Source organism: Hemitrygon akajei, chromosome 14 (genome assembly GCF_048418815.1).
Source record: "Hemitrygon akajei chromosome 14, sHemAka1.3, whole genome shotgun sequence".
NCBI classification, from domain to species: domain Eukaryota; kingdom Metazoa; phylum Chordata; class Chondrichthyes; order Myliobatiformes; family Dasyatidae; genus Hemitrygon; species Hemitrygon akajei.
The window spans coordinates 13494972-14071687 of NC_133137.1; the positions used below are offsets into that span (position 1 = coordinate 13494972).

The following is a 576716-nucleotide window of genomic DNA, read 5'->3' on the forward strand; positions in this document are numbered from 1 at the left end:
ACCTCCCAGTAGCCCGTCTAGCCAACTCATGTTCCCCAGGGATCTCCAGGTTTGTACTGGCACGTGGGCCAGTTTCCGAATTTTGTTGGATATTTTTAACACTGCCTTTCCATGGTCATCTATCTTGAGGCAACAGTTTGTAAGATTGAACTTCCCACATACCCCACCTTCAGAGGCCAATAGGTAATCCACAGCCAGCCTGTTCTGGTATATTGCTGTTCGCATCTGGCTCTGCTGTTTTGCCAACAGCTCCAATGCCAGTGCCGTGCTGAGGTATTGCTATTGCCTGAAGTTGTGACTCACTTCGTCTTATTAGTGCTTGTACACAGGGAATGAGGCAGGGTAAAAGCATCAAACTCATTAATCCACCTCCCACCATCCAGAGTACTGTTCGCCACCAACCGCCTTTATTATAGACCTGATAGTACGGCTTACCATTTTCCCAACACTCTTCTGCTTTTATCATAACAACGGTCATTTACATGCGAGTGGGACACAAATGATCCTGGGTACACCCTCTGCCCCACTCGTACCACGGTTCTGCACTTGTCACATTTCCCTTCAATTTCCCCGACATATAGAATCAAATATATTACAGTCAATAATGTTACAGTCCACATAGAGTTCATTTTTGCTGCCGTTTTAGCTTCACCACCAACGGTTCTTCACCGGGAACACAGGTCCACTCAGTGCGGCTTTCGGGCTTCACCGGTCCTTTTACCCTGGATGCGTGTGTCCACCCTTTTTCTTTTGTCCGTACAGCCGCCTCTGTTGTTAGCAGGACCTGGAAAGGGCCTTCCCACTGTGGCTGTAACTTCTCCGGCTTCCAGGTCCTTACCAGAACCCAATCTCCAGGCACGATCTGATGTAAAGCAAAGTGGAGCGGCGGAGTCTGGGCCAAGAGACCCTTTTTCCGCAGTTCTGCAAAGGAACGGGACATGGCCAGTAAATTGTTCTTTACAAATAAATCACCCCCCTGTAGTGTGGGATACCCCTCTATTTTATTCCAATATGGCAGTCCAAAGAGCATCTCATAAGGAGATACTCCTATGTCCTTCCGGGGCGCTGTACGTATTCTCAGGAGAGCGATCGACAAACACTTGGTCCATGGTAGCTTGGTTTCCAACATCAACTTGGTTAGCTGTGCCTTCAGGGTGCTGTTCATTCATTCTAGTCTTCCCGAACGCTGGGGATGCCACGGGGTATGGTACTTCCATTCGATATCAAGTGCATCACAAATTAACTGGTGCATCTTGGAGGCGAAGCGTGTCCCCCGGTCAGAGTCTATGGACCCCACAATTCCATATCTGGGGATTATATTCTCAAGTAGTATCCGAGCTATTGTGGGCGCATCTGCCTTAGTAGTTGGGTATGCTTCCACCCAGCGTGTAAAGTGATCCACGATTACCAATAAGTATTTTCATCTCTGCACTTGGGGCAGCTCGGTGAAGTCGATTTGGATTCCATGGAAGGGTCTCATGGCCAGGGGTTGGCCGCCTCTTGGGATGGATCACATCACTTTCTTGTTTATTCGTTGGCACGTTGGACATCCAGTTACCTCTTGTTGGGCCAAAGTGTAGATTCCCTTGCATGCATATTCCCTAAGTACCGTGTCACACATTGCCTGCACTCCCCAATGGGTTTGTTGGTGCAATCGTTGGAGGATACTCCGGGTAACCTCTTTCCTTTAGATCTATTACACTGAACCACTCATGGTCAGGGGAGATCTTGCTCATCAGTGTGTAGGGATTGGGGACTACAGGGTACTGAGTCTGTACCACCGCGTTTAAGCCCCTCAAGTCTTGGACCATCCTGTAACTTCCGTCCGGCTTCCTCACCGGGAGGATCGGGGTGTTATGGTGACATACACTCTTCCAAAAGTCCATCTGCGATCAGTCCTTCTATTACCGGTTGCAGGCCTTTCCTCCCTTCCATTGAAATAGGGTACTGTTTTCTCCGTACTGGCAAACTGTTAGGTAATAGTGAGATTTGCAAGGGGGGGGGACGTTCAAGCCCCCCCGGTTCCCTTCCTGATACCATACCTCCGGGCTTATTTTCCTATCGTCTTCTTCACTGAGGGCAAACAGCTGTACTATTATCTTCCCGTTCCTGGGCACAGTCCCGATGCCTAGCCTGACTTGCAGATCCCGCCCGAGCAGGTTGAATCTTGCAGAGGGTAACAAAAGTAGGTCCTGTCCCGTTACCCTATCCTCATGTTCAATTTTCACGTTGTCCACAATTGGCACTTGTATGGTCTTTCCTCCGATACCGGATACCCCCATTACCTTTGTTCCAGTTCGGGCGCCGGGAGGTATCTGGATTACGCTAGATCTTTCGGCACCCGAATCTACCATAAAGGTTGTATCACACCCTTGGGGACCTAATTTCAAGTTTACCAGGGGTTCCTGGCAATGATCTTTTTCCCAAGGGTTAGAACCCCCGACCCCCCTAGTACTCTTCTTCCATCATGGCGTACGAGCACACTTCCCGTCAGTATCTGGGGCACTCGCGCCTGAAGTGTCCCTCTTCGTTGCAGTGAAAACATCTTAAAGCCTTCCTTAGCCCTCCTCCTTGCTCCTGGCTACTACCTCGATCCAACCATGGTTCCTGTCTCTCTCTACTATCTGCGGTTACTTGTCGCACTGTCTGGACCATTATCCTTGCCGTCTTCTTTTGTTTCTCTTCGTCCCTTCTTACAAACACTTTCTGTGCCTCCCTAAGTAGTTCACTTAAGGGTTTAGTATTCCAATCTTCTAGTTTTTCCAGTTTTTTTCTTATATCTGGCCATGCTTTCGATACAAATTCAACACGAATCAGCTGTTGGCCAACCTCCGTCTCAGGGTCTTCGATTTGCGGAGCGGTAGGGGGCACATATGGGGCGGCAGGTGGTCGAGCACCTCCCATGTATTCTTTTTCTGTCCCCCTTCATTTATCATTTTCAATTTATAACTATTTGTCGTTGGTAACCAGCATAGGGCATAATCACTTTCTTCGGGTTTAACGTTAGGTTTTGAATTCACGTACAGATTAAGGGCTTGTTGTACCCAATCCTCGCTAGACCCGAACTTAGGCCATCACACAGCCGACCCTTGGATCGGCTGGCGGGACCATAATTCACAGTACTGTATCATTTTTCTCTTTGACTTCCCTTTTCGCCTCCCGTAATCCCAATTTTCTAGCATCCGTCCCAACGGACTATCAGGGGGTACCCCGGGGTATTTTTCATCATTGGCGCCTGGATTTCCTTTACCCTTGTCTCTCTTAGACCCCTTATTCCCCATCTCGAGGACTTGCCCGGTTCCAATCCACCCGCAGGCACCCCGTAATTCCACAATTCTCGTGCACTACGTCTCTGCAGGAATTTAATTTGAATGTGACCCACCTAGCTCGGTCACTCCTGTCCAATTCCGGAACCTGTATTCCCTGCAGGCACCCCGCAGTTCCACAATTCTCGTGTACTACGTCTCTACAGGAGGAATCACCTGCAGGAACCCCGCAGTTCCACAATTCTCGTGTACTACGTCTCTACAGGAGGATCCACCCGCAGGAACCCCGCAGCTCCACGATTCTTGTGTACTACGTCTCTACAGGAGGATCCACCTGCAGGAACCCCGCAGCTCCACAATTCTTGTGTACTACGTCTCTACAGGAATTTAATTTCTTACCTGGGTCCTGTGCACAGAAATTACTTGATCGCTCACTGTCTCAACTGCCTCGACAACCCCTCTTTGTTTCCTTGAGTCCGCCGGATATCACTCGCTCAAGCCGCGCGGGGCGACGAGCAAAGAATCAGGGACTGCCGAACTCGGCAGGGTGCACCTTCTCCGATGTCCTTCCTTGCCCCCCTCATGGCTGGACTGTGGATCCCGGACGAGCCCCCAAGTTGTCAGAAACGAGCCACGTTCCCAAATAATGGCTTCAAGACAAATTCAAGGAAACAAAGTTTATTAACAGTTCTGCAGAGCTGGGCCCCCTCAGAGAAGGGAACCCTGAACCTTACAGGGCAGCAGATTTTATCCTTCTTCCTTACCACCCCCCTCCCTGACTCGGGAGGTACACAGTGTTTTCCCATTCCATATTTGGAGTTGTTTTTTTACACATTTCTGTAAAACAATAGTCCATATCTCAGGACTTCAATGATTCCACAAACAGTTAATCTTGTCAGGGCTTCTGCATTCATAATTAAATCACATTTGTTTACTGACTTTAACCCAGACATAATTAAATCACATTTGTCCTCTGACTTTAACCCAGACATAATTAAATCACATTTGTCCTCTGACTTTAACCCAGACATAATTAAATCACATTTTGTCCTCTGACTTTAACCCAGACCTCTTTCAGAAACGCACATCTTAATTTTGAATCTCACAACCTTTATTATGGAATTGGGAAGTGAAGAATTCATCGCTTATCTGTTTATGTAAATACTGTTTTTATCGTACGTAAATATATTGATATATAGCAGGTAGTTATATAAACATAAGTTTGTTCCCTGTACTTGCTGTAATATTTTATGATTTTAAGTTTTAGAGCATAAATCTAGACTATTTCACATTTTTTTGCGGAACTGAATTCTCCAACGATGCAACTCTTCCATGAAGCGCTGAAGAAGAATATTAACCACAAAGTACACTGAAGATGCTGTGATCCTCCAGCTTGTTGTACGTGTTGAAGAAGAATATTGCCTTTTCGGTGAAGATTTGACAACGTCCGCTATTTTGCTTTAGGTAGTAGTTTTCATAGGGAAGTCGAAACCATCGCCGTGGCTCGGCATGAGGAACGCGCGTCGGCGGCGGACAGCTCGGCTCGCGCGGAACTCCCACCGACGGTTTCGCCGTTTTGAAGTGTGCGCGCAGACGGTTTGTCCCTCGCCGTTCGCCATACCGCCCGTGACGAGGCATTCTGGGAAGTGAAACAAAAAGCGCGTGGGGGCGGAGGGGAGCTCGTAATCGGGGTTGGAGATACCACGCTGGTGGTGCGGCTGTTTACCGGGCGCTGACGACACCACACCGACCGGCGGCGCGTGCGGCTGTTTACCGGGCGCTGACGGCAACACACCGACCGGCGGCGCGTGCGGCTGTTTACCGGGCGCTGACGACACCACACCGACCGGCGGCGCGTGCGGCTGTTTACCGGGCGCTGACGGCAACACACCGACCGGCGGCGCGTGCGGCTGTTTACCGGGCGCTGACGACACCACACCGACCGGCGGCGCGTGCGGCTGTTTACCGGGCGCTGACGACACCACACCGACCGGCGGCGCGTGCGGCTGTTTACCGGGCGCTGACGACACCACACCGACCGGCGGCGCGTGCGGCTGTTTACCGGGCGCTGACGGCACCACACCGACCGGCGGCGCGTGCGGCTGTTTACCGGGCGTTGACGGCAACACACCGACCGGCGGCGAGATGTCACGGCTGATCGTCAAGAACCTCCCGAACGGGGTAGGTACGGGGTGTGGGGGGGGCTGTACATGGTATCTCCGTCAGGCGTTTACAACGTGACCGGACGCCCCAAAGCGTTTCGGGGGCGAGTCAAGTAGCCGAGGACTCTTCACGCTGCTTCCCACAACGCCACGGCCGAAATGCTGAGGGCTTTCAGCTCGGTCAGCGAGGCTGCGAGGAGGCTTCTTGGGCTTGAGGAGGGACCGGCGATCGGGTGCACTGATGTACCCTGCCTTTGGATAGAGTGGAAGTAGTGCTGGGGTTATAGGTTTATAGGAGGTCATGGATGAGGCGACCCACGTTATGGAAAGCTTTGAAAGTCGGGTAAAATTTCTGAAATTGGGAACTAATGCGGGTCAGCTGGCAAGCCTGGTGGGGTGATTAGTAAATTGGATGTTGTGACTTGTAGCAATGGCAGCGAAGTTTTTGATGACACAGATTGCCAATGGCTTTTGATGAGCTTATTCGAGATTGGAGTTAAATTCATAATTCATCTAATTTATTCACTTTCTGATTTCTGTGTTCACATTTCTGTCTGTAGGCGGAAGAATACTCTAACATCTGAATTGCAAGGTGACTTTTCACCTTGGTCTTTGTTTTCTGTCCTGCAACTGATTTTGCTTGATCTTCAGTCCCGCAATACTTTGTATGCAGAGGCTGTTAGCTTCTCTACCCATCGAACTTACTTTGAAAGTTATGTCCCTGTGATACCAGGTATTATGTGGAAGTTGTTGGGTTTTATTGGAAGAAGAACCCATTGACATACTTGGAGTGAGAAAACTAGAAGGTATAAACTTCTATAAACGAGGAAATCTGCAGATGCTGGAAATTCAAACAACAACACACACAAAATGCTGGTAGAACACAGCAGGCCAGGTAGCATCTATAGGGAGAAGCGCTGTCGACGTTTTGGCCCGAAACGTCGACAGCGCTTCTCCCTATAGGTATAAACTGTGTAGCACTTTTATGATAAAACACCTGCATTTGCTACTCTCAAATTCTAAAGAAGCAGGAGTTGTAGCTAGCAGTGACACTAAAGCTGTAGTGACATACAGCTCTGAAGCTCTCCAGGGATAATGACAACATCTTTGTAAGTTTCAGTTTTATTTTTTCAGCGTGTCAAAACATTGGGCCATAGCTGCAGGCACACGTGGATCCTGTGTCTGGCCACATACTTGCCCTTTGTTCTTGTCGACCCCTCCCCAACTCCCTCTCTGGCCATACCCTCTGCCTACAATCCAGACTATGGTTCAAATACACACTGATTTCATTTTGGGTTGACAGATCGTTCCTTTGAGATACATAGTGGAGGCACATTGTAATGGGTAAGACGCGTCAGAAGCTCCAAACACTTTTGGGAGAAACTAATTAACACAAGTGTTCTAAAATCTATTGACAAGAGAGCCAGACACCTAAAATTAATTGAGTACTCAAATATAAGCACACAAAGCTATTGATTGCCTATACCTGTGACCATGTTTAATATGCTATATGACAACATCTGTTTGGTCTGCCAGATTGAACTCAGTCACAATGGGGCAAATAGCTTAGCCCCATTTGTTTGATGCAAGCCAATTAACATAAACCCATTATCAAAATTTGGCTCCTGCATATGCAATCTCTTTGTCTGTGGAGCAGCCTATGCTTATAACTTCAATTTACTGCTTACAATTTATATTTTAAAAACCTGAAGGCTAATTGCAAGTTTCATGAACTTACATTTACGATAAGAACTTGTCTGGTTCTTGTTTGAGTTAATATCTGCTATATTTACATAACTCCACAATACTCCCATCAAAAACTTCATCAAAAAGCATATTTTTTGTCACTGTATGTTTTTCTGCTATTGTAACTGTATGTGCTGTTAATACTATGCTTGCACCTTGGCCCCAGATGAATGCTGTTTTTTTTGGCTGTACTGTATTCATGTATGGTTGAAAGACAATTAAATTTGAACTTGTAACCCTTAACCCTTTTACCAACGAAGAAGTCTGTAAGTTGCATGGCCCAAGATTGATGGTGCATTGGATGTTGTCCTGGTCCAGCTTGCCTTCCACTGAGTAAACACTGGAGGGCAGCACTGACGGGAGGGGTGAGCCCCCAACCCAGTTCAGATTCCAGTGAACTCAGAGTCCTCTGATCCCTCCTGGATGGCTGCAACAGGTGATACCACAACATGAGGACCTGGTCCACATAACAACTGAATCATTGCGGCTCCCCTACTGTCAGTCTTGCGGACCAGTCAACCGGACATGTAGTATTCTGTATTATCAGTGTCCAATAGGGTCTTGTGCTCACAATTAAAAACAGACAAGGCAATCATTCTTCCCGACTTAAGCATACTGACCAGTGGGCACCCTTCAGTATTAGCCCTATTGCACTACACTTGGTTCATAACCCTCTATGCCTAAGGATTTCAAGTACTCATTTAGATGGCTCTTAAATCCTGTCAGTGACCCAACTTTAACCACTCTCTCTGGCAGTATATTCCAAATATAGACCACTCTCTGTGTGACAGCCCTTCTCAAATCCCTTCTGTGTCTCTTACTCGTAAACCTATCTCATAAAGTTTTATCTATAGTTTTCTGCAGTCTACCTTTTATATACTGCTCAAAAATGCCTGACGTATACAGCCCATACATATGACTACTTGGGAGACTGCTATATATTATTATTTGGTACAAATGGATCCCAGGAATGGAGCCCTGCCATAACTTGGAAGTGGCCTTTCTTAACCTTCTCTGCTCCAGGGAGAAAAAGCCTATCTTTCCCAGTCTCATAATTGAACTGCTGAATCCCAAATGACAACCTGGTGAGTTTCCTCTGTATCCTCCAGCGCTATTACATTCTTCCTGTACTTTACTGACCAGAACTGCATGTAATACTTCAGCTGAGGTCTGACCAACTAATCTCTGACTAGAGTATTAGACAAATGTACATTTTGTATAAACAACCCAAAATCAAATGTAATTTTTCATTTTTCAGATGAAAGAAGAACGCTTTAAATCTCTCTTTGGTGCCTTTGGAACATTAACCGACTGCATATTGAAATTCACAAAGAATGGAAAGTTTAGAAAGTTTGGATTTGTCGGGTTCAAAACGGAAGAGGAAGCACAAGCAGCTTTAAAACATTTCAATAAGACCTACATTGATACTTCTAAGATTACAGTAAGTATTCTGGAGTCTTGTTAATTTAATTAAACCAAAATCATATTAAAATGATTTCATAAACACGAGAAAGTCTGCAAATGCTGGAAATCCAAAGCAACACACACAAAATGCTGGAGGAACTCCGTAGGTCAGAGAAAATCTATGGAAATTAATAAACAGTCGATGTTTCAGGCTGAAATCCTTCTTCAGGGCTGAAATGGAAAGGGGAAGATGCCAGAATCCCCCACCTTTTTATTCTGGTGTCTTCCCCATTCCACTTCAGTCTTGAAGAACGTTTGCATGTTATTCATTTCTATAGATGCTGCCTGACCTGCTGAGTTCCTCCAGCATTTTATGTGTGTTGCAGCATGATTTTACAGTTGTCCTAGGTTTAATGTTTTGAATGGTCTTGCAATCTTCGAAGGTGATTCTGTGAACATTAACCAATATTCAACGTTTTATACATTGTTTTGTACTGATGTGCTGTTTTAAGATACTAGATTTCTTGTTTATTTTGTTCTGTCAATCTGTTTCATCTGCAGTAATGTTGGTGTAGCATTTTGATGGCAGTGGTTTGTTTTCCAGATTATATACCATATGACAATTAAAGATGCTCTTAAAGAGAGCTAGCTTCATGCTGGGAATTTAGTGTACATAATGCAATTATGGTGAAGGTTGGTCATCCTGCTAACTCCTTGATAGAATATCTAGAAAAACAAGCAAAGTAACAGTGGACTACTGTCAATCAGTACCACTGTCAATTCAGGGTGATTCTGACACCTCTTTCAAACCTACTTTTTCTCTGGTGGAAAAGTAACAATAACAGATATTAGAGTATATCTTCCTGGGAGTACATAACTTATTGACTTGAACTGCAGTTAGTTTCCAAGAAGTGGTGTGAAGAAATTTAGTTATTGTAAACTTTTGTAAAGAGGCAGTTAAGGCTAAAGGGGATAATCTAAGTTGTACATAAGGCAACTTAAAATGATGGGACTCCAGACCCCATTACTGGAGTTTAAAAGACTGATGTAGGAAAACAGAAAAGAATAAAAGCTATTGTATAGAGAAAGATGGTGCCATAGCAGAATAAAAGAGGGCTGAAGTCTTTTTGAAAGTTGGGTAAGTAGCACTGTAGATCAGCATTGTCATGGATGATGTGTGCAGTTAGAATTTTTGGATATTTGGACGATGGTAAGTTGATGAGCTGAAAATTAGAAATGTAAGTATGGAACCAATAGACAAATGTTTTATTTGTGGTTAGGAATATACATTAATGATCTGGATGATGGGGTGGTAAATTGGATTAGTAAGTATGTAGATAATACTAAGATAGGTGGCGTTGTGGATAATGAAGTAGGTTTTCAAAGCTAGCAGAGAGATTTAGGCCAGTTGGAAGAGTGGGCTGAAAGATGGCAGATGGAGTTTAATGCTGATAAGGGTGAGGTGCTACATTTTGGTAGGAATAATCAAAATAGGACATACATGGTAAATGGTAGGGCATTGAGGAATGCAGTAGAACAGAGTGATTTAGGAATAATGGTGCATAGTTCCCTGAAGGTGGAATCTCATGGATAGGGTGGTGAAGAAAGCTTTTGGTATGCTGGCCTTTATAAATCAGAGTATTGAGTATAGGAGTTGGGTTGTAATGTTAAAATTGTACAAGGCATTGGTGAGGCCAAATTTGGAGTATTGTGACCAGAACTGTACACCGAATTATAGGAAAGATGTCAACAAGTTAAGAGAGAGTACAGAGGAGATTTACTAGAATATTACCTAGGTTTTAGCACCTAAGTTACAGAGAAAGGTTGAACAAGTTAGGTCTTTATTCTTTGGACCATAGAGGGTTGAGGGGGGGACTTGATAGATATATTTAAAATTATGAGGGGGATAGATAGAGTTGACGTGGATAGGCTTTTTCCATTGAGAGTAGGGGAGATTCAAACAAGAGGACATGAGTTGAGAGTTAAGGGGCAAAAGTTTAGGGGTAACACGAGGGGCAACTTCTTTACTCAGAGAGTGGTAGCTGTGTGGAAGGAGCTTCCAGTAGAAGTGGTAGAGGCAGGTTCGATTTTCGTCATTTAAAAAAATAATTGGATAGGGATATGGACAGGAAAGGAATGGAGGGTTATGGCCTGAGTGCAGGTAGGTGGGACTAGGTGAGAGTAAGCGTTCGGCGCGGACTAGAAGGGCCGATATGGCCTGTTTCCGTGCTGTAATTGTTATATGGTTATATAGGAATTGGTAATAGGCAGAAACTTTTTAATTCAACTCTGAAACAACATAGTATTGCACATCAGTTGAGTTATATTTACAACTGAGTAAGTACTGAAAAGAAGAAGCACCTAGAAGCAAGAAATATGAATTCTGGAGTAGACTTAAAAAGCAATAGCCTGGAAATTAAGATTATAATTACCTGCCAAAACCATCAGCATTCTCTCTCATTACATTGTGAAACTCACTGCAACTTCTGTTGTTTGTACATGGCACGGTAAAATCCAAGAGCTTCTGCAATTTGTTACCTTGTTACTCTACTGGGTGCATTTTCACAGCTTTCATGTGAATAAAAGTTGCCTTAAATAGAGTCTCAGTACCTAAGAGCCATTTTTACAAAAAAAAACCATGGGAAACATTGCTCTTTTCTAAATGGTTTTCTGCTAAATTTTAATTGTGTACTGTGTTGTTGCCTGCTAGAGCCACCTGGGGAAGGTGGGGTTGGAGGCGGTGAGTAGTCCAAAAAATGATGCATATGATTGTCTTGGATGTTTTTCTTGTGATTGCAAGACCATGTTGGATATCGGTAATGTAGAATACTGCAAGTCCGGTTCATTGTTGAAACTGACAGCGGGTGAGATTCATGGCCACGGTTGTACATAACAGGCCCTTGTGCCAGAGTCATCTATTGCAGGTGGCCAGGAGAGGAGACGCCGGAGGAGGTATGAGAAACAGCAGAGGAAGGCACAGCAGGCCCACAGGGTTAGGGGCCAGCCCCTCCCGTTGGTGCTGCCCTCCAGTGTTAACTCATTGGAAAACAAGCTGGATTGCATTTGTCTGTGGCTGAACCAGCATGTGTTGAGGAGCTGCTATGTGCTTATTCTTGCAGAAATACGGCTCTGGGCAACATTCCATGTACCATCAATCTACAGACCATGTCATTCAGGGACTTGGCTAATATTGTTTTTTTTTTGTGTGACTATGTGCTATCATAACTATATGTACACTGTGACTGTATGTACTGTGTTTTGCACCTTGGTCCTGGATCTATGGGCATGGACTCTTAAGATCCCACTGTTTCTCCCACTGCTAAGAATCCTGCCATTAATCTTGTATTCTGTCTTCAAGTTCAACTTTCCAAAGGGTATCACATCACACTTTTCTGGATTGAACTGCATCTGGCACTTCTCAGCCAAGCTCTGCATCTTATCATTATCCCTTTGTAACCAATGACAGCCATCTGCATGCACTATTGCAACACAACCAACTTTTGTGGCATCTGTAAGCATACTATCCACCCTTCCTGGGAAAGGCTTCCTGATTCAAGTCATTTGTAAAAATCACAAAGCATTGGGTATCAGAACAGATCACTGTGGAACATCACTGGTCATTGACCTCTGTGCAGAATACTATCAACAGCCATCCACTGCCTTCTGTGTGTAGAACAATTCCGAACCACCACAACCCAGATAACCTAACTTTTGCAAAGCAATGGTATTTACAATTATTTTTAATTCTTCGATGAATGCTTATAACATTTCTTATTGTCTATATGTTCATTTGCAATTAAATGTTGGATCAATTTAAATTATTTCTAGGTTTGTTATAATTTTATTACTTCCAGATTTCCATGGATATTTAACATTTGAGGCTGAGATTGATAGATTTTTGGGCACCGGAGAATAGGAAGATTTGGATATTGGACAAAACTAGTAGAAAGGGCAGGATGAATGACATTCTTATTGTATGAAAGTTTAATTGCTAATTTTTATGCTGTTTCTTACATTGTTTTCCATGAAAAATCTTCTGTTGCTTCGTGAACATGTTGCCATCGTTTGCGCTGATGGTCTATAGACTTCATAACTGATGTTAAAACAATTTAGCCTTTATTGGTAAAAGCACATGTGTGCCTCAACGATTGTTAAATTTAAGGCAAGTTTGTTTTGTAAAGTTAGCATCAAGGTCTGTTTATTGCTTGCTACTGACTTTCTGATCCACACCTACAACTCCACAGTTGGAAAAAGTCTTACTCCTGTCTAACTTTGTGTTATATATTTATTGTGTGAGGTGGCAGATTGGTAGGTCTAAACTGCCTATGTACGTATGGTGGCTGATCATATGCTTGTGGCTCATGTCATTGAAAGGCAGCATATAAATTAATGTAAGGGTGAAGGTAGATCCTAGCTGTCCCTGATGTAATGAAGAGAAGCTAAAGCAGACACTTGACCGTTCTAAACACAGGAATGTAACTACATAGATACTTCACTGAAGATAATCTCATAGCTCCATATATCCGAACATCAAGCACCCACTTACATATTCTAGACTAACATTTTTATTCTTCATACATTGCCATCAGTTCCCACTGGATTCCACCAAACACCTATATACTAGAGACAATTCACAATGGCCAATTAGTCTACAAACCCACACGGTCATGGAGGATGTGCAAACAGAATCCATGGTTGAGACTGAACCCTTTTGCTGGAGTTCTAAGGCAGCAGTTGAACTACTCTGCCATCAAAATGAAAACAAAATGGAGAAAGTAGGAATGGTATACCAGATTGAATAGCATAGAAAATGATGAGGGACAGGTGGAAAACTTGAAGAAGTTGTTGGTAATTTAAATATCATGTTTCTCTCCTGCATTATTACTTCTGCGACTAATACTGAATTTGTTCTTTATTAGCCATACCTCGATAAGTTTATAAAAGAAAACTGTTCGTAAAATAAATGTGGCTGTCATCTTAATCATCTGGTGATGCTTTTTGCTGTAATATGTGGTTATCTGTGTTGGAAGTTGATTTTGCTGATCAGGGAAGAGAAGTGCACACTGAAAATGTGTCCTTGGTGTCCGAAGACCAGCTTTGGCTCCTGTCCCTTGTGGCTGGTATTTCTGTTTTGTTTATTTAAGAAGAAGAAAATCCCATTTGTAAAATAGAGCTGTGCTGTAGAGTTGTCCGCGAGGTATTTTTAATGCCTTCAATTAATATGATACGGGCTGCTGTGCACTGTTGTACCGAAATTTATTCTGCTGTTGTCTAAAGGAAATTAGAAAAAAAACTAGGTAAGATTTTCACCGAGTGAGATGGTTGGTGATTGGCATACAGGGTTCCATTAGGTAAATATGGGAATCTCGTTGTATTTATGTAATAGGGCAAGCATAATATTTTAAACCATGCAAATTATGAGAAAATTTTATATACTATTTGCAATTTGGATGAAAAATTGACCTTTGTTAAATTTTGAATTGTCCATTAAAAGGTGTGAAGAAAATTTTCACTGCTGTACCTTTGAGCTAACACTAATAGACAAACTGTTTGTTATAGGTGGAGTTATGTAAATCATTTGGGGACCCAGGTTTGCCCAAACCGTGGAGTAAGCACTCACAGAAAAATTCAACTGAGGAAAATCCAAAAATGCCAAAAGAACAACAAGGTCCAATTAAGGAAAAGGTATGCGACAATTGAATTGAATACCAGGCCTTTGTAAACCTGATTACAAATAACTTAAGTGATGGTAAATTGATTTAATTTTAGATTTTCAGTATGATTCCAGTCATTTTAAATGTGATATATAATTATGTTCTGTGTAATTCAAAAAGTTATTATACCAAGCATAATAAATAACAGCCAAACATTATCATTCTATATTGCAGAAACATTACTTTAATCAGATGGTGGTAAATCTGTCGAATTTATTGCCACAAGTGGCTGTGAGGGCCAAGTCATTGGGTGCATTTAAGTCAGAGATAGATAGGTTCTTGATTAGCCAGGACATCAAAGGGTATGGGGAGAAGGCAGGGGAGTGGGGATGACTGGAATAATAGGATCGGCCATGATTGAATGGTGGAGAAGACTCAATGGGCCGAATGGTCTACTTCTGCTCCTATATCTTAGGTCTTATATTTTAGTCCATGGTCTACTGTCCTCGCCTATTAGGTTCCTCCTCTAGTCCTTTAGCTCTTCCAGTTACCACCTTTCAGCTTCTTGCATCATTTCCTCTGCTCCACACCCACCCCTCCGACTTCCCCCTCACCTGGTTTCACTTATCATCTGCCAGCTTTTATTCCTTCCCCTTCCCCAACCTTCTTATTCTGGCTTCTGTCCTTTGTTTCCAGTCCCAATGAAGTGTCTTGGCCTGAAGTGTTAATTAACTGTCTGTTCCCTTCTTTAAATGCTGCTTGACTTGCTAAGTTCCTCTAGTATGTTCTGGATGTAATATATTTTAATTATTAAGATATTGGGAATAAAGAGGGGAAGGACTGAAATACATTAATGCTGAAGTGAATTTCATATATAAATCTGTTTTATATAAGTACTTTGCTGACACCCCATGGTAGAAGTTGATCATTGCACAATATCAGTGAAGGTCTTTAATTGCAAGTTTCGAGGGAAAATTAAGAGGCAGCGCTTTTGATAAGTTTGGCTTTAGTGGTTAGGCAAAAAGCATTATAAAAACTTATTCCAATTTGCTGTTACAGGACAAAGTAAAGAAATTTGCCATTGAAGATCTAGAATCTGTGAGTAGAAATTTGATGCTCTCTTGGAATACCGTAGATTTCGCACTACAGAGCGCACCTGATTAAAAGCCGCTGGCTCTAATTTTAGAAATAAAATCAATTTTGTACTTGTACAAGCCGCACCGGATTTTCGGCCGCAGGTGTCCCACGTTGTAATATGAGATATTTACACAGAAAGATATTACACGTGAGGATTTTTTAACTTTTAATTAAATCCATATGGTAACATAAACAAATACATATTGCAAATGCTTTTTTTCGAACCGTGCCTGTAACGCGGCTACTTTTAAATATACGTTGCGTATACTTCTTTACTGAACAACATTCCAATATCTCCTAACGACTGGTAAAAAATGTATATACTGCAGCCTACCAGGAAAAGTTATTGATCGCCTTTAACTTAAAAGCAGTGTTTTGGCTCCGCCGCTCGCCCCCCGCCTTCCCGTTTATCGCAAACCGGTATTTCCCACAAGACGCGGCGAAACCGGGTGTGACGTCATAGCATCCCGGGATGTAGTACAGAAAACAAATATAGTTAAAACACTTCTAACTTTAACTAACAAATGAATTACTAAGCGAAAATATTATAAACTAAATAACTGCCATAAAGGCAGCACAATGCTTTTCTTCGAGTGTTTTCCATGTTGATGAGGGTGAGTACAAATGACTGATTTACAATAATTTAATTGTGAAAGTGCGCTTGATTTATCGTACAATTTCATTGGACCTCTGTGAACTACTCATCAATTTTATTGGTCTACTGTTACGAGGCAAAATGTTTTTGGCGGCATGAAAAAAAATCATGCATTAGCCGCACCGTAGTAAAGGCCGCAGTGTTCAAAGCTGTTCAAAATGTGGGAAAAAAGTAGCGGCTTATAATCCGACATCTACGGTACTTTGATTTTTTTTCCATCCAATAATCTGTATGCAACTTGTGCTGGAAATGTGACTTGGCTTATTTTTTTTCTGAAGTTGAAGAAAGATAGCGAGTTTGAAGAATTTCTAGCCGTGCATGAGAAACGTAGCAAAGCACCAACCTGGTCCAATGACACCTTACCGGGGAAAAAGGAAGAGGTAAAGAAGGTAGATGATTATCTGAACTTTGATTCAGATGATTCTGAAGAACTGAGTGAGACGGAAGATATCAAGGGAACAAAAGGTAAGTACCTACTGTAATTCTTGTACTGCAGTGTATCCTATTTTAATAATTTATGTTTTATGATTAACTTCAATCCAGAATGAGTTACTACTAGTATCCTGCATAACTGCTTGCAACTAGAGGTTTTCCAAGTATGTGTGTGTAAATGTGGAAATCTGAAAATTGCAAGAACAACTTTCTACTACGAAGCAGGCTGCATACTGACGTTGGATAACTCATAGGGACTGGTGCAAGAGAGGGGAGCTTGTGCTAAATACTGGACACTAAAATTGTAAATTAGCCATATTTTTGCTAATGACATTAAATAAAAATAATTTTTTATTGTTTGTCAAATTTTTTTAACTTGGTGATGAATATATTTTTGATTCCAATATTCTAGATCATAGAGCCTCACTTCAGATTGTTAATGTATGGTGTTTTATTTGTAATGTAATTTAGCTGCATCCCAGAGGACAGGTTTTAGATCATATTAGAGCTAGAAAACAGGAATGTGGACAATGTATCTTTAGTTACTGTTTGTCACGTTCATCAATATATTTAACATATCTGTGGAAGAAAGGACTGAATATAAGCTGATTATATTGTACCTGTAATAGGATTTATTTTGACTCTGCATCTCACTGCAAAAAGACAGCGGGCAAGAAATAAGTTTTACCCTGTATTGTATGGTCTTGAATGCATATGAATCTTTCATTGTAATTAAGTGGTGTTGGCCGTGATTGAGAAAAAAGTTGCTTGTTTGTAATATTTTAACTTCTAGGTGCACAAAATAAAACAAAAGAAAAGCTTGCATTGGCAAAAACAGTTTCGGACATGGATTATTTAAGATCAAAAGTAGTTAAGAAAGCAGATGAGAATTCTGAAATTGATGAAGGATCTGAAAGTGATGAAGACATTAAGTTATCATCTGAAGGAAATATGTTATACACAAATAATGAAGAAAAGGAACAAGGTGGAAAACTTGAGAAATCAGGACCTGAATGGAGGAAGAAGAAACAACTAGAGGTTTGAAAATGTTTCAGTGTTTGTTATTTCTTAGTGCTTTCATTTATCTTTGTCCAGGGACACTATTGTGATCACTATTTTCCAATTAAGTCATTGATTTGTAACCTGGGGTCTGTCTGGGTTGCCTTTTTAAAGACTTTAAAAAATTTTGTGAATAAAAATAATGTCCATAATAATTAGATAGTTTTTGGAAGTGAAAAAGAGGACTTGTGATTAGCTGCTTGCCTTGGTATTTCAGAATATAAAACCATCCAGATTTTTAAAATATTTTGTGAATGAATTATGAAAAATAAATAATTTTGTATTATTTGGCTAATCTTTTTGACTTGGTGATGAATATTTTTTGATTCCACCATTCTAGTTCATAAAACTTTCTTATACAAGTATAAAATGTAATGAAAAATGAAATTAAACATTAATAGATGTGTGGTTTCTTAACATAGACTCTGTTGTATAATTATTTTTAGAAGGGAACTCCTGGAAATGAAGCCAGCACACCTTATACTTTGAAACTCCGAGGTGCCTGCTTTAATGTGAAAGAGGTTTGTTTTCTGTTGCATTGATTATATGGTCTATTTTGTGAACAAATGTACTATTTGAGAGTTTACTTTTGCAGTATTCGGCAGGGGCACAGGAAATGAATTTCTACCTGCATTTGGATATTTTATGTTTTATGTAGGTAGTGAAAATTGATTTCAGCTTTTTTAAAGGCATAGTGAGCAGATATTGATGCATTGTAACTTGGTTTTTGGAAACATTGCTGGAAGAGCTGTAATAGTTTAAATTTACTACTTGTAAAATTATTGATGAGAATGAAGTTAAGGTTGGGAAAGAAACAAAAAATGTTAAATTCTGATGGGGCAACAAATAGTTATGGGGAAAAAAAGGGGCTGACATAGAGTTGGAAAAAATAATTCTGACTGTAAGGGGGAGAAAAGCTTTTTTTTAGTAAAACCCACAATTTTAATTCTCTAATTTTAATGTGCATTCATTTCATTTTCTGATCTCTCTTCAGAAGCAAGTGAGGGAGTTTTTCGTGCCTTTGAAACCTGTAGCCATTCGGATTATCAAAAATGCAACTGGCAACACTACAGGTCTGTTACCAATTCTTCACATTTTCCTTCACAAAGTATTTGCTTTAAAGAGTTGTATGCATTTTTGTATCTCTCACTAATATGAAATAGGGCTTTGATTTTAGTACTGTATTTGTACCATAGTGAAGACTGGTAATTCTACAGTTATCTTTCACTGATAGAGTATGCTTCCCCCTACCCATTTTATGAAAACAAAATCTAATTAAAAACCATCTATTTAACCAACTTTCATCACTTCATTGCTTCAGTATCTGTTTTATTGGTTTAGGAACATATTGCTACAAAGAAAATGTTATGTAACTTTAAGTTGTTTTTGAATTTGACAAAATGTTGATATTCATCATGTTGAGTAACGTGATTCTATATTTGATAAATAAATTCAGTTTTCTGGAACATTTTCTTTTACAGGGTATGTATATGTAGACTTCCAGTCAGAAGATGATCTTGAAAAGGCATTGAAGAGAAATAAAGAGTACATGGGTAAGGGATCTTGATAGAGCAATAGTCCTTATCTTATAACTGTCCTTGTAAAGCAAAGATTTAATATCCTGAATGGTGTCTGTATTGTTGATCCCAAAATATTTCCCTATTTGTTTAAAGGTAGAAGATATATTGAAATTTTCAGAGTGAATAATGCAGTCAAAACTAAGCCAGTAAGGAAAAATGATAACCAAAAATGGCTGATGAGGCAAAAGAAAGCGAATGAGGTGGAAGAGGATGTCTCTGATTCAGGAAGGTTGTTTGTCCGAAACTTACCATACACCTGTACAGAAGATGACTTGGAAAAAGTTTTTTCTAAATATGGTGAGCAGTTAATGTTCCTTCACTTTTCTGCTTATCAGTGATAAATATTGCAAGCTCCAGTTTTGTTAGTACTTTTACAAAGTTTTCTGCAAAATTGTATTAATTTACATCCAAGCAATGTTATAGTTCGAAGCACTTGAATGAGGCCACTGACCTTAATTAAGAAGTTAAGTTTGGCAAAGTTTTTTTTGTTTTTAATACCTCTGCAAAGTTATTTTGTAATTAACAGCAGTTTTAATGATTTAAAATATTTTGCTTATTAATTTCAACTGTTTTTAAATATCTCTTAGAAGACATTTAAAAACACCAAAATAAGCCTTTGATCACTTGACTTAAAACCACCGGTGGAGTACAGAAGGTGGGGCTTGGTATCGTCTGTGGTTGCAGCCTGATTTGCATGCAAGGTGGTCATGGAATGGAAGCTTAAAATTGTCAATGTGGTTTGGGCTGGTGTGGTATGTGGGCAGTGGGTTGGATGGTTGAAACCTATTTAATGTTTATTTTCCAAGTTTTAAAAAGATGTTAAAATAACTATAACATTTCAGAACTCTTAAAACAATTAAATAAACTAAATCTAAAAACATACTATTTGAACTTTAGTTTTTCATAGCCATTTGCTTCCAATCTGACATGTGTTGATAAGAGTGGATTCCTTCATTATAAGTGGTGGAAAATCTCTGCTGCTGCTACTTCCTGTGCTATAAAGGAAACATTGGTGAATAGCCATTATTATGCACATAAACAGTGAGAAATCTTGAACTCTCAAATAAATGCAAGGAATACGCAGCTGAATGTAGATTTTCTTGCAAAATTTAGACCATTACCTCTGACTCTGTTCTAATTTTTGGTACCGATCTTGAATTGGCATTTAACTGATACTACTCTTTGAAGAAGAATGTTCCATTGTTAGTAAAAATATAATGCTGTAGTTTGCTAACTGCAGTTCTAATTTGATCAAATTTAAGTAATCTTCAGAGTTATGGGTAAGGGTATTTAAACCTAGTACCTATATCAACAACATCCCACAAGGAATTTGAACAGTTGATAGTGATGAATGGATTGCATTCAAATCAGTAAAAATAGTTGTGTGGTCGTGCAGCCTTGAATGTTTCTCAGCATACAATAATGTGCTGAGCACGTTGCTTTTAATTGGACTGCAAAGTAGGATGGGCAAGTCATCAGAACTGACGACACTAAAGCAGTTGCCTATAAGTGGCATATTTAAATTACCGTAGATTCCGGATTTTAAGCCGCTACTTTTTTCCCACATTTTGAACAGCTTTGAACTCTGCGGCCTTTAATACGAAGCGGCTAATGCATTATTTTTTTTCATGCCGCCAAAAACATTTTGCCTCGTAGCAGTAGACCAATAAAATTGATGAGTAGTTCACAGAGTTCCAATGAAATTGTACGATAAATCAAGCGCACTTTCACAATTAAATTATTGTAAATCAGTCATTTGTACTCACCCTCATCAACATGGAAAACACTCGAAGAAAAGCATTGTGCTGCCTTTATGGCAGCTATTTAGTTTATAATATTTTCGCTTAGTAATTCATTTTCTAGTTAAAGTTAGAACTGTTTTAACTATATTTGTTTTCTGTACTACATCGCGGGATGCTATGACGTCACACCCGGTTTCGCCGCGTCTTGTGGGATACCAGTTTGCGATAAACGGGAAGGAGGGGGGGCGAGCGGCGGAGCAAAAACGCTGCTTTTAAGTTAAAGGCGATCAATAACTTTTCCTGGTGGGCTGCAGTATATATATTTTTTTACCAGTCGTTAGGAGATATTGGAATGTTGTTCAGTAAAGAAGTATACGCAACGTATATTTAAAAGTAGCCGCGTTACAGGCACGGTTCGAAAAAAAACATTTGCAATATGTATTTGTTTATGTTACCATATGGATTTAATTAAAAGTTTAAAAAAATCCTCACGTGTAATATCTTTCTGTGTAAATATCTCATATTACAGCGTGGGACACCTGCGGCCGAAAATCCGGTGCGGCCTAAAATCCGGTGCAGCCTGTACAAGTAAAAAATTGATTTTATTTCTAAAATTAGAGCCAGCGGCTTTTAATCAGGTGCGCTCTGTAGTCCGGAATCTACGGTACTCTTCATATTTCGCCTTCTAGATCGACTAGACCTGTTATAGGATTGAAATCCCCATTTTTAGGATTCCTGTTATAGAGATTAGGAAGATTTTTAAGATTTATTTCCATCAACTATTTTTCATTGATATAAAATCAGTTTCTGTAATGTTAGTGGTGTTAATATCTCTGAATAAGGTCAAAAAGATAGTCTTGAAAGTTCTGACACAAAGTTCAAATTTATTATCAAAGTATGCATATTATGTACAATAATAATATGCAAGCACCCACTAAGCAAAGATGCACAGTAGAGTTCACTTAAAAAAAGCACACACAAGACCTTCACTTATCCAATATGCAAAAGAGAGCAAATCATGCAAGTTGTTCTTAAAAAAAAAAGTTCCATGTGTTTTTGTATACATTAATTGCAAAGTCTCCGAAAGTGAGTCTACAGCTGTGCAGCCTGTCCAGGAGTCTGATGGCTCAGAGCAACAACTGCTCCCAAACTTGGTGTATGGGCCCCAAGACTCCTGCACCTCTTCCCTGATGTTAGTAGTGAGAAGAGAGGGAGACCAGTCACATAAAGCAGATGGCTCTGAACACCTTTTCGTTTTCTGCTCTATTTTAACCTTAGTCAGCACGGAGTAATAGAGCTGATCACTAGTTCATCTTCTGCTATCTGGCCTCGATGTAGTGTCCAACCCCAGCGATTGCTACCCTGACTGTACCTGCATTCTCAAGAGTCTAGTTCACAGAAAACCCCTGGGAGACCCCAAAAGGGCCAGATCATTTAGGCAGTTCAGAAGTTAATTCTTCAAAAGGAAATTACAGGCTACAGACAGCAGCAATCGAAGTTCAGAAGAAGAAATATATCCACTAGAGTATCTAGTAGTTTTATGAGCTCTTTGCAAGATGTTGCTGTTGGTTGCCAGTGCCATCTGCCAATTTGACACAAGGCAAATTTCCACTCTTGGCTCTGCTTGCCATTGAAGGCAAATCGCGGTAGCCCTTGTCAGTGCATAATCTGTAGTCAACTTGTCATTGAGACCTTGTATTGCTTGGCTGATGCCTTCTGGATATGAAAGGTCAACTTACTTGATCCCTTTCTTCCTTCCCAGGCAAGTGAAGATAGTCAAGCAATGTAGGGATAAGCCAAATCCAACTCATTTCAGCTCAGTACTGTAAATTGAAATCGGCAGTACGTTGAAAACTAAACCAAATAGCACAATTTTCGGCTCTCTCTTCAATTAAGAATGTTGGCATCCAAATGGATGAAGTCAGATAAATAAGTTCCAGTTCCTGCAATAAATAAATGCTTGTTATTCTGCTCCTCCGTCATTATTTCAACACGCTCCTAAGGAAGCAGTGGAATACTGAGTTTTTCAGCTGCCCTTTACTAAACAGCATGTGGGCATTACAAATTATATCAGTTGAACATTTAAGCTAGTAGATAAATATATAAAGCTTGCTGAATTGCTCAAAATAGTTGCTGCAATTATGTTGTGAATTGACCTCTATGAAGATGAATGATGACTTTGATCTTGGAGTCATCAGAAATGCACAAAATGCAATCATTATAGCTATTTATGATATATTGATCACTAATATATAAATTTTCTTGAAATGTTACTTATAATATTTCAGATATGACATCTGCTTAAGTCAGAATTACATCTGGCTGTATCAAAATAATTGTAGCTATTTAAAATAATGCATTGTCATTAAACACCCAACAGGTCCGTTATCAGAGATCCACTTTCCTATAGATGGTCTAACGAAAAAGCCAAAGGGATTTGCATTCATTACTTTTATGATACCTGAGCATGCTGTGCGGGTTCTTGCTGAGTTAGATGGTAGTATATTTCAGGTATGTTTGTGGCAATTTTACATGTTTCTGGTTGTATTTAACTGAGCTATACACTGTAATGTAGAGTGATTTAATTATGTGTTTTCATAAAGAACTGAGTAATATCCTAGTGACAAACAATAGTTTTTTTTTCAAAATTGTTTCTTTTGTCTCATCCCATCACTATTAAATTTATGTTGGCATACAAGTTACAAGAAACATAATTTGAGAATGGAAATTGAGTTTGAAAATGTACTTTTCTTCATAACTTATAAATGATCAACTTTATCTTGCGTGCCAAATGTCTTTTTGGTTTCGGATGAAAAAAATACAATCTTGTATAAACACATCTGTTCATGGAGCCACATTAGGAAATGCCATAACAAAATTGAGGTTATTTAGGGAAATCTGGAAAAGTCATTTTAACATTTTACATGATCAACATATGGGAGATCACACTGACCCTTTTATTGAACTTGGTTTTGATCCAATCACCTGTACTTTGAAATGATGTGTTATTTGGTGCTTTGAACTACATTTGAAGAGCACATGTTTGATGGGAAATAGCGTTTGTAAATTTGTTTCTAAGTAGAACTTTAGGTTTTCATTTGAGTACAATTTACTTGTTACACAGTGGATCAAGTCCTCTCAATTTCAAAATTAAGCATATTGTAGTCATATAAGGTTTTAAAATTTCCCATTTTCCAATTTTACCTGCTTTTAACTTTGGGAAGGGGGAAAATTACAGAATAGTCTTACAAAGAATATATTCAATCTGCGTATAACAATTAACATTTAAAATATTCTGGATCAGGTTTGTGCAATCATTTTGGGCCTGGAAAGTTATTTTTAGGTTCCTGGACAGTTTTAGGATTTTGGTTCTTGAATTGTATCACAAGGCTGTTTTGGGAAGATGTTTGGACTTCTTGTTTTTCTTTTTGCTCTTTTTTTACACATAACATACCAGTACTGTATGACCACTTAAATGTGTGCTACCATGATCTCAGTGTTGAGTTATGTATTTGAAATTTACAGGCAAAGACAAAAACATATTAACCAAATAATCAAGGCCTGCTTTATTTATTTAAAAGCCTTTATCCTATCTGGGCCACTTTTAGAGAGTCCATAGCAGCACTTCACCAGCTTGTGTTGCCTTGGTATTTCCCATTGTTACTGGTCACAAACACCCACCTGTTACTGCACCATCAAATCATCTGCCTGATACCCATCCACTTCTGAATTATCTGCTCCAACTCCCTGTCTTTACCCATCATTGACAATGATCTGTTATTGTTAATTATTGATCCTTATCCATTTTTCTCCCCCATCACTTCTTCCTACAATCTTACTTACTCCATGATCTCTACAATGATGGGAGATTTAGAACATTTGAGGAAAATTTCCCTCAGAACCTTATAGGTTTGGCACATCCCTGTTGAATTTTAAAGATTTACAGTAAAATATTAAATTCAGATGATGTCTGAGACCAACTGCATGTAAAAATACACCTCAGTGAATTGTAACTAATATATCCTTTAAAAATTGTAAACATAATTATAAAATAAAAATGGAAAGTTAAATATTTGAGAAGACTGAACGTAGGCAATTATTTTAGTTATCAACACTGCCGTGAAATGTGAAGTTTGACAACATTAAAATCTTATTTGTGCATTACTTAATAATGTTTCTCCTGAGGTATTTCCCTAAGTAAACCTCAATTTGTTATGACATTTCTAATGTGTCTTGATGAATATGTGTTTGTCCAATATTGTAATTTATTCCTCATTGACCAAGAGACATTTGGCACTCAAGATAAAGTTGATCATTTATATGTTAAGAAGCAAAGTACATTTTCAAGCTTAGACACAATTTCCATTCTTAATACAGAGAACTACATTCTCTACATTCAAGATAGCAGTTAAGAATTTTTTTGTTTATATTTATCAGCAGACAGTTGGTACTGTTGTGCAGCTAGTTGAGCTGCTGCTTCATGGCACCAGAGACCCTGCTTCAATTCTATGTTACCTGTGTGAAGTTTGAATATTCTTCATGAAAAGTACAGATTAATGGATTAATTTGTCACTACAATGCCCCTGGAATGTAGGTGAAAGGCAAAATCTGGACAGGGGTTATTGAAAATGCTGGGGGAATAAAAGGAAGTATTAACATGGGATTAGAATAAATTATCCTGTGCTTGGTGGGCTGAAGAGCCTGTTTCTTTGACTGAGCTATATATGAACTCTTTGACATATCCAAATTAAACTGTTGAGGAATCCATACAAGGCAACCCATCAGAAACAATACTGCACTGATCTTCCACCTATTTTAGGCAGGAAAATATTAAATTATTGGTTGGTATTGAGTTTGAAAGGTATTTGGCATCTGGTGATACTATTATATTATTATTACATTCTATTATACTCCAGTCTTGATGAATGACTTGAAGTTTCCATAAGCATATTACTCACTATTTTAATTTGAAGGATATCTTATTTGTCAAGATTTTCCGGTAGCTTTTGTATTTCTTTTTTGAGGTAGATAAAGATGGTTTGTTAAAAGAGCCAATGTGCATGTTCATATTTCCTGAGCCACCAATTAATACATGGCTTAGATCATGTAATTCATAATTGGTCTCTGTGGAGGTTTATTAATAAGCAGGTTAGTTTGCTACATGTGCTCTTTGGCAAAATACATTCACTTCAGCATATTTATACTACTGATATAAAGAGTTGGGCATAACACAGCAAAAGTCAGCATGGATTGAATTATGTAAACTACTATTAAATCTTTTCTAAAATTCCTCTTGGTCTTACTGAGCAGAAATTACACTTGTATTAGGAGGGAATTTCCTTGATTGTTCCCTTAATTTGAATATGTGCAGAACTTGCATAAAATTGTCATGCATCTTAAACTGATATTGGATGTTTGAACAAAAATGGCTGTGGTACTAGTCAAGATTGTTATTAGTAGATTGGTATTTCAGTGTGTCACTGTACAGTCTGTATTTACTAAGGTCTTAACTGTATTATTTTTAAAGCATATCTGTGTCTAAAATATGTCAGAAATGATCCTTCACAGAACGTGTTAAGGAAATCAAATTAGAAATGGCTAGAAAAGTGACTCTCTATTCTATTCAGGGCAGGATGATGCATATTTTGCCATCAACAATAAGAGAGGAGAAAGATGAAAATGATGAAACTACCTTGGGTTCCTCTGCATTCAAGAGAAATAAAGCAGCTCAAGAAAAGACCAAGAGTAACAGGTTGGATATCAATGCACTGAAATTAAGTTTACAACTTCTAATTCAGGGGTTCCCAACCTGGGACCCACAGACTGTTTGCTTAATGGCATTTTTTTTTAAAAAGGCTGTGCACCCCTGTTGTATTGTAGAGACCATTTCAGGGTTGAAAATTTCCTGCCTAATTTTGTTGGTCTCCAACAAAGCAATAAAATTGTGTAATTTTGAGACATTTCAAAATGTACTGTTTCAAAATGCACATATTTTGAAATGTATAGAGGGATATATGTGTGAGTAACAAAGGACATAAATAAACATGAATTGTCTGGTATTACAAATGTAGTACACTGCATCAGAAAACAAGTTACAAGTATTAGTCATGTAAAACCAGTCCATTTTGCACATCTGCTGAGATCACAACACCTGCCTGACTGCAACTATCTTCAGCAGTGCTGCTATGTCATGATCCATCTGGGCATTCTAGTGGTCTCCTCACAAGTGCAGTTAGCAGTTCAGTTCACATAATATTGAAACAGCTGGAGCCAGATGCAGCCAAGCCTCTGGGACTGAAGGATATCCTGGCAATAATTCTGGTCAAGTTGTTCCAGGGAAGTTAGGACACTGGCACCTAACTGACAATGTGGGAAATTTCTTGGGCATATCTTAACCACAAAACAGGGCAAGCTAATCTATTTAATACTACCCAGTTATTCTACTCTCAAAATGGTAGACTAATATCATTACAGTGCTCTCAAGTGCAACTTATTATTCTTTTGCTCAGTTTGGATTTTGCCAGGGTTTCTTACTCTGGATTTCTTTATAGCCTTTGTCTAAATATGAGCCACAGAATTGATTTGAAGTGTTTTGAAGGACAGCATGTAACTGAGGGTGGCTTCCAAATGGTATGAAGCTGAAGTCAGTGAACATTAAAGGTGTTTCCTTCCTTCATGCCCCTAGATTGCAATGTCCCTTACAGCCATGTTTTAGGCCTAACTATTGTCAGCCTCCTCAGTATTAACCTTCCTTCCATTAATAAGTTTGGAAGTGGAGATGTTTGCTGATAATACAATGTTCGTCAATTTCATTCTTAAATTCATGATTTCAGAGGCAAGGGTTCATTTGTTTTGTTTTTAATTTGAATATATTTGATTTTAGATTGGATATGAACTTGTTCTTTTTAATTTCAGCTCACACAACTGGAACACGTTATTTATTGGAAGTAATGCTGTTGCTGATGCAATAGCAGCAAAATATAATGCCACCAAAAGCCAAGTGCTGGATCACGTAAGTTATTTTATTTGAATAGGCTAAGTAGTTTTAACTTGTATTAAGCCAATTAATGCTTTGTCCTAAAATTTTAAAAAATATGTTCTTCCAAAATATGATATGATGGAAAAATATGAAAGTATTTCAGCTTTTATTCCATTATGGATCTTTCATAGTAAAATAAGCATTCCATTTTAGTAGGGAGCAATTTACTTATTTATCTTTGGGACTATTCTATGAAAAGAACAGCAGGACTAATTGATGAGGTTTCTGTTTTAATATTGACAAGTCTATCAAACACCCATTCTGTGGCGGAAAAAAGAAAAAATCATGCACAATTTTAACAAAAACATTAACTACAGAGTTCCTGAAAGTGAGTCAGCAGCCACAGAGCTTCTGAGGTGAGTGAAGTCAGTCCAGAAACCTGATGGCTGCAGGCTGTGGCTAAGGAATCAGTTCAGTGCAGTGCCGATGGTTGCAGGCCACAGCTGCAGAGTCGTTTCAGCTCTGAATCGTGGTGATCAAATCATGCAAATAATAGAAAGGAGCTAAACAAAATTGAAAGGAACATAAAACTCCAGAAACTGAGTCCACAGAGGTGGGGGGAGTTCAGCTCTGAGGCAAGTGAAGCCTGATGTTTGCAGGGTAGCAGTTGCTCCTGCATCTGGTGACGTGGGACCCACGATTCCTGCACCTTCCATCTGTAGGCAGCGGTGACAAGAGACCAGTTAAACACAGGCAGACGGCACTGAGCACCTGTTCATTTTCCACTTTGTTGACGATTCTAATTTTGTTCAGCTCTTTAATCGGCAGAGAGTAATGGAGCCGACCATAGGTTTGTATTCCGCCATTAGGAATCGACGATGTGTACCTCCCCAGTGATGGTCATACCTGCACTTTACACGCTCATCCACGCCAAATACCCCATGAGATCACGGAAGCGCCAGGTTATTTAGTCAGCTCAAAGATGCATACTTAAAAGGGAAATTATAGGCTGCAATTGATTGCAGTTCAGAAGAAGAATATCTAGTAGTCATGCAAGCTGTGTGCAGGATGTCACCTTGGCACCATCTTGCTGGAAACAGTTGTCATGACACCATGTCACTAACCTCTCTATCCTTTCTGTACTCTGAATCATTACTATTTTACATTCAACCCACTACAGTGTTATCTACAAGCTTGTAGATGAAGTTGGAGCAGAATCTGTGCACGCAGTCATGAGTTTACAAGGAGTAAAGTAGGGAGTTGATGATGTGCAGAGTACCAGTGTTTAGAATAATTGTGGTGGAAACATTACTGCCAATCATTACTGCTTGTGTCTATTGGTCAGGAAGTTAAAGATCCAGTTGCACAGAAAGGCATTGACTCCCAGGATCTGTTTAATGTTTGCTTGAAATTGTACTGAAGTAGAGCTATAGTCAACAAACAATAGTCTGTAGGTATCTTTACTGTCCAGAGGCTCCAAAGGTGAGCGTGGGGCCAGAGAGATGATCCTATATTTTCTGCACTAAGTGATCACAGTTGGTTGAGATTTATTGGAAGGCTGGAGTTAATGCCTCTCAAAGCATTTCACAATGGTAGGTGTCAGAGCTACGGGGCAGTAGTCATTTAGGCATGTTTTCTTGTTTTTCTTGGGTACTGAGATGATGGTGGAGAAATTACTTCAAAAAGGCAATGGAAACAAATCTGAGATTTTACTAAACAATGGTCAGTGGTCTGCTCTGGAATTGTTAATTGCTTAGTGCTTCTGCTCCCTATTCTTCTGAATTTGCCTTGGCCAAATCTGAAACATTGACTTTGCTTTCATAGATAACCAAGCGAAAAGGCTCTGTACTGTGGGCCATGGAACTGCTGGCAAAGCATGGAATATCTGGGCTAGTGTTTTCTGAGGGAAAAGATCTATCACATAACTTGTAGAATTACTGTTGAATATCAAAGTTAAAGACCATACTGATCCTTCGTTTCTGATATAACTAAAAATGATTTTGACTGAATTCTGTGTCAGTCCTTTTGTTTAATTGTAAATTGTGTACTCATGGCATCCCAAAATATTTTGAACATTAAAAATTCAAAGTGCGTATGTTTTATTTTTGACTATTTTTATGTTTGTTATAAAAATTAGATAAATTGGTTTGCAAACCATGCAGCAGCATCAAAACAAAAATAAGATATCCAACTTTCAATAGAAAGTTGCTTAACAATACTCTGCCAAGAACAATAAGCAAGCACACAAAGCTGGAATTCAATATCAGCTTTTCACTCGAGGTTTAATGGAAATCATTTTTCCCATTAGTGAGTTTTGTGCTATTTATTGGACTCGTGTTGTGCGGAACAAAGTTTTTCAAATGACCTAATAGCATATGGGCTATTTCTACAGAATGTACTTGTCTAATAAAATATAAATAATAAATTATATGTACAATAACCATCAATGCACAGGAACAGATTTGATCATTCTGCTGCAGCCTATTTCACCACTCAATGACAATTTGACTGATTTGTATTCTTACAATTCTTGTATTCACCTGCTCTTACCCTTAAACCGTAATGCCTTGGTTAAGAACTCAGCTCAGACTTAAAAGTATTAATTGAAGTAGTCTTAATTATATAATATTTATGGAACTATTACATTTCTGTCTTTTGGAACAGTAGGACTGCTTTCTTACTGTGTATGGCTTGACTCTAATTTTAAGGTTATGTCCCTTTTATCCTGGGGAACAATTCCTGTCCAATGAAATGACAATAAAATTACTACACAATTTCTTTAAACAATGTATAAGCCCAACCTACCCTGTCTATCCTCTTAGAGTTTAACTCTTGTAGAACTATAACACCTATCCACTCTGTTAAGTGAATACATATCCTTGCTTGGGTACAGTACACAAAATTACACTACTTGGTCTGCTTTCTGTCATTGCTTTAGTATAATAATAGAAAATGGTCTCGCTTTTATATGCATATTTACTTATTTTTAAAAATTATTCCATTGAGCATTGTGATAAATCTTTATATCTGATACACTTTTGTATCCTATGGGCATAAGACCATTTATGTGGCATAGTGACTAGTACAGTGGCACAGCTACTGGTTTAGCTGCCTCAGAGTAACAGGGACTCCAGTTCAATGCAGACCTCAGTTACTGTCTGCATGGAGTTTGCTTGTTCTTTTTGTGAGCACATAGATTTCCTCCACTGCAAATAGTCCCTGGTGTGTATGGGAATGATAAAATCTGGGAGAAATTAATGAGAATGTGAGAAAAGCTTTAAGAAATGGGTTTAACATTGAATCAGTGTAATTCTGTGTTTGATGGTCAATGTGAACTGAAGGGCCTGTTTCCTTGTTGTAGCTGTCTGAAATGCACTCTTAGCTTTTTACCAAGTTAAAAAAGTGGATATTTACTACTATTTTCCCCATCCCAATATAAATATCTTGAAACCCATTTGGTAGCTTTACCTACCTTTGTTTATCTTTGCTTTTCTGGGATTTCATACTAATATCAACTTCCAATACAACTGAATTTTGTGTCTCTGGCAAACTTAAAGGTGCAGGGTTCTCTGAGAAATGACAGCAGATTCGTATTGTTTCTTCCTATAAAGGTATTAGAAGGATGTTCATGACTATGCTTGAATGTGATGGGAATCAGGAATAAGCTTGCAGTCAATTATCTTGCATATGTTGTCTGATTTTAAATTCATCATGAAGTACATAGTTTGAGTTTGATGATTGAATTGACTTTATTTCTTACATCCTTCGCATCCATGAGGAGTAAAAATCTTTACGTTACATCTCCGTCTAAATGTGCAGTGTGCAATCATATTAATTTATAAATAGAACAGTCTGTAACAGAATACACTCAAATCAGCATGAGATAATCAGTCTGATGGCTTGGTGGAAGAAGCTGTCCGGAATTCTGTTGGTCCTGGCTTTTACGCTGCGGGACCATTTCCCGGATGGTAGCAGCTGGAATAGATTATGGTTGGGGTGACTCAGGTCTCCAATGATCCTATGGGCCCTTTTTACACACCTGTCTTTGTAAATGTCCTGAATCATGGGAAGTTCACAACTACAGATGCGCTGGGCTGTCCGCACCACTCTCTGCAGAGTCCTGTGATTAAGGGAGGTACAGTTCCCATACCAGGCAGTGATGCAGAGCGTCAGCATGCTCTCAATTGTCCCCCTGTAGAAAATTCTTGGATTTGGGGGCCCATACCAAACTTCTTCAACTGTCTGTGGTGAGCGAGGTACTGTTGTGCCTTTTTCACCACACAGCTGGTGTGTGCAGATCAAGTGAGGTCCATCATCTTTTGCCATTACTTCCTTAAACTTCAACTTTTTAATTCTGTTTACATACCCTATTTTTTTTCTTGGCTATGCTTATTACTAGTATTTCTGGTATGATTATTGATAGTGACATTAGTAAAATCTAACTGTCCTGATGCAAGAAACTACTAGCATAGATCCCTCGAGTCTTTTGCTGGAATCAACCTTTCTCCTTGGTTGCCTTGGCCAATTTTATTTGTATTTGTCATGTTTTAGCATTTTTATTCTTAAGTTTGTCTACTGCTAATTAGTTCAAATTTATATAGAGGTCCAAGGCAGACCTATTAAAAAAACTATCCTTCAAAGAAACACTCATGGTCTGCATTGTTCATACTTAATCACAGAAGTGGATTAGCAATGGTATTGTATAATAAATCTGAAATAATTTTCTGAATTAGAACACCGGAGAATTTAGTATTGAAAATATTCCATGCAGGTTTATGCAGGTGAAGAGATTAATGTAATATTCTTTAATTAGAATTAGGTCACAGAAAAGAGATTTAACAGTCCAGTTATTTCAAGCATTTCTAACTGCCTTGAACATTGAGGGCTATTTTGAGAGCAGAGCAAGATTAGGGGTGGGGATTGGAAGTGTTGTTTGTGCTGGTTTTGTTCAAGGCTGCTTAGTAGTTTTTTTGGGACATGAGGCCCAAGTGTTGTGCAATATAATAGCCCAATTGTGCATAAAACCACAAGATATAAGAGCAGAATCAGACCATTTGGCCCATTGAGTCTTCTCCACAGACATGGATGGAGGAGATCTTGGTGGCATTGTGTAACAAAAGGTGTGGTCTACAACAGAAGCAAGTGGAAAGCAAATGCAGCAAGAGTAGTGCACAACATGATAAAGAATCCACCTACCACCCTAGCTGAGGCAGCATCTGCCCCACCTCTGCATTACTTATTGGAACACACTTCACTGGTGTAGTGTCAGTCATTCTTGGCTCCAGGATTCAGCCTAGGAGAAAATAATTAGGCAATTATGGATTAGATCTATTGTTTAACTTATTATTTTGTCCAGCATGGTTTTGGTGATCCTGGAGTACGATGTTCTAGGGCACTTGTCTAAGGAGGGATGTACCTGCACTGGAAACAGTTTAGACACAGACTCATTGGATTGATTACTGACATCTGATTATCTTATGAGGGAATGTTGTGCAGGTTGAAGTTGTAATCACTTTGGAAAAATGAAAAGTGATCTTGTCAAAACTACAAGATTCTGAGGCATCTTAATGATGAGATGATGAACACAGTTTCAGTATAAGCATACGCTTTTTAAATGGAAAAACTCACTGCAGATTCTTAAAACTTGAAATAAAAACAAAAAATGCTAGAAGCATACAGCAAGTTAGATGGTGTCTGTGGAGAAAAACAGTTGCTATTTAATTTCAGTAACCCTCGATCTGTTAAAGGGTCATCAACTTGAAAGACTAACTTTGTTACACAAGTGCTGGAAATGGAGATGAGGAGGATTTCCTTCTGAGAATCATGTATCTTTCCGGTTTTCAGTCCCGTGAGTTGAGATAGTTTTCTTGATTATAAAGGATTGAAGGTTATGGAGGGGCAAGTCGATACGTTACATTGAGGAAATTGGCAAATCAGCTTGAATGACAGAGATGGCTTGGGCAAAATGATCCTCTGCTGTTTTTCTCTTGCATTTTGGTAATTTACACTGCTTTGCTTTTTTTAAGGAAGGAAAAGACAGTGTTGCGGTCCGTGTGGCACTGGGTGAGACGCAGATTGTACAAGAAACCAGACAATTCTTAGTTGATAATGGAGTTAGCTTGGATTCGTTCAGTCAGGTAAGACAATAAAATTGCTGCTGATACTTCAGACGATGTTAATAACTTTGATTAATGGATTAAACAGAAACAATAACACACTTTTTGCACTATTGATAAAGCATGCAGTAATTAATCTTTTGTTGTCCAGCAGCCCAAACATGTTTTTCATCAAACATGGTTGCTGAAAAAGAGTACAGAAATTTTAAGCCATTCTTTAGTTGACAATATAATTTATTTCTGTTTCATTGAAAATGGATAGTCAATACGACTATCAGTAAGATGTGATTGTAAATCTCAAGATTAAGTCAACCTCTTAAGAAAGATTTTTTTTTTTGCATTTCTTACCTTGTCCTAACATTTAATACAAATTGTTTCAAGTCATTGGTGTAATTTTGTTTCATTATCATTTTTTTAATGTGAAATTGAACTTTCCTAAAGAAAATAACTATAGGAAGAAGAATGTATTTAAACTTTAGATTATTTGGAACCTTTGCAGGTATTAACATTATAGATTTCATAAAATTTCATGCAGAGTACAAGAGGGTGCCATGGTAGGGTAGTGGTTAGTGTGATACTATTACAGCTTTGGGGGTGGTGGGGGGGGAGTTGTGGAATTTGAGTTCAATTCTGGCACTGTTCTTTAAGGAGTCTGTGTATCCTCCCTGAGGATTCATGGGTTTTCCCAGGTGCTGTGGCTTCCTCCCACAGTCCAAACACATACTGGGTAGGGTATTTGGTCATTGTAAATTGTCCTGTGATTAGGTAAATGTTGTGTATTTAATATTTCAATAATATTTGAGCAATCTTGTAAATATATTGTTTAAGCATTCTTTGTTTATATAAATCTTTATGGTTAAATGTAAAAATACGTAAATTGCAGTTGTTCTGATGCTACCAACTGCTTAAAGTAAAGGACAAAGTTAGACTCGTATTCCTGGCTCTCTTGTTTTCCTTTCAAATGACTTTAATGTTTTGGAGTTACAAAACATAACAATTGGGGTAAATCAGGTTTGTCGGAGGGTTGCTGAGGTGGCTTGGCATGAAGGGCATGAATGGCCTACTCCACTCTGTGTCAATAAAATAAAAAATAAATAAGAGCTTTTGTGTGACAGTAACGTGCTAAACAAAGCAACAGTTTATCTGATAGAGGAATTTGTTTTAGATGGTAGTTGTAGCAATCTTTTTGAGCGTTTATAGTGTAGATTCACCAGGATCAATTTGGGAATGAAAATCTTGAAACTACTCCAGAACTGATGCTAAATAATGAAATTGAATATTTATTTTTTAATGTCAGACTTTGATTAGATAAGTAGGAATTAGCAGGTTGGGGAAGAGGTAAAGAGAAATTGCTTATCTGGTAATTTGCTAAGGAATTCTTCGTCAGAGAAGTGTTCAATACTGATGTTTTTGCCTCCATTGAAGGTTAATTGTAGGTAGATATTTGAACCAGAGGAAGATATGTGGAGTAAGAAAGGTTAGGTTTTGAATCTCTGACAAAGAGATAACAAAATGATGGTTAAACAATTGCATTCTGATGTCATAAGAATATTCATTGTAAGTCTGTAAAACGTCAATGTAAAGTGACAACATCATCAAAAAATACTTGTCCCTGGTATTAAGAATGTGTCAGGGGTAGAGTTCCATGTGATACACTACAAGTTTGCATTTCTCACCTTCCATGTGCTCCATCAAATTCATATTTCAGATTTAGTGAAAATAAATGAGAATTATTCAGACCATTGGTCATAAACCCAAGCAAGTGAACTCATCAATTCTAATTGTTTCAGAGAGGAGAAAAATATAATTTTTTTTTCACTTTTTCAAAAAGTGTATGATGTACTTTAATATCCGAGAGGCACCTTTAACCATGTCAATAGTTAAGCTCATCCAGTGTCACTATTTCATCCAGTCTCTTCAAAATTCTCTGGTGCTTTACTTTCCTAGGGAATTAAATTAAAGAAAGTTTAAAGAGAATATTTTGGATTGTTGACATTTTAACATTTCCATGTTGTACTTTATTAAAATTTATATTTTAAACTAAGATTCCAATCCATGCCTGTCAGTTTGGCAAGTGATGAGTGTAGGATATGTGTTGCATGTCACAAAAAGAATTTCACTAGTTGAAGGTGAAATCTTTCAGATTAAATTTAATAAATACATTTAGAATCAGATGTTGAAGGGTCTCAGGCCCGAAAACCTTCACTGTCTGTTTCCATAGATGCTTACTGACCTTTTATGTTTTTATTTCAGATTTCCAGCAATTCTTTAACTAACCTTTGTGTCATGTCGATTTTCTTTGTTTCCATCAAATCACAGACATTGGAGGACAAAAGAGGCTGCAAATGCTGGATTTCAGAGCAGAAAATAAACTACTGGAAGAATTCAGTGGGTCAGGCAGCATCTGAGGAGCCAAAGGAGCCTTTGAAGTCCTGATGCAGCATCAACCTGACCTGACTTTGAATTCCCTTTACTTTAGCAGATGCTGCTTAATCTCCTGAGTTCTTCGAGCAGTTTATTTCTGCTGGTTTTGTTCTCTCTCCATGCAGCTTAAAGCACAACTTATTTTCTTACATTTCAAGCCCTGATGAAAGATTATAGAATTAATTCTTTCTGCACTTTGTGTTTTTATTGTTTATGTTTTTATTGAAGACGTAAGCAGTAGTTTTTTGGGTATGTAGCCCCCAGTAAGCCTCAGGCTCGCTCAGCTCGCTTCCGTCTGGGGGAGCAGCCTTTGGCCCTGCCAAACTGGGTAATCAGCTTGTGTAGATGCTGTGAGATGTCCCCGCCTCACCAAATAACAGGCAGTACACCATATGCAATTAAATGATTACACTTTATAGATCTTACTGGAGCTATATACTTAATAGAGATACAATATAAAAGGAAAAGTAAAAAGTGCCAAACTTATCAAAGTCCAACTACTTCGTGCACAACCGTTGGAGCTCAGTTAATGAAGTCTTCTTGCCACCATTCGATCCCCTCCGACCTCCTCGACCCGCCACCTGGGACCAACAATGGTGGTCGACCAGATGCTCTGCATGAATCTGTCCTCATCTCCTCTCCTTGCTGAAACCCTGGGCCTTGGACCCCCGCTCGGGGCTGTTCCGTCACCTAGCTTACAACATCGCATCTTCTCCCTCTAACCCCCTTGCGCCGTCTCCTCAAAAGTTCGCCCAACACTAGCTTACAGACCCACAAGAAAGAATAACATCTATCCCAATTGGTTAACAAACAAGTACAATTCTCGTTATCAGTAATTATAACCCAAACAACCTGCGAGAGAAAGCACTCTCTCATCAGTTAGCATAACAAAGAAGCATTTTTACTTTTAACAAACAAAAGAAGCCATTTTGATTACATATGCAGTAACATAAAAGAAGAAACCCCTTACAGGTATGATATTTACACAAGTTTTCATTCATACATTTGTAGGCTTCTGGACCAAGAAGTAAAACAACTATCATTGTAAAGAATATTCCTGCAGGCACCCAAGTACATGAATTGGAGAATCTGTTTAAGGTCTTTGGGGACCTTGGGCGGATTTTGCTTCCGCCAGCCGGAGTAACTGCTATTGTGGAATTCCTAGAGCCAACAGAGGCTAAACGGGCTTTTACAAAACTAGCATATTCCAAGGTAAGCCTTTTTGCAATGATCTAGATGAATATATTGCTATTTAATTTCAAAGTAATGTTACAAGAGAGGACTTTACTACTTCACACAATTTTAAAATCGGTCAGTAACCAACAGAAACCAGGTAAAGACCCAAACTTAATTTGGATTTGAGACTCAATCTTTCAGTGTTGTGTTTTAAAACTTTGTTCTCTACCTATAGTGCAATTGAAATGATATGTACTCTACTGAAAATAAAGCATCCAGAGAGAAACTAGTTTAGGTTATGGTAATATTAATTATTAATTGAGTACTGAGCTGCTCACAGGTGACCAGCAGTGTGTTGTGTGAAGGGTGTGTTGTCTTTGCTCATTGTTTAATTAAAATACAGTTAAGTATATTCAGTTGGTAATAAGAACTGTTGTTTCAGCTTCTGTGAGTTATTAGGAAATCATTCAAGGTGGTGAGATTAGTAAGTTAAGAGACAAAAAAGAAACTAAAACTTTTTTCCTGAACAGTAGGAAAAAGAACTTCTGTTATCCACACTATCTTTGTTCACGACAGATACAAAATTAGCTTACTGATGGTTAATTTTACCTTGATATCAATGTTCACAGTATAAATAATTTCAAAAGATAGATAATGAAGTGCTGTATGCTCATGACAAAATAGGACATGGTTAGAGGACTAGTGGCTTAGCTTTCCATGAGTATCAGTGCTTGGGCAACTGCTATAATTTATGTAAATAATTTGGACTTTGAAACAAGTAACTGTACCAAAATTTACAGATGTTACTGAACAATTAATCCATTGTTAATGGTGAGTACAAATGTACCATTGTTCAAGGCATCAGAAACTTGCAGGTTGGGCAGTTAGCTGGGAAATTAACTTGAACACAAATAAATACCAAATGTTGCACACTGTTAAGAAAAATGGAGGCATCACTTATCGCTTGAGAAATTAAAATAATACTGGTGCAAGAACAGTGGGGTCAAAGGAAGTAGTTAAGCCAATTATTAAAAACAGCTTTGCAGATAAACATTATAAATACTGACAGGGGTTCTCAACCTTTTTTATGCCATGGACCAATACCATTAAACAAGGGGTCTGTGGACCCTGGATTGGGAACCCCTGCTCTATAGTGTTTACAGAGAATGGTGTGGAAAAACAAATAACATCCAGTGAGTGGCAGTACTGTAGGTGGAGATACCTTGTTAATGAGAGAGGTCAGGAGAATGGCCAGACTGGTTCAAGTTGACAGAAAGGTGACATTCATTAAAATAACCACACATTACAGTGAGCATCTCTGAATGCACAACACATGGAAGTTGGTAGGCTACAACAGCAGGAAGACCACACACTATGTTCCAGTTCTTTTCCCAAATAAAGTGGCCACAAAATGTAAATTTAGCGAGACAGAAATTGAAAGGTACAGCAAGTCTGAGGGAAGGTTGATAAAATCTGTGATGGGCAGTCAGGCACATAAGCAGCAGTAAAAATAAGTTGAACAATCTATTTTCTATGTGATTATTTAAAATTGGCTTTATTGTTTTATCGTTCCAGTATATTTACTGGTAGATACCGGTTTTCAAATTTTGACACTTAGGATTACAGTCTTTATTTTATTTCTCAATGAGAGACCGAGATGTGAGCATTAATATTTTCAGCTGTACTTGATAGTAGCAAAATTACTTGTTCTGATACACCATAGCTCTGTTACTACAATGTAGACTACTTCGGCAGGTATGAGGGGTGATTAATAAGTTTGTGGCCCAAGGTAGAAGAAGTCAATTTTAGAAAACCTAGCACATTTATTTTTCAATATAGTCCCCTCCTACATTTACACACTTAGTCCAGTGGTCGTGGAGCATATGGATCTTGGACCTACAGAAAGGAGGAACGTACGGATCTTGGACCTCCACAGATGGGTGATTGATAAGTTTGTGGCCTAAGGTAGTACGAGATGAGTTATACAGCTCTCGTTACATGCACATGCAGTTCAACTCTTTGAGTGATTATGCAGAATGTTTGAAGTTAATAACTCATCTCCTTCTACCTTAGGCCATGAACTTATCAATCACCCCTGATGGGTTATAAACCAGACCTTCTGCATAATTACTCAAAGAGTTGAACTGTATGTGCCATGTAATGAGAGCTGTATAACTCATCTCCTCCTACCGTAGGCCACGAACTTAGCAATCACCCATCTGTGGACACTTTCTGGAGGTCCAAGATCCATATGCTCAACGACTGCTGGACTAAGTGTGTAACTGTAGGAGGGGACTATGTTGAAAATTAAATGTGCTAGGTTTTCTAAAATTGACTCCTTCTACCTTAGCCTACGAACTTATCAATTACCCCTGGTAAGCCTCTTAGGGCATCCATAAAACACTATATTTTTTTCCTAGGAAATATTTCTTAAATCCTGTCAAATTAATACCAAAAAAACCTTCTCAAAATAATTGTTTTTCACATTTAGTTTCAGCATGTTCCCCTTTACCTGGAATGGGCCCCAATGGATGTGTTCTGTACTCCAGTCACAGAAAAGAAGCAGACCAATAAAGGTATCACTACGCTTGTGTGAATATGTATAGAACTAGGCACCTAGTAAAGTTCTGCTCATGACAGGAATGCATTTTCTACCCTCTTTCTTCCACTTTGTTTGCTGCTGTCTTTTCTCTTTGGCTCTTCTCCTTTCTTTTGCACTTTTCTATGTTTTTCTGTCTCATTTCTCCCTGCCCTTCCCTCTTTTTCTGACGTTTGAATTTGCACCTAAAGTCAACCAACTGTTTTACACCTATTCCACATTAATCATTTTTTTTTAAATTCTGCTTTTTTATTCATTCCCCCTTTCCCCCTCCTCCATGATCCTACCACTCACTTACAAAGTAAGGGCAATTGATAGTAGCCAGTTAATATGCCAATCTGCACATCTTTGGGATGTTAAAGAAACCAGATCACCTAGATGAAATGCATGTGTTCATGGGGAGAACATACAGACTGTACACACTCCTCACCCTAGGCCAGGCTTAAATGTGGTCTTTGATACTGTGAAGCAGTGGCTGTTTGTTAGCTTTTCAGTTGTGCATCTATATAATTTACAAAACATGCACAAGAATATGCGCGCACGTGCACACACACTTACTTTCTAAACTCTGCTTTTTTTCTTTTCTTTCTTATTTGCTATATCTTCACCTAAAGTGCATTCACATGATTGTTAGAACAGTAATGTAACTATTGATGAATTTCAAAAACAGGATTTGTATAATGGGATAAATCTTGTACCTTTGATTTGCTGTCTGTGATTACAGCGCATAGAAACTGGTATTCCTGAACTTATTTGATGCAGATGATGTATCTTATTGGCCCTAAATATCCTATGAAAGGTAGCAAAGCTTCTCCCATCATTTTCCATCTGTTGAAGGTGTACTGCATTTTAAATGTCTCTGATTGTCATTGACATTCAGGAACATTTTTACACTGATATGACTGAAGTAGATTAAATGCTTTCTAGTTTAATTTTTTCCAATAATTTAAATATCTGAAATTACTCAAAATGTATTTAATTATAAACCTTATGCAAGCTGGATCTGAGAGTTATTTTCCAAAACCAAATTAAAACCATGTGGAGTCTCTGGTGAAGTGTCCTGATAGACATGGTGCCTATTATTGCTTATTAGGTTCTGACTCTTAGTTTGGAATTGTTGCCATTAACTGGCAATATCTGGCCTACTGTATGCTAAGATAATTCACTGCAATATGATCTCAGTACATACCGATTTGGATTAATCTTTTTGCATAAGAAGCTATTAACTTCTGTTTGAACAGCAAGTCCAATTAGCATAATTGGAACAAAAATCACAGGTCTGTATATAATCATCACATTTTTTTTTATAATTAATGTCCCAAAGAAGGGCTCGGCACAAAATGTCGATTGTTTATTAATTTCCATAGATGCTGCCTGACCTGCTGAGTTCCTCCAGCATCTTGTGTGTGTTGCTTTGGATGTCTAGCATCTGCAGACTTGTGTTTATGGTAAACTTTCTTTTAGGTCAGATTCTTTGTTGCAGATCCAAATGTAATAGCTTGTTTACTTGAATGCTTCTGTGTTTAATCATTGTACTTTAGTGCAGAAGGTAAACGAGTCAAGCTTTAAAGCTTTCATAATTGCTGACATGACTTCGGAGTAGGTCATATTACTTCACATAAAATATGGCTAAATCAGAAATGACTTCGTATTTTACAATTGTGAAAGTTAATGACTTGAAGAGCATATTGAGCTCAAAGGTTATTTGAAGCCTAATGAGCAAGTTTTCAGGAAGAAAATTGTTTAATATTGATAGTGGTTCCCAATAGCTATAATTTTCAGGATTTCAAAAATGAAGCCAGGTGACGATCAATGTTGCATTTGAAATAATATTTCAGAATTTTGTGTATATAGAAGGTAATTTATGGTCTTTTTGAAATAAGAACTTGACTGAATATTAAATCAATTAATGCTTTGCAGTTGACTAAATTAAAATTGAAATTTCTATTCGTAAGACATAGACTAATTAGGCCACTTGGCCCGTTGAGTCTGCTCCACAATTTCATAATGGCTGATTTATTATCCTTCTCAACCCCATTTTCCTGCTTTCTCTCCATAATCTTTGACATCCAGACTAATCAAGAACCTATCAATTTCCTCTTTAAGTACATCCAGTAACTTGGCCTCCATCTATGGCAATGAATTCCATAGATTCACTACAGTCTGGCTAAAGAAATTCCTCCTAATCTCTGTTCTAAATGGATGTCCATCTGGTCTTACACTCCCTCACTTGAGGAAACATCCTTTCCACATCCAGTCTGGGCCATTCACTATTGAATAGATTTCAGTAAGATTTCCCCCCTCATTCTTTTAAACTCCAGCAAATACAGGCCCAGAGCTATCAAACGTTGTTCATACAGTATGTTAACCCTTTCATTCTAGGATCATTCTCATGAACATCCTCTGGACTTTCCAATGCCAGCACATCTTTTTAGAGAAGGGTCTCAAAACTGCTCACAGTTAACTGCGGAACACCACTAGTTACCGGCAGCCAATCAGAAAAGGCCCTCTTTATTCCTACTGTTTGCATCCTGCCAGTTAGTCAATTTTCTATCCATGCTAGTATCTTTCCTGTAATACTCCAACTATGGTCTGACTAGTGCCTTATACATCCTTGTTTTTATATTCTAGTGCTCTCAACATGAATGCTAACATTGCATTTGCCTTTTTTTACATAGACTCAACTTGCATGTTAACCTTAAGGGAATCCTTACACAAGGTCACTCAAATCCCTTTGCACCTCTGATTTTTTGAATTTTCTCCCCATTTCGAAAATTGTCCACACCTCTATTTCTTCTACGAAAGTGCATGACTCTACACTATATTCTACCTGCCACTCCTTTACGCATTGTTCTAATCTGTCTGTCTTCCTGCTGAATCCTTGCTTCCTCAACATTACTTGCCCTTCCATCCATCCTCGTATCATCCACAAGATTGGTCACAAAGCCATCAATTCTGTCATCCAAATCATTGACATATAACGTGAAAAGAAGCATTCCCAATACCAACCCCTGCAGAAAACCACAGTGGCTAGCAGCAAACCAGTAAAGGCCCCCTTATTCCTGCTGTTCGTCTCCTGCTAGCCAGCCACCCTTCAATCCATGTTGGTATTTTTCCTGTCTTTTGTTAAGCAGCCTTGTGTGTGACACCTTGTCAGCGACTTTGTGAGAATGCAAGAAAACAACATGCACTGACTCTCCTTTGTTCATTCTGCTTGTTATTTCCTCAAACAATGCCAACAGATTTGTAGGGCCAGATTTTCCCTTAAGGAAAAGCATACTTACTTTGGCTTATTTTATCATGTGCCTCCAAATACCCCAAAACCTCATCCTTAATAATGGACTTCAATATCTTGCCAACCACTGGTCTCTTAATTTGTTTCCACTTAAACAGTGGAATGACATTGGCAATTTCCCAGTCCCCTGGGACCATTCCAGAATCTAATGATTCTTGAAAGATCTTTACTAATACCTCCACAATCTTTTCAGCTACCTTTTTCAGAACCCTGGTGTGTAGTTCATCTGGTTCAGATGACTTAACTACCTTCAGACCTTTCAGATGCCCAAGCACCTTCTTCTCAGTATTGGCAAATACATCCACTTCTTCCTGACACTCGAGTTTCTGACATACTGTTATTATTTTCCATGGTGAAGACTGATGCAAAATGTTTAAGTTTGTCTGCCACTACTATCTCTCCACTGTCATTTTCCAGGGACTGTGAAACTCAAGGACATACATTTTCATCATTTGAAGCTACTCCATGATTTTTCTGACTGTGTCTTCCTGAAAGATGAACTTTCTCCCTAGTTTGTCTTCTGGCAGAGCCTAGCACTTTTTAAAAAAAAAAACAAAAAAAATTTAGGATGTCTTTATTTTTAGCAGCATTCCTCTTCCCATCAGTTCTGACCAGATTTTCTATTTCCTGCTCTGAAAAGAATCCCCATAGCATGATGCCCTCTCCACCGTACTTCACAGTTGGGACAGTGTTACCTGGCTGATGCACAGTATTAAATTTATGCCACCCATACTTAGTGTTGAAGCCAAAACAGTTCCACTTCAGTCTCATCCAACCACAAGATCTTATTCCACATCTTGATGGTATCCTCTAAGTGAAGCTTTGCAAAGTCTTTATGGGCAAAGATATGTTTTATTTTGAAAGCGGGGGCTTCTTGCCACTCTTCCATAAATGGCCTTTTTGTACAAGACCTTCTTGGAGATTGTGGACCCATGAACTTCATTTTCAGTTGCAGCCACTAACTTCAGTAGCTCACTCAGTGACTGTTGGTGTCACCGTAGCCTCTCTTACAAGTGCCATTCTTCTCCAGCGACCAAATTGAGAGGGGTGGCCTGACCTAGACAGTGTGTTTTGTGTTCATATTTTTTCCACTTTTTCATGATGGACTACGCTGAGCTCCAAGGTATGTTCAGTGCTTTTGAGTGGTCTTGTATCCTGCCCCAGATTTGTGCTTCTCTATTATCATTTCCCTGACTTGTCTTGAATGGTCTCTTGTCTTCATTTTGGTTTGGTCTGTTGAATATCTACCTTACTATTGGACTTTACAGAGAGAGGGGCTATTAATTTAGGTGATCCTCCAATTTTCTACATCAACAAATTGGTTGAGTTGATAAAGTAATTGTACAATATTGCCCCTGAGGAAAGTTAGCATAGTAATTTCAAAAGGCAGTCTCACAATTATAATTTTTAGTAAATTCTTGACAGGTTTTGGATTTTTTTGGATTTACTTGACATGATGCGCAATGTTTTGTAGCTTAGCCCAAAAAAATTCTGCTTCAATATATGTTAGAAAATGAGACAGTAAAATGTGGAAATAGTTGTGGGGGCTGAATACTTTTTCAAGGCATTATATAGCTGTAAAAGTAGCTATGTAAAAGCTATATCCACTTTTATTGGCTAGCTTTCATTCATATTTCATCTTTTCTCTCCTTATTTTTTTTTATTTGCCTTCTGGTAGTTTTTAAAAGGTTCCCAATCCTCTAACTTCCCTCTAATTTTTGTTATGTTATATGCCCTCTCTTTTATGCAGTCTTTGACTTCCCTTGTCAGCCTTGTCCCTTGTCAGGACTTTGTGATATGGTGCAACTCAAACTACCTGCGTCTCAATATCACCAAGACCAAGGAGATGGTGGTGGACTTTAGGAGATCTAGGCCTCATATGGAGCCAGTGATCATTAATGGAGAATGTGTGGAGCAGGTTAAGACCTACAAGTATCTGGGAGTGCAGTTAGATGAGAAGCTAGACTGGACTGCCAACACAGATGCCTTGTGCAGGAAGGCACAGAGTCGACTGTACTTCCTTAGAAGGTTGGCGTCATTCAATGTTTGTAGTGAGATGCTGAAGATGTTCTATAGGTCAGTTGTGGAGAGCGCCCTCTTCTTTGCGGTGGCGTGTTGGGGAGGCAGCATTAAGAAGAGGGACGCCTCACGTCTTAATAAGCTAGTAAGGAAGGCGGGCTCTGTCGTGGGCAAAGTACTGGAGAGTATAACATCGGTAGCAGAGCGAAGGGCGCTGAGTAGGCTACGGTCAATCATGGAAAACCCTGAACATCCTCTACATAGCACCATCCAGAGACAGAGAAGCAGTTTCAGCGACAGGTTGCTATCGATGCAATGCTCCTCAGACAGGATGAAGAGATCAATACTCCCCAATGCCATTCGGCTTTACAATTCAACCAGGAGTAAGATATGTTAAAGTGCCGGGGTTAGGACTCAATGTATTTAAGTAAACTACTTAAGAACTTTTTAAAAGCTAATTATTAATGCTTTTTGAGAGGGTGATTTTAGATGCATATCATATTTTTACTGAGTTAAGTATTGTATGTATCGGTAATTAGTTTTGCTACAATAAGTGTATGGGGCATTGGAAAAAATGTTGAATTTCCCCATGGGGATGAATAAAGTATCTATCTATCTATCTATGGTTGCATCATCATCCCTCTAGGATACTATTTCATCTTTGGGATGTGTCTATCCTGTGCTTTCCAAATTGCTCTCAGAAGCTCTAGCCATGGCTGTTCTGGCATCATCCCTGCTAGTGTCCCCTTCCTTTCATATCTCTGTAATTCCCTTTACTCCACTGTAATCCTGATACATCTGTCTTTAGCTTCTCTCTCATTCTACAGAGTGAATTCTACCATTTTATGATTATTGCCTTCTAAGAGTTCCTTTACCTTAAGTACCCTAATCAAATCTGGTTCCTTACACAATATCCAATTCAGAATTGCTTTCCTCCTGGTATGCTTAACCACAAGCTGCTCTTAAAAGCTATATTTTGGGCATTCTACAAATTCCTTCTCTTGCAATCCACCACCAATGTGATTTTCCCCATCTACCTGTATATTAAAATCCCCCATGACTATGGCAACATTACTCTTTTTACATGCCTTTTCTTTATCCTGGTGTAATTTGTATCTGACATCCTGGCTACTGTTTAGAGGGCTGTATATAACAACCATCAAGATCTTTTTTACCCAGGCATTTTCTTAACTCTACCCACAGGAATTGTACTTCTTTTAATTCTATGTCACCTCCTAAGGATTTAATTTCGTTTTTTACCAATACAGCTACCTCATCCCCTCTGCCAACCTTGTTATTGTCCTTTCGATACAATGTGTCTCTGTGGATTTTAAGCTCCCAACTATGATCTTAATTAAGCCATAGTTCTGTAATCTCTAACTGTGCTATGAGATCGTCTACCTTATTCCATATGCTTTCATTCCTGTATTAATCACCATTTTCAATTTTCCCCGTGTTACACTTCAGCTCATGCCACTGATTACAATTTTGCCCTATTAATAATAACAATAATAAAACTTCATTTATAGAACCTGCTTCAGACAGATGATGTAATTTAAAATGCTTCACAATGGGATAAATGTATAAACATGAAAATAAAAGACAAATGTTAGATAAAAACAAGGTTAAATAAATAGGTTTTGAGTTGGCATTTAAAAGTGTCAACAGAGTCTACATCACATAGTTATAGGTATTCCATAGTTTAGGGGCATACTTCAAAAAAGCCGACCTGCCAATTACCTTTTGAGGGAAATTGTTTAAATTTAAGAGAATGCGAGAAGAAGACCTGAAAGCTCGAGCAGCACTATAAAACAAAAACGATTCTGTGATATACTCCGATCCCAGACCATTAGGAGCTTTAAAGATGAGTAAGAAACTTTAAAATCAATTCCAAAAGATACGGGAAACCAATACAGAGTAGCTAGTAAGGGAGTGATATGTTCCTTCATCCTAGTTTTTGTTAAAAGCTAGCAGGGGCATTCTGAATGAGTTGAAATTTGTCAATAAATTGCTTTGGAAGGCCAGTAAAAGATGCATTCCTCACAGTCTCAGTACACACTGCATCTACTTGTATACCGACTGCCCCATTCTCTGCCCCATCACTCCAGTTCCCCTCACTCTGCCAATTTAGTGTAAACACCCCTCAGCATCTCTAGTAGATCTGCCTGCTTGGCCTCCCTCAGGTTCAGATATAATTACTCTTTTTTATATAGGTCACATCTTCCCTAAAAGAGATCCCAAAAATCTGCAAATCTGAAATCCTGTCCCTTGTACCAATTCTTCAGCCATCTGTCAGATTGTCCTGTTCTTAACCTTGTTTGTGTATGGCTCAGGCAACTATCCAGAGATTATTACCCTGGAGATCCTGGTTTTCAGCTTTCTACCTAACTCCTCATATTCTCTCTTCGGGACCTCTTCCCATTTCCTACCTTTACCATTGGTAGAACAATGCACCACAACTTCTGGCTGCTCCATATTCTACATCCATACTCCACAGTACAAAAAAGGTTGATTGTAAAATATGGAAGGAACATTACCATATATGATGTAGGTCTATTAAATTAAGTTGCGAAGTTTAAATTGTTAATTTACAAAGAATAAGAATCAGTAAATTCCAGCTGCATCAGTGAACATACAGTTGTGATTGTAACAGCAGCTTTCTCATTACTTTATCAAAAAATCTGAAACTTTCAAGTGCATACAGCCCTTGAAAACTTTCAAGTTTTCAGTTAATCCATAAAAACTAAAATAGAAGCAAATTATCATTAATCATGCCAACACTTGTACCTACACAACAAGAATAAAAACAAGCAAGTCCACAACGGACCAAAACACCATTCATAAAACACTCTTCTATACTGGGTGCTCAAGAGGCTTGAGCTCTTTTTCTCACCTGCAGCATCAGTATAAGTTCAATTTCAGTTTAATTCTTCAGTTGGGAACTTTGTAACATCAGGCATTTACAAATAACTATTATTTGCACATTTTGTTCTGATGTCATTGTCATTTTTGATCTGAATTGCTGCACAATTAGTAGCCGTGCATTCTACTTCCAAAGCTCTGATTACTGGAATTATGTCTTGGTACTGTATACCTCTTCTTTACTCTCTTTTGCTTTTAAGGTAATCCTTCAAACTCATGTTTAATCGAACTTTTAATCAGCTACTCTGTCGTAATATTTCTTTTCTGTATTGGGCTTGATATCAACTTTTTTTTAATTAAATCAACTGAAATGATCAGTGTAACAACAGCTTCCTTTTATGAGTGGTCTGTTAAAATTTCACATGGTGCTCAACAGAAGTATCAAAGAAAACCACGTTGAGCCTTGTAAAGTGACATTAGGTGGCCAGAAACCTCTGCAAAATTGTTACAATGTTAAAGGCAATATTTAAAACAAGTGTTTGAGATACAGTTTTTGATAGATTGAGATGTCAGCAAATTGAGTTGTGCGATTTGTATCCCTTTTTTTGGAGCCAGCTAAATTCCTGTTCTGGCAAATATGTGTTTATACCATCACTGATGCTTTGCCATGTTTTGCTCCACATGTACTGGCATAGACATGTAGCTAGGATTCAGGATCTTGGGGGGGTGGGGCTTAAATTCAAGTATTTCAGTATATCCTCAGAAGTCATGAGCATAAAGCTAGAATATCATAAACTCATCTTCACTAATACTTTTCAGGGAAAGGATTATGCCCTTCCCTAGTAGTCCTGTCTGAATGTGACTCCGGAGGCAGTGTGGCTGTCACTTAAATGCTTCTCCCTCATTTTTGGGGAAATTAAGGATGGACAACAAATGCTAGCTTTTCATGTGCCATCTGCTTCCTCTGAATAAATGAACAATCCAACTGAATTCATTCCCAAACAGGAGTTGCAGATGTTCCTTTGGCCTGATAATTAATTGTACTGCCTGCTTCACTGACAAGGTAAACTTCTAACAGTGTTTTTCCTTGTCCTGCAATGCATATTTTGCTTTAAACAGCAGATTAACATAAGAAATAGGAGCAGGAGTAGGCCATCTGGCCCATCAAGCCTACTCTACTATTCAATAAGATCATGGCTGATCTGGCCATGGACTTATCTCCACCTACCTGCCTTTTTCCCCATAACCCTGAATTTCCCCTACTATTTAAAAATCTCTGATAATTAAATTTTCAGTTTCTGAATCGGTTAGAGTCAGTTCTCAGTGCTACAAGCTGTCGATTAATATTGCTGAGCAATTGAGAATATATGACCAAGGATTAAGTAAACCTTTCAATCAAGACCGTTCAGTTTCATGTAATGAGCTATGACAAAGTCATAGAGTACTTCAGCACAGAAGCGGGCCCATTGGCCCATCTTGACCATGCCGAATTGTTGTTTGGCCTAGACCCATCAACCTGCACCTGGACCATGGTCCTCCATACCCATCCATCTATTTACCTATTCAAATCCTTGCATGTTACAATCAAACCTGTATCTACCATTTCCACAGGCAGCTCATTCCGCACTTTCATCACACTGTGTGAAGAAGTTAGAACGTGGAAAATAGTAAAATAGTACAGCACAGTAACTAGTTCTTCAGCCCATAGAAGCCCCCTGGAAACTTACCGTAGTTCCCCCTCAGAGTCCCCTTGATTATCCTGTGCTCAATACTCTGATTTCTGAAGGGCATTGTGCCAGCAGCTCTCTTTATAACACTGTCTATTTGTGATGCCACTTTCAAGGAATTGTGGATCTGTCACCCAGATCCTCTTGTTCTATCTCACTCCTCTTGTGCTTTACCACTCACCGTGTAAGTCCTACCCTGCTTTGTCTTCCCAATGTGCAACACCTCACATTTATCTGCATTAGATTCCATCTGCCATATTTCAGCCCGTTTTTCCAGCTGGTCTAAATACCACTGCAAGTTTTGATAGCCACAATCTTGGTGTCATCTGCAAATTTGCTGATCCAATGTTACACATTTTCGTCCAAATCATTAATGTAGATTGTTACCTTTGTGTGAAGGAAGAAAAACAACTGTGTAATAGGTTTAAATATACTTACTGGAGATAGTGTGGAATAGGCCCTTCCAACCCTTCGAGCCATGCTGCTCAACAATCTCCGACTGTGTCATTTACTTCTAAAATCGTCAGTCGTTTGCTGAGTCATGTTAGGCACAGTACAAACTAGGCAATTTGCAGTGCAGGAGTGACGAATCAGGCCTGCCAAGATGAAAACCCTATGCGCACTCAAAAGCCCGCGCAAAAGAGAGTGACTTCAGTGCGTAGGAAACCCATTCGATTCACCATGCAATCAGTCGGTCACTTGTCACATTTTCACAATCTATCTGATACAGTTCATAAACGACAAACAACAACGGATCCCGGCACACCACCGGTCACAGTCCTCTAGTCAGACAGGCAACCGTCTACTACCATTCTCTGGCTTCTCCTGCTAAGCCAATGTCTAACCCAGTTTACTATTTCACCCTGAATTATTGCATAATTGGAATTAGTCATTTTTTGCCATTCTATCATGGCTGATTTATTACCCCTCTCAACCCCATTCTCTTGCCACATCCTCATAACCTTTGATGCCCTAACAAATCAAGAAGCTATCAACCTCTGCTTTAAATATGCCAATGACTCAGCTAACTTAACTACAGTTTCTTGCCTCAGCTTGCAAAGTATATGTTTTGAGGTAATGAGCTATTTAAATAAAAAAATCAATAATTTCCATATTAAAAATAATGTAACAATTAGTTTTCTTGCATTTAAACAGAAGTAGGACACGAGTACTTTTGAACTGTTATTGGGAAATGATTGATCTGTTTAACCCCAAATAATATTTAAAATTTTCTTATCTTTTCATCCTGAGAGAGTATAACATATAATTTTTGATAACCTTTTAAGTTATTTTGATACAACATCTTAACATTTAGCATCAGAAGATAGAAAATGGAAGCAATACACAGAAAATGCTGGAGGAACTCGACAGGCCAGGCAGCATCTATGGAAAAGAGTACAGTCAATGTTTTGGGTCGTGACCTTTTAGCAGAACTGAAGAGAACCTCTTGCTGAAGGGTCCAAGACGTTGACTGTACTCTTTTCCATAGATGCTGCCTGGTCTGCTGAGTTCCTCCAGCATTTTGTGTGTGGTGCTTGGATTTCCAGCATCTGCAGATTTTCTCTGGTTTGAGATAGAAAATGGATATTGATTAATAAACTTTTCAGGCTTCTTGAAGAAGATGTCAGTTTGTCATTGAAACTTCAGTTTTAATTGATACCTGTACCCAGCTGGAAGCCCAAGAAGAGCTTATTAGTCATATACGCCAGGAAAGCACTAGGTCCTTTTTGGATATTGTTTATTATGAAAGGTGTGCATTGGAAGAAAAATGTTCAAATCTTAAATGGTTCAAATGCTCTGATAACATCGAAAATGCAGCTGTGGAGAGAGGAAAAGAGCTGACCTCTAGGTCAATGATGTTACTTGGCCTATGGAGAATTACCAGAGTTTTCTGTTTTTATTTCAGATTCCATATTTTGTTTTTGGATTAGAATGTTGGTTTTTTTAATCGATTTCTGGAGATATTTGTATTAAGAAAATTGTAATGGAATCTACATGACAGTCCATAAAATGAGCAAGTGTGACCTTCATTTTTTTTAATCAACATAATTTTGCTTTCTGGTGTCTTCTATTTTGCCTACTACTTCCACACCTGTCTTTAAAAATGTGCAATATTAAGGCATATTTACCAGTTTAGCAAAAATTACATTCATTAAAAAAAATCAGAGGCATCAAAAGATTGCCATTTTGAGATCAACTGAAAAATGTATGGGGGGGGTGGGAGGAATGGTATATGTTGTCCAATACAACAATATGCATACTGTGTAGATCCCACACATAACTGTATTGTAATACTGCAGGCCAGTACTAATCCCAGTACTCTTCTTCTTCAAGGACATGACTCATTTTGAACTTCCATGTTTTTTTTCATACTATGTATAAGGCTGCAACAGTGGCCTTTGGGGGAGGTGAGCCTTGAGCTTGGAGAATGAAAGCAGCAATGCCAATCTGGCTACTAGTCACCAGGGAGCTATTATCTTACTGTGCCGAGACCCAGGCCCTGTGATAATGAACTTCAGGGGAATGCTTCGTGAAGGCTGCAGTTCACTGATAATAGCTTTTGTTGTTCAGGATGTGCTTTGCATGCAGAAAGACTCAGAATTTTGTAGCTCAAGAATAATATAACTGCTTTTTGCTTTGCGTGACTGCATTTTATCGTACAAACCACAGATGGAGGTGCATTTAAATCTTTTTGCTGATGGATTAACTGTCAATGATTTATTAATTTCCCCAGAGTTGAAGAGCCTTCCTTACAAAATTTAAAGAGATGAAATACTTAAAAATTTCTTTGGCTTGAAATAAATTGGAGAAATTAAAAAGACTTCATTGTTCATGGCAACCTTTTAATATCTGCAAATTTTTATCAATATTGGAATGTGATACGCAAATGTGAATTTGATGTGTTACAGGTATGGGTAGTATATGCTTGGGGGAATTCTGACATTGAATATTTTCATGTGTGTAGGTATTAGAAAAGTGTACCTTTCAAGAAAGTGATTTTTTTTTTAACTATTATGTTGCCAAGTGCCTTCACAAGATCATACACTAAAATTGGATATCGACCTGTGTGCAGATTTATGATTGTGGTGATACCTCATAAGGGATTGATTTAGTCAAAATAATCAGCACATTCTACCTGTAATTGAAATATACTGTTTAAAAAAACTGATATGTAACATTGTTCTCAGTGCATTGTTTGTTTATTGTTTATAGAAGGTGCATCATATTTGTATACACATTTTTGTGACTTTGAACACACAAGCCAGAAAGCTACTTGAAAGCTGGTATTTAACTGATCCAAATACCTGCTAGAAGATGCAGAAGTTGGCAGCCGTCAGCAAGCAATTAGGAAAGGCAAATAGGTATGAAGTAGCAAAGCAAAGAAGATGGAGTACAAAAGTAAGAAAGTCTGGCTTTACAGGACATTGATGGGACCACATCTAGAATACTGCATAGATAGATAGATACTTTATTCATCCCCATGGGGAAATTCAACTTTTTTTCCAATGTCCCATACACTTGTTGTAGCAAAACTAATTACATACAATACTTAACAGTAAAAAATATGATATGCATCTAAATCACTATCTCAAAAAGCATTAATAATAGCTTTTAAAAAGTTCTTAAGTCCTGGCGTTTGAATTGTAAAGCCTAATGGCATTGGGGAGTATTGACCTCTTCATCCTGTCTGAGGAGCATTGCATCGATAGTAACCTGTCGCTGAAACTGCTTCTCTGTCTCTGGATGGTGCTAAGTGGAGGATGTTCAGAGTTTTCCATAATTGAACGTAGCCTACTCAGCGCCCTTCGCTCAGCTACCGATGTTAAACTCTCCAGTACTTTGCCCACGACAGAGCCCGCCTTCCTTACCAGCTTATTAAGACGTGAGGCGTCCCTCTTCTTAATGCTTCCTCCCCAACACGCCACCACAAAGAAGAGGGCGCTCTCCACAACTGACCTATAGAACATCTTCAGCATCTCACTACAGACATTGAATGACGCCAACCTTCTAAGGAAGTACAGTCGACTCTGTGCCTTCCTGCACAAGGCATCTGTGTTGGCAGTCCAGTCTAGCTTCTCGTCTAACTGTACTCCCAGATACTTGTAGGTCTTAACCTGCTCCACACATTCTCCATTAATGATCACTGGCTCCATATGAGGCCTAGAACTCCTAAAGTCCACCACCATCTCCTTGGTTTTGGTGATATTGAGACGCAGGTAGTTTGAGTTGCACCATATCACAAAGTCCTGTATCAGTTTCCTATATTCCTCCTCCTGTCCATTCCTGACACACCCCACTATGGCCGTGTCATCAGCGAACATCTGCACATGGCAGGACTCCGAGTTATATTGGAAGTCCGATGTGTACAGGGTGAACAGGACCGGAGAGAGCACGGTCCCCTGCGGCGCTCCTGTGCTGCTGACCACCGTGTCAGACCTACAGTCTCCCAACCGCACATACTGAGGTCTATCTGTCAAGTAGTCCACTATCCAATCCACCATGTGAGAGTCTACTCCCATCTCCGTTAGTTTGTGCCTTAAGATCTTGGGCTGGATGGTGTTAAAGGCACTAGAGAAGTCCAGGAATGTAATCCTCACAGCACCACTGACCCCATCTAGGTGAGAGATGCATGTGCTGGTCCTCCCCCAGCTACAGTGTGGTTCCATTCCTCTGAACTACTCATAACCCTGAACAGTTTGCCAGTCAGAAATGAGGCTGGGAACCGAGTTGCCACATATCAGAAGATGCCTGTAGCTCCACAGCAGCTGCCAAATCCATTTTTCCAGTCTCCTGAATACTCAGTCATGTGTAAAAACACTCCTAAGCTGAGGAGGTGCTGTATTTAAGGAGAGAGATAGTTGTATTGAAAGTAGTTCAGAGAAGGTTCAGAGATTGAGAAATGTGATGAAGATATTGCCTTTGAAGAAAGATGGTGCTGATCAAATCTGTATTTGTTGGTGTTTTTTAAAAAAAAAATAGATAGTCTTATTGAGACAACGTTGAGAGAATTTAAAAAGGTCATGCTTACAGGATGTTAGCACTTGTGAGAAATCTAAAACAAGAGGGCATATATTGAGAGCAAAGAATTGCCATTTTAAGGCGAAGGTGAGGAGTTTCACCTCTGTGGTGAGAGTTTGGATTTTGCTTGGCTAGTACTAGTAGTATGTTTGCCCTGCTTCCCCTTCCTGAAATTCACAATCATTTCTTTAGTTTTGCTGATACTGAGTAAGAGGTTGGCATCATATGATGGCGAAGGATAGAAACAGATATCAGGTCAGTAAAATTTTAAATTAGATGTGTTTTAAGCTGCAGTGAAAAAAAGAAGAATAAAGAGAAGAACAGGAATTCATTGTTGGATGAAGAGCAAGAGAGACTAGCTGAAACAAGTAGTAGTGATTTTGGCTGAGAGGGACAAACTTCTTCCTGGCCATGATGCAGTTGAAGAAATTGTAGATACATGAATGAAAGCAGGGGAGATGAAAATGAAGCAAAACAAAAATAGTGAACCTTTAAGGCACAAAGTGACAAAGCAAAGCACTGCAGATCCTGGAAATCTGAAATAAAAAGAGAGAATGCTGGAAATGTTCATCTGGTTAAGTACCATCCATGGAGAGACAGAGTTTGCATTTCATGTGAATAACCTTTAATCAAAATTGGCTAGTTCTGATACAATGTTCAAAGGCTGGTTTTCTGAAAGTGTTGAATTTACTGTTAAGTCCTGAGGGCTGTAATGTGGCGAGTCTTCTGATCTAGCAAATTACAACCTGAACAGTCTCAGATAACTTCATATCTGTTTTTCAGTATTTCCTGAGGGTTAAATTGTATAGCTTTCCCCAAATGGGCACAGACATAGCAATTTGCACACCAGCTGGTTATTGAGGGAATGCAATTATTTTAGCTTAGATTATATCTCAGAGACAGCATGCATTGCTGGCAAAGCAGTGTGGTGGCCAATGGCACCCAGCATCCTGTGGAAGCCTATAATCCTAACAAAATTATGTGCTTACTCCTCAGCTTGCCTTCTGACAAGAAAATTAATCATAGTCAGCTGTGGTGTGGAAAGCATCAGTGACTATCCTTATTCAAAAGTGAATAGGAGGGTGTTACAGTTCTCTTGAACTTCAATACTGAGGAATCTTAGGTGCATAAAAATTAGTAGCACAATAAACTTAGATGTGTGGTGCTTGCCCTACTCTGAGGTTGGAGATATGGGTATTGCAAAGACCACTTTCAATGAGGCTATTCTCACTGAAGGCAAGCACTATAAGAACATAGAATAGTACAGCACAGTAAGGCCCTTTGGCCCACAATGTTGTGCCGACCCTCAAACCCTGCCTCCCATATAACCCCCCCCCCCACCTTAAATTCCTCCATATACCTGTCTAGTAGTCGCTTAAATTTCACTAGTGTATCTGCCTCCACCACTGACTCAGGCAGTGCATTCCATGCACCAACCACTCTCTGAGGAAAAAACCTTCCTCTAATATCCCCCTTGAACTTCCCACCCCTTACCTTAAAACCATGTCCTCTCGTATTGAGCAGTGGTGCCCTGGGGAAGAGATGCTGGCTGTCCACTCTATCTATTCCTCTTAATATCTTATATACCTCTATCATGTCTCCTTTCATCCTCCTTCTCTCCAAAGAGTAAAGCCCTAGCTCCCTTAATCTCTGATCATAATCCATACTCTCTAAACCAAGCAGCATCCTGGCAAATCTCCTCTGTACCCTTTCCAATGCTTCCATATCCTTCCTATAGTGAGGTGACCAGAACTGGACACAATACTCACAAGTGTGGCCTAACTAGAGTTTTATCATCACTGCATCATTACCTCATAACTCTTAAACTCGATCCCTCGACTTATGAAACCTAACACCCCATAAGCTTTCTTAACTACCCTATCTACCTGTGAGGCAAAGAATTGATAAGACACTCATCTTAAAGGATGAGATTTTGACATCCTATGTGCAAATAACTGATACAAAGAGACTGGCAATGTGGGGAGTTAAATGTGCATTTCTTAATTTTGGATGGGAGAAAAGAAAAGCTGGGCAGTATGTTAACTGTTTTCATTAAGTGTTTGAATTTGTATGTCACTATAGGTGTTGGGGAGATGATTAAATCTTAGTGCTAAAAGAAATATAATCTTTCCTTGACTTCTCATCTAAAAGGATTTGTAGATCATTCAATGAGAGTTTCAAGTATTCTCTCCTTTTTACAATGTTCCTCTTATTTGTGACTCAGCTAAGCAATCTCTTTTGTACAGCATTGATCATTATTCTGAATACCTTCTCCTTTAGCTCATCGGTATTTGTGGCTAATTTTTGCCACGTGAAATTTCTTATTGAACACTACAGCACAGAAACATGCCCTTCGGTCCATTTAGTCCTCGCCAAATTATTATTCCCTCTAGTCCGATTGACCTGCATGTGGACCATAGCCCTCTATACCCGTCCCATCCATGTATTTATCCAAACTTTTTTAAAATGTTGAAATCAAGCCCATGTTTACCACTTATGTTGGCTACTTATTCCACACTCATTACTCTCTGAGTGAAAAAGATCCCCCTCATGTTCCCTTAAACATTCTGCCCTTAGCATTTGACCTTCAATTCTAGTCTCACCCAACCTTATGGAAAAAGCCTGTCTATACTATTAATAATTTATACACCTATGTCATATCTCTCATCATTCTCCTGTGCTCCCAACTTATAAAGTCCTAACTTTCCCTATAACACCTACACCTTACTAGGGAAAGTGAGCAGGAGATAGATAGGAGCTATAGGGAGTTAGTCATCCCAACAAGTGAATGACTGTCAGGGAGGGGGAAGGGCTCAGATAGTAGAGAGCACCCTGTGGCCATCCCCGTCAATAATCGTTCTCTCGTTTTAGATGCTGTTGATGGGGCAGTGACCTGTCAGAGGATGACCACAGCGATCAGGGCTCTAGCACTGAGCCTGGTTGCGTGGTGCAGAAGGGAGAGAAGAAGATGAGGAATGCAGTAGTCATAAGGGATCCCATAGTGAGGAGAATAGGCAGGAGCAGCCAGAAGTCTTGGTACAGAGATGATAGAAATGACAGGCAGGAGATGAGGCATAATCACAGCCAGTGGGATGATTTACAGGGCAATAGAGGCGAGATGCAGTTAAAACAGAAAACAACCAATATTGGACTGAAAGTGTTATATTTGAATGCACACAGCATAAGAAATAAAATGGACAATCTTGAAATTCAGCAACAGATTAGCAAGTATGACGTTGTGGCAGTCTCTGAAACTTGGCTAAAGGATGGCTGCCAATAGGAGCTGAACGTCTAAGGATATATGGTGTATTGGAAAGATAGGTTAGTAGACAGAGGGGGTGGTGTGTCCCTGTGTATAAGAAATAATATTAAATCATTAGAAAGGGATGACATAGGATCAGAAGTTGTAGAGTCTCTGTGGGTTGAGTTAAGAAATGGCAAGGGTAAAATGACCCTAATGGCAGTTGTATACAGGTCTCCAAACAGCAGCTGGGATGTGGATTACAAATTACAGCAGGAGATAGAAAAGGCATGTCAGAAGGGTAAAATCATGATAATTGTTGGGGATTTTAACCTGAAAGTGGATTGGGAAAACCAGGCCAGTACTGGACCTCGAGAGAGAACTTGTAGAATGTCTGAGGGATGGATTTTTAGAAAAGCTTGTTGTTGATCCCACTAGGGGGTCAGCTGTGCTGGATTGGGTGTTGCGCAATGATTCAGAGGTGATAAGAGAGCTTAAGGTTAAGGAACCGTTGGGGAATAGTGAGCACAATATGATCAAGTTCACTTTGAAATTTGAGAAGGGGAAACTAAATTCCAATGTGTCGGTATTTCAGTGGAATAAATTACAATGGCATGAGGGGGGAACTGGCCAATGATGACTGGAAAGGGACACTAGCAGGAAGGACAGCAGAGCAGCAATGGCTGGAGTTTCTGTGAAAAATGAGTGATGTGCAAGACAGATATATTCCAAATAAGAATACATTTTCAAATGGAAGGAGGATACTAGTGTGGCTGACAAGTGAAGTCAGAGCCAAAGTGGAAGTCATAGTTAGTGGGAATATAGAGAATTAGGAAGCTTTTAAGAACTTGCAGAATGAAACCAAGAAGGTCATTAGGAGGAAAAGATAAATTATGAAAGGAAGCTGGGGACTAGAAACTTAGAAAACATAGAAAACCTACAGCACAATATAGGCCCTTTGGTCCACGATGCTGTGCTGAACATGTACTTATTTTAGAAATTACCTGAGGTTACCCATAGCCCTCTATTTTTCTAAGCTCCATGTACCTATCCAGGAGTCTCTTAAAAGACCTAATCGTATCTGCTTCCAAACTGAAACTTGGCTGAAGGATGGCTGCCATTGAGAGTTGAACGTCCAAGGATACACGGTGTATTAGAAAGATAGGTTAGTAGGCAGAGGGCCCTGTGTATAAGAAATAATATTAAATCATTAGAAAGGGATGACATACGATCGGAAGGTGTAGAGTTTAATATCAGACAAATGTTACACTAATATCAAAGAAGATACTAAAAGCTTTTTTAAGTATATAAAGGGTAAAAGAGAGTTGAGGGTAGATATAAGACCAATAGAAAATGATTCTGGAGATATTGTAATGAGAGATGCAGAGATGGCAGAGGAACTGAATGCAAATTTTGCATCAGACTTCACAGTGGAAGACAACTGCAGTATACCAGACATTCAAGAGTGTCAGGGAAGTGCAGTGAAAATTGCGACTGAGAAGGTGCTCCGGAAGCTTAATGGTGAGGGTGGATAAATCTCCTGGACCTGATGGAATGCACCCTCGGGTTCTGAAGGAAGTAGCTGGCAAGATTGCAGAGGCATTAACAATGATCTTTCAAGAATCGATAGATTCTGGTATTGTACTGGATGACTGGAAAATTGCAAATGTTACTCTGCTGTTTAACAAGGGTGGGAGGCAGCAGAAAGGAAACTGTAGACCTGTTAGCCTGACATCAGTGGTTGGGAAGTCATTGGAATCGATTGTTAGGGATGAGATTATGGAATACCTGGAAACACATGACAAGATGGGCCAAACCCAGCGTGATTTCCTGAAAGGAAAATTCTGCCTGACTAGCCTACTATTTTTTGAGGAAATTACAGTCAGGGTAGACAAAGGAGTTGCAGTCGATGTGGTGTATTTGGACTTTCAGAAGGCCTTTGACAGGGTGCCGCACATGAGGGTGCTTGGCAAGATAAGAACCCATGGAATTACAGGGAAGTTACTAGCATGGGTGGAGCACTGGCTGATCAGCAGAAAACAGAGTGGGAATAAAGGGATCCTATTCTGGCTGGCTGCTGGTTACCAGTGGAGTTCCACGGTGTTGGGACTTCTGGTTTTAATGATGTATGTCAGTGATTTGGACAATGGGATTAATAGATTTGTGGCTAAATTTGCCGATGATACAAAGATAGGTGGAGGAGCGGGTAGTGTTGAGGGAACAGCGAGCCTGCAGACAGAATTAGATAGTTTAGGGGAATGGGTAAATAAGTGGCAAATGTAATACAGTGTTGGAAAGGGTATGGCCATTTACTTTGGTGGAAGAAATAAACGGGCAGACTATTATTTAGGTGAGGAGAGAATTCAAAATGCAGAGATGCAAAGGGACTTGGGAGTCCTTGTGCAGGATATCCTAAAGTTTAACCTCCAGATTGAGTCCATTGTGAAGAAGGCAAATGCATTGTTGGCATTCATTTCTAGATGTATAGAATATAAGAGCAGGGATGTGATGTTGAGGCTCTATAAGGCACTCGTGAGACCACACTTGGAGTATTGTGTGCAGTTTTGGGCTCCTTATTTTAGAAAGGATGTACTGACATTGGAGAGGGTTCAGAGAAGATTCACGAGAATGATTCCAGGAATGAAAGGGTTACTGTATGAGGAAAGTCTGGCAGCTCTTGGGTTGTATTCTCTGGAGATCAGGAGAACGAGGGGGGAACTCTTAGAAACATTCTGAATGTTAAAAGACCTGAACAAATTAGATATGGCAAAGTTATTTCCCATGGTAGAGGATTCTAGGACAAGAGGGCACAACTTCAGGATTGAAGGATGTCCATTTAGAACAGATATGCGGAGAAATTACTTCAATCAGAGGGTGGTAACTCTGTGGAATTTGTAGCCACGAGCAGATGTGGAGGCCAAGTCATTGGGTGTATTTAAGGCAGAGATAGATAGGTTCTTCATTAGCCAGGGTATCAAAGGGTATGCGGAGAAGGCAGAGGAGTAGGGATGTCGGGAAGAATTGCATCAGCCCATGATTGAATGGTGGAGCAGACTCGATTGGCCAAATGGCCTAAAATGGCCTGCTTTTGCTCCTATATCTTATGGTCTTATAAACACATCCTCAAGTCCCAGCAACATCCTTCTAAATTTTCTGTGTACTCTTTCACTCTTATTGATATCTTTCCTGTAGGTAGGTGACATGAACTGCACACCATACTCCAAATTTGGTCTCACCAACATCTTAGAAAACTTCAATTTAACATCCCAGCTGTTGTACTCAGTATTTTGATTTATGAAGGCCAAAGTGCCAAATCTCTCTTGGTAACCCTATATACCTGTGATGCCACTCTATGGATCTGTATTCTTAGATCCCTCTTTTACTGCACTCCCAGTCTCCTACCGTACTCAGTTTAAGCCCTGCCCTAGTTTGTTTTCTGAAAGTGCAACACCTCACATTTCTCTGCACTAAAATCCATTTGCTATTTTTCAGCCTATTTTTTTTTTCCCCCAGCCGGTCCAGATCCCATTGCAAGCTCTGATAGTTTTCCTCGCTGTTCACGTTATCAACCGGCTTGTTAACATAGATGAGAAACAACAACAGACCCAGCACTTATCCCTGTGGCACAATACAAGTCACAGGCCTTCTGTCAGAGAGGCATAAATCTACCGCCACTATCTGGCTTCTCAAACAGAACCAATGTTGAATCCAGTTTACTACCTCAGCCTGAAAGCCAAGTGACTGAACCTTCTTGACCAACCTCCCATTTATGACCTTTTCAAAAGTCTTGCTGAAGTCCATGTAGACTACATCCACTGCCTTTCCTTCTTCAACTTTTCTGGTAACCTCCTTGAAAAATTCTATATGATTGATTAGATGCAAAGCCATGTTGACTATCCCTAATCAGTCCCTGTCTATCCAAATACTTGTATATCCACCCTTTAGAATACCTTCCAATAACTTCACTACTGACATCAGGCTCACTGGCCTATAATTTCCCGACTTGTACTTAGCCACAGGTGAGGTGCCAGAGAAATGGAAGATAGCTAGTGCTGTTCTGTTGTTTCAGAAAGGCTCTAAGGACAGTTTATGTTGCCAGGGCCTTATGCTGCTAGGGCCCCTTTAACTTGTGCACTAGCCTCCCACAAGGTCCAAGGGAACACCTTGTCAGACTAGCCTAATTTGCCTCAAGACAATAGCAACTCCTCCTCTAACTTGTATAGGGTCCATGATCTCACTGCTGTTTTGCCTCACTTCTTTGGACTCTACATCCATCTTCTGAGTAAATACAGATGTAAAACTTCCACTTAATATCTCTCCATCTTTTTCTGCTCCATGCATAGATGATCTTGCTGATCTTCAAGAAGATCCCTTCCTATCCTTTTGCTTTCAAGGTAGAAGCCCTTGGAATTCTCCTTCACCTGGTCTGCTAGAGCAACCTCATGCCTCTTAACCCTCCTAATTTCCCTCTAATGTGTTCTTGTGTATTGAATGACTTTATTTAATATCGGAGAATGAATATACAACCTGAAATTCTTACTCTCCGCAAACATCCTTGAGACAGAAGAAAAACTTCAAAGAATGAATGACAGAAATAAACAACATCAGCCCTCCCCCAACTTATTTTCACAGAAAACATCGTCATTCCCACCAACCACCATGCAAGCAACAGCAAAGCCCAAAAGAGGGACCATATCTATAGTCTATCAAAAATTACTGTCCATCCTATCAGTATAACGTCCCTCAGGCACTTTCTCTCAGTAACAAGGGAGATAGAGATATCACTCCTTTCACAGCGAGAGGGGCGACAAACAGTTGTTGTTTCAATGTTGCAGTCTGTTGTACCGCTTTGATTTTGAGTTTCCCTTGACTCCAGAATCTGCAGCAAACTCACTCATCAATGATCATCTGAGTGCAGAACCCTCAGTGAAGTGACTGCTGTACTCACTATCTCAATGTTCCAGCTCCCTGTGACGCTTCAGTTTGCGACACTGGTGAGAAATCGTGTCCTCGGCCGTTCTTGGCTGCACCCTGAAGTGCCCATCTTCCAAGTTGTTCCTGGAGGTATCAAAAACACAGCTGACTGGACAGCTGCAAGAATGGGAACCCGCTGTAGTGCAGTACTGCAGTTTGAGTACAGCTCTGGATCACTGACACTGACAGGACCCCAGCCACCATGAAAGGGAAATAAAAGAAGCATTAGAAGAAGAATTTGAACTATTCCACTGATGGGCTAGGAGGAGTTGCTCTCCGGCGCCATATTTAGGTCTGCCTTTTATATTCATCAAATATCTTGTTCATTCCTTGCTGCCAAAACTTGCTATGTACCTCCACCTCCTTAACCAATTTCATCTTGAGACATCATTCTACATTGACGATGCAAGTTGTTTTAATGGTTGAAAAGTAATTGTACTTAAATGTGATTGTCTTAGCAAATTTGCTTTGCTGTATGCAGAGAAACAAATGGATGTTTTTCACTTTATTCAGAACAAGTTAGATATGTGTTATAAATTTAAACATCACCATGTCCCATTGGGCATTGTTGAGATCACAATGAAGTCATTCTAATTGACCTAGGAAAGGATGGCTTCAATTTATACATGTGGCTCTTGATAAACCTTGTGTGCACTTGCATTTAAGTTAAAAAGAAAAACGTCATTAACAAAAAGATAAATTTGACCATGCTGAATTTAATGTAAGCAAGCAATTACAATTAACATACCAGGGGCAGTATCTGTAAGGCATTTTTAACTCAACTATTATAGTGCCTCATTAATGTACAGAAAATAGTGACCAGCATGCCCTCCTTGTAAATCTGAATTTCAAGTTTACTTTTATTAATAGTTTTTTTTCTTTTAAGAATTCAGTATTTATTTACAGAAGCTTACTTGCAGGTTTGCTTGGTTTAAGAAACTCAGAAGGCAATAGTTGATATTTTCTAGAAACATTAAATATTATTCATACAGATACTTTAAAACTTGTGTTACAAAGAGCCAAGTTTAATGATCATTAATACAAGTAGAGCCACATTCAAGGAAGAAGCTCTGAAGGAAATAGATGGTTATGTTACCCCTTCCAGGACTGTTGCCAAGGCATCCACCAAGTATCGTGCAAGGTTGTCACAGATGTACACTTGTGCTCATTACTACTGACAAGATCAAACTGCTGTGTATGACAGTATTTTGCCCAATACTTGATGTGTAAACTGCTCTTCCTTACTAATGTTGCACTTGTTTGTTAAGTAGCTGTGGTTTTTGACAGGTGTGGAATGTTAAAAATTTGTTTTTTCATTACTTTATATAATTATGCACAATTTATGCAGCTAAATCTATCCCAGGTTTTCAGGCATTACTAGGGTTCAACTTTAGATAAAAGACAGAAAAGTTTGAGTGAAAAATATGAGAGTAAGATCAACTGAAATATCAAAGATTAGTCAGTTTAATTCAGCAGAAAAATATCGAGATACTGGTATAGTCACATCTTGCCTTTTTTTGGACAAATTGTATTGGAAAATAACAAGAAGAAACTAACAAATTGAAACTGATTTTTTATTTTGTAGAAGATCAAAGTGACCTAGCTATAAATGAAGATGATTCAACAATTCAAGAGGAAGAGAATGAAAGTATTCCAGGATGTACTTTATTTGTCAAAAATATAAACTTTTCAACAACTGAAGAAAGTTTGAGGAAGGTAAGCATTCTTCCATATTTTCAAAGAATGAGTTGGACTGGTTTTGCTGTCCCTGGTAAGCAAGCAGTGTAGTGATTCTGTTTAGCTACAGAATTTTAGGGGATTTTGCACTGGTACATCCTGTAATTAGAAAGTCATTTTAGCATTTTAAAGGCAAGAGAGATTCATACCTTTTAAAAATGGTTCATCTTAAAGGTAAAAGAAAGTATTAGGCATCATACCGTCAAAAGTTTATTTACACAGAGATAATGCTGTTTATGACAATAAGCCTGGGGATGAGGGTTAGCATATGACAAGTACTTGATAGCTCTGGGCATGCGCTTGCTAGAGTTTATATTGTTGCATGGAGAGGATATTTCCAGTAGTGGGAGGGTCTATGACCAAAGGACTCTGCCTCAAAATAAAAGGATGTTCCTTTAGAACTGAGTTGAGGAGGGGTTTCTTTAACCAGAGGGCGGTAATCTGTGGAGTTCATTGCTAAAGATTGCTATGGAGGCCAAGTTGGATTTTAGGCTGCAGTAAAATTGGATGGAGATGGAGAGTAGTAATTCAATTCGGGAAATTCAAGCCACTGAATTAGGCCGATCGTAAAATAAAGACTAATCTTGAATTTTGCCTGCCCTCATGGGTATTTCCTGTAGTTGTGATTTTTACTTTGCAACTTTGGCTCTCGTCTATCAATCAGATGCTTTTATTACTACACTATAACCATCACGAAACTAGTATCAGCTTATTGCAAACATTTTGTCTTGTCCATCCTTCTCCCATCTTCTCTAAAATTTAAAACAACTCTATCCTGGTTCTGACAAAGGGCTTTTGCCCTGATATGTAAATTTGATTTCTCTTCTATCAGATTTGCAAAAACTGCAGTTTTCATTTAGATTTTAATTTAAAAAAAGCTTTTTTTTTGGGATGAATTGATGGAATCCAGTCTGCATTCTGATTGAACAAAACCATTCCTGTTATTAAGAATGGAATAAGGCAGAGTGAAGATTTCCTCAGCTACTGGTGGCAGCATCTAAACCTGTTCAGGGGCATAAAAATCTTTTTTAAAAAAGTGCTGATAGTGGAAGTCTGAAGTATCTGTGAAAACTCTGTGTAAGATGGGATACAGCTAAAGACTTCATACTATATTCATTGGTTTTAAAATTTTTTTAAAGAATGATTCACTATTTGCATGAGAAAGGGGAAGCTTTGTAGTTTTTTCAGTGAGAAACGTACTGTATGTTGTACTTCTATTTAGTTTAACTGTTTTCTGGATGTGATAACAATGTTGGTCATGGACAATGAATTTCTGTCGTAAGTTTGGCCAACATTGAAAATAAATTAGAACTTGCATTTAAGTTGCCTTTAATGTTGAAAAGCATCCAAAGGAGAACACCTTATACTGTAAAGTATCCATTGAATACAAGTGCTGAGTGTATAAATATGTTAGGGATTTTAGAGGTCAAGGAAGAGGAAGTGTTGGGCCTCCTAATGAATATTAAGGTGGATAAATCCCCAGGGCCTGATGGGATTTACCCCAGGTTATTGAAGGAAGAAAGAGACAAGATTGCTGGGGCCTTTACCAGTGTCTTCGTGTCCTCTCTAGGTACAGGTGAGGTCCCAGAGGACAAGCAAGTGATTAATGTTGTACCCCTATTTAAGAAGGGAGCAAGGGCAAATCGTGGGACTATTGACCAGTGAGTTGCACATCAGTTGTAGGGAAATTGCTGGAGAAAATTCTTCTGGATAGGATATATGAGCATTTGGAAACCCATGGCGTAATTAGGGAGAGCCTGCATGGCTTTGTGCGGGGCAGGTTGTGTCTTACCAACTTAATTGACAAGATGATGAGAAAGATTGATGAAGGGTAGTGAACGTATTTTAGTAAAGCATTTGACAAAGTCCATCAGCACAAAAGATTAAGATGCATGGAGTCCACAGTGAATTGGCTGTTTGAACTTAAAACTGGCTTGCGCCAGGAAGGACATGGTTGAAGGGACTTGTTTGAGCTGGAGGTCTGTAATTAGTAGTGCCCCACAGGGATCTTCACAGGGACCTCTGCTGTTTATGATATATATAAATGACCTAGATGAAAATGTAGATGGGTGGGTTAGTGAGTTTGCAGATGATAAAGTGTAGGAGATTGGCAAAGAATACAGCATGATAATAGGTTTGTTGCATATATGGGCAGAGAAATGGCAGATGGAGCTTAATCCAGATAACTGACGTGTTGCAACTTGGTAGGGCAAATGCAAGGAGACAGTACACTGTTAAGGGCAAGATCCATAACAGTATTGCTGAGCAGAGAGATCTTGGGATCCAAGTTCATAGCTCTGTGAAGTGGCTCCACAGGTTGATAGGGTGGCTTGCTTTTATTAGTCGAGGCTTTGAGTTTACAAGCCCCACAATAGAAAGGATTTTCAGGCTTTGGAGAGGGTGCAGAAGAGGATTACCAGGATTCTGCCTGATTTGGAGGGCATGTGCTATGAGAAGCTGGATAAACTTGGGTTGTTTTCTCTGGAGTGTTGGAGGCTGAGGGGAGATGTGATAGAGGTTTACAAGAATATGAGAGGCATGGATAGAATGGACAGGGAGAATGTGTTTCCCAGGGTTGAAATGTCCAATACCAGAGGGCATGCCTTGAAGGTGCGAGGGGGTAGGTTCAAAGGGGATGTGAGGGGTACTCTGTGGTAAACACCTGGAATGCACTTCCTGGTTTAGTGGTAGAGGCAGATGCATTAGAGGCTTTTAAGAGATGTGTAGGTAGGCACATGAATGTGAGGAAGATGGAGAGATACGGACATTGTGTACGTGGTGGGGGGGATTAGTTTTTGGGTGTTTTTGATTTGCTTTTTAGCTGGTTTGGCACAACATTGTGGGCCGAAGGGCCTGTTCATGTGTTGTTACTGTTCTATGTTAGAAGTAAGAAGAGGGATTTGCTCCCTCGTTTCTGCTTGCACCTTAGCTTTACTTTCCGGTGCTCATACTGTGTGCTTCAGCCCTTAATATCTAAAAATCTATACATCTTGGTCATGAATATACTGAATGACTGAGGTTCTACCGCCACCTTGCGTAGAGAATTTCAGTCATCCACTACCCATCCAGGTAAAGGAATTTTTCTTAAAGGCTAACCATATCTTGACACTCTTCCTTCTGTTCCTGGATTCACAAGCCAAGGAAGGCACCCAAGCTGCAAAGTTTTTTATATTGAAATGTGATCACCTGTCATTCTTTTTAACTCGGGAGTAGAGTCCCTTTCTATATGTGTAACAATTTTCAGTAATTTCTTAGTTAAGGTGAATTTTTTGGATCTCGTTTTTTCTGTTTGGAAATTTATCCTGGGTATTCGAGGTTAAGACTGGTTTGTTAAATAAAAACATAGAAAACCTACATCACCTTACCTGAGAAATTTAGGTTTACCTATAGCCCTCTATTTTCCTGAGCTCCAAAAGTGGATGGAAGCTTCTTGATGTTGTCTATTGTAATTGCTCAATAACTGAAGAATGTGGAATGTATTATTTTTTCACCAATTTTCCACATAGAGGAGTGTTCAGTATGTAATAAAGTTCTTGGACATTAATGATAATACTCAACTGTTATGCACATTTTGTCCATAGTATTATATTCAAACTATCTTAAAAGCATTGTTCAAAGTGAATTTATTGTCAAAGTGCATTATGTTACCATATACAACACTGAGACTCATTTCCTTGTGGGCAAACTCATTAAATCCATAATAGAATAATAACCATAATATTTTCAGTGGAAGCCCACACCAACTTGGATGTTCAACCAGTGCACAAAAGACAACCAACTGTGCAAATACAAAAATAAATAAGCAATAAATATCAAGATGAAGAGTCTTTGAAAGTGAGTCCATAGGTTGTGGGAACAGGTAAGTGATAGGGTAAGTGAATTTGAGTGAAGTTATTCCCTTCGGTTCAGGAGCCTGATGGTTGAAGGGTAATTACTATTCCTGAATCTGGTGGTGTGAGTCCTGAAGCTCCTGTACCACCTTCCAAATGGCAGCAGCAAGAAGAGAGCATCACATGGGTGTTGAGGGTCCCTGATTATGATTGCTGCTTTCCTGTGACAAATGATTTGTGTAGACATGCTCAGTGCTGGGGAGGACTCTACCTGTGATGGACTGGGCTGTATCCACTACATGTTGAAGGAATTTCCATTCCAGGGCATTGCTGTTTCTACACCAAATTGTCATGCGGCCAAGGAATATATTTTTCCACCACGCACCTGTAGAAGTTTGACAAAGTTTTAGATGCCATACCGAATCTTCACAACTCTTAAGGAAGTAGAGGCAATGCTGTGCTTTCTTCATAATTGCCCTTGCGTGCTGGGCCAAGGTTAGATCTTTTAAAATAATAACACCAAGGAATTTAAAGTTCTGATCCTCCAATGAGGACCCCCTTGTGAACATCTGTTTTCCTCCCCCTGAAGTCAATAATCAGCTCCTTGGTCTTGCTGATGTTGAGTAAGAGGTTGTTGTTATGGCACCGCTCTGCCAGATTTCCAATCTCCCTCCAAATGCTGATTAATCGTCACCTTTGATTCGGCCTGTGACAATGGTTTCTTCCCCAATATGCCATTGGTGCTATGTTTAGCCACATAGTCATAAGTGTAAAATGAGTAGAGCAGGGGAATAAGCACACAACTTTGTGGTAGAACTGTAATGACGGAGATTGGGGAGGAGATGTTGTTGTCAATCCAAACTGACTGGAATTGGCAAGTGAGGAAATCAAGGAACTAATTGCACAAGAATGTATTGAGGCCAAGGTCTTGAATCTTATTGATTAGTTCTGAGGGGATGATGGTATTGAATGCTGAGCTATAGTCAACAAAGAGCATCCTGATGTATGCATCTTTGCTGTCCAGATGTTCGAGGGCTGAGTGAAGAGCCAATGAGATGGCATCTGCCATGGACCTGTTGCTCCAGTAGGCAAATTGGAGCCAGTTCTCGGGCAAGAGTTGATATGTTTCATAACCAGCCTCTCAAAATACTTCATCACTGTGGATGCAAGTGCTACTGACAATAGTCATTGAAACAGGTTACTACGTTCTTGGGTACCAGTATAAGTGATGTCTAATTGAAACAAGTGGGTACCTCAGACTACCAAAGTGAGAGATTTAAGATCTTGGTGAACACTCCAGCCAGTTGATCTACACAAGTCTTTTGTATTTGGTCAGGTACCCTGTCTGGGCTATATGCATCTCGTGGGTTCATCCTGAAGGCTTTGGAGGCTGAAATCCAGGATCATTGGGGGCTGTTGGTATTCCTGATAATTCCTCCATGTTTTGTCTGTCAAACTGAGCATAGGAGCCATTGAGCTCATCTGGAAGCCAAACTCTTTTGTGCCTATGTTGCTCTATTTAAACTTATAAAAGATGATTAACATTTAAGCACTGCCACAACTATCAAGCATCCTTTGTTGATTCAGTTTTAGTCCGAAATTGCCTCTTCACCAGCGGCTTTCTGAAGATTGTACCTAGACCTCTTGTAACTTTCTTGGTCAGCAGACTTTGAAATCTTTTAAAGATGAAAGCAAAATAAGTAGGAAATATTTAATGCTTTGATCTATTGTTTTTCATATGATGCAAAAAAAATCGCTTAACAAATTTATTCCTCCTAAAATAACTCTTTAACATACCCAGAGGTACCAAGCAAATATATAGAGAACGCGTCCCTAGTGCTGATATGTTTCCTTTTTAACTTTTATGTAAGCTTAAAATCAATGGTGACATTCCAGAGCAATGTTCTGAATAATACACTTCTAATTCCTCTTGTCCTCACCTACCACCCCACCAGCCTCCGTGTCCAGCATATAATCCTCCATAACTTTCACCATCTCCAATGGGATCCCACCACCAAGCACATTTTTCCCTCCCTGCCCTTCCCCACTTTTTGCTTTCCACAGGGATCACTCCCTATGCAACTTCCTTGTCCATTTGTCCCCCTCCCCCCATCCCTTCCCAACGATCTCCCTCCTGGCACTTACCCTTGTAAGCAGAACAAGTGCTACACCTGCCCTTACACTTCCACCTTCACCACCGTTCAGGGCCCCAGGCAGTCCTTCCAGGTGAGTCTGCTTGGGTGATATACTGTGTCCGGTGCTCCCGGTGTGGCCTTTTATATATTGGTGAGGCCTGACACAGACAAGGAGACCATTTCGCTGAACACCTATGCACTGTCTCCCAGAGGATCTCCCAGTGGCCACATATTTGAATTCCATGTCCCATTCCCATTCCGATATGTCAGTCCATGGTCTCCTCTACTGTCGAGATGAAGCAACACTGAGGTTGGAGGAACGACTCCTTATATTCTGTTTGGGTAGCCTCCACCCTGATGGTATGAACATTGATTTCTCTAACTTCTGTTAATGCCCCTCCTCCCCTTCTTAACCAATCGCTGATTTTTAATTTTTTTTTTCTCTTTCCCTCTCACAATAACTCCTTACCTGTTCTCCATCTTCTTCTGGTGCTCCCCTCCCACTTTCTTTCTTCCAGGGCCTTCCATCCTATGATACTCCCCTTTCTCCAGCCTTGTATCCCTTTTGCCAATCAACTTCCCAGCTCTTAGCTTCATCCCTCCCCCTCCTGTCTTCTCCTATCATTTTGGGTCCCCCCTCCCCCTCCTACTTTCAAATCTCTTACTATCTCTTTTTTCCCGTTAGTCCTGACGAAGGGTCTTGACCCAAAACATCGAATGTACTTCTTCCTATAGATGCTGCCTGGCCTGCTGCGTTCCACCAGTATTTTGTGTGTGATGCTTCACCTCTAAGGATGCTAGTTTTCAGAAGTGACATTAAACCAACATTCCATCTTCCCCCTTAGATAGGCATAAAAGATGGACATGTTCCTCCTGACATAAAGAGCAACATTTATTCTGAGCGATAGTGATCTTGGCTAACAACATTGAAACACCATGTTTGGTCACTATCTCAGTTATTTGTGGTGTTAATATTATGCTAAATTAAGGTACAACAGAGATTGCACCTCCTATGTAACTAAATAGGTCAAATGCCTTTCTGTGACATTATGTGATCATTTAAGATGTTGTACAAATTAAGTTCCTCTTCATATGGGAGAATTTGGTATGATATAATGTTAAGGCAGATAGACATTTAAGTATCTGATGATTTGAAAGTAAACTTTCTAGACACCTGCCCAAAGCAATGATTATTAACTATTGCCCTAATTAATATAATAATAAATGCTTAGATAGTTAAAATCTTCCACATAGTTGCTATTCCTCATACTCCCTGCCTTAGAATTTTGAATTCTCCATGTTTGATTGGAATAGCCATCACCTACTAAATTAATTTGTTAAGCTGTATTTAATTAATGAACCATTTCGGGTATAATTGTCACAAGATCCCTTGTAATTTTAAAATATTTTTATTTTGGTGTTATTTGGCAGGCAACATGCAATTATTTTCACATGCTAATTTGAACATTGACATTATTAAACACAACAATATTTTTTTAACGTTGCAGCCAAACAAGGTACAGAATAGAAGGGAAAATTCAATGTTTTGTCCCTTAAAGAAAGGAGAGATGGAGATACATAAAGAGGAGATTACAAAGCCTAGATAATGGAATGAACTGTCACTAATGTTAGAATGAATACTGATCTTTCATGTGCCTGCCTCTTGATTGTTATTACTATTCCTGCCTCCAACACCTGTGGCAATTCATTCTGGATGCAACTACTTTGTTTGGAAAATTCATCTCTCATCCCTCTTTAACGTCTCTCTTACCTCAATGTTATGCCATTTAGATTTAGACACCTCTCTCCCCACCATGGAAAACAGATGTTTGTTATCTGCTCTGCCTGTATCTCACATAATTTTATATACAGTTGCTGCAAGAAAAAGTTTGCATTAATTACTCATAAAATTAAACATCCAAGTCACAATAATAGACAACGCAATCTGCTTAATCTAATAACACACAAGCAATTGTACTTCTCGTCAGTACTAAGTGCACAGTTTAAACAAGCACAGTGTAGGCTTATAAAAGGTATCTGAACCTTTGGGGTAATGCCTTCTACTAAAGCTATTTGGAGTCAGGTGTTCCAGTCAATGAAATGAGTTCGGAGGTGTGCCCTGCTCTTCACAAGAAAGATCTGTTTATGTGCACCATTCCTCAATCAGAACAACTTTCAGAAGACCTCAGAAGAATTATAGAGATGTATGAAGCAGGAAAAGGCTACAAGAGCATTCCTAGAGACCTTAGTGTTCATCAGTACATTAAGAGAAATTGTCTGTAAATGGAGGAAATTCAATATGTTGCTGCTCTCCCTAGGAGTGGGTGTTCTGCAAAGATCACACCAAGAGCACACATGCAATGCTGAAGGTGGTAAAAAATTGATCCCAAGAGTTACAGTGAAAGACCTGCAGAAATTTCTAGAAATTGCTAAAGTCTCTGTTCATGTGTCCACAATCGGAAAAGCACTGAACAAGAATGGTGTTCATGGATGACACCATGGAGGAAACCACTGATCTCTAAAAAAAAACATTGCTACACGTCTCAAGTTTGCAAAAGACCTGTCTGTTCCACAACATTTCCAGGACAATGTTCTGTGGACACATGAGAGAAAAGTTGAACTTTTTACAGATGTGTACAAGATATGAGGAAAAAGGGCACTGCACATCAACACCAAAATCTCGTTCCAACTGTGAAGCATGGTGCAAGGCGCATCATGGTTTGGGGCAGCTTTGCAATCATTAAGGGAGCAATGAATTCAAAATTGTATCAGGACATTTTACAAGAGAATGTCAGAGTAGCTGTCCCATCACCTGAAACTTAATATAAGTTTGATGATGCAACAGGACAATGATCTGAAACACAAGAGTAAATCAACAACAGAATGCTTTAAAATGAAGAAAATTTGTGTTTTGGAATGGCAAGCCAGAGCCTTAACCCAATTGAGATGCTGTGGCATGACCTAAATAGGGCTGTTCATGCAAGTTATCCCAGAAATATTAATGAACTGAATCAGTTTTGTATAGAGGAATGGTCTAAAATTCCTCCTCGCCATTGTGCAAGTCTGATCAGCAGCTACAGGAAATGTTTGGTGGAGGTTATTGCTGCTAAAGGAGGTTCTACCAAGGGTTCACATACTTTCTCCAGCCTAGACTGTGAATGATTGACCAATATGTTCAATAAAAACATGAAAAGCACAATTGTTTGTGTGTTACTAGTTTAGGCAGGTTGTGTTTGTCTAGTATTGTGACTCGGATGAAGATCAGACCACATTTTATGAGTAATTATTGCAGAAAACCAGGTAATTGCAAAGGGTTCACAATTTTTTTTCTTGCAACTGTGCTTCTACTATGTTACCTCTCAGCTTCTTTTGTTCCAAGAAAAATAAACCTAGCATATCCTGTCTCTTCTGGTACTCAAACCCTCCAATTCCGGCAACATCCTTGTAAACCTTTTTTTTGTATTTGTTCTTTGTATCTTTTCTCACCTAGTCATGCTCTTTCTTTCATGTTGTGGTCATGACAGCATACAATTCTATAAATGCAGTCTAACAAAGCAGGCTAGGCAGCATCTATAGGGAGAAGCGCTGTCGACGTTTTGGGCTGAGACCCTTCATCAGGACTCGTCTCGGCCCAAAACGTCGACAGCGCTTCTCCCTATAGATGCTGCCTGGCCTGCTGCGTTCCACCAGCATTTTGTGTGTGTTGCTTGAATTTCCAGCATCTGCAGATTTCCTCATGGCAGTCTAACAAATGCTTGGGCTAATTTAATCTACTCTAAGGTGCTCTTGATGAGGAAAATAAATCTAGGCTGAAAATTCCTTGATCTAATTTGTATTTTTTTTTTCAAGTGACTGTTGCCTGAAAATTTGCCCAAGGCAGGAAATTTGTGGTTACCTTTCATTTGGGATGAGGGCCTATGGGAAGTTTTGCACAGCTTTGAAAATATTACCAATGATTCAAGAAAATAGAAGTGTAGTTTTCGAAAAATGCTATGGACCTATTTCTTTCCATTAATCCACTAGGTAAAGGTTTAATTTCAATTATCCGAGATAAACTAGCAGCCTTACGACGGGCCCCTGTGGATAAAACTAAAATGGCCTGGGAGCAGGATTTAAATATCTCCTTATCCGAGGAGAGCTGTGACTCAGTTCTCAAATCGGTTAATTCAACCTCCCTTTGTGCTCGCCATTGCCTCTTACAGTTTAAGATTGTTCATAGAGCCCATATGTCTAAATCTAAACTATCTCGATTCTACCCTGGCATTAGTCCGCTCTGTGATAAATGCAAGAGGGGCGTGGCCTCTCTCATCCATATGTACTGGTTCTGTCCTAGCCTGGAGAAATTCTGGAAAGATGTCTTCACTACATTATCGGGTATTCTGAATCAGCACCTAGAACCTAACCCCTTAATTGCTCTGTTCGGTTTTTGGGGCGAGACAGATTTATGTCTGGGTCCGACCAAATGCCGAATACTATCCTTTGCCTCTCTCCTGGCGAGATGCTTGATCCTTCTTAGATGGAGAGATGTTGCCCCGCCCACTCATGTGCAATGGCTTAACGACATTATGGCCTGCTTGGACCTCGAAAAAATTCATTATTCAGTTCTTAATTCGGATCTAAAGTTCCATAAGGTCTGGGGACCTTCTATCGAGTACTTTCATAACCTTCCTCTTGACTAGGGTTTTTTTTTCTTTTTTTCTTCTTCTTTTCGGTCCCTTGCTCTCAGCTCCCTTTTTTTTCTGGTAGCAGGCATTATTATCCTCTGTTACTAAGTGTATTCACAGTCTGGGAGTTTGACTGTCCGGACTTATACTCTTTATACTGTGTGGTGGTTGGTCTGGAGTTGTTGTTTTTTTCTTGTGTTGTGGGGCTTGGGGAGGACACTAAGCTCACTTGTCTTTAATTTAGGTGCTTTTTTGTTAAATTCTCTTCCTTTGTAGCATATTGTTATTGTATGCTTAATCTTGCACTATATTAATGCTCCTCATTGGGATTTGGGGTTTTTAATTTTGTAAAATGTTTTGAAAAACTAATAAAAAAATTTAAAAAAGAAAGAAGTGTAGTTTAATTCTTTCATGCCTAATTTTCCTGAACCTTAATTGTGGAAAAAGGTCCACAACTATACATATTCTATTATTAGGACTTTAGGTCAATGATGAAGTGCAAAGCACTTGTGAAAAATGTTAATGTTCAAAAAAGTTGAAAGTAAAATTTATTATCAGAGTACATGCATGTCACCACATACAGCCCTGAGATTCTTTTTTTTTGCAGGCATACTTACCCAGTCTATAGAACGGTAACTGTAAGCAGGATCAATAAACAGCAAACTGTGCAAATGCAAATATAAATAGATAGCAATAAATAATGAGTATGAAATAAAGTGAGGCCATCGGTTGTGGGAACATCTGAAATAGAATGAGTGTAGTTATCCACTTTTGATCAAGAGCCTGATGGTTGAGGGGTAGTAACTGTTCTTGAACTTGGTGGTGCGAGTCCTGAGGCACTTGTACTTTCTACCTGATAGCAGCAATGAGAAAAGAGCGTGGCCTGGGTGGTGAGGATCTTCGATGATGGATGCTGCTTTCCTATGGTAACGTTTCCCGTAGATGTACTCAGTGATTGGGAGGGCTTTACCTGTGATGTACCTGGCCAAATCCATTACCATTTGTAGGGTTTTCCACTCAAAGGCATTCGTGTTCCCATACCTAGTAATGCAGCCACCTCACATCTATGGAAGTTTGAAAAGGTTTTCGTTTACGTGCTGAATCTTCGCAAACTCCTGAGGAAGTAGAGGCACTGTTGTGCTTTCTTTGCAAATATATCTATATAATGGGTCCAGGACAGGTCCTCTGAGATAGTGACTAAAGTTGCTGCCCTCTTCACCTCTGATCCTCCAATGATAACTGGCTCATAGACCTCTGGTTTCCCTCTCCTGAAGTCCACAATCAGTTCCTTCGTTTTGTTGACATTGAGACATTATTGTTATTACACCACTCATCCAAGTTCTTGGTCATCCCTCCCGTATGCAGATTCATCACCACATTTTGATATGGCCCACAACAGTGGTGTCGGCAGTAAGCTTGTATATGGTGCTGTTAAATTTAATGTTAAATGTGAACAAGTTAACAGTGATGCTGCATACCATCTGTTGCATTTAAGCAGCTGGTGCAAAGCCCATAAGCAAAAGATAAAGCAAGCTGTCTTTTGTTATACTGTATTTACATTTTATCTTCCAATAAAAATGTGTTGTTTATATTATAATAATCTAGCTCTCCTCTTACCATTTTCTAATTTTCTAGTGTCTTTAGTGTACCTACATGAGCTGTGTCCAGTTGTCTGCTCCAACCTTTGCTACGCTGAGTCTGAATTTCTCTTCAGATAATCTGTAATGTAAATCTATTATTTTCACTGGTCTCGGCCACCTATTCAACTTCAACACTTAATACACCATTTGTGATTCTCCTCAGCCTAGCCCTTTACTTGCATTAATATATGTGATCTTTTATCATTGCTGTAAATTATAATCTTGCAGTGCATGTTTGACTTTAGTCTTGTCACATAATGTGGCTTTTGCTAAATATATGAATTCCTATTAATAAATTTAGAAAGAAAAAATCTTGTTAGTAACTGGTTGTCAGTTGAGCTTTGCGATTTGGCTGAATTGACAAAGCGTCACCATTAGCTCCTTTATAGCAACATGCATAATCAATATAAAACTGGATGCCTGCCTGCCTGGCTGCTCTGAACATCATAAAAATAGAATTATCAGCATCTAATGCTGCTTAAAATCAGCATTAATGAATGGTGCAAAAGAGCTAGGTCTTTCTTTACAATCTATCCAACCAACTGTCTTCACTGTTTAGTATCCTGAAGTTCTCTATAGAGTTTGCTCTTTTTTATGTTTTAAATATCAGAAAGGTTTTTAAAATTTCTATAGATATTAGTAATTTGAAATTGAAACTGAGGATGCTGCAAATGCTCAGACTAGACACCATCAGGAGAAAGTAACAAAGGTTTATCTGGGTTGATAAGCTTTCATCACTGCATTGATTTAAGTATTCATGGTTCAATGTGTTTGTTTCCCATTGCCCTGTCTTGGACATTTGTATAATATGAAAGTATTTTATCCTGCTAACAGTGAGTGCAATAGGTTTTTGGGTCTAACCTGCATTGATGAGAATTGTCTGTCTTTGCTGACTGTGAGAATGTGCAGGTTCTTGTGCTAGAGTCTACAATACAGAATTGAGTACTGCTTTTGAGATGTCACCAAAAATTCATAGTATCAGTGCTGCACATTTGAATTTGGATTCACTAGAATCTGTGATAAAACTTTGCATCTAACTCATAATCCACAATTGTTGTGGGGGACGGTGAATCATTTTGACAATACACACCTCTTCTAAGGACCTCAAATGAAACCAGATATTGGTATTTTCAATCAGTTATATAATGGTACAAAAGCCAGACTTACTAACTGTCTCATTTCTGCTTGGACTGCTGCAAAACAATAGTGTGCTAGTGGTTATTTAAGATGCAAGAAGCATGTCCAGTAGTTTCTTGTGTGGCTGATAATCTAATATGCTTAAAATCATTTGGAAGCTGCGAAACTATCAGATAAGAAGTCTCGGTTATGGTTTATTCTAATCAATATCTCTGATTTCAAAATTTAAACTTCTCTGCTTTCACCTTATGAGGAAGTTTAATGAAACAATATAAATTTATTAGTGGATACCTTTCCAACTGTAATGTGATATATTGCTCTGCTTCTGGAAAAGCCACTTTAGTGTCATCATACCTTACATGTGGGATTTCCAGGTGTATTGCTTCTATGAAGTTATCTGCATCCATTTGTATAGTTTAGATTTGTTGAGATTCAGAAGTGAAATGGCACACTCATGTTTTAATGAACTGGCAGAAAGAGAAGCAGACTCTTGTCTCTGTGGTATAATTTTGGAAATTTTAGAGACGGCTCTAGAAAATTGAGCACATTTCTCCTGCTAAACATACTACCATAAATCAGTATCGGGGAGTTCTGATGATTAAAATGCATGGTAAGGAAAGTAAGATTATTCAGATGACTAAAATATGTGGTAAGGAAAGTAAGATTTGAAAAGTCTCTTGTCATTTTTCATGTAAGTAACAGTATTTTTTCCACCATCAAAATTGATTTGACCTCTAGCAACAGCACCTGAAAGCTGTGCCACCCTATACTCGCTATCGGGTCCTTATGAATATATTTGAAAATTATGGCATTTGGGGTCCATGCAATTCTATGACATTGACTGGAGATAATTTTTATATTATATGCAAAACCAGTGTCTTTGCCATATGTATTTTACCAATGGTAATTCTTGATGAGCTGCTTCTCTCTGTCCACTGGATATAGCTTGAAATGTATTACTCTGTTATACTTGCCTATCTATTGAACTGTTTCTTCCCTTGAAAATCCAAAGATTCAGTCTTATTCTGGGCATGAATCTACAGATCAATGTCTATTGTTCGCATATTAACTTCTTGTTAATCTGGCAATTCCTTTATCAGCCTCCAACGCATTCATCACAGTATGCAAAAGTGTTACTGTCTGAGCTGCCTTTGAACAGCAAGTGGTTTCATCTGCTGTACATCTGAAGTACATTTTAGTTTTGCCACATCTTTTACTGATAAAAAATTTTAGTTTTCCAGGCACATGGTGCTAGATAGTTGCATGATTTCTGCAGACTTTTGACAGTCCAGAGTTTCTTTTGGATGCTTTTCCTATGTCTTTAACAGTGATATAGATCTTTGCAATTAATAATGCAATTGTGTAGATATTTGCCGTGACCATTTTTGTTCTTTTCGTCATATTTGGTAAAAAGACATTTTGCCAAATAGAGGTTTTGTCTCAGATTTGTGTTTTAATCATACAGGTATCTTGTGAAGTCACTGACACTGAAATACTTAGTAACTTTACAGGATAACCAAATGGCTAAACAATACAAATTCAAAACAATAGAACTAAAATTGAAAACTTCAACTTTCTCCTTGTTAATTAACATATTCAATTGTCTGTATTCTACAAAGCAATATTGTGTCTTCCAAGTCTTTTCTAAGTTTTTTTTCCTGCATCTCTCCATCCTGTGCTGCTTTAATTCTCTTAGATCTTGCTGTTTCCTGTGTTCATTATTTTTCTCTCGAGCCTTGATCTTGGTGTATCTGGTACTTTCCCAGTCAGGCAATAAACCATGTCACACACTAGGACTTTGTGGAACCACCAAGCATGTTATGCGCCATGATTTTGCAGAACTCAATCCTCCTCCATACTGGACCCTTCAAATAAAAAAGCTCTTTCTTCTGATGAACCAACATTGAGCAGGTGATTTCTGGGAGCCACTGAAGTCAGTCACAATGAAAGCATTCCATGGGGAAAGTTGCTCATAGGTTGAAGGGGACGCCTCCTGTATCTACCCTATAGTTCTTGTTTGATACAATGATAGTATTTAAAAGACAGGTTCCTGCACATTTCTTATAAATAATCAAATTCAGTGGTTTGTATTTGTTTTAAATTGTGTAACTTTCTTTTGACACTTATTAATACATTCCTTTTACAAATGAGCAAAAATAAATTGATATTTCTTGATGCAGATGAGAAATGGATCAATAAAATCAGAGAAACTAAAGTTTCAGAACCACAAATAATTCAGATTAGGCAGGAAAGTAAAATGGAGAATTAAATTATTTGATTTCATCACTTTGACAGGTTGCTTTTTCTATGTTTGCCAAACCACAGAGTTTTTAACTTCATTTTATAGGATGTGAACATAGGTGGCAAGAGCAGCACTTATTGCCCATTCCGAATTCCCCTGAAGTACAAGTCTTGCTAGCATAGTGGTTGTGTTAGGTATTCCAAGATCTAGAATCTGTAATGACAAATTACAGATGTAATGACACAAGTTAGGATGTGTAAGCCTTCAAGGAGAAATTCGCAGATAATGGTAGTGTTACCTCGTTTTTATTTTGATAGCCGCTACTGATATGAGGTATTGTTTGGAATAGGTTCAGTATGTAATTGAAGAACATTTTGTGGATGATGCACCCAGTGGAAGTGGTTATGAAAATTTAAGAGATGCATAAATTGAGTTGCCTGTAAAAGGATTGCTTTGTCCTAAATAGTGTTAAGCTTTTTGAATTTTGCTTGGTTTTCATTTATCCAGGCAAGTTAGAGTACTTTATACTTTCTCCTTGTGCCATTTTGATAATGGAAAGGCTTTGCATTGTTAGTTCAAGTTTGTTGTCATTCAAACCGTATACATGTACACCACTAAATGAAGCGAAGTTCTTCTGGACCAAGGTGTGCAGCACAGTACATATCACTCACGCATAACACAAAGTAATATTACCACAAATAAGTTAACAAATAATAAAATCTATTCCAGAAGATTGGCATTTAACACGAGGTACGTTTATGACAGTATATCACTATAGGCACTTCATAAGTGATGAGACCTGAGTGGTGGCAGGGAGTTCTGTGGTCTCAAGGCCTGGAGGAAGAAAGTGCTCCCCATCCTAACAGTCCTTGTCCTGAAGCTACGGTGCCTCCTGCCTGATGGTAAGGGGTCAAAGAGCTTCCAGGGTGGATGAGAGGGATTTTGACAATGCTAAGGGCAATGCTTGGTGAATCATTCACTACAGCATACATGGTGCTTACCTGCCAAATGCATAGTTCTGCACATGTAATATAGTGAGCCTGTTTGCATTTATGTTTGCATCAATAGCACTTATTTAATGGGTTGATAACAATTTTATGATTTTTAATTATTTATTTAATGTTTCCTTTCAAGGTATTTAGCAAATGTGGATCATTAAAAAATTGCACTATTTCAAAGAAGAAGAGCAGGACAGGTGAAGATTTATTTTGTTTTTCAATTATCAATGTAGAACTTACTATGAACTAATTCAGTATGCACAGATATTTCTGTTTATAGCTTATAGTTTGTCTAAATATCATGATTTGGTAATATAAAATTTTGCCAGTGAGCCTCTAAAATATTTGAGGAAATGTAAAACAATAGTTTTTTTTCTTAATTCTTTTGTTTGAGAAAATTAAGTGGCATTAATGTATTTTAAAAGTATTTGCTATGGTGTGGTTTAAAAACAAATAATTTGGTAATTATGTAATATAATGTCATATTTAAAGGCATTTTAGTTCAAGTTAAAGCCAGGTTAAAAAGAGATTGTGTCCCTTATTGCTTAACATCTACTTAATTTCAAAGTTATATAAAATAATTACTTAAATTCCCATTTTATAAGTGTGGTGTGCATGTACAGTCCTACTGTAAATTGCTTTTTGAAACACTGTAATTGATTTTAATGCTGATAAGTTTTTAAAATATTAGGGTGGGTTATCCTATGGCTTGACAAAAAGTATGATTGTTTTGTCTTTAGCAAGCATTTTTCAACAGTTCATCAGTTTAAACAACAATTAATTTGGGTTATTCTAATGTTGTGATACATCTATAGTCATTTGTTCTGCATAATGGAAAAATGAACTTCATTTTCTTGAGCTGCAATGTGTAAGTGACTTTTAGCTGAGGGCAGACCAGCTAGCTTCAGCATTTCTTTCTCCAATTTTGATTATATATTCTATGGCTTCTATACAGTATGGAAACCTTGATAGAGATATTGAGAAAACTGCCTTGTGGTTATGAACAATCCTGTAAGTTGATGGGCTGTATCTGAATTTCTGTTGTTTGTTTTACAGGATCTCTCATGTCAATGGGATATGGCTTTGTGGAATATGCAAAACCAGAACATGCCAATAAAGCTTTAAAACTGCTACAGGTAACCAGACATGCAATGAGTTCATGGAGTATTCTTTCAAATATATATTATTTCCCTTAGTTATAGAGATTAGATTTTCGAGTTGGATTTTGGTGCCATGGAAATCAATTCAGATTTGAAATTCTACTTCAAATTGGTATAATTATTAATTCTAGCCTAACTGGCAACGACCTTTGCTGAGAAAATTCAAAATCTGAGATGGTGTTTAAGCAAATGAGAGAATTCCTAAAAGTATGCTATTAAAACAAATAATCAAGTTCTACACCACTCTGTTATGTTATTATATGGCCTTCATTTGCTCAGTAGTGAGAATACATGTTCAGGTTAGTAGAAATAATTGTACCAAAAATCCATTCATTGTGTGAGTATATACATTATCTGTGATATTACAAGCTTGATTTGAGAAAGGTATTATTAACTGGCACAAATTCATCTTTCCTCTATGGGTAAGCTAAGAATGGTATTTTGTAATTATCTGTGGTTTGTTCCAAATTTAACAGCTTAAGAATTTTTGCTTTGTTTGTGCAACTGCTTAAATAGTGAATATACAAGTGTCGTTGCTTGATAGTGAGTACCGATTCAGCTATTGTTCCTTTCCAGATGTAATTGATTATTGTATTAAGCTTTCACTAAGCAAGGGAGAACTTGTTGTTTATATAGTACATTTCATATCCTCAAGATGTCATAAAACTCTTCAAAACCAACACAGTAATGTTAAAGGGTAGTCACATATGTAATGCAGAAAAAAACATTGGTAAAGTTGTGCATTGCAAAATTTCAGAAACAGTGTTAATGACCCAGTGATCTGTTCTTATAACAGCTTGGAAAGGAGAAAAGGGTATCAAATGTCTAGGACTGATTTAAAAATTTAGTAGAGGAGAAGAATAGTGTGATTGTTATATAACATAGCATATTTTTGTAAAACAGCAACATAGATATGGGGCTGTAGTCATGGGTAAAACCTACTGGAGCACTGTTAAACAGCTTCTGGCATGAACATGGTTACAATCAACCTACACATTCCTAAAATCTTGGAGATGAAAAGGTTTAGAAATCCAGAGTCAAGGGATTAGAGAACAAGAATGTGCACTTTGTTATTGGAGAACATCCATGGAAGCATATTCACGTGTGCTTCAGCATTCCTGAATACTTTGGGATTATAAATATGTCATAATCGTGGCCCATTGTCTGCCTTGATCACCATGAACCCATACTTCAGTATCAGGTTTATCATCACAAGACGTATCGTGCAGAGATCCTATCCTGCCTGAGTGAAGCAGCCTGGATCCAACAGAGTGGTGTAAGGCACAGCATGACCTTCAGTGATGTTAGTAAAGTAATGCTACCCTTCAAGTGCCACAAGAGCTTGGACAGCTGTCAAAGCCTTACCTCCACCTTCTGGAGTTTTCAAGTGTAAAAAACAGTCACAGCCACTTCAACTACAATTTATTTTTATAATTAAAAATATTTCAAGTGGCTGAAAGCATTTAAAAAAAACTAAATGTGTTAAACAAATCTGAAATAAGCTTTTAGCAAAGTGTATTTGTTTTTATCGTCATCTAAAATCTCAGCTGAAATCAGTTGATGCAAGAAAAGATTCCCTCATTGTAAATGTTAGAAAATCTGGGATGAAGGAGCTCCATCTCGGGATTCTGCATTGCATGTAGCAACAAAGTAAAATGACAGATTGAGTATTCATGCTAAAATAATAACTGCAAATGGCTGTTTTATTTGATTTTGTCTTCTGACAGTAGTTCAGTTGATTGAATGGTGGGGGGAATAGAAAGGATGGTCGAAACCAATGTACTCAGTAACAAATGTTGCTTGAGTAGTAGTATTGAATTTTATAGGCGTTTCATTCACAAAAATAAGTACATCCTCTTTAGCTTTATTTTTAAACTGCTTTTGAGCCTGTAAGCTGTCATTTACTTTAAAAGTTGCCTTATCTCCATGTGCAAGTAATAATTCAGCTTTTCAGTTTGTGCTCTGACCCAGAAAGTACAGAAGAATATGTTGAATTCGGAGGACACTATGCTGAACTAGTGTACTTAGTACTACTGAAATGTTAGCATACAATAACCAAACCATGACACTGTAATGCTTAATATGATTTCTGAGCTGTACTTTAAATTTGTCCGTATTTCATTCTCTTTATCTTTCCCATTCGACCAATTCTTAAAATTTCAGTGCAGTGTTTTCACAGTATCTCTAACTCTAATGTTTATGGTATTTACCTTTTATTTTTCAAACCCTAGCATACTATGTTGGATGATCACCAACTGGAGTTGAAGATATCAGACAGAGCTACAAAGTAAGTATTTCTATATTCTGTTTTTGCTTGAGCCTCAAAAGCATTTTGGTGTCATTCAGTACAAAGGATTAATGTACAAAATAACTTGTGTCATTCAGTGTTGATCAGTGTATATGAATTAAATAGAATGGACATTCTAGCTTTACTTAGACTGGGATAGGCTTGCAGTGCTTATGCATGGTGAAAAATTTGCTTTGGGAATATTGTGTGTATATAAAAAAAAAAATCAAAAACCTGCATCTTTAAACTTTCCCACTCTCGCTTTATAATCATGCCCTCTAAAATTTGAATTTTCTACCTAAGGAAAAAGACTGTCTATTCCCTATTGATACCTTTCATAATTTTTAAACCCTATCAGTCTTCATGTGATGCTCCTAAGGAAACAACCCGAGTTTTCCAAATTTTTGCTCATAGCTAATACTCTTATCCTGGCGAACCTTTTCCTTCTGCTTTCCAAAGCCCACACATTCTTCTTTTAATTGGGTGACCAGAACCACACGTAGCACTCCAAATGCAACCTAACAAAAATTATGTACAGCTGCAATGTGACAACTTGACTCTTGTATTTTATGCCTTATCTACCTATCTGAAGTTCTTGCCCCTGGGTGTTCTTCACTCCAACCCCATTCTGGGTGCACATGCAGCCCCCAAACCTCTTACCTTGGTTCTCAGCTCCACTCTGGAATTCCAGATTTTTTTCAATCCCCACATGCCTTCCATCCCCATCTCTCATTCCAGATTGCTGGTGGGTGTGCCAAATGTTAGGCCTTCAGGGTTCTGAATTATTGAAGTTTTACAGTAGTATCAGGTTGTTGTTGCTATACTGAGCAAAATTAGTCTTTGTTCTTTTAACTGATATGCAATTCACTGCACAGCAGTTGAAACAATTTTAATGCACTTAAGTTAGACCTTGTTGCATTTGTTCTTGTTTTAACTGTTTTATCTTCCTACTACTTTCTTAGAATGGGCATTAATTTTAAAGGTTTTAAAGCTACTTAGGAAAACAAGCATGTTGAACTAACCCTAAAGGTGGGAGATACAGCACTGACTGTTGAGTTTTCCAATCCAGACGGAGAATATTTTGGATCCTTTTGACAATTTGTATGTTCGTTAGTGTAACTGGGAGATTGTCTAATTAATAGAAAGAATAGGTCTGATATTAAGTGCTCAAACACACCTTTCATAGCTTCCAGTCCTTTCATTACATTTGCTGTAAGAATTCTATCACCTGAGCCCCAAAAGAATAAGTGTGAAGAATGAACCAGCTAACTTGTTGTATCTGATTATAGTTTCCCACAGCACTGACCACGTGTTTAAAGTGTCTTTAATTTAAATGAAACGCAATTCATTTTCATGGTACTTTTTTTTTAAGTGTCTTGGAAAGATATAGGGAGTTAGAGTTTGGTTGAAGTTTAGTATTGTGCTCTTGTTGTATTGTTAGAGTTGTAGGCTCTATTCATGCAGTAAGATGCCCTTTCTTATCTGACTGGGCCCTCACCTGAAGCTCCAGCACAGCCTCAACAATCTCCATTTACCTCAGTGGATACAGTAATGTATCATAAATGTACATTCACACATGAAATTCATGTTACATGAATCTATTCCCATTGCTCATTTAATGACTACTCCATAATTTTTTGAATATGTGGTTTAAATATATTTTTCAGTGAAACTATTTTTACTTTAATAATGAAATGAAATTTTGAAAATTATTTTCACAATAGACTGCTAAATTTGTATTCCTCATGTGAGAGCAACACTAGTTCTGCAGGAGGAATTTACTTTTAATATTTGTTCCTTCACTGGACATTGAAGAAACATGACTTTTCCATTGTCAAACTAAGCTTCCAACAAATTAGAAAGTTTCTGATGAAAAAGACTATTTGAAGATGACTAACTTGACGTTCTGTTCAACTACCATTGCATTGCATAAATGTGACTAATTTGCACCGTTTCCTTGGTGATACCAGTAAGAAAGCCTTTAAAGCCATGTTATGATATCAAGCTAAAAGCACTAGAGATGAGAAAACTGGCTTGTTTCAATTATCAATAAATTTACTGCATTTAACCATGGATGCTTAAATATAAGTAATCAATTCATTGCTCCTCTTTCAAGGATCTGAGTGCAAGTTCAGGTTTGTTGTCATTCAACCGTAGATATGTATACCACCAAAAGAGACAACGTTCCTCTGGACCAAAGTGCACAGCACAGCACATATAACTCACACATAACACATAAAGTAATATTACCACAAATAAATTAACAAATACGTGTATAAATGATACAGGTTAAAAAGTGAACAATATAACTGGACAGAGACTTCAGTAGTCCTATGGAATGGGGGAAGAAACTGTTTACCATCCTCACAACTCTTGTCCTAATGCAATGGTCTCTATGATACGGGGGAGGGGGTTTCAAAGAGATTGTTGGGCAAATGGGAGGGATCACTGACAATGCTAAGGGCGCTACGTACACAGCGCTCCTGAGAAATATCTCTATTGTTTGGAAAATAGTCGTCATTTACAATGTGACACTATAAGTTACTCTGCCATTGGTTCATCAATAATATTTCAATAAAGAAATCAACAAGGAATTATTTCTTACCCTTGTCAAGTGTATATCACAGTTATACCTTTGAGGGCTACATTATCCATTGCACACCTCATGTAACAAAACATGTTGCAATCCACGATATATCATTTTTATCAAGTTTTCCTGAATTAAAAAATAATGTATGTAACTCCAGTTAAGCTATAAAGATAACATGAATTGACATAACACATAAACCAGTATATAGCCTATGTTAATACTACATGCATTATAATTTGTGCTGATGTTCTATTAAAATGTCTTAGCAAGTATAATGATGTCAATTTCAAAAATAATTGGAGTAGCATGCAGGCTTCTTACATGGACTGGTGATGTAAATGAACTCTGTTCATAGCAAATTAAACTGCAGCAATGGTGAACTTAAATACTGATAAAACCTCCCTTCAGCATGCACCAGTTTCTTTTGCACTGCAGTTTGTGTAAACCAGCATGGCATTTGGATATCTTAACACCAGAAATCCATGTTCATTGCATTTTAGATGTTATGACAAAGGTTTAACATAGTTAGGTTACAAATGTTAAAATCTTACATAAAAGCAAAAATTCATGTAATCTACAAGGAAGGAAAATAAAGAAATTGCATTGTCTTTGCAGCTGTTTAAAGTCACAATTTGCATTTGGGCAACTAACGACTGTACCTTTCCCAGTTGATAAAATCAGTCATAAATAGTTGGCAAGTTCAAAGTATTTTGTATTTTCTTGATCTGTTTCAGCAGACTAAGTTCTTCCCTTTGCAGCACATTGAATCCCATGCTAGATGAGTTAAAATAATAAATAATGAGACAGTCGTGACATTTATCCATATGTATATGTTAGGAAATTGTGTAGCTATTGCCATATATTGATTATAACTGTTCTTCAATTCCCATTTTTATGTAAAATATCTACATTTTAGCAGTATTAGGAACTAATCAACTTCTTGCATATACAGGTCTGTGAATTCAGCAAGAAAGCTCCAAATTGAAAAGGATCAGAAGGTCTCCAAAATTCTGATTCGAAATATTCCTTTCCAGGCTAAAGTAAAAGAAATTCGGGAGCTTTTTAGGTAAGAAACTGTACTAAATCTTACTGATTAAGCTAAACTTGTCTCATTACACTTAAAAAAGTTCATGTTCCGGAAGTTCTGTTTTGTCTGCGTCTGAAGTTAACAACATTAATTTACTTCCTGGCCCATTTCTTCCGTTCATATAGTAAAGAAGGAAATAAAATTTATGTGTTGCCTTAGATGCCTCACAACACCTCAAAGTATTTAACAGGCAAAGTATTTCTAAAGTAGTCATTTTTGTAATGTAGGAAAATGCAGAAATCACTGTGCACTCCACAGTGGGATAATCTTTATTCAGTGATACAGAATTTTTTTTAAGAGTTGAAGCTGCTGATACTACAACACCTACACTTCTTAACCTTCAGTTGTAAATTATTTTTCTATGATTTTTATACAGCTATAAATTTGAAAGCTTCATTTAACAATGTTGCACAAATGTGGCTTCCAAAAATAACTGAGTGATTACTGAGATGTTGTACACCTGTATTTTTAAAAGTACTTTTGCAAAATTGAGACTACTGCAAACTTCCCAATATCTGTAAAGCTACCAGTCCTTTATTTACCTTTCAAATATATATTTTTTCCCTATTCGCCCTCTCTAACCTCCTACCTTCTCTGCATTCTAAAATAATCCTGAATAGATCTGTTTTAGTAGATAAAGTTGAGACATTGTAGCATTTTATTTAAACAAGCAAACTTAGAGGAATCTGTGGTGGAGAATTTGTATGTCTTGCTCTTCCACTAATTACATAGAGCAGCATCACCTAGAGCATCTATCCACAGGCATGTGGGCTTCACGACAGTCTAACTTGACAGTTGCCAACTTGACAATACCAAATGTGAACTTGTCCAATTTAGTATGCACTGCCTGTCCCTGCAGCACATTCATTTCATCTTCAGGTAAAACAGCTGTTAGTAATCTGCTTCCATTGGCAGACCTTCCCCAGTAGCCGATCGAACAGTTATTTCCTGTGCTTTTGTTATATTTCTCCTAAGCCCTTTACTTGCACCAGAGGCCCCTGATGCTGGCCAGGGTTTCCACTTATAACAGAACGTTCAGCTCCCATATCCAATAAAGCATTATGATTTTATTTGTTTCCGCCTCCCCACCACAAAGTAAATAGTTATGTAAGGTCTCGGGACCCCATTAGAGAGGCTTCATTATTCCGACTGCTCAGAGTCCCTGACCCCCAACCCTTTGTGAGATCTTGAAGGGAATTGGGCCACTCTAGGTGAATCCTCATGCTCTTGCTGTCCATCATTCCCTGCACCCCAGCCTATTCACAGAGGGGCAGTAGGCGCAGCTTTCTTATTACCACAATAATACTTCCATGAGATGTGCATGTCTCTTGTGGGCATACCATCAATCCTCACTTTATCCACTCCTACCTTTAACAGTGCTTGAAACATTTCCTGGCAAGTTAATTACGGGCTACTGCCAGCATTGCCCTTAACGCTTTGTGTGCCTTCGTTCAACTTCAAAACCCTAACTTTCATTTTCCCCTTGTCAACCTGCCTTAATACCTTTATCCTCTCTTTTGCTTCATCCACTTGTATTCCTAAGAGGCACACCAGATTTCCCCTTAAATGTGAGGGTGCATATTGAGCCATCCTGTTCTCATGTCCCTGATTCAATATCTCCTCAGCTAGAATATTCCATCCCATTTGGCGGAAAATGCTTGTATGTGCAACTATAGCTTGAAGCATCGCGATTTCCTTGTCTACATTGTGCCAAAGTGTGCCAAGGTCTACTCTGCTGTCCCCAGTCTACCACAGAGGGACAAATCCTTAATACCACATTGGACTTGCAAAAATAAATTTTATTGTCATTCTGTATCTGATTATTAATATCACTTTATGCAGGGAGAGTGAGCAAATTATTAGCCTCCTCCATGACCAAATGCACTATGCTAGCACCTATGTCCTACAACTGAGCTAACCATACAATGAGATATTCTCCACTTCTCTATGTATACAGCTGTAAGAAAAAGTTTGTGAACCCATTTCAATTATCTGGTTTTCTGTATTAATTACTCATAAAATGTGGTCTGATCATTTAAGTCAAATAATAGCCAAACGCAATCTGTAAACTAATAACACATAAACAATTATGCTCCTTGTCAATACTGAGTGCACTATTTAAACAAACACAGTCTAGGTTCAAAAGAGTATGTGAACCTTTGTGGTAATGCCTTCTGCCAAAGCTATTTGGAGTCAGATGTTCCAATCAATGAGATGAGATTGGAGGTGTGGGTTGTAAAGGTGCCCCGCCCTGTAAAAAAGACACTAACTCAGGTTACTGACAGAGCCTGCTCTTCTCAAGAAAGATCTGTTTATGTGCACCATGGCTCAATCAAAACAACCTCAGAGGACCTTAGAAGAAGAAGAATTGTAGAGATGCATAAAGCTGCATGAAAAGGCTACAAAGGCATTTCTAAAGACCCGAGTTCAATCAGTCCACAATAAGAGAAATAGTTTACAAATGGAGGAAATTCAGTACTGTTGTTACTCTCATTAGCAGTGGGCGTCCTGCAAAGGTCAGACCAAGAGCACGATGTGCAATGCTGAAGGAGGTGACAAAGAGCCTAAGGGTAATAGCAAAAGATCTGCAGAAATCTCCACAACTTGCTAAAGTCTCTGTTCATGTGTCCACGATCAGAAAAACAAGAATGGTGTTCATGGAAGGACACCATGGAGGAAACCGCTGCTCTCCAAAAAAAACTGTTGTGTGGCTTAAGTTTCACAACGCTTTGGAGACAATGTTCTGTGGACATATGAAACAAAAGTTGAATTTTTTGGCAAAATGCACATCGCTAAAAAAAAGGATACTGCACACCAACACCAAAACCTCTCCCATCTGTGAAGCATGATGGCAGAAGCATCGTGGTTTGGGGCTGCTTTGCTGCCTCAGGATAGCGATCTATCACTTGAAGCTTAATAGAAGTTGGATGTTGCAACAAGACAATGATCTGAAACTCAAGAGTAAATCAACAACAGAATGGTTTGAAAAGAAGAAAAAATGTGTTTTGGAATGGCCAAGTCAGAGTCCATACCTTAACCCAATTGAATTGCTGTGGCATGACCTAAAGAGGGCTGTTCAAGTAAGTTATCTCAGAAATAATGAAGAATGGTCTAAAGTTCCTCTTTGCCATTGTGGAAGTCTGATCTGCAAATACAGGGAACGTTTGGTAGAGCTTGTTGCTGCTGAAGGAGGTTCTACCAGTTATTAAATGCAAGGGTTCACATATTTTTTCCCAGTGGCTGTGAATAATTAAGCAATGTGTTCAATAAAGGCATGAAAAGTATAATTGCTCGTGTGTTATTACGTTAGGCAGAAAGTGTTGATCTGTTATTGTGACTTAGATGAAAATCAGACCACAATGTATGAGTAATTAATGCAGAAAAACAGGTAATTGCAAAGTGTTCACTAATTTTTTCTTGCAACTCTATATATCTCAAATGGCCCTCTTTTCCTCAGTCTTCAATGCCTTAATCACACTTTGCTCTTGTGTGGTATGACCAGCTCCTGTGTCCTTGTAGTCTTATGACTATGCACTGTTACCGGGTGAGCATGTACTGCTAGGCTCTTGCATGTGATATTCTACTTGCATCTCATTGGGAGATCCTCGGGACCATTACCACACCAGGTATCAGTGTCATACCAGATATCACCATCCTAACTGTTGAGTTCCTAACCTTTAATCATTTCATTTTGATTGGACCTGGGTGCTGATCACTCATCTTCATCCAGTGTTCCTACTGTGCAATAAGCAGTTTCCACACCAGGGTAGTTTGCTGAGTTTTGCCTTTGTCTGCTCGTTCATGGGCTGACCGTGCTGTTTCGGCTAAAGTAATACTTTGCTGCTCTATGATTGTCATTAGTGGCAGGCAATGTTTGCTGTGCTACCCTATACATATCAAATACAGTTTTCAAAGCATACAGCATAATTCAAGAGGCCATCTCCTTGCTCTGCTCCAATCTGAGAAACTCTACCTTGATCAACAGTGTGACCAGCACCCAATATGCTGAATCCTGCTGACTGTACCATTTTTGTAACAAAAATTATTTTAAAGTTCGGAATGTGTAATTCTCTGATCCAGCTCAGAGTATTCATGCATGCATTTGCAAACAACGGAAACACCGCACATTTATTCAGGGCCACAATAAAACACTGTTAGCACAAATGCAATACAGAAAGTAAGACAAAAGGAGCTGCGTGACATCGGTTGTAGGGAGGATTAGGCCTCAAGCCGCAGTGTTGCATGTTTACAGCCACCCAGGAGAGAGGCGCCAGAGTTGGTGCATGCACCAAGGACAGTGTGGCCTGGCAACGAAGCTGCCCGCAGTGTTCGCTCAGAAGATGAGTTGTGTTGTGTTCGACTGCAGACTGCTGCAACATTCATGGACTCGGTGGGGTGGGGGGTAGTCTTGGAAAATTTACTTTTTTGTGTTACTCTATTTTATTGATACCTTATATGTACTTGCTATCTTGTTTGTGACTTGTGCTGTGTCTTACTGTTGGTACTGTGGTTTGCTCCTTGGCCCCAGGCTGGATTCATGGATGTTCATCTATGGTTGAATGACAATAAAACTTGATTTTGATCTTAATGTGCATTCAAAATAGAGACAAAACATTGGTCAATAAGAAGAGAAAAAAGGCCATTATTACATTTCATCCTGATACCATTTTGTCTTCAAACTTCCATTTTATTTTACTATGTGCAAAGGAGGAATCAGGATTAACTCTTTCCTCACAGCAGTACTGAATAGAGATAGTTCAAGTGAGAAAGATACTACGTAAGGATGCAAAGAGAATTTGATTTACCAGAGAAAGTTCAAATATAGGTTATCAGATCCTTTAAACTCTACAGGCATAATTAAGCAAATACTAACATTGACATTAAAGGCTGCCATTTTGCTTAACTTCTATGATATAAGACTTGTGCGCCATGGGATAAAAGATGTCAAAATTGATTGTTTAATTTTGGTGGACAGCTAGCTATATTGTTTTCTCCACAGTTACATTAACAAGCTTCCCAGCAACTTTACTGATCATTGTTTCTGCTGAAGAAATTTCAGAATGCTGATCATGTAATTGCTTTATTGGTAAATTTTAATCAAGTTCTTATCTTGGGAGTCACGCCTAATGTGGAAATTGATTTAATAGTAAATTTTAGAGAAATCATCTCTTGGATGATTTGGGAACAGTAATGGTATGTGGAGCCTTTACCAAGAAGAATTCTGATGCTATTGATTGCCAGATATCGGCTTTGCAAAGTGGTCACTAATTTTCAATGAAAATGAAAATTTAGAGGATGTAATCATTGTATGAAGGCAGTCCATTATTTGCTGTAGGTGTCAGTGCTGATCTTGTTCATTGCGTACACTGAATGAAACTAGAACTAATGCACAGTTTTATAGTATTGTAGTAATATTGCTGTTCTAACTTGTTCTGTATTTCATTTAAATACTTAATTTGTTACTCAGTTAAATGGTAGTTTGTCTTTTTTTGTATCTTTTTAATTATTTCTGTGAAGCTTTAGCTAACTGGGGCAGCTGTTTAATTGAGCCAAAATGTACTGGTCCCGATGTGTCCCAATTAACTGGAATCCACTGTATTTGGGTATGAAAAAAGTAGTGGGGTACAGGCCTTGCACAAGCAAGTAAAGGTTGCAGAGTTGGGGATCATAGTTGGTATGAAGAAGGTGGCCCATAAAGGTCATTTCTGTGCTGTACGTTTCTTTGCTGCAACTGAGGATTCTATAGGCTCTGTTTTAAGGCAGCAGGGATGAGAACCATACTGATGATTCTTTAAAGTTAATTTTCCCAATATATTCAGATTTTTCTCTAGGTAGAAAGCAGGGATTAGCACAGTAATAAGTTAATTCCAATTCTGGGCATTTTACTTTTTCTTGTAGCATGTTCAAAGTAATATACTTCTTAAATTTGATCAGCAGAGGGCACAATAACACTGCAAATTGCATTTAATCCTATATTTATCATTGTGAGGCTCAGAAAACATTAGGTTTGAAATAAGTACTGAGCTTAATGTATGAAAGGCAATCATTTCTACATTATTCCTTCATGTGGGTGGGCTAAAATGAGACCTATACACAGTATTGTGGAAGGAAATTTTGACAGCTCTTCGGGATATTCCTTTGGCTAAATCAAACCTGATCAAACCTTCAACATGGTCATGACATATGGAAGCATTCAAATTTGACTAACAAAAAAATATATACTGTACACAATACTAAAATGTTTAAATTTAAAACACTTGAATACTTCAAAATATGCTGAAACAGTTAAATACTTTTAAACTTAATTCAATGCATTTAATTATTTCACTTTCAGCTAGCCCTTACTAATCAGTTATAATGGGTTCACCATGCCTGCTCCAGGTGTAACTTGGTTCAGTGAGTAATTTCCAGAGTAATTGCTATGGGGTCATAGCAAGTTTGTGCATTGTCATTAGACACCATGAGCAGTAATAGTACGGATCTCTGTCAAGAAATCAATGGAAATAGTAGTTGTTAAATTCAAGGCTTCCACATCTCTACAGGAATCTCAAATGATGACAGTCATTTGAGAAATGGCAGCATTTTCAAGTGGAAGTCATGGTATTTCCCAAGAAATCATTGTGTGTTCAGGAAACATTAGATGAACTTGTAGATTCAGATGTATGTCTTTTTGAACAGTTGTTGCAAGCTATGAACACAATTGCAACATACTTTCTGTATCTGCTTGCATAGTTTGGTTGTAACAATTAAATATATAGCTGTTAAAGAAAAGAAATATAATAAATAAACATTCTTAGAAAATGAAGTCTCTATGTTCTTCATCCCTAATTTTATTTGAACTAAGCTTGAGTTAATTTGTAGTAGAAATTGAGGACCTAAGTGATTATCACATAAAATTGAATTTAATATAAACTTTATTTCTTTATGAACCCATCCTTTTCATAATGAGAAATGTGTTTTTTTTAAATTCTATAGCTTCCACTCTATTGTGGAGAGGACTACATCTAATTATTTTGGTCACAGCTATCAGTTCACATGGTTGAGCTGATGCCAAAAATACTATTGAGTAATCATTAGATTATTACTATATAATAACCTTTGGCATTTACACATTCCCAATATTCCTTCTCCCTCTGCCACTTTCCTCTCATCGCCATCTTTTTTGTTTTTTGAAGTACTATTCCCTTTGGTTGGGACACCATGCCATTTATTTGGGGCAGGAGATTGTTGTTTAACAGGTTTTAAGTAGCATCAATCGCATGCACTTGTGTGGCTGTTAGATGCTACACCACACTTGGAATGAACAGTTTTTAAATAGCATCTGTTGCGTGCATTTAGGTTCAAAAGGCATTGATTTTTGTCACTGATAGATGGCGAGACATAAGCAGTAAGACAATTCTGAACTGTTTGGCTCACTGCGGTTTCAAGCATCCAGGCTTGGGGATGCCAAAAATGGATGGGAGTAAAAATGGAATAATTACTCCAAGTTAAGAACTATGAAGAATTTAAATGTATCAACAATCATCTTGAATGTTACAGTGAAAGTGAAGATTTGGATGATGCAATCATCAATAGCATTATATGAAGAAGGCCCATTATCTGCATGAGGTGTCGGTGCTGATTTTGTTCATTGCGTGCACCAAATAAATTGTTTTGTTGATAACTATTGTGAAAGGGCCTACTTCTGTGCTATAGTGTTCTATGATTCTGCAACCCTAATTGTTAATTAGGCTACACTGAAAAAGAACTGCTTGCTTCCTTGCACCCCTTGATGTTCCTTCAGGCTCCTGTACTTTGGGACACCGCTGTCATAGTCGCAGCTAGTAAATCCAGAATGTTTGTGCTTGGTTTTTGATTTACTATTGTCACAAAACTAAGATACAGTGGAAAAACTTACAGATCAAATCATTATACTATACACTGAGTTTAAATAAAGTAAAACAATAACAATGCAGAACAAAGTGTGAAAGCTACTGAGAAAGTGTTTTCAGGCTTTTGTATTTTCTGTCTGATGACACGGGGAAGAAAAGAAAATGTCTGGGGTCGTGTCCCAAAGTGAATGCAGGCACCTGGAGAAACGTCAGAGGGTTGCAAGCCTCAGGAAGATGTGTTGGTGGAGATTTAGAGGGGCAGTCGCAGATGTAGGTTGCCAAGGAGAGGAGCCTTGGCAACCTGGAAAATAGTAAAGTGCATGCTTCCGAGATTAATATTGTGTGTAAGTGTCTGTGTACATTGGCAGTATTGTGCTATCTGTTAATGATAATATTGTTATCTAAGAACATTGAAGTAATTTTAGCTGGGAGCCTCTGCAAATATTAGGTATGATATTCCAACTGCTCACTTTAATTGGCAACACTGTTTGCAATGTGTTCTATTTTGCCTGTTAACTTCATCAATATGCAGTAGTTATTTTTCAATGTAGCCTAATTAACAGTTAGGGTTGTAGAATCATAGAACACTATAGCACAGAAGCAGGCCCTTTGGCCCATATAGATTGTACTGAACCATTAATCTGCCTAGTCCCATTGACCTACACCAAGACATATCCCTCCATTCCCCTCAACCAAGTAACTATTCAAATTTTTCTTAAATGTTACAATCGACCCTCCACCCACCACTTGCATTGCTAGATTGTTCCACACTCTCACCACCCTCCAGGAGAAGCTCTCCATCATATTCTCCTTAAATATTTCATCTTTCACTCTTAACCCATGACCTCGAATTGTAGCCTTACCCACCCTCAGTGGGAAAACCCTGCTTGTATTTACCCTATCTATACCCTTTAAAATTTTGTGTACCTCTATCAAATCTCTCTTCAATCTTCTGTGTTCCAGGAAATAAAGCCCTAACCTATTCAACCTTTCCCTAGAACCTTCAAGTCCTGGATGCATCCTTATGAATTTTCTCTGCAGTCTTTCAGTCTTGTTTACATCTTTCTTATATTTAGGTGACCAAAACTGGACACAGTCCTCCACATTGGGCCTCACCAAAGTATTATACAATTTCAACATAACATCCCAACTCGCTTACTCATTACATTGATTTATGATGGCCAATGTGCTAAAAGCTTTCTTTATGACCCTGTCTACCAGTGACACCGTTTTCAAGGAATTATGGATCTGTTTTCTGAGATTCCTCTTCTGCCACACTCCTCAGTGCTCAACCTCTCACCGTGTAAGACCTGCGCTGGTTGGTCTGCCCATAGTGCAACATCTTACACTTACACGCATTAAATTACATCTGCCATTTTTCAGCCCATTTTTCTAGCTGGTCCAGATCCTGCTGCAAGCTTTAATAGTCTTCCTGGCTGTCCACTACACACCCAATCTTGGTAACATCCAAAAATTTGCTGATGTAGTTTACCACATCATCATCCAGATGGTTGATATAGATGATGAATAACAATGGACTCAGCACAGATCCCTGCAGAACACCATTAGTCACAGGCCTCCAGTCAGCGAGGCAACCATCTGCAACCTTTGGCTTCTTTTGCAAAGCCAATGTCTAATCCAGTTTACAACCTTGTCTTGAACATCAAACATCTGAACCTTCTTGATCAACCTCCCATGCAGGATCTTGTCAAAGACATTTGCTAAAGTCCTTGTAGACAATATCAGCTGCCTTGTGTTCATCAACTTTCCTGTTAACTTCCTCGAAAAACTCTATAAGATTGGTTAGACACTACTTACCATGTGCAAAACTATGTTGATTATCCCTAGTTAGTTGCTGTGTATTCAAATACTTGTGTATCCAGTCTCTTAGAATAACTTTCAAATGATTTTGTTTATCAGAGAATGTATCCAGTATACAACCTGAAATACTTTTAATAGACATCAAGAAAAACCAAAAAGAACAGGAAAAATCATCACAAAAACCCCAAAAGAATGAGTGACAGAAAATGTTAGTACCCTAAAGCCTTCCCCTCTCCTGCACAAACATCAGTGAGCATCAACACATCAACTTCCACACCCCCGCCCCACCGTTTCAGCAAAAAGCCCACTCCTGATGTCAGGCTCACTGGCCTATGATTTCCTGGCTTATTCTTGGAGCATTTCTTAAACAACGAAATAACATTATTGCCCTCCAATCCTCTGGCACCTCACCCTTGGCTAAGGATCTTTTAAATAACTTGACTAGGGCTCATGCAATTTCTGCACTAGCTTTTTACAGGGTCTGAGGGAACACCTTGTCAAACCCTGTGATTTATCCACCTAAATTTGCCTCAGGACAAATTGTGGAATATTGGGTGATTAAGGAGAACCAGCAGGTATTGTTTATTTAGATTTTCTAGCACTCATACATTTAGTAGGTTTTTGTATTAGGAATGATTACTATATACACATTTTAGTTGTTCATTTGTTCCTATTTTTTGCTTTAGTTTTTATTTCTCCCCAGCTATATATTTTTTTCAAATAATTGGTGATGTACTTGAGGAGAAAAAACATGATTCGTTCTGTTTCCTGATGTGAGTTAGCTTTAGAGATGAGCTGTGCACAAATACAATAGTGTATGGTTCATAATGTAATATTCTGTTTTTCTCTTTGAAATATATAATAGCAATATATTTCCATGCGACAGTGAAGGAGGTCATTTGACTTGTGCAGGGTCTCGGCCTGAAACATCGACTGTACTCTTTTCCACAGATGCTGCCTGGCCTGCTGAGTTCCTCCAGCATTTTGTGTGTGTTCTGTGACCTGTGCAGATTCTCAGCACCCTCCTATCAGTCTCATTCTGCTAATTATCTCCCTGTAACTTATTCTTTCTCACATTCCCATTAACACTTACATACACGTGGGCATGAGGGATGAGGGAGTAAACTAGAGCATCTGGGAAAATCCGTATTGCCACAGGGAAAACGTGCAAACTCCACACAGCATCACCTGGGGTTAGGATCAAAACCCTGTTTTTGGATTCATGCAGTAGGTTATGCTCCCCTGTAAGCTGAGTTGATACAGGAAAATGAGCCTATTAATTTAAAAGAAACCAGGTTATCTTCTCGTCCATCAACATCTAACTTGCATTTTAAATGTTTGTATTGACCATTAAAGTAACTTGTATATCTATCCACACAAGAGATGCTGCAGATACTGAAAGTCTTGAGCAACATTCAGAAAATGCTGGAGGAAGTCAGCACGTCAGGCAGCATCTATGGAGGGCAATAAACTGTTGACATTTCGGTCTGAGAATTGTCTTTAGGATCAGCATCCTGATGAAGGGTCTTGGCTTGAAGCATTGACTTTTTATTCCCCTGCTGAATGCCTCCAGCATTTTGTGTGTGTTGCTATATTCCTCTGGAATTGTGATTAGGTTCTTTCGTTCTTTCATTGAGCTGATACTTGGCAATCTTATGACCAGAACAAGTTCGTAAGAAATTACCATATCTGTCTCTTTAAACAACAATGATCTCTTATTTAGTAATTCAAACTTTGTAAATACTTTAAAATCACATGGCTTGCTTAATATTTTGATTTTTTTTAAAAATCATTTTACTGATTCATTAAAAACTGCTTCTACCCTTTCTTAAGGTATGAAGCATCATCCTTAATGTATTTTAGCACTTTTTTTCTTCATTTTAAAACAACTTAATATTTAACTGCAAAGTCAAGGATATCTCAGTAACTAATAAGAAAATTGAAAATGTGAGTACATAAGTGGATACATATTTGAATAATATTAGATAATTACTCATAGCTACTCTTGAGCATTAGATATTTCTGAAATGTAAACAGTTGGACGCTGTCAATTCAAATCATGTTAAGTGTTTTAAGGTATTTAATCTGCAAGGTGAAAATATTTCTTGAATTTTATTAGCTTTTATAACCCTCCTATGTTCTGATATCAGTGAGTTATTAATCTTATTGTCAATTTAAATACTATGAATATTTGAGCTCGAAGTAATTCTGGTGATTTTTTTATTAAAGTACCTGAACCAAACTGTTACATTAAGTCACAATGTCAGTTATGTTATAGTATTAATCTGGAATCTTTAAAGACAATAGTTGGTATTTCAGGAAACACCTATGGAACCTAGAAAAGAAAATCAGTGAGCTTGTACTGTAAGGACAGTCTTTATCATTTTGTCTCTGGGAAGCAGGAAGTAGCTTTAATTTAGATACCTAAGCCACTTCAAAAAACAAAGCAAGCCACCCCACAATTACCCTTTAAGATTTTATCTTTCTTCATCTACTTGTCAGTGCAGAGGCCAATGGAACCTAGAACCAACTTCGTCATGTTGTGGTCACTTCCATAGTATTGTTAGGTAGGAATTTTGATAATTGTGACACCATAATGATAAGGATACATAGGTTTTTCATGTAATGTCTCTTTCCCTCCCATTGGGCAGAAGATACCAAAGCCTGAAAGCATGAATCACCAGGTTTGAAGATAGCTTCTACCCTGCAGTTATAAGATGTGTTATAAATTATCAGATATCTTATAATTTATATGATATGTAATATTATTTACTCTTTGATGCTGAAATGGAAAAAGTAAGCATTTTCCCGAGAAGAGCAGGAATGTTCTACTTGTAGATCCTTAAACTGTCTTCACACCCAAGTATGTAGGACAAAAGGTAAAATGGCACTTGTCTGCTAGTTTGGAAATCTGTGACTGCAGAGAAACTGGCCTCTGCACTCACGTTTATCGCTAAAGAGTAATAAGAATTTGAAACGGGGCAAAATAATCCATTAATGATTGAGAATAGATAATCATGCTGTAATTGGCAGGATTCAATTATTCTTGCAGAATGGATAGAACATACTTGTGCAACTACTTTGTCAAAAGGTTGCAGTTATAATGGATAGTTGTCAGTAGAAAAACTAAGATGTTAGTACGGAGAAGTTGTTCTTTAATCTGTGTCACTGCACTCATCTTTAATACCATATGGAATGTTTCTAATTGTTTAAAATTAATTCTCCTTTGCCTTTGGCATATCTATGCTAGGCTTTACAGTTGTCAGTAGGGATGCTCAGGGCTTCTTTCTATTGCTTGCTTATTTACCCACCATTGTTCATACCTAGATCCACTAGAATTGTGAAGCTTTCATTTTGTACTCAAATATGAAATTACTTTGCACTTCATGTAACAGCATGGATGCAGTCACTGTTCTGCTATACACATTCTTGATTCGATGATCTTTAAGTTTAACTAAGGCATGGAATTTTTGGAAAGCTCAAATGAATATGGAAGATTTCTGCCAAGACGTGAAGGAATAAAGGGAGGAGATTGTTTGTGCAATGAGGAGTAGGGTGAAATACTGTTCTTTTCCTAACAACCTCATAAAATTTGAGGGATTTTTTGTTATTCTTTCTTTCTTCAAATTATTGGTCTAAATGATTGAAAGTGTTATGTTCTCAAAATGTTTTGTACACATAATAATTTAAAATACTTAAGAACCATGAATATATATTTTGTCGAGAATTTTTACTGGCATTTTTTCCTTTCCTCTTTGGTACTGGACTTTGCAGAAGACTTCTTTCAGCTACAAGAGCATTTGCAAATGCTCAAAGGGAAGTTAATGATATAATTAATCAGTGTAGATTTTAGTGAGGACATGGTAAAATTCTGGCCATAACTGGGTAAATGTTTTGGGTTAAAATATTTTTTCCTTTTCATTTTATGAATTTGTAAAATGTGGGTATCACTTTCCAAATTGGCATTTGTTGTCCATTTCTTCCCAAAATTGACAGTTTATGATTTAATTGCAGTGTGATCCCACAGTGTAATTGCACAGGGTTTCTCATTACCAAGCAGCAATGAAAGGTGCTTTTTTCTCCCCCCCAGATTGGTCTGTGAAATGAAGAGGAGCATTCAGATGAAGGTGTTGCTGCAGCTTTTGTTCTTCCCTGTTTGCTCTGAGAGATATGAAGTTACTGCAAAAGCTACCTATAGATTGTACTCACTAGAGCTAAGTAAAGATTTGGGACATATTTTGCAAGTGGTGGAAATAGTAAACTTTTATGATAATGGTTGGAGTGCATATCAAATCAGTTACTCAATGGCTGTCCATGCTGCACTCATTGCATTCGAGGCTTGTGATTGTAGATGGTGGTATGTAATTGGCTTTAGATTATCTGGAGATGAGGCACATGCCATAGGATACTCACCTCTGCCCTGCTCTTGTTATCACTTTATTTGTTTGGCTGATGTGAATTCATTTTCTGGTTGATAAGAAATTCATTGATGCTCTTGTGATTGAATGTTGACATTCATTTGGTAGTTGTGTGGCAAAAACCCAAAACGTCTTAAGGTTATCCAGGGAACCAAATTAAATAGTCCCAGCATTGCTGATGGTAGAACCCAAGTGGAATGTGAATAGTAAGGAGGATTCAAAAGCTTCAAGGGTATACAGACAGGCAGTAATTTGTCAAATAGTGTGGGGTAAAAGAAGGTCATTCACTTTGTAGAAAAATTGAATACCAGATTTTTTTAAAGGTCGAAGTAAATTTATTATCAAAGTACATGTCTGTCATTGTATACAACCATGAGATTCTTTTTCTTGTGGGCATTCACAGTAGATACAACAAATCACCATAGAATCAATGAAAAACTGCATCCAACAGGACAAATAACCCATGTATAAAAGATAAGAAACTGTGCAAATACTTGTAGTTGTAGAATACACCTTCTGTGTGCTACTTGGATACGTCTTCAGTGATGAACCCGGGGTCGTAGGATGTTTCTGGTCCGTAATCATCAGACACCCTCACCCGGGCGACCTAGCTGGGGGTGATCAGCCCCCGACTTGTGTCCAAGTGGCGCACTAATCCACGGATCCACAGCCACTGCGAGGCCTTTTCAGCAGCCTCCTGAATGTTCTTGGTGGCTCTTCTGCACTGCAGTCCTTTCACTCCAAGGAGTTTAAGAGTCCGCTGTAAATAATAACAATAAATATTGAGAATATGAGATCAAGAGTCCTTGAAAGTGAGTCCATAGGTTCTGAGAACAGTGTTGAATAGAGTGGCTCTCCCCTCTGGTTCAAGAGCCTAATGATTGAAGGTAATAACTGTTTCTAAACCTGGTATTGTAGATGCTGAGTTTCCTGTACCTCATTCCTGATGGCAGCAGCGTGGAAAGAGTATGGCATTGGATGGTAGAGGTCCTTGATGATGGATGCAGCATTTTAATTCCACGTCCCATTTCCCATTCTGGAATGTCTGTCTATGGCCTCCTCCATTGTTGTGATGAGGCCACACTCAGGTTGGAGGAATGATACCATATTCCACCGGGGTAGCCTCCAACCTGACAGTATGAGCACCCTGTAATGCCACCCCCTTCACCATTCCCCGTCCCCTTTACCCTCTCTCACCTTACCTTATCTCCATGCCCGCCTAACACTTCACTCTGGCACTCCCCCTTTTCTTTCTTCCACAGCCTTCTGTCCTTCTCTATCAGACTCTCCCTTCTCCAGCCCTGTATTTCTTTCACCAATCAACTTTCCAGCTCTTTATTTCATCTCTCCTCCTCCTGGTTTCACCTTTCACCTTATGTTTCCCTCTTCCCTCCCCCCACCTTTTAAATTTACTCCTCAGCTTTCTTTCTCTAGTCCTGCTGATGGGTCTCAGCCCAAAACGTCGACTGTACTCTTTTCCATAGATGCTACCTGGCCTGCTGAGTTCCTCCAGCATTGTATGTGTTGCTTAATACACGAAGGTGTGTGTTTGTTACTGTAAACTCTGTAAGTGAGTTCAAACTGTTATGTATCTAACCTTATTAAAACACTTCCATGTCCAGATTTGAGTACTGGTCTAGCATTTCTGTACTTCATCCATAACTTGTGTCCTATGGTGAACAATATCAAAGAACAAGAATGCACCTGGCTTTTTTCATATTTGTGTGTTTATAATGCCCCAAAGCACTTCCTGTGAAACCGTACTTGACTTCCTCTTTATACTCTATGTAATCCAATTTGTATCCATACCATCTGTTTTGTTTTTCCCTTTGGCAGTAAGTTGCAAAATCACATTGCCCTTGTTATTTAGAAAACTAGAAAGGGAGTTTTTTTTTAACCCCTTCGTTAGATTAGAATGAATGGTGAAAATACAGTATACCCCTACTTTATGGAAGGATTGCAGTCCTGAAAAATATCCTTATAACACAACAAAAATTCAGTTGTACATTTTGCATTTTGTATTTATTTCAGTTTTTGTCATGTGCATTCTGTGAGTAAATTTTTATTCACTTCTCAAATTATATGTGAATTTCATAAGTGTGGATTTCCTCTACCCAAATTGCTGTAATGCAGGAATACACTACCTTTCAATGTAGAAACTGTATTTGAATTAGTGTTGTCTGATACCTAGTGATCAATAGTATAGCTTTTGTTTTGTACCCCACTACACCATTTAATTGGTGATACTGTTTGGTAAGTGATGATGTTGCATATTTGAGACCATTGCAAATATGCAGAAGCTGCCACACTGAAGCTTGATATGAAGGCTAGAGTATTATTTTTTTTTCCAAAATACAGATCAGTTTTGCCCTTTTCTGTGTTTCTGATGACTATATAAAAAGTGAATAGTTGGTTAGAATTTTAAATTCAGTGGATACGTTGAAAAACTACCAATATTGGCTTCTTGCAAATGATATACTTGTATATTTACATACTGTCCTAACACCTCTGGAGAAGAAGGATACTTATGTGAGAATGTTGTTCTTGGACTACAGTTCAGCATTCAATACCATAGTTCCATCCAGGCTCGACAAGAAGCTCAGAGACCTTGACCCTGCCTTGTGCAGCTGGATCCTGGACTTTCTGTCAGATCGTCAACAGTTGTAAGAGTGGGCTTCCTCACCTCCAACCCTCTATCTCTCAATATAGGAGCCCCTCAGAGCTGTGTACTGAATCCCCTCCTTAACTTACTGTATACCCATGACTGTATCGCTACCCACAGCTCTAAACTGCTAATTAAATTTGCTGATGACACTACATTGATTGGCCTTATCTCAAACAATAACAAGGTGGCCTACAGGGAAGATGTTCATCTCTCTGACACACTGGTGTCAAGAAAACAACCTCTCCCTCAATGTCACAAAAACAAAGGAGCTGGTTGTGAATTACAGGAGGAATGGGGATGGGCTAACCCCTACTGACATCAATGGATCTGGGGTTGAGAGGGTAAGCAGCTTTAAATTCCTCTGTATCCACATCGGAGGGCTTCACGTGGTGTATACACACCAGCTGTGTGGTGAAAAAAGCACAACCACACCTCTTTCACCTCAGACGGTTGAGGAAGTTTGGAATGAGCCCCTAAATCCTAAGAACTTTCTACAGGAGCACAATTGAGAGCATCCTGACTGGCTGCATCACTGCCTGGTATGCGAATGGTACCTCCCTTAATCGTAGGACTCTGCAGAGAGTGGTGCGGACAGTCCAGTGCATCTGTAGTTGTGAACTTCTCATGATTCAGGACAATTGTGTAAAAAGGGTCCCGTAGGATTGTTGGGGACCCGAGTCACCCCAGCCACAATCTATTCCAACTGCTATCATCCAGGAAACAGCACTGCAGCATAAAAACCCGGACCAACAGGCTCCAGGACAACTTCTTCCACCAGGCCATCAGACTGATGAGCTTCTATCTTACATTGACTGTTCTATTATAAATTACTATGATTGCACATCTAGACGGAGACATAACGTAAAGATTTTCACTCCTCATGTATGTAAAGGATGTAAGAAATAAAGTCAATTCAGTATTTCTGAATGATACATACATTTTTTCCCAGTTGTGAATTAGACTAAAACACTGCAGTGACATGTATATGATTCCTAAAGAAAAACATGGTGGTTGGAATCTGTGTGGAGCTCAGGAGAGTTCATGTGATGATATAGGTGAGAGTAAGAGATTGGAAAATGTTCTGAGTAGCTACTTTGTTCAGTATATATTATAGAACATGGTACAGTCGGCCCTCCTTATCCGCGGGTTCCGCATGTGTGGATTCAACCAACCGCGGATCGGGAAAACACGGAAGTTCTCTCTCCAGCACTCGTTGTTTGAGCATGTACAGACTTTTTTCTTGTAATTATTCCCTAAACAATACAGTATACCAACTATTTTCATAGCATTTACATTGTATTAGGTATTATAAGTAATCAAGAAATGATTTTAAAGTACAGGCAGTCCCTGGATTATGAAGAAGTTCCGGTCTTGAGTCCGTCTTTAAAACGGATTTGAAGTTGGAACAAGTACATCCGGTATTATTTAATGTCAGTTTGTCAAATGTTTGTCTTAGTATATATTTTACCTTTCTATGAATATAAACCACTTAAACGTATATATTTCAATAATGGAACCACTACGTTGCTTAGTAATAATTGTAGCTTTCATCGGGGCAGGGTCTTTCACGTTATCCATTAAAATTGTTCCGGTTGTTGACTGACTGTAGCCTAACGCTTTTCCAGTGACCGATGGTGTTTCATCTCTTTTCGATCGCTTTATTACTTCCACTTTATTTTTAATCGTGATCGTGATTATTTTTGTGAACAGAAACACTGCGGATTCAGAGCTGTGCCGGGTCCTAAAGACCATTGCACTGCGACAGGTAAAATAAGGTCTGGGGTTCCGCTGGGTCCTAAGGTCCACCGCATTGAGACAGGTTAAATAATTAAATCTGTGTGGTATCCACGGGGGGTCCCGGAACCAATCCCCTGTGGATAAGGAGGGCCGATTGTAATGTGCTGTGCATCCAGTGAAGTTAACATTGAATCAGTGAAGGTGGTCTTGCTATAATTGAGGAAAAAATAGCAATGAGGTCAATATTTTCACATTGAAGAGCAATGTATTGAGGACTGCGTTTTAAAGAGACTAATAATAACATACATTTTTACAGTTATTTCCTGATTCAGGAACTAACTTTTAAGTACTTTTGCCATGGGAGATGGATTTCATGCTTTCTATTTCCAAATATGTCAGTTGCAGAAAGATGAGTATTAACTTAGAATGGAACTTAGTGGAGTAAGACATCAGGGCAAGTGCTACAGATAAATTTCAAAACACATATGAAATTTCCACTTTGTTATCAAAAAAGAGGGAGGAACCTATCTTGATGGATTATTGAAATGCCATGCTTGTGTTAGAAAAGTATTAACTAAAAGATTGAATTACTCATGATATTTCTCATTAATTTACCACAGATTTATTTTTGCTTGAACTCAAGTCTCAGGCCAGAGAGCATAAAGCAAGGCCTTTCAAGATGAAAGTTAAGCAATGCTTCTATATGCAGAGAGAAATAAAAGTTTGAAACATTCTTCAATTTTCAGCTGGATCAATTAAGTTTCTTACATCGAAATTTAGTAAGAATTTGTTTACTATAAGGTATTAAGAGATTTGGGACAAAGGTAGTGAAATGGAGAGAGATCATTTATCTCCAAAGGCAGAGCAGGTTCAGGTATCTATTTTTTTTAGTCCTATGAGCTTATAACCTGTTGGGAATCTCACTTGGCCTCCATCCCACTTTCACCCTCCATAATTTGAGAAACGAGGCCTGAAAGATAGATTTATTTAACAAAGCGCAAATAATTTCAATGTAGAAAATTGCCTTTTCATTTGAGAATGTTACTGGCTAAGAGTTAATGACATATGACACCATATTTTCAAATGTTTACCTTCTGCAATCTTGTATTTAATACAAATATTGCTACAACAAACAAATTTGGATGAAAGCAGCAATAGTAATTCTACCTTGAAAAACATGCACAGAATGCTTGAGGAACTCAGCACGTCAAGCAGCATCCATGGATAAGAATAAACAGTTGATGTTTTGAACCAACACCCTTCATCAGGAATGAAAAGGAAGTGGGGAAGAAGCCAGAACAAGAAGGTGGAGGTAGGGTAAGTTGATTGGTGAGACCAGAGGAGAGGGGGAATGAAGTAGGAAGCTGGAGGTGATGGGTGAAAGGTAAAGTGCTGAAGAAGGAATCCGAAAGGAGAGGCTAGTGGACCATGGAAGAAGGGGAAAGAGGAGGGATACCATAAAGATGTGATAGAAAGGTGAGGAGAAGCAATGAGAGGGTAAACGGAACTTAAGAACTTTAGTTTATGTAACATCTTTAAGTAGCCTGCTGTCTTCAAGTATTTCATAGGAAAGATGCTTTGAAGAAGAGTGGATTTGTTGCTACAAAAATTTTAAACCAAGTCCATTTGAATATGAAGCTATTGTTGCATAACGGATAATGTGCAAAGAATGAATAAAATCTAGTTAGAAACTTCCAGACCTTCAACTCAAAAGTACCAGTCTCATGGACAACATCTTTTTAACTATAGTCCTTATTGTTTAAATGTGCTGTTGACTTTTAACCCTGTAACACTTTTTTAAACCATCATCTCCAAGAGCTTCAGTTCAGAACTGCCACTCACTTACAAATCAGAAAGAGATCATAGAAGATGCTGAAAAACTGGGTGCTATATAACTCTGTCTTCTCTTGCATTCCATTCTGGCAGTTGTGTGGTTTGTTGAAAATGGAAACATTGCAATTGGTAATAATTGTGGCAAATAGTTGATTTTTAATGCTCAACTTAAAGAGCAGTTCACATAACTAGGTATCAAACTTATAAGATTTTTGTGGATACTGTATGGTTAATTTTCAGTCCCTTAAGGTGGTCTGTGTAAGAAAGAAAGAAATGGTAGTACTGGAATGGCTAGAACAAGATTCTCATAAATGCAACATGGCCAAATAATTTAATCTTCTGAGTATGTTACAGGAAAGGAAAAGAAATTTAAATCACATGAAGGCTCTTAACTCAGATTCAGCTTCAAATAGTATTAATTGCCTTGGTTCTTCATGATAATTTCCACATACAAAGTCTTTCATTGGTTTTCCTTTCACTTTGAGGGATTTAAAAAATTTCGACATTTGGAAATTTATCTTAAAATGTTTCTACTAACAGTCTTCAGCAGGAGAGATAAATGTTTAGATTTGGATTTCATTATTAATGTTAACCAATTGTAAAAGTTAGGAGGTGAGGATAGTTCCAAATTCACTCAACACTTTTTTTTTAATTAACGAAGTGTTCAAAGAAAGCGGTCTTTGAATTCCTTAAAGTAGAGCACTTGTCAATATATGTTCAGGTTCTACATTTTATTGAACATTTAGCATATCAATTTGATTCAATACAATTAAACTGAAGATTCAAAGGGATTGAAGTAGTGCCTTTTTTCCTATAGATTATTTCAAAGTATCTGTCTACGTCTCAGATTCATTGCAGTGGTGTTTCTTTTGTGCTTATATTTGTGATCCCTGTGGCTGATAGTGGATTTGTCTTAAAGCTACATGACTAATGCTTTGTTCCTTCAGTCTAGCAGTGCCAGTTTCATAATGGCAAGCATCTCTTGAAGCCTAACATTTGAATTTTCATTGTATTAAAGGTCATGAAAAGGCTGCAGAACAAAGTGGATTTACTGTGTTTGCATCTGTTTTGCAGCTGTTTTGATGTGTCCTTTAACCTCTGCTGCAGCCACCCTTCTCGCATCTTCTATTAGATCTAATAAATCGGTTCTGTCATTACACAGATGTTGCACAGTTAGGGACATTCAGCTTATTTTTGAATGATTGTTCAAGGTACTGGCACAGTCATGATAGCTTATGCATAACATTTTTGCTTAACTTAGATTTCCCTTCTTGAATACTGCATAGACAGAATTTTGAAAGAGAACGTGCAGATTCATTTGTGGTTTCCATAATCCTAAATTTGCACACTGTAGTGTTTCAAGAAATGCTGTAGATAAATGCTTGATCATGCTGGGTGCACTTGGTTAACATTGTATCTAGTTTTAGTTTCTCTGTTGCTTATTAGGATGTTCATTACTGCAAATTCTAGGCTAATGCTTCATTTTTGGTCTAATATGCAGAAAATATTTTGGATTGTTAAGCATGAAAATATTAAATGTAATTAGGAATGAAAGTATATTGTACATGGCCAGATAGTATTTTTGGCTGTTACAAATTAGAAAAGATGTAATTAAGGAAGTACTTAATTTGTGAATAATCACTCTGACGTTCCTTTCTTATCATTGGCTAAATTGCCTGGTGTTTGTTTTGTGTTTACAATTGCTACCCTGTATTTATATTTAAATTACTTGTGAAGCTCTGAGTAGTTTATTTTTTAATGGAAGGGAATATGGTCGGTCATATTATTTCTCGAACAGGCATTGTTTTTGTTGGGCCATATTTTCATGTGTGTTATTTATGCTGATTCTGGCAACAATCACCCATGTGGAATCCACCCATTCCAATTCCTCCACACTGTTCTACCATCAGAAAAATTTAGCCTAGTACTGATCCAGACCAGTTCTTTGAAAAGATGAACTATTTTTGTGTGAATATACTAGCAGTTCGATAAGTAACTGAAATGTTTAAAGGAGCAGTACGTTTCACATTTTGATGTATTGCATATATTGAGGCCCAAATTTTATTGAAACTTGTTACAGCATTTTTGCTACTGTTTGCCAATTGCAGTTTTATTTTAAAGTCTTTTTGGTCCTTTTTTAGTTTATCCAAATTTATGAAGGTTTTTGTAATGGTTTTTTGCGAGTCAGAAACATTGAGTTGTGGTCATTCTGAAAGCTTGCTGCCTGTCAAGATTACCGCAGGTGCATGGGATTTGCCACCAAGTATGTGGCTGAATTCATCTAGGAAAGTCCTTTGGAACACTAATATGTTCAAACTTGGGTGAGAGTGTGTGTTGCTGGGTGGCACAGTGCTGACTACAGTTACTTGAAATTTCAATCATAACTCACCAGTGTAGCATTGTACTATGCCTCTCACTTCTTTTGCAGTGCCAGCACTTAATTATATCATTTTTTGTGTAATGCTGATATGAGGCCTGCCTTGCCAAATCTTATCATGTCAATGCAACTAACTAATATATAGTTTGATAAAGAATAAAGATTAGCTTTATTTCTTATTTGTATATCAGAACATTGTGTTGTTTGTATCAATGACCAGTACAGTCTGAGGCTGTGCCTGGAGACCCAATGCTTCCAGTGCCAACATGTCATGCCTACAACTTTCAAACCGTTAACCTGTATGTATTTGAAATGTGGGAGGAAATCGGAACACATGGAGGAAGCCCATGCAGTCATGGGAAGAGCATGCAGCAATGAGATTTGAACCCATATTATTGGCACTGTGAAGCATTACGCTAGTAGCTACACTCCCAGTCCAAACCATGATTGGAGACCAGATCTGAGGAAAAGGAAGAATTCCCCATTCCATCTTAATTACTTGAAGTTTCAGTGGGGATTAAGTTGAGGAAACACACTTTACAGAATTTTGATGAAGAGTGAGATGCCAATGGGAGATTCAGTTTTGTCCTATGGACGTTGGAGGACATGCCTGAAAACAAGGCCACCATGTCAGAGGAAATGAGTTTAATGACTATATCAAGAAGAAAGTAGTAAGTTAGAAATGAAGAAGAACTTGGAGTCTGGCTTTAGCTCTGGCCCAAAATGCCAATTGCCAAGGTTCCTCTTAGAGCGGCAATCCTATAACAATCTGACGAGAATAATGTGTTTGCAGGTTAATATTTGCTAAGAGAATAGTCACTGAGATGCACAATTTGCTGCATGCCTCAGAATCGTGCTGAGATACTCTGCTATAGACAGCAGCTCAGGTCGTTCAGGTGACAGACCTGTCCCACTTTCTACCCACCCTTGCATTTGTAAGCTCTGTAGTTGCCCACAGAAGGAGTGAACTCGACCCCATCTCAAGTACAAAGCAGCAGGCTGAAATGCCCATTTAGTGGGAATTTGTGCATGTTGTTCAGCAATGATTTCAACTTCAAAATGTGCAGAGATTTCCCACGTTAACAAGGCAGCAATTAAGGAAATGATTGAATTAAATTTTTTTAACTGAATGGCCACAGTTTCAAACAGTTCATTCAGGACTCTACTAACTACTTGATCTGTACCTGCACCTTCCTCATCCAAATTAACAGTTAAGCAATATAAGCTTGGAGAGGGGATGTGGCAAAGAAGCAGATGGCTGCCCTACATCCTGTAATTTGACTTACAAGTCAAGCTTTTGTGCTTGTTGGGTCACAATTCTAGTATTGCCCATCCATGGGATTTCTTTAAACTGGCAGGTCAGGAGGTCCTTTTTAAAGGATATTTAGAGATGATTATTTAAAGTTGACCTAGCAGTGGTGATCACGACTCCCTTATTTTTCTGATTTAGTGCAAATCATGAAGACAAGATTCAATAAATCACTGTGCCAAAAATAAATATATCCACTCAATGCCAACACTGAAAAAATATTTAACTATTCACTCTTGTATTTACTACCTGCCCAGTGTGTGCCCTTGGCTTATTACCGTTTCTGTGCAGAGCTCTGTGAATGCAAGCATTAAGTAATGTGACCGGCACTCTGATGCTGCAGTCATGCTAATGAGTTTTGAGCACCAATTTCAGATCTGGATTGCATACGGGTCAAGCTAACATATGTTCTTTATGCATTGCAGTCACACTATATTTTGAAACTTAATGGTCTAATTGCCACTTGTTTTTAATTCTTATTTGCTTTCCTTCTTGTCCATTGTGTCTGATGATGACAGGAAACCTGTGTGGGAGAGTTTTTAAAGTCGAAAGCTGCTCCACTGGGATACTGCACTCTCTCGACCTTAGAAGTCTGGGTCCAGTGGTACGAGCAAGCATCACAAACTGGGGTTTCCTTGGTTGCAGTGGATGACCATGACTTCTCCTGTGCCTTGTCATGCACAGCAGAATTGCAATATCACCTTTGTAGCCTTTGGATCTCGCAGCAGATCTCATCCACCCAGTCCACCAGAACTGACTTCACATGCTAAGACAGGCATGTCCCTATTTCACCTAGGTATGAAGTGATTGGCTACCTTCACCTGGTTTAGCCCACCTGTCGATGTGGTGTGGTTGCTGTCTCATGCAAACAGCTACCTGCAGCCACAGGTGAGAGCTGAGCGTTCTGCCGGAAGTTCCTTCACCAGAGATGCTACCCCCTCCTTGGCATCTGTATATTTTTCTTCTTAAATCACTGACCATTTTGCAATATTCCACATTTTCCTCTTTCACCTCCTCTCTTGTGAGGTCTTGTGAAGCCAACAAAAACTACAGTATTCTCTATTGCAATCAGTGAAGAGGATCTTTAAGATCTTCAGTGTCAGCTAACAAGATGCCTTTACAGATTGGCAAGGTTTATCACCCGTGTGCCATGGACTGTTTTAAGTATGTTAAATTGTAACAACTGAAGTGTAGGTGATAAAGTAGCTGAACTTGATAGATGAATGCATATAGGAAAAAAAGTTCAAATATTATAATTATGAAGGGTATAGTTAAGGGTAAATGCAAGCAAGCTTTTTCCACTGAGGCTGGGTGGGACTACAATCAGAGGTCATGGCTTAAGTGTGAAAGATAAGAAGTTTAAGGGGAATATGATGGAAACTTCTTCACTCAGAGGGTCGTGAGAGTGTGGTATGAGCTGCCAGCACAAGTGGTTCATACAATTTCAATTTCAACGTTTAAAAGAAGTTTGGATAGGTACATGGATAGCGGGGATATGGAGGGCTATGATCCCATTGCTATTTGTGGGAGTAGGCAGTTTAAATGGTTTTGGCATGGACTAGATGGGCTGAAGGGCCCATTTCTGTGCTGTACTTTTCTGTGAGTAGTTTAAGGGGAGAATATTGGCCAGAGATTTAGACAACAATAATAGTTTTTGCATTTTGCTTTTCTGAATTTGGGTACTTTAATTAAGATTTACTTTTTTTGATGTTTCCACAGACCTTTTTCAAATAATATGTTTCAACTTTACAGTATATTAAATGAACTGAGAGTTCAACCAGTTACCAAAGTAAGAATAGAATTTTTGTGAACCAGTGATGATGTCTGTATCTATATAAATATTTGGTGATGTTATGAACTGTGAAAGCTCAATCTAATGATTGTCTGTCTCACATGCACATCACATTTCCATCATATCAATGTGTTAATGTGTACTGTTCCCAAAGTGGTGCAAAGTAAAATTAGTCATTTTGATGCCTAGAATTCAGAAATATCAAACCTGTTAGCAGCATTTAGTCACTGTTTTTTTATACCAATGAGGAAATGTACATATTGTATTGAATCCATTAATTTTTTTTCTTTCTATTTCAGTACTTTTGGGGAAATAAAGAGCGTACGATTGCCTAAGAAAATGGGAGGAACTGGCGTACACAGGGGCTTTGGATTTGTTGAGTTTCTCACAAAACAGGAAGCAAAGGTACAGTATTTAGCAATGTAATCTTATTTAAATACAAATACGATGGATTCTGGTTAATTGGGGCAGCTGCTTATTTGGGACAACTCTTAAAGAACAAAAACTAATTGAGAAAATAGCCAGGATTCCTTTTGTTTATTGGGGCACTATGACATTGATTTAGGACAGGAGACTGCTGCCAAAAGTTTCTAACGAGCATCAATTGCACACTCATGTGGCTGTTAGACACTACACTGTGCTTTGAATGAACTCTTTTTAAACTAGCGCCACTTACGCATGCTTGTTCAAAAAGCAGTGATTTTGTCACTGACAATTGGCAAGAAAACAACTCAGAGCTGTTTAGCTTATTGCAGTTTCAAGCATTCAGGCTTGGTGATGCCAGAAGCTGGCAGGTGTGAAAATGAAACAATTTCACTGCTTCAAGTTACAAAACAATGAATTTGAAGGTATGTTCATCATCTTGAATCATACAATAAAAATGAAGATTTGCTGTCATCGAAGGTATTGTATGAGGTCAGTCCATTATCTGCGCTAGGTGTCTGGGCTGAATTTGTTCATTTACAGTGTTGCGTACCCATGACACGTGACAGTGGTGTACTTGTCACATGACAGGTGTTGAAGCTATACTGGACTTGAGGTAATGGTCTTGTGATGGTGGAGTGACGTCATTTTCCTGCCAGTAGAGGTCATGTGACAGTTTTTTTTTACAGGGTATAAAAGGAGGACCCCTCCCTGTGAGGAGGGGCAGTTCGTGGTAGGATTTGCCATGTTGACTTCATGCCACTGCGTGATTTAATGTTATGACGCAGTTTAGTTGAAAGATGGAGTTTTATCTAATGCCTAAAGTTTAAAAGGTCATTGCCAGCAGTTTCTTTATAATACTGCTAGTTAAAAATCAGTGGAGAGTGAAGATCGGAGTTTGGGAGTTAAAAGATTGAGGAAAGTCGATTTCAACGGTGAAACAGGTTCGACCTTGTTTGATCCTCATTCGGAAGGAATTCGTTGACTGTCCCCGTGTTAATCCCTGTGAATAGCAGAAAGGATTGGGAACAGTTTTGTAAAGGAAAGGTCAGTGCCTTTAAGCAGTTTCATTTTCCATCTTCGTAAATTCTTCTTGGGAAAAGTATTTCGACTAGGAATCGCAGCAACACGACGTGAAAGAGAATTTAAATAGTCTTAAAAAGTCTCTCCCTTAAATGGACTGTAAGCATTTTGAACTTTTGCAATACTACTTTGAAGAACTGTTTTTGCAACATCGCTTTAAGAACTGTTTAAGCTGCCGCACAGCAGCTTACTTCCGGTTACGTTAGTGATTTGTTTACTTTTGGGGGGTTGTTTTTCAGTGTTTAATAAATGTTTTATTTGTTATAAAAACCCCTGCCTCACTCATATTTATTGTTGCTGAATCCGTAACAACAGTCAATTAAAAAAAGTATAACATGCATACGTTAGATGAATTCCTCCATCGATATCTATTTCGAATTAATACACAGTTTTATCGTACAGTAGTGGTATTGATAGTGTTCTAATTTATTCTGTATTTGATTTAAGTACAAATTTGTTACTCAGTTAAAACAGTGGTTTATCTTTTTTAATACTACTTCAATTATTTCCAGTAAACTTTGAGTAATTGGGGCATCTACTTAATTGGGCCAAAATGTATTGGTCCCAACTAACCAGGATCCATTGTATTTTTTATAAATTAACTATTTTGCACTGTATACTTAGTAACTGATTAGTTAGTTGCAGGCGTGTTCATTCAGCCACCAGAAAGTACTCATTTCCCTATTTCTAAATGTTCACCTTAGCTAATTATGAGGGGTGATTGATAAGTTCGTGGCCTAAGCTAGAAAAAGAAAATTTCAGAAAACCTAACACATTTAATTTTCAACATAGTTCCCTCCTACATTTACACACTTAGTCCAGCAGTTGTGGAGTATACGGATCTTGGACCTCCAGAAAGTGTCCACAGCAGGGGTGGTTGATAAGTTGGTGGCCTAAGGTAGAAAGAGATGAGTTATACAGCTCTCGTTACATACACATCACATGCAGTTCAACTCTTTGAGTGACTATGCAGAAAGTTTGAAGTTAATAACTCATCTTCTACATAATCACTCAAAGAGTTGAAAAATAAATGTGCTAGATTTTCTAAAATTGACTCCTTCTACCTGAGGCCACAAACTTACAATCACCCCTCGTATGTGGACTGGATGTTACTTAATCCAGTCCATTGTTTGTGCTAATCCCTTGTATTGTTCCTATAACCACACTTGCCACTTATGACTGTTTGGGTGCTGTGAGCAACAGCAACAGACAGCACAAGCTGACCCCTTCCCAGGAACACCCTAATTAAATTGTTTTGAAACATCTTTTATGATTAAAAGCATTTAAAAATGACTCATTATTCAAATATTTGTAAAAGTACTTTAAGAAATGCTTCAGCCATTATATTTAGATTCAAAATTGGCTTGGCCATATAAGATAGAGTATTGGTAGAGGGGTGTTTTTCTGACTGGAAGTCTGTGACCAATCATGTTCAGCAGTGATCAGTGTTGGGAGCTCTAATTGTGATGTACAGAAATGTATGTATGTAGATTAGTAACTTGGCAGATGTCACAAAAAGTGTCAAGAGGTGTGGATAGAGACTAAGTTTAAAAGATATAGCAGGATAGAGAGCAGTCATGAAATGTAGGCAGAGAAATGGCAGGTGGAGTTCAGTCTAGCCAAGTGTGAAGTGTTACATATTAGAATGTGAAATATAAGAGGAAAGTATATAGTAAATGGCAAGACCATTAGGAGCATTAGTGTACAGACAGATCTTGGGAGGACAAGTCCATGGCTCCCTGAAAGTGGAAACACACGTATATAGGTTGGAAAGAAGGCATGCAACATTCTTTATCAGTCAGAGGAAATATGTGTAAAAGTTGGCAAGTCATGTTACAGCTGTATAAAACACAAGTGTAAGTGTTGTAAGGTCAATTTTTCCACTTTTGTGCATGAATGCATGTAAATTCTGAACTTGGCCAGAACATCCTCACAAAATCAGAGTCAACAATTATCCATGCTTAGTTACTCAGTTCCAATCTTTATTGCAGCATTAAGTAGAAGCTTTTGTTTTGGTTAAGATAAGCATCCCTTCGAAGTGAATGTTGTGAACATCTGGCTAAGGAACTAAGTCAATTTCAGGATGTTATTAATACTCTGAAATGCTTGCAGTGGATTTGAAGCAGATCTGAGTTTTAATTTGATGTAGTATACTGTGAATATCTGGAAAGTATAATTACATTGCTGTCAAAACCAGCTTGAAAAGCTGAAGGTTCTCCTTGAGCAAAATATCTTCAGATACTATTTTTGTGTTTTGCAGTCCCGGTGGAATATGGCCAAGAAAACAGTCTCAAGTAGGCAGTGCTTAAACTGCTGGAATTATTTCTGATGATAGTAAATGATGCTTAAAAGTAAATGATGCTTAAAAGTTTAATTTCACCAATTTTTGGAAAGGCCTATTCCAAAATAAAGTTGAACAAATAAAGTTCAGTGACAATTATCTGAGAGTTTTCCACTGTTTTACACAATAATAAACCTAAAGCTTCAGTGGTGAATATTAAACATGGATTATGCCATGAATCTGTAACCCATTTTATGTTCATGCTGACCAAATATTCACCACAGATGATAAAGCTCTAAGAAGCAGATTGCAGTATGTCTTTGATCTGTAATAAGGTAATAAACAATAGATTATACTGTATTTTACAACTAATCAGACAAAAATGCCGGCCAGTTGTGTAGTGGCATCTGCACTGGACATTGAGGAGAGTGGTCTAGGTTTGAATCCAGCCAGTTCCTTGCATGCGTTCCATCCGTGCAGGGTTGAGCATCGAGCTAGCAACTCTGCCTTGTTAAAAAAAACAGACAAATGCTATAGAAACGGCAAGCTTGTCACCCGTTGCCCCACAAGGCGTGGAGAAGAGCAACAAATAAACAAGAAATGCCCAAAAGGAAAATATATGTTAAGCATTTTCAGTCAAAAAGTTGAGTTGTATTGAATTATTGGAATATTAATATGGTATGGAGGCAGTGACTGTAATATCAACTTAAAATTAAGCAGTGAGGAGTTTAAATCATCACAGACTCGAAGATCTGAATCATAACAGGGGATCTCCGTATTAGTTGGGTTGCATTTAATATAAGATTAATTTCCACTCTGTTGCCAATTTTAACAAAAATATAATCAGACTATTTTAGACTCAAAAGGAGCCCAGACCTTGCTTTAAGGTGCTACTGATTTCAAATAGCAAACCCAGGGCTAAAAAGGTTATTGCCGCATTCTGCTGTAACCAATCAATGTGCCTGTCTGGATGCCAGAAAATTTTTAGGGAGTTAAATTTTAAGTTGCTGAGAAACTTCTTGCTCAAATTTTGAAGAGAGTTGCTACTTATCTGTTAAGAATTAAACTTGAAGATTTTCAGAAAAATTGTTTTGTTTTAATCAGTAGATATAATCTTCCCCGTCTCAGAAACCTATTACCACTGGGCTCTTTGAAAATGTCTTTATTAGTGTGGATGCTTTAAACTCCAAGCATTTTTTGTGGTACTTCTATAGTCTTGTTTTGGCACTGTTATAGCTATTATGATTGACCTATCATATTCAGTTTGAGGAGAGATTTGTCTTTGATTCCCATTCACTTCAATTTTTCTATGATTCATGGGTGTCATGCTCACTCGAATGCTCCTTTGATACCGAGCATTGTCAACCCACCCCTCCAGAAACTGGCTCCTTTTGTCTGTTTTTGTAATGAGTATTAGAGTGAGTTGTCCTAGTGGAACCCAAACAGTATTGCTAGCAGAGTACTGGTGAGTAATAATGCAGTTTTTGATTGAAAGGAAGTATACTAATAATGGTTCATTAGGATTTACCTTTTTATGCAAAGGATACGTGTTGGCACTTATCCACATTGTTTGGTAGAGACTGGTGGTGTTGCTATGTTCTAGCAGGTTAACTCTGGAGGACAGGTTTTAGCAAAACATCGAGAATAATGTTGGGGCTCAAGATCTTTGGTGTGTCCAGTATACTCTGCTGTTTCTGATATAACGTAAAGTGAATCAGACTGGATAAAAACAGGATTCTGTAAAGAGTAGTCCTCAGAAGGCAGATATCTATCAATCACTTGATATTTTGGCTAATAGTTACAGTGTTCACTTCTAGGATTTTTATTCGCGTAGCCATCCGTGCCAGCTGTGATTCTCTTCTATACAAGCAAGTTTTTCAGCACCTGTAAAGGCTGCTTTCACACAATTTGCAAAGGATCTTTCTGATCAGGTCCCATTTGGGTATCTGACTCCAGTTGGTATCTATTGTTCTCTACAATTGGTACTTGTTTTCCCTAGAATCCCTTGGGTTACTGACACTATTCCCCAGAGTCACCCATTGGACCATATACTGATTTACAGGTATGAGTGAAATTCTAGATATGCCTTTACCAAGAGCAGTTAAAAATATTAGACAGTACTTCCAAAAGTTCCAATCATCCAATTGGCTTTGCTTAAATCGTTGTTGTACTTAACAACAGCTAATAGTAAGGGATGAGTTTCTCATTGTTCTTAATTTCATCTCATGGTTTCTTTCTTTAGTATAACAGTGATTTGCTGTTATTAAGGGCAGTTACTTGTGCTTCAGGAGCTTTTATTTCCACCGGGTTGTTGAATGCATTGTTAGATGTTTCATTTCCAATATGGAAGCATGTTTATACCATAACTTTGTAGTTCTGTGAGTTGTTTTGCTGTTTTGAATGCTACATTTATAATTTAAAAACGAATGATAAATATGTCAGTAGTTTATTATGGAATTGTTATTTTTAAAATTTGTGTGAATGGAACCAACTGTAAATAGTGTAAATATGAGTAATAAGTTAGAAGCATTCAGTTACTTTCTTTATTTTCTACAGAAAGCTTTCAATGCCCTTTGCCATAGTACTCACTTGTATGGTCGACGTTTAGTGCTGGAATGGGCTGACTCTGAAGATACACTGGAGACATTGCGCAAAAGAACAGCTGCGCATTACCATGGTAAGTACATTTTATTGAAGATTAATATTTCAATCAAAACAAATATTCAGAAATGGGTCTTTGGGTATTTTTTTTAGAAAAATATTGTGATTAATCACTCTATTGAACAATAATAGAATTACAGTATTTTTGAATGATCCAGAGGAAAGTTCTTCGCCTTAATGACTTCTTAATATACAGTGGATTCTGGTTAATTGAGCCACCGATTAATTAGGGCAGCTACTTATTTGGAACAACCTGCTGCTTAATTGTGGCAGGAGACTATTGCAAAACGTTTTCTAACAAGCATCAGTTGTGTGTGTTTCTGTTCATAAAACAGTGATTTTTGTCGGTGATAGTTGGGGAGAAATAAACAGTAAGACAATCAGAACCCACACAAAATGCTGGTGGAACACAGCAGGCCAGGCAGCATCTATAGGAAGAAGCACTGTCGACGTGCTTCTTCCAATAGATGCTGCCTGGCCTGCTGTGTTCCACCAGCATTTTGTGTGGGTTGTTTGAATTTCCAGCATCTGCAGATTTTCTCGTGTTTGTCTAGACAACTGTTGTGCTCACTGCAGTTTCAAGCATTCAAACTTGGAAATACTGGAAACAGCTGTGAGTGAAATAAAACAATTTTACTACTTCAAGTTAGGAACTACAGAGAATTTGAACATATCAACAATCATCATGAATGTTACCTTTGGTGCCCAGCGGACTGTCAGTTCTCACCTGTGGCTCCAACTAGTTATTGGCATGTGACAGCAGGCATAACTCAGTACACTGTTTTGACAGGTTAGCTGAACCAGGTGAGGGTAGCTGGTGGATCTCATGAGAGATAGGGACATGCCTGTCCTAGCGTACAAAGTCAGCTCTGTCAGACTGGGCAGATAAAATCTGTTGTGAGATCTCATCACCATGAACGCAGTTCTGCAGCAATACGTGGATAACGAAGGTCGAGAGAGTGGAACTGTCCCAGTGCAACAGCTTTTCCACTGTAACAACTCTCTCACACAGATTTCCTGTCATGGTCAGATACGATGGACAACCACCAGTATTATTGATGGTGTTCTGATTTGTTCTGTGTTTCATTTAAATACATAATTTGTTTCTCAGTTAAATGGTAATGTCTTTTTTTATACCTTTTTAATTATGTCCATGAAACTTTGGCTAATTGGGGAACAGTCTTCAGTGTGATTAACTGTCCAGTCTTTGTAACCTTCTCTGGTTCTATAATCTTAAGAACTCTGCATTCTTCCAATTATGCCCTTGTGCAAATCCCATCTTGTTTTGTCTCAACATTAGTAACTCACCATGTAGCCCATTTACAAATATACAAATAGTTTGGATGCACCTACTGCGAAGAATACACAAAAAAAGTATTGTCAGGAGACAGGTACATGAAACCCTTTACAATCATAGCATTTCTTAAATGTACTTCACGAACAATTTGAATCTCCATCTTCAAAATGTAAGTGAAGGGAAGTCATAGCAAGAATGAAAAGCTGAAACTTTGAGGAATTGGTTTATTTATGATTAACCTGTACTTTCCAACTGCAAATACAGCAAAACTAGCAGTGCCTGTTATCATTACACTGTCAAAGTGACAGCAGCTTGTTATGTATTGTTCAAAGTGTGAATTCCAAAATCGCTGTCAGTAAGCCAATCTACTCCAGTAGAGTCTGGGGAGCTCAAGTAATTGAAGTGAATTTAGGTATTTGCAAATTTGTCTTGCTGAAAATATCCTGAAAAGGCTAGGTTTGATATGATGATGTCCATGATTGTTTGGTGTCCAAAGCCTTTATAACTGCTTAAGAAAACAGTCTGTCTCCAAAGTAACTAGAAGCCAAAGGCTACAAATTAATCACTGTTAACATGCACAATTAACACAATTGCAAATTAATGCATTAATCACACACACTAATGAAAACAAAAATTGCACTCATGATTTCAAACCAAGAGTATTTGACAGTATCTTCTGCTCACACATGGTCTTGCACATTTCCTTGGGGGTCAGGTCATTTCTTTTCCCAATCTGTACAGATGTTTGACAGCAACCACCAACAGAAAAGGGATGCAACAATAATCAGCAGATCTTAAATTCACAGTGAAGTCTGTCAGTTTTCTACTTACTGCAAAATCCCTGACCTTCTTTACGTACATTGCAAAATCTTTCTATGTTGTAAAATCTCGCTGTTTAACTATAATAACCAAAGCTGGTATGCAATTGCCTTCAGCAAAAGCCTGCAACAATTGTTTGCTGTCTATTGAGTTTCCTTCTTTTCCAACCTCTTCCATCTCCATGGAATTTATTTTTCTTGTGTATTTCATACTGTTTAAAATGTTAGAATTGTAAGACATTAAGAACAGATTAGGCAGTTCAGCCCATTGAGTCTGCTGTGCCTTTCGAACATAGCTGATTTATTTGCCCTCTCAACCCCTTTCTCCTGCATTCTCCCCATTACTGTTCAAGAACCTATCAACCTCTGCTTTAAATACAGCATATCCAATATCTTGCCCTCCACAGTCATCTACAGTAATAAGTTCCATAGATTCACCACCCTCTGGATAAAAGAATTCTTCCGCATCTCTGTTCTAAAGGGATGTCCTTGTATTCTGAGGCAGTGTCAGTCCTAGACTCTCTCCCTATTGAAAACATCCTCTCCATGTTCACTCTTTCTAGGCCTTTCAGTAATCGTAGAGCAATGGTGCTTGTCCATCATGTCCGATGACAATAGGAACCCTGTGTGGGAGAGTTTTTAAAAGTGGAAAAGCCAGTTCACTAGAGCAGTTCCACTCTTATCAACCTCAGAAGTCTGAGTCCAGAGGTATGAACAAGCATGACAAACTGGGGTCTTCCTTGGTTGCAGTGATGGACCATGATGCTTTTGTTCCTTGTCATGCCCTTCACTCTCTACGGAACGTTGCAGTACCGCCTTCCTGACAATTGGATCTCACTTCAGATCTCATCACCTAGTCTGCTAGCTAAGTGTCATTGGGACCAAAAGTGACTGAGCTGCCCCAGAATGGACACAACAAGCCCTTTCACTAAAGGTGCAACCCCTCCCTATACACCCCATACTCCCCAACATAGAGCAATACAGCACATGTATAGGCCCTATAGCCCAACAAATCCCTACCAACCATGATGCCCACCTAGATAGTCCCAGTTTTTTGTGTTTGGCCCCTATCCCTCTAAGTCCCACTGCCCCTGCATGTATCTAACCAAGTATTTTTAAAATTATACTATCATATCATTTCTCTGGTAGCTTAATGGTGATGAACATCTGGCACTTTCATTTCTGGTGTCATCTGGCTAAATGTACTTATTTTCCCAGCAGCCTACTGTTACACAGTATTTTTCAGCAAATAAAACTGACCAGCATTACGAGTATTTTTTTAATTTCCTCAAGACATAATATTTGGTTACGGTTTGGGATTACAATTCACCCCAAACCCCTTCCATCTCTTTGTCCATTAATGAAATACATACCCCATTTCCAGAAAAGTTGGGATATTTTCCAAAATGCAATAAAAATAAAAATCTGTGATATGTTAATTCACGTGAACCTTTATTTAACTGACAAAAGTACAAAGAAAAGATTTTCAATAGTTTTACTGACCAACTTAATTGTATTTTGTAAATATACACAAATTTAGAATTTGATGGCTGCAACACACTCAACAAAAGTTGGGACATAGGCATGTTTACCATTGTGTTACATCACCTTTCCTTTTAATAACACTTTTTAATCGTTTTGGTGAGGATACTAATTGTAGTAGATTTGCAATTGGAAATTTTGTCCATTCTTGCTTGGTATAAGACTTCAGCTGCTCAACAGTCCGTGGTCTCCGTTGTCTGATTCTCCTCTTCATGATGCGCCATACATTTTCAATAGGAGATAGATCTGGACTGGCAGCAGGCCAGTCAAGCACACACACTCTGTGTCTACAAAGCCATGCTGTTGTAGCCCGTGCAGAATGTGGTCTGGCATTGTCCTGCTGAAATAAGCATGGACATCCTGGGAAGAGACATCGCCTTGATGGCAGCATATGTCTCTCTAAGATCCTAATATACGCCTCAGAGTCAATGGTACCTTCACGTACATGCAATTCACCCATGCCGTGGGCACTGATGCACCCCCATATCATCACAGATGCTGGCTTTTGCACTTTTCGCTGATAACAATCAGGATGGTCGTTTTCATCTTTGGCACGGAGAACTCGACGCCCATTTGTGGACTCATCTGACCACAGCACACGGTTCCACAGTCTTTTGGTCCATCTGAGCTGAGCTTGGGCCCAGAGAACTCGCTGGCGTTTCTGCATAGAGTTGATGTATAGCTTCCTCCTTGCGTAATACAGTTTCAAGTTGCATTTCTGGATGCAGCAACGGACTGTGTTAAGTGACAATGGTTTTCCGAAGTACTCCGGAGCCCAGGTGGCTATAATTGTCACAGTAGCATGACGGTTTCTTAGGCAGTGCTACCTGAGGACTCGAAGATCACGCGCATTCAACAGCGGTTTCCGACCTTGCCCTTTACTGCACTGAGATGTCTCTGAATTCTCTGAATCTTTTCACAATATTATGTACTGTAGATGTTGAAAGACCTAAATTCTCTGCAATCTTGCATTGGGAAATGTTCCTTTTGAACTGACTAACAATTCTCTCATGAATTTTGGCACAAAGGGGTGAGCCACGACCCATCCTTGCTTGCAAAGACTGAGCCTTTGATGGACGCTACTTTTATACCCAGTCGTGATACCTCACCTGCTGCCAGTTAGCCAGCTTAATGTGGAGTCTTCCAAACCGGTGTTACTTGAATATTCTCTGCACTTTTCAATCTTATTTTAACTCTGTCCCAACTTTTGTTGAGTGTGTTACAGCCATCACATTCTAAATTTGTGTATATTTACAAAATACAATTAAGTTGGTCAGTAAAACTATTGAAAATCTTTTCTTTGTACTTTTGTCAGTTAAATAAAGGTTCACGTGAATTAACATATCACAGATTTTTGTTTTTATTGCATTTTGGAAAATATCCCAACTTTTCTGGAAATGGGGTTTGTTAGACAATAGGTGCAGAAGTAGACCATTTGGCCCTTCGAGCCTGCACCGCCATTTTGAGATCATGGCTGATCATCTACTATCAATACCCGGCTCCTGCCTTGTCCCCATATCCCTTGATTCCCCTATCCATAAGATACCTATCTAGCTCCTTCTTGAAAGCATCCAGAGAATTGGCCTCCACTACCTTCTGAGGCAGTGCATTTCAGACCCCCACAACTCTCTGGGAGAAGAAGTTTTTCCTTAACTCTGTCCTAAATGACCTACCCCTTATTATCAAACCATGCCCTCTGGTACTGGACTCTCCCAGCATCTGGAACATATTTCCTGCCTCTATCTTGTCCAATCCCTTAATAATCTTATATGTTGCAATCAGATCCCCTCTCAATCTCTTTAATTCCAGCGTGTACAAGCCCAGTCTCTCTAACCTCTCTGCGTAAGACAGTCCTGACATCCCAGGAATTAACCTTGTGAATCTACGCTGCACTTCCTCTACAGCCAGGATGTCCTTCCTTAACCCTGGAGACCAAAACTGTACACAATACTCCAGGTGTGGTCTCACCAGGGCCCTGGTGTACAAATGTACAAATGAGGTCCAAATGATCTGTTTCTGAGCTATTCTTGTGTATTCAATCCATTCTGTATATAACCCAGCTTGACCCCTTCATTGATGCCAAGATCTTCCAACTCTCCCCATTTTAAAGTGGAAAAAATAGAAGTTATCCTACTTGTTCCATCATTTTCAATTGCTACCATCTGGACATGCAGTCTCAATATACTACTCAGTTTCTCCACCAGATATACTTTCTCCCCACTTCTGAAGATTTCTAAACTCTACCCTTACTTCTCCTTTTTCTACTTAGTCAACTTTCCCAGGTTTTATCATTTTGAGGTTTAATTTTCTTCTGTTGCCCTAGTTAGCGTTTACCATTAACAATTGCAACTCCTTCATATTGATATTATTCTCACCTTCAAAACACTGCGTATTCCCAGCATCTCCTTTGGAAGTTTTAATTGTTTAAGAATGATTTCATGATCCTTGGCCTGAATTTGCAGCTTTCTCCATGCTTCTTTTCTAATTGTCTTGAGCATCCTCCTACACTGTCACATTCCTAGATGCATCCTGTGACCTGATGTTATTACTATTCCTCTCAGCCATTTTATCAAGGTTGATATGACTATGTTATTCCATTTTTCTTGTATAGCACTGACTTTATTTGTTTTGTCTTTGACATCATCTCCACATCTCCATACATTAGCAATTATATATTGTTTAGGCTTTCAACTATGCAGATAGCTATTTGATTTCTTTGAAGACCAGCTTTCAAAATGTCTTTTATAAAGCATAGATTGACAAACGAGACTACTTACAACTCGGGAAGAATTGCAGTCATCAGACACAAGGATTCTTTGGAAGTGCTCAGCAAACCTTCAAATCTGAGTGCCTTTATTTCATTGCAGCATTGTCAAGTTTAAAATTCAGTAAGCATAATCCTTTGGTCTAAATTCTGAGAATCACCCTTGTGTATTTCTGTACTTGCTGACTGAATGAATTAAAGTGAATGAGAGCCCATGGTAAAGGACCTTTTCATAACTATAACTTTTTCTCATTCCCTCTGTTCAGCTCCACAAATGAAACACTGACCCATGCAAGATCTTGAATGTGTTGTCTTGACAACAAAAAGTCACAGGAAGGGGTAACAAAGTTGTTGAAGGAAGAGGTCAGAGAGCCAACAAAAGTAAATGTTAACTATGGGATAACAAGAAGATAATGAAAATATGGGTTGATGAGAGTGGCATCGTTAGGTCTTTGGCATTTCCAAGATAATAGTATGGGTTAAAACAGTCTTGCTATAAAACATAAATAAAATTAGAAACAAGCAAAGACAATTACAAAAAGGTAAGATAATGGAGTAAATATTTTGAAGCACTATGATGTAGTTCACTGTGTCAGAGACTGCAGAGCAGTCACAGAGAGCAGGAATAAATGATGCAGAATACTGCTATTCCTTGCAAATTTCATTAGCACTATCATGCTCTAAGAGGAATGTCAGTAATCTGCTTGCAGTGATTCAAGGAGCATTGAAGAGGATGTAGGTAAGGGACATGTTTATTCTTCAGAGAGGAAGATCTTCAGAAAAAAGATTTATGGTGGGAGACGATAGGTCAAGAGTATTATTTGTGGTAACTTAGTGTTAGGGAGTTGATGGTGGTGTATGTTTCTTAGCTGTTAAGGGAAATAGTTCCTTAAGATTAATATATTACAACTACCTTCAAAAACCATTGCACTTTGCTGCTTGTGGCAGTATTGTTCTCCCATGTTGGCCATTTGAAGATTACTACAATGAGCAGTTGTGTATTTGATTCTCTGAACAAGTGAAAGGTGAGCTCTACTCTAGACTAATTTGGAAGAACTCACAGCACACCATACTACTAATGAGGATGCGGTACACACAAGTCCCAGGCTCAAAAAGATTTGTTGAGCATGCAAATTTGCAATATAGTCTAAGGGAAAGACTAAAATATATCAGCATTCACAATAAAGGGCTCAAAATGAAGTTGCAGAAAACTCAAAAAAAGAATAATCAATTGATGGAAGTATTTATTACTTTGTGTAGTTAGACAAGTTCTTCAAGGATAACAGCATCATTTTGGAAGGGTCATGAGGAAATGTTGAAGTGTGTAGTACTGAAATCTTTGATCAAAGACCAGCTATCTATTTGGTACAGTAAAGCTCCAATAATCCACAAATCAACTATTTGGAAATCCTGATGGTTCAGCATTACGTCACCAGGTAACATTTGCTGCAGTCTCTCACTCACTGTGACCTGTGCTCCCTTCAAATCTTCTAAATTTACTGGGAAATTGGTTGTAATACTGTGTAACATCCAAATAAGGGAATTAAAAGAAACAGTTGAGCTGTTAATAGGAATAACGTTCAAATCATCTTGATCCTGAGTGTGTTGTATCACTGAAGTTTTGCTGTATGTATGCAATACTGCCTAGTTTGGCATTGTCAAGCTGAGCAGTTGAATGGCTGTTTAATAAGATGATTGAAGTTTTGAACTATTTCAGTATTGCATCTTTGCCAGTCTCATAATACTGGATATTTGCAATGTATACCCAGTGGCCTGAGAGACTAGAGAAAGAAGTACCTGGCAAGCTATTGGGATAAGAAGCCACAAAGGTGCATATATCAGGATGCTCTTTATCGACTACCACTCGGCATTAAGTAGTATCATCCCCTCAAAACAAATCAATAAGCTCAAAACTTTGGCCTCAACACACTTCCTTGTGCAATTGCATCCTCAATTTCCTCACTTGCAGACCCCAGTTAGTTTGGATTAGCAACATTTCATCCACAATCTCCATCAGCACAGCTGCAATACAAGGCAGTGTGCTTAGCCCCCTACTCACCTTCACTTATGACTGTGTGGCTAAACACAGCTCCAATGCCATATTTATGTTTGCTGCGACACTACTGTTGCAGGCCAAATCAAAGGTGATGACAAAGCAGCATATAGGAGGGCAATTTAAAATCTGGCTGAGTGGTGCCACAACAACAACCGCTTGCCTAATGTCAGCAAGACCAAAGGATTGTTTATTGATTTCAGGAGGAGGAAACTGGAGGTGCACAAGCCAGTCCTCATTGGGGATCAACAACTTTAAATTCCTCAGTGTTATCGTTTTAAAGGACATGTCCTAGGCCCAGCATGTAAGTGCAATTATGAAAAAGGCACAGCTATTTCCTTAGGTTGCGAATATTGGGCATGACGTCTTTGACAAACTTCTATAGATGTGCAGTGGAGAGCTTATTAACTGGCTGCATTACAACCTGGTATGGAAAATCTTGCACAAAGCAACCCTGCTGAAGGGTTTCGGCCTGAAACGTCAACAGTACCTTTTTCCACAGGTGCTTGCTCGCCTGCTGAGTTCCTCCAGTGTTTTGTATGTGTTGCTTGGATTTCCAGTATCTGCAGATTTTCTCTTATTTGAAAAGGTAGTGGAGGCAGTTCAGTCCATCATGGATGAAGCCCTCCCACCTTTAAACACATCTACATGGAACATTGTCACAGGAAAGCAGCATCCACTATCAAGGATCCCACCACTCAGATCATGCTCTCTTCTTGCTGCTGCCACCAGGAAGAAGACATGAGAGCCTCAGGACTCACACCATCAAGTTTAGAAACAGTTATTACCCCTCAACCATCAGGCTCTTGAACCAGAGGAGGTAGCTTCACTTGCCCCATCACTGAACTGTTCCCCCAACCTATGGACTCATTTTCAAGGACTCTTAATCTCAATATTTATTGCCTATTTATTTTCAGTATCATTATTATTTTTATTTATTTCTTTCTCAGCTCAAGCTGGTAAAACCTGAGATACTGGCATAGCCAAGCACACTTATTTGTCAATTGCTGGGAACTTGTGGACTATTCTAGTGGTGCTTAGTATCGTGGCTTTCTGAAGATTTAAATATATATATATATATATATATAAATAATTACTGTGTAGCCCTAAGTGTTTAATGTGATTGTGTAGTGCCTTTGGGGTGACACTAGTTATAGATATTACTATAGGGACAATGTATACTCTGTTCATGTTCCAAAGTTTTACAATTTCTTCTTTTAATTCATCATATTTCTGGTGTTTTTGCATATTAATTTCTGTAAGTTGCATGTGTTTGGAATGGCTATATCCATTAAATGAGTTGTGTGTTGTCCTGTATTATTATGTCCAGACGGTTATTATGGATTGTCCTATCTGTAATACCAGAACGGTCGTAATATAATTTCTGGTATTCTGACTCTAAAAGTGGATTAGACTTGTATTTATATTAAGGTGTGATTTTATTTATGAGTTTGTAGTTTAAAGCAAGATTTTGATGAATGATGTTTGCCACTTGATTGTGCCTGTGTAAGTAATCAGATTCTACAGGATTCTGTAAATCGTTGAATTGTTTCTGGTTTTTCTCAGCACTTTCTATATTTATCATCTTGAATTTGTTGATCTTGTATTATGTATTTTGATTTTCTTTTTGTGTTAACCATGTAGTCTTGTATTGCCACAAGTAACCCTTCTGATTCTGGGAAGAGATCTCCAACTGTGAGCCAGGTGTTCACTTCCTTGTTGACATCTAGTCTGCTCAAATCATGGAGGGTCATGCTCTTCCACTGGTTAACTTTTTCTTTAATAGTGATAATGTCTTCATTTTTCTGGGTTGTGGTCTCATTTGAGTTTAGTGGTGTATACTTATTTAAATTACATCTGCTTGCATGGAGTGCTGATTCCTGTTTTCATTGATGAAAGTATATCCTTAGAACTTTTATCTGACTGTTGTGTAGATTTTTTAATCACCAACAAGAGAAAATCTGCAGATGCTGGAAATCCAAGCAACACACACAGTATGCTGGAGGAACTCAGCAGGTCAGGGAGCATCTATGGAAAAGAGTACGGCTGATGTTTCAGACTGAGACCCTTTGGCAGGACTGGGAAAGAAAAACTGAGGAGTAGATTTAAAAGGTAGGGGAGGGGGGAGAGAGAAACAGAAGGTGATAGGTGAAACCTGGAATGAAGTAATGAGCTGGGAAGTTGATGGTGCAAGAGATACAGGGCTGGAGAAGGGAGAGGCTAATAGAAGAGGACAGAAGGCCATGGAAGAAAGAAAAGGGGGAGGAGCACCAGAGGGAGGTGATGGGCGGGCGAGGAGATATGGTGAGAGAGGGAACAGGGGATGAGAAATGGTGAAGCGGGGGGGTATTATCAGAAGTTAACCAATTGATGTTCATGCCATCAGGTTGGAAGCTACCCAGAAGGAATTAAAGATGTTGTTCCTCCAACCTAAGTGTGGCCTCATTATGATAGTGGTGGAGGCCATGGATAGACATATGGGAATGGGAAGTGGAATTAAAATGGATGGCTACTGGGAGATTTCGATTTTTCTGGCAGATGGAGCGTAGGTGCTTGGCGAAGCAGTCTCCCAATCTACATCGGATCTCATCAATATACAGGAGGCCACACTGGGAGTTTTAATGTCTGTTATTCCTCTTCCCCATTCTGTCCTAGGTAGTGTTAATCTAAGTGCATTCGAATGTACATAATGTTTCCTGAAATTTGTCATTTCAGTTCTTATTTTTAGAACCATGGAACACTACAGCACAGAAAACAGGCCATTTGGCCCTTCTAGTCTGTGCTGAAACTTTATTCTGCTAGCCCCATTGACCTGCACCTAGTCCATAACCTCCAGACGTCTTTCTTCGTAAATTTTCCAGATTGGTCTCAGACCAAGATATTATGTCAAACAAATATATGAATTTATTATTATTATTATTATTATTATTATTATTACTACTACTACTATTATCACCATCATTTTTTCCCCTTTTTATATTTGCCCAGTTTGTTGTATTTTACACACTGGTTGTCTGGCCCATTGATTCTATTATAGTTATTGCATTTATCAATTATGCCTGCAAGAAAATGAATCTCAAGGTTGTATATGGTGACATTTATGTACTTTGATAATAAATTTACTTTAAACTTTGACATATCTGCTGGATTTGATTGTCCACATTTTGGGGCATCTAAAAGGGATGGTTGCAGAAATGGGGAAAGAATTCCTTAAGTTCCCCTCCCATAACTGGAACACTGGGTAATGGTCTTACAAAGTAAGAAAGTCTTACTAAAATATTAGAGAGCTTTGGTAAGACTGCACCTGGAGTATCACAGTTTGGATCTCCCTATTTTAGAAAGGATATTATTGCCTTAGAAGCTGTGCACTAACTTTTAATCACATTGATATTTAGGAAGAGGTAGTTGTCTTATGAAGAAGGAATCCTTGATGGAATTTCGAAGAATAAGTAGTGACCTCATTGAAATCTAAACATTTCAAAGGCCTTGACTAGTTAGATGCTGAGAGGATGGTTTTACTGTTGATGAAATCCAGAAATGGGGAATGTGGTAAATTATTTGAAAATGAAGAGGAATTTCATGAATCTCTTGCATTCAATACTACAGAGAGCCATTGTTGCAGAATCACTAAGACAAAGTTTGAATTTTGGATTAGGGGATTTGAGGGGGTTATGCTAATCAGTTAAAATGAAGTTGAGACCAAAGGTCAAATCAATCTTTAAAAACCTGCAAGGCTGTGTGGACTTAAAAGACATTATGGCCTGCTTCTACTTACTTTTTGTATGCTTATAAGATGATGGACAATGTATTTGCAGTAAAGGTAAAGCATGGTTTTCCAGAAAATGCAGATCTTGTTTCAAGTGAAGGAGGAGGAAATCCTGGCATGCAAATAGTCTTGCCATTTAGTGTCCTTGCTGTGAGCAGCAAGGTGAATTATAATACTACATTTGTAGAATATAATTCAAAGGATGTCATGAAGCTATAATGTTAAGTGGTTTACATTTTTAAAGTTGCGTCTGATGTTGGTTGGTCAGACAGGACTGATGTTTAAGCCATAATGGAAGTGTAGAGAAGAACCAAAAGAATCAGACTTAAGAGTCATCATCCAGGCTTTCAGTTTGAAAAGCCAACAGTTTCTTTCCTCTCTCAGATGCTGCTCAACCCATTGAGTTTCTCCAGCAAATTGTTTGTTGCTCCTGAATATCCAAATTGTTAAAATGGAAGACTTAAAGATGGAGAGTTATTCAGCCTTAAAGGAAGAACATCTATGATTAAGTAGTTCAGTTAATTCTGATTTGCAGGCTAGATTGTTATCATGAGAGAAGATACAGATGTTTAAAATAGGTGTATGCTCAGTGGATTCTTCATCACCTGTCACCAACACAAATTTTGGATAACAGTAGAGTTACCATTGATAGATAATTACTAAATTAAGGCTCTATTTCATGACAGTAGATGCACTTCCATGATTTTTAGTGTATGTTTAGACTCATGTATAATTCTTTTAGTCTTCATGTATTGCATAACAATATTGATTCAAGCTTTCAGTCTTTAGACCCCAAGGAGTCAGATGGTTACCACAAGGAAACTTCCTGAAGGCAGAGCTAAATTACTATTGACTTGCTCTTATAGTGTGCTGCCAACATTTCAGTCCTTTGCTGCCAACAGCCATCTGTAGTCTCCTGCCAGGTGAAATCTGGAAATGATTGTGGAGGCTGCTGTTGCTCGCAGCATTGATCAAAGCATTAGCACACAAGATAAAAATTTTATGCAGCCAGTTATTGGGAATGAAAAAAAGTTAAAAATGCAACAGAGGACGAAGTTCTACATGATTGTTCAGTCCAAAAAAGACAGCATTATTCCTTCACCCTTGGAATATATTAATTATATTTAATATGATTTTCAACATCACTTATTTTAATTGCTATTATTTTGCAGATTTCTGGTTGTTACATTGTTTGCAGTATTTAGTAAATGCAGTGTTTACAGTGTTGCTCTAAAAGTTGTTAGGGTTTTCATGGAAGAGAATAGGATACTGTAAATTAAAACTGAAAATTTTGACAGTACTCCATGTTAGAAACGGAGGCATACCATGTTGATAGCAAACTGGCTGTTCCTGGAAAACTATTGGCTGTCTGCAGATGTCAGTATACATGACTTCCTGTATATTTGATGAAAGTACAGTAGATTCCAGTTAATTGGATACATCGAGACCAATACATTTTGGCACAATTTAGTAGTTGTCCCAATTAGCTGAAGTTTCATAGAAATAGTTTATTAAAAAAAAGTGTATGTAAAGATAAACTGCCATTTAACTCAGTAGCACATTATGTATAATGTTTAAATGAAATACTGAACAAATTGGAACACTATCAACACTACAGTACTACAAAACTTAGTGTTCGTTCCTAATAGTTAGTGAAGGAGGAATTCGTCCATTGTACACTGCCATGTTCTTTTAATTGACTGTAAATGAACAAAATCAGCACAGACTTAACGATTACATCCTCCAAATCTTCATTTTCATTGTAACATTCAAGATGATCATCGATACATTCAAATTCTTTGTAGTTCTTGTTGAAGTAATGAAATTGTTTTATTTTCATTTCTGGCCATTTCTGACATCTCCAAGCCTGATTGTTTGAAACTGCTGTAAGCAAAACTGTTCTTAATTGTCTTGCAGCTTATTTTTTGCCAACCATCAGGGACAAAAATCACCGCTCTTTGAATTCAAACACTATTGATGCTATTTAAAACCTGCTTGCTGTAAGCACAGTGTAATGCCTAACAGCCACACACAAGTGCATGTGACTGACACTAACTAGAAACTATTCAACAGTTTCCTGTCCCAATTAAACTGCATAGTGTCCCAAATAAATGAAGGGAATCCCAGCTATTTTCTCAATTTGTTTTTGTTCCTTAAGAGCTGTCACAAATAAGTGACTGTCCCGCTTAACCGATGGTCCAATTATCTGGAATCCAATGCATATCGGATCTCTGTCAGTGAAAGCAATTCATCATTAGTACTGAAAATCAACACATTGCCACACAATGTTTGAAATACTGAAGGTTACTAATGTTGATTGAACAATTACACAATTTTCTGAAATATGTTTAGGCTAGGCAATTTAAGGCAAATAACTCAGTTATCTTCTTTGAATAAGCTTGCCTGAAGGAACATAGATAGTTAACTAAAATGTAAACTGTATTGACTGGGGATGACCTGATTTTCAAATGTTGACTAACCAGGTTCATTCATAACTAGGTTCTCTTGACTGAGATTACCTGATGTCTGAAATTGCACTTTGTTATTAAATCCCTAACTACCTAAGAGCTGTGTAAAGATTGGAAAATAAAAGTGCAATGCGCTTTCCTTACACTAGCAACACACACAAAATGCTGGAGGAACACAGCAGTACAGACAGCACATCAGGTCGAAACTCTTCGGCAGGACGAAGGTACATAACCCTTTGGCATTCCTAACACTATAGTTCTTTTTATTTATTTTCCTCTGCACATAAATCTACTCATTTAGAGGAGAAAATGGCATTTGGCATCAACCCATTTAGAATACAGTATAAATTAAACTTTCTAAAGTACAGATGGAAAAAGGAGCATAATTTTTTTCCTTACTATATTTGTATCCATGTGCCTTGTCTTTCTGATAGAACAGATGAAATGCACTTATTCACCCATTGACAAGTTGTCTCTGGAAGGATTCGGGTACCACTGGATCAGTATTTGTCTTTTACCACTGGCATAAATAATCAGCATTGCTTTTTTTATGTTACATGTGGAGAGGATTGCTTTTGGAAATCTATGCATTAAGCAGTTTGTTCTCTTAGTTTGAAAAAGTAATACATTTTACTTGTGATAATCACAATTGAGTTTTGTTCCACAGTATTCAAATTTTCACTTCTTGTTTATATGTGTCTCCATGAGAAGGTTTTTCTTTTAGGTAGGTCAGTAGAATGTGATATTCATTCATTTAGTTTGGCTGGATTTTGATTAACAGCAACTTTTTAAAAATGTTTCCAAATATTAGAAACATTTATAAACTATTACAGAGCCACCAAAAGTTTGATGTAAGCAGTCTTTAGCTGAAGGTTGTCATGAATGTTTACTACAGGGACATCAACAGAGTATGCCAGCTAAGGCCTACTGAACTCGATGTGCATCTTCCAAGCAAAGGGAATTTATCTCTTCACACAGAAATGATTCAACCCTATGCATCCAACCCAGGCAAATGAGGGTGAGCAGGAGCTACATTTCTTGCTCAATTCAGCCTATTAACTTGAACCAGAGTTCCAAGTATTTCAGCCCCTTTGGCAGCCATATAATCAGAAATTTTCAGTTTGCTTCAACATACAACTTGCTCATTTTTTTGAAAGAAAAAAAAAATTATTTAGTAGAAGCTATTTATTGCCAGAACAAAAATTCTTTTTGATGTATGTTCCCCAGGCAAATTGTTCAGATTTTATTCATCATTACTTTCCAGTGTTGCACTGCAAGTGATAAACCTGCCTGATAAGTGGTAGAAGTGAGCGTGATTGTCATGGCAAATAGCAGTGAAACAGTACTGCAGCGACTTTGGGTTATTTATAGACATGTATTCAAATATTGCATTAGCATCGATGGTGTTGCCATGTTGTCACCTGAAATATTTGCAAATGAATATTAAAAAGCCTCTTGTTAATATATAGTATATAGTAATGCTAGGAAGGATGAGCTTTCTTGTTGCCAAGTCACATGGAGGCTTGCCTCTACCTGCTTTGAAATCTCCATGTATCTAATACATGACATTGGCTTTCTTTATTATTCAGCTCAGGTCTGCAGCTTTAGGATTGTTTTCTTTTCAAACTAACATTTTTTTATGGGAAAAACATGACAATCAGAATGGAAGAATTGTATGATACATTATAAAGCTTGATTAATTCTGTATTTTTGTATAAGTTGCTGATTCATGGTTGTGCCGTTATTCTGAACTGGTATAAAGCTTTCTTGTTAAATTATAAAATTACTTTAAATTTAGGTTACAGTACTCACTTTTCTTATGGATGCTTATAGCATCATCTTTTCAGACAATTATTTTATTTTCAAAATTAATTTTAAAGTGGAAAAGGTGTAATTTTTTGCACCTTTTTGCTCCCTTGGTGTTTTCACCTGGAAAAAAATGAAGCTTTGTGCCTTGCTTATTAGTATTTTGCAATTCACAGTACCCTGACCAGGGAGAAATGAGTTCTCACTAGGTTATTTTGCCAACAGCAAATCTGATGCACTGTTGATCTGATGATGTGTATTTCTTTCATCTGGAGAACTGTATTAACAGCAAGATTTGATGAGGCCCCAAACGGAGAAAATAAAATGTGTTGCCCGCAGGGTTTCAATTGCTTTTTAGTTACAGCATGTAATCTGAAATATTGTGAAACATGAACCAGTTTAATGTTTTTACTCACTTTATAAGCAGAAGCAATTTTAAATAGTAAAATTATAACAGTAACTTATTTATGACTTGCATTTATTCAGGAACAGTGTGGTTCTTTACAATGATTTCACTGTTAAATGAAGTAGAAGATGCATTATTGTAAGCATTCAGATTAATTATTCTCTGGTGTGGCAGATACTGTACAAGCTGAATAGGTTGATGGGTTTGATAGAACATGCAGCCACAAAGGTTAAGGATATATTGCATAAAACTTTGCATGTAAGAGTCAAAAAATTAGAGATTTTTTATAGATTTTGTACCAATTATATAAAAACTCTAAACTGGAGAGTATTACAGGCTCCTTAATACTGTTTAAGCAGGAATCAGTTTATGCACTGCATTATTTCTTACAGTACCTAATCCAAAATATCTTTGGACAATAATGTTTTGAAGCCAGTTATAATATATTTACAATATTGAATTTTCAACTTTATTGAATTGGAAGTGAATTTTCAAATGGAAGGTTCCATCTTATTTATCCTCAAAGTATTCCAGCTGTACCACACACATCTCCTCCTGTGGATATCTTTGTAGATAATTTCAAAAGCCTACTAACAAGATCCCTAGTATTGATTCTGGACTTATTGTTGCCTGACACAGCAGTTAGTGTTGTACCCACATCTCCTCTATTTCCTAGATATCTGTGCTCAGCCCATCTAACCACCACCTTAACAGGGATAGAATTCCACTTGTCCTCACCTACCACTCCATGAGCCTCCACATCCAACACATCATTCTCTGCACCTTCTGCATAATTCAACAGGATCCTAATACCAAACACGTCTTTATTTCTCCTCTTTCTCCCCCCCCCCCCCCCCATTCCAGTTTTCGCAGAGATTGATCCCTCTGATTCACATGTCCATTCGTCCCTCCCCACTAATCACACTCCTGGCACATATCCCTGCAAGCAAAAATAAATGCTACACTTGCCCATTCACTTCCACCCTTGCCTCTATTCAGGGCCCTAAACAGTCCTTCCAGTTGAGGCTGACAAGTTCCTGGTAGCTGATCATTTTAATTCCTATCCCCATTCCTGTTCCAACATGTCGATCCATGTACTCCTATACTAAGATGGTGGAGGAGCAGAACCATATATTCTGTCTGAGTAGTTTCTAACCTGATGGCATGAACATTGATTTCTCCTTATGGATTTTTTCTCTTCTCCTCCCCCTTCCCTCTTCTATTCATAGAAACATAGAAAATAGGCGCAGGAGTAGGCCATTCGGCCCTTCGAGCTTGCACCGCCATTCAGTATGATCATGGCTGATCATCCAACTCAGAACCCTGTACCTGCTTTCTCTCCATACCCCCTGATCCCTTTAGCCACAAGGGCCATATCTAACTTCCTCTTAAATATAGCTAAATGAACCGGCCTCAACTGTTTCCTGTGGCAGAGAATTCCACAGATTCACCACTCTCTGTGTGAAGAAGTTTTTCCTCATCTCAGTCCTAAAAGGCTTCCCCTTTATCCTTAAACTGTGACCCCTCGTTCCGGACTTCCCCAACATCGGAAACAATCTTCCTGCATCTAGCCTGTCAAATCCCTTTAGAATTTTATACGTTTCAATAAGATCCCCCCCCTCAATCTTCTAAATTCCAGTGAGTATAAGCCTAGTCGATCCAGTCTTTCTTCATATGAAAGTCCTGCTATCCCAGGAATCAATCTGGTGAACCTTCTCTGTACTCCCTCTACGGCTCTAGCTTCTTACCTGTTCCTCTCATCTTCCCCTGGTGCCTCTTCTTTGTCCCTTTCTACCATCAGATTCCTTCTTCTCCAGACCTCAGTATGTGCGGTTGGGAGACTGTAGGTCTGACACGGTGGTCAGCAGCACAGGAGCGCCGCAGGGAACCGTACTCTCTCCGGTCCTGTTCACCCTGTACACATCAGACTTCCAATATAACTCGGAGTCCTGCCATGTGCAGAAGTTCGCTGATGACACGGCCATAGTGGGGTGTGTCAGGAATGGACAGGAGGAGGAGTATAGGAAACTGATACAGGACTTTGTGATATGGTGCAACTCAAACTACCTGCGTCTCAATATCACCAAGACCAAGGAGATGGTGGTGGACTTTAGGAGATCTAAGCCTCATATGGAGCCAGTGATCATTAATGGAGAATGTGTGGAGCAGGTTAAGACCTACAAGTAACTGGGAGTACAGTTAGACGAGAAGCTAGACTGGACTGCCAACACAGATGCCTTGTGCAGGAAGGCACAGAGTCGACTGTACTTCCTTAGAAGGTTGGTGTCATTCAATGTCTGTAGTGAGATGCTGAAGATGTTCTATAGGTCAGTTGTGGAGAGCGCCCTCTTCTTTGTGGTGGCGTGTTGGGGAGGAAGCATTAAGAAGAGGGACGCCTCACGTCTTAATAAGCTGGTAAGGAAGGCGGGCTCTGTCGTGGGCAAAGTACTGGAGAGTTTAACATCGGTAGCTGAGCGAAGGGCGCTGAGTAGGCTACGGTCAATTATGGATAACTCTGAACATCCTCTACATAGCACCATCCAGAGACAGAGAAGCAGTTTCAGCGACAGGTTACTATCGATGCAATGCTCCTCAGACAGGATGAAGAGGTCAATACTCCCCAATGCCATTAGGCTTTACAATTCTACCACCAGGACTTAAGAACTTTTTAAAAGCTATTATTAATGCTTTTTGAGATAGTGATTTAGATGCATATCATATTTTTTACTGAGTTAAGTATTGTATGTAATTAGTTTTGCTACAACACGTGTATGGGACATTGGAAAAAAGTTGAATTTCCCCATGGGGATGAATAAAGTATCTATCTATCTATCTATCTTTACCTTTCCTACTGTTAGGCTTCATCTATTACCTTTTAGTTTGTGCTCCTACCCCTCCCCCACCTTTTTATTCTGGTATCTTCCCTTTCCTTTCCAGTCCTGATGAAGAGTCTCAGCTGAAACATCAATTGTTTATATATTTTCCTGAATGCTGCCTGACCTGCTGAGTTCCTCTGGCATTTTGTATGTGGTTGCGGTGGATTTCCAGCATCTGCAGAATCTCTTGTGCTCCAGGAATCTAGGCTTAATCCTTATCCCTTTTACTCTCCTTGTAACCATGTGAGTTTCTTCTTAAATACCAACAGTGTGCTAGTTGGAATGTTACTTGGATACTGTAAATTGCTTGTAGTGTAGGTGTGTGGCATTATTGGTAGGACTGAGGAGAACATGATCAGGGTGCGGATTTGAAGAGTGGGAGTGAAAATAAAATAGAATTAGTGTAGTTGGATGTTTGATGGCCAGTGCAGACATGGTGGGTTTGAAGTGCCTGTTTCTGTGTTGTAGGATTCCAAAATATTATTTTAAGCCTCTTGCATGTGTAATTAATCAGATATTTTCAAAATGTTTTCTATGATCAGGCAACACCTCCATAAAGTAAATTTCTATTTCCAGTGGGTAGGTTCCTGCCTAATCTTAAAATTCCATATTTTTTTCTGATCGGGTTGGGGTGGTGAATTTTCATTTTGTTTTCTGCTTGTTTTATCCAAGTCAATGAATTTCCCAGTTATTTCTTCACTCTTCTCCAGATATGCCAGGAAATATTGTTGCCCGAGTTCGGATTGTGTATGATACCAGTGTTCTGCATGCATCATACTGTATGTTGGGAGAGATGTATTATAAGTCATGTTACGTAACCTCGTAACCAGGTAACTTACCAGCAAAGATAGCGGGATCAGCTGAGTCGGATGCTACTATTTTCAAACGTTTTATTCAAAAAGGGGCACAAACGTATGGTTAATACAAAACATTCAGATCATATACATTGTCAAAACTCAATCTAAAACACCGGTGTAATAATAATCAATCAGAAATAAGCTCTATAGTTGTCTAGGGGATAATACTGAGTCCAATTGAAATATAAAGAGTCACTCAGAAGGCTGCAGGCTTTTCCCTTTTGGGAGCCGCTGGGGTTTCACGTTGTGGAGAGAGAGAGAGATGGTTGAGAAAGGATAAACACTTGCCCGTTGTCTTTACAGAGCAAATCCTTGGAATCAGGGGAGCAGGCTTCCCCATTGTTAGTTAAAAGCGGTCTTCTGTTGGTTCTAGCCACAGATTCAAAATTTGGAATCTAACGCACGTGGCTTCCTTCAAAATGCCTTCCCGCTCCCACGGGAATCGGTATCGTGCTTCCTTGGTGTCTCCTTGGTGCGTCTGAGGGTTGTCCCCCCCTCAGACCCTCCTTTATACTTCTTCACGGGATCGCAGGTGTCAGTCAGGTTGCAGGTGATGCGATCTCTCTCTCAACCAGCCCACTTTGCCCGAGGGCTTTTCACGTGGTCTTCATGAGACAATAGTCAATATCGCCTTTATTCTGCTTCTCGGGAGAACGTGGTCTTTTGCACGTCTCCCTCTCTCTTGGGTCAGTTGATCCCCCCTTGACTAGGGCTCTTGCGATTCTCACAAAGGAGGGGGCCGAAGTCATAACAGTCATTTTAGGCTCTTAAAAAAGCATAGAGTTAATATGACCACAATATGAAAGTACAGGGGGGTAAAATATATTGTGTAAATTTTAATCTAGTGATTAATTTGGGATCAAATCTCAGTCCTGCAGTGAAATATTTTAGTTTTATTGAAAATGACGTCAACAGTGGACTCCAATTAATTAGGACATTGGTTAATTGAGGCTGCTACTTATTTGGGACAACTCTTGAAGAATAAAGTTCAATGTAAAATTTATTATCGGAGTACATACATGTCACTACATACAACCCTGAGATTCTTTTTTCTGCGGGCATACTTCGCAAATCTATAGAACAGTAACTGTAAACAAACAGTGCAAATACAGGTATAAATAAGTAGCAAAAAATAACGAGTGTGAAATAACAATATAACAGTCTTTAAACGAGTGTGGCTTCTACCTGGTGGCAGCAGCGAGAAAAGAGCATGGATGGTGAGGATCTTTGATGATAGATGCTGTTTTCCTGAGGCAGCATTTCATGTTGATGTGCTCATTGGTTGGGATTGTTTTATCCATGATGTACTGGGCCAAATCCGCTACCTTTTGTAGGATTTTCCACTCAATGGCATTGGTGTTCCTATACCAGGCCATAATGCAGCCAGTCAGCACACTTACCACCACATAGCTATAGAAATTTGCCAAGGTTTTCAATGACGTGATGCACCACAGCAGACTCTTGAGGAAGTAGAGCACTGTTGTGCTTTCTTCGCAATAATATTTATATAATGGGTCCAGGACAGGTCCTCTGACATAGGAATTTAAAAGTAGTGACCCTCTCCACCTCTAGTCCCCTGATGATTACAGGTGACCCCCATTTTTCGAATATTCGCTTTACGACAGCTCGCTGTTACGAAAGACCTACATTAGTACAGGTAGTCCCCAAGTTACGAACGTCCGACTTACAGACAACTCGTACTTACGAACCGAGAAGGAGAACGCTGTCCGCCATTTTAAGTCGTTGCTGTTGGCACTGTGTTGGGTGTTTAACTTTGTATTTGGCTTAAATTTTTCTTAGTGAGATTCACCCTGACCCCACTGGCCTCCCCCCCCACCCGTTCCAGTCGGCTGGTGGCGCAGTGAGATCAGTGCCGGGCTGGAGAATGGAGTTTCCCGAGTTCGATCCAGTGATAGACCGTTCCCGTGCCGGGTTGATGTTGATCCAGTGACTCCCGTACCATCCATGCTGGGTTGATGTCGAGCTCTCAACTCAACCTCGTTTACAAAAAAACACTGCCACCTCCAGTTTAAATTCCCACGCGGAATATTGTGGATGATCAAGCACCCAAACCCAGCACGGCCCCCACTTGTCCCATTTAGCCTGTCTCAATGCGGTAGTCCTTAGGACCCAGCGGACCTCGAGAGCCGGCAAAGCTCAGGAGCTGCCGCCCACAATGTTTCTGTTCCATTGACTGGAAGCGATCATGATTGAAAATAAAATGGAAATAATAAAGTGTTTGGAAAGAGGTGAAATGCCATTGGTCCTTGGAAAAGCGTTAGGCTACAGTCAGTCAACGATCGGAACAATTTTAAAGGATAACAGATAAAGTGAGAATAATGGAGCATGTGAAAGGCGCTGCCCCGATGAAAGCTACAATTATTACTAAGCAACACAGTGGTTTAATTATTGGAATACATACATTTCTTAAGTGTTTTAAAATATATGCTATATACTAAGACAAACATTTGACTAACTGATGCTAAATAATACCGGATGTACTTGTTCCGACTTCCGTACAAATCCGACTTAAAGACGGACTCAGGAACGGAACTTGTACGTAACCTGGGGACTGCCTGTACCTGTTTTCGCTAACCAAAGAGGATTTTCGCTTTTACGAAGAAAAGACACCCGCTTTATAAGTGTGTTTACCCCGAGAAAGACTACCATGACCGTGAAGCCTTGTGCGGGCAGTTGTGTGCGCATGCGTGTACGTGCGTAGACATGTACGTTTGCATGCATGTACGTGCTGATTTTTTTTCTCCAAATCAATTTTGGCTCACTGTCTTCCCCATTCTGATCAGTGAAACTACACCCTACATACAATATTTCTATTTATATAGGCTGTGTAATTATCATATCATTCCTGCTTTTACGATATGTCCGTGTTATTTTTAAGTTTTATGTGTGATTTGGTAGGTTATTTTTTGGGTCTGAGAACACTCAAAAGTTTTTCCCATATAAATTAATGGTAATTGCTTCTTCGCTTTACGACATTTCGGCTTACAAACAATTTCATAGGAACACTCTACTTTTGGATAGCAGGGGGGGACCTGTACTGGCTCAAGAACCTTTGGTTTCCCTCCCCTGAAGTTTACAATCGGTGCCTTCGTCTTATTGACATTGAGTGAGACTGTTGTTATTACACCACTCAGCCAAGCTTTCAGTCTCCCTCCTGTATGCTGATTCATCACTCCCTTTGATACAGGCCACAACAGTGGTGTCATCATCAAACTTGTGTATGGTGTAGGAGCTGTACTTAGCCACACAGTTATAGGTATAAAGCGAGTAGAGCAGGGAGCTAAGTACACATCCCTGTAGTGCTCCTGTGCTAATGGAGATTGTGGAGAAGATGTTTTTGCCAATCTGAACTGACTGGGGCCTACAAGTGAAGAAATCCAGGATCCAATTGCACAAGGGGGTATTGAGGTCCAGGTCTTAAGAGTTTACTGTAGATTTGAGGGGATGATGGTACTAAATGCTGAGCTGTAATCAATAAAGAGCATCCTGATGCACACAGCCTTGCCGGCAAGATGTTCCAGAGTTGTGTGATGAGTCAACGAGATAGTTTCTGTTGTAGACCTGTTGCTTTAGTAGGCAAATTGGAGCAGATCCAAGTTGCCATTGTCATGACCTCAGCCCCCTCCTTCAAGAGAATCGCAAGATCGCTATTAATTCGGGTCTTGGACCCAGGAAATGAGAGACAATGCCATGGAGTTGACCATTGTTCTTAGAGGCACCTGTGTGAATTGCAACTCTATAGTACGTGCCAGATATCAGGGACATGGACACCCTCGGGCAATGTGGTATGGGGATGGCCTCACCCTACCTTGATTGACATTTACAAATCTTGCCAGCCATGATAAAAAGGAGACTGCTGGAGGCGGTACTCCAGAGACGCACCAAGGAGACACACGAAGAAGACACGATAGTGCTTCCCGTCGGAGCGGGACGCCATTCTGAAGGAAGCCACGTGCGTTAGACTCCGGATCGGGAGTCTGTGGATGGAGTCACGGACAATCGCTTTTAACTAACAACCGGGAAGCCTGCTCTTCTGATTCCACGGCGGTGCTCCGTAGGGACCCGGGCAGGTGAAGCTGTTTAATGACATCTCTCTCTCTCTCTCTCTTTCTAACAAAAGTGCACCAACGCGACACCACAACAGACGGCGGCTGGTAGAACTGCAGTGACCGCAAAAAGACTTTTAAATATCCAGTAAACAATATATATCTACATTACCCCTAGACAACTGTAGAGCTTATTTCTGATTGATTATTACTATACCTGTGCTTTAGATTGAGTTGTGACGACGTATATGATCTGAATGTTTTGTATTAACCATACGTTTGTGCCCCTTTATAAATAAAAACGTTTGAAAATAGTAGCACCAGGCTCAGCGGACCCATCTATCTTTGCTGATAAGTCACCCGGTTACTGGGGAACGTAACACCATTCAGACAGGAACTGATGTGGTTCAACACCAGACTCTCAAAACACTTCATCACTGTGGATGTAAGTGCTACTGGGTGATAGTCATTTAGACAGGTTACCATGCTCTTCTTGGACACCGGTATGATTGAAGCCTGTTGAAACCGGTGGGAGCCACACACTTCCGGAGTGAGAAGTTGAGGATAAATTTTGTGAACGCTTCGCAATTACCTGGTTTTCTGCATTAATTACTCATAAAAATGGGGCCTGATCCTCATTTAAGTCACAATAATAGACAAACACAAACTGCCTAAACTAACAACACACAATTGGACTTCTCATCAATACCAAGTGCACAATTTAAACAATCACAGTCTTGATTAGGAAAAAAAGTATGTGAACCTCAGTCAGTGAATACACCTGTCAGTTGGTTGACACAAGTCTTCAATACTTGGCCAGGTACTCTGGACCAGATGCTTTCCTTGAATTCTCCCTCTTGAAAGCAGCCTTCAATCTAGAAGATAGCTGGGATTCCTTTTGTTTATTTGTGACACTATGGTGCTTAATAGGAGCAGGGGACTGTTGCTGAATACTTTCTGACTCGTATCATTCATATGCATTTGTGTAGTCATTAGGTGCTATACCATGCTTAGAACAGACAGATTCTAAATAACATCAGTTGTGTGTATATGTATTCAAAAAGCATTGATTTTTGTCACTGATAGTTGGCAAGAAATAAGCTGTAGGACAATTCAGAACTGTTTTGCTCACTGCCGTATCAAGCATTGAATATTGTAGATACTAGAAATGACCAGGAGTGAAAACAAAACAATTTCACTAATTCAACAAGTTAGGAAAGATGAAGGATTTGAAGGTATCGACAATTGTCTTGAATGTTACAATGAAAATTAAGATCTGGAGGATACAATCGCCAAAATTTCACAGTCAGTCAAAAGAACACAGCAGTGTAAGCTGAATGAATTCCTCCTTCAATAACTACTTGGAACCAATACACAGTTTTATACTAGTGTGGTAGTATTGATAGTGTTCTAATTTATTCTATATTTCATTTAAATGTATACATAATTTGTTACTCAGTTAAATGGCACATTTTCTTTTTTACCTATTTAACAATTTCCATGGAACTTCAGCTGATTAGGGCAACCACATAATTGGGCCAGGATGTACTGGTGCTGATGTGTCCCAATTAACCCAAATCCACTGTAATTTTGCTGAAACTAATGCAGTTGTAAGAAATGTTTGTGAACCCTTTGCAATTACCTGGTTTTCTGCATTAATTACTCATAAAAATGAGGCCTGATCCTCATTTAAGTCACAATAATAGACAAACACAAACTGCCTAAACTAACAACACACAATTGTACTTCTCATCAATATCAAGTGCACCATTTAAACAATCACAGTCATCATTCAAAAAAAAAGTATGTGAACCTCAGTAGTAATGCCTTCTACCAGAGCTATTTGGAGTCAGATGTTCCAATCAATGAGATGAGATTGGAGGTGTGGGTTGAAGAGGTGCCCTGCCCTATTAATAAAAAAAAACAAAGTCAGGTTACTGACAGAGCCTGAGTTTCTCAAGAAAGATCTGTTTATGTGCACCGTGCCTTAATCAAAACAACTTTCAGAGTACCTTAGACGAAGAATTGTAGAGATGCATGAAGCTGGAAAGTGCTACAAAGCCTTTCTAAAGACCTGAGTATGCATCGGTCCACAGGTATCAAGACATTTTACAGGAGAATCTCAAGGTAGCGGTCTGTCATCTAAAGCCTATAGACATTGGTTGATGCAACAAGACAATGATTTGAAACACAAGAGTAAATCAACAACAGAATAGTCTAAAAAGAAGAAAATTCATGTTTTGGAATGGCCAAGTCAGAGTCCAGACCTTAACTCAACTGAGATGGTGTGGCGTGATCTGAAGAGGGCTCTCTTGCAAGTTATCTCAAATTATTAATGAACTGAAACAGTTTTGCATAGAGAAATGGTCAAAAATTCTTCCTCGCTGTTGTGCAAGTTTGGTCAGCAGCTACAGGAGATGTTTGGTAGAGGTTATTGCTGCTAAAGGAGGTTCTAAGTGTATACCAGTCTACAGCACTTAAAAAGGGAATGATTGAATGTCTTCATCTTTACTGGCCACAGCCATCCCATTCAGCCTCCGTGGAGTCCACTAGTGAGTGCAGTCGTTCAGTGAATCTGCTCCATTTCAAAGCCTGCCAAAGCCACACCCAGTAAAGGATCAGAAACTTTCATTCTGACCTGTGAATTTAAGAGGAAGAAGAAAAATAAATTATAGTACTTGTATTTATTTTATATCAATTCAATTATGTAAATTACTCCTTGTTTAATATGAATTTAATTTTATATTTTATTTACAGCAACTTCAGTAATGTAAATGTCTGAGTACTTGAATACAAATTACCTCAACATTTGTTGTTGAGAATTGAATTCATGCTGAGGGACATTTTCGTTAAATGAAATTGCTGTATGGCATGAATTAGTCTTGTATTTACAGTTCTTCCTCTCATAATAGATTCCACATAAACAGAAAACAAGAATTGAAAACTTGCATTGCCCAATGAAGAGTTAGTTTTAGTTCTGTAAAAGCCAAGCTACTGAAGCAGTAATTGTATTTTTTGTTGAATCAGGATTACATGGCCATATAATACCTGAAGGTTTTCTCAAAATGATAGAAACTTGCCATTTTTTTTTATTAATCATCCTATCTAGATGTATTGCGGCTTGGTATGGCACCTACTCTTCCCATAACCACAGAGAGAAATGGACACAGCTCAGCATAATCACAGAAACCAGCTCACCTCTGGTCTCTGTCTTATGGTTTACTTGGTGTGCACAGATCATAGAACAATACAGCACAGGAACAGGCCCTTCAGCCCATAATTTTGTGCTGACCCAGCTAAAACATAAATCAAAAACCCCAAATAGCTAATCCCTCCAATTTGCACAATGCCCATATCCTTCTGTCTTCCTTATATTCATGTGCCTCTCTAAACACCTTTTAAAAGCCTCTAATATATTTGCCTCTGCTACAATACCAGGCAGCACATTCCACGAATCCACCACTCTGAGTAAAAAAACTTAGGCCTCATATCCCCTTTGAATCTAACTCCTCTGACCTTCAATACATGCCCTCTGGCATTTGACATTTCAACCCTGGGAAGTGGATACTCTCTGTCAACTCTTATCAGTTCTCCCCTCAGCATCTGTCACTCCAAAGAAAGCAACCCAACTTTGTACAGCTTCACAATATAGCAGATGCGTTCTAAGCCAGGCAGCATCCTGGTATACCTCATTTGCACCCTCTCCAAAGCCTCAACAAGTGGGGTGACCAGCACTGTATGTAATACTCCAAGTGTAACCTAACCAGAGTTTTATAAAGTTAAAGCAGCCAGTGTAATCAACTAACCCACCCAATATTGCTATTCTCTCGTTTCCCCTTTCCCATTGGACAGGAGAAACAAAACGTTTGAATGCATTTACCACCAGGCTCAAAGATAGCTTCTACCCTGCTGCTATTCCCTAGTACAATAAGATGGACTCTTGACCTCACAATCTACCTCATTATGATCTTGTAACTTATCAGTTCCCTTTTCTGCATTTTCTCTATAGCTCTTACATTTTATTCTGTATTTTGTTATTGCTTTACTTTGCACTACCTCAATGCACTGTTTAATGTGCAAGACAAGCTTTTCAGTCTATGTAACAATAGTAAACCAATTCCAATTCCAACTCCATCTTTTTCCATTCGTAATTGAAAGATTGCTCTCACTTAGGTGTGCTTTTTTGTGCTTATTCTACTATTGTCAGATATAAAATGTGAATTGGTTTATTAATGTCACATGCTGAGGTACAGTGCAAAGCTTGTCTCTCATACCCTCTGAACACATCAGTTCATGACAACAGTGGATTGCAGAATTATAAGGTAAACCAATAAGTGAATGCAGAATAACATGTTACAGTACAGAGAAAGTGCAGGGCAGGTAGACACTGAGGTGCAACATCAAAATAAGGTAGATTGTGGGATTAAGAGTCTAACTTATTATACAGGGAATCATTTAATAGTCATATGACAAGGGTAGAAACTGTCCTTCAGCCTGGTGATATGTGTTTTCAGGCTTTTGTATCTTCTGCCCAATGGGAGGGGGTGGGATGAATGAATCTCGAGGTGAGCACATTCTTTGATTGTGCCTCTGTTTTGTCAAGCATGTAAGATCCTTAGAGGAAAGGCTGTTTTCTTTGATCTGCTGAGCTGTGTCCACAACTCTGCAGCGTATTGCAGTCATGAGCTGAACACATGCCATACCGAGCCTTGGATGTTTCTAGATTAGATGTTTTCTACTGTGCATTATTAAAAATCGGTGAGGGTCAAAGGAGACATAGCAAATTTCTTTAGCCTCCTGAGGAAGTAGAGGCACTGGAAGCTTCCTTGGCCATGATGTCAACTTGGTTGGGCCAGGACGTTTTCTTAGTGAGGTTCACTATTACAAACTTGAAACTCTCAGCCCTCTTGACCTCAGCACCATTGATGTAAACAAGAGCATGTGCACATCCCCCTTTCTGAAGTCAACTCTTCTGCTGACATTGAGGCTAAGTTGTCATGATACCAATTTTATGCTCTCTGTCTCCTAAGGCCTTATTGTATAAAATACAGACCACTGGAGAGGCATCATATGTAAACTCATAGATGAAGTTAGAGCAGAATCTTGCCACATGGTTGGAAATGTAGGGAGCAAAGGTGCAGCCCTTGTGGGGCACCAGTGTTGAGAGTAATTGTGGCAGGGTGTCTGTTACCTGTCTTTAGTGATTGTGGTTTGTTGGTTAGGAAATCAAGGTTACTGTCTCATTGAGATTGCACAGTTTTGTTTTTATTTGCAGCAATATCTGAGATGCACTTCTTTCAAATGAGTTGGTGGGTAGAGTTTTCATAAATTTTATGCTACTTGTTCTAATCACAGTAAAGGTCTATAATGTGACTTGTTTGGTTGGTGTGATCATGTGATTGATTGAGCAGCAAGTTTTGGCTTTCCGCCAATATGTTTTTTAATAGTATTCTGAGTTTTAAAACCTGCAAATATTATTCAGTGATGAAAGGATCTAATTAAAAATTGCAAAAGATTTTCATTTTCAAACCAATCCATTTTTTCCATTGTGTAGTCTTCCAGAATTCCATTTGCACTGTAGCTTTAAAATCTTTGGATGGCATTAAAATACATCTTTAATCTGAATCGAAGAAGTAATTATCAGATGAAACTGTTTATAGAAATTATGCAATGACAGATAATGTACTTCATATTTCAGGGAAAAATATTGCACACCAAAAGAGGGATCCTAAGTCTGGTATAGAACGATGATAATAAAGCCTCAGTGTAATTTGTATCTTCTACATTCACACAGAGAGCTGGCACTTAGAAGTATGTAGCACAATTGATATCAAGTCAATGGTTTCACATTCCCAAATTCTCGACATGAAGTGTGATTGAAAATAGATGAAATTGACTATGATTAGCATTCATTGGTTGATTCATATCCCTATTAATGTACGTAACAACTTGCATTTATGTAGCAGCTTTACTGTTGAAAATATCCCAGAGTACTTAACAAAAATGGATGTCAGATTACAGAAGCAGGTAGGCCAGCGAATAATGGGAAAGGTTAAACTAACGCTAGTATCAATAAAAGGTAATTTGCCATTGATCTAAAGTTTGACAATTAAATAGAAAAGAAAAGAATTTCCAAGTACTGAACTAAAGGACAGCATTTCCTTGAAGCACCTTAGATCTTTCACGGTTGAAGAGAAAATGTTTATTTCTTGATTTAAATCACCCCACAATCAGATGGTGATCAAAACATCAGATAGAGTATTTTACAGAACACAAAATAATTTTGCTGGCATCAACATAAAATAAGATTATAACTGAAGTATCTCAAATAAAATCAAATTGTGCTATGTTTCTTTTACATATTGCCCTTTGGTTGAGAACTTTAAAATCAAAATTTATTTTCTTTAAAAACTCTTAGCAATATTTATTATCTCCGTAAAAGTGCCAGCTCCAGTAGATTGGGAGGTAAAGGAGGCATACAGGATGCTTCCCTTTCTTAGCCAGGACATAGACTATAAGGAATTATTATAACAGCTTTTAAAAAACAAACATTGAGGCAACATCTGGGATGCGTTTTGGCTGCCACAGTATATAAATGGACATGATTGCTTTGGAGGAGATTTACTGGGATATTGCCTGGGATGTAGCTTCTGAGGTTTGAGGAAAGACTGGATAAACTAACTTTATTTTAAGGGGGGGAAAAGAAAGTTTTTTTTTACCTTGGGGGTGGTTGGAGTTTGGAATGCACTACCGAGGAAGATAGTAGAGGGAGAGACTCGCACAATATTTTTGAAGTATCTAGATATCATCAAAGCATAGGTTATAGAGCAAGTAATGGGATTAATATAGAGGGGGAATTAATGGTCAGAATGGGCAGGGTTGCTGAAGTTTGCTCTATAACTCTAATTACAATTCACTTAAATAAATTTAGCTGTAGGGTTATGAAGTATGCTCATTTGTAGTTGTGGTTTGGTGCAATATTAAAATTGCAATCGAGCTATTTTGATAACATTTTAGGATATTTGATATAAATTAATGGATATTTTTTGTCAGTTCTGTATTTACTCTTTATTTCTGTAGTTAATGTTACCAAATTACTGAATCACAAACAACTTTAGTATCTTTGTATTCAACAGCACATCTTCTGAAATCCAGAAGATATTACACCAAATGTGCAACAAAATCCAAACCACTGAATTGTTGCCAACGTACAGTCCATTTTTATAGTCATCAAAATATGAACTACTAGATGGGCCAAGCTGTCACAGGTTCTCATCCAGAGTCATTAACCATCTCTTAGTTTCTGTGGATGCTGCTCACCCTGCTGGGTACTTGCAGCACTTCGTTTTTAGCTCAGAATTTCAACATCTGTGGTCTCCCTAGCCTCCATGTTTATACGCCCTAGCACACTATACCGCTGAATATTCAGTCCCATCATTAGGCAGAAGGTACCTGCCCAAATACGGAAACTTAAACCAACAGAATTTTCCAGAACTTCTACATTTATAATCCATTTTAAAATTTTCATCTAATTTAATAAATTTTGGAGTTGCCCATTGACCTTAAAGTATTTGCAGCTATAGATGGTGTAATTTTATCATATTCCTGTTATTGGTGCAAAAATATGTAACTCCATTTATACCTTGCCCTTGAGAAGCAAGAGTGAACATGAATGGAATCTTTGTCAGTCCAGATGTGTGAAATGGGTCAAATGAGGAATGGCAACACACACAAAATGCTGGAGGAACTCAGCAGGCCAAGCAGCATCTATGGAAAAGAGTAAATGGTCAACATTTTGGGCAGAGACCCTTCATCAGAACTTAGCCAGATACATCAACTGTTTACTCTTTTCTACACGTGCTGCATGGCCTTCTGAGTTCCTCCACATTTTAATTGTGCTGCTTGGATTTCCAGCATCTGCAGATTTTCTCTTGTTTGCAAATGATGAGTGTTCTGCAATCCCTCCTGTAATTTGAATTTACTTTCTAACAGTTTTAATGGAATATTTTATAATTTCCAACAGTATTGGCTATTTGTTCCTCCAGAAGTCAGCATTGGCTCCTAAATAGTAGTTTCCTAAAGATTATTTTTCTGTTATTGTTTGTCATTATGGTGATGTATATCATTGGTTTAGTGTTCACATGTAATTGATTTTCTACACTCTGGTATGTTGTAATAGGATTACTTACCATAATATCTAGTTGCCAGAAGGTTTCACTTATGGTAAATGTTGAATAAGTCAAAATCTCTTCAACAAAAAAAATAACAAATTTGTATTATTTCTTTGTTGTTGATCTCCCCATCTATCACTGTGCATTTCTGCTACATATTCTTTCTCCATCCTTTGTTTTTAGATTTTTTTTGAATTCTTGGACACTTCTGTCTTTCTGTTATTTCCCACATTTTATTCTGTGTTCTGTTCTATTACGATGCACTCTTGAGATTTTCTTGAATAACATACTGGTTCTACAACCCGAAACCAAGCTCGTTCAAATGTCCGAAATCTCTTAATCCTAATTCTTAGTATCCTAGGGTTGTAATTGGACTACAGCATGAAAGTTGATATTCCTACATAGGTTTGATTGCGTTAGTATTTCTAGACCATTTGATGTGTCTACCTTGAGTAATTTTGCCTGAAAAATAATATTTTGCTTGTTTTTTTTACCACTGTCAAAATGAATTTGATGTATATTTAGTTTTTATTGACCAGGAAGGATGTCAGGTCCATCAAGGGCCCAAGAGAGAAAACCTGCTGATTACTATCCAGATAGATGCGTTCCAGATGCATGCAGGTTACTAAATTAGAGTAGATGTAAGTGTCAATCAGATGTACATTATAATTGGATATCTTACAGGCACTTATCACTACTTAACAATGAATAATCATGAATTGCCAGAGCTATAATCCATTCATCAATTGCTGAAATAGTTATTTGCTGTGGTTATGTTATAGGGTATATGTTAAATATTAGCCTGGCAGTCTGAGTTGCAATTGGCCTGAATGAACGTGTTTGATTAGAATTTGAAAAGAAATGCAACAGGAAGAAGTTGAGGTAGAAGACCAGTCATGATTTTAATGAATGGTAGAGCAGGCCTTCAATCCTCCTCCTCATTCCTGCTCATCAAACACTCTTATCCATCTTCTATCTCATATCAGTTCCTCACAGCCATCTCTGCACTCCCTTCCAACCCCTTTTTGTCTTCAAATCTTCCCACTACTTCACTGCTTCCTATTTCTATACTATTTTGCAGTCCTATAAATCAATCCAGGCCCTTCGCCACCAAATCCATTGATGCAGCACTCATCTTCACATGTGTACTTTCAGCTGCCCGTACTCTGACTTCCCTCCGCATCCACTTTGCCTCTCCTCCTCCCAGAACCACTTTATAGGGATATGTCTCAGCATTTTGAACTTAGATTATGACACTCACACCTGTCATCAAGATAGGCAGGAGAATGGAGTTGAGAGGGTGAATAAGTCAGCCGTGATCTAATGGTGGAGCATACTTGATAGGCAAATGGCCTAATTCTGCTCCTATGTCTTATGACCTTATGGATATTTTGGGTTAATTGCATAATAGTAAATATAGAAAGGTAGAAACAAATCCAAATATTCCAACTGTTTGATGTGGATAACTACTGACTCTATGTTTAGGCATTTCATCTTATGATTCTGTCTACCTTTATGTAATATGCTATATTATGATTTCAGTATGTTTAATTTCTTCTGTTCACAAATATTTTACTGAGATTCCATTCTGGTCATTTTGTCAGTCTTCATGTTTACCATTTTGTGCCTTTCCCTTAAGTAAGTAAATGAACTGAAGTTTCCTGGAAACTTCACAAAAGCTGAATATGAAGGATTTCTAGAAGTCTGGTATAAGGGCTTTGTATCACTCCAGTGTTATTCCAGTTTCATTGATCTTGTGCACCTCTTTCATTCATAACCATTTTGCTGTAGCATTATTCATTGCACATGAACTAAGCTCTGACTGATGATATAAAAAGTGGTTTACTGAATACTATGGCTGCCCATTTTCCTTAGACAACAGCTCAGAAAATGTGAGTTAATATCAAGATGTTGGAAGTAACATTTTTATTTTCAAAGAGATGTCACAGCCAAACATAACTTAGTTTATTGGTTATTACTACCCTTTTATATTGTTATCAAAATTCTGTGTAACTCCTTTATTATTTTCTCCATTTCCAGGATTTGGGTTTTATGCTATTTGCACTTTGCAGTATATGCTAATCCTATTTGCAGAAAATTTCTAGGTTTCTGTCAGCCAGTTTGTCAGAATGATTTGTGTAATTACCAGTGTAAGTTTTTGGCAGTGTCAGTCCAAGAAATTCCAAGCCAGTAATTCAATTAGTCTTCTGTCTTTGTTTTCTGTTCATGATCTTTTTCCTTGTGTCGTTGCTCTAAATTTGAGGAGTGTGTTGTTGTTCAATGTCACTTTCATATGTTCTGCTCCATAAGTTATTACAATTTGAGGATCACAGCCTCCAGCCAACTTTGTACATTGTTGCTTTGCTCATGAAAAAGTAGCTTGCCTGTTACAGCAGGGAGATGAGCTTCTGTCAGCATTATCTATGGGCATGGGAATAGCTGATATCATGTTTCTGTCTAGCAGCAAGCTTGGTTGGGACTGATTAGGATGCTATAGTTATGGGTCAAACCTCTGCATACTTGGTACAACCTGGTTGGCAATTTCCAAAAGCAGAACAGTTTTATGTTTAATAATTATAACCAATGACTTAGCATAATTGAGTAATTGATTTTGAGTGTTATATTATCTTAAATTGGAGATGGCAGCGGATCCCACAGCCCCAGATGACCCTGTGATTTCAGTCTCTGAGAGCAACATGAGAGCATCCTTCAGGAGGGTGAACTTTAGAAAGCATCCAACCCAGATGAGGTACCTGGCAGAGTACTAAAGATCTGTGCTGATCAACCGACTGGAGTGTTCATCGATATCTTTAACCTCTCATTTAAGTAATCTGAGGTACCCATCTGCTTCAAGCACGTTTCAATTATACAGGTGCCTCAGAAGAACGTGGTAATATGCCTCAATGACTATCATCTAGTAGCACTTAGGTCCACTGTGATGAAGTGCTTTGAGAGGTTGGTGATGAAACATATCAACTCCTGCCTGAGAAGCAACTTGGATCTGCTCCAATTTGCTACCAGCACAACAGGTTCACAGCAGATGCCATTTCATTCGCTCTTCACTCAACCCTGGAACATCTGGACAGCAAAGATGCATACATCGGAATACTCTTCATTGACTACAGCTCAGCATTCACTACCATCATCCCCTCAAAACTAATTAACAAGCTTCAAGACTTTGGCCTCAATACTTCCTTATGCAATTGGATCCACAATTTCCATCAGCACAGGTGCAACACATAGCTATGTGCTTAGCCCCCTGCTTTATTCGCTTTATACTTATGGTTGTGAGCCTAAACACAGCTCTAATGCCATACTTGAGTTTGCTAACGACACCACTGTTGTTGGCTGCATCAGAGGTGGTGATGAAGCATATAGGAGGGAGATTGAAAATCTGGCTGAGTGGTGCCACAGCAACAACCTCTTACTCAATGTCAGCAAGACCAAGGAGTTGATTATTGACTACAGGAGGAGGAAACCAGTGGTCCATGAGCCAATCCTCATCATGAGATCAGAGGTGGAGATGGTCAGCAAATTTAAGTTCTTCGGTGTTATCATTTCAGAGGATCTGTCCTGGATCTGGCATGTAAGTGCCATTACAAAGAAAGCTCAGCAGCGCCTCTAGTTACTGAGAAGTTTGCTCCATTCGGCGTGTCATTTAAAAGTTTCGCAAACTTCTGGAGATGAGTGGTGGAGAGTATACTGGCTGGTATGGAAACACCGATGCTCTTGGATAGAAAAGCTTACAAAAGTAGTGGATACAGCCCAGTCCATCTCAGGTAAAGCCCTCCCCACCACTGAGCACACTTACAAGGAGCATTGTCGCAGGAAAGCAGCATCCATCATCAAGGACCTCTACCACGCAGGCCATGCTCTCTTTTTGCACTGCAATCAGGAAGAAGCTTCAGGAACCACACCACCAGGATCTGGAACGGTTATTTACCCCTCAACCATCAAGCTCTTGAACCAGTGGGGATAACTTTACTCACCCCATCACTGAACTGTTCTCACAACCTATGGACTCACTCTCAAGAATACTTCATCTGATGTTCTCAATATTTATTGTTTAGTTATTATTATATTTTCTTTCTTTGTGTTTTTGCACAGTTTGTTGTTTTTAGTTCACTAGTTGTACACCCAAGTTGGTGTGGTCCTATTCTGTTTCTTGCCCATAAGGAATCAAATCTTGGGGTTGTATATGGTGACATATATTTACATTGATCATAAATTTACTTTGAACTTGGGTTCTCTGTCAGTTCATACAATAAATATTGCACCATTAAGCAGGTTTACCCACTGTCCAGATTTATTTACAAAGAAGTCTTTTAATTAAGCAAGAAGCTACACAAAAATATCTGTGATTTATTCTATATTTTAATTACATTGGTTTGATTTTCTGAAAGAAAGTCTATATTTCTTACTCTTTATAAGCTTCGTTGCATAATATCACTGCTTCTTAAATAAATCTCTCCAACTCCATTGGCACCACTATGATAAACAACCAATGAATGTGTCCCTAGTTAATTTAAAGATAGAATTTGCTGGATTTTATTAAATGGATGCTTCGTATTTTATGTCTAATCCAGTTGTTCATTCTTAAGTTCCATTGGACTGATTTATTATTGAAACATCTTAAGCTGGTGCAATTTTTTTTTGTTTTGTGTAGAGCTTATTCTTGTTTTTATAACATTGTTATACTCTCAACTGTCAAATATTTCAAAGGGAGTCACACATTCAATGATTAGCTTCCTTCAATAGAATGAAAATAGTCTTTGGACTGTAGTTATGAACTTCAATCCCTTGCTACTTATTCTGATGCCTTTCTAATCACAATAACCACAATGAGGTGCAGCATAGATTAGGCCTTTCCAGCCCCTCAAGCTACACAAGCCAACAATCTCCTAAACCACACAGCATAAGAAATAAAATGGATCATCGAACTTCAGCTACAGATTGGCAAGTATGACATTGTGGCCATCTCTGAAACTTGGCTAAAGGATGGCTGTCATTGGAAGTTGAATGTCCAAGGATATATGGTGTATCAGAAAGATAGGTTAGTAGACAGAGGGTGCGGTGTGGCCCTGTGTATAAGAAATAATATTAAATCATTATAAAGGGATGTCATAGGATCGGAAGGTGTAGAGTCTCTATGGGTTGAGATAAGAAACAGCAAGGGTAAAAGGCCTCCAAACAGCAGCCGCGATGTGGATTACAAATTACAGCAGGAGATAGAAAAGGCGTGTTAAAAGGGCAATGTCATGATAATCGATGGGGATTTTAACATGAAAGTGGATTGGGAAAACCAGGCCAGTACTGGACCTCAAGGGAGTGAAATTGTAGAATGTCTAAGGGATGGCTTTTTAGAACCACTTCTTGTTGAGCCCACTAGCCAATCGGCTGTTCTGAATGAGGTGTTGTGCAATGATCCGGAGGTGATAAGAGAGCTTAAGGTTAAGGAACACTTGGGGAACAGTGATCACAATATGATCAAGTTCACTTTAAAATTTGAGAAGGAGAAATTAAATTCCAATGTGTCAGTATTTCAGTAGAATATTAAGGAAATTACAATGGCATGAGGTTGACTGGAAAAGAACTGGCCCAGGTTGACTGGAAAGGGACATTAGCAGGAAGGACAGCAGAACAGCAATGGCTGCAGTTTCTGCAAAAAAATGAGGGAAGTGCAAGACAGATATATTCTAAATAGGAAGAAATTTTCAAATGGAAGAAGGACACTACCGTGGCTGACAAGTGAAGTCAGAAGCAAAGTAAAAGCAAAAGAGAGAAGGCATACAAGGAAACCAAAACTAGTGGGAATATAGAGGATTGGGAAGCTTTTTAAAATTTGGAGATGAAACTAAGGAAGGTAATTAGGAAGGAAAGGAAGAATTATGAAAGGAAGCTGGCAATTAATATCAAAGAAGATACTAAAAGCTTTTTTAAGTATATAAAGGGTAAAAGAGAGTTGAGGTTCAATATAGGACCAATAGAAAATGCCACTAGAGATATTGTAATGAGAGACGCAGAGATGGCAGAGGAACTGAATGTGTATTTTGCTTCAGTCTGCACAATGGAAGGCACCTGCAGTATACCAGACATATAAGAGTGCCAGGGAAGTGAAGTATGTACAGTGAAAATTGCGACTGAGAAGGTGCTCCGGAAGCTTAATGGTCTGAGGGTGGATAAATCTCCTGGACCTGATGGAATGCACCCTTGGGTTCTGAAGGAAGTAGCTGGAGAGATTGCAGAGGCACTAACAATGATCTTTTAAGAATCGATAGATTCTGGCATTGTAGCGAATGACTGGAAAACTGCAAATGTTACTCTGCTGTTTAAGAAGGGTGGGAGGCAGCAGAAAGGAAAGTATAGACCTGTTAGCCTGACATCAGTGGTTGGGAAATTGTTGGAGTTGATTGTTAAGGATGAGATTATGGAATACCTGGAGGCACATGACAAGATAGGGCAAAGCCCAGGAAAATCCTGCCTGACTAACCTACTGCAATTTTCTGAGGAAATTACAATCAGGATAGATAAAGGAGATGTAGTAGATGTGGTGTTCTTGGATTTTCAGAAGGCCTTTGACAAGGTGCTGCACATGAGGCTGCTTGGCAAGATAAGAACCCATGGAATTACAAGGGAGTTAATAGCATGGATGGAGCATTGACTGATCGGCAGAAAACAGGGAGTGGGAATAAAGGAAACCTATTCTGGCTGGCTGCTGGTTACCAGTGGAGTTCCACAGGGGTCGGTGTTGGGACCACTGCTTTTTACAATGTATGTCAGTGATTTGGACGATAGGATTAATGGATTTGTGGCTAAATTTGCTGATGATACAAAGATAGGTGGAGGAACGGGTAGTGTTGAGGAAACAGAGAGCCTGCAGACAGACTTAGTTTAGGGGAATGGGTAAAGAAATGGCAAATGTAATACAATGTTGGAAAGTGTATGGTCATGCACTTTGGTGGAAGAAATAAATGGGCAGACTATTATTTAGGTGGGGAGAGAATTCAAAATGCAGAGTTGCAAAGGGACTTGGGAGTCCTTGTGCAGGATACCCTAAAGGTTAACCTCCAGATTGAGTCTGTGCTGAAGAAGGCGAATACAATGTTGGCATTCATTTCTAGAGGTATAGAATATAAGAGCAGGGATGTGATGTTGAGGCTCTATAAGGCACTTGTGAGACCACACCGAGAGTATTGTGTGCAGTTTTAGGCTCCATATTTCAGAAAGGATATACTGACATTGGAGAGGGTTCAGAGAAGGTTCACGAGAATGATTCCAGGAATGAAAGGGTTACTGTATGTGGAACATCTGGCAACTCTTGGGCTCCTGGAGTTCAGGAGAATGAGGGATCTCTTAGAAACATTCCAAATGTTAAAAGGCCTGAACCGATTAGATATGGCAAAGTTATTACCCATGGTAGGGGAGTCTAGAACAAGAGTGCATGACTTCAGGATTGAAGGATGTCCATTTAGAACAGATATGCAGAGAAATTATTTTAGTCAGATGGTGGTAAATCTGTGGAATTTGTTGTCACAAACAGCTGTGGAGGCCAAGTCACTGGTTGAATTTAAGGCAGAGATAGATAGTTTCTTGATTAGCAAGGGTATGGGGAGAAAGCAGGGGAGTGGGGATGACTGGAAGAATTGGATCAGCCCATGATTGAATGGTGGAGCAGACTCAATGGGCCAAATAGCCTACTTCTGCTCCTATATCTTATGGTCTTGTGGTCTAATGTTATCTTAGCCTAATGACGGGATAATTCACAATGACCAATTATCCTACTAACCAGTATGTCTTTGGACTGTGGGAGGAAACTGGAGCAACAAGAGGAAACCCGTATGGTCACAGGGAGAAAGTAAAAACTTCTTGCAGACAGTGGTGGGAATTGAACCCAGGTTGCTGGTACTGTAAAGTGAAGTGCTAACCACTGCCCTACCGTGACAACAAAAGCTTGGCTTGAGGGATGACTTTCAGTAGATCGCTGCAAGGTAGCTGCTCTGCTCCTTATGAAACCCTGAGCCCGAATTAGGTCGTCTGTGAATATTTTAGCACCTGATTCCCTACGGACATTCATTGTGCTGAACAGGTTTAGAGGTGGCACCCATCCATCCACACTCCAGGCCAGTAGTGACAGCACTTGTTGCCAGCCACATGTGGCAGCTGGTTACTCAAGGCCAACCTATGATCCCTGGCACTAGGGTAAAACTACATTTAGGTGGGATTGTGACTGAGAGGCAATCAGTCACAATCCCGCAGATGGTAACTTCGCATCATTGGCTCCTCAGCCAAACACATACATCAAATGTCCGAACCTGTAGTTCCTCTCGTACTGAGCAGGATTAATGTTGCAACAACACATTATAAGTAAAGTTAAACCAACGTGTCTCACAATCATCTTATTGAATTAATGGTGTTCAATCAAATATTTACAGCATCAGGAGTCCTGCCATAGGGTCTCGTCCTGAAACGTTGACTGTACTTTTTTCCATAGATGCTACCTGGCATGCTGAGTTCCTCCAGCATTTTAGAAACATAGAAAACCCACCATACAATACAGGCCCCTCGACCCACAATGCTGTGCCAAACATGTACTTATTTGGAAATTACCTAGGGTTAATTCCATACACTTATCACTCTCTGCGAAAAAACTTACCCCTGACATCTCCTCTGTACCTTAAGCTATGACCTCTCGTGTTAGCCATTCCGGCCTTGGGAAAAAGCCTCTGACTTATCCACATGATCAGTGCCTCTCATTGTCTTATACATCTCCATCAAGTCACCTCTCTTCCTCCATCGCTTCCAAGGAGAAAAGGCCAAGTTCACTCAACCTATTCTATTAAGGAATACTCCCCAATCCAGGCAACATCCCTGTAAATCTCCTCTGTGCCCTTTCTATAGTTCCACATCCTTCTTATAGTGAGATGAACAGAGCTGAGCACAGTGCTCCAAATGGGGTCTGACTAGGGGCCTGTATAGCTGTAACATTATCTCTCAGCTCTTGAACTCAATCCCACGGTTGATGAAGGCCAATACACCATATGTGTATGTAGATTTTGTGTGTGTTGCTTGGATTTCCAGCATCTGCAGATTTTCTTTTGTTTGTGATTTAAAGCATCAGCATCCTTTTTAATTCTGAGCCAAGGTTCTAATCCCTCTTCTCTCCATCTTAAAGACTGCCTGGTTTCATCTTTGTAATGTATTGTTCTTGCAAATTATTCAATTAATATTTATGAACACACCATCTCACTCTGGTGTTGCAATTCCTATGTCCATGTGTTTGATTTTACTCCTTCATTCCCTGTTAATTTAACTGATGCAAAATCCTGTCTACCCTTACCATATTGTCCTACTACTTGTGGTCTTGCTTATGCATCAGCTAATAATCCATCAATGCATTCAATGGAAAATTCCTATTGGTATGTTCAAAATCCCTTCAAAACCTACTTCTCCCCCAGTTTTGTATCATTCTTCAGCCCTGCAATCTCCCAAACTTACAACATCTTTTTTTCTTCAATTGTGCCCACGTACATTTGTACACTTTTTTAAAAAAACAAAATATACTTTATTCAAAAATAAAATTATATGCAGTAAACCATTCAATGACTCTCAGTCCTTTACAAATGTTTCCATTGCGGTCTTTACATTTCCACACTTTTGCCACCTAGGTGGCACTCTGTTATTCCATATTTACATACACTTGTTGAGGGGTATACACCCCGCTCCCTACCCCTCAACTCCCGCGGGAGAAGAACCCTAGACTGTGGTCCTTCCCCACCGGGCCCTTGCGGTGGCTGCATCAAGTTTCAGTGCATCCCTCAGCACGTACTCCTGCAGCCAAGAATGTGCCAGTCGGCAGCATTCTCCCACAGACATCTCCATGTGCTGGTAGACCATCAAGTTTCGGGCTGACCAAAGAGCGTCTTTTACTGGGTTGATGATCTGCCAGCAGTACCGGATGTTGGTCTCCGTGTGCACTCTTTATCTCATTGCTGGTGGCTTCAGTTACTTGAGCTTGGGCATTTGAATTTGCAACCCACATTCTTTCTCCATTCTATCTCCCTCTCAGAGCAATACACAAATTGGTTGTTGTTTTCAGTGATCCCAATGAAGTGTTATGTAAGCCACTAGTAATACTAGAGGATGTAACTGAGTGTGTAGATAATAATGCAGGATATGCAATTTTATCTAGATTTTCTAAAGACCTTTGCTAAAAGTCTCTCATTATCGACAAATAAATCATGAACCAGAGACAATGAATTTCAAGGATAGAGATTAGAGTGTGGCTGTAAAGAGTAGTTATTTGCAGTAGAAGAAAGTGGATAATGGTTTTCCATAAGGATTGGTGAAGGACCACTGCAATTCAGAATTTACATTAAGGATTTAGGCACAAGAATCCAAATCAAAAAATCTATACGTGTGGACGATACCACATTTGGATTCAGTTGTGTGGCTGATTTATTTAGCCAATACTAAGGACTGCAGTAATTTATATGGGGAGAAAATAATTGGCAAATGAATTCATCATCATATAAATACAAGATAGAACATCTTGGTCAGAAGAATAGAGAGATCATTTGTTACTTGGTAGCTTTAAGCCTTGCAGGGGTAAATTAACAGAATGATCTTGGAGTATAAATACACCAATTATTAAAAGTTGTATCACAGCCTGACAAGCATATTATTTAAAAATAAAATAATAACCAAGAAATTCAAGAGAGAATTAAGAAATTTTGCCTAAAGAATGATGAGAATGTAGAATTCTGTGTACAGATTTCAGAATATAATGTTGGATTACAGCAGAATTTATTGTCAGTGGAAAGTGACTTGCACAGATCAGCACTTTGTTGAACTCTTCATTAATAATGATTTGTGTATACCACCCTAAAATTCTTGTAACTTACAGCTGTACGTTTCTTCCAGTGCAGCTATGCATAAAACCTGCAGATGTGTTAGGATGAGTGGGTCTGGTTACTAACCGGATTCCTATGAAGGGCTCAATATTATAAATTTGCACTTCAAATTATCTCCTTCCACTAATAATTGTAAAGTATTTAAGAGATATATAAAATTCAAATATAGCTTGGAGACCTTACTCAAAAGTTCAATTATGATATAGAGTTAAAGCAGTACCAAACCACAATGTAAACGGAACTCTTTTGTACTCAGATTGTCGTCTGTAATAATGTGAAATACTAGCACATATTTATATAAAAAAACAAACAATCCTAACATATTTATCCAAGCTTAAACTGTTTAACAAAGCATTCTGAGTGAAGTTGAGCAATCTTGATTATTTTTGAAGGAGTATTTTTTAAAACGTGTTTGTTTAAATCAGCAGCACTAACCATTCACAAAATGTGGTCATGAGTTTGTCGTGGAAAACCAATAAAATGGCCTGTAGGCATTAACTTAGAGTGGGTAAACAAATGCATGATCCTCTTGTTGCTTTTGTAGCACTAGGAAGATAATTTGGAGGAAAAATTAAGGAAACAAAAAAGGAGCAGTATCCTGGGCAATGTTCCATATTGATTGAAAATACATTTTTAAAGCACTTCTGTCAAGTTGTACGTTATTGATGTTTCCTAATGTTTACACATTATTTATTATTATTCTACTGTGGCTTAAGACATTGATTTGAAAAAGCTTATTCACACATTTTGAAGTACATTAAGAACAAGAATATGTTTATCTTTTTATCATGCTGAGGTTCATGTCTCATGTTTTTTTTTCCGTCTGACTTAAATAATTAAGCATTGACTGCTTATTTAATTAAATCATGAAAATCTACTGCAATTTTTACATCTGTTGGATTTTAATTGCATCACTGAAAGTTATATTTTTTTAATCTGTGAAATTATCCTCATGGCTGATTTTGAGCATTAGGTCAGAGTGAATTAACATTATTTATAAGTAAAAATGCAAATGTGATATATAATACTTGTATTCTATGCAAAACTTATGAAATCAGTTTAAGTGAAAATCAAAGTTTTGTCACTATTTGCTTGTTCTTCTACATTCATTTTCAATAATGGCATTCTGTTACACTGGTGGTAGCAGCATGGTTTGTTCAAGTAGAGCCTAATTTTAGCTCTAAGGGAACCGCTGCAAAAGAAAGAGAGGGCAAGTTTGGGAGGCCATTAATAATAATATATGCAAATTTAATCAGCAATGGGACAAAAAAGCTCTGTCTTAGTAGAGCAACAAGATTATTACCCTATTTACCCCAATGTAATTTACAAGTGTTCTTCATCTTTCGGGAATGCATTGGCCTTTTGTTCTGCTCTCAGGATGTTGCTTTATTTCTGGTAATACTGGACTTTATCACCTCCACAACTGAGGGACTTTTAAGAGTCAACTACATTTGTTGGTCTGGTTCCATTAAGACCAGACTGTACGGTTGGCAGATTTCCTACATCAGTGAACTAAATTAATATTTTTAACAATCCAGCAATTCCATAATAGCTATTACTGAGGTTACCATTAATTCTAGATTTATTTAATTATTAAAATTTAAATTTTGCGATTGCCATGATGGCATGAACTCGAAGTCTCGGGACCAATAATCCAGAGTGCTAGCTGCAAATCCAGTAAGTTAACTACCGTGTTACTGTACTGAAGTTTACACGGAGCTCCTGAACACATACTCTGAACTTTCTGCACAGCGTACATATCAGTGGAACCAACAGGATGAGGCACACTGTAAAGGCATCCTTCAGGACTCAGTTAACGATGGCTGCATGCCAGGAATGAGCTGTTATGGTCAATTGTCACATCTGTCATGTGATTAGTCTGTGCATAAAGAGCTAACTCCTCTTGCAATCCTGCCCATCCTTTGGATCATCCAGTTGGTCGACTGCCCATGATTCTTTAGTAGTTTGTGGGCATTATGTGCACAGTTTGCTGTCCAGAAATGTGTCCGCTGCACTTCCGACTATGTTCAGTAGGTGGACCCCTCGGTGCATTCCATTCTGTGTTCATCAGCCCATGCTGATGTAGTCACTTCCTTTGTTTCACAGACAATACACAGCAAACCCCTTGGTGAAAGCCCCCAACTAAGTCTGTTTTTTTGAATGGGTAATGGCCTCAGCAACACCCCTAAACCCAAGAAAAAGATGCAGCTGGGAGATAGCACCATCATTTTGCATAACAATCATCTGAGTGGAAGTTTGTTTGTTTGTTTCTAATACAGTGTGAATCAGGCCCTTGCAGCCCAACGAACTGCACCACCCAGCAACCTACCTATTTAACACTAGCCTAATTACAGGACGGTTTACAATGACCAATTAACCTACTAACTGGTAATCTTTGGACTGTGGGGGGGAAATCCAGAGTCCCTAAAGGAAACCAATGCAGCCACGGGGAGGGTGTACAAACTTCTTACAGAAATGACCAGAGTTGAACTCCGAATACCCTGAGCTGTCATGGCATCCCAGTTAGGTCCGACATGCTGGCAATTACTTTGGGCAAACAATTATATTCACCAAATTCACTTCCTTCTAAATTACAAGCTGAGTCCCATACTGAACCAGAGACCCTGGAAAAGGTCAGGGTATCAATCTTTGATTTTCATTAGATGGTCACATTTCACAACATTAACTTAGCTTATTTATAGTTTTTTTACTTGGCATTGAGCACTTGGTAACTATTTGCAAGAAAGTAGGTTAGAATAGAAAAATTAAACATCTGGAAATCTATACAAAACATTATTTGTGTTTGCAAATTGGCCACAATCTCTGTTAAATTTGGTGCATGGTAATGGGGAGTCAGCTTTGTTGAAGAAGTACCAAGAATTAATACAAATGCTGAAAGTTGGAAGAGATATGCCAAGTGAATTTAAATACAAGAAAATAAGTCAAGACAAAAATGGGAAACGGATTTGAGTGTTAATATTGATGAAACAAGTTGGTCAAGACTATGTCTTGACAGTAAGACAAATACAATAAATGTTCGACTCAGATACAGACAGACAGACATACCTTATTGATCCCAAGGGAAATTGGGTTTTGTTACAGCCGCGCCAACCAAGAATAATGTAGAAATATAGCAATATAAAAACCATAAATAATTAAATAATAATAATAAGTAAATTATGCCAAGTGGAAATTAGTCCAGGACCAGCCTATTGGCTTCAAGGTGTCTGACACTCCGAGGGAGGAGTTGTAAAGTTTGATGGCCACAGGCAGGAATGACTTCCTATGACGCTCAGTGTTACATCTCGGTGGAATGAGTCTCTGGCTGAATGTACTCCTGTGCCTAACCAGTACATTATGGAGTGGATGGGAGTCATTGTCCAAGATGGCATGCAACTTGGACAGCATCCTCTTTTCAGACACCATTGTCAGAGAGTCCAGTTCCACCCCATAACAATATAATTTTTTACATCAATTATATATCACACAGCAAAAAATAAATAGATTAAACCCAAACTTATCTGATCAATGTTTTCGATGTAATCAAGAAATTGGTACTTTCTTACATTCTACTTGGTCTTGTTTCAAAATTCAACCTTTTTGGATAAATTTAAGAGTTTTATTGGAACAAATTATTGGAATACAACTTCCACATAACCCAATATTATTTTTATTAGGTGACATTGAAGGGATAAAACTGAAACTTAAGTTGAATAAATATCAGAAAGAATTTATAAAAATTGCATTGGCAGTAGCCAAAAAGGCTATTGCAGTTACTTGGAAATCGGATTCGTATTTAAGTATGGATCATTGGAATAATGAAATATTTAGTTGTATTCCACTTGAAAAAATTACTTATAATTTAAGGAATAAATGATACATTTTTGAGTATTTTGCACCCTTATTTACAAAAGATAGGGTTGTATATATAGGTGCTCCGATGATAAAGATGTTGGTCCTCTGGGGAAAGAAACAAATACATATATTAAATTTATTTTGAATCCCACGGAGCATGTGGAGACCTTCCGATATTCAGACAGTCTTTCTTTCTTCTTTCTTTTTTTTTCTGTTTTTTTAGGTAGGGGTATGTTACGGGGGGGAGGGTTAAGGGGAAGGGGGATAGATATTATTTTATGTAATTAAATTTGAAAATTGAATAAAAATTAATAATAAAAAATAAATAATAAAAGAAAATAAGGAAAAGTTTAGATACTTAAAGAGTGGTGTTGACTGAAAGAATCATTGTCTTGATATTCTTCAGATTATCTTAAATATTATTAGCCTTGATATAAATTGTCTTGAACAAATAGTCTTGAAACTGCAGGAATACAAAATTGGTAATTTTTCTCCCTATGTGCACAAAAGAAAATAGGAAAATCGGTTCCTCCAAAACAGATTACTTGTAAAATTATAAACAAATTTAATGTTTCAAACCAGTGACAGACCTTGTCAGACCCAGACTCCCTTTGTCCTATTTGTGTGCTCCCAGTCTTTCCTGCAAGTTACAAGCTAATTTTCACACTTTGCAAATTGTGACAAGGGTCTTCAGCTGATATATTATGACTACTTTTCTGTCCCCTGAGTGTTTCCAGTATTTTCTGCCGAAACTAAACTCCTTGGATAATATTTCACAAAGAATAAAAAAACAAACTAAAAGAAATAAATAGGGTTCGTAACTTATAACTGAATTGGTATAAACTCCCAAAATAGAAAATGTTATTGGAATCCCATTTTAGTATGATCCGCATCTAGGGCCATTGGGTTGATGTGATTTCCATGTTCAAAAATGTAACTAAGTAGAAATTGTAAATAGCAGCAAATAATATGTATTCAGGATTAGAAAATCCAAAGTAACTGTTTAGTTAAAGTAGCATCATGGGTGGACTGCAGGATATCTTGCAGTGTACTATCTGTACTTGGATTTCCAGAAGATACTTTGAAATTGCACATGAAAAACATTAGTGATTTAAAATTATGAGAACTCGGCAACAATAACTTTACACACACAGTACGTTGTTGAGACATCATCTGGAGTACTGTGTGCAGCTTGGTCTGGGTTGGGGAAACACTGTGGCACACCTAGTAGAAATGCTGCATCATAGCTTTAATTCTGAACTCCACTGATGCAGAGCTTGCACACTCACTTTGACCAGATGAGATTCCTCTGGATTGTCCAATTTCCTCCCACATTACAAAAATGTGTGGATCGGTTGGTTAATTGATTACTGTAAACTCTCCCTAGTGTATGAAGGTGGTTGAATTTCAGTGGAATTGATGAGAATGTGGAGAGAACAAAATGAGTGTATAGGATTAGCACTAGTTGTGCTTGATGCAGTCTTGGTAGAGCAAAGGGCCATGTAACACTGATTCTTTATAAAAGTGGATATACAGTCAACCTTCACTAATCTGACTAGCTGTAATCCGGTTCCTTCAATAATCTGGCACTGATTTCAAATTTTCCACGCAACTGTAATTTCAAATTTCCTTGGCCACCATACCAATCTGCTGGGCATTGTTTTGTTTTGTGCTAGATCTGTTCACGTGTTGGCACGCACTTGTAAGGGCAGACAGGCGATTCCTGCTTGTTTTCCTGAATTTATTAATATCATTTGCTTGAGGCACGGTCGCCCGGCACCTGCCCATCTCACCTGCCAGCGGCGGTGGAGCTGGCGTGCTCTGGGTCTGTCTGCCTTCTAGCCTGACTGCCAGCAGTCACTCACTACCCTCCAGCATTGCCTGGCCGGCGCTCCGTTCTTTTCTGCCTAAAACCTCAGATCAGACATGGTGACTCGCTGAATGTAAGCATATTACTAAGCAGAGGAAAAGAAACTAACGAGGATTCCCTCAGTAACTGCGAATAAAGAGGGAAGAGCCCAGCACCGAATCATCAGCCGCCTGGCGGTCACGTGAAATGTGGTGTATAGAAGACCTCCTTTCTCCAACTTCTGCTTCTGCTCACCCAGATGTGCTGCCACCATCATCAGCAGTTTTTGAAGAAACTGTTGTGCCAGTTTCAGCACCAGTTCCTGATACTTCACTCATTTTTCAAGATGAAGATGTTGATGATCCTGACAACCCCACACTTGTAAACATGTAACTTTGCCTGAAGGTATATTAAACATCTCACATTAGAAGTAGAAGTGCTCAACTGTTCTGTATAAGTTAATTCCTGTACATTTACTTGTACCCTTTATTTTATCTGTGCCTGTACAGTATATTACTTTATTAAAATTTTACTTGCTACTTATTTAATATTTCTGTTTCATTATTATCTAACTTGTACTGATTTACATGATATTTTAAAGGTACAATGAGGCGGTTAGCTATTGCTTAATGTGATCCTTCTGTAATTCAGCATTTTCACTAATCCGGCACTCCTCAGGTCCCAATGGTGCTGGGTTATAGAAGGTCGACCTGTACTTGCTATAGAGGAAGTATATGAATTTAAACCCCCCCTCCCCCATTATCGTGATAAGAAATCCTTCTTATAAAGATAAATTGGGGTGATTAGGCCCCTATTCACTAGCTTTTGAAAAATGGTAAGAAATCTTACTGACACAAGTTCCAACAGTACTCAATAGATTGATCGGAGCAAGAACGTTTCCCCTGATTGAAACTAGAAGTTATAACCTCAGGGTATAGGATAGAACATTTGGAACCAAGATGAGGAGAAATTTACATTGTAAGTCAAAGTGCCTGTTCCTGTACTGAACTGTTCTAAATCTGTTCACTGCAGAGGGTGTTGAACTTGAAAAATTCTCTGTCACAGAAGGCTGGGGAGCTAAGTCTTTGAATATATTTCAGAATGTGATTTCGAGGCAGGGAGAGCGCAGAACTTTAAATTGAAATAGATTATGATTTGATTGTATTACATACCAGAGAAATCTTGAAGGTTTGAACAGCCTACTCATTCTATTTTTCAATGTTTCTTTCTTGGAAATGAATAAGAAAAGAATGTAGTTGTCTGAGCAAATATGTTAGAGTAAGAAGTACTGTCCCAGAGATTGGTTTCAGATCACTAGTGGTGGATTTAGATGAGATTAGCAAGTGAACAGAAGTGATATTAGATTATGTGCCACACACTTGGGTGTTAAGCAAGATAAGAGCCCATGGTATTACAGGAAGGATACTAGCGTGTATAGAAAATTGGCTGACTGTCAGAAGACAGAGTGGGAATAAATGGGGCCTTTTCTGGTTAGCTGCCAGTGACTAGTGGTGTTCTACATGAATTGGTGTTTACCCATTAATTTTTGTTACTTTTCACTTTGCATGTTAGTGATCTGGATGACTGAATTGATGGCTTTGTGACCAGGTTTGCAGACAGTACAAAGATAGATGGAGGGGACAGGTAGTGTTGGCAAAGCAGGGAGTCTCTAAGAATGACTTGGACAGTTTAGGAGAATGGGCAAAGAAGTGGCAGATAAAATACAGTGTAGCATGTGTTCCCAACATGGGGTCCGTGGACTCCTTGCATAGTAGTATTGGTCCAGGGCATTAAAAAAGTTTGGGAACCCCTGCAGTGTAGGGAAGTGTGTGATCATGCATTTGGGTAAAAGGAATGGAGGCATAGACTATTTTCTCAATGGGGAGCATATTTAGAAATTGGAGGTGCTAAAGGACATGGAAGTCCTAGTGCAGGATTCCCTAATGTTTAACTTGGAGGTTAAGTTGATAGTAACGAAGGCAAATGCAATCTTAACATTCACTTGTAGATGACTAGAATACAAAGCAAGAATATAATACTGAGGCTTTACAAGTCTTTGTTTAGACTCCTTTTGGAGAATTTTGAGTGGTTTTGAGCCCCTTAGCTAAGAAAGGATATGTAGAAATTGGAGAGGGTCCAGAGAAGGTTTGCAGGAATTATCTCAGGAATGAAAGGGTTAACATTTGAGGAGTGTTTGATGGCTGTAGGCTTGCTGGAGAATTGAAACCTACCAAATATTGCAAGACATAGATAGAGTGAACTTGGAGAGATGTTTTCAGTAGTGGGAGAGTCTTAGGACAGAGGGCACAGCCTCGGAATAGAAAAACATCAGAACAAATATAAGAAAAGAATTTCTGTAGCCGGGGTAGTGAACCTGTGGAATTCATTGCCATAGACAGCTTAGAGACCAAGACATTGGGTATATTTAAAGTGGAGCTTAATGGATTCTTGATGAAGAAGGGCATCAAAGGTTATGGGGAGAAGTCAGGAGTATAGGGTTGAGAAGGAAAATAAATCAGCCATGATCAAATGGCAAAGTAGATTCACTGGGCCAAATGGTCTAATTCTGTTCTTATGTCCTGTGAAATTAGATGAAAGTTAATGTGGCAAATTTAAGTACTATACAGGAAGGGGAAAATGGAGGACACGTCTTTGAAATACCTCTGGATTATTTTGTGGAACTAAGGAATTGTTTAGGCTTGGCATTAAGACTCTGCAAACAATATGGAATATAATTAATAAAACCACTAGCCTACAACTGGTATGAACATTGAATTTTCCAGTTCTAGTTAACCCACATAAACCCAGTCCTATCAGTTCATCTCTCTCCTTTTGACCATTTCTTCCCATCTGCCCCATCCCAAACACAACCCTGCATTACCTATATTTATCACTTTTCCCCTCGTGGTCTCATCTGCCCATTTCCAACACACCTCTCTTTCTAGCTTAGTCTTTCTTTGGCTAGCCATTCTTACCCTTTCCACAATGTGCCCCCATCTGTCTGTCATCTCTCCCTTATTCGGTTCCATTTATATTTTCCAGCTTTTATCCGTACTTTCCTCTGCTTCTTCCCCACAAGGCTCCATCTGCCAACCATCCCCTACCTTACCTGGTTTCAAATGATCACACCCAACAGCCCCTGTTTCACCTCTAGCAGTTTGCGTTTTGCTTCAAGTCCCAGCATCTGCAGTCTCTGTGTCTCCATGTATCCATTATTTATTAATACTTTTTTCAATTTGATTACTTGAGATGTAAAGGAGAAATTTGAGCTTTGGCAGACATGTATGGAAGATCTAAGTCTCTGCCCTTGCACATCAGATTTCTGAATTGTAATGGAAGTTTGGCTTTTCAGCTCTTTCAGCTCCAAAGTAGTTATGTTTTTGTGGTTTTTTATTACTATTGTCAACATCTTGAGTTTTCTTGCAGGAAAAAATTAAGACATTGAAAGACAAAGAATTGGATATTTTTTTTAAACATGGAAATCTTTTGTTAGCTATCTATTCCTTTGGTGCACTTTATGCTTAAATTGCAGGTCATAGAGTCGTATTCAAGTACAGCATAGAAATGGGCCCTTCGCCCCATCTAGTCTATGGCAAACCATTTAAGCTGCCTACTCCCATCGACCTGCACCGGGACTATAGCCTTCCATACCCTTACTATCCATGTCCCTATCCAAACTTCTCTTAAGCATTAAAATAGAGCTCACATACACCACTTGTGCAGGCAGCCCCTTCAACACTTTTGAGCATGAAGAAGTTTCCCTTCATGTTCCCTCTAAACTTTTTACCTTTCACTCTTAACCCATGACCTCTGGATGTAGTCCCACCCAACCACAGTGGAAAAAGCCTGCTTGCATTTACCCTATCTATACCCCTCATAATTTTGTATACCCCTATCAAAGCTCCTCTCCCACATTCCAAGTAATAACAACCTAACCTGTTCAACCTTTCCTTCTAATTCAGGTCCTCCAGACTCAGCAACATCCTTGTAAATTTTCTCTGTACTCTTTCAACCTCGTTTACATCTTTCCTGTAAGTAGGTGACCAAAACTGAACATGATACTCCAAATTAGGCCTCACCAATGTCTTATACAACTTCAATGTAACATCCCATCTCTTTGCTCAAAACTTTGATTTTTGAAGGGGTTAAGGAATATATTTTAATTGAATAAATCCAGTCAAAAACTGTAGCTAGATTATTGTCAAGTCATTGTGAAGTCCTGTCTAAATAAAGCAAGAGGATTCACACATTTCTCCATAGTTTTGTGGTCCCGTGGGTATTTAATTGAACATTTCACACATGAGGTAATACTCTCTGGCTTTTATGACACCCCAGCATTTCTCTTTATAAAATATCTCAAATGCTGTACTCTATTCTATCATCTTTATTTTTATCCCTTTACCTGATAAGGGCCGTAATATTGTTATTCTTATATTTACTTAAAATAAACTGCCTTTCATAGTACATGTGAATTTCTTTATAAATCAATGACCATCTAGTAAAATGTCATTACACAAGAGATTTGAATGTATCAATAATGTTTACAAATAGACAGATTTTATTCCCCATGCTGAATATTAACATTGGTGCACCTTTATTCCAATCCTAAATGAACTTCATATCCTATATCAGAAAACTCATTTGCTAAAATTACAATTGTTTTTACTGAATTCTAACCCGTTTGGCATGCCTCTTTGAGAAAATGCTCTAAACATTCTATTCTCTGAAATGGTGGAGGGCAGCATGCATGAGCAAAATCAAATTAGAAGCTTTTGCAGCCAGCTTCACTCTAAGTTGTGTGGATCGTCCATCTCTGCCTCCTCTTGGGATTTTCACTAGGGCAAATGCCAGTTCAATTCATAATATTGGGAAAAGTCTGGGTGCACTAGGTACTGCTAAGTTTATGGACCCTGGCCATGTCCTGATTGCATCAATAAAGGTTAATGTGCTCTGGAATAACCTCAATTTTACCCAGATTGTCGGGAATAATTTACAATCCCTCTGCCCAGATTTGTCCTCAAATCACAGGACATATCATGGATTTTTGTTCCATGAATATATTACTCATTGGCTCTTTGATGAAAGGTTTAGCAAACAATGCTATAATTTATCACTTAACAATAATTTGCTCATATTTGGTTTACTCCAGCCTCAATCTGGTGCAAACATTATTACAGTTTTTAATCTCAATTCACTTTTTTTAAAAAAGGCCAGAATGGCAACCTGAGCGTGGAGGCTTGGAAAATATATAAAGGTCCCAGTGAGTATTTCGCATCTGCCTTCATAGCAAAAATAGATAATATTGGTATCCTTTTTAAATAGAAATAATGTGAAGTATTGGAAAGACTATGAAGGGGTTATGTATTTTAAACTGGAAATATTACAGACCCATAGAAAAACCAATAGATGAAGTAGCAAAGGTTTTGACTATAATTTTTTTAATGTTCTGTGCTTTCAGACGTGGATCCAGAGACCGATGTGGCACTATGGTTTAAGGAGGGAGAAAAGGGTAGATCAAGTAATTACAAGCCAATCAATCTGACATTGGTAGTGAGCAAATTGTTGAAAAAAAATCTAAAGGGTGGTATAAATCTGAATTTAGACAGGCACAAGTTATCAAGGGCAGTCAGCGTGGATTTGTTAGGGGAAATTCATATCTGACTAACTTAAATGAATTTTTGAGGGCATAACAAGGAGCATTGATGAGGATAGAGCTTTTGAAGGAATATGCACACTTTTGACAAAAGCATTTGTTATGTAGTAAGAAGACACATAATGCCATGAGTAAGAAAGCAATAGCCCATGGTATCCGGAAGAAACCCAGTGTTTGTGATATGATTGATATGATTTTTTATGTCATTGATGGGCAATGGTGTCTTGTAGGATTCAGTACTGAGCTCCTTTTAATAATTGATTTGGATTTAAATGTAAGGGCTACAATTAAGAATCTGAACAATGCAGTAACACCAAAATTGGCACTGTGATTGAAAATGAGAGCGAGCGAGAGTAAGGCAGTTTTTGATCATAAGAAGATATCAGTGGACCAATTAAATGGAATTCACTCCAGAGACGTGACAGGTAAAGCGGTGAGGAGGTAAAACAAAAGGCATGAGAATACATGATAAATAATACAAGGACCTTTAAAAAGCCATGGAAATAGGAGGTCAGCTAGATAAGGTGATTATGGGCTATATTCCTCAGTTAGCTAGGGCACATAAGTCGAGAGCAGGGAGCACATGCTGGAATTGTATAAAGGATTAAGCACCAGTTAAAGTACTGTGTGTATTTCTAATCACCACACTATACAAGGAGTGTGAAAATCTTAATTGTAATATCAGAGACGTAGAAAAATATTGCCAGGGCTAGAAAATCACAAATATGAGTGAAGACTGTCCAAGTTGGGTTGTTTTTGGGGGGGTAGGGGGATGGATGAACTGAATGATAGTTTGAGCTGTTTAGAATTATGAGAGGCCTAGTATAGTGAACAAAAGTTAATTATTTTTCTAGGCAGAGATACATTAGTAATCAAAGGGGTCTTTGAGTTAAATGTAAAAGGCTTGAAGGAGAGTTGAAAAAATTGAGTGGTTTCACTGCCAGTAAGAGTCATTCTGGAAGAAAACCCTCACCATATTTAAAAAGTACCCACATGTACACCTGAAGACCCATAATCTGCAATTTTGTAGACCAACTGCTTGGAAGTGGAATTCACCGAAATTCCATTTTAGATGACATGGTCGTAATGGGCTGAATAGCCACCTCCTGTACCTTAAATTTTATGATTCTGTATCATCTAAAGGAAAATGGCCTGTCTTACGAGATTCGCTGAAAATTAATGTGGTACAATTTACGTACTGTACAGGAAGGGGGAAATGGAGGACCTGTCCTTTGTGGCTGATCTTCAAATAGCTCTGGATTATTTTGAGAGGAGCTAAGGAATCTTTTGAGGCTTAGCATTGAGACTGTCCAAGCAATGAAGAATAGTAATCAATAGTCCACTAGCCTACAACACAATGGTATGAACATTGAATTTTCCAATTTCAGTTAACCCGCTCATTCCCAGTCCTAACAGTCCACCTACATTTTCTTTCCTTTTGCTGACTATTTCTTCCCATCCCACCCCACCAACATTAGCTATAGCCATCACCCTTCCCCATGTGGTCTCATCTACCCATTTCTAACATATCTCTCGGTCTGGATTTCTTCTTCGGCTAACCATTCTTATCCTCTCCACAATCTGGCCCCATCTGCCTGTCAACTCTCCTTTATCTGGTTCCATTTATCATTTTCCAGCTTCTGTCCATATTTTCCCCACATGGCTCCTTCTCCCAGTGATCCTCTGCTTTACCTGCTTCCGAACAATCACACGCAACAGCCCCATCTCACCTCTAGCTGTTCACTTTTTGCTCCACAATCCAGCATCTGCATTCTCTTGTGTCTCTAGATCACTGAATTATGTATGCACAATTTAGTAATACTGGTTCCGATTTGATTTGAAAAGGGCACCAAGTACCTGGGAACCCACGTGTTCTCCACAGCAGTTATGCTAGAATTGTACCAGATTTGTAATTAAGAAGTGAGCGCTTTAAAACTGGACACATTTTTTGACATGAGTATATTCCCGTTATTCTTATTCTCTTCTACTGTCTTTCTACTCTTCTGGTGTCCATGAGGTTTCTTTACCTCATCACACTTATGATTTTTTTTGTACTTTTACTTTGGCTAACAGTCTTTTATGAGAGTCTTTCAAATGCCTTCTAGAACACAAAATACTCATTCCCCTAACATGTTGCTCTTCTTCAAAAATAAATCATTTGTGTTAATCATGACCTTCTCTTTGCAATGTGATACAGCCTATCTCACCAAATAAACAGTTTAGATTGTTTAGTCCTTAATTTTTAAGTTTGGTAATTTCTCAGCCATGGATCTTAAGCTATCCTAACCAGAGTCTCCCCTATCTGTTTACTCATTTTCTTTATCCAAATTGAAATGGCCCCCTCTTAATCACGAAAACGAGACCTTCCTGACCTTTTTCCATATTGACCTTCACATCTGATGTATTTAACTCTCAATTCTGATTATATTGTCCCTGTAATTCCAAATGTGTCATTATGCACCAAATTAATTTATAGTTGCAATTTTGAAGGACAAAAATATTATGCTATGTAAAATGCCAATATCTTTTAGTGTTCATAAATATGCTATTAAGAGCATATGCTATTAATATTGTTCAAATCAATAACTTAGTTACCTAATATCTCTCACATAATTAAAATACCATAAAATGTTTTGCATTTTATCAAACACAAAACTGTTGCTGAGCCCTACATGATATATGTGGCAGATAACCAAGCAGCAGACTTTAAGGAAAGTGTTAATGGAGGAAAGATATTTATCCCAGTAGGAATGTTGACAAGAAAGTCAAGGTTCTAAGTCAGTTGCAAATATCAGCTTGGCATAAAGCAGCACTGGCTGGAAAGCAAAGTCTTAGATTGGGAAGTATTAGAAAATATTGGGAAGGCCTTAATAAGCTGAGATAATAATCTGATTCAAGTTGACTGGATACGACTTTGTTTTTATTTTGGTGACAAAAGCAGTAATATCTGGAGGAAAGGGAAGTGCATGAGTCAGGAAAAACTTACAGATAAATAGTTCCTAAAAGATTTCAAGAATTTGTTGCTTCCATCTGTTCAGTTTTCTTTATATTCTCCACTGTCCTAAGCCAGAAGGACTCTTTCTCATGGTTGGTTGTGTTCCTAAGCAGTCAATTTTGGTAAGCAGTTTCCAAGATGATAATGAACCTAACAGTTTATTATGAAGAAGTTAACATACAGAAGCACTGTTTTTCATTCTCTATTTTATATCCCTTGGAGCATTGCAAAAGGGAAAGAGGTGTTAAGTACAATTTTAGATCAGATTAAGTGGTTGCCTTCAAAGAAGGTTAAAAATAGAAGATCCACTCAAAAGATCAGGAAAATCACCTCTTTAATTGTTCATTCTTGTAACCATTTTAAAACATTAACTGTTTTTGAATGTTAATGTCAGAGATCAAACACCATGCCTTACCAAGCTGTCTCTTGATGCAGCTAGCCACTTGCGCTAGGAGAAGTTGTATGTTGTGTTGGTGCGTTGGCGGTCATCCTCCCGGCAGAATCTATGCTTGGGGTCATTCAGGACACAGAAAAGAGTGTTGTCAGGTGGTGGATTATACACACCTATAATTATGGCCAACCTGTCTGGAAGCTTGTGATGTTGCAAAAATCCTGTAGATGTGAAGTTTGATTTATGATGTTGAAAGAAATGCTATCCAGGTTCGAAGGTAGATAGTGCCTATCAAATATTTCTTAATTAAATGATCCCCACATTTTAGCAAATTTGGATGAAATTTCTTTGAATTCTTGACTGAACTTTTCTGGGTCTGTAAGTTCAGATCATAATTAATTACTGGGGCAACCGTATGATCGTTGACAGTCAATATTTCCTGAAATAAATTGATAATTTGACAGCCATTGTATGTGTAAAAGTATAATATTCAGCAATATAAAATTGATTAATTTGATACTGTCACTTCACAAGTTAATGTGCATTGTTAACTTTGCTATCATTTTGCTTCTTACATCATCTGAGTAGCAAAAAGTTATGGATTAAAATGATAACGTGCGGACATTGTAAATGTTTGATAGAATATATTACTGGACTACAACCACCACATAATACATACAAACGTTTGTAGTTAAGTAACACTGTTATAGTGTCACCATTATTATAATAAATAAATAATATAATTTAATAGCATTTAATTAATTGTAAAATCATTTTTTACTGTTTTGTCTAGTTGCATAAATGCCTTGAACAGCAAAAAATTGTGGAAAACATTGAATTTCCCTTAACTTTTTTTCTCCGTGTTTCTTTCCTAATTTTCATCTTTTTTTCTGATACTAAATATCACACACCTTTGTTATCTTTTAAAATCATTTTCTACATATTTATTGAACTACTAAGCGGCATTTGTTGTTTTCAAAGTTTAGTTGTTTTGAGTCACTGAACAAATGACTTTCCACCAAATAGTCTATATACAGTGTCTTGAAAAAGTATTCAGACCACGCAACTATTTTCACATTTTACTGTCTCACTTTCTAAATTTAAAATATATTGAATTAGGATTTTTTGAGCAAATCTACAAAATATTGCATCATGTGAAATCAAAAGAAAAATTCCATAGCCTATCAACAATTTACTAAAAATTTTAAAAAAAACAAAATTGTGAAATTGAAACAGTATTTATCTCCTTTGTAGTTACTAAGCTAATTTTGCTCAGCTGCAAAATATACTGTGTTACCTTACCAATTCACCCAAGTTTTTTGATGTAGAAAATTAAAGGATCTCCTGTTTTCATTGAATTCACAATAAATTCCCCCTCTCTCTGTGAGGTCCAACAGTATGGTAGATTTACAATAAACCAAACCAAAATGAAGCCGAGAACATTCAAGTCAAGTCAGGGAAATGAGAATAGAGAAACTCAGATCTGGGGAAGGGTACAAGACCATCTCAAAGACACTGAACATATCTCAGAGCACAGTGCAGTCCATTTAAAAAGTGGAAAAAATATAAAACCACAGCCTAGGTCAGTCTGCCCCTCTAAATTTAGTCACTGAAGAAGAATGGCACTTATTAGAGAGGCTGCTGTGATGCCGACAGTCAGTCTGAGTGAGCTGCAGCTGGAGATGAAGTTCATCTCTAAGATACTGCATAATAAAGAATATTTATGGAAGAGTGGCAAGGAAGAATCCTTGGCTTTAAAAAAACATGTCCTTGCCTGTAAAGGCTTTTCAAAGTGTCACTTAGGAGATAATGTAAAGATGTAGAAGAAGGTCTTATGGTCGGATGAGAGTAAAATGGAACTTTTTGTCCTTAATACTAAGCAGTACATGTGGTGTAAATCTAATATTTTGACGTCAGTTGTGGGTAAATTAATGGAAAGTATTCATAGAGATGGTATATATAATTATCTGGATGGACAGGGTCTGATTAGGAATAGTCAGCATGGATATGTGCGTGGAAGGTCATGTTTGACAAATCTTATTGTATTTTTTTAAGAAGTTACAAGGAAAGTTGACAAAGGTAAAGCACTGGATGTTGTCTATATGGACTTCAGTAAGGCCTTTGACAAAGTTCCGCACGCAAGGTTAGTTAGGAAGTAGTAAAATGGATTCAACAGCGGCTAGATGGCAGATGCCAGAGAGTAGTGGATAACTGTTTGTCAGGTTGGAGGCCGGTGACTAGTGGTGTGCCTCAGGGATCTGTATTGGGTCCAATGTTGTTTGTCGTATACATTAATGATCTGGATGATGGGGTGGTAAATTGGATTAGTAAGTATGTACATGATACTAAGGTAGGTGGCGTTGTGGATAACGAAGTAGGTTTTCAAAGCTTGCGGAGAGATTTAGGCCAGTTAGAAGAGTGGGCTGAACGATGGCAGATGGAGTTTAATGCTGATAAGTGTGAGGTGCTACATTTTGGTAGGAATAATCCAAATAGGACATACATGGTAAATGGAGGGGCATTGAAGAATGCAATAGAACAGAGTGATCTAGGAATAATGGTGCATAGTTCCCTGAAGGTGGAATCTCATGTGGATAGGGTGGTGAAGAAAGCTTTTGGTATGCTGGCCTTTATAAATCAGCACTGAGTATAGGAGTTGGGATGTAATGTTAAAATTGTACAAAGCATTGGTGAGGCCAAATTTGGAGTATTATGCACAGTTCTGGTCACTGAATTATAGGAAAGATGTCAACAAAATAGTGAGAGTACAGAGGAGGTTTACTAGAATGTTACTTGGGTTTCAGCACCTAAGTTACAGGGAAAGGTTGAACAAGTTAGGTCTTTATTCTTTGGAGCATAGAAGGTTGGGGGGGACTTGATAGAGGTATTTAAAATAATGAGGGGGATAGATAGAGTTGATGTGGATAGGCTTTTTCCATTGAGAGTAGGGGAGATTCAAACAAGAGGACATGAGTTGAGAGTAAGGGGGCAAAAGTTTAAGGGTAACTCGAGGGGGAATTTCTTTACTCAGAGAGTAGTAGCTGTGTGGAATGAGCTTCCAGTAGAAGTGGTAGAGGCAGGTTCAGTATTGCCATTTAAAGTAAAATTGGATAAGTATATGGACAGGAAAGGAATGGAGGGTTATGGGCTGAGTGCGGACCAGTGGGACTAGGTGAGAGTAAGCGTCGGCATGGACTAGAAGGGCCGAGATAGCCTGTTTCCGTGCTGTAATTGTTATATGGTTTATTTTTATTGCCAATCAACCGAGTAAAACTCATTGAGGGTCTGGAACGGTCCTATTCTGGTTTGACTTCCCAAAAAAGGCAATATAGGTATCTTGCATTTACCTGATTGAAACTCCATTTGCCATTCCTCTGACCACATACCCTGCTGACCAAGATCCCTCTGTAAATCCTGATAACCGTCTTCACGGTTTAGGATACTATTGATTTTGACAATGACCATAGCCACTGGTTTTCCACTGCGCCAGGCCCACAGTGATCATACACCATAAAGCTGTAAGACCATAAGACATAATATATAATGTATATAAAATCACTATATGTGTGTTGTTCATCTATGCTGAATTGGATCTGAAGTAATAGTCATTTTTTTCTCCTTTAAGTCATGTACTGAAGAATGACAATAAACAATCTTGAGATTGCATATAAATTTTTAAAATACGAAAGCATTGTTAACCCAAATGATATGATTATACACTTCTCTATCTTTTAAACATTAGTTGTTACCTGAATAATTTAAGAACATTTCCTCAGGCTTTAAACAGAAGTCACCAACTGACCACCCTTTCTCTTAAAAAAGAACTGCATATACTGTAAAGTTACCTGTTTATAAATGTACCTTTGATTCTGTAACAAAAAATACTAAATTCTGAGTGAATTTTTCTGAAGCGCCAAACTATCTATGCTCTTCTGACATGAGGTTCCTCTATCAAAATAGCATGCTGGGAGTTACTTTTGTCTTCTCCAGGCAGAAGTAATTAGTGATTGTTCAATACAAGCAATGGTAGTTGGTGTTGAATACTGGGACTGGGAGGCTTATATTTAAAAACTGAAGCCTTTTTGCACTATTCTATATAGCATCCATTGTGTCAAATAAATTAGAGTAGTCATAAATGGAAAAATAAAATCAAGAATGATTTTATATACAATCATTGTATTTTAAGTTATTTATAGACTTCGTTTCATTTTATAAAACATGCTGACTATTATTTTTAAAAAGAATCTGTGTTATATTTTGTGCATTATATTTTCAACAGCAGTATTTGCACATCTGATCTCTTTTTCTCAACTGTTTTGCATACCCTTCCACAAATTTTTCCTTATTTTAGGATTTTAGTGGAGCAGCTTGAAGTTTTGTTAACGACCTTTTAGAAATTCACTTACTACTAAATAATGAGGGCACTGTGTTAGTGTATAGTGGTTAGCTCACTGCTATTACAGCTCGCAGAACAGTTTGAAGTTCAATTTTGGTGTGATCTTTAAGGAGTCTCTGTCCGTCCTCCGCATGGAATGTGTGGGTTTTTCCCAAGTGCTGATTTTCTTACATTATCCAAAGGTACACTGCATAGGTTAATTGGTCATTGTAGATTGTCCCATGATTTAGTTAGGTTTAAATCAGGGGTTGCTGGGAAGCGGCACAGCTCGAAAGGCTGGACAGGCCTACTCTGCTCTATATCTCTAAATAAATAGATAAATAGATAAATAAAAAAAGGAAACAATTGATGTAATTTGTAGTAACTGGGTGGAAATATAACAACTGGTTAACTAGATGCCATTTATAAATTATTAGAATTTTAAAATTATTATTCACAATGTTACTCAAAAAAATTAGTGCAGAACTGACTCCAGGACTATGGCCTGCAGCCATCGGGCTCTTGGAGATTGGCTTCACTCGCCTCAGCATTGAACTAGCTCTGTGGCTGTGGACTCACTTTCAGGGACACTGCATGTCATTCTGTGTGTTATTTGTTTATTTTTTAAAAATTTGTTATTGTTTGCACGATTTGTTGTTTTTTCACATCTTGGGCATTTGACAGTCTTTGTTCTGTGCTTTTGTGGGTTCTATTGTGTTTCTTTGTTTTGTGACTGCCTGCAAGATGACAAATCTCAAGATTTTTTAAATTTTTTAAAATTTATTTATTCAATTTTAGAAAATTACAAAGAATAAATGTGATGATAAAATAGTGAGAAGGAAAATAAATAAATAAATAAAAATTCTATTGTGTTTCTTTGTTTTGTGACTGCCTGCAAGATGACAAATCTCAAGATTGATAATAAATGTACTTTGAACTTTGATTGTCATATATCAGTTATAAAAATATAATTTTGTAATTTAAGAACCGGACGATCATAACCAAGTAATAGCTTTCTCTTAACAATTTCAGTAAAATGACCCATGTACCGAAGCTTTATTTAAACAATGCAAAAACCTAGTTGTGTGTATTTAATTTTCATTCCTTTCCTTCACCTTTAAAATCTAAATCTTATCACTGTGCCCTAGCATTAATAGTCATTGGTTTAATCAGTTGCTCATCTGCAGGAGCATGCCAGTCTATTGTTGATGTTAATGATGTAAATGATAGACAGTTCATGCTTTGCTGCTTACTGTTTTATTTCTAGGCATCCCACTATTACTACTCCCCAAATCCAATTTCCCAGTCTATTGTATGGATGGCCTATTTATTACTGCTGAGCAAATGAGATTCAGGAAGTGGGGGTGTGGGGTGTGGGGGCTAATCAAATCTAATTATTGCATATTGATTGTCTTCATATTCATATCTTCTATTAAATTCTCTTTATTCTTTCTGTGTGTTCATTCACAATAGATTCACCAAATAAGAAGAAACGGGTAGAAATCCTGGATGAAATAATGGGTGATATGGAAAAGGAAGACTAGTCACTTGTTATCCTTTTGAAAGTAAGTAATTTTTTTGCTGTATTTTGTTTCAAAATCATTATGCAGTTGTACAAAATGCATATTACTGGAAGGAAATGTTAATTTTTTTGTAAATAAAATGACCTTTTACTATTCTATGTAACTTAGACTGTTGTCATGAATCCAACACAGAATATCTGTTTCAAAGGAAGGGAATGCAAAATTTAGCTTGCCTGCTGAATTTATTTATTGATACTTGGCACATGAAGAAAACTGACTTCTTAGAGTTTACTTGCTGTTGAAGTTAGATTTTTAAAATGTACGATACAGTAATTGATTTTTTTTTTGTTAATAGGCCATAGTTGACTAATAGAGGGCATTCACTGGCATCATTTAGGTTTTTAAGGTAGTGCATGGTAGGTGCTGAAAGCGCTGGTGTTAATGTCACAGCAAACAAAATTGTCTTAGAACTGATTGGCTGTCTACCCTGTGCAGCCGGATTTATAACATTGTGAAATTAATATCTCTAGACTTAAGAAAAATGTGTAAACAAATTGTGCAAATTCAGTCTCAAATTAGGTGAAGAAAAATAAAACAAAGGAAAGATCAAATTATGAGAGCATGTAAAAACACTTACAAGAGAGAATTCAGGAAACAAAATGTAACAGAACCTCTGACAAATATAGGCTAATTTTCAACACCATTGTTATTCCTTTCCGTGCCTTGTGGCATATCGGGCAGCAACCTTGCTGTTTCTTCAGCGTTTTGTCTTTTTTTTATGAGGCCAATTTGCTAGCTCAACACTTGACCCAGCAAGGGTGGAAAGCATGCAAGGAGCCAGCCAGATTCAAACCCAATAGACCACTCGCCTTGAAGTCTGGTGCTGATGCCACTACACCATCGGCTGGCATTTCAGCACCATAACATAACTATTTCATGTTACTGATTAAGTCTTTTTGTTATTAAGGGTTCTGAGACGAGAATAAACTAGATTTAACTTAGTGATAAATTTAGTTAAAATACTGTACCTTTAAAAGGAGCTCATTTCCTTCAGGGTTAAGCCAAACAGGAAGATACTCTTTTCACAAAAGTAATGGTGCAGCAACATAACTTGAATTGCAGTTTTTTTTTATATTTTATTGCACATCTTTTCCTTGCCTGAAGTTGTACCATTTGCAAGTAGAGTAACTGATGCCACTATCCATGCTGTTGTATTGACAGGCGTATTCATATGTGGAGATCACCTTAACAATGTGCTTTTGAGAAGAAAAACTTTTCTTAGGGTCTATAGTTGTTCAAAATAAATTGGAAAAAATTATGTTAATAAAAACGAGCAGAACAAAGGTTTTTAATGACTTGGGCATAAACAAGTGCTATTCAAAGTAAATGTCACCATATTCCACCCCAAGATTCATTTTCTAGTAGAACAAAGAAATAGAATACAATCATTGAAAAACTACACACAAAGACTGACAGGCAGCCATTCTGAAAAAGAAGACAAACTGTGTAACTACAAAATATAAATAAATAAACAGATAGATAGATAGTACTGAGAACATGAATTGTGGAGTCCTTGAAATTGAGCCCATAGGTTGTGTTCAGTGATCAGGTCAGGGTTGAAGTGAAAGAAGTTATCCACACTGGTTCAGAAGCCTAATGGTTGAAGGGTAATAACTGTTCCTGAACCTGCTGGTGTGAGACCTCTGGCTCTTGTATCTCCTTTGTGATTATAGCAGTGAGAAGAGAACGTGGCCTGGATGGTTGGGGATAATTGACAATGGATGCTGCTTTCTTATGGCAGCGTTCCTTGTAGATGTGTTCAGTGGCAGAGAGGGCTTTGCCTGTGATGGACTGGCTGTATTTTTGTAGGCTTTTCCATTTGTGCTTCCATAACCAGGCTGTGATGTAGGATATTCTCCACTGTGCATTTATAAGTTTGTCAAAAGTTTTAGATGACTTGCCGAATCTCTGCAAACTTCCAAAAAAGCAGAGGGGCTACTTTTGCATTTGTGTGTTGGTTGCAGGACAGATCCTCTGAAATGATAATGCCAGAGAATTTAAAATTACTGACCCTCTCCATCTCTGATCCCCCAATGCGGACTGGATCTTGGATCTCATGTATCTTCCTCTTGTAATCAATAATCAACTCTACGGTTTTGCTGACATTGAGTGAGAGGTTATTGTTCTAGCACTCTTCCAATCTCCCTCCTATGTACTGATTTGTCACCACCTTTATTGATTTAGCCAATTGTGGTGTCATCAGCAAACTTAAATATGACATTGGAGTTGTACTTAGCCTCACAGTTATAAATGTAAAGTGAGTAGAGCAGGGAGCTAAGCACACAACCTTCAGGTGCATCTGATGGTGATTGTGGAGGAGATGCTATTGCCAATCCAAACTGACTGGGGTTTGCAAGTGAGGAAATTGAGGAACCAGTTGCATAAGGAGTTATCAAGTCCTATGTTATGGAACTTATTGATTAGTTTTGACAGGATGATAATGGTGAATGCCAAGCTGTAGTCACCTGAAAAACATCCTGATGTATGCAGCTTCACTGACCAGAAGTTCCAGAGTTGAGTGAAGAGCAAATGAAATGGAATCTGTTTGGTGATCTGTTGTAATGGTAGACAAATTGGAGCTGATCCAAGTCACTCCTCCGACAGGAGTTGATGTGCTTCATGACCAACCTCTCAAAGCACTCACAGTTGGATGTAAGTTCTACTGGATGATAGTCATTGAGGCAGGTTACCACATTTTTCTTGATTGAAGCTTGTGACACTGGTACGACGTTGCTGTGTCAAACAGTAGAGCAAAAATTGTAAATAAGAACGGAAAATGGTAGAAATGCTTAGTGGGTCAGGCAGCGTTTTCAACAGTATCTAATTATTTGTTTGCAGTAATTTTTTTGCTGTGGACATATCCAAAGAATTTGTATTCTAAATTGGTTTATAAAACAATGTTCAGAATTTTCAGGGCCTGCACTTGCAACTTGGCTAACTTTTGAGTCTATGCTTACCTGTGAAGCAGATTTTTCGTGATTAAATTAGTGCATGAAGCCTGCTCTGAATTGATTGGTCCATGGAAATGTCACTAGGCCCGCCAGCTATCATAACTGACAAGAATATTTGTGACAAACTGATAACCCATTTCAAATCTATCATTGCAGATAATTCAAAGTATGGTATTTTAAGCAAAAGTGTCTAGAGACTCTTTTATGGTAGAAATATTTCCTTTGTTTTTACCACACAAGTATTCTGTTAGTATATACAATAGTCAGTTCTCATCTGGATTTACCTGTAGAAAAAGATATTTTTTATATTTTCTGTGCAGTGATTTACAAGTCTGGTGGAGTTGATTGTGACATCAGGATTTGTATATGATGTTGAAAATGGATTTAACACTTAACCAAAGTTTACCTTTTTAGGTAATTTAAAATAGAATTCTTTCCTGCAATCAGAGTTTAATGAAATTTTAATGTATATAATGTATGGTACCATCTATTCGAATCTATTATGATTGTGTCAAACTTTCATTTGTTTGCAAACTTACTCTGTGTGAGTGTGTGGGTGTGTGTTGGTTCATGTATATATTTCACTTCATTAGTCCTGATGAAGGGTCTCGGCCCGAAACGTCGACAGTGCTTCTCCCCATAGATGCTGCCTGGCCTGCTGAGTTCCTTCAGCATTTTGTGTGTGTTGCTCGGATTTCTAGCATCAGCAGATTTTCTCTTGTTTGTATTCAAAGAGGGAATTTGAAAAATGGTTTCTTCATTTGTATGTGGGATATATAGTATGTATTGTTTGTCCCATATGGATTACTTAAATTGGGACTCGCAACATTTGTTCTTCTGACACCAATTATATAACATTTGATTATGCCCTGAGCAGAATGGGACCTATCGTAAAATAGGAATATATATTTCAGAATGCTCTTCGGTTATTTCTCCTGACCATGTGCTTCTGTCAGGCACACACTAATGTTCTGTCAACGTAAATTGGAATGCAACATTTGACTCAATCTTAGTAGACATGATATAATACATTAAAATATTTTATTGCTTCCAAGCTGACATCTGGAATTTTAAAATTGACTGTCGACTCTTGGACACCTTAACCCAAATGAATTTTCTTGCAGTGAAAGTACTATTATGGAACACTCATGACTTCTTCGTCTTCAGGTAAACCAGGCTATCAGGCATTTCAGTTGGCTAGATGGATCTAAGAGACAGGGACAAATTTCTATATCTGACACAACCCACACCAGTGTGTTTTCCAATAACAGCAATTGAGTTTAGAAACAATGAAAGTTAACTAACCTCTCAATCAATGTCAGCAAGATCAAGGAGCTGATTATTGACTTGAGGAGGAAACGGGAAGTCCATGAGTCAGTCCTCGTTGCAGGATCAGAGATGAAGAAGATCAGCAACTTTAAATTCGTTGGTGTTATCATTTCAGAGGATCTATTTTGGGCCCTTCAGGTAAGTGTAATTGCGAAGAAAGCACACAGTGCCGCTACTTCCTTAGAAGTTTACAAAGATTCAGCGTGACATCTAAAACTTTGACAAACTTCTATAGATGTGTGGTGGAGTGTTTAATGACAGGTTGCATCACGGCCTGGTATGGAAATACCAATGCCTTTGAATGTAAAATCCTACAAAAAGTAGTAGATACGACCCAGTCCATCACAGGTAAAGCCCGGCCTACCATTGAGCACATCTATACTGAGTATTGCCACAGGAAAGCAGCATCAGTCATCAAGAACCTCCACCACCCAAGCAATGCTTCTTAATGCAGCCGTCAAGAAGATCATACAGGTGCCTCAGGACCTGCACCACCAGGTTCAAGAACAGTTATTACCCCTCAACTTCGCTCCGTCACTGAACTATTCCCACAACCTATGGACTCATTTTCAAGGTCTCTTGATCTCATGTTCTTGATTTTGACCAATCAAGAATTTATCAATCTCTGCCTTAAATATACATAAAGATTTTGGCCTCCACAGCTGCCTGTGGCAAAAAATTCCAAGGATTCACCACTCTCTGGTTAAAGAAATTCTTCCTCATCTCGATTCTAAAAGGACACCCCTCTATTCTGAGGCTGTGTCCTTTGGTCTTAGACTCTCCCACCATAGGAAATATCCTTTCCATATCCACTCTTATCAAGGCCTTTCACCATTCAATAAGTTTCGATGAGGTCATCACTCATTCTTCTGAATTCTAGTGAGTACAAGCCCAGAGCCATCAAGCACTCTTCATATGACAAATCCTGGAATCATTTTCATGAACTTCCTTTGAACCCTCTACAGTTTCAGCACATCTTTTTTAAGATAAGGAGCCCAAAACGGTTCGCAGTACTCTAAGTGAGGCCTCACCAGTGCTTTATAAAGTCTCAACTTTACATCCTTGCTTTTATATTCTAGTCTGGTTGAAATGAATGCTAACATTGCATTTTCCTTCCTCACCACAGAATCAACCAGCAAATTAACCTTTATGGAATCGTGCACAAGGACTTCCAAGTCCCTCTGTGCCTCAATTTTTTTGTATTTTTTCTCCTTTTAGGAAACAGTCAACCCTTTCATTCCTTCTACCAAAGTGCATGATCATTCACTTCCCTACACTGTATTCCATCTGCCACTTTGCCCATTCTCCTAATCTGTCTGTCCTTTGGTAGCTTCTCTACTTCCTCAAAATTACTACCCATCTTCATACCCTCAGCAAACTTTGCACAAAGCCATCAATTCCTTCATCCAAATCACTGATATATAACGTAATAAGAATCTGTCCTAACCACTAGTCACTGGCAGCCAAACAGAAAAGGCTCCCTTTATACCAAATTTTTGCATCCTGCCAATCAGCCATTGTTTTATCTGTGTTAGAATCTTTCCTTCAATACCATGGGTTCATAGCTTGTTAAGCAGCCTGATGTGTGGTACTTGTCAAAGGCCTTCTGAAAATCCAAGTACAGTCGGCCCTCCTTATCCACGAGGGATTGGATCCGGGACCCCTCGCGGATACCAAAATTTGCTGATGTTCAAGTCCCTAATTCAACCTGTCCCAATGCGGTGAACCTTAGGACCCAGCAGAACCCCAGACCTTATTTAACCTGTCTCAGTGCGGTGGACATCTGTTCACGAAAATAATCACGATCACGATTGAAAATAAAGTGGAAATAATAAAGCGATCGTAAAGAGCTGAAACGCCATCGTTCATTTGAAAAGCGTTAGGCTACGTCGGTCAATGATCAGAACAATTTTAAAGGATAAAGTGCGAAAGACTCTGCCCCGATGAAAGCTACAATTATTACTAAGCAATGCAGTGGTTTAATTATTAGGGTTTGTGTTTTTGATCCTCCACATCAACCCAGCACGGTGGAGAGCGCACTGGGGAGCAGTCTGTCACTGAATCGAACTCGGTGCTGAAACATACGTCCTTAAGTGTTTTATATGCGTAGAAAGGTAAATTATATACTAAGACAAACGTTTGACTGATGCTAAATAATACTGGATGTACCTGTTCCGACTTAATTAGTAAGACAAATTCCGATTTTTTTCGATCCCGATCCATGATAACCCACCCACATCCTCCTGTATACTTTAAATCATCTCTAGATTACTTATAATACCTAATACAATGTAAATGCTATGTCAAATAGTTGTTATACTGCATTGTTTAGGGAATAATGACAAGAAAAAAGAAGTCTGTACATGCTCGAACAACAAGTGCTGGGAGAGCACTGTAGTGTTCTCATTCAGGTGTAAGAACTCTGAACCAAACACCGAGGTAAACCGTAGTCAATGAGGCACGATCCCAGTAAGATTAACCGTTTACTGTTCACTCTTCCACATTAACATATGGTGAAAACTGTTGATAAAACAATACAAAATATGTACAGTATTTGTTTCCTTCTTGACATCACGTTTACATCATAAATACTTGTAAAAGTAAAACTACAACAAACTATATTACATTAAAGTACAACACAGTTAGAATCTACCTACGCCATCAACTGGCTTTAAATATACTTAAACACAAACTATCCAACGCTTTCAATAACACAAGAAAATAAACTTTATCAACTGTCATTACAGAGTCAGCATTAACATTTTTACTTCAACATATCGATTATCTTATGAACTTACAGCGTTGCTTCTATGATGTTTCTTAGTGTGTAGAATGAAAACTTTTCTTGTGCTGATCCTTCACACACAAGCCCCCTCCTTCCCGTTCCTCCAAACCGGTATTTTCCCACCAGACGTGGCGAAACCGGGTGTGACATCATCGCATGCCGCGATACATCACAGACAACGAATTTACTTTCAACAACTTTAACTTTAACTAGAAAATAATTACAAATGAATTACTAAAGCGAAAATGTAATAAACTAAACAAATGCCTTAAGGGCAACACAAGCACTATAGGGTTTTCGCGATTCGCGGTTGGTTGAGTTTGCGCATGCAGAATTCATGGATAAGGAGGGCCGACTATACACAACATCAATTCTTCTTTGTCAATCCTGCTTGTTATTTCTTCAATAAATTCCAATAGATTTGATAGGCAAGATTTTCCCCTTGAGGAAACTATGCTGATTAATTCTTCCGTTCTTCTGTTAATGCCCCTCCTCCCCTCCTTACCCCATCCCTGACATATTTAGATGTTTGCCTGTTCTCCATCTCCCTCTGGTGCTTCCCCCCATCCCCCTTTCTCCCGAGGCCTCCAGTCCCATGATCCTTTCCCTTCTCCAGCTCTGTATCATTTTTGCCAATCACCTTTCCAGCTCTTAGCTTCATCCCACCCCCTCCGGTCTTCTATCATTTTGCATTTCCCCCTCCCCCCCCACTACTTTCAAATCTCTTACTATCTTTCCTTTCAGTTAGTCCTGACGAAGGTTCTCGGCCCGAAACGTCGACAATGCTTCTCCTTATAGATGCTGCCTGGCCTGCTATGTTCCACCAGCATTTTGTGTGTGTTGTTTGAATTTCCAGCATCTGCAGATTTCCTCGTGTATGCTGATTGATGCCTATTTTATCATGTGTCTCTCCAAGTACCCTGAGACCTTGTCCTTAATAATTAATTCCAACATCTTCCAAACCACTGAGGTCAGACTAACTAGCCAATAGTTTCTTTTCTTCTACCTTTCTCCCTTTTTGAAGAGTGGAATGACATTTGCAATCTCCCAGTCTTCCAGAACCATTAGTTCGAGTGATTCTTGAAAGATCATTACCCCTGCCTCCACAATCTCTTCAGCCACCTCTGTCAGAACACCATCTGGTCCAGGTGACTTATCTACCTTCAGGCCTTTCGGTTTCCCCAAGAACATTCTCTCTAGTTATGGTAACTTTACACACTTCATGCCCCCTGACACTTGGAACTTTTACCATACTGTTAGTGTCTTCCACAGTGAAGACTGTCACAAAAAATGTATTCATTTCATCCGCCATTTTGTTGTCTCTTATTAATGCCTCTTCAACATTGTTTTATAGTAGTCCAATATCCACTCTCGCCTTTTTTTTTACGCTTTATGTATCTGAATAAACTTTTGGTATCCTCTTTAATATTATTGCCTTTCTTTCGTATTCCGTCTTTACCTTCTTAATGACTTTTTAGTTGCCTGCTATTGGTTTTTAAAAGCTTCCTAATCCTCTAACTTCCCACTGATTTTCACTCTTATTATATGCCATCTCTTTGGCTTTTATGTTTGTTTTGACTTCTCTTGTTAGCCATGTTTGTGTCATATATGTACATTGATAATAAACTTACTTTGAACTTTGTAAAGTATCAGTATAGTACAAGGATATCCAAGTGATGTCAAGATGAGATTTTGTTGCCTACATCAGTCAAGAGATGCACTGTGATATGTTGCAAGCAAAACTGGAGACTTAATTGTTGTGTGCTGCATGTCAGAGCAGCAAGGAGAACTCAAGGCTGAAGCTCTGCAGTACCAAGAGGAAGCAGGCTAGTAGGCTGATAGCTCTGCTTTGCATCCACCGTTTCACCTACTTGGAAGAAAGGATTCCCAGCCCAGGCTAAGACAGGTAACAAAAGGAAGAAGCTTCTCCAAAAAAGCTTACAAAATCACTAACCCCAATGCATGCCAAATAACCCACTCCTGTTATTACCACCATCATAGTGTACCAATAACCAGGTGGGAAACCAAGGTAGAACATAAACATTTACACCTCCAGTGGCTGTAACACATAAGAGAATGAGTCCCTGCTCCATTTATTTAAATTACTTATATTGATAATCTGTTTATCTTGATGATGGGCATCATGTGTAACGAGCTCAGATAATGCATGAAATACCTTTGCATTAAAGGCTTCTCTATTCTGCAGCTCTAAATGGAGGTGTGGTGCACACCCTGACATATCTTGTAAGGACATGATACTCCGTTGTGCAGGGATTCACACTGTTAGAGGAGACTCCTAAAGCCGCTGCTCGACAAATGAGCTTGGCAGATTTTCTGGGTCTTGCTGGTGCAAAGTTCCTCCCTCCTAGCATGAATCTCATGGACTCGCTTCTTTCAGCTTGAGTGAATGTGTGTTCCCTCCCCCCACAGCTTGTCCTCCATGGCAACCATAAATATCAGTGGCTCTTCTGAGGAAAGTGCCTTAATGTACTATCTTTTGTGAATGGTCCCATGAAGCATTGGAGACTGAAATGTACTTTACAGGGTCCTTTCCAGCAACCCTCTTGTTTCTGGATGTAAACCACAAAAGTATTGTTTCACGCTGCATTTATGAATTTTGTCTTCTGCAGAGATATTTCTGTTTAGAACTAAACAGTAAAAGCTGATTTATACTTGTATGTTTGGGCTATGCCGTAGGCCTGATTTTCACTTGCGTGTAGGCTCTACGCTGTAGCGAGCATGCGTTGGTGTGCGCCAAAACGCTAGTTGGCAGTGCAGTTCCTATGCCACTGTGTTGAGTTTCTTCATGAGAGACATGGACGAGAAAATGCATCTCAAACATTTTCACATGTCGGCAGGTAGATTTGACGATTTGGTTCATCTATTTCACGTTGGTGTACAGACATGGCGGAGAAGAAGCAACCAGAAATGCCTAGGAGGAAATGCAATGCTACCAAGTGGATCAATCATAGTTGTTGCGGTCTGTGTCACCGTGATACGTGAGTTACTTTTTTGGGGAGGTGCACGTCACCCTACGGCGTAGGGTACGCGGTACCTTCGGCGTAGATGAGACGCAGAAGTATAAATCAGCCTTAATATTTATGGCACCAGAAGTATAAATTTCACTCCTGTACTCAATTTCTAGGCACTTATTCTTCCCCTTGTTCCTCTGCTGTCACACAATTCGACCATTTTCACAGAAAGCTTCTGGAATAAAATAATGTCTTTTTCCAAGATGCTAATTTTACTTCCAGTAATCTTACTGCCATGACATAACAATCACATCAGCTTCCTTCATTTACGAAAATACGCAGGATCACCAGCAACATCTTCAGTCACCAGACAAATATGTTGAAGTAAAGTAGCAGTAAATAAGCTTAACATTGTTGGAAAATGTATTCAAGTCTGATTTGAGACACAATAGCTAACGTGTCATGAGCAAAATTAAATTTTGGTTTAAATAAAAATAATTGTACCATATTTTTGTGACCAAAAGTTATCTTAGGAAGTGATGAAATGCGGTAAGAGGCCTCTGACATGATTCAGCCTATGTTTTGTAATGCTAACCTAAAAATCTAGTGTTTCAGTGCAGATCTCACAGTGGAACAAATGAAAAAGTAGTAGTGGCAAAGGATTGACCATGACCAATTTCAATCTAGTGTAGGTTTTGGTTTTACATTGTATGGTTTGATATTCACTCCTGGACTCAATAAGAAGATATTTTTTTTTATTTAGAGATACAGCATGGAATAGACCCTTCCAGCTCTTGGTGTGGCAATGCCCAGCAACCTCTGACTTAACCCTAAACTAATCATGCAACAACTTACAATGGTCAATTAACCTACTACCAATATGTCCTTGGACTGTGGGAGGAAACCTGAGCACCTGGAGAAAACCCATGCATTCCATGGGGAGGACGTACAGACCTCTTACCGGTGATGTCAGAATTGAACTCCGACACCATGAGCTGTAATTGTGTCGTGATAGCTGCTACACTACTGTGACACCCGTTATTAGATGAACCTATTTGAATGAATTAGAGAACGTAAGAGCAAAACTCGCTGTTCACTTCCTTGAATCTGTTTCATCATTTGGTTACAATTCAGCAGAATCTATATATTAACTCTTTTACTATTTTTTTAAAAATCTTGATTATTTGTTGGTCTGGACTTTGCTGATACCATCAGCTCTGTTTCACTTGTTTTTTATCCGTGGAAACTATCACATATTATCAGAAGTGGAAGTCCTGAACTAACTAGTCAGTTCTCAGCACTGCATCTGTCAAGGTGGTCTGTGATTGGACTTCCCAAGAAGGCCAGCAGCAAAGCCCACCTTTACTGAAATTCTCTGGTACTTACAGTGGAGAATCAACATTCAAATCCTGCAATAAGTTAATCCAGGACCACAGGGCCATAAAAGAAAAGGCTAATTTCTTTTCTCAAGTACACATCCAGGTAATTTTTAAATATGAAAATTTCAGTAGCGTAACACCCATTTCAATTACTGTAAAAGTAGATCAGAGTTTTCACACAAATGCAATATGCTGTAGTCCCAAGCTTCCTGGTAGGTGCTGACCAGTGATATCGGAACAGCTGGAATGGAAAAGTCCCATCATTCGCCAGTGGTAATATTGTGAAGTCTGCCAACTGAATATACCCCAGTTTCAGTAATTTCACTGGAGAAGAAAAGATGCAGAGGAAGTACATGTGCAAATTAATTAATTTTGAATTGTTTTGTCCATTGAGCTGTTGTCTTGATTGTTCAGTTGCATTTATTTTTAATGAACAGAATTAGTCATTTCAAAACATCTTAATGGTGTTAGCAACATTCAACATGTTTTGATTGCTCCTGAATAGTTGAGTCCTTGACAGACATTCAAATCATTTGATAGTTTTGATTTTGGATAGAGAGTGGGAGTATGGTTAAGCCTGCTATCCAAACTTATTTTGGTATTTCTGTGGATTTTTTTTATCAAGCCACAATAATTAATTATTTCCTGAAGGCCTACACTGTGCAGTATCCCACCAGTCAGATTGGAATCTGTTTTGTTGAGAACATTTCAGAAGTGTAACTAGAAGTACTAGCGCAATCTGGGTTTCAGTTCAACGGTATGTGGCTGACTCTTAGTTTTCTCACAGAAGACACTTTGCTGTGCACGTTCTTTAATAGTTTCACCTAACAATTTATTAATCTAGACTTTGCCAGTAAATTCCAGAGACTCTGTTCCATTGGCATTTGCCTTTTCAGTGAGCTTTGGCAGCCTGCTGCTGATAGAAAATTCCAGTGAATATTCTGCCCATACAAGGTGTGCAGAATTATGATGTGCCAGCTAGTTTTAGGACTCAGATGTAAATTCAGAGATCTCAAACTTTTCAACTATGCTCTGCCAGTCATTTCCTGGCTGCGCTCCACCACAGGTTTTCATAGGAAGTTTAACAATAGAGCAAAAGCTGTCACCTACATTGGGAATTTGCTCCTAGACTCTGCCAAGATGGACCTGGAGCAGAAACTTGAGTGAGATTGTAGGAATTTGATTTTTAAAAATGAGCTGAGTTTTAGTTATTTGTGATATGTTTTAATAATTTAAAAGTATCCTGAAATATTTTTAGTTGACTTGATTTATTTTTGTATTGTTAATACTTACTGAATGTCACAAGACTGGCCACAACCTCTAGCTTGGAAGCAAGGTCTGTAATGCAACTTGACCTTGGATTGTGTACTTGAGAGATCCTGTCTGTCCCTGTCAGGTTCTCACTGCATTTAATTTGGAAATATAAATGTCAAGTAACTATTTCTAAATTATTCAAATCTATTAAAAACAAATGAAAAACACATGGAATCACTGAAATGATCAAAGTTAACCGGAAGCACTCTAAATAAAAGAAAACATTTCAACTTCCTGTATCATAAAATACGCAGAGCTAGAATCACTTTTTAAATCAGAATGGTTTTGGATCCAGTGCCTCGTGTTCAGTCCAGCTGGCAATTCCCCAATGTGCAGTTCTTGGGGATTGCCATGTGGGGAGTCCAGCAGCAATCTTCAATAATTTCAACAAACTTCCTCTCACAGCCAGCAAGAGTCAAAGAAAGCAGCAACTCCCCGTGGATGTTTGTGGGAGGGCTTCTTGTGTGTCACCAGATTGTTACTTCAGGGCCATGATACCACTCAGACCTTGGGCCAAAAAGATCAGCCTTGCAATCTGAGGAGGATGAGTTCCAGGAATGAGGACTATAGATGGGAAGCCTCACCTGGCAAAAACTTGAACAACTTGTAAACTTGAGGAAGTCAGTTGATATAAAGCAAATAAAGTAATTTTGGAAGTAAATTACACCAGTGATTTCAACTTTAGTCATACTTTTAAGGAATTGATTAAATAATAATATTGAGCTTCATGCAATAATATGTAAATTAATTTTTGCAACTAAATGTGACAGTTGAAAGGAAAATCACACTTGTGGTTCTTTTTCTAAAAAGAATCCATGCATGGAAATTTGAGAAAGTCAGAGTAACCTCTGTGTTTATGGAAGAAACTAACTTGACCCTTTGTTAATGTTTATCATGATGTTCAGCAGGTATAAAGCTAGATATATTAATGGGAAACATATGGGGGATTCTGGGGATGCTAGAAATCTTCAGCAGCACACAAAAATGCTGGAGGAACTCAGCAAGCCAGACAGCATCTATGGTATCTACTTCCGCTCAGTTCACAATTTTTACAATTTATTTTTTTTCACTTGTACAAGGAATGTTTTTAGAAACATTCATCTAATGTATAGCTATAATTTCTAGATTGAAAACAACATGATAATTTGCCATGAACAAAATAGTAGGCCCTGCGAGTAGTGTGGCCTTTTGAAGTTATTTCCTCAAGGGTATTACAGATGTAGATTGTGCATACGCTTATTGTACATCAAGCTTGTTTGCACCTTCACTCTTTTAGAAATTGCTGGATTTTGCTTTCAAATGTGGATCCTCCACATACACTAAGCTCATCAGTACACTTGAATAAAATAAGTGTTCATTATTCACTAGCTACTGCTCATACTTATATATTTTCATAGATAATGCAGAGTAATTACTCATTCATGACAAATGGTTCTCTGCATATTTAAAAAGAATGGTGAAAATACACCTACAAAAGTGAGGCAATTAAAAAAGAGATGTGAGAATTCATGAATTATTTTGCATTTTAAGTCACTTTGAACAAGCTGTATGAGAGTATGGTTCAACTCTGCTTGAAAAATACATTTAAGGTTACTGAATTTTGAAAGGTGTTAGTAGAGTTAATTTAAATTTGTCATACTTTAAGGACACAAACTTGAACTTGTTTTAAGTATTTAAGCAGTTGTTTATTAATCTACAGTCAGCTTAATCATTTTCTTTAAATTATTGGATTTTGGCATTACATCTTAACTGAGCCTGGGAATGGATACAAGTAGCTGGATAGAGCTCATTAAAATTATACTGCATTTCTGGAACAGAAATTTCTGCAACTATTCTTGGATAATGACATTTGCTTCTTTTTAAACAATTCATGCTTTGTGAAACATCTGTGAACGCTGACAGGAATCGCAGCACTTCACACATGAATTAGTTTTGAATTGCAGTGACTATTATTAGGCAAAGGCAGAGCCATTATATGGCAGCAAACTCCAGTAAACAGCAGCCTCTTATCAACATTGGGAAATGACCTACAAGCAGGTTATTTGCCTTGTCTTATAGGAAGAGAACTGAGCGGTGAAGGAAATATTTTACTTTAAAAATTATATAAGATCCATTAACTATGAAGTTTATATTTTTAAAAAGCATATGTCCAGAGTATTTATTTACATAGCAAAAAACCTTCTCCAAAGTACATCTCTGTACTTTTGCTTAATTTCTCCTGCCTGAGCACTTACACCACCCTCTCCTGAGGCATACCATATCTTTCAATAAAGCATTTTCTCACCTTTTTTATTGGATATTTTGCCACTCCCTCTGCTTTTTATCTGATTACCTCTTTGTAAAGCATCATAGGAATTCTGTTTGCTATGAATGAATTTACAAAAATAGAGGAATTTGTTAGTAAATCATCAAATAAAAAATATTTTGGGCAAATGTCAATATTTGCTTGCAGCTTTGTTTACACAACTTGATACCACTGCTTTCAGCAATTAAAATCAAGTGGCCGTGATACTCAGTTTGAGACCTAGATTATAAGCTTTTATTAAGTATGTAACTCTCAAGTGGAATCTTATTTTCACATTTTTGTGAGGAGACGCCCAGAAAGAAATTACCTCTGTTATTTTAAAGTGTTGACCTTCGAAAGTAACTTATTGGCAGAGTTCTTTAGAAGAGCAGATACACCATAGATTTAATCCTTGAGGCACTGAGCTCCTGATTTCATCCATGTTGCTGTGAAAATGTAAAAGACAGATGCCAGGTTTTTCGCAGGGAAATACGTCAAGCAGGGCACTGTATTTAGCCTAGTTTAGTTAACCTCTTGGCAGCCAGAGCAACACTGAATAGCCTTGAAGCTGGTGACTTGTGGTAAGCACATGGCCTACACATGGAACCAATGTAAATGAGTTTTCCTCTTAAAACATCAAGTCACTGCTAGTCACTAGTAACAAATAAGTATTATCAGAGCATAGAATGTGTAGTGTATTCCAGCATATTGGCGATTATAATGAAATGCCACGTTCAATCTTAACTTTCCCTGGTACATTGATCCTTCATTGTTTCCCAGCAGTAGATGTAGTCTTTTCTGTAAGAGCATGGATCAGCCAGAAATCTAAATGGGATGTAGAAAACTTCAAAAAAAATTACAAGAAATGGAGAGGGCTAAATGATTTTAAAAAATGATTAAAACGTAATAACAAAATGATCTACAGAACAAGCTAGAAGTTTACATTTCCGTCAATGTCACTACCATTGTTAGTTTTTACTAATGGGAATTGTATTTTTGAACAGTTTATTAGCAATGAGAGCAATTTCAAAATTTTCCTGTGGGATGGGAATCTAATGTTTTGATGATTTCTTTACCTTAACTCCTCTACAGCTGGAAAAGCATAATGGCAATGTGTTGCAAAGAGGAAAGGGTTTCTCCTGTAGGTGCTGCAATGTTATTTACATAGTCTTTGACCCATGCTGACTTTTTTTTGCATAATACATTTGATGTACTGTAGCTTTAGGATATGTCAGTTTAGTCTGGTTCCATTTGACCTGGAAAGGGAAAATGCAGTTACCCTTTTAATGGAGATGTCAATTTGAAATGAGCATCATTAATTTGTGATAAGGAATTGTGGTTGCTATCACAAATACTCTATTTTGCTTTTCGCAGCTAATTACGTGTTCAAATTTGATGCCGTGTAAGAGAACTTAGTATCATGCCAAACAACAGATGTGTTAGTGAGCCACTTAAAATAACATGTTGTAAGCTTCTTGTCATGTAGATAATGATCCTGGTCTTAGGGCGAGGGTCTGTTTACCAACATTAAGATGTGTTTACTGCTCTCGTGTTTTTGAGGTGATGTTGATTGTAAAGGATGAATGTGGCGGCTGGTTCAACCCTGCTTCTCTGGTGATGAGCAGCATGCTTCAAAATCCACATTGGTATAATAATGTGCATTTTAAAAAATGTATCTTGTTTCAAATTTGGCCTCTGTAATAAATACCCTTGTACTTCAAAAGCAGGCTTCATAGCTGAAGGCTATGTTGTGAAGTTACTTAGAATTCAGCCGTTAGATCTGTTCTCTGATGGCTGAGCGTGATTGACACTTACAAATTACCCAGCTGAAAGTGTTGAGTCTTTGACCCCGGAGTAACATCTTCAGTGCGGCTGAGATTTCCCAGCATTTTGTCATCTAATTACTGCAAATCCCTTGAAAATTCACTTGATGGTGAATTTTTAATGCGGGGCAATTTCAATGTGATGCATAGCGCAGATGGTCACAGTCGTAGTTTGTAAAATATGATTCAAATAAAATACTATTTTCCTGTTTTATACACTTTATTGCAATGGTTCTGCTTTTTCTGAAAAAAAAATCATAATACAATGAGCTTAGTAATAATGAAAAATGCCTCACTTGTGTATTCAGTGTTTTAAAGTTACCTGTCACTTCCCTCGTTATTCTTCATGCTACTTATAGGATTTCTATAGCATCTAACAAAATACTGTTTCTTGGAATGCAGAACATGTGTAATTAAACCTGATTACAAGTACTTTGTAGATGTTTATATCTATAAAACTTAAAATGAATAATTAGCCAAATATTTGCAAATAATCACAAAACAAAAAAAACATTCAAGAAGAAATTCACATATACCAGTAGATGCAATGTCCCTGTGTCCTTGAGGAAAATGGAAAAAAAAGAAATGATGCATTGTTAGAAAGGATGCAGGTAAAATGTTAAGCTGTTTGTCACGTTACAGTTTGTTAAAGTATGCTTAAGTGGAATAATGGTTATGGGTTAATCCAATTTCACAGGAGCAGTCTGTTTTGAGATTACTGCTCAGTCACTTAGCGATAGGCTGGGGTAATTTTAATTTTAGCTAACTTTAAAGAATGTACTTCCTTGTCAATTTTTAAAACATTTCACCTACACTAACTTTCCACTTCATCTAATTAGATTGATCAGAGCAAATGTTCTTACTTCCGCCCCCCCCCCCCCCCATTGACTTTCTCTTTTCAATGTGGTTACCATTACTTCACAGAAGTACTTCATTGGTTAAGTATTGAAATGTGTTAAATATTTGGTAATGATGTAAATTATATTGATATTGCATGTTTAGTTAGAGAAAATAAGTAGGATTGTTACAAATCCACTTTGATTTATGAGCAAGTGCGAGTGTAAAAGTGGTTGATAAAATGAGGAAAGCTTGTTTGTATGTAAGTATACATGCATGCGTATTTAGTAGTGAAGAATCTGGCTACAGAACAGACATAAGTTGGTGACTTTCATAGTTGGGTTCTATGCATCCATTCTTTGGGGTGTTTTTTGTGTTTTGCTGAAATTAATGAAAAGCTACTGGATGAGTGTTGGTGGTTATTAGGTGGATATTATGAATATTAGTTTTAGTATGGTTGTTTCAATTAGAACTAATTATAGGTGCATGCATAGACTCTATCTGTAAAAGTAATTTTCATACCAAGTAATGGTGTTGAAAAATCTTTACTTCTTCACCCACACCATTCATTCCCCTGCATTCAACCTTCACAAAAATCCTTGAAATCTTTTTTGTCTATTTGGCTTATCCTCCCACTCAATATTTCATGTTTGAATATCTGAAGAAAAAGTCTGTTAAACAATATCTGTGTAGGCCGTTAATTGTTGCTGTTCACATATGTTGTAAGGAATGATTAGATGACTTTAAAAAACTGAAATTTAAGTTCAATTCCAGCAAGATTTATTTATTTATTTACTTATTTATTTATTGGGGTTCCGTGCGGAATCGGCCTATCGAGCTGTGGTGCCCAGCAGTCCCCCCGATTTCACCCTAGCCTAATCACAGGGTAATTTGTAATGACCAAGTAACTTACCAACCAATACGTCTTTGAACTGTGGGAAGAAACCAGAGCACCCGATCAGTGCAAAGGTAGTTAAGAATTCCTTCACTTGCCGAATTTAGTCTTAAATTTGGAAGGGAAAAGCACTTCTTGTAATAAAACTCTTAGATCTTCAGTTGTTTATTAGTTAGGTAAGATTTAGAACATAATATAAAGAAAAAATGGCTACTGATGAGCTACAATGAATACTTATAATGTTGTTATCTTACTGATGTGTTTTAGCTGAATATTGATTGTGTTTAGCTGAATATTGTATTACAGATCATAAAAAATTACGAAGTTACTACCAATGTATTGGTAGCCTATTGTTATTCTCAAAAAATCATTGATTTACCACAAAGAAATGAAGTGAACGATAGTAAATTAAAACAAAAGCAAATCAAGAAAGGCCTGCAATGCTAAAAATAGAAATAGAGGAAGTTGACACTGAAATAGAAGCTCTACACTCGCTCATTTGTGCAATTTCTGCAGAGAGTAAGACTTTTTCCATTCATACATCTGAGTAGTGTTCCTATCTGCTTATTATGTCATAGAACTAAGTTCCTTGATATAACATAAACATGAATGTAAAGGCATTACTTGTACATCAACTTCCTCACTTCTCATTTTCACTTGGTTAGGGATAACTGCAGACTGCATAACTGATTTACAAGTTTACTGTACACTTATTTGAAAAAAGAACAGGAATGGTAAATACATTTAATATATGTTTAATAATTGCGTACACTCTAAAAGAATTGAATCTACAATTGTTGAATTCCTTCATGGAACTTTTATTAAATGTACAATTCCAGAAGCTCAAGGTTTATATTCTGATCTGATTTAGGGTATTTCTAATATGAGAACCGAATACATATAAGATATTATAATATTGTTTATGCTCAGAACATTCTAAGAAAATAATATTTTTATAAAATGTACAAAATATTACTTTATCCTCTATTCATGCATGTTTTCCAAGAGTTTAATTTCGAACACACATAATTCAAAACAAAAAGATTGTAAGTTCCATTTCATGATTTTTATAATTAATTGTTTAAGCTTATGTTATATTAACAATACTTTCAAATGTTGAATTGTGAGCCATGCATGCTGTGCTGCTCAACCTGTTTCTATATTAAAGTTGAACATGTACTATTAAAATTAGCATAAGCCTGATGAAATGAAAAGATGTCAGTTCTATGGCAAGCTCCTCTGATGATGAGGGTTGAAATTCTGTGAATATGAATTCCCTATGGATCTTGCAAGGTAGAAGATTTTAATTTTCACCCTCGAGACAGACTGTCTGATGGCACTTTTTTCAAATGGTAATTTCTCAGTTTGTAGCTAGAAATCACCCAGGCTTGTCTGGCTGATGCGTATGAAGGGAATTGGAGAGGATGATTTTCAAGGGCTTCGTTCTCACCTGTCAGTCCTTGCTGCAAGGAAAAATCAGAAAAAATGATTTGGGTTTGACGTTAGGGGTGAAAAAGCAAGGGTCAAAATAGAAAGGATGCAATCATGGTGCTGTGTGGAGGTGGTTGTGAACACATTGAATATTGTTGCTGAAATGTTAAGAACACTTCATTGTGTTTGAGTGCTGATTGATCATTCTTTTACTTGACATTTGTCCTGCCAGGAGACACCAATGAGTGCACTAATTTTCTGTTTGAAATACAGACTTTCTTAAATGCACAGACAAAGAGTAACTGTTCATTTATTGAACTTCTGACAATAGAAATGAGAATAGCTGGCAATTAACATTATAGACTCCAGCAAAAGAATATACTTCTTATGTAGCAAATTAATGAGTTTTTTGTTTGTGTCCTTAAAAGGCTCAAATGCTTTATAAACACTTAAAAATATATAGCAAATATTCTGAAAGGGAGCCTGGATAAGTTGGAGGTTACAGTTCTTTGTTCTACTCTAGATTTTATTTTAAATTATAACATGAAACATGGATTGGGTTATAAAGACTCCAAGTCACTGTGCGGTGCATTTTACAGTATTTTTATTCTTTTATGATTATTTCAAGTAACTTTTGCATGAAAATTACTCATTTGACTACTGTAATATTCTGAAATGCCACTTAATATTTAAAGACAAAAAATGACAAATAGCTGGGCAGCTTGCACTTAATCATGGGTTGAAATCTCTCAGTTATTTTAGATTCTGGTACATTTTATAACTTCAAACCTTACAAGTTATAAGTGCAATATTTTCTATCTTATCCATTTATATCCAATCAAGTTATCTGGTGAGATATTCTGCAAATTAATATTTGAGATTTTACTTGATGTAGGTTACATACAGTGCCATTTAAAAGTATTCTGCACCCAACCCTTTGTTCAAGTAAATAAGTATTACAACCAGGGATCTTGATCAATTTAACTGAAATTTTATTTGAATCACATGCCTTTATTCCCACAGTAGAACTGGAAAAAAAACACCACGGAAAATTGTAAAATATGAAAAACAAAAAAATTCAAAAAACTCAAATGTCAGTAATTCAAAAGTATTCATTTCCCTTTGCTCATTCGAGCCACTTCTCACAGCTATTCAGCCAGTAGTCTTTTTGAATAAGTCTCTGTTTGCTTTGTACAATGTGATGGGGCAAGATTTGCCCACTCCTCCCTGCAAAATTGCTCAAGCTGTGCTGGGTTAGTTAGGCAGTGGTGGTGGACAGCAGTCTTGAAGTTTTACCAGAGATATTCGATCGGGTTAAGGTCAGGACTCTGACTGAGCCAATCATGGGCATCAATTTTCTTCATTTGAAGCCACTCCATGGTTGCTCTGGCAGTGTGCTTTTGGTTGTTGGCCTGTTGAAATATGAACATCCGCCCCAGCTTAAGCTTTCTGGCTGAGTTTTTAATCCAGGATCTCTGTATTTAGTAGCATTCATCTTCCCATCAATCCTGACCAGATTTCCAATCGCTGCTGCTGAAAGTGTCCACATAGCATGATGCTACCTTCACTATACTTTAGAGTAGAGATGAAGTTGCCTGGTTGATTGGCAGTATTAGATTTATGACACATATACCACTTGGTGTTGAGGCCAAGTAGCTCCATTTTATTCTCATCCAAAAGACCTTTTTCCCCATCTTTACAGTATCTTCTAAGTGACACTTCACAAAGCCTTCACTGGCAAGGATATTTTTTCCTTAGCCAGAGCTGCTTATTTGCCCATTCTTCTATAATTACCCTTTTTGCCCAAATCCTTAGAGATTGTGGAGGCATGAACTTCATCTCCAGTTGCAGACACTAAATTCTGCAGCTCACTCAGAGTGATTGTTGGTGTTGCAGTCACCTCTTACAAGTGCCATTCTTCTCCAGCAACTAAGTTTAGAGGGGCAGCCTGACCTAGGCAGTGTGGTTGTGGTTTCATTTATTTCTCACTTTTCTATGATAGACTGCAATGAGCTCTAAGGCATGTTCAGTGCCTTTGCAATGCTCTTGTACCCTTCCCCAGATTTGTGCTTCTCTATTATCATTTCCCTGACTTATCTTAAATGCTCTTTTGTCTTCATTTTGGTGTGATCTGTTAAAAATCTACAGTACTGTTGAACCTTAAAGAAGATTTATTCTTATGAATTCATTGAAAACAGGTGATCCTCCAATTTTCTACATCAACAAATTAGTGAGTTGATAAGGTAGTATATTGCACCCAAGGAAAAATACTATAGTAATTACGAAGTGGATGAAAACTTTTTTAGCCTCACAATTTTGGTTATTAACTTTTAGTAAATTGTTGACAGGTTTTGGAATTGTTCCTTTAGAAACATAGAAACATTAGAAAACCTACAGCACAATACAGGCCCTTCAGCCCACAAAGTTGTGCCGAACATGCCCCACCTTAGAAATTACTAGGCTTACCTATAGCCCTCTATTTTTCTAAGCTCCATGTACCTATCTAAAAGCCTCTTAAAAGACCCTATCGTATCCGCCTCCACCACTGTTGCCAGCAGCCTATTCCACGTACTCACCACTCTGAGTAAAAAACATACTCCTGACATCTCCACTGCACCTACTCCCCAGCACCTTAAACCTATGTCCTCTTGTGGCAACCATTTCAGCCCTTGGAAAAAGCCTCTGACTATATACACTATCAATACCTTTCATCATCTTATACACCTCTATCAGGTCACCTCTCATCCTCCGTCACTCCAAGGAGAAAAGGCCGAGTTCACTCAACCTGTTTTCATAAGGCATGCTCCCCGATCCAGGGAACATCCTTGTAAATCTCCTCTGCACCCTTTCTATGGCTTCCACATCCTCCCTGTAGTGAGGTGACCAGAACTGAGCATAGTACTGCAAGTGGGGTCTGACCACGGTCCTATATAGCTGCAACATTACCTCTCGGTTCCTAAATTCAAGTCCACAATTAATGAAGGCCAGTACACTGTATGCCTTCTTAACCACAGAGTTAACCTGCGCAGCTGCTTTGAGCGTCCTATGGACTCGGACCCAAGGATCCCTCTGATTCTCCACACTGCCAAGAGTCTTACCATTAATACTATATTCTGCCATCATATTTAACCTATCAAAATGAACCACTTCACACTTATCTGGGTTGAACTCCATCTGCCACTTCTCAGCCCAGTTTTGCACCCTATCAATGTCCCGCTGTAACCTCTGACAGCCCTCCACACTATCCACAACATCTCCAACCTTTGTGTCATCAGCAAACTTATTAACCTATCCCTCCACTTCCTCATCCAGGTCATTTATAAAAATCATGAAGAGTAAGGGTCCCAGAACAGATCCCTGAGGCACACCACTGGTCATCGACCTCCATGCAGAATATGACCCATCTACAGCCACTCTTTGCCTTCTGTGGGCAAGCCAGCTCTGGATCCACAAAGCAATGTCCCCTTGGATCCCATGCCTCCTTACTTTCTCAATAAGCCTTGCATGGGGTACCTTATCAGATGCCTTGCTGAAATCCGTATACACTACATCTACTGCTCTTCTTTCATCAATGTGTTTAGGCACATCCTCAACTAATTCAATCAGGCTGGTAAGGCATGACCTGCCCTTGACAAAGCCATGCTGACTATTCCTAATTGTATTATACCTCTCCAAATGTTCATGAATCCTGCCTCTCAGGATCTTCTCCATCAACTTACCAACCACTGAAGTAAGACTCACTGGTCTGTAATTTCCTGGGCTATTTCTACTCACTTTCTTGAATGAAGGAACAACATCCGCAACCCTCCAATCCTCTAGAACCTCTCCCATCCCCATTGATGATGCAAAGATCATCGCCAGAGGTTCAGCAATCTCCTCCCTCGCCTCCCACAGTAGCCTGGGGTACATCTCATCTGGTCCCAGCGACTTATCCAACTTGATGCTTTCCAAACACTCCAGCACATCCTCTTTCTTAATATTTACATGCTCAAGCTTTTCAGTCTGCTGCAAATCATCACTACAATTACCAAGATCCTTTTCCATAGTGAATACTGAAGTAAAGTATTCATTAAGTACCTCTGCTATTTCCTCCGGTTCCATACACACTTACCCACTGTCACACTAGATAGGTCCTATTCTTTCACGTCTTAACCTCTTGCTCTTCACATACTTGTGGAATGCCTTGGAGTTTTCCTTAATCCTGCCCACCAAGGCCTTCTCATGGCCCTTTCTGGCTCTGCTAATTTCCTTTTTAAGCTCCTTCCTGTTAGCCTTATAATCTTCTTGATCTCTAACATTACCTAGCTCTCTGAACCTTTTGTAAACTTTTCTTTTCTTCTTGACTAGATTTATTACAGCCTCTGTACACCATGGTTCCTGTACCCTACCATAACTTCCCTGTCTCATTGGAACATACCTATACAGAACTCCACACAAATATCCCCTGAACATTTGCTACATTTCTTCCGTATTTTTCCCTGAGAACATCTGTTTCCAATTTAAGCTTCCAGTTTCCTGCCTGATAGCCTCATAATTCCCCTTACTCCAATTAAATGCTTTTCGAACTTACCTGTTCCTGTCTCTCTCCAATGCTATTGTAAAGGAGGTGGAATTATGATCATTATCTCCAAAATGCTCTCCCATTTGACATGATGCACAATGTGAAAATAGTTGTGGGGGCTGAATAATTTTTTAGGGCATTGTACTTAACTTCAACCACATTGCATCTATAAAATAGAATGTGCATAGGGATCAGGGAGCAATTTTCTTCTATAGCATACAGAAAGTAATACCAAAAATGATTTTCTCTTTTGTTTTGTATAATAGCTCTTTGAATTGGATAAACTTTTCCCTGTGGCAAACATTGTTCTGTATGTTACTGTTGCAATTCAAATAGTATTGATCCTTTTAATTTACCCATACAGTAGTAGTTGTAGAACTACATATGCAGAAATTCAATTTCTGGCTATTTAAATGCAATAATATAAAAAATTGTAATCTAGAATTTAGATTGGTAAAACAAATCACAACTATAAATAAAGAACAAAGTAATTTCACTCTGACAGTAACATGATTCATGTAGTTCAAAAGTTCAAAGTAAATTTATTATCAAAGTATATATCTGTCACCATATAATACTCTGAGATTCACTTTCTTGCAGGGATTCACAGTAGAACAACGAAATACTATAGAATCATGAGATTGTGGCGACCCACTTTCTGCGCAGGCGAACCAGCTCACAAATAGCCAGCGCGTGGGGGGAGACTTTGCTAATGCACCTCTGACGTCATTTCCGCCCGGAGAGGGCGGGCGCTAGGGATTAAATGCCAGCGATGCGAAGTTTGAATAAATTAGTCTCAAAACGACTTACCGACTGCGTGTCGTCTCTAGCTCTGTATGTAGCACATCACTACATTGGTGACCCCGACAGTCCAAACAGGATTTGGACCAAAGATGACCGACTCTTCATCTGTTCACGCAGTTTCGCTAAAACTGCTGACTTTCTGGACGCTGCGACCACGCGTGTAGTTTAGCCAAGCAGAAGCCCAGTTCCAGATTCGGCAGATATCTTCTGATTCCAAGCGTTATTGTCACGTGGTGAGCGCCCTTGACCAGGAGACGGCCGCCCAGGTTGCAGATTTCATACAGTAGCCTCCGGAAGAAGGCAAATATAAAGCATTGAAAGCGCTGCTTATTGGGACCTTTGGCCTCTCACGGCATGAGTGGGGTGCCCGCCTGCTTCACCTGGACGGTTTGGGAGATAGACTGCCGTCAGCATTGATGAACGAGATGCTGGCCCTGGCTGACGGTCACAAGCCCTGCCTCATGTTTGAGCAAGCGTTCCTAGAGCAACTGCCCGAGGACATACATCTGCTGCTGGCCGACGCAGATTTCAGCGACCCTCGGAAGGTGGCAGCCCGGGCAGACGTGCTGTGGAAAGCCAAGAGGGAGAGCTTGGCGTCCGTCAGTCAGATTACCAGGCCATGCGCCCAACAGCGGACCAGACCAGGCCCGGCAGGGGGGCGCACACAACACAGAGGCAGAAGTGAGGAGGCCAGTGAACAGTGGTGTTTCTACCACCAGCGGTGGGGCACAAAAGCCCGCCATTGTCGCCCACACTGCAAGGGCCAGGGCCAGCTGTCGCTAATGACTATAGTGGCTGGCCAGCAGGACAGCCTCTTGTACGTCTGGGACAAACAGTCGGGACGCCGCTTCTTGGTTGACACTGGAGCGGAAATCAGCGTCTTGCTCCCGACGGGGTACGACACCCGCAACAGGAAGCCAGGACCCACCCTGAGGGCCGCAAACGGCAGCATGATATGGACCTACGGCACCCGCACAGTGCAGCTGCAGTTCGGCGCCAGCCGGTTCACATGGGACTTCACACTGGCCGCGGTGGCCCAACCACTCCTGGGGGCGGACTTCTTGCGAGCTCACAGCCTGCTGGTCAACTTGCAAGGGAAAAGACTGGTACATGCCGAGACTTTTCAGACGTTCTCCCTGGGTGAAGCCAAGTTGCCGGCCCCACACCTGGACTCCATCACACTGTCGGACAACGAATACACCAGAATCCTGGGGGATTTTCCATCGATTCTGGCACCGCAGTTCATGGCAGCCATGCCCAGACACGGGGATCAGCACCACATCCCGACCAAGGGACCACCCCTCCAAGCCCGCGCACAAAGGCTCCGCCTGACGAAGGAGGAGTTCAAGAGGATGGAGGAATTGGGGATCGTACGGAGGTCCGACAGCCCATGGGCCTCCCCCCTGCACATGGTGCCCAAAGCAGCTGGGGGTTGGAGACCATGCGGCGACTACTGCAGACTAAACAAGGCTACAACTCCAGACCGCTACCCCGTGCCACACATACAGGACTTTGCAGCAAACCTGCACGGGGCAAGAATATTTTCCAAAGTAGACCTCGTCCGGGGATACCATCAAATCCCGGTACACCCTGAAGACATCCCCAAAACAGCACTTATCACCCCGTTCGGCCTGTTCGAGTTCCTCTGAATGCCGTTCGGCCTGAAGAATGCCGCACAGACGTTCCAGTGGCTAATGGATGCAGTGGGACGCGACATTTGGACGACATCCTTATAGCCAGCAGTAGTCGCCAGGAGCATCTGTCCCACCTCCGCCAGCTCTACTCCCGCCTGAGTGATTTCGGCTTCACGATCAACCTGGCCAAATGCCAGTTCGGTCTCAATACCATCGACTTCCTGGGTCACAGGATTACCAAAGACGGGCAACACCTCTGCCCGCCAAGGTAGACACGATCCACCACTTTGCCCGACCCAACACGGTCAAAGGCCTACAGGAGTTCGTTGGTATGGTGAACTTCTACCACCATTAACTCCCCTCAGCAGCCCGTATCGTGCACCCTTTGTACACCCTGATGTCAGGTAAAGGCAAGGACATTACTTGGGACGAGGAGGCCGCGGCCGCTTTTGTTAAAGCCACGGAAGCCTTGGCAGATGCCGCGATGCTAGTGCACTCCAGAACAGACGTTCCGACTGCACTCACGGTGGATGTATCTGACACAGCAGTCGGTGGGGTGCTGGAGCAGCTCATCGAGGGGCACTGGCAACCCTTCGCATTCTTCAGCAAGCACCTATGACCACCCGAATTCAAGTACAGTGCTTTCGACCGGGAGCTGTTGGCACTGTATCTGGCAATCCGGCATTTCAGGTACTTCTTAGAAGGCAGGCCATTCACCGCATTCACGGACCACAAACCGTTGACCTTCGCGTTCACGAAGGTGTCCGATCCCTGGTTGGCTCGCCAGCAGCGACATCTGTCCTATATCTCCGCGTACACGACGGACATCCAGCATGTCTCGGGAAAGGACAACGTCGTGACGGACGCACTCTCCAGACCAGCTGTCCAGGCCCTGTCCCTGGGGGTGGTCTATGCAGCACTGGTGGAGGTGCAGCAGACAGACGACGAGATGCCCAGCTACAGGACCGCAGTCTCGGGTTTGCAGCTGCAGGACTTTCTCGTAGGCCCAGGTGAGAGGACCCTCCTGTGCGACGTGGCTACCGGCCAACCTTGCCCCATTGTCCCAGCAGCCTGGAGGCGGCGAGTTTTCGACTCCATACACGGTTTGGCGCACCCATCTATCAGGACAACCGTCCGGCTGGTCTCCAGCAAGTTCGCATGGCACGGACTTCGCAAGCAGGTCAGTGAATGAGCCAGAACATGCACGCAGTGCCAAACAGCCAAGGTGCAGCGGCACACTAAAGCCCCGCCGCAGCAGTTCGAACTCACCCACCGGAGGTTCGACCACATTCATGTGGATATCGTGGGCCCCCTACCAGTGTCCTGAGGAGCGCGGTACCTCCTAACTATGGTAGACCGGTTCACGAGGTGGCCAGAGGCGGTCCCGCTCACCGACACATCTGCCGATTCCTGCGCCCGAGCACTGATTGCAACCTGGGTAGCACGCTTCGGGGTACTGGCCCACATTACCTCCGACAGAGGCGCCCAGTTCACCTACAGCCTGTGGTCGGCTGTGGCCAGTCTGTTGGGAACACAGCTACACCACACAACTGCCTACCACCCACAGTCGAATGGACTGGTGGAACGCTTCCACCGTCACTTGAAGTCGGCTCTCATGACCCGCCTGAGAGGACCTAACTGGGTGGACGAGCTTCCCTGGGTCCTGCTTGGAATTTGCACAGCGCCCAAAGAGGATCTGCACGCCTCGTCAGCTGAGTTGGTGTACAGCGCACTCCTGGCCGTCCCAGGAGAGTTCATACCAGCCCCAAGGGGGCAAGAGGAAGAACTCGCAGCAGTCCTGGACAGACTACGTGAGAGGCTCAGCAACCTGGCCCCCGTACCGACTTCACAGCACGGACGGACCCCGACCCATGTACCCAAAGACCTGCAGAACTGTAAGTTTGTGTTTGTACAAAGGGGCTGACACTGGGCACCGCTACAGTGGCCGTACGAGGGGCCGTTCAAGGTGATCAACAACAACGGGTCTATGTACGTTCTGGACATTGGGGGGAAAGAGGAGGTTTTCACGGTGGACTGACTCAAACCAGCCCATGTGGACTTGGCGCAGCCGGTCGAGGTTCAGGCACCATGGCACAGAGGCAGACCCCCAAACAGAGGCTGATCCAGACTGTGGACATTGGGGGGTGTATCGCCGGTTCTGGGGTGGCGGGGGGGGTGTTATGTGGCGACCCACTTTCTGCGCAGGCGAACTGGCTCACAAATAGCCAGCGCGCGGGAGGAGACTTTGCTAATGCACCTCTGACGTCATTTCTGCCCAGAGAGGGCGGGCGCTAGGGATTAAATGCCAGCGCCACGAAGTTTGAATAAACTAGTCTCGAAACGACTTATCGACTGTGTCGTCTCTAGCTCTGTATGTAGCACATCACTACAAGATCAATGAAAACCACAGATAGACATTTAGAAACAACCAATGCGCAAAAGAAAACAATTGTGCGTACAAAATTTAAAAAAATAAATAATAAGTAAATAGATAGATAAATAAATTGAGACCATGAATCGCAGAGTCCTTGAAAGTGAGTTCAGTGGTTGTGGAATCAATTCAGTGTGAGGTGAGTGAAGTTATCCATGCTGATTCAGGAGCCTAATATTTCAAGGATAATAGCCCATTCCCAAACTTGGGGGTCTGGGACCTAAGGTTCTTGTATCTCCTTCCCAATAGCAGCAGCAAGAAGAGAGCATGGCCTGAATGGTGGGGGTGTGGGTCATTGATAATGGATGCTACTTTCTTGTGGTAGTGTTCCTTGGAGATGCGCTCAATGTAAGGAGGGCTTTCCCTGTGACGGACTGGTCTGTTTCCACTACTTTTTGTAGGCTTTTCCATTCTTGGACATTGGCGTTTCTATAACAGACCGTGATGCATCCATTCTATAGAAGTTTGTCAAAGTTAATAGATGGCATGCCAAATCTGCACAATCCTCTGAAGAACACAAGAGTTGCTGCATGTTGCCTTTGTAATGGCAGTTGCATTCTGCTCCCAGGACAAACCATCTGAAATGATAATGCCAAGGAATTTAAAGTTAATGACCCTCTCCACTGCCTATCCCCTAATGAGGATTGGCTGTTGGGCCTCGGGGTTTTTCCCCTCCTGTATGCAATAATGTAGTTATCAAAGTTAAAATTTGTGTCAGATGAATGTCTATAATATAGTTCAAAAATGTGCTCATTTCAAAACAACACTTCTGTGTATTTACAAGCCTGAAGGTTTAGGACTATCAGAACTTAAATTCTTTCTGTCCTCTGAGCCTATTCTGCAGTTCATTTGTTCAAAACCACTGTATTAAAGCAGCAAAAGAATAAATTGTTTACTTCACTAAACATTGACTCATGTACTAATTTTGGTTACTGGGAAGTTGTTCAAAACACATTCAACAATTCAGAGCCCTCCTCATAAACATCAGGTGGCTAAAATGAGAGAGGTGTCCCACAAACTAGTCATGCAACAGCCTGATATAGCTACTCACAGAATCATATCTTACAGAAGCCCTGTCAGGCCTCTCCATTATAGTCCTTGTGATATCCTATTGCATAAGTAAGATAGACCTGTCAAAGCAAGCAGAAAGAATAGTTCTGCAAGGTCACAACAGTGGCACCAGAAGTCTCATAATATCAGAGAGACCTGAGCAAAGGAAGCTTCTCCTGATTACCTCCTACATTTTCCCTCAGCTGCTGAATCAGCCCTCCTCTATGTTGAACAATGCGTGGAAGAAGTGCTGAACATACCAAGGCCACAGATTGTACTCTGGGTTTGGACTTCAATGCCAGTCTTAGCAGTATGTCATGATCACATCATAGCTGGCCAAGACCTGAAAGACAGTTCAGAGGTTGGGTCTGTGACATACAGTGAGCAAACCAGCACAAACAATAAACCTACTTTGACATACACAGGGAAATACTTGAAATTGCTCGTGCTGAAAACAAATGCTGGAAGAATTCAGCATAGCAAGTGGCATCTGCAGTTTGTTAATATTCAACAGGCCCTTCAGCCTTACTGGTGCATGTGACCACACCATCCTGTCATGTCCACGTTCCAATCCATAACCCTCTAAGCCTACTCCTCCGTGTACCTATCCAAATCCCCCTTAAATGTTGCAGTTATACCCAGCTCAACTAGGTGCTGGCAGCTCATTCTGTGTGAGAACTATCTCTGTAAAGAAGATGCATGCCAGTCAATTTTAAATCTCTCCCCACTTGTCTTGTATCTAGTTTTGGACTTGCCAACCCCGGGGAAAAGACTATGATGGTACATCTTATCCATACCCCTCATGATTTTATAAACTTCTCTGATATCACCATTCTCCAGTGCTGAAAGGAATAAAAATTGAGCATGGCCAGTCTATTTCAATAACCCAGGTCCTCTAGTCCTGGCAGCATCTTTGTATATCTCTTCTTCACCCTCTTCAGCTTGACAATCTATTTCCTGTGACAGAGTGACCAAAGCTTCTATCAATACTACCTGGTGCAGCCTCACCAATGACTTCAATAACAGCAATATAGTGACCCTACTAAACTCGATGATCTGACTGAAGAAGGCTGGTACACTAAACAGCTTCTTAACTTTGTCTACTTGCGCAGCCACCTTCCACAAACTGTGCATTTGCATTTCTGTGTCCCTCTGTTCCACATCACTCATCAGTGCCCTGCCATTCACTTTAGAAATGTCACCCTGGTTTGAATGTCTGAAATGCACCACCATGTTCATTCACATCCAACTCATTTAAATAAATAATGAATAACAAGATCCCAACACTGACTTCTGGGGCATCCCACTATCACAGGTTTCCAGTCGGAGAATCAACCTTCAACCTCACCGTCTGCTTGAGATCATCAAACCAACTCAGAATCCACCTCACTAGCACTTCCTGAATCCCATGCAGCCTAATGTTCCAGATCAGCCTGCCATAAGGGACCTTGTCAAAAGCCTTACCAAAATCTGTATTAAACACCATTTACTGCCATAACTTCATCTATCTCCTTAGTTATCTTTTCAAAAGATGTATCAGATATGATCTCCCACACACACATCCATGTAAACTATTCCTGATCAGGTCTTGACTGTCCAAGTGATGGTAGATCCTGTCCCTCAATTCCTTCTAGTGACTTCCCTACAGCTGAAGTCAGGCTCACTGGCCTGTAGTTCCCTGGCCTTTCCTTGCTGCCCTTGTCACCTTTCAGTCCTCTGGAACTTCAGTGGTGGCTAACAATGAAGCAAATATCTCTACAAGGGCCTCCATGGGTGGAATTGGTCAAGCCCTGGAATGTGCCCACTCTAATGTGCTTGATCAGAACTGAGAAGGAGTAAAGCAGTGCACTCATCACTCTACCTGTGTCAATAACTGCATTTGTTGAAATGATCATCAAACTGATCTTATTTACTGCCTGTTACGCGGCTGGCACTTCGGGCAGCAATAAAGGGCCTCCGTTCCTGCGGTGTTCAGGGCTTCTCGGTTTTCACTACTGTCAGTCGTGCAAATCCCAGGTGGAGACGCAGGAGTACCATTGCACTCAAAATTGGGATTCTTCGTTGTTAATTCCATAACAATTTTGTTTTGCCAGTCAGAGTTGTTAGCCCTGAGCTGAAACACTGAACCTGGAGGAGCGGTGGACCACTCTTGATCTGGCCTCTACCCTTTGACCCATCTGACATGGGTGGTCCTACCATGAGACAAAGCATGAAGCCCTGACTTCTGCCAACCTAGCTGTTCAGGTTATTGAGGCACACAAGCTTCCAAACCACCTGGTCTATGGAAGCAAAATCCATACTTCACATGAGGAATATCCATTATTGTATTGCAGCACCATGATTGTGATCATGGGTTAGTTTCAAATTTGGACCCATAGAGTGTTGTGGATTATCAACAGAAATATAAACAACTTCAGTTTAACCTCGGAGGCTGGTAAATCCTTGGATCAACTGTGATACAATGAGGATTGCAAAAAGGTGAAACACCAAGCATAACTAAAGTGAGTTACCAACCTGGTAAAACTGCAATAAAAGATTACAGGAATGAGTTGAACAACGTGCAATAGACCAAGCTAAGTGATACCATAAGTAATGCATCAGAGTCAAACCTCTGCTGTCATGTCACTTTTAGTCATGAATACTGCTGGACAAAAGCAGAAGGCTCTAAGGCTCAGAAGTTGACAGGACTAGCAGTGCGTCTGCTGATGTTCCAAGTGAAGGATTGGTCTTCAGAAACTTTTGAGATCCCCACAAATGCAGAAGCCATTCTTCAGCTAATTTGAGGTGCAGCACCTGAAATGAAATATCTTTATTGTCATTGCATAGTACAATTTGTCATGCACCAATACAGCGAAAATGAGTTTGCAACTCTCGTACTCAATGCTATAAAGCAACAAATAAAATAAATAAACAATAAATAAAGTCAAGTAACCAGCCAGTACAAGCAATGTCCAGCAGTAAAAAGCGCAGCTCAGATACATGACAGCCACAAAACCAGTATTAAAAGTAGCAATATAACAAATTTATGGATGATGCTTAATCGATTGGTTCAGAGCAATTATAGCTCTGGGGGAAAAGCTATTTTCCGTCTAGAAGTGCGGGCATAGAAAATCTTATAACGTCTGCCAGATGGAAGAAGTTCAAACAGATGATTGCATGGGTATGTATTGTCCTTACAGATGCTTGTAGCTTTCCTTAGGCAGCATAAGCTGTAGGTGTCCTCCAGGGCTGGGAGCTTTGTCCCAATGATCTTCTGTGTGCTAGAGACGACCCACTGAAGTATATCAAGATATAGTTCAGAGTGCTCAATGTACTGAAGTTTCCGGGACCACACAAAATCCCAGCTGTAGTACTGAGGATTAAACTACAAGACAAGCTGTCTAAGCCATTCCAGTACCAGTGGAGAAGCCATAAGGTATAGGAGCAGAATTAGGCAATTTTGCCCATTGAATCTCCTCTGCCATTTTATCATGGTTGATCCAATTTTCCTCTTAGCCCCAAACCCTTGCCTTCTCCCCATATCCCTGCATGCCCTGACCAATCAAGAATCTAGCAACCTCTGTCTTAAATATATATAAAGACTTGGCCTCCACAGTTGCCTGTGGCAAAGAATTCCACAGATTCACCACTCTCTGGCAAAAGAAATTCCTCCTGATCTCCATTCTAAAAGGATGCCCCTCTATTCTGAAGCTGTGTCCTCTGTCTTAGACTCTTCCACCATAGGAAACATCCTCTCTACATCCAACTCTATCAAGGCCTTTCCCCATTTGAAAGGTTTCAATGAGGTCACCCCGCATTCTTTTGAATTCCAGTGTATACCAGCCTAGAGCCATCAAACACTCTTCATATTGACAAGCCATTCAATCCTGGAATCATTTTTGTGAACTTCATTTGAACAATCCCCAGATTCAGCTCATCCATTCTAAGATAAAGGGCTCAAAATTGCTCACAATATTCTAAGTGAGGCCTCACCAGTGCTTTATAAAGTTTCAACATTACATTCTTGCTTTTATATTCTAGTCATTTTGAAATGGATGCTAACACTGCATTTCCCTTCCTCACCACAGACTCAACCATCAAATTAACCTTTAGGGAATCCTGTACAAGGACTCCCAAGTCCCTTTGCAGCTCAGTTGTCTTTATTTTCTGTCCCTTTAGAAAATAGTCAGCCGTTTCATTTTTTTTCTACCAAAGTGCATGACTATACACATTCTGACTTGTATTCCATCTGCCATTTCTTTGCCCTTTCTCCTAATTGTCTAAGTCCTTCTGTAGCCTCTCTGTTTCTTCAAAACTACCTGCCCCTTCACCTGTCTTCATATCCTCTGCAAACTTTTCAACAAAGCCATCAATTCCATATAACGTAAAAACAACCGGCCCCAACACAGACCCCATGTGGACCACCACTAGTCACCAGCAACCAGCCAGAAAAGGTTGCTTTTTTTTTCCCTACTCTTTGCCTCCTTCCAATCAGCCACTGCTTTATCCATGCAAGGGTCTTTCCTGCAATAGCAAGGCCTCATAATTTGCTAAGCAGCCTCATGTGGGACTTTGTCAGATGCCTTCTGAAAATCCAAGTACACAACATCAACCAGTTCTCCTTTGTCTATCCTGCTTCTTATTTCTTCAAAGAATTCCAACATATTTCTCAGACTAAGATTTTCATTTGAGAAAACCATGTTGACTATGGCCTGTTTTATTATGTGCTTCCAAGTACCCTGAGACCTCATCCTTAATAATCGTCTCTTAATATCTTCCCAACCACTGGCGTCAGACTAACTGGCCTATAGTTTCCTTTCTTATGCCTCCTTTCTTGAAGAGCGGAATGACATCTGCAATTTTCCGGTCTTCCGGAACCATTACAGAATCTAGTGATTCTTGAATGGTAATTGCCCATGCCTCCACAATCTCTTCAGCCACCTCTTTCAGAACTCTGGAATGTCCACCATCTGGTCCAGGTGACTGATCTACCATCAGACCTTTCAGTTTCTCAAGAACCTTCTCTCTAGTTAATGATAACTTCACACACTTCATGACCCCGACACCTGGAACTTCCACCATACTGCTAGTGTCTTCCACAGTGAAAACTGATGCAAAATACTTATTCAGTTCATCCGCCATTCCCTTGCCTTTCATTACTACCACTCCAGCGTTGATTTCCAGTGGTCCAATATGAACTCGCGCCTTTCTTTGGCACTTTATGTACCTGAGGAAACTTTTGCTATCCTCTTTAATATTATTGGCTAGTTTATTTTCATATTCCATCTTTGCCTTCTTAATGACATTTTTAGTTGCCTCTGTTGGTATTTGAAAGCTTCCCAATCCTCTAACTTCCCACTAATTATTTCTCTATTATATGCCCTCTCTTTGGCTTTTATGTTGGCTTTGACTTCCCTTTTTAGCCATGGCTGTGTCATCTTGCCTTTAGAATACTTTCTCCTCGTTGTGATGTATATATCCTGTGCCTTCTGAAGTGCTTCCAGAAATTCCAGCCATTGCTGCTCTGCCATCATCTCTGCCAGTGTTCTTTTCCAATCAATTCTGGCCAACTCCTCTTTCATGCCTCTGTATTTTCCTATACTCCATTGTTATACTGATTCATCTCACTTTAGCTTCTTCTTAAATTTTAGAATGAATTTGATCATATTATGATCTCTTTCCCATAGGGTTCTTTTACCTTAAGCTCTCTAATCAATACTGGTTAATGCACAACACCCAATCCAGAATAGCTGATCCTCTAGTGGGCTCAACCACAAGCTGCTCTAAAAAGCCATCTCATGGGCACTCTTAGAAATTCCCCTACACCAACTCCTTAGCCACGTATTAAACTGTTAAATCTTCCTAGTTCTAGCCTCACTAGCATGCGGCACGGGCGTCAATCCTGAGATCACGACCCTAGCAGTCCTGCCCTTTAACTTAGCACCTAATCCCTATGCAGAACCTCGTCACTTGTCCTACCCATGTCATTGGACCACAACTTCTGGCAGTGCACTCTCCCACTTATGAATATAAGAGACTGCAGATGCTGGAATCTGAAGCAACAAACAATTTGCTGGAGGAACTCAGTGGTTTGAAGCAGCAAGTTTGAGGGGAAAGGAGTTGGCGTTTCAGGTCAAAGCCCTGCATCAGGTAAGAATGGAGAAGGACGTTAGCAGGTATATTAGAGAAGTAGTGGTGAGACAGCGGTCGGAGGTAGATATGGGTGAAGGATGACAGGCAGATTGAGTCAGATAGAGGAAGGCTGGGGTTAGACTTAGGAGACGAAGGTAGGTGGATGATAGTGGAGGAAGACAAAAATAAAGAGGAGGGTGGAGACAGCTGCTGGAGATAATAATCAGGAACACCTATTACTGGGTCCAAATACTGGAAGTCTCTAATAGCACTGTGGTAATATCCTCACCAGAAGAAGACAACTGTTCAAGATGTCTTTCGAAAGATAGCTAAGGATGGCGAATACAAAATGAAATTACCATTTAAAATATTCTAAAAAATGAACAAAGTTTAATTTTCAGCTATCTTGAGTTGAAGGCTAAACAGAAAATAGATTTCAGATGTTGGAAATCTGAAACAAAAAGACAGAAAATGTTGAAAATATTCATGTCAGGTAGCATTTTAGAAATAGAAATATAAATTTATCCATATTAATTATCAGCATAAGTTAGATATTTTCATGAGTATCTAGAAAAGGAACATAAAACAGTTCTTGCAAACTTGCCCTCCCTGATATATCTCCATAGGTACTCCACTTATTTGACTGATTTCATGCAAGTGAAAGTACTGTGAAATACATGCTGAGCCAATAACAGCATTGAAGTGGAATAAAATATTACAACTCCCAGAAGGTTCCACCTTTGTACAGTGCAAAAATAGCTCTTAGGATCCGCATTCCTGCAGTTTTGGGATCTAATCTGTGACCTTTGCACGTACTGGGGATCAGATCCTTATTGTTCTTGACTTATGTGACTCAAGTTAGTTGTACAGACACTATCCAAGTCAAGAACTGATATTTAACATGAGCAGTATTATTCATTTAAAATAAAAATAACTTGCAATGATATGGAAATTACCACATTCTCTCCATACAGGCAATCCCCGGGTTACGAACGAGTTCCGTTCCTAAGCCCGTCTTTAAGTCAGATTTGTACATAAGTCGGAACAGGTACATCCGGTATTATTTAGCGTCAGTTAATCAAACGTTTGTCTTAGAAGCTATATATTTTACCTTTCTATGCATGTACAACACTTAAGAAATGTATGTATTGCAATAATTAAACCACTGCATTGCCTAGTAATAATTGTAGCTTTCATCGGGGCAGGGCCTTTCACATGCTCCATTATTCTCACTTTATCCTTTAAAAATGTTCAATCGTTGACCAACTGTGCCAAACGCTTTTCCAATGAGCGATGGCATTTCACCTCTTTCCGATCGCTTTATTATTTCCACTTTATTTTCAATCGTGATTGTTTTCCATCAACGGAACAGAAACAGGGCGGATTCAGCAGCAGCCGCGGGTGGTGAGTCCTGAGCTTCCCGGGGTCCTAAAGTCCACCTGCACTGAGACAGGTTAAATGGGGCAAGTGGGGACGGTGCTGACTGGAAAGGTGGGGGGGGGGGGGGTCAGGGTGAATCTTGCTAAGAAAAATTTAAGCCAAATACAAAGTTACACACTCAACACAGTGTTAACGGCAACGTGATCTGGCTTAAAATGGCTGACGGCGTTCTCCTTCCTCGAGCCGACGAATTTTTAATATAATAGGCTTTATGGCAGGCCGTTCATAAGCACGAGTTGTTCGTAAGTCGGACATTCGTAACTCGGGGACTGCCTGTACTCTGATCTGTTATTGATGATGGATTATTTGGATATTATTGTAATCATTTTAAAGTAAGCAAATATATCAAGGCTTCATTAAAAGCAAATGAAATTAACAATATGATTTACTTTTGATGGTGCCAACTAAAGAAGAAAGATTGGTCAAGTCAAAGGAAAATTCCCCAATAGAGTTTCAGAACAGGCATATGTATGGTTTCTAGTAACTTCTGATCTGAAAGAGGGCAGCTTTGACAGAATAGCACACCCTCATTGTAAGTGAAACAGCCTATATTAGATATTCATTAATAACAAATCTAAAGTCTATGTACGTATCTTATCTGCAAATATAGTAGAGTTCAATTTCTGTGACTGCTATTATTGTAGTTGAATCCATAGGTATGTTTAATTTTTTAAATGGTAACTCCATTATAATGCAACAGGCATTGGTAAGACTCTGGAACAGTGCACTGATGCATCACAAGCTTTAGACTCCTTTTGAATTGAAGCTGGATCATTTAGGAAAGCATCCAAAGGAAATATAGCTACACAGCGAAGTAAAGCCAAACTCGGGCCATTTTTGCAGTTTAGAACAATTACAGAATTACAAGGGTATAAATATTGAATGTATTAATGCTGAGAAGCTTTAAAAGAACAAGCACTGCCATGTAAGTAAGATGAGATTTTTAAAGTTGAATTAAAGAATCTGTCCAAAAGTTCTTGCTCATTTCAAGAGCCATAAGGCACAGTAAAATAAAGGATAAAAATCTGTACTTACTTGTCTCTGTACTTGGTATGCTGAGTCTGCAATCACAAAGTTTTTTTCTTTCTAAAATGCAAATATTGCATCAGTTAGCAAAAGCATTTGTTTAGTTTATTTGATTGCACTCATGCCTCAGCTCATTTGCTTGTGAAACCCAAGTCCTTATCATTAGTATTTTGTTTGACAATTTGAATGGCTGGCCTTTCTCATTCTACCCTGAACTTATGGTCATCCACAGCTCTACTACATGTATGCTTATTTGTACCGAATTCTCTTTTCCCATTACCCCTCTGATATCTTTAATTTAAATTGGCCGCCAGTTAAGCAGTGTACCAACTTTAAAATTTGCACTTGTGTTTTTAAAGCTATCTGTTGTTCAGCTCTCACCTGCTGATCAATCTCATTCATCCCTTTTGTCCAATTCTGGCCCATTAACCAATCCTAAATTTATCCATTCTATCAATGGTGAACATACATTTTAAATTTCTCAGATTATGAGCTACAACTTTCCCTCTTTAACTCCTCTGCCTTCTGCTCCTTAAAAGTTTTATCTTGCAGTACAGTGCAACGAAGTTAAAAGTGAAATGACAATTTTCTGATTCATAAAATCATTTTATCTCTAATGAAAAGAATAAAAAGTCAAAGTAAGAAATCTCTGAATTCTTTTTTTAAGAAAAATGTCGGGCTACTACCAGCAAAAATGTATATTTGAAAATGCACAAAATTGGAATGGAAACCACATAATGTACTTGCTATAATTAGATTCCTATTTGATCATATATTTGCCTTCATGCTTATGCTATCTAAATTTTAAGCAACTTTTACCTTTTACAATAGCATATTATATGTTTTTAGAAAGCAGAACTGTACTGGCAACAGTGGGCATAGTGGCAGAAGGTTTCTTCAGTATGGTTGTGACAGTTTACTGGAAATAATATGTTCTTGAAAAAGAGGGGAAGTAATTTAATAATGATGGGTAAAATGGCAATATTGATCAAGAATCCAACAATAAGGTAGCCCCTAACCAACAATGCTCTTAAAAATTCTGAATTCATTGTTAAATCTGAAGGGAAGGAGAGTCAATTAGAAATTATTGATCATATAATCTTACTAGCTATTCAGCTTATCACACACGTGCCTGCTCATTACATAAGCTATCAAGTTGTAACTATATCCCTGGTCTCCCTATGGAATAACTCTGAAATTGTCTCCCTTCAATTAGTTCTTGAAAGGTCCAATCAGATCTACTTTTCACCATTCTCTTAGATACACCATTTCTATTGAACCTCAAGTAAGAAGAAAAATCTCATGTTACATGTGTCTGTTAGCTTAAATTTGTGACATCTGGTTAGTAATCCGTCCACCAGAGAAGATAGACTGTCCTCATTTATGTGCCAAAACCCTTCATGGTCTTAACCTTCTAATCAATCTCCCTTTTAATGTCTGCCTGCTTTGGGTTTGTCATGTTGGTTATAAGTCTAATAAGTATTCCCTGCATCCACTATAGTTTTGAGATTTTAGTGCAGAGTGAGATTAGAGAAATGAACGAGAAGCTTTCCAAAGTTGGATGGGCAGAAGTACCAACAGATAAATTTTACAGGTGAAGCAAGGGGTTGAAATGTATGTGGTGCATGGTTTATACATATCAGAATCATATTTATTATCTCCGGCTTGTGTTGTGAAATTTTTTAACTTAGTAGCAGCAATTCAACGCAATTCATAATATAGAAGAAGGAAAAGAAAATCAATCAATCAATTACGGTATAGATATATTGAATAGATTGAAAATCATTTTAAAACAGAAATAATTAAAAAAAGTGAGGTAGTGTTCAGAGGTTCAATGTCCATTTAGGAATCTGATGGCAGTGGGGAAGAAGCTGTTACTGAATCGCTAAGTGTGTGCCTTCAGGCTTCTGTACCTCCTACCTGATGGTAACAGTGAGAAAAGGGCATGACCTGGGTGCTGGAGGTCTTTAATAATGCCTTTCTGAGACACAGCTCCTTGAAGGTGTCCTGGGTACTTTGGAGACTAGTACCCAAGATGGAGCCAACTAAATTTACAACCCTCTGCAGCTTCTTTCGGTACTATGCAGTAGCCTCCACCCCACCCCCTCATACCAGACCGTAATGCATCCCATAAGAATGCTTTCCAAAGTACATCTATAGAAGTTTTTGAGTGTTTTTGTAGATGTACTAAATCTCTTCAAACTCCTAATGAAGTATAGTCACTGTCTTGCCTTCTTTATCACTGCATTGATATGTTGGGACCAGGTTAGATCCTCAGAGGTTTTGACACCCAAGAACTTGAAACTGCTTACTCCCTCCACTTCTGAGCCCTCGATGATGATTGGTATGTGTTCCTTCATGTTACTCTTCCTGAAGTCCACAATCAGCTCTTTCATCTTACTGACATTGACTGCCAGGTTGTTTTATATTCCTAATATATTCCTTACATATTCCTAAATGGCTTTAGTTGTGCGATTAACTAGCCTTGGTCAACAAGAGATGAATGCAAGTAATAGTGCAATTATGTGGAAATAAAGAGAAGAGAGCTTTTCAAAGCTGTAAAAAGGAAATAGGCGGGAAAAGTTCCAAGACATAGATAAAGCACTTAGAAAACAGATTAAGGATACAGTGATATCTTTAAAGACAAACACAGAACGTATTAGACTGGATTCATTGCACAATAGTGAATAAATGGCACCACCTATTCATTACCATAAGTCTTTCTGTAGTGTTTTCCTGTAGATCCTGTTACGACAAGGACAGTTTGGCATTGTGCTCTCTACAAAGGATATATGAATGGTGCAAGTATTTTTGTGTCTTGTTAACCAATCAAACTAAAGATTTTTATTGAGGTGTATAACAACAGAAATTCAGCACTAAGATGTAGGAAGAAAAATACAAAATAAGATTCCTTCCTACAAAGCCTCCACCAATCATTTGCTTCTGAAAGAGTGGCACTGAACCATGTTCAGTAGGTTTAGAAGTCAATATTGAGATCAACAACTTTATGCTAATCCATGTGCTGAAATGCAAGTCTCTATGGCTTGTAGAGAAGCATGGTAATTTCTGAGTTCCACATTTTACTGTGCGCATATGGTTAATTAAAACATTTGCTGAATTTATGGTTTTAATATCAGTGATAATTTTAATGCAGAATTTAGAGTATGGCATTGAAAATAACTTGATAGCAAGCTCTCGAAATACTTTCTTTGCCTTGATCTTCATTGTAAAATAAGGAAAAAATGTAAAGCTAAAGATCAGCTTATGAGAATTTAAGTTTAAAGGCTAGAGGAGAAAGTACTGAGACTAATGACAGGCAAACACTCAGGACTCAATCAACATCTCCACCATGACCATCTACCCCACACAATACCCAGTACACCAAACAAAAATGACAAAATTTTAAATGCTTAACTCAAAGTGGCTACGTACTCTTAATATAAGATTTGCCACTTAGCTCTTTTGACTTCATTATTCCTATGAAAGTGATCAATTGAGAAGTGATACACCTATTAGCATAATGTGCATTGTGCCAAAGTTATTTTCCTGTCATTAGGAACAGAATGAACACTTCAAAAGGAAATGAATTGATCAGAGTCAGCAAAAATTTACAGAGTGCAAGTTACGGCTGACAATCTGGTTGATGTGGTAAATAGACAAATATCTGTATCTAAATGGACTTCCATAAGGCATACACTATGGATTCGTGCAAAAATATACTTGGAAAAAAATGGAAGCAAGTGGAATTGGAAGCAGTTTTTTCACTAGAGTAAGAATTGATTAATAGAAATAATAAGCAAATACTCCAATCAACAGGATATCAATAGTTCTGTCCCTGAGGGATCTATGCTATATTAAGTTAAGACATTGAAAACTGTATATCTTAAGTTTACAGTGTAAGAAGTATTGGATGAAAGCAAAGACATTTTAGAAAAATCACCATCGTCATTTTGTATCAAGTCGTATGACATGGGTGATCATGGTCTTCCAACAGTGGACTGTTCTATGTAAAATTTTCTACAGAAGTGGTTTGCCATTTCCTTCTTCTGGGCAATGTCTTTACAAGATGGGTGACCCCAGCCATTATCGATACTCTTCAGAGATTGTCTGCTTTGCGCCACTGGTCGCATAATCAGGACTTGTGATGTGCACCAGCTGCTCATACCACCATCCACCACCTGCTCCCTTGGCTACATGTGACCCTGATCCGGGTGGGGAGGGGAGGTGGTGGCTCTAAACAGATGCTACACCTTGCTCAAGGGTGACCTGCTGGCTAGTGGAGTGAAGGAATGCCTTACACTTCCATTGGTAGAGATATATCTCTACTCTGCCACCCTGAAAGAAAAGAAATATGCACACATTAGTTGAGTAGCTGAAGTGTTACAGCAAATTGTGGTCAGATGCAAAAAATCCACTTTGCTGTCAAAAAGGAGAGATTATTTTGAAATTGCCAAAAGGTAATAAATACGAAAGAATGCATTGTTTTGCAAGTGCACGAAAAAGTAGTCATCTGGTTCAAGAAACTAAAATTCTGTAGATCATTTGCCTTCAACTTAGATAAAAATTCTGGAAGCCCTTAGCGAGTCAGACAGCATCAATGGAAAGAGAAACAGGTTTAAATTTTCAGATAATAAGTTTTATTATTTCTCTTCAAGTCTATAAATTTCATGCATTCAATTTTCTGCTCTTAATACTTGTCCAATATTGCTTCTGTAAGTGCACTGATGAGTAATGAAACCACATTCATAGGGGAAAAGATGGTTGGAAATTGCACATTTTTTTGGGTTAGTAAAGGAAAGTACTAGCTCGTGCTGTTTTCAGTGTAAAGGAGGCAATATTTGAAAAATGTTTCAGAATCGGGTCTATTGTCATTGACTTACATGACATGAAATACTGTATATTGTCTTAACAATTGAAAACATAATTTACTCCAGTCCTTTATACCTTTTATTGTAAACTTCATAAGAAATGTGAAATTATTCAGCTTCAGCAGCAGATAGATCTTGGGGAACAATGAAGTGAGAGATAATCTTGGACCACTTATGCTGAGTAGGCAGCTGAGCATCATGATACCAGTGGAAGAGTACACTCAACATAGCTTCTGCCATTGGTAACTGAAAATTAAAGCTTTGTTCTTTTGTGAGGTGTAAAATTCCATTCGTCTTGGATAAATTCACAAGATTGATCAAGATCAGGGAGAGCCGGAATAGTACCAAGAGTGTAACCACTCCTCCCGTTTATGTGTCTCTGTAAAAGAGCTCTAATACTGGTTCAGGGAAAAGCTGTATTGTCAAGAAGGCAGTGTAGATGTGAAAAGGAGAAATTTCTGCTAACGCTTGCCTACTGTATTTCTCATTTTTGTTCTCCTTGACACTACTCAACACTTAGAAAGCTGTTGATTAGACAATCAAGATTTGAATAGCTCAGACTCAGCAGAAAGCAGCTGATTGGGCATTTGAGGTCAGGTGACCAAGCAGTTTGAAAAGCTCAAGCAAATAAATAGGGGGTTACCTCAAGCGGAGCAGCCTGTGGAAAGCGGCCAGTGAAGGAGTGGAGATTTGAGGCTTTGACTCGAGAGATTCTGGCAGTCAGAGGCTGAGGATGAGCTTCACTCCAAGTAAGGTAAGGCCGGGTAAGTTCCTTTCAAAGGAGAAAGTTTCAAAAGTTGAGGCAAGTATTGGGTAGGTCATGGCAGCTGAGATCGGCCCCGTGGTTTGTTCATCCTGCAGCATGTGGGAAATCAGGGATAATTCCAGTGTCCCTGACGACTATGTGTGCAGGAAGTGTGTCCAACTGCAGCTTCTGGCAGACTGCATTGAGCGTCTGGAGCTGCGATTGGATTCATACTGGAGCATCCCCGATGCTGAGAAAGTCGTGAATAGCACGTTCAGTGAGTTGGCCACACCGCAGGTAAAGGCTACACAGGCAGAAAGGGAAGGGGTGGCCACTAGACAGTGTAGCAGTAGGCAGGTAGTGCAGGAGTCCCCTGAGGTCATCTCCCTCCTAAACAGATATACTGTTTTGGATACTGTTGGGGAGATGTCTCATCAGGGGAAGGCAGCAGCAGCCAAGTTCATTGCACCATGGGTGGCTCTGCGGCACAGGAGGGAAAGAAAAGGAGTGGGAGAGCTATAGTGATAGGGGATTCGATTGTAAGGGGAATAGATAGGCATTTCTGCGGCCGCAAACAAGACTCCAGGATGGTATGGTGCAAGGGTCAAGGATGTCCCTGAGCGGCTGCAAGACATTCTGGAATGGGAGGGTGAACGGCCAGTGGTCGTGGTGCACATAGGTACCAACGATATAGGTAAAAAACGGGTTTAGGTCCTACAAGGTGAATTTAGGGAGTTAGGAGATAAACTAAAAAGTAGGACCACAAAGGTAATAATCTCTGGATTACTACCAGTGCCACGTGCTAGACAGAGTAGAAATAGGAGGATATTTCAGATGAATACGTGGCTTGAAAAATGGTGCAAGGGGGAGGGATTCAGATTTCTGGGACATTGGAACCAGTTCTGGGGGAGGTGGGACCGGTATAAACAGGCGGTCTGCACCTGGGCTGGACTGGAACTAATTTCCTAGGGGGAGCGTTTGCTATTGCTGTTCAGGAGGCTTTAAACTAATGTGGCAGGGGGATGGGAACAAGTGCAGAGAGACAGAGGGGTGTAAAATGAGGGTAGAAGCAAAAAGTAGTAAGGTGAAAAGTAAAAGTGGCAGGCAGGCAAATCTAGGGCAAAAAGCAAAAAGAGCCACTTTTCAACATAATTGTATAAGGGCTAAGAGTGTTGTAAAAACAAGCCTGAAGGCTTTGTGTGTCAATGCGAGGAGCATTTGTAACAAAGTAGATGAATTGAATGTGCAGATAGTTATTAATGAATATGATATAGTTGGGATCACAGAGACATGGCTCCAAGGTGACCAAGGATGGGAGCTCAACATCCAGGGATATTCAATATTCAGGAGGGATAGACAGGAAAGAAAAGGAGGTGGGGTAGCATTGCTGGTTAGAGAGGAGATTAATGCAATAGAAAGGAAGGACATTAGCCTGGAGGATGTGGAATCAATATGGGTAGAGCTGCTTAACACTAAGGGGCAGAAAACGCTGGTGGGAGTTGTGTACAGGCCACCTAACAGTAGTAGTGAGGTTGGGGATGGCATTAAACAGGAAATTAGAAATGCGTGCAATAAAGGAACAGTAGTTATAATGGGTGACTTCAATCTACATAAAGGTTGGGTGAACCAAATTGGTAAGGGTGCTGACGAAGAGAATCCCTTGGAATGTATGCGGGATGGTTTTCTGAACCAACAAGAGAGCAGGCTATTCTAGATTGGATATTGAGCAATGAGGAAGGGTTAGTTAGCAATCTTTTCGTGCGAGGCCCCTTGGGTAAGAGTGAACATAATATGGTGGAAGTTTATTAAGATGGAGAGTGACATAGTTAATTCAGAAACAAAGGTTCTGAACTTAAAGAAGGGTAACTTTGAAGGTATGAGACGTGAATTACGGTAGCTAAGAGAGACTGGCAAATAATACTTAAAGGGTTGACGGTGGATATGCAATGGCAAGCATTTAAAGATCGCATGGATGAACTACAACAATTGTTCATCCCAGTTTGGCAAAAGAATAAACCAGGGAAGGTAGTGCACCTGTGGCTGACAAGGAAAATTAGGGATAGAATCAAGTCCAAAGAAGAAACATATAAATTAGCAAAAAAAAAAGCAGCACACCTGAGGACTGGGAGAAATTCAGAGACCAGCAGAGGAGGACAAAGGGCTTAATTAGGAAAGGGAAAAAAGATTATGAGAGAAAGCTGGCAGGGAACATAAAAACTGACTGTAAAAACTTTTATAGATACGTGAAAAGAAAAAGATTGGTCAAGACAAATGTAGGTCCTTTACAGTCAGAAACAGGTGAATTGATCATAGGGAACAAAGACATGGCAGACCAATTGAATAACTACTTTGGTTCTGTCTTCACTAAGGAGGACATAAATAATCTTCTGGAAATAGTAAGGGACCGAGGGTCTAGTGAGATGGAGGAACTGAGGGAAATACATGTTAGTAGGGAAGTGGTGTTAGGTAAATTGAAGGAATTAAAGGCAGATAAATCCCAGGGCCAGATGGTCTGCATCCCAGAGTGCTTAAGGAAGTAGCCCAAGAAATAGTGGATGCATTAGTGATAATTTTTCAAAACTCCTTAGATTCTGGATTAGTTCCTGAGGATTGGAGGGTGGCTAATGTAACCCCACTTTTTAAAAAAGGAGGGAGAGAGAAACCGGGGAATTATAGACCGGTTAGTCTGACATCAGTAGTGGGGAAAAGGCTAGAGTCGGTTATCAAAGATGTGATAACAGCACATTTGGAAAGAGGTGAAATCATCGGACAAAGTCAGCATGGATTTGTGAAAGGAAAACCATGTCTGACGAATCTAATAGAATTTTTTGAAGATGTGACTAGTAGAGTGGATAGGGGAGAGCCAGTGGATGTGGTATATTTAGATTTTCAAAAGGCTTTTGACAAGGTCCCACATAGGAGATTAGTGTGCAAACTTAAAGCACATGGTACTGGGGGTATGGTATTGATGTGGATAGAGAATTGGTTGGCAGACAGGAAGCAAAGAGTGGGAGTAAACGGGACCTTTTCAGAATGGCAGGCAGTGACTAGTGGGGTCCCTCAGTGCTGGGACCCCAGTTGTTTACAATATATATTAATGATTTAGACGAGGGAATTAAATGCAGCATCTCCAAGTTTGCAGATGACACGAAGCTGGGTGGCGGTGTTAGCTGTGAGAAGGATGTTAAGAGGATGCAGGGTGACTTGGATAGGTTAGGTGAGTGGGCAAATTCATGGCAGATGCAATTTAATGTGGATAAATGTGAGGTTATCCACTTTGGTTGCAAGAACAGGAAAACAGATTATTATCTGAACAGTGGCCGATTAGGAAAAGGGGAGGTGCAACGAGACCTGGGTGTCATTGTACACCAGTCATTGAAAGTGGGCATGCAGGTACAGCAGGCGGTGAAAAAGGCAAATGGTATGTTGGCATTCATAGCAAAAAGATTTGAGTACAGGAGCAGGGAGGTTCTGCTGCAGTTGTACAAGGCCTTGGTGAGACCACACCTAGAGTATTGTGTGCAGTTTTGGTCCCCTAATCTGAGGAAAGACATTCATGCCATAGAGGGAGTACGGAGAAGGTTCCCTAGATTGATTCCTGGGATGGCAGGACTTTCATATGAAGAAAGACTGGATCAACTAGGCTTATACTCACTGGAATTTAGAAGATTGAGGGGGGATCTTATTGAAACGTATAAAATTCTAAAGGGATTGGACAGGCTAGATGCAGAAAGATTGTTTCCAATGTTGGGGAAGTCCAGAATGAGGGGTCACAGTTTAAGGATAAAGGGGAAGCTTTTTAGGACCGAGATGAGGAAAAACTTCTTCACACAGAGAGTGGTGAATCTGTGGAATTCTCTGCCACAGGAAACAGTTGAGGCCGGTTCATTGGCTATATTTAAGAGGAAGTTAGATATGGCCCTTGTGGTTAAAGGGATCAGGGGGTATGGAGAGAAAGCAGGTACAGGGTTCTGAGTTGAATGATCAGCCATGATCATACTGAATGGATGGCGGTGCAGGCTTAAAGGGCCAAATGGCCTACTCCTGCACCTATTTTCTATATTTCTATGTTTAAGATGACTAACACTAAAACCTGAACTTTGGAATCAGAATATCCATACCACTTGTAATTCTGCTAACAATCCAGAAGATGGCACTGTTTTAATGTTAAACAATAATCTATTTACTAATGAGTCAGTTTCCTTCAAGCATTATGCAAGAAAAACTTCGATCGTAGCATGAAAACAAATCTATGTTTGTTAAAGGTGGTGTTATAATCACATCTGTTGAACTTCTTGTGTTCTTTCAAATTATACAAAAAAATATTTTCATCACCTGTGAAACTGTCCCTCCCCATCTAAAATCCTTTGTTCCCCATAAACCTTGTTCTGAGATTTCTGTGTTTTGGTTCGTTGATGTAATCAGCAGAGACTTGACCATGATAGTACATTTCCTGATCAACCCACAATGAACTATATTTTGAGTACAATTCTGACCTTATAGTTCACATGCTTACAGATGAGCTGCTGCTCCAGGACCTCCAAACTATACCTGAAGTTCAGAGACACAAGAGATTCTGCATGTGCTGGAAATCCAGCACTTCACACACAAAATGCTGGAGTAACTCAGCAGGTTAAGCAGCGTCTTTGGAGAGGAATAAGCAGTTGACACTTAAGGGCTGATCATGGGTCTTTGCCCAAAACATCAACTGTTTATACCTCTTTATGGGTGCTGCTTGACCGGCTGAGATCCTCCAGCATTTAATGTGTCTAACCCTGCTTTTCAGGAGCCTTAGATGTCTTCTCAGTTGAGAGCAATCCAGCGTGTCCCTGTTAGTAGTTCAGTTAATATCCATTTATCCTATTTCATATATATTATTCAGGCTTTTACTTGATTTAAAGTGTTCCAAATGTAGAACTAGATATAAACATCAAATTAATATTTATCTCTAAATGAATGAAAAGATCATAATCTTTGTTTTTGCTTGTCTTGAATACCAGTAATAGCAACTTAATAGGTTTGTGTTTACCTTTCGGCCCTGCTGGACTTTGGAGGTATATCAGAAGCAGAGGATGGGTTTATTTAAGATTTTTCCTCGAATTTCAATAAGCTCCCACAAAGGAAGTTAAACAATAAGATTAAACCATATGTAATTGGGGGTAATATATTGGCTTGAACTGATTAAAGCATAGAAAACAGAGAGGGAATAAATGGATCTCTCAGGTGATAAGTAGTGGGATGCCACAGAGATCAGTGCTCGGTTCCTAGCTATTCATAATTTATAGTATATCTGTTATTTGGCTGAGTGGAGTAAATGCAATATTTCCAAATTTGATACAAGATAGGATTGAGAATAGGGAGGAGTATATCAAGAGGCTTCAAGGAGGCGTAGATAAGTTGCAGTTGGCAGATGAGACATAATATGGAAAAACTGAAATGTTTTTATTTAAATGGTGAGAAATTGAGAATGTGGACTTTTGAAGGGACTTATGTCCCTTTAAAGTCACTGAGAGCTAGCATGCAGGTCTAACAAGCAATTAAGAAGGCAAATGACATATCAATGTAAAACAAGAGGGTTTGAGTTCTAGAATAAAACTCTTGTCATTACACCAGTACTTGCTGAGACAGCAAATTGATTTTACACATAGTTCTGGTTTCCTTACCTAAAAAAGGATAAATTTGCATTGAGGAAAGTCAACAAAGGTCAATTAGGCTGGTGTCTACGGTAATGGGCTTGCTGTGTCAGGAAAGATTGAAATGCGAGCTGATATTCTCTAAGAGTGTAAAAAAGTAAGAAGCGATCTCCTTCGAACTTAAAAGTTTTCAAAGCTGCATGAGATGGTTGCAAGAAGGATGTTTCCTCTAGATGGGGATTCTAGTATAAGGACCACAGAATCAGAATAAAGAAAAATTGGGACTGAGATAAAGAGAAATTTATTTTACTGAGATGTGGTGATAATCTTTAGAAATCTCTACTCCAGAGGGCTGTGGAGATTCGGTCATTCGGTTCATTCAGAGCAGAGAGCAGTCAGGCAGGGAAATGACATTGAAGTAGAAGATCAGCCAAGATCTTGATGAACAGACTTGAAGGTTTGACATTCCTAATCTTTTGTTGTTTCATCTGTTTTCTGTTCCACTTCAATACCGACCTGAAAATTGTGGGGATCAGCATTTAACTAAAAATAACCTTGATCTAAGTTTTATGGTGTACAGCTTGGTACCATCTCTGACGAAAACTCACAACAATTTGGTGGGGTGTGTGGTAAAAATGATTTCAACAGGTGAGCAAGACTGAACATTAAATTGACTAATCCTCATAGTTAGCAAGCTCGTAAATGAAAAGCTCTGATCTTAGATAACTTAAAGGTTTTAGAGAAAGTGAAATGAAAATTGTGTTATATACATAGGATTAAGGACGAAGCTGACGAAACGTGATCTCTATAATAAGAAAAATGTTACTTTTAAAATTTTGGAAAGTTCTGTTGTAATTCTTGGGAAATGAAACTCCATATGTGTAAGATAAGTTGTCCAGCACCATAGAAGGATGCTCAGTAGTTGTCACCAAAGCTATTAAAAGCTCTGTTACACCTCAGTTAACAAAGCTTAAAATTTCTCCATAGTTATTACAGCTAGAATTTGTGGAAGAAGTTCTTGTCACATTAACAATTCTATGTTGATTGTATCCTTGGAGGAGTAGATCATCGGTGACAACATCCATTCGTGCCTCCTCATTTTACTGCTATAGACCTTTCAGTCTTCCCTTGAGCAGATGTGAAAGAACAAACCTTACTGATGCTCCACATCCTAAAGTCCAGGTTCAGTGTACAGGGCCTTGCAGCAAAATGAAGTAGCCCTTCTTCCAAAATGCTGACAACCTTTAATAGCTAGTAAAGCAGGAATTGGGGATATATACTAACAGTTAAACCTATTAATACTTTTTTGAGAACGTCCTTGAAAATTTAAATTATTTTCTTGAAAGAAAAATAACAAAACAATTAAATCCTCATTCTAAATCCTTGTACTGGTGCAAAATCCAGGGAGAAATTTTACTGTGTAATACGGCAGATTCCCTGCGAGACTGAGCCTGTCATGAGCTTCTATGTCAGTACAGCAGAGGAGAAGACTGGCCAATTTAATCTTGCAAATCTGACAGGAAATCCCAGAGTTCAGTATTTCTTTGCAAGTGTTCAAATCTTGAACCAGTTTCAAAGGCTGAACACTGGAGTTACTGGCACTAGTCAGCATGATAAAATTTCTTTCTGTCCATACCAATAGAATGCTACCCAACATACCCATAGAACTAAAAGCAAAACGGCAGTACATGTTACAAAATGTTTCTAATTCCTTGGTCATTTTGTCTTAATAGTTAATATGGTCAAGTTTTACCCTTTTCTTGATAAGCATCCAGACAGACCCTGTTCCAGAGGTTAATGGATGATTTTCAGTAATGTAATCAATGTTCCTTCACTATCCCAAGTGCACTGAGAGCAGTTATTACACCCTCGAGTTCAGATTAGCTTATTCACTCTCAGTCTAGGATGAAAAAAATGGTTCTTTATGGCCTTACTAAACTTTCAAGCATTTTAAGGTTACAGAAAATTCCATGTCAATTTACAGTAAGTCAAATAATAGAGATAATATATTAACTTTAATCACAGGAGGTGTGGTCTTGTTTTTGTACTGAAAGCAAAGTAAATTACTGAAAATAATATGTAAATAATTTAGTTATCTTGTCATTTATAAGCACTGGCTACTGGAAAATTTCCAATCTTTAAAAGACATACAATTCATTTTTCATTCTTTCTCAATCTGAAGCCATATAATGTAAAACGGAAGTATTTGTATTCATGTCTGTCTTTCCTTGAGTTACTTAGAGAGACCAGTGTAGAATTTGGTTATTATTTGTATTGAACTATTAGCAGATTTATCAGCCTTTTTCCCCCCACCTTCACCCACCTACTATTACTTATTTAAACCGTAAATTTAATTAAACATTTATTGATTTTATTTGTTTCTCAGAGCTTGTACTATTTTGAAATGTTTTACACTTCTTTCTCAACGGTAAAATTTAAGTTACTGGCCAGACTTACTTACCTAAGCTTTTATTTTACTTGAAAGAGCAATAATCTAATGCTTAGCTGCATTTTACCTGAGAATAGTCATGCCAGTGTAAAGATAAGTCTATTATGTTGATTTGTATATCCCCAGAGGTAGGCAAAACACCATTGTTGCTTTTAGACACTACTTTGCAAAAGTATTGAAGGAATCAATTGTATGCATCTTAATTTGGAAGTCTCAATAGATTCTGGGAATGGCACATCGAGCCCACTGTTCATCAAATCCATGATATTTTCAGGCTTTGCAAAGACAGGTGCAGCTGTAGCTTATTTCACAAATTTCTCAGTACTGGTTTGTTAGCTTGTCCTGTGGATAGAGGTAGATGTTACTCTTACTACGTTGCTTGTAGAATGTGGACACCACCATGACACTACATTTTAAGGCAACTTATACAGCCTCAGGACATTATGCAATGCTTTGAAGTCAGTGAAGTAATCTTGAAGTATCGTGGCTGGTAAAGCATAGCAAAATATGAGAGCCAATTTGCTGTATAGACCCCACAAACAACAACAAAAGAAAAATCACCTCTGACAATCTGATATCCCAGTGTGTGGAAATCCCTGGGTTTTGGCACCCAGCTAGCTCATTAATCCAAAGTGTGAGTCATAGGTCTGCACAGTGGGATCACTGGAAGAGTTATCATTCTGCTATGTAACATGTAAAAGCAGAGTGTATAGGATGATTCTTGGACTAAAATCCAATGATAAAAGTCTGCTATTTCGGCACAATGTTAGTCCTTAGGGTGCTGGATTATCATTTTGCTGTAATTTGTGATGTTGGTTGATGAATAAAATTGGTCAGAGCGCTGAAACTGCTGCCCTCTTCTGCTTTTATGTGCTCCTGGGGGAGATCAATCTTTACAGATTCAGGTGAGTTGTTAACGCTCTTAACCTGTAATTTTGCGTACAGTCTGTAGGGTATATTTCAATGATAACACAGCTTCCACATGAAGGCTGTGTTTTAAAATTAGGCAAGTTAAAGCTTTGGGAAATTGGCAACTGACTGGAAGATAAAGGGGTCTGATTTTTAACAAGTTATTTATTTTTATTCATTTAGAGATACAGTGTGGAATAGGCCCTTCCGGCCCAATGAGCAACACCAGCAAGCAATCAACCGTCTATTTAACACTAGCCTCATCACAGGCCAATTTACAATGGCCTATTAACTTGACTAACCAATACTTTTTTGGACTGTAGTAGGAAACCCATGTAATAATAGGGAAACCGCTTGAACTCCTTAGAGGTGGTGTCGGAGTTGAACTCTGAACTCCAGTGCCCTGCCCAATCTGTAATAGTGTCATACTTACTGCAACACTATTGTGGTCCCACGTTTATCAATGAACTTATGTGAAGGCAGCATTATTCCAAATTATTTGACAAGTAACAAGTGCAGATTATCTTCAAACAAGGAAAAACAGAGGATTATGATTATGGTGTAGGTTTTCCTGATTGTTGAAAAGCTCAAAGCACTGGATCCAAAGAGACTTGGGATCCAAGAATGCAGGCCAGTGAAAAGTCATTGTGGAGTGTAGAAGAGGGCTAATAGAATGCTGACCTTTGTATCAATTGTGTTGGAGCAGAAAAGAATGAAAATACGATCAGGCAGAGTTCCATTTAGACTGCGCCTGAGGAGTGTGGGCATTACTGGGAAGTGCATTTTAGAAAAGGTAAGATTCTTGGAGGGAATGCAGTGTATTGTCTACATTCCAATGGCAAATTAAGTAGAGGGATTACAGAAACCAGGTTGGACTTCCTGGTTTTAGGGTTAGTAGATTATTTAAATGATGTTTTCATTGTATCAACGGAACCAAAAGGTGAGTTGAAATAAGGTATTTTCACAGTTAGATGATTTGAACAATTTTAGAAAAAACTTTTACATGCAGAGTATTGTAGAAATTGGAGTTCTCTTCCACAAATGGCAGTAAATGAATTTGAGGTGCAAGTTTGTTTTGTTAACCAGTAGTATTACATTGTAGGAGAAATATATTAGAATATAGAATACAGATTAATCATAATCTTGTTGAATGATGAAATAGAAGAAGCAGGCTACATCCTCACTCTTCTTCCGGCGGTACATTAACCCCACTTGGAGTGGATGCCATCAGTTGTATCAGTAACGTGAATAATAGATAGATAGATAGATAGATACTTTATTCATCCCCATGGGGAAATTCAACATTTTTTCCAATGTCCCATACACTTGTTGTAGCAAAAACTCATTACATACAATACTTAACTCAGTCATAATATGATATGCATCTAAATCACTAACTCAAAAAGCATTAATAATAGCTTTTAAAAAAAAAAAGTTCTTAAGTCCTGGCAGTTGAATTGTAAAGCCTAATGGCATTGGGGAGTATTGACCTCTTCATCCTGTCTGAGGAGCATTGCATCGACAGTAACCTGTCGCTGAAACTGCTTCTCTGTCTCTGGATGGTGCTATGTAGAGGATGTTCAGGGTTTTCCATAATTGACCGTAGCCTACTCAGCGCCCTTCGCTCAGCTACCGATGTTAAACTCTCCAGTACTTTGCCCACGACAGAGCCCGCCTTCCTTATCAGCTTATTAAGACGTGAGGCGTCCTTCTTCTTAATGCTTCCTCCCCAACACGCCACCACAAAGAAGAGGGCGCTCTCAACAACTGACCTATAGAACATCTTCAGCATCTCACTGCAGACATTGAATGATGCCAACCTTCTAAGGAAGTACAGTCGACTCTGTGCCTTCCTGCACAAGGCATCTGTGTTGGCAGTCCAGTCTAGCTTCTCGTCCAACTGTACTCCCAGATACTTGTAGGTCTTAACCTGCTCCACACATTCTCCATTAATGATCACTGGCTCCATATGAGGCCTAGATCTCCTAAAGTCCACCACCATCTCCTTGGTCTTGGTGACATTGAGACGCAGGTAGTTTGAGTTGCACCATATCACAAAGTCCTGTATCAGTTTCCTATACTCCTCCTCCTGTCCATTCCTGACACACCCCACTATTGCCGTATCATCAGCGAACTTCTGCACATGGCAGGACTCCGAGTTATATTGGAAGTCAGATGTGTACAGGGTGAACAGGACCGGAGAGAGTACGGTTCCCTGTGGCGCTCCTGTGCTGCTGACCACTGTGTCAGACCTACAGTCTCCCAACCGCACATACTGAGGTCTATCTGTCAAGTAGTCCACTATCCAATCCACCATGTGAGAGTCTACTCCCATCTCCGTTAGTTTGTGCTTTAAGATCTTGGGCTCAATTCAATCAAATACACCACGTTCAAGTGCATCATAAGATCAAGATGAAGGCTGTGACTTTGAAATCCTGTTGATTAACTTACTGTCCTAACTTATGAAATGCTGAAGCTCTGCTTAGTTGGCCAGAATTCATCAATAGGAATTTGCTAATTGGCCCAAATACTCAATATGGTCTTATAATTGTATGGACTTACTCTTTTGTGTGGCCACCCTTATAGTTTTTTGCAACTCTTTTGCAATATTGTAAACGAAATTTATTAATATTAATTCATCGTTAAGGACCTTCACCAACCGAGACATGCTCTATCCTCCTTACTATCATTAGCGATGTGATACAGGAGCCTGAAGGCCCTCTCTCATTGTTTTAGGAAAGGCATCTTCCCTTCTGCCATTAGATTTCTGAATGGTCCATGAACACTATCTTGCAGTTCCTCTTTCAGCACTGTCTGTCTATGTACCATTGTAACCTACAGTAATTTATTATGCCTGCAGTGTACTGCTACAAATTTCATGACTAATGTCATTGACAATAAACTTGATTCAGTTTTGGAAATCAAATCCTGATTTCCTGGTTAGTCCAAACCTAATATTTTATATGTTAAAGCGGTTAGATTTTTGTTTCTACACGTTCCTATATATGTTCCTTAACAAAAGGCACTAAAATTGATTAATGCACAGAAAGAAGCACAAATTGTGTTTAACCAATTTGATGGATTTTTTTTTTGATGAAGTACCAGTTAGAGTTGAGGGTATGGCAGCCAATGTAACATACGGGGTCATTGAACAGGTTCATTGGCTAAGTTGAAGTACGTGGCTTAAGAGAGTCTTTAATGGTGTGAATACAACATTGGCTAAGTAATAATCATGGTGAATGGCTGTATTCATTTTGACTGGAAGGTGGTGAATTGTTGTTAGGGCCATTAATTGTTTTATTCTGTGTTAATGGCCCAGACTTTGGGGTGTCAGTTATAGTTTCTACGTTTGTAAAATGTTATGAAGCTTGGCTGTATTATGAACTGCAAAAAGGATAATGATGAATTGCTGCAGAATATAAACAGGTTGATGGAATGGGCAAATGCATGGCAGATGAAGTTCAATGCAAAGAAATGTGACGCATTTAGGTTGGAAGAATAAGCAGAGACAATATAGGATCAAGGATACTTTTATATAAGTGGTCCGTGAACAGAGGTATCTCAGCATATGATACATAATCCATTGCAAGTGACACCACAGGGTGAGAGAAAATGATGAATAAGGCATATGCTATTCAGAATGAAAGAGTACATAGAGAATAAAAGTAGGGACACCATGCCACACCTTTATAAAGCACTGATCCTGACTCAGCTGGAATTCTGTGTTCACTTCTGGTTGCCTCATTTTAGAAACAATATGAAGGAATTAAGAGGGTCTGAACAAGGATAGATCAAAGATGCTGAGATGTTACATAAAAATCTGAACAGAGATCAGAAGTGTATAAAATGATGTATCTGCACAGCTAAAAGTGGGAACTGCTTCAGTAAGTGAAGGGATCACCGACTAGACACCACAGGTATAAAATACAGGGGAAGAGAATTAAATGGTATGAATAAAAAAAATTGAAAAGCATGTGTACTTGGAATTTGGAATGCACTGTGTGCAAATGTGATGGTGACAATTGCACTGTGGCCTTCAAGAGGGAATTAGATAAATAAATAATGAGGGAAAATTTCCAAGGCTGCAGAGAAGCATCCAGGGGTTGGAGTTAGTGAGTTGGTCTGATAGGGAGCCAGCATGAACAAATGGGCTGAATTCCTTCTATTGTGCTTAAACAATTCAGTGATTTTTAAAGTGATTTTTAAAGTCAATTTTTATCACTTTCTTAAAATTGACAGTCCAGGAGAAATACATAATATCACATCTGTTGGTATCCAGATTTATTGAAGGAAGTTTTAACATACTAATTGTAAGAGTACTCTTCATGACACTTTAAGTGTTTCATTTTGAAAGTTTTTTAATTTAATGGATTACCATTATAAAATCAGTAGTAATTGTTTTTTACAGAGTGGAGAATAAACTCTCTACTGCCCACATTAAACACTACCCCTGCATGTGACCCACATTTATCTCTCTTTTTGTCTGGTATTTCATACATACCTGATAATGTCTTATTATTCTGTTCGATCAGCTTCAATCCTATTGCATTTAAGCCGAAAGATCTCTTGAAATATGATTTTATGTACCGATGTATAAAAGAAAATGTTCTTTTTGTACTTGATTGGTACGCTCCCTATTCTGTAATTTGGCAAGGCATGTTGGCCTTGATGTTATTAAAGGGCAAGAGCCCTTAAATGACACTACATATGCTTGCAAAACTCTCTATGCAGTGGCATGAATTAAGAAATTGAAGTCTTGACCTTCCAAAAGGAGATGCAGTCTAAATGTGCTCCCTTTACATCACTTCCTTGTGAAAAAGCAATGAATCTCTATGCTGGAGATCTTGAATGGAATTTACTGTTTTTATTTTGTTAAATGTCACCATTATTTATGGCATACATGACAACACATTTAGACATGCACTGTTAAATGTGGAGATCCAAAAGTTCTTATCTAAGATGTGCTACTCACCCATAAGCTACATTGAAATGGAATTTCACTGTGTGTGGCTTCATCTTCAGTTCCATTCAGCAATGTGGAGTTCCTGCACAGAATTTGTAGGCTAGGGCCAAATTTTACCAAAGAAACTTGAGTCGTACCCATTTCAGTCCAGCTATCATTTTTTACAGCATGATCAATTTTAATTACTGCCAACCACACTGTCTGCCTCTGAAAATTAACTTCTGCATGTGTGAAGACTGATACTTTCAGCTTTTAACTGTTGAATATTTTTAAAATGTCTTTATACTGTCTGTCTTTGCTGTTGGTACCAGACTGTTTCTGACATTCACTTCGCAGTTCATTCTCTGCATTCATGAATAGTTGTTTTATGTGATTGTTTAGAGGGTGTGCATTTCTTCCACTTTTAGCACATTTCAGAATTCTCTGGAAGATATAAAGCCGTTTGGATGACTTGCTTGCAGCAACACCATGTAAAAAAAGCTTAAGGAAATTTAATGGGCAACTGACATTCTTCGCTGAGTTTTAGTACATTCTGGCCCTTTACTTTCCCGCAGCTGTAAATGGTAACTTAGCTTAGTATTCCATATCTGTTCAAAACAAAAAATCTTTATTCAGATCCATGTGCTCTTTTTGCTTGCTGTAAAATTCTTTGATAATGTAATATTAGCTGCAAATGTGTGTTGCATTTGATAGTGCAGCCTTCTGTCATGTAAACAGTTGGTCTACATTTATCGCTTAGCTATACAGTAAATGCTGTATTGTATTTGAAACTAGTTTCAAGGTTAAGGTATTTGGTTCTCTTTTGGTTTAATTATTCAGGAATGGGGGAAAAAACATATTACTGATCAAAACTACCTTAAAGAGACACTATTTTTTGTAATTATTGCTGGCTGAATAGGCATCCTGTCTGAAAAATTCCTTCACAGGATACCACTGCAGTTCCTGAAAGTAAGTTTTCTACCTTTACTCTTAAAATTTCAATTCTTGCAAATAGAGTTGAAATCTTTTAATTGGTATGTCCTCCTGAAAATTAAATTGTCCCACTTTGTTGTCTTTAATTAAGTAAGAGCTGTCATGACTGGCTTAAATACACAGAGAATCAAATAGTACTTAGGAAAAAAGATCTCTTTAAAAAGGAAAGTGTTCGTTAATTATAACTGATAGCTGATGTCAAGTATCTGTAAACTTTTTAAAGGAAATGGGTAAGGATGGAAAAATATATATAATTACACAGATAATTCTATTTAAAATATTTTCTGTACCCTATTTCAAGAAGAATTTTTGTTTTAAATTGTTTTTCATCTGGATATACACTGTATTTCAGTAACATATTTGTTCATTTAAATTTACAGAAATAAATGTTGTATTCAATCAGCTACCATTTCGTAATCTTTATCCAGTATGCATAAAGAAAATTATTTACTACATTCCTTATTGACTAAGGTTAAGGGGCAACTTCTTTAAGTAGGGCTTCTTGTGACACAATTATACTATATGACGTAGAAGCATCGTTAGGCCATTCAGTCCATTGAATCTGCTTTGCTGTTGATCATAGTTAATTTACTTTTCCCTCTCAATCCCATACTCCTGCCACCTTTCTGTAACCTTTGATGCCCTTACTAATCATGAACTTATCAACCTCCACTTTAAATATATCCAAGGATTTAGTCTCCACAGTTGTGTGTGGCAATGAATTCTACAGTTTCACCACCCTTCGGCTAAAAATAGAATTACTCCTCATCTCTGTTCTAAAGGGATTTCCTTTTATTCTGAGACTGTGTCCTTTGGTCCTAGACTCTCCCAATACTGGAAACAACTGCCCTACAAACATCCTATTCCAGGCACAATATTCAGTAGGTTTCAATGATATCCTCTCCCATCCTTCTAGCAAGTACAGACCCAAGGCCATCAAACACCCCTCATACTTTAACCTTTCCAATCCTAGAATAATTCTGGACCTTCTACAGTGTCAGCACATCCTTCATTAGTGCTTACAGTACTCCAGATGTGGTCTGACAAAAGGCTCAGCATGACTTCCTTGCAATCCTATTCTAGGCATTAGGCTGTTGATGGGAGTGATACAAATTGCCTCATTTTCAGCAGCTCTTCAGCCCCTGCTTATTGAGTTAAGATTTCTCCTTGAGGAGGAATAACAGAAGAAAACCACATTCCAGCTTTACACACCCAAACACAAACAAGAGAAAATTGCAGATGCTGGAAATCCAGGCAACACACACACAAAATTTTGGAGGAACTCAGCAGGCCAGGCAGCATCAATGGAAAAGAGTACAGTCAATGTTTTGATCCAAGACCCTTCAGCAGGACTGGAGAAAAAAAGATGAGTAGAGTTAAAAGGTGGAGCAAGGGGAGGGAGATACACAAAGTGATAGGTGAAACCGGGAGGGGGAGGGGTGAAGTAAAGAGCTGGAAAGTTGATTGGTGAAAGAGATATGGACTGGAGAAGAGGGAGTCTGATAGAGGACAGAAGGCCATGGAAGAAAGAAAAAGGGTTGGAGCACCAGAGGGAGGTGCTGGGCAGGCAAGGAGATAAGGTGATGGCTCCACCCCCTCTCCACATTCCCCATCCCCCTTTCCCTCTCTCTTCTTTTCTCCTTGCCTGCCCATCACCTCCCTCTGGTGTTCCTCCCCCCTCCCCTTTCTTCCATGGCTTTCTGTTCTCTCCTATCAGACTCACCCTTCTCCAGCCCTGTATCTCTTTCACCAATCAACTTTCCAGCTCTTAACTTCACCTCCCTCCTGCCCCCCCCCCCCCACCCCGGTTTCACCTATCACCTTGTGTTTCTCCCTCCCCTCACCCCACCTTTTCATTCTACTCCTCATCTTCTTTTCTCCAGTCCTGCTGAAGGGTCTTGGACCAAAACATTGACTGTACTCTTTTCCATAGATGCTGCCTGGCCTGCTGAGCTCCTCCAGCATTTTGTGTGTGATGTTTACACACCCAAATACTAATTAACTATCTCTGATTCACCTGGAATATTTGTTTTCTCCTCTTTGTAGTAAATTTAGTCTATTATACGTTCAGAATATGATGTGATAGACCAAAATCAATGTTAATTTTGACGTTCTAACTATTGTTTCTGTCTTGTTAACCAAAATGTCATCACTAAGCAGTGATATTACCATTCTCCTGTACAAGTGATGCAGTGGTGTTGTAGATGTTGTCATCTGCCCACCATCATTACTAGCTCACTACAGGCTGTTCACTCACCCAAAACCTTTGGTAGCTCAATACTGAGGCTTTATCCCAGCAGTCACAACCCATGATTCTAATCCAGAATATGCAGACTAATTGCATGTAATGCCTAGCCTGAAGTCTGCTTGTTGTTATTCCTCTCTGCGCCTCATGGCATATTGGGTGACAACCTTGCTGTTTCTTTAGCATTTGTCTGCTTTTTACAAGGCTGAGTTGCTAGCTCGATGTTCAACCCAGCAGAGGTGGAACGCATGCAAGGAGCCGGCCGGATTTGAACTCAGGACCGCTCGTCTCAAAGTCCAGTGCAGATGCTACTATGCCACTGGCTGACTATTGAAGTCTGCTTAAGTTATTTAAATTCTTTTACCTTAATCTTTACTTTTTTTATTTGGGAAATTTATTTTTTTCTGAAAGTTCTAATAATTGAAAGTTATGAGGGTCTCTTTTAGTTTTCTACTTCATAGAACATAGAACAGTACAGGCCCTTCAGCCAAAGATGTTACGCCAACCCTTTAACCTACTCCAAGATCATTCTAACCCTTCCCTCCCACATAGCCCTCCATTTTTCTTTCATCCAAATATTGAGTGTTGGTATACATATAAATACATTTTAGTGAAAGGAAAAAATAAAACTATTATTGTTTTCCTCAAAATCTGCACTATTTATTAAATGCGTTATGAAGCAGATGGAATTTACTCCCCTTGCCTGTGGAGAGACCCGACGGCAACAATACAAGAATCTCTGTGCCATCCAGGTCAGTGTAGACCATTGGAAAAACAAACATTACCGGCATAACAGTGGCTATGATTTGTACTATTAACGCTTTGCATCAACTTGCCGTGGGCTCTTCCAAATCACCTTTGAAACATTCATTCTTCACCAGATGGAAAGCTAATGAACAGCAGAGCATAGGACTGCCCTGACCTCCATTGGGCATACCCAATTTGGATATATTGTTGCCAGGTCAAAATCTTGGATGTCTCTACTTCAGAGTACTGTAGAATTATCTCCACCACTGCACAATCAACTGTTTATTCAAGAACACAGTTTTAGCTCATCACTTATTCACAACAAGGTTACTAAGGCAGAGCTTTCCTCTGCAAAAAAAAATGGCAGAGAAGATTAGAGAGAGCATTTGTCCCAGAACACTTGGATGCAATTATTATAAACCAATAATTTTAGCAACTTTAACACTTCCAGAGACTGAGTTACCAACTTTTTCCTCTCTGGATGAAGTTAATCAAGAGGAGAAAAAGAAGATATGCAAACCGTAAAGAGAATTCTAAGCTTTAAAATTATTAAATGTTCCATGGGATGCTCACTTTGGGAATTGGAAGTATATTCAAAGCTGGATTTAACTCAACCTTGCAATGAAGCATTCTAGCTACTTTGCTTAACTATCGGCTTGAGGAATTAGTGAATCAGTTATATAATCAAAACTACTGGATCTCAGTTTCTTATCAATGAAAGCTATTCAAGTAAAATTTTCTCTATTTAGAGTCTCCTAGGGCAAACACTTGCAAAATACTATGTGTTATTAATCTGTGGTAACACACGCAAAATGCTGAAGAAATTCAGCAGTTCAGGCACCATGAAGAGGAATAAACAGTCGATGTTTTGGGCCGAGACCCTTCATCAGGACTGTTAATCTACAAATGATCTGTATTTGTGAACAGTACCAGATATAGAACATAGAACATTACAGCACAGTACAGGCTCTTTGACCTACAATGTTATGCTGACCTTTTAACCTACCCTAAGACCAATCTAGCCCTTCACCTTCTACATAACCTTCCATTTTTCTATCATCTTTGCACCTATCTAAGAGTTTCTTAAATGTCCCTAATGTATCTACCTCCATCTCCCGCCTATACCTTCCTCCAATCATGGGTCTCGACCAGAAACATCAACTGTTTATTCCCATCCATAAGCACCTGCTGAGCTCCTTCAACACATTGTGTGTATCATTCTAGATTTCCAGTATCTACCTGTTGTGTCTATGGTCTTAAAATTATGCCTCTTCATATTAGCCATTTCCACTAACTGTCTATTTGACAGTCATCATCTTGTGTACCTCTCTCAAGTCACCTCTCATCCACCTTTGTTCCAAAGAGAAAAGCTCTAGCTCACTCATCCTATCCTCATAAGACATGCTTACTCATCCTGGTAAATCTCTTCTGAAATATATTTGAAGCTTCTATGTCCTTCCTATAATAAAGGGACCAGAACTGAACACAATATTTCAAGTGTGATCTAACCAAGGTTTTTCAAAGCAGCCACATTACTTTGCGGCTTTTAAGCTCAATGAAAGTCAGCAACCCGTATGGTTTCTTAACATACCCTATCAACTTGCAGGTAACAATTTGATTTTAGGCAGCTAATCAAGAATCAGAACCATAGTTATAACAGGTTAGTGATGTCTGAGGATGTAAAAAGATTATGCTTTATGGTATTTATTTTGTTTTTGACAGATGCTCTTTTGTTACCATTTATTTTGTCACAAAATGTGGGTAACATTCAAAGCTAGCACCTCAGTTAGTTACACCAAACATGCTGTAAATTTGCAGCTGTGTATTGTACTCAATTTCTGAAACTAAATTGATTTGAAATAAAACCTTATTTTAGAAAGCATCCAGTGCTGCTATATAGTGCATTTAGCTCATGTAACCAAGAGGACTTCTCTCCAAGAGGACTTTGTTACTATAGTGCAGTACTTCTGACAAATTTTGTGCATTCATTTTCAATTCAAAGGCTACTCGGCTTGTTTATTCTATATCTTTAGTAATTGAAGTCTCACGTCAAAGAAGCAGTGCCTGTTGGATTGTGGATATTATATTGGAGAAAATTGAAGTTCTTGTCTCAACAGTTTATTTTTATCCTATACAAATTAACAAAATAAATAAGCTGTGTTTATTTCTGTTTCCTGTTATTTGTGTATCGGTGATGTATACTGAAAATAATTGCTGCAAACTTGGGGTTATCTGGTCAGCACTCTGAAGTAATGCATTTCCATAATTTTGTGCTTATTTACAGGTGGCTTTTGTATTATTGAGAATATGTTTGATAATTGCCATTTAAGCAACTGTGATGAACATTTTTCCAAGGACACAGGCTGAAGTCCAATCTGAATTAAATTAAAAGTACCGATTGAGCTGGTTATTTGACTCACTGAGTCCATGGTAACATTTGTGCTGCTCTTAAGCCTCCTCCTCCATTTAACTCATTTATCAGCATTGTTAACCATTCATTTTCCCTCCTGTTTATCTTGCCATCCCTCATATTCTGCCTTTCCACATTGTCATTACCCTGCTTAAGAACATTTGGGCTGAATTTTCTCTGTGACTTCTTAGTAACTAAATAGACTTTTTTTTTCTCCTTTAACAAGTGAAAACACACTCAGTGACTATCAGGACCCATCATAATTTTAAAGATTTGTATAATGAAAAAGAAAATCTTTCAGCCTTGTTTTATGGTAAGAGAGACCAAATCTATATGTTTTGTTAATAGATATCACCTCATAATTTTAATGTTCTAGTAAGTCTTTCTACATCCTTTCGGAGCTTTTTTGTAAAATACAACGTTCAGAATGGCACACAGTAGTCCAAATGTGCTGAGACCAAGGTTCAATAGAAGTTTATCTACTTTTCAATTCTATCCCTCAAGACGTAAACCTTGTTGCCTGGTTTGATTTTATTGTGGCCTTATTGACCTGTGTTGCAATTTCATTGAGTGCAACCCTGTACTTGGTTTGATCAAATTGTGGCCCTCACATAGCCTATATCTGCATTTCAGTTTATTGTGCTGATCTAAGTCTTGCAAAATTAATGTAATTTTCCTTTCATTTGGATTCAGTGAATGAAATATCATCTTCAGATATGCAGCTTGACTGAACATGCAAGAGAAAATATTACTTCACTAAAATTACTAACATCTAGGTGGTATCCACAACATCATTCTGTAATAGTTTTTGCATAACAAAGTGGTTAATCCCCCACCCCAAAAATTAATTGATGCATTTTGCTCTGAGCAAGTATTGTCAGAAAAAGTGATTATTTTAGTACACTGCTTTTGAATGTTTTCAAATTGTCATTGGCATTGCTTCAGTTACATTACCCAGGTCTGCTGACAGCTGATTTTCCAGTATGTAAAACAGCATTTGCAGTTAGCTCTGTAGATGTGGTCAGTGTGTAACACAGCAGCGGCTGAGCAGACCGATTATACCGCCAGAATAGTCAGTAGCGAGATAGCAGACAAAACATCTGTGTCTCATTTTCATATCTAGCTAAATAAAATGACACAAAAACACACAAGCAGACTCGAGGGTAGCTGTGTGTTTCTCCTGGGAATGAGAAAAGCATGTTGGAGAGATGCAGGTTATCAGAGAACCATGAAGACAATAATATAACCTGACACATTTGAAATGAGACACCAGTTGTCATGGCAACGGCTCACGTGGGAGTAGATCTCGAGAGACAGCTATGAGATGTAGTATAAATGATGTTTGATTAGAACTTAAATCATTTAGGCTCAGGGAAGATAGGCCTTTTGTCAGCATGGGACCTTGGGTCACTTGTAAAGCGACTGGGCCTGAACGTATTAGCCTTGCACGTGGTCCTGGGGGTGAAAGGGCATGCAGACTGATTAGTTTGCCCTTCTCCACTTAGTTTTTCATAACCTTCTGAGTACTAAAGCATCATTTCTGTACCAAAAACCACTTCACATGTAAAGAGACCATTTACTCTTGATAATAGAGGTACTGTTAACAATTTGAAATTTGGAATATTGAACTGCTTAATGTAGTATTGTTTGGGATGGTTTCACGATGTAAAAGCTATTCTACATTAAACATTTTCTGTGCAGCAATATAAATTGTTCTTAAATAGTTAAGGCAGTGGACAGCATTCTTCATAACAAAAAAATTACATTGTGCATGCAACATTTATGTCATTCTAATTTAAACTTTATAGCCGTTGAATGTCGTTTAAGTTCCACTTTGTCGCACACAAAGAACAAGTATTCTTCATCTTATATGAAACAAAATACTGGCAGCATCTCCAATTTGCAATTAATGTAGTTTCAGTTTATTTTCTATGTTCCTTCAGGCTGCAGGAAATTGCATGTTTTTTTTATTTGGTGGCAGCCAGTGCAGAAGTGTAGAGTGCACAGAGCCTGCCTGAAGGGCTGTGTCATTTGCAGTGTTTCAAGTAATGAATCCTGGATCTGGGCTCTCTTAGACAAATGACCTGTGGCCTAGTGGCCGTTTGTGGACCCAAATGATTTTGTCAGCTGTCACTTTATAGCCAGAAAAATGTCAAAGCCCATGGACAAGTGCTGCATGAAGGAATTTCCACCTGCTATTAAATATTCTGTACTAAATAAGCCCTTGTTACCTAATAAACAATATGATCATAAATTACATAATTCTTCCATGTTGAGTGTGAGTGTTTAACTTTTTTGCAGTAATAGTGTGCACCTTTGGAGAATATAGCTTTATACTTTCACAGGATTCCTGTTTATTCTGCAAGAATTGAGGGCTTAGAGAGCATAGAATTCTTTTTCACCAGTATTGACAATTTTAAACCAGAAAGTTTTACTTTATTTTCATGTTCTTATTTATCGGTATTATCCCAGTTATTATTTCTCCATTTTCAGTGTAGATTATGTTTCTCATTATTTCGGTTTATGATTCCCTTTTTTTTTCCTCATTCTTTCTCTCCATTTGTTTAGGCATGTGTTATATTCTGCGTTATATTCCTGCTAATTCTATTTTAACCCATTTATCACATATTCATAAAATTAAATCTGCACATGAACTGGAAGTATTTGAAAAAGGAAGTACAGGATACAGCTCTAAAAAAGTAGAAGAATAAATGTGTCTCTAGACATATCAAGGACTTAAAGACTGAAGATTGTTTCTGATTACTTTAAACAATTATAAGCTATTCTTCTGAAAATTTCAGAAACTTTCCTTAAACTAAAATAATCAGAGCTTCATTTGTGATTGTTTTATTTGCAGAAGTTATTTTTTGATTAATACTGACTAGATTTGTCCTGTAGCCATCACACCTAATTGCTGAATTTATAGAATACAACACAGGCAATTTCTATAAAGAAAAAACCCACGAAACATTAGTAAGTGAAAGAAAAAAACGAAATCATAGTTTCTCATTAAACTAATATATTTAAAGTAAGTGGAACTATTTAAAACAATCATCTTCTTTCCCCATCTGTTTAAATTGTAATATTCTGTCAATCACATAATTTCAAAATTGACTGAATGTTTCATTAATCATGCAGCTTGTTTAGTATGTTAATAGTCAAAAACACTCCTTTTGTCAATGCCTCTTTCAGTCAAGAACCTGATAGTGTACTGAGCTGTACGTTTTCCTTTCCACTTTTGCTTTTTAATTGAAGACTTTCCTGTTTATTGTCTATATGACTCTGGACAGTCACAGCCCAATTCAAATGAATATGACCCAACACACAACACCTAAAGGTTCAATTTTAATTCAAGTTTCACACACAGGAGTCATGAAAGATGGATATTGTGAGATAAAAGAAAACATCACATTTGTCTTATTCAGGGTTGCCTTCTGTATCTCGGATTTCAATGTTTTTTTGAAGAATGGAGGGAACCTTACTTAATTACGAGAGTATTTTGTGCCTTCATAGGGATTGAGTAATTGGAGCAACGAGGAGCTGATATAGGTTCCCTTTTAAACATAAAGCAAAGCTGGTTTCGAATTTTATTGCACTAATTACAACTTCTCATAAACACATGCTGTGGTGCTTTGAAAGAAAGCTAAACAGCCGGATAGTCACTTCCAGCTTTTGCCTCCAGATTGTGGTGTTGAATACATGAGGTGATAAGAAACATAGACATGTGCACAGTGATCTATTTTTCTTCGCAGCCATATTCAAAATAACGTACCAATGATACAAATGGATGGGATGTAATCTGACAGTGGTGGTTTATTGAAGAGTAATCCCTTCAGTGCTGAGCTTGTTAAATTCAAGCTCATAAGTTAGGAGAACCTGATTTACTTCAGGTTACTGAAAAATAAATCAAAAGATTTCAGTTTTCCTATATCTTCCAATTTTCTATACTCTTCTGTGAAAACAATGATTCATTGGGACTTTAGTGACAGCAATCGATTTTCACGTCTCTGTTTAGCATAGTAAGGCACCGGGTAATGCCAGCCTTTATACGACAGTGATGTGGATGAGCATCCATACAATCTAGTAGTCATGAATCTGGTAATTGGTGCAAACTTTGACATATCAAAATGGTTTCCATATTGCCAGAAAGCAACATACTCAGTGTACGCGCCTCCTTTATTACAGTCAGAGCTGCCAATCTTTAATGATGATTCCCTGTGTTGATTGAAAATCATTCAACACAATTGTAACATGGCAAAATTGTCTTGCTTTCATGCATAATAAGCATTAAATCTGGTAGTTTTAAAATATTAGTGTTAGTGCACTGTTGTACAATCTTAATATTCATATAATAGTTTGTTCTGTATATATTGGAATTTATTAAGTCACCATAAGCCAATTCTGCTTAACATAATTTAAACTCCAACATTTTTTGGTTATCCAGTTGCTCATTTGAGTATTTTTAGCAGTTGGGCAACACAACATAATAAATTAACTACGGTGAAAAAAAGTAGTCCTTAAATTATGGTTTATGGATACTGAATTTCTTTGATTGTTTAGCATCAGATAAATAGTTTCCTTTATTGGTGTTGTATCTCAGTGTTTCATGGATGTGTCCAAGACAAGATTCCAATAAATAAAACTCAAATGCTCAAAATGTCAGACTTTACAAATAATACTCTATTTCTTTTGGTATTAAATCAATCAATGTGTGTGCTTGCGCGCAATGGGTTGCAAAAATATGTGTTAACTTTTTTATGAATTTATTGGCTTTTCGGAAGCTGCAGTGCATTGGGATGCAATTAAATTTGGTTACAATTAGTTAAAATAAAGCTCTGCATTATTTCAAAGAATTTTATTCTGTTTGGGTAAAAATATCTTTAAATGTTTAGATTATGATTGTCTTCTTCCTGCATAATTCAGTTTGTTAACAGACTGAACTATGAAAACTAGGAAAGTCCCATCTTCAGTACATAGTTCGTATATGTCTAGCGGATCACAGCCAGAGAGAATCTGGATTAGAGGCATGACATGAGCTGTAGTTCCCAATCATTAGTTCTATTTATTTTTAAGCTACCCCTTCTAGTAGAGCCAAGTTGCCTGCTCATAACCTAAAAGGTAACTTACCTTAGACAAATAGTCACTTTGTCTATGTACAGAGGGGCTAGTGAAATGGCATGATTAAAGACTAGGAGGAGAAAATTGTTAGAAGAATGGAGAGATGCCTGTCATCAGTTGCATTACTGACAATTTTAGTCAGGATACTCCTCAGCTGAAGTACATCCTGGCTATCTTCTATACCTTGTTGGAACATTTTTGTAGTAATGTTCACAGCTGTTACCTAGCCCCTTCATATTTTAAAATCTTGAGAGGTCCAGAAATCTGCTCAATAGACAGCAAAAGCTGATTATGCTACAGATGTAAGAATTGGATCTAACTATTCACATTCACTGTGATCCATATGCATCAGATAGCAAACATTCACTTCCAGGCCACTGTTTAGTGCGGTGTGATGGGTTTGATCAGTGAGTTTAAGTCAACTGCAGTTGACAGTGATTCATGACCAAGCAGACTACTGATTTACTGATAGAAGATTTCATTGTGTAAAATAATGTGCATTCTCATCTGTATAACCACCCTTTTAAGTCCTGCACATAGTACCACGTTTTGGTGCATTGGAACATTAAATGATGTCTGGAGGTACAAAAATTGTGGAAGTCTTTGTACTGTGTGCCAAATGCAGCCAACTAGATTATGTTAATGTTTACCTATTTTGCTGTGGTATAAGGATGAGTATTACACCAGTGAGCCTTCTCTTCTTTTAGGAGGTCATTTATTTCTTCCTTTCAGAATTTCATTTGCTGGGGTTTAACCCTTCCTTTACCCTATTGTATGTCAATGAAGTAAAGTTATTATTATACAATTTCTAATTTTTTTTAAGTTCTGTTTCTAAATATATCACCCATGGCACAGTTCTGTTTGGCCCACTTCAGTGAACAGTAATCCTCCTACTTCTGTCACTCTCTGAAATTGTCTCATAATCAGTAACGTCTGCACTGTGCAGGGCTTCCTGACTGAATAGTGTGCCCCAACCCTAGAAATATTTTGACGGATGAGTGAGCCACATCCACCTCCCCCGACCTTCTAATTATTACTATTAAAAACTGATAATAGATTTTGATTGTTTGTTAATTCATAGGTTGTCAAAAATATAAAAATAAGAAATGTTTAAATATTTTAAATCTAAGTTATATTTTTAAAACTCCATACAATAGAAAATACTTGAAATCTATTAAATATATTTAAATCAAATGAATTTTTAAAAAATTGTAGTTTACCTGAAACTTGCCTGTCTTCCTCATCATTGTTCCTGTCTATTGAAATAAGTTTAGCCACTAAGCCTGCAAAATAGTTATGTGTGTCTGTCTGAAAGGTATTGTCTTAGTTTAGAGTTATTTATCCTCATTCTGTATCAATCACTCACTTTGAGGTGAACTATGAGCAAGTGGATATTAAAGCCAGCATATGGTGTAGACTCTTTTCTTCCAATGGAGTTTAATTTTTTTGAGAAAAACAGTCATTTATAGAATGGCATTATTGGAATCATGGAACTTTCATTGGTTTTCATGTTCAACGTAAGTGTCTTTCAAATTCGGATTCAACTTATAAAAACAACTCTTCTTTCAAAGTAGAACAGTTAGTCCATGGTGACGTGTTTTGAATTATCAATATTAAGGCTACTGTAATATTTTATGCATTATTAATAGTCTTAACTGCTATGGGTGCTTGCATTGTAGTGGTTTTCAATGGCCTCCAAGCAGTACTGAGATTTTACTTACAGATAATTTATTGGAAGGTAGGAGTAGCAAAGCATTGAACTACTCTGCTAATCTGTGCCACAACCCCATGTATCTGCCATTGCTCCACAGACTGTCAAAAGCTGTTTCAGATCTTGAAAGTGTCAGTTAACCCATCATCCACAATAGTTTAGCAGGGAAAGAATTCTACTTTCTGCTAGTTCCTGTGGAAAAGATTGCAAATTGATTTTATGACTAAATGTGTCAAATCTAATTTTTGGATATATTGGCTTGTTCTGATATTTTTCATTGCCATTTTGAATCTTCTTATCAGACTAGGATCTATAGGTGTGGGCAAAGTGCAGCACTGCCACCCCCCCCCCCCCCCCACCACCACCACGGACCCCCAGTAAATGTTTCGACTTTGTTCCCCACCCCCAGACAGGAGCAAACCTACTACAAGTGCATGGAAAAGAATTGTCTGCAGCAGAATCAGGTGTTGTGCATGGAGGGTGTGAAACTTCAGCATCTGACAAATCCATGCCATGTGCCCAGCCTTGGCCTGAAGTCAGAACTGTCCAAATTAATATTCCTGAAATTTAGATATCAAAAAAATTACTAAAGCTAATTAAACTTCTCATAAATCTTAAATTACTTAAAAAGAAGAAATTAGTGACAACTTTAAAAAAAAAATCTAACTTGCTATGATGACTTTCTGTACCTTGAAGTTAATCCCTTCTGAGATTAGTGGAGGTTGTCCTTTCTACAGGTCCAAGTGGCCTTAAAAGGCAGGAATTGCCACAACTTACAAATTTGGAATCTGATGAATCACTATTGGAATATCTTCAGAAGAAATACCTCAATCACCTGTCAACATCTTAAGGGTGTTTATATTTATGTGAATATCCCAAAGTTGCTGATAATTATGCAAAGAAATTCTAAAATATCTTACAGTATTTTAAATACCTTGATTGAATCACTCCTTAATCCTGCACACGAAGGAATACAAGAACTTTATGAAACTTCACATACTAATTCAATAATATTATTCCCCATCCTCCAGCCTGCTCATGAACTTGTACTGCACCTACCCTGAAGTCAGTTTTATCTCTTGTGAAGCGTGGTCCTAAAACATGTAGTTCTTTTTTTATATATATTGCAGTCCCACAAAGTAATGGAAAAAGTTCTGTTACTCTTCTAAATCTTTTAGAAAGAAACCAAGATGTATTTGCTGCTCCTTGTCTGAACTTAAAATCCTCCTCATAGCAAATTTAAAGATTTCCATTACTATGTTTCTTCTGTATTTTCATACTCTGTAGACGGTAGTTACTGAGTATATTTTTGAATGCTGGAATTAATTTTGGTTTCTGCATTCAAGTCATTTAAATGTAAAATCATTTCAGTCTTGCATCATCGGAAATTCTGCTATGCTGTTATGTCCCACCCTTAATTTGCCTTGGAAATATTTTAAAAAATAAATGCATAGTGTAAGACATTGGTAGAGATACCTGCTTGCCCATCTGGAGCTTGTTTTTTATATAACAGCACATCAAAGTCATTTTCATGTATTAGGTAATTAATTAATGGATTCATTGAGTGCAATTTTCCAACTTGCCATGAAACAATATAACCTGTATTCAACACCTCTTGATACAAATGTGAAGGGATCCGATTTACATTTGTGAAAGCTCTTTCAGTCTGGCCACCAGCTATTAGGATTTATGTCTGTCTGCATAGCTACTGTTTTATATGCATGGCCATTTACAGTATATTTCAATACTTTATTTTTACTTTGAAAACACCTGACTTCAAAATACTTCTAAAGTTATTTCTTCTGATCCCCTAATCTTTCTGCCTTGTAGGCAAGTTTTCTTCTTGTCGTTATCATTAGGGGTTTGTGATAACAACTTGTGCATGTATTTGTCTGTAACTGGGACAGTTTATGTGCCAGTACTCTTTTGTATGCATGTCCCCTCCCGCCTCTGCCTGTAAAGAGTTTGTATGATCTCCCCGTGACTGCATGGGTTTCTTCTGAGTGCTTCAGTTTTCTCCCCACGGTCCAAAGACATGCCAGTTGGTAGGCTAATTAGTCATTGTAAATTGTCCTGTGATTAGGCTAGGGTTAAATCAGTGGATTGCTAGGTGGCATGGCTCAAAGAGCCTATACCACGCTGCATCTCAATAAATAAATAAATAGAAAACATATTTGCCTGTGTATCCCTGTATGTATATGAAAATTGCACATGTCAAATACTGATGGGAGGTAAAGATCTGATAACAGATAACTCAGTATGATATTTTGTGTTAAACCTTCCATGAATATCTGTGCCCAACTATTGTTCACTAAAAGTCTAGGATTAACTTGGTCTTAAAGTTAATCTAGTTTCAAGATTGCTTTGATTATATACTTACCTTTTGTATATCTGGATCTTTGATGTTGTTTGATTCTGACACTTAGGATTGCAAAATGCATGTTGTAAGAAAAGGGGGGGATACAGCAACAAAAATAGTTTACTAATGGAATAATTCTACCAAGGAAAATTGCAATGTTATGCAACTACCTTCAGCTTTGTTTAAAAATTAGAATAAAGGTGGGATTTAATGGTGCTGTTCATAGTTTTCAAATGGATTTATCTTGCTTTTCCACTGCACGTTATTAATGGAGTTTGAAGCACAGAAACAGTATGCCTATAAAAATCTGAAATTATAGTCAACATATTTCAGCTTGATGGTTGCCTTTACTTTTTGTCAATAAAACATAGGATGAGTTAACAATACAGAGCCAAATATATTTGCTTTCTGTCTCTCCTACAGATTTATTAATCATTTTGTAGGCAGTGAGCGTACATACACTACAGGAATAGCTTTGGTCTCCAAGAGGCCCACTGATGTGTGTTGCTGGGAGCTGCTTTGCTGCATGGCTAGTCAGCAGAAGAATGGCAGAGACTGTTTTATTGTTTATGGTGGAGCGAGCTAGGCTGATTGGAAAATCCAATGAATTTAAATTGCAGATTTACTTTGTACCAGACACAAATAAAACATATAGCTAGAAAATGCATGTTGCCAAAGTATCATCTGCAGGATGTTGGTGGGTGGGGAGTCCTTGTATTTATATAAAGGCATTCAAGACCTCTGAATGTTTCAAAGCACCTTACAACCTACTTCTGAAGAATGTTCTTATATTATAGGATACTACCGTAATGTATAGATACTGAATGCTGTTTACAACTTTATATTTATGCCAAATAGTAAAATTGCCTACCTCTATTCTGTATCTTTTATGCATGCAGCTTGTATCCCACCACTTGTTAAATAAATGATGAAGGGCAATCAGTCAAGGAGTTATATTCCCACAGGTTTTTTTTAAATTGAACTTCATACAAAGTTTTCTTATGAAATTGATGTTTGTACCCTTAATACAATAACATAGTAAACTAAAAGTCACACATTTGGAATCTGTCGATACTATTTCCATTAGTAACTAAACTATGGGGATAAAACAGTAGGCTTAATTAGGCACTTTTTAAAAGAACCCATAATTTCAAAAATAAGATAGTTTTGTTGTTGTGAAAACACAATAAGAAATCATAAAACAGAACATCTCATTGTAGGCATTTCATCCATCATGATTTGATCGGCTCTTTAAAATAACTCTAATTATTCCCATATCTTTATGGTCTTTCTCTATAGCCCTGCAAATTCATCTTCCTCTTCTGTAGTTAAACTAAATTGTTTTAAAAGTTGTTATTTAATCTGCTTTCCTGTCCTGTCATGTAGTGATTTCTAGATCCTGACATATCACTGTTTTAACAAAACCTTTGTGACATCTGGTTCTTATCAGTCCTCCACCACCAAATATTTTTCGTTCTTTATTTTCTTGCTCTTTTAAAGCCCTTCTGGAATTTGAAACCATCTTTTGGATCCCTTAACCTCTGACTGCTAAAGAAGAATAACCCTGGTTTTTTTTTAGTTTTTCCCTGTGCCACTAAAGTAAACTATCTCCATCCCCTTCCTACTAGGCTGTCCATTAATATGCCAGCAGTTTATTAGCTCCTGTATGTTATAATTTCAACCAATTGGATTCTGTTTTTGAAGCTTCAGGTAGATCTTGTCTTTCTGTTGTTCTCATTGTGTCTTCATTATTTTCCTCCTCCAGGGTTTCTTCTCTACTTTTTCTGAATATTTTGTGGCCAATAATATGAAGTGCACGTTCCTCTTTGTACTTAGTCCTGGTCTCTATTATTGCACATAGTCATAAAGCTGTATTTGCTGCCACCTTAGTCTGCTTCTCAACTTTCTGGCTGATGATACTATTCACCTTATCTTCTTCTAATACCATTGACCTTGCACTTTACTGTCTACCTTCACTGCACTTTGTACTTTCTCTGTACTGCAACACTTTATTCTGCATTGTTACTGTTTTAGTTTGTACTACCTCAATTTCCCATTGTGATGAATTGATCTATACAGATAGAATATAAAACAAATTTTTCACTGTACCTTGATATATGTGACAATAATAAGCCATTTTACCTCTTTCAGTATTTTGGACAGCATCTTTTTGTGTCCTTCCACCAGTCACATTTGTTTAAATTCTTCCTTAATTTTGCTAGCGTGAATATTCACTGATCTCTGTGGCATTGCTTATGAGTAATCTAGGATCCAGTAGTTTTGATGTTTAATCACTATGCTGTTCTGTGCCTTAAAGTACTCTGAAGTTCCACAGTCGGGGTTTTCTAGAAGGAAGTTATTTGAATACTTTCTAGCTACTTACCTGTACTTTCTTGAAGGCAGGTAGATATTATCTAGCAAATAACTTTTTTTTGCATTTTATAGATTATTTAGTTGTGATAGGTTTCCAATTTTGTAAGAGGAGCTTTCATAACTTTGTGTTCTTGCAGAAGTTAGTGATAATTCTGAAATACAATATTCATTTAGAAAAATAAAAATATATTTTTACACTTTATTTTTATGTTAATGTTGAATCCAGAAGTACCCCACGCAATATGTAAAAGTCTAATTGTTTTGATTGTACTACATGCAAAGCAACAATGTTACTTTGCGTTAGTGAAAATAAATATGTCCTTCGTGAATATTATTTGAAAATGCAACAAATAGAAATTGCTGACAAAACTTATTTGCTGGTGTGGATCAATATTACCCCTTAATTCTACCAAGTTAGATACCTTATTCACACTTAGCACTATTTGTCGCCATCAATTGTTGAAAATAGAATTTGGTAATTACATTTTCCAATTAATTGCAAAGGTTGTTTTATCTAAAGGTAAATGAACTATCATTTTGTCTTTATAGTTGAGTTACTCAGTTTAAAAATCAGGGCGTTTTGATACGTTTTGAATTGGTCATTCATGAAAGGAAGGCTCTAAAGCAAGGAAAAGTACATTACAACAGAGCTGTTTGTTGACTTACCATAATTAACAGAGTTTCTCCATGTTTTAAGCATAAAGTCTGTCTGGCTGAGAAAATAACAACATGAATAATGGCAGAAATTAGGCCCTTCATTTCTTCAAGCATGTAGTACATTTGTGATTGGTCCTGTGTCCCACAGTCACTTTCTTTCAGCTGCATTATCACTCTGTGTTTGAAGAACCCAAGATAGAGAATTCAAAATTGACAACACTTTATGTAATCACGCTTCCAGTCCAAGATGTCTTGTCCCTTTTCACAAGCTATGCCTTCTCATTTTGGACCTGCAAGATAGAGGAAACAGCTTCTTGGGTCTCCCGTGTTGGCCCCTCTCAGAATCTCGTATAGCTCAATTAGATCACTTCTCATTTAAATGAATGAATCAATCTGTCAGGTTTCCTCAATCATTCTGCATGGAACAGTCTCAACTGTACTGAACTGATTCCAAAACCAGGATATACTTCCTCAGATAGAGGGACAATGTTTGCACATGGTATTCTAAATGTGATCATACTGAAACCCTATGCAAAATCAGCAATATAAGACTTCCTTACTTTAGAAATCCACCCCCTTTACAGTAAAAGTCAACATATTTTTCATCTTAATTGCCTGCTGTAACCACGTTTGCATTTTGCTTCAAAGCCATCACACCTAGATTCCTCTTCTTACAAACCACAACAACCTCTCAATATCAGCAAGATCAAGGAGATGATTATTGACATGAGGAGGAGGAAACCAAAGGTCCATGAGCCAGCCTTTTTCAGAGGATTAGAGGTGGAGAGGGTCAGCAACTTTAGACTTTTTGTTATCATTTCAGAAGATCTGTCCCGGGTCCAGCTCAAAAGTGCCATTAGGAAGAAAGCATGGCAGAGCCACTACTGAAGTTTGCAAAGGCTGCACATGTCATCTGAAACTTTGGCAAACTTCTATAGATGTGTGGTGCAGAGTATATTGACTGGTTGTATCACAGCCTGGTGGTATAAAAACACCAATGCCATAGCATGGAAAAGCCTACAAAAAGAACTAGATATGGCCCAGTTACTTCACAGGTAAAGCCCTCCCCACCATTGAGCACATCTACATGGAGCACTGTCGCAGGAAAGCAACATCCAACGTCAAGTACCCCCTCCATTTAGACTGTGCAATCTTCTTGCTGCTACTATCAGGAAGAAGGTACAAGAACCTCAAAACCTACACCAGGTTCATGAACAATTATTACCCTTCAACTAACTGGCTGTTGAACCAGAGATGATAACTGCACTCAACTTCAGTGGCCCCATCACTGAACTGTTGATCTTGATACTTATTGCTTATTTATATTTTATTATTTGTTTATTTTCTCTTTCTTTTTGTATTTGCACAGTTTGGTGTTTATTTTTGCACATTGGTGGTTGTTTGTCCTGTTGGGTGTAGTCTTTCATTGATTATAATGTGTTTCTTGTATTTACTGTGACTGCCTGTGGGAAGATGAATCTCAGGGTTGTATATAGATAGATAGATAGATAGATAGATACTTTATTCATCCCCATGGGGAAATTCAACATTTTTTCCAATGTCCCATACACTTATTGTAGCAAAACTAATTACATACAATACTTAACTCAGTAAAAATATGATATGCATCTAAAAACACCCTCTCAAAAAGCATTAATAATAGCTTTTAAAAAGTTCTTAAGTAGTTTACTTAAATACATTGAGTCCTAACCCCGGCACTTTAACATATCTTACTCCTGGTGGTTAAATTGTAAAGCCGAATGGCATTGGGGAGTATTGATCTCTTCATCCTGTCTGAGGAGCATTGCATCGATAGCAACCTGTCGCTGAAACTGCTTCTCTGTCTCTGGATGGTGCTATGTAGAGGATGTTCAGGGTTTTCCATAATTGACCGTAGCCTACTCAGCGCCCTTCGCTCTGCTACCGATGTTATACTCTCCAGTACTTTGCCCACGATAGAGCCCGCCTTCCTTACCAGCTTATTAAGACGTGAGGCGTCCCTCTTCTTAATGCTGCCTCCCCAACACGCCACCACAAAGAAGAGGGCGCTCTCCACAACTGACCTATAGAACATCTTCAGCATCTCACTACAAACATTGAATGACGCCAACCTTCTAAGGAAGTACAGTCGACTCTGTGCCTTCCTGCACAAGGCATCTGTGTTGGCAGTCCAGTCTAGCTTCTCGTCTAACTGTACTCCCAGATACTTGTAGGTCTTAACCTGCTCCACACATTCTCCATTAATGATACATATGTACTTTGAAACTAAATTGACTTTGAACTTTAAGCTTTTATTTTTGCTGTGTGTCTCACCCAGACTAAATATTAGAGCCGTGTGTCCCTTCTATTTACTCATTTGTTTTTTTATTCTTCCTACCAATACACAACCTTGCATTTTTATTTTTTCTTTATCAGAGTCATTTATTTAAATTGAAAATTGTACAGGGCCTACTATACATTGATTCCTATAAATCCATATCACTTGTTATTTCGTAATACAGATGTCCACCTTTCTTTTAGGTACTTCAATCCATTTTCAAAATAGAAGTCCAGTTGTGCTACTTTCACCATTTATTCCTTATCTCTTTTGCTTGTTACATGCTCAAAGAATGCTGAAGGATTTAGAAGATATGTTTTGTTGTAGAGAAATTATTGGAGAAAATTCTTTGAGATAGGATTTATTCACTTATGGGCAAGCATGGACATTGGACTTATGAGGGAGTCACTATGGCTTTGTGTGGGGGAAGGTCATGTCTAATAATCCTGATTGAGTTTTTTAAGGAGGTAACAAGGATGATTGATGAGGGTAGGGCAGTGGATATTATCTATGTAGACGCAAGGAAAGTACTCGACAATCTATCCCATGTTTAATTGATGCAGAAGATTAAGGCATATGCAACCACACTGACTTAGTAGACAAGATTCTAAACTGGCTTGGCCATAGAAAACAGTGGTGGAATGGTGTTATTCTGACTAGAGATCTGTGATCACTGGTGTTCTGCAGGGATGAGTGGTGGGACCTCCGTTTTAAATGAAGGAAAATGTACATGGTTTGTAGGAGTCTACTATAATTAGTAGGTTTACAGGCAGCATAACAACTGGTGAAGTTGTGGATAATGAGAAAGTCATTAAAGGAAACAGCAGTATATACAGTACAATAAATAAGAGTAGAAGGTTTTGAGGAGAAATGGCAGATGGACTTTAATCCAAACAAGTTTGAGATGTTGCACTCTGGAGATCAAATATAACAGGAGATTATATAGTAAATAACAGGACCCGTAAGGGTATTGTTGTTTACAGGGACCTTGCAGTCTAAGTCTCATAGCACCCTGGAGATGGTACTTTCAATTTTTAAATTATATTTTTGGCTAATGTATTCTCATAATTATTATACTTATCATTGTTTCCTCACTTTTCTAATCCTCGTGCTTACTAATTTTTAGCCTTTTAATTTAATGCCATTATTGGTCTGCTTAAATAGCGAAAGTTTACTTTGTTATTAAGAATTTTGAATTATTTCCTTAAACCTGGAAGCCTACAGTTGTCTTTAAATTGAAGGCATCAGTTTCTGAGAGCTGCATGACTCTTTGAACTACATTGAAATTTATGTTAAATTGTGATCACTTTTCCCTTGATTTCCAATTAATCTTGTCTCATTAGAAAAGATCATTCCTTTTATATGTTCATTCAAGGATATGGATTTGATAGGTTGAACCAGCATTTAATTGCCCATCCTAGTTACACATGTGAAGGTGATGGTACCCGCAGTGTTATGGGAGAGCTCCAGGATTTTGACTCTGCAATGGTCAATGAATGATGACATAATTGCAAGGGTGGCAGGACTAGTTTTGACATTGTTTATGGATGGCTTATTTCCTCTCCTAGTGAACTAGATGAGTCTTTATTACAGTCGACAAAGGGTTCCATTAAACTTATAAATTCAAGAACTCAAATTTGAATTTATCACAATCTGCCATGGTGGTTTTCAAGCCCAAGTCCCTAAGACTTCAGATTATAATCCAATAATAACATTACTGTGCCGTCACCTCCCCAATTATTCGTTCACCTATCTTCCAAACTACTTTTGCCAATTTGATTTTAACAGCCCTTTTGAATCGGAACTCATTTCTATGGAATAGCTCTCTCTCCTAGTAATGGTGCCAGTATCCCAAGTATTTAAACTGTTTCTTAGGTCCTACACTACTCTCTGGCACAAACTTACAAGTTTCTGATCTGTTCTACCCTGCGTCACTGTACTGAATATTGGGATTATTACCCTTAAGGATCTGCATTTTATTTTTGACCTTGGCTTCTCAAGTTTCTTAGCCAATCCTCATTAATACTTGCACCAGAGGGATTCGTTGGTTCTCATGTGAATCATAAAACCAGATACTCTCCTACCACACGAGGCTCCTGTCTGCCTTTTTTGGGAGGATGAGTACCTGTGTCCCTTTACAACTAATTTCCATTTATTTTTAACTAAATATAACTTTGCTATGCTAAATTTATACCACGTTGCACTTTCTGAACACCTATGGATTGGGATGCTCACTATTCAAAGGGAGTGTGATATTGGCATTTAACACATGGCCACAGTTTCTCTCATCTGCGTGCACACACACACAACGTGTGTGTGTTACAGGATTTTAGACTTTAGTGTGTATTATTAGGGATGTAAAACAGGCTTTTATTACTGATATAATGAGTCACATTTTTATTTTAGTTAATGTTTTTACAAATAATCTTGGAATGCATATTAAGAATTATACTGTCAAGTGAATTTTACTCAGATTCTGAGTATTTGATTTCCATCACTGTTCACCTTTTTTCTAAAAAGGTTTTAAAACAAGAGATTTACAAAATACTTGCAATTTTACAAAACATTACAAGTTGGAATGTAAGAATGATTTGCAAAATAAACGTTAAACTTTGTGGCGAAGCTGGTTGCCTGCTAAATTTTTCTAATTTCCATGCATCACCAACTTGAAAGGTTGTTGCAGTCCTGTCAGAAACCAATTTACTAGATGCAAATTTATCTCATTCTCTCTGTATCAGTGTCTTTAAAGCCCTATATAATTGGTCAATCTGAATAATGTCTATTAAAAGCCTCATTCAAACTCTCTTTTCCACTCTGTTAATATTGCAGAACAAATTGAATCCTAAAAAAACAGATTTTCTTATTTTATTCCTTAAGGCAGTAACATATTGGATTGCAGTGTGCTTGCATACTGTTTAAAGGTTAAGTTCTAAATCTACTACTTTTCTGGTTAAGTTGTTTTCTCACATTTATTCCTATCTACACCTTTCACAGGTTCTATAAAGCTGTTCAAGACTGGTTTATGTGTGAGATCTTGTATGCATGGGTATAGATAAAGTAGATGAAACATTGAATACACAATGGAAAGAAATAATTTACAGAAAAATAGTGCCATTCCTAATAATATAAAGCTCCCAGAGGCACAAATACATTATAGAACTTCTGGACAAATGGAATATCCCCTGAAAGATAACCATTGAGTTATAAATCCTGCCTGTATCCAGTACATTTGCTTGTTGCAGCTCTAACTGAATTTCCACCTTTTCATTCTAAGTTTGTTTCTTTGCTTAGCGATTGTATTGTTGGAAGTAGGCCTTTAATAGTGTGGCAGGTAAGCCCTATTGTTGTCAGGAGCATGTTTGTGTATTTCACTGCTTCTCAGCTCTCCACTCACATTGTGATATTGAGAAGATATCCAAGATACAGAGCTGTCAGGGACAATGGCTAATAAGGAGAGGAAGAAGATGAAGTTGGCTAAAATGTCTAGAGTGGCACTGTGATCAGATAAATGGGGCTGGGCAGGCGGGCAGACAGGCAGATTAAAAAATCAATTCAGTTTTCAGAAGAAAACAGATGTTTCTTTAGAGAGGGTAACTTGTTTATTTAAAAATGAAATGCGAAATAAAATAGAAAATAATAGATACAGGCATGACAGTGGTAAGGAGGTTACAATGTGATGAGAGTATTATTAAGCTAAAGTAAAGCTCTTGATAAACTCTTTTTGTAAATTTGTATTATGTTTATAAGAAATATATTTTCAAAGAATGAAATTCAATCATGTTGAAAGTTGAACTTTATCAGAATTATGCAGCCTTCCTTCCTATTGTTGTCTGATATTATATCTATGATTGACGTATTTCTCATGATATGTTATCCATCTTTTTAATCATTGTTAGTGGCAGAATAGCAATGGATTCAACCTAATGACCTTTATTAATGGTCTTGGATTTATTATCAACCAGTGCATGTTTTTAAAGCATTTATTTGGGAAGAAACATTTCACCCCAAAGCACTATCAACATCGGAAAATATTAGAAAAGTTTAAACTGTTCCGGGCTGTAATTTATAAATATACAACTTTGGGTGAAATTTTTAATTTTGCTTTAGGTTTCACTTTGAACTACAAGTTTCCCCCGCAATCCAAAGGTAGAGCATTCCTATGAAACCGTTTGTAAACCGAGATGTCGTAAAGCAAAGAAGCAATTACCATTAAATTTATATGGGAAAATTTTTGAGCGTTCTCAGACCCAAAAAAAACCTACCAAATAACACATAAAACCTAAAATAACACTAACATATAGTAAAAGCAGGAATGATATGATAAATATACACCCTATATAAAGTAGAAATATTGTATGTACAGTGTAGTTTCACATCAATATTGAGAAGACAGTGAGCCAAAATCGATTTGGAGAAAAAAAAATCAGCACGTACATACATGCGCAAACAACTGCCCGCACAAGACTTCATGGTCATTGTAGTCTTTCTCAGGGTAAACACGCGTATAAAGAGTGCGTCTTTTTTTCGTAAAAGCGAAAATCCTCTTTGGTTAGCGAAAACAGGTACTAATGTAGGTCTTTCGTAACAGCAAGTTGTCATAAAGCAAACGTTCAAAAAACGGGGGACACGTGTACATGCATTGGACAATAATAATCTGCATTTCTATTTGCAATGCTGTCTTATGCCAACTTGTTAGCATTTCTCATTGATACACTACCGGTAGTTATATGCAGAACAGATGGGGCTAAAGTATGCCATAAAGATCCACAAACTATCAGCTGTGTGCTGCCAAAGTTTTGTCCTTGTATGTACAGTGATACGTATTTTCATTTCTAAAAATGTTAAAGACTGTTACAAAACTATTCTGACAAACATGTTTTCAATGATCTGACTACCCACTGCGTCCAGTGACAGACTAGAGAGATACTAAGAGAGGCTCTGGATGCATTTCACATCCAGCCTTCAGTTCTTTTTAAACCATGAAGAGTTGACATAGGAATGGTGACTTCATAAGGTCAACAACCCTTTGATTGGGGTGGGGTGGGAGAGGACAGTGAAAGCAAGTGACTAATAATTTCACTTTTTTTATTACTTCACTTTTTAGAATAACAGGTCCATTTTAATATTTTTTTTACAATGTTGTTCTCTATCAGATAGGCATATAACAATATTTATAGAGGCTCCTACTACCTTCGACAGACCTGCAGCTATCAAGGGTTGTTCAGGGGAGTGATACCTATGACATGAGGAGTCTAGATAGGGTAAATGCAAGCAGGCTTTTTCCACTTAGGTTGGGTGAGACTAGAACTAGAGGTCTTGGGTCAAAGGTGAAAAGTTTAGGGGGAGCTTCTTCACTCAGAGGATGGTGAGAGTGTGGAACGAGCTGCCAGCACAAGTTGTGCATGCGGGGTCGATTTCGACATTTAAGACTAATTTGGATAGGTACTTGGATGGGAGGGGTACAGAAGGGTATGGTCTGGGTGCAGGTTGATGGGACTTAGCAGATTAATGGTTTGGCATGGACTAGATGTGCCAAAGGACCTGTTTCTGTGCTGTAGTGTTCTATAACTCTATGGTTGCTGGTAGATCGCTTTTATTTAATAGAGGCCTGTTAGATGCAGAGCCAGACTCATTCAGTCTTTCGGAAGTAGGTAAAGCTTGGCCAGGTACTGTGATCAGTGTGATCAGGCAATGGATTGGATCCAGGCTTATCTGATTGTTTATTTTAGTCAAATCCTGCCAGATACCAACATTCAGTATCCATGTTCAGTAATGTGGCTTTTATACAGTTCTTTGAACTTTTATCAGCTGTTTGGCTGATTTTAAAAAATTAAGTGACAGTGTACTGTTTGTGGAAAAAGTGGCCTAACTACTCAAGTTCTAGTGACTGGAGCATTAGTGAATAGTGAAATAATTAACTGTAATTTTCTGGCCTCTGAACTACAATATCAGATGATCTACAAAGGTACTGTACCTTCAGATTGCAATTACGTCCTCAGGGCTGTCTGAATTAATCTGGTTATTACCTTCCCTTGTAACCTTAGGGCATTATTTCAGTACACAGTCCTCAAAAGCTAAAATATTTACAGAAATCTGTAGACCAGTCGTTGTTTTATAATATATACTTTAATAACTAGTGACACCGCAGCAGAAAACTAGCTAAAAGGCTCTAATAGTCCAGAATATAGATACTTGTAATAATGAGCTGTTAAATTTTTGATGAATTTAGTCCCTGACTAGTCTTTTTGCATTTGCTGATTTATCTCTAAATTGAAAATATATTTTTTCAGAGCAAAAAATGAAATGGGAGAGGCAAACTTTTTTTATTCTATTTAGTTGCACTTTCATTTCTGAATGGACTGTATATCAGATGTTCATATTGTCCATTAAAGGAAAGAACCACAGTTGTTTTTGTTTACAGATGGAATTAAAGAACTGGTAAAAGTGAATATTGTTACAATTTTTACTTAAGTTTTTATTTCAGTTTTGTTTCTCTTTTGCAGAGATGTCCCATGATGTGGTTTCACATGTACTGGGTAAGACACACAACCATCAAAAACTTAAGAGGAGCACCAACAAGCACAAGCTTTAAGAGAAAAAACACTGGACCCATCAGCAAGTTGGAAGAAGTCAAATAGCCATCTGTTTTTATCTGAAATGTTCTTTGGCTGTATTTTGAGAAACTTAACTGCAAACAGCACAGCCGGCACAACCTCTGATGGATATCAGTGACTGTTTGCAGTCTGGTCATAAATCATAATGCATGAATGGTACACTCTACAACCTATTGAGCAACGTTTGTGAAAAGTAGCGGCAGTGTAATCGATTTTTGAACTCCCATCTCAAACACATGATGAAAAACCGTTGTGCCAACTGGTTATGTATTCATGGAATACTAAATAAACTTTATGAGGTAATTTGAAGCCTGACACATAGTGACTGGAAGATGAAAACTAATAGCAGAAGAAATCTGCCATGCGCTTGAATATCATGCAGTTGTATTGATCCTGCACTATTGGAGAGAGAGAATAGCGCAACATCTGTACATCAGTCATAAGCCCAAGAATGTGGATAGTCAGTGGTTTATTGTTGATTTTCAAGATTAATAGCAAAGAATTTCACTGAATTTCTATTTTTGTATTGTTTAAGTATAGTCAGTGGGAAAATATTTCAGATGATTTGTTACAATTGTTATGCTTTAGTATTTTAAATACTGTGCTGTCTGTTTTTGAAATTTGGAGAACTATTTTTGTCTTAAAACAAAACTCAGTAAAGGCTGACAATTTATATCATTGGTGTCTTGAACTTTAAAGTAAAATATTTGCCACATCAAACATTTAAATAGTCCTGCATGGTGAGCGTAGGTAGTCACAGACCTCACGTGCCATGCAGAATAGAATTATTCAATACAATGATGAGTTTATAATTGCAAACTCGATGTGAATGTTGAAAATTTCAAATGGATTGTCCCATTCCCATACTTTCTGAAGGAGTATTCATTTGATGTTTGAACAAATCTCACTTTTTAAAAATTAGCAGTTTAATAATTTGTAGTACTATGGTCATTAAAAAGCAGTTACATCAGCATAATGCATGTACAGTGGATTCCAGTTAACACAGGGACCAGTACATTTTGGCCCAATTAAGCAGCTGCCTGCTGAAGTTTCATAGAAATGGTTAAAACAGTATAGAAAAGACAAACTGTTTTAACTGAGTAACAAATTATCTATTAAAATAAAATACAAAGCAAATTAGAACTACTACAGTACTATAAAACTGTGTATTAGTTCCTAATATTTATCAATGAAGGAATTAATTCAGTGTACTCTTCCGTTTTCTTTTGATTGACTGTAAATAAACAAAATCTGCACAGACACCTAGTGCAGATAATGAAGTGCCTTCATACAATGTTTTTGTCAATTGCATCCTCCAAATCTTCATTTTCATTGTTACATTAAAGATGATTGTTGATACCTTCAAATTCTTCATAATTTCTAACTTGTTGAAGTAGTGAAATGACTTAATTTTCACTCCTGGCTGTTTTGGGCATTTCCAAGCCTGATTGTTTGATACCACAGTGAGCAAAACAATTCTGACTTGTCTTACTGCTTATTTCTCGTCAACTATCAGTGACAAAAATCATTGCTTTTTGAACACAAACACATACAACTGACTAATTAAAAACATTTTGCTCTAAGTACGGTGTAGTGTCTAAAGGTCACACAAGTGCAGGTAACTGTTGCTAGTTAGAAACTGTTCAGCAACAGTCTCCTCATCCAGTTAAGCAGCCTAAAGACATGAAGGGAATCCCAGCTGTTTTCTCGGTTAGTTTTTGTTCTTTGAGTTGTTCCAAATAAGAGGCTGCCCCACCCAATTAACTGGAATTCACTGTATTTACTTTCATAATGGATACTGGGCTGAGCTGGATCTGAAGGTTGAAGTATATGTTTCTTTAATACATTTGAGTATGTATACATTAACACAACTTTTTGTACAAAACCATTAATGTTACAGGGCTATCATTTTAGGCTTAAAGCACAACTGCTGAATGCAAGATTAAGATAAGTAATTTGCCTCTTGTGTTTATAATAGAAACATTGAAACATAGAAAACCTTTAGCACAATACAGGCCCTTCAGCCCACAAAGTTGTGCCAAACATGGCCCTACCTTAGAAATTACTAGGCTTACTTATTGTTCTCTATTTTACTGAGCTCCATTAGCCTATCCAAAAGCCTCTTAAAAGACCCTATCGTATCCACCTCCACCACTGTTGCCGGCAGCCCATTCCACGCACTCACCACTCTGAGTAAAAAACATACTCCTGACATCTCCACTGTACCTACTCCCCAGCACCTTAAACCTTTGTCGTCTTGTGGCGACCATTTCAGCCCTGGGAAAAAGCCTCTGACTATCAATGCCTCTTATCATCTTATACACCTCTAACAGGTCACCTCTCATCCTCCAACTCTCCGAGGAGAAAAGGCTGAGTTCACTCAACCTGTTCTCATGAGGCATGCTCCCCAATCCAGACAATACCCTTGTAATTTTTCTCTGCCCCCTTCCACATCCTTCCTGGAGTGAGGCGACCAGAACTGAGTACTCCAAGTGGGGTCTGACCAGGGTCCTATATATCTGCAACATTATCTCTCGGCTATTAAATTCAATTTCACGATTGATGAAGGCCAATACGCTGTACGCCTTCTTAACCACAGAGTCAACCTGCGCAGCTGTTTTGAGTGACCTATGGACTCGGACCCCAAGATCCCTCTGATCCTCCACACTGCCAAGAGTCTTACCATTAATGCTATATTCTGCCATCGTATTTGACCTACCAAAATGAATCACTTCACACTTACCTGGGTTGAACTCCATCTACCACTTCTCAGCCCAGTTTTGCATCCGATCAATGTCCCGCTGTAACTTCTGACAGCCTTCCACGCTATCCACAACGCTATCCAACCTTTGTGTCATCAACAAACTTACTACCCATCCCTCCATTTCCTCATCCAGGTCATTTATAAAAATCACGAAGAGTAAGGGTCCCAGAACAGATCCCTGAGGCACTTCACTGGTGACCGACCATTTAATTTATTTTAATTAAAATTTGACTCGATCAGTATCATTGGTAGCATTTGCCCTGATATGTTAAAATGCTTATTGATTACTTTAAAGTGGAGCTACCTGGAGTTTCTAATGAACACTTTGGGGAGATGGGCACCACAATATGGTGCCAAAAGTCATTTTGGGTTATTTCAAGTGTTCTGTGCCACTGTTTTTATTATTTATACTTATGGTTCTTTAATCTCTGTTGGATAAATTGGGAAGTTAATACTGAAATGTTAGCTTTTACACTGAAATTTTTACAAGAAAATTTAAAGTGTGAATTTAGAAAACTGAGCCTTTTAAACAACATTTAATGTGATTCCGTATCTACAGAACACATGTACACTGCTTTATTTTCATATGATAACATTTATAACAAAGTGAAGCTAATTTATTTTATGACACTACTTGATATGTTTCTTCAACCGTTGACATTTTGACCCTATTGTTGCAGTACCGTTTTAGGTAGTTTATAAAAGTCATTCCAAGTACATCCACAGTGAAGGAATGAATTAAAATTTGACTTGATCAGTATAATAGGTAGCATTTGCCCTGATATGTTAAAAAGCTTATTGATTACTTTAAAGTGGAGCTACCTGGAGTTTCTAATAAACACTTAGGGGAGATGGGCACCACACTATGGTGCCAAAAGTCATTTTGGGCATTGGGCCCTTTGCTGAAAATATTTTCAGCACCCGTTCTAATGAGGAGGAGGAGGATTGTCAGCTAAATGCCCAATTGTTGGAAATCAACTACTCAGAATCTGAGTGAAATTCACTTGACAGTATAATTCTTAATTTGCATTCCAAGATTATTTGTAAAAACATTAACTAAAATAAATTTGAGATGCAGCTTTGGAATCCTAAATCTTGGAAGTACAGATGAATAGAAATCAACATTTGTTTTGAGTTTATTTGCAAAAAGATTGGGATCACCAATATATTCCTGAGGATGTGGAGCATTGTGTGATCTAAACTGGCATTTCAATGGTGGGAGCGGGAGAAACAACTGCAAAAATACATATTGTGCTGTGGGCTGAAGAACTGGTAAGGGCTCATTAAAGGAGGAAAGGAACAGTAACTGTAGGTATCCATGCTAAGGGTGGGTATTAGGAACTAGCAGCATCAACGTAGGGAGGATGGAGATGTGCTGGATCCAGTTGAGTCTCAGATGATAACAGATCAGGAGTTGACCTGGAAATTTTTGGGTAATGTAGGCTGAAGTTAAGAGTAACTGGTGATACAGTAAGTATAGGAGATAACTTTATTATTCCACAACATACTTAATTACCTAAGTTGGCAGGTAGTGCTCTAAGAAAAATCAACTTCTGGGAATGCATATGAATTGTGCTTCCAGGATTGTAGTACTCCAAAGAGAGCGTTGCATGGGGACTGACTTCATCCCATGCCCTCCTGTCTTAAAAATTGGGAAATGGGTGCAGATCTTATGCCCAGAAATGTTCACCTGGATTGTTCAAACCTGGAAAGGGAGTTTTGCAATTAGAAAGAAGTAGTGTTGGTACTTGAATGCTTAGATTTCCAAGTCATAGATGGGTGCTGGACTTAGCTAGGCGTTGTTTAGGTGTTTACAGGTGTCAAGGCTGTCTAAATGGGTCCCTATAATCTTTCAGTTTCCAACCTTTTTGAAAGAAGGCTCCATTTACTTACATTTGGTAAAATAGGCACCCAAAACCACAAGTGTCTGATGATGATCTTGGCAGATCCCCTAATGTATATGATCTGCCTGTCCATTATTTGGAGGCTTTTTAAGTGCCCACAGTAAATACATTTATTACATGTATCAGGGATTGCATAGTTCAACATGATGATTAGCCATTGAACTAAATCATTCTCAAAGCTTTTTTAAAACAAGTTTGTGTATAGATTGCTTTTAACCCCAGTAACTGATATCTCTCTGAAGTGAGTTCTCAATTCCTATTGCTGAATCCAAGTAGTCTGGGCAAACTGAGCAACAAAGGAAAAGATGTATTTTAATGTCTTGGTCAGCCAACTGTGAAACTTGGCAGCAGAATAATTGCTATCAACAAATGTAAGTTCCATCTAGTAATCAGTAAGTTGCTACCTAGTTTCCAACTCAAGTCAATTTTGCCATTTAATCACCAGCTGCTGTGTTGCCTGACTTCACATCTGTAGAATCGCAATGTTTACTCGGCTTTGCAATGAACTGAGGCTGTGGCCTGTTTCAGCTGCAGTGTATGCCTGGCTTTGTTATAAAACTTCAGTTCTGAAGCCAGTTGCTTACTTTTATTGTTTGCATGATGTTTTTATACTCTGAGCATTGGGTTTTTAAATGGGTCCTTTTGAGGTTTCTTTGTTTTGTGGGCTGCCTGTAAGGAGACAAATCTCAAGCTTTTATAATATATACATATTTTGATAATAAATGTACTTTTGATGATTAATAAACTTTGAGCGTACTACATATGGTAACAGCCAATCACATGTGACATTGCTCTTAATGAAAAATTAAAATAAATTATCTTCCTGCAATTATCTTTGTTCTCTACCGCTTAACTGCTGACTTGCACTCCTCTTAATCTCCATGCTGTTTTACCCAACATTTTCTCAAATTTTTCATGTCTTCCTGTCATTGCGTCCAAGTCTATTGATGTTCTTAAACAAATTCCTTTGCCAATTTAATCAATTTTTCCCCTTACTTGCTGAAAGCTTTACCCGTCTGCTAGTAGCCTGCCTTCACTGAGCATTGAGGTCAGCAGATGAAAAGTAATCCAGAAGCTGCAGGGAAAAATAAAGATGAGGAAAGAGTGTCAGAATTCGAATTAGGCTTCATTTAAGAATTTTTTCCAGAACATTTAATTTTTAGTATCTTTTTAAAACAAATTATTGAATAATTATACAAATCAGTGAGTTTTCAACATTTACGAGTAATACATTTACCAGGAAATTATTAGGTTTGGCTATGCTTAATTATTGAGAAAATAAACATTTTTTTAAATGTTTAAGTTTTATAATAATCTCATCCAAAGTAATAGGTTAACTAGGATGAAGTACCCTCATCAAATCCTATGGCTAATCTACGGTAGATTTGATATTGCAGTTTATAGCAAGCTGGGATATTTTCTGCATTAACTTCTGTATTGTTTCAATATCATGTTAGCAATTCTCTACTTGCACTATATTCTTTCCCCACCCTAATGAATGAAATTGTACTGCACCCCGTGACTTAAATGCTCCACACATGAGAGCCATAAAGTGAAAGGAGCTACTTTAAAACATTGAAAAAGTGATAATTTTCTTTCAATCTGCTTTAAGGTTTACTATTTTCTGTATTGCAAGCAGGTAAATGGATTACTTAGAAGCATGAGGATACATTTACCATAAAGATGTGCATATATTACATTAAGTAATGGTTTTCACTGAGCATTTTAAATAAACCATTAATAATGAGATTATATGTTTTCTGCAAAATGTAAGAGCACATTTGTTTTATGTTAAAATACTAAGCTTTGCTTTACACTGGCATAAATCTTTTGTGAAAATCACATGCAACTTAAATGGAAAAGCTCTATTTACTGAATAAGAATGCACATTTTTTTCCACAAGCTTTGTATGGTACTTTTAAGATTTAATTAAAGAGACTATACAAAATCTTAAATGGGGTCTTAGTCTCATTGAAAACCATTTGAATGTTTATGCAGCATTTATCTGTATAAGTTATCTCTCTGAAATATGTGCACATGAAATTGCAGATTTTATTCTCTAAATATTTATGTTGCCACCCTGTGCCTGCCAATAGTTTGCTGGGTGCAACCACAAGATCATTAAAACATTTGTAATTGAGTTTGGAAGAGGTTATTCTGTTTATTATTGACTGATCTATCCATGGATTGAGAATGCAGTGTGCGTGTTTATGTTTAAAAATTATGAAAGGCTACAGTGGGTTAGAAGAGTTTCTGTAAATTAAGTTTTCAAAAAAAATGTTTAAAATGAGACAACTTTGGAACAGAGAAATAGATGTAAAGAAAGTTGAGTTTGTGGCATTGTTTCAATATACTAAAGCAGGGAACCTTGCTGAGCAAAGAGGAAGGGTGAAATGAGGTATGGAGTCTACAGAAGGATTTGGGACAGGTTGGGAGAGTGGGCGAAAGAAGTGGCAGATGAAATACGGCATAGAAAAGTGTGATGTTATGCACTTCGGTAGGAAGAATAGAAGTGTGGACTATTTTCTAAATGGGGAGGAAATTTGGAAATTAGAGGTGCAAAGAGACTTTGGAGTCCTGATTCAGGATTCTCTTAAAGTTAACCTGCAGGTTGAGTCAGTAGTAAAGAAGGCAAATGCAATGTTAGCAATCGTTACAAAAACAGGACTATACTGCTGAGACTTCATTAGACATTGGTCAGTTTGTATTAGGAATAATGTTAGCAATTTTGGGCCCTGTATCTAAGAAAAAATGTATCTAAGCGAGTCCAAAGGAGTTTCACAAGAATAATCCCAGGAATTACAGGTTTAACATTTGATCTGTCTGGGTCTATGCTCAGTGGAATTCAGAAGATTGATGGGGATCTCATTGAAACCTGCTGGAAACTGAAAGAACTGGACAGAGTGGACATGGAGAAGATGTTTCCAATAGTAGGAGAGTAGAGGATGTGAGGGCATTACCTTAAACCTAAGATGAAGAGGAATTTCTCAAGTCAGGGTGTGGTTAATCTGTAGAATTTGTTGCCACCAGGGGCATTAGAAGGCCAAGTCATTGTGCATTTTTAGACAGATTGATATTAATAAGGGTTTTAAGGATTAATGGAAGAAAGTATAAGAATGGGATTGAAAAAATAAAATCAGCCCTGATTGAACGGTGGAACAGACCTGGGCTAAATGGCCAAATTTTCCTCCTTTATCTTTTTATGGTTTCAGGTTAAATGAATGCACTGAAACAGAAGAATTCTAGGTCTATATGCCCATTATTGAAAGTGGCAGGTTGTACTCAGAAAACATTTAGCAGAGTGTATGGAATTGTGAATTTTGAAACAGAGAGGACAAAACAGAAAGGTTATGTCGAACCTTCATATAACACCGGTTAGGATACAACTGGGGTAAAACATTCACTCCTGATCATGGTCAGGAACCAATTCTGAGTTTTCAAAAGAGGAATAGATAAGGATCAAAGGAAATTCATTTTCAGTGCTGTAGGGACAGAGCATGAAAATGGGACTGATACAAAAATAATACATACCAGCTTCCATAAGAGTCCAGTACATGCCTCTTGTCCTTCCTCTTGTCAGAATGATTCTACAGTTCCATTCTTACAGGAGTGGCTATGAAACGCAATTTAATAATGAGCACTGCAGCAGCATTTTTTTAACTTGTTCAATTGACTGCCCCTTCCAGGATGCCTAACCTGAAGGAACTCTCCAAAACACTAATGGGATGTACTCTTTTCCCTTTCTCATCCACATTGGTGCTTATTTTCCTTCGCATCTTTGAAGAGGCATTGGGGTTCTGGTGGAGTCTACAATCTGAAACATTATCTGTTTCTCTTGCCACAGATGCCATCTGAACTGCTGCGTATTTCCAGCATTACTTGTTTTCATTTTAGACCTGATGTAAGTTGAGTGACTACACTCATTTTGATGGAGGGGGGCAATTCAGTGAGAGGAGGATGTGTTCGCACTTGCCAAGAAGCTGCAGGAAGTTGGTGCTCTGCTATTGAAATGACAGCAGCAAAGACCTTGCAGAAAGTTCAGGACTTTGCATAAGTGGAATTCAAGTTGTTGATCTGGTCATCTCTGATATAATCTAATAATTGTACACCTCTGATGTAAGTAGAATTATTTATAATAAAGATATTGTTTCATTATATGTTCGAAGACAAGCATCTATTAAAAAGAATAAAACTGAATTATTAAAGAGAAACTTCTTTCTGTAGAATATGTTGATGAAGGTTCTCAGTAATCCAGGTCACTGTATACCAAGCAGTAGTAAATCAAGGCAACTGGACCTGCTGTGTTGATGAGAAGATATTTCACCACTCATCCAAAAGGCTTCTTCGGTTCTGATCCATGGTGGGTAGTTGTCTGGCTTATAAACTCTGTGAGTTGTTTAAAGGTATAGCAATCACACAAGGGTTATTAAGATTCATATTGGTAATGAGAGGGTCTGTAGAAGGAACTCAACACTTGACAAAGTAGTATTTAGAACATAGAATATACAAAATTACAGCACAGTACTGGACCTTCAGCCCACAATGTTGTGCCAAACCTCTAACCTATTCTTAAGATCAATTCAATCCTTCCCTCCCACATAGCCTTTCAGTTTTCCTTTCATCCAAGTGCCTATCTAGGAGTCTCCTAAATGTCCCTGATGTATCTGCCTCTGCCCTGAGTTCCATGCACTCACACTCTGTGTAAAAAAAAACTTTACCTCTGACATCCTTGCCCCCCCCCCCCATACTTTCCTCCAATCACCTTAAATTTTTGCCTCCTCATATTAGCCATTTCCGCCCTGGGAAGAAGCTTCTGGCTGTCCAGTCGATCTGTGCCTCTTATCATCTTGAACACTTCTATCAAGAAACCACTCCAAAGAGAAAAGCTGAGCTTGCTCAAATAATTCTAATAAAGCAAGGAAAATACATTTTTTTCATGTTTATATTATTTAATGAAAACAGTTATCCTCTCTGTTGGACCATATAAGAGACTACAGGTTAGGTATAATAAATTGCTGTGAGCCAAATTAAAAATAAAAAATCAGCTTGTCTTATTGCAGGGACTTTGGCAAATGTCTTGTGTCTGGTTAAATTAATGTTTGAAACTAATGCATATGAGGCAGTGGAATGGGGATTCTGAATTTGTCTATAGTTCTAGCATCTCCTTTATATCCTGCTCAACTATCATTCACCTAACTGAGACACATACTTGCATAATAAACAGTTCCTGTGGGGTTTTAGAAATTGTGTGGAGTGTATACACAGACTATGGAATCAATCTCATTGTTTGTTGCCCATATCCTTAAATTCTAACATTTTTTTCTCATTGCACAAACATGTTTAGTACATATTTTGAAAAAGGTAGTTGTCATTCAGATTCACACCAATTGTATTGGTTTGCAAGCAGTAAAAAAGACTAGGCGGCATACATTTGAACTGGTTTCTAGTAGGGGCAAAGTGAGATTCTGACCTTCCTTTGTCTGCAATTTCTAACTTACATACATTAAAGAAATCTTAACTCCATGCACTATACCAACCCCACTACAAGCGAGTAATTTCCATTGACTCTGCTTGCTTTGGATTGTCCTGGCAATATTGCCCTCAGCGCAGGCCTTTATTATGATCTTAATCTGACTGGAAAAAAAGACAGATTGCAAAACCCAAGTGCTTGTTAGATCCATGCCGAATGAATGTAAGCAGGTGCCCACAGATGACAGCACGCGAGGACATCTTGCTTATTTGGAAAATACACCTGTAAGCTCTACTGCATGCTCCAGCTGGAATGGTGGCATGTTGAGAAGAGAATGTGGTGACCACGAAAACAAATTAGAATTGAGTTTATAGCAAGCTATTGAGCAGGATAAGCAGCGATCATTTCAGGAATCAGATAAACCAGCTTTATGATAAGAGTCACAAATAGAAGCAGATCAAACAAATTGCTTTAGACTCTCTGTGTCTATTCTGTATGCTTAACATCATAATAAGTAAGTGTTTATGAAAGAAAATGCCTCAAATGCTGATCATTATTACAAGGAATTCCTACAATATGTGCTTTCCTAAATCAATTAATATTCATCTTGGAATGACAACAATGCTGGTGAAAATTAGGGTCCATAACAATGCATCGTCAAGATTGATTGAGAAAGGTGCCAACTGTAAAAATTCAATATGTAAGTGGAGCTCTCTAACTGCAAGTATATAAATGGTCGGAATTTATTTTTAGAAAAGCTATTTAAATGCAATTTCTTCCAGTTAATTGGTCCACTGGTTAATCGGGATAACCATTTATTTGGGACGACTTTTAAAGAACAAAAACAAAGTGAGAAAAGAGCTGGGATTCCCTTTAGTTATTTGGGACACTGCTGCTTCATTGCAGCAGGAGACTGTTGCTGAACAGTTTCTAACTAGTGCCAGTTGCATTCACTTCTGTAGCTGTTAGATACTACAGTGTGCTTAGAGCAAAGTTTCAAAAAATGGCGTCAGTTGCATGTGCTTGTGTTCAAAAAGCAGAGATTTTTGTCACTGATAGATGGGAAAAATAAGCAGTAAGACAATTCAGACCTGTTTTGCTCACTGCAGTTTCGAGCATTCAGACTTGGAAAAGCCAGGAACAGCCGGGAGTGAAATTGAAACAATTCCAGTACCTCAACAAGTTTTTGAGCTTTTTTTAATTTATTCATTTACGGGATGTGGACTTCACCAGTTAAGCCAGCATTTATTGCCCTTCCCTAGTTGCCTTGAGAAGGTGGTGAATAGCTGCCTTGTTGAAATGCTACACTCACTGAGAGGTAGGTACACCCACAGTGCTGCTAAGGAGGGAATTCCATGATTTAGACGCAGGAACAATGAAGGAACGGAGATATGTTTCCAAGTCAGGATGGTGAGTGACTCGGAGGGGGATTTCCAAGTGGCGGTGTTCCCAGGTATCTGCTATTCTCGTCCTGGATGGTAGGCATTGTGGGTGTGGAGGGTGCTGCCTTAGGAACTTTCGTGTGTTGTTGCAGTGCATCTTGTAGATAGTACACACTGCTGAAACTGTTCACCGATGGTGGAGGGATTGGATGCTGTGAAAAATTTGAAGGTATTATGTTTTTTAACTGCAAAGCATAAAATAAGTTGCAAGAAAAACAAGGAGCCCGAAAGAGGCGTGTCAAAATATTGTTTTTTTTTCTAGCAAGACATATATTTCTGACATGGTGGTGTGATGACGTGATACCATTTATGCACTTTTACATATAACCCAACACTCCTTCCTGCTTAGCTATAAACTCCAACTCAGAATGCATCTCAACTATATACACAATATACGATATAGTAAATGTTAAATTCGTTCTGGTCAAAAGAATGAACCGCTGTGAGGCGTTCTTAATCTTGTGGGATAATGTCTTTTCTGACAAGGGGGATCACTCTGCTTGGCAGGTGAGACTTGTGGCTGTGAAACAACCTCAGGTTTTGGGTGACTGTAGGAGTTGACTCTGGGACTCTGTCATTATTACCGGTAACAATGATGACATCCAGGTAACACTGAGTGGCAGTGCAGCCTTGCAGCACCTGGTCCATAGCTTTCTGCCAGAGTGCAGGTGCAGATGCTACTCCAAATTTAAGCCTATTATAGTGATACAGTAGTGTTAGTGTTCAAGATGAGAACCACTTTGGACTCTTGTCCATCTCCATCTGCAGGAGGCCTCAGCTAAGTCTGCTTTGCAGAAGCATTTTCCTCCAGAAAGGTTTGCAAAGATATCCTCGATCCTGTGCAGAGAGGATTAATCTACTTTCAATACTGGGTGGATGGAGACCTTAAAATCACCGCAGATCCAGACAGCCCCCTTCTTCTCGGTTACTGTGACCGCTAGCATTGCCCATGTGCTCCACTCAAAGTTGGAGAGAATTCATTCAGCCTCTATTGCGATCTAGCTCACTGGATAATTTATCATGGATGGTATAAGGAACCAGACAGGCTTTGTAAAACTTTGTTGTTGCATTTTCATTTAACACTATTTTATCCTTGATATGTTTGAGTTCTCCAATGTCATCCTTGACCACTGCTGTGGCATCATCCAGTACCTTTCCTAATTCACTTTCAGTTGACCCAATTGTAGGGGCATGCAAATGGTGGATGGATCTCCAATCAAGTTGTAGTTGTCTCAGCCAATCACACTCCACAATGCTGGCCCTCCTGTTTTTACCACATACAAGCCCAACATCGCTTGTTGTTTGCAGTAATTCACTGTTACAAGTGTCATTCCCAGAGGAATTATCGTTCCTCCAGTGTAAGTTCTTAGTTGGATACCTTCAGGCTACAATTCAGTATCTTTGAAATGCTGCTCAAACTCACTTTGTGGAATGACTGAAACAGCCAACAGCCAAGGCAGTGTCCAATTTCATTTTAATTAATTTTCCGTTCACTTCTGGTGTAAGCCATATTGCTTGTCTGTTGTTAGTTTTCACATTTTAAATCTCAAGGCTACTCAGTCCTGTGTCACTCTCATCATTATCAGATTTTTCATCAACAGCATGCAGATTAGTGCTCTTTTTGAAGCTGCAAGTTGACCTTTTATCTTTTTCTCTTCCCTGTGCAGTCTATTTATTTTTGTCTGCCTGACATGCTCTTTGTATGTGTCCCAGTTTGTTCCACTTTCTGCAAGTTTTGCAGGTGTATGTGAACCCCTGCCATAACAATAATACAATTTGTTTGACTAGTGAGGCTTCTGTTTAGACTTTGTAACTTTGTTCAAGCTCACTTTCATTCCTGACCATAACTCAGTCTGCTGTTTCTATTGATACAGCTCTTTCATCTGCTCATTTAAATGTAAGAATGCTTCAGTTCAGAGCCATTTTTGAATGCTTTCTTGTAAGATTCCACAAACTGAATAATTTCTCAGTACATCATTAAGCCTAGCACTGAACCGACAATGCTCAGCCATCCTCTACAACTCAGCCACATATGCTGAAATGGGCTCCCCTTTTGATTCTGCTTATGAAACCTAAAGTGCTCTACAATCAAAAATGGTTTCAGTTCTAAATGTTCCTACATTACTTACACAATATCAGCAAAGCTCATTTTACATAATAAGAACATAAGAAATAGGAGCAAGTGTAGGCCATCCGGCACATCGAGCCTGCCCCGCCATTCAATAAGATCATGGCTGATCTGTCTGTAAACTCAGCTCCATCTACCTGCCTTTTCCCCATAACCCTTAATTCCCCTACTACGTAAAAATCTATCTAACTGTATCTTAAATATATTTAGTGAAGAAGCCTCAACTGCTTCCCTGGGCAGAGAATTCCACAGATTCACCACTCTCTGGGAAAAACAGTTTCTCCTCATCTCCATCCTAAATCTTCTCCCTGAATCTTGAGGCAATGTCCCCTAGTTCTATTCTCACCTACCAATGGAAACAACTTTTCTACTTCTATCTTATCTATCCCTTTCAAAATTTTGGCTGGTTTGGTTGGAGCAGTTAAACTTGTAAACAATCTGTGTGCCTTTATTCAACCCAATGCACTCCGCAAAGCTGCAATGCTTATCATTGGCTATTTCATTTGCTTCAAAATACTGCTTAATTCATTCAGTATACAATATCCAGTTACCTCTTGTGCAATCGAACGCTTTATTCTTTCTGAAGTAGCCAGCCATTGCTGCTGCTTTTATTTTTTATGATTATTATCACCTGGTACTCACTGTTATGAACCCATGAATTTGTCTTTTTTCTGCTTCTTTATTTAACTCAAATGTCTTACTGTGCTTTAACAGGTATGTAGTCATCTCAGGTTCATTTAAAAACTTACTTGTCACCACTGTTATATTTTGAATCTCCAAGTTATAAAATAATTTGCAAGAAAAACAAGACAGTCCAAGAAATACATGCCTTAATTTTCTTTTTACTTTAAGCAGCACACACACTTCTGTAGTGGTAGTGTGATAACATATGCCATTTATGTACTTTTATGTATAACCTGTAATTAGTTATTTAAACAAACAAAGAATGCTTACTCAATCAACATATTTACAGTATTGCTCAAATATTACTGAAATATTAAATACACAGCAGTATCGGCAAACATTTTGAATGTTACCTTTGGTCCCCACTGGACTCTTAACTCTCACTGTGGCTCTAAGTAATGCACCAGCGTCCATAACCATATACACCACTGACAGGTGGACTGAAGGTGAGGGTAGGTGGCGGATCTCATAGCCTGGTTGATAGGAACCTGACTTTCCTAACATGCGAACTCAGCTCTGACAAACTGGGCGGATGAGACCTACAGTGAGATCCAATGGCCAGGAAGCCAGTTCTGCAATACTACGTGGAGAGCAAAAGAGCATGACGAGACACAGAGGAAGTCATGGCCATCCATTGGAATCAGGGAAGACCCCGTTAGTGACATCTACTTGTACCACTGGACCTGGATTTCCAAGGTCGAGAGAGTGAAACAGCTCCAGTGCAATGGCTTTTCCTCTTTAAAAACTCTCCCGCACGGGTTTCCTGTAATTGTCAGATATAATGGACAACCACTAGTGGTATTGGTAGTGTTCCAATTTGTTCTGTGTTCCATTTAAGTATATAGTTTGTTACTTAGTTTAATGGTAGTTTGGCTATTTTATAACTTTTTCATAACTTTTTGTAACTTTTAGAATTTCCATGGAACTTCAGCTAACTGGGACAGACACTTAACTGGACCAAAATGTATTGGTCCCGATGTGTCCCAATTAACTAGAATCCACTGTCGTTTCAAGGATCTTACAGCAGCATACCCCAGAGTGTTAAAATATGTTTAAATCAACTTAGACAGTAATTGTTCTTGTGACACAAAAAGAGAAAATGATGGAAACACTCAGCAGATGAGTCAACAGCTCCAGAGAGGGAATACCCAATGTCAGAACTGGGGATTTGAGAAAATACATCACTTTTAAGTTTCAGGAAAGGAGGAGAGAAGATGGATAAAACAAGGAATACCCGGTTGGTTAACGTTGAGGTTGCTGAGTTCCAGTGTTACATGCCATCTGGTTAATGGATTAATAGGGCTAGCTGGAAAAGCAGACACCATGTAAAGCTGTCTCTAACAGTGGTCAGAGCTGTTTAAGATGGCAGAGTTTGTCATCAAAACGTCAGTTATAATCAATACCCATACCCTGCTGGAAGCCCAAGAAGAGTTTATTCATTTTTTACGCCGGGAAAGCACTAGATCCTTTTTGCAAAGATGTAGGTTAATTGATCATACAGGTATAATTGGGAGGTGTTGGTTCTGGGGCCGGAAGGGCCAATCACTGTGCTGTATCTCTAAATAAAATAAAATAAAATATGTATTAATATTACAGATGCATAACCTTACAGAAAAGGACAATAAACTCAACAGATTTTGCAGATGCTGAAAATCCAAAGTAACACACACAAAATGTCAGTGGAGCTCAGCTGGGCAGGCAGTAAACACTTCAGGCTAAGACCCTGGAGTTTGGTACATTGCACAAGACTGCTGACAAGGAAGTAGTTGACGGTGGGCTGGAGAATCAGAGTGACAGAATAATTGGCATTTAGCTTCCCCAGTGGAAAGGAGATCACACCATGAGCATTGAATACAGTGCACTAGATTGGAAGCATGTGAATTTCTGGTTCACCCTGAAAAGATAGTTTTAGTCTCTGGATTCCAGGGAGGGAAGTTATAAAGGCATTTATTACTTTGTGCTGTGCTCATTTTCATGAGGTGAATCATTTGAAATAGTCAAAGTTCAACGTCCAAAGTAAAATTTATTATCAGAGTACATACATGTCACCACATACAACACTGAGATTCTTTTTCCTGCAGGCATACTCAGCAAATCTATAGAACAGTAACTGTAAACAGGATCAATGAAAGAGCAAGAGCGTAGAAGACAGCAAACTGTGCAAATACAAATATAAATAATTAGCAATAAATAATGAGAGCATGTAATAACAAGATAGAGTCCTTAAAGTGAGATGAGATCATTGGTTGAGGGAACATCTCAATAGATGTGTGTAGTTATCCTCTTCTGCTCAAGAGCCTGATGGTTGAGGGGTAGTAACTGTTCTTGAACCTGGTGGTGCGTGTCCTGAGGCTCTTGTACCTTCTACCTGATGGTCTGGGTGGTGAGGACCTACGACAGTGTTTTATGTACTGTAGATGTGTCACAATGCAGTATGTAGCATTGTGTTACTTTCAAGCATCAATATTTTACTTTTCCTACTGTGAGATTTTGGTGTCAGTGCTTTGGAAATCAGCACGTAAGGTAGGTTTAATCCTATCTATGCATATGTTATTTAACATATTTTTGACTCTGGAGGGGAAGAAATATACTTTTTATCAATCATGCCAAGTTGTTCTGATGGTTAATCAACTCTGATGGAAAACAAACCAAGAACAGAGGACCAAGTATAAACACAGTGGTAAAGCTGATAGCAAACTTACTAATTTTTTTTGAGCAGATGAAAATAATGCCATTCAATCACTCAGAAATGATTGTAGTATTTATTCTTTGCAAGGGGACTCAAAAGCTGAGATTCGATCTCACTTATTAGCTGGAAATGTTGATTTAATAGCAGAGGCCAGGTTTCGCTCAGTTAATTTTACTTACCCTTGCAGCACACGTCACAACAATTGGGAAAGACATAGCCCGCCTGCTTGTTTTATTTCATACACTGCTGTGCGAGAAATTGCATGAAATTTAGAAGTGTCACACCACATTTCGGTGAGATGCAAGGAAGAGGTGGGAGGCCTGGTGACCGTAAACAGTTTGTAGCAGAGATGGAAATGGTGGCTGCATGTCACTCACCACACTGGCACTTCATCCAGGAGACTGAATTCTGATGGAATACAGTTCAGACGAAAAGAATTATACATCAAAAATGCAAAATAATGTGAATAGTTTCATGCAATTATAGAGCAGAGTGTAACACCATATAAGGAGCTTAAAGCCATGTGCTTCTCCCAGACTATATGAATGACTATTAACCCCAAATCAATATTTTTAATATTCAACTCTTACAAAGCACAAAATAATCTTGAAATACAAATTTTATTTCCCTGCTTTTACCAGCCATTTGTTAATCCAGTAGCAGCTCTTAAATCAGCAATTATTCCCGTGTTCAGGTATTGTAATCTGTCTGTTAGAAGCAAACTTAATGAATATTGTTTTTATGTGATGGAATGTTTAATTTCTGTTTGGATGAAATTTACAATTAGGTTGGGGCTGTTTTGCCTGTGTCCTGGGCTGTGAACTACACACATGGCTGATTCTACAGATGACTGCTGTAGTTTAATCTTGTTTGTTTTCATGCCCGATTAGTGAAACTGTCTCCCATGTGTCCTGCTTGCTGAGATTTGTATGCATTAAATTCCTTCAAACAATTGCAGGACATTTTTTTTCCAATTTAGTTGCACTGTTAGAATTTTAAACTGTATCATGGAAATATGTACTGTGTGTATGCAAATGTCTGACATTTAATGAATCTCTGCTATAGTGAACTGGAATAATCACTAGAACATGTGTGGGCTGGTATGGTGTAAATTGTGTTTTTGCAACTGTTGATAAAGGCCAGTAGCTATGGTCCAGCCTGTGAAAATCATTCAAAGGTGTTAACTGAAGTGTGAGGATTCAAATATCGTATTTTGTTTGCACTGATGTCTTGAAGTTGATATCTGTATTTTCTCAACAGAAGTTAAAACCTGTCTTAAAATATACTTGAGGAACATTACAACAAAAACTTATGAAAAGTGTTGAGGTGTGTCTGCACAACATCAGTTTGTTCTCACCATGATTACTCCAATGGGCTTTCCGTAACCTGTTATCCATTGATTCCATACTGGAAAAGGGGATTTCAAAACATACCCTGTCAGAAGCCAAAGTAAGGAACATTTGAAGAAAGGCCATCCCCTTAAAACCACATTTTAAAAAGGTATAACTCTTTAAGAAGAGCAAAGCAAGATATTTAAGATGAACATAAAAGGAGGGATAATTTCAATGTTTTTTTGCTTGATTTTACATCTTTTCAGTTTACTTCATCAATTATATAAGACCAGCAGCAGAAAAATGGTCCTTGCCAAGGTGGGGTAAACTTATTTTTATTTTGGAATACTGTATGTTTCATGATTCCCACTAAATCAATGGAAGGAAGTATTGGCTGAACAGAGGATTACTTTTAGTAATAGACTAAGACAACTGTGCTGCTCCAAAGAGTGCGATATGAGATCATTCTTACCCTTGGCCATTAGGCTCTATAATAAGTCAACCTATAGCCGGGGAAGTGATGACACCCTCCCATTAGACTGTTTGTAGTAACTTATTTTGTATTCTTTTTACTTCTCTTCTAATATTTATATCTGTGTTACTTGTAATGCTACTGTGACACAGTAATTTCCTTTGGGATCAATAAAGTATCTATCGATATAGAACCATAGAACACTACAGCACAGTACAGGTCCTTCAGCCCTCCATGTTGTGCTGACCCATATAATCCTTAAAAAAAGTACTAAACCCACACTACCCTGTAACCCTCCATTTTTCTTTCATCCATATGCCTGTTCAAGAGGCTCTTAAATACCCCTAATGTTTTAGCCTCCACCACCATCCCTGGCAAGTCATTCCAGGCACTCACAACCCTCTGTGTAAAAAACTTACCCCTGATGTCTCCCCTAAACTTCCCTCCCTTAATTTTGTACATATGCCCTCTGGTGTTTGCTATTGGTGCCCTGGGAAACAGGTACTGACTATCCACCCTATCTATGCCTCTCATAATCTTGTAGACCTCTACCAAGTCCCCTCTCATTCTTCTACGCTCCAAAGAGAAAAGTCCCAGCTCTGCTAACCTTGCTTCATATGACTTGTTCTCCAAACCAGGCAACATCCTGGTAAATCTCCTCTGCACCCTCTCCATAGCTTCCACATCCTTCCTATAATGAGGTGACCAGAACTGAACACAATACTCTAAGTGCGGTCTCACCAAAGATTTGTAGAGTTTCAACATGACCTCTCTACTCTTGAACTCAATCCCCCTGTTTATGAAGCGTAGCATCCCATAGGCCTTCTTAACTACCCTATCAACCTGCGAAGCGACCTTGAGGGATGTATGGATTTGAACCCCAAAGTCCCTTTGTTCATCCACACTCTTAAGTAACTGACCATTAATCCTGTACTCAGTCTTCTGGTTTGTCCTTCCAAAATGCATCACCTCACATTTGTCCGGATTGAACTCCATCTGCCATTTCTCTGCCCAACTCTGCAGCCTGTCTATATCCTCTTGTAACCTTCGACAACCTACAGCTCCATCCACAACTCCTCCAATCTTCGTGTCATCTGCAAACTTACTCACCCATCCTTCTGCCTCTACATCCAGGTCATTTATAAAACTCACAAATAGCAGGGGTCCCAGGAGAGATCCCTGCGGCACTCCACTAGTCACTGACCTCCAGGCAGAATACTTTCCTTCCATAATTACCCTCTACTTTCCTCCTGTAAGCCAATTTTTTATCCAAACAGCCAAGGTTACACTTATCCCATGCCTCATGACTTTCTGGATGAGTCTTTCATGAGGGACCTTGTCAAATGCTTTGCTCAAGTCCATGTAGAGCACATCCACTGCCCTACCCTCATCAATTTCTTTTTTTACCTCTTCAAAAAACTCAACCAGGCTCGTAAGGCATGATCTTCCCTTCACAAAGCCATGTTGACTATCCATGAGTAGACTGTACTTCTCCAAATGCTCGTAGATCCTATCCTTAAGAATCCAGTAGTTTGCATACCACCGACGTAAGACTCACCGGTCTATAGTTCCCAGATTTCTCCCTATTACCTTTTTTAAACAAGGGAACTACATTTGCCATTATCCAGTCCTCCGGCACTTCCCCTGCAGCCAAAGAGGATTCCAAGATCATAGCTAATGCTCCTGCGATCTCTTCTCTCAATTCCCACAACAACCTGGAGTGTATCATATCCGGCCCTGGGGATTTATCAATCTTAATGTTTTTAAGAAGATCCAGCATTTCTTCCTTAATCTCCACATTGTCCAGCACACAGGCCCGCTCTACTTCGACCTCATCCTGATCAAGATCCTTTTCAGTTGTGAATACTGAGGCAAAGTATTCATTTAGGACCTCCCCAACCTCCTCCGCTTCCAGGCACATGTTGCCCTCTTTATTCTTTAGCGGTCCCACCTTCGTTCTCGTCATCCTCCTGTTCTTCACATACGCATAGAATGCCTTGGGGTTCTCCTTAATCCTACATGCCAAGGCCTTCTCATGCCCCCTTCGAGCTCTCCTAAGTCCTTTCTTTAGCTCCTTCCTGGCTACCCTATATTTTTCATGAGCCCCTCCCGCTTCCTGCTTCTTATATCTAACATATGCTTCCTTTTTCCTCTTGACGAGTTGCCTCACATGTTTCGTCAGCCACAGTTCCCTTTTCCTACCATTTTTTCCTTGCCTCAGTGGTACAAACCTATCCTGAACCCAGCTCAGGTGGTCCCTAAACTTCTTCACATTACTTCTGTGCTTTCACCCTTGAACATCTGTTTCCAATTTACTCTCGCTAGTTCCTGCCTCATCCCTTCAAAGTTAGCCCTTCCCCAGTTAAGCACTTTACCATTTTGTCTGATTTTATCCCTTTCCGTAGCTATGCTGAAACTAAGGGAGTTGTGGTCACTCTCACCAAAATGCTCCCCCACCAAGAGGTCTGTCACCTGACCAGGTTCATTACCCAGAACTAGATCCAGTATGGCCTCGCCTCTCATCGGCCGGTCCACATACTGTGTCAGGAATCCTTCTTGAACACACCTGACAAATTCAGCCCCATCTATCCCTCTTGCACTTAGGAGGTGCCAGTCAATATGAGGGAAGTTGAAATCACCCATAACTACTACCATGTATTTCCTGTACCATTCTAAAATCTACTTGCTTATCTGCTCCTCTGTGTCCCGAGGGCTATTTGGGGGCCTATAGACTACTCCCAGCACAGTGATTGATCCCTTCCTATTTCTGACTTCCACCCAGACTGACTCCGCGGACACTCCTTCTGCAGCATCCTCCTTTTCTATAGCCCTGATACTATCCCTGACCAGCAATGCCACTCCACCCCCCCTTTTCTACCTCCCATCCTATTCCTTTTAAAACACCTGAACCCCGGGACCTGCATCATCCAATCCTGCCCTTCCTCCAACCAAGTTTCAGTAACGGCCACAACATCGTAGTTCCACGTACTAATCCATGCTCCTTGTTCCTAATAGCCTAGCATTGAAATAGACACATTTTAACTCCTTTAACTGGCTACAATTATGTTCTGTCCCCTGCCTGTCCTTCCTCATCAACTCAGAACTCTTAGTAACATGCCCTTGTCCTTCTACCTTAATCCCTGCACTCAAATTCTGATCCCCACCCCACTGCCAAACTAGTTTAAACCCTCCCCAACAGCTCTATCAAACCTGCCCACTAGGATATTGGTCCCCCTGGGATTCAAGTGCAACCTGTCCTTTTTGTACAGGTCACACCCGCCCCAAAAGAGGTCCCAATGATCCAGAAATATGAATCATTGCCCCTGCTCCAATCCCTCAGCCACGCATTTATCCTCCACCTCATTCTATTCCTATTCTCACTGTCACGTGGCACAGGCAATAATCCTGAGATTACTACCTTTGTGTCCTGCTTTTCAACTTCCTTCCTAACTCCCTGTAGTCTTCTTTCAGGACCTCTTCCCTTTTCCTACCTATATCATTGGTACCAATATGTACCATGACCTCTGGCTGTTCTCCCTCCCACCGCAGGATATCTTGGACGTGATCAGAAACATCCGGGACCCTGGCACCTGGGAGGCAAACTACTATCCGAGTTTCTTTCCTGCGTCCACAGAATCGCCTGTCCGACCCCCTGACTATAGAGTCCCCTATCATTACTGCCTTCCTCTTCCTTTCCCTACCCTTCTGAGCCACGGGGCCAGACTCTGTGCCAGAGGCACGGCCACTGTCGCTTCCCCCAGGTAGGCTGTCCCCCCCAACAGTACTCAAACAGGAGTACTTATTGGCAAGGGGTACAGCCACAGGGGTACTCTCTAGTACCTGACTCTTCCCCTTCCCTCGCCTGACTGTGACCCATTTCTCTGTCCCCCGTGGCCCCGGAGTGACCACCTGTCTGTAACTCCTCTCTATCAGCTCCTCACTCTCCCTGACCAGACAAAGGTCATCGAGCTGCAGCTCCAGTTCCCTAACACAGTCCCTTAGGAGTTGCATCTCGATGCACCGGGTGCAGATGTGGCCGTCCGGGATGCTGGAAGACTCCAGGACCTCCCACATCTGACACTGACCACAGAAAACTGGCCTCACACACATACTACCTCCTTTTGCAATCAACAACTGCCTCACCTCGTCCCGTTACCGCCGAAGCCCGTGGAGCCAAAGCCCCTTCACTCTGCTGCCTCTCACTCCGCTCCAATATACTCCAATATATTCTTAACTAAGCAAAAGCATCTTGAATATATTGTATCATTAATAAATTTATGCATGATTTTCTCCATCAGTTTTCATTTCAGTCATCAAATTATGTTTCAAGGATTGAGGTGGACTTGCTTTAGACATTCCTGTACTAAAAAACAGGAATGCTTTTTGAAGGTGTCCCCACACAATCCCACCATCACTCCCAACACCACCACCAAAACCTCTCACTGAAACTATGACAAGGGAATAGGCAAATCCTTTGAGAATGTCAACTGTTTACACTATTTCTCCTGGGATCTCCAGCAATATCCTGCTGAAGTTCCTTCAGGAACTCAGGATATTCTCTGGAATATCAGTGTCATTATTATTTCTAACTCTCCAAGCAATTAGAATTAGGTACTTGCTTTAACACGTCCACGGTCATTTGGTAGAGTCTACCCATTATAGAATCTGAAATTAATGGGAACTGAATCAGCTCAGTTCTGTTATGAACGAATGTTTCCCTCTGCTAAAAATCTGCCCTAATAGTGGTGCTTTGCAGGAAGTACTGAAATTGTCTGAGAATGGGTTCCAGATTATTACAATTCATTGGTGTCTCAGAGAGAGAAGTCAATGCTTCATATTAATGCTGTGTTGCTGATACCAGAAAGGTGGTACTGATACTGAAGAGATGCAACATCAGTTAATGGAGAAGAACATCTTCCTTCCCATTGTTCTTTCTCAATGAATAAACGTAGGACATTCTGCGTTGGAATTGAGGCGGGTGAGGAGAAGAGAAGAGGAAAGTGGGGAGCCCAAGTGGGGAATGGAAGAAGATGTAAGGGGGGAAAGTCACTGGAAGTTAAAGATATCAATGTTCATACCATGAGGTTGGAAGCATTCCAGATGGAATATAAGGTGTAGCTCCTCCGACCTGAGAGACGCCTCATCGTGGCAGTAGAGGAGGCCATAGACCGCCTTGTCAGAAGGGGGATGGGTATTGGAATTAAAATGGTTGCCCACCAGGAAATCCTGTTTGTTGTGAGTGACAAAGCTGACCCCCATTGAGGTCTCAGCAATGTAGAGGAGGCCGCATCAGGAACAGCAGATTCAGAAGATGACTCCAACAGACTCACAGGTGAAATCACCTGGAAGGACTCATTCTGGCCCTGAAAGGAGATGAGGGAGGAGGCGAATGGGCAGGTGTAGCATTTCTTCTACATGCAGGGATTTCTCAATGAAGTTGCTGATGCATTAATACCCAATTCAGTGATTGGGAATACATATAACTTTGGACGATTGTGAGAAGCAGTCAATGAAAAGCAAAGATTATGCATATTTATTCGAGCCTTATATTATCATCTAAATCTAATATCTTCTCCATGGGGTTCAGTTCCAGTGCAAAATGAAACCATGTTCCTCTCACCACAATCTTTTTCAGAGCAAAGCACCTGAAAGATGAATCAAAGCAGACAAAAATACTATATAGCTCTCTTTTCATATTTCTATAGGAAATCAGAAACTGGTAAATGAGACATGTACAGTATATCTAACATCAGCAGTTGCAGCTATTGTTTATATAGCAACTTCAAATTAGCAAATGTCACAAGTACTTCAAACATTTTCAGCCAAATTTGTCACACAAAGAAACAGATTTTGAGAATTGAGTTTTGGGAATAGAAAAGTGAACTGGTTCAGGGTAGAAATTACCTTGCCAGACAACTCATAAACATAAAAGATTCTGCAGATGCAGGAAATCCAGAGTAAGATACACAAGTGCTGGAGTAACTGGGCAGGTCAGGCAGCACCAATGCAGAGGAATAATCTTTAGTGGGAGGTTAGAGGACTGGGAAATTTAAGAACCAACAGAAGGCAATGAAAAGAACCATAAAAAGGGAAAGGGAGAAGATGAAATATGAAGGTAACCTAGCCAAAAATACAAAGAGGATACCAGAAGTTTTTTCCAGATATAAAAAGAGTAAAAGAGAGATGAGAGTAAATATTGAACAGCTGAAACCTGACACTGGAGAAGTAGTAATTGGAGACAAGGAAATAGCAGATGAACTTAGTAAGTATTCCGTATCAGTCTTCACTGTGGAAGACACTAGCAGTATGCCAAAACTTCGCAAATGTCACTCCACTCTTTCAAAAGAGAGGGAGGCAGAAGAATGGAGATTATAGGCCAGTTAGCCTTACCACAGTGGCCGGAATGAAGTTAGAGTATATTGTTAAGAAGGCACATAACATAGGCCAAAGTCAGCACAGTTTATTAAAGGGGAAATCTTGCCTGACAAATCTGTTAGAATTCTTTGAAGAAATAACAGACAGACTAGACAAAGGAGAGTCGGCGGATGCTAGTTACTTGGATTTTCAGACGGCCTTTGACCAGGTGCTGCACAAGGAGTTGCTTAAAAAGGTTAGAGCTCATGGTATTACAGGAAGATAATGCATGGATAGCTGATTGGCTGGTTGGCAGGAGGCAAAGAAGTGGAATAAAGGAGGTCTATTCTGGCTGGCTGACAGTGACAATTGGTGTTCCGCAGGGGGTGAGCGTTGGTACTGCTTCTTTTCCTGTCAATGGTTTGGATGATGGAATCGAGGGGTTTGTGGCCAAGTTTTCAGACAATAGAGGAGGGGATAGGAGTGCTGAGGGAGTCTGCAGAAGGACTTGGGTGGATTCATAGAATGGAATACAGTGTAGGGAACTGCACGGTCATGCTCTTTGGTGGAAGGAGTAAAGATGTAGACTATTTGCTAAGCAGGGAGAAAATTCAAAATTCAGAGGTGCAAGGGGTCTTGGGAATCCTCGTGCAGGATTCCCTAAAGGTTAACTTGCAGGGTGAGTCGGTCGTAAAGAAGGCAAATGCAATGTGAGCATTCATTTCAAGAGGACAATATAAGAACAAAGATGTAATGCTGAGGCTTTTTAATGCATTGGTCAGACCACACTTGGAGTATTGTGAGCAGTTTTGGGCCCCTTGTATAAGAAAAGATCTGCTGACATTGGAGTGGGACCAGAGGAGGTTCATGATAACGACTCTGGGAATGAAAGGGTTAACGTGTGAGGTGTGTTTGATGGCTCCAGCTGGGTTTATGCTCACTGGAGTTCAGAAGAATGAGAAGGAATCTCATTGAAACCTATCAAATATCGAAAGTCCAAGACAGAGTGGATGTGGAGAGCATGTTTCCTATGCTGGGTGAGTCTACACTCTAATACCAGAGGGCACCACCTCAGAATAGAGGGATGTTTATTTAGAACAGAGATGAGGAGGAATTTCTTTGGGCAGAGGGTGGTGAATTTGTGAAAATCATTGCCAAGGACAGCTATGGAGGCCAAGTCATTGGATATATTTAGAGTAGAGGTTGATAGGTTCTTGGTTAGTAAGGGTGTCAACGGTTATATGGAGAAGGCAGGAGTATGTGATTGAGAGGGATAATGAATCAGCCTTGATAGAATGGTGGACCAGACTCAATGGGCTAAATGGTCCAATTCTGCTCCTATGTCTTAAGGTCCTATGGTCCATCTGAATCAGCAGATTGAAGGAGGCTGTGCAGAGATTCAGAAACATGATTAGGCAAAATCAGTTAGAGCCTGTGAGCAACACGCACAAAATGCTGGAGGAACTCAACAGGCCAAGCAGCATCTATGGAAAAGAGTACAGTCGACGTTTCGGGCCGAGACCCTTCGACAGTCTGTGATCATGCTTGCTATCCATTGACCTTTAAAAGCCCAAGCTTTAAGATCTTCACTGGTTACTCCCCCCTAAAAATGGCCTCCTTTGGAATTGCACTTTTAGGAATTCTGTGAGAAGAAGGAAGAAATGAAAAGAAAATCATGGAAAAGTTAGACATCAGGTAAATTTCTCACCAATTTGTCAGCGCAAATTTATTGATCATCAGACATCTTGATTATGATTAATATTTATATTCATTCTGTACAAAGAATGTCAAGTATATAACAATCAAAATGGACACAAAGACAACCACTACTGGACCAAGGCAGGTTCTGAAAGTTTATAGCCCTGTGAAAACAGCAGTTATAAACAAGACAGAGGATATTTTTAAATCAGCTAATAAACAGTCATCTAATCTAATCAGTTTGGAAGGCAGATTACAAGAACTAAGTGTGAGTAGTTCATGAATGTCACCCAATTACTGAGAATGTGTTTGTGTTAGTAATTCACAGATAAACTCCTCAGTTAGCTTGTTTGGTACTGTAGTGCGGCATTGAGGTTCATTGGATGAGGACATTTAAAGGTGCTAAAGTTCATTTTATTGTCAACCTATGCACGATACAACTGTGATATTTGTCTTCTCCAAATAGCTATTAAATACAGAAAGATCATAGGTGATGATGAAAGAAAAGACATCTTAAAGAACAAAACTCACAGACCCCAAAATTCTTCCCTTCCCGCAGCAAAAATCAGCCTCAATAACAATCACCGACCCCCCCTACACATAATAACCTCCAATCCCCAACAGCCTCACTCGCAGAAATGTACTACAGTAGTAGCACCAACCCCCGCCCCCACACACAAAAATTAACAGATGTTCCACCTATCAATTGGCCACAAGAAAGAAAACATCAAAAAACTGAAAGAAACCAATATAGAATTCAATCCAATAATCACATCCGGCTGCTGACATCTCTGTTGGGAATTATCTCTGACCCCCTCCTCGATGTTTCAATCTTCCTCACCGCTTCAAGATGGAGTTGATCACGGCCCTGCACCCTGTTTCCGGTCTTTTCCATGAGTCAGCTTGTGTTCTTGGACATTTTTGCCCCCCCCCCCCCGCCATTTCTGATCTCCATGAGGTAACTCTCTGGACACAGCATAGTGCTGGATCTTTTGGTCAAGCTTCAAACTGTACGTTGCAGATTCCAACAGTCTCTGAAACACAAAGAAAGCTAAAAGGACAAGCAAACAGCATAGAAAAAGTGAAATAATTGCTATCTGGAAGATGTCACCGAAGGAATCGTTTATTGGAGCCATCTTGACCAGAAAAGGCCTTTATTGATGCTATTTGAAGATGGAAGTGTTACATGACGGACAATAAAATTGGTTAATGACTTGGGTCCAAGTCTGTTTTAAATAGTTTAATTCTCAAACTATTACTGCATTCTTTTGTCATCTGTTGACTCAGGTTTCAAGCTCAGGTTTGGTCATGTAGGCTTAATGTCCCAAAGTCTATATTTGAAATTGTGACGTGGAAGATAGATGGTGTAATTCTTATCCATTCCCATTAGCAAAAGTCAAACTATTACTGTGGTCATTTTTATTTTGGCCGAGAGGTAGAGTTGGGTGGCCTTATATACCTATCAACACAGGAGGAGGACCTCCAGCCTATAGGGTCGATGCTGATTCCAAGGCAGCAAACATATTGGTCCAGCCTCCTATTTTTTTCCCTGGACCACTGCAACTTCTTGTAATGTCCATAAGCTCCTCCTTGATTCTCTCTGGAGTTAATTATACGCTGGGTGAGTTATAGCAGCCAGCTGAACCTATCAATGCATCATTGGGATGTTAGGGGAAACCAGAGCACCAGGATGAAACCCGCACAGACACAAGGAAAGTGTATAAAGGCCAATATACAACACATAGGATCAGGATTGAATTCAGCTCCCTGGAGTTGTGCAGCCTCAGTACGACTTTCCTGTTCCACCTTGCTACTCCATTATCTGGGCAAGATCTTATGTGTCAGCCTGTTCGTCACTAACAGCCAAAATCTTTCCAACTGCATGCTCGTCAATGGGGCATTATGATGCCTTTTCTTACTGGGTTTTTTTTCCTTTTCCAATTATATAAATCAGTATTGCTCAGAAGATGAAAAAACAGAATATCTGTGCACGGTGGATATGTCTACATGCAAAATGATAATAAGACCAAGCCTAAGCACTGGTGTCCACCAGAGACAAACTGATATAATGGAATTAAGCATGCAGTAGGAATCCCTTTAATATCTACAACTTGCTTAGGACTTTAATATCCATTGATAATGGTGATTTTATTCTGCGCATGCCAAAATGGGATGTATCCCTGTGAGACAAAATCCAGGGATCAGAGGCATTAATGCAAAGCAATAATGTCGCTGAAATATGGACTTTGTGTCAGAAGTCACAGAGCTGAGAAAAGGAGCCCTGAACCATGCCTTTGAAAGCAGGCAAAATGAACAAAACATACCAAAAAAAAACAGCATTACTTCCAGTATTCACGTTTTCAAGTGCCTAATCTTGAATGAAATGTGAACTGATCTTGACTGAGTGTTTCAAGGTATTAGTTCTGGGTTCTAAATATTTCTTCTGTGGGCAGCTAGGAATGACCTTACCCTTAGAGCCGCAGTGAGCCATATTTAACCAAATTCTTCACTTTAATGATTTTCAATACAGAAACTTTATCATTCCTGAAGAGATATAAAGCCATCAGACTATTATGTGAAGAATATTAAAGAACTCCCCTCTATTATAATAGTCTGAATTCAGTTTAAATTTAATATACTTCAAATACATCTCTTCAGCAAAAGAAAATAACTCTGGGTTAAGTAGAATATTCTGAGGGCAAGCCAGCAATCCATTTATCCCTGGAACAAGGCAGACTTTCATAATTCATTTGTGCCTCATGTATTCTCTCTTCTCTATGGGCTAAACCCAGCAGAATTTCATCTGTCCATCCATTAAATGCATCTTATGTGAACGAGATGAAGCTCCCCAAGGATTTTTAGAACATAAGCAACAGCAAGGTGTCCTGGGTGTTGCCGACGACGTGCCTGTCTCAGACGGGACAGTACATTCCGGTTAGCTATTGGGGATCCCATTTCATTTTCTTGCTAAACAACAATTGAGTGCACCTTACTTTAAAATGGGCACCTCAGTGTTAACAACAATGTCAGATTTGTGAATGTATTGAACAGAAACCTCCCACTGATATTTGTATTGTTTTAAACCAAAATAAAGTATTTATTCCCACTGCTTTATTTTTGAAAGTTACCAAACAATGGCACTCTCCTTTCACCAACATGGGGTATTTTCCACTTCATTAACGTTTAAGAACTACTTTTTCTTTATTATTCATTTTCCAGGATACGGACATCACTGCACAGTCAGCAGTTACTGCTTGTCCTTAATTATCCTAAAAGTAACTGGCTTCTTATACTGCTGCAATCTTTCTGGTGAAGAGTTTCCCACAGAATTGTTAGGCAGCGAATCCCAGAATTTATACCCTGTAAAAATAAAGAAGCAGAGTTCCTGTGTTTTCAGTGATCTTGTCTTTCTTGGTGGCTGAGGTTGCTGTTTGGAGCGGTGCATGTTCTAGATGGTACACATTGCAGCTACCATGTGCCAGTGAGAGAGTAAGTTCATGTTTAGAATGGTGGATGGGGTGAAAATTAGTGGGCTGCTCTATTAAAGTCAGAGTCCTAGAGGCTGAACTGATCTTCTGCCTAGTCCCATCTACCTGCGCCTGGACTATATCCCTCCAAACCCCCTCCCAACCATAGACCTATCCAAACTCCTCTTAAGTATTACAGCTGAACTCACATGTACCACTTCAGCTTGCAGATCGTTTCACAACATCCCCTGAGTGGAGGTTTCCCCTCAAATATTTCACCTTTCATCTATGACCTCTAGCCCTAGTGTTACCCAGCCTGAGGGGAAAAGGCCTGTTCTGGAAGATGTCCCACTTCTTGAGACTTGCTAGTGCTGCATTCATCCAGGCAAGTGGAGAGGGTTCTATCACATTCCCTGTTAGGGGTCATTATTTGGAGAGTGAACAGAATTTTTAATGACATTTCTAGTACACAAGTGTAAAGGGGAACAAAATAACTGTTACCCTGGATCAGTTGCTGCACAAAAAGTGAGCAGGAGTGAACAGTGTTGAATAAAATTATTATGGATTAACTAAAGTCATGTAAGAATGAGTCTTCGGGAAACAAAACCTCTACAAAATTTAGCTTTCGACTGATATTTTGCTGCTTTCTCTCCCATTGAAGCAACATAGAGAAAGACAATAGAAGGATAGTTTTGCTATTGAAGTTCAAAATTCAAAGTAAATTTATTATTAAAGTACACATTTGTCACAGTATACCACCCCTAAGATTTACTTGCTTGTGGGAAAACTCAATAAATCTATAGAATGATAAGTGTGTGTGTGTGTGTGTGTGTGTGTGTGTGTGTGTGTGTGTGTGTGTGTGTGTGTGTGTGTGTGTGTGTGTGTGTGTGTGTGTGTGTGTGTGTGTGTGTGTGTGTGGGGGGGGGGGGGGGGGGGGGCAGGGCAGGGTTGTATGGAAGACCAGCAGTTGCCCATGCTGCAAGTCTCCCCTCTCCACACCACTGATGTTGTCCAAGGGAAGGGCAAGAGCTGATACAGCTTGACACCAGTGTCATCACAGGAGTTGCTAGAACGAGGTTGAAGGCAACGTCGGACTGCCTTAGGGACTCCAGCTCCGGATTTGTCCTCAGGGTTTACTCCCGAAGCCTTTCCCATGAGTGGGTATGGCCGCAAGGCAGCGGAGGTTTGAAATCAGAGTTTTCCCTCTCTTAGATGGACTGCCTTCCCAGGCTGATGAGCTCCATTTTCCCGAAGCACTGGTTTTAAGGCGTCAGGACCCACTTTCGCCCCTTCTCCTTTCAGTAGAAACAGTTTCACCGGGCTTAGAGGCTAAGCCACACGAGAAGACCAGGAGTTGGATTTCGTTGTCAGAGGCTATTTGAGGCGCATGCTGTGAGGAGCACTTTTATGTAGTGGGAGCTTGTCCCCACTACCACTCCTCAGCTTGACAACCTTTGAACCAGAATAATAACTATAACATAATCAATGGAAGACCGTGTAACTTGGGCATGCAACCAAAGTGCAGAAGACAACGAACTGTGTAAATCCTAAAAGACTATAAGCTATAGGAGCAGAATTAGGCCATTTGGTCCATTGGATCTGTTCCGCCATTTCATCATGGCTGATCCATTTTTCCTCAGCCCCAATCTCCTGCCTTCCCTTCCCCACCCACACCTCCCGTATCCCTTTATGCCTTGACCACTCACGAATCTATCAACCTCTGCCTTAAATATACATAAAGACTTGGTCACAACAGCTACCAGTACCAATGAATTCCACAGATTTACCACTCTCTAGCTAAAGAGATTCCTCCTTATCTCTGTTCTAATAGGATGCCCCTCTATTCTGAGGCTGTGTCCTCTGGTCTTAGACACTCCCACTATATGAAGCATCCTCTCCACATCCATCTCTATCAAGGTCTTTCACCATTCAATAGCTTTCCATTAGGTCACCCCGCATTCTTCTGAATTCCAGTGAGTTCAGGCCCAGAGCCATCCAACAGCCTTCAAGCTGTTTAATCCTGGAATCGTTTTTGTGAACCTCCTTTGAACCTTCCCCAGCTTCAACACATCATTTCTAATATAAGGTGCCCAAACCTGCTCACAGTGCTCCAAGTGTGGTCTCACCAGTGCTTTATAAAGTCTCAGCATTACATCCTTGCTATTACATTCTAGTCCTCTTGAAGTGAATGCTAACATTGCATTCGCCTTCCTCATCACAGACTCAACCTGCAAATTAACCTTCAGGGAATCCTGCACAAGGACTCCCAAATCCCTTTGTGCTTCAGATTTTTGTATTTTCTCTCCAATTAGTAAATAATCAGCTGTTTCATTTCTTCTACTGAAGTGCCTGACCATACACTTCCCGACACTGTATTCCATCTGCCACTTCTTTGCCCATTCTGTACAAAAAAGACCAAGGTAACATGCCTGAACAATTGGTGTCCTGTCACATTCATCTCAATAATAAGCAAATGCTTTGAGACGCTGGTCAAGGATTACACCTGCAGCATGCTACCACCCAAACTGGACTACCTACAATTCACCTACTGACACAGCCAATCGACAGATGACGCAATAGCCACAGCTCTATATACCGTCCTTACACATCTGGAGAAGAAGGATGCTTGTGTGAGAATGCTGTTCTTGGACTATAGTTCGGTATTCAACACCATAGTTCCATCCAGGCTTGACAGGAAACTCAGAGACCTCGGCCTTGACCCTGCCTTGTACAGCTGGATCCTGGACTTCCTGTCAGATCACCAGCAGGTGGTAGGAATGGGCTCCCTCACCTCCACCTCCCTGACTCTCAACACAGGAGCCCCTCGGGGCAGTGTACTAAGTCCCCTCCTTTACTCCCTGTGTACCCACGGCTGTGTCGCCACTCACAGCTCCAAACTGTTGATTAAATTTGCCAATGACACTACATTGATTGGCCTAATCTCAAACAATAACGAGGTGGCCTACAGGGAAGAAGTCATCTCTCTGACACAATGGTGTCAAGAAAACAACCTCTCCCTCAATGTCACAGAAACAAAGGAGCTGGTTGTGGATTACAGGAGGAATAGAGATGGGCTAACCCCTATTGAGATAAATGGATCTGGAGTTGAGAGGGTAAACAGCTTTAAATTCCTCAGCAGCCACATCACCGAGGACCTCACGTGGTCTGTACACACCAGCTGTGTGGTGAAAAAGACACAGCAGCAACTCTTTCACCTCAGATGGTTGAGGAAGTGTGGTATGAGTCCCCATATCCTTTCTACAGGGGCACAATTGAGAGCATCCTGACCGGCTGCATCACTGCCTGGTATGGGAACTGTACCTCCCTTAATCACAGGATTTTGCAGAGAGTGATGAGAACAGACAGCGCATCTGTAGTTGTGAATATTTACAAAGACAGGCATGAGAAAAAGGCCCAAAGGATAATTGGGGACCCGAGTCACCCCAACCACTATCTATTCCCCCTGCTACCATCCAGGAAACGGTAGTGCAGCACAAAAACCAGGACCAACAGATTCCAGGACAGCTTCCTCCACCAGGCCATCAGACTGATTAACTCACACTGATCTGAGTGTATTTCTATGTTACATTAACTGTTCTATTTATTATAAATTATTATAAATTACTATGATGCACATTGCACATTTAGATGGAGATATAACATAAAGATTTTTACTCCTCATGTAGGTGAAGGATGTAACAAATACAGTCAATTCATTCTCCTAATCTAAGTCCTTCTGTAGCCTCTCTACTTCATCAAATCTACCTGACCCTCCACCTATCTTCATATCATCTGCAACCTTTGCAACAAAGCCATCAATTCCATCATCCAAATCATTGACATATAATGTGAGAAGAATCATTCCCAATACAGATTCCTGTGGAACACCAGTAGTCACCGGCAGTAAATCAGAAAAGACTCCCTTTATTCCCACTCTTTGCCTCCTGCCAATCAGCCACTGCTTTATCCATGCTAGAATCTTCCCTGTAATACCATGGGCTCATAGCTTGTTAAGCAGCCTCACGTGTGGCACCTTGTTAAAGGCCTTCTGAAAATCCTAGTGCACAACATCAACCAAATCTCCTTTGTCTATCCTGCTTGCTATTTCTTCAAAGAAGTCCAACAGATTTGTCAGGCAAGATTTTCCCTTTAGGAAACCATGCTGATTATGTCCTATTTTATCATGTCCCTTCAAGGACCCCAAAACCACAAACAAAGAAATAATAATAATAAATAAATAAGCAATAAATATCAAGAACATGAGATGAAGAGTTCTTGAAAATGAAGTTGAATGAAGTTATCCCTTTGCTTCAATAGCCTGATGGTTGAGACGTGGTAACTGTTCCCTCACCTGGTGGTATAAGTCCTGAGGCTCCTGTACCTTCTTCCTGAAGGTATCCCTGCCACTTAACACACAGCCCAAAACAGATCACCTCAACACTATAACAGAAGGAGCATACTTTGGGTGTCTGGCTTTTGGAACAGACACTAATATTGAATTTTCAAAGGGATTCTGGTAGTTGGGATGTGCTGCCACTGTAAAAATGTAATTCTATAAATTTACCTGACTATATTCCAAATGTTAAAGTAAGTGATTATAACTATTGAAACTGTAATTCATCATCAGTTGTTAACCTGTTGTTGTGAAAGTATAAAACATCGTGTCAAGAGAGGGAGGCTGTCTTGGATTCACCTGGATTCCTGCTCCTTAAGGTTTTTCTGAATAGAGACCTTTAGATTCCCCAGTTACAGCTTCTGCGTGGCACAGTTTTAGCCAATCAAAACATTCCTGGCCTGTGCTTTGTAGATTATGGAAAGTATTTGGGGAGTCAGAAGATAATTTGCTTGGCACAGTATATTCAGCTTCCATAGGCACTTAATTTAGCTGATTGGCCAGATTGAATTTTTGATCAGCGAGGATCACCACGTTAGGAAGGGTCTCCCTTCTTGGAGTTATTGCCTGACACTCCTCTGGTATGATGGTGCTTGCTGATTATCGACCTGTGCATGAATAGTGTACCGCTCTTACTGCGTGCAGGCGTGGAGCAGTCCAGTACAACATAGGCCCTTCAGCCTGAGATGACTGCGACAATCATGATACCAGTTTAAGCTGCACATCTGCCTCCATGTGGTCTATGTCCCTCGATTCTCTGCCTGTTCCCACGTCAGTCAAAATGTCTCTTAAACTTTGCCATCTCATTTGATTCTCCTGGAAGTGTGCTCCAGATACCTTTCACTCTGGATGTAAAATACTTCCAATGTAAATCTCCTTTAAAAATTCCCCTTCTCACCTTAAAGCTATCGCCTCAGGTATCTGACAATTCCATCATAGGATAAAGACTCTAGCCATGACCCTCATAATTTCTCCAACGTTTATCAGATGCATATGTTGTGCAACCTTCAGCAAACGAAGTTCAAAGTTCAATGTAAATTTATTATCAAAGTACATAAATGTCACCATATACAACCCTGAAATTCATTTTCTTGTGGGCATACTCAATAAATCTATAGAATAATAATCATAACAGAATCATTGAAAGACTCCCCAACTTGGGAGCTCAACTAGAGTGCAGAAGACAACAAACCGTGCAAAAGCACACATGCTCTTCTTGGGCACCGGTGTAATTGAAGCCTGCTTGAAGCAGTTGGGTACCGCACGCTGCCGAAGCGAGAGGTTACAGATCTCTGTGAACACTCCAGCCAGTTGATCAGCACAGGTCTTTGGTCCTTGGCCTGGTAGCCCGTCTGGGCCAGTTGCATCTTGTTCGTTCACCCTCTTGAAAGCTGCTCGTACATTGGCCTCGGAGACTGAGAATAGACTTTGAGGCAGTAATTTTGCTGGACTGGGTTTGTCCTGCTTTATGCCAACAAGTCATACTTGGGTCTTTTTGATCGCGTTGATGCCAGTGACTGTTTTGGGGCAGCTTAAGCGATAGATGCCTCTACTACCACTGCAATGTTGTTTGCTCCCAGAGTCTGTGTTGTATCCAGTGCTCTGAATTGTGGAGTGAATCAGTTGGTTTCTGTGATGGTGGGGAGCTTTTGCTAGAGCTGAGATGAATTAACCACTCAGCATTGCAGGGGAACATGGCTGCAAAAGCTATAACCATATCTATAAGACTCACGCGCTGGGCTCTGCCATTGTGGGGAAGGATTGCTCTTGGCACCTCCTCCCCCCCTTAGGCTTGTTCCTGATAGCCATGGTCAGGATTCAAACACAAGCAGGAATAGGGTTAAGGTGAGTAAAAGGACTTCTAAAGGAATATGTATTTTTTGACATAGAAAGTGGTTGATATCTAAAACACAATGCCAGGGGAGGAACACCTCCACCGTCACTAAGTTTAAAAGGCATTTTGACAAGACATTTAAATAGACATGATATGCATTATAAGAACATGGGATCACAACCTGGGTCCATGGACCCCTTGCTTAATGGCATTTGTCCATATGGCATAAAAAAGGTTGAGAACTCCCGACTTAGAATGATATAGTCCCAGTGAGGGCAGAAAACATGGTAGGCTGAAGGGTCTGATTTTGTGCTCTCTGGCTCTCGCTAATCTCGATTAGTTATGCTCAGATTGCAGAGCTTTGATGTGTGCAGTGGTGCTTAGCTTTGTCTGTTGTATGCAACTTTTGCTGCTGAACATGCACGCAGTCCTGTGTTGCAGCTTCACCGGCCGGCAACCCGCATTAGATATACTCAGCAACGCCGTTCCGCATTCCTCCTTGAACTACAATTGGGTCCTCCATCTTGGTAGTTTTAATGGAGTGAAGGCTATGCCAAGCGTGTGTTCATGAACTGTGATAACATACGTTTTTGCGGCTGCTAAAGGGCCAGACAACTTTCAGATGCTCAGTTTTGAACGGACAGAACTTTTCTGAGTCCTTCGAGATTCAAGATCGCGTGTTGTCATCCTTCAGTACACGTGTGTAAAGGAGAACTAAACGATCGTTGCCCCAGATCTGAAGCAGCACACAATAAGCATACAGAACACAGTAAAAATCACACAATGAGTATCAACATAAACCACAAACTGTTTGAGTGTGATTATACATAAGATTAGTGTACATACATAGACTGATTGTGTGCACATAAAGTGACACTAGGTAGTGGTGGTGGGCTGGGTTAATACGTCGAGACAACTGATGGCTTGGTGTAAATGTAACCATAAGATATGGAGCAGAATTAGAGGGGTGTCTTGCCATATCTCTTGACTCAATCCCATTCAACTTAATTGTAGAAAGGTAACTTTGCTGTGAAGGCAGAACTTTGTCTCCAGAAAGAACTCTACCAATGCTATCATAGCAGATGCATCTGCCACAAGTAGCTTGGTGAGGAAGCGGTGACGTAGACCTATCCCTCATGCAGGCTCACTCACGACCTGCTGCAGACCTGGTCTTGTTCTTCACAAAGCAGCTAGCTTTGTCTGTGGTAGTGCTACTGAGCCAGTCTTGTCTCATACAAGAGCACTAATTCCTCAACTGAGGAAGGGCGGCAGTCGGTAATCAGGAGGAGGTTTTCTTGCTCACATCAGATCAGAAAACCCATGGCATCTTCAGTCAATCCTGAGCACTCCAAGGACTACTTACCGTGTCAGCTTTCCGGATTTGGACACCAATCCCTAAGGGTTGTCTGCAGGGATTGACTAGACTGGGATTAATTTTGTTGTGTCAAAATTTGGTGTTTCGATCTATGTCAGGCAGTTCATTCACTTTCAACATTTCACAGGAGTTTTAAGATAGAGTGCGTCACATCAGGGACAGACCGGGTAAGCATGGAGGACCTCTCACAGTTTCTTTTGACACCAAAGTGATAGTTTTAAGTACATCTTTTTACTATCTTTTTAGTAAAAAGATAGTTACTAAAAACTATCTTTCCTTTCACATTCCAGAATTTAAATAGAGCAGTGGGATTTGAATTCAGGCCTCTAGATCATTATTCTGATCATTTAACCTCTGCGACACCACTGTAATCTTTATCAAGAACATCATTCATAAAAAGGACGCCTTATTATCCAAATCACTATCAGTACCACCTCTAACCATTACTGACCCTGGGATTCACTGGTTCCATCAAGGAGCTGTTGCAGTTATTAACTGTCAACAATCAGGCTCCTCAACCGGCGTGGATAACTTCACTAACCTCAACTCTGAACTGATTCCACAACCTGTCAAGGACCTTGCAAATCACGTTCTCAATATTATTTATTTATTTATCTATTATTATTATTATTATGTTTGTATTTTGCACAGTTTGTTGTCTTTTGCGCATTAGCCATATGTTTCTCTTTGTTTGTATGTAGTTTTTTTAATTGATTCTATTGTATTTCTTGTTCTACTGTGAACGGCTACAAGAAAATGTATGTAAAGGTGTTATATATTTTGATATATATTATGTACTTTGATAATAAATTTACTTTGTACTTTTGATCTGTGTTTCTGAATTTTTCTGGTTATCACCATTATAAGGCAACTCGTGAATAGTGTAAAACCATCAGAATTTCCGGTCAACAGATAAAAGTAGGCATCCCATGATTTTGCGTAGCAGCAGATGCAATTGTAAGCATTTTATCTGAAGAGGTGGAGAGACGTTAAGGTTATAATTATTGATGGAGTTACTAATCTTGGTAGGAACTCTTTGAGAAGTAGAAACAGAACAGGGGATAGTGTTCATTAGCACCCCACCCCCAACCCGCTTACAAAACGATGCTGGCAGAAGCTGCTTGGCAGCCCCTCGAGCAGACAATGGATTGGGAATGGAGAGATTTCAATTTTAAAAAATGAAATGGTCTTCAGAAGATTGAGTTGCATTATAAAATATTAATGAAGATTTCTTTATTGCAATAAAAGGTTGTTTAAATAGCCGAAAGCATTTTCAAAATAATTATTTCTTTGCTAACCATCACCTCAAAAATCAAGCATTGAAAACATAGGGTACAATATGATTTGTTCAATAGCTCAAAAGGGGAAAAGAAAACAGGCAGATCATAATAAAAATACAAATATCAGCATTGTCAACTAAATTCTTAACTCCAAACTGTTAAGTGTTTACTGCTGCACATCTTAATGTGTATATATATATAGATATACACATACATATATATATATATTTATATATGATGCTTTTAGTGCAGAGTGTATGTCACTCACCAGAACTGCCCAGCATGTGAAGGATTCATGAGCAGAATGAGACTTGTGATGTGAATAGAGTAATTATATTAACTGATGTAACTGTCAGTCAGTCCTTACACAGAACGGAGACAGGTGATGGACATAAACTTATTGGGATGTCCAGATTTATCATCGCATACCATTAGCCAATCAAAATGCAAATTAAATTGTCACCTGAGAATGTAATGATGCCATATTATTATGTAGCCATTACCCAATCACAAGAAGACTTTCATGATGATCATATGTTGCTTTCACAAAACCACCCTTGTCAGTTTTAAGTTTATTATCATCATTTTCGGCACACACAAACATTAATAATGAAAATGACGACGATTCAGGCGAGAGCCTTCGTCAAGACTCTCCTAAGGGTCTCGACCCAAAGTATAGACTGGTCAGTTCCTCTCCATAGATACTGTCTAATTTACTGAGTACCTGCAACATTTTATGGGTGTTGCTCAGAATTTCCAGTATCTGCAGAATCCCTTGCATTAATGAAAGTGCCCTTTAATATTAAAACCTCTCATAATTTTATACTTAAGATGAAGTTCTCAATAAAGATCAGAGAATAACAAGTATGCCAATCACTATCACTGCAATATTGCAATGTCGCCCAGTGATTGGGATGGGAGTACGGTGATTTTAAAGTTAGAGTTGGGACCTGAATCTACATTGATGTCCTTTGGACTAGTAGTCCTTTAACAGCCATTATTCTGCCACAATAGAAAAAGTGTCAGGTTACTGCACAATACACCTGCGATTATTATTGCAGGAGCTTTTATTGCCTGCTGAATAACAAAGTGGTACTGCTCAAGGTGAGAAAGGTTACTATTGCAGTGTAGTACATGATTGCCAGTGATTAGCTGGATGTCTGGAGAGGTAGAGAAAAACAGCTGCGATTCATACACTGACTTAGCGCCAGTGACCAAAGACTAATGCTTCATCCATGCTGCTTTGCCATTAGGATTATGCAACTCCAACTGAGGTTCATGGAATCCTACGATTTGATTAATTCACAGGGTCATAGAGTCATAGAGATATACAGCATGGGAACAGACCCTTCAACCCAGCTGATCCTTGCCGACTAAGACGCCCCATCCAAGCTAGTTTCATACACATCCTCCAACATCTATGGAGCCAATATCCCATTACGCCAGTGTTCTCTGGCCAACAGTAACTCGTCCTCTTCGATACCTAAATGTGAAAGCTGCACCCTTGTACTTTGTTCTCTATGTTGCTTAAGCAACCATTTCCATCCTTGACATTCCAAGCTTGTCTAGCTCCACTTTTTTTGTCAGTCTTGCAATAGTGGCATTTTCAGCCTTTAGGTCCCTTAGTCCAACAGTCAGGCTGTAACACTCCCCCAACTCCAGCCCTCAGTCCCCAACATCAACCCATCTCCCATATTCATTTTAGGATTTTTGCTTTTAACCAAAATTTTTAGTTTTCCCATCTTATAGATCTTCTCTTCTACGTGCATCAGTTTTTGTCCATTTTAGCTTCAGAATGCATATTGTTGGATAGTTCTGTATATTACATGTTGTTGATGGTGATTAGCAGTAGGATGTATTGGAAAATAAATTTCAATAGCATTTGATAAGAAAAAGCCTCTTCTTTCCTCAATGATAAATCTCTCAATTCCTTTGATTAAGTGGCATATGGAAAATATATGGAATATATAGAAGCTATAAGTATGAACATACAATACCCTTGCTTTGAAATGCTTGATCCGATTTTCTGAAGAATGGTCACATGTCAGGTAACAGCTGTCGCTTTTGCCCTATAATAGACATCAGCTGTCAATGGTCTTCAGTGAGTGATGTAAGCAGGCAGTAGAGTAGAAACTATTGCCTGCCGACATTACAAACCACAAGCCTGTAACAGATGACAGTAGTTCTTTTTAAAACCTTTTTGCTCAAGGGTATAATAAAACAAATATTGACTGCTGTTTGGATGCTATGGTTGGCAAACTATTGCCCAGTGTTATAGAAAATGATAGTTAATGCACAATCGTGACCAAAAGGAACTAAAAGCTCTGTACAGACCCAGCTTATTCTTGGTGACTTCTGTAAACCTCTGGGTAGCAGCTTTTTTTTTGCAGCTAATATTTACACAGGCAGGGAGAAGGGGGGGAAATTATAAATACTACAAAACTAGAAAATGAACGGCATGCATTCTAAACAGGTTAAGTCACAGATGGCTGTTTCCCTAAAATGTAATGCAAATGAAAAAGCCCAGAAATAGTCTCAAATGAGCACATTTCCTATTTAATGGCAGGATCTCGTTGTCTGTAAATTTCAGTAGTTTGTGTTTGAAAATGAAATGTACAACCCATTCCATTTTGCCAGTGTTGAGCAAAGAATTTCCCAGGGGTTATAGTGATAATTTTAAGTCATCTGTAATGTACAGTTCCCAGACAAAAAAAAATCAATTTCTCCTCATATGACATGATAAATAATTATAAGATATTAATTTTAAATTACATGTCTAATACCTTTCACGATTTTTCCAGTATTCATATAAATTTTATTTGATTAATTTGATCTGGTCTAGTAAAGGAAGGTGCTGACTTGGGAATGTGAGGGGACAGCAAGTCTTCGCAAGCGCTTTGTCACCTTTTCAAACAACATCCAGATCCATGCTGACTGACATCCTCTGGGGAAATTGTTATTATCAAATTAAAGGAAAAATATATTGCTTTGTGGTATGTTTTCAGGCAAGAAGCACAGGTTCAAAATGCAGATGTGCGAGGTTAGTATTTTAAAGCTTTTTTTTATACATGTCCCATTGCTGGGTTCTAAAGATTATCACTCCGTCTTAATTGTCTAGGAATTAAAAAGAAATCATGATGTGTGAGATTTTCCAGGTAAAACGACTGTAAAACAGGGGCTGTATAATTGATTTAAAGCTTCACTATCTTTTTCATATGGACCACTTGTCATTTTCATTAATTCAATATCAAGCCACCAGCAATCTCTACGTGTTCAAACTACTTTAGAAACCAGATCCTCAGTTCATAGAATTACTGAAATTCATTTCAAATAATTGTTAAATAAAAAATATTAGATAAAGATTCCATAAATTATAACCATTTTTGAACAAAACCTATATATATATATATATAATGGGGAATCTTTACTGCACTTGTACGTATGGTGTTCCTACCCCTTGTTGGATATTTCTATGCTATATATTAGACCAACGTAAATAATAAAACTAACGATAAGTTCACAGATACCCAGGACTACATCAAATTCAGGATCCTAGAAAAGAAGTCAGTTCCAAGAACGACAAGGAGAACATACCAAATCAATAGCACTTTAGGTGTATCTTAATTGCTCACAGCATCTTCAGTGTGGACAGAATGACTGGGAGGTTCCATAAGACATAGGAACAAAATTAGGACAATCAGCCCATTTACTGTCCTTCTCAATTCTGTACTCCTGCCTTTGTCCCGTAACCTTTGATGCCCTGACTAACCATCAAACTCTGCTTTAAAAATTCTCATTGACTCGCCCTCCACAGCCAACTGTGGCAATGATTTCCACAGATTCACCACTCTCTAGCTGAAGGAACTCTTGCTCATCTCTTTTTCTAAATGGACTTCCACCTATTCTAAGGCTCTGCCCTCTGGTCCGAGAATCACCCACTATAGGAAATATCCTCTTCACACCCACTCTGTCTAGGCCTTCAGTATTCCATAGATTTCATGAGATCCATCCTCATTATTCTAAACTCCAGCGAGTACAGGCCCAGAGCCATCAAATGCTCCACATCTGTTACCTCTTTCATTCCCAGAATCATTTTTGCACATCTTCTCTTAGATGAGGGGCCCAAAACTGCTCATGATACTCCAAGTGTGGTCTAACCAATGCCTTATAAAGCCTCAGCATCACATCCTTGCTCTTATATTCTAGTTCTCTCAAAATGAATGCTGACATTGCATTTGCTTTCCTTATGACTGATTCAACCTGCAAGTTAACCTTTAGGGACTCCCAAGTCTCTTTGCACCTTTGAATTTTGAATTTTCTCACCGTATAGAAAATAGCCTATGCTGTTATTCCTTTACCAAAGTGCATGACCATACACTTCCCGTCTGCCACTTCTTTGCCAATTCTCCCAATCAGTCCAAGTTCTTCTGCAGACTCCGTGCTTCCTCAATACTACCTGCCCTCCACCTATTTTTCTATCATCCAAATTGCTGATGGTTAACATGAAAAGAAGCTGTCCCAATACCGACCCCCACAGAACATCACTTGTCACCGGCATCTAATCCACAATAGTCCTCCTTTATTTCAACTCTTTGCCTACTACCAATCAGTCAATCTTCTATCCATGCTAGTATCTTTCCTGTAACACCATGGGCTCTTAACTTGTTAAGCAGCCTCATGTGTGGCACCTTGTCAAAGGCCTTCTGAAAATCTAAGCAAACAACATCAAATGAATCTCCCTTGTCCATGCTGCTTGCTATTTCCTCAAAGAATTCCAACAGACTTGTCAGAAGTGATTACCTTAAGGGGAAATCTTAGGTCTACTTCATCATGCACCTCCAAATACCCCTAAACCTCATCCTTAACAATTGACTCCAACATCTTCCCAACCACTGAAGACAGGCTAACTGCCCTATAATTTCTTATCTTCTGCCTTCTGCCCTTCTTAAGGAGTGGACTGACAGTTGCAACTTTACAGTCCTAAAAAACCTCTCCAGAATCTTGCGATTCTTGAAAGATCATTACTAATGCCTCCACAATCTCCTTAGCTATCTCTTTCAGAACCCTGGTGTGTAGTCCATCTGGTCTAGGTGACTTATCTACCTTCAGACCTTTCAGCTTCTCCTTAGTAATAGCAACTGCACTCACTTCTACCACCTGACACTCTCAAATTTCTGGCATACTGCTAGTGTCCTCCACAGTGAAGGCTGATGTAAGATACTTCTTGAGTTCGTCTGCCATTTCTTTGTCCCCCATTACTACCTCTCCAGCAGTCCGATAGCCACTCTCGTCTCTCTTTTACTCTTAATGTTTAGTATCCTGTTTGATATTTTTGGCTAGCTTACATTCATATTTCATCTCTTCTCTCCTTATTTATTTATTAGTTGTCTTCTGTTGGTTTTTATAATCTTCCCAATCCTCTAACTTCCTACTAGTTTTTGCTATATTATATGCCCTCTTATTTGCTTTTATGCTATCTTTGACTTCCTTTGTCAGTCATGGTTGCCTCATCCTCCCTTTAGAACACATCTTCATCTTTGGGATGTACCTATCCTGCCCTTCCAAGTTTCTCCCAGTGTGCTCAACCACAAGCTGCTCTAAAAAAGCATTCCACAATTTCCCTCTTTTGGGATCCAGTACCAACCTGATTTTCCCAATCTGCCTGCATATTGAAATACCCCTTGACTATCGTAATGTTTCCCTTCTTACACGACTTTCAATTTCCCATTGAAATTTATATCCTACATCCTGACTACTGTTCAGAGGTCTATATATACAGTAACTCCCATCCGGGTCTTCTTTTCAGCATCTAAACTCTAGCACAAGTATTCTACATCTTCTGATCCTACATCAGCTCTTTCTAGGATCTGATTTCATTTTTACCAACAGAGCCACCCAATCCCCTCTACCTATCTTCCTATCCTTTTGATACACGGTGTATCCCTAGATGTTAAGCTCCCAACTATGATATTCTGTTAGTGATGCCCACAACGTCATACCTGCCAATCTCTAACTGCACTACAACTTTATCTACCTTATTCCATATACCGTATGCATTCAAATTTAACACCTTCAGTCCTATATTCATTACCCTTTTTGATTTTGCCCCCATCCCACTGAAGGTAATTTTGCTTGATCTTCTGCCTGTCCATCCTTACAGTCTCACTACACTGTATACTAACCGTCCCATGTTCAGCCCCAACTCTCTGCCAACTCAGTCTAAACCCTCCCCAACAGCTCTGGCAAACCTGCCCGCTTTGTTTACCTGCTCTGTTCAAAGGCCACAAAAGAAATTAAACTTAGAACGAAAGTAAAACAAGAAGTGCTGAAGGTGAGAAAAAAAGAAAGACCAGGAATCATAATAAAATTTTAAAGCTCGAGTCTGAGGCAGAAAGAAAGAGAAAGGTCAGGCTAATTTCAGGACGGTATTAAATTAATTGTGTTTCCTTTCAAGATATTCCAAAATAATCCGAGGTCCTTCAAAGTTCAAAGTAAATTTATTATCCAGATACCTATATGTCATCACATACAACCCCAGGATTCATTTTCTTGTGGGCATACTCAATAAATGCGTAGAATAACAACCACAACACAATCAAAGAAAGTCCGCATCAACTTGGGCATTTAACCAGTATACTCAATAAATCCAATAACCATTATAGAATCAATGGAAGACCACATCTGCAGGGCAGACAATTAGTGTGCAAAAGACAACAAATTATGCAAATACTGTACAAAAAGAAATATAACAAAGAAATAATAATAATAATAATAATTAATAGATAAGCAATAATTATTGAGAACCTGAGACAACCAGTCCTTGAAAGAATGTCTATAGGTTGTGGGAGCAATTTCAGTGATGGAGCAAGTGAAGTTGAGTGAAGTTATCCATGATCAGTTGTCAGATTATCTCTGATAATTTATTTGGGATGTAACTGGACCATACAAAACAGACACGGAGGCGACGCATCACCTGCGAGTCTATTGATATCATCTATCGTACCCAGTGCTCCTGAAGCAACCTCCTTTCATCAGGAGGATGGAGGGACACTTTGTCAGGCGCCTTCACTCCGTTTGCCTTAAAGAGTGGGATTTTCCCATGGCCACCCATTTCAATTTGACTTCCTATCCCTATTCTAACTTGTTGGTCCATGGCCTTCTCTGCTGCCACGATGAGGCCACACTCAAGTTGCAGGAGCAATGCCCCAATTCCATTTGGGTATCCTCCGACCTGACAGCATGTACATCGATTTTTCTAACTTCCAGTAACTTCTCTCCACTCCCTCTCCTCTTGTTCCATTCCCCATTTTAGTTCCCTGCTCACCCCTTCTCAGCAGCTACCCAACACCTCCTGCTGGTGCCCCCTCCTTCTTCCCTTTCTTCTATGGTCCATTGACCTCTCCTATCAAATTAATCCTTCTTCAGCCCTTTATCTCTTCCACCTATCACTTCACAGCTTCTTGCTTCATTGCCCCTCACATTGTCTCACCTATCACCTGCCTCCATCCCCTCTCCTCACACTCTTATTCTGGCTTCTAACCCCTCCCTTTCTGGTCCTGACGAAGGGTCTCGGCCCAAAGCGTCGACTGTTTAATCCCCTCCATAGATGCTGTCTGACCTACTGTGTTCCTCCCAAATTCTGTGCGTGTTGTTCAATATTTTCACTTTCTGCTAAACCTCATCTGTTATATACATCAGAGAGACAGACAGCCAGCTTGTGCAGTGTGTATTTGCTCACACGGAGCCACAGAAACACAATGCAGAGAGGATCGATATGCTGCTGAAGCTGGCTTTTGTATTTCTGTATTAATGAGGGAAGCACACTGAGTAGGCTGCTGCACAGAGCAGGGGAGCAGTAACCAATGTGTTTTCCAAGAGACCATAGGCTATACGATATCAGAAAATGAAGCATACAACAATCAATTTTAAATAGCCCAAACGGCCTCCAGTTGTTCTCCTAATAGTATGAGATTTTAAATGGTTTGAATTTTAGATATTGTACTTCAGATAGTTTTTTTCAGTCTGAACAAAATAGATTAGATAACATGAGGATTGACCCATGGTCAAAGTGACTAAGCAGACACACACCTGGCCTTGGCAATCTCTCTGCCTTTCAATGATTAGTCTTCCCCTACTTTCAAAGTTCCCATTTCACTCTCTTTGCTTCTTTCTCTCTCCTGATCCACACTGGTTTTCCCAGATACCCCCCCCCCCCACCCCACCAACAGTACCTGTTGTCATTCCCCTCCCCCACATGCTTCCATCCACCTATCACCCGCACTGCTTACCGATTGTGTCTCTGTTCCCTTCCCCCAGCTGGTTCCATCTGCTCTTCATCCGTACCGTATCTGGTTCTATTTATCACCTTCATTACATATCAGATTCCAACATCTGCAGCCTCTTCAGCCACCGCTAATCACCTTCCATCCTGCCCTCCCCCTCCCGAGATGAATTTGGCCATTTTTATCTCCCTCCCTCTCTGTCTATGCCCCACTATTTCCCAACTTCCCCCCTTTCTCTTTCCTCATCAGGCTCCATTAACCCTTTTTCAGCTGGTTCCACCTGCTACACGCCAGTCCATTCCTCACCCCTTTCTCTCTTCTCTTTATATCGGCTGTTTCCACTCCACGCTCCCAGCCCTCAGTGAGGTCTCAACCCAAGACTTCGATTATCCTTTAGCCTCAAATGACAAAAGTTCCCCTGTCTTCATCCAGCAGTTGTTTGCTCTGTCCCCACCCATTTCAGAGAGACACTGCCCACTTCCAACTCCACACAGCCAAGGAAACAAACTTCAAAAGAAAGCACTAAATCTGTGTAATATGATCAACAGAGATCGGGAAACGATCAGGGGTGGTTACCTTGTTAAGGCATTGGTAATCTCCACATGGGCCGCTTCCACTGTTGGACTTAGGATCCATATGGTGGGACAAAGCCCAGGGGATATTCAATTCCTGTACAATGCCAAGTCTTTCCATGTTTGCAAACTCAAACTTCACGGTTGCCAGCTTTTCTGGATCCAGACTACACATGCAAGCACGGACTGGTGGGCCAGTTGTGGGAATATGGTGCTGGACCCCATGTTTTGCAGCTGTAGTGGAGCACGTGGTCTTGGTGAAGTCTAGGAGTTTGCCCAGCAGTCAAGTAAAGTCACCTGAGGTGGTGCATGTGTTGACAGAGTTATTGTGGGGAACTTACTTGGGGAGCAGGACAGCAACCCAACATCCTTGACCTCTACAAGCTGGTTGTTCTTAAGGTACTTGGAAGGTCATCATAATATTATATGCAATCAGTCTGATATTATGAAAGATAAATTGTTCTAGACATATCTAAAAAATTTTTTGAAGATGTAACCAACAGGGTTTATAACTGGACCCACATTTACTTTTGACATTAGTGTAGAAGCCAGTTTACTGCCATACACTGCTCTGTAGTTCATATTTATCCTGATGATTAAAATAAAGTTGATAATCATATAAAAGATTATTAGAATCAGAATCAGGCTTATTATCATCGGCACGTGTTGTGAAATTTCTTAACTTAGCAGCATTTCAATGCAATACATAATATAGAAGAAAAAATAAATAAGTCTATCAATTACAGTATACAGATATTGAATAGATTAAAAATTGTGCAAAAGCAGAAATAATATATATTTAAAAAGTGAGGTAGTGTTCACGGTTTCAATGTCCATTTAGGAATTGAATGGCAGAGGGGAAGAAGCTGTTCCTGAATCACTGAGTGTGTGCCTTCAGGCTTCTGTACCTCCTACCTGATGGTAGCAGTGAGAAAAGGGCATGCCCTGGGTGCTGGAGGTCCTTAATAATGGACACTGCCTTTCTGAGACACTGCTCCTTTGAAGATATTCTGGGTACTTTGTAGGCTAGTACCCAAGATGGAGCCGACTAAATCTGCAGCTTCTTTCGGTCCTGTGCAGTAGCACTCCCCCCGTACCAGACAGTGATGCAGCCTGTCAGAATACTCTCCTAAGTACATCTATAGAAGTTTCTGAGTGTTTTCTTCAAACCCCTATTGAAGTATAGTCACTGTCTTGCCTTCTTTATTGCTACATCGATATGTTGGGACCAAGTTAGATCCTCGGAGATCTTGACACCCAGGAACTTGAAACTGCTCACTCTCTCTTACATAAGGACATAAGAATTTAGAGATAATTTTTAAACATGTACAGAGGACAGGAAATGGATAAACGTGTCCCTTTCAAGTTGGCAAGGCTGTTAGCAGGGGGAGTCAGTAATGGATTCTCACCAATCAACAATCTATATCAACGCTTCGGTGCACAGATCAGATGTGATAAATCCAGAGCAATACAAAGTGGGAAAATGAGCTGTGAAGAGAATGTAAGGAATCTGAGAAGAGAGTAGACAGACTCAGTGGAATGCTATAGAATGCAATGGCAGAGGTCAAGATATTGTGTCATGGGAGGAAATAATAAAAGGAAGGAAAGAGCAGGTAGATATTGGTAACTTGAATACTCCAATGGATGGTTTTAGCAGTTTTAAGAACAATAATTAGTGCCCTTGGAATCTGTGTAGGTCACTTTTCTCCAGGGAAATAAATACAACAGTATATAAGGGGAAGATGATTAGGTTTGTGCCAGCAAGTTGTGCTTAATAGATTCCACCACTCTCATTCTGACATGTCAGTCCATGTCTCCTCTATTGCTACAATGAGGCCACTCTCAAGTTGGACAAGCAACACCTCATGATCCGTTTAGTATTCTGACTTTGTGATATGGTGCAACTCAAACTACCTGCGTCTCAATATCACCAAGACCAAGGAGATGGTGGTGGACTTTAGGAGATCTAGGCCTCATATGGAGCCAGTGATCATTAATGGAGAATGTGTGGAGCAGGTTAAGACCTACAAGTATCTGGGAGTACAGTTAGACGAGAAGCTAGACTGGACTGCCAACACAGATGCCTTGTGCAGGAAGGCACAGAGTCGACTGTACTTCCTAAGAAGGTTGGCGTCATTCAATGTCTGTAGTGAGATGCTGAAGATGTTCTATAGGTCAGTTGTGGAGAGCGCCCTCTTCTTTGTGGTGGCGTGTTGGGGAGGAAGCATTAAGAAGAGGGACGCCTCGCGTCTTAATAAGCTGGTAAGGAAGGCGGTCTCTGTCGTGGGCAAAGTACTGGAGAGTTTAACATCGGTAGCTGAGCGAAGGGCGCTGAGTAGGCTACGGTCAATTATGGATAACTCTGAACATCCTCTACATAGCACCATCCAGAGACAGAGAAGCAGTTTCAGCGACAGGTTACTATCGATACAATGCTCCTCAGACAGGATGAAGAGGTCAATACTCCCCAATGCCATTAGGCTTTACAATTCTACCGCCAGGACTTAAGAACTTTTTAAAAGCTATTATTAATGCTTTTTGAGATAGTGATTTAGATGCATATCATATTTTTTACTGAGTTAAGTATTGTATGTAATTAGTTTTGCTACAACAAGTGTATGGGACATTGGAAAAAAAGTTGAATTTCCCCATGGGGATGAATAAAGTATCTATCTATCTATCTATCTATGTAGACTCCAACCTGACGGCATGAACATCAATTTCTCTAACCTCTAGTAATTTCTTCCCCCTCTCCTCCTTTTCTATTCCATTCTGGTTCTCCTCTTACCCCTTCTCTTCTCTTCATCTCCCTATCACCTCCCACTGGTGCCCCTCCTCCTTCCCTTTATGGTCCACTCAGATATGAATCTGAGTGGATCTCCAATCAGATTCCTTCTTTTTCAGTCCTTTACCTTTTCCACTTACCAACACCCAGCTTCTCACTTCAACCCCCTCACCCACCTACCTACCCTCCCATTCACCTGGCTCTACTATCACCTTCCAGACTGTGCTCCTTCCCCTTCTCCACACCTTCTTATTCTTCTTTCTTCCTCCTTCCTTTCCGGTCCTGATGAAGGATCTGTGGACCAAAACTTCAATGTCAACCCTCCACAGATGCCGCCTGACCTGCTGAGTTCCTCCAGCATTTTATGTGTGTTACGCTAAAAAGAAATGGTTATGTTTCCACGACCCACCATGACCACTTGAACAAAGCCGAAAGTAGGAAATGATGATAACTAATTTATCTGATCAAGGAGAGATTGGCTGTGATGATTTCATGAATGGACTAAGGCAGTTAGGTTAGTGAAGACCAGAACTCATTTGATAACCCCTTGAAATAGGGAAATTAAGATAATGAGTGAAGAATAAAAATCATACCATTTACATGGAACTCCTCAAAGATGGAGCTATAATGCTAAAACGGCCCTGACTAACTCAAAGAAGCAGAAAACCTTGAGAAAGACTGCTGGTTACTAATGGACAATGCTGAGACAACTCAATGTTTACTGCTTGACTGACCAGCCTTGCTTGAGGGATTCATCACATCTGTTACAGCTCATCTGTCTGTTTTGGATTAGTGTATCATGATAATTACAGTAATTGCCATTTCTTTATGAACCAGCAAAACTGTTCCATCCCTTGTCCCTTTGGGTAAACCATGGCCATTGGAAAAAAAATCTTACTGTATATGTTCACAAACAATTAGAAAGATAAATGACATGTTGGCCATTTACAAGAGTAGTTTTTTGGTGAGACTGCAGTCTGTGATTTTGGCCTCCATATCGCAGGAAAGACGTACCTGCCTTGGAAACTTTAGCACTGGTCCCTCGAATGATGGAGCTGGACATGAGGTACAGTTCGGATGGATCGATTGCACTGGAACTTAAAACAATGAGGAGAGACCTCGCTGAAAGTTTCCAATAGGAAAAGTCCTGACAAGTTGTGTCTTCTCTGGAGAGTCTTGAACTAGAGGACACACTCTCAGAAAATGATTTGGACATTTAGGACTGGGCTGAGGAGAGTTGTAAAACAATGGAGTTCTCTATCGTAGAGGACTGTCCTTGCTCTTTTACTGCATGTATCTGAGACTGGGATCTATAGATTATTGGATACTAAATAAATAAGCGTATTGAAGAGAACAAGGTAAAGGATCATGGGTCCAGGTTCTATATGCTTGATCATGATTTTTTCGTCCCTCATTTTATTGTATTATATTATTGTTTTCATATAACTATGGGAGCTTCATGCAAGCAGATTGGATGTTGCACTTCTTGAAGCCCATGGGAATTTTTCCCCTGTGGCCGTTTCCAACCTTTGTAGCCCCGCAGGACAAACTGAGCAGGAGAAGTAGCCACTGAGGCCATTCCTCTAAAGAGTCTAGGAGGAGCAACTGGGCCTCTGCCAGCAGGCACAGAGAGCCTGCCTAGAAAACTTGCTCCTATCAGAAGTCTTTAAGAATATAAGAAATAGGAGCAGGAATAGACCATCTGGCCTGTCGAGCCTGCTCTGCCATTCAATACTATGCAAAAATCTATCCAACCTTGTCTTAAATATATTTACTGAATATAATTTTTAAAGACTTTGATAATGAAGGTCTAAGATGTTCAAATGGAAAATAATAATAATGCACTGAAAAACTATCAAATAAATTTATTTCCAAACTCCTTTCAGTGCTAGAAATTAGGCAGCATGGCAGCGTAGCAGTTACATGTAACACTATTGCACTGCCAACAACCTGGTTTTATTTCCCCTTTGCTCTCTGTAGTTTGTACGTTCTCCCCATGACTGTGTGGGTTTCCTCTGGGTGCTTGTCAAAGATTGTCCTGAGATTAAGCTAGGGTTAAATGGGGAGGGGGGTTGTTGCTAAGCAGCGCAACTCGAAAGGTCAGAAGGGCCTATTTCACGCTGTATCTCAATAAATAAGGGCCAGGCAATGGCCATCTTCTAATGGATTTTGGTATGCAATGGTCTTTCCATTCATGAGTTGTCTGCCATATCAACATTCAGGTCACCATTAACCAGAACATTAACAACACCAGCTGTGAAAAAGTGCGTAAACAAAAAGCAGCTCAGACATTGAATTTCCTTCAGCAAGTTACTCTCTTCTTGCCCCAAAGCCTTTACACAATCTGCGAGGAGCATCTTAGGAGAGAGTTAGACCATACTCCAATAGCTTGGATGAGGGATGTTCTGACAACACTGAGCAACTTCAATCCATCCAGGTCAAGGGTGCCCATACTGGGACACATCCACCACACCGCATCACTGGAACAACCTGGCTACAAGGTGAACTCTCTACAAGATGCAAGAGTAGCAATTCACCAGTCTCTATCTTCTCTTGGCCTGAAATGTTGGCTGTAAATTCCCTCCAAAAATGTTGCCCGATACATTGAGTTCCTCCAGCATCTTGTTTGTTGCCCCATGTTCCCACAACTTCAGTCTCTTATATCTTCTCCACCAAGTAATAAGAAAAGAGCCACAGGGAAATGGGAATATCGCCATTTGCAAGTTCATTCTGAATCTCAAAGCATCCTGTGAGATTCCTTCATTGTCAAATGTTAATATTGTGAACCCCTTTTTACCGGCCATCTCTGGTGATGTGGCTCTTTAACCCCTTGCTAACAAGCCAATGGACTCAGTGGCAAGAAAACCACCTTTCTTAAGCTCTATTCTTCTAGGATCAATATGACTTGTGTCCCACCCACACCCCAGTCTGCTTGAATACTGTGTAAATACTGCTCCCATGCAATTAGCCATCAGCAAGAAATGGCAGATCGTACAGTGCATACCATTATAAAGATTACAAATTACAAATTTCAGCTTTATCGAACAGTTAGTAGGAAAAGGAAAAAATAAAAATGGGCCCATTACAGTTAACCCAGTCCAAATATGCACATAAGTTGGATCTCATCCTGCAGTTGTCTTTAACTCATGCACTGGACCCACAGTCTGACTGTCGCTCAAAATCCACCTCACACAAATGGGCTCCCCCATTCAGGTATTGACCCTTCATCTGCACCAAGCACCAAGCAACAGAGATGGCATTCTCAGCCATCTTCCTTCCTGTCTTCTCCAAGGTCCCACCAAAAACACCCCAACACCCACCAGTGTCTGTCACCAAAAACCTCCCCGGCCAGCATTCTCTAGAACCTTCTCCAAATTCCACCATGCTGATTGGCTGACACAACATTCCTAAGTTGAACAACATAGCCCCTTATCCCGAGCTCAAACACAAACATGCTAAAAGCAGAACGGACTGCCCTTACAGAACTGCTAAAATGAAATACCTAGAGCATAGCAGTAAAAATCTTAACCAGGGTGTTACAGTTGGAGCTCCCTACTCATCAGCACTATGAGAGCAACTTCACCTCATGGGCTGCAGTAGTTCATGATGGCAGCTCACCACCCACCTCCTCCACATAAGAGAGACTGAGCAATAAATATAGGCCTTGAGATCCTGCAGATCAACAAAAAAAAAATCACTTTTGTCCTTTCTTTATAAGTAATTTTCATTTAGCATTTTGTTCTTGCTGTGCATGCTTTTCACCTCCAGGCATTTCTTTCTGCTTTTCTTTGCTTAGGGAGATTGCAACCTGGGTGTTCGTGTAGTGGATGGAATTAACGTTTGGGGTGCTGTATATTTCCCAATGTAGGTAGCGTTGACCTAGGTGAATTGTTGAGCAGTGTTGAACTTCCTAAAAAAAAGACCTCCAAAGGTCAGGATGCATTAACCACTGCTCCCTCCCCATCATCCTCCACGCAGGCAGGGTCCTCAGGGCTGTGTGCTCTGCCCCACTGCTGTACACTGTACTCACACATGGCAACATGGTCAAACCACGAGCAATCACACTGTCAAGTTGGCCGATGACAGGATCGTGCTGAGGCTGAACTACAACTGCAATGAGATGGCCTAAAGTGAGAAGGTGGAAGAGCTCGAGGCCTGGTGGCAAGCAAAAAACCTCTTCCTCGATGCCAATGTCATCATCTTCAGGACAACTTGTACCACTCACACCCCTCTTCATATCTCCTGCACAGCAGTGGAAACTGCGAACAGTTTCAAACTTCTGGAGGTGGCCATCTCACACAACTTATCATAGTCCCAGAAAAAATCCTCCACAGTCAGGAAAGCTCACCAACACCTCTGCTTTCTGAAGATGCTTGACGAGAGCTGGACTACGTGCATCAATACTCAAGAACTTCTACAGATACGGAGTTGAGATCATCCAAACATGCTGCATCACTGTGTGGTACGGAATCTGCTCTGTAGTAGATAGGTGGGCTCAACAGAGGGCAGTTAAAGCTGCCCAATGCATCACTGACACACCATCAAGGACACATATACGGAGAAGTACCAGAAAAAGGCCAGCAATATCATGAAATGTCTCATCCACCCTGCTCGTTGATTGTTTGTTCTGTCAGGGAGGAGGATGCATAGAATCTATGCTTGGACCACCAGACTCAAAAAGAGTTACTTCCCCTAAACCGACTGGTGGATCAACACCTCCACCCACTAACCCATCCTAGCACACACCCCATCACCACTACTGTCAGAGTTACCTTATGTACAGATAAATCTGTACCTAGCAACACATTATGTACATTAAATCAGTCTATGTATATAAACTAAAAATATATTTGTATTTATTGCATTTTGTGTTGAGTTCTTTACGCTTATTGTGTCTTTTATGCTGCATCAGATCCAGGGTCGCAATCCTTTCATTCACCTTTTTACATTTGTGTACTGATGAATGACACTAATCAATCTTGAATCTTGAACCATTCCATTCACCTTTTCTCTCGCTCTCTCTTTCTCTCTCTTTTACACTATTGTACATATGATTTATCCTCTTTTAATACAAAGCTAATCCTTTGGCCCGTTCAGACTACTCTATGCCCAGTCTACAATGATTTACTGTGGTTTGGGGTGAATTCAGGTTCTGTGCTCTCTCCCAGGTGGACAGGTGCCGGGAGACTTCAGGCTGGACACTGAGGGTCATGGAGCAGCGGGAACATAAAAGGAGGATGTCTTCTACCATTCCTCTTGCTGCACTCACTCCTCCATACAAAGTGGGACAATCAGGGGGTCACATTGTTCGTGCTTTCTTTAGGTTCGGGCTAGCCAGAAAGTTTACCCGAACATAGTATGAGCCCCACCCTTCCCCCAGCTATGTCTTCCGTCCTGTTCCTCCAACTCTGGATGCCTGCTTGTCTCCGGGCTGCAACAATTATCCACTCTCGTTATGTTATGATAACAATCATCTTGCCTCCTCTAGAGTTCCGTTTCACTGACAAGTAAAGCAAATTTTGGTGCTCTATCAATTTTACTAAACTGCTGGGTTTTGAATTTTATTTGCAAGAAATAGCCTCTGTCCTATTAATTACTTCATATACAAACAAAATTTCTAATGAGCCTCAAACATCCTTTTTCTGAGATCTCTGACTGTCAGCCTTTTACGGTCTCTTATCTGCTGTACCTTGACTATTTGGTTCAACTTCTCCTTCAATATCAATGTTCTTCCATTTGGTTACTCATTGATCACTTTGCTTTCTCTTTACCATCCTTTTTAATCACTCTTAAGCAGAGGTGAAACATTGTAATATTATCTTTCCAGGGACTAAGAGTTAATTCAGAGATTCCTATCAACACCTGAAGCTCATGTATTTTGGTATGCAAAAGCACATACTTGCCCAATTTCTTTCCATTATTTCCATCACTTTCATTTTAGCATTGTTTTTGTGGGCTAAATTTGTATGCTTTCAATAATTACAATTGAATATGTGCTTAGCTAGATTATTCCCAAAGCAGTGTATTGCTATAGCTACTTACTCAGTCATTTCATTACCAAGTAGTCACTGGTATTAATCATACGATGTCTTTAACCTCAAATTAACCCCCAATTACCAAGACACTAAAACTCTACAAAGCTTGTTATGAGTAAAACAACACAAAAAAGTCATCTTTTAATACATCGCATGATTCATCATGAGAGATCATAAAGATCAACAACTTTTGTGCGAGGGGTGGTCTAATGCATTCCCAGCGTTGAAAGCAGTATGCCAGTACATGAGCTCTGTCTGTATCCAGTTTCTCAGAAGAGAGTCCAGATGAGAATTGATGGTGTTCACTCACATGGTTGGACACCTGATCTTTAGTTATGTTAAACGAAGCATTGGCCAAAATGAAATTTGACATGAAATTTCAGCGAACACCCAAATTTAGTTATGTTGTCTAATCTTGTTACTTGTTGCACCTGGGAGAAGAATAGAAAATTACACCCCTTGAGTCAACATCAGCATTGCCAGCTCTTGGTGTCAGGTAAATGCAGATTTAGATTCATTGGGATGCATGGTGAGTTGGTAGATTTATTATAGCTGTAGAAGGCAGAAGGTAGTGATGGGTGGAAGTTTCCCTGACAGGAGGTCTGTGACTGATGGTGTTGTACAGGGTTCAGTGTTGGGATGTCTGTTGTGTGTAATATACACTCAGTGGCCACTTTAAAATGTCTGTGGTCTTCTGCTGTAGTCTACCCACTTTTAGGTTAGGTGTTTTCAGAGATGTACAGGAAAGTGAGTTATTGAATAACTGTGTTTTTTGACCAAGTATGTAAATGCACCAACAAGAGGGGAGGTCTGACTAGATTTGATATTCTGTAACAATCAGGGTAGGATTTTGAGGACAGAAGCTGTTGAGCCTTTATAAAAATGCAATCATAACATTGTTAGTCTCAAAGTTTTTAGGAGAGTAGATCAATAAAAACCAAAGCAATTAGATTGAATTTTAGAAAGGTAATGTGTGTGCAGATGTAGCAAAGGCTTCAGAAGGTAAACTGGAAGGAACTGCTTGACGTTGGGTCAGTTGAAGAACAATGGGGTCAATTTAAAGAGGTAATACACACAAAGCAGGGAATGTTCATACCCAGTGTTGGGAGTAGTAATAAATCAATAGATCCACTGCATGAATGAATGAAGATATACATAAAAAATTATTGAATAAAAGACAGCTATATAAGGAATACAGAAAAAATAGTATTAACCATAGGGCATATGAAAACATGAGAGCTATAGTCCAGAGGGAAATCCAAATTGCCAATAGGCAGGCTGAGAAGGATATTGCTGAAAATGCTAAGATTGACCCGAAGAGAATTTTTCAATTCTTTAGAAGTAAAAGAAGAGTCAAGGAGAAAGTTAATTGCATTAGGAATAATAGTGTGGTATTAAATTAAGCAGAAAAGGACATAGTGGATACTCTCAACTCATAATTTGCTAAAGTATTTACCTGTGAAGATGTTAGCAATATGTCAGTAAGTGTAGAGAAAAATAAAGCTGTTTTAAGTGATCTAGAGATCTTAGAAAGCTGAGGTCCTGCTTCAGCTGAAAAAGCTGAAAGGTAATAAATCCCAGGGCCAGACAGCACATATCCAAGGGTACTTAAAGGGGTCTGTGATTATATATACAAATTCCTGAAACGTATTTTTCATAAATCTGTGAAGACTGATGAAATCCCTAAGGCCTGCAAATTGGCAATCATTGTTCTGGTATTTAAGAAGGGTGACCGCACTGACTCTGTAACCGTAGAACGGTAAAATTAAGGTGTATCATTGTTAACATAATGCAAACATTAATAATGAATGAGAGGGAAAAACAGCTGATAATAACAGGCATATTAGCAGAAAGCCAACATGGGTTCAGAAAGGGAAAATCATATTTTCCTAATATGCTGAAGTTCTATGAGGAGGCAACTAAAATTTATGATAACAATAGAGCAGTAGATATCATTTACTTGGACGTTCAGAAGACTTTTCACAAGGTATACCAGAAGAGGTTAATAATCAAATTACAGGAGATAGGGATTGAAACATATAAGATTGTTAAGGGATTGGACACACTGGAGGCAGGAAGCATGTTCCTGCTGATGGGTGAGTCCAGAACTAGAGGCCACAGTTTAAGAATAAGGGGTAGGCCATTTAGAACAGAGATGCAGAAAAGCTTTTTCACCCAGAGAGTGGTGGATATGTGGAATGCTCTGCCCCAGAAGGCAGTGGAGGCCAAGTCTCTGGATGCATTCAAGAGAGAGTTAGATAGAGCTCTTATAGATAGCAGGGTCAAGGGATATGGGGAGAGGGCAGGAACGGGGTACTGATTGTGTATGATCAGCCATGATCACAGTGAATGGTGGTGCTGGCTAGAAGGGCCGAATGGCCTACTCCTGCACCTACTGTCTATTGTCTATTGTCAGGGTAAGGTGTGTGAATGGGTTCAGAATTGGCTCAAAAACAGAAAATGAGTTATGGTGAAAGGATCATTTCACACCTAGAAGTTAGAAATGGGGTGCCTCAGGGATCTGGGGCCACTGCTGTTTTTAACTTACAGTAATGATTTGGATAAGCACATAACAAATAAACTAGTAAAGTTTGAAGATGACACAAAATTAGGGGGATGAGCTGGTAGCATTCAGGCTGCAGAATCAATACACTTAGATCTAAACAAAATCCAGATGTGGGCAGATAAATGGCAGATGAAAATTAATGTAAGTAAATCTAAAATAATATGTGCAGGAAGTAGAAGTATTAGATATAAATATACAATGGCAGGTCTTGAGTTACAAAGTGTACTGCGTGAGAAGGATTTGAGCATCCAATAACACATCACTATCAACGTCTAGACAATGCACAGAAGCGATTAGGAATGCCAATAGAATGTTGGGCTGTATAATGTGATCAGAGAAGTTCTCCTTAAGCTGTATAAGGTGCCTGTGAGGCCACACCTTGAATACTGTGTACAATTTTGGTCTCCATATTTTGTAAGGGATGTGAAGGCACTGGAGAGAGTTCAGAGAAGAGTGATGAGACTCAATCCAGGTCTGCAAGGTATGAGCTATGATGAAGATTGCAAGAATTAAATCCTTCTAGGTTAAATAGATGTAGAATGGGAGGAGGCATGATAGAAGTGTTCAAAATCATTAAGGGTATAATTAAGGTGGATGCCAGCTGCTACTTCAAAATTAGTCGATCAACGAGGACACAGGGTCATGGGTGGAGACTGGTTAAAGGGAGATTTCAGACTATCATCTGGAAGCTTTTCTTTACACAGTGAGTTGTGGACACATGGAACAAGCTACTTAGTTGTGTAGTTGAGAGTAGTACGTTAAATCTAAACTCGAAGGTTATTTCAACACCCTATGTGAAGAGGGATTTGGCAAGCTTTGTTGGGCCTAATGGCCTGTTCTTGTCAAAAACTTTCTAATGTCCTAATGTTCTACTTTTGCACACCACTGTCGGAACATGTGGTTGTCAGCTTGAACCACTTTGGCCATTCTCCCCTGATCTCTCTCATTAACAAGCTGAACTGCCGCTCACTGGATTTTTTTTTTTTGCTTTTCGCACCATCCTCTGCAAACTCCGGAGACAGTTGTGCATGGAAATCCCAGGAGGTCCGTTTCTGAGATACTCAAACCAACCCATCTGGCACCAACAACCATTCCACAGTCGAAGTCACTTAGATCACATCTCTTCCCCATTCTGACGTTTGGTCTGAACAACAACTGAACCTCTCAGCTATGTCTGCATGGTTTTATCTATTGAGTTAATGACACATGATTGGCTAATTAAATATATGCATTGACAATACCCACTGCAATTTGCCTGTCGCCACAATAGGTCAATGGCAGATCCAATCACAATGGCTCTTCATGTAGCCTTTGACCACCTGGACAACATAAACACCTATGTCAGGATGTAGTTCATCAACTATAGCTAGCATTTAACACCATTATTCCCACAATCCTGATTAATAAGTTACAGAAGCTGGGTCTCTGTACTTCCCTCTGCAATTGGATCCTCAACTTCCTAAACGGAAGACAACAATCTGTGCCAATTGATGATAATATCTTCTTGCTAACTAGTGCACCTCAGGGTTGTGTGGTTAACCCACTGCTCTAGATAGATAGATAGATAGATAGATACTTTATTCATCCCCATGGGGAAATTCAACTTTTTTTCCAATGTCCCATACACTTGTTGTAGCAAAACTAATTACATACAATACTTAACTCAGTAAAAAAAATATGATATCCATCTAAATCACTATCTCAAAAAGCATTAATAATAGCTTTTAAAAAGTTCTTAAGTCCTGGCGGTAGAATTGTAAAGCCTAATGGCATTGGGGAGTTTGTACTCTCTCTATGTCCATGACTGTGTGGCTAGGCATAGCTCAAATACCATCTATAAATTCGCTGATACAACCATTGCTGGTAAAATCTCAGATGGAGATGAGAAGGCGTGCAGGAGCGTGATATACCAACTAGTGGAGTGGTGTCACAGCAACAAGCTTGCACTCAATATCAGTAAGTCAAAAGAAGCTGATTGTGGAGTACAGGAAGGGTAAGATGAAGGAACACATACCAATCCTCATAGAGGGATCAGAAGTGGAGAGAGTGAGCAGTTTCAAGTTCCTGGATGTCAAGGTCTCTGAGGATCTAACCTGGTCCCAACATATTGATGCAGCTATGAAGAAGGCAAGGTAGTGACTATGCTTCAATAGGAGTTTGAAGAGATTTGGTATACTATCAACAAAAACACTCAAAATCTTGTATAGATGTACTGTGGAAGGTATTCTGACAGGATGCATCACTGTGTGGTATGGAGGGTTTACTGCACAGGACTGAAAGAAGCTGCAGAGGATTGTAAATTTAATTAGGTCCATCTTGGGTACTAGCCTACAAAGTACCCAGGACGTCTTCAAGGAGCAGTGTCTCAGAAAGGCAGCGTTCATTATTAAGGATCCTCAGCTCCTAGCAGATGCTCTTTTCTCACTGTTATCATCAAGTAGGAGATACAGAAGCCTGAAGGCACACACTCAGTGATTCAGGAACAGCTTCTTCCCCTCTGCCATCCAACTCCAAAATGGACATTGAACCCGTGAACACGATCTCACTTTTTAAATATATATTATTTAAGCTTTTGCATGATTTTTAATCTATTCAATATATATACATATCATGTGATTGATTGATCGATTGATTTTTTTTCTTCTTCTATGTTATGCATTGCATTGAACTGCTGCTGCTAAGTTAACACATTTCATGACACATGCCAGGGATAGTAAACCTGATTCTGATTCTAATAAGCAGGTGGACAGGTGTATCTAATAAAATAACCACTGAGTATATATAAATGATTTAGACAAAAATGTGGATGATCTGCTTATTAAAATTGCAGAGGGCACAATGATATTGCGGTGGATAATAAGGAAGTTTGTCAAGGGATACAGCAGCATATATAGTAAATCAGTTAGAAATATGGAGGAGATGCAATTTAGTTCAGACAACTGTGAGGTTTGCATTTATGAGGCCAAATGTAAAGGGAAAGTAAACAGCAAGTGGCAGGGCCCTCAGTAGCACTGATGTCAGAGGGAACTTGGAGTGCAAGTCGATAGGTCTCTGAAAGAGATAACGCAAGTGGATGGGATGCTAAAGAAGGCATGTGCTTGCCTTCTTTGGTTGGGACAATAAGTATAAAACTTTGGAAGTGATGTTGCAGCTGTATAAACCTCTAGTTAGCCCACATTTAGAGTATTATGTACAGTTCTGGTTGTGCATTACAGGAAGAGACAAAATAATACTTATCAGCCAATCACTAAGGCACTCCACACAATATACTGCCAGAGGGCAAGTGCCTAACAGCTTTTCCATTTTCTGTCTTCCACCTCCTCTCTCCTTCTCCCTCCCTCTCTCCCTTGATGTTCTTGACCCTATCTCCAACTCTTAGCACTAGTTGCAACCAACTCTTAGAGAAGATTCCCCCTTGCACAAAGAAATTTCCCCTTTCATACCCTTCAAGATCCCTTTAAAAACCTATAATAAAATTGACTCTAGTATTTTTCCAAACAAACCTGTTTTTCACCATTATCTGCTCTCAGGCTGGTACTCACACTAAATTCTCAAAACATGACTATAGACTGGTTACTCTGTATTTTTGCAAAACATTCCCTTATCCCAGACCAACACCATTTTGTCTTACAAACATTGTGGTACACACTTTAACCAATTCCAAGGAGCAATCAAATTTAAATTCTTCCTTACAAAATGCCAGGCAAGTTTTTGTTTTACACAGAGTGATAGGTACCTGGAACATTCTGCCAGGGGAAGTGGTGGAAGCAAACACAACAGGGATGTTGAAGAGGCATTTAGGTAGATACGTGAGAGCATGGAAGGAACGGAGCGATAGGCATCATGCAGGCAGATGTTTACCTTTCCATTCTGGTTACCACAGACTCGATGAGCTGAATGGCCTGTTCCTCTACTGTACTGTCCTATGTTCTATTTTCAAATTCACAAAACAAATAAGTCAACCTAGTTGCTGCTCTATGCTGTGCACTCTGGACTATTATATACATTTAGCTTTACCCAAACTGCTGAATAGGTTTGAAAGTAACTGGAGTATTCTGATTTTTATAGTGGCCAAAGGTAATGTTGAAGTATATAGTAAGTGGTGTGTCAAATATTTTCCTTTTCTTATTAAATATTTAAATTGTGTCTTGTGACTCTCTATCCTGAATGCAGTGAATAAGCGCCATGCAAATGATTAATATGTACTGAAGGTGTTGGTAATTTTTTTAAGAAGCTCTGCTTCATTCTGTCTAAATGGTGTAATGAAAATCACATTTTGTTCTGTCAATCCACTCTCCTTTCTAAACACACATTAAATAGCACATTGAAGTGAAAGGAAACCAAGACTCGCAGAAATACACAGCCTTTTGTTCCCGAAGAAATAGAGATTGAAGGACACCTAGAACCCTGAAAGAGCAAGAGTTGTAACTTGCAAATCCATTGTGACTGCATTAAGCCTGAGCATTTTCAAACAACTCTCCATGCTTTCGACTGCTTGACAAACCTCTAATTCAACGTTTTCATCTGCTAATTACCAGACAAAAGCAGCTGCCACTTGCAAACGCCTTCAATAGAAGGAGCGGCATGAGGCTATTCAGTGTTGCGGGATTGAGTGACATGCAACAGAAAGGAATAATGAAAGGACATTTGGGGAAAGGTGTGTGGCTGGAGTTTGCCCAAATCTGCCTGACTGGCAGCATTGGCTTTTGTTGCGCAGAGCGAAATTAACATCTGCTTGATTGCAGGACTCGACAGATGCACGTGCCATCTTGAAGGGACAGGGAATCTCCAGAGCACGAGCACACAGCAACACACCTGCCCCACGTTCAGCTGGCACAGCCAGTCAACCGGTTCCACCATGCTGGGCAGCTGGCAGTGTGCCCACAGTATCCTCCAACCTCTTGAGTCTGTGACTGTGTTTTTCAGTGGGGCAAGTCTGAATCTGCACAGTGGAGAAATGCTCAAGCGTTCAGCATGGGGTGCCTCTTGTTAAACTGGCACAGCTTAAATCAAGATTGGTTGGCAGTCTTTCAAATGTCCAATGTGACAGAGATGACATCACAACATGTTTAATGATCGACATTGCTCCAGCTTTTCTCTCATGACTCATCAGAAATGCTGTACTTACAGACAGATCTCCGTGTCTGATAATGCCTTAGGTGGATTTTAGTTAGAACTTGTGCTTCAGGCCCGTTTAAATTTACACAGCTTGATCCCTGCAGACCCAATGTGTTTCATTTTCTCTCCCCAGATTAGAAAGGTTGACGAATACACACTGCCCACATTCCTCTACCTGCCATGAACAATAGTCTTACGTTCTTCTTCCCACATCGCGCCTGTAGTTAGTGAGGTCTTTGGGTATCATTGCACAAGCAGAGCAAGGCCGCTGGCACTCTCGCCTTTGGAAAGTTGTTACTGAATGCTAGCAGCTTCAGACTGGGTGGCATTGAAACTAGGTCTGCACCTGTCTATACCTAGACTCACCCTGAACACTTAAAGCAGCAGCCACAGGTGCCCATTGGTAATAGAACCATTAGCTGATTGGCCTACTGCCTTCTTGATTAATGCCAATTAGTCTTAGACTCATACTACACAGAAAATGACGCTTCGACCCATCATTGCCATGCCAGCCGTACACTGATCCCATTTACCAACTTTCTATGCCTTGGTAACTAAAATGCTCATTTAGATACAACCCATATGTTGTGAGAATTATTGATTCCATTCCGCGCTCAGGCACTGAATTCCAAATTCCAATCCCTCTTGATGTGAAAAAATGCTTCCTTAAATCTCCTCTAAACTTCTGTCCCCTTACCCTAAACCCCTCTAGCTTTTGTCATCTCCGTGATGGAGAAACTTTTCCTGCTATCTGTACTGCTTATCCCTCTCCTAATTTTGTCTGGCTTAATCAGATGCCTCGACCATATTGTTGATCACAGAGGAGCATTCTGTTTGTGTTGCGATGAAGAAGGTGGCACAGCGAACAGCGTGACCAAGAGTGACGTCCTCCAGACGGTTCAAGAAACTACTTCCTTCACTTCCTCTGCTTCTTTCAAATCTGATTCTGCTGTGATTGAAGCCTGTCTGTGATTTGCATTTTGATGGTGCGCTTTCGGGCCGACTGAGCAATCTGCCGATTTGCCGTCTCCGAGGGGGTTCGGTGAGGTTTGGAATGAAGTGTGGGGCCTCGAGGCCAAGAAGCCTGGAAACATTGTGTGAGCCCATGATCGACTCCATTTCTCAACGATCCTACTGATTAAAGCGTCCAGGAAGATTGAAATCAGTGAGGACGGGAGCAAAGGGCGAGTGGGCATTCAGCGCCCTCTGCTTGTAGTTGCCCAGTCTCTCTTTTACTCTCATTCACTGCTCCCAGAAGGTCTTGGGTCTTGGGCAAGGTTTAATCGACACACTTTGTGGTTTGGACTCTGTGGTTCATGTTGTGATGTGTTTCTGGTTGTCTATTATCCATTATGAATAGGGTAGTTCTATCTCAGCTGCACACCACCAAATTTCCAATATAGAAGTCCTGTGTGTTTCTCAAACAAAATCAAATTTTCCAAACAGAATAAAACATGCATATGACATCCCATTACGCACTTTGTTCTTGCAGCTGAGACCATATTTCCTTCTTACTGCCCTTTACAATTATAATAGATAATCTGACAAAATCCTGCATACATTGTACAAAATCTACACTTGGAATAAGCATTTTCCTCAAGGCCACCCATTTACTGTTTTGTGGTCGCCAAGAAAACACTGCTGTCAAGAATAATGAAAACGGAATTTAACTTCGGATGCTTGACAAATGGAGATGGTAATGGTGGAAAGGTGGTTATGGTTCTAAATCAGCAAACCAGAGGTTATGAGGTCAAATTTCACAATGACAAGCTGTAAAATTGAATTCAATAAATCTGATAATTTGTGTGCTAATGCCAGATAAACTGGCCATGAACGCTGTCATTTGTCATAAAACCCAACTAGTTCACAGAAGTCCTTCAGGAAACGGAATCTGTCTGACCTACGCCAGTTAGTAGTTAGTAGTCTTCTTTTAGTGATTGGGAAGTGATCCAGTAGATCAACTGGTTATAATGTAGTTCAAGGAGAAAGCCTCATACTTTCCCAACTACAAGAATATTATTATATTTAACACACAACTTAACTTGGTACTTGCCACTGATAAAATATATTCAAGAGATACAGAATTGACATATGCTAGAAAATGTGTACTTTGTGCAGAGTGACTAATTGGTGCTGTACAATGCAACATTTAGTTTTACCACAGAACAGTACATTGACCTCTGTTTATCCATAAGAGTTAAGATACTAAATTGAGAGTTTGCCCTAGTAAATGATATATTTACTATCCTGGGAAACCTCTGAAGCAATTTCATCATGTCTGGTCCAACAAAGCCACCAATAGCATACTTCCCACTTTAGCTGTGTATCTGGGGCAGGCAACGTGCAGACCCATGTAACAATTTCATCTGGAGTGTCTAAAGAGCGATCCGTGGACGGCGTTTGCGGCAAGGTCCCGTGACAGACTCGAGACAATTGCAGAATGATTTAACAAAGTTTTGCCTGATTAACTGCTGGGTCGGTGAAGAATAAGAGAGGGATACTCTTCCTCAGCAATGAGAAGGAAAAGAAAGCTAGCTGCTGTTACAGTGAAGCTTGGCTGGAGATTTGGCAAGTCCTGCCAAGCTCCTGGGCAAAGCACAAAGAGTTCTTTAATGACCTAACAGATTAGGAAAGGGATCTGAGTTGACTATTTGTCTACATATGCCATGCTAAAAGTCCCCTGGCTCTTAGCCCAACCATTTAAGCCCACAGTATCACAAAGCTCTTCACATATACAGTACATAGAACAGTATAGCTTAGGAATGGGCGCTTCAGACCACAACAGCCAGGATGTTCATGATGCCAACTTAAACTGCAAATCTGCCTGCCTCTGGTCTATATCCCTGCCTATTTACATACTTACCTTGCTAGTTAAAGTGTTGTTATCCTTCTGTAGGTGCCATCCATCATCATCATTATGTGCTGTGTCATCATACGTGATTGATCACGGACTATGACCATGATTGTTCCCGGCAAATTTTTCTATGAAGTGCTTCACCACTGCCTTCTTTTGGGCAGTGTCTTTGCAAGACAACTGACCCCAGCCATCTCTTCAGAGACTGTCTGCCTGGCATCAGTGGACGCATAACTTGTGATGTGCACCAGCTGCTCATACGACCATCCACCTGCTCCCGTGGCTTCACGTGACCCTATTAGGGAGGGCTTAGCAGGTGCTACACCTTCCCCAAGGGCGACCTGCAGGCTAGCGAAGGGAAGGAGTGTCCTACACCTCCTTTGGTAGTGACATATCCCCACCCGGCCACCGAGTTGCCACTCGCTCTCTTCTGCATTCGATTCCCCTGCCTCCTGGACTCTTTCTCACCAGGCATTGCATCCAGTGGGCAAACCCCAACCATGCAGCATACTGGCTCTTTTCCCACCTCCATTTGCCCAAGAGAAAATGCAAGAGTAAATGTATTAACTAAGGATGTACAGCATTTGTCACAATACACTACTTTGAGATTCATTTTCTTACAGACAATCAGAGTAGAACAGAGAAATACAATAGAATCCATAAACAAACACACACACACACACACACACACACACACACACACACACACACACACAAACTGAGCAATTAATAAATAAATAGATAGATAGAAAAATAATACAGTCCTTGAAAGTGAGTTCATAGGCTGTGGAATCAGTTCAGAGTTGAGGTGAGTGAAGTTATCCACACTGGTTCAGGAGACTGATGGTTGCAGGGTAACATCTATTTCTGAACCTGGTGGTGTGGAATCTTAGACAACTACACCTCCTTGCTGAAGCCAGCAGTGAGAGTGAGAGGTGGACGACCTCGATGATGGATGCTGCTTTCCCAGTGGCTCAATGGAGAACAATGGAGGGACAAGGAGAAAGGCAGGGGGCATGTGGTCCTCCACAGGTACCCCTAAATGTGAATGGCATTAGAGGCACCGGAAATTTGCGATGGACAAACTGGATTTTACAAGTCATGGGATTAGAAGATCTCATGTCTGAATATCCATAAGGTTAAAACATAAGAAATCAGTGTTATCAAGTTTCATGCTACAATAAATTGTGAGTCAAATTAAAGATTGCTATACCCTGCAGTTTTGAATTTGAGGGATTTTTGCTTGTTTTGTATTGCATGTTGGTGCAAAGAGAATCTACACTCCAAAGCCACTTTATTAGGTACACCTGCTCGCTAATGCAAATATCTAATCAGCCAATAATGTGGCAGCAACTCAATGCATAAAAGCATGCAGACATGGTCAAGAGGTTCGATTGCTCTTCAGGCCAAACATCAGAATGGGGAAGAAAAATAATCTAAGCAACTTTGACCGTGGAATGATTATTGGTGCCAGACAGGGTTGTTTCAGTATCTCAGAAACTGCTCTTCTCCTGGGATTTTCACACACTACAGTCTTTAGAGTTTACAGAGAATGGTGCAAAAACAAACAAAAACACTTTAGTTCTGTGGGCAAAAGAAGTCTTGTTAATCAGAGAGGTCAAAGGAGATAGTCATCACAGGTAAAGTCCTCCCCACCATTGAGCACAGCTACAAGGAAAAGCAACATCCATCTTCAAGAACCCCTACGATCCAGGCCATGCTCTCTCCTCACAGTTGTTATCGGGAAGGAGATGGCGGGGCCTCAGGTCCGACACCACCAGGTTCAGGAACATTTATTACCTATCCTTCATCCAGCAGGCTCCTGAACCAGAACGGCTAACTTCACTCACTCTGGCATCAAACTGAGTCTACAACCTCTGGACTCTCTTTCAACTCATATTCTCACTATTTATTACCTGGTTATTTATTGTTATTATTTTGCTTTGTCTCTTTTGCATTTGCACGACTTTTCACTTTGGTGGTTTGCCTGTCTTTGTGTGCAGCTTTCATTGATTCCATTGTATTTCTTTTATTTACTGTGAATGCCCACAAGAAAATGAATAACAGGTACTTCGATAATAAATTTACTTTGAACTTTGAATTTGAGAATGGATGAAGTGGATCAAGCTGACAGGAAGGTGACAGTAACTCAAATAACCACGCGTTACAACAGTGGTGTGCAGAAGAGCGTCACTACGTTCAGATATGGCCCAAGTGCGGAGTGAGAGACACCGAAGCGGGTCGATAGTTCACAGACTTCAATGCAAACAGGGTAAAGAAAGCAATAAACGCTGGGCCAAACAGGGCCATTAACTAAAACTCTCAAATGGAAAATGAAGCCAACATTGCAGCTGAAAAGAATAATTACATATAAAGTGAATACCTCTAGTCTTCAGAGCCAGTTGACTTGACAGTCCAATTTCTCAGGCAAGGCCAAATGCAAGCAGGCAGTGAAACGTTGCTATGCTTTGCTCAAGTCTTGGCAAGCATGACAACGAAAAGAATAGAATTAAATACCATCATAATGAAATAATAATTAGCTGACCAGCACATATTCACGAGTGCAATTGCCGTATCAGCTGCGCTGCCAAGTCCATGGTTGTGACAAAGATCCTTGAAGTGGATGGGCTACAACAGCACAAGGCCATGAAAATAGTATCTCTGGTACCAAATAAAGTGGCCACTGAGAGTATGGATTCAAGAACTAATGTGTAAAGACTTCCAGCAAGTTAAGAGTGATTCATATATGAGCTTGGTGCTGTGCAATGAGGTTAAATCAGCTGACTGTGATGTGCTTGGTTATGAGTTGCTAAGCATGTTAAAGAGAAGTAAACTACCCATTTCTAGTCCGCTGTTCTGTGAAAAGGTCAAACAGTCAAACAGTCCATATGTTCCCATAACCTATGGATTCACTTTCAAGGACTCTTCATCTCATGTTCTTCATATTTATGGCTTATTTATTTATTATTATTATTTCTTTCTGTTTGTACTTGCACAGTTTGTTGTCTTTTGAATACCGGTTGAATGCCCAGGTTGATGCGCTCTTACATCGATTGTCTTATGGTTGTTATTTTATGCATTTACTGAGTATGCCTGCAAGAAAATGAATCTTGGTGTTGTATGTGGTGACACAAATGTGACTTAGAATTAGAATCAGAATTTATTTAAATATTACATCCATCCCACAACGTGAGGGAGTAAAAATCTTTGCATTATGACTCCGTTGCAATGTACAGACATGTGAATTTAAAAGTCTAGTGAGTTGTAGAAAGAAACTGTCCCGTAGCCTGTTGGTCCTGGGTTTAATGCTGCGGTACCGTTTGCCAGACAGAAGCAGCTGAAACAGTTTATGGTCGGGGTGACTGGTGTCCCCGATGATCTTCCAGCCCTTCTTTCTGCACCTGCTGCTATAAATGTCCTCAACGGAGGGAAGTTCACATCCACAGATGCGCTGGGCTGTCCGTACCACTCTCTGCAGCGCCCAGTGATCAAGGTTGGTGCAGTTCCCGTACCAAACGGTGATACAGCCAGTCAGGATGCTCTCAATGGTGCCCCTGTAGAAGGTCTTGAGGATTTGGGGGCCCATGCCGAACCTCTTCAGTCGCCTGAGGTGGAAGAGATGCTGTTTTGCTTTTTTTTGCCACAAAGCCGGTGTGTACAGTCTGGGTGAGATCATGGGTGATGTGTATACCAAGGAACTTGAAACTACTTACCCTCTCAACTGCAGACCCATTGATGCTGATCGGGCCAAACCTGGCTCCATTCCTCCTGTAATCCACAATCAGGTCTTCTGTTTAGTACTTTGATAATACATTTACTTTGAACTTTGAACAAGGTAGTGATTCTTGTGACCTTACAACGGGATAGCTAATATAAAGCAGCCAGAGGGAAGTATATTGATTCATTCACACCACACAGTTATTTGGAGATGTGGACCATTGCTTCAGCAGATTTCTCATGGGGATGAGACAGGAGCTTTCTGGAATGACATTCCACGGAACTTGCTGGAAGAGATGAACATGCAATATCATGCTGAGGAAAGAACAGATACACAAAAGAGAATGCGGGTATTGGAAATCTAGAGCAGAGCGCACAAAATGATGGAGGAATTCAGCAGGACAGACAGCATCCATGGTGGGAAATGAGCCTTCGTCAGGACAGGGAAGGAAGATGGTAGAAGTCAGGATAGAAGGGAGGGGGAAGAGCATGAGCTGGCAGGTGATAGGTGAATCCCGGTGAGGGGGCGGGGGGAAAGGGGAAAGATGTGAGAAGCTGGGAGGTGATAGGTGGAAGAGGCAAAGTGCTGAAAAACAAGAAATTTGATAGGAGAGGAGAGTAGACCATGGAATAAGGGGAAGGAGGCAGGTCTAAGTGATGGGCAGATCATGGGGACAAGGGAGGGGAAAGAGACAGGGTAAAGGGCAATAGGCATAAGGGAAAATGGAAGAGGTGTGGAAGGGAGGAACAGGGGTGAGTAGTTAATGGAGATTAGAGCAATAAATGTTGGTGCCATCAGGTTGGAGATGAACAAGATGGGATATGAAGTTTTGCTCCTCCAGCTAGCACCTGGCCACAATGTGGCAGTGGACGGACATGCCAGTGACAGGATGAGAAGTGGAATTAAAATAGGTGACCACTGTAAGATCCTGGTTGTCACGGTGCATAGACTGAAGGTTCTCAATGAAGCAATTGCCCAAACTGCATCACATCTCACCATCGTAGATACACCGGCATCACCAGGTACAATAAATGTCACTGATAGATTCACAAGTGAAGTGCTGCCTCACCTGGAAGGTCTGTTTCAGGGCCCCGAGTAGTAGGCAGGGAGGAGGCGTCAGCCACGTGTAATACTTACATTGTTCTTATAAATGCAGCTACAGCACATGGTTGTAAGCTGTGGTGATGGACACGTGTGTTCACTCTTGAGCAGAGAAGGTTGGGAAATGTTGCCCTTGCTTCACAAAAGTATTAAACAGGTTTAGACCACTCAGAAGCTAAGCAGACTGGTTTGATACTTATATTTTTATAATAGAGTGGGAATAATGCTACACAGTAGGTCTACCGGAGGACTGGTGGAATGGTTCTTGTTCTGTGCACATGAATGACGTGCTCTAGTGTTCAGAAATGTATCTCCCACACATTCTCCCAGCTGAACATCACTGAAACAGCCAACAGAAATGGAGAAGTTGATTGAGAAGTTGCAGAACCTGGGCCTCTGTACCTCCCTCTTCAATTGGATCCTCGACTTCCTAACCCAAAGACCACAATCTGTGTGGATTGGTAATAACGTATCCTCCTCGCTGATGATCAACACTGGTGCACCTCAGGAGTGTCAGAATCAGAATCAGGTTTATTATCACTGGCATGTGAAATAAAATTTGTTAACTTAGCAGCAGCAGTTCAATGCAATACATAGTCTAGCAGAGAGAGAAAATAATAATAATAAATAAAACATAATAAATGTACAAGTAAATAAATTACATATATTGAATAGATTTTTTAAAATTCGCAAAAACGGAAATATTGCATTTTTTAAAAAGTGAGGTAGTGTCCAAAGCTTCAATGTCCATTTAGGAATCAGATGGCAGAAGGGAAGAAGCTGTTCCTGAATCTCTGAGTGTGTGCCTTCAGGCTTCTGTACCTCCTACCTGATGGTAACAGTGAGAAAAGGGCATGCCCTGGGTGCTGGAGGTCCTTAATAATGGACGCTGCCTTTCTGAGACACCTCTCCCTAAAGGTGTCCTGGGTACTTTGTAGGCTAGCACCCAAGATGCAGCTGACTAGATTTACAATCTTCTGCAGCTTCTTTCGGTCCTGTGCAGTAGCCCCTCCATACCAGACAGTGATGCAGCCTAACAGAATGCTCTCCATGGTACAACTATAGAAGTTTTTGAGTGTATTTGTTGACATGCCAAATCTCTTTCAGGGGTGTGTGCTTAGCCCACTGCTCTACTCTCTGTATACACATGACTGTGTGGCTAGGCATAGCTCAAATACCATCTATAAATTTGCTGACGATACAAACATTCTTGGTAGAATCTCAGGTGGTGAAGAGATATGCCCACTTGTGGAATGGTGTCACAGCAACAACCTGGCACTCAACATCAGTAAGACAAAAGAGCTGATTGTGGACTTCAGGAAGGGTAAGACGAAGGAACACATACCGATCCTCATAGAGGGATCAGAAGTGGAGAGAGTGAGCAGCTTCAAGTTCCTGTGCGTCAAGATCTCTGAGGATCTAACCTGGACCCAACACATTGATGTAATCATAAAGAAGGCAAGACAGTGGCTATACTTTATTAGGAGTTTGAAGAGATTTGGCATGTCAACAAATACACTCAATAAATTCTATAGTTGTACCATGGAGAGTATTCTGACAGGCTGCATCACTGTGTGGTATGGAGGGGCTACTGCACAGGACCGAGAGAAGCTGCAGAAGGTTGTAAATCTAGTCAGCTCCATCCTGGGTACTAGCCTACAAAGTACCCAGAACATCTTTAGGGAGCAGTGTCTCAGAAAGGCAGCGTCCATTATTAAGGACCTCCAGCACCCAGGGCATGCCCTTTTCTCACTGTTACCATCAGGAAGGAGGTACAGAAGCTTGAAGGCACACACTCAGCGATTCAGGAACAGCTTCTTCCCCTCTGCCATCCGATTCCTAAATGTACATTGAACTCTTGGACACTACCTCACTTTTTAAAATATACAGTATTTCTGTTTTTTGCACGTTTTTAAAATCTATTCCATATATGTATACTGTAATTGGTTTACTTATTATTATTATTTTAATTTTTTTCTCTTCTATATTAGGAATTGCATTGAAGTTGCTGCTGCTAAGTTAAGAAATTTCATGTCACGTGCTGGTGATAATAAACCTGATTCTGAGATAACAGAGGAATTAAACAACTGCTTTTAGTTTAGTTTCAAGGAGGAAGATACTAAAAAATTGTGGGAAATACCAGAGAGGTAACTTGACATTCCCATTGTAATACAAATTATATATATTGTTGATTGGTTTGTAAATCACAACGCAACTTATCCACCAGTTATGCCAAATATCACCCAACATGCAAAATCAAGCTTTTTTATGTAACAACTCAGTCAGGAGTGCAAGTGCAAATCCTGATTGGTTGTGAAGTTTCACAAACCTCTGGTTTCTCCTCATCTATTGGAAATTTGTGAGAGACAGCACGGAAGAAAAGAAGGGGATAGAGCTCAATCAGTCTTGTGTATTTTAATGTAATTAATTAAATTCAAATCCTTAATTGAACTGAATTAAAGTGAACATTCCTGAACTGTGTCAATGACTTTGTGGTTTGATGTTTTATATTCTGTATTTTTTGCTCAATTTGTTCTTTTTTGTGTGTTACAGGGTTGTACACTGCATACATACTTTGATAATAAATATACTTTGAATCTCTGAATCTTTAAATATGTTTGCATCAAGAAAAGAAGAAAAGTCTTAGAATCTTAGAGGAAAAATGAAGCAACTCGACTCAGTGCACTTGTACATCTCTTTGCAGGAGCTAAACATTTGGCCTATTCCCTAAAGTCATATAATTTTACCCTTTTCACATATGTATCCAGATCCCTTGTGAAAATTGTTGTTAAATTGCTTCTGCCGCCTTTCCAAGTAGAATTCTTTAGATCTCGACAACTTGAAGTACAAAGACAATCATCTCCTTTGGGAAATGATAAACAGACACAAGAAACGTATAATGTGACTGTTCTGGTGAGGATTCTAACCTTACACTGGGAGATTATCTGGAAGAGCACTTGAAAACCTGTACCTGAGAGACTCTGGACCAAGATCAGCCTCTAAATTGCTCCGGTAGTCAGCATAGGCTGAACGGCCTTGTTTTGCATTATGATGGTCAAAGTGAAATGATATGCAATGACTGCATTCCCATTTATGCAAATACTGTCAGTATTGTTGCCAATTCCTGAAGAGTACTAATCAAGCTGTGTGGATATTGAAAAGGTCAACGGCTAATCCAAAATTTTTATTTACTATTGACTTATCCTTTAATTCCATTAGCTGCAACGAGAGGGAAACAGCAGAGAAAAAATATTTAAACACTCAATAAACACTCTTTAGAATATGTAATCTTTGTCTGCAAAATCATATATGTTAACAATATTGTAATCTGGCAGTCAAAGCACTGGAGACTGTATTTTTTATTGCAGTTATTTTCTAGATGGGAACTGCATACTGGCTTTTGGTGCCTTTTTGAGCCCCAGACATTAAATTTAAGTTATTATTTTATAATAGATTTCTGTACTGAAATACACCTTTTGCTTTTTGTCAGAATCAGGTTTACTATCACTGGCATATGTCGTGAAATTTTTGTGTGTTTTATATTCTGTGGTTTTTGCTTTTTTTTTGGTTGCTGTCAGCACAATTGTATTTGTGCCGAGTGGGTGAGGGGTGTTTGATGTCTTTTTTAATGGGGTCCACGGTGTTTCTTTGTTTCGTGGCTGTTTGTGGGAAGATGTATCTCAGGATTGTATCCTGCATACATACTTTGATAATAAATCTACTTAGAAACTTGAATTTAATAATACTCTGTAGAAAGCAGTAATGATCCATATATTTATCATATTTCAGTATGCTTTGAAGCAAAATGAAATGCAATCTCAGTTTGCCACAAGCAAATTGAGATTGGTGGGAGCAGTGGGAGTGTGTATTTACTAAAAGGGACTTTCACTCAGAAAAATTGGGATTAGCCGGCTGCTTTGGTCTGCCCAAAATTTGCTGGTCTGTTAGAACATCGAGATGGCCATAGAGCAGGGGTTCCTATCCTGAACTGATACCATCAAGCAAGGGGTCCATGGACCCCAGGTTGGGAACCCTGTCATAGAGGAATGCTGCCAACTGGCACGTTCCAGGCTGCATGGCTGAAGATTGGTGCAGCCGCTACAAGGGCTCAGTGGGGAAGGACCACAGTACAGGGCTCTTCTGCTACTGGTGAGGGAAAGGCCAGGCTGGGTGAGGAAACCCTTCAATTATTGTGGTAGTGTGTTATGCCAGAGTGGCAACAGCCCTAATGTTTAAGAAATGTAGTAGGACTCTACTCACCGAGTATTGACTATGAAAGTAAGAATGAAGAGGCATTGTACAGTTTATTCTTGTACATAACTTTTATTATGAATGAAGTTCATTTTGATACATTAAAAAATTGCAGTAAAAATATTCGGATGCTCTGCCATTTCTCACTGGCTCAGAGGATGGGGAAAGGGTGGAAGCAGCAGCAATGCAAATGTTTTAACACTTTCAACACCAGCACATTAAAATTTACTGACAAGTGAAGAACCAGTGTTACCATTAATGTCTACTCAGTGTAGAAGAAGAAGGAGAGCCCTTAACTCCGAGCGGAGTCATTGGGATGCATTTGTTAGCAGGCTTTCTTGTGTTTTTATGAGGCCGAGTTGCTAGCTTGACGCTCAACCCAGCACGGATGGAAAGCGTGCAAGGGAGTGGGCTGAATTCGAACTCGGGAGCCTTCGCTCCGAAGTCTGGTGCTGATGCCAATATGCCACCCGCCAGCCCATCTACTTAGTGTAAATGTGGTAAAATCATAAATGAACATTTCAGATACCGCGTGTGTGTTTGCATGTGGGTTAACTCTCCCTGCTTTACTTCTTGTGTTTCTAAGAGATAATTAACTGCTATTTTGAAGAGAAGAATCACGAGGTCGCACATAGCAATGGGGGTGTGAGTGTCACAACCACAGTCTCTATTGTGGGGTCTACATGCCCACCCAGGCAAGTTGAGGTTCAGGTTTGTCAAATGCGCTTATGAGCATGCGTAGTCCGGTTAATTACTGTTTGATTATGGTGGCATTTGACTTCCTCCTTTTCATACTCATCTTGCTGAGTCTTGACCAAAAGCGCAGAAGCATTTAAACTCCCTGCTTACCCTCATCCGGGAAGGGGAACTACAACTTCGACAGAGCGGTATGCATTCAGTATGTAGTTACTGCTTCCAGCAGCGGTGTAGGCATTTAACTTTCAGTCTGAGAGTTTTAGTTAACAGCCCTGTTGGCCTATTGTTTTCCCTTCCCTTTAAATTCTGCAAAGTTCTCATTAAAGTCAGTGGACTGTTGACCCGCTTCGGTGTCTCTCTCTCTCCGCACGTTTTGACAGGCTGTTGGATTACAACTATTAGTCAGTTAGGGATTGGTAATATAATGTGAAATACCACTCATTGTTGAGACAAAATCTAGATAGCAAGATGATGTGCAGTGTGACCTGGCCAGTGAGCCATACCTAAGGTATTTTGCCCACGTTTACTTTGTTCTGCAGCGAAGATTTTCCAGTGAAAAATACGTAAGACAATGGCAGAAGCACACACAGTCGACGGTCTGGCCAGTTCTATGCATGCTCCACACTGCCGTGACTCTCGGCAGCAAATGTACTTTGTCAAGAAGGTCCCAGGTGGCAGCAGGAGGGTTATTCATGCACAGAGAGCAGTTTTGCCAGCACAATGTGATGGCACATAGACCATTCATATAGATCAAAGCAAAGAGCCTCCTGTGCAAAAGTTCAGCTTCTCTACACTTTATTATCCTGTCAGTGGAACTTATTTACTGTAAATAAATTCAGCTGTTGAGATAATGCTGCACCCACCAATTTATCACAAACTGCAAAGATTGCATTTGGCTATTTTCTTGAAAAGAATGCTGTGCACTTTATACATATTTATAACTTCATATTCAAACAAATCAGTGGAGCGCATAATTGCTCTTTAACGTTTTAGTCATTGCTTTGATGACCCATCTTCAGAAACTTCTCTATAGGGAAGGAAACGAGTCACTTTCTACATCAGGTACTTAAATATTTTTGCCGCATTTACGATGAACTTCTGTTCCTTTCCTGGCCTTTGTTCCCGCATTTCTATCTAATTTACCCAGCCCTTTATCATTGGACTTAAGCTGTGAGATTCATTCAGTTTTGTTTGGTGGCCTTTCCTCTGCTTTCCCAAGTTACATCTTCGTGTCGGGAAAAATGGTTTTACCTCAATTTCATCAGAAAATTCCAGTCAAATCTTATTTATAAGATGAACCAGACCCAAATTACAGATAGGAAAGAGGAGTTTTGTGAACTGAACACTATAGTGTTTTTTAACTAAACCCCTTATGAAGGCAAATTTTCAGACATTACCTTTGGATGAATGACAACAAACAACAGGATAGAATTCTCCATTGAGGTCTCTTGATCTATTTGGCAAGCAGTCCTGCCCTTTCATATCCTTCCACCCAACTTCTTTTACAAGCAGCTGACATTCTAAATGAAATTTTGTGTTGTTTTAGATACAAACACAGAATATTCTGTGTACGTACATGATAGACTACCAGAAACATTAACTCTGGTTCTCTCTCTCTCTCTCTCTCTCTCTCTCTCTTTCTCTCTAGGGATGTTCCCTCACCTGCTAAGTATTTTGATGTTTGGTTTAACTGCAGCTACACAGTGTAATGCCCTGACTTTGAGCCGTGGATGCACGTATATAAGGCCAAATAAGAATCAAAAACAGAAGCTGCAGAGTTGCCCTGATGAGAGACATCTCAGTACATGGAAGAACTCTGCAGCAACAAAGCAATATTGTGCCACAGGATTAAATCTACTGCATAATCCCACTAAAAGACTGGCTGTCAGATAACCCTTAACATGCAGCCTACACTTATTCATGCACCATAACATACCTTTCATAATGGCGAATGCTATATACAGTGGTAAATCATCGACACATGGGGTGCTGCAGATGCTGGAAATCTAGAACAATACGCACTATCTGGCAGAGTAGTAGTTCAGCAGGTCAGGCAGCATCCATGGACGAGAATAAACAGTGGACATTTTGGGCTGAGACCTCTCATCAGTCCGGATGAACAGTCTCGGCCCGAAACTTCGAGTGTTTATTCCCATCCTTCGTTGTCGTTGTGGCCATCCCTCAAAGTCGAGGTTGATGGTCTTCGTTCCTTTGATCTACCACAGAGCGAAGACGCCCGTGCGTGTATTTGTTTAATGTGTACTTGATGTTGCACTCCAAGAAGCACACGATACTTCACAAATCAACCAACTGATTCCAATGGCATGGAAACCACGACGACTGGAGCTGGTGGATTTGTTGCATCCTTCATTCGCCTTCACGGCCGTTGAGTTCGAAGTAACTTCGTCCACCTGTTCCACTGTCGAGGTCTTGGTTGGATTGTTCTTTGTCAGGGACCTCACCCTCGACCTTACCGCCATGGGTGACCCTACCAGGAGCATAGCTCCAGACAGCACCGCTCTCGGGATCTCAGGCTTCTCCCAAGCTTCTCCACCACGACAATGTGACAATCCACGAAGTAGTCCCATCCATAGATGCTGCCTGACCTGCTGAGCTCCTCCAGTCATTGTGTGTATTATAAGTATACAGTGGGTTTCATTACCTCTTCCACCTATTACCTCCCAGCTTCTGACATCATTTCTCCTCCACCACCCATTACCTTCCCCTTCACTTGGTTATGCCTGTCACCTGCCAACTTATTCTGTCTTTGTTCCCCGTCCTTTCCAGTCCCGATGAAGAGTCTCGTCCCCAAATGTCAACTGTTTATCCCTCTCCATAGATGCTGCCTGACCTGCTGAGCTCCTCCAGCCTTTAGTGTACGTTACACAGTACTTCCAGCATCTGCAGAATCTTTTGTGCTTTGCTCGTCTACCCACAAGAACGATGTGAGCAAGGATGAAAGAGTGCAGAGAAAGTTTACAAAGATGTTACTGGGTGGGGAGGGCCTGCTTTATAGGGAAAGGTTGAATAGGTTGGGACTGTATTCTTTAGAACGCAGAAGATGGAGAGGAGATTTGATAGAGGTATACAAAATTATGAGGGGTATAGTTAGGGTAAATGCAAGCAAGCTTTTCCCACTGAGGTTGGGTGGGACTACAGCCAGAGGTCATGGGTTAAGGGTGAAAGGTGAGAAGTTTAAGGGGGACATGATTGGAATCTTCTTCACAGTTATGAGAGTGTGGAATGATCTGCCAGAACAAGTGGTACATGTGAGGTCAATTTCAACATTTGAAAGAAGTTGGATAGGTACGTGGATAGTAATGATATGGAGGGCTATGGTCCTGGTGCAGATCGATGGGAGTAGGCCGTTTAAATGGTTTGGACATGGACTAGATGGACCGAAGGGCCTGTTTCTGTGCTGTACTTTTCCATGACTCTATTAACATATTCTCTTTGAAAACCAAAAGCTGCAGAATCTGTAAGTCAGAAATAAGAACATAACGTACTGCAAATATTCATCAGAGCTGGCAGCATCTGTGGAGAAAGAAAGAGAGCTAACATTTCAGTTTAATGACCTTCCATCAGAGACAGGATATGGAGATTTATTTTAACAACACAATTCATTCCCGTATATTTTACTGATAACAAGGTTCTGTCCAGTTAGTATTGTTTATTTTACACAGGAATAAATAGAGAGCAATGGTCTTTTGCATTTCACAGATCATGACTTTAAAAAGAATTACTGTGGTACTAATTACAAGATCCACGCCAGTAAGGGTTGCCAGGACTGTAAGGAAACTGCTTAACTTCACTCCTGAGTTACAAGGACTTATGTCGTCTGCAGAACAAATTAATTTAATGCATTATAGTGAATTCTACTTTTCTAATTTTGTATTGAATAACTGAATTATTCTGGAGATGAATTATTCTCGCCCCATTTTATGCTATGCCACATGATGTCTGCTAAGATCTGAATTCAATCTGGACTCTGTGCCTCTGCTCAACATGAAAGGTTGACTCACACAAACAAGCTTAACACATCGTGAATTGTACCTTCGCGTTATGCCCGAGCTGCTCTCAAACTAATCGAGCTAATCTCAGGTAGCATACCCAGGTGAACAATTAACTCCTGTTCTATTCACAAATCACACATAAGGCTTCCACCATCTCTCATGGCACTTGAGAAGACAGACACTTTTATAACAAGCAAAACTATTCAATAGGCCTTTACATTCTAGATAAAATTGAACTAATTAAAAGCCCAAATTACTGAAGCAGTTATGCTCAACTTCCTGTATGACCTAAAACCAATTCCCTTTCAGGTAATTGCCAACAGTCTGGTCTGATGAGATAAACAGTCCAAATGCCCTATTTACCAAAATATGCCAACCAGGTTCATAGGTTAATGAATAGCTCTGTACAAACAGTAATCAGGAAGTAGGCAGGTGGGACAACAGCATAAAACACCACTGCAATTAAAATAATAATGTATTACTATAGCCTCAAACTGTGTGTAACTGTGACTTCCTCTTAGACATGTTGGTGCGAACCAAACACATTATTAACTAAGGAAATTATACCTTCAGTTATAATAGTAAAATTTTAAAACTAAGTACCTGGAGAGGCAGTAAAGACAAAATAGATTACAACAGAATATTTCATTCTCACAACACTTTGGCTTTGGCATAACAATACCATTCTTAATAGGCAACTCACCCTAAAACTAAGGCAGCCATCCCCACACTGAATTCTACAGTAATATGTGTTACCATTCTCCACAGTAATAAAAATGCCATGAAAAATGGGGAGCTCATCATTCATAACATGATAACCAATCTTGGGTGTGGCAAAAGTGATCCTCAGTTCTTAATTAAAGTTTTACCTGGACAGTGCACATTGACTGGATGTCAAAATGAGAGAAAGAGATAAGTGTGCAAGGTGTAAACACGAGGAAATCTGCAGATGCTGGAAATTCAAATAACAACACACACAAAATGCTGGTGGAACACAGCAGGCCAAACGAAGGGTCTTGGCCCGAAATGTTGACAGCGCTTCTCCTGTAGATGCTGCCTGGCCTGCTGTGTTCCACCAGCATTTTGTGTGTGTTGTAGTGTGCAAGGTGTGTTCAGTTTTGAAGAAATATAATCCAGAGAAGAGGGTATGGAATATTAAAAACTGGAAGGTTATTTCAGAATTATACAATTATGGTCACCATGTTACATGATCAATAGAGGATGCACAGATGTCTAAGGATATTGCTAAGACTGGAAAATTGAAGCAACGTAGAAAGAGTGGGTATCTAATATTGTTTTGATTGGAACAGGGGAAGTTGAGGGAGAACTACTTAGATGTATAATATTGTGATGAGCCAAGATTTCATAAATAGTTTTGTCTTCATTTCCCTTAACACTAGAATCAAATACAAGAAGTATGAATTTAAAGTAATTATTAGGAGGTCTTGAGGGACAATGAGGAAAGGGTTTTTCACTTTTGGAATTCACTGCCTGAAATGCTGTTGGAGGTAAAAACTTGTGATATATTTAAGAAATACCTAGTTATGTTTCTAAAGAACGTTGACCTGCAGGACCTATGAACTGAATAATGGAAGATGCAATTAGGCTGGGTAACTATTTAAACTTCTTAACTGGCGCAGACATGCACATCTTCATTGTCTCAAACACTTCTTTGATTTCTATGAAACCTCTTTACCAAAAGCTTTTCTTTCCCACATGGCATTGTTCATGATTCATTGGACCAAACTCACTGCCTGATCTGCAGTGTTCCACTATTTTCCGTTTTTATTTTAGGCTTCCAACTTCTAATGCCATGATTTTCAGTGTTCGCAAGGAGCTGACATTTATCTTTCACCTGCCAGTATCTCATCCTGGTTCTTCTGAACATCTGGTTAATTCCAACAATTTTTTGGTAGTTATACATGGGTCTGTATAACAATAGACCACTGATCCACTTGTGATGAACCATTGTGATGAATTAGTGCTGTGGACTTAAAATACGATTGATGTGAATAAGGTAACATCATTGTAAGAATTGCTACTAAGTTAGCTGTACCATTACATCCAGATCATACTGGCCCATTTGAATAGTCCAGTGGTATTTGTTCTGTAAACCACTATGATGGATGAGGAAACTTGTCATTGTTTTTGCAAAATAATTATGTGAAAACAATGACTGCTGATACGCATTTTACAATAATTGTATTTCAGGAGGGCAGAAATATTTTCAGATCCTCTTCATTAATGTTTTGTAGCTTTTTCAATGGAAGAAGGGTTTTACACAAAACCCAAGCCTTTGAGATATGACTGCACATCTATTTTGACTGCAGGAGATATCAAATATTCTATTTGTCAGAAATATGGTATGAGGTATAAGTAAATGTAATTACTGATGATGGCATTTCAATGATATATTGTTTGACAGGGTATATGTGATTGTGATTATTGTCATGTTTACACATAATGAATAAATATTTAATCCAGACGTAATTCTGAGGCAGTGAATAAGCTCCTATTCACTCATGTTATTTATCTGCACATATCCAAGTATAATCCTGAGACAAATTTAACACTTCATAAAGAAATGTGTTCTGTTTATCAAGATTCAACCATATGTGATAATTATTTAACTTCTAGACTGAACTATTGAATTTAGCAATGTGCTAAAAGAGGGTAAGTGTTCAGAGTTGCATTTTTAATTTCCATGCACCAAGATTTTCAGGGCTGCCAGCAGCAGCACTGGAGGCGGAAACGATAGGGTCTTTTAAGAGACTGCTGGATGGCTACATAGAGCTTAGAAAAATAGAGGGCTATGGGTAAAGCCTAGGTAGTTCTAAGGTAGGGACGTGTTCGGCACAGCATTGTGGGCTGAAGGACCTGTATTGTGCTGTAAGTTTTCTATCTTTTTTAAAAATTGCATTTATATAGTTTATATTACAAAGCATTATGTCCTGCGGGAATATATTTCAGAAATGGAAGGGGGGAAGCGAATGCAAGACCAAAAATTGAGGTATTCAACAGGTCACCAAAGCTTAGTCAAGAAGCAAAATTTGTACACTAGGTTTTAAAGAGAGGGAGATTGAAGCAAATAGGTTTGTGGAAGGAGTCAGAGTAGGCATTTGAAGATGTCTTGTCAACACATTCAGCAAAGGAAGAATGTATACAAGAGCTTTGAGAATTCGCTCTATCTAGTAAAACAACATACTAAAAAGAATATAGAATTATAGTTGATTTTATATCCCTTTTGATAGGTTTCTGTGGATGGTTCCTCAGTGACCACACTACCAATACTACATTACTACTTTGGCTTAACAGTATGTGAAAACCGTTTTCCTTCTCCAGGTTACCAGCAAGTATTTCATTCTGACTCTTATTAATTCTACCTGTTACTCTTCTAAAATTCATGCATTTCTCATTGATTATCAATATCTTTTTGTTATTAGGACTTCCACAGAAGTTAAAGTTTATATTCTGTGTACAGAATATAAGTCCATATCCAGGCATGATTAATTTGTAAATTAATACAAAATTAACTTCAATATGATGGGACTTCCTTTTAGCTCACTACCAAAATTCTATTACAGGATTCCGTGCAGTAAAAATTTATCATGTGTTATACTTTATCCCCAGAAGACTTAAATAGAATGCTGCAGTTGCTGAAAATCTGAAATCAAAATAGAAAATACTCAGCAGATCGGGCAGCGTCTGTAATAATGTGAAGCAGAGAAAATGCATCATGTCTATAACTTCTCAGAAAGAGTGCCAAAAAAGTAAAGGCTGCACAATTTTAACATTTTATCCAAAAGAAAGTAGTGTTTTGTGAAAACTTCCCTTCTCTTGAAGACTATCTGGTGGTTAGATGCATTCTACATAGTAACTTAGAAATACCAAAATTGAATTTCTTGCCCTTTTTCCAAAGAAAAATTAAAAACATTCCTTCTTGAAAATGATAATGTTCTTAATAATATAATTACTAACGTGGCGTTAATTTGGTCCATTACATTCATTTTAATCTTATGTACCTTGTCATGTAATGACAGGAGCTCAATCTATCAGTCCAAGTCATTATCCACCTGATATAGTTAATCTCTTCTTTAGCTTCCTTAATGAGCACTAGTTAATCTTTTGCATATATGCATTTAATTGAAAGTTATTGATATCTGCATGTTTATAAAGACTGCCTTTGAGTTTAAGGGTTACTTCTTAAAATATCAGCTTTGTTTGATTTAGAAGGATATGGGTTCATCACTCAGTCCAAAGACTTGAGGAAAAAATCCTGCTTGCCACTTTAGTGTAGCTGAGAGGGCAATGTTAAATATTCTGCCTCTTGGACTAGGAATTAAGTCAAGTTCCAACCGCTCTCTTCAGCCAAAGGTAAATGACTTAAGTCAATACACTATGCAAACTGGCCACTACATTTCCCGTCCTACTTCAAAACTACGCGGAAGGTTTTAAATCACTTTGGAACATTCTGAGCCCACGGAGAGTACACCATAAGTGAAAATCATTCTTCTTTATATAAAATCCATTTAATGATGTTGTTATTAGATAAGCTCCATTTTATTATTCCAACCCTAATCCAGTATAACAGGAAAAACCAAGGTTAGTACCAAAGCGGTTAACCATAATTTGCTGAAAAATTTAGGAAGATTATTTCCCAAATAATCCCAAAAGAAAAATTATTTTTACTTAGAGATACAGCGAGGAACAGGTACTTCCAGCCCAATGAGCTGCATCACCTAGCAACCCGTTTATTTAACCCCAGCCTGATCACAGGGCAAGGTACAATGACTAATTAACCTACTAACCGGTGTGCCTTTGGACTGTGGGAGGAACCTGGAGCAAACGCACGTGCTCACAGGAAGGACGTTCAAACTTCTCGCAGAGGACACCAGAAAAAAAATCTCCGACGTTCCAAAATGTAATATTGTTGCCCTAACCACTACATTACTGTGATGCCCCAACACTCCTCCCTAACGGGGAAACTTTAAATCTACGGTGAATGGGATATTCACAAAAGCACAACCATTTCCTTGACCAACATGGGATATTCACAAAAGCACAACCAACATAGTTTGCTTTTGTTTTGTCTGAGTCCTATACTACAGTGTCCCCCAATGTACAGTCTCATACATCCAATAATAAATGGTCAATTTGTGGGTAAAATCTCCTCTGAAACTATGTTATGCATCTATCAGCGTCTGGAGCTCTCTGACTGCCTATTCTTTAAAATCTCATGGGGGGCCTCCAGTATCTCCCCTTGTTTTCCTTAGTTATTTTCAAGTTCTCAAAAAAAATCATGCTTTCCATCAGATGGATTAATATCTGATTCATAGAGGGCTTCGTATACATTTTTAAAGGAATCATCTATCTTTACTGAGTCTCAGATAATTTTTGTCCTGTGAGTCTGTGCCGCAGGAATTACTGATTACATTGCATCCCCTCACTGATATGCAGGTGGTTTACCTTCCTTATCTTTCCGCTCACAAGGATGCTGTCTGGGTTGAAAAAGGGAGAATTCTTCTTTCCCTGAGATCAGAAGTCTCACACTCCTATTTTGATGCTTGGAATGTCTGATAGGTCTGTTTACTGTCTGATTTAGTACATACAGTACCTTCCCCTGCAATAATTTCCATTTGTGCAATTGCACTCCTGTTCCTGCAGCCCACAGTTGAAGCAGCGTGTCCAATATTAACTCTCAAAACTACCTTTAAACTTTTCTAGATATTATTTGTTGAGTTACGGATGAACTGAGCTGAATAATCCTGATATGCAATGTGTTGGTCCCTTGCTTTTTGCCGTTTGAGAAATGTGTTCTTTCTTTCGCACGTTGACTGCTTGATGTTTTTCTCAGAATGAGTTCCAAGGCGTTTCTTTGTTTTGTGGCTGCTTGTGGGCGGACAAATCTCAGAGTTGTATTCCATATACATACCTTGATAATAAATGTACTTTGATCATTGAGTTCATAGTCTAGTATGATTGTTCATGGATCTATTACTTTCTATGGAGGAACTCAGCAGGCCAGACAGCATCTATGGAAAAGAGTAAACAGTTGACTTCTCGGCCTGAAACGTCAACTGTTTATTTATTTCCATAGACGCTGTTTGGCCTGCTGAGTTCCTCTAGCATTTTGTGTGTGGTGCTTTGGATTTCCAGCATCTGCAGACTTTCTCTTGTTCATTACTTTCCACGCTCGTTTTTTCCTCCGTATTATTTATTCACTTATTTATTATCAGTAGTATTTGAACTTGCTGCTTTTGCACATCAGTGTTTGACAGTCGTGTGTAATTTTTCAATGATTCCATTGTATTTCTTTGTGATGCCAGCAAGAATATGAATCTCAAGGTATTATATGGTGACATATAGGCACTTTGATAGTAAATTTACTTTGAACTTTGAAGTCGCATTTTATTATTTTTCCCCAAAGATTACAAATACAAATCTAGGGAATCTGTCCTTAATGTTACAGAGATATATGGTTGAATTTCTCTTCGGGCAGACACTCAGATGGGCAATATCTAATTAACAAATGAGGGGAAAAAATCAAACTCTTCATAATGATTTCAACGGTAAGGTCAAGTTTATTAACATATGCACAAGTATATGTATGTGGAGGTGCAATGAAAAGCTTACAGCAGCATCACGTTGGAGATACAATATTCACTAGAGAAACATAAGCATAAATTATACAAAATTATACAGAAAAGGACAAAGGCTACTGTGGTGCAAGGTGGTCATAGTGTTGCTAAGCAGAGGTAGTAATAAGGTTAATTCAAGAACCAAATGGTTGAAGGGAAGCTGCTGGTGTGGGGCTTGAGGTTTCTGTACCCTTCGTGCTTTATGGTAGCTGTGAGAGGTGGCATGACCCACATATGGGGATCTGTGATTTTATGATCTCCTGTCAGACTCGGCGAACTTGACTCTCGGGAATGCAAGTTCTGCATTTTGATGTGGACGACTGTTGGCAGTCGCTGGAAGAGAGGGCAGAAGAGAGCACCGGGGTGTACTTTAAGTCAAGTTAAAGCCTCAAGGCCCATGAGCAGCCAATGAATCGGTGCACAGCCCCACTACTCTGTGCCAGCCAATATCCCCCACCTCAGCTCGCCCCTCCGTCCTCCTGCGTTTGGCCCGTCTCCCTCTCTTCTTGCTACTACCATTGGGTGGGTGTTGGGGGAAGGATTCTTGGGTCCCATGCTGCCAGTTTCGGGAGGATTTGTTGCCCTACCATTGAACTCCTGACTTCACTCGCCTCTGTGCTGAACATACTTCCCGGCCTGTGCACCTATTTTTAGGGACTGTGCAGCTCATGTTCTGTGTATTATTTATTTTTTTATTGCATACACAATTTGTCTTCTTTTGCACTTTGGGTATTTGTCGGTCTTTGTTATGTGTGGCTATTCAATGATTCTATTGTACGTCTGTTTTTCTTTGGGTGCCTGCAAGAAAATGAATCTCAAGTTTGTATATGGCATACATAGAGTCATAGAAAGGTACAGCACAGAAACAGGCCATTCAGCCCATCTAATCCAGGCCAAACCATTTAAACTGCCTACTCTCATCGACTTGCACCAGCACTATAGCCGTCCATACCCCTACCATCCATGTACCTATCTAAGCCTCTGTTAAACATTGAAGTGATCCTACTCTGATAATAAATTTACTTTGAACTTTGATAGAAGTTGCCATCTTGAGAGAGCACCTCAGAAAATGCTTTCACTGCTAGAGGATTTGCTCCTGACTATTTTTGTTCACAATGATGGTGTGCCCCCAAAATATACCGACCTTCATTACTTTCTTTTTGTGGTAAGGAATGAGAGAGGCAGGAGCAAATTTTTTTTAAAAGGCTAATGTGTTCCTTTAGAATGTCAGAAATAACACAAATTTCATATGACTGCAAAGTTCTTTTAAGATGGCAATTTTAAGTTATTTCCCTCAGGTTCATCAGCCTGTTACATTAACAGCATGACAGCAGGTTCCCAAGAGAGAAGTAGGCTCCAATCTAAATAAATTAATTGCTCTCTCTTTCTTAACTTAATATTGGTAGGGTTATATAATTTAGATTATATATAGTCTATTGATCAATTGTTTCTCCTGCAGACTTTTGATCATTGTACACCTTGCTTTTGACTCGGATCTAAAAAGGAGCCGTTTAAAAATGCAGTGATTTCTAGGATTTCATTTCATTATATCCAGTGACAGAGCTCGACTGCAGCTGGAGGGTAGTAGGAGTTCACCTGTACGATTTGATGGATTTGTTTAGAAAGTCGGAAGGTGCTGGAAGAAAGTAGATAAACTCATGTGGTTTAAATGGAGGAAAACTCGTGGGGGGAGAAACAAGGGGAAAAACAGCAAGCTTACAAGAGAAAAAAAAGACAAATTAGTCAATGGTTTTAAGTACTTTCAATAATAATGCAATGTCAACTATTTGCATTTGATGAATGAAATAGTGTTGCTGAAAGAAACTGCCTCCTATCCTTCATAGTGGCACTGCTTCACATTAACGCTCATTGTTCGTTTCAGTTTGTCTCCCATTCACATGAACGTATTTTAAATCATCAGAGAGGCTCAGGTCTTCAAATAGAGAAAGCTCTTTGATTTTTTTTAATTGTTCATGGAGAAATTTGAATATATATATCCAGAAATGAATACGCAACATTTGCCTTAAGCAGCGCACTCTCTCCCCTTCCTCATCACCATCACTCACATCACGCCATCTTGCACATTAAAATGATACAATTCCTCCACTGCCTTGAAAGGGTAACTCCACGATGGTGAAAAAGGCAGTCTTCTGAGGCAGCGTCTGTAGCATCTAAATACAACGCTGGCAATTCGAATTGCACATATTGGAAGCTTCCCAAGCTCACAGTAATTATCAATGTGCAATTGACATGCTAAGTTATCTGAGAGAAAAATAAGGGACGGCCTAGGGAGTGGGGGAGGGGTTGGTGGTGAGAAGCACATTCGCATTGCTAGGCTCCTGTTAGAATAATTCTCGTAAATAAAAGCATTTAAAAATTTATACATTATTAACACCCCATGTGTCACTGTGGAGCTTCTTGCGTTGGTGCTGTAAATTCCAGCTGTAATTGTAGTTGACAGTAATGCCTTTTAAAATAGGTTTGAAAAAGAACATCTGAAGTACTGTGTTACGCTAAATGAAAACATGAAGGGTATTTAATTTCCAAACATTCCTATCTCTGCCAGCTGGATAGCATTCTGCCACTCGTATTATTAATTGTATAACCACAAAATCCAGATCCGTTTTGCCAAGATTCCACAAATATTCCTGTGTATGGTCCAGATTGCTCGCATTGTGCCGATGTCTATCAATTCAGTGTCCTGGATAAGTCAGTGAAATAATTAAAGCGGAGAGTCCATCCTAAATTGTTTTTACATTATTGTTGACTATCTTACAGATGTGAAAATCAGGATGATGGGGTGCTCTGCGTCTTTTAATTTTTTTCATTCCCATTATGCATTTCTCCTTCTGGTAGAGACCTGATGGTATCATCTTCTTCCCCAAAACATCTAAACTCATCACTTGTCAAGTCGAGTCGAGTTTACTGTCAAGCGCGCAAGTATGGTGAGGTACAAGTACAATGATAAGCTTGCTTGCAGCAGCATTACAGGCATGTAGGTAGAGACAACACGCAGGGAATAAATTATACAAGACAGTGAAGAGAGAGAGAGAGGAAAAATGGTGCTTATGTCACTGTTCATTCATGGGCTGAGGATTTGGCTGGCAAAACCAACATTTATTTCTGATCTTGAATTGCCCTTCAGAGTAAGGTGAAGATGGATCTGTAATGCATAGCACGTATGATGTAACTGAATGGTTTGCTGGGCTTTCTCAGAAGGCGTCGAAAATTTGTGTTTCTGTTGATCTGCTGTAACATCCCGATCGGACTGGACACTGGAAAGAGGTTTTAGAGCATTAGCGAACTAGGCTTTAACTTTCATCGAAAGGCCAAAAGAAACCCCACAAAACCACAGATGTCAAAATGTGAAATAAAGGTGGAAAGCACTGGTGATAGCCAATAAGGGTCAGACAGTACGGGTGGCATGGTAGCACAGCGGTTAGCACAACGCTTTACAGTACAGTTGAATTCCCGCCACTGCCTGTAAGGAGTTTGTGTGTTCTCTGGTTTCCTCCAGTTTCCTCCCACAGAAAAAAGACCTACCATCTGGTAGGTTAATTGTAAATTATCCCATGATTATGCTCGGATTAAATCTCCCCTCCTGCAGCAATTGATGGCGTTTTCTGAGGAAGCAGATAGGCTGGGACTAAAAAAGATGGCATCTTTTTGAAGCTGCATATGGTGATATATAAGCAGATCGATAGTGATATAGAAGCACCAGTGGTAAAAAAAGATGTAATCACAGTAGATTTAATGTTTACAACAGGAGGACGTAAATCAGCACAACTTGAGTAAACTGAGGGAGGACAAAGAAAGGGAAAGAAACTTTACTCAAATTCCTGGTTCTAAACCATAAAGTTCCCATATTTGAGGACTACAGTTTTGTTTAATAAACCAGTGTACTGCATTCTGATTTTCTCATGGATTTTACTGCTACAGCCTCCTTTAAGTGCTGCATTAGTTGATAGAGTTTCAAACTGCAAGGTTGCCTTTTCATTCCATTTGATTTATGTCATATATTTATTTTTTTAACACAATGCACATGCCAACAATCTGCAGAGAGTGGAAGCATAAAACAAAATTAGAAGTTTCTGGAAATACCCCGCAGGTCAGGAGATTGAAACAGTTAACATTTCAGGTCACACACCTTTGGTCAGAACTAAGTTTTGATGAAGGAACCCTGTTTTCAAATGTCCTTTCAAATTCAAATTTCAAATCTCCTTTCCACAGCTGTTGTGTGCCCACAACATCTCCTATCTATATTGAGAAGGCTATATTTATTACCTATCCTCTGAAGGCAGGCGACATAAGGGGGAGTGAAACCCCAACCATGACGTAAAACTGAAATTAGATGCTGTCTTCCTTTGCAAAAGAATATTAGTGAATGTGCAGGAATATTGTCCAAAAATAAAGTCCAAAAATACACTTTCCTGGTATTGATCCATGATTGGCCAATCCCATATAATCATCCCATATCCATCCACCAAAGTCATCAATTTTCCATTGTGAATTCATTGCAAGATTTCATTATGCAACAAGCTTGGATTTAAACTGATGACACGATTTGAAAGTCTCTCCTGAATTCACTACACCACTATACCTATCTTCATGTCTAGTCTTCTGAACCCTGATTATACCACACAATGTGGATCTTGGCCCTTTGCCTAAGTGTCTCCGTTTTTAAAATCTAATTACACACTGATCCTTCAGTGTTGCACTGGGCTTCATGGCTGGTTGAAAACTTAAGTATTACTTAATAAATTGGCCATGGCATTTCTTCGGAAAAAAGAAAGCTTGAGGGAAAAAAATCCAAATAAGAAAAAAAAGGGAAACTTTGAATTAGACTGGTTTAGTTCTGATACCAAAATCCAGTTCACATGAATTCCAAAAGCTTGATTCCAAAGATTTGTAACGTAAGCAACTTCAAAAGCGGAAGTTGCTCTGGGACTGAGGATCTTCCCAGATGTCAGAACTGAAATCTCAGTTTCTGGGTGGTGATAATCCGGAGAAGCTGCTATTAAACCAGCAACACACACAAAATGCTGGAGGAACTCAACAGGCCAGGCAGCATCTATAGAAAAGAGTACAGTCAACATATCAGGCCAAGACCCTTCATCAGGACTGGAGAAAAAGAAGATGAGAAGTCGGAGTAAGAAGGAATACAAGGTAGTACTTAAGAACTTTTTTTAAAGCTATTATTAATGCTTTTTGAGTTAGTGATTTAGATGCATATCATATTATTACTGAGTTAAGTATTGTATGTAATGAGTTTTTGCTACAACAAGTGTATGGGACATTGGAAAAAATGTTGAATTTCCCCATGGGGATGAATAAAGTATCTATCTATCTATCTATCTATCTATCTATCTAGTAGGTGATAGGTGAAACTGGGAGGGGGAGGGGTGAAGTAAAGAGCTGTGAACTCATTTGGTGAATGTGATAAAGGCTGGGGGGGGGGAGTCTGATAGGAAAGGACAGAAGGCCATAGAAGAAAGAAAAGGCAGAGGAGTACCAGAGAGAGGTAATGGGCAGATAATGAGATAAGGTGAAAGAGGGAAAAGAGAATGGGGAATGGTGAAGGAACTACACCAGCAACTGAATTATACCAGCTGATTGTTGATAGGGTTATCTAGGGAATTCTCTTTATAAGTGTTAGGCTGAAGGTTGTACCAGATGATATAAAAAGGTCATTGACAGCATGGGTACATAATTGGCTAAGAAACAGACAGTGGCAAATGATTTTTTTGGACAGAAGAAGGTGAATCCTGATGTTCCTCACTGTACAGTGTTTATGATCTATATTAATGGTCAGGATTTGGGTATGTGAGCCACAATTTCTAAATCTGTGAATGGCATGAAATTTGGAAGTATTGCAAACTGCAAAGAGGATAGTGAAAACCTGCAGCAAGAGCAACAGACCAGTCAAATTATCAAATGCAAAGCAGATGAATGCGGAGAAATATGCAGTGTTGCATTTGGTAGGAAGAACGAACAAATATATGTCATGAACTAAAGTCACAGGTATGAAATAATGGGGAAGAGAGTGAGGAGAGGCTTGAGGAAAATTGCTTTTCTGTGTCATATGATTAGAATCTGGAATGTATTGCATCCTTCAAGAGGGAATTAGAGAAATATAGGGGTGAAGGAAATTTCACAAGGTTATGGAGAAAAGTCTGAGGAAGGAATAAGAGTGTTTTTGTCTGGATCAATGAAGATCTAATGGGCCGAATGGCCTCCTTCTGTGCTGTCAACAGCTTGTTAGAGGCAAAGGTTCTTTCTTGTTAGTCTATTTGTTTTGAAATCAATGGCATGACCATCGTGATTGTGCCTTATATCTGAACGACTTGGATAACAAACCTCAAATAGTGAACTTAGTTTTCTCAGTTTAGGCCTGTGAGATCGTTTGAGTGGAAGCAGAAGCTCTGAGAATTTAATTACTTAATCCATTTAGAATAGTAATCTAGTTCTGATGAGCAATTATGACAATGAAATTTAGACTAGGAAATACTAACTTTAGAATCAAGTGAATATTTCAAAGAGAGTTTTCATATACTATGTTAAGTCCTGATGCAGGATTCAATTTGGAACATCCCCTTGCCTCTAAGGACACTGCCTGACCTGCTGTGTTCCTCCAGCAGTTTGTCTTCTTACTCCAGATTTAAGCATGTACAGCCTTTTGTGTCTCAAGTTTTCACATAATCCCTTCCAATTCCACCTCCATGGAAAAAAGCTCTTTCAGAAATTACTGCTCATGGCAAGTGGTAACTATCTAGCCTTGATCTGAAACTGAGAGCTCCAACAGGTCAGTTGCTTTGCTTATCTCGTGCAAAGTCCATCTAAATTTGTAAAGTTATTTCGTCCGTCAAGTCGGTACGACATTTAAGCAAACATTGCATTGATATCAATGCAGCAAGAGGTAATAGGAGAAAGAAGTGAAAGCAAGGATAATTCTAACCAATTGCTTGCCATATCCTGGAGTTTTGTTGATATTACCTCAGGGGATCAAGGAATCAATTTCATACAGCTTTAGCTTCTTGGGAGTTTTACCTGTAGTGATACACTTCGCTGAAAAATGTAAAGTCCACGATAAGGCAAATTATACACAATCTGCAGAAGGAGCCAACTTGATGGATCATGCAGCTATTCTGAAACTTTATTATCTTACCTTCATAATTCTTGTGCTATCTGTAAGGTTATTGCTTCAGGGTATTTTTTCAGACTCTGAGAAGTCCTTGGTCAAGTACCTGCTGATTTGTTCCATTGGTTAAGGCGTTGGCTTGATAAAACATGAGCTGCACTCACCAAGGATGATCCAGCTTTAATTGCATGTCTGCAGCCAAATTCGAGTCCTGATGAAGGGTCTTGGCCCGAAACATATCCCTTCGTTGATTCCTCCAGCACATTGTGTGTGTTGGTCTGCCAAGCACTATGAAAGAATTGGGTCCCAATTTCCAGTTGTGCCAAGGAGATAGTCACAAAAGGAATGCAGTCAAAAGGAGCATAAGACTGTATCATACTCAAGGCTTGTTGACATTTTGGATGTTTCCCTTTCTTCACTTGTCCCACAGACACCCTAACCTGTTGTAGCCAAATTCTACGTCCTCAAAACTTAACTGGCTTGATATATTCATTAAGCAGTTCAACCCATTCAAAGTACATTTATAATCAAAGTATGTACGCAATATACAACCCTGAGATTTGTCTGCCCACAGGTGGTCATGAAGCAAAGGGAACCATGGAACTCGTTCAAAGAAAAGCATCAAATCCCCCACGTGCAAAAAAAACCCCAAAATCACACAAATGGCAAAACAAAAGAGCAAAGAACACAGAATATAAATCACTAACCCACGAAGTCATTGAAGGAGTCCAGGTATATTGCCCATGAGCAATAACCAGGCCTCCAGTGATCCAGGACCTGCCCCAGGCTGCAACAGCAATATTTATCAAAGTAAAGGAAGAAAGATGAAGAATGAATTGGGTCACACTAGAAATATGTCTGACTCCTCAGCCCCTGTAGAGTCAGGAACCTCCACTGGACTTGGTGATAATACCCAGCATTCCTTGACCTTCAGGGTCTAACTTGCAAATTCAATCATTAGCCCATTAACAATAACATCCAGGTTTTTAAAATGCAAGGGGTAAGTATAATATTCTTGAATTCTTTCTCCAAAGGCCAAAAGAAATTGAACCTCCCAAAGCGCTTTCGTTTCTGCCACGGAGTGAGGTTAAGATAGGTTTGACTATGATGTCCCCTCAAATAAAAAGCCTAATAACATAACAAAACCAAACACATGCACACGCATCTTGTGCCTATTGAAAAGCAGTCCTTCATTGCTTTTTAGGGTGTAGCATACTAGAAAAAGCTTGGATTTATCCTTGTAAGACCATTTTTGTCAGGGAGAGTAAGTATGATGCAGGTTCAGTGTCAACCTGGATTTTTTTTTGCCTTGTCCTCCACGAATTCATTTGAGACTTGTTTGTTCATGGAGCAAGTCCAGAATACATTTCGTACCTCTGAATGATGGTCTCTGAAGTGAACAGTGGTTCCCCAGTTCCCAGAAAAGTGCTAATATTTAAAGATACCAAGGGATGTGGGGAGAGAGGAGGGACAGTGAACTGAAATTGGATGCTTGGCCATGATCATATTAAATAATGAAACAGGCTGGAAGGGCCCAATGGTTCCAATTTCTGTTTCTGTGTTTCCATGGGAACTCCCAGAATCATTGCAGGTAGAGCATAGCTGTTTTGGTCCTCTGTTGTAACCAGAGGATTGCACTTCACATCACGTAAATGGTGACTTAAAATTTCTAATGGGTTCAATTGATCTCCCATTGGAGTTTTGATTAAAAAATCGGTATCTTAAGAACTTACTTGACCCATTTTCCTTATATAAGCGATACAATTTAATGTAAACATTTTGATAGGGTACAAAGAATCTTATTTCTGAATCTCCTGTATAGGCAGAGTTTTCCATTTCCTTTGCCAACTCATGCAGGGTAAAATTAGAGTGGGGTTGAAGAAGGGGCCTCTCCAACCCATGACCTTCTGCTGAAACCACTTTCTTAGAAATTGCATGTTTCAAAGTCGAGGACTCTGTATTTTGTCAGTAAGTTATTTAATAATGGAAATAAATTTGCTTAAGGAGGAATTTTGCCCTTATTTGAGTCTACCAATCCCAATAGTTTTTTTTTTCCTTTTGCAAGCATTTGTTGTTATACAAGAAAATGTGGCTTGTAATTAACTTAATTGGAATATGTAAATGAGATCTGATTATTATGTGTTGATATCCCCAAAGGTACTGACATTGTTCAGTACCTTCTAAGTTTCAAGTTAAGTTATGACATAGAGTCTTGTCTGTCGAAGTGCACAATGATTATATCCTTCAACTCATTCAATGTAGAGAATAGACTTCTAATGAATGAAAATTAATTCTAATTAATGTAATTTGAATATGTATATTAGACCTAATTGCTATAATTGATTTTTTTTCTTAGTGAAATAAATATATCAAAAATAGCATGTTCTCTGAATTTGGGGTAAAACAAATTATTTGATTGACTGAACTATTTGAATATGTAAATTGGTGACCATCACAAATCTTGGTTTAGAAATTGATCTGTCACATATTAACTGAAAACAGTGGTATGTTGTTGAAAATCACTTTTATATTGAGTAAAGCGACTTCCTCTTATTTTGCACCTAATTTTATTATCTATTGCTGTTTCTCCAAGGTCAGCCTCAGTCAAAGGACTTCAACAGTAGTGCAATCATCAGAGGTACTCAACCAAATTTGTCAGCATTGAGATGGTCACTATTCAAAGTCAAACACAATTGGATCTGCTGTACAGGACTCTCTGATCTACAGGCTGTTCCTAGGGGCACCCGCAGAGATGAACAAGTACTGCTGGTAAATCAGCAACTCAGTGAAAAACTCCTCGGTCTGCTCAAAAATTGTTGGTCTGCCAGCATGCCAAGATGTCTGAGGAGGAGTACTGCCGACGTGCACGTTCCAGGCTGCTGCGAAATGCATTGAAGTTTGGTGCAGCCACCGCAAGGGCTGGGGTGGGGTGGGGGTGGGGGGGTGGAAGGACCACTATATAGGGTTCTTCCACAACTGGACAGAGAGGGGTCAGTGTGGGTGAAGAAGCTCCTCATTTATTGCAGTAGCGTACCAGCCCAGGATGCCACATGAATCCTGTTGGTTTCACATAGATGTAATTTAACACTAAACATATTGTCTATGAAAGTAAGAGTGAAAAAGAGTTGCACCGTTTATTATTGTAAGTATTACAAATAAAGTTTATTCTGGCTTAAAGAAAAACTGCTGCACACCTCCCTACAGACTCACAGCTGATTCTACTTACTGCTCACATTGAAGAATACATGCTGTAACCCGGACTGCCTTTGACTGGACACTTAACATAATCCTAAAATCCTCATTATATATGATGTGATATGCATCAGACCTTGCCCATATATCACTGGCAGCCACGGGCACCACCTCACAATGGACAGCATCTTCAAGCACAACACCTAATTCCTTATCCACCCACTTTTCTCTACTCCTCTCCGAGGAAAGAAGTCAACACATGTTGTCCTTGCACCTGAGTCACACTACTCTTGCAGGGTCATGCTCTCTCTCAGCTTCCTAGCCTTAGGATCATTCCAACCTGCACCTGTTGATCACATTACAGTTTCCTGTTCATCCCTGCGTTAGGGAGATCATCGATATTCATTCGACCAGACTTGGTCTGCTTCTCCATCAGCCCTGAGGGATAGGCAGATCTTTCGCTGCCATTACAGGATGCAGCCTTTCATAGACTGCATTCAGGTCCTGACAGAGATTCCCTGGCAGTATCCAGTCCAGCTGGCCAGTGGTGTAGTGGCATTCGCGCTGGACTTCAAGTCCGACCAGCTCTTTGCACGCTGTCCATTCGTGCTGGGTTGAGTGTCGAGCTAGCAACTCAGCCTCGTAAAAAGCAGACAAGTGCTAAAGAGATGGCAAGATTGCCACCCAAAGCGCCACAAGGCGCGAAGAGGAACAGCAAATCCTATCAGGAATACCTGTTGTGGCCCCAAGACCCCCCTTGTAGTGTGACATGGAATGACATTTCAACAACTAAATTGAAAGACATTATATTTCAACTAATGAACGCATCCTGATTTTACTTCCATAATTTCTTTGAAAACTCCCAGTAAATTAATTTAGGAGGTGTGTATTTTCAGCAATTTCGTTAAAGATTTTTGAAGTTGAAGCTTTGACTAAGGAATGGAGGTGTGAAAAAGTGTGATGAGCCTCTTCACATCATCACTCAGCCCTGCTGAGTTGCAGGCAGTGGGTCTGTAATCTTGGGAGTACTTTTGGGAAGCAAGCAGATGGCGATGAAACACTTCAATCCAGAGAAGCACACTGACTGATAACCTCCCCTCTGTTAGATCTCATGAAAGCTCCAGGATGAATTTAGAAAACACACAAGAATAATCATTGGGAATATCTCTTAATTAGGGAAAATGAGAGAATTCAGCATCACTAAGTGACTGAGGAATGGATCTTCAAGATTGTGTAACTTGGGTAGATCCTGGTTATCTGGTGGTCTTGTTGCCTTTGTTCAAGTGTGAAATAATGCACTATTTTAGAGATATGAAAGAAGTGAAAATAGAAGAACGCTATGTGACACTCAAATATAAAACTGGGGTGGAATGGTAGCGTAATGCTTTACTGTGTCTGTGACCTGGGATCAATTCACACCACTGACTGTACGGAGTTTGTATAGTCTCTCCATAACTCTGTGGGTTTCCTCTAATAGCTCTGGTTTCTTCCCACATCCCAAAAGCAAATGGTCATGAGGGTGTATTTGGGTGGTGCAGGCTCATTGGGCTGGAAGGCCTGTTGCCATATTAAATAAAAATAAATAAACTGTGGGAAACTGCTTTAACTTCACTAAATTCCTACTCTTGACGAGGTCATGGTGGGAGGGGTCTGGATGTGAAGAATATTGTCTGAAGATCAGAGCAGATAATTTTGAGTGAGTAAACCAGATGTTCACCCTGGCAATTTAAGGAGTGTGGCAATGATGGAGGCCTGTGCACAAGGCCTCAATTTGTCACTGAGCTCTTCAGATCAGGAAATTCAAGGCCAGATCCCTAATCGGTACTAGTTTGGCTTACCTCCATTTGAAACACAATGACTGGATTATGCATAAGTTTACAACAATGCAGAGCAAACAAGAGGGAGGTGTTTCTCAAGTTCATTGGTGGTGCTAGCGAACAGCGCCACCACGGGAGACATCCTCGAGATGGTCCACAAATCTGCTTCTTTCACTTCTTTTACATCTTCTTTTACTTTCAAACATGGTTCTGGTACTGTTGGAGCCTGTGAACAACAGATTGATGGTCTGTTTTTGGGGCAATTGGGTGATCTGGTGCTCTGCTGTCTCCGAGAAGGTTCGGGGAGGCGAGCAAACTCCTCGAGGCCAAGAAGCTTGGGGACTGGGCGCGAGCCCATGATCGGTTCCATTTCTCGCTGATCTCATCAATTAAAGCATTGAAGAAGAATGAGAACATTGAGGATTGTGTGGAAGGCAAGGGAGTATTCAGCACCATTTACCAGCCTCCTGCTCGCTGCTGCTGGAGAATGTGTCTCTCCTCTTCACTTGCTGCTCCCAAAGGAAGTCCCTACATTCAAATGATCTCTCTCTCCCACAGTGCTGTCAGAAGATGGTACCAAAGCAATGTTTAATCGTCACGGTTTGTGGATTGGACTGTAGTTCGCATTATGGTGTATTTTCTGGTCATTCCTTTCTCTGTTGCTGTTTTTGGTCAACTTCGAATCAGGGCAGCCTGCAGACAATGAATACTGAGCTGAACTGAATATGGACTCTTTCATTTATGTGTCATATAATCTGTCTTTGCGCTCATTTGTTTTTGTTGCCGTTTGCGCGATTTGTTTTTTTTTGCACGTGGGGGTGGTGGTTTTCCTTTGAGCGGGTCCCATGTCTTTATCATGTCATGTGGCTGCCTGTGAGGAGGCGAATCTCAGGGTTGCATGCAGCTTACATACATTGGTAATAAACGTGCTGTGAACTTTGAATCCTTGGAAAGTTTCAGATTCTGACTAAATTCAAGTGGATAAGAACAAGTCATATTTAACCGTCATCCTTTTTTAACTGAGCCAGGGGTTGCGTAGAACAGTCTGGACAAGCAGACTGGGCATGAGATCGCAGGTCTTAGTGCACTCACTCATTTGCTTTGTGACAGTAGGACCAAGTCGCAATTCAAATTGAGGTTCAAATATCTGGGTGGAAAGTAACGTTAGCTACAAAAATAATCCAAGTACTGTAAATGCTGTATCATCAGCGCTGATAAAAAACAATTTTTGTTTTAGTCTAATGCACTGATTTTCTTGGAAAATGTCAACCAATTGCACAATTTGTTTTTGTACAAGATCAAACGTCACTCGTTTGGTAAATGACAGATCGCTATCAGTACTTTACTCTTCTTCATTGACTCCTCTGAAGTGATAACCTACTACTGGCCTACTTGCATTTATAAAACCATAGCTTGATATTTGTCATTGCAAATCTAAGAAAGAAATGAAGCAAAATTCAGGACAAACCAAGGGTAGATTAAAATAGGGAGCAGGTAAGATGATTAATGCTTGTGTCAATGTTACACCAGGATAAGGCAAAGATGTTTTTGGCTTGGAACAGAGATGGTTTCCAGCAACTTTCCAGGGGAGGAAGAGATTCAAAAGGTCTACATTGTCTTAAAATTGACCCCAGAAAGTCATGGTCTGAGGAAGGCTCTCACTGTTCATATTTTAGAATGTATTTCCAGATTTCCATAGGTCTGATCAGAAATGTGTGCTCTTACTTTAATTTATTTTCTTTTGGAGAATACAATAGGCACATGAGCATGTTTTACATTTATGCACCCTCAATGAACAATGATTATTGGAGTAATAGAGTTGATTGATGAAACTATGAACTGCATGCCTGAGTCAGAATATTGAATGCCAGGTGTGCTCTCATCCTGTTGAAATGATGTGGATGCGTACCAGGGGAGAGCAAGCTGCACAATTCAGGTGAAGCAATGAATATTAGTCCATGTAATGATGTCTGGGCTATTGGTTTTCCAGTATAAATAATGGACTGAAAAGTTTATACTTTATAAGGCCTCGATAGAGTGGATGTGGAGAGGATGTTTCTGAAGGGAGGACTCTAACACCAGGGCAAGTGGCCTCAGTATAGAGGGGCATCCTTTTAGAGTGGAGATGAGGAGGAACTTCTCACCCCAGAGAGGGGTGAATCTGTGGAATCCTTTGCCACAGACAGCTGTGGAGGCCAAGACATTGAATATACTTAAGGCAGAGGTTGATAGATTTCTTGATTAGTCAGAGCATGAAGGGATACGGAGAGAAGGCAGGAGATTGGGGCTGAGAGGGGAAATGGATATGATGAAACGGTGGAGCTTACCTGATGGGTCAAATGGCCTAATTCTGCTCCTATACCTTTTGGTCTTATGGTCTTATATTTTGCTAGCTTTGACAACAAAACAAAGCAGATCAGAGAAAAGTAAAGGTGTAATTGTATCTCCTTTTTGTAAAAAGTGAAAACTGTACCAGAGGGAGAGGTCTAAACTCAGAGGAACAGCGCATGAGAGTTACAAGTCCATTTCAACTAGCCTATAACTGGAGCATTTGACCACTGATGGACTCACAATCACAAACAGAGAGAATCTTTTGACATTTTCTTATCAAAGCCAAGGGTTTTAGAAGATGACTACTCTTCTGCAGGTTTGCACATCAAACATGACATTAGTCAGAGGTGCAGCCAAGTCCAGAGTATTTGCTGGAGAAAATATACCTGCAGCCAAATGAGAACATTCTAGCTATGAAATGCCCACCAGTTATATCTGCACCGATAAAAGTGCAAGGCAGCCAGTGACATTTAATCTTGACTTAAGAGCAATGAGTTATGTCTTGAGCAATTAATGCCAAAGAGTCATTCCTATACAAGCCGGCTGTGGGATGCTGTCTGCAAGTAGTGAACCTAAAGAAGATAGCAGTGATATGGGATTCAATGTATAGCCCGGAAATATGTTACTCCTGTACTTGGAAATAATGTGGTATAGCAGATGAGACTGAAAAGATCACACAGACTGATACAAAGCAATGAAACAGTTCAGCTGTGTACTTTAAAGATGAATATGCAAGTACTGGAATCTGAAGTGCAAAATTGTGCAGAAAGGCAATAGGGTTCATCCAAAAGAGGGCAAGGAAACCACCAGCCACGCAAAGCTCTGGAAATGGAGTGATGGTGAAGTTCACATCAGACAGAACCACCACTGGATATGGTACAAGTGCATCCTCGATCAGAGACGATGGCCCATTTGAGAGCATGTGCCCAAATTGATATCAATCTTCTAAAAAAGAATTTCTCACGCATTCCAAGAATTAGTAACAATAACTATTGACATTTTAAGGAAAAAGAATGTCACTTATTTACATATATACATTGTTTGTCTATTAATAAAAGTTTGACAGAGAAATAATTGATGCATTTTAATGTTCAAAATGATTAATAATCATCTCCTAAGAATACAACTAAAAATAACAATTTCTCAATAGTATTGTTGTTGTACCTCATATACGACCAGTAGTCACCTTATTAGGGGCACCTGTACACCTGCTTGTTATTGCAAACATCTAATCAGCCAATCATGTAGCAGCAACACTGTGCATAAAAGCATGCAGACCAGGTCAAGAGGCTCAGTTGTTGTTTAGCCCAATCATCAGAATCAGAACCCAGCATACATCATGAACTTTGTTAACTTAGTGGCAGCAGTACAATGCAATGCATGATAATATTAAAAAAATGTAAATTACTGTAAGTATATATATTTCTATACGTCCTTCCTGATTGTAAGACCATGAGTATAGGAGCAGAATTAGGCCATTTGGTCCATCAAGACTTGATTTAGCTGATCAAGTCCATCAGCCAAAAATGGATTATCCATTTTTCCTCTCAGCCCCAATCTCCTGCCTTCTCCCCATCCCCCCTCCCCCCACCACCGCATCCCCTCATGCCTTGACCAGTCAAGAATCTATCAACCTCTGCCTTAAATATACATAGAGCCTTGGCCTCCACAGCTGCCTGACAACAAATTCCACAGATTTACCACTCGTTGGCTAGAGAAATTCCTCTTCATCTCTGTTCTAAAAGGATGCCACTTTATTTTGAGGCTGTGCCCTCTGGTCTTAGACTCTCCCACCATAGGAAAAATCCTCTCCACATCTACTCTATCAAGGCCTTTCACCATTCAATAGGTTCCAATTAGGTCACCCCTCATTCCTCTCATTCTTTAGAATTCCAGTCAATACAGGTCCTCAAACACTCTTCATTTGGCAGGCTATCAATCCTGGAATCATTTTCGTTATCCTCCTTTGTACTCTTTCCAGCTTCAGCATATCCGTTTTAAGATAAAGGCCCAAAACTGTTCACAATACTCTGAGTGAGGCCTCACTAGTGCTTTATAAAGTCTCAACATTACATCCTTGCTTGTATATTCTAGTCCTCATGAAATGAATGGCAACAATGCATTTGCCTTCCTCACCACAGACTCAACCTGCAAATTAACCTTTAGGGAATATTTTCAGCTGCCTCTTCCTGGAGTGTGCACCATCTGGTCCAGGTGATTTATCTACCTTTGGACCTTTTAGTTTCCCAAGAACCTTCTCTCTAGTTATGGTAACTTCATGCACTTCATGATCCTGACACTTAGTGGTGTCTGTAACTTCCAACGTACTGCTTTTTCAATTTTGCAACTCATTCTGTTGACTGCGATTTTGCCCTATCATGAGTCTCTCCTCATTAGGGATTGCCTCTGTTAGTAAACCACTACCTCCTCTTCAGCGCTATCGCTTTGGTTCCCAACCCCCTGCCAAATTAGTTTAAACCCACCCGAACAACTCTAGCCAACCTCCCCTCAAGGATATTGGATCCCTTGGGTTCAGATGTAACCCATCCCTTTTGGACAGGTCCTCAGAAGAGATCCCAGTGATCCATAAATCTGAACCCCTGTCCCTGCACCAGTTTCTCAGCCATGCAGTAACCTGTCACAACATCCTATTCTCACCCTCACTGGCAAGTGGCACAGGCAGCAATCCAGAGATTACTACCCTGTCTCTCAGCTTTTTACCTAGCCATTCACCCTCACCCTTGAGAATGCCACGGACCTGATCCGAGACATCCCAGATCCTGGCACCAGGGAGGCAACATATCATCTGGATGTCTCGATCGTGCCCACAGAACCTCGTCTCTGTTCCTCTGACTAAGGAATCTCCTATCAACACTGCAGTCCTCTGCATCAGACTCAATGCCAGAAACCTGGTCACCGTGGCTCACCTCTGGTAGTTTAAACACAGAAACATAGAAAACCTACAGCACAATACAGGCCCATAAAGTTGTGCCGAACATGGACCTACCTCAGAAATTACTGGGCTTACCTATAGCCCTCTATTTTACTAAGCTCCATGTACCTATCTAAAAGCCTCTTAAAAGACCCTATCATATCCGCCTTCACCACCGTTGCTGGCAGCCCATTCCACATACCACTCTGATTAAAAAAGTTACCCCTGACATCACCTCTGTACCTGCTCCTCAGCACCTTAAACCTGTGTCCTCTTGTGGCAACCATTTCAGCCCTGGGAAAAAGCCTCTGACTACCCACACGATCAATGCCTCTCATCATCTTATACATCTCTATCGGGTCACCTCTCATCCTCCTTCACTCCAAGGAGAAAAGGCCAAGTTCACTCAACCTATTCTCATAAGGGATGCTCCCCAATCCAGGCAACATCCTTGTAAATCTCCTCTGCACCCTTTCTATGGCTTCCACATCCTTCCTGTAGTGAGGCGACGAAAACTGAGCACAATACTCCAGGTGGGGTCTGACCAGGGTCCTATATAGCTGCAACATTACCTCTCGGCTCCTAAATTCAATTCCATGGTTGATGAAGGCCAATACACTGTACAGAGTCAACCTGCACAGCTGCTTTGAGCGTCCTATGGACTTGGACCCCAAGATTCTTCTGATCCTCCACACTGCCAAGAGTCTTACCATTAATACCATATTCTGCCATCATATTTGACTTATCTGGGTTGAACTCCATCTGCCACTTCTCAGCCCAGTTTTGCATCCTATCAAGGTCCTGCTGTAACCTCTGACAGCCCTCCACACAATCCACAACACCTCAAACCTTTGTGTCATCAGCAAACTTACTAACCCATCCCTCCACTTCCTCATCCAGATCATTTATAAAAATCACAAAGAATACAGGTCCCAGAACAGACCCCTGAGGCACTCCACTGGTAACTGACCTCCATGCAGAATATGACACCTCTATAACCACTCTTTGGCTTCTGTGGGCAAGCCAGTTCTAGATCCACAAAGACATGCCCCCTTGGATCCCGTGCCTCCTTACTTTCTCAATAAGCCTTGCATGGGGTACCTTATCAAATGCCTTGGTGAAATCCATATACACTACATCTACTGCTCTACCTTCATCAATGTGTTTAGTCACATCCTCAAAAAATTCTATCAGGCTTGTAAGGCACGACTTGTCCTTGACAAAGCCATGCTGACTACTCCTAATCATATTATACCTCTCCAAATGTTCATAAATCCTGCTTCTCAGGATCTTCTCCATCAACTTACCAACCACTGAGGTAAGACTCACTGGTCTATAATTTCCTGGGCTATCCCTACTCCCTTTCTTGAATAAAGGAACAACATCTGCAACCCTCCAGTCCTCCGGAACCTCTCCCGTCCCCATTGATGATGCAAAAATCGTCGCCAGAGGCTCAGCAATCTCCTCCCTTGCCTCCCACAGTAGCCTGGCTGTCCCTCTTAATAGCATCTAAGGTTATAAACTTATTACTGAGGGAAAAATGTACTCTGCACTGGCTGTGCATTTCCCCTCTGTCTCCTGACAGTCACCCAGTTACCTGTCTCCTGCAACCTAGGGGTGACTAGCTCCTATCTATCACCCCCTCATTCTCCCACACGAGTCAAAGGTCACCGAGCTGCAGCTCCAGTTCCTTAATACATTCTTTCAGGAGCTGTAGCTCAACGCACCTGGTGTGCATGTGTTTATCCAGGAGAATAGAGGTCTCCCAGACTTCCCACATAAACAATAACAGAGAGAGAGAGTAACTTACAAAACAACTTATCTCACCCAAGCCTGATCTCACCTAAGCTTGATGAGCCAAAACCATTCTACAGACTGGCACACTCTAAAACTCTGCTTGCACTTGAAATATTCTTATTGGCCCCTTCTATTGAATCCCTCTTGCTGATGGATCGCTCATCAACTCAGAGAAACTGCCACAAAACTCGGCCTCCAAAATCTCGATCGCCACCCTGATTAAAAAATAGCTTGTTTTATGTGCCCTGGTGTTGTATGTAACAATGCGCTTAATGCTGCCTTTTTGAGGCACCGCTCGTTGAAGGTGTCCTGTGTGCTACAGAGGCTAGTGCCCATGATGGACCTGACTCACTTTCCAACTCTCTGCAGCTGACTCCGATCCTATGCAGTAACCCCCACCCCAATTCCAGATGGTGATGCAGCCAGTTAGAATGCTTTCCATAGTACATCTGTAGAAATTTGTGAGCATGGGAGAATGGGGAGGACATGTGATCGAAGTGACTTTGACCGTGGAATGATTGTTGACGCCTGATGGGGTGGTTTGACCATCTCAGAAACTGCTGATCTCCCGGGATTTTCACACTCACCAGTGTCTAGAGTCTACAGACAATGGTGCGAAAAACAAAGATCGTCCAGTAGCAGCAGTCCTGTGGGCTAAAAAGGCCTCGTAATTGGGAGGGGTCAGAGGAAAGTGGCCAGACTGGTTCAAAACGACAGGAAGGCATTGCAATGGTGGTGTGCAGAAGAGCATTTCTGAACCTTGAAGTAGATGGGGCTATAGCAGCCAAAAACCAGAAACAAACACTCATTGGCCACTTTATTAGGTGAAAGAGATACTTAATAAAGTGGCTACTGAGTGTATAACATAAGAAGTGTGAATGTGAAATTATAACCTTTGGTGCATAGTCATAAAGATCAAGGAAAGTAAAATAAACACACTGTACTCTCGGTGAGCTTGTTCTTGCTGCACTAGTTCTGACAAATATTTTATTTCTGGCTTGTATATGGTTGTTTTGACAGCTATGAAGCTTCATCAGTAAGGCTGCTCCTGTAATTAGACTTGATCAAGTTCATCAGTGGAAATACCGACTCACATGAATATATCGATGATAATACTATTGATGTTGCTATTGCAAGAGTTTTCAGACAGTTAAGAGTTTCTGGAATGGAATTCCAGAGTTTCAGAACCTTATTTTCTGGATTTTTATGCTTTGATGCAGTCACTAGCCAATCTCCCTTCAAATGACACAATATTTACTGTTATTATCACTGAATAGCTAGTATTCACTCACAGTTGACAGAACCAAATAACTGCAGAGTGAAGCCAATGGCAAATGGCCCAACTGGTGTGTACACCAGGCCTGCGAGGATTTCAAAATGTAGCGTCGAAAGTCACGCATTCTTCTCAAACATCTAGCTGGCGCCAAGGCAGCAGGAGCTGTTTCCTGTGAAAACATCTCTCCGCTCTCAGGTTGTGAAAAAAATCATTCACTGCTTCATCTGGCATGAAGATCATCATTATGTATTTTTTTAAAATTCGAGGTCGGGTTTGAAGAATCGGGAGGTGACATGGCAGCAAAATTTTTCTGCGTGCCACGGATTCGCCACCCCTGCCCTAGATTGTAAGGTGCTGCAATGCAAGAGGGTGTGTCATATCAAGGGAATAGGTGCAAGGCCTTATTGTGGAAGTTTGCTCATGTACGTGGCATAAACGGTGCAGCTCCTTCAGACACAGTTTAACAGGAGAGCTGAGTGCTAGGCTGAAGGAGGGAAGCAAGTTTATTAAAGAATTGTTCAAGCAATTTGATTATACAGTATGTTGGCATATTTTCAAATGGATGTTTACTCTTCAGCGTAGGAGATGGTTATGAAGTAGGGTTGTGAAGAAGTGAACCACCCAATGTACCATGTCAGGTTTTCCTGGTCTTATAACATTTTATTGCTGGGTTACATCTTTCTGTTTAAATGATAACTAACCCTATTGTTTGTCCCCATAGCAGCTGTGGTAATGGCCCCTTCACAATAAAGAGCTGAAACTTGCCTTGGCAATGAAATAAGCAGATGACCTAGAGAATAAAATGCACAGAGTAGAGGATACAATGGCAGCTGGGATCATAAGCACCCAGCCAATGAACAGGAAGTCATTTCACATGTAACTTCAACAAAAGAGAAAAGAGGTAAGAGGGAAATCATACTCTAAAGCATCATAAACCATTTTTAGCTGCTGCCGATAATGGTGTATTCTTATCAAAAGAGCTCTTTAAATATTAGTGCATCTGTAGTGTTGGCTCACTGTGAACACTTCCACTTCAGACGTGAATATTTCTGACGCGTGTAGAAAGCAAGTCAGTATAATAACAGCACTAAAGCTGGATTGGCTCTGCGACTAACACATTGTCCTTACTCTAAGTGGCATTTGTATGGAATTACTGGGGGGACTGCAATCTCCTTAGTGTCTGAATTAAAGCAATTAACTCAAAGTATCAAATACTGAGTGATCTCAACACTATATTTGATTATTGAAATAATAAGATATTTTAATAAAATTAACCTTTCACTCATATCACAAATACCAAAGACAGCTTACTTGAGCATGGAAAGCAGGGGACTGAGACAAAAGAACCTCCCCTTTAATAATGTGCAAACAAAAAAGGCAGTTTGTTAAGCATTGCCTTGGGTCTTTGATGAATATAAAATTATCTCGCAGAATTAGGCCCCAAGCAGTCTTCTAAGATTCTTTCTTTCTGCATCATTCTGCTCCTTTCCGTTTCTGCTTTTCCTCCAAATGTCTCTTCTGCTGATGAACGTTTAAATTTTCTTTTAGTTCTTGTCTGCTTGTCAAAGGAATATACTGTATGTCGTTCAGTAGGAAACTGAAGTGAGGCAGCAATGAATTCCTGTCATGTGTAACCTTCTCTGTGGCTCAATAAACTAACACAATATTTTCTTACCACTAATGACTCTATCTCCCTTTCAACATTGCATCTGACCAATCTCTCAGGGGCAGTTGGAAAACAGAATATACAATGACTGTATGCATTTATTGTATGTCTGTGACTATTCCTTTAAGGTGCTGTTATAAAAGGATTTGAAATGTTCTTGATTATGAAGCATTCCAGTTCTACTACAATGACATTTAATGAATTGTAGTATTTATAATCTTAGGGTTCATGACTGTCTAGTGGGTAACAGAAGGTTCCCTCTAAGGGAGACACGTGACGCTGGGTTGATGTTGCATGACACCAACAGTCTGTGTAATTATGGAGTACGACAGAAATGCACCATGCATTACCCCCTCAGGTTACCTGTTTCACTTCACCAGAATTTGAGACCTGCTCACTCAGTGCTTACAATATGAGTGGCACAACTACATTCTTTTGAAAAATATGAATCCGAGAGTTCATTGGCTTTATGGGCTATTGGCAACATTTTACACACCAAACGCGATCTCCTTTATCATCCATCTGTATTTTAAATGGTCCATTCGAAAAAGCACGTCTTTTGCGAAAGGCTCTGTGGAATAATGCTGTGTCACATCAGATGCATGTCATTAACATTTTTCTTCATTTTTGTCTGGTGCTTTTAAGGTAAATCGATTGAAAAAAATTGTTTTCACCTATGCAGGCCCACGTGAATTAGAATGAAGTGCAGAGGTTTACCGCAGGGTATAGATGTGGCAGTTGGTACACCACAGGGTACAGAAGTGCACAGCTAGTATCGGCCTGATGTTCCTTGAATCCACCTGTGGTTCACAGGTCTTCAATGGAAGCCCAGTGACCGTATTGTCAACCTGAGAATTCAGCTGCTTGGGGCAGCTGAGCACCCTGTAGGCTTGTTTCTTTTGCTTTCTGCGGAGTCCACGATAACTTGGATAAGAAAATAAAGTCACCTCAAGGAATAGTTCAAAGTTCAAATAAAACTTGTGGAACTAGAGTACATACCTGTCACCACATGCAACCCTGATATTCTTTTTCCTGTGGGCATACTTAGCAAATCTATAGCCCCAGTAACTGTAAACAGGATCAATGATAAACAGACTGTGCAAATGCAAATTAAATAAATAATAAGAAATAAGAACAATACTTATTAACTGTTACTTATAATCAGAAATAACAAGAGGATGAAATAACAAGATAAAGCGTCCTTAAACTGAGACCATCGACTGTGGGAACGCCAGAAATAAAATCAGTGTAGTTATCTACTTTTGTTCAAGAGCCTGATGGTTGAGTCCTGAGGCTCTTGTACCTTCTACTTGATGGCAGCTGAGAGAAAAGAGCATGGCCTGGGTGGAGAGGATCTTTGATGATGGATGCGTGCATGCTATTCATCTTGTTAGTGGTGTATTTTCAATAATAATGAAAATAAAAAAGTGAATTTTAAGTGTGAGGTAATGACCACAAATAGTTCTCTTGTGGGTAGTGTCCTATGTTTCTCAATAAAGACAAGGCAGTGTGAGGAACAGGATGGGAGGGACACAGTAGGTTAGGGTCCCTGAAGTGGAAAGAGCTGTGTGAGATGGCAGAGTCACGGTTCACACCACAGCATAGACTTTAGGGGTCCTTCAACACTAGCAGTCAACCTGGAAAACGTCCCACATTCCAGAAATGGTCAAAACTGCGGGAGAATTGGTTTATTATTGTGACATGCACTGGGGTATAGTGGAAGACTTCTGCCCCGTACCTGTTCATACCGATCAGTTCATTGCAACAGTGCAGTGAGGTAGTAAAGTGCAAAACAATAATCAAGTGCAGAAAAAGTATAATACAGGTAGACAATAAGGTGGAAGATCATAACAAGGAGCCAAGAGTCCATTTCTTTTGTACTAGGGAAGCATTCAGTACTCTTATTACAGAGGGATAGAAGCTGTCCTTGAACCTGGTGGTACATGCTTTTAGGCTTTTCATGCTAAAAAAAAATCTTGATAGCCACAGGGGACATTTAAGGATTACGTTGCTTTTCTTTTACAAACCCGCAGTTAAAATGTATTTCTGATCCCTAGCATAACACTTCTGCAACACCTGATGCATGGTCTCCTGCTGAGGTTTGGTTCTACTGATTTCAATGGAGCTGAAGATCGGAGAGCTGGCTGGTACAATGTTCCCCATTTAGCAGTAATGATCACCTATTTAGTTGCTTAACTCTGTGCTGCCAGGTTCTACAAAATGGCCTCTAAATAACTGAAGAAATTAAAACCACTTAACATTAAAACAAGTAAATTTATTAAAATGCATTAGCGCAACAATAAATAGTTTAAAGCAATGTATTGTGGGGAAATGTAACCTTGCCTTTCCCTTTCTCACCTGCAAGTCGGGATCTGAATAGAGTCTCTGATCTTATACCAAGCATGGCTCGCGGGAATGGATTCTCCTGCCTAATGGTTAGGAATTCCAGCACACCGTGTCTTCACTGCTGGGTTCTACGTGTTCACCTGCTGCATGAGCAGCTGAAAACTTATGTATCTCTTAGGAAAGCCAACAATCAACCTTACTATTTGAGTCCAAGGAACGAGGAACAAACGCATTTAGTGTTTCATACTAAACGTGTTGATCTACTGGTAATAATTCTTTCTTTATAACATCAGGAATTGTGATACCATTCTCACATTATTGCATTTTATTTGCAATACCTCGGTTGTGCTCTGAAGTTCATTGATTAACCTTTAGATAGTTAAGAACACATATCCTTATGATAGGCTGCTTTATCCACTTTTTAAGGTCACATAAAATTATAAGAACATCTTATTTTAAACAAGCATTAAGCCAAAATTAGTCAATTGCCAGCAAATGTTCATTTCTTTCAGTTTTTTTTAACCACAAATAAGCAATCACAGCCTGGCACTTTCTCCTTGGGGTGCAGCTCAGAAGCTGGAATTAAAACCTGCTGATTCTAGTGCACATTGCTGTTATAAAATTGTGCTAACTTTTTTGTGATTAGAATAAAGCATAATTTAAAGTGCATCTAAATCACTGTGAACAATCAAGCCCAGAGATAATAAGTTGGGCACATTCGTCTTTAGATATGAAACTTGGCACATTGGGCACAACATATCTATGGGCAATTGTTTCACTTTTTAATGTGAATTATACATCTCTGTAAAGCTTTATTTGAAGAAGCAAGAGTCATAAAGCAGAAGACTGAGAATAAAGGTTTTTAAAATGTTAATAGTGAAACAAAGCTTCAGAAAAATTACATCAAAATTCTGACCAATAGGTCAAATTTCTCAGGATTTTCTACCAAAGCACGTAAGCATTCACGAGCTAAGTCGAGCTGAATGCCTCTGTGAGCAGCTGACACTCACTGGACGTGTATGGAGTTGTCATGTGTAACAATGGTCGGTGTACAATGAGAGTCAAAGACAACTGACAACATTATATTCTCCCTTGCTGGCAGTGGCCGGTGGAGTACATGACTTCACAGAATGGCAGACGTTCCATATTGTAGGTTGCTGTTGAATATCTCTTCCTTTTAGGGCACTGCGTGTCAACAAGCAGGGTTCCTCTCCCTCAGTGTCCAGCTGCTGCGTGACCAGAGGCAGAAAGCAATGGAGGCTAACACCCGATATCCTGGCAATGGATGCAGTGCCTTCACTCTGAGCCAGTCGGCTGTGTTGTTTCCATTTGATTCAATATGGCAAATCAAAAGGGTTCCTACTCGACAACATGAGCTGCCTGCTGTTGACATGGCTCATGAATCCATTGTGTAACTCATGCACATAGGCAGCACGCTGCCAGATGAAATGTGATAAAGCAGATGACGGACATGCTGAAACAACATTTCTGCTGCTTGTGCCTCTCTGCTGGAGCCTTGCAGTACTCAGCAGAACAGGTGTCAAAACCTGAAGCACAGCGTTGCCACTGAGAGGCCAATAGACCTTGCCTCCAGCCTTGTGGTGCAAGAGGATGAGAAATCAGAAGGCAAACTGAAGGCTCAAACTAGACGGCTTTTCAGACAAGCTATCTGTAACAAGCCAACATTTCCCATTCAGTAATAGTCCCATCCCATTACTGACCATATTTGTGTCTCATTGATCATGATGCTAAGGAATATCACAGAAGTAAATACTACTTCACTCTTTCGTTATGTACCGTCCCGTATGACATGGGCTATCATGCCCCTTCCTTGAACATGATTGTTCAGGTAATATTTTCTACAGAAGTGGTTTTTCATTGTCTTCTTCTGGGCAGTGTGCTTACAAGCCTGGCGACCCAGCCATTATCAACACCTTCGGAGATTGTCTGCCTGCCGTCAGTGGTCGCATAACCAGGACTTGTGGTGTGCACCAGCTGCTCATAGGACCATCGTCCTGCTCCCATGGCTTCCCGCGACCCTGATCGGTCTGGGGGACTAAGCAGGTGCTGCAACTTGCCCAAGAGTGACCTGCAGGCTAGCGGAGGGAAGAAGTGCCTTACACCTCTTTTGGTAGAAATGTACCTCCACTCCTCCACCCGCACTTTGATGTAAACGCTGCAAAATATATGTGAAGCCGCGTATTGTGCATAGCTGACTCGACCACATGCACCTCTTTAATGGTAGTTTCCTACTAGCCTCTGCCTCTCTTTGTGCTTCTATGTTGCAGTGCAACCGGTGGAAGACAGCTGGTTTTCACTGGAGGAGATGGTGCTCAACTCAAGCCCGGTGTTACACTGCAACCGTGACCGGTGTGGAGACAGTCAGCCTGGAGAGTGAGTCAGCCCCATGGGAAAGGGAGCAAACTTGAATCACAACGCTCAGTCCCCAGTGCAGTGGGTTGCAATGAAAGCTCAAGAAGCAGCTGTCAGACATAACCCCGCATTTGGATCCATAAGTGAGTTAATGGAAGTGTCAATCATATTCAGGCTGGGAAGTATGGGCTTCGAGCTTTGTGCAACGTCCTGCGCAAAGCTGTTGGCAGACTTCACGTAGCCACAGATCTTTTGACAAGCGTCCATTGCCCCAAGCTTGTATTTTTCCTATGCCCATCCATCTGCTTTCTCCTGTAGTCTGAAGTATTGCAGTTTAGGTATCTGCAGTAGAACTTGTACGTGACCTTAGACGCTTATATAAGAATTGAGAGCAGCAGCCAGCTATCCTACTCGTCAAGCCTGCTCCACCATCCATTAAGATACGGGATGATCTTTTAGATCTTTTCGATCAGTGCCCTTTTCTGGCACTATCTTGTATTCCTCGCTTCCCTTCATATCCAGAAAAAGATACTTTGAATGTATATGACATCACTTCCACAAGCCTCCATTGAAGTGAAGGAGACTACCAAAGGTTCATCTCCCTGCAAGTAAGGAAATTTCTTCTCAGCACAGCCTTTTGCAGCTTACGGCACTCTGAAACCATGTTTCCTGGTCCTTAAATCTGCAGTTAGGAGAAATATATTCCTTCCATCAAGCTTATAAAGCCCTTTAAGTATTTTGTGTTTCAATAAGATTCCTCCTATTCTTCTAAATTCTACTGAATATAGCTCCAATATAAGACCAAAAGATGATAAGACGTAGTAGCAGAATTAAGCCATTCAACCCGTCGAGTCTCCTCCACCATTCCATCTTGGCTGGTTTATTTTCCCTCTCAACTCCATTCCCCCTACCTTCTTCCTGTAGCCTTTGACATCCTTATGAATCAAGAACCTATCAGTCTCTGCTTCAACTATACCCAGTGACTTGGCCTCCACAGCTGTCATGGCAACGAATTCCAGATTCACTATCCTCTAGCTAAAGAAATTTTGCTTCACCTCTGTTCTAGAGGGATGTCCTCAACCTGCCATGCAACTTCTGTTGGTCCTTCTATATCAAACACATCCCCTTTTTAGGTAAGGAAACCAAAAGTATATATAATACTCAAGACTCAGTCTTCACTGAGGTCTCTCCAACGTTATTCACCTTCTCATCTCAGGTTGAGTGGGAATGGCTACAAAAGTGTCCTTGCTTCTTCATCATCTCTGCTTTTTTTTCCCCACCCCCCACTAACCCACCCACACATTATTTGTTCCATTGCTGCAGATGAGAGAATGGGTTCCACTGCTTGCTCTAATCTTTTTATAAATGATGTTAACTGACTTATGCCTTAAGAGCCAGTAACATAACCACTGGGCAACTATACCCAACGGGAAATTATAATCAGGCTGAAAGCACCAAATCCAACCTTATAGCACTATGCAGTGTGAAAGTGTTCCCTTATTAAGGGTGAACTTGTCAGATGAGTATCTTACCGTTAATTTCTCCAAAAAGTACTCCAGAACAGCAGTCTTCTTAAGTTAGTGACACAACGACAGCATAAAATGCAGTGAAATCTATGAAACTGATCCATGCAAGGAGCATTTTATGTGGTGGAAAACAGAGAATGTGGAATATATCTGCTGCAATGAATTCATTCCCAATTCCATTTTCCTGCTCTCAAATTCCTTTTGTGCATTCTCATCTCATACTAGCATTCAGCGTGGAACCAGGCTCTTTCACCTACCTATTCCCTCCAATCATGAATCACTAATTTACACTGATCCTATGCTATATCCATTTTATTCTTGCTATATTGCTATCAAGCACAAATCACCAACCCACCCCTAGATGCTAACACCCACCTACCACCTAGAGCAAGGGATCCCCAACCTTTTTACGCCATAGACCAATACTAGTAAACAAGGGGTCTGTGGACCACAGGTTGGGAACCCAAGACTGAAGGCAATTTTCAATGTCCAAATAACCTACGTCGTGGGATGTGTGAGAACCAGAGGAAAAACTGTCACAGGGAGAACGTGCAAACTCCACGCAGACAGCACTGGAGAACAGGACCACACTTGGACTGCTGTCGCCGTGGAAACAGCAGTTCAACTATCTGTGGTATGGTGCTGCTTCTAAATCTTTTCCCATTACTCTCTGCGACTTTCTTTCCTAATTTCTTGTCCACAGCAACAGTTATTACCCGATATGTCAGCAATAAAATCTTTCAATGCCTCAGTGAAACAGGGTTTAGGAGATTCAAGATGGTTGCTGTGATCTATAAGAGTCCATTGGGACTATTTACGTTGAGAGCCATTTTATTTGGCACTGCAGTTATCTTTCATAGACATATATCACTGTGTACATTAGTCAGTGTCCCAGACTCAAAGGAGCATGTTGAAGCAGAAACATTGAGCTGGTTCACTACGAACAACAAGGGAGATTGGTGCTATTTGAGCATTACAGGAGAGGAAGTCTAGGTATGTGGCTCAGGTTGAAGATAAAACAGAAAGGAGATTTCTAAATATTTCATGTATGTTGTTGCTGAATATAGTGGGAGATGCTTTCAGTCTCTGTAAGGAACAGAACTGCGATCACACACATCGGCTCATGTTGTGACAGAGCCAAGTGGTAAAGTGGTGAGCTTGAAGATGTTGGGAATGAAGTAATGAGTTCAGATGCCCAGATCAGACTGAATGTTCCACTGCATTACTCTTGTATTCTCTTCTCCAGTCACTGGAATGAGACAGGCTATTATATAGCTTGCATTGGAGATATTAATTATTCGTTAAATGCTCCCTAGGGCGTCGTTATGCTGCTCTGGGTGACAGCTGTTCAATAAAATTTCAGAAAAGCTGCCACGATTGTTAAATGTTGATGTGCAGAAGGTTGAAGAAATGGTTAATATATTTTTTGAACTGAGGACACTAACGGGAGAAGGGAAGGTGACAGAAGGTGTCAGGCATAAATTTTATTCTGCGTAGCCATCTACCAATCCCTCAGAAAAACTGGTGGGAAGTGCTAGCGTACTCATACTAGCTGAAGTATATATTGTGTAAAATAACTACCTTTCGCCATCAGTCAGCAGCCTTCTATGAAATGACTTTCAAATAACAGATTTCCTTGAAGTGTTCTCTGTAAATGTTAATACAAATGGTTTCAAAATACACGGCACTGATATTTAAATAAGTGCTGCTTGCTTCAGTCAAAGCAAATGAACATTGTGTGGGAGAAATTTGTTTCTGGTCATCAGGTGTGAAGCAAATTAAACTCTGTGCATATAAATCGGTTGATATTAATGTATGGAAGAGTTTTAAGTATATTTCCATTCTCTAGGAAGCATCTAGCACACTGCAGACCTTGGACAGCATGTTCTACCTGTGTCCTTTTATTCCAGTTTTCATGTGGTAGGTTGTTACAGACAGCGGGTAGGGGAGAATGTGTAAGGGCAGTAATCTTGTCGGTTAAGCTGGCTTGGGCTATGAATAACATGGCTAAAAGTACACAGAAAAATAGAAAACCTACAGCACAATACAGGCCCTTCGGCCCACAAGGTTGTACTGAACATGTCCCTACCCTAGAAATTACCAGGCTTACCCATAGCCCTCTATTTTACTAAGCTCCATGTACCTATCCAAAAGTCTCTTAAAAAATGCTATTGTGGCGACTCACTTCCCAGCGCACTCGAACCGGCTCACAAAGTGGCGTGCGCTGGCATTGAGGCCGGTCCCAAAAAGGGCACCAAGCCTTCTTCACCAGCAAGGGGGAAAGCCCGCGCGCGGGACGGGACTGTGAATACGCGCCCCCTACAGCATTCCCGCCTGGGGAGGGCAGGATCAGTAACGCTTTAAAGCGAGGCCGCGAAGTTTGAATAAATCTCGATTTGCAACTGCAGCTCACCGACTCTGTGTCGTTATTTCAGTTCTGCATGTAGCACACCGCTACAATTAGTGACCCCGACGGCCCAAACGATATTTGGGCCGAAGATGAACGACGCTGCAACTGTTCATGCAGTTTTGTTAAAACTGCCAAGCTTCTGGACGCTGCGACCTCACCTATGGTTCCAGCAAGCAGAAGCCCAATTCCACATTCGGCAGATAACCTCGGAGGACACACATTACTACTACGTGGTGATCTCCCCCGAACAGGAAACAGTGGCCCAGGTTGAGGAGTTCATACAGTTGTCCCCAGCGGACGGCAAATACACGGAATTCAAAGCCTTGCTTATAAGGACTTTCAGACTCTCACGGCGCGAGCGAGCTGCCCCCTTACTGCACCTGGATGGTTTGGGGGACAGGCCACCATCGGCTTTGATGAATGATATGCTCTCCCTGGCCGGAGGTCACAAGCCCTGCCTCATGTTTGAGCAGGCATTCCTGGAGCAGCTGCTGTCCGACACGGATTTCAGTGACCCCCGGAAGGTGGCGGCCCGGGTGGACGTGCTGTGGAAAGCCAAGAAGGAGAGTGGGCGTCCATCGCACAGATCACCAGGCCACGCTCCCAGCAGCAAACCAGACCAGGCCCGGCCACAGAGCCCACTAACCCCAGAGGCAGAGGTGAGGAGGCCAACGAACAATGGTGCTTCTACCACCAGCAGTGGGGCGCAGAAGCCCGCCGTTGCCGCCCGCCCTGCAAGTTCCCGGGAAACGCCAGGGCCAGCCGCCGCTGATGGCTACGGCAGCTGGCCATCAGGATAGCCTCCTGTATGTCTGGGACAAGCAGTCGGGACACCGCTTTTTGGTCGACACTGGAGCCGAGATCAGCGTCTTACCTCCGACGAGTTACGACACCCGCAACAGAGCACTGGGTCCCACCCTGAGGGCCACGAATGGCAGCACAGTAAGGACCTAAGGCACCCGTACGGTGCAGCTACAGTTCGGCTCCAGCCAGTTCACATGGGACTTCACACTGGCCACCGTAGCCCAACCGCTCCTGGGAGCGGATTTTTTGCGACCTCACAGCCTACTGGTCAACCTGCCAAGGAAGAGACTGGTCCACGCCGAGACCTTTCAAACGTTCTCCCTGGGTGAAGCCCAGTTGCCGGCCCCACACCTAGACTCCATCACGCTGTCCGACAACGACTTCACCAGAGTCCTGGCGGATTTCCCATCGGTTCTGGCACCGCAGTTCACGGCAGCCATGCCCAGACACGGCGTATAGCACCACATCCCGACACAAGGACCACCCCTCCACGCCCGTGCTCGAAGGCTTCCCCGGACAAGCTCCGACTGGCAAAGGAGGAGTTCAAGAGGATGGAGGAATTGGGGAGCATACGGCGGTCCGATAGCCCATGGGCCTCCCCCCTGCACATGGTGCCCAAAACAACAGGGGGCTGGAGACCATGCGGCGACTACCGCAGGCTGAACGAGGCTACAACACCGGACCGCTACCCTGTGCTGCACATTCAGGACTTTGCAGCAAACCTGCATGGCACACAGATCTTCTCCAAGGTAGGCCTCATCCGGGGATACCATCAAATCCCAATGCATCCGGATGACGTCCCCAAAATGGCACTCATCACTCCTTTTGGCCTTTTTGAGTTCCTCCGCATGCCGTTCGGCCTAAAGAATGCTGCACAGACGTTTCAGCGGTTAATGGATGCGGTGGGACGCGACCTGGACTTCGCTTTCATCTATTTGGATGACATCCTCATAGCCAGCAGCAGTCGTCAGGAGCATCTGTCCCACCTCCGTCAACTCTACGCCCGACTGAGTGAATACGACCTGACAATCAACCCGGCCAAATGCCAATTCGGGCTCGACACCATCGACTTCTAGGGCCACAGGATTACTAAAGATGGGGCAACCCCTCTGCCCGCCAAGGTAGATGCGGTCTGCCATTTCCCCCGACCCAACACAATCAAAGGCCTTCAGGAATTCGTGGGTATGGTGAATTTCTACCACCGCTTCCTCCCTTCAGCTGCCCGAATCATGTGCCCCCTGTTCGCCCTGATGTCGGGTAAGGGCAAGGACATTACCTGGGACGAGGAGTCCGCCGCCACTTTCATTAAAACCAAAGAAGCCTTAGCAAACACCACGATGCTAGTGCACCCCAGAACGGACGTCCCTACCGCCCTCACAGTGGACGCATCTAACACGGCAGTCGGTGGAGTGCTGGAACAACTCATCGAGGGTCGCTGGCAACCCCTGGCGTTTTTCAGCAAACACCTACGACCACCCAAGCTCAAATGCAGTGCTTTCGACCGGGAACTGTTGGCGCTATACCTGGCAATCCGGCATTTCAGGTACTTCTTAGAAGGTAGGCCCTTCACCACGTTCACAGACCACAAGCTGCTTACCTTTATGTTCACAAAAGCATCCAACCCCTGTTCGTCCGGCCAGCAGCAACATCTGTCCTACATCTCTGAATACACGACGGATGTCCAGCATGTCTTGGGAAAGGACAATGTCGTGGCGGACGCCTCCTCCTGCCCTAACATCCAAGCCCTGTCCCAGGGGGTAGACTATGAAGCGCTGGCAGAGGCACAGCAGGCAGACAAGGAGATCCCTAGTTACAGAACCGCAGTCTCCGGTTTGCAGCTCCAGGACCTCCCCGTAGGCCCAGGTGAGAGGACCCTACTCTGTGACGTCACCACCGGCCAACCCCGCCCCGTTGTCCCGGCAGCCTGGCGGCGACGCGTTTTCAACTCCATTCACAACTTAGCGCACCCCTCCATCAGGTCAACCGTCGTTATGGTAGCCAACAGGTTCGTTTGGCACGGACTCCGCAAGCAGGTCAGTGAATGGGCCAAAACGTGCATGCACTGCCAAACAGCCAAGGTGCAGCGGCACACCAAAGCCCTGCCGCAGCAGTTCCACCCCACCCGCCGGCATTTTGACCACATTCATGTGGATATTGTGGGCCCCCTGCCAGTGTCGCGAGGAGCGCGGCACCTCCTGACTATCATGGACCAGTTCACAAGATGGCTAGAGGCGATCCCACTCACCGACACCCACTCCGAATCCTGCGCCCGAGCACTGATCGCCACCTGGGTATCTCGCTTTGGGGTACCGGCCCACATTACCTCCGACAGAGGCGCCCAGTTCACCTCCAGCTTGTGGTCAGCTATGGCCAGCCTTTTGGGGACACAGCTGCACCACACAACTGCCTACCACCCACAGTCGAACGGACTGGTGGAGCATTTCCACCGTCACCTGAAGTCGACTCTCATGGTCCGCCTCAAAGGGCCTAACTGGGTGGACGAGCTTCCCTGGGTCCTGCTCGGAATCCGCACGGCGCCCAAAGAGGATCTGCACACCTTGTCGTCTGAGTTGGTGTACGGCGCACCCCTGGTCGTCCCAGGAGAGTTCATACCAGCCCCAAGGGGGCAAGAGGAAGAACCCGCAGCAGTCCTGGGCAGACTACGCGAGAGGCTCGGTAACCTGGCCCCCATACCCACTTCACAGCATGGGCAGAACCCGACCTGCGTATCCAAAGACCTGCAAAACTGTAAGTTTGTTTTTGTATGACGGGGCGGACATCGGGCACCGCTACAGCGGCCCTATGAGGGGCCGTTTACGGTGATCAGAAACAACGGGTCTATGTACGTTCTGGACATTGGGGGGAAAAAGGAGGTTTTCACGGTGGACCGACTCAAACCGGTCAATGTGGACTTGGTGCAGCCGGTCGAGATTCAGGCACCGCGGCGCAGGGGCCGACCTCCCAAACAGTGTCCGACCCAGACTGTGGACATTGGGGGGTGCATCGCTGGTTCTGTGGGGGGGGGGGGGTTATGTGGCGACCCACTTCCCAGCGCACTCGAACCGGCTCACAAATTGGCGCGCGCCGGCATTGAAGCCGGTCCCAAAGAGGGCACCAAGTCTGCTTCACCAGCAAGGGGAAAAGCCCGCGCGCGGGACGGGACTGTGAATACGCGCCCCCTACAGCATTCCCGCCCGGGGAGGACGGGATCAAGAAGGCTTTAAAGCGAGGCTGTGAAGTTTGAATAAATCTCTTTTTGCAACTGCAGCTCACCGATTCCATATCGTTATTTCAGCGCTGTGTGTAGCACACCGCTACACTATCACATCCGCCTCCACCACCTTTACCGCAGCCCGTTTCATGCACTCACCACTCTCTGAGTAAAAAACTTACCCTTGATATCTCTTCTGTACCTACTCCCCAGCACCTTAACCCTGTGTCCTCTTGTGGAAACCGTTTCAGCCCTGGGCTGAAACACTCAGTAGCCACTTTGTTAGCTACACCCGTGCACTTGCTTGTTAGTGCTAATCAGCCAATTGTGTAGCACCAACTCAATGCATTAAAGCATGCAGATATGGTCAAGAAGTTTGGTTGTTGTTCAGACCAAAACGGGAAGAGATTTGACTTTGACCATGAAATAATTGTTGGTGCCAAATGGGGTGGTATGAGTATCTCAGATATTGCTGATCTCCTGGGATATTCATGCACAGCAGTCTCTAGAGTTTACAGAGAATGGTGCAAAAAACTATGAAACATCCTGTGAGTGGCAGTTCTGAGAGTAAAAATGCCTTGTTAATGAGAGAGGTCAGAGGAGAATGGAGGGAATGGCCAGAATGGCCTGACAGGAAGGCAGCAGTAACTCAAATAACCATGCATTACAACAACGGTATGCAAAAGAGCATCTCTGCACGCACACACACCAAACCTCAAAGTGGATGGGCTACAGCAGCAGAAGACCACGAACATACACTCAATGGCCACTTTATTAGGACAGGAAATATCTAATAAAGTGGGCACTGAGTCTTTAGTAGGGCAGTGGTGCAAGGAGGAGCAGAATCTTGTATTGTACAACATATGTTCCATTTTTTAAAGAGGAACATTCACCTCTTGATTCTAAGCCTCAAAGGTTCATTTATTATCTATGTATATATGTATGCAATGTACAACTCTGAGATTCTTCTTCTCCAGATAGCCACAAAACAAAAAAAGAATGGATGTCAGTTTAGAGTGAAACAGTAAACCACCCACCCCCACCCAATATGATTATCAACTCTCCAAATCCCCCTCCCCCCACACAAGAACATTGGCCCCAAAATACCCCTTCTCCCCATACAAAAAAATTAACACAACAGCAACAAAGACATCAACCACCTCAAAACCCCCTCCCCTGCACAAAATGCAACAAGAACGTCAGACCCCACCCCCCCAAACGCAGAAACCTCTACCATCTCCCAACATATTCAAGCTCACAATTTTAATAGTTGACTCTGTCACAACATGAACCGATGTGTTAGATCGCAAGTCTATCTTTCGCAGGGACTGGAAATATTCTCTAATATGGTATTCAGCAACAGCCTACGTGAAATATTTAAAAATCGCCTTTCTGTTCTACCTTCAACCCGAGCCACCTATCTGCACTTTAATACATACATTTTAAACAGACATTTTGTATAGAAGAGCTAATGGCTTGTGATAATGTTATCTCCAACTGATGCTTTGTTAGCTGTTAATGCAAACAAACAGCAAAATGTTTGCCGGCAGCTTTTCATGAAGATAGTGCCCACTATATTAAAAGCTAGAGTGAAAAGATAGTGGAAGTTCGCCTTGTGACAGAAACAGCATCTGCTAATATTGTGAACTTGCTGTAGTAATCAATGTTATTCAGAGACACTCCTGAGCATCTGGAACAGCCTGTTCTGAGCACCAAGTCAAACTGCAGAGCCACTATTGAGGCAATAAGCTCTGTAATACTGATGACATGGGTGGGCTTCCTTCATTCATTAAATTTCCACATGCATCCATGCACAGACTTGAGTTGGGAAGGAACAGAAATGTCCCTGACAAAGATTTAGCCTCAAAATAGCAACGGAGATGCAACACGGCTTCACTGTTAATTTGTGAAAATGTCAAAAACGTTATACAGCTTCATAGAATCAGTCCATGGTACTTAAAATCAATGTGCTCTTCTAATTTTGGGTGGTAACACAGGCCAGAATGAGATAGTCTATTGATTTCAGCTTTGGATCTACTGAGCAAGCATTTGGGAAGAGAATTCCAAAGATTCACAGCTCTTCGAGTGAAGTAAATTCTTCTGATCTTATTCTGATATCGTTGTGTTATTCTGAATTGAGCCATCTTAATTCAAGGCCCTCTTACTTAGCTCTCAGGAACTGCCCTGTCAATCCCTTCCTGAAGCATATACAATATGTTAGAAACCAGATGAGAATTTCACTGAACTTAATGGCATCTATCATGTCATCTTCAATGGGTTCATTTAATATCACAGAATATTGAAATTGACTTTATTACTTATATCCTTCATATACGTGAGGAGTAAAAATCTATACGTTACCTCTTTGTCTAAATGTGCAATGTGCAATTTATAGTAATTCATAATAAATAGTATGTACAACAGAAGAGTCAATATAATATAACAATTACAGTTGTGTCAGCATGAGTTAAGCAGTCTGATGGCCTGGTGGAAGAAGCCTGTTGGTCCTGGCTTTTATGCTGCGGTACCGTTTCCCAGATGGTCACAGCTGGAACAGTCTGAGGCTGGGGTAACTCAGGTCCCCATTGATCCTTTGGGCCCTTTTACATACCTGTCTCTGTAAATGTCCTGAATCATGGGAAGTTCACATCTACAGATGCGCTGGGCTGCCCGCACCACTCTCTGCAGAGTCTTGCGATTGAGGGAAGTACAGTTCCCATACCAGGCAGTGATGCAGCTGGTTAGGATGCTCTCAATCGTGCTTCTGTAGAAAGTTCTTAGGACTTGGGGGGCCCATACCAAACTTCTTCAACCATCTGAAGTGAGAGGCTCTGTTGTAACTACAGACTATGTGAGATCCTCAGTGATGCTTAATCCAAGGAACGAGGGGTCACAGTTTAAGGATAAAGGGGAAGCCTTTTAGGACCAAGATGAGGAAAAACTTCTTCACACAGAGAGTGGTGAATCTGTGGAATTCTCTGCCACAGGAAACAGTTGAGGCCGAGTCATTGGCTATATTTAAGAGGAAGTTAGATATGGCCCTTGTGGCTAAAGGGATCAGGGGGTATGGAGAGAAAGCAGGTGCAGGGTTCTGAGTTGGATGATCAGCCATGATCATACTGAATGGCGGTGCAGGCTTGAAGGGCCGAATGGCCTACTCCTGCACCTATTTTCTATGTTTCTAAAGCTGTTCACCCTCTCAACACCAGATCCATTGATAATATATACAATATACAAACTGAAATTCTTATTCTTAGCTGACACCCACAAAAACAGAGGAGAACCACAAAAATGAATGAATGACAGAAAAACATTAGAACCCCCAAGGCACCCCTCTTACCCCTTGCACGCACTAGCAGCAGCAAAGAATCAACCCTCCCTCTCCCCCACTTATTTCAGCAGCAAGCATCGTTTTACTGACGGTTCAGGCCATAACCTATTTCTATGAGACTGATGAGATACTTGCTTGAAATTCAAAGCAGGCTCTGTTGGGATCATCAGAACAAGGTTGCACTCTTAACGAGTGTGAAGGCTGAATGGTCAGAGAAACCAATAAACATTAATTTTTCTGCTGGCTCAGAGAGCACAGAACTGCTTTTCCAATTGCAACTGTCATTGCAATCTTTAAGAAAAGAGGGAGAGAACAGACAGGAAATTATAGGCCATTTAGCTTGACTTCAGTGGTTGAGAAGATGCTGGAATCCATTATTAAGGATGAGGTTTCGGGGACTTTGGAGGCACATGATAAAATAGGCCAAAGTCAGCATGGTCCCTTAAGGGAGAATCTTGCTTGACAAATCTGGTGGAATTCTTTGAGGAAATAACCGGCAGAATGGACAAAGGAGACTCAGTGAGTTTGTATACAGTTGGCCCTCCTTATCCGCGAGGGATTGGTTCTGGGACCCCTCGCAGATATCAAAAAACGTGGATGCTCAAGTTCCTTATTCAACCTGTCGCAATACGGTGGATCTTAGGACCCAGCGGAACCCCAGACCTTATTTAACCTGTCTCAGTGTGGTGGACATTAGTACCCAGTGGCGGAGCTCTGAATCCGCAGTGTTCCTATTCACGAAAGTAATCACGATCACGATTGAAAATAAAGTGGAAATAATAAAGCGATCGGAAAGAGGTGAAATGCCATCGGTCATTGGAAAAGCATTAGGCTGCAGTCAGTCAATGATCAGAACAATTTTAAAGGATAAAATGAGAAAGGCCCTGCCCCGATGAAAGCTACAATTATTACTAAGCAACGCAGTGGTTTAATTATTGGGTTTCAGGGTTTTGGGTTTTTGATCCTCCACATGAACCCAGCACGGATGGAGAACGCGCTCGGGAATGGTCTGTCACTGGATCGAACTCAGGAACTTCCCTTCCGGAGCCCGGCGCTGAAACATACGTTCAGAATACCATGGGCTCTTATCTTGATTAGTAGCTTCATGTGTGGCAGCCTGTCGAATGCCTTCTGAAAATCCAGATGCACAACATCAACCAAATCTCCTCTCAGGTTGCCAATATTGAAATATTGGCAGTCTCAATATTGACTGATTGGCAGGAGTCAAAGAATGGGGAAAAAGTGGCCTTTTCTGGTTGGTTGGAGTCTGCAGAAGGACTTAGATAAGGAAAATGGCAAAGAAGTGGCAGACGGAATATTGTGCAGGGAAGTGTATGATCATACACTTTGGTAGAAGGAATGAAGGCATAGACCATTTTTTAAACTGGAAGAAAATTCAGAAATCAGGAGGTGCATAGGGTCTTGGCAGTCCTCGTGCAGGATTCCCTAAATGTTTACTTGCAGATTGACTCAGTGGTAAGGAAGGTAAGTGCAATATTAGCATTCATTTTGAGAGGACTAGAAGATAAAAACAAGGACGTAATGCTGACACTTTATAAGACATTGGTCAGGATCACCCTTGGAATGTCGTGAGCAGTTTTGGGCCCCTTATCTAAGAAAGGATGTGCTGACATCGGTGAGGGTCCAGGAGAGGTTCACAAGAATGATCTTGTGAATAAAAGGGTTAATTAATGAGTGTTTGATGGTTCTAGTCTTGTACTCACCTCTCAGCCACAACCCTTGTTCACTCAGACAAACCAGCCAGTCCCAACTAGTTGTTCCCAGCCTTCAGTTACCTTGCTGCTTCGTCGTGTTAAGTATCTGTTCTGTCTTATTTTGTGGCCCCCTCATTGCTTGTTACTTTGGAGCTTATTAGTGAAATATCATCTACTGTTAAGTCATCTCTGCTGCTCCGCATTGGGGTCAATCCTGCCTCAAGTTTCCTGACAGAGGCCACATGTGTAAATATAGTGGCTTCAGGAGCAGATCAGAAGCTGGCTATACTGCTGCAAGTGAAGCACTTCCTCAGACTCCGAGGCCTTTCCACCGTAAACAAGGCACCAGTCAGGAACAGAACAGAATGCTTTCCACATTTCTGGAATAGTGCAGCACTAATATTCCCTTCTCCAGAGGGCCACATTGACTGCAGTGAGTTCCTCCAACAAAATACACTGCTGTAACTCACCCAGGCCATTCCAACAGCACCTGCCGAGCCCATGACCTCTGTCTCCACATGGGACCATTGCACCTCTAGGTTCCCCTCCAAGCCGAGCATCTTGACCTGAACACCCTCATCAACAGCACTTTGGAATACCTTCACAAAAGGTTTGCACAAATGGGATCAGCATGCACGAAACAGTACACCTTGATGCCTTCACCATCATTTTGGGGGATTTTAAAAAGGCCAGCTGGAAAAAGTCACTAAATAGTTACCAACAACAGATCACTTGTAGTACTAGAGGAAACAACTCATTGGACCGCTGTTCCACCACTACCGTGCTATTCCATGCCCTCATTTTGTAAAGACTGATCACCTGGCTGTATTTCTACTCCCAGAGTACAAGCAGAGTCTGAAGACTGCAGTACGAGTAGTGAGGACCAAGAAGGTATGGATAAGGGAAGCCCAGGAGCATTTACAGAACTTTTTAAATCGGTGGACTGCATTGTATTCAGGGATTCATCTTTGAATCTGGATGAGTATGCCGCAGTTGTTACTGTCTTCATTAAAACCTCTGCATCTGAGTGTTTGCCTACAAAAACTTACCATACGTTCCCAAACCAAAAGCAGTGGATGAATCAGGAGATACACTGTCTGCTGAGGGCTACATCTGAGGCAACCCAGGCCTGTACAAGGAAATCAGTATGACTTGTGGAGGGCTATTTCACGAGTGAAGAAACAGCTCCGAGAGAGGTTGGAGGTGACATCGGATGCACGTCACCTCTGGCAGGGTTTGCAGGACATAACTTCCTACAAAGCAAAACCCAATAGCATGATATCGGCCAACAACACACACAAAATGCTGGTGGAACACAGCAGGCCAGGCAGCATCTATAGGGAGAAGCGCTGTCGACATTTCGGGCCGAGACCCTTCGTCAGGACCCTTCCTGGACCCACCTGCTTCAAAAAGGCAATGATCATACCAGTACCAAAGAAGAGTAGTGTGAGCTGCCTTAATGACTATCGCCTGGTAGCACACACATCTACAGTGATGAAATGCTTTGAGCGGTTGGCCATGGCTACTGTGAACTCTCACTGCAATTTGTCTATCGCCACAATAGCAATAGCAGACGCAATCTCAATGGCTCTTCACAAGGCCTGTACAACACTTGCATCAGGACACAGTTCATTGACTATAGCTCAGCGTTTAGCACTATCATTCCCACAGACATGATCGATGAGCTACAGAACCTGGGCCTCTGTGCCTCCCTCTGCATTTCGATTCTCGACTTCCTAACCTGAAGATCACAACCTGTGTGGATTGGTGATACTATCCCCTCCTCACTGACGATCAACACTGGCACACCTCAGGGGTGTGTGCTTAGCCCACTGCTCTACTCCCTCTATACCCATGACTTTGTGGCTAGGTATAGTTCAAATGCTATCTAAAACTTGCTGATGATACGACCATCATTGGTAAAATCTCAGATGGAGAAGAAAGGGCGTAGAGGAGTGAGACATATCAGCTAGTTGAGTGGTGTCACAGCAGCAACCTGGCACTCAGTGTCGGTAAGATGAAAGAGCTGATTGTGGACTTCAGGAAGGGTAAGATGAGGGAACATGAACCAATCCTTATAGAGGGAGCAGAAGTGGAGAGAGTGAGCAGTCTCAATTTCCTGGGTGTCAAGATCTCTGAGGACCTAACCTGGTCTCAACGTATCAATGCAGCTATAAAGAAGGCTAGACAGCGGCTATATTTCATTAGGAGTTTGAGGAGATATTGTTTGACACCTAAGACACTTGAACTTCTACAATGTACCATAGGGAGCATTCTGACAGGCTTCATCACTGTCTGGTATGGGGGGTGGGCGGGTGGAAGCTACAGCACAGAATCAAAATAAGCTACAGAAAGTTGTAAAATTAGTCAGCTCCATCTGGGGTACTAGCCTCCATAGTTTCCAAGACATCTTCAAGTAGCGGTATCTCAGAAAGGCAACGTCCATTATTAAGGACCCCGATCACCCAAGGCATGTCCTCTTCTCATTGCTACCATCAGGCAGGAGGTACAGAAGGCTAAAGGCACACACTCAGCGATCCACAAACAGCTTCTTCCCCTCTGCCATATAATTCCCAAGTCGACATTGAACACATGAGCAATACCTCACTTTTTTAAAATATGTATTATTTCTGTTTTGCATGATTTTAATCTAACTATTTAATATACATACTTGTACTTACTGTAATTGATTTACTTTTTTTCTTTCTATATTATCATGTATCGCATTGAACTGCTGCTGCTACTTTAACAAATTTCATGACTCACGTCAGTGATAATAAACCCGATTCCGATTCTGATTCAATAGTTCAAGAAGTCAGCTCACCTTAACGTTCTCAAGGGCAATTAAGGATGGGCAATAAATGCAGACCTTGCTGCTTTAGCCCAGTCCTGAAAATGAATATATATAAATGAAACAAAACTAATTTAGTTGGTCATATTATATTGACTAGCAGTCAGGCTCCATCTGAAGCCTAAAGCCAGATCAGCATAAAGGTTTGACGAATTGTCACGATGCGCAAGAACATTTGGCTCGCCCAGGCCATGATGGTCCTCCACAAGTGCTGATCTTGTGATCTTCTTTTTGGATCTTCTGATGGAGTTTATTTTCACCACCCTTACAGGCACTGACTTCCAGATCTAAGCTGCACTGTCCATGCATATCATTTACCTCTCCTGATATAGCTTCCCTGCTGCTGTATCCCTCTGTAAGATGGTGTATAAAATACTCTGAGCTCCCTTATTAATTCTGAACTCTATGGATTGGAAATATTCTCTTGAGGGAATCAAAGTGAGTCATTAAGTTACAGAAAGGAGTGGGAGAGTAAGGTGGTACTCGATAAGGAAGTAGCCCAGTGTTTAGACTGCAGTAAACCAAGACAATTGATAAGAAAGAGTTTAGAATTCATGCATACATTTTTCCCGCAGCTGAAGTGTACCTGCTACTAGCTGTTCAGTGAACAGAATGTTGAAGTATACAGTTCAGATATTGATATTGTATCCCATTGGTGAGATGATGGAAAGGAAACAAATAAAAAACAAATTTATGTAACAGTCAGAATACTAACCACAAGGGCTGTGTCTGTCAATTGGAAATGAATGCAGTTCCCCACAAAGAACTAACAAGTAATGAGGCAGTTATGCTAAATGATTTCCTCGTGCATCGAAAAATATTAACTTTCTTAGTTATTTTCTTTAATATGATATTCATCTGGAATATCTTTAATTTGTAATATCTCTTCTTTAAATGCTAGTGATAAATCTGGTAGTAAATTCTAGTTAGTGGCTCAAGTGCGCCACTAAAGAATAATTGCTTGACCACGTTTTGTGGGTTTGAGCTTCAGATCATTGCCGCAGGTGTTACCGAGCATGCTGAAGTGAAGCCACATTGCAGGATGAGTCCTCAGGCTATAGGCCTATGCTGCCTTAGTTAAGAGGAAGTTAAAGATCCCATGGCAACACGGAAGAGTGCTTTTGGGTGGCTCGCAAAACATTTCCTCTCAGCAAATGCTACATGAATAACCAAAATCAACATTATTCTTCTTTGTGAATGTGGTGAACTACATATACCTGTCTGGACACGCCCCCCGCTGACTGCTTCTGTGGCTCCTCCCACTGACCGTGGCTCCTCCGACGGACCCCGGTATAAAGGCGATTGGAGACACTGCCCCGGCCTCAGTCTCCAGGATGCAGTGTGGTGGTCAATTGCTGCTTGTTCTTTCTTCCAGCCAATAAAAGCCTATATCTCGCTTCACGTCTCCGAGAGTTATTGCTGGTGCATCAGTGAACTATTACTCCGAAACCCTCCCTTGCCTTCTGTCACTACTGAAATTGTAACTATAATTCATGGCAGTTGCCGAAGGGATTCTAAACTAACCAAGATGGAGACTTGTTATGTGTTCATGTATATTTTGACTCATAGGGGTCACTGACAAGCTTCCTTATGAGTTACGTGCTGAACGTAATGTGAGAGGGCATTATGGGTAGATGACTTACAAGCAGAACAAACAGCAGCTCATTCGTCCCTCCGCTCTCCGTCTCTCGTGTGCGTTATCCAGGGCCACCTGGCTTCCCAGTACCACAAACATTAAAAGTTGGAAGAAAGGTGACAAGTCCTTGCACGATATTTATTGGGTTGTTCCTTTCAGCAAGAAATGTCCATGCGTAACGCTGGCAGTGTACCGTACAATGTGGGAGAATGAAAAGAAAATGGGCGCAGGAACAATGGTGAGTGAAGAATCTGAGGTGAGAGAATGAGAATGAGACAGTTAAATAAAACAAATAAGAGAGGGAGAGAGACAGATAAGACTTGTTAACTTTGTTTGGAAGTATGGGTTTGTGTTATGAAATGGCAGAGCAATGGAGTTCATATACGGAAAGATTTGAATATTTTTCATTGGCAAATCAAACTTCCAATGATATTTATGTTCCATGTTTTCTGACTGTGATGGGCGCAAAAATGTTTAATTTATTATGCTAAGCATGGTGATAAGCCTTATGAGGACATAGTTAATGTCTTAAAGGACCACTATTCACCTGAACCTTTGATTACCACTGAGAGATTTAAATTTCATAAAAGGAATCAAGTCTATTTCACAGTCTGTGGCAGTGCTGAAGCAATTGTCTGAACACTGTGATACAGGGCAGCCGCTGGATGACACGTTAAGTGATAGTCTTTTATGTGGGCCGTGTAGCGAGTCAATTCAGAACAGGTTGCTTACAAAAGACAAACATTACAGAAGGTAATTGAGATCTGTACATCTATGGAGATGGTAGCTAAAGAAGCACAGCCATTAACCACATCTTCCCAAGCTCATAAAGTTTCCAGTGACTTTAAGAATAAGACACCTATTAGCAATCAATTGTGGTAAAACTGAGCATTCAGCAAAAGAATGCTGATGTAAGGATTTAGATTGCCAAAACTATGGCAAAAAGGGACAAAGTGAATGTACCTGTCAAAGTAAAAAGACCCTTTCAAACAAAATAATTGTAATAAAGAAAAATGATTTATGGAAAAAAGAAAGGGAAACATGTGATCAGGTCTTCCTCCATTAGATGGTATATCCCCGATCTGTCTGTTAGAGGGTGGAGAAGAGAATTTCACCTCAAGGGCTAGACTTTGAAGCAAGTAACTGGCCAAATCAGCACAAGTGTGACATGCTGACTGAAGGTGGGTTGCTGTTCCTTGAGATGACATTGTGCCTCGCTGGAACAAAGTCGAAAGAGAGCTCAGAGGTGGAGGGGATGCAGTTTTGAAGTGATAGGCAGGTGAAAACTCAGGACCACCTTTGCACAGACATGTTCTGTGACTTAATTTGTGCGTGTGTCCTCTAACATTGAGGAGTTCATATCACAGGCACTGAGTATTGTGTTCCATTGTGTAGTGCTCTGTGTTGTTCTGCTGAGCATTGTGGGCATGGCCTGTTGGCACCGGAATGTGTGGCAATCCCTGCAGGTTGCCCCCAGCACCCTTGGGTGTGTTGCTTGTCCTCGCAAATGTCGCATTTCATGGTATGTTTTGATGTACACGTAATAAGCAAACTTGTACACTGAGTCTGGAATGCAATATATAGCACAGCAATTAGCGCAATCGTTCTGCATCACCAGCTATGAGATCAGGGTTCAATTTCCTTTGCTGTCTGTAAGGAGTTTGCACGTTCTCCCTGTGACATCAGGGTTTTCTCCGGTTTCCTCTTACATCCCAAAGACATACAGGTTGTGGCCATGCTGTTTTGGCGCCAGACGCATGGCGACATTTGCGGGCTGCCTCCAGCACAATTTTTGCTGATGTGATTAAATGCAAACAACACATTTCATTGTACTTTTTGAGGGACATGGGACAAATAAAACTGATCTCTGTCTCTCTCTTTAATCTCTCATTATATTCGAAATAGGAAGCATTGCTGTCATGTTTTGTAAGTTCAGAACATCAAATTAATTCAAAAGAAGAAAAGGGAGAATGAAATGCGGGTATAACTTCGAGTTTACTTTAAGCGAGGCATGCACCTATCACATGGTAACGTGATGACGTTTGCAATTCATGAATTTTTACATATGACCCATAATGAATTGTTTAAATGCAAGAAAGCTTAATCAACTAAAATGTACAAGATTACTCAAATATTATTGAAATATTAAATACACAGCAAGTGGAGGTGAATCACTGCTTCTCTTGGTACTTTTAGAGCACTGGATGGTGGGAAGAGAAGAGTTTAACAAATAATGCACCTCCAGCAGTTGATGAGGAAAGTGCAGTGACAAGGGGAGAGGCTGGTGGAGACAGACTAGGGAGTTGTGGAGAGAACAGACCCTTGGGAATGTTGAGGATGGATCTAGGAGTGGGATACTATAGTAGGTGGCACAAATGATGGAGAGTGATACATTGAATATGAGGCTGGTAAGGAGAAGGAGAGGAATGAGGGAACCTCTCCCTGGTTCTGGCGAGGAGAGGAGATGAATGAAGAAATATGGGAAACGAGGCAGATGCATCTGAGAGCCCAGTCGTGATGCAAGATAAGGCACTGTTGTGGAAAGTCGCATCATCAGAACAGATATAACGAAGCCTAAAAATCTGAGATACTGGAACAAAATCCTTACAGAAAGGGGGTAGCTGTGGGAGTCTGTGGGTTTGTTTTAGATATTACCTGCTAAATTTACCCTTGAAAAGGGGAAAGGGAGGTGCGGGGAACGAGCACCAATGTCACCATCAATGTATTGGAATTGAGGTGAGGAAGGCAGTTGCGTAGGTGTAGAAGAAAGCCTGACCCATTGATCCTATAGAAAGACAGGCATGGCTGGAGTCCATGTGAGATCCCATTGTTACACATCCGATGTCTCAGAGTACTGGGTTGCACTTCAATGAGCTCCTACGTAGATCACAACCTGCTCTGACCATCAGGCCCCTTTCCTTTCGATGGACATTTTCGCATAGCGCCAGAGTCATTTAGCATTGACGCAGGTCCTTAGTCCCACTGAGTCCTCGCTGACTATTGTACCCTTTCCTAACAAACCAGCTCATTCCATTTCATTCCCCTCCAACTCCCATCATTTCCCTCTCCCATCCCCAGTCCCACACCGCCACCCATTCCCAAATTCTGTTACTTGTCTACACACCACGGACAATTTGCAATAGCAATTTAATCTAAAAACTCACGTCTTTGAGTAGTGGGAGAAAACCCGAGCACCCGGAGGAAACATGAGTTCACGGGAGGATGTGCAAACTCCAAATTGTGCCAGAGTTCAGGATTCAATCCTGGTTAACTAGAGCAGGGAGAGAGCAGGCCAACCCAGCACTGTGCTGCTTTAGTGTTATGGGTAACCATAACAAGAAAAACCACTCAGGGGCCACTTTACTAGGTGTCTCCTGCACCTAATAAAGTGACCACTGATTGTATGTTTGTGGTCTTATGACTCTGAAGCCCATTCACCTCAAGGTTCAACGCACTGGGTATTCAGAGATGCGCTTCTGCACATACCGATGTAACATGTGGTTATTTGAGTTACTGCCAGCTTGAATCTTTACCCTCTGACCTCTCTCATTACCAAAACATCTTCACCAGCAGAACTGTTGCTCACTGGATATATTTTTTGCTTTATCGCACCATTCTCAGTAAACCCTATAGACTGATGTGCATGAGAATCCCAGGAGATCAGCAGTTCCTGAGATACTCAAATCTGACACCAACAATCACTCCATGGACAAAGTCACTCAGATCACATTTCTTCCCCATTCTGATATTTGGTCTGGACAAAAACAGAACCCCATGATTATGTCAGCATGCTCTTATGCATTGAGTCGCTGCCACATAATTAGCGAATTAAATATTTGCATTAACGCGCAAGTGTACAGTTGTACCTAACAAAGTGGACACTAAGTGTATAGGGGACTGTAATCCAAGATGGCAGTCATCATCATTATGTGCTGTGTTGTATAATGTAGACAATCATATTCCCATGACCATGAATGTTATAGGCAAATTTTTCTGTAGATGTGGTTTATTCTGGGCATTGCCTTTGCAAGGCGGGTGACCCCAGCCACTAACCAGGACTTATGATGTGCACCAGCTGCTCCCATGGCTTCAAATGACCCTGATCTGGGGGCTAAGAGGTGCTACCCCTTGCCCAAGGGTGACCTGCGGTCTGGCGGAGGTAAAGAGCACCTTGCATTACTTTGGTAGAAACGTATCTCCACACTGCCACCGAAAGATGGTGTGAGAGAGTAAAAAATGGAGGTGGGCTTGAACTATAAACAAAAGGCTCACTAGGCTGGGAGTAAAGGGACTTGGAAGTCCTTGTGTAGGATTCCCTAAATGTTAATTTGCAGGTTGAGTCAGTGGGAAGGATGGCCAAATGCAATGTCAATATTCATATCAAGAGGACCAGGATATAAGAGCAAGGATGCAATGCTTAGGCTGAAGCAAGGGAATTCATGGGATGACCTTATAGAGGACTTAAAATCATAAAGGAAGTAGGGGAGGCAAATGATCATTGTTATTTTTTTCCCCAGAGTAGAGGAATCTGAAACTAGAGAGCATAGACTTAATGTGAGAAGAGAAGAATTTAAAATGGACCCAAGAGACATCACTTTCAAACAGAGTGGTGGATTATTGGAAGGATTTGCTGAAGCAAACTGAAGAGGCGGTTACAGAAACAATGTTTGAAAGACATTTAGACAATTACCATAAGAAATATGAGCAGAATTAGGCTGTTTGGCTGCTCTGCTGATTTATTATTCCTCTCAACCCTATACTCCTGCCTTCTCTCTGTGAACTTCGAAGCCCCGATTAACCAAGAAATTATCAGCCTCAGCTTTAAAAGTACTCAATGGCTTGGTCTCCACAGCCATCTGTAACAATGAATTCTGTAGATTCAGCACCTGTTGGCCACAGCAATTACTTCTCATCTCTGTTCTAAATGGATGTTGCTCTATTCTGAAGTTGAGCCCTCTTTTCCTAGACTCACCCATTATTGGAAATATCCTCTCCCCATCTACTCTACCTAGACCTCTCAATATTCAATAGGTTTCAATGAGATCCCCCCTCATTCTTCTAAACTGCAGCGAGTACAGGCCCAGAGCATAGAACGCTCCTAATTAATTAACACTTTCATTCTCAGAATTGACTTCCTGAACCTCCTCTGGACCCTCTCCAATCCCAGCATATCTTTCTTAGATAAAGGGCCCAAAACTGCTCACAATACTCCGTGCAGTCTGACCGATGCTCTATAAAGCCTAAGCATTGCATCCTTGCTCTTATATCCTGGTCCTCTTGATATGAATATTGACATTGCATTTGGCCATCCTTCCCACTGACTCAACCTGCAAATTAACATTTGGGGAATCCTACACAAGGACTTCCAAGTCCCTTTACACCTCCAATTTTGAATTCTCTCCCTGTTTAAATAAACGGGGAGAGAATTCAAAGTTCTGAGATGCAACGGGACTTGGGAGTCTTCGTGCAGGATACCCTTAAGGTTAACCTCCAGGTTGAGTCGGTGGCGAAGAAGGTGAATGCAATGTTGGCATTCATTTCTAGAGGAATAGAGTATAGGAGCAGGGATGTGATGTTGAGGCTCTGTAAGGCACTGGTAAGACCTCAGTTGGAGTACTGTGTGAGTTTTGGGACCATTATTTAAGATAGGATGTGCTGACATTGGAGAGGGTTCAGAGAAGATTCACTAGAATGATTCCGAGGATGAGAGTGTTAACATATGAGGAACGTTTAACCGCTCTTGGACTGTTCTCCTTGGAGTTTAGAAGAATGAGGGGGGGACCTTAACATTTCGAATGTTGAAAGGCATGGACAGAGTGGATGTGGAAAAGTTGTTTCCCATGGTGGGGGAGTCTAGTACAAGAGGGCACGACTTAAGGATTGAAGGTTGCCCATTCAGAACAGAGATGCAAAGAAATTTTTTTAGCCAGAGCGTGGTGAACTTATGGAATTTGTTGCCACGGGTGGCAGTGGAGGTCAAGTCATTGGGTGTATTTAAGGCAGACATTGATAGTTATCTGAGTAGCCAGGGCATCAAAGGTTATGGTGAGAAAGCGGGGGAATGGGACTAAATGGGAGAATGGATCAGCTCATGATAAGATGGTGGAGCAGACTCAATGGGCCGAATGGCCGACATCAGCTCCTTTGTCTTATGGTCTTATGGTTTAGAAAATTGTCTATGCCCTTATTCCTTCCACCAAAGAGCGTGACCATACACTTCCTTACCCTATATTCCATCTGACACTTCATTGCTCAGTCTTCCAATCTATCCAAGTCCTTAGGTAGACTCTCTGCTTCCTCAACACCACTTATCCTGCCACCTATCTGCAAACTTGCCCACAAAGCCGTCAATTCCATCATACAAATCATTGACATATAACGTGAAAGGAAGTGTTTCTAATACTCACAGAACATCACTAGTCACCGACAGCCAACGAGAATAGGCCTCCTTTATTCCTATTCATTGCCTCCTGTCAGTCGTCCAATCTTCCATCCATGCCAGTATCTTTCTTGTAACACCATGGGCTCTTATATTGTTAAGCAGAACTCATGTGCAGCATCTTGTCAAAGGCCTTCTGAAAATCCAAGTTCAGAACATCCACTGACTCTGTTGCCTGTTATTTCCTCAAAGAATTCCAACAGAACTGTCAGGCAAGGTTTTCCCTTAAGGAAACTATGCTGACTCCAGCCTGCACAATCATGCACCTCCAAGTACTGCGACATCTCATCCTTACGTGGATAGGTAAGGCCTAGTGGGATGTGGCCAGATGGAGGTACATAAGATTAGCTCAAATGGTCGTTTTTCTCAGCATGGAAAAGTTGGCCAAAAGGGCCTGTTTCAGTGCTGTATAAATCTAACAACATATTTCTGTTTTGCTATGGAATGGGGGTGACTAGGGGTGGGGGTTGTAAGTGGTGTGCTTGAGGGGTTTATGGCAAAATATGCAATCAGAAAGAAATACAAGTTGAGATGACGAATGTTAAAAATTATAATAATACCTCGCTGTGACTTGAGATTATCAATCATCTTCGTGCAGAGACACAGCATGTGATGTGGTAATTGAAGATTGCCATCCTCTTTACAGATTGAAATATTATGAACAGAATTACCGGTGATTCATGAGTTGTGGCTGACTAAATTGCACACACTTTGCACATTTTCCATATCTAGCAGGTTATTTTTGCGTGGGTTCCAACCACTCAGAATGCGAATTGATCACTGACAAAGAGGAGCAATGTGTTTAAGTGGGCTCTTGTAAATGTTCGCGAGGGCTCTGGTTGCGAGGCGTGCATAGCAAAGGACCTTGTTCACATGTAAATAGAAATTCAAATGTTGGATGTCAGCAGGAGTGTAGGCAGGCAGAGGCAAAGAGGAATAAAATCAGAAACTGCTCGAAACCCTCAGCAGGTCAGGAATCGTCTGTGGAAAGGGGAACAGAGTTATGATTACAGGTCAAAGAGCCTTCATCAGAGTGGCACCGAGGTTGATTGGGGTAAGGACTGGGGAGGGCAAAGTGCCCAGTAGGGAAGCATTGAAAGGTGACATGACATGCTGAAATGATTTAGAAGAGAAAGCACCCATGAGGAAGAAGCAAGGACAGATTAGCAATAGCACACGTTAAAATGGACACAGCGAGTTTGGGTTACAAAGAGCTGTATACCAGTGCATACCAGCAGAGTGGTGTGCTGGGAAATCTAAGGACCAAGAATGAATACCTTAACGAATATCAGGGTAATATATCGTGACGTACTGTATACACGCTTTGATAATAGATTTACTTTGGCTGCAATGTAATGGTGCTGATCTGCAAAAGGAGGGAAGTGAGGAGCTTAGCCACAAATGGGTGTGGAAATGGCCCATCCCAGTGTGTGAAAGAATGCCGAGGATTGCCACTGCAGTGGACGATTCAGCTAAAATAGCAAATGCCAACATTCAAAGGCAGCGTGGTGCTTCTCTAGATGCAATGTCCTGAAGGAATTGCTGTTACTTATTATTGGGGTGAAGAAGACTGCGATTTGTGAAATTAGGGCATAGCCAGAATTTACCACTGAAGGTTCCTTGTTACTCATAGGAACTGGGGGACTAAGGCCGGAAGTTGGGTCAATGGCTTGTACCCTGAGTTATTGGTCAGCGCTCACATTGACTCTGCATTTTATTCTCACTGAGATCACTCCACCATTTTTCTGAGAGGTCCAATTTGAACTCATGGAAGGGTACCTTAACTTTCAACAAGATACATTATTAGCCAAATGAAAGATGAAGTTCAACAATTTCACATGATGAATCTGCTTGGCCCATTTATACCTCCTCTAAACACTTTTTGTTGCTTTATTTATCTCACTTGTGTGTTGCACCACTTTCTCTAGAGTTATCCTTCCCCCCCCCCCCCCGCCATTGCACCTTAAAATGTGCGTTATTTCTACAAATTATTGTCTGAATCATACCAGCCAATATGTTGGTGGTCAGATGGTGCAGAGGACTTGCAATAAACAGTGTTAATTTACTCAGAAAAGAGTGGAAAATCAAATATTCTGAATAAAAGCAGTGTGCCAGATGTTGTAGTGTGTGAATGAAGAGAAGTGGGTGCAGTTAATATTACAAGGGACAAGGTGCTCAAAAAGCTGAAAGACCAAAAAGTACTTAAGTCACCTGGACCAGATGACTTGCACCCTAGGGTTCATTGTCTATAATACAAGAGTGATGATGTGATGCTGAAGCTTTAGAAGGCACTGGTGAGGCCTCATCTTGAGTATTGTGTACAGCTTTGGGCCCCTTATCTAAGAAGAGATGTGTGGCGTTGGAAAGGGTCCAGAGGAGGTTCACAAGGATGATTCCAGGAATGAAAGGGTTATCATATGAGGAATGTTTGATGGCTCTGGGTCCGTACTCGCTGGAATTTAGAAGGGTGAGGGGGAATCTCATTGAAACCTTTCGATTTTTGAAAGGCCTAGACAGAGAAGATGTGGAAAGGATGGTGGGAGAGTCTGGGACAAGAGGGCACAGCCTCAGGATAGAAGGGCGTCCTTTTAAAACAGAGATGCAAAGATATTTCTTTACCCAGAGGGGGGTGAATTTATGGAATTTGTTGCCACATGCAGCTGTGGAGGCCAGGTCATGGGTGTTTTTAAGGCAGAGTTTGATAGGTTCTTGATTGGACATGGCATCAAAGGTTACAGGGAAAAGGCTGGGAAATGGGGCTAAGGAGGAGATAGAAAAAAGGATCAGTCATGATTGAATAGCAGAGCAGACTCAATGGGCCAAATGGCCTAATTCTGCTCCTATGTCTTATGGTCTTATGGTCTAAACTCTCCGTACAATTCCTATGATGAGGAAAAAATCAATCTCATTGCCTCTCAGCTTTGTTGTTGCCGGACTTGATAAGTTGATATTATTCAATCATTTGCATTCTGCCTAGCTTTAGCAATTACACTTAACTCTATTTTTTTTACTTAATGAAAGGTAATTATTCTGAAATGTTAAGTCTGCCTCTAGCTCCACAGATGCTGTTTGACTAGCTGGGAATTGTGACGATTTTGTATTTTAATTTTGTATTCAGTTGTCAGATTTATAAGCACAAAATCTTTTATATTTTGCAATCTATAAAATGAAAGAATATGTTAATGGTTGGAATATTTCTGATCTGTTTATTTAGTATTTCATTCAGTATCGCGCACATCCTTTGATTAATGATGCTGACATAAATACAAGAATATATGAAATGGGACAGTATAGAAGGCCCTTTGAGTTGCTCCACCGTTTATCAAAATCCTAGCTTAACCCCTTAATTCTCTTTCTAACCAGCAATCTATCAATCCCTGGTTTGAATGAACTCACTGACTGAGCCTCCATAACCCTCTGGGGTAGAAAATTCCAAGATTTACCACCTGCTATGTAAAACAGTCTTTTCTCACATCTGTTTTAAATAGTTTGCTCCATGCGTAGAGACTGCGAGTCTGTAGACACCAGTAAGGATTATATAGGGTTTCAATGAAATCTCCTCTCACTCTTCCAAACACAAAATAATAGGCCCTAGTTTACTCAATTTCTCTTTATAGAACAAACCTACCAACTCTGGAACTGGTCTCATGAACTTTCCATCTATTCTCTTGTTCACAGTCGTATCCAGGTCTCGATTTATTGGACGGTTCTAAGCAATCCAGAAACTTGAGTGAATGCTTTGCAAGCTGAGCTATTGGTCACCTGTCATATTAATTCTGTTTTCTGCTGTCACTGAGACTTCTCTATCAAAGCCAATAATAATGTTATAATAAAGCCCAATGTAAACTGACGGATGAGTATTTTATATTTCAATCACGTACCAAAATTGTTCACAGTGCTCCAGATACAATCTCAAGGCCCGATATATTTGCAGTGAGACATCTTTATTCCTGTATTCAAATACTCACTTATCATTTGACCCCCTAATCACTTGTAACTTCTGTTTTCAATGATTTGTGTACAACGATACCTTTGACAGCAACATTGCCCAATCTCAGCACTTAAAAAAATATTGTTTTTCACACGATGATGCATTCTCTGATGAGCCAGCAATAGTCGGGTGTATAAAGGAAGGACGGAAGGATGAATACAGGGTCCTGGTAGAGGACTTTGTCAAATGGTGCAAACTGAGTCATCTGCAGCTCAACATCAGGAAAACAAGGAGATGGTGATGGACTTTAGGAAGACTAAGCCTGCACTGCTTCCTGTTACGACTGATAGGACTTAGATGAGGTGAGGATCTGCAAGAACCTGGGGGTGCACCTGGATGACAGATTTGAGTGGAGCACCAACACAGAGGCTGTGTACAAGGAGGGCTAGAGTTGCCTCTACTTCCTGAGGTCCTTTGGAGTATGCTGGCCTCTCCTTCACATGTTCAACCTGTCTGTAGTTGCTAGTACAATCTTCTATGTGGTGGTGTTCTAGGGCAATGGCATCAACACGGACAATGCCAACAGGCTCAATAAAGTGGTTCGAAAGGCTGGCTCTGTTATAGGAGTCAAACTGGACACACTGGGAGCTGTGATAGAACAAAGGACCCTATGGAAAATCCTGGCAATTCTGGACAATGTTTCTCCCCCTCTGCATGCCACCTTGGCTGAACAGAGGAGCATTTTAGTAATATACTAAGACAACTGCACTGCTCTAAAGAGCATTATATGAGGTCATTAGGCTCTACAATGAGTCAACCGATATCCAGGGAAGTGATAACCCCCTCCTGTTAAACTGTTTGAGCTAACTTATTTTTTTATTCTTTCTTACTTCTCTTCTAATATTTGTATATCTGTGCACTTGTGATGCTACTCTGACACTGTAATTTCCTTTGGGATCAATGAAGTATCTATCCATCTATCTGTCATGTTCTTACCCACTCACTCAGCTTATTCAAATGAAAAGTCAGCCTTAGTAACATATAGTCACCACACCACAATATATCAACTAAAAGCATGATCTGGCAAAATTATGAGGTTACAGAAACCCGTGGAAACATATTTTTGTCCTTTGCAAGTAATCATTTCATGTTCTGTGCACATAATTTACTTGCCAGACTTAGCAAATACGCCATGTGTGCAGATTTTAGACTTGGCTACAACTTACTTACAAGCTACATTTTAGGGCTTAATATTTCAAAATGGATAGTAACGTTTAATTCCCTCTTTGTGTGCAGTGTGTCTGTACTAACATGATTAACGACCATCACCTCAACTCCCAGCAAACTGTTACTTGCAGCTTTGATATTTGAATGGAATCATAAGCAGTTAAATCGATTGGCATCCCTGCCACTGGACTTAGTGTGCAATGTGTCTGTGGTTACAGTATGTACTTCTCTGAGGATTGTCACCTTGTGGTTGTAGAGAGATTTGTAAGGTCCTGCAATCTGGAGACCAATGCTATCTGGAGCTTAGCTCCTGGTAGGGTCACCCATGGTGGTAAGGTCAAGGAAGAGAGTCAAAGTTCAAACTTCAAAGTAAATTTATTTTCTAAGTACATACAGCCATACAGCCCTGAGATTCATTTTCTTGTAGGCAATCACAGTACAAGAAACCCAACAGAATCAAAGAAAGACTGCACCCAACGGAACGGACAGCAACCAATGTGCAAAAATAAACAAACTGTGCAAGTACACAAAGAAAGAGAACTAATAATAATAGTAAATAAACTAACAATAAATATTGAGAGCATGAGATGAAGTGTCCTTGAAAGTGAGTCCATAGGCTGTGGGATCAGTTCAGTGGTGAGGCGAGTGGTTCTCCCCTCTTGTTCAAGAGCCTGATGGTTGGGTGGAGGGAGGGTGGGTAATAACTGTTTCTGAATCTGGTGGTGCAGGTTCTGAGGTTCCTGTACTTTCCTTCTGATGGCAGAAGTGAGAAGAGAGCATGGCCTGAGTGGTGGGTGACTTTGATGATGCATGTTGCTTTCCTGCGATAGCGCTCCGTATAGATTGGTGGGTAGGGCTTTACCCACAATGGTCATTTCCACTACTTTTTGTGGGTGTTTCTGTACAAGGGCATTGGTGTTTCCAAATCAGGCCATGATGCAAACAGTCAATGTACTCCCCAGAAGATATCTGTTGGTCTGTCAATGTTTTAGATGACATGCCAAATCTTTGCAAACTTCTAAGAAAGTAGAGGCACTACGGTGCTTGCTTCATATGACACTTATGTGGTGGATCCAGGAAAGATCTTCTGTAATGATAACACCAAAGAATTTAAAGTTGTGAACCATCTCCACCTCTAATCCCATGATGAGGGCTGGTTCATGGACCTCTGGCTTCTTCCTCCTGAAATCGATGATGATCTCCTTGCTCTTGCTGGCAGTGAGTGAGATGTTGTTGCTGTGTCACCACTCATAGCCTGGTAAAGAATAGACAAGATTATACTCGACTCGAGTGATTGTGCTACTATTACTACTACATGAAGTGAAGTGCAGTAACTTGCCAGGCTCACTTTTCTCTATTGTCAAAACTGAGAAGTAAGCAGTAAAGTTTAAAAGGCTCCCTCCCCACCTTGCTGCACCCAATGTGGTGAATAGATAGATAAATTAGGAATGTTTACTGACTACGAGGCCAAAGCAAGACATTTCATAAAGTCGAAGTGGTTGTGAGAAATGCCACAGGCAGGAAGGATTGGATACATCTGCAAGGCAAGCTGAGCTCTTTTGTTAACTTATTCAGGGAACGTGGGCTTCAAGGATTGAGTCAGCTTTTAATTGCTCATCCCCTTTTCCCTTGAGAAGCTGGTGGTGAGCTGTCCTCTTGACCTGTTGCAATCATAGTGTTTGCTGAGGAGGGAATTCCAGGATTCTGACCCAGTGATGGTGAATGAGCAGCAGTATCTTTCCAAGTTAGGAAATGTGTGTGTAAATTGGAGCCCTGTGGTGTCCCCTAGCTTTTGCTGCCCTTGTCCTTCTGGATCAGGGGTTCCCTACCTGGGGCCCGCAGACCCCTTGTTTAATGCTGTTGGTCCATGGCATAAAAGGGATTGGGATTTCCTGTTCTGAATGGTGGAGATCATGGGTTTGGGAGGTGCTGACTAAGGAGTCACAGTGAGTCGCTATAACGCATCCTGTAGATTTACAATCTGCAGATACAGTGCGTCAGTGTGGAGTGATTAAACTGTTGTATATTGGGTGCCTGTCAAGTGGGCTGCTACTTCCTGCATGGTGCTGAGTTTCATTAGATGCTGTGTTGGTCTGGGAAGACAGGGCTGGGTTAATGAGCACTTTCGAGTGACTATGGATGTGAATCTAACATTGTATCAATTTTGACTCCTCTCCTTATGTCACTAACTTGCTTTTGGTATAGAATCCAAAATCGTAGCTCCAGGAGGAAGTAGAAAAGACAATACAAATTAAAACATTTAACAGTTACATGGATAAGAAATATTTACAGGGATATGGGCCGTATACAGGCCAATGGACAGGTTGAGTCAATCGGGCCTGTTTCCATGCAACGGAGTTCCATAACTCTCTTGCTATGACTCAAATGCTAATAAGGCCCAGACCTGCTCCTATTTCTTATCTTATGTTCTCCAGTAAATATAAAAAAAACTAACTGAATGTTCTCATAGTTAAAGGACTTAACCTTTATGTGTCTAGTCTCAAAGTTTATTTAGTATTTTCTTTAATCAAGTCCTCTCATTCTATACAAATTCTCTTCTGGTGTCATGTAGGCTTTAGAGACATGGGTTCTCCAGAAGTAAGTAATTGGATGCAGCTTCTGAAGAACTTCTTCTAAAGATTGAGTCTCAGTAAGATTAACATCCTAGCCATAGCCATAACTTCCTAACACATGTTAGTAGAGAGCCTAGTTGCTATTCGCAGCAGATTAAGAAAGCTTCATTTTGCATCTTTAAGTAATCCTGAGACCCACCCAAAGAAGATTAACTAAGATTTATTTTCAAAATGTATTTGGTATTTCTAGTTGTGAAGCTAGAAGGAGCAGGAGCACCCATCCCCATCCTCAGAGAACCCATGATTCCTTCCACCCTTTACTTTCAGCTCCCTCATTTTCCCTCGTCCCTTCAGATAACAGCCTGAAGAAACTGCTGAAGCCTGAGGCCCCAAGTCAGGGTGGGCTTCAGTCCCTCCAATTAGTTGTGGAGCTGGCCATTTTAATCACAATTCCACACAGGTTTTTATATAACTACCCCTAAACTTCCACTGACTGCCAACCATGACTCAGTCAGGGGCACTCTCACTGGTGAGTCGAAATGCTATAGACTCCAGGACACAGAGAATCATGTACAGTATATAATTCTTGTGCTGTTGGTTGTGTAGTTCACCGCAACACACCTGATCTTTGAACTGGACTGATTAATATCCACCTAAGAGGACAAACAGGTCACAAATTCAATGGAATGCCCAACTTTCTTCCTCCAGCAGTTTAATTTTCTGTCAGCCTTAGATGCTGAAGAAGGTCCTTCTGGATTCAATATTGAATTCTACAGCTTCAGGTAACTTAACTCTTCCGTGTATTAATAATCCATCTGGGCTTTCAAATGATACATTTCCACCAGTAAAGGATAGAAAATTGTGAAGTATAAAGTAAGATTCCAGCTACATAGTCTTTATTCATATCATGAAGAACATTGAATATTTGAGCTTTGATTGTAAGACAGCATATCAACTAGAACAAATTATATTATATTATTGAACAACAGAGGAGATCATCTCTCTGAGGGCAACATAATTGCAAACTTCATGTTTTATCTTGTGGGACAATCATTCCTCAGTTTAAAAAACTCTGAAATACATCTTATGGAAATGTTTGTTTGATGATGAACTTCAATAAAAAAAATAAATTACAAAAGAACTACAAGTAATTGAGTACTATTCTATAAATAATATTTATTAAGAATCAGCTGTACAAATTCCCCATTATTTCTGTATGTTTAGCAAAACAAAGATTGGAACAAAGTTCATATAAATAAAGAAACCTTTCAGAAATAATGTCAGCTTGGATGTTACCTACGTTTATTGATAGAAACACTCAAAAAAGTACTGGAGGAATTCAGAAGGTCAGGCAGCATCTATGGAAATGAGTAAACAGTCGATGTTGACTGTTTGCTCATTTCCATAGATGCTGCCTGACCTGCTGAGTTCCTCCAGCATTGTGAGTGTATTGCTTTGGATTTCCAGCATCTGCAGAATTTCTTGTGTTTATTACGTATCTGATGCACCATCAATACCATCGGAGATGGGAAGTGAACGATAGGCTTTTATTAGCAGCAAAAGGGACCACGACATCTTGGAGACTGAGGGAGGAGCAGTGCCCCAATCGCCTTTATACAGGGGTCTGTGGGAGGAGCCACAGGAGCAGTCAGCAGAGGGGCGTGTCCAGACAGGTATACATAGTTTACCACAGTATCGAAAGAAACTAGTTGCACTTTCAACTTGGGAAACAGTGTTTCTTTAAGAAAAAACAGGTTCCAAGCTTTAGTTTCTTAATACATATCAAGAATAGTGTTACATATAGTTTTACATACTAGTATGTTGTAGAACATTTCTGCAACAGCATTTAGCATTGCCAGAGAACGTAAGCTCTATCCTATATCTAAATATTAAATTAAGGATTAAATTTCATGTCCAGACCTCCTCTTAACTTGAATGAAAATATTATTCTTCCAGCATACTTCTCCGTCACCCCGCCCCCAGCCATTATTCAAAGTTAGCGTTTTTCCTGATTTAATTTCCTCCCACATCCCACAGACATGCTCATTGTTAAGTTATTTGCCTATTATAAATTGCCATTAGTACAGGTGGGTGGTAAGTGAATCAATAGAATGTTAATGGCCATGGGTGAGAGAAGTGGTTACCGGGAATTAAGTGAGTGAATAGGGTTGAAGGGTTTGTTCTCCGAGAACTAGTATAAACTCTGTGGGCCAAATGGCATCATTCTTTGTCATAAGAAAATATAAAATCTGCCCCAGCCACAAATGACCACATTAAAAAATAAACAAGCAGTATAGTATTTTAAATGCAATGTTTTTCTTGTCACCCTGACTAATACATTATGTGCATTGGTACCCAGCTCAGAACAAATTGTCTTTATGTTTAGTTTTAAAAAGTATCCCTTTACTGGGACTGTTTTTCATTTTGCATTTGTTTTTAGAAATCAATCTTTTTGTTTCTGTTCACCATAAGTATACTTAAACTTTATTATTACTTCCAGATTTTGCTGTTCATTGTTAGGTTTTTCACTTGGATTCAAGGTAGTTTTCAAGGGTTTTTTAGGGATTTGCGACCAGCCAGGACCTGGACTGAACCGTATCCAGCAATACCTGCCACTCTGCCATTGGCAGCTGCTAACAGTGGAATCTTATCTATCACTAGGACTCAAGCAATATGCTGAGGTAATTGAGGTCTTGCTGAATGAAAGACACAGTTCCAAACCTCCTCCTCCTCCTCTTGAACCCACCCCCCGTTAGCATGGGTTCATATGAATCATACGCCTGTAAAAGGAACAGGAGAGTGCAAGTTCAGTTTTTGGCACTGTTTCATTAGTGCTTTGGGTTCAGATTCATATGCAGTCACAATTACTTAATGCCTGCCTAGCTTCCATTGTCATAAATTTGCACAGCACAGAAAAAGGCCCTTCAGCCCATCATAAGCATGCTGACCTTTCTCTACATTTACATTGTACATTAATGCATGTGTATACATTAGGATTGCATCCTTCGGTGCCCTGCCTATTTACTGTAAGTGTCTGTCTAAATGTCTCTTAAATGTAGTGATTTTATCTGAACTGGCACCTGCTTGGCAGAAGCCAGATGCAGAACACGGGTGTCCACAGCTAAATACTGTACTGATCTTGCAGCACGTTAGCTCTGTGACTGTTTCGTTATCATTACAAGCTGTAACTAAAATCTTAGCAAACTCTCCCACTTGACTGTGTAGCTTAGAAACCTCTCCTCCCCAGAACTATTTCAGCAAATCTCTTTCTGCACCCTCTCTGAAACATTCGTATCCTTCCTACAGTGCGGTTCAAAAGTAATATCAATAAAACTTGGGTCTGCCCTTGACAAATTCCCCTTTAAGGACTTTTACTGATTGCAGTGTTGTTCCAGGATTAATTTGATTTAGAGTATGTATCACTAGCCCTTGTGCGCTGTTAACTTAATAGAGTTTCTGTACATATATATACCTAATGCTCAATCTTTGCCACACTCTAGAAACTAGGTTTCAACAGCATCTGATCACACAAATTAGGAACTGGAGTAGCCCACTTGGCCACTGAAGCCTGCATTTCAAATTCAGAACACATTTGACTATTATCCTAATCTATCCACCAGACTCGTTTCCTCTGGCTTATCAAATATTTATCTATCTCTGCCTTAAACATATTCAAAGAGAACTTCCACTACTAGTTAGAGAAAAAAAAAGTCTCATCTTTGTTCTTAAATAATAACTTTTATTCCGGATTCTTCCACAAGAATCAAAAATCTCTTTCCTCACCCATCCTTTCAAGACCTTTCAGATTGTGTGCTTTCCCATCAAGTCCTCATATTCTTTTAAACTCAAAAGTTCGAAGTTCAAGGTCAAAATTCAGAGTAAATTTTATTATCAAAGTACATATATATCACCATATACAACCATGAGATTCATTTTCATGTAGGCATACTCAATAACTTTATAGAATAGAAAATATAATGGGATCAATGAAAGACCACCGAACCAGGCTGTTCAACCAGAGTGCAGAAGACAACAAACTGTGCAAATGCAAATATAAATAACTAGCAGTAAATAATGAAGGGTCCTTGAAAGTGAGTCTGTTGGTTGGAAGACCATTTCAATGACAGAACAAGTGAAGTCGAATGAAGTTATCCCCTTTTGTTCAAGAGCCTAATGTTTTGAAGGGTAGTCGCTGTTCTTGAACCTAGTGATGCAAGGCCCTGAGGATTTTTTATCTTTTTTCCTGATGGCAGCAGTAGTAAGAAGAAAGCATGATCTTGGTGGTGGAGATGCCTGTTGATGGATAATGTTTTCCTACAACAGTGTTGCAAGCAGATGCGCTCAGTGGTTGGGAGGGCTGTAACCAAGATGAACTGGGCCATATCCACTACATTTTACTCTCTTACTATCTTTCCTTTCGGTTAGTCCTGACGAAGGGTCTCGGCCCGAAACGTCGACTGCGCTTCTCCCTATAGACGCTGCCTGGCCTGCTGTGTTCCACCAGCATTTTGAGTGTGTTGTTGTTTGAATTTCCAGCATCTGCTGATTTCCTCGTGTTTGCTCCACTACATTTTGTAGGATTTTCCATTCGAGGGCATTGGGGTTTCCACACCAGGCTGTAATGCAACCAGTCAATATCCTCTCCTCTGCACACCTATCAATGTTTTGGATGCCATGCCAAATGGCTGCACACTCCTAAGGAAGTAAAGGTGCTGCCATGCTTTCTTCGTAATTTCACTCACATGCTGGGCCCAGGACAAGCCCTCTGATGCAGTAACACCTAGGAATTTGAAGCTGCTTATCATTTCCATGGCACCCGAGTTGCTGCCCTCAGAGAGGCCGTTGATTTGAGTCACCTTCCTTGGAGTGGTCGCTGGCTCACGTCACTGCTTTCTGAGGGCAGGGTGGTTCAAGACACTGCTGCTGGGAGGGCCACTACTTTGAGCCACTGCCATCCGAGGGGCTGCTGATTTGAGTTACTGCCGTCCCAGAGGCCTCTGGGTCCCAGTGCTCTCAGAGATGTTATTGAAATTCTGAGAGTTGTGGATTGGACTGTAGTTCATAATGGGCTCTTTCAGTTCCGTGCTCTTATCATGTTCTCACCCATTCTTTCTGGTAGCTGATTGGCGATCTGGGGGTTGCGTGATCTGTTAGTTATTATGTGGGGGAGGGGTTGGGGATGTTTGGGGTTTGCAAGTTTTTGCTTCTTTTTCCTTTCTTCTCGTGCGGGGTCTGATTGAAGTCTTTCTTTCAACTACTTATATGGTTTTCTGTATTTTATGACTATCTGGAGAAGACAAATTTCAGAGTTGAATTCTGCATACGTAATTTGATAATAAAATGAACCTTGGAACCTTTAAACCTTTCCACCTCTAATCCTCCAATGAGGACCGGCTCATGGACCTCTCCAACAAGTACTAGCTATCCTGCCCAATCTTTTCTCGTAAGACAACTCATGGGTTCTAGGTATTAGTCAAGTGAACCTGCCTCTAAACTGCTTCCAACTCTTTAATGCAGATGCTAGTCCTCTACATGATATTCTATGTGAGGTCTCACCAATGTCTGTAAAGCTGAATCAAAGCTTCCTTATTTTTGTATTCAATTCCTTATGTGATGATCAGTAACATTCTGTTTGCTTCCCTAATTACTTGCTCTAGCTGCTTAGCAACCTTTTGGGAATAATGTACCAGGATTCCCAGATCAATCTGCATCTCAGAGTATTACAGCCCCTCACGATTTTGATCATATTGCTTATTTATGAACACTTGAAAAATGAATACGTTCTATTTTCTCCCATTATAATTACACTTCATCTGTCAGGTCCTGGCCCATTTACTAAAACTATTTTAATCCCATTGTAGCTACCCAGCTTATTTTCTGACCTGCCTCGGAGAAGTCATCAAATTTAACAGGATGAGTTTTCGCTCCTGTGCATATGGCATGGAAAGTGCCCTTTGACCCACCGCCATGCTTGTGCCAACCATAAACACCCCCTTGCACTAATACCATTTTTAAAAAATTCGCCCACCCCCCCGCCAAGATCCTACTATTCTCCTGCATACTAGGGGAAAATTACTGTGACCAGTTGACTAACTGTCCAACAGATCTTTGGGTAGTGTGAGGAAACCCAAGTGGTCACACGGAGGACATGGAACGTCAATACGGATAGCACTGGAGGTTCACGTCAAACCTGGGTCATTGAAACAATAGGAAATATTCCAATGAGGGGCACCACTGAGTCACCCCGAAAGAGGTCCTCGGTTTGTTCCAGATTTAATTGTGATTGAATCGTAGGGGGCCTTGCTGTGATGCATGGGACAAAGGAATTAAACCGTAACGTTTTTTAGATGCGTGCTCTAAAGAAGGGACAAAAGGTCCACTTTTTGTAGCATTGGTGAGTGCCTTGATAGTGGACCATTTTGACTTTTGCCACAAGAACAAGCACAAAGTCTTTACAAAAGTTATTTAGTAAATAGGGGGAAGGGCTCTGACTGGGAAGGCCTATCCCTCAAGAGTACTCCACTGCTCCTAACACAATCTCCTCAAAGTATCCAAAGGTGCTGAAAACAAATGGTCACTAAGATTTACCACCTGCCCTGTAGCCATGGTCCTGCTCTTAGAGTGCTATGCCTGTTTGGTGGCCCTGAACATTGTAACCCTCAGTGCTTTTTAGCCAAGGCTGATCAATACAATTTGCTGCACTAGATTGGGACATTTTGAACTGTAGGGTAGTGGTTAATGCAATCAGTTTACAAGGCTAGCCGTCACCGATCGAGTTCAATTTCCACTGCTCTCAGTGAGGAGTTTCCTCCGGGTACCTCAGTTTCCTTCCATGTTCTAAAGACGTATGGTTAGGGTTAGTGAGTCGTGGGCGTGCTATGTTGGCGCTGGAAGCATGGTGACATTTGCAGGCTTCCCCAAGCACGATCCTCGCTGATTTGATTCGACACAAATGATGCATTTCTCTGCAATTTTTGATGTTTCGATATACATGGGTCAAATAAAGTTAATCTTTCTTTAAGAAATGGAATATTCTGCAATTAAATTCATCCCTGAGTTATCATATTAATTGCATAATCAACTGCCTCAGTTTCACTGCACTGATATACCTTCCACAACCAAACTAGACCACACTGCAGAAACAGTAGGAAGGAGGAGATAGGAAAGAAGAAAGAACACGGAGACAGCTGTTTTAAAAAAAGGCCCTCTCAAGATGGTGCTTGGCTATGTCCATCTGCCCAGAGATCATTTGATGTACTCAGCCATAGGCAAAGAAGTCCTGTGCTTGCAGGCAGCATTGCCTCGCCATTTGATGGATAAATTTATGAGCAGAAAGCTGGTGGTGACCCTCTCCAGCAAGAAATATCCATTCATTTGCTTTTCCTTTTCCTCATCAATGGCATTGTTGTTGAACATTTCACCAGCTTTAACATCTTGGGGACTGAGACTGAGCAGAAACTCACCGAGAACAGTAAACAAATTACCCTAGCATGATGCTGGCTGCGTCTTCTGCTATGAGAAGTTCATTGAACCTGGGAAGTATTTTCATCACTCATCAATGGGAGCAGATCCATCCTCACTGAAGAAACACAAGTTCATCATGACGAGGCAGGGCATCTGATTCTCTTCACCCCACAACCTCCTTGCTATGTCTGAAGCATTCATCAGTAGCCAATATTGATACATAGGGCTAATGTGCACATTAATAAGGCTGCTACAAATCCCCACACTGATCACAAAATCCAGAGAAACACACACAAAGTGCTGGAGGAACTCAGGAGAGCAGGCAGCGTTCATGGGGGAGGAATGAGTGAGGAGAATGATTGCATGACGTAGGCAGTCCTGGTGAAGTGTCTCAGACTGAAACATCGACAGTTCGTTCCTCCGACGCATGATGCCTGATGCACTGTTCTCCCCCTGTCATTTTGTGTGCGTTACTTCACACGGTGATGCAGTTCCCACGTTAGTTTCTCTCAGCTGCAGAATGTTTCTGTTTTAAATTCTGGAAAAACTATGAAAAACAGAACAAAATAAAGCAATGGGTGGTGGCAATTTTCAAAAATATCTGAACAACAAAATTACCCTTGCAAAAACCCTCTGAGACTATCTTCTGCTAGCCTACTGCTTCCCTCGTTACCGAGCCGAGCTGGTGGGCATGTGCAGTGGAGAAGGGTGCACGTATTTGTGGGATTACAGGCACTCTCTCTCCATGGGAGTGTCAGTCTGAGATAGTTAACTGGGTTCATTTATACAGTCATCCTGACAGAAGACAAGCAAAGGTTCTCAGCCTGAAACATCAACTATTTACTCTTTTTCATAGATGCTGTCTGGCCTGCTGAGTTCCTCCAGCATTTTGTGCGTGGTGCTCTATGGACTCTTTAGCACTCCCAAAAGTCAGGGCCCTCACAGTCCTAGAAATATGCTAGAAGACCCATTGTAGGAGTGCCATAATGCCCTGACAATCACTTTGGGCTCTTGGATCTGGAACAATACTGGCATTAAACTCAACATACATATTGCATTGGCAACCACTAGCTGATATCTCAGACAGTGCATTGTGGTTAGTTCCACGAAGCTAGCTCTGTTTTTATGGTGGAAAGGATTACCTTCAAGTAAAATACTTACCAACAGAGATTGTTGTTCATTAGGTGTTAGAGATGTAGAGCACAGATTAGATGGAAGGTTGCATTTGTTGATCTGTTTACAGGCCTTGACAATATTTGAACCCATTAAACATCTTCTGGCACCACAGTTAGGTTATTGAGGTTTTGTTGCTGATAATGACCTCCTTGGCAGTCTTCTCCCAATGCTATTTTATTGTAGCTCCAAGTCATTTTCTGGGCTCTCAGGTGTGCATGACCTCTCCACTGATCTCCAGCAGTAATATCTCTAATGTGGCATCAGAGAATTGTGGTAACAGCTGACTTATTGTAATGCAGTGAAATGTTTGCAGTGACTACTTGCCTGCTCACTGACAATAAACACCTCTTGGTTAAGAAATATAGGCAAGATTTCAATAAGTGCCAATTGAATGTTTGCTTTATACGCCAGCTATTCAATAAATGGAATTAAGGTTGTTTGACTAAAATTCCACAAAGTAGTTTTAAATGAACGGCACCATGTTGAACTGGAATGGATCTCTCCTGTATCTCTCTTCAGCACATGTCCAGTACAGCAAAACTTCATTTGACCCCGATGAACTCATCTCATTCAGAAGACGCACTCATAGACTGGACTTCAGCTGGCACTGAGCTTCAGTGGCTGTGAGACCCTGACTAAACTACCCTGCTGCATAACTAATTCAGAAATCCTTCAGAATTCATCCAGCTTAATATACACAAAAGTATCAAATCCCAGCTGCTTGAACGGAAAACATTTTGTCTTATTGTTTTTTGATAACCTTTCATTAATTTTATGCTTTATTTCTTCCGGAAGGGGCTGTTCAAATGCAAATATTTAAATCTTGGGAGTGAATAAAGATCAGAAGACAACAGTAACATTAAATCTTATGGTCATAAGACTTCAGTGACTTCTTGGAAGTGCTTTTAGACTGAGGAGAAATTATTTGAAGATCGCTGCCCATTATCAGATCACAGTGACCTGGAAGTCATTATTACTGTCAGCAGATGCAATTTGGTAAATGCTCTGCTCACTGGCATTAACTAATGGCAGGAACAAGACATTCTTGAATGTCACTGTTGTATGATTTAGTATCCCAATGTGGCATTTCAGAGCAGTTTTTTTTTGAACAAGGATATGTTTTTGTAAAGCAACGAAGAAAATTTTGAATGAAAACTAGAGCACAGTTTGATTCTTCAGAAAGGAAGAAAATTAAATTCCAGCCCTTCTTAAAGCAATATAGTTTGATTTGAAAATTGCTGTTGAATTCCTGTTTTGAGAAAGGGGAACTAGCCACATCTCATTGATGTCTGTAATTGTTTCATAATCTGGGATTTAGTTCATTTTTCTACCTCTTCCAAAATGTTCAAATCTAAATGTTTATGAGTAGAAAACCAACTCCAAGAAATTTCAGCAGCATTCCAATTGAAATGGGTTCATTTATTCCTATCATAACCATGTTTTAGATTTAATCATTTTAACATCAATTGTGGATTCCACTATCAGAATAAAGTTCCAGTTTAATTTTAGTTTTACACTGGAACTAATTCAGGAAAAAAATGTAATTTTGTGTCAGTTTCCATTTCATAAAAGCAGAAGGCATATGTTATATGTTTAATATCTTGATTGTGTAAATCCAAAAAGAGAGGGGAAAAATATAAACTCATTGGAAATTAGAGATATATTATACAGAGGGCATTTTATGGAATAAAAGATTAAAAGCTTGAAAGAATGTATTTCTTTTTAATTTTATTTAGTGACCCGAAAAGAAAGGCAAATTGATTTACTGCTTTGGGCGTCAATGCTGGGACATTTTAAAGCACATTACTGACACTGAAGTACTTTGGGGTGCAGGAAAGTTGCTTGGTGCAATGTGTTTCATAAAAGAAGCATTCAGTGCTCTATGAGTTAATAAGTGGTCCACAGCTTTTCAGTGACATTTCCATAAGACAAGAGTGTTTTTGTTACTTGTCCATCTTCAATCCTTGCTTATCTTCTGCTTCATTTCATGTCAGTTTCCTTTATTCGAGGTGAAGATAAGAATACGAGAAACAGAAGCAGCACCACAAGAAAGTAATTTAGAAAACTTACAGAATGTTATTGTTTAATACTCGGTGAACTGAGTACAGAAGTGGGTAGATTATTCCATATTTGCTGTACTGTGTGCAGTGTATGTTTCTTCATTTAAGCAAGGACGGTAATATGTTGAAAGCTGTTCAAAGGTGTTTACTGGGCTAAGAATTAATTAAATATCTTATAATAGACAATAGACAATAGGTGCAGAAGTAGACCATTCGGCCCTTCGAGCCTGCACCGCCATTTTGAGATCATGGCTGATCAATTACTATCAATACCCAGTTCCTGCCTTGTCCCCATATCCCTTGATTCCCCTATCCATAAGATACCTATCTAGCTCCTTCTTGAAAGCATCCAGAGAATTGGCCTCCACTACCTTCTGAGGCAGTGCATTCCAGACCCCCACAACTCTCTGGGAGAAGAAGTTTTTCCTTAACTCTGTCCTAAATGACCTACCCCTTATTCTCAAACCATGCCCTCTGGTACTGGACTCTCCCAACATCTGGAACATATTTCCTGCCTCTATCTTGTCCAATCCCTTAATAATCTTATATGTTTCAATCAGATCCCCTCTCAATCTCCTTAATTCCAGCGTGTACAAGCCCAGTCTCTCTAACCTCTCTGCGTAAGTCAGTCCAGACATCCCAGGAATTAACCTCGTGAATCTACTCTGCACTTCCTCTACAGCCAGGATGTCCTTCCTTAACCCTGGAGACCAAAACTGTACACAATACTCCAGGTGTGGTCTCACCAGGGCTCTGTACAAATGCAAGAGGATTTCCTTGCTCTTGTACTCAATTCCCTTTGTAATAAAGGCCAACAATCCATTAGCCTTCTTCACTGCCTGCTGCACTTGCTCATTCACCTTCAGTGACTGATGAACAAGGACTCCAAGATCTCTTTGTATTTCTCCCTTACCCAACTCTACACCGTTCAGATAATAATCTGCCTTCCTGTTCTTACTCCCAAAGTGGATAACCTCACACTTATTCACATTAAACGCCATCTGCCAAGTATCTGCCCACTCACCCAGCCTATCCAAGTCACCTTGAATTCTCCTAACATCCTCATCACATGTCACACTGCCACCCAGCTTAGTATCATCAGCAAATTTGCTGATGTTATTTTCTATGCCTTCATCCAAATCATTAACGTAAATGGTAAACAGCTGTGGTCCCAATACCGAGCCCTGTGGCACCCCACTAGTCACCACCTGCCATTCCGAGAAACACCCATTCACCTCTACCCTTTGCTTTCTATCTGCCAACCAGTTTTCTATCCATGTCAATGCCTTCCCCCCGATGCCCTAAGCTTTGATTTTACCCACCAATCTTCTATGTGGGACCTTATCAATTGCCTTCTGAAAATCGAGGTACACTACATCCACTGGATCTCCCCCGTCTAACTTCCTGGTTACATCCTCGAAAAACTCCAACAGATTAGTCAAGCATGATTTACCCTTGGTAAATCCATGCTGGCTCGGCCCAATCCTATCACTGCTATCTAGATATGCCACTATTTCATCCTTAATAATGGACTCTAGCATCTTTCCCACCACTGATGTCAGGCTGACAGGTCGATAGTTCTCTGTTTTCTCCCTCCCTCCTTTCTTAAAAAGTGGGATAACATTAGCCAATCTCCAATCCTCAGGAACTGATCCTGAATCTAAGGAACATTGGAAAATGATTACCAATGCATCCGCAATTTCCGGGGCCACCTCCTTTAGTACCCTAGGGTGCAGACCATCTGGACCTGGGGATTTGTCAGCTTTCAGTCCCATCAGTCTCTCATCACCGTTTCCTTCCGAATGTCAATCTGTTTCATTTCCTCTGTTACCCTATGTCCTTGGCCCATCCATACATCTGGGAGATTGCTTGTGTCTTCCTTAGTGAAAACAGATCTAAAGTACTCATTAAATTCTTCTGCCATTTCTCTGTTTCCCATAACAATTTCACCCAATTCATTCTTCAAGGGCCCAACATTGTTCTTAACTATCTTCTTTCTCTTCACATACCTAAAAAAGCTTTTGCTATCTTCCTTTATATTCCTGGCTAGCTTGCGTTTGTACCTCATTTTTTCTCCCTGTATTGTCTTTTTAGTTAAGTTCTGTTGTTCCTTAAAAACTTCCCAATCATCTGTCCTCCCACTTACCTTAGCTCTGTCATATTTCCTTTTTTTTAATGCTATGCAATCTCTGACTTCCTTTGTCAACCACTGTGGCCCCTTTCCCCCCTTTGAATCCTTCCTTCTCTGGGGGATGAACTGATTTTGCACCTTGTGCATTATTCCCAAGAATACCTGCCATTGCTGTTCCACTGTCTTTTCTGCTAGGCTATCCGTACAGTCAACTTTGGCCAGCTCCTCCCTCATGGCTCCATAGTTTCCCCTGTTCATCTGCAAACCTGACACCTCCGATCTGCCCTTATCCTTCTCAAATTGCAGATAAAAGCTTATCATATTATGATCAGTACCTCCTAATGGCTCCTTTACTGCAAGATCGCTTATCAAATCCTGTTCATTACATAACACTAAATCCAGAATAGTCTTGTCCCTGGTCGGCTCTCGTACAAGCTGTTCCAAGAATGCATCCCGTAGGCACTCTACAAACTCCCTATCCTGTGGTCCAGCACCAACCTGATTCTCCCAGTTCACCTGCATGTTGAAATCCCCCATAACTACTGCGACATTACCTTTGCCACATGCCAATGTTAACTCCCTATTCAACTTGCACCCAATATCCATGCTACTGTTTGGTGACCTGTAGACAACACCCATTTGGGTCCTTTTGCCCTTACTGTTCCTCAGTTCTATCCACACAGACTCTACTTCTCCTGACCCTATGTCCTCCCTTGCAAAGGACTGAATCTCATTCCTCACCAACAGGGCCACCCCACCCCCTCTGCCCACATTTCTGTCCCTACGATAGCACATATACCCTTGTACATTCATTTCCCAGGTCTGATCTCCCTGCAGCCATGTCTCCGTTATCCCAACAACATCATAGTTACCCATTCGCACCTGGGCTTCAAGCTCATCCACCTTATTTCTGACACTTCTTGCATTCAGATATAGAATTTTTAACCCATTTCTCCTCTCTCTGTTTGAATCGCTGCCTATTGTGCTTAACCCAGCTCCCCGAAATCCCATCGGGCTATACGCCCCTAGAATTTTGTTGTCCTTCCTAAATTTACTTATTCTTTCAACACATTTAACTCCATGTTCCGTCAGACCATCCCTCTGTACATGAGTCCTCCTTATCACTTGTTCCGCCCCACCTTCCTCAACTACACACTTAATATTCTGGAACCGTGTAGTCCCCACCTGTCCTTTATTCTTCCTCTCGCTATCCTCTCTCACATTCTGGATCCCCGCCCCCTGCAAATTTAGTTTAAACCCCCCCCCCCAAGAAGTTTGGACATGCCAGCTCGTAAACGCCAGCTTTTAGAAAACTAAGAGTGGATTTGATTGAAACAAGATCCTGAAGGGTCTCGACAAGGCAGATGTAGCAATGACACTTCCTCTTGTGGGACTGCTTAAAAATTTGTTTTCTCTCCAATATTTTTGAAGCTATGGAACTACCTTCTTCAAACAAAGCAGGGTCTTTATGGCTGAAGTGCGGGGATACTTGATAAGCAAAGAAGATTACTGATGGGAATGTGAGTTGAGGTTAGGGTTAGGGTTAGGGTGAGCAGTCCCGTTATTCCCATTCTTCCTCTGGGATCTCACAGTGCTGAGTGCCATTGCAGTGCATGGAAAACATGAAGTTTAATAAATTGGGGGTTCCAGTCATGGTGAGTAGGGAGAGCAGGAAGATTGAACTGAAGTAGAGCACAATGATTCTGGAAAAAGGAGGAAATTATAACAGGGGTGAGGGTAGAATAACTCAAAGGATAGGAGACTAGTCCTCCTTCTTGGCATTACTCCCATGTTTTGGGAGGATTTCATTCTAGTAACCCTCCGCACCACCCATTCCTATCTATTACCCTGTCACTGCACTGTAAATACTTTAAAACACTTTTTATAATATTGTTTACATTGTAAATACATACTGGTATTTATACTTTAAATTCATTTCTACATAATCCTTTATTCTTTATCATTGTTGAAGGTTGTTTTATGTCGCATGTCTCACCCTGATCAATGCACCACAGCAAATTCTTGAAGTATTTATTATTATTAACATTTATTATTGAAATACAGGCACGCTGCTCAGCAATCACCCGATTTGATCCTAGCCTAATCACAGGAGAACTACCAACCGGCATGTCTTTGGACTGTGGGAGGAAACCAGAGAACCCTGAGGGAACCCACGTGGTCACGGGGAGAACGTATAAACTCCTTGTGGGCAGTGGCGGGAATTGAACCCGAGTCACCTGTACTGTAAAACGTTGTGCTAACCACTACACTACCCTGCTGCCCCTTGTATGTAAATGTGTACAGCAAGTAAAGTTGATCTTTAATCCTTTGTATGGCAATGAACTCCAAGTTCACCTTTCCACCAGGGAGAAGGTAATCTCTGGATGTCGGTTCACCCCACCCCTGGTGAAGCAAGATACCTCTTCCCATCACCACTATCCTTCCACCATTTGGAAAGATGTTCCCCTACAGCTCTTGTCAAGTCAAGTCAAGTTTATTGATATTTACCTATATACCTATATATAACCATATAACATATATAGAAATGAGACAACTTTTCTTTGAACCAGGGCATAAAACACAGTTTAACACATGTAACACACGATAACTTATGAAGGAAAAGATAAAATCTACAGATGAATCACACATAAATAACAAACTAAAGTGCATTGATGTTAAATATTGTAAGGTACGGAACAGTGACACTTTGACTATGATGCGGCCTGAGGGAAGAAACTGTTTCTCATCCTGACCATTCTTGGTTTTTATGCATCATAGTCTCCTGCCTGATGATAGAAAGTCAAAAAGGATGCCGGATGGATGGGTGGGATCCTTCATAATATTAAAGGCCCTGCGTATGCAGTGGCCCTGATGAATGTCCTCGATGGATGATAGAGGGGTCCCTATGATCCATTCAGCTGTTCTCACAGTCCTTTGTAGGGACTTCTGATCTGATGCTTGACTGTTCGCATACCAGATGGAGATGCAACTTGTCAGGATGCTCTCAATGGTGCCCCTGTAAAACGCAGTTAAGATGGGGGAGGGAGGGAGCCTTGCTTGCTTCAATCTTCTTAAGAAATGGAGACACTGTGGTGCCTTCTTGTTCAGGGAGGTCGTATTAAGGGACCAGGTGGGGTCATCGCGATGCGAACTCCCAGGAACTTAGTGCACTTAACTCTCTCTATGGAGGAGCCATGGGTTCACCGAGGGGGATAGGATGTACTTCACTCCTAACAATTGTTCCTTGCCATATCCAACCAGAGCTTGCTTCCATTCTAAGAAGGGCTGGTGACATTAGGAGCAGAAGGAGAAATTAGAAACACTTCAGGAAGTGACGCCTAAGGTCCATAACAACAATCGGGTACTGATTAGGGGACTCAGAATAGTAACTGATTCCTACTTGATCTTTCCTGGGAAAGATCATTTTCCAGGCACTATGGTGGCATAGCGATTAGTGCGACATTATTACAGCTCGGGCGTCTCAGTTCAGAATTCAGCCCTGACGTCATCTGCAAGGAGTACCTACACCCTCCCTGTGGAATGCACGGGTTTCTCCAGGGTCTCCCACAGTCCGAAGATGTAACAGTTAGTAGGTGAATTGGTCATTGTAAATTGTCCCATGATTAGGCTAGTGTTAAATCAGGGGCTGCTGGGTAGCGAGGCTCAAAGGGCTGAAAGAGCCTATTCCGTGCTCCCTCAGTAAATAAATAAAATAGTTCTGAAACTAGAGATGTTTGTCAGCGGTGCTGCATTATTCTATCCATTTTTCATTATAACTGTTACGGATTCCCTGAGTCTTGAAAAAAAATAGCAAAGTGATTACCCTTTGATGCAACATGGGTGCTGCACTAACTCTAGTTCCTGATTAGCTCGTGTTCGATTGACTATCTCTGATCCTCGCATTTTTGTGATGCAGGAAATATGCTACAGTCAGATAGTGGTGAATTCTGAGGTTTTGCTCTTTCATTCTGCTGACCCATCTGAGTTATTGAGATGGTAATAAGGTCTTAATGTAATATTTGAAGAACAGCAATGAGTTCTACTGCTATAGCTAACAATCCATTTCCAAATGCCATTTAAAACACTCAAATTGGCTGCACATTTTATCTGCTTCTTGTGGAATTTGAATGTTTGCTACATTTTCTTGCATAACAACTATCACTACACTTATTCTGAAAGCCTCGGTGAGCTTTAAGAGTCAAATCATATACTTTCAAAGGTGTAAAAGCCTAGTAGTCAATTCAGAGATTCTACAATTTGTTTTTTTTTTACAAGGCATCGCAGATGAAGAATGAATGGCGCAGAATTCCTCTTACTCTTAACACTCTCATCTTTTCTCCCTCATGTAATTCTTTTGGTTCCTGTTTATTGAACATGCTGTTTCAGGTGGCATGTAATCCAAGCCACATGTGACAGCAAGCAGACGGGTGATCGGTGAGCAGGGGTTTGGTGTCACTGAACTTTACTGAACAGGAGGCTGGCCAGCAGAGCATTGGGATTTTCATCCATATCCAATATATCCATAGAAAAAGCTCAATGTATTCCCAATAAACCCAAACCCTATTCATTTACAATGATCTCTTTCATTTCCTATTAAGTCATTTGTTCCACTATACGCTCCTACAGTCTTTTCCATTTACTCCAGGAAAGCTCTTTCCTTGTATTTTCCAGTTGCTTTGGTTGTTTTTAATTCATACATATGGACCTGGATACACTGGGAATCATTGAGTTCAGCAGATCTAAACGGCAAAGATATGAATTTTGAAAGAAAGTTAGGTAATACGAGAGTTTGAAGAAGGCAGTCACTGTGATAGTGAGCATATCAAGATTCAAGATTATTTAATGCCATTTGCTCTACACAAAGTAAGGAGAACAAAATAATTGTTACTCCAGATCCGATGCAGCACAAAAAAACACACCGAAGATGAAGAACGCAATAATAATATCTACAACTAGTGTCATCACAATTAGGGCTACATTGTAATATCTGTGTAAATCTTCAGAAAGCCACAATACGAAACACCACTAGAATAGGCTGAAAGTTCCTATCTGTTGACAAATGAGCGTGCTTGGCTACGTCCGGACCTCAGCTTGAGCTTGAGAAAAGAAATGCAAGAAATGAAAATAATAATAATACTGTAATCAAAGAAAACAGCAATCAGCACTCCATGCGAGCATATGCAATCCTGTTAAGAAGTATACACCACTAAACCTAAATGAGAGCACAACCCAGAAAAATGAAGACGCTATTGAAGAAAAACCAATGGAAGAGCATGACTCTCCCTGGAAGACATCTCCACAATCTGAGCAGACTAGCTGTCAACAAGGAAGCTTCAAACGCCTGGCTCAAAGTTGGAGACCTCTCCCAGGTATAGAAGGGTTTCTTGTGGCAATGCAGGACCAAGTAATCAAAAATACGTCATAAAAGACCAACAAGTTCAAGATGGTAAATGTAGAAAATGCTGAGAATGAGTAGAAACAATCCAACACATTACAGGATCCTGTAGCAGTTTAACTCAATCTGATTACTTACACAGGCACAAACAAGTGGCAAACTCATTCACCAAAATCTTGCTTTAAAATGCAAACTCATAAATGAAATCACACCTTACTATAAGCCTGATCCAACTTTAGAGTGAGAATACCACAAATTATATTACAACCAATCAATTGTTACAGACAGGACAATCCGTAATAACTGTACAGATATAATAATACTTGATAAACAAGCAAGAACAAATTATTTAATAGATACAGTTGTTCCAAATACACATAACTTACAGAAATCATGAACTGAAAAACACCAGAAATATGCTGAATTAAATGTGGAAATTGAAAGACTTTGGAACATGAACCAGGGATACATTGTCCTGATAGTAATATCTACAACTGTATCATCCCAAAGTCTCTACACAATAGCATTAAACAATTAGGTCTAAACAGCAATATTTATGCAAATCTCCAGAAAAACACAATATAAAAACACCACTAGAATAGTCCGAAAGTTCCTAGCAATTGAGAAATGAGTGTGCTTGACTATGCCTGTACTTCAGGTTTTACCAGGTGAGCTGAGAAAGAATAAATAATAATAAAATACAATAATTATTAGTACTTAAGAGCTTATATACATAGATTGATTGTATGCCCATGAAGTGACATTAGGCTGTACATAAGGTGATTGACAGGAAATAATAAAATTGTGGTACAGTTCATGGGTGGAGGTGTTGATCAGTCTTACGGCTTGGGTCAAAGTAACTGTTTTAGAGCCTGGTGGTCCTGGTATGGATGCTAGTCGCCTCCTCCCTGATGAAGTCCATGAGCAAGGTGTATGGGATCCTCCATGATATTAACTGCCCTTTTCCAGCACCTTCCTGTATATATGCCTCAGGACTCAGCCCACCAGGTTCAAAAACAATTTCTACCCCTCAACCATTAGGTTCTTGAACAAAATAGGATAACTACAGTCATCTATTGAGAAGATCCCGCAATCAATGTTCCCACAACAATGACAGAGATAGGTACTTTATTGATCCCAAAGGAAATTACAGTGTCGCCATTGCATTACAAATGCACAGATAATACCAATTTACAAATATCAGAAGAGAAGTAAGAAAGAATAAAAAGCCAGTTACCTCAAACAGTCTAACGGAACGGGGTCATCATTTCCCCGGCTATAGGTTGACTCATTATAGAGCCTAATGGCCAAGGGTAAGAATGACCTCATATAGTGCTCTCTGGAGTAGTACAGTTGCCTTAGTCTATTACTAAAATGCTCCTCTGTTCAGCCAAGGTGGCATGCAGAGGGTGAGATACATTGTCCAGAATTACCAGGATTTTCCGTAGGGCCCTTCTTCCTACCACAACCTCCGGTGTGTCCAGTTCGACTCTGATAACAGAGCCAGCCTTTCTAATCAGATTATTGAGCCTGTTGGCATCATCTGTGCCGATGCCATTGCCCCAGAAGATTGTACTGGTAACAACAGACTGGTAGACCATGAGAAGGAGAGGCCTGCATACTCCAAAGGACCTCAGTCTCCTCAAGAAGTAGGGGCGAATCTGACCCTTCTTGTCACTTCAAGGACTCTTTATCTTGTTGTTTCATGCTCCCATTATTTATAGCTGTTTATTTATATTTGTAGTTGCACAGTTTGATGTTTTCTGTGCTCTTGCTCTTTCATTGATCCTGTTTACAGTTACTGTTCTATAGATTTGCTGAGTATGCCCGCAGGAACAAGAACTTCAAGGTTGTATGTGGTGACATATATGTACTCTGATAATAAAATTTTTACTTATTTTACTTTACCTGGGTATGTCCTTGATGGAGGGTAGGCTGGTGCCAGTGTTGCTTTGGCGAGTTTTGAATACTGCTGCACTGCGATTTCCACGCCGAGCAGTGAAACAGCATGTTAGGATACTTTCTACTGAGCATCTATAGAGTGACATGAGCATAAATATTCAACTATGACTTGGAAGTTCAACTCGGGGTTAAACAGGATCTGGTGAGGCATACTATCCTTTCTGGGGCAATGGCTGCAGAGGCAGAGGCAATCAACTTAGACGCAGAAGAGACTGCAGACGCTGGAATCTGGAGTGACCATCCGCGGGAAGAAGTCAGCAGATTGAGCAGCGTCGGGGCAAGGAAAGGAATTGTCAATGTCTCGGATCGAAGCCCTACATCAGAACCGTTGAAACCTTGCGATCTATTTGGAGCTGGTAGCAGAAGCAGTAAAAGATGCCTTCATTTAAAATGCTGAAGTTGCGGCTCGTCTGATATTAGCCTGTTACAGCATACATGGGCGGCACATTGATTTACGCTGCAGGAGAGGCCATGGGAGGAAAGCAGATGACTACGGTAAACGTGACTGCCAGTTTGCTGTGTTGTCCCCGTGGTGCAGCGAGGCTTCAGGTCTCCTTTCAGAAGACTGGAGCTGCCCTGCTGGCCAGCAACTAGGGCAGCAATTTCCCATGGTCTTTGCTAGGTAGGTGTGTAATGTCCTGCAGATGCAGCTGGTGGATAATATGATGTGGGCAATCTTCCTCCAGTGCCTAATCAAGCTTTATTCATCTTGCATTACTTGAAGCATGAATTCTGTGTTTGGGATATATTAATACCAATTCCAGTCATTAATTTTAATTTAACTTTGAGACCACCACAGTAGTTGGCAGATTGTGTATTTTGTCACTCGCAGGCAAGTTTATAATGTTTGAAGTTCTTTATATGTATTCTTTCTGTATACTTCACCATCTCTACCGTTTTCTTGCAGATGTTCCAATTACAGTTGCTTTCTGGCCAGATACGTTCAGCACTTCTGTTTAAAAATTATTGTGTTTTATATGAAACAGTTATGAATGCAAATACAAAATATTCAAAAACAAAATCAAACTCAAGTGACACTGAAAACAGCGCTTGCAAATACATATATGAAGCCATCTGCCTCTTTGTGAACATTTTACATACGAAGCTTCTCTTTGTCTAGACTTGTGATCTGCATACAGATTGCAAACCCATAACATCAGGTAGAAAATGGCACAATTTTGCATCAATGTTAATGGTTTAAAGTATTAACATGAAACTTATTTCCACTCCGTACGATACCATGTAGAGGTCGTGCTGTGCAGATAGGGTCAGGTCTTGCAAAAGAGATTCTTCCAATTTCTCAGCACGTTTGCCAGTCACATCTTGTCATAGAGTCTTAGAGAAGCGCAGCACAAGGAACACTCCCTTTGGCTCAACTCGTCCAGCCAAACCATGTAAATTGCCTCGTCTCATCACCCTCCATGCTCTTACCATCTGTGTACTTGTCCAAGTTTCTCCGAAACGTTGAAATGGAGCTTGCATGCACTATTTGCCCTGCCAGGTCATCCCACACTCTCACAACCCTCTGAGTGAAGTATTTTCCCCTTATGTTCCCTAGAAACTTTTCAGCTTTCACCCTTAACCCATGACCTCTAGTTGTAGTCCCATCCACCCTCAGCGGAAAAATCCTGCTTGCGCTTACCCTATCTATAGCCCTCATAACTTCGTATACTTCTATCAAATTTCCCCTCAATCTTCTACATTCCAAGGAATAAAGTCCAAACCTATTCAATCTTTTCTCATAACTGAAAAATATGCTTTTCTACCCACATAAGTCAGTGCCAATGTATTAAAATTTCTGTAATATTGTACCCCTGACGTTAGAGTAGAATGGATAGTTTGCTTTTTTCCCTACATCATTTTCCAATGTGTTCCTGTACTTGTAGTACCATGCATCCATGGATCTCCTGCTTCTTGGACTGTTGTCTAACGTTGACTATGCCCTGCATCGCGCCTTTACTCACTGTATTAATCTTCACGCCATTTTCTCCTTTGTTCTCCCAGTGCCACGTTTCGGTTGCTTTATTGTGCTTTCCTTGCCATATAATTTTTGAGTTCTTTTCCTGACTCTTTATGGAACTTCATGCTTCATTGTTCCCCTGTTCTTTCTAAGTTTTGTACTCAGCCAGATTATTGTCTTATGATTTCTATGCACTTACTCCTTTTTTTCTGTGTTGTACATTCACTGTGCTTGTGCTATTTCCTTCTTGCAAATTCTTTCCAATGTCTTGCCCTATTTATCTCTGTTCTCTTCATATTTTGCACAATATTTATCCATTGTCATCATTCTCCTTTACATAACGCACCTATTTGGTTTTAAAAGCGAGGTGAACAGCTAAAAGGAATCCTGCAAATTTCAATTTCATCAAAGATCATAGACCAAAGGAGGAAACCTGATTTTCATTTTAGTTGACCCTCGAACAGTACCCTACCATTATTTTGTCTGTGTTCTAGCGAGTAACAAATATTTTTTAAAATTATTTAACGTAACTTTCTTCATGTTTTTCAGGTATCTGTGCAACTGCATTTTGAAAGTTTAAATCTATTTCTGCCATCCTATCTGACAGTCTATTCTGAATCTAAACCATCTGAAGATTTTCTTCATATCACCTATACTTATTTTTCCAATAATTTAAAATCTGTGGGCTTTTGACCAGAGTATCTCTTTATTTATTCTCTTGGAAATTTTCATCGTTTTCAACGCCCTCATCAACTCTTCCCTCTGCTCCATGAACAACCTCAGCTTCTGCAATCTCCTGAGGTATTTCTCAGTGCTGGAACCATTCCAGCAAATATCATAGAGTTCAAACTTTGCGCCTTGTAAGCTGGTGCAGCAATAATAGTGCCAATGCAAATATCAATGGTGCACATATTACATGCAGACACTTTTTCCCCAGGAGGTGTGACCACGCAAGGAGTTGGAGAGTGCAAATTTTGGAGAGCTTCCATATTTGTGTGACTTGGCTCCAGAGCTAGTCTCAGCACAAAGTTTTCACAGGTAACTATTGGTTATGAGTTATTCATGTTGTAGCCAGGGGGAAAAAAAACCACTAAACTGGAGGACTGGGAGAAGTTTGCTTTCATACTACCACAGAGAATTTAGGCAGCCCTCCTGCAACATTAGTCTACTTCTAGTGCCCTCGTCTGGAAAATCAAACTTACCCTGCATGCAAAAGTGGACATGAAAATCAATGTGGGGTCATCTTCAATGAACTCCAAGACCATAAGCGCCTTTGCAACTTCCATCAAGAGAAACCTGCAGCCATTACTTGTTTTCACAACCACCTCTAACAATGTGGATCTAATTGACGTATCAATATTTTGTTCCAGTCCAATATCTCCAGCATCACTCCACCAGTCCTTGTGGGCGGCCTAACTCTCTCAAAATGCTGCAGGAACTTATCAGATCAGGCAGCATCTATGGAGGAGAGTAAAACAGTCAACGTTTCTGACCAAGACCAATCATGAGGTCCTGAAGAAGGGTCTCGGCCTGAAGCATCAACTGCTTATTCCCCTCCATAGATGCTGCCTGACCTGTTGAGTTCCTCTAGCATTTTGTGTATTGCTCAGGATTTCCGGTATCTGCAGAATCTATTGTGTTTATGGCCCACATCCCTCACAAGCCCAATCACAGTCTCCTAAAATAGGAATTCTGCTCCAAACTCCTTAGTGGTCATAGACACCAGTCAACTCACAGTGTACAAAGCTTCCTGTGCAAATGTATCATCCTTACTGTTTTATGGAAATCCCAAGTCCCTATCCTCTGCTCATAATGAAGAATGAATATCCAGAATAGTACCGAGTCCTTGTCCCTTTGTTGGGACATGCACAACTCCAACTAAAACAGTGGACAGAGTGCACCACCTCAGAAATTAACCACTCACCTTCCTGCCAAACATTTCCTGCCCTCCCCTCAACTCTGGGGTAGTGTCTGTAGGCCCCGCATTAGCCTTCCCAGTTAGCTCAGTATTCATGGAACTGGAATGGAAGCAAGTCATTCTCAATCCCTAAGAACAAGCGTGATAGAGGTAATGCATTTAAAGACTAATAAAAGGGTGTAGTGTGGCATGTAAGATTTAACTACAGTAAATCCTGATTTAGAGTCCAAAAAATCAATTGAAGATAGTTGACTTTCAGGGTGTGTGTGTGTGTCAGAATGCATCCTATATATTTGCTAATAGAAACTCTAAATTTATTTTTTTTTTTATTTAGAGATGCAGCATGGTGTTATGTCCTTCCTGATGCAGTTTGTTATTTTATTTCTAATTACTAGATCTCATTGCTTAACTGTGAGTTCATAGTTGTTGCTGATTATGCATTATCACGTTGTCAAGCAACTAGCTTTCGTCATCAGGTCAGCTGTTTTATATCATCTGTACATCTCATTTAGTCACTAGTAGATAGAAATACTTTGTTAGAAGTCGAAGGAATTTCTATCAGTATTTGAATCTACCTTTCATGAGAACGCCGAGAAGAACTGTCTTTCTACATCAGCTCCTTGCGCACTGTAATGCATTGGTAAACAGTAAACCCACCTTCAAAATACAACTACACCGGGACTGAAGTTTAACTATCTGTCCAGCTTAAGAAAATGGGTAAACTCCTGAATACATGGTAGCAGGCCCTTCCTGCCAAATAAGTGGCACCCAATTACACCCATACGACCAATTAACTCGTACGTCTTTGGACTGTGGGTGGAAACCGGAGCAGCCAGATGAAATCCACGTGGTCACTGGGATAACGTGCAGACTCCTGACAGACAGCAGCGGGAACTGAACCTGCATCACTGGCTCTGTAACCGGGGCCTATCGTGCCGCCCAATTTAAATAACAATGGCTGCTTTGACTGTTTTGGTTAAGATTGTGTACTTTTAAAAAAAAGCCACCACATTGCAGTTTGTCTTCCCTTAAGGTCAACACAACCAGCCTCTTTGTTTAGCAATTTGACACAAATAAGGCAATTTTCTCCAAACTTTCAGCCCTTCTTAGCAGAATAGAAACCCTGCTAATAAAAGAGTTTACTGGAATGCCACGCAAGATGCAGAAAATGTGCAGCACATTAATCACAGATCAATCGACTCTGGATGATGGACTATGAATCCCAATTAGCATTATTAGCCATGGTGTCAGGGACATCGAGTCCGCTCTGTTTCACCTGCTTTAATCACAAATGAGAATAACACGAAATATAAATGTTTTTTTCTCTGCGGCTAAGTATTTGATAAATGATACCAAGATGTGTACGAGTGCAGGCACAGTCTGGAACACAGCAGTGATCAATATTATGTGGGGCCACAGCTGCTCAGAAACGTTTCAGTTCATGAGTTGTGACCTTATAAACGTAGCTGCCAATCCGGCAAGGAAAAGTAATGTGCACCCTAAACTGAAATTATCCACTTTTGTGATACATTGCTGGCTCACATGGCCTTTAAGATGCGGGTGTTGCTTGATATTCCAGGTCTTTGGTCAAATATCAACAATACTGAGTCTACGTGCATTCTTTCTGTCAGTGCTGGGAGATTTTCTTGTTTGTTTTCTCCATCCACTTGAGTCACGTCGATCATGGGCGACTCTTCATTTTCCACGTGTGTTCTTTGTGTTTTCGGTAAAGGGAGAGTTTCCTTCTCTGCAGTGAATCGCAGGAAAGCTCCGCCGCTAACCTGGTCTACACGTTCCTCTGCCTGTCTGGCTCCCACCAACCGACAGTTGTTGCAACGTCAGCCTCTTTTGCCAACCTTTCGCAACCTCTCATGAGAGACACAAAGGTTGCTGGAACCAGGAGCAACAAACTACCTGCTGGAAGAACTGAGGACAGGGTCAGTTCCTCCCTGGATTCCTTTCCTCCCATAGGTGCAGCTCAATCGGCAGAGTTCCTCCAGCCATTTGCTACTTGCTAGATCTCATGGCATTGGCTAGTAAGCACTGCTTTAAATCCTCTTAGCTGAGCAAGCCATCGGGAAGGTAGCAGGTGGTCAAATCCTCCGGCTGGCGGTCTTTTCGATGATAAAAATTAACTTTATTTGTCATATGTGTATCAAAACATACAGTGAAATGCCTCATTTTGCATCAAATCATATCAGCAAGGATTATGTTGAGAGGAGCTTGCCAGTTTTCCATGTTTCCGATGCCAACTGAACGTGCCCACAACTCGCTAAGCATGACGCCCACTATAATGAGGGAGGACACCAGGGCACCCAGAGGAAACCCACACAGTCACAGGGAAAATGTCCTTACAGACAGCAGCAGGGACTGAAGAGCAGTACCCTAAGCACTACACTGCTGTGGTGCTCAGCCACAGCTGAGTGTGGCTTGCTTCTGACTGATGAGTATGGGATAGGGTTTGTGTACTGATTCTCAGTGGTAACCAGCAGTGGAAAAGGGCCAATCAAACAAAGTACTGGATTTCAATGGCACTGGAGGGTTTGCTTCCTAACGTCAAAGTTCAAAGTAATTTTATTATCACAGCACATCTATGTCACTATATACAACCCTGAGATTCGTTTTCTTCTGGGCATAATCAATAAATCTATAGAATAATAACCATAACAGAATCAATGAAAGACTGCTCAACTTGGGCACTCAGTCAGAGTGCAGGAGACAGCAAACTGTGCAAATACAAAAAGAAAGAAAGAAAGAAAGAAAGAAAGAAAGGCAACAAATATCAAAAACATGAGATGAAGAGTCCTTAAAATTGAGTCTATTGGTTGTGGGAACATTTCAATGATGGGGCAAGTGAAGTTGAGTGAAGTTATTGTTTTTGGTTCAAAAGCCTGATAATAACCGTTCCTGAATCTGGTGATGTAAGTCCTGAGACTCCTGTACCTTCTTCCTGATGGCAGTAATAAGAAAGAATATCTGGGTTGTGGGGATCCCAGATGATAGATGCACTTTCCCAGGACAGTGTTTCATGTAGATGTACTCAGTGGTGGGAAGGACTATACCCGAGATGGACTGGGCTGTATCTATTATTGTTTTGTAGGATTTTCCATTTAAGGGCATTAGTGTTTCCATACCAGGCTGTGATACAGCCAGTCAATATACTCCCCACTACACATCTATAGAAGTTTATCAAAGTTTTAGATGTCATTCCAAATCTCCACAAACTCCTAAGGAAGTAACACACACAAAATGCTGGTGGAACACAGCGGGCCAGGCAGCATCTATAGGAAGAAGCACTGTCGACGTTTTGGGCCGAGGCCCTTCGTCAGGACTAACTGAAAGAAAAGATAGTAAGAGATTTGAAAGTAGTGGGGGGAGGGGGAAATCTGAAATGATAGGAGAAGACCGGAGGGGGTGGGGTGAAGCTAAGAGCTGGAAAGGTGATTGGCAAAAGGGATACAGAGCTGGAGAAGGGAGAGGATCATGGAACAGGAGGCCTAGCGAGAAAGAAATGGGGGGGGAGCACCAGAGGGAGATGGAGAACAGGCAAAGAGTGATGGGCAGAGAGAGGAAAAAAAAGGATGGGGGGAAATAAATAAATCAGGGATGAGTAAGAAGGGGAGGAGGGGCATTAATGGAAGTTAAGGAAATCAATGTTCATGCCATCAGGTTGGAGGCTACCCAGACGGAATATAAGGTGTTGTTCCTCCAACCTGAGTGTGGCTTCATCTTGACAGTAGAGGAGGCCATGGATAGACACCCCACCCCCTCCTGTCTTCTCCTATCATTTTGGATTTCTCCCTCCCCCACTACTTTCAAATCTCTTACTATCTTTTCTTTCAGTTAGTCCTGACGAAGGGTCTCAGCCCGAAACGTCGACAGTGCTTCTTCCTATAGATGCTGCCTGGCCTGCTGCGTTCCATCAGCATTTTGTCTGTGTTGCTTGAATTTCCAGCATCTGCAGATCTCCTCGTGTTTGCATTCCTAAGGAAGTAGAAGCTTTACCATGCTCTTTTTGTAATTGCACTTGCGTGCTGGGCCCAGGACAGGTCCTCCAAAATAATAACACTGAGAAATTTAGAGTTGCTGACTCTCTCCATCTCTGATCCTCTGCTCATGGACATCTGATTTCCTTCTGCTAACGTCAATAATCAGCTCCTTGGCCTTCCTGACTTGAGTAAGATTCAAGTGCATTCAAGATGCAGGTACATTTATATTCAAAGAATGTATAAATTATACAGCCTTGAGATTTGCTTACAGCCACAAAGCAAGAAACCCAAAAGAACCCAATTTTAAAAATATAGAGACCAAACCCAATGTGCAGAGAAAGAAAAAAAAAACACAAATCATTCAATCAAAAGATGCGTCACAGCATTCCAACCCATATTGAGTCCTTAGATCCAAGTCCCCGGAGTAGGCGCAAAGCCTCGGTCTCAGTTCATCATATTAGTGGGGCAAATTCAGGGCAGTCTAGCAGCCCCAGTGTCACAGAGAGAGGAGTGAACATCACAGGAGAGCGAGCAAAATTTGATTGACTCCCGCCTCTGGTCCCGAGGCCCTGCCTTTCCAGTCTACCTGGGCTGGCACTTAAATTGTCCAAACGGCGGACTAGGCCTCACATTAGGATCTGGGCCTCGACCAGCCCAAAGCCACGCTCGACCTCACCAAAACAGCTCAGCACTCAGAGCGATCCAACTTGGCACCCGGGCGGGCATCAAAACCCCTCAGCCTCGACTCCTCTCTAAATCTCCCACTCTATCTCCATCTGAAATGATTTTACCATGCACCAGCATGGCTCATACATCGAATTTGCTTTGCCTTCGCTCACCTCTTCAATGTTTGTGGTGATAGTTTACCACAATTTACTTCAGAAAAGGTGTTATTAATAACGTTTAATTATCAAGGTTTAATAATGTTTAAGTATTTATAAGAGGTTGTTGCTATGGCACCACTCGGATTTTTAATCTCCCTCCTATATGCCAATTCGTCACCACCTTTGATTCGGCCTATGACAGTGGTGCCGTCAGCAAACTTGACGGTATAGCATTGGAACTGTGCTTAGCCACACAGTCGTAAGTGTAAAGCGAATAGAACAGGGTGCTCTACTGGTACTATCAGGAGATGGGAAATGAGGAAATGAGAATAATGTTAAAAAACGCACAGAAGTAGTAAGTTTAGAAAAAGATGACAAAAAGCCATGTAAACTCTTAATTTACTGCTTTAAGACAATATCAGGTGTTATATAGCTTTTAGTTACACCTTCAAATCAGACCAGCCCACACCATCTGGGAAATGCAGAATAAATTACACTGAGATACAACTCCTTTACTGCAAAATAGTGAGTTTTAGAATAGCATTATAAATTTACATTCATAGTTCAGAACTCATACCTGATTTTAAAAAAAAGTGAATCTGTAATTTAATCTACATTAAACTGATTATTTGGAAAATTATAAAAGAAGATTTTAATTAATAAACTCTCAGAAATTATGCAGCATTCCTACAGATTTAATTTCTGTCATTAAAATGAAGCTTCGCACTGAAATTCCTTTATGTGAATACGGATCCTTGCAAGAGTGATCGATCGGTGGCATCAGCCATTATCCTGATCCAATATAATAGTTCGGGTTTGATATTAGTATTGTGTTATGCTGTATGGTGACCAACAAAGCAAATCAATCACAAGATGATAATACAATAAAATATATTTAATTCTACTCATCAGCAGCTATGCATTAACAAGTATAATAAGGTTGGTTTGAATGACCAATCTCAAATTTTTTTTGCATTGATTTTTCCCGTTGATCCTCTTAAAACTAATCTCAGTATTAAAAAAGAGTGGATGGGATATCTGATACAAATTCAGGCCAAGCTGCAGACTGCTAATGGCTTCAGTAGTGCCTTTTACAGTCAAGCGATGGTTTAGGAGCAGCTGCCTTTAGCTCGTTTAAAAAAATTTCAAAACCCTTGTGTCTAATTCAGTGAGTTGGCCTGCAGTAGACAGCAAATTCATCTGCAGCAAGTTTCACAGAAAATAAATAGTTCAGAAGCAATAATTGAGTACTGTGCAGAAAAGAAAGTCTCTTGTGTAATGCAGCTTAGGCCATTATTTCAATGAGTTGGGTTTTAATACATACCAACTGTCCCTGTATTAAAGTTGCAATATCTCTTCAGTGCTCACTGCAGATTAAATCCTAGCATCAGAAACAGTTCTGATTTTTTTTTTGATATTTGAAGAGAGAAAATAAAAATTCAAAGGAGGTTGGAGAAAGTTCAACTCGATGCTTTACTGCTTTTGAAGATAGTTTGGCAATAGAGTAACCTATACCTCATTAACTTGTAGTGCTGCACATGTAATGTGACTACTACTGTACAGCTAACTTCAATAGTTTATTTCTACATCTGCAGATATTAACATTTTTATTTCCTCTTCTCAAGAAAGCCTGTGACTGATGATGTAGAATCTACTATTGATATCACTCCTGAGTAGTAATTCCAGCAAGAAACATTTTACAGGTACCTGTTAATGCAGCCATGTTGCTACATCTTTGAATCAGTCTTTTAGTGTATACTCTATAAGCAAAACGATACAAAGCTCTCATGGCTTTACAAACAGCGTGGAGATCGGGCATGCAAAGGTTTCACTGAAATGCCAATCACATCTACTTCCAGATTTTTTTTAAAGTGCAAGTTTATTTTAAACGTAGTGGATTATGGATACAAGGTCTGTTTTAGCAGCCCTCACAGCCATGGTGTAGTATGGTTTTGAAGAGCAGAATCTCATCCAAATTCTAAATCTGGCTGAGAATTACCAGGTAAAGCCTTACTTATCAGTAAACTCTTGTCCTGATCCATGATATTGATGGAACTGTGGTGAACTACATATACCTGTCTGGACACGCCCCCTCTGCTGACTGCTCCTGTGGCTCCTCCCACGGACCCCGGTATAAAGGCGATTGGAGACACCGCCCCGGCCTCAGTCTCCAGGATGTAGTGTGGTGGTCAATTGCTGCTTGTTCTTTCTTCCAGCCAATAAAAGCCTATATCTCGCCTCACGTCTCAGAGAGTTATTGATGGTGCATCAGGAACTTTAGGATATCATAGTTCATGAAAACTTGTGCTTTCTACTTCAAGACTGTTTTGTGGACCTGATCGCAGATCAAGTCCAAAAAGTAACAGTGAACAGACTATGAAGCACCCTTGATAAGAGAGATAGCACCTCAGCAGTATTTTTCTTTTAAAAGTTTGTGTATCACCATTCTTATAATCTGACAATCACATAATCTGATAAAACGTTGCTTTCTCAGTCAAACAACACGCACAAAATGCGGGTGGAACACAACAGGCCAGGCAGCATCTATAGGGAGAAGCGCTGTCGACGTCTCGGCCCGAAACGTCGACAGCGCTTCTCCCTATAGATGCTGCCTGGCCTGCTGTGTTCCACCAGCATTTTGTGTGTGTTGTTTGAATTTCCAGCATCTGCAGATTTCCTCGTATTTGCTTTCTCAGTCATCTTTTTTTTTTTGTTTTCTACACAAAGGCTGTTTTTTGTTGTTTTTCTTTAATACAGAGCAATAGGTAGATAAAAAAAAAGTAAGTCCCACACCAGACCAGTTACAGTTTAAAGCATAAGAGTCTGTACCCACTTTAGAACATAGAACACTAAAGCCCAGTACAGGCCTTTTGGCCCATGATGTTGGGCCACCATTGTAACCTACTCTAACATCAATCTAACCCTTCCCTCCTACATCACCACCCATTTTTCTATCATTCATGTGACTGCCTAAGAGTTTCATGAATGTCCTCAAAGTACTTGCCTCTGCAGCCACCCCTGGCGGGACATTCCACTCACTCACCATTCTGTGTAAAAACTTAACTCTGATATCAACATTCTGCTTTCCTCCTTAAAATTACCTTAAAATTATTGTATGTCTCCTTGTATTGGTTGCTATCGATGCAATGCTCCTCAGACAGGATGAAGAGATCATTACTCCCCAATGCCATTCGGCTTTACAATTCAACCGCCAGGGGAAAGATATGTTAAAGTGCCGGGGTTGATTGTATTTAATGTATTTAAGTAAACTACTTAAGAACTTTTTAAAAGCTATTTATTAATGCTTTTTTTGAGAGGGTGATTTTAGATGCATATCATATTTATACTGAGTTAAGTATTGTATGTAATTAGTTTTTGATACAATAAGTGTATGGGACATTGGAAAAATGTTGAATTTCCCCATGGGGATGAATAAAGTATCTATCTATCTATTTATGCCCTGGGGAAAAGTGCCTGGCTATCCACCTGATCTATGACACTTATTATCTTGTTTTGGAGCATATGTGACAACAAATTAGTTGTGTCCCTAGTAAGATTATTATTATGCAATATTATCAGAATCTATTTTTAGAGAGCTATCAGACGTCTGTATGAGTCAGATGAGCTTTCTTTGATTCCTGAGCATATCAGTTGGATCCCAATATTGACATTGATCACACTCAATCCTGTTTTTCCATTGTTCTCAACTCCCAGGTGGTTCCAGTAGCCTCAGTAATCTTTCATGGCTTGGCAGGTGAAATTGAACTCGAGATCTCACTGGCACAAAGCGGAGCAGGCTGCCATTAGAAGCTAGGCCTCGGCTCTGGACTGCTCTGATGGCCTTTTTTGCATTTTCCACGTCAAGGATATTTTCAGAGGCAATTAAAAACAGTTGAAATAGATATGCATAATTTAAAACATGAATGGGATTGTGCTGCACATGCTGGTCAGGGGCAGAAGCGAAGTGAACCTGGTCAAAGACAAAATTAAAGTCAAATTTATTATCAAATTACATACATGTCACCATATACTACCCCAAAATTCACTTCCTTACTGGCTTTTACAGGAAAATAAAGAAGTACAATAGAATTTATGAAAAGTATACAATAACAAAGACTGACAAACAACTAATGTGAAAAAGAAGACATATTAAACAAATAAGTAAACATAGATAGAAAAACAAAAAAACACAAGAGATTTTGCAGATGCTGGAAATCCAGAGTAACACACACAAAATGTTGAAGGAACTCATCAGGTCAGGCAGCAACTATGGAAATGAATAAGTAATCAACATTTCAGTCCAAGGCCCTTCATCAAGAATAAGTTAACAATACTGAGAACATGAGCTGTACAGGCCTTGAATGTGAGCCTATAGGTTGTGGAATCATATCTAGAGTTGAGGTGAGTGAAGTTATCCACGCTGTTTCAGGAGCCTCATGGCTGCAGGGTAATAGCTGTTCCTGAACCTGGGGGTGTGGGACTTCTGTACCTTCTGGCCAATGGTAGTAGTAAGAAGAGAGAGGGTGTGCGGATGTAGGGGTCTTTTCTAATGAATTCTGCTTTGTGGCAGTGTAAATGTGATCAATGGTGGAGAGGGCTTTCCCTATGATCTGCTCCGTCAGGTTGGCTAGACTGTTCTGTGTCTTGGACTCAGTGCTGAATGCAGCAGTAGTGCAGGTCGTCACAAGTATTGGCAATGCTCAGAAGGCACTGATTGCAAAGGGGACCTTTCCTAGTGAAGGACTAAGAAATGTGATGTCTCACGTTGACATCGTTAAATTGCTATTCAATGGTATAAGATGTTTATCTAAATAATCTGCATTGATATTGTCTGATTTATTCCTCTTGGGTTGTTGATCTCGGTTTTAGCTGTTTCATGTCCACCTACGGTATGTCTATCCATTGGCTGATTTCATAGGAACTCCCACTGGGACACCAGAGGTAAATTCAGCAACTTAAAATGAAATGTTCAGCTATTTTGTTTGAAAACAGTCCAGTTCCAATGTGTGAATGTGACCAAGAAGATCTAGCTGTTCGTTGTTCATTTGTCTCCTCGGGTTCTGCCATCTCTACAATTATTTGAAACAATGGTTCTTTAACTTCAGAGCATGAGTCCTGATGAAGGGTCTCAGCATGAAGCAAAGACTATTTATTCCTCTCCTTAGATGGGGCCTGACCTGCTAAGTTCCCTTGGCACCTTCTATGAGTTGCTCAAGTTTTCCGGCATCTGCAGAATTTCTTGTGTTAGTGATTGTTAATTTTCAATTCATTTTGTTTTCTAAATGGCATGAAAAAAGCACCTTGAGGATATTTCATGTGGGAGTATGCTTTTTATTCCTGAGTGAGATGGCCCTTGACATTGGGTCCAATTTCATCAGAGGCATCTTACAATTTTCCACTTCAAGAGGAAACACAAAAATATCAAGACAGGGAAGAGAAACTCTGCAGATGCTGGAAATACACGTAACACACACACAAAATGCTTGAGGAACTCAGCAGGCCAGGCTGAAGACAGGGGATTGGAGCCAGACTATGAAGTGAATGTTTTACAAAGGGGCATAATTGTCCAAAGACTACAAAAATGTCTCCATGAGGGATCTTTATCAGTAGGGTTCAGTACAAAAATTCAGTAGAGAAACCTCGGGATTTCTTGTCTTTTTCTTTAAGTGCCCACTTCTTGACTCATAGTGTGAATACACAAAGAAGGAAGCCTATTTTTGTTGACCCTCCTTGCATGTGCTGTGATGGGAGAGATTCCAGCAAGAATGGAAAGCAAAATAAATTCCGGATCTATGAGGATAAATTCATCAGTGTCCCATTTTCCTACTGATGCTGTTTTGGTTTTGGACGGGGTTCCAAGGATTCTCTTCACTTGTCACATTGCATGTCTAGGTTTCTTCAAGAGATCGTCTAACGAACTTGAACCTACCAAAAATTATTTATCAGTGTTTTGAAAAACATAAACACAAGAAATGCAAATAATTGGATATGGAGCAAAAAAAAAACAAAATTTCTGGATTCTTGGGATCTCTTCTTGGGAAGGTATGACCTGTACAAAAACGATGGATTACACCTGAACCCAAGGGGGGCCAATATCCTCGCAGGCAGGTTTGCTAGAGCATTTGGGGAGGGTTTAAACTAATTTGACAGGGAGATGGGAACTGGCTTGACAGGGCTGAGAATGGAGCAGGTAGTATACAAGTAGATATAGTGTGTAGTGAGACTGTGAGGAAGGACAGGCAGATAATTGGGAAAAATCGCAGTCAGTGGGATGAGTTGAAGAGTAACTTAGGAGCAAAATCAATACGGTTGACGAATACAGGACTGAAGGTGTTATATTTGAATGCACACGGTATACAGAATAAGTAGATAATCTTGTAGAGCAGTTATAAATTGGCAGGTATAACATTGTGAATATTACTGAGTCTTGGCTGAAAAATCATAGTTGGGAGCTTAACGTCCATGCCCAAGAATGAATCTTGTATTGTAAGGACAGGAAGGTTGGCAGAGGGGCGGGTGGCACTGTTGGTATTAATGAAATCAAATCCTTAGAAAGTGGTGGCATAGGACAGGAAGGTGTAGAATCCTGGTGGGTAGAGTTAAGAAACTGCAAGGGTAAAAAGTCCCTGATGGGAGATATATACAGGCCTCTGAACAGTAGCCAGGATGTGGGCTGCAAATTACAACAGAAGGTAGAAAAGGCATGACGCAAGGCCAATGTTAGGATAGTCATGGGAGATTTCAGTAAGAGGTGAATTGGGAAAATCAATTTGGAGCTGGATTCCAAGAGACGGAATTTGTAAAATGACAAAGAGATGGTTTTTTTCAAGCAGTTTGTAGTTGAGCCCTTTAGGGAAAAGACAATTATGGATTGGCTGTTGTGTAATTAACTAATTTTGATTAGGGAGCTAAATGTAAAGGAACCCTTAGGAGGCAGTGATCATAATACAATAAAATTCACACTGCAGTTTGAGAGAGAGAAGATGCAGTCAGATATTATCAGTATGACAGTGGAGTAAAGGGAATTACAGATGCCTGAGAGAGAAGCTGAACATAATTATTGGAAACTAACAGGGAGAACATTGAAAACTAGGCTGGAGTTTCTGGGGCCAATTTGGAAGGTGCAAGATAGATACATCCCAAAGACAAAGAAGTACTTTAAAGGAAGAATGAGACAACTGTGGCTGACAAGGAAAGTCAAAGACAGCATAAAAACAAAGGAGAGGGCATATAATAAAGCAATAATTAGTGGGAAGTTAGAGGATAAGGAAGGTTTTAAAAACCAACAGAAGGCAACTAAAAAAACCACAAGAAGAGAAAAGATTAAATATGATTAAACGCTAGCCAAAAATAAAGACGATACCAGAAGTTTTTACTGATATATAAAGAGCAAAAGAGAGGCAAGAGTTGACTTCAGACTGTTGGAAAAGGAGAGGTCATAATGGGGGACAAAGAAATGATGGATGAACCTAATAAGTATTTATGTCAGTCTTCACTCTTGAAGAAACTAAGAGAATGCCAGAAATTTGAGAGTGTCAGGGGCAGAAGTGAGTGTAGTTACTGTCACTATGGAGAAAGTGTTGAGAAGCTGAAACATCTGAAGGTAGAAAGGTTAACTGGACAGGATGGACCACACCCCAGGGTTCTGAAGGAGGTAGCTGAAGAGATTGTAGAGGCATTAGTAATTAACTTTATAGGCCAGTTAGCCTGACTTCAGTGATTGGGAAGATGTTGGAGTCCATTATTAAGAACAAAAGTTTCAAGGTACTTGGAGGCACATGATAAAATAGGCCAAAGTCAACATGGTTTCATTAAGGGGAAATCTTGCCTGATAAATCTGTTTGAATTCTTTGTGGAAATAACAGGCAGGATAGACAAAGGAGAGTCAGTGGATGTTGTTTACATGTATTTTCAGAAGGGCTTTGACAAGGTGCCCCACGTGATGCTGATTAATAAGAGCCCATGGTATTACAGGAAAGATATCAGCATGGATAGAAGATTGACTGACTGGCAGGAGGCAAAGAGTAGGAATATATGGGGCCTATTCTGGTTAACTGCTAGTCTCTGGTGGAGTTCTTCAGGGGTTAGTGTTGGGACCGCTTTTTATTTCCACATTATACAGTACTGTGAAAGTCTTAGGCATATATATTTAGCTCCCTCCCCCCACCTTCTTTATACAGCCACTGCCCCCTCCCTCTTCAGTCCTGACAAAGGGTCTCAGCCTGAAACATTGACTGTTCATTTCCACGGATGCTGCCTGACCTGTTGAGTCCCTCCAGTGTGTTGTGTTTTTTTTTTCTACCCACCACCACTACCCTCCTCCAGTTGGCAGAACTGGTACTCACACTTAATAACTTCTGTTTTGGCTCTTCCCACTTTCTTCAGACCAAGGGTGTAGCTATGGGCACTCGCATGGGCCCCAGCTATGCCTGCCTCTTTGTGGGTTATGTGGAACAGTCTATGCTCCAAATCTATACAGGTACTGCTCCACAAATTTTCCTTCGCTACATTGACGACTACATTGGTGCTGCTTCCTGCACCCATGCTGAGCTTGTCAATTTCATCGACTTTGCCTCGAACTTCCACCCAGCCCTCAAATTCACTTGGTCCATCTCAGACACTTCTCTCCCCTTTCTCGATCTTTTGGTCTCCATCTCTGAAGATGGACTGTCAACTGACATCTTCTATAAACCCACTGACTCTCATAACTACCTTGACTATACCTCTTCCCACCCTGGCACATGCAAAACTGCTATTCCCCATTCCCAGTTCTTCCATCTTGGCTGCATCTGCTCCCAGGATGAGGCTTTCTGTTCCAGGACATCTCAAATGTCTTCTTTCTTAAGGATTGTGGTTTCCCTTCTGCCATCATCAATGATGCCCTCACCCACATCTCCTCCATTTCCCTCACTTCGCCCTCACCCCATCCTCCCATCACCACAAGGGGGACAGAGTTCCCCTTGTCCTCACCTACCACCCCACCAGCCTCCGGATCCAGCATATTATCCTCCGCAACTTCCGCCACCTTCAACAGGACCCCACCACTAAGCACATCTTTCCCTCTCTACTGCTCTCTGCTTTGCGCAGGGATCATTCTCTCTGCGACTCCCTGGTCCACATGTCCCTCCCCACGGATCTCCCACCTGGCACTTATCACTGCAAGCGTAAGTGCTACACCTGTCCCTACACCTCCTCTCTTACCACCACTCAGGGCCCCAAACAACCCTTCCAGGTGAGGCAACACTTCACTTGTGAATCTGCTGGAGTTGTCTATTGCATCCGGTGCTCCCGGTGCGGCCTCCTCTACATCAACAAGACCCGACACAGATTGGGGGACCGCTTCGTCGAGCATCTCTGCTCCGTCCGCCACAACAGACAGGCTCTCCAGGTTGCCACCCACTTCAACTCAGCTTCACATTCCCATTCGGATATGTCCATACATGGCCTCCTCTACTGCCATGATGAGGCCAAACTCAGGTTGGAGGAGCAACACCTCATATACCGTCTGGGTAGTCTCCAGCCCCTTGACATGAACATTGAATTCTTCAACTTCCGGTAATTCCCTCCCCCTCTATTCCCCCATCTGAGTTTCCCTCTGCCTATCACCTCCCTCATGGTTCCACCTCCTTCTACACCCATAGTGCTTTCCCCTTACATTCCTTCTTCACCTGTCCTGCCTATCCCCTCCCTGCTTCCCCTCCCTCACCCCTTGATCTTTCCCCTTACTGTTTTTTCACCTGGCACCCACCAGCCTTCTCCTTCCCACCCTCCCCCCCCCCCACCTTCTTTATAGGGCCCCTGCCCCCTCCCTCTTCAGTCCTGACAAAGGGTCTCGGCCCGAAACGTTGACTGTTCGTTTCCACGGATGCTGCCTGACCTGCTGAGTCCCTCCAGCGTGTTGTGCATGTTATATTTAGCTATATATGCCTAAGACTTTTGAACAGTACTTTATTTGACAACATGGAGCAGAGAGCAAATCTGTAATTCTTGTGAAGCAAAGGATGTTGGGAATGGTGAGGGTGGACTGCCATGGGAGGGGTGTGGTTCAGGTGGCAAAGAAGGAGTGCCAGGGGCAGGAGGTGGCATGCGTACAGATGCACTCAGCCCTGAGATACCAGGCAAGGTATCTCATTTATTGATCATTTGTAGAATATCTCTCTGGTGTTTCCTGCTCACCCTCCCCTCTCCCTTCCCCCTTTTTCCAACCATGATTCCCCTCTCCCTGCCCCTTCACACTCTCAGTCTGCAATAGAGACTCATATCAGAATCAGGTTATTCATCACTCACATGTCCTGAAATTTGTTTTACTTTTGTGGCAGCAGTACAGTGCAATTCATAAAGTTCCTACACTACTGTGCAAAAGTCTTAGGCTCCCTAGCTATATATATGCTCCTACGACCTTTGAACAGTTCTGTATGTCAATGGTTGGGATGACAGAATTGATGGTTTTGTGGCCAAGTGTGTGCATGATATGAAGATAGCAGAAATGGTTGGTTACATTGGAAGAATTGACATATTTGATGACACAAAGGATAACTGGAATATGTATACTGATTTTGCTGAATGTAAAGGCATAGATTTTAGAAACATAGAAACATTGAAAACCTACAGCACAATACAGGCCCTTCAGCCCACAATGTTGTGCCGAACATGTCCTTACTTTAGAAATTACTAGGGTTACCCATAGCCCTCTATTTTTCTACGCTCCATGTACCTATCCAAAAGTCTCTTAAAGGACGCTATTGTATCCGCCTCCACCACCGTTGCCAGCAGCCTATTCTATGCACTCGCCACTCTCTCTGTAAAAAAAACTTACCCCTGACATCTCCTCTGTACCTACTTCCAAGCACCTTTGCTTCGAAGTTTGACTGCTCCAACCAATTCAGCAGAAACAAGAGAAAATCTGCAGATGCTGAAAGTCCGAGCAATACACACAAAATGCTGGAGGAACTCAGCAGGCCAGGCAGCATCTATGGAAAAGAGGTGTTACCATTGTGACAGGGGCTCACATACACCAAACAAATGCAGGTTTAAAGGTGAAACCTGCAGAAAATGCAACAAAGCAGGACACATACGAAGAGCCTATTGGGCAGACAAAAATAAATGGACAGCTCAGGGAAGAGAAAAAGCTGAAGAAGTCAAGTTACAGTCTCAGAGTGCACTAATCTGCACAGTGTCAATGAAAAATCTGATAATTTTCAGAGTGACTCAGGACTGTGTAGCCTTACAATTTACAGTGTGAAAATTAACAATCGTCAAGCAATAGGGCTTATGCCAGAAGTGAACGGCAAATTAATTAAAATAGAATTAGACACTGGTTCAGCTGTTTCAATCATTCCACAAAATGAGCTTGAACATTTCAAAGATTCTAAATTGAAGCCTACAGATATCCAACTAAGAACTTGTACTGGAGAAAAGATAACTTCCGTGGCAATGATATTCATGACAATGAAATACAACAACCAACAAGCTACATTGAGCTTGTATGTGGGAAAGAAACAGAAGGATCAGCATTGTGGGGTGTGATTGGCTGAGATAATTACAACTTGATTGGAGATCCATCCACCGTTTGCATGCCACATCCCCTACAATAAGGTCAACTGAAAGTGAACTAAGGAAGGGTCTGGATGATGCCACAACTGCGCAGATGCCGAACACGATGAAACATTGCCCAACAAAGGACAAACATGTTGGAGCCAACATTTATGCCTCTGGTTGGAAAGCACATTGGGCCAAGGAAGGACCATGCTGCTTAGTTCAAGCATGAAAGTGGTCCAACTACAACAATTCTTGTAAGCAACATACCTGAGAAAGCTTCTGATATGTTAATCAGGCAGTTACTTGTGAAATATGGTTTGGTTTTAAGCTGGTAGAGAGATCAAGGTGCTTCAGGAAAGTTGCAAGCATTCAGCTTTTTTGAGTATAAAGAACCAGAGTTTACCCTGAGTACATTAAGGTTATCATATGAACTTCAAGTGGGAGACAAATAGCTGCTTGTAAAAGTAGATGCAAAAATCAAAGCCCCACTGGATGAACTGAAGGCCAATAAGAAAGAAGTCAATGGAGATATGAAAACAGAGGGTTTGTCAGATGAGACTGTGGATGTAGAAACCAAGAGGAGAAATCAGATTGTAAAGGAGTAATAGAAACATTAATAAGAGAATACTCCAATGAACTAAATGGACCTTCCCAAGATCAAGATGCACAAAATAGAAGAAGAAAAAGGAGGGAAGAAATGAAGAGAAAGAATGTGAATGAGAAAGAGAAAAGTGTGAAAGAGAGAAGGAATATGTGAAAGAAGAAGAAAGGGATCAAAGTCGATCCAGAGAGAGAAAAGGAGAAGAAAGGTGTCCAGAGCTGTCAGAACAACTGCCTGCAGTCTCAGAGTCAACTCCTACAACCACCCTGGAGGAGGCCTGAGAACCTGAGATGGTTTCGCTGCCACAAGTCTCACCTGCCAAGCAGAGTGATTCCCCATTGTCAGGAAAGACGTTATCCCTCAAGAGTAAGAAATCCTCCACATCATTTAAATCCTTAAGCCTGAATCGGACAATTTAAATTTACTGTGCTGTGGATGCCTGTATGTAATCATTGCATTATATAATATACTATGTGTATTGTTGCGATGCATTCTATATTGAATTGGAGTTTTAAGCTAAGCAGAGAGCAGAGTTGTGTATTTAATATTTCAGTAATATTTGAGTAATCATATATACTTTATTTGATTAAAGATTCTCATTCCTTTAAATAATTAATTACAGGTTATATATATGTAAATACGTGAAATGCATACTTTATCAATGCTACCACATTATATGTGTGCACCTTGCTAAAAGTAAACTCAAAGTTAGATCTGCAGTCCCAGACTCCCATGTCTTCCATTGAATTAGTTTAATATTTTGAAGGTACAAAACATAAAATAGTAATTTCCTTCAGTAAATTATTTTATTCATAAATATATCTGACCCCTGGTTTCATCTCACGGTTAGAGTGGTTCAACACCCTTGTACTTACCATCAATGTGGCTCTGCAGATGCTAAGGTAATTCTAGACACTTTAGTGATGAAAGATCGACGACCTGAAATGTCAGCTTAGTTCCCTTCTTCCTTGACCAGAAAATTATCTGAATCAAGGAGCACTTAATTTCAAGCTGCGAGAACATGTCAGGGGCTGTACTGTTCGCTATTCTGCAAGGATTCAGGCAGGACTTCAGAAGAAGTTCTGTACAGTTGCGGAGACATTGAAAAATCCTTTACCTCATTTCAACACCAAGAAGCCTGCTCCATTGACATTATGGGTCCCTTGGTGCCTGTATCAGCAGTCACAGATTCAACAGCAGAAAGTATAGTTGCTAGAGGGAGTTTCTGCTGCAGATCATTTCTGGAGTTGGCATGCTCTCCGAGGTTGACTGCAATCCTACGCACATATCCATTATGGTGTCACAGATATGACTGGGGGCTTCTCTAACTGAGCCATTATCTGCAGCAAATTCAGGGAAATTATCTCTAGTTCCTGTATATCATTTTGATGTTTTGCTAACATCTTTCCTTTAAAGAAGGGTATTTCTAATCTAGGGTCCCTAAGCTCTTCCGGTCAGATCAAATATTTCCTCAATCCTAGAGCAGCAGCATCTTTTGATACAGATAGAGAAAAAGAAGTGAAGAATGTAAAATATTTCCGGGCTGGATGACTTTAAATGCCTGAGTAATCAACTTCGTCTGTATTTATTTTCCAACTCAAGGGTGATGTGAATGCAACTTAATGTATTTAGAGGTGCGATTTGTTGAGCAAGTCTAGAAAGAAATACAGAAGTCAAATATATTAATTAAAAGAAGGATTTGCATTATTTTTATCGCCTCTCATGATCCTTGCATGACCCAAATCACTTTTCAGCCTATTTCGTGATCGTGAGGATCACCTCTCTGAGGATCGTCACCTTATCGTGGCGGAGAGGTTTGTGACTTCCTGGGATCCTGAGCGTGATGCTGTCTGTCAGTTAGCCATCTGGCACTTAGCTCGTTGTAGGGTCAGCCAGGGTGGTAAGGTCAGGTGTGGATTTCCAGACAAACAGCAATCAAACCGAGAAGGCAGAAAAGCTGCATCAGTGAAGGATCCTCAGTCATCTTGCACTCCATGCTACCGGGCCCTAACCCAGATCCGTCAAAGACCATGCGTCAGCCTCCCCTTGTTAAACAGTCACACACAGTGCTCTCCATTAAGAGAATCCACCTTACCTGAATATGTGGATCCAAGATTGGCCTTTAGCTTCTGCACAGGTCCCCAACAACAACAATGGGAAAGATCTTTCTACCAGCAGACTTCTGAATTCTTGGTCTCTAGCAACATTCCAACTTAACAGAGAGTATTATTTAACCTTATGCTTGGGTACTGTGCTTCTCTTTGGTCTTGACATTACTGTGCTTAGGTCTTTCGTTATCCTAGAGAATCCATTGCATTTTTGTGGTGAACTACATATACCTGTCTGGACACGCCCCACCTGCTGACTGCTCCTGTGGCTCCTCCCACAGACCGTGGCTCCTCCCACAGACCCCGGTATAAAGGCGATTGGAGCCACAGACCCTTCCTCAGTCTCCAGGATGTTGTGTGATGGTCACTTGCTGCTTGTGCTTTCTTCCAGCCAATAAAAGCCTACCTTAACCCACGTCTCAGAGTTATTGATGGTGCATCAATTTCCTTCTGGTCTATCTCTTACCCACTCCATGTTCCAGTTCTGAATGCATTTCTACACTTGGTATGTAAATATCTCTTTTCCCTTCACAGTTGTTCAGGGATCTTCTGGGCACACCTGGTGTTACATGTTTTCTTTTAGAAATACCCAGTATTTGTATTTTTAAAAGTAGACTCTGGTATGGCTTTTATGCTTATTTACACATATTTACACTCATTTGAATTTAATAAAATAGAAAATGCTGGAAATGCTGTAAAAACTGTTTCCAACATTTTCGCCTTTTATTTCAGATCTGGAGCAGCTGCAGCTTTTGATTTTCCATTTGTGCTTACAATAATAAGTTGTTTATTTGATTTATAAAACTAATGTTTGTCAGTTATAAAACTGGAAGCTTCATGATCTTTCCCTCATCTCTTCTTTATTATGTGTAAGTATAAGAACCACCTTGAAAAACTAGGAGAACATATAGTTTGTTTGTTCTGTGCCATGTCTATGACATGGGTGATCATGGTCTTTCCATGACCATGGTTGTTCTTGACAAGTTTTTCTACAGAAGTGGTTTGCCATTGCCTTCTTCTGGGCAGTGTCTTTACAAAACGGGTGACCCCAGCCATTATCAACACTCTTCAGAGATTGTCTGCCTGGCGTCAGTGGTCACATAACCAGGACTTGTGGCATGCACCAGCTGCTCATACAACCATCCACCACCTACTCCCTTGGCTTCACAGGACCCTGATTGGGGGGCTAAGTAGGTGCTACACCTTGCCCAAGGGCGAGCTGCAGGCTAGTGGAGGGAAGGCACGTCTTACACCTCCTTTTCTAGAGATGTATCTCCACCCCACCACCCAGAATCTATAGTAAGGACATGAAACATCGTTGTTTCACTCTTTGCCACACTTAGTTGTTACTTTCTTCAATAAAGCATATCATGTTGATAATTCCACTTCTGTTTTAAAAGTCAGTCAGATAGCCTCTTCCCTGATGGGCATGGGACAAGCAGTCCATGAGCAGGGTGGGTGGGATCATTTGTGATATATCTGGACTTGTCCAGGCACCAATATGTATATATGTCTTTGATCACCGGCACCGGCCTACCTGCCATACTGTATATACAGAAACGTGCCAGAATAAAAGCCAGCAATATCAGGAAGTATCCCACCCACCCTGCTTAGGGACTGTTTGTCCCACTAAGGGAAGAGGACATACAGCATCCACACCAGAACCACCAGACTCAAAAGCAGTTTCTGCCCCCAGGCTGTCAGACTGATCAACCCCACTATGCCCCACCATCACAACGTACACATCACCTAGTGACACTTAGCATGCATACGATCAGGCTATGCATATGACAGTTACTTGTACATGGTGCTTTATAGGATAGCTTTTGTATTAATATTTATTGCATGTAATGATTGACAAACAAGAGAAAATCTGCAGATGCTGGGAATCCAAGCAACACAGAAAAATGCTGCAGGGACTCAGCAGGCCAGGCAGCCTCTATGGAAAAGCGTAACCAGTCGAGGTTTTGGGCAGAGACCCTTCATCAGGATATCAGGACTCTTTTCCATCGATGCTGCCCACCCAGCCTGCCGAGTTCCGCCAGCATTTTGTGTGTGTTGCTGTGATGATTGTTTCGGGTTTCCAATCCAGTCAGCTTTGTGACTCCACCCTACCTTCATTTCATCTCCAAGGTGAGTTCTTGATTCCCTGTGGTATGCAGAACCCCCAGTCTGCTCTGAAAGAGGGATCCATAATAACAGTAGCACTTTAATAACTGCAGCTTGAAACAGAAAGGATTCATTGCCCCTAAGGTGGGTGGTTGCGAGAAGGCACGGAGTGGAAATGAAACTTTGACAGCTAGTGATAGGGCAATGAAGAATGAAAAAAAAAGCACAAATCTAGAAATTATTTTGTGCACAACTACTTGCATGGAGCAGAATCCATATCCGATTTGATGGATGGCAAAGGGCAGGTGCTGTTCATTGATGCTAGTGTGAGGGGGCTGTTTATTTTTGGCACTGCAGGCCATCCTCCATAGAAGCCAACTGCATTTCATGTCTAGCAGGATGTAAGCTAGTAGCACAGTACCTACTGATCTGGGAACAGATGCGAAAGCAGATGGACAGCCTTAAGAAAGCTGCCAAGGTTGCCCAACAACACCATACTACAGATAGATAGCCCTTCTAGGCATTGCCAACAAAGTGTTGACTGCCAACCTAATAAACAATTATTGCTGTCCCATGCCAACCCTTCATACAACCTTATAATGCTTAACTATGCATGCCCATACTCCAGAAGGGCACTCATTTAAGCTGCTGACATCTTATAAGGGGCAATTAACAGTTCAGGCCTGTTTCAGACACCTTTTCGGATTCAATAGCGTCAGTTACCTCAGTAACAGTTTGAGAGCTTTACTTTTGCACTGTCCTATATTGAAGAATGTAACCCGGGTTAGTAGCTTGAGCATTCCACACATATACTGTATCCTTCCAAATTCTTTGAAAATTAATAAAGTTAATGAGATCAGATGAACTGAGAATTGCACCAAGAGCTTAGATGTAAATTGTTGGGTTGCTTGCTGTCTTATTAATAAACTTCTATCATTTGAATATTTATTTAGATAAATAGTTGCTTCATTCATAAAAGCACTTACTTTTCATGTAGTGATGTAAAAAATATGAATAATGATGCCCACTTTGGTGTGTGACTTTATTTAACTTAAGAAATTTCAATCAGAATTCCAATGAGTCTAAATAGCTTATGTTGTCTATGTGGAGATCACACAGTAACATCATGCATAGGCAGCTTGCGAAAAAACAAATGTTGACTACTAAGAAACAAGGTTCTGATATGAACTTCATGTAAGTAACACCACCCTATCCTTCTTACCACTGAAATCCATTGAATAGAAAAGAATTTCTGTACTTAGACAGTAGGTACCAATTAAACCTGTTACACAGAAAATTAGTGTGCTTTTCTGTTTGAAGTGTCAAATTGACTCTGTAGAATTTTAGTTGGCTTCCTTTAATAAAAAAAAAGAGGTATTCAAATTTAACACCAAATAGATTTTTTTGTCTTTTGTATACAACTAACAAAATGAGGAGATGAAGCTCGACCAGTACTCCTCTCTCCTCCTCGAAATTGTCCCGCTGAAGCTCGACCTCAGCACTCCTCTCTCCTCCTCAAACTTTGTCCCCTCCGAAGCTCGACCAGCACTCCTTTCTCCTCCTCAAAATTGTCCCTCTGAAGCTTGACAAGCACTCCTCCTTCCTCCTCCAAATTGTCCCTCTGAAACTCAACCTCAGCACTCCTCTCTCATCCTTGAACCTTACCCCTCTGAAACTTGACTTCAGCACTTCACTTTCGTCCTCGAACCTTGCCCCCAAAGCTTAGCTTCAACACTTCTCTCGTCTCAAACTTTGTCCCCTTTAAAGTTTTACTTCAGCTCTCCACTTCCCCCTTCCTTTCCAGTCCTGAAGAAGGGGCTCAGCCCAAGATGTGGACTGTTTATTCCTTTCCATAAATGTTGCCTGACCTCCTGAGTTCCTCCAGCATTTGGTGTGCATTGCTCTGGATTTCCAGCATCTTCAGAATCTTTTCGGCAGAGGATTTTCAATTTGTGTTGATAATTGGTAACTTCATTTCTGTCTCCCTGAGCTCTTTCTTTGACATCTCAACCTCTTTTTCTTTATCCCTTGCTTTCATTCTCCCTCTTCTACCTTTTCATATTGTGTATTTTTTGCCTCTCTCTCACATTTTTTATTCCATCCTTTTTCATCAGGCTGCCAAGTACTGATAGTGAACTGCTGCTTATGTGACTCAAGTCATAATGACATTTTCTGCTTCCATTATAGCTTTACAGTCAAAAACAAAAATGCTTCATTGTGGGAACAGTGTCAGATTTCCTACTGCTGAGCCTCCTGTCTCTACACTCTCTGGTGAAGGACCTTGAACTTCATTTCCATAATGTGGAGGATGTGCCTGCTTCTTGCCTGGTCCACATGGCAACCTCCAATAATTGCTATCAAATTTCACATGTGATACTACTTGAACTACGTGGACTCCAGTGTTGAAGTTCCCATTCCCAATTCCACCAAAAAGGCACTCATTCCTATTACAAGCAACACAAGAGACTCTTGTAACTGCAGGCCATGTTTTGAGGTGAATATAGTTGAGCCCTTTTTATGCCACTTCATATGCCAGCCGCACTCGGCATATAACAGTCTCTAAAGCAAATGTCATGACTGATTCTCTTTTGAAAAACAATCACAAAGAGTTATAATTAGTATTAACCCTTTTACTGCCGCATGATCATAGATTCAAATAGGTTTTCAGCTCGTGCTTTCAGCAGTAAAAATTAACGTACATTTTTCTTGTTTTGATATTTTAACATTCATATCATCAGGAAAACTGAAACTAATATAGTACATGAATTGCATTGACTGCAAAGTTCAAGCGACTCAGTCTATGAAGTGCTGGGATTTTTTCAGAGTTAATTTTTTAGTATACAGTATGTGATAGCTTGCCAAAAATTTCCTTTTGACTATATAGGAAAGAAGAACCACATTGTTTCAGTCTTAGTCTTGACATTGAACAACTTGATAATATCCAGTGCGTGTGCGTTTTGATAACCATTCACTCACTCCACCTCTGACACACAGTAGCAGCAGTTGTTACCACCTAAATGATGGACTTCAGCAACTCACCAAGACTCGATAAGCAGCACCTTCCAAATCCATCCGGAAGGATAAGGGCAGGAAAAAACCATAACACTGCCCATACCCTGGAATTTTCCCTCCGAGCACACACAATGCTTTGGACTCAAGAGAGATCCTCTAAGATTTTGACACTCAGGAGCTTGAAGCTACTCACCTTTCCACTGTTGATCCCTCAATGAGGACTGGTGGGTCTTCTCTTGACTTCTCCTTCCTGAAGTCCGCAATCTGTTCCTTAGTCTTTCTGATATTGAGTACGAGGTTGTCATTGGGACTCCACCAACTGCTCTACCTCATTCCAGTAAGCCTCCTCATTGCCATCTGAGATTCTACCAACTGTGATGTCATCAGTGAATTTATAGATGGTGTCTGAACACAATCATGAATGTAAAGAGGGTGGTGGTGGTGTGGTGATTGGTATTCATCTGTCTTGAAGGACAATAGGTGATGATGGTCATCATCACAAGCCTGGATAGAAGCTATAGAGATCCTGAGATGCCCAGTCATCAAGATTCCCCTCTTGGCCTCACCAGTGTAGTCCAAAGGAAAGTTTATGAAGCACTACATAGAGCAGTGGGGATAAGCAGGCATCTTTGAAGTTCACCTATGTCGATAGTCAGTGAGAAGGACATGTTATTACTGATCTGCATTGACTGTGGTATCCCAATAAGGAAGATGAGGATTCATTTGCAGAGGGAGGTACCAAGGCCTAGGTTTTTCAAGCTTGGTTACTAGCATTGAGGGAATGATGGTGTTGAACTCCAAGCTGTAAATGACTAATGCAAATGAAAAAATAGAATCATTATAAGATATGCTTTCAGAAAAAAAAATGAAAATTTACAATAACTTGTTGACCTTGATGATTCTAACCATTGTAAGATGTTTGATAAAAAGATGAATTGCTGTTCTCCAAGCGTGTGTAGGTATTTAATGACAAAGAAGTCAGGATTGGAATGGCTAAACAATTGAAATGGCAACTGTAGGCTCAAATTCATACTTTTGGACTGAAAGGAGATGTGCAAAGTTCAAATTATATTTAATATCAAGGTACATTTATGTTACCATACACTACCTTGAGATACATTTTCTTGTAGACACTTAAGATGAAAAATAAAGAAATGCAATAGAATTTATGAAAAACTGTACATTAACATAGACTGACAATCAATGTGCAAGACAGATGTATCAATAAAAAAATAATACTGCAAACATCAGTTGTAAGGAGTCCGTGTAGGTTGTGAAATCAGGTCAGAGTAGTGGTGAGCTAGGTTATCCATGCTGGTTCACGTTGTAGGGTAATAATTGTTCCAGAACTTGGTGTGGAACCTGTACCTCCTGTCCAATGGTGGTAGTGGAAGAGAGCATGATCTGCATGGTAGGGTTGCTTCATGTAGCAGTGCTCTACGTAAATATAGCAATTGAGGAGACGGCTTTTCCTGTGATGGACTAGACTGTATCCACTACTTTCTGTAGTAATTTCCATTCCTGGGCATTGAGTCTCCATAACAGGTTGTGATGCAATCCCTGTTACAATACTCTCCACAGAGTATCTATAGAGGTTTGTCAAAGTTTTTGGTGACATGCCAAATCTAAATAGACTTCTGAAAGTAGAGAAGCTGCCTTGCCTCCTTTGTGATCACATTTACATGCTGGTGGCAGGACAGCTCAACTAATTGTTAATGCCAAGGAATTTATACATATCTCCAGACTCCTGCTTCTTCTTCTTCGGTTGTCCATTGGAATGCGATGACGACATCCACTCCTTTAATGGTGAGAACTTTGATGACTATACAGTCCTATCCTGGACCCACAAGTTCTATTGTAGGTGGGATATGTATATGTGGTAGTGATGGCAACCATGGCTGCGTTTCTCCTGGCTCCCTTCTGCTGTCTTCTGGTTGTTCTTTCCATCTCCAGAATACGAGCCCCGTCCCTACACAGCTGTCGCCAAGTGTTACGGTCAGCAGCAACATCCTCCAGGTCCTCAGGTCTGATCTTGCACTTCCTTAAAGCATTCTTCATCTGATCCTTATAGCGTTTCTTCAGCCCTCCAGCTGAGCGTCGACCATGATGTAGCTGGCCGTATAACACTCTGCGGGGTAGCCGACATGGGGGCATCCTTATCATGTGCCCCAGCCGCTGTAACTGATTCTGGGTGATCATGGCCGCAATACTTGTGCAGTTGGTCTTTACAAGTATTTCAGTGTGAGGCACCCGCTCACGCCAGGTAATTCCCAGGATGCGCTGAAGGCAGCTTATGTGGAAGCGCTCCAAGGACTTGATGTGACAGCTGTAGGTTACCCAAGCTTCACAGCTATAAAGGAGGGTGGTGACACAAACCGCTTGGTATACAGCGACCTCTGTGGAGGGACGAAGGCTCCCGTTCTGAAAGACTCTACACCAAAGTCTCCCAAAGGCAGCTGATGCCTGTTTAATGCGGCTCTGGATGCCATTGTCAATGCTGCTATCCTCAGAGAGAATGCTCCCCAGATATTTGAAAGATGGCACTACAGACAGCTTTTCATCACCAACAGTGAAGGCAGGTAGGGTGGGTGGGACACTAGCATTCCACTGGCAACCCACTTCTGCCTTGGTGGTATTGATGGTCAGCCCCATACTGCTGTACGCTCTCACCGCCACAGCAAGGACAGTCTGAAGATCCTCTGGAGTATGGGCCACAAGAGCACAGTCGTCTGAATACTGCAGCTCCAGGACCCGTTCTCTGTGGAGTTTGGTGGTTGCGTGGAGCCTCCTGATGTTAAAGAGGATGCCGTCTAATCTGACGTCCACTGCCACACCGCTGCTATCCTTAATCTCATTGTGGAGAAGCTTGGTAACACGTAGGAGGAAGATGTTAAAGAGCATTGGTGCTAGCACACACCCCTGCCTCACCCCTGTGTGTACAAAGAAGGGCCTGGACTCTTGCCCTCCTATTGTCACCTGAGCAGTCATCCCAGATGGAACTGGTGGAGGATGTTAACAAACTTATTGGGACAGCCAAACCTGAGGAGGACATCCCATAAGAGCTCTCTTTGCACAGTGTTGAATGCTTTGGAGAGGTTGACAAAGGCCATAAATAGGTCCCGATGTTGCTCCCGGTGCTTTTCCTGAAGCTGCCGGGCTGTGAAGATCATGTTGATCGTGCTCCTGTTCTTCCTGAACCCACACTGACTCACACAGGCAGCATTGACTCGATGATGTTGCTGATGAGCCTCTGAAGCATCACCTTAGCCAGGACCTTTCCTGAAAGGAGTGATATGCCCCTATTATTGCCGCAGATGGCCTTGTCACCCTTGTTCTTATGAACTACAACGATGTTTGCATTTCTCTATTGCTGTGGGATGTTCCCATCAGTCCAAGCCTTGGTGATGTACTGGTAGAGGGTGCGCATACACATGTACCCTCCGTTCTTCAGCAACTCGGCAGGGATATTGTCAGTGCCAGGGGACTTATTGTTCTTAAGGGAATGGACAGCTGATAGAACCTCCTGGAATGTTGGTGGTAGACTGAGGTCACAGATAGGAGGAAGTTCAGGCAGTTCGTCCAGGGTGGTGGAGTCTGCGTCAGAATCCTGATTCAGCAGGGTGTTAAAATGCTCAGCCCACCTCAGCAGAAAGGTATTCTGATTCTTCAGAAGTGTTTGACTATCTGCTGTTTTCGGGGAGTAACACACTGATTTATTGGGCCGTAGATGGTTTTGACAGCATTGTAAAAATTATGCATGTCATTATTATCGGCAAAGGGCTGGATTTCATGTGCTTTTTCAGTTCCCCACTCATTTTGTATGGCTCGTATTGACTTTTGCACTTTCCTCCGAGCTGCCTGCCAATGCTGTCTGATGCTGATGGATGAAGGGTTATCTAAAGTTGCTTGGTGTGCTTTGTGCATGTCCTTAAGCAAGTTGTGGATGGTGTCTGAGTTATCGTCAAACCAGTCTTGGTGGTTTCTGCTCTTATGGCCAATGGATTGGACTGATGTAGGTCCACTGTTGTTCCATGGTATTTTCTGAACTTAGACAAGGTTCCAGCTCCCTTAGTTTCTCAGCTAGGATGCGTCGAAACTCACTTCTTGCTTCTGTGTTTCTTAGGCGGTTGCAATTTAGCCTCTTTTTATTGGGCTTTTGTAGCCGCAAGAGGGGACGCACTTTTACATGGAGCTTGACCACAATCATACGATGGTCAGTCCAGCACTCTGCGCCTCTCATGGCATGGGTGATGAGAACATCCTTGTTGTCACTACGTCTCACAATGATGAAGTCGATCATGTGCCAATGTTTAGAGCGTGGGTGCATCCACGAGGTCTTAATATTTTGCCTTCTGCTGGAAGATGGTGTTGGTTATGCTCAGAGCAAAGAGTAAGTAGCCTCATGCCATTTGCATTGACCTTGCCAATACCATGCCTACCTAGCACTCCACTCCATATCCTAATAGGGGGTGCACCATCCCCAGTACCACTATCTTCACCATGATGAGGTAAATCCCGGTGGCAAGGGTGAACCCAGGACAACCGGTCCCACATCTCGGCTGCAGGATGCTGCCAGGTCCTTGGTCTGTTAAGGCCTGCCTGTTGTGCACCGCCAGCGCATTGCTTTTCTGTCAGGGTGTGCTCCCTTAGCTTTGTCTCACAAGGCTTACCACAAGGCAGTGGGGCTATTTACCCACAGCTGGGACAGCGGTGGGCCTGCACGCCACGTCTCTGGGGCCCACAGCTACTCCGAGATCTCCTGTAGTTTAGCCTGGGCCCGTAAGATACCCAGTTTCCGTGGGCGGCCCCGAGGAGGCACTGCAGGAGTCTCGGTGGTGGAGAGGCTCTGTACTGGCAGGAGGAGGCTTACACGCTCGGCTCCTCTTTTCACCCTCTGTTGAGAAGGCTAGCCAGCAGCAATAGCTGTAAGCAGAGAGTAGCGAGCAGGGAGCACTATGCTGCATACAGCATGCAGCGTGCACTAACTACAAGCACTGCTACACTACTGCACTAGACGCTTCACACACACCCTGTGAGCAAATACTCCACCCACACACCCAGACTCCTGCACCTTCTCCCAGAAGGAACTAATAATGTAGCTGGCTGAATTTACAACCCACTGTAGCTTTTTCCAATCCTGTGCGTTGGCTTCTCCATACCAGATTGTGATGCAGCCAGTTACAATGTTAACCGGTTAAAATTTCTGTGGAAGGTCAACCAAATTCAAAGTTGAAAGTACAGTTATTATCAAAGTACATATATGGCACCATATACAATCCTGAGATTCATTTTCTTGCGGGCAATCACAGTAGACAGAAGAAGCACAATAGCATCAATGAAATTCTGCCACCAACAAGATGGACGTCCATCAATGGTCAAAAAAATCCAACAAACCGTGAAAATACTAAAAGAAAGAGAAGACAAGAAAGAAATAATAATAGGCTGTGAGCTATCTAATATATTGTTTTGCTGTGAATAGAAATGATTACTTGAAGCTGATTAGAAAATTCCTACATAACAATCCACCTCTGGCTTTCTCTGCCAAACTTGCCTGCTCTCCTGTCCTTCCAATGTGAAGGGTGTTGTAGCTGTCAGGTGACAGCACCGAAGTATTTGTAATGAGTAATCTTATTCCAAAGAACCTGCGCCACACTGGTACTATAAGCTTGGGACAATAAGAATTGACTCCTTGCATGTTGAAGAGATCAGTTTTGAGAAGAAATCCAAATTCTGTCCCTTGCACCGAGTGGGTGAGTAACGATTGGTGTCAGTTGCTCTCACCCCTTCAATGGAAAAAAAAGATCTGTGGAAAAGGGTGGTGCACTGGGAAAAAGGCATAGTAATACCTTCAAACACATTTGACCAAACGGCAAAATACAAAAGTCTTGGTCCTGTCCACGATGGCAGAGCACAAATTCTGTTGCCTTCCAAATGCAAGGCAGGGTAGGAGCTTTTAAACCTAAAAGCTCTGCTGAACAGATTGCTGTACAAAGCGTTAATCATATGTTTTGTTTGCCTTCAATAATGGATATACTAGGTCGATTTGAACATCAACATTACCTGACCTCTCACAATATAACAAATTCTTTGTTTTCTATTGTGTTTGCGAGAATGAATGACCTCACATTTTATCATATCATATTCAATCTACCATGGTCTTGCCTGATCAGCTGGCTTGCACACATCCTCTTGGAGCTTTTACACATCCTCCTTCCCAGTCACAATCCCACCTGTTTCAGTATCATCAGCAAACTCGGAAATGTGGCGCATGGTCCCCCCGGCAAATCACTGATACAGACTGAGAAAAAATGTCACCCAGGCACCAATTCCTGCAGTACCCCTCAAGTCAGAATCAGTCACTCTGAGAACAATCTCTTTATTCCTACCACTTGCTCTCATTCTGCTAGCCGGTTCTCAATCCATGCCTGTACATTAACAATTCCAAATGCTCTAACCTTGTTGATCAACTGTGTGGCCCTTCCAACTATAGAAATACAACTCATCCACCGGCTCTCCATTCTATCAGTCACACCCTCAAAGAACTTTAGCAGATTAGTCAAACATGATTTCCCTTACATAAATCCATGCTGACTCTGCTCAATCCCATTATTATTTGCAAGGGATTCTGTTATTAAATTCTTTATTATAGATTCAAGCATTTTCCCTTTCACTGACATTTGTCTAACAGGTCAGTAGTTTCTTGTTTTCTCTCTCCTCCTTTCTTAAATAGTGGGATCATATTTGCTACCCTTCAATCCACAAGAGCAATTCCAGCATCTCTGAAAATTTGGAAGATAGCCAGAGTATCCATTAACTCTAAAGCCACTTTATTCAAAATATAGGAAAGGGGATTATCAGTTTCTTTGGGATTTATCGGATGCCAAGTTCATCATCTTATATGAGATTATATTTTGACTGATACCTGTTTTGTTAATATCCTCATTCTCATTATCCTGGATTCTCTAGAAAGTAGTTTGATGCTTTGAAATCATGGGCAAATTAGGATGTAAATGGAAAGGCTGGTGTAAACATCATTTATGACCTGATAAAGTCATTAAATGACATGTGACAGAATTTATGAGTGCAGAGTCTCATTGACCTGTGACCATCTCCAGCCACTTCTTCCTGGCTTTAGCTCAGACATGGTTCTCAGCAACATCTAAAGGAAAAGATCAGTGAGGGTGAGTGTGGGCTCTAAATGGAGAGATGGAAACAATGCTGTGAAGTAAGAAACTGGCAGCGGAATTAATTACTTTGACTCGTCTTCAGAGAAGACTCACAAACCCTGGTTCACTTGGCTTATCTCTGGGGCGAAAATGCTGTCCGGTAGTGCACAGTCAGAAAGTTCGATCTGTATTCTACAGAGTTTAGAAGAAAGAGGAGTGATGTTTTTGAAAGCTATATGATTGTAACAGGGCGCTCCAGGAGAGATGTTGAGCTGCCTTCTGTTTGTGGGAAGGTGGTGAACATTAGAACATAGCTACAGAGTATGGAAGAATAAAGTGTGAGGAAGTTACTTCTCGCAGGTGGGGCTGGATCTTTGAAATTTTCTATCACAAAGGGTTGTGGAAGCTGTATCATTGGGGGCTCTTAAGGAAGAGATGGATACAATTTTGGAAAGGCAAGTGAATTGAGGACTATGTGAAACTGGCACAGAAGAGGGAAAGCATCCGGACCAGGTCAGCCATGAATGGCTAGCAAGCTTGAGGGGGTAGATGCATACCTCCTGGGCCCTATTTTCTTATGTACTTGTGGTCAGTTCTTGTAACCACACACTCAAATGAGTTAAAATTCCCATAATTATTTTCATTTGGACTGTTTTGTCTATTTTTGATGATATGACCTGGATGGTCTGAAAGCAGCCATTTAACGCTGCAATGAATTGACTTCTTGGACAATTATAATGACACAAGTATAATTACAAACCATAGATTTTTAAACAAGTTTACTGAAACTTTACTTTGGTTGTTTTGAAGTTGGTTGAAAGCTCCGGATATCGAATAGGATCAAATTCCTATCAATATATAGAAAGAGTTAATTTTGATTTTGAGATGAGTATATTTAAAACCAATTCCAAAAGAAAAGTTTTGCTTATGACCTGCCAACCTGCAGCATTCAGGTTGATTAAGAATCTGATTGCTGCTACAGAGCTGGAAGGCAAAATGTGTAAGGAGTTATTCCGAGTGGTCAAAGAACATCTGAGCCCAAGGCTACTAACTATTAGGAAACAGTTCAAGTGCAACCAGAGGATGCAAAGGGATGATGGAAGGTTTCATAGTTCATTGCCAAAGTGAGGAAATGCTCTAAATAGTGTGATTTCTCAGCAATACAACAAAACCATGTTTTTCTTTAGTTTTAAAGACGCATCGATAAAGAAGAAAGTTTGTAAAAATTGGACATGTTAGGAAGCTTACTTCCTTACTTATCACCCATTCTAGCAATTCTATTCCATGGCCTTAACCTAATTTTCTTTCGCTATGCTTGGGCAGGTTGTACTGAAATATCTGGAGATAAAATAAGTCACGGCCTGATTTAGTAGAACATTCATTCAAACCTAACTCCCATAGATCATGGCAATGCAGAACCCACTTGCAAAGTGATTGCAGGTGCTGAGCCTGAAAGGACATCGACAATGGATGAACATAGAAAACTGGGGCTATTTGGCTCTTTGAGTCTGCTCTGCCACTTAATGCAATCATGGATGATCATCCAATTCCAGTATCCAGTTCCTGTTTTCTCCTTGTCCCTCATGATCTCTTTAGAATTAGAACATTTTACTGGTTTGCTTCTAACTGTCTTCTGGGATAGAGACTTCAACAGGTTTGCCACACTTCAACTGAAAATGTTTTTCTTCAAGTCGGTCCTGAATAGCTTGTCCCACATACCCACACTGTGAACCCTAGTTCTAAAGTTCCCACTTTGGGAATATCATTCTTTCTTCTAGTCTGCACTGTCCTAATAAATTTTTAATTTATAGTCTTATTATATAGTGTAATTAAGACCATTTACTGAGATGCAGTGAGGAATAAGTCCTTCTGGCCCTTTGAGCCATGCGGTCCAACAATCCCCCAATTTAATCCTAACCTAATCACATGGCAATGACCAATCAACCTACCAACCAGTAGGTTTTTGGACTGTGGGAGGAAACTGGAGCACCAAGAGGAAATCTGCGCGGTCACAAGGAGAACATAGAAACTCCTTACAAGTGGCAGCGGGAATTCAACCCCAGTTGCTGGTACTATAAAGTGTTGTGCTAACTACCACTGTGCTGCCTCTTATATATTGGTGCATCCGTGGGACTTAGTCAAACAAATCTTTGCCACACTCTCAACACTTCAAGAATGTTTGCCTTTGTTCACAAATTTCTCCATGCACAAACTTCCAATCTACTTCTGGGGGCCAAATCTTCGGGAAGAGCTAACGTTGACTTAATGGGTCCTGCTCTATGTTTCTGCATTCACACCCTATAGCAAACACCAGTGGTGATGCAGAGCTGTGATTTTTGAATGAATCCAGCCAAGGAGGGAATGTGAATCCTGCTGAGGTCTCTCTCTTTGCTGCTGCTCAGACAGAGAATGAATGAGGGAGCTTGGAATGAGATTAATTTTGACCTTATGTGGCAATATAAAATGAAGATAACAAATCAGCAATCCTGCGCATCACACTATGCGTGGAAATAAAAATTAGAAGTAAGGTAAATGGAACAGCAATTTGCTGTCAAAGAGTTTTGCAATAAATCAAATTGTTAAAATTTCCCTGAGTAGGTGCCTTTGAATGAATTGGGGAAGGACTTCCTCTCATCATTCTATAGACTCAGGCTTTCCTTTCCATTAGTGATTTCCTTCAGAATGCATTGGCATTACAACACCAAAGTTCATACTTCAAAGTAAGCCAGCATCAGTGTGTTTTTATTTCAAAGTTTTGCCGCATGAATTGATTCTGAGGCGAAACTCTTCGGCTGCTGGAAATCTGAAAGATGATGGAAATGCTGGTGATGCTCAGCAAGACCGTTTTGATCAAAAGTGATCAAGCTGAAATGTTGGCTCTGTCTCTTTCATCCATTCCGTTGCCTCTCCCGTGTTCTGTGTCATCACTTCAATAACACTCAACTACAGTCATTAAAGCAATGGGGCTTCTTTCAAACCCACCATCAAGATGCAGTTTTTAATCAACGCAGTATTTCTACTCATTCTTATAGTTAATCTCATTCCTAACTTTCATGGATGATGACTGCACAGTCGTAACAATTTCATGTTATGACTCAGAAAGGCAGCATCCATCATTATGGACCCCCCACCCCAATCAACCAGGATATGCTCTGTTCTCACTGTTACTGTCAGGAAGGAGATACAGGAGCCTGAAGGCACACACTCAGCGATTCAGGAACAGCTTCTTCCCCTCTGTCACCTGATTTCTAAATCGATAATGAGCCCATGAACACTACCTCACTACTTTATAAAATGTTTATTTTTGCTCTACTCATTTAATTAAACTATATATATAAATATATATATATATATATTGTAATGTTGCTTTTTTCCTCTTTTATTGTGTATCGTATTGCTGCTGCAAAGGCAACAAATTTCACGATATATGACGGTGATAGTAAACCTGATTCTGATTCCTCAGTCAAAGAATGTAAAGAAGCTAAAGATGTCCAAGCACCTTTAAGCTTGATCAACACTGATGGAGACCCAGGCTACCTTTCCAGCCATTTCTTTACTCATCTGGCTATCTGTCACCATCAAACTGAAAGACAAGGTCAATAACATTTGGTGAACAAAGTTTAGATGTGAATGCTAATAATTGTACAGGAAAGGTCAAAATAATGCCCACTGCAGTGAAAGCAATTTCATTTCCCACCAGCTGGGGGAGCATTACAGTCAGTGAAACAAGCAATGAGTCTTGAGGACTGAGTTATAGCTGCTTACAGAGAAAAAGGATCTCCGCCCACTGCTTATTTTAGCTTCCCTGTACCTTGTAACCCTTTTCTGTGCTCATAAAGCCATTACATGGGAATTAGTTCACTTGTAGTGTATTTTTTGTTGTAGCAAAAAAAATTACAGTCAAACAGATATTGGACTCTGAACAGTAAAGAAGCAAATGACAAAAGACTTAGTCAAAATAATTTAGCCACTCTCTGAACTCGCAGCAAATCACAATGCTCCTGCTATAAAAGTTGTATTGAGCTAGAGAATGCTTTCATTCATAATAAGCAGACAGATGCTATAGAGGTCATCTGCTTATTTGTCTGATATATTTTAATTTCAATTTAAGGCTCTTGCACTGACAGGGCACGATGAGCAGTTTAACTGCTTTACCACCGCAAGGCGTGTTCAGTTTCAGTACAATCCCTCCAAGGGTGCAAACCATTGTTTCCCAGTGAACTCCGCTCTCTGCATTTTAACACAGCCAGGCGAGTTCTGCACTATGTGAGGAAATAATGGGAGTAACTCAATCATGGACAAGAAGTCAGGTCTAACACTCAGCCTCCAATCAGTTCCTCACCACCCAGCTCATCTGAAACCTCAAACACTTTTCTTGAAGTAGCTGTAAGTGGAAAAATGTAACTTATTCTTCAAAATACTGTAAGGCTTTGTTGAAAGATCGAAGTAAATTTATTACCAAAGTACCTAAATGTCATCATACACTGTCTAGTGATTCATTTTCTTGCAGGCATTCTCAGTAGAAAACAGAAATAGAATGGAATCAATGAAAAACTATGCACAAAGACTAACAACCAATGTACAAGCAATTAATTAATTAATCAATCAACAGATAAATAAATAAATAATACTAAGACTGTGAGATAAATATGCATCAACATTTCTTCTGTTCTTGATTTTCCTCCCAAAAAACTCTGGTTTGCTACTTAAAACTTAAAGATTTTATCGTGAGTTAATAGATTAAAAACCAAGATTCAGTTAGGGGGAGACAGAGGTTATGAAGGATTATGCAATACATTCCTGGTCAGACCCTCCCACACCAAAGTCAGAACAAAGTTTCTTATTAACTCTGTTTCTCTATCTACAGATGCTGCTTGGCCTGCTGTATGTTCCCACCATTTTCTATTTTTATTTCAGATTTCCAATATCTGCAGTTTTTATGTTCATTTATTGTTTAAAGGTTTTATGCTTTAAATATGTTTACAATGCATCTATCAGATGACAAAGTTATGAAATTTGTAATTCAAAAACAAAAGCAGAAAATGCTGAAAATACTAAGCAGCAGTGAAGAGGGAAATGGGGCCAATGCTTCAGGTTTTCAGCAAAACTAGAAAAAGTCAGTAGATCCGATGACATCTGTGGAAAGAGAAAAATAGTTAACATTTCAGGTCAAGTTGCTTCATCTGAACTAAGAAAGTGAGATCAAAAATAGTGTTTTTAGGGTGTAAAGAAGGTGGCAGGAGGGTAAAGGAACTATCTGGAATTTAAGTAAATAGAAGAGGATAAATGAACTGAAACTACCAGAGGTCAAGAGAGAAGAATAGAAAACCAATTCTTGGAAATGTAAGAAACAAGACTAGAAAGACTGGACAACTGAAATTGTTGAATTTGATGTTGAGTCTTGAAGGCTGTAATGAGATAAATCAGTAGATAAGGTAGTCTTCCTCAAGATTATGTTAAGGTTAATTGGAACACTGTAAAAGGCCTGAGATAGGGAGGTCAGTGTGAGTGTAGAATGGAAGATTAAATTGTTAGGTTACTAGAGGATCCGGGTCACCCTTGTAGAGCGAGTGACAATTTCTGAAAGGCATTCGCCTTTCTGCATTTATTTAGCGTAGTGGAGACCACACTGTGAGCATCAAATGCGATACGATCGATTGGAACAGGTGCTTCTTCACCTGGGAGGTGGGAAGGGAAGAAATAAGAGGATGGGTGTTACATCTTTTATTCAGTGACATAACACATCAGCCATAGCTACGCTGGTATAACCTTCACCTTTGCATCAGAAGGCTGTGTCTTTTGAGAAATATTTTAAACCAGGTACATTCTATTTGAATCTTTCCCACACAAGTAAGTGATGTGTTTGTGGTCCTTCCTATAATATTCTTTTCTGTGGGTAATGAATGTCCTAGTCTTAAACACACTTTTGAACAAGATCTCAAATCCTCTTGATTGATTATTTCATAGAAGTAGAAGTATTCTTCTCATTGCTAAGCACACTACAGAATAATGGTGAAATAAGCATTTTGGATAATGTGCTAGGTTAATAATGAACTATGCAGGCAGTGGACATAGTTCTCTATGTGTTGAACATAACTCAAGAGCTTCTCTATATAATGTAAATATCCTTTGTCTCCTGGTCCATATGAAGATAAGTTGCAGAATCATGAGAACATCAGAAGATATACTGTATTTACTTTATTTGAGGTTCTTCTCAGAAACTGCACAAGAAAACAATGCACACAAAGAAATATATGAAGCAGTAACATAACTATTATTTATTATTCTATACTGTTTTCCCCTTAAAGAGAAAAGTACAATCGGCACCAGTTTAATGTATTTGAACATATAATTGATTAATTAAGCTAGAAGTCCTCTTTCATTTTCATATCCGCATCTGCGTTTTCATGCTCATCCTGGAAGCACAACAGAAAATGCTGATGCCACATCCATTTTCTGTCTCTTCATGATTCTCTTTAGTCATGGTTCATGCTAACTCTTCCCCATCTATTGCAGAAATCACTTGATCGTTGTAATCCAAATTCACAATCTTCCTCACTGTTTTCCAGGGTATTCTCTGCTTGAATATTTCCAAATCCTTCATCTATACCAGGGGTGTCAAACTCATTTTAGGTCATGGGCCGGATTGAGCAAAATGCAGCTTCATGCGGGCCGGATCAGTTGGACGCATGCGAACGCAGCTTTCGTTGCCTCCGTTTTTTCAGCCTGCTCTCATGTGTCTCAGTCTCTGCTATAACTACAAAGTGTTTCACTTTACAAATTCCGTTTCGTATGAAGAAGACTGCCGAGCAAGACTGCCGAATAAACACTAAAAACCCTGAAAACCTGGTACCTGAATAAACTCAGCATTAGCCATATCATACGCCATAGGCGCTTCAATTACTGGGGCCAGCTTTAATAGTAATTAGATATTATCTCGCAGGCCAAAGATAATTCCACCGCGGGCCGGATTTGGCCCGCGGGCCTTGAGTTTGACATATATGATCTATACTAATCAGATCATTCTTAGAAACTGCTAACTCTATGATCTCTCCAATACCTCATTTGCTCCTCTCTGACCTTTCAAAGATCTCACCACATGAATTTATCAGATAATCTGAATCTTTTACCTTTACAAATTATGTGGAGGTGTTTACTATATTTCAGCTAGCTTTAGTCACAAGTTATTGGGTTATATAGCATAGCTCCTAATTCTGTCTATGTCTTATGGAAACAGGCCCTTCACAACAATTGGTCCATGCTATCCAAGATGACTTCTTGAAATGCTCTCATTTTCCTGCATTCCAAAGTTCAAAGTTCAAGTTCAGAGAAAATGTGTGTCAAAGTACATAAATGTCATCATACTCTACTCTGAGATTTATTTTCTTTCCGGCATTCACTAGAACAAAGGAATATAAGAGAATCAATGAAAAAGGACACACACACACAAAGACTGACGAGCAACCAATGAGCAAAAGAAGACTAACTGAAAATACAGAACAATACAAATAATAATAATGAATAAATAGTTAAAAAAATTATTGAGAACATGAGTTGTGGAGCTCTTGAAAATGTCTTTTAGGCATTGTAATTGCACCCACCTCTAGCAGTTCCTCTGGCAGCTCGCTCCATATACCCACCACACTCTGTGTGGAAAACTTGCCCTTCCTGTCCCCTTTAAATCTTTCCTCTCTCACTTTAAACCTATGGCCTCTACTCTGGAAAAAAACCGAGACCATCCACCTTATCTTTGTCTATCATGATTTTATTGACCTCTATAAGGTCACCTCTCAGCCTCCTTTGGTTTAGAGAAACTAGTCCCAGCTTATCTAATATCTCCTTATAACTTAAACCTTCCAGTCTCATCAAAATCCTTCTGATTCTTTTCTACAACCTTCTTAGCTTAATCACATCCTTCCTATGATGTGGTGACCAGAACTATGCAAAATACTTCAGACATGGTCTCTTCAATGCCCTGTGCAGTGGTAACATCCATCACAACTCTTGAACTCAGTGCCTATTTCAATGAAGTCATCCTTCCTCACTTCACCTACCTGTGCTACCACTTTCAAGGAATGATGTACATGTGCCTATATGTCTCTCTGCTCTACGAGATTCCCTAGGGCCCTGTCATTTACTGTTTAAGTTTTACCCTAGTTTAACTTCCCGACATATATCACTTTACATTTGCCTGAATTTAATTTCAGCCGCATATCCTTTTAGATCCAGTTGAATCAGATGTGGCCTCAGTGAATCAGTACTTCTGCAGGAAGATATCTGGCTATGGAATGTGTTGTTAGTCTGTGGCTCAGCAGAAAATCTGCGAGATAATCCTTTGCGTTGAGGTCTTAATATGCCTTCTGTGAATTGCCTCCTTTCACTGAAATGGCCGATCTCTTAGCTTCTCTTTTTTGAGTTAGGATGATAAACAAAAGAAACTAAGCAATCATAAACATAACGGACACAAGGTACATTGCAGATGCTGGGGTCAAATCAACACGTACAAACAAGCTGGAGGAACTCAGCAGGTTGGGCAGCATCCGTGGAAATGAGCAGTCAACGTTTCAGGTTGGTCCTGACGAAGGGTCTCGGCCTGAAACGCCAACTGCTCGTTTCCATGGATGCTACCCAACCTGCTGAGTTCCTCCAGCTTGTTTGTACGTGTTGATAAACTTAAGGGATTCTGCAGATGCTAGAAATCTTGAGCAACACACACAAAATGCTGGAGGAAATCAGTAAGTCAGGCAGCAGTTGACGTTTCTCTGCCCGAAACGTTGAATGTTTATTTCAAATGTTTATGATATTGCTTGACTTGCTAAGAAACGAAGCAAACTTTGATCCCATTTTATTTCACAAATTTCATATTAAAACGACTAAGGCTGCAGAGGGTGACGGGCTGGAGGTAGGTCTCTACCAAAGGAGGTGTAAGGTGCTTCTTCTGTCTGCTAGCCTATCTAGGTCACATGAAGCCATGGGAACAGGAGGTGGACAGTCATATGAGCAGCTGGTGCAGATCACATGTACTGGTTATGTGACCACTAATGCAAGGCAGACCATCTCTGAAGAGTATTGAAAATGGCGGGGATCACCCATCTTGTAAAGACACTGCCCAGAAAGAGGCAATGACAAACCACTTCTGTATAAAAATCTGTCAAGAACAATCACGGTCATGGAAAAACTATGATTGCCTACATCATAAGGTACAGTACATAATGAATGAAGGAAGGCTGCAGACCGTTTCCCAGCATGTTCCATGAAAATGATTCTGGTGTATTGAGTGCTGGTGTATGATCTCACATGCTTTAATTCAGTCCATTATGAATGGCAAGGAAGCTACCCACATCCATTATGAGGAAGCTACCCATCTTTTTTGCAGTAGATTATGTGAAGCTGCTGGAACAGTCTTGTGAGCTATTCTCACATGGTGGAATGATGCTGTCAGTAGCTAGAACTCTTGTGCACTGCCTTGCCTGCTCTTGACTGCTGGTATACTTGTTTATACCAAGCCAGCATTTCAAAGGTTCAAAATAAATTTATTATCAAAGTACATATGTGTCACCATATACAACCCTGAGATTCAATTCCCTGCAGGCATACTCAGCAAAGCTATAGAATAGTAACTATAACAGGGTCAATGAAAGATCAACCAAAATTTCAGAAGACAACAAACTATGCAAATGCAAATATAAATGAATAGCAATAAATAACAAGAACATGAGATAATGAGGTAAGTGGTTCTTAAAGTGAGATCATCGGTTGTGGGAATCTTCTTAATGATGGGGAAAGTGAGTGTAGTTATCCCCTTTTATTCAAGAACCTGATGGTTGAGGGATAGTAATTGTTCTTGAACCTGGTGGTGCAAGTCCTGAGGCTCTTGTACCTTCTACTTGATGGTAGCAGCGAGAAGAGAACATGGCCTGGGTGTTGAAGATCTCTGATGATGGATGCTGCTTTCCTATGACAGCGTTTTATGTAGATGTGTTGAGTGCTTGAGAGGGCTTTATCCCTGATGTACTAGGCCAAATTCACTATCTTTTATAGGAGTTTCCATTCAAAGGCATTGGTGTTTCCATACCAGGCCTTTCTACTGTTTTCAATACCCATATGGTCCAAATGAAACTGCTCCATTTTCCTTTTTTGTGGCTCTGTGTGTTTAGTTGGAAACTGCTGCATTACTTAAGAAAAAATAAATAATTCTGCTTTCACCTGAAGAGGTCCATCAGGAAAATGATCACAAGCACATTGTGGATGTGAAAGCGCACGATGTTCAACAACTCACTGGTGAGGGCATCTATTTTGGATCAATAGGCTGGGCTTGTTTTTCCTAGAATGAAGGAACCTGAGGGATAACCTGGTACAAGTCTATAAGACAGTAAGAGACATAGATAGGGTAGTCAAAATCTTTTTCCCTCAGTAAGGGTATCAAAAATGTGAGGGCACAAGTTTAAGGTAAGAAAGGGTCTTAAAGGGAATCTAAGGTAAGTGATTTACACAAAAAGCAGATGATATCTGGAAGATGCTGCCAACGGAATCAGATAAAAACACAATGCCTAAATGGTATTTCCACAGATACATGAATAGGCAAGGCATATTGATGGAAATTGTCCTGATGTAGGCGAATGGGATTAGATAGGAAACAATGTTGGCTTCGATGTGGAGGCCCAAATGCCTTGTTTCTATGTTCTGTATGACTATTATTTTACAATAATCCCAGCAGTGAATTCTGGACGCTAAACCCTCAGTGTGTCAAAAATCTTTTCCTTGTTTCACTTTTGGTTCTTTGGAGAATATTCTTCATTCCATGTTCCCCAGTTCCTGAACCCACCAATGATGAGAAGTTAATCTACTCACAGCGTATTTTGTTTCAAAGAGAATAACAGCAACCTCTCATATTGCCCAAATTATTAAAGGCAGTTTCATTAACTTCCTCTGTGGCCCACCCTCCAAAACCTTCACATCTTTCCATAAGATATAGGAGCAGAAGTAGGCCATTCAGTCCATCGAGTCTGCTCCTACTGTATGGTGTCCTGAATTGGATGCAAAGCATCAGTTTTATAAATTTTCATCATGATCCCTTGCTCTTGGACTCTGTGCTTTTGTTTATAAAGCCTTGATCCCATGTGCTTTATTGACCAGTTTCTCAACCTGCCCTGCACTTATAATTGAATTATGCACATAAATTCCCACATCTCTCTGATCTCGTGCCCTTTCCTCCACACCTACTCCACAGGTCATAACACAGCCTCCACAGCTTTCAAGGACTCTTCACAACTCTTGCTCTTGCTTTTTTATTATTTGCACAGTTTGTCTTATTTTGCATACTGGTTGTTTGTCAGTCTTTGTCCATGTATAATTTTTTTGTGAGATTAAACTATATTTCTTTTAACTGCAAATGCCTGCAAGAAAATGAATCTCAAGGTAATATATGGTAACACGTATATTCTTTGAGAATAAATTTACTTTGAACAGCTCATCAGCCACGAAATAGATCACTATACTGTCTCCTCTAAAACTTCTCCACGATCTAAGATCCCTGCTCGTTTCTCTCGACCTCTCACTGCATTCTCAAGTTTCACAGCTCCTTTTACAGTGTTAAAGGATAGTTTGACAATTTCTGGCCAGACACCTTCCCCCCTCCCCTCCTTCCTCCAATAGACCCTTTTTTTTAACCTAAAATAAAAAGTCTTTTCCAATCCCACAGTAGACCGGTAACTTTCTGTTTGCAAGTGGAACATTCTGTATCATATCTGACCGGTAGCAAGCTTACATCTGAGGACGTACAGAAGGGTATTAGTACAAAGGCCAGTATCCAAATGTAGATTTAAAGTAATTCAAAGTTCAAAATAATTTTATTATCAAATTGTGCATATTTCACCATAGACTACCCTGAGATTTATTTTTTTTTGCAGGCATTCACAGAACAAAAAGATACACTGAAAAACTGCACTCAATGATGAATGAAAGCAAACTGTGCAATTACATACAGACATAAATAAATAATACTGAGAATGTGAGAGCCACTGAAGGTGGGTTCATAGGTTATGGGATCAATGTTGAGGTGAATGAAGTTATCCACATTGATTCAAGAGCCTGATAGTTGAAGGGTAATAACTGTTCTTTAACCTAGCAGAACATTTAGGGTGCAGTGTGGACTGAAATAAATTCAGGAGTACTGCTGAATGGGGGAAAAAAAACTACATATTTGCAAAAGAATAAACTTAAGGACTTTGAGAAAGGACTTAATCAAATGACTCCTTCAAAGAGCAGCACAATCATAATAGTTGGAAATTCCTCTTTCTGTCCTCTACAAGTCCAAGGCTAGATCAAACGTGTATTTCGCTAGTCAGCTTGAGTACTACATTACTGGGAAAACTCCAAGGGTATTTCCTGCAACATTACTTTTGTACCAGGGAAGTGTGAAGAGCCAAATTGAAGAAATAATTTAAAGAGGAACAATGAATATAAAGCAGAGAAATATTATTCAAAATATTCAGCCCAGTATAAACAGTGTTGGTTTAGCTTTGTTTGTGCATGAAACACTAATGGAGCATACATTACATGGGAATGTTCATCCTTCAGATGAATACAATCTGTAAATGGAAGTTTTCATTGCTTTATGACATGCCTATTTACCCAACAGTTTTGCTTATCACATATATATTGACAATTTTCTTCTTTTCAATGTTTAAGTAAGTGCTTTCCGGCTTTAGAAAATTGTGGCTGTTTTGCAAGCAGTTACTTGTATGTTTCATGACTCCAATAATCTTCTTACAATCACCATATCTTTCCCATAACAGAATATATGTATAAAAACATGAAATATTTGCAAGATGCAAATCATTATGTGACGGACTATATTCCTGTCAATGTCCTTGAAATGCAACCTTAGTAAAATATTTTCAGGGGAACATCACGGGATAGCAGTGAGGAGATTAACATTCTTTCGAAAACTTTGAACACAGTGCAAGGTTAGGATGAATCTCAGCGTGGGCTCGTGCTGCAGAGAAGACTATCTTCTCATATGCAGACCTCTAAATCTGTCAGGGTTCTTACCGCTCCGAAGGAAGGTTTGAATTTTTTTTAGCTTTTTTTCAGCATTGAACAATAAAAGGAAAAATAAATCCCAGTTTAGAGTTTGCAGAAGAAATTCCAGTCTCTGTTGTTTCTTTGTCAGAAACCACAAAAGGACATCAGGGAGAAATGTGTTTTGGAGCTCCAGTAGTTAACATGTGCATGCTAATTGTATTGACGTTTCACATATTCAATGGGAGTGCCTGTTGCTCTCACCTCTACACATTCAAATCCATTGAAATCAATGGAATCTAGTGAGAGGGGGTAAATACAACCTGTGGAAGCCTTCGTGCCCAAAGACAATATTTACCCCATTTATTTTAAACTCACCTTCAGTGTAAACCAAAGTGCTCCAATAGCCCCATCCACTTGTCCATCTCAGGTGTACAGTATTTTATAAATGACATGCAGAGCTGCAGTAGATTTTGTTGGTATCATTGTTTGCAGTAAGAGATGTTAATATATTCATACCATTAAGTGCTATATGCTCGTGTTCTCAGCATTATTTTTTTCCCTTTTTATTATTTCCACTACTTGTCTATTTGTTTGTCAGTCTTTATATACCATTGTTCATAATTTCTATTGTATTTCTTTATTTTCCTGTATATGCCTGCAAGAAAATTAATCTCAAGGTAATAGAGGGTGAAATATACATACTTTGATAGCAAATTACTTTGAACTTTGAGCCTTGGAGTGGGTATCCTGGTATGATTTCACAAGTGAAAACATTTACCAGTACAACTGCTTTCTGCTTTACTAAATGTGTTGTTTGGCAGCAACAAAGCCAAACTAGATTGGCGCCAGCTGATTTAGTTTCTCGCCACACTCACAAAATGCTGGAGGAACTCAGCAGGCCAGGCAGCATCTATGGCACAGAGTACAGTTGGCGCTTCAGGCCGAGACACTTCGGCAGCACAGGTGGGTCTCGGCCCGAAACGTCGTCTGTACTCTTTTCCATAGTCGCTGCCTGGCCTGCTGAGTTCCTTCCGAATTTTGTGTATGTTCCTCGGATTTCCAGCATCTGCAGATTTTGTCTTGTTTGTGATGTAGTTTCTCATTTGCCACTTCAAATTTCAAAGCAATTTACCATCAAAGTACATATATATCACTGTACACTACCTTGAGATTCATTTTCTTGCAGGCATTTACAGGAAAATGAAGAAACACAATAGAATTTATCAACAACGACACATAAGCAAAGACTAACAAGGAAACAAAGAAGTCAAACAGTGCAAATTCTGCAGAATTTCTTCCTGAGAGCTACTAGGATCCTGTCGTTGGAATAGAATGACTTTATGACGAGACAGAAATTGAGATGACAGCACAGAGAGGGTTTCAATTTCAATTAAATTTCTGAAGAAAATGAGAGATGAGCAGGATTTAGTTTGTATTGTGATGCATAGCTGCAGCAGGGCTGTTCTTACAAAATGACATGAAGTTTGTGGCGTTAGTTAACATCTCAGGCATACTTTATAAATGAGGTGCAGGGCTACAGTAGATTTTATTGGTATCATTGTTTGCAATAAGAGGTGCTAATATATTCATATAGGTAAGTGCTATTTGTTTTCGCCCCTCTATCGGCTTAGCTCAACTGGCCTTAGTTTTGCAAAATTGAAGAGTCTGGACTAATAAATCTTTTCCTAGTGCCCTAATACATTGACGGCACCATTGATTTGATAACTTCTGAAGAGAAATAGAAATTAAATTAATCTGAACCAAAAATAGAGTGGATTAATTTAGGTGAATCCACATGTCTCCAATTTAGCTTTTAATGGCCTCATGCATATAAAACACTAATTGTGTTGCTGTTACACTTATTCCATGGGAGGAGGCTGTCAACAAAATCTGTCTGCTATCTGTCATCTGCAACATGCGCTCATACCTGTATATTTTGATGCTTTTGCATGCGATGAGCTGACTGTAAATAAGCTCAGAAGTGAAATACCCTTAGTACCCATTTACCGTACGACATCAAGGTCCCCTCCACTCAGAACATGTTAGCTGTAGGGTAATGTTCCCTTTATTCTGACCAAACAATGCACTTTAACCACACCAGAATCGGAGTCAGGTTCGATACCACCGGCATATGTCGTGAAACTTGTTAACTTTACAGCAGCAGTAGAATGCAATACATGAAAAATAAATATAGGCAAAAAAATTAATTACAGTAAGTACAGTATTAGATAGATAAGTTAAAATAAATGATGCAAAAAAAAACAGAAATAAAAAAGTGGTGAGGTAGTGTTCATGGCTTCAGTGTCTATTTAGAAATCAGATGGCAGAGGGGAAGAAACTGGTCCTGAATCACTGAGTATGTGCCTTCAGGCTTCTGCACCTCCTTCACAACGTTAACAATGAGAAGAGGGCATGTACTGAGTGGTGGGGGTCCTTAATGATGGATGCTGCCTTTCTAAGGCACTGCACCTTGAAGATGTCTTGGATACCAGGGAGGCTTATACCCACAATGGAGCTGGCTAATTTTACAAGTTTCTATGACTTACTTTGATCTTGTGCAGTAGACAACCTCGCCCCCCATACCAAACAGCGATGCAGCCAGTCAGAATGCTCTCCACGGTACATTTGTAGAAATTTCCGAGTGTTTTAGTTAACAAACCAAATCTCATCAAACTCCTAGTGAAATATGGCTGCCTTCTTTATAGCTGCATCAATATGTTGTGTCCAGGTTAGGTCCTCAAAGATGTTGACTGCTGGGAGCTTGAAATTGCTCACTGTCTCCACTTCTGATCCCTCCATGCAGATTGGCAGAGCATAACCCTCTCCTCCATTCTCTGAGTGAGATTGCAGTCTGAATTATGAAAAATATCTATCAAGAACTTGGCCACCGTTTAGAGAGAGTAAGTTTCCAATGATCAGGTGAGAATGAAGCTATATCCTACAACTCCAAGGGCTGCTTATTTCATTAACCGTAATATACTCACACCATCATTGTTCTTTCTTAAATCTAACACAAAAAAATCAGTTCTTCTGCACTACTCAATAAAAATTATGGTGAATAATGTATCTTATAACAATGTTATTTCATGATCTGAATACAAAGCCCTGAGGGTACGTATGAGAAATTCTCATGTGACTAGGGGGCCTTGAATGAGGGCTGGTGACCACCCCACCCCTTCAGATCAGAGGTTCGTGCAGGTAGGAGATATGAGGGCTGGTAATCCCACCAGGTTGGTCATTCATGGGGTCAGAAGCCCAATCAAGTCCAGAATTTGAGGTCCAGAGTTCAAACTCCAATGATTGGTGTGTCCTGGGGTTGATGCCAGAGGTTGAAAACCGAAGACGGCAAGTCGAGACGTCGAGGCCCCTAGTTCGGCATGAACGGAGGACAGAGGCCCAAAATCTGCAAGTTTGTGAATCCGAGTCAGGGACAGGAGGTTGGAACCTGGCCTGGGGTTGAAGGCCTGTTTTCCTGGTGTCTAAGTGGGAAGAAGGGGGCTTGTTTTCCTGTTGTTGTTTTGTTGCCATTGTTTGTGTTGTTCTGCTGAACATTGTGGGCATACTATGTTAGTGCTGGAATGGAATAAGACATAAGAAATAAGACATTTGAGGAGATTTAGGCCATTCAGCCAATCAAGTCCGCTCTGACATTTTATCATAGCTGATTTATTATCCCCACCTCTACCCCATTTTTCTGTCTTTTCCTTGTAGCCTTTGACACCCTTACTAGCTAAGAACCTATCAACCTCCCTTTAAAAATTTCCTAATAGCTTGGCCTCCACAGCCATCTATGGCAATGAATTCCACAGATTCATCACCCTCTGGCAAAAGAAATTCCTCCTCATCTCCATTTTAAAGGGTCCTTCTTGTATTCTGCGGGTGTGCTCTCTGGTCCTAGTCTCCCCCACTATAGGAAACATCCTCTCCGTGTCCACTCCGTCTAGGCCTTTTAATATTAGAATGTGGAGACACTTGCATGCTGGCCCCAGCAGATCCTTAGGTTGTGTTGGTTGTGAATGCAAAAGCTGCTTTTCACTGCAAGCTGTGACATGTATGCAGTAAATAAATTAATACGAGTCTGAATCGGAATTCAATATAGCTTTACCTACTCATTAGCTCCTCCTATGGGCACAGAATATAAGGTCTGGATTTTGGGTCAAATGTTCACAATATGACTTTGCACTGGAGGTGAAGTTTGTAAACAACATACTCCCGGATGGGCAATAGAAAGTTTCTTCCTCCACCAATTTGTACAATTCTCTGTAATTTGAATAAATTTTTCCTTTTAACAATAATGTTATAACCATCAATATCTAATTTGTAATCTTTGTTTCTACTGTTTACACAGTATGTGTGCAGAGCTATACAAGTAGGAATTCCTTTAAAAATAACAAGAGGCTTTAAAATGATTATTTGCATTTATACATCACTCTGTTGTGCGCGTAGGATGTTCCAAGGCAATTTAAGAACCTGCTGTGCAAAGTCACTTCTCTGCTCTTTGAAAGATGTGTTAAAGGAGCACAGTACAGGGGAGGGCATGAGATGTTATATGAGGACTAAGCGTTCTCCTGCACTTGGACCAAGGCATTTTGTGCAGAGCATATGAGCAGAGGAAAGCAGGTGGATCACCGATCACGTTGAGGAGAGGGTACTGGGGAGATGGGTTTCAGAGTCACCAGGGAAGCAAAGATGGGGAGAATCAGGCCTTAAATTGTAGGTTCAAAGGGTATCAGTGCCTATAGGGGGTGAAATGTTAGAAATAGGACATCAATGAATGAGGCAGCATCAGAGAATATGGCAACATTTGGTTGAGTATTGCTTAATGGCTGGTTGAGAGATCTAACTGGAAGCCCAAGAGACAGCTGCAAATCAGGATCAAGGTTGAGTTCATGGTACTTAAGAAGGACCTACATGCAAGAAGGTCATTGCCCTGGTGGCTTGGACAATAAACCCATTAAGTGTGCCTCCAGCCTGGCCCTTTAAAGCACATCTCCATTTCAGGTCTCCTTCAGTGTGAGTGGACCCAACAATCTGAATATGCAAAAGAATGTTATACAAGCAACAGCAAGATGTATCCTGCATATGACTCAATGTCCAATTTCTAATTGTTCATCCCTAATGCAACTGATATACAGTACTTTAAACTTACAATTTTGGACCCATTTTCTCAAATATCATTTCCCTTGTGGTTCTCAATCTCCTCTTCTCAACATGACCTGTGGACTACCTGATTTCCTCAGAAAATGCCATAGTCCTGATGCAGGTGAATGTTTCACTGATAGACTCAGCAGCATATTTAACTGAATCTATTCTATACAACTACAAAACATTTTTTACCCTCAGTAGATTATCTGAATCATAGAATGTTATTTGAGGTGTTACATTATAATATACTGTAGCAGTCACATGAACAAAGAAAGGCCCCAGAATATCAAATGAAGGGATGATAAACTATGAGAATATTTTTATGTGGAAGTTTTCATTAGGGAAGAAAATATTGAGGGCTTGAGAAAATCTTCCTACACTGAATAAGTTTGAACAACAGTATCTTTTACCCTCACCTCCTTTATCCAAAAAATGGTACCTCAGACAATGTAGATGTCTCTCTGTTAGTAATTTCTTGAATGAAGATTGAACCCACAAACCATTCACCTTATGTATGAAAATAATACAAAACGAGCCGAGCTTCCAACTTTATTTATTCAATTCCGCCAGCTCAGAACCATTAGGCATGTCAAGCAAGCCTCTGGGTAAGTCTACAGTTTGATTCTTTTTTGAAATAAAATTCTTCTGGAGAGATTCTCATATTAAACATAATTAGTGAAGGACAAAATCATTAAAATTTTCAGCTGCTGGTATGATTTTATTTAATGGTAAATGGTGAAATTTTTTATTAGTTTATATGAGGTACCGAGTCTATAAATCTCATCGGGGATCTTAATTTCTTTTTATCAAATAAAAATGTTGTAAAAATGATAGTTCCTTGAATTAACCATAATGGTCCTTATTTGGGAGCATGCTTTGGGGGCACTCCTGAGAATTCGAAGACCACGTGAAATGCTGTGATGGTTGTGTTTTTAACACATAAAACCCTTTCAGATCTCAAGGTCTTTTGCTCCTTTCAGAGTGAACGGAATTAATTTTAGGTGGTATCTGTAAGTGCATCCATACAAAGGAACTAAAGGAGTGAGACTCAGCTCATCCCGGTAACTCATTTGCACCCAGACAGCGTGCACAGGTTCACGTCCCAAGGTAGCCTGCCACTTTACGCGAGCATTTCTGGGGCTGTGCAAGCGGCGTCAGTTTCTGACCCAAGCTGCTGGACGGAGCGCCACATGGATGTCAGGCATTTTATCATGGGGGGAAGGACTGCGATTATCCATGTGAATCATGCTTTCTGCTGGATAATCATAGCAGGAAATGGAGAGCAGTAGAGTGGATGATAGCACCTCAGGCCATCCCGCCCTCCTGGCTGGGAGTGGGCGTGCAGTAATTTAATGGGTAAAGTACGGAAGAAAATACAAAACGGCTGAGAATCCTAGGCATTAATCCTCTTTTTTGTTCCCTTCCTTGGAAAACATAAAGATTGTAAACCTGTTATACGCTTTATTTTGGGGCATAAAATACTCCCATTCTTAAACAGAGTCACATCGGAGTAGCACTGCAGCATATCCACTTATGAGGCTGCCTGTGGAACCACGCAAAAGAACAGATTATGAGATGGTGTTTTATGGCAGCAAAGAAGCCAGAAAATATTTACTTTGTTATGCGGGCGGCAGTGTTTTGTGAGCCTTTATTACTCGTGTTTATGATTATTACGAACACTCGTATTTGGCATTCCTAAATTAAGATGCTTCATATGATAATGACTCTTAATTTTTTTTTACTAGCATGCTTGAGAAATTAATATTTGCTGAAAAAAGAATGTATCGGTGTGTTTCTTTCCCCATGAACGACCCACTGTTGAATTAAAATTTCAGCCAGGAAATGTTGAAGTCAAAATGAAAACAAGACTCGTGGCTTAAAATAAGCAGGGGCAATGTAAATTATTAGTAGAGGTTTAGTCTGAAGCAAAAAACATGAAAATTAAAGCTGCCCAGTAGAGTTCTGTTTCTTTTAAATAAGAATCAAAGAGAGCCTGCTCTCTGTAGGATTTCCTTTCTAATCAATGCTGCCTTCCACTGGCAGATTATCTCTTTGTGTTATGATATAGTTCAGGTGTGCGGAAGCTGACTGCAAATAGGGGCCTCCTGCTAGGCCAGACCTAACAGCAGGTGGAGATTTTTGCATTTGAGGTGTTGATAACAGTGACCCTTGGTGTCCTTTTGTGCTTCATTGGTCAGGCATGAAAGAGAGGCTTGGAGAAATTGTCACATTAAAACTAACAGCCCAGACTGGGGCATCCTCTTCCAGCAGTTCAGCCCTGGATGAGGGCTGAAGTGATAAAGTGATTATCCAAGGGGGGATCAGTTCATTTGTTAAAGCAGTGAGAGGCTTCAATCATCAATAATACAGCTCTCTATAGGCCAATATGAAGGTTATCTCAATAGGATGGACCTGATCTAACCCATGCATTGAGGTCTTAAGGCTTTCCCTAACATTTATGGCTACTTGATTAGCTCATTCTTAAGGAAAAAATAATGACTAGCTGCTTGCTTAATGCTAAAGAGGCCGATTCTTTGCTTTACAAACCTTTGGTCTGTGCAGTGTATTCCATCTGCTTTAAGTAGATAAAAATGCATAATGAGCTGATATGCATATTATGAATTCAGAGTTTCTTCAACGAGAATTTATGTTTTTCTTAGCTTTATAAGAGATGCAAACAGAAAATCCAGGCCAGACGTGCTTTATCGGATAAATGAAACCTATTCCCAGTGGTTAAGTCCTGTACTCTCATGTGAGGGAAGCTCCAGTGTTTTAATCCACTGCTTGTGAAGCAGAACAGGAAATCGGAAATTAAAAATATGCAACGTATCTACGCAGCTTATTCTGCGTCCATCTATGAAGCTGCTTTTTCAAAAATTTGGTGCGAAATAGAGAAGGAGGAATCGAATCGGCAGGTACATCATTCTCACACAAGTGACTTCTTGCTAAATTTCCCATAGACACAAATTGTCATATTATCACTTGCATTAGTGATGGTTCAGGCTGGTCAGTTCTGTTGCACATTCGCCTGATTGAATGTAGAGTCATTATGCTGCCATCTATTCCTTACGTACAATCGATGATATTTAGTTAATTAGCCGTCTGTACTTTGACAGCGACAGTGGGAGGAGTATTTTCCTCACTGTTTTTTTTAATGGTATTGGTCTGGAAGTCATGTATGAAAGCCTGCAAGTAAATACCACTGGACAGTCCACTTCACCTCTTCCTTCCAGGCCTGAGAGGGAAGGATATCTAACTTAGACTTTCTACAAGGATTCCTAAATTTTCAGCACATTTATGTATTGAAGTCTCAGGTAATTTCCAGGCTTATAAACTTAGTAGATTTATATCCCAACTTGGGGGAAGCTCCAACAGTTTTTAAAAGGTACAGCACTTCTGTTAGTGAGGTTAGAATGGATTGATTGCCCTAGGAGATTGGAAAAGGGACGCCATATCTCTGTGCAACTATTGGGCTTTGTGGATGGAGAATTGAATACTTGTGGAAAATACCCTCCCACTCTCCACCAAAAATTGGAGGCTTTCTATAATGTTCCTCCAGTCCTTTGGCGAGGATTTGATAGCTGGGTCCTGTAGCAGGCCCTGGACATTGGCTCCCATAAGCATGGGCACTTAACTTTTCCCCGGCTGTCCTTTGTCCTCTCATTAAGGGGGCATCCCTTATGGGCTCTACATCTCCATTTCCACAGCTGCAAGATCAGACACATGCTGCAGTCCATTTGACGTAAAGACTCTGCAGGCACTGAGCCCGACGCATCAGCTTCCCATCTAGGCACGGCACAAATCTGCAACTAAATGCTCTGCATTTGTTATGTGAGTGGATTTCCAGAGCCTGAAGCAGGGAGCTTTCTGCTATAATGTAGCTCCGCTGGTGGACTGGTGAGACATGACTCTAGCTGCATCGTATCTGAGGCTGTAAATACGGTGCATCTCGCTGCTTGCCGAGCAGAAATGAGGGTTCTGGTTGCCAAAACCATAAAGAAGGAAAATGAAAGCAATATACACAAAAATTTTGGAGGAACTCAGCAGGCCAGCAGCATCTGTTGAAAAAAAGTACAGTTCATGTTTCAGGCCAAAACCCTTCATCAGTCCCTTCAAAGTACGTAAACTGTACTTTTTTCCATACATGCTGCCTGGCCTGCTGAGATCATCCAACATTTTGTGAGTGTTGCTTGGATTTCCAGCATCTATAGATTTTCTCTTGTTTGTGAAGAGGGAAAATAACCTCAAAATCTAATGAATAACATGCTAGAGGGAATGCTAGGCTGCTAATAGGGAAAAGGTCAGGAAATGGTTTAAAAATAAGACCATAAGATATAGGAACAAAACTAGGCCATTTGGCCCATCGAGTCTGCTCTGTTATTTTATCAGGGCTGATCCATTTTCCCCTCAGCACCAGTCCCCTGCCTTCTCCTTGTATCCCTTCATGCCCTGATTAATCAAGAATCTATCAGCATCTGCCTTATGTATACCCCAATAACATGTCCTCCACAACAACCCATGGCAATGAAATCCACAGATTCACCACTCTCTGGCTAAAGAAATTCCTCCTCATCTCCATTCTAAATGGACATTCCTTTATTCTGAGGCTGTGTCCTCTGGTGTTAGACTCCCCCACCATAGGAAGCATCCTGTCCGCATCCAAAACTTAAGATTTCAACAAGGCAAGGAAATGATTACTTTCAGAAGTCCTACCAAATATGGCAGCAGCTCAGGATTAATGTTTAGATTTAGTTCCCACTCAGCAGTTGGCCAAGCTGATAACCAGGCTAGCAAACAGGAGTGAAGACAATTGGGTGGAGGCAACCAAAATGCTGGAGGACCTCAACAGGTAGGTCAGTCAGTATCTACAGAGAGATGGTTTGGGCCAAGACCCTTCCTCGGAACTGGACAAACGGGGGGAAAGGCCAGAGTGAGAAAGCGAGGAGAGGGGAAGAAATACAAGCTAGCTGGTGATAGGTGAAACCAGGTGAGGGAAAGGTAGGGAGGTGAGGGAGGGTGGGATGAAGTGAGAAGCAGGGAGGTGACAGATGAAAGGGGTAAACGACTGAAGAAGGAGGAATCTGACAGGAGAGGAGAGTGGAGAATGTGGGCGGGTGAGGAGGGGTGGGAGGAAGAGAAAAGCTGGGAGGTGAAAGAGCTGAAGAGAAAGGACAGGAGGGGGCATAGAGAAAGTGATGGGCAAGTGAGGAGAAGAGAAGGGGTAGGATGGGATCCAGAATAGGGAAAATTTAGACAATCACCAGCACAATAAAAATAAGGTGTATGCAGTGGTAGACTTGTGTTTCATACATTTGAGAGTTCGACCCATCCTATTCACACCTCTCATTTTGAATGGTCATATTGCTTGTTTTGAAAGTGAATGGAGATGATTTATTCAGTGAAAGATAATTATTAGCAAAGCAAAGCGCGCGCACACACACACACACACACACACACACACACACACACACACACACACACACACACACACACACACACACACACACACACACACACACACACACACACACACACACCAACCTGCATTCATACAACATTTTTGACACCAATCTTTAAGGATCTTTCTGGATACCCCACCAAAATCTGGGTTTATTTGGAATACTGGGAATACTGTGTGCAGTTTTGGGCTCCTTATTCAAGAAAGGATGTGCTGACATTGGAGAGGGTTCAGAGAAGATTCACTAGAGTGATTCCGGCAATGAGAGGGTTGACATATGAGGAACGTTTGACCGCTCTTGGACTGTACTCCTTGGAGTTTAAAAGAATGAGGGGGGACCTTACAGAAACCTTTTGAATGTTGAAAGGCATGGACAGAGTGGATGTGGCAAAGTTGCTTCCCATGGTGGGGGAGTCTAGTACAAGAGGACATGACTTGAGGATTGCAGGGCGCCCATTCAGAACAGAGATATGAAAAAGTTTTTTCAGCCAGAGCGTGGTGAATCTATGGAATTTGTTGCCATGGGCGGCAGTGGAGGTCAAGTCATTGGGTGTATTTAAGGCAGAGATTGATAGGTATCTGAGTAGTCAGGGCATCAAAGGTTATGGTGAGAAGGCGGGGGAATGGGACTAAAGGGGAGATTGGATCAGCTCATGATGAAATGGCGGAGCAGACTCAATGGGCCGAATGGCCAGCTTCTGCTCCTTTGTCTTATGGTCTTATTGAGGGTGCATCAAAAGGAACAAGATTTAGATTGGGAGCTTCAAAGCTCAGGTCCCAGACATTTTAAAGGCATGACCTTTAATGGTAAAGGAATTATAATCACATCTGGCCGTTAGGTGATGAGGCCAATTACATTATCCTCAGCTGAATTCAGCTAACTTCACACATGTAATTAAAGACATTCTTTCTTGGTTTTTAATGTTCAGTTTTGCTCCAAGCATTGTATTTATCATTCCAAGTGTACATACTTTCACCTTCAGAGGAAGGGTTGCTGACACAAAACTTTCACTGGCTTCTCCTTCCACAGATGTTGCCTGACATGGCTGAAATTCTTCCAGCTGTTTCTGTCTTTGTTTCAGATTCTGGTATCTGCACACATTTGTTTTTTCTTCATTCAATTCTTCATCAGATTTTAAAAATAATACACTCTCATCATTAAGGAATGGAACTTGGACATTTTCCACATTATTTTGTTGGTGTAAATTGTTTGAAAATTGGTTGCTACGCTCTTCACAGTACAACGCTGACTGACCATCAAAAAATAAATAGTTGCAGTTGGCTTTCTTGGACCAAACAATGTTCAAACAGATTCCAGGTAAACATGTAACTCTTCATTTAAAAAAAAATCCACTTCAGCATTTTATAGTTCAGGCAGCTTTAGAAGGCCAAGGCCTATGAAAAAATGCACTCCTTTGTGTTCTATCCAAGTGCAGTAAACAATGGTGTTAGCTAAATCTGCACTCATCTGGTGTACTGGGCATGTTGTAGGGCAGTGGCTAGGCTGCCAACACTAGTGTTGTCATAAAATAATCAAATATTTATTACCTATTGAGGAGTTCAAGGGAAAAAAAGAAAATCCAAGCCTTCTTCAGAATCTTTCTCTTGCTTTCAAAGAGTTTTTCTTAAAATTGATAAGTGCCAATTGGAAGTTAAATTGGATTATATGAGCCAGAGATCATGAGATGAACTAAATTAATCTCAATAGATAGCTATTATCAAAACTGCTGCAACAATCCTGGGGTAGTGACAGAGCATGTTAGTCCAGATCATTCCTGCTCTTGGACTTAATGTTTTCTCTAGTCGGAGCCCCGGGTGATTGCACCCATACCTTTCTGTTCGTACTTGACTCTATTTTTTACTCAATTGGAAATATTGAAGATATTGGTCTGGAAAGTAAACATTTTCCAATGTATTGATGCTTTTCCTAGTAGTTTTCCTTGGACACAACTTACTGTGCTTTGCATGTATGATTTTATTTGGGTAGTTAGTGAGTGCTTGCAACCAGGCAAGCCTGCTGACCACATACCAGCACATCCCAGCAGGGGTCAGCGGAGAGCAAATTTCCTTGCTCATTCATGAGGTTGAGCACAAACGAATCAAGTTAATAGTCATTTACAGCAGATTAAGTTTTTAAAGTTGTTGTACTGACAAGATTACTTCTTAAAGGTATTGTTCCAGAGATGGTTTTGCATCATCTTGTGACAGACGTACTTTGAAATTAAGCTAATAGTTAGAATCTTTTTAGTCAGCTTAGCAATTGAAATAAATCACTTGGAATTGTTATTGAAGAGATATTATGTGATCACAATTATCAATCTGTCTTTGCAGAAGTTAGGAATTTGACCAAGGTAGACAGATTGTACATGGTAGAATGTTCAAATGTGTTATTTTCAAATGCATTCGTTGCTTGTTTTATGAGAAGAAAAATCTGGGAAATAATATTTTCATAACCTTGAGTTAATACTAATTGATTGAATCTGCCTCAGTGTGTTTGTGTTTGTGGTTTGAACGTAACGTATCATAAAAAAACATTTTTTTTTTCAGTAAATCGTCATAGAAGAGTTTTATATATACAAAGTAATTTTTAATCAACTTATTCAATTGGCTTTGTTTTTATCTCTAAGGAGAGTAAATGCTTGTGTGTGTGTGAAGTAATATTGGGCAACAACATTTTGCGTATATCATTACAGACCTAAACTACAACAGAAAGAGGGCAGCTGTAAGCATTGTCTACGTAATGCATGCACTGGGCAACTCTGCTCATTGACATAGCCAGCATCCAACTGTTGTCAAACTGGGTCCATCACTTTCTTAATATTTTGTTGCTTCTCGTTCACTCGTGTGTTATTTTATACAAAAGCCCCCCTACAGGAGGCAAATAACTAAGAACGTTTCACAAACAGCAGAAGAGCTGTAGTGCCACTTTGGCAGTGTCCAGGCTCGCATGCACTACAGAACCTAGAGCAGACATGGGTGTGTGTTGAATACTCTCCTAACGGGTCTCACGCAGTTACGGGTTAGCACAACCCCTCTAATATCAAAAGTTGACAATTGGAACTACCTCATAACTAAGGGCTCAATGTTCAAATGCATGATATTAACAGTCCCCCGTATTGCCTTGAAGTTATAATACGGGTCAATGCTTACTGAGATCCTGCAAATATCTACAGTTGTACCATGGAAAGAATTCTAACTGGCTGCATCACCGTCTGGTATGGGTGGGTCAGGGGACTACTGCACAGGAAGCTGCAGAGAGTGGTAAACTTAGTCAGCTCCATCATGAGTACTAGCCTCCATAGTATCCAGGACATCTTCAAGGAGCGATGCCCCAAAAAGGCGGCGTCCGTCATTAAGGACCCCCATCACCCAGGGCATGCCTTGTTCTCATTGTTATCATCAGGGAGGAGGTACAGAAGCCTGAAGGCACACCTTCTTTACTTACTTACTTTACTTTATTGTCACCAAACTATTGATACTAGAGCGTACAATCATCACAGTGATATTTGATTCTGCGATTTGCAGATTTAAGTACAAATCGAAGTACATATAATAAAAATTTATATTATAAATCTAATTAGAAAATAGAAAAGGGAAAGTAAGGTAGTGTAAGTCAGGTCTGGATATTTGGAGGGCACGGCCCAGATCCAGGTCAAGATCTGTTCAGCAGTCTTATCACAGTTGGAGAGAAGCTGTTCCCAAATCTGGCCATACAAAGCTTCGTGCTCCTGAACCTTCTCCCAGAGGGAAGTGGGACAAAAAGTGTGTTGGCTGGGTGGGTCATGTCCTTGATTATCCTGGCAGCACTGCTCCGACAGCGTGCGGTGTAAAGTGAGTCCAAGGATGGAAGATTGGTTTTGTGTGATGAGCTGGGCTATGTTCACAATCTTCTGCAGCTTCTTCCGGTCTTGGACAGGACAACTTCCATACCAGGTTGTGATGCACCCTAGAAGAATGCTTTCTACGGTGCATCTATAAAAATTAGTGAGGGTTTTAGAGGACAGGCCAAATTTCTTCAGCTTTCTCAGGAAGTAAAGGTGCTGGTGTGCCTTCTTGGCAGTGGATTCTGCTTGGTTAGACCAAGTCAGGTCATTTGTGATATGATTTAATGATTAATCACACTTAATGATTCAGGAGCAGCTTCTTCCCCTCTGCCATCCGATTTCTGAATGCACATTGAACCCAGGAAAACTACTTTGTTGTTTCTATTTTTGTACTACTTATTTAATTTAACTATTATATATATTCTGTAATTCAGTTTCTCTTTCTATTGTTATTTATTACATTGTACTGCTGCTGCAAAGACAACAAATTGTTTGATGTATGCCAGTGAAATTAAACCTGATTCTGATTCTGATCACTCTAACTGATTGTATAATTTGAAGAAATCTTAAAAATGAATGTATATAAATTCCATATGCTGACGTTTTAAGCCTGGCTGATGTGAATTCACAGATTTGATTAAACTGGGGGAGAACTGGAATTGGACTGCATGCCGCATGATCAAGAGGCAGAGGCTTTGGTGGTTAAACAAGATGTCTGCGGCTTCACCTCCATCAGCGCGAGCTTCAGCCAGCCTTGTGGGGAAAAACGCAAACATGACAATTAACTTCCTCCTGACATACGGTTCAGATGTAGGCAAAATGATTCTCCATTGACAGCCAGGTAAAGTGTGGCCTCAGTACTGACAAGGCATTAGCCAGCTATTGCTATGGACCTGCACCCAAGAAAATCCTCACATTCCTACGGAAAGAACCCCAAGCTGAGGCTGGAGCCATGCTGTCTGTCAACACTGCCAAGGCTTTAAATTTCTTTTTTATTTAAGAAATAAGAAAATCTATATTTATAAAGAAAAAAATATATTTATTAAAAACAGTTACAGATACCAAAAACATGTTAAATACTAAAATGAAGGTAATTAAGTAATACCAAATTGAACTTACCTCATTTTGCTTGTTTAATATTGCAGGATCAGGAATCCCCATTGAAATGAAAGGGGTGCTGCTTTTATACCAGATCTGCCTTGCACAGGACCAGAGAGGTTGATTCATCAGCATAAAGACTTCTTTACCTGGAAATGTGGAAACAACTGAATGTTGTTCTCCACCCCCATGCACCTCAATGTGGCCTGCTTCTCAATATTAATGTGTCAGTGGTATGAAGGCCTGTTCTGTGGGTTCAATGTGGTTATCCTCTTCAAAATACAGAAAATTCCTGAATTGTCAAACTGCTGTCTATAAAAGAAATCTTTCAAATGTTCCTTTTAAAATATGCTTAATATGCTATAGAGTAATAACAAATAGCTTGTGGTGATTTTAAGGCAGCAATTCAGCCTTAAAATTTGTTTAATCTTCATAAACCACTTGAGTTTTATGCCATTGTTGGAGCCAGCCAATTAACTTGGTACCTGCCATCTATTATCCTCTATTTCATGATAGCTTTGTAATTTTAGTTGATAATTTCTATTTAAATTATGAATATCAAAAAAGCTAAAGCCAATTATGTTGGAAAATGTGGTTAAATGACACTGTTGATTTTCATTTACAAAATCTGTGCTTCATTTGAACCCCCTAAATAACAATCTGCCTGCTTTGATCTTCGAGGAGGATAGAATTTTTCAAAATGTCAGTGTTCTACAAATTAGCCACCTTGTCATTCTGAGCAACAACGAAGGCTGTTTGCAATGGTTATGTAGCATCTCTGTTATCCACAAATCTGTTCCTTTATTCTGCTCTTTCCACCACCAACACTCCACACCAGCTCTCTCCCTGCCTGCCAACCACCCACACACACACACACACACACACACACACACACACACACACACACACACACACACACACACACACACACACACACACACACACACACACACACACACACCCCCCCCCCCCCCCCCCCCCCCTTTAAGCAGCTGCCATCTTTCCTCATTATGAGTACTTGTGCAATGCAAGCCAAGGCAGCTTGCAGACAATCGGTAACTAATGGACTGACTGTGCCTATTGTGAGTGTTTAGAACATGGATCTGTCATTGTGTCCTGTCACTGCTGCAGTTGTATGGGGGAAATACAGAGACAGATGTAATTCCTGGCCTCTGAGTCATCAGAAACAGATGTAGATTTCTCAGAACTCTTTTGTATCACATGTAATTCATTATTCACGTGCATTGGACAGTAAAAATGGGCGGAGAGGGGAATCGTCCCCATCCATAAGGAGAAAGGAGGTGATTGATATCTGGCAAAGCTGTGACATTTGGCATGATGAAGGGTGTGTGTGTGTGTGTGTGTGTGGAAAGAGCATCTTGCAAAATTTGTCCTCCTTCATCCACAATTTGGTAATGTGACCACAACATTTAATTAATCCATCCTCTGTGATTGTTTCTCCCATTCATGAGCCAGTTGGACTTAAACTTTAGATAAGACAGTCGCAGCTAATATGCATATTGGGTGGTTTGATTGTTCCTCTGATAATATTTGATGCATGCAAATGAGTCTTTAAGCTGATGGTAGAATTTTATTTGAGATTTACTTCAATACACATATGGCACTCTTGCATTCGGCCTGCCTTGATGCAATATTATTTATTGATGTTTGTTGTGAAAAAGAATTCTGTGTATTTTGTGATTTGTGTCTAACTGGAAAGAAAATTATTTTGGTAGGATGGCAATGGTGTCCTGTAATTAAGATCTGTCCAGTCATTGCCAGATTGATGATCATCCAGCTTTGGATGTTGCCAAGGTTACCATTTGATCATTCTGATTAATTTTTAGAGTATTTCTACTTACTTATCAAATGTAGGTCAGTTGACATTACTTAGCCAGTATTAATGCCATAGGTTATTATAATACATCTCAAATTTCATCTGAAGTGGTTCGGCACTCTTTCCTTCCCAACACAACTGTCAGTCATGTTTGAGGTGCTTTTCTGATATATTCTCGCAGTCTCAAAGCATTAGTTCTGATTTACAGTGTTTCAGCCTATAAATTTAGCATCTTGCAAGGCCAAAAAGTAAACAAAGTGACTTTGCATCAATGGTAAATCTGATGGAGTGTTAAGAGCTGGACCAACTCCAAAGCAAAGCAAAGTAAGACTGTGCCTCCTTGGGGAATATTATTAATTATACCAACACGCACATTATCACTATGAATGCATGCTGAGTTTCCACTTCCCTTTTAAAGTTAATTTCTATATCATATCAAAAGCAAGGTTTTTCCTGTTCTTATCTCTGACTTGGTCCAATGGTTCCTTTCAGTTTAATTATTTATTTGTTCAGATACAGCGTGGAATAGGCCCTTACAGCTGTGTCACCCAGCAACTCACCTATTTAACCCCAGCCTAATCACGGGACAACTTACAATGACCAATTATCCTACCGACTGGTACATCTTTGGACTGTGGGAGGAAACCAGAGCACCCGGAGGAACCCCACAGGGAGAACGTACAAATTCCTTACAGGCAGCGGCGAGAATTGAACCTGTGTCCCTGGTACTGTAAAGTGTTGTGCTAACCACTACACTTCTTGGAGTAAAGAATTTTCATCAAGGTCAGATGCGTTTGATGATTTTGAAAAAAATGTCAAGAGGTATCTCAACTTGTGGACTGAATGAAAAGCAGCTAAATTGAAATCAGTAGAAGTAATGTTTGGATTCAAAGTCATATTAACTTCTTAAACATTCATAATGAGTACATAGTTTACCATCATCACGCTACTGAACAATACATTCCACAAATAAATGGAATCATTCATTGGTCAGTACAGTACTTAGTCATGTGACTTTTTAACAAATCAAAATTGATGAAAAATTGCAAGGAACACACTCAAAATGCTGGAGGACCTCAGCAGGCAAGGCAGCATCTATGGAAAAGAGTACAGTCAAAGTTTCAGGCCAAGCCCCTTCAGCAGGAAGGGACTTTCTCGCAAGGCTCCTCCAGCATTTTGTGTGTGTTGCTTGGATTTCCAGCACCTTGTTTGTGAAAAAGTGCAATGGTGGCATTTATTGCAGTTAAGGAGTTTTACTGGTGTGAGAAAAGAACATTTTTGTGAAGTAGACCTCTAAGGTTTTGATTGGCTAAAACTGAAAAAAATCAAGGCCTGATAGCAGCTGCTTAGTATGTCCAGATGATTATTCAGTTACCTGCGAATGGAGAGGGTAGGGTTTGAGTAAGCAGCACAATGCTTGAATTCTCAATTAGTGAAGTACCCAAAGAGTTGAATGGCTATTCACTCTGCTTTATCTTCGGCACCCAACACAAAAACCTTTTGCCAGTATTCAATCACACCTTTAAGCATTTTATATTTAGGTGGCAGTTTCCATGACGATACTTCAAAGAAGTGCAGCATAGTTATCTCTGGCATCCTGAGTAATATTTATCTGTCAACCAACACCACTGAAACAGATTTTTCCAGATTTTATGCTCAGTGGCAGAACAGAAGCCCAGAAATATTTAGTAGGCTTTATAGCATAGGCTTCCTCTTTGCCAATATGATCTGCAGTTGCTTTCCTCCTGTAGACGAGCTGCGATATCAGCAGTAGTTACAGTTAACAATCAGTCATATTGCAACATTCTCTTTGACAGCGAATCAGGAAGTAAAAGTTCCATGGTTACTATCTTGGACTTATTCTAAAAGGATGATCGTCCATGCAAATAAAACCATCTACTCAGGAAATAATTATGACTTAGAATGAAATTTGTAAGCTCAGGTACTTTGCCTGTTTACAATGAGAATACTGTTTCAAAAGGTGAAGTTCACACCAGCTCACCAGCTACTGTAGGTTGACTGCACTGCCATTGCAGTGTTCGCTGGGGTGTTAATGGAGGGGCATCACCTGTTGTGAAGGGGCTTGTTGTACCCATTCTGGGGCAGCTCACTCAATTTTGAGCCCCCCCCCCCCCCGGAAACTCAGCTCTCACCTGTGGCTCCAAGTAGCAGCCACACACCTGTACGCTGCTTCAACAGGTGAGCTAAACCGGGTGATGGTAGCTGGCGTGCCTCACAACCCCGTGAGCTAGGGACATGCCTGTGTCCAAGACTGTGAAGTTAGCTCCGGTGGACTGGGTGGATGAGATCAACGGTGAGATTCAAGGGCCAGGAAGGTAGTTCTGCGATGGTTCATGGAGAGCAGAGTGCATGACAAGGCACAGGAAGAGTCATAGTCATCCACTGAGACCAAGGGAGACCCCAGTTTGATAGATAGATAGATAGATAGATAGATAGATAGATAGATACTTTATTCATCCCCATGGGGAAATTCAACTTTTTTTCCAATGTCCCATACACTTGTTGTAGCAAAACTAATTACATACAATACTTAACTCAGTAAAAAATATGATATGCATCTAAATCACTATCTCAAAAAGCATTAATAATAACTTTTAAAAAGTTCTTAAGTTTTAAAAAGCTATTATTAATGCTTTCTGAGATGGTGATTTAGATGCATATCATATTTTTTTACTGAGTTAAGTATTGTATGTAATTAGTTTTGCTACAACAAGTGTATGGGACATTGGAAAAAAAGTTGAATTTCCCCATGGGGATGAATAAAGTATCTATCTATCTATCTATCTACCTTTTAAAAAGTTCTTAAGTCCTGGCGGTAGAATTGTAAAGCCTAATGGCATTGGGGAGTATTGACCTCTTCATCCTGTCTGAGGAGCATTGCATCGATAGTAACCTGTCACTGAAACTGCTTCTCTGTCTCTGGATGGTGCTATGTAGAGGATGTTCAGAGTTATCCATAATTGACCGTAGCCTACTCAGCGCCCTTCGCTCAGCTACCGATGTTAAACTCTCCAGTACTTTGCCCACGACAGAGCCCGCCTTCCTTACCAGCTTATTAAGACTTGTGATGACTACTCATACACTGGACCCAAACCTTTCAGGTTGGGAGAGTGTAACTGCCCCATTGCACAACTTTTCCACTTTCGAAATTCTCCCATTCAGGCCAACTGTCCTCAGATCCAATGGACAATCAAAGAATTGCGGATAGAGAAAGAAGGTGTCTCCAAACTTCATAAACACAAGAGATTCTGCAGATGCTGGAAATCTTAAGGATCTCCTAGCTTCAATGTGTGAGCAGGCACCAGAATTCACAGCAACTTCCATCGTAATGACAAGTGTTGCTGATGATTTTGCCAACATGGCAACCGCAAATTCGGATCTATTAACCCATCAACTTAAGGTAGAGTAACACACACTCACACACATACACACAATCACAAACACACACACACACACACAATGGTGGGGAACTCAGCAGAATCTATGGAAAGGAACAAAGAGTCGATGATTTGGACCAAACCACTTCACCATGACTTGTGTTTACCCCATCAATTTGATTCTTTTTCTTTCCCTAATGGTCTCTGTTGGATCTCACTGTGCATAAGTTGGGTGCCAGTGTTTCCACAGTAATGATTGGCTGCAAAATGTTTCAGGGTGTTCCAAGGTTCTAAAAGTTGACGCGTCAAGGATAATCTTCTCTTCTCTGTTTCTTTCTCCCTTTTTCTTACATCATTTGAGTCTAAATTACTGGAAGAGTTGGTATTATTTATAGATTTTTTTCAATTACCTTGAACATTATATAATTATGTAATTGAACACTCAGTAGACCATTTATTAGGTACCTCCTGTACCTAATAAAGTGGACATTGAGTGTGTGGGTGTGGTCTTCTGCTGCTGCAGACCATCCACCTCAAGGATGCTCTTCTGCACACCACTGTTGAATTGTGTGGTTATTTGAGTTACTGTCACCTTCATATCAGTTTGAACCAGTCTGGCCATTCTCCTCTGACGTCTCTCATTAACATGACATTTTCACCCACAGAACTACTGCTCACTGGAAAATTCTTTTATATTGTTTTTCGCACCATTCAAAACTCTAAAGACTGTTGTTAGTGAAAATCCCAGGAGATCAGCAATTTCTGACGTACGCAAACCACCACATCTGGCACCGGCAATCATTCCACGGTTAAAGTCACTTAGATCACATTTCTTCCCCAATCTGATGTTTGATCTGAACAACAACTGAACTCTTAACCATGTCTGCATGCTTTTATGCATTGAGTTGCTGCCATGTAGTAGAGTGATTAGATATTTACACTAACGAGCAGGTGTACAGATGTACCTAATAAAGTGGTCACTGAATGTCTGATTATTTTGTTGTATAAATTATGTATAATTTACATTAACATATGTTTGTAACAAACAGAGCAGCTGATGCAAAAGAATTAAATCTTCATAGCATTAAACCCTGCACATAACAATAAACTTGAACTTGATTAAAGCAATTTTTCCCAGTATTCTCTGCTTTTGTCTGAAGGTGGTGCCTCATGCTTACTTGCGTTTCTAGAGGTATCACCAATGCACCAGAGCTGACCTAAGAGATTAGTCCTCCTCTCAGAGCAAAGAAGGTGATCATTGGCAGGTCACTTGATTTCTGAGGAAGCTTTCAATAGGTCACTCGATAACAAGCATGAGTAAAAATAATGATGTTGGTGTCCTCTTCAAAGCCAAATGAAGCACCACAGATTTCATCAAGATTATTGTTTGAACCTGTGGCTCACAACTAAACTAGGAATTGCTCTTGAGTACTGGCCAAACAAATCTCAACAGTGAACGTTTATTTTAAATGAATTTCACTCTTATTAAAATAATAGCATTTTGAAAATCAGTGCTCTTGCATTTTTAATTAAATTAAATCTTAAATAAAGATACAGCAGACAGTTTTGATTTATGATAATTTCTGTGTGGTGCATTCTCTTAGCCCATAGTTCAATCCAATATAACATTACAATCTACATTAACAGCAGCCAAAGTCAGCAGTTGTTCCTCTTACCCATAAGGGACATGGAAAATTGTCCAATATTGTAAGCACATTTCTAAGTTACTGAAGCTGCAAGATGGTAATATCACAATTCTACCTTTCTCCATCAAATTGAGTAAAGGAGCTCTTGGTGTAGTTGTGAATGTATCTCCTTATTTCTTGGAAGTAGCTTAGAACAGAGGTACCATGGAAACAAAACACCCCCACCACTTGACACAAATGTCCATGGCGATCAGAAGGCTTCTTCTCATTGGTCAAGAGCACCTTGATGCCTTATTGGACCTTTCAATGATTTGTGAAAATAAAATGCAAAACAAAAGACTGAATAGGTAAAGGTTTTTAATAAGTGATATTTTGTTTTATTTACATATTTTAAACGTTGAGTAAGCATATCATCTAAAATAATTTTAGTTAATTCCTTGGAAGTAGCTTTATGGTGCTCCCCTTGTAGAGAAATCTATGTCAAATTATTTACTTTGTATTCCACTAGGGGGGACTGCATCACCTTGCCTCCCTGCTGTGTATTCTGGGCTGGATGACAATTTTGTCATGAGTTATTGGGCTGCAAGAGAACTGCTTGATTATTGTCAAAACTTGGAATTCTTAAGAAGAAAGTAAATGCAGCACAGTGAATATCAATTCTGTGCTGACTGCTATGCACATGCTTATGACATATAAATTAGTTCTGGTGATGTCATCATGCTCAGAGTACTTTGCAGAAATTAATGTATAATATTCAATTCCCATGTCAGTGTACATTAACAACAATATTACAACAGTAAGTCCTCCACAGTTACCCAAACCTCCCAATAATTGTGTGATTGAAATGTTAAAATGATAATATTGCTCAAGTGCTTCTTCCCCAAGTTCAATTTGGTGTTTTAAGAATAAATGCTGTAAAGAAACCATATGAACTTGCTTTATTTTTCAAGTTTACCAATATAAGTTAAAACAGTAACCAACACATCATAAATGCTTCCTTAATCGTGAGCAACACACACACACACACACACACAAACTGCAGGAGGATCTCAGCAGGTCAGGCAGCATTTACGGAAATCAAAATCAGGTTTATTATCACTGGCATGTGACGTGAAATTTGTTAACTTAGCAGCAGCAGTTCAACGCAAAACATAATCTAGCAGAGAAAAAAATAATAATACCGGTACTAATAATAAATAAATTAAAAATAATAATAATAATAAACAAGTAAATCAATGACATATATTGAATAGATTTTTTTAAAGTGCAAAAACAGAAATACTGTATATTTTTTAAAAAATGAGTTAGTGTCCAAAGATTCAATGACCATTTAGGAATTAGATGGCAGAGGGGAAGAAGCTGTTCCTGAATCGCTGAGTGTGTGTCTTCAGGCTTCTGTACCTCCTACCTGATGGTAACAATGAGAAAGGGGCATGCCCTAGGTGCTGGAGGTCCTTAATAATGGATGCTCCCTTTCTGAGACACTGCTCCCTGAAGGTGTCCTGGGTACTTTGTAGGCTAGTACCCAAGATGGAGCTGACTAGATTTACAACCTCTTGCAGCTTCTTTTGGTCCTGTGCAGTAGCCCCTCCATACCAGACAGTGATGCAGCCTGTCAGAATGCTCTCCATGGTACAACTATAGAAGTTTATGAGTGTATTTGTTGACATGCCAAATCTCTTCAAATTCCTAATAAAGTATAGCTGCTATCTTGCCTCCTTTATAACTACATCGATATGTTGGGACCATGTTAGACCCTCAGAGATCTTGACACCCAGGAACTTGAAGCTGCTCACTCTCTCCACTTCTGATCCCTCTGTGAGGGTTGGTATGTGTTCCTTCGTCTTACCCTTCCTGACATTTCAGGTTCCTCAGGAAGGGGGAAGATGCCAGAATAAATACGTGGGAGGAGGGACAGGAGAATAGCTAGAAGGTGATGGGTGAAGCCAGGTGGGTAGGAAAGGTAAAGGACCGCAGAAGAAGGAATCCTTAATCATAAATTACTCTGGAATACCGGAGTCCATGAAAAATTGTATATCTTAGGACTTTTCGATTTTATCACAATTGTTTCTCAGTTAGCACTAAGTGGACTTTTAAAGAATTAAATTGAACAAAACAAAAGCACAGATTACGGGACTATAATATCTCATTAGAAGAATTAAAAGAGATCTCATTGAAACCTATAGTATATTGAAAGGATTAGATATAGTCGATGTGGAGAAGATGTTTCATGTAGAGGGGGAGTTTAAGAGCTGAGGGTATGGTCTCAGAATAGAAGGACATCAATGATGAGGAGGAATTTCTTCAGCCAGAGGGTGTTGAATCTATGCGATTCATTGACATAGATGGTTATGGAGACTATTGGGTACATTTAAAGCACAGTTTGGTAAGGTCCTAGTAAGGGCATCAAAGGTTACAGGGAGAAGGGCATCAAAACATATGGCGAGAAGGCAGGTGTATGGGGTTGAGTGGAATCCGGGAGTCTAAAGGTAGGGAGGGGATAGGAATTAGGAGGTTCATGCTTCCATGACCCACAGCTTTTAAATCAGAGACCAGTGTGCGGTATCGTTTGTAAAATGGTGATCGTTCCTTTAAGGCTGCTACCTCTTAAAGAATGGTGTCAGGCTGCTGACAGCTCTCTGGCCTGCAATTGAAAGTTCAAAGTGAATTTATTGTCAAAGCGTGCCTGTGCTACCGTAGACCTCCTTGAGATGCATTTTCTTGCAGGCATTTGCAGGCAATGAAAAAAGAAATACGACGCTGCAGCCATTTGAAAAAGCAGCAATATTTATTGGAGTTCGCATGCGTTTGTTCAGTACTTTAGATGTAGTCAGACAGAGCGCTCACATACAGCAATGGAAGATGAACAGGCGGATTAGTCTCAAATATGCTGTCAGAGCCTCCTGTGGTTATGACTTCTGCGGCAGCAGATCCAGTGGGGGGGACTCACTTCTCCAGGGTATCAGGGTAATACAGCCCCAGATCTTCTGCAGCCCTGCTGGGAGAACCCATGTGTTGTATGTGACCTCCTGATGAAGAGAGAGGGAGGTATGGTAGCAAGAATGTTGCATGTTGTTTTGGGGGTAACACACCAGTCACAGTTGAAAAACTGGGGTGAATATTATGAGGCTTGAATGCTAATGTTGGGATATTCTTGCATGTTGATATAGTGGGTCATCCTCCTATTGTTAGTTTGGAGGTAAGCTGCATTGAGCAATGCACGAGGCAGGTGGGTTCATGTAGAGTGAAAGGAGGAGAAGATGCCTTCACTAGTCTTCATCACTTCATCACTAGTCTTCATGTGTAGGGACATTTAACCTCTTCCTGCATAGTTTTCTTGTCCTGGAGGTCTGGCGCCTGGGGCGCTGATTTCCTCTGCAGGCTGCTCCCTCTTCTGCTTAATTGTATTCCGACAAGTTTAGGTAAAGTCACCTCCCTTTCGCTCCATCTCATCCTACCCTACCTTTAGAGCAATATGAGAGGTGATTGATAAGTTCGTGGCATTAGGTAGAAGGAGATGAGTTATTAACTTCAAACTTTCTGCATAATCACTCCAAGAGTTGACCTGCACGGGCATGTAACAAGAGCTGTATAACTCATCTCCTTCTACCTTAGGCCACAAACTTATCAATCAACCATCAGTGGACACTTTCCGGAGGTCCAAAATCCGTATGCTCCTCAACTGCTGGACTAAGTGTGTAAATGTAGGAAGGGACTATGTTGAAAAGTAAATGTGCTAGGTTTTCTAAAATTGACTTCTTCTACCTTAGGCCATGAACTTATCAATCATCCCTCGTATCTAAAAGGTTGATTTCCTTCCATAATCAAACCTCGTTGTTTCAAACGAGTTGTGATTCATTTAAGAACTTCCAGCACCATGTGTAGCCACAGAGGTCTTTCCTTGAAGAGGCGCAGACATGGGTTTGATTGAGCCTAACTAGTGCAATCTGCTGTAGACGTTCAGCACCAGTTACCAACAGTAAGGGAAGGACGGATGTTGGCTGATCACTCTAATGAAGTGTGAACGCTCACTTCCTGCAAGATTTCCAGCAGCTCAGGCCGGTGCACAGGTTGCAAGCCCCGCGTCTAACTTCTCATGCTATCAATGCTCTCCGGCTGTTTCTCTTGCTGTTCTATTTCCCAGCTTGTGTGGCTCGCTGTGCTGTTTCAGAGACAATATCACTAGGGAGCCATCTGCAACTGGAAATAAAAATAAAAACACTGAAGATGCAGGACATCTGAAATAAAATACTGGAGACACTAAGCAGACCAGGCAGTATCCATGGAAAGGGAAACTCAATGCCTTGGATCTATGACCTTTCATAGATCCTCCTAGCTTATTAAAGACTGGAAGGAATCACTTGAGAGTGAACTGGTGATAGGAGACAGAGGATTTCCTAGAAATTGTCATTGCCTATACTAAAAGTCTGAAAGAGACAAGAGAAACCAGAAAATGCTGGACGCACTCGTAAACTGGCAGCACCTGTGGGAAGAGAAATAGTTGACGCGCCAAATCTGAAAACTTTTGTCAGAATCTATGTCCTGATCAGGAAATGGATGGAGATTACCCTCTCTGTTACAGCTTGTAAAGCAGCTCCCTCTTGTGAAGTACAGAAATCGCTTGTGAAGTCCATAATAGCATTAAAATAATAAGAGATTGGGCAACTAAAATGAGAAATAAATGTTCAGAGTGCTTTGGTACGTAGGCATAAAACCCTATAAGCCAGAGGTTCCCAACTTTTTTTATGCCTTAGACCAATGCCATTAAGCAAGGGGTCCATGGGCCCCAAACTGGGAACCCCTGCTAGAAACCTATTTCTGCTCATTTGCCTAGTGACACACACTCTGCACAATGCACTTAACTTTTTTTTGTTGTATGTATGTGTTCCTTCTTATATAATTTTGTGTAATTTATGTTTTTCTTGTAAATGTTGTGCCTCTGATACAATGTTCCGACGATGCTGCTGCATGCAAGTTGTTCATTACATCTGCGCACGCACATCCTTGTGCACGTGGCGAAGAACACTGGCCACAAGAGAGCCAGCAAAATTGAGGAATGAGGCCTCATCTTCAGCCACCCGGTGGGACAACCCGTTTCACAGATTCACTTCCGTCCAGCACCCACCCCTCTGCCCTCATAATCGCAGCCGCGCTCCTCCACCTGAAAATAGGGTTTCACGTTCGCTACGCCTCACACGTGAAGGCAGCCATTTAAACCGCAACCCAGAGAGCTTCCAGCAGTTACCAGCAAGCGTCAGTGTCTTCGGGTGTGGAGAAGAGAAAATTGGATGGGAAATACATGCTTTGGTTGCTCAGTATCTCAGGAATTAGTGAAATATTATATCGTAGGTACAACACAGTCCATTTGTATTCCCAACGACTCACTGACAGGATTATTATCAGACAGGCACACAATGGAGCAGGTGGAGTGTGCTTTCTGCTGATATTAATCCAACATTGCTATCACAAGTAATGTTTATATATTTATTTCTAGCTTGCTGTAATTCTAATAACTTAAGATATTTTAAGTCAGTAAGCAGTTTCATGGACCAGTTTAAAGAAGCATTAAAGCACAGCTGGCATCCTTGGCTTCTCCAGTGTGACAAAGCCTGGTGCTCCCTGACCTGTGCAAGACAAACTTCACATGCAGCGCTTTTTCAATCTCAAAGTGATTTTCCTTTTTATTGTACCATCCACTAACCTAGGTTCTAACTAAAGCCTTTGTTTTGTATGTGTCAATAATTTTATTCCAGGATTAGATACAAAGCAAAGTTGGAATAATGATTATTCATGGTATCCATTGGCTTGGAAGATCACAAGCTATGCAGATTTTTGTAAAAGCGTCAATATGGTTAAAATCATGTGATAAACTAGTGCAACACACACAAAATGCTGGAGGAACTCAGCAGGCCAGGCAGCATCTATGGAAGAGAGTACCATTGACGTTTCAGGTCAAGACCCTTCAGCAGGACTGGAGAAAAAAAGGTGAGGTGTAGAATTAAGAAGTGAGGGGTGGGGGGGGTGCAAACACAAGGTGATAGGTGAAAATGAGGGGGAGGGGTGAAGTAATGAACTGGAAAGTTGATTGGTGAAAGGGATACAGGGCAGGAGAAGGGAGAGTCTGATAGGAGAGGACAGAAGGATTGTGTTGTGGTTGGTCTGGAGTTTTTTTTGTTGCAGGGCTTGGGGAGGATACTAATTTTACATGTCTTCAATTTGGGTGCTTTCTCAATGATCTTTTTTGTATTATATTATTATTGTATGTTTATTTTTGCACTGTATTAATTTTCTTCATTTTGATTTGGGTTTTTTTTTCCTATCTGTAGCGATGTAGAAAATGCATAAAAAAACTAATTTTAAAAAAAAAGAAATATACTCACCAAATACTTTGACCCATAACTTACTGAATAAATAAGTATATTCAAAACAAAAAGGTCATGGAAGAAAGAAAAGGTGGGAGAAGAGCCAAAGGAAGAAAATAGGCAAGCGATGAAATAGATGAGAGAGGGAAAAAGGGATGGGGACTGGAGAAGGGGGGAAGGGCATTACCAGAAGTTTGATGTGGAAGTAGTGCTTTGGTTCAACTCATGAAAAGAACCTGACAAATTTTATCACATATGATTGGAAATAAAAATGAGCCCAGGAACTTCATCCACCTATGCTTATTATGTGAATCACCAGAAGCTCGTGAGGACATTGCTCAACGTATGCCAGATACAATAATGCAATCTGTTCAATATGACCTGCTCATATAAAGTATTGTTGTGTTGTAAACACAAACGATCCTGCAGATGTTGTAAACCCAGAGCAACACACACAAAATGCTGGAGGAACTCAGCAGGTCAGGAGATGAATAAACAGCCGATGTTTCAGGCTGAGACCCGATGAAGGGTCTTGGCCTGAAATGTTGACTATTTTTCCCCTTCCATAGATGCTGCCTGACCTGCTGAGTCCCTCCAGCATTTCATGTGCTGGGTTATAACCTATCACAGCTCATTTATCTACACAATAAAGTTCAACCACAAAGAAGTGCTGGAGGAACTCAATCGGTCAAGCAGTATCAGTGAGGTGAAAGAAATTGTAGGTGTTTTGGGTCAAAACCCTGCATTAGGGCCCTGACTGATGCAGGGTTTCAACCCAAAACAACAGAAAATCCTTTCCCTGCACAGATGCTACTTAACCTGCTGAGTTTCTCCAGCAGATTGCTCTTCCAGATTCCAACATCTCAGTCCCTTGTTTCTCCAGGTTCAGTCACACAGTACTAACGGTGCTGAATAGTAGTTTTACTATTGGTCAATCAAACTGGTGTGTATATGATATACTTGCGTTCAACATGTCTCTTTCAAAGTATCAAAATCTAAATTCCAACACAGTAAAATGTGAAAAATCATAAAATTACGTCCCAGGATAATAGCCTTTAAAGAAAGACCCACATTTTTGTAGCAGTTTTCACAACATCAGAATGTCCTAGTATTCTATAATAAATGTAAATATCATGACTGTTACACTAAAGGGTCACAGTAGCCATTTTTCAGCAGGCTCAGATAGAAAGCAATGTGATAATGATCAGGTATTTGTTGCTGACTGGGGGGGTGTGGTAAACTACATATACCTGTCTGGACACGCCCCTCTGCTGACTGCTCCTGTGGCTCCTCCCACAGACCCCTGTATAAAGGTGATTGGAGGCACTGCTCCTCCCTCAGTCTCCAGGATGTTGTGTGGTTGTCTCTTGCTGCTAACCGTGGTCTCTTGCTGCTAATAAAAGCCTATTGTTCGCCTCCTGTCTTCGAGAGTTATTGATGGTGCATCAGGGAGGAGGGGTAAACATTCGCCAAAACACAGGTCACTTAATTTGATGATTTTTCAAACTTAATGGTATTGGAGTTTAGATTTTGACACTTTCAAGGGGACAGGTTGAACGTAAGTATATCATATACCTGTATATATATCCCTCCATGTTTCCTTGATCTTTTTTCAGCAGAACGTGGCAGAGGGTGCTGGTAATAATCAGGAGGTTAGCCAGCATCAGTGGGCAGAGAAAGAGAATTGAGGTTCCAGAGCGATGATCTTTCAGCAGAACTGGGCAAAATTGAAATAAAATGAGTTTTGTATTACAACTAAAGGGGAAAGGCCAGGTGGAGCCCAGGAGACGGAGAGACAAATGATGTTGGTGCAATGAAAAAGAGGGTAGAAAATTAGTTTCCAGAGGACGTATGGATATGACTAGATGATAGCTGAAATGGTCAGGATGGGAATACTGTATGGTAGTTGGGTAACTACTCTGTCTTTAGCTTCTTATGCTGCTCCAACAAAGATCAGTGTAAGCTTGACGATGAGCATTTCATTTTCAGACGGTACATTACCACTTTCAGAACCTAATATTCAATGATAATAGCTCAGATTTCCATAACACCATAAAATATAGGAGCAGAATTAGATCCTCTGATTCTGCTCCAACACTTGAACATGGCTGATTTATTTTACCTCCTAACGGCATTCTCCTGCCTTCTCCCCGTAATCTTCGATACCCATACTAATCATGGCCCTTTCAACCTTCGCCTTAAATATACCCAATGACTTGGCCTCCACAGCCTTCTAAGTTCCAGAGATTCACCACACTCTGGCTGAAGAAATTTCTCCTCATCTTTGTTCTAAATGGACGTCCTTCTAATCTGAGGCTGTGCCCTCTTGTCCTACTATTGGAAATACCCTCTCCACATTCACTCTATCTAAGCCTTTCAATTTCTCCTGTCTCTGGTATTTCAGACTTTATTTACCTCTCCTCCAGATGCAGCTTTACCACCCTCGGTCAGGCACACCATCATTCCTTGTCACTCAGTCTCTCCGGGTCTCCACCTTCTCACAGACCTTCCCCGTGGTATTCTCCACCCTATCAAATGTCTTTGCCAGTTCTGACAAAAGTTTATCAATCTGAATGATTACCTCTATTTCTCTCTCCACAGATAATAATTGATCAGCTGAATATTTCCAGCATTAATTATCTTTTCAAATTTCTGCACTATTGTGCTGAAGCATTTGAGTTTAACAGTGCCTCTGACAGAAGGGACTGCTGACAGAGTTGTGCTTCCTCATTGCAGTGTCACATGACATTTTCTGCACAATTATCTCCAGCCCACAGACAATTGTGCTTTAGTCACACACTGAAAGGAGAATGAGAAAATGACCCACAACCATTTCTCTAAAGTATGCAACTTGAACATCAGCAAGCCAAAAGTTCTCCACAGAGTGCACCAGTCAATCATCAGACCCAGGAGACAGTGAACATTTAGGAACTGTAAACACTGCCTACTTTCAGTGGGTCTGCCTACTGGAGATTCAACACAGCATCTTCCGTACTCACTTTCCCGCCACCAGACTGTTCCACTAGAAGTTCAGTTCCAGACTTCCAAGTTCACTGTTCTAAACTTCCACTTCACATATTAGTCCTGATTCCAAATCTCTTCTATTGGCCCACACAAGCTGTGAGATCTGGATTCCCAATGGGAAAAAAAAGCAGGAATCCCAGGACACCAATACCAGGAGATCTTCGGAAGCTTTGCAATATAACCTGGGAAGTCCACTACACTAAAGTCAGCGTCATTAAAGAAGCTAAATCTTCAGGGTTTCGACACTGAGGAAGCACGCCAACCAAAACAGTTACTGGACCCCAACTCCCAATGGAGAATGAAAACTGGGAGGCCACGGGGAACAAACATTTTAAAGGTATCCTGATGTCATACTGTATACCAAGAGAAGTAATATTAAAATCACACACCAAGAAAGTAAAATAGCTGGCATAGAAGGAGCTATCAATTTTGAGGAAAATCATCACACCTTAATCATCGACAAATACTAGAAGACTAAAGATTAAAGTCTGACTTGTGGTAGCTGTGGCTAACCCTGCCTTTCAACACCCCTGTCATGTCTGCAGGTCAGTTTGCTGGCTCAAGAGTCTGACTTCTCGGTCACCGAATGATCCTTTAAAATAAAACCTGTGAACGAGATCATCCTCAACTTCAAGGGATAAGTCATGACTGAAAGGTTGCATTGGATTGCTCAGTTCACCTTTCTAGAGTAAGGCTTAAACTCTGCGCCCTCTGAATTCAAAGTGCTAACAACAGCACCAAGGCTGTTCAGAGAGCTGTCTGGTTAATATATCAACCTCACTGTTTTTAGTAACGGCCTACAGAAAACCTGATATGGTGCTAATAATACAGGGTTAAGAAAATTGTTTCTCCTCAACTGCAGCAACTGAAGAATATTTTTGTCGAAGTGCGGTGCAATACCTCCCGGGTTGACATTACAACAAATCCTGATGCCCTCCAACCCATGTGTTGTTCTGTCATCTGCTCCAGTCCACACAATATGCTATGGATCTTTGCAGTCCATGCTGTATCCCATTTGTGACCCTTCCCAATCCACGCATCGTTTAGTCCATGACATTCTCTTGCCAACAGTACAACCCCACGTGGGACAAGTTCTGGAAGATGAAAAATGATAACATTAACCCTATCCAGCTCAGAAATCACTCCATCCAATGCCCTCTCTGGCCAACACCTTATCCTTTCTTGACCCTCTCTAGCTAACTTATCATTTCATCTGGAATCTTCTGCTGCTGACAAGTGAACCTATCAAACTTGTGATCCTGTCTGTGAACCTCACAGTTACACATGTCCACACAATAACCCTCACAAGCCCATCTTAGACCTTATTTTGTGAAAAGAAATTCACAATGTTCTAAATACAAGGCTGTGTCTCTCCTCTTGTGCTTTGTAAGGATGTCCCAGCTTTATTGATCCTTGATAACATTGTAATTATTTACCTCACCACTGAGATTGCTGTGACAATGCATGTCTCCCTGACCCCATTTCTAATGCATTATTTGATGCAGAGATTTGTGAGATGCAGTTGAATAGATGTGCAGTGGTGAGGATATTGACTGGCTGCATCATGGCCTGGTATGGAAACACCAGAATGGAAAATCTACAAAAGATGGTAGGTTTGACCCCGTACGTCACTGGCAAAGCCTTTCCAACCATTGAGAATATCTACATGAAATACTGTCATCAGAAAGTAGCATCCATCATCAGAGATCCCCACCACCCAGGTCATGCTCTGTTCTTGCTATTGCCATCAGGTAGAAGGTACAAGAGCTTCAGGACTCGTACCACCTGATCCAAGATTCAAGAACAGTTACTTTCCCTCCACCACGCTCACTTGCCCCGTCATTGAAATGTTCTTAAAACCAATGATCTCACTTTAAGGACTCTTTATCTCATTATCTCATGCTCTCACTATTTATTGCTACTTATTTATGTTTGTATTTTTACAGTTTGTTGTTTTCTGCTCGTTTTTTGATCTTTCATTGATCCTGTTATAGTTACTATCCTATAGATTTACTGAGTATTCCCACAAGAAAATTACTTGGATAATAAAATTTACTTTGAACTTTGAACATTAATTCCATTCAGCCAGAGATGTAGTTGCTCATTCAGACAAGTCATTGCAGCATTCTACCCTCAAGTGGTCCGCTCCTTGGAAATCAAGACCTGCATATTCTTCCAAAAAAGCACAGACTTATGTCAATGACATTGAATTATTCCAGAAGAAGCATAATTTCAATATAGATTTTGTATGCAGTTTTAAATATTAAAATTTTGTCTGATACTTAAATCTGAAAAGAAAAGTTTTCTGAGCAAACTATAAATTTTTTCTAAGATCTAACAAGGAAGTTTTCACTGTGGAGCTTGCCTGGAATAACAAGTAAGCAGACAGTCTCATAAGAGTACAGATTTTGTAGAGAGAAGCAAGAAATATGGAACAAAAAAGCACAAATCTGTCTAGCTTTTACATTGCCAAATGTCTTGAGAGGTAAGATCAATGAAAGGGACTGATAAACAAACAGAATTATAGAATTGCAGAATTTTAGAGCACAGAAGCAGGACCTTTGCCCTAGCTATCCAGGCCAACCATTCTTTACTCAAAATGCCTTTAATTAAACCTTCTGTCCTCTTGCTGCACACTCACTGCCTCCTGATACCTTTCATCACTGCTAATTAGACCATCAGACAACATAGGTGGCAATTATTTAACATGCAAACTATTGAACAGTTGACGAATAACTAATTCATTCAACATCTGTAGGATGAAGTCCTCTACCAACCTGCCCCACTGCACACCACTTTCCTCCAACAACAAAGAATCATTACAAGACCATGGAAAACAGGACACTTCCTATGCTGAGGTTGCCTCATCTCAGTGAAGGAAGATACTGCTGATAAAATTTACCCCTTCCTTCAGTGCACATGCACACTTGGCTCAATTCAAGCAAAGGCTATTGATAATCAAGGACTCACATCTGGCATTAGGTCTTCTAAGGAACAGTGATCTCTGCATTGTTATACATCTCTGACACTACATTACCTACAGTAGGCACAATCCAGGGAAGATGCCAGCATTGATACCTCTGCAGAATTCCCCAAATTCACTGGAAGGACAATAAACCAATGTCACTCTGCTCTGCTAAGTCAATACCCTGGTACAAAGGCCTTAGTTACACACAGTTGGCAACGTTGGGCAGGTAATGTCAATCACATGCACAAAGCAGACTATCAAAACAAACACACCTTTCCAATTGAAAATGGAGTGTTTTCAATTTTCCAATTGTAAATCATCCTTGAATATTTTCCTAGGTAACCATTAGAAAATGTACCGAGTGAATAGACAAAAACATTCAAGGATGCACTCATACATCCCAACCAATTCCAGTGACTACTGAAAATGGAAAAGAAGCATTCAGGATAGTATTAAGAACCTCGAGTCCAAAGAGTACTTCAAAGACCAGAGGAAGGAGTACATCACATTATAAACTACACACCCAAACCAGACATCACCAGGCGTCTCCTGTCCTATTGGTGGAAGAGCCTACATTCCCCACACTGGCCTCTACAGTCATCTCAGAATTTACAGGAGTGGAGATAGCTCATGCTCATTCCTGAGGTATTGCCGAAGATGAAGAAAGTAAGTTCATTAATAGTTTTGCTACAATTTGCTGATATTTACTAAACAGGTTTTGTTCTAGTTAATGAAAAACAAGGGTGCCATAGAAACCAGTACATGAAAATTGGAGAGCTTGGCAAAGTGCTTTCCTATTCGTATATTGTGGCCAGGATCTCATTGTAAGATTCAACCCAATATATTTTTGCCTGAACTTTGACCCGGTGAAACCCATGTGCCCCTCCAGAGGGCAGTGTGTATCAGAAACAGAATCATATTTAGTATCACTGACAGATGTCATGAAAATGATTGTGTTGTGACAACAGTACATAAAATAACTGTAAGTTACAAAATAAATAAACAGTACAAAAATGGAAAATCACATAGTCTTCATGCATACATGGAGTGTTCAGAAATCCAATGACAGAGGGGAAGAAACTTCAAATGTTGTGTATTATTGGGAGTACTTTTTTTTTCACTCTCTGTGCCATTTTGACACATCAGCTGGCAACCTTGCCATTTCTTTAGCATTTGTCTGTTTTACAAGGCTGAGTTGCCAGCTCAATGCTCAACCAGCACGAGTAGAATTCAAGGAGCCAGCTGGATTTGAACCCCGGACCCCTTGCTCTGAAGTCTGGTGTGGATGCCACTACATCACTACACCTACACAGACACTGGGAGTACTAGTCTCCATTAATGTATTACATCCAAACTCATGCGGTGAAAATGGGTGTTGGGCCTGCACAGGCAGGCACCTCCCAGTCTCCACGCAGCTAACAGGAGTCACCGGCCACTCGTTTCCAACTCATCACCTGCAGCCTATTTAAACCCACCTCTCATTCACAGTCGTTGTTCACCTATTGCACCAGACAACCTCAACCAATTGCTCTTAGCCTTCAGTTACCTTGTTGCCTGTGAATCTAGTATCTGTTCACTCTTGGTTTGTGGATTGTTATTTTTGCAATCTATTATTAAAATTATCGCTTGCTGCTGAATCATCTCCACTGCTCTGCTTCTGGGTCAAACCTCCTCTACCTTTCCTGACAATGGCAACCTTCCAGTATCAAAAAAGCTGGATGAACTCAGCAGGTCGGGCAGCATCCGTTGAAAGAAACAGTCAATGGATGCTGCCCGACCTGCTGAGTTCATCCAGCTTTTTTGTACGTCTTGATCTGACCACAGCATCTGTAGTGCACTTTGTGTTTACTTCCAGTATCAATCCTCTTCCAACATTACTGTTTTCCATAGTTGGTTTTCTTTGACACCCTTGTCCACGATTGACTATAAAAACATATTCAGACAGTATCAGCATTTGATGAACTTCCTGGCTAAAGTTACAAAGAATAGGTGAATTGAAAAATGGAGACACTTCCCACCTCATCCTATGCAGTTCTTTGATGTTTTCCATGGGGGTATTGTTGGATACTCACTGAAGCAGAGGTAATAACTCAGCACAATCTCTTTAGAAACCTTTTGCAAATGCATTATCTCATGGCAATTTTGTTCTGTGTCCTTGTAGTGAATGTCTGGGTTATTTGCAACTGCAGATCCAAAGATGAGCTGAGCTTTGTTAATGGAAAAAAGAAAAAAGAAAGTGCTGGAAATACTCAGAAGCATAGGCAGCATCTGTAGAGAAAGAAAAAGAAATCATCCTATCGAGTTGATGATCTATTACCTTTGAGTTTGATCTCTTCCTGCTGCTGGAGGAAGGTGCCTGTGTTTGATCGATCTCTCTCGCCTCTCACTCAATACTGCCAGAGGATGGTGCCAGAGTCTTGGGACTTGGGCACGGTTTAATTGATGGGGTTTGTGGATTGATTCTGTAGCTCATGTTATATGTGTTTCTGGTTATTCTTTTTTTTATCGCTACTTTGTGTGATTTTGATTGGGACAGACTGGGTCCGTGGCCTGCAGTCAAAGAACGACACGGCGCTAAACAGAAATGAACTGAACTGAACTCAACATTCTTAAACTGTTTCAATGACTCAGTGGTTTTGATGGTTTATATTCTGTGTTTTTGACTCGTTTTTTTGCCATTTGCGCAGTTTGTTCTTTGCATATCGGGCATTGATGTTTCCTTTGAATGGGTTCCATGTTGTTTCTTTGTTTCATGGCTGTCTGTGGGAAGACAGATCTCTGGGTTGTATACTCTATTTATACTTTGATAATAGATGTACTTTGAACTTAAGCTTATGAGCGGAGAGTGAGAGAACTGTCCATTTCCTTCCAAAGCTTTGGTCTGACCCACTGAGAATATAGAAGGGTAATTTCATCCTTTTATGTAAAAGAATTAATTTGATCTTTGTGTATCAGCTCCTTGGTTCCATGACTCTACCTTATTGCGATATCCAGATTCACAGAATCACAAAGTCGTACTGCACTAAAATGGAGCCTCTCAATTCCAGGCAATAGGCCTCCTCTGCATTCTCTCTATAACATCCTTCCTACAGTCTGGCAAACATTACTGTACACAATACTGCAAATGTGGTCTAACCAATGTTTGAACATCAGAACCATCACATGACTCAATGTACATACTCCAGTAAATTGATGTAATTCTATGAATGTGTATTAATTGCTGAACTTATTTAAAGTTAAATTTTTGATAGTCTCTATTTATGTATCCATTTACAGTACTGAGCAAAAGTCTTAGGTGCATATATATTTAGCTTGTATACCTAAGACTTTTGTGTGATATTGTAGTAATTTTATGTATTGCACTGTACTGCTGCCATGACTATGTGAGTAATGATAAACCTGATTCTGATACGGATCTGTATTGTGGACTGAGAGTTGAAAGGGGGTAGGGCGAAGGGAACCAAGGTTGGGAAAAGGGAAAGGGAGAGTGGGAAGACATTCTGTAATGATCAACCTGGTACCCTTCCCACGGTGCACCACCTTCGCCATTCCCAACATCCTTTGTTCCCGCCAAATTTACTAACTCACCCTCCACTCCACACTGACAAATACAGTACTGTGCAAATGTCTTAGGCACCCTAGCTATATGTATGTGCCCAAGACTTTTGCATAGAACTGTATGTTAAAGTTGCTATAGCTTACATTTGATTGGAATAAATCAAGGAACAGCAGAACTGGAAATCTGAAATAAAGACAGAAAATATTAACACTGTCCAATCCACTGTATGTTTTCAGCATCATTTTTTATTATATTTGAATAAAATTGGGTTAAACAGGTGTAAATTCCAGATAGCCTTTAAGGCTGACTGGACAGGTTTCCAACAAGATAGAACTATGAATTCCACTGCAGAATTCATTTTGGAAAGTTTAGCTCTGGGAATGTATCAATCGTGCAAAACCTTTCCACATAAACTGGAACTTGCTAAGTCAGTCTGTGTGATCCATCAACACCATCATGTCTAGCACCCTGTTTATGTTTTCAAAGATTGCGATTACTGTAGATGCCGTGACTGGAGAAACACACTTATTCAGAGCTTCACCCTTGCAGATGCAATGTATTTTTTAACATAATACCAAGGAAGAAAGATTTTCTGTCTTTATGATTAATATATAAGTGATGGCTGTATGGCAAGCTTTAGAAGTTTTTATGTATGGGTTTCTGAAATGCAATTTCATACTGCCTCAATTTGCTTTATATTTTGATTCCAAACTACAAAAGAAACTGCTCGGAAAATGTTCTTGGGTTCCTCAACTGATTTTGTTGGGGTGTTTCACAAATCATTTTTGGAGATTTAGAATTTTAGACATCATGAACTGAGCAAGCAATATTTTCTCTTGAAAACCAGCTTTGCCTTTTTATTATTGTTACCCTTTTTTTTAAAGGTCAATGGCCTAAAGGTTTATACATTTTTTCCTCCTTATTTTTGTTCCTTTTCTTCGGAACATAGTTTCATTTCTTTTAAGGTACTTACTCTTTGTTAAATCAACCTTTCCCAAGGTTGTTATTTCCTTGAATGATTTAGCGTAAAGCTTTATTTAAAACTGTTTGAACATGATTTTTTTTATTTCCCTGTGGAAACTTTTCTAAAGGGCATTAGCCGTGTAAGCAAAACGGTCTGCAAATCAGTGATTTAATTTTGAACTGTTGTACACCATCTTCCATATGGAAATGAAGATAATCCAACTCCAGGTTTTTGCACCTCATTTAGGGGAAGTCTGAGCCTTGAAGATTATCACAGGCTCACACTGAGGAAAGATTTTATTCAGTATGGGTTGACCAGCACTCACTTCCCTAAATCCTGTGCAACAGAGCAAGTTGATGTCAGAGTCCCAATGATAAAGATTTAGAGAATGAACAAAAAGTGGTTGGGGGTGGGAGTGGGGGGGGGGGTGGCCATGGGTAATGTCATAGGTCACAGGGATTTAATATATGATGTGCAAAAGCTGAATGACAGCTGAAGATTTAGGCTGAAATAATCACTGAAGGACACCTCAGTGGGCCTATTTAGTATTCTCCAATGTAGTCGTATTACAACAATTACGTATGTGGATAAATGTGTGAAGATCTAAACAGTAGTCAATATTTTCATACAGCTGCTTGTTCCTCAAATGCAGTTCGACAGATCAGAATAATGGTTTGGAACAATTAACCATCATTTCATGTATTTTCTTTCCAATGCACAGGTAGGGATAAATTAACATCATCTACCGTAGCCAACAGGAACTGATAGCGACATCTATTAGCAGGCGTTTATATTCACAGATTTCATTTGTAAAATGAATTTTGAACAAAATATGATGAAATGTTGCTGAATAATTCTGAGCTAAATTCTAATTTTACTCTCCTGGTATTTTGTAAGGGATTACTGCCGGTTAGTTAAAAGAATGCTGGAATAAATTATTAAAAGGAGGGAAAAGAGATAGAAATTAACAAGGAAAAAAAGCATTTGAATACATGAAGTGCAAACGGATTAAGCTGAATGGAAATAAAGAAAAATGAATGGCTAATTTCTCTAATTAGTAAGGCTGAGCCTGTGCTTTGTTCCTTTGATGCAACCATTAGCATCACAATTTTTTCTCTGCTTTTGTGGTGATGTCATTGAAGCACCAAGCTCTCTTCTGCTCCTATCTACTGCTATTTGGGATCTTTGCTTGTGAGCAGCCTCCTTCCGACTAATGCTTAAGTTTTCAAAGGATTGCAAATGATCCATGTGTAAAAAAAAATGTAATGTTTTCCACAGAGCACCTGCCACGATAATGCATGAATATCCAGGATTGTCCTATTAGAACCTTGCTATATTATAATGTAATTTAATAACCATTGCAGGTTCAGTTTTAGGATCTACAAGTAGTCCTGTCCTGTCAAAAATACAGCTACCGTGTGCAAAATGTCATATAGAATATATATTTAGCTCCTTTCTATTTAGGCTGTCCTCAGAGCTGTGAATCTGAGATATAATTCGAAGCGTAAGAGCTGTCCTGCCCTAAATGCAAAACAGATCTCTACCAGTTCTTACAAGGCAGTGCCTGAAGTAGGGAAATGAAGAGTAAATTGACAGAGAATCATCGTTATATGTCCAGCTGGCCAGTTGGTCAGTCATCATTGGTTAGCGAAATGAGTATGTTCAGTTTACTTGCCACCTTACAAAGTATGTAATCATTGTGCATGGTTGTGGTGATCTTCGCAGCAAGCCTGGATTTATTTTTTCTGACAGTCAAGAAACATGCATTTCATTAAAGCTTTGTTGTGTTCATGGGACTCTTTTTTTTTGCAGTAATTCTTTTATCTTGCACTCACACCCTGGGCATTATGAACATTCATCAAAGCAATTGACGTGGACAAAATTAGTGCTTCCTGCTATGTAGGTCAGATAAACTTTGCTGAATATTGATTTTCGACAAAGAAAATGACACTAGTCGGTCTTCACCCTTTATCTGAACAGCCCAGAAAGACATGGGAAAAGCGCACGTAGAGAAAAGTACCCAGAAGAATTACTGTTATCTTACCTCCCACAAGACGAAGACAACAGATAAGCTTGGGGAAAAAAAACTCCATGAATGCAGGGCTGTGCCAATGGGTGCACTGCAATTCCCAACCCAATTGTTCTGCTTGCTGGCACTGTTCATATTTTAAGTCCATTAGGGAGCTTTATTGTCATGAGGCGTCTAAACCTCATGAGGGTCTGGTGTCAGGGTTTCTTTTATCACTCTCTGTAACTGCGTAATTATAGAGTAAAAGAAGATAATTTTCAGGCAGTAAGCAGATAAAGGAAAGTACAGTGCTACAGTTGTAGCTTGTTATCTTGTGCTTGACAGGCCAGGTAGTATTGTTATGTTTTTTTTAAAAAAAAGTGTGCTGCAACTGGGAGTCAGAGTGTTGGTAGATTCAGGAAGGATGATAGAGTCGGCATCAGTATGCTTCCTGATTGGAGTGGACTGAGGAAAATATATCATCAGATCAGTGGCCTTTGTGAGGGGGAAAGGCAGTCTTTGCAGAGAATGCCATATCTCTTCCTGACCTAAACTGGCCACATATAAAAGAAATGAAAACATCTGATTTAAATAGCATCATCTTTTCTAAGCTGACTGTTTAGTCATCTCCTTAGATGCTACCTGACCTGCTGAGTTCCTCCAGTATTTTGTGCGTGTTGCTTTGGATTTCCAGCCAAATGCAACATGCAGACATTCTCACGTTTATCTTTCTGTGTCCCCCTTAATGAACAAAAGGACTTGTTCAAACTTACTTATTAAGCAGTTCTATGCACTGTCCCTAAGATGAAAAGTCTCAAATGATGGAATGCTACATTAGGCCGGGTATCTCTAAAGCAGTGGTGAAATTCATGAAAACTGACAAACTGCCACTCCATATCATCAGATATCAGGGATTTCAGACACTTCAGTCAAGAACTAGAGGTCACTCATTTAAGAAAGGAATGTGCCAAATTTATTTTTCTCTCAGGAGGTTGACAATCTTTGGAATTCTGTCCATCGAAGGGCAGTAGAAATCAAGTCTGAATTCTTTAAGGGCAGAGTTACATAGATTCTTGACATGCAGAGGTAGGTGGAAATCTGGGACTGAGGTTACAATCAGATTAATCATGAACCTATGGGATGGCAGGGCAGGTCTGAGAGGCCATATGACCTCCTGCTGCTTCTAATTATGTTCAGCTATGCCAAAGCTGCACGTAGGATGCAGCTTTAATGACCGCCCAGTATCGGTATGTTTAACACAAGAGATTCTGCAGATGCTGGAAATCCAGAGGAACGCACACAACATGCTGGAGGGGCTCAGTCCCAGTGAAGAATCTCAGCCCAAAATATCGACTGTTTATTCTTCCCTAAACGTTGCCTGACCTCCTGAGTTCCTCCAGCACTGTGTGTTGCTCAGGGTTGTCAAAGCATTTTATTGGCCACAGGGATTTTTAGGGAAACGGATTAACAACCTTTTCAGAAACATGCAATACAAGGAAAAACACTGAAAAATTAAATCCCAATTTGGGCTAGTTTCCAAAGCAACAAGGTATGTAAATTGGGGATCTTCTCTCCTGATGCAGACGTGTGGTGTTATGAATAAGAGGGATGGACAAGATATCCCATCCATCAAGACAAGGGTCAGAAGTTACTGCACTTTATCGCCCCATTCTCTAAACTGACTCAAATCAACATAACTACATTGCTAGCCACAACAATTTAAATTGCTATCTCAAGAATTCTGCAGCTACAATACGAGTAAACTCTTCACCTTAATAAAGTGAATGTTTCTGACCCAAAACCTGGTGCATAAAGGGTTAAGTGAACACACTTACCCCTGATAGGAGCCGCACCACCTCCTGTTCAACTGAAAAATTAGATGCTTTCTAACAGTTACAAAGGGTCATTTAGTATTCCTGGTTCATTTAGGCAATTACTCAAATATTTTTAAAGCTCATACCTTGTGTGGGAAGCTTATTGCTACAATTTTTTTTTAACACGTCGCCATCTCTGGAAGCTGTTGCTTTGAGAATTGCTTTCTCAGAAATAAACTTAATATAGCAATAGTCAACTAAACGGCTCTGTGTCTGCTGATGCATGTGAAGAAGCCATTGGCAAGTGACAGGGGGTGGAAAAATAAGGTTTTAATTACAAACTGCAACATGCAGTTGTCAAGCAGCCAATGTTGGGATTGTCAATACTATTTCCGTCATAACAGTATTGTTGTGTTATTGAAGGTGTTGGTTGGCAATCCCAGCATTGGCACTTAACCCTTTTATTTGTTATAAATGGAATTTAGTTCTCCAGTCACATAGGAGCCTTCAGAGGAGTGTATTCATAAAACACTGCTCACCTTAAAGAGACAATACCACCAAATTCAACTAACCTTATGACACAGATTTCAATTTTCAGAGTTAGAAGTGGATGGCTAGTGTTTTAGGATCATAGTTACATGCTGCCCTCTCTCCTAATAAGTCAATGATTTGAGGTCAGGGACAAGAGTTAAGATGGCAATAGCTCACTCAAGTGCCAATTTTTGCAAGCGTGCTTGGATGGTTAGTGTTACCAGGGCCAAGGTGAGGGTGCTGACCATGATCAAAATGTCATCTAATGCTTTGTTCTCTGGCTACTGGAGAAACCAGTTTTTCCTTTTCATGGCCCAGAGATCCTGAGATGCTGGTCCGCAGGCGGGTTCAGGAGACTTGCCAGCTCTGTGTAACATTCTATGATGCCATTTGGTTGATTGATGCAAACGCACGTTTACTCATTAGATAACTGAGATCTGAAGTTAGCTTGCTAACCAATTAATTCAGCATTGGATGCTGATGTTGTGGCATCTCAGGATAACATCTTCTTTACCCGGGCAAATAAACTAACCCTGCTGTTTCCCCACTCTTAATGCTTACCACATTTCTGCTAATCCTTTTGCAAATTGGTGGCACCATGTTGGCTCAGTATTTGAATGGTTCTGCCGTTTTGCCACATGCAGTGCAGGATTACAGTACACATGATGTTATCAAACTCTTGGCTGGACCTCACATATGCTCAAAGACAACTCGTGATCTCCCAGTCTACCTTATACTTTATTTGGCTACCTACATTACACCTTCCCTGTGACTGCAACACTATATTCTGCATTTTTGTTTCCCTTTTTGCTGCCTTGGTGTACTGTACTTGTTTGTGGAATGATCTGTCGGGATAGCATACAGGCAAAGCCTCTCATTTTTTCTTGGTATGTGGACAACAGTAAACCAATAATCCAATAACTCTGCAGCTAGTGACATTATACTCTAGCTGAAGCTTCTAAGGCACATTAGCTGATTAATAAAGAGGTTGCTTTTTAACAAATTACATAAACAATTTCCCTGAAACCACCCGATGCAGTTTTGCATTCATTGCTTGGAAATGGTTCTCAAATCAGCTTGCAGAAATTCTTCTGAGGGTTATGTTGTCTGAAGACTCCTGACAAAAGCTGCCAGATAAAAAACAGTCCAAAGTCAAAGCATATTTATTATCAAAGTACACATGCAGCCCTGAGATTCGTCTTTCCACGACTTGCTGTGAAGCATTTATAACTCTGCATAAAATCTTCCTTATGCAAGTCGAATTTTTTAAGTAAACCAAGTCAGTTCGGTGCAGTGAGGGTTAATTTCTGTTTATTAAAAGACTTCAGTTAACACCATTACCTCATTCAGCCAAGACTATGCTAAGCAGTCTCTGATATTCTGTTTGGTTCACACCACAGTTACTTAAAGGCTGTCAGCATAACAGAAGTGACATCAGCCTTTTTTTATATATAAAGTCTGAAATACCTCAGAGTTCTGGTGTTTCAAGGCTGAAAGTGAACACTCAGCTGTTGGCAAAACACTTTTGCAACAGCTACAGACTAATAGAGGCGCACGGCCCAGAAACAGGCCTTTCTGCCCACTGAATTCACACTGCCACCTATTCATATTAATCCCGATTGCTTCCTTCTCCCCCCATTTCCATCAGCTCTACTCATACTCTACCATCAACTATACTGCACATATGGAGGAATGTGGAGTATCAAAAAGATATTTAACCAATCACAAAGAGAATATGCAAACCCACCCATTTTTGGGTCTTGGGAGCCATGAGGAAGAAGCTCCATTTCGACAAATAGTAGGGTTTAAGAGGCCTTTGCTATTTTTCCAATTGGAAAGCCCTTCTATAAATTACCTACACCTTGTCTGAATTCCATGTGTCACACAGGTATTAGTCGCTACACTCCACAACAGATTTCACTGAAGGTGAGGAACCCATTGAAAAGCATGGTTTTTTACTTCAACTGTGTATATATTTAACGTTTTGAATTATATAATTTTAGGTATGCTAAGTTGATTTTCACAAATATTCAGAAATATTTAGTCATTGACAATTTTGACAGCTAGTAAAGCTGGCTGCGATGGGCACATTTCTTCACGGCGCTGCTCACAGGTCTCTGGGATGCTTCAAGTAAGGTCATCTGCCTGCATCCAAACTACAGGAGGTGAGTTGGAAAATAAAGTCACCATAGGCAGTGATTGTGGGTGGTGAAATTATTTAGTTTAATGATGAGTTTGATGTCTATAAAATGTAAGACCAGAAGACATAGGAGCAGAATTAGGCCATTTGGCCCATTAACTCATTTCTGACATTTGATCATGACTGATTTCAAAGGTTCATTTTGTGGCGACCCACTTCCTAGCGCACTCGAACCGGCTCACAAATAGCCAGCGCGCCGGCACAAAGGCCAGTCCCAAAAGGGCGCCAGGTCTGCTTCACCAACAAAGGGAAAAGCCTGCGGGGGATTGTGAGTACGTGCCCCCTACAGCATCCGCGCCCGGGGAGGGCGGGATCAGGGAGGCTTTAAAGCGAGGCCGCAAAGTTCGAATAAAATCTTTTTTAACTGCAGTTTACCGACTCCGTGTCGTTATTTCAGCACTGCGTGTAGCACACCGCTACAATTGGTGACCCCAACGGCCCAAACAATATTTGGACCGGAGATGAACGACGCCGCATCTGTTCATGCGGTTTTGTTGAAACTGCCAAGCTTCTGGACGCTGCGACCTCACCTATGGTTCCAGCAGGCAGAAGCCCAATTCCACACTCGGCAGATAACATCGGATGCCACACGTTACTACTACGTGGTGATCTCCCTCGAACAGGAGACAGCCACCCAGGTTGAGGAGTTCATACAGTCTCCCCCAGCGGACGGCAAATACACGGAATTCAAAGCCCTGCTCATAAGGACTTTCGGACTCTCACGGCGCGAGCGGGCTGCCCGTTTACTGCACCTGGATGGTTTGGGGGACAGACCTCCATCGGCTTTAATGAATGAGATGCTGTCCCTGGCCGGTGGACACAAACCCTGCCTCATGTTTGAGCAGGCATTCCTGGAGCAGCTGCCCGAGGACATACGCCTGCTGCTGTCCGACGCAGATTTCAGCGACCCCCGGAAGGTGGCAGCCCGGGTGGACTTGCTGTGGAATGCCAAGAAGGAGAGTGGGGCATCTCGACACCGGTGCCGAGATCAGCGTCTTACCTCCGACGAGTTACGACACCCGCAACAGGGCACCGGGTCCCCCCCTGAGGGCCGTAAATGGCAGCACAGTCAGGACCTACGGCACCCGTACGGTGCAGCTACAGTTCGGCTCCAGCCGGTTCACGTGGGACTTCACACTGGCCGCCGTAGCCCAACCGCTTCTGGGTGCGGATTTTTTGCGGTCTCACGGCCTGCTGGTCGACCTGCCGAGGCAGAGACTGGTCCACGCCGAGACCTTTCCGACGTTCTCCCTGGGTGCAGCCCAGTTGCCAGCCCCTCACCTCGACTCTATCACGCTGTCCGACAACGACTTCACCAGGGTCCTGGCGGATTTCCCATCGGTTCTGGCACCGCAGTTCACGGCAGCCATGCCCAGACATGGCGAACAGCACCACATCCCGACCCAGGGACCACCCCTCCGTGCTTGAAGGCTTCCCCCGGACAAGCTCCGACTGGCGAAGGAGGAGTTCAAGAGGATGGAGGAATTGGGGATCATACGGCAGTCCGACAGCCCATGGGCCTCCCCCCTGCACATGGTGCCCAAAGCAACAGGGGGCTGGAGACCGTGCGGCGACTAACGCAGACTGAACGAGGCTACAACACCGGACCGCTACCCTGTGCCGCACATTCAGGACTTTGCAGCAAATCTGCACGGCACACGGATCTTCTCCAAGGTGGACCTCGTCCAGGGATACCATCAAATCCCGATGCATCCGGACGACGTCCCCAAAACGGCTCTCATCACCCCGTTCGGCCTTTTCGTGTTCCTCTGCATGCCGTTCGGCCTGAAGAATGCCGCACAGACATTCCAGCGGTTAATGGACACGGTGGGACGCGACCTGGACTTCGCCTTCATATATTTGGACGACATCCTCATAGCCAGCAGCAGTTGTCAGGAGCATCTGTCCCACCTCCGTCACCTCTACGCCCGACTGAGTGAATACGGCCAAACAATCAACCCGGCCAAATGCCAGTTCGGGCTCGACACCATCGACTTCCTGGGCCACAGGATTACTAAAGACAGGGCAACCCCTCTGCCCGCTAAGGTAGACGCAGTCCGTCATTTTCCCCGACCCACCACAATCAAAGGCCTTCAGAAATTCGTGGGTATGGTAAATTTCTACCACCGCTTCCTCCCTTCAGCTGCCCGAATCATGCGCCCCCTGTTCGCCCTGATGTTGGGTAAGGGCAAGGACATTACCTGGGACGAGGAGTCCGCCGCCGCTTTCATTACAACGAAAGAAGCCTTGGCAAATGCCGCGATGCTAGTGCACCCCAGAATGGACGTCCCTAACGCCCTCACAGTGGACTCATCTAACACGGCAGTCGGTGGGGTACTGGAGCAACTCATCGCGAGTCGTTGGCAACCCCTGGCGTTTTTCAGCAAACACCTGCGACCGTCCGAGCTCAAATACAGTGCTTTCGACCGGGAACTGTTGGCGCTATACCTGGCAATCCGGCATTTCAGGTACTTCACCGCGTTCACAGACCACAAGCCGCTTACCTTTACATTCACGAAGGTGTCCGATCCCTGGTCGTCCCGCCAGCAGTGCCATCTGTCCTACATCTCTGAATACACGACGGATGTCCGGCACGTCTCGGGTAAGGACAATGTCGTGGCGGACGCGCTCTCTCGCCCTAACATTCATGCCCTTTCCCAAGGGGTAGACTTTGAGGCGCTGGCAGAGGCACAGCAGGCAGACGAGGAGATCCCTAGTTACAGAACCGCAGTCTCCGGTTTGCAGCTCCAGGACCTCCCGTAGGCCCAGGTGAGAGGACCCTACTCTGTGACGTCACCACCGGCCAACCCCGTCCCGTTGTCCCGGCAGCCTGGCGGCGACACGTTTTCGACTCCATTCACAACTTAGCGCACCCCTCCATCAGGACAGCCGTCCGGATGGTCTCCAGCAGGTTTGTTTGGCACGGACTCCGCAAGCAGGTCAGTGAATGGGCCAGAACGTGCATGCACTGCCAGATGGCCAAGGTGCAGTGGCACACCAAAGCTCTGCCGCAGCAGTTCCACCCCACCCACCGGCGTTTTGACCACATTCATGTGGATATCGTGGGCCCCCTGCCAGTGTCGCACAGAGCACGGCACCTCCTCACTATCGTGGACCGGTTCACAAGATGGCCAGAGGCGATCCTGCTCACCGACACTACCTCCGAATCTTGCGCCCGGGCACTGATCTCCACCTGGGTGTCCCGCTTTGGTGTACCGGCCCACATTACCTCCGACAGAAGCGCCCAGTTCACCTCCAGCCTGTGGTCAGCGATGGCCAGCCTGTTGGGGACTCAGCTGCACCACACAACTGCCTACCACCCACAGTTGAACGTTTCCACCGTCACCTAAAGTCGGCTCTCATGGCCCGCCTGCGAGGAGCTAACTGGGCGGACGAGCTTCCCTGGGTCCTACTCGGCATCCGCGCGGCGCCCAAAGACGATCTGCATGCCTCGTCGGCCGAGTTGGTGTACGGCACACCCCTGGTCATCCCCGGGGAGTTCATACCCGCCCAAGGGGGCACGAGGAAGAACCTGCAGCAGTCCTGGGCAGACTACGCGAGAGGCTCAGCAACCTGGCCCCCATACCCACTTCGCAGCATGGGCAGAACCCGACCTGCGTACCCAAAGACCTGCAGAACTGTAAGTTTGTGTTTGTACGACGGGGCAGACATCGGGCACTGCTGCAACGGCCCTACGAGGGGCCGTTCACGGTGCTCAGGAACAACGGGTCCACGTTCGTGCTGGACGTTGGGTGGAGAGAGGAGGTTTTCACGGTGGGACGACTCAAACCAGCCCATGTGGACTTGGCGCAACCGGTCGAGTTCCCGGCACCGCGGCGCAGAGGCTGACCTCCCAAACAGGGTCCGGCCCAGACTGTGGACATTGGGGGGTGTATCGCTGGTTCTGGGGGGGGGGGGTTATGTGGCGACCCACTTCCTAGCGCACTCGAACCGGCTCACAAATAGCCAGCGCGCCGGCACAAAGGCCAGTCCCAAAAGGGCGCCAGGTCTGCTTCACCAACAAAGGGAAAAGCCCGCGCGGGACTGTGAATACGTGCCCCCTACAGATTCCATGCCCGGGGAGGGCGGGATCAGGGAGGCTTTAAAGCGAGGCCGCGAAGTTCGAATAAAATCTTTTGTAACTGCAGTTTACCGACTCCGTGTCGTTATTTCAGCGCTGCGTGTAGCACACCGCTACAATTTATTATTAAAGTATACAACTCATGAAACCAAGAAAGAAAAGAAAGGCAGCACAATCATCAACCCCACCCCCCAAATAGCCTCCTGCACAAAAAAAAGAACAGAAATGGAACAGGCACATCAACCTTCACATCTCCCCTCCCTGCACAAAAAAACAAACAAAAACTGAACAGGAATATCAACCCCCAAATACCCCTCCCCCACACAACAAACAAACAAAAACGGAACAGGCTCAGCAACCGGTAAATCCCTCCTCTGGCACAAAAAAATGAGAAAGATTGGGTGAAAAACACAGAATATAAAAAAACTTTAAGTCTGAAGAAGTCCACAGTCCAAGTCCACATCCAACATGCAGAAAACCTGGGCAACAATTTCTAGGCACAATGGCAAGCTCTCCCCTCTCCAGTAGCAGAACAATCAAAAGATAGACAGCCAGCGCTCTCCCTTCACACTCACCTCGATGTTTCAGTCTCTCTCATTGCTTTAATCGGCGCACAGTGGAAGCTTTAATCAGCAAAATGGAGCCAAACATCATCTTGTGCCCCATCCCGCTGCCTGCCTGCCACGAGGTTTGCACACACTGCCTCTGCCTCCCGGAACGCCCCTGGAGACTGCAGAGCATTGAAACACCCAAACAATCTCCAAACATCTGCATTCACCTCGATGTCTCAATCTCCTTCATCGCTTTAATCAGTGAAATGGAGCTGCCCCATCCTGCAGTCCTTCTTGCCATGAGGTTCACAATGAATACTTGTCTTCGGTATTCACCACTGAGAGGGAACTTGATGACGGTGAGCACAATATGAGTGAGGTTGATGTTCTGGAGCATGTTGATATTAAGGGAGAGGAGGTGTTGGAGTTGTTAAAATACGTTCGGACGAATCAGTCCCTGGGGCCTGACAAAATATTCCCCAGGTTGCTCCACGAGGCAAGGGAAGAGATTGCTGAGCCTTTGGCTAGGATCTTTATGTCCTCATTGTCCACAGGAATGGTACCGGAGGATTGGAGGGAGGCGAGTGTTGTCCCCTTGTTCAAAAAAGGTAGTAGGGATAGTCCAGGTAATTATAGTCCAGTGAGCCTTACGTCTGTGGTGGGAAAGCTGTTGGAAAAGATTCTTAGAGATAGGATCTATGATCATTTAGAGAATCATGGTCTGATCAGGGACAGTCAGCATGGCTTTGTGAAGGGCAGATTGTGTCTAACAAGCCTGATAGAGTTCTTTGAGGAGGTGACCAGGCATATAGATGAGGGTAGTGCAGGGGATGTGAACTACATGGATTTTAGTAAGGCATTTGACAAGGTTCCACATGGTAGGCTTATTCGGAAAGTCAGAAGGCATGGGATCCAGGGAAGTTTGGCCAGGTGGATTCAGAATTGGCTTGCCTGCAGAAGGCAGAGGGTCGTGGTGGAGGGAGTACATTCAGATTGGAGGGTTGTGACTAGTGGTGTCCCACAAGGATCTGTTCTGGGACCTCTACTTCTCGTGATTTTTATTAACAACCTGGATGTGGGGGTAGAAGAGTGGGTTGGCAAGTTTGCAGACGACACAAAGGTTGGTGGTGTTGTAGGTAGTGTAGAGGATTGTCAAAGATTGCAGAGAGACATTGATAGGATGCAGAAGTGGGCTGAGAAGTGGCAGATGGAGTTCAACCCGGAGAAGTGTGAGGTGGTACACTTTGGAAGGACAAACCCCAAGGCAGAGTACAAAGTAAATGGTAGGATACTTGGTAGTGCGGAGGAACAGCGAGATCTGGGGGTACATGTCCATAGATCCCTGAAAGTTGCCTCACAGGTAGATAGGGTAGTTAAGAAAGCTTATGGGGTATTAGCTTTCATAAGTTGAGGGATAGAGTTTAAGAGACGTGATGTAATGATGCAGCTGTATAAAACTCTAGTTAGGCCACACTCGGAGTACTGTGTCCAGTTCTGGTCGCCTCACTATAGGAAGGATGTGGAAGCATTGGAAAGGGTACAGAGGAGATTTACCATGATGCTGCCTGGTTTAGAGAGTTTGGATTATGATCAGAGATTAAAGGAGCTAGGGCTTTATTCTTTGGAGAGAAGGAGGATGAGAGGAGACATGATAGAGGTGTACAAGATATTAAGAGGAATAGATAGAGTGGACAGCCAATGCCTCTTCCCCAGGGCACCACTGCTCAGTACAAGAGGACATGGCTTTAAGGTAAGGGAAGGGAAGTTCAAGGGGGATATTAGAGGAGGGTTTTTTATTCAGAGAGTGGTTGGTGCGTGGAATGCACTGCCTGAGTCAGTGGTGGAGGCAGACACACCAGTGAAGTTTAAGAGACTACTAGACAGGTACATGGAGGAATTTAAGGTGGGGGGTTATATGGGAGGCAGGGTTTGAGGGTCGGCACAACATTGTGGGCCGAAGGGCCTGTAAAGTGCTGTACTGTTCTATGTTCTATGTTCATGCACGCTGCCTCTGCCTCCTGGAACCCTGTCGGAGACTGATTCCGACTGGAGACTGGAACATCCAAATAATCTCCAAACAGCAAATCACAGGCTCTAACTATACCAGCATCACTTCCAAGATGGAAAACAAACATAAAGAGACATAAAAGAAATGAAATATACGATTTCATGATCTATCCAGAAGATGTTAACTAAAGGAGCATAGTATTGACCAGAAGGTGATTTACTTTACCACTCAACCCGAGTCTCCTGCCTTTCCCCCATATCCTTTGACATACTGAATAATCAACACATATGAGACTGATTATTAATTATGGCCAATGACTTGGCCTCCACAACTACCTGTGACAATGGATTCCACAGATTCATCTCCCTCTGGCTAAAAAAATCCCTCCTCATCTCAGCTCTACAGGGATGACCTTCTATTCTGCTCCTGGACTCTTCCACTATAGGGAACATCCTCTCCATATCCACTCTATCTAGGTCTCTCAATATGCAGTTGGTTTCAGTGAGATCACTTCATAAGGTGGTTAATTGAAGGATGAAGCTCTGTTTCTGGAGATCATATTTAGCTTTATAGTTACAATCGTTAAAAAATGGATAGAGAACAGTGTGGGGGAGGGGTATTTGGGGGGGGGGGGGTCTAACACAGCCAGGAGTTCAGGATCACTGCAGGAAGTACTGAAGGAGGTAATCTGCAGGCTAGTCTGATCTGCCATTAGTTGCCTCACTGTAGAGGAGAAAGAATAGACAGCAATGATTTGATTATACCTTACCAAAAGAATTACATGAAATAGCTATTTCAACTGGGAATTGAATAGTGTAAAAGGAGGAAATAGAGGCAGATATTACATGTTGAGTCCCAGGAAGGGGAGGATTTGTTAGGGATGAATGAGAATTCTCAGCATATTGAAAAGGAAATGCTGCTTTTGAATCTTGAAATGGAAGGAAGATCAGTTTGGTCCTCCCCTCAGGATGGAGGTGCTGCCAGAGAGATGCTTTCTCCATTGCATTAAAGGCAACCACGCATACACCTCCTTAAGCAAAGAAATTTAAATCCCTGTGTATAAACCTGTAACTTAGTCAGGTCTAGGGTGGTTGTCAATATTAGAGCATTTTGGATATTGCAACCTGCTTCACACTGTCACGGAGCACAACCTGGTGACGCCCACCTCCTTTCCAGGTGCAAGTTTACTAGGGGGATTGTACAGGGCTCACTGACTGAGCAGGCCCGAGATGAGATAGGATCAAACGTTCCCAGAAATGCACCAAAGGACACAAAATTGTGCCAGATGAAATCCAACATCGTTATTACATGTTTGATTTCGTGAATGCTTTAATTAAGTCATAGAATGTGCACATTAAGGATGAGAGAATCCACTCACTCCTCACTGTTGGAGGCAACAATTTATCAGAGAATGTCAATTAAAGGCAAGATTTTATAGCAGTTGGCAGTTTGCCAATACAGATATAAGGTGAATACTACTTCTGCTTAGTGATCATAGCATTAATTCAGACATTGAAAAATGCAATGGGGAGAATGAAGGGACATTACCATAGGGCCCTGGGCTTGCTTTATTATGTAGGATGCAATTATTTATTAATCAAATCATTCAATCTACAACATAAACTTCAATTTTCTTGCCTTCTCTTCTGAAGGGATTGATTCATTGGTGGTTACTTTTCCAATGATGTAGGATTGCTTCCCTAATCTCATCCAAATGGTATATTTCACTGGTGCATTATCTGATTTCAGCCTGTCCATCAGTAGACTCACTGCCTCATCACAGAAGAAAAAGCAGTTGCTTTCAGAGTTCAGAGTAAATTTATTCTCAAAGTACACACATGTCATGGTATACTACTCTCAAGTTCATTTTCTTGCAGGCATTCACAAAGAAATATTAAAAGATCGATGAGAAACTTCACATGAAGACTGACAAACAACCAATGTGCAAATGAAGAGAATCTGTGCAGATTTATTAACTGAGAAACTTAGTGGAATAGGCCCTTCGAGCAACCCCAATTTAACCCTAGCCTAATCATGGGACAATTTACAATGACCCATGTAAATTGAGTTATTGAGGAGATGAGTTATTAACTTCAAACTTCCTGCATAATCACTCAAAGAGTTAACCTGCATGTGCATGTAACGAGAGCTGTATAACTCATCTCCTTCTACCCTAGGCCACAAAATTATCAATCACCCATCTGAGGACACTTGCAGGAGGTCCAAGATCCATATGCTCCACCACCGCTGGACTAAGTTTGTAAATGTAGGAGGGGACTATGTTGAAAAATAAATGTGCTAGGTTTCCTAAAATTGACTCCTTCTACCCCAGGCCACGAACTTATCAATCACCCCTCGCTCATAGAGATGATCAAGAGAATTCACTTTGCCATTTCCTCCTGGAAAGTGGGATTACATTCTACTATTTTCTATCCTGAATGCAAAGCTAGGACACAAAAGCATTTTCAGAAACAGAATCAGGCTTATTATTACCAACGTATTTTGTGAAATTTGCGGCAACAATACAGGGCAAGACAGTAAAATATTAGAATAAATTACAATAAAAATGTGCAAAAAGCAATGTAGTGTTCATGGGTTTATGGACTGTTCACACACCTGAAGACAGAGGGGAAGAAGCTATCCCTATAACACTGAGTGTGGGGTCTTCAAGATACCGTGCCTCTTCCCTGATGGTAATAACGTGAGGGGATCACGTCCAGGATGCTGAAGGTGGTTAATGATCGATGTCACTTTCTGAGGCTCTGCCTGTTGAAGATGTCCTTGATGGTGGGAGGTTTGTGCCTCATGCAAACCGTTCAAGGCTGACCAGACAAATAAGCAAAGTTGGCAGATGCTGCAAATCCAAAGCAACACACTCAAAATGCTGGAGGAACTCAGCAGGTCAGGCAGCATCCATGGAAATGAATTAACAGTCAACGTTTCAGGCCGAGACCCTTCTTTAAGACGCAAGCAAAGTAAACCCTTTGCATGAACTAGGCTTGCTAATGGAAGCTGATACCAGCAGAAGGCAGGAAATTGGATGCGGCTCTTGAGAGTGGGGCCTCTTAATTCTTGCTGAATTAATCCTGGAAATGTGCCAGTTATGGATAAGCATGGACCTCTTCTTTATGATGCTGTTTCGGAGATGTTCACACAAGAAACTCAGGAGAAAGGTGCTCTGTTTGAAATAGAAGTCACCTTTGGTCAGTCTGACCAGCAGAGTCATGCAGAGTCAAGTACTACAATTAACAATAGACTTTGTAAGCAGACTTGCAAAAAAAAAGCTTAACAACTTAAGGAAGCTGCCAAGCCCAGAAAGCAATTTATTATACTAAGTAGATAGGCAAATTTATGCATGTCATATTGACTTTTCTCTCACATTGTTGAATCAAGATTGAAGCTATATTTAAACTGTTGCAATCCATGCTCTTTAAGACTTACATGTGTATTTGGTTCAGTGGGAGTACAGGTGAAAAGCATTACTCTGTTTTTGGTGGATGAAATATTTAGCCGAGGTAAAAATATCATCTTTTGTCCTCAGTATTGTGTGGCTGTGATCTGTTTGATCTTTCGTACTTTCCTTGCCATGACTAATCCTCTTCCTTTACTATTGATGGACTGTTTTAGAGGTCATAGCTCTATAGCAGGAAAATGATAATATTAATCACAGGTATCGTGATAGAATTGAAATGCAAGGTGCGTCCACATCTGACAAGACACCTGAAGCAATATTCCAAGATGCTGACTGTAGATTTGATAAGGATGGATCTCATTGTATCTTTGTTCATGATTGCCTCAATGACGTCACAGGCCAGGGCAAACACAAAAACCGTGTTTTTTTATCAAAATAATTCTTCTTGTTTATCTTTACCTGCAAATTGCCTTGTCCCAGAAGTATGTCAGATGAAGGTATCAGAAATGTTTATTAACCAGTGTGGTTCTTTGCAATTGTTCATTGACCACTGACAATGATGAAGTCATTATGCTTAGCCCCCTGCCCTACTCACTTCATGCTCATTGACTGTGAGGCTAAGCACAGCTCCAATGCCATCTTAAAGTTTGCTGATAACACTACTGTCGTTGGCCACATTAAAGGTGTTGAAGAGTCAGCATATGGGAGGGAGATTGAAAATCTGGCTGAGTGGTGCCACAGCAACAACTTCCCACTCAATGTCATCAGGAACAAGGAGCTGATTATTGACCTCAGGAGGTGGAAACCAAAGGTCCATGGGGCAGCCTCTTCGAGGGTCAGAAGGGGAGAGAGTCAACAAATTGAAATTTCTTGGTGTTATCATTTCAGAAGATCTGTCCTGGGTCCAGCACATAAGTGCCATAACGAAGAAAGCACAGCAGTGCCTCTACTTTCTTACAAGTTGGCAAAGATTCAGCATGTCACCTAAGACTTTGACAAATGCCTGAACGGTGGTTGTGCAGTAGTGAATATTGACCGCTACACACACAAAATTCAGTAGGCCAGACAGTGTCTATGGAAAAGATAAACAGTCAACGTTTCAGGCTAAAACCGTTTAAAGGGTCTCAGTCTGAAATATTGACCGTTTATCTTTTCCATTGATGCTGCCTAATCTGCTGAGTTTCTCCCATATTTTGTGTGTGTTGCTTTGCATTTTCAGATTTTCTTGTGTATTAGTATATTGACTGGTTGCATCATGGTCTGGTATGCAAACACCAATGCCTTCAACAGAAAAGCATATAATAAAAAAAGTGGATACGGACCATTCCATTACAGATAAAGCCCTCCCCACCACTGAGCACCTCTACATGGAGCATTGTCGCAGGAAAGCAGCATCCGTCATCAAGGATCCGCACTATCCAGCCCATACTCTCTTCTTGCTGTTGGAATCAGGAAGGAACTACAGGAGTCTCAGGACTCACACCACCAGGTTCAGTTATTGCCCCTCACTCAGCAGGCTCTTGAGCCAGTGGGGATAATTTCACTCAACTTCACTCACCCCATCACTGAACTGTTGCCACAACCTAGCGACTCACTTTTCAAGGGCTCTTCATCTCACATTCTCGATATATATTGCATATTTATTTCTTTTTTTATTATTTGTTTCTTTCTTTTTCTATTTGCACTGTTTGTTACCTTCTGCACGTTGGTTATTTGTCCATCATGTTGGGTGCTGTCTGTCAATGGTTCTATTGAGTTTCCTGTATTTACTGTGAATGTCCACAAGAAAATAGGGATTGTATATGGTGACAAATATGTACTTTATGTATGGTTCCTAAGGTTGTCATAGCCAGGGGGTGGTTGTCGGGATAAGCTCCCACTACCTATAAAGTGCTCCAAATGGCAAGCGACTCTAACAGCCTCTGACAACCAAGTCCAACTCTTGGCCTTCACGTGTGGCTTGGCTACTAGGCCCGAGGGAACTGTTGCTACCGACAAGAGAAGCGGCAAAGGCGGACCTCTGGCATCTCAAAACCAGTTGCATCGGGCAGGTGTGGCTCGTCAACCTTGGACGGCAGCTTCGGGATTAAACCCCCAGGAAGAAATCCGGAGCTGGGTTCCCTGAGGCAGTTTGATGTTGTTTACAACTTCCCTCTGGCAACCTCTGCGACGACACAGGTGCCAAGCGGTATCAGCGCTTGCTCTTCCCTTGGGCGTGGAGAGGGGGGGACCCGCTGCATGGGCAACAGTCAGTGCTTTACATTCTCCCGCCCAGGCCTGTGCCCTGGAGAGGACACAGTCCACCAGAAGTGCAAACCCAGGATCCCCTGGGATCGACAGCTGCCTACTACTGTATGTACTTTGTTAATAAATTTACTTTGGGATGAGAATTAACATAAGTGCTGAATAGTTATTTCAGTGTTCCTGCTCAAAATTCTTGGTAACATGCTGCTTAATTCTTAACATTTTGAAACATTTCATTGTTGATGTATTTAAATACATGAAAATATGATTGTCAGATGCAGCCATGTTCATGTGACGTTGATAATCTGTTGTTCAGGGATGACCCAAGGCCCTTGTATGGTATGAGCTGTATTAAGCATTCATTGATTGCTTTGTCTATTAAGCCCAGGAATATCGGTTTTGGCTAGCTTTAATTTAGTTATCCGGGGAAATTTAGGGGTTAATGTAGACTTGTTTTAGATCATTGAATTTTTTTCCTTTGGGGTATAAAATTAATCCTTATTTTTGAATGAACGAGGTATATTGTCAAGCTAAGGTCTAAGTTACAGCCATACAGAGGGATTCCAGGGTGCTGAGCACATTACTCACATGCTGTAATCCTTTTCTCTTTTTAACATGCTGCATTTTGATTATTCTGTACATCAAAGCCATGTGACAATCACCGCCAATGTTGTTTAATACCAGCCTCCTTTAAAATTTCCAGACGTTTAAATTCAGCAGCCATAACAGTGATGCTTATTGACAGAGTGACTGAAATTCATCCATCCTCTGCCTCGGGCTAATGTCTGGGATAAAGGTTACAAATTACATCTTCAAATATCTTTGACGGTAGAAGTCGCGGGCAATTCATCAGCCCTATGCAGAACTCTAGAGCTTATCTCCTTAAAACTAAAGATTCAGGAAAAGGGCCTGGCAGCTCCAAACACATAGTGCAGGGCTTGAAACCCAGCGGGCCGGGAGTTTCATTTCCATTCAAGCTGACTTACCTTCGTTGGCTGAGTTTCAATATTATCTCAACCAAGCTACTAAACGGAGAGCTCAGTCTCAGGAGGAATGTGATGTACAAGAAAGCAGTATCCAACATCAAAGACCTCCACCATCCAGGCCATGACCTTTTCTCATCGGGCAGAGGTTCAGAAGCCTTCAATGCCGCACTACAACCATCCAACTCCTGAACCGGTGTGGATAACTTAAATCACCGATACTCCGAACTACAGGCTCACTTTCAAGGACTCCTAATGTTTATGTTCTCATTGTAATTTTTTATTTGCACAATTTGTCTTCTTTTGCACATTTGTTGTTTTTTCAGTCTCTGCCTGCTTATGTATACTTTCCATAAATTCTGCCGTATTTCTTTTCTCCCTGTAAATACCTGCAAAAAAATGAATCTCAAGTTTGCAAATTGCAATATAAACGTACTTTGATAATAAATTTACTTTGAATTCGAATTTGAACTTCTGGATCACATCTCCTAGCAGGTCATTATATGGCCTCAATGATAACAGGTGTGGCAAAAGCATACAGCGTCCACATCTATCCTCCATAACTACACATTAACCAATAATAGACAGCGGTAGCAATCGAAGAACAGTAGAGTTTACATTATGCATGGCAGACCCCTTCTTTCTCTCTTTTTATCTTTTTCCCCAACTTTCTTTGTATCTCTTAATTAATGCACCCTCTCTCTCCTCTTCACTCCTCTTTTAAGTACTTCGCTCCTTTGCTCCCGCCCCCCCACCCCCCAATTTACCTGCTTATTTCTTTGAATAGGACCATATAAATTCTTAGTGATTTTAAACTTTGTGACACTTATTAGATTTGAACCCCAGTCCCCCTTGCTTTCTCAGCTGCCTTCTGGTTAAGATGGAACCAGTGAACAACGATTCCTCGGGTGACATCTTCTAGATGGTCAATTATTTCACCTTTTCTACATCTTCTACTTATTCTTTTTATCTTAATTATGTTTCAGAAACTGTTGAGCCTGTGAATTACAGTTTGGATTTTGATCAAGTGTCCTCAAGAAAATTCCAGGAAATGGCCGCAAGCGCAAGCTGCCTCAAGGAGAAGACCAGAGACGGAGTGCGGGGCCATGATTGACTTCATTTCAGACCGATTAAAGTGTCAAGGAAAATTGAATCATCAAGGCAAAAGTGGAGGAGGCTGGGTTAGCGGTCAGTCTCCATGGAGAGCACACGTTGCCAGTCGCTCTCCACGGTAGGACTGCGTTTGAGGGGTTACTCTCCTCGATGCTGCCATTTTGAAATTCTGAGATTTATGTGATTACTGGACTGTAGATTCTATTGGTCTCCTTCAGTCTTCTGAGTTTTCTTTCTTGCTGCCGATTGGTGTGTTCGGGTTTTGATGTTTTTGTCACTTTTTTTGTGAGGGAGGTGGGTTGGGGGTTTTGGGGGGGGAGGAGAGAGTCAATGTTATTGTTACTGTTTTTTTGCTAGGGAGGGGTTTGCGGGTTTTAGGTTTGATGTTCCAGTTGGCGTTTTCCAGGTGGGCAATCTGTTAGTTTTTGTGTGAGGGAAGGGGTTGGGGGGTGGTGTTTGGGATTCGCAAGTTTTTGTTTCTTTTTCATGCGGGGAGGGTGTTGATGTTTTTTCTTTCAATGACGTCCATGTTTTTTTTCTGTGTTCTATCTGGTAAAGAAGAATCTCAGAGTTGTAATGCACATACATACTTTGATAATAAAATGAACCTTTGAATGTTTGAATGCCCTTCCTTAAATGTTGGTGGATTCTATTGACTTTTGCTCCCCTTGTTTAAAGGTAGGTCACTGCATACCTAAATATTCCCTAGAAATGTTTAATGAAATTTAAAAATCAGAAATCTACCTTTATCTTTCAGATGCTGGTTGATCTGCTGTTTAATGTTATAATTTTCTTTTCTCAGAGCTTCTCTAAACATGAAGAATGGAGCTATACTTCTTGCAAAAGTTGATTAGCAACTGTGCAGTGGAGATTCCTTTTATAACAGATCAAACTGGAGCACATGCTGACATCTTAGTATTATCTGTGAAGTTCTAGCTAAAATAGGAATGGTATTATCGTATATTTACAAAACTTATAACTACAACAGAAGACAAACATTTTCTTTCTTTTAACCCTAGAGCTGAAATATTGGAAATGCTGGAAACCTGAAATAAAATGGAAAATTCTGGAAATACTTAGGTCAGAAGCAAGAGAAATAAAAGCGCTCACATTTCAGGCTGATCAACTGGCAGAGTTAATTCTGTTCCTCTCTCCACAGGAGCTGCCTGACATACTGAGTATTGCTAGTATTTTATGTTTATCGTGCCTTGAACATTGATTAAGCATCTGTCCAGATGTTTTCTCACATGGCACTGAAGCTTTGGAAAAGGTTTCAAATTCTCAATCTGAAGAATATTAATTATATAGCCTGTTGGCTCTACAGATGAGAAAAGTGTCAACTTTGAGGTCATTTGCTTGAAGTTTATGAGATGAAGGAACTCAGCTGTGTTATATTATTTCCACTAAATAGGTTAGTGAGCAATAGACCACGTTCTCAAGTCATGAAAGGACAAATTCTAATTTTGGTGGATCTTTTATCCAAAAAAAAAAGGATCCTGCCAACGTATGTGGTGAATTCTGAGTCACTGAACTTGCTCAAGACAGACCTGAGCCGCAGTTTGTCTCAAAGAGGTGGGAACCTGATGACATTAGTCAAAGCCCATGCAAAATCTTGGACTTTTTCTTATTTGTCTGATGTTATTGGCAAAATTTAATATTAGACCAAACCTGTACATTCAGATAAACTGGTAAATTGGTTTGATTTTGTCACAGCCACTGAAGTACACTGAAATTCTTTTCTTGCATACAATTCATACAGATCAATTCATTACAACTATGCATTGAGGTAGTACAAAGTAAAATAACAGAATGCAGTGTTACAATTGCAGAGAAAGTGAATAAAGGTGGGCAATAAGATGCAAGGTCATAATAAGGTAGATTGTGTGGTCAAGAGTCCATCCTATTGTACTGAACCTTTCAATAGTCTTATGACAGCAGTATAGAAGCTAGCCTCGAGTTTGGTTGTACGTGCTTACAGCCTTGTGTCTGCTTTTGGGAGAAGGAAGAGAGGATGTCTGGGGCAAAAGGGATCTTTGATTACATTAGATGTTTTACTGAGGCAGGGAGAAGTGTAAACAGAGTCTGTGGTAACTTCTACCTTACAAAAAAAGACCACTCGACAACTTGATGGCCAAAAGAGCATCTTTATCTGGGACGGCAAATGATATTTACAATACGGAGTCTTCCAGGTACCTCGTGCGGCATGGGTGGAGGAACTATATACAATGCATACTAGGAGTAAAAAGAGCAGAAGTAAAGACCCCGCCAACCCCAGTAGTATTAACTTTTAATAATACTCACATTACAACAGAGTTCATGAAGTGGAGATTGGTTTCCATGATGTTCTGAGCTGTGCCAACAACTCTGTAGTTTCTTGTGGTCACATGCCAAGCTATGATGCATCCACATAGGACACTTTTTACAGTGCATCAATAAAAGTTAGAGATGGTCAAAGGGGACCTGCCTCCAGAGAATATAGGGGCATTGGTGAGTTTTCTTGGCCATGGTATCAACCAGGTCAGGCTATTGGTAATACTTATTCCCAGGAACTTGAAACTCTCAACCCTCTTGACCTGAGCATCCAGAGACCCTTGTTACTGTCTGCGATTCATAGTGCTTTTCTCTGTACATTAGATTTTGGAGTTGGTCTGTCTGTTTCAATCAAGTGGGTACTTTAGCTTAATGCTGTTATGCTTTTACAGTTGCAAGAGCTGCATTCTTTCAGGCTATTTGAAAGGGTTCCATCACACAGATAAGTGGTGATTTGTAGGTGTGGGAAAGGTGAATCATGCCTGGTCTCTCACCTGCTCTCATACCATGATATATATTTGGCAAGTTCAGTTAAGTCCACCAGAATGTCATAAGTCAGGTGTTGAATCAGGACCCAACTGCAGGACACAGACACTGGAGTCCCAGAAACAGGACGAGACAGAACCCAAGGACGGGTCAGGTTGCAGTCTAGGCAGGGGAAGCAGGACCAGGATGAGAGACTGGGAACAAGGAGCCTGGGGTGGACTCCAGGCCCAAGACTGGACAAGGACCCAGAACCTGGGTCTTGCCTTGGGCTCAGACCACCAAACCCAGGTGAGGACGTGACAAGGCTTGGCTAGGGACTTGGGGTCTTGAGGCTTGGGTCGAGGCTGCAGGCTTGGGGAAGTCGGAGCCTGGAGCTAGGGGCAGACTAGGAACTGTACATCAACATGGAGCTGGGACTTATCCTCCGACAAGCCGGGACTCATCTATAACTCCACACCAAGGTGGGGCAGGACCATCCGTCAGGTAACAGCAGAACAGCCTGACCTACCCAACAGAGGCATAGACAAGACAGATTCCCCTTGCAGGGCAGTGGCAGAACAGCCTGACTTACCCCACAGAGGCAAGGACAAGACAGATCCCCTCGCAGGACAACAGCAGAACAGCCAGACTTACCCCACAGGGGCAAGGACAGGAAGAAACAAACACCAAGGAACAACAGACTTACAAACAAGCTGGTGAACTCAGCAGGTCAGGCAGCATCCATTAAAAGGAGCAGTCAACATTTCAGGTCAAGACCCTTCATCAGGACTAGAGGAGGGGGCAGGGGCCCTATAAAGAAGGTTGGGGGAGGATGGAAAACCAATCAGAGGAAAGATCAAGGGGTGGGGGAGGGGAACTCTCTACATCAGCCTCCTCTACATCAGTGAGACCCAACAGATTGTTGAGCTTCGTCAAGCACCTATGCTCCATCTGCCACAATAGACAGGATCTCCCAGTTGCCACTTACTTCAACTCTCCTTTACATTCTCTTTCTGATATGTCCGTACATGGCCTCCTCTACTGCCATGATGAGGCCAAACTTCAGTTGGAGGAACAACATCTCATACCATCTGGGTAGTCTCCAGCCCCTTGGTATGAACATCAAATTCTCCAACTTCTAGTAATTCCCTCCCACTCCCTTCCCCCATCCCACCTTCACTGTCTCCTCTTCTAGCTGCCTATCACCTCTCATGACTCTGCCTTCTTCTGCTACCCATAGTGCTTTCCCCTTAGATTCCTTCTTCACCTCTCCTGCCTATCCCCTCCCCCACCCTTGATCTTTCCTCTGATTGGTTTTCCACCCTCCCCACCTTCACTGTCTCCTCTTCTAGCTGCCTATCACCTCTCATGACTCTGCCTTCTTCTGCTACCCATAGTGCTTTCCCCTTAGATTCCTTCTTCACCTCTCCTGCCTATCCCCTCCCCCACCCTTGATCTTTCCTCTGATTGGTTTTCCACCCTCCCCACCACCTTCTCTATAGGGCCCCTGCCCCCTCCTCCTTTAGTCCAGACAAAGGGTCTCAACCCAAAACATTGACTGCTCCTTTTAACAGATGCTGCCCAACAGCTGAATCCATACCACAATGACCACTCTGACTACTACCAGCAAGGCTCCCAGAAGCCATGGCTCTCCAACACAGCCCCAAGGATGGCAAGAGCCCATTCTAGTCTTCCACCAGCCATCTGTGCTACAAGTATCTTGACAAGACAACCACACACAATACCAGGGCCTCTTATATTCCCAGTTCCAATATGAGCCTCAGGTGTTTCTAGTTAAGTCTAACCGCAGCAAGGGACCGCCGGAAAACCCGGAGTCCGGAGTCCGTGGACCGGACCACGGACTTCAGACTGAACCACCACACAGAATTTTGATAGTAAATGATTGGCAATGGTAACGTAGTAGATCGAGAGGTAGAAGCAAGAGTCAACCATTAAGAAAGATTGAACAAGCTAGGTCTTCATTCTTTGGAGCGTAGAAGGTTGAGGGGGGGCTTGATAGAGGTATTTAAAATTATGAGGGGGATAGATAGAGTTGACGTGGATAGGCTTTTTCCATTGAGAGTAGGGGAGATTCAAACAAGAGGACATGAGTTGAGAGTTGGGGGCAAAAGTTTAAGGGTAACACGAGGGGGAATTTCTTTACTCAGAGAGTGGTAGCTGTGTGGAACGAGCTTCCAGTAGAAGTGGTAGAGGCAGGTTCAGTATTGTCATTTAAAGTAAAATTGGATAGGTATATGGACAGGAAAGGAATGGAGGGTTATGGGCTGAGTGCGGGTCAGTGGGACTAGGTGAGAGTAAGCGTTCGACACGGACTAGAAGGGCCGAGATGGCCTGTTTCTGTGCTGTGATTGTTATATGGTTATGTTAGCTAATTCTTGGCAGCTACATTATTTAAAAGATTATGGTCACTTTTGTTACCTTGGAGCCTCCTTACTGCACTAGCTCTCTTATTATACAAAATCCTATCTATCTCTGTCTTAAAATCTACTTAGTGACTAAAGTCACCACAGCCCTCATAAGTAGAGGATGCAAAATATTTACTGCCTTCTGGATGAAAGATAATTCTTCCTATTTCAACCATGGAAGACCACGCTTTACTTTGAAGCTGTGATTCCAGGTCCTGGGCAGAAGAAATAGCATTCCTGCATCGACCGTATCTAGTGTTTCAAACTTCTGATGGCTTGAGAGACACCGTTCTCTTTAATACTTTCCATAGAACAACCCCCTATTATAGGCAACACACACACACACACACACAAAATGCTGGAGGAACTCAGCAGGCCAGGCAGCATCTGTGGAAATGAATAGTTAGTCAACATTTCGAACAGAGACCATTCTTCAGGACTGATAAGGAAGGGGGAAGATGCCAAAATGAAAAGTTAGGGAGATAGAAGGAGGCTAGCTGGAAGGTGATAGGTGAAGCCGGGTGGATGGGAAAGGTCAAGGGCTGGAGAAGAAGGAATCTGATAGGAGAGGACAGTGAACAATAGGAAAAAGTGAAGGAAGAGGGGACCCGGGGGGTGTAATGTGCAGGTGAGAAGATGTAGAAGGTCAGAATGGGGATTAGAAGAAGAAGGGACAAAATTTGTTTAACAGAAGGCAAAATCGATATTCATGCCATCAGGTTGGAGGCTACTCAGATAGAATATTAGGTGTTGCTCCTCCACCCTATCCTAGGAATGTCAAGGGTGGATTGGTTAGAAAGCTAGCTAAGCACGTTAGATGCCCCCTTGGAGTTGATCATTCTTTAGCATTTGTGTAGTGCTGGAATCTCCTGCACTATGCATGGATTTTATCCCGATGTTGCGGTATAGAGACGTGGACTACTTCATTTTCAGAAGAGATGCAAATGAGCATGGAGTACAGCTGAAATGTTAAGTCAATATAGAATAGAAACCCATGCATCAGTCCAGTGCTCTAAAGGCAATAGTAGGTTGGTTGAAAGGAGTCCAGTGCAAATTTTGAACTGAACAGTGCATTGTCTTCAACATGGAAATGGCAGAAATGCTAACTGTCCAGCAAACACACATGATTTAATATGTGTGCAGATTTTCTATCCTCGCAATTAATTGTCCAGCACCGCTTGTTCATTTATTTGCATCTTAATTCATATGCCCATTAAATTTATTAGCAAAAGAGCCTATCTATTGTTTGCTGACTGCCCTCAGTCAGTTGGTGAGTAGGTGATGAATCTTTTTTCAGCAGCTCTGTTTGGCAGAGATAACCTCCAAGCAGATTCATACAAAGATAAGGAAGATGCAGGAAGAATGCAATTGAGGAGGCTGAATGTCGCATATTACATGAAAAAACATTTGCCGGGCTTTGTTCCACTGCTTCTCAGGAGCTGTAATAACACTGGGTGGGTGAAAAGGGTTAATCTATGCTGTAGCAGCGAGGTTCTGCAGTGGCAGGGCTGAACAATTGCTTGTCTATTCTTTTGTGGGCACCTTTTATGCCTCGTGTGAAAATGAAAGCTGCAGAAACCAGATGTTAACTTTCTTAAAAAGACAACCCCAAATTATGGCATTTTATGTTTTCAATATGCTAGATATTTTTTAAAGGAATAATATGACAAGGAGCTGGGAGGTTTAATATCTGGAAATGCTGATCATAGAAGAAGTAATAACAAATTTAAGCTGAAAGATCTACATACTATAAAATAATGGTTAATGGCAAATTTTCGTAATGGCCTTTCACAGACATCTTGAAAGATGATGAAGTGAAGGTGCTAATATTAAGACTCAATTCTGAGCAGAGTTAATGTGAAAGGGAATTCAGAAATTTGTATTGATTACACCTCATCCCCAGCTGCTATAAAAATCAATTATATAGGTGGAAGAACTGGCCTTCAGTCTTCCTTTTTGATGAAGTGATAGTCATTTTGATGATCCTTCATTCACTTAATATGAATATCATGCAAAAAAAATTATAGTACATATTTCATTTATCAAATGCCTTATATAATGATCTGATAATTTATGTATATATCATGCACTCACATATATATGGTTTTATTTTGAGCTGTGCAACATTATATATTTTATTGAAAACAGGATTGTTGCATGCAATCTGCATAAAGGTAGATTTAGTGATCAACATCTCTTCCAACAATCAAACAGATTCAGGTAATTCTTCATGCTCTCTAATGTTGACATAACGCAGAGCTAATAGCAGGCTGATTTACCCAATTCCATCTTGTCCTGTGGTCAGATGCTGCATTCAACCTCTGAGTCTCCATTAACCAGAGAGAACTTGGCCTCAATTTCTCCTCCTGATCTTTAACTAGTGACTATGCTTGAAATTATCTGTGTGCACTTTATGCAAAGGCAGAATTGTGCCTGGTTGTAATCTGTCAAAACATAGCATCAAAACTCCTCCTCATGCAGACTAAAAAAATTGACTCAAAAAGATGCACTTCAATAAAGCAAATCTACTTATAAAACAATCAGGATCTTGCATTTCTAATCTAGAGGGAAAAAAATCTAAAGATACCAGTGATGAAAAGAAAAAAAAATGTACATTTACACTGAATGTACTTGGAGGTCTAGGATATTTAGTCTATGCTGCTGTTTGTGTTCCAATCAAACCTCAAGCAGTCCTGTATCTTTTCCCTCTACTAGTATAATCCTCGATTCCTTTCCGTCTAATTCTCTTCTTTGGCATGTCTTTAAACATATCTTTTCTGTTCATCTTCACAACTCCCAATATCCTCAACATGCCCTAGTTAAAGAAGTATTTGTTCAGAATTACCAGTTTGATCCCTAGGTAACTGATTTACAGTACTGTGCAGAAGTCCTAGGCACCCTAGATTTTTTAGATGGCTTTAGATGGTATGGCCTCCACAGAGCCCTGATCTCAAAGTCTTTGAGGTTGTTTGGAATTACCTAGAAAGACATAAGCAAGCGTGACAGCCAAAGTCTGCAGGAGAACTGTGATAAGTTTTCCACAGCCTACCAGCTGATATTCTTATAAAACTGCACAACTGTGTCCCAAAGATAATCGATGCAGTTTTAAAGGCAAAGGGTGGTCACAAAATGTATTGATTTGATTTAGTTTTTTTGCTGTTTACAGCTCTTTATGGTAATTTTTTCTGATATTTCATGCCATTATTATTAAAGCATCTTCACTTTATAGAATTTTTTTTACATATGCCTAAGACCTTTGCATAGTACTGTATGTTGTGGCTTCTCATGTTGTTTCTGACCAGAAGTGGAAACATGATGCATATGATCATTCCATCAACCCAACCCCCTATTTGGTCACCGCCTTGACTTCTCTTTCCTGGAGAAAAATAAGAAGACCCAGTAGTTTATCATCGCCTGATAAATATAAGTTACAAACTCAGAAACATTTTTGTAAATCCTATTTATATCCTCCCCAATATCTCCATGGGTTGCACTTGCTTGTTCTTGCCAATGCTTCATACTGGACTAGTTGGTGTTCTGCCATTGAAATAGCTGCAGCTTCTGTCAAACACAAGAAGCCAGAACTCATATACGACTTAAAATGTTGCTTCTTCCACTGCTGGACACCCCATCATGTGCAGCACCAGAGCCCAGTCTTGCTGTGATCTCTCGAGTATAGGATCCAAAAGCCCTTTGCTTTCACAGGTGTTTGTTAGGCAAATATCGAACAAGCAGAGGAGAAGGTAAACTGTTTTTAAAAATTATTTTATGTTATTTTAATATTTTAATTATTATTATGATCTACATACCTAAGTTTCTAATTTTTTTTAACATTTTAACTATTTATTTCAACTGCAATAATTGTTTTATCACTGACATATAAAAATACTAAAAGCATAATTACACATTTTGTGCAACACACACAAAATGCTGGAGGAACTCAGCAGGCCAGGCAGCATTTATGGAAAAAAAGTACAGTTGACGTTTCGGGCTAAAAGCCTTTGGCAGGACCTCCTTTGGGTTTCGGGTTCCAGCCCAAAACGTCCACTACTTTTTTCCCCATAGATGCTGCCTGGCCTGCTGAGTTCCTCCAGCACTTTGCGTCTGTTGCTCGCATTTCCAGCATCTGCAGATTTTCTCTTGTGCGTGGTTTGATTCCATACTTTGGAGCAGGTTCCAACGTTGCCAGCTGCCAAAAGTTGTCGGGAGCATTTCAGGGGACGGCCAGGTGCCATGTCACCACTTAGTCCATGCCTCAGGACACTGGTATGTGGAGAGACAATGAAATCTGCATCCAGATAAGATTAATGCAAATGCACGGACAGGGATGGTAGATCTGGGAGTTAGAGGCTATTGGTGAATGAGTGCAATGGGGAGATGCTGGGGCCAGTAACATCTAGTCATATATTTAGATAGTAAAATAGAAATCATAACTGTATATAATACTCCACAAATATAATAACCAAAACTTAAAGAGGATTTAACATGATCTCTCCATGCCTTAATTCTACCCTTCTCGAAATAAACCCAGCTGTTTGCTTTGCAATTTTTTAACTGCATCTTTTGCTGATTTCAACACTTGCACTTCTAGATTCCGTACCACAATTATATTTCTGTTTCTAAGTATCATGCAACACCATTTTCTTGTTAAAATGCAGTAATGTCAGTTTTGAAAATCTTTTTATCCATTCTTCATACGTGGTCTGTAGATGATTTATTTTAATCTTTCTCAATGCTTTCAATATTTTGTTGTTATTAGAAATGATGCATTTGATTCCACAATCATCCATGTAAATTTTTCAACACAGTGGTCTGAAAGTGATTTTTTTTTGTCGAATCCACATTCCAGGTTGACTGGTCTGAATTGTTGCCTCAATCCCTGTCACTCTCTGCTATCTTTTATCGAGCAAACTGTTCATTCTGCCACTTGTGCTCTTACTTTGTTTTCTTTGACATCATTAATGTGGTAGGTGTTACCTTTTGGCAGCTATTGGGAAACCTGAGTATATTACATATACCCTTTTTCCTCACGATACTCCTGTATACAGTAGAATTCCGTGAGGTTAGTTAAACATGACTTTCCATCTTGAAACCCATGAAAAGAATAATTTCATTGATGTTAGCCTGATTGGTCTTTGATTGGTCTCTGAATTATTTGGTCTGTGTTTTAGAATAAAGGTATAATGTTCATTATTTGCCAGTCTTCCGAAGCAACTTCTTTAACTACTTAATGAGTAAGTTTGGAGTATAATGCCTTAGTATCTCCAGGTCATTCCAGGAAGAATTCTGGATGCAAACCATCAAGACCAATGGGTTTATCTTCATTGAATTCACCTCTATATTATTTCTCCATTATTATAATTAGATAATTAAATTCAAATCTGATATTCTCAAATCATGTTCACCTGATTCTATTTGTTAAATACAGAAGCAAAATACCATAACTACGACCACTTTAGTCTCTGATTTTATCCTGACAATATCATTAATATCCTTCTACTGCTTCTCAATATTTTATACTTTATCCTTTCATTTGTCCTACTCTACTACTTTCGTTCCTCTTTCCTAGCCCTTTACTGATTTTTTTTTGTCCCTGAAATTGATACCAATGAGAAATTTGGAGTAACTAGGACACGATTTGAGAAATAAAAGGGTTGGGCCTAGGCCCGAGGAGGCAGTCCTAGAGCACAGGCCTGAACGGCACCAGATAGTTCAGTGAAACAAGGAGAGATGCATGAGTCAAGTTTGAGCTCATAGGACAAGATGTTTCAATCCCTTTGATATGCAGATCCTAACTCGGGTCATAGCAGAGAGATGTTGAGGTGGGGCTGGGTGGGTGGCAGATGCTTCCCAGGGGTCATCGCGGGGCACCCCCTCTTCTTAGACATTTTGTAAGTCTAAGCTCACTACATCTCCAGAGTGCTCAACCGTGCGACCTGGCATCCCAAGTGCACCCCCCTCCACATCTGGCCACCCATGGGTTATTTGAGGGCACAGCTGCTGTCGCTGCTCATCATCCACAACCAGTGGCTGCTTCACTCGGCTGCCTCCGAGAGTTCTTTTATAGCTTGCCGCAGGCCCTGGCCTTGGACCCCCAATCCCGTCGGCAATCCGACATGGAAGTAGCCACAAGTGCTCTGCAGCCAATCTCTGCACCTTCCATCCAGGCTGCCTCAGTGTGTCTTACACGCTTCCGCTCGCACACTTCGCAGACTGCATCTTTCCCGGGCACTGCGAGCTCTGAGATTACTACAGACTTCAGACTGCTGGACCGCAAGGACCAAATCTGGGAGGGTGGTGAGTGTCTGCATGCACGCGGGCATATAAATGTGTGTGTGTGTGTGTGTGTGTGTGTGTGTGTGTGTGTGTGTGTGTGTGTGTGTGTGTGTGTGTGTGTGTGTGTGTGTGTGTGTGTGTGTGTGTGTGTGTGTGTGTGTGTGTGTGTGTGTGTGCGCGCACACACACAGAGGGGGGTGTGTTGTGGTTGTCTGTGTCTGCTGAGGCTCTAGTTGTCATGGCTGATCGGGTCCTGACAACACCAGCGGGTGTCCTGTTAGCCTGCAAAATGAGGGTTAAAATGGAAATGCACTGAGAAGGAGAATGAGTAACTTGGGCTCAGGCTCGGACTCAGGTGTACTGGTCCCCTACCATCAAATAGCCTGTGGATACCCATTGTTTAGGCTCATACATGAAAAATAGTCACTTGGGTAAAACAGCAGATGGCTGTTTGTGCCAGTGAAATAACATTCAGACAGCAAAGAATTTAAGAAGAGGGAGTTCTTTTTTAAATAAGAGAAGGTATTCTTTCTTACGGACTGTTCAGCTGGAAGTAGAGGAACATAGCAAGCACAAGTGATCATCATTATGATGGCTTTGCTTTCCCACAATTACAAATTTGTGTGTTTCAATCCACTTTAAATTTTCATCCTCCTCATTCTAACCCGGCTGTTTTCTATGTTTTTGCCAATCATATAGAGCTTTCCCCTGTCTTTGTTTCTCCTACTGTCTACTTTAACTGGTTGACTCAAGCAGCCATTGTTGTTTGTTCCCAGACTGAGAAGCACACACCGTTCCTTTGCTCCCCTCTGTTTGGCTCAACCTTAGCCCTGTTTTCTCCTGTTCTGTTTGTGTTTATACTTCTCTATTGGCAATTTCTATTTTCTACTGGTAATATTGAAATAATTTATTGAGTACATAATAATTTATAATATATTTATTCACTGGTGGTGTTATTCTTTGACAAAAGTATTAAACCCAATTTTAAAATATTAAACAATGTATTAAAATCCTTTATTCCCTATTTATACCTTGTTTGCTCAGCAATTCAATTTTTTAACATTTCTTTTTGTTCTTCAATATTTGGCTTACAGTTCTCAATTTATTTTAGTTGTCAGTGCAATTATCTTTTCTGTTATTCTTTTTATTGCTTTAAAATATGTTTACTTGAGCAAGATTACATTATCTTTGCATTTAATTATCTGTGTTTATGTTCTTAAATTATGTACTTAACCCATCACAGTGCAAATTGTAACTACATCTCTGTAAAGTAAGTAGGACATAAAAATAATGTAGTCACCTGAAATCCTTCTCATTGTCATTTTGACTAAATTAAATAATTTTCATGTACTCTATATTTAACATAGAAGAGGGGACAATTTTAGACAATCAACTATCATTGAGAGGGGATCTAATGGACGTGTTTGAAATCACATGAGCTTTAAACAAATTAAGTCAGGTAAAATTATCTGGACTGATTGTGAATTGCTAACTAGTGAGGATAATTTTATAATGATTTGCAAAATAATGAAGGGGAGGTCACACAAGTATCGTATATAACATAGATCCATTGGCAATTATTGGTCCTTTAATTTTGTCATTCCTTTAAACGTTATTCTGTGGAGCAAAACATTGGTCAGTATTGCACTAGCTTTTGGTAAAGGAAGTTTCAGAAAGAAGTTGCTTGAAAGAAAGTAATTGTAAGGATACCAGCTAGCCTTTCAAGCTGATCTTTTTATTTCGTAAGCTGCTGCTCTTTTCCAGTACTTTTTTAATTTAAAGATACAGTGTGGAATAACCCCTTCCAGCCCTTCGAGCTATGGCACCCAGGAACCCCTGATTTAATCCTAGTGGAATTTAGAATCACCAACTAACCTACCAACCGGTTCGTCTTTGGACTGTGGGAGGAAACCAGAGCAGCTGGATGAAACCGTGCAGTCATGGGGAGAATGTACAAACTCCTTACAGACAGTGGCGGGAATTGAACCTGGTTCGCTGGTACTGTAAAGTGGTTGTTGTGCTAACCACTAAGCTGCTGTGTCATGCTGGAGGCCAAGTAAGGGGCTTACTGAGACATGGTATGAGACATCCAGCTTGATGAAATTATGAAATTTAGATATGATTCCTCTCAATTGGAACGGCACATTGGCATAAGCTGAGAGGGAGTGAACTGTCCAGTTCCATTGAGGTGATCTATGACAGAATATAAGAACATAAAATTTGTTGCAGGACTAGACCATCTGCCATTCAATAAGATCATGGATGATCTGGCCATTTATTCAGCTCCACCTACTGCACCTGCCTTTTACCCATAACAATTAATTTCCCTGCTGTGCAACAATCTATCTAAGTGTGGCTGAAGAATAATGAGATGTTTCTACCGCCTCCCTGGACAGAGACTTTCACAGATTCACTCTCCTCGTCTCCACCCTAAATCAATACCCCCGAATCTTGAAGCTATATCCCCTAGTTCTCATCTCACTTACTAGTGGGAACAACTTTCCATATGACCATAAGACAGAGAATTAGCCATTCATCCCATCGAGCATACTCTGCCATTTTTCATGGCTGTTCTCGGATCCCACACAACCTGCCTTCTCGCCATATCCTTTGACGCCCTGACCAATCCAGGAACTATCAACTTCCGCCTTAAATATACCCACGGACTTGGCCTCCACCACAGTTTGTAGCAGAGCATTCCACAGCTTCCTTCTTCTATCTTTTGTACCCTTTTCATAACTTTATATCCTTCTATAAGATCCCTTCTCATACAGCAAATATTGACCCAGATGACTCAATTTCTCCTCTAAGGCTAACCCACTTCAGTTCCAATAATGCCAGCCAAAATGTTGGATTTCTTGTCAAGTATCCACTCCAGAGAACGGAGACAATGATCCATGAACCCAGAACACTACCTCACAATTATTGCACCACTTTGCACTATTTATTTATATTTTATTGTAAATTATCTAGCATACTTTATGTATTGTACTGTACCACAACTGCAAAACAACAAATTTCAAACAAATGAACTCTCCTCGGGCTTCCAGCTGGGTACAGATACCCTGGTGAAGATGGCAGAGCCTGTTATCAAAACGTCGGTTAAAACTGATACCTGTACTCAACTGGAAGCCCAAGAAGAGTTTATTCGTCATATACGCCAGGATTCTTTTTAATAAATTTCAATATTCTAAGTAAATTTGGTATCAAAGCACATATAGGTCACTATATATGACCATGTGATCCATTTTCTTGTAGGCACACTTAATAAATCCATGTCCGGAATAGAATAATAACCATAATAGAATCAATGAAAGACAACACCAACCGGGCAAGTGAAGTTGAGTGAAGTTATCACCTATTGTTTAAGAGCCTGACAATTGAGGGTTAATAACTGTTCCTGAACCTGGTGGTGTGAGTCCTGAGGCTCCTGTACCACCTTCTTGAAGGCAGCAGTGAGAAAAGATCATGGCCTGGGTGGTGGGGGTCCCTGATGATGCTGCTTTCCTGCAACAATGCTCCGTGTAGATGTCCTCAATGATGGAGAGAGTTTTACCTGTGATGGACTGGGTCATATCCACTGTTTTTTGTAGGATTTTCCGTTCAAGGGCATTGGTGTTTCCATACCAGGTGGTAATGCAGCAGGTCAATATAATCTCCACCGCGCAAATCAGTGACAATAAAACCTGATTCTGATTCTGAAAGTGTTTACATCATATATTGAACTGGCTCTGGCAGATAATCCAGAGCAGATGAAAGTAAAGATGTTATTGTTGTATTATTGGACACAGGGGCAAGAAGTGTACTGTCATGCCTTCAAATCAGATCTTGGCAACTGCATTTGCCCCTACAAACTGAAGTTAGAGAGAGTCTTCAGATACCTTCTTAACAGTGCTAAGGTTTCCTTAACAGGTAATAACCATTTCACAGCTTTGAAGGAATGACTCATTAGTGATTGGATTATTTGTGGTCGAGATAGAGCAAGGTGTCGTGAGTCATAGCTCAACAAAATGAAAGCCACAGAGGCTTAGACGTTGCAAGTATTCTATACAAGAACATAATTGGCCAATAAGGAAATCCCATGTGTATCTGAAAGAAAATGCATGAAATAGAATGGAAAATTATTTCTCTAAACAGAGTGCATTGTAAGTGACATCGAAAGACCATGGAGAGAATGAGATGAACATTCCAGAAGAGGAGCTGATGTTTCCAGTGACTGAAGAAAGATTCAGCAAAAGTCAGGGCAATTAACAAGGAGCCAGGCTTGACAATGTTAGGGGAACACAAATGCCTTCAGGACTTTTTCAACCATCTGAGTGGGTTCCTGTCCTACGCGAGTTACCTGCTGCTGAAGAAGGATGTGAAATAATGTAGATGGTATATTCATGAGAGAGACATCAAATAACTCAAGGGGAGAGTCACAACACAGTCTGTACATTGAGCATAACAAGGAGCTGATGATATCGACACATGCGGGAGAAAAGAGTCTTGGGCCAACTGGATCTGCCAAGTACAGTACAAAAGCAGAGCTCACACAAATGCTATGATGCACTGCAGACAACATGAGAAGGACCTATTGATTGGTGTGGTTAGATTGGAGAATTCCACTGGTTCAAGGGTGTCACAACCATAACCTCACACACAGTATCAGCAAGACCAAGGAACTGATTGTTTACTTCAGGTAAAGGAAGTTGGCAGAACAAACACAAGTTTTCATTGAGAGGGCAGTACTGTAGTAGGAAGGGTGAGTAGCTTTAAGTTCCTTGATAATCTCAGAGGTTCTATTCTGGGCCTAGCACATTTATAGTTCAAAGTACATTTATTATCAAAGAATGTATAAATTATACAACCCTGTTTGATTACAGGCAGCCACAAAGCAAAAAACCTGAAATAACTCAATTTAAAAATAAAATACAAGAAAGACAAACACCCGAAAAGGGAAACAAAACACAAATCATGTAAAACAATAGGAAATGAGCAATAACATGCTAAACCAGATGAGTCCTTAGATCTGAACTCTGGAGCAGCCTGGACTAGGCCCAAGCCTCGGTATCAGTCCACATTAGCAGGCAGAGAGCACAGCAGCTGGGGGCGGCTTTCATAGCCTCAGCATCATGGAGAGAAGAGTGAACATTGCAGGAGAGCGAACAGGTTCAGCAGTTGCCTCTGATCCCGACAGCCTGTCTTTCCAGTAAATCATTTAAATTGTCCAAACAGCGTATCGTACCTTGTACTAAGTCACAGACACCACTCTAGCAAAAGGCTCTGGTCCTGGAACGTACCGCCCAGTGATTAACTCCAATCCCAGATTTCGCTGCCCAGCCCGAAGCCACTCTCGATTTCTTCAAATCCATTGACGTATGTGGTTACAAAGACAACACGCTGGTGGCTCTAATTCATTAGGAGTTTGAGGGGAGTCCATACGTCACCAAAGACTCTTCTAAATTTCTAGCGATGTTATATGAAAGGATTTTCTGACTAGTTGCATCACAACCTACTACAGAGGATCTAGTTACTGGATCACAAGAGACTGCAATGGGTTGTAGAAAGCTCCATCACAGGCACAACTCTTCACTGACAACATCTTCAACAAGTCATGCTTCAAAATGCAACATCCATCACCAAGGACTGCACTCCCTATGCCCTCTTCTTATTGCTACCATCGGGGAGGAGGTACTGAAGCCTGCAGACCGACACTCAATGAACCAGAAACAGGTCCTTTCCCTCAGCCATCAGATTTCTGAATGGACTGTGAACACTGCCTCATTATTTCAGTTAGCTTTTCTTTGCTTTTTTTTTATTTTTCTAACTTACAGTAACTTCTTGTTTTTGAACTTTACTGCTGTTGCAAAACAACAAACTGCAAATCAGTCAAGTCAGTGATAATAAATCAGATTCTGAATTAGTGCATATATGGGAGAACCGCTTATGTGTCCAATGATCACTGTGTATTCAAGCTCACTCATCTTACGTTCTCCCACTGGACACCAAAGATATTGCAGAGATATGGCTAATGAGGCAGCAGACAAATATCACTGGACAACAAAGATTTTGCTTCCTGAATACTTTTGGGCGTATTTTATAGATTTTGGGCTGCTGAACTCTGAAAGCCATTATGAAATTTCCCTATCATGCACCATTTTTTTAACATTACCTCATTTTGCACAGAGTAATATCGAGGAGAACTCAGTGAAGCTGGCCAAGGACCAAACAAAGTCATCCCAGCCGTACCCTGTTGGGGTTTACCATCTCTCGGCTGTTCCCCAACTTCAGTAGTAACCTGGTGAAACTTATATGTAGAAAAACTAGAACTCCAATCTTAGCCACGGTAAGGCTGCCTGAACCAAAAGATGGAAGAAGACAAAGGTTGACAAAACAAGACAGGCAAACTGCTGCAACAGAGTTCCTAAAAGCATGAGGGTTGGGGACACAGTGAGAACAAAGCGAACATCAGACACGTCAGAACGCAGGGAAGGCTCAGCACACCACACCCCAGATTGTATGAGGTCAACCACTTCCAAACAATATACTCAGAAAGAATATCAAGGGAGCTTGATTTTTATTGAGGCAAGCATGGAGAATTCAGTCTGTGTCCAATACTGACATTGGAGAGTGAGTGTCAGACCATGGATAATAGTTTTTTTAAATACTCTAGCCCTTTTAAGAATTGTATTATGTTACTAACCATTTCCTGAATAAACTTTATATATTTAATTTGTGACTGTCTCTAGTAACTTGAGAGGCAGAGGTTAGGAGAATATTTTTTATCCTATAGTATTGACATGGACTACCCTGCCAGAATACAAAGCCCATCAAAGTGTTTATCTTTGAAGTGCATGAATAACTTTATTGTGTCTCCCCTCTTGCTGTGAAAGGGGACACCTCTTATTTCCTTTATCGGGGGAGAGAGAGCCTGTAGCATGTCGAATTGTCAGGTAAATGATTAGTTTTTGTTGTACAGTAAATCATGGTCTTTATCGTGTGCTTGGTGGATGAGGGCTGCTGATACTTCTTTGCGGAAGTGGGTGTGGGTGGGGGAGGGTCTTTGCTTTGCTGCTGCTTGTGCATGGGAGGGGGGAGTAGGGGGCTTTGGGGTTCTAACATTTTAACTTTCACTCATTCTTTCGGGCTTGAAAATTAATTTACAACCTAATAGATTGAGTGTTCTATTTGGAATAGTTCCGCGTCATATTCAGGGTATCTCATTTTCAGATCAACACGTAATTGCATTTGTTACACTGCTGGCAAGAAGGGCTATTTTATTAAAATGGAAAGATATTTCTTCCCCTACATTAATTGAATGGTTTTCTCAAGTGATGTTATGTCTTAGTTTGGAAAAAATCAGAAGTAGAACTTTTGATCCTCAGTTTGATTTTGAGAGAAGATGGGGTTCTTTTGCCAAATATTATCATTTAATTTGAATTAAGTTATATGGTTTCCTTCCAATTTTATTTTTTATATATAAATATGAAATGACGGTTGATGACTCTTTTTTATATATTTTGATGATGGTCAAACATATTGCTCTGGGGGGTTGATTCCTAATGGGCTTTTTTTTAATATAGTTAGTGGGGGGTTTTTTCTTAGTTAGATGGGGTTCTTTTTTTTCCTTCTTTTTTCTATATATATATTTTTTTTAAATTTCCATTTTTATATTTCAAGATCAGTTTTTTTTCTTTTCTTCAGCTTTATTAATTGTATGCATATTAATCTGTTAAAGTTTTGTATCATTTTATAGCTGTTGATGATTACGTATCAATAAAAAGATTCTAAAAATGAAAATGAAGAAATTCTTTCAGGCACTGTTCTGTTTTCGTGAATGTCTGCAAAGAAAAAGTATTTTTCTGATAGTAAATCGAACTATTGAATATTGAACTATTGAATGAAGAGACCAAAATATAAAACGCACTGAGAAAGGAAAAATCCTCTTAGAATTTGCACAGATTGAATAAATTTGGTGCTGTGATCATGGGCGTTAGAAAAATGTAAATAGATCTTATTAAAATGTATCAAATTAAGAAAGAGGTAGATAAGACAGAGGCAAGAAGGTTGTTTCCACTAGTAGGTGAGTTTAGAATTGGGGGCATAGCCTTAGTATTCAGAGAAGTGGACTGAGGATAAAGACAAGGAGGAACAGAGAGCAGTGAAATAGTCAAATTCTCTGCCCATGGAAGCAGTAGAGGCTACCTCATTAAATATATTTAAGATAGAGTCAGATAAAGTTTTGCATAGTGGAGTAATTATGAGTTATGAGGTAAAGGTAGGTAGGTACAGCTAAGACCCTGGCCAGATCAGCCATGATCTTAATCTAAGACAGATCAGGCTCAACAGACCAGATGGCCTACCCCTGATCCTATTTCTTCTGTTCCTGTATTTCTATGCCTATGTCCTGCAAATTTATTTCAGGCATTTTAATTTTTGTTTAATTAAATCAATAAATCAATTCTATGATCATACGCTTCAGCAAGCAGCCACTCTGTGAGTGAATACAGATGACAGAGTGCCTGCTGTGTCTAGGTAGTTTCTTATGCGCTTTGCAAGTGTGGGTCCCAATGGAAAATGGTGATGTGAAATTAATGCATTTAAAAACAGAGGGTTTATTGACAACATTGAATCAGCCAATGAGCTGGATGTGGAGTGGGCCATGTGACTCCACAGCAAAAATAAAGAGAGGAAGGTGCAGAACTTATGACAAAAACTGAAGCAACCTCTTCCTATAATATGATAGAATTCACACTGCAGTTTGAGAAGGAGAAGATAAAGTCAGATGTATCAGCTGGACAAAGGAAGGGGACAATAGCAAGGATGATTCCAGAACAGCAATGGCTGGAATTCAGAAGGTGCAGAATAGATACATCACAGAGATAAAGATATATTCTAAAAGGAGGATCAGACAACTGTGGCTGACAAGGGAAGTCAAAGACAGCATAAGAGCAAAACAGAAGGCATACAATATTGCAAAAATTTGTAGGAAGTTAGAAGATTAGGAAGTTTTTGAAAAGCAGCAGAAGGCAAATAAAAAACATAAAGAGAGAAAAGATGAAATATGAAGGTAAGCGAGCCAAAAATACCAAAAGTTTTTAAAGATATATAAGGAGTAAAAGGGAGGTGAGAGTGGATATTCGACTGCTGGAAAATGACACTGGAGAGTTAGTAATGACAAATAAGAAACGGTGGATGAACTTAATAAGTATTTTGTGTCATCTTCACCATGGATTGCCAGAACTGCAGGAGTGTCAGGGGGCAGAAGTGAGTGTAGTTGCTATTACTAAGGAGAAGGTGCCTGCAAAGGTGAAATGTCTGAAAGTAAATAGATCTCCTGGACCAGATGGACTATTCCCTGGGGTTCTGAAAGAGGTAGTTGGAGAGATTGAGGAGGCATTAGTAATGATCCTTACAGAATCACTAGATTCCGGAATATCTCTAGAGGACTGGAAATTTACAAATGTCACTTCACTGTTTAAGAAAGGAAATTATAGGCCATTTAGCCTCAATTCAGTGTTTGGAAGATGTTAGAGTCCATCATTAAGGAGGATGTTTTGTGGTACTTGGAGGTACATGTTAACGTAAGCCAAAATCAACATGGTTTCCTTAAGGGGAAACCTTGCCTGGCAAACTTGGCGAAATAATTTGAGGAAATAACAGGTATGATAGACAAAGGAGAACCAGTGGGTGCTTGGATTTTCAGAAGGCCATTGATAAGCTGCCACACATGAGGCTGCTAAACAAGATAAGAACCCATGGTATTTCAGGAAAGATACTAGCATGGATAGAAGATTGACTAATTGTCAAGATAAGAACTGGAATAAAGAGGGCTATTCTCATTGGCTGCCAGTGACAATTGGTGGTGTGCTGCAGGGCTCGGTATTGGAACCACTTCATTTCACATTATATGTCAATAATTTGGATGACGGAATAGATGACTTTGTGGCCAAGTTTGCGAACAATACAAAGATCGGTTGAGGATCAGGTAACGTTGCAAAAGCAGGGAGCCTGCAGAAGGACTTGAACAGATTTGGAAAATGGGAAAAGAAGTGGCAGATGGAATATAGTGTCCAGAAATGTATGGTCATACACTTTGGTAGAAAGAATAAAGGCGTTGACTATTTTCTAAAAAGTGGAGAAAATTCAAAGATCAGAAGTATAAAGGGACTTGAGAGTACTTTTGCAGGATTCCCTAAAGGTTGACTTGCAGGTTTTCTTGAGATCAGGAAGTCAAATACAATGCTAGCATTCATTTTGAGAGGACTAGAATATAAGAGCAAAGATGTGATGTTGAGGCTTTATAAGGCATTGATCAGACCACACTTAGATATTGTGAGCAGTTTTGGACCGTTCATCTGAGAAAAGATGTGTTGGCATTAGAGAGGATCCAGAAGAGAACAAGAATGGTTCAAAAATGATAGGGTTAATGTATGAGGAGCATTTGATGGCTCTGGGCCTGTACTTGCAGGTGTTTAGAAGAATAAGGGGGATGTCATTGAAACCTATCAAATATTGAAAAGCCTAGACAGTGAGGATGTGGAGAGGATGTTCCCAATAGTGGGTGAATCTAGGACCAGAAGAACAGTCTCATACTAGAGGGACATCCTTTTGGAACAGATATGAGAAGAAACTTCTTTAGGCATAGCATGATGAATCTGTGAAATTCATTGTCATGAACAGATGTGGAGGTCAAACCACTGAGTATATTTAAATCAGAGGTTGATAGGTTCTTGATTAGTCAGGGTGTCAAAGGTTTTGGGGAGACAGCAAGAGAATGGGGCTGAGCGGGATAATAAATCAGCCATGATCAAATGGCAGAACAGACACGATGGGCCGAGTAGCCACGTAGACCTATATATGTATTTTGGTCTTTTGGTTATACCAAAAGTATTTCGGTAATTGCACTTGAAATGCAAAGTAGAGGATAAGAACATGCAAAACTGACTTTAGTCACTCACAGCAGTATGCCTCTAGGCTTAATTGATGGTGGTAATATCCAAACACACAATCACATCCACTCCATTTGTAACGAAATGCTACCTAAAAAAATGGACAGAAAGTTAGTAGAGGTTAGGAGTTTGCTGGGACCTAAAGCATATGAAGGGAGGAGTGTAACCTTAGGGAAAGTGTAAACTTCAAAGCAGGAAGTGAAAGGGGGGTCTAATAGGAACAAAGCAGATATTAGCCATCATTCAGGTGATTAGAAAGAATGGGCTCAAAGTTCAAAGTTCAAAAGTGCATTAGTAATTGTGTCTTTAGTTTTGAGTTAAATGTAAAAAGGTTGGAGGGCAGTTGAAAAAATTGAGTGGTGACTTTCTTGATTTCACTGCCTGAGGAAGCCCTCACCACATTTAAAGAGCACATGGACGTACACCTGAGGGTATTTTGACCATACCTTTTCCCACCCCATCTCCCGTGAAAATGCTACTCCCTTTTCTCAGTTCCTTGATCTCTGCTGCACCTGCTCCCAGGATGAGCCTTTCATTTCCAGGCTATCAGAGATGTCTTACTTCTTCAAAGAACAGAGTTTCCCTTCCTCCACCATTGTTGCTGCCCTCACCCACAGCTCCTCCATTTGCTGGATATCCGTGCTCACTCCATCTTCCTGCCATCTTAACAGGGATGCAGTTCCTCTTATCCTCATCTACCACCCCATGAGCCTCCGCATCTAACACATCATTCTCTGCAACTTCCGCCATCTTCAACGGGACCCTACCAGCAAACACATCTTTATCTCCGCCTCCTCCCCCCAACTCTTCCACTTTCCAAAGAGATCACGTTCTCTATGATTCCCTTGTTCATTCATCCCTCCTCACTTATCTCCCTCCTGGCATATCCCTGCAAGTGGAAAATAAGTGCTACACCTGCCCATTCACCTCCTCTCTCACCTCCAGTCAGCATCCCAAACTGTCTTTCCAGATGAGGCAACACTTCACCTGCTAATCTGTTCGAGTTGTCTACTGTGTCCAATGCTCCTGATGTGGCCTTCTCTACGTTGATGAGACATATCATAAATTAGGGGATGGGTTTGTCTACCATCTCTGTCTGCTCCATCCAACAAAAGTGGAATTTCCTGGTGGCCAACCATTTTAATTCCTCCCCTCATTCCGATTCTGACATGTTGGTCCATGGCCTCCTCTTCTGACACGATGAGGCCACTCTCAGGTTGGAGTAATTACACCTCATATTCTGTCTAGGTAGCCTTCAGCCTGATGGCATGAACATCAATTTCTCCAACTCCAGTAATAGTTTCCTCTTCCCCCTTCCCTCTTCTTCAATTCCAAACTCTGGTCTCTTACCTCTTCTCCTCACCTGCTTATCATGTCACCCTCGTGTCCCTCCTCCTTCCCTTTCTCCCATAGTCCACTCTCCTCTCATATCAGATTCCTTCTTCTCCAGCCCTTTACCTTTTCCAACTATCACCTTCTTACTTCATCCACCTCTGCTCCACCCACCTGGCTTCACCTATCACCTTCAAACTTACCATTCCTCGATCTTCTTATTCTGGCATCTTCACCCTTCCTTTACAGTCCTGATGAAGGGTCTCAGCCTGAAATGTCGACTGTTTATTCACTTCCATAGATGCGTTTTGTGTTTATACGCCTGAAGACCTAGAATCTGCAAATTTGTGGACTAAGGGCTGGGAAGTGGGGGTTCACTGAACTCAAGAGGTTGAATAGGTATATTTAATGTCAGAGAAATGTATACAATATGCATCCTGAAATTCTTTTTCTTCGCAAACATCCACAAAAACAGAGGAGTGCCCCAAAGAATGAATGACAGTTAAACATTAGAACCTCAAAGCACCCCAGCTCCTCCCTCCCAGGCACAAGAGGCAGAAAGACCACAATCCCCCCACCCCCCACCAGCAAAAAAGGATCAGCGCTTTCCACTAAGCACTCAAGTGTGCAGCAAAGCATCAGTAAAGACACAGACTTGCCGTACCCCAAAGACTACTCTTTCACCCGGTAATTCGACATACCACAGGCTCTCTCTCTCTCTCCCTAATAAAGGAAAAAGAGGCGTCTCCATTTCCACAGTGAGAGCAGAAATATAAGGAACATCTCGCTGATTTATGATGTTAAAAGTCTGTTGCGTTGCTTTTTCCAAGCTCTGCTCCCAGAGAGTTGGCTCTGGAAAGACTCAGGTCTTTGGACACACAACCCCCGATGTTCCGTGTTCTCCCTTGAGCCCTCAGTGAGGGGCATCAGCCTTGACTCAGCCCATGAAAGTCTAGCACCCTGAAGGTGCACTAGTCTCCCAGACCGCGTTCTTGGCATATCAAAAAGTGGCCGATCGTGAGGCCCTGAGAGCGGTTCCCATTCCCACAAAGAACCAAAGTCAGAGTGCAACTCCAGGCCAAGGTCTTCAAAAGAACCTTGAAAAGGGAAAAAAAGGGATATCAAAGATAGAAATAGAGCTGTTTCCGAAGATGAAAGCAAAGGAGTCGCCGTTTAGTGCCATCTTAACTTTGCTCCGTCCTCCGAACTTCCATTCTTGTTGACATGGTCACAATGGGGTGAATGGCCACCCATCATGCCATAAATGGATGGCACGGTAGTATAGTGGTCAGCACAAAGCTTTACAGTACAGGAGACCCAGGTTCATTTCCCACCGCTGCCTGTAAGGAGTTTGTACATCATTCAGGAAGCAGGTTATTATTCCTTTCTCAAAGTTCAAAGGTCAAAATTATCTTTAATATATAAATAATTGTATGCATATGTCATCATATGCTACCCTGAGATTCATTTCTTCAGGCATTCACAGTAGAACGAAGAAGCACAATATAATCAATGAAAAGCAACTGATTCTGTAAATTGCAAGAGGAGAGTTAAGTAGACAGTTCAGAGATGAATAAATGTAAATATAGTAAGGTGAAAGATTAAGAAAGCTAGAGTGGCAATCACAAGATTTAAGGCCTGGTGTCACTAAAGTTCGTAATTTATTTACTCAGTTATGTTGTATCATGAAGTGCTGTAAGAACTGTAGTGCAAGTGAAGGGAAAAGAGTAGTGGAGTATCAATGATAGACTATGTACCTGAAGTGTGGATTGTTCAGATGCCTGGCAAGTTAAAAGGGATCATGTACTGTGGGGAAAGAATGGTTCAAGGCTGTTTTCAGTACTTGAGCACATATTTACACCTGTCATTTCATGAAGAAAGGCTCTAAATTGAAGGATATTAAAATAAGGTCTCAGATCACCATCAAAAAACTCTGGTCAGATCTCTTGATTTCTGTCAAACATTGTTCGCTCACTGAAAATGCCGCTCACTGGGCAGTTTAGAACAGAGTGTTTTGATGGTCCTTACCTGTCCTTATATTGCATTAAGCAGCCACAATGTTTACCACAAAGCAAGCATGATTATACCACAATGTGAGGCATTACCTGCAAAGAAATTTGATAGAACATCTGATGTTCTGCCATTTATTTTGTTGAAGTATGTTTGCGGGAAAAGTAAAGTTAGGGAGAAAGGAGCACTTGACCTTTTAAGGCAGAAAATAGTAATTGAAAGGGTGTTTAAAAGGGGATAAAAATCATTGTCAGGTTTCTGATAGGGGTCAAGTACATCAATATTGATATTAATATTCCGTTGAATGTTTACATGAGATGATAATCCAGAAGAATCAGGTGGTGTTTAACCACATGTACCACCAGCCCTCAAACCAACAGCTCTAGGGAACCAAAAAGTTAAGGTTCAACAGAAAGCTTGTGATCTAAAGAACAGATTTTGGGTAAAAAGAGCACAGCTTGGTGGGTTTCATTTCTTCAGAGCCATCCCCAGCCCAAATCCTCAAGGCTCACCCCACCCTAACAAGATGAAATCCTAAAACAAAGGCAAGGCAGTGAAGCAGTCGTGCCCAGTGGAAAGTACACTTCTGAGATCTCATCAGCCTTGACCCTAGCCTTGATGTCAGCACCATTGACTCCATTCCGCTCTCAAGCCAACCTCACCAGGATTATTCGCCAACTGGAAAACAGTGAGGATTTAAGAACAAGATGTATCCATCATCTTCCATATCAAGAAATGACAAAGGATCTCAGAGGAGTTATAATCATTACCATCCTCAAGAAAGAGTACAACTCCAACCAGGTTCCCCCTGCTGACTACTACCAGATAGATAGATAGATAGATAGATAGATAGATAGATAGATAGATAGATAGATAGATAGATAGATACTTTATTCATCCCCATGGGGAAATTCAACTTTTTTCCAATGTCCCATACACTTGTTGTAGTAAAACTAATTACATACAATACTTAACTCAGTAAAAAAAAATGATATGCATCTAAATCACCATCTCAAAAAGCATTAATAATAGCTTTAAAAAGTTCTTAAGTCCTGGCGGTAGAATTGTAAAGCCTAATGGCATTGGGGAGTATTGACCTCTTCATCCTGTCTGAGGAGCATTGCATCGATAGTAACCTGTCGCTGAAACTGCTTCTCTGTCTCTGGATGGTGCTATGAGGAGGATGTTCAGAGTTACCAGGAAGGCTTCCTAAATTATCTCCCCCTAGTTGCCAAAGGGTTTCTTCCCAAATCACAGTGTGGATTCCACTTACCTAGAGGCACAAAGGGCATGTACCTTATACCTGTTTCACAGAGGCATGAACATATAATCTTTATCAACAGGTTCACAAATCTACGGCTCCAAATCTAGGGTCAGCATTTTTCATGGGCCAACTGACCCAACATTGCAATCATCTGGCTCCTGTGGTCAAGCCATATTGATTGACAGCAGATTCCTGAAAGAAGGTCTGTGTTGCAAGCGTTAGCTGTATGAGGTTAGAGTAAAACTCCATTGAACTTCCAACCTTGGTATCTTGGTGGTGCTGAACAGCAGATCTTCAGATCATTGAATCTTCTTACTATTAACAATTCAACACACCTTCAGATCACTTTTTATGAGATGTTGTACAGTATCATAATAAACTTTGTAATGATATGCATGTTTATAGGGAGCAAGGGAAATGGGGTCCTGGTCAGTTAAAAGGGAAAGTGAGAAGCAGGGTTCTGGTGAGTTCAATGGGTTTTCAGGAACCAAGATTCCAATGAGTTGGAAGGGAAGAAAAGTGGTCCTCTCTTGGTGAACAGATGGGAGACAGGATGTGAGACTCCCCAGTGAGTTGGAAGTACGTGCAGAAGCCACGTTCCTGGGTATCGGAAAGGAAACACAACAAACTTCACCTGCTGAGCCAGATGCCAAATAATCGGGATTTCAAGGCCTCTTTGAAAAGGTGAAACATCCTCACCAAATCCTAGGAACCCATGACCCATGCCCACTGAAAATGGAGGAGTATCCCCCAGACTGGTATTGAGATTCTTGAGCCCACCTTTCAGAAGCACATTTAACTAGCAGAAGGAGAGCACCATTTCCCACTCACCCATTAACCCATCCCATCTTCTGCAGATTTCACTTCATGCCTTATAGTCTATCCCAAAAGTCTCACTAAAAAGAACATATTCCATTAAACTATCAAGAAATATATGGCAGTTTAATTCTAATAGGTTTTATAATAATACTTATTATAATTATAAAAATTAAAAAACATTTTTTCTCGGATCAAGCTGGTAAATGCTAAGGTATGGGCATAGCCTCATTTCTCAATCGCTAGGAACTTTCGGACTAATCTAGTGGTGCTTAGTATTGCGGCTTCCAGAAGATTTACATAAATATTGCAGGGTAGGCCTAATTGTTTAATGCTATTGTGTAATGATTTTGAGATGATACCAGTTGTAGGTTTTACTATTGGGTCGATGTAAACCCTTTTCATGTTCCACAGTTCTTCAATTTTTTTCTTTTAATTCAGCATATTTCTGGTGTTTTACTCTTATTGATTTCTATATGTTATATATGTTTGGAATAATATATCTATAAGTAAGTTGTTTATAATAATACTAAGAATTAGTATTTTTATACTTCACTAATAATACTAATTACTATTAATATGATTATTGATTTTTCAGCATCTGGGTACCACCAGTAAGCCTTCTGTTTATTGCCCACCTCCTCGTAACCTCATGAGAAGGCAACGTAACTGAACTGACTTACAAGAGAAAATCTGCAGAAGCTGGAAATCCAAGCAACAGACACAAAATGCTGGAGGAACTCAGCAGGCTAGGCAGCATCGAATGTCAACTGTACCTTTTTTCCATAGATGCTGGCTGGCCTGCTGAGTTCCTCCAGCACGTTGTGTGTGTTGAATGACTGACTTGCTAAAGCCATTTTCTTTTAAGCATTAACCACCTAGGATGGGTCCCGACGACATAGGAATGGCAGATTAGCTTCCCTAAAGGACATGAGTCAATCATTTGGAATTAACTATGCAGTGGTTTTTGTTGTCATCCTTTCTAAGAATATCAGTTATGAAATTCCAAATTATTAATATGAATTTAAATCCCACATCTGTCATACCCACACCTTTGTGAATTTATTAAATAATTTATTTAAATACACATCATATCTTTTTCTCATTAAGATTTTACAAAATAAATTCTAATAAGTAGTGTTTAATAGGATTCATAAAACTGTAATATTAGAATATGGTTTCATTCAGTAACCATGCAGATAAAAAGGTTTTATCATGGTTAACAATCATAGCTTGCAGGTATGTTTGATCCATGCTGCCTGTGACTTTTAATGCATTATCAGTCATGTTGTTACAAAGATCCTCAAGCTTTCCAGCCCCATCTTCTGCAGTAGTTCAGTCAGTCTTAAGTCTTTTCCAGTAAGGCAGAATTCTATCCTTACTCCAAACTGTATCTTCAGTCGTTGTCCTGAATCCATTTCCACCTCAATATCAAAGGCTGTTATTAAATGGTCCTCTTCTCTAGTTTATGCTCTATGCTACTTTGTTGACATATGACAGAGAGAAAAAAAAACATTCATTATCAAAAGAATTCACTTGTTACTTGCAAACTCACTGTTCTAAATGGTAGCATCTATCGTGTTTACATTGGGAGTAAAATATCAAAAAAGTACCCTGCATCACAAACAACTCACCCACCCATCCATCCCATAAACTACTTTATGCCCCTTAGAAGCTCAGGTCCCATGTTATCCTCATTAACTACTTCAAAAGGCATAGAAGGAAGACAACTTTGAGCTCATCTTGGAAGATAAGAAGATTGTTCTGCTGGTTTCTGGAAGTGCCTTGTAGAAATTATGTAGTGCCATATTTTTTTCAAAACAAAAACTATATTCTAAAATTTAAAGTTATTCAGTCATTATTCATTGTACCAGCACGTCATTGCAATTGTTCATGGCACTTACATTTTGTCAACATGGAAGTAAGTTTTCCCTCTCAATCATTCCATTAGCAATGGGCTGGAAAGGTTATTACACAGTCTCCATTCCTCAGTGTCCTTAGGGTCGTGAAATTGGTCTTGTAGTGACTGCACCAAGGTGCGACCCTCGGCACTTATCCTGTACACTGGAAGGCGCCAGTTGGCAG

General features: G+C 40.3%; 1 protein-coding gene across 1 annotated transcript; it reads left to right on the forward strand.

Annotated features, from left to right (window-relative positions):
- The first annotated feature begins 4813 nt into the window (after nucleotides 1-4813).
- rbm19 (RNA binding motif protein 19) lies at nucleotides 4814-278318 on the forward strand. The gene is made up of 25 exons (XM_073065480.1): nucleotides 4814-5447; nucleotides 8433-8615; nucleotides 14138-14263; nucleotides 15292-15330; nucleotides 16303-16489; nucleotides 17250-17494; nucleotides 17962-18036; nucleotides 18510-18588; nucleotides 18997-19068; nucleotides 19189-19392; nucleotides 23218-23348; nucleotides 26465-26589; nucleotides 27753-27849; nucleotides 33843-33953; nucleotides 37368-37568; nucleotides 40024-40108; nucleotides 64854-64984; nucleotides 81788-81848; nucleotides 82708-82787; nucleotides 85043-85098; nucleotides 88641-88754; nucleotides 114898-115003; nucleotides 120942-121062; nucleotides 185439-185530; nucleotides 271585-278318. Exons 1-24 carry the CDS (start codon nucleotides 5412-5414, stop codon nucleotides 185507-185509), a joined length of 2736 nt encoding a protein of 911 aa, XP_072921581.1. The 5' UTR covers nucleotides 4814-5411; the 3' UTR covers nucleotides 185510-185530; nucleotides 271585-278318.
- Nucleotides 278319-576716: the final 298398 nt, after the last annotated feature.

What these genes read in the sequence shown, in the direction of transcription:
- rbm19 (XM_073065480.1), top strand. Translation starts at nt 5,412, where the DNA reads ATGTCACGGCTGATCGTCAAGAACCTCCCGAACGGG. An exon ending in TCAAGAACCTCCCGAACGGG is followed by an intron (nt 5,448 to 8,432) that starts GTAGGTACGGGG and finishes TTCATTTTTCAG; the next exon opens with ATGAAAGAAGAACGCTTTAA. An exon ending in GAAAAGACCAAGAGTAACAG is followed by an intron (nt 26,590 to 27,752) that starts GTTGGATATCAA and finishes TTTTAATTTCAG; the next exon opens with CTCACACAACTGGAACACGT.